The sequence below is a fragment of the Amia ocellicauda genome, chromosome 3 (genome assembly GCF_036373705.1).
Source record: "Amia ocellicauda isolate fAmiCal2 chromosome 3, fAmiCal2.hap1, whole genome shotgun sequence".
Classification (NCBI taxonomy): domain Eukaryota; kingdom Metazoa; phylum Chordata; class Actinopteri; order Amiiformes; family Amiidae; genus Amia; species Amia ocellicauda.
Genome location: NC_089852.1, coordinates 16,892,913 through 17,469,628, shown reverse-complemented (window position 1 = coordinate 17,469,628; position 576,716 = coordinate 16,892,913). Strand labels below are relative to the sequence as shown.

The 576,716-nt window shown below is 38.2% G+C and overlaps 7 protein-coding genes and 1 long non-coding RNA gene across 23 annotated transcripts; 1 reads left to right on the top strand and 7 right to left on the bottom strand.

Moving 5' to 3' along the window:
- Window positions 1-141,589: 141,589 nt before the first annotated feature.
- On the bottom strand, window positions 141,590-323,725 carry LOC136739466 (MICOS complex subunit mic25a). Of its 3 annotated transcripts, XM_066698362.1 has the most exons (9): window positions 323,465-323,725; window positions 322,689-322,797; window positions 321,211-321,268; window positions 319,421-319,565; window positions 291,820-291,840; window positions 283,736-283,819; window positions 234,436-234,506; window positions 202,858-202,993; window positions 141,590-142,515 (listed from the first exon to the last, which is right to left on the bottom strand). In XM_066698362.1, the coding sequence occupies exons 1-9, from the start codon at window positions 323,546-323,548 to the stop codon at window positions 142,492-142,494; spliced, it is 732 nt and encodes a 243-aa protein (XP_066554459.1). In that variant the 5' UTR covers window positions 323,549-323,725; the 3' UTR covers window positions 141,590-142,491. The 3 variants fall into 3 exon arrangements, with proteins under 3 accessions (XP_066554459.1, XP_066554460.1, XP_066554461.1); XM_066698363.1 differs by lacking the exon at window positions 291,820-291,840 and having other exon boundaries at window positions 323,465-323,719; XM_066698364.1 differs by lacking the exons at window positions 283,736-283,819; window positions 291,820-291,840 and having other exon boundaries at window positions 323,465-323,723.
- Window positions 323,726-327,360: 3,635 nt separating this feature from the next.
- On the bottom strand, window positions 327,361-345,401 carry tpra1 (transmembrane protein, adipocyte asscociated 1). 3 transcript variants are annotated; one of them, XM_066698360.1, is made up of 11 exons: window positions 345,054-345,401; window positions 337,263-337,454; window positions 336,498-336,630; window positions 334,357-334,443; window positions 333,226-333,298; window positions 332,815-332,894; window positions 332,178-332,288; window positions 331,454-331,514; window positions 330,876-330,978; window positions 330,234-330,314; window positions 327,361-329,708 (listed from the first exon to the last, which is right to left on the bottom strand). In XM_066698360.1, the coding sequence occupies exons 2-11, from the start codon at window positions 337,439-337,441 to the stop codon at window positions 329,471-329,473; spliced, it is 1,146 nt and encodes a 381-aa protein (XP_066554457.1). In that variant the 5' UTR covers window positions 337,442-337,454; window positions 345,054-345,401; the 3' UTR covers window positions 327,361-329,470. The 3 variants fall into 3 exon arrangements, with proteins under 3 accessions (XP_066554457.1, XP_066554458.1, XP_066554456.1); XM_066698361.1 differs by having other exon boundaries at window positions 345,203-345,401; XM_066698359.1 differs by having other exon boundaries at window positions 337,263-337,449; window positions 345,054-345,400.
- Window positions 345,402-349,669: 4,268 nt separating this feature from the next.
- LOC136739419 (uncharacterized) lies at window positions 349,670-351,390 on the top strand. Its single transcript, XR_010812896.1, has 3 exons — window positions 349,670-349,917; window positions 350,837-350,915; window positions 351,007-351,390. It is a non-coding gene; the product is annotated as an uncharacterized LOC136739419 (long non-coding RNA).
- A 1,560-nt stretch (window positions 351,391-352,950) lies between these two features.
- On the bottom strand, window positions 352,951-396,467 carry setd5 (SET domain containing 5). 5 transcript variants are annotated; one of them, XM_066698353.1, is made up of 24 exons: window positions 396,035-396,467; window positions 376,146-376,372; window positions 373,272-373,377; window positions 372,449-372,690; window positions 372,099-372,157; window positions 371,225-371,412; window positions 371,027-371,065; window positions 370,609-370,851; window positions 369,801-369,949; window positions 369,325-369,442; window positions 368,811-368,920; window positions 367,773-368,046; window positions 367,020-367,100; window positions 366,385-366,639; window positions 365,757-366,080; window positions 365,215-365,460; window positions 364,710-364,836; window positions 364,266-364,507; window positions 362,265-362,321; window positions 359,823-360,329; window positions 358,222-358,529; window positions 357,173-357,312; window positions 356,641-356,750; window positions 352,951-356,029 (listed from the first exon to the last, which is right to left on the bottom strand). In XM_066698353.1, the coding sequence occupies exons 2-24, from the start codon at window positions 376,214-376,216 to the stop codon at window positions 355,391-355,393; spliced, it is 4,635 nt and encodes a 1,544-aa protein (XP_066554450.1). In that variant the 5' UTR covers window positions 376,217-376,372; window positions 396,035-396,467; the 3' UTR covers window positions 352,951-355,390. The 5 variants fall into 5 exon arrangements, with proteins under 5 accessions (XP_066554450.1, XP_066554451.1, XP_066554452.1 ...); XM_066698354.1 differs by having other exon boundaries at window positions 369,801-369,943; XM_066698355.1 differs by having other exon boundaries at window positions 372,449-372,660.
- Window positions 396,468-401,090: 4,623 nt separating this feature from the next.
- LOC136739327 (probable peptidyl-tRNA hydrolase 2) lies at window positions 401,091-410,206 on the bottom strand. 3 transcript variants are annotated; one of them, XM_066698352.1, is made up of 7 exons: window positions 409,951-410,206; window positions 407,505-407,616; window positions 406,862-406,933; window positions 406,387-406,461; window positions 406,071-406,168; window positions 404,865-404,979; window positions 401,091-403,348 (listed from the first exon to the last, which is right to left on the bottom strand). In XM_066698352.1, exons 2-7 carry the CDS (start codon window positions 407,610-407,612, stop codon window positions 403,262-403,264), a joined length of 555 nt encoding a protein of 184 aa, XP_066554449.1. In that variant the 5' UTR covers window positions 407,613-407,616; window positions 409,951-410,206; the 3' UTR covers window positions 401,091-403,261. The 3 variants fall into 3 exon arrangements, with proteins under 3 accessions (XP_066554449.1, XP_066554447.1, XP_066554448.1); XM_066698350.1 differs by having other exon boundaries at window positions 407,505-407,621; window positions 409,951-410,205; XM_066698351.1 differs by lacking the exon at window positions 409,951-410,206 and adding an exon at window positions 409,169-409,303 and having other exon boundaries at window positions 407,505-407,621.
- Window positions 410,207-411,112: 906 nt separating this feature from the next.
- LOC136739311 (SRSF protein kinase 3) lies at window positions 411,113-424,955 on the bottom strand. Its single transcript, XM_066698348.1, has 12 exons — window positions 424,790-424,955; window positions 420,454-420,578; window positions 419,689-419,797; window positions 418,687-418,774; window positions 417,825-417,912; window positions 417,104-417,210; window positions 415,299-415,461; window positions 414,422-414,522; window positions 413,722-413,829; window positions 413,434-413,503; window positions 413,242-413,334; window positions 411,113-413,002 (listed from the first exon to the last, which is right to left on the bottom strand). Exons 1-12 carry the CDS (start codon window positions 424,840-424,842, stop codon window positions 412,818-412,820), a joined length of 1,290 nt encoding a protein of 429 aa, XP_066554445.1. The 5' UTR covers window positions 424,843-424,955; the 3' UTR covers window positions 411,113-412,817.
- A 6,100-nt stretch (window positions 424,956-431,055) lies between these two features.
- Window positions 431,056-438,414, bottom strand: LOC136739275 (ankyrin repeat domain-containing protein 10-like). Of its 3 annotated transcripts, none has more exons than XM_066698345.1 (5): window positions 437,771-438,414; window positions 435,460-435,681; window positions 434,600-434,793; window positions 433,599-433,727; window positions 431,056-432,716 (listed from the first exon to the last, which is right to left on the bottom strand). In XM_066698345.1, the coding sequence occupies exons 2-5, from the start codon at window positions 435,638-435,640 to the stop codon at window positions 432,456-432,458; spliced, it is 765 nt and encodes a 254-aa protein (XP_066554442.1). In that variant the 5' UTR covers window positions 435,641-435,681; window positions 437,771-438,414; the 3' UTR covers window positions 431,056-432,455. The 3 variants fall into 3 exon arrangements, with proteins under 3 accessions (XP_066554442.1, XP_066554444.1, XP_066554443.1); XM_066698347.1 differs by having other exon boundaries at window positions 435,460-435,678; XM_066698346.1 differs by lacking the exon at window positions 437,771-438,414 and having other exon boundaries at window positions 435,460-436,934.
- A 1,518-nt stretch (window positions 438,415-439,932) lies between these two features.
- On the bottom strand, window positions 439,933-576,240 carry plxnb1b (plexin b1b). 4 transcript variants are annotated; one of them, XM_066698342.1, is made up of 41 exons: window positions 575,917-576,240; window positions 530,042-530,144; window positions 500,251-500,330; window positions 481,249-481,338; window positions 480,863-480,987; window positions 479,494-480,598; window positions 478,458-478,640; window positions 477,210-477,338; window positions 476,612-476,712; window positions 475,946-476,078; window positions 474,613-474,769; window positions 472,617-472,725; window positions 471,478-471,586; window positions 469,905-470,846; window positions 468,467-468,613; window positions 467,555-467,677; window positions 466,880-466,973; window positions 466,133-466,299; window positions 465,507-465,658; window positions 464,437-464,539; window positions 463,682-463,818; window positions 462,951-463,127; window positions 461,731-461,929; window positions 460,650-460,892; window positions 460,079-460,255; window positions 459,705-459,853; window positions 457,916-458,016; window positions 457,044-457,261; window positions 455,818-455,996; window positions 455,299-455,365; window positions 454,657-454,803; window positions 454,226-454,388; window positions 453,554-453,657; window positions 453,210-453,294; window positions 452,602-452,768; window positions 449,861-450,021; window positions 449,248-449,395; window positions 448,497-448,561; window positions 447,849-447,924; window positions 446,259-446,333; window positions 439,933-445,458 (listed from the first exon to the last, which is right to left on the bottom strand). In XM_066698342.1, the coding sequence occupies exons 6-41, from the start codon at window positions 480,595-480,597 to the stop codon at window positions 445,354-445,356; spliced, it is 6,696 nt and encodes a 2,231-aa protein (XP_066554439.1). In that variant the 5' UTR covers window position 480,598; window positions 480,863-480,987; window positions 481,249-481,338; window positions 500,251-500,330; window positions 530,042-530,144; window positions 575,917-576,240; the 3' UTR covers window positions 439,933-445,353. The 4 variants fall into 4 exon arrangements, with proteins under 4 accessions (XP_066554439.1, XP_066554438.1, XP_066554440.1 ...); XM_066698341.1 differs by lacking the exon at window positions 480,863-480,987; XM_066698343.1 differs by lacking the exons at window positions 480,863-480,987; window positions 575,917-576,240 and adding an exon at window positions 573,800-574,177.
- Between the last annotated feature and the right edge of the window lie 476 nt (window positions 576,241-576,716).

The window sequence follows — 576,716 nt, the reverse complement described above, 5'->3', positions numbered from 1 at the left end:
TACCAATGGTTTTCTTGGTGACTATGGTCCCAGCTGCCTTGAGATCATTAACAAGATCCTCCCGTGTAGTTCTGGGCTGATTCCTCACCATTCTCATGATCATTGAAACTCCACGATGTGAGATCTTGCATGGAGTCCCAGACCGAGGGAGACTGACAGTTATTTTGTGTTTCTTCCATTTGCGAATAATCGCACCAACTGTTGTCACCTTCTCACCAAGCTGCTTGGCGATGGTCTTGTAGCCCATTCCAGCCTTGTGTAGGTCTACAATCTTGTCCCTGACATCCTTGGACAGCTCTTTGGTCTTGGCCATGGTGGAGAGTTTGGAATCTGATTGATTGATTGCTTCTGTGGACAGGTGTCTTTTATACAGGTAACAAGCTGAGATTAGGAGCACTCCCTTTAAGAGAGTGCTCCTAATCTCATCTTGTTACCTGTATAAAAGACACCTGGGAGCCAGAAATCTTGCTGATTGATAGGGGATCAAATACTTATTTTCCTCATTAACATGCAAATCAATTTATAACTTTTTTGAAATGCGTTTTTCTGGATTTTTTTGTTGTTATTCTGTCTAATCCTTTCCCAGCTGTTCCATCGGATTGGAGCCATGATACAGGTAGATGACAAGATAGATTTAGTTGATGCAGGATTGTGAAGAGAGTCAAACTGGCTAGATTGTGAATTACCCTTGACATTTTTAGAACCAGGGCAGTAGGTCAGAGTGAAGTGAAAATGAGTAAAGAACAGAGCCCAGCGGGCTTGACGCGGGTTGAGATGTTTGGCAGCTTGTATGTATTCCACATTCCTATGATTAGTTAGGACCAGATTCTAGATTCTAGTAATGCAGACAAAAATACATGCATTAACCCAAGCTGTACCTGTGCTTGGACAAGACATTGATCTGGCGTCACCAAGGGAGAAAGAAGTATTCACAGAGGTCTCCAGGAAGACAGGGGAAGAACCTGGATGACAAGGACATGTCTCACGGAACTGACCTGGTTGTCTGCAATAGAGATACAGCCGCTGTTGAAATCTCCTCTGGCTCTCCTCCGGGGATTCCAGTTGCATAGAATCTGGTTTGTGTATGCAGCTGGGTAATTGTTGTAGTTTGAGGGGAGATCGAGAGGCTGTGGACATATACCGTTTTCCTCTGGTTCGGAGAAGGTTATCCAATCAGACCGCAAGCTGAATAAGTGCTTCCAAGTTGAGCGATTAATCTTTACAGCCCAGTTCAATTTGCAGGTCACTGTGTAGACCGCGACGAAAGACAGTAATCAGTGCCCACTCATCCCATCCACTGCTCTCAGCCAGGGTTCGAAATGTTAGGGCGTGTTCAGTGGCGTAGAGGTGCCTTGATGTAGTGAGAGCAGCTGTTCCCCAGCATCTTGTCCTGCTTGCCGGATGATTGAATACATCCTTGAAATGTTTCAGGAAGGTAGGTAGGGATTTGGTGACTTCTCACTGACGAGTCCAGACAGCTGAAGCCCATTGAAGTGCCTTACCAGTAAGTAAAGTAATAAAAGCTATTTTTGCTTTATCCGATGTAAAGGATGAGGGAATATGTGCGAAGTACGGGGAGCATTGTAGAACAAAGCCCTCACAGCGATCCCGAGAGCCATCATATTTTTCTGGGACAGCTAGCTGCACAGGTTGGACTGCAGCTCCGGTGCAGGGGCAGCTTCTTGAGCGAGAGCACCCGGAAGTTGTGGAGTTTGTACTGGGAGTCTCTGGAGCAGCCTGTCAAACATATCCTCAACTAGCTGCAACATCCTCTCATGTTCTTCCAACATGTTTTCCTGGTGGGTCATCACATCCGTGGGAGCTGCTAGGTCCATGGTAAGTTTTCTATCACAGTTACCTGGACAGGGCAAGGGAAACCCAAGCATAGACTCATCCACAGTAGTGAAACCAGACAAACAGTCCAAAGGGGCAAATCCAGAAGGCAGAGTTACTAAACAGTCCAGTGGTCAATCGAGGGAGCAAACAGACAAGAGTAGTAAAGAAATGGAATACAAGAGTCAAGGCACAGAAGGACATCGATAATTATAAGTGTCAGCGATGACTATCAAAGATAAGACAAAACTTCACAATAAGTTAAGGAAACTGAAGGACATATCTCACTGCAGCAGGAAGCAGGTAACAGATGTAGGGAGTGGGAACCAATGGGAGAAGAGAGTGATAGAGGAAGTGCACATGGTGGCTTGGAATGTTAATTGGGTGATTGAGAAATGTCAGAAGCTGAGTTCAGTCTTCTGGGGATGATGACCTCTGGTGATGAGCAGGGGAATAGGAGGAAGAAGTGAGAGGGAATGTGAGAGGAAATGTGACACCTACTCTCATATTCTGAATACTGCCAGCAAGCAAACACAGAGTATCTGTTAACAAAATACATTTTAAACAGAGATCTAGAGCAGTGGTTCTCAAACCTATCCTGGAGTATCCCCCACCCTTCTGGTTTTTGTTCCAACCGAGCTCTCAATTACTTAATTCAAGTATTTGATTACATTTGACTCTTTAAATTGTGTAACTGATAAAAAGTTGGCTCAATAATAATTTCCTTACACAATGTTATACTTAACTTAAAACCCCTACGTTAAAAAATAATAAAAGGGTCTGATTTAGGAAATGATTAGTTCAATTAAGGGTTCAATTAAGTAATTGAGAGCTGGTTGGAACAAAAACCAGCAGGGTAGGTGGTACTCCACGACAGGTTTGAGAACCACTGATCTAGAGCATCTGACACCCAAGTAGCAGGTTATGAGATTAAACCCCCAGCACAGCAGATAAAAGAAAAAAGCTTTACAGTCTTCTTTACACAAAGAATTGTAGGTGCAAAACCTCATAACATTGTGGGATCCTTAAAAACATATCTTGGATCCATGGACAAATTATAAAGTAGTGAGAAATTGTGGTGTAGTGAGTAGTGGAATAATGTGACTAATGTTCTTGCAAGCAGTGTGATATGTTAGAAAATGTGATAGAGACATTTAGATAGGAATTTACCAATATGTTTTCAAGTGTTGCATTACCTTCACAGAAAAATACACCTAACTGTTTCCAAAAAGTATTAGTGATTATTTTCAAAGGCATTTTTTCAGAAAACATTTGCAAGTGCGAACACGAACACCAATTAAAACAATAGGAATTGCAATGTTGCTCCATTGGAATCAGTTCTTGACTGCAGATCAAAGTTTAATCCTAGGCACAATGATACTTGGATCCAGAAATCTTATTACAAACTGTGGTTTATGATTTTCAGGTTCATATCTATCCAAAGTGCAGGCGATTCAGCTTTTTTGTGGCCCATAAGCTTCTGGGACCCACTTGCACTAAAAAGGGATAAATAAAATATGTTCAAATATGTTAATGTTCAGATTCACATGGATATAAAATATAACAGTAGGGCTAAAGACTTATCTTTCCACTAGCCAGCATACACAACCCTATTAGTTCCCAATTCTACATAATTTGTCTGTAAACCTGTTGTGATATAGTTAAACTCTTTCTAGGTTAGCTGTAAAAAATTAGCATTTTATGAGGATTTGTAATCTGAAATTAGATTTAAAAGATCTGATACCGACCATTGTAGAGATTTGTCCAAACATAAAACATTTTCAGCAGATTGAAGTGACAGCAATAATGAGGAGGTAGTCAAGACAAAGCAACATTGCTTAATCTTACATTAAATGTTTTCAGCTTTATATGTCTGAATGAAACCAGTACAAATATATAGTAATTCAGTGTTATTCAATTACATATTTTTATTATTTGTGATTTGTAGCATTAATCACTTTTTCACATCTCCAAATTTGGAATCATGACCTTTCACGTTCCAAGACCCTTGAATGGTGTTTGATGTGTATTTAATTTTTTCATAAAGTTGTGCTCCCCCCTACACTGGTAGTGTGCTGCACAATTACACAGTGTGTCAAGGGGTTGAGCACAGACCCAGCATACTTCCCTTTTAAGTCCTGTATCCCTTTTACCATTAACTCTCAGGGAGGGAAGTACTGTTATTTGGATTTATGTAAGTACTTGTTTCGGTTCCTTATAATTTGCCTGTTCACAGCAAGTGGTATTTCATATGGGACTCAAACAGCAAGTAAAATATTCTGTGAACTGGGAACATGTAGATCCCAATCTACATCTGTAATAGTAGAAATGAGTCTCCAACACTGGTCCTAGAGAGCCCCGAACCAGACAGTTTTATAGACTACCCCTAAACCACCAGTTTCTAAAGAGCTTTCTTTTATACGCTGTGCTGGGGGTTCAAACCTGTTAGTTGTTCACCAATTGAGCTAACTATTTAAGGAATTCTGGTTTGTTCCAAAATATTTCTATTTTACCAAATTTAGCAAAACACAACCATGCTTATTTAACCAAAATTAAATATTTCCAAGTCTTATTTTAATAGATGATTTAAGGGGGTGACATATACAATCTGCAGCATTAGGATTGGCGATCCCTGGTATAAATGTTTTTTGTTTGTTTGTTTCTTAACAATAGTTAATTAAAGAGTTATTGTCTATGGCAAACTGAACAATAGCTGAAATACATTATAAATACATTAAAAGCAAATGACAGGAAGGAATTGGATCATTTGAATTGCAAAACAAATGTCTGAGTCAGAGTAATGTCATCGCTGTTTACACAGCTGAATGGAAAGAGCTGGCTAAATTGAGTCGTGCTTTAACAGGAACTATTGGTTTTCAAAGGTTCCTCAGTTTAAAATTAAACTACAGTGGTGAAAGAAGTCATCACGACTGTAGCTAACTTGACAAATCTAACACTAGTATGCCTGCCAGAAGAAATACTGGTGGGTTTTTGAACCAGATGAAGGGTTGAGCATCCCAGATTGCACATAATGATGCAGAGAGCCTCCATGCTTTGGTCACGCCCAAATACCCCCTCCCCTAACTCCTCCATTTAAAAAAAATATATTTTTAAAATGTGTGGGTTCAGCATGCCTTCTAAACTGGACCATGAATAAAACATGGTCTACTGTAGTAACTATGCATTAAGCATGTATATCATGGTATTCTCTTGGTAGAGTGTTATGAAGCGCAGTGCCATAGAAAACCACAGGAAAACTGTGGGAGAACCACAGTAAACTATGTTAAAAGTGCAGAAAGGTATATTTGCAGCCGAGTTGCAGTCAGAGAACTAAGACCTTGCATCAACTAGACAGTAGTGGGTGGATACTTCAACAACCCGCAGGCAAGAGCTTTGACCCCCAAACATTCTCCAGCAAATAGCAGGAAATATCTGCCCTGAGCATCAGAATATATAGCAAAGTGCCCCAATTGCCTTTGCTGGAGCCACTGTGAAATGAGATTACCTTTGCAAAAAGATTAAACATTGGTAGAAATAAACCATTATAAATTAGGTGGAAAGTCGCATTTTTCTGCTATGTATATATAAATAAAGCATGTAAAGCATTCCTCTTAACTCCTCCTTCTGCTCTCCCCTTCACCTCCGTCCCACTTTTCTCTTCACCTCCCTCCTCTCTCCTCCTCCTTTCACTTCACCTCCTCCCACCTCCCCACTCCTTCCCCAACATCCAGAGACTTTGGCTGCATTTACAAACCGCTCTTTTGAACCCTTGTTGCCTTGTGGAGCAGATGGAATATGCTCACCACCATCTTAAGGCAGTGGTATATTCCAGGGCATATGCATTACAGATATGCCATTCCCCGATCAAGAAAACGCCAGCACCACCCCACCCCCCACTTCCGCACTTGATAATGTGTCAGCACTATCCCCACCATTGATGAGCAAATTATGGTATATCCACTACCTCAGTCATCACTACATCACTGTCTTAAGTGGTGTCTCAATCCCTTAGGAAAGCAATGAAAGGACCTTTATGTGAGTACACTTCTACAGTAAAGTTTTGTTCTGAAGTCCCAGAAATCCTTGTGTACTGGTGGAAACAATCAGGAAAATAGGTAGCAATGCAAATTGTAGATACCCATTTTTACCATAAAACAAGAACAGAGGTGTAAACTCTTAAGCTTATCCAGCTGTGATGCCCTGTTCACAGGGAAAATAAACACCACAAAGCTGGGTTGGGACTGAGTGTTGAAGGTATCCCATTTATCACTTTTCGCTCCTACCTGTACCCAATTCCCTTGCTCACTCCAGTGCACAATGTGATGTCAGTAAAATATCACACAAAGTGTACACAGACCCAAGTATTTACAAGTCGCCACAGACAGACACAGGAGAGTACAGGTGAGAGGCAGCCAGCTTGTTGTTTTCCTAGTTTCAGATCAGTCTTAGCATTCCTCATTTTGTTTTAACCTTGCCTTAATTTAAGTTAATCTTGTCTGTAGTTTGCTTTATTTGAAGTCAATTCCCAAACATAGACTGGGAAAGCCCAGTTGGGACTACAGAAGCAGAAATAGAAATGGTTGAGATGGTAAATGACTGCTTTCTAACTCAATTTGTCAGGGAACCAACCAGAGAGAGCGCATGCATTGACTTGATCTTTTCAAATGACCAAGATAGAGTCAGAGGGACAGTAGTTAGAGAACCAATGACAAACTGTGATCACAATATGGTTAGCTTTGAGGTATTCTTTCAAAAAACAAGGATCAAGTCTGAACCAATGGTCTACAATTTTAGAAAAGCAAACCTTGAAGGTATGAGATGGCACTTAGAAGAGTTAGACTGGAGCAGACTGGATACAGATTCAGTTGAAAATGGATGGTTATATTTTAAGAATATACTACTTGAGGCTCAGAAGAAATTTGTACCAAAACATAGCAAATTGAGGACCAAAAAACACTGGCCAAAATGGTTTAATAGAGGTATGCAAAAAAATATCAAGAGAAAGAAAATGTATAGCGCATACAAAAGGGATAGAGATATGTTGAACTGCGAAGAGATCTTAAGAAAGGGATCAGGAAAGCAAAGAGTGAAATAAAAAGAAACATAGCCATTGGAGCTAAAACTAAAATATTGGAAAATTGACAAGATGTGGCAAATGTTCTTAATGAGTATTTCACAGAGGTTTTTACACAAGAAAAAACGGATAACATGCCACAGGTTAGCAATCAGTCCAGTCAAACCCTAAGAGAGATCAGGATAAATGAGGAGTAGGTACTAAAGGGACTAGCAGAATTAAAAATAAACAAATCACCTGGACCAGATGATGTATTTCCAAGAGTACTTAAAGAAATGAGGGAAATTATTTATAGGCCGCTAACTCAAATATTCCAAATGACACTTAGAACAGGGGATGTGCCAACTGACTGGAAGACAGCAAATGTCAAACCAATCCACAAGAAAGGGGACAAAACTGAGCCAGGAAATTACAGACTAATCAGGCTCACCTGCATTACTTGTAAAATGTTGGAAAAAATTATTAGACAGAAAATAGAGGAGCATCTTAATGAAAACCATGTTTTTGGACATAGCCAACATGGGTTTAGACGAGGCAGATCATGTCTTACTAATTTATTAGAATTTTTTGAACATGCAACTGCAGCTGTGGATCATGTGAAAGCATATGATATGATATACTTAGATTTTCAAAAAGCTTTTGATAAGGTTACACACCAAAGACTGATCCTCAAATTGGAAGCTGTAGGCATTCAGGGTAATGTAAGTAGATGGATTATGAATTGGTTGATGTATAGGAAATAGAGGGTGTCGATTAGAGGAGTTGCTTCTAACTGGAGTGAGGCTGTTAGTGGAGTTCCACAGGGATCAGTACTAGGGCCTTTGCTTTTTCTGATCTATATTAATGGTCTGGACTCAGGGATAGTTAGCAAACTTGTCAAATTTGCAGATGATACTAAAATAGGTGTCTCAGCAGATACAATCTCGGCAGCACAGGCTATTCAGAGGGACTAAGATAATATTCAGTTGTGGGCCGACACCTGGCAGATGAAATTCAATGTGGACAAGTGCAAGGTATTACATGTAGGTAACAGAAATGTCCACTATAATTACACTATGGGAGGAATAGAACTAGATGAAGTAACGCATCAGAAAGATCTAGGAGTCTATGTGGACTCCTAACTTTCTCCATCCAAACAATGTGGGGAAGCAATAAAAAAGGCAAACAGGATGTTAGGGTATATTGTCAAAAGTGTAGAAATTATAACAATGGCAGTAATGTTCAGACTGTACAATGCACTAGTTAGAGCTTTTCTGGATACTGTGTACAGTTCTGGGCTCCACACTTCAAGAAAGATATCGCTGCTCTAGAGGCAGTTCAGAGGAGAGCAACCAGATTTATTCCAGGTCTGAAGGGAATGTCCTACTGAGAGACTGAGGGAACTGAACCTTTTCACCCTGGAACAGAGGAGACTACGTGGGGACTTGATTTAAGTCTTCAAAATCGTGAAAGGTATCGACCACATTAAACCAGAGGAGATTCTCCAGATCAACAGGGACACACGCAGTCCTTCAGACAAATTTGGGAACATTTAATAGACTGGATATGATCCTTGGAGTTCAGTGTGATTAAATAAAATGTGGGTATTGATGATGAGCGGATAAGCACATCCAAATTTGGCGGAAAAGTATTTCTTAATGGAGTGTCAGATGACTGCCAACTAACACTGAGAAGGAACTCGACTGTCTCACAACAGTTGATGAACACTTAGGTATAACACTTCTAAAAATATATATTTCCATTAAACAGTTCTTTGACATATTTTTTCCTGCATTTAAATAAGAGTATTTAATAAAGGATAGTCATTTTGTAATGTTAAAATTTCTGTACAGGCTTTGCACTGGGATGCCTCCTAACGCCTTCTGCAGCAATTTCACTACCATGCATGTACCTTACAAATTACAGACCTTTTCTTTAGCACCTTTTAACATCATCTCACAGCAAGACGTTTCACACGAGTATTAAAGTAGACATTACAAAGCACTTTAAACATGTCAGCATTATGACAGTATATTATACTGAAAGTCTGCACATCTGTCTGTGGGTCAGTCAGTCAGTTACTTTCATTGTCTAAAAGTGATGCACATTTATGGTCTTTGAGAAACTGCGTCTAACAGCTGGAGAGAACTGAAGAGCCTGCAGCTGCTCTCCCCTCCACTGAAGACTGCAGACCCCCACTGTCTGAACAGCAGTCTGCTGCACTGACACATTATCATGATGAGCCATTTAATACAGACCTGGAAAAATCTCGGAGTTAAACTTGAATGCTAAAGTAACCCAAACAATACGTAATCAATCTTTCCAATAATTTGACATACCAGGAATTATATTCTCACTGATGAAATTCAGATTCATAGTAAATTAAGCAGCGAGTTACAGAAATGTATTTTTAAATGAAAATCCCAGATTCAAAGTAATTCCAATATTAGAGTGAATGGTGTGTTAATGGCTTATAATGTGTCAGTGTGTGGCTTAAATATGTGAGTGGTTACAATTGGAGCTCCTAAAACACAAATCCAAGAGTGAGAATGTATTCTGTTGGCTTTTAACACCAGTTGGATAACTGCAGGGGTCCACACTGCAACGTTCACCACCAATATCAGTCAGTGAAACACAACCATAGAGACCATGGTGGTGTCCAGTTCTCTGCAATGTGGGACTGCAACCACCTGAGAAAAGAGTGTTCCTGAGAATATTTCTGTATATTACTGAGAATCTGCAAATACACACAAATGTTTTCCTTAAAACTACTCTATTCCAACAAACATCAGTATTTACACAATATATATAGAGAGCATACAGTGGATGAGGATATATACTGGTTTATCAATATTTAGTTTCATTTAACCTTTATTGATAACTAAACTTGTACATCATTTTTATTCTCTTTCTCTCACTAATAGAAATGAAGACATACCTTGCAGCACTATCCTGAGGTCTGACTCACCCTGCATGTGACCGAGCTGGTCTCCCCCCTCCTCAGACTCCCTCCGTCCCCACCGTGTTTCAGTGTCACTGATCATGTGCAGCACTGCTTGAGTCTGCAGGCTATCAAGGGCAACCATTTGAGTTGCCGTATTTAAAACAGTTATGGAATTATCCATTTTTAATATTCATCAGTTTATTAAAAGCGATGTTGCACCATTATGCAGAGCTCCAAATACATTACTGTTGTATTTTCTTTACCTTTTAGTAATAATTGATATCTGTAATAACTTTATGGAATATATATATATATATATATATATATATATATATATATATATATATATATATATATATTGCTAATATATTTTTTTCTTCTGCTAAGTCATTATTCTAGTCTTAGAACATACCCACCCTTTTCCCCTTTGCCAAGACATGAAACAACACTGGCACAGACACTCCAGCTCTCACACTCTAAAATAACCTGTGGGAAGAAGCTGGAAAGAAGAGAAGTGCAAGCATACACTCCACTCTATACTGAGGTAAAAATCCCCACTGTCTGAACCACAGCCTGCTCATTCCAAAGGCATTCACAGCATGAGAGGTTTGAGTACCAACCTGGAACATGTCCCATTAGAATTCACCTTTACAACTTTTAAGTACATACTATATATACTGTACTATATATAGTATGTAGTTAGCTATTCTTTATATACAGTACAGTATGATTCTTATATATTATAATATATATGAAAAATAAACAATTTGTGTTTGATTTACACTAGGATAAAATCATAAAAAATAATAGTATTGTATCAGTTTTAAACTGTAATGGTACTAAAGAAATGGAAAACAAACTCTGCTTTCCCTGGCAGGAAGTGCTCTTTTATTAAGTGACAAGTCTTTCAAAAGCATAAGGTTGAATACTAACACACACAGAAGGGAAATGGGAAAAAGGGTGTGACAGGCACTCACTGACTCAGCCGGGGTGGAAAGACAAAAGTGCACATACGAGGATGGGAACACACAGGATGGCAACACACAGGATGGCAAGTCCATCTCCCAAAGTCCTTGCAATAACTATTTATAATTAGCATTGGTGGCTGCCCTGGCCACACAATCCACTTAGAGTCCACAGGGCCACTTCCATCATCCCTTGTGCTCCGGTGACGTCACGATTCAGTTGCTATCACTTGGCTGAGAAAGCAGACAGCTCTACTGTATTTTATAGCAAATTAAAAATGTTTTACAGAATGTTTCAGGCAAACGTTTTAAACTATCTTAGCTACATACCAGCAAATATTCACTACAAAGGCTGGGATATCTTTCCACCCCTGAAGATACAATGAAAGGAAGCAAATAGTTATTAATTAGCGAAGAGTTCTGCTCTGGCCAATGCTTCAGCTGGCCATTGTCCACTTCTCTGCAGGGCCTGATCCCAGATGGTGTTTCTGGAGAGCTGAAGTCAAGCGCCTAAGTAACTAAGTCCTGCTATATCCTGTTCTGCCAGTGTGGAGGGGCTGTGCTTTCTGCTTTGTGTGGTTAGACTTGGTATTGGAAACGTAGCTGCAGTGCTGGAGGTATTCTGCCCAGAGAGCAACAGTATAAAGCCGAGGCTGTCCATATTCTCTGATCTTCACCATTGTGTTCCAGAACTTACAGGTTTGTACACCAGACATCTCACTTAGGATTCTGTGTCTTTCAGTAGCCTGTTTAGTAGTGAGGTATAATTCTCAGAATCTCACAACAGATTGTGTTACATTATAATTCTTCTGAAGGACTGTTGAGTTTTTCTTTTCAAAAACCTCTCACTGTGTCATTAAGCAGGAACACATTACATCATAGTAACCTAGATTCACACTTAAATTATTATAATTAATTAATTAGTTGATGATCACTGATATTTTCATTTGAATGTAAGTTGAACCACTTTTAATAGGTGTGTGCATATATTGAATTATTTAGAGAGTAATTCCATATTTCTGTGGACACTAGCTTATGTGGCAAGAGAAAAAACTCATTTAGAGTCTGCACTGGGGCGCAGTCCAGACTACACCCTGCCTATCAAGACAGCAAAACATGTCATTGTGTCTGAGCTAGAAGGTTTTCTAAAAATATAGAATTGCTGGTCATTCTATTTATTTCCTGAAGAGATATAATAATATAACAACTTTTAAAAATCTTTCATTAATTTTAAAATAAATAAATGTAACAATTTAAGGAAAAAGGTACATTTTATATATATTTACACATTACCATAATCAGCAATTGACAATCCCCTGCTGGATGAAGACCCTTTAGTTTCCTTCTACAAAGTCTCTTTTCCAGGTCATACTGTAGGCATATATATATATATATATATATATATATATATATATATATATATATATATATATATATATATATATATATATATATATATATATATAATGTTGCATTTATAATGAAGCAAGGAATATATATATATTCCTTGCTTCATTATTTATGTGACACAGTTTAAGTAGAAAGAGGCATCGAAAGGGTCAGAAAGGTTATAACAGAGATTGGTGCAACATGAAAGGCAAAAGATAATTGGCTCCAGGTTTCAGTATTTCTTTACACAGGCCTCAATTAATAACTAAGCATTTGAAGCTTTGAGGTATGCATTTAAGTAATTCTCTGTGGCCTCCTGTTTCAAATGCAGCCTGTTATATCTTCTGAAAGCTGAATATGTTTTGGCCTGGTTGGCTGAATAAGCAAACTACAGCATACTAATATGCAATACAGTGTAAAACATTAAAAGGCGAAGCATTTAAAATGTTTATTTTAGGTACCAATGTATCAGTATTCAGTCATGTGAATGGTCTGAAACATCCAATATGCCGATGTGTTGAAACATACCTTCCCATTCCCAACATGTATTAAACTATGTTTTTTCTTTAAATACATATCTATTTCACATTTATATCTCCTTTGACAACAATGTAAGACATGCAAGAGAAAAGGTAGTTTAGACAAGACATTAAACAGAGATGTTTGGACTTAGGAAAGTCATTTGCTGCCTTGCTGTGGCTTAGCACTACTGGGTTAAAAGACAACTTCAGAGTGAAATATATTGGGGCTCCACAAATCCCCTCCAGCAGTTTCTTCTTCATATCTCACATTCCCTGCCTGTATCCCTGTACGCTGTCAGAACTTTGCAAAGGACAAAGGCATGAAACAGATGTTGCATCTCAGTGGATTCCTTGATAAAAATATCTGCAGATCAAAAAAAGAAGAAAAGTAAAGTGAGTCATTGCTACCAAATAATACCCGCTATTAACTCTTTTGTGATATTAGGTAAATGAGAATGGTGACAGCTCAGGAAAGGAGTAGGATTCCCTAAGCGAACAAAAAGCAATACTTTTAAATTATTATCTATTTATACTTTATCATTAATGTTAGGATTAACATTTGTATTTTTATTTTACAGAGCTCTCTCCATGACACCAGAAAAGAAAAAAGTACCAACAGGCAATGCAAACCCCACTGTAAATACAAAGGCAGTGGAAAGTTTTTATTATGGGAAAAGAGAGGAAGGCAGTGGGAGTTAGCTCATCAGTTACAATAAATAAACAAATAAACAAGTTTCACTAAAGGAACCCTACAGCAACCTTTCAGTCAGTGCTGCTGAATTGGGGAAATAAAAGCAAGCAAATAAAACCAATTAAATAAATACATAAATAGTGCAACATTGGGAGCACCAAAATAATGTTGCACTTCCTGCAGTAATGAGTAGGCGAGTGTGTTGCATCCTACTGTGTGGAAAAAGTTGTCCCTGGAACCCTGGAGTATTGTTCATGCTTTTGTGGAGTATTATTGTAGTGTGTAGGCACAGAGACAAACAATACATACCGAAAGCTTTGAGATGCATCTGTGTACTGTTAGAATCTTTCAGAAAAGCCAAGACACTTTTTTTTGTATCGTTACCTGTGGTCCACCAGCCCCTAGGCTAACCGGCCCACCGCTCTCCTAGTGCTCCAGATGGCCAGTCCACTACTGTATGTACTGTATTTATTTATTAGTTTTCCCTTTTTTGTGTACCAAAGACAAATTATTTTAGATGCTTGTTATAATACTTTTCCCCACACTGATGTCCCTAATTGGTCTAACTGATAACCACAATGTAAAGCTGAATATGCATACTCATGAATATGGTGAGGTTCAAGCTGAATGTATTGTCAGTTATCTTTTGGCGCTGAAGTCAGGATTATTATAGCATGAAGGAGTTCCTAAAGTGGAGAAAAAAAAAAAACAGTTGGGAGACACTTTAAATTCAGGGACAATGAGTCTATGCCACACTGAACAAGTGGGCGAAAAGTTAAAATGAGTAAAAACACAATAAAAGGAAGGCTAAAATTAGTCAGTATTCAAATACCTTCTGGGACATTAAAACATCTAAGAGAAGAATAAAAGAAAAACAGCAGCCACATGCTCCTACAAAACAGAAGAGACAATCGATTATCACAGACATTCTGTCAGAGTATCTTATCTTCTTCACAGAGCATGTACTTTAAACTGCAGGCATTGTTAAAATACATTTACTCAGGTTATGTTATGAAACATTGCATCTAGGTTAATTAACACCTGGGGCTCGCCCTACAATTACCAAAAAAAAAAGATGATATATATAAAGAGTGAAAATGTTCAAATATCAATGGGCCGGACACATTGCAAGCAGTACAGATCAAAGATGGACAAAGGAAGCTATTGAATAGATACCAAGAGATGAAAAACAGACCTAGAAGTCTACCACATAGAAGATGTGAAGATGAAATCACACACTTTGCAGGCGTGACATGGAAAAGAGACGCTGTAAATTGAAGCAAATGGAAACATCTTGCAGAGGCCATCATCCAGTTGTGGATCGATACAGGCTGATAGTGATGGTGATATATATCAAGATTAAGACAAGACATTTTCTTGTGGGGCAGACACTTGCCTTTTTGTCCATCTGTCTGTATGTAAAGCAGTGCCTCTTCGTTCAGTGTGAGAATGATATGCCAATACAAAGCAATCAGCAGATCGCTAATCCCTGCATTTGATAACATATAAAGAAATGGGGAAAGGCCACTTATTTGGAGGAAATGGATGGGAAGAGCAGTCTAAGATTAAACAGTATAGTAGTACGGCCATATAGAAAACGGTGCACAATGTTGGTGTACTGGATTCAATCCAAAGAAAATTGACCAAGTTATCAAGTTTAAAAGATTGTCATACATGGGCAATTTAAATCAATTTCTTTAGTCTTGCACAGAGGAGGTTATGAAGTGACTTGATAGAAACATTTAGGTACTGACAAACTCAGATAACTGCTTACAGATCATAAGTGACACAGGGATAAGAGGACAGACACATTAGTGGAAAGTCAGAGGAAGTGTTTTTAACTGAAGGCACTGCTTTATGGATTTAAGGATTTTGGGAGTTTGGAGCAGGATTCTTCAAGAAACAGATGAATTAACCACTTTAACACCCCAGGGGTCAGAGTAGGTATCCCCAGGGACCAAGGGTGATCTTTCTACACATACAGCAAACCAGAGAGGGGGTATGCGGTATACAGAGAATTCTCCATTGCTTTGTATTATTAAAGTGCTCAAAAATATAATACAGCCCTGGAAAAGGCAAGGAAATGGAAAAACAATAACCCAGCATGGATGTAGAGTGCCAGCAAAACTGCATGGGGCTTTCCTAAACTATTGATGCACCACTAAACGGTTTCCCGTATAAGTCAGCACAAGTCAACATGCTTGAATTGGCAGGCAGGCTGCCTGGTTAACAGTGGAAAACACAGATCAGAACCAAGATCTTGGTCCTGATCGATTCCATGTTGAAATAGCCAAGTCAGGTTCTCAGAACACAGCTTGGGTCATGCCAGTAATACTTTTTTTGGTGAAAAAAAAACTGTATTTTAAGAGGAGGGGGAAACTCACAATCTCCCTACTACCATTTCCCCATACAGATTCAGCTCAGGATCCCAGAACACCCACTCAAGGACATGTAAAAATGGCTTTATTTTCTCCAAAGAAAGTGTATACAGTCGAATAGGCAAAAGAAATGAAGTCTGCACACAAATTCCATCGGGGGCTAACTTGGAAAAAAAAAGGCGATAGAAGACCTAAATCAAAATTCTTAAAATAACTTCAAAAAGTTTTAGTGGTTAGGGCATTTTATCTAAATCCCTCTTCTAAAACATGCAAAGCAGTATCAGAGATAAGGAAAAAAGAGAAGAGTTCAGTGCTTAACAGAGTCTTGTATCTGCAGGTCTGTCTGCTCATTTTTTAGTTCGATGGGCTGGTCGATTCCCATGTTTGCTGGAGGCCCCGTGTGGATTCCCAGACCGCACTTTGTCGGCCTCCAGAACCGCACTCTCCCCATCCAAATCCCTCCAAGTTCGCCCCTGCCTCCTGGTATTTGGACTGTGGACCACGGGGACCCTCTCCACCACCAGATGAGCTTCAACAAACAGGAACTACAGGTAAGTGGAAAAAAACACTTAATTTCAATCCAAAATGGCATCAATGGGCATCACCCAGTTGCTAATGCTGTTTTGGAAGCCAGAACTTTCTGTGACAAAACACTGCTTTCTATTAGGCTGTCCTTGTTCCCATCAGGTACTCTGCAAGTTAATGGGCGAGGTCAAAGCCTTAAATAGACAGGGAAATCAGGTAAATAAAGCACAGGTGGATGGTTTTACCTTGTTAGCTGTGAAATCCCTGTGCCGTTGCCATGGAGACCAGATGCAGTCTTCCTCCACAGCTCATCTAGTCAAAGCTGTTCTACTCCAGTATATCGTCCTTCAAAGCCTACACCCCTGGCTGCTTTACACTCGCAGGAACCTAATGAACATGGCGGGCCAAGCGGTCTTTTCTTGGTTGTAACCATTCTTATATTCTTGTTTGAGTCACTCTTGGTCAATGTTGGTGTTTCAATTTTTGTACAGAATATGGGATCAGTTCCAGAGAGGTGGACTGCTGTACGTTGTGGAGGGGAGCTCCATCTCAAATGAGCTATGCTGTCAATTTCAGGCTGTATACTGCTGAAGGCAAACTGATGGACTGAAGCATGTTTGTTGTTTTGCTTTATAGTGTTAAAAATGAAGAGAGACACACATCCAGGTAGCACGTCAGTTATTACTTTGTTTAATTATTTAATTGTTGAAACCTTTGTGGTTGAAATGTCTTTCCTACAGTCTTTTAACAATAAAAAGTAATTTAAGAATTACCTTAATTTTTTGTAGGTGTCTTTTTAGTCCACACCTCACAACAGAAAACCAATGATTGCAGCAAATTACATATTCTCCCCTAAAACTGCAATATCTCGTAAAATAAACCGTTGGAGTCAAGAAATAAATCACAAGAACAGTTCTGTAAGAGAGTTTTGGAGATGACACAGCAATGAACTAATTTAATTCACATCATCCACAACTCTGCTCATTACAAGCCAAACACTAAAATAAATGAAATGATATGAAACATTATCAGATTTCTCTGGAGATATACTGTGGTACAGCACTGCATTTGTTTCTTATCAATGTGGGTGTGTTTGTGGATGAATTATGGTTACTTCAACCACAATGTTAAACACACAATCATAATTCAAATCTGCGGAAGACAAAAAATGTAATAACAAATGTCTTAAATGTTCTTCAGTGCTATGTAATATCATATGGATTTCATACTATTTGTTAATAGCTTTGAAGTACATTTTATTTGGGAGAAGCTGGAAACAATAAGACAGCTCTGTACAAAGGCATTTTATATTTTCATTTTTTGTAATCCTTTTCATGTTGCTTCCCATTACAGAACTCATTTTAAAATATATATTTCTATTTAAGTGCCCTATTACATCATTTGCAGTGCAGTGAGAACAATGAATGAACCAAATCGGTTAGTCATATATTTAAGTTACAGTAATTCCTTCATCTACTTGGTGAAAGCACATATTAAAGAGATTAGATCGGGTAGAAAATGCCATAAGAATGAATCTAAACTAGAGACGAAGAATTATATTTCTCTCCCCACAGTGCTTATAAGCTGTGATCGATATGACCTGCTATTTTTTCTGTGATTGTTTGATTGTTTAAGGTGTCAGGGTGGCCTTTTTTTTTCATTTAGATCGCCAAATGATATGTCTTGCTATAGTGTATAAGTGAGATACTTACCATTCTTCGAGATCGAGTCTATTATATAAGCAACTTTTAAGAATTGAAAATTTGAAACCAAATAATGGCAGATGTCAAGCTCCTGCATGTTTACTCTCTCAATTTGTTCAGATGTGTCGTGTCATTACTCCCTGAGACGGGGAAAAACTTAATTTTCCTGCAGCCGTGGACACAGTAACTCTTCATGTTGTCTACAGAAACTATAACATCTCGTAGGAGTAATCAAACACTAACACTCAGTTGACTTGATAATATTTGCCGTGGGGAAGACAGATTTGGTGCTTTGTAGTTTTTCCGCTCCGATCTGAACGAACTGAGATGGCAAACATGCTGGAGTTTGACATCCACCATTAGTTGGTAAGTTTAAAATCTCACATTTTTAAAAGTTGCTTATATGATAGACTCGATCTGGAAGAGCGGTATGTATTTTACTTATGCACCATAACAACACATAAAACCATACTTTTTTGTTAGCGTACAAATTTTCCTTTCAGGTGGGGCCTAAGGTTGTTATTGTTTTAATTTATATTTGGCACATGCCTTCACTCAAGGTTTACCAGAGGACACTATAGGAATACAAAATAATATATTTGCATTATATAATACAACACAACATATAAATTGTCCATTAGGATGAAGAATACAAAAAAAATCTATATTTGTATGCTGGATAAGTAGTATAGAGGGTCAAAGAGAAACTGTGAAAACTAGTCAAACATTTGGAAACAATAAGACCACTGAAACATAATATTCCAATTCATTTAGGGTCACTTAAGAATCAGCTGCTATTGTCAACAGATGTATTGACTGTTTTGTGGTCACTCTATCCTTAATGTCTAGGATGGAAATACAGAGGCTAGGCAATTAGTACATGCAGTGCAAATGTCATTTTCCAGAAGAGTGGAAATCAACTTTAATTGCTGGACAAGATGCTCTGAAACAAGGCTACTCCACATTAGACTGCTCCCTTGCACTGCTGTATTCTGTTACCAAAAGCATAGTAATTACTCCAGCTTTTATGTTTCTCATTTCCATTAAATAATTAAGCAGCTGATTGTAACTAAATCCAGTATCAAATGGACTGTAAGGCCTGCGTGTTGAGGTGTAAGACAAACGCTGCTTCTGAAAAGAAAACCTAGGTGGGGCAGGTGGGTTCTGCAGAATGTAAAATGCAGCACAATATAGATTCCCATGGTGCTTTACATAGTCAATATAGTATATGTGGGGTCGAGGGTATATATTCAGAAATTACTTCAGTTTAGATGTCATTGCTTTCTTTAGTTTAAAGTTTGAACAGTAAAAACAAAGACACTAGATCTATAGTGCTTGAGCAAATAAACACACAATGTGCAATGGCTGGGCAGTAAAATTCCCTCCCTAGTGTTTTCTGACATGTAGCACACTGAAGTGCTAGATGAGGAAAACATCTCAATGGAGACATTGGAGGCCTTTTTGGGAGTGCCAATTTGGCCATAAATTCATAGAAAATGTCAGACCCTCCAGCATACACTAGGTGGATCACCCAACAGTCATCACGTGATTATGGGTTTGCTGCTTATGACAAGGTGTTGCTTTCCAAAATTCTTTTTGTTTCTTTACATGTTTCGTTTTTACAATGCAGGAAATATGTGTCAATACAGTCATGTGATAATTATGCTAATGATTTGTTTGATTGGAAACAAATCAATGGATCATTTGTTATGAATTGTGCCTAATTTCACTATGACAGCAGTCGGAAAGTTAGACATTAATTAATTAATTAATTTAAAACTGAACATGTCGTAAGTAATGTAAATGAATTGATCATGACCAAACTTATCATTAGAAGAAACACTGGTGTTTCTTCATATACCACACTATCTTATACCACACTACATATTTAACCCCATGCAAGCAGATTTGACAACTGACTGTTGCTCCGCAATGCAGCACTATAGCAGAATTATTGTAACAGACTTTACTGTCAGAAACATAGATCCCCAGCAGGCAATTGCCCAGGCAGATCAGATCTCTACAACGCTGCAGTGTGCCTCATCTGATTAACGCACCATCATTTCTGGTGGGCTTGTAAGCCATGCCAATCACACTTTCTACCTCTAAGTAACCGATACCCTCCAGATGGGTGAATTTCATATTGCAGAGCAGACCTTTGTGGGTCTGAACCGCACCCTATGTGGGAAACAGGGAAACAAGGGGCCTGCCCCCTGTGTGTGCCCTGGCTCTCCGAAGGCCTTCGTAATAAAAACCTGTTGATTCCCTTACTCCGGACTCTGACTGCATTTATGGAAGAAAATAGTTGTATGCCACTATACTGTAAACTACGCAGGGTAGTGCGATTTGGGTTCTGGAAAAACAATGAACTATACAGCTATATGAACTAATACACATTTAGCTGAGCTCAGAGAGGAAGGCTACTGGGCTCTTGAGTGGCCCACTAAAGGCTCACTTTCCTTGTCTGCCAGGTGCATTAGGAGCTAGCAAGTTCAGTGACAGAAGCTGACCAAAATTTGTATATCTCCAAGTAAGCCATAAAATATATCTTGTATTGTCAAGGGATACCATGCTGTAACAGATTATTGTGTGAGTGAGTACACTGACAGTCGCAGCCTCTTTGTTTCTCTCTTTCTCTCTGAAAGATGTTTCACACAATGTGCTAATGAGGTGTTGCTAAATGAAACTGAAGTTTCCATTCTTCACCCATTAAAGCACAGCTATTTTAGAGCCGATGAGGTATGCGTGATGCATATCTTCTGACGCCATCGACAAATCTCAATAACCTGCAAAGTGCATCATAAAAATACCATAACTTTGACCACCTGTGTAAATAAAAACCTCATGACTGAGAAGTGGCATGATAGACACAGTAGAATTGAACTCTTTTCAGAACATATCTAAGATGAGAGTCCATTCATAGCCTCAATGCCTGATGCATTCTTTTTCACAGAGGGCTGGAAGAAAATTGTTTTCCACCACACAATTTCTGGGGTAGTGAGGGAAGCTGTGGTCTCATCATGATTCATGATTGCTGTTCCTTTGTTCAGTGGGACGGAGGTCAGGACTCAGCTTTGAGACGTGAACCACTATCATGTCAGTAGAAGTTTAGCATAAACTTATGGCAGTCTGTTGTTGTACTGACTGGAAGTCATGGAGCCCTTCACAAAATAACCTCAGGTTAATCAGGCAAACTGATGGAGTGAAACGTTTTTTCTTTTCTTTTGTTTTATAGTACTTAAAATGAAGCACTTTAGTTAGCATGTTAGTTACTGGTGTTACAATGCATCAGAAATTACTATTAGAGCTAGAAAGTGCTCACAGTGTTTGACTGTTTTTGTTGTGATAAGCATTCTAATAGAACTGATTCTGCATGGAAAACAAAACAAAAAAAATGTCTCCACCTCTAGACCCATATGTTTTTGATTTCTTAACAGAACCTACAAAGATAACATTTGGCCAGCCTGTGTCTTGGATACAGCACTAACCACAATTACATCTCCCTGCCTTTCAAAGCATGGTTGCTGAACTGCAAACCATTAAAAAAGCAAAGGTATGCTGTTGTCACTTTCACAAAATGCATTATCCTTATTGTGATACAAGCCAACAACAAAAACTATTAATATTATGAAATAGGTTGTGAATATGGATGATCTTTTACTTTATCCCTACCACTTCCCTTTTTTCCATAACTTCAGTTTTATACAATAGCTGCTGGTAAATAGGTAGTAGTAACTGCCATTGTTGAAGAAAATTATTTAATATAGCACTGGCCTATCCTTTATCTTGTATTGTAATACTATCAGTGTGAATGAAAACATTTCTGTTCTAGGAATGTGTGTAAACATTTGTCCATGACTGAATCCTAACTTATCTGAGTATTCTAAAGCATTTTTACTTAAAAGCTTTGTTCTTATCAGGTCTCATTTATTTATCTTGCATCTTTTACAAGATACACTGTTCAACCCAATTGAAATTCACTTAGTCTCCTATTAGAATTACACTGCGGCATTCATGACATTTCAGACTGTGACTGGCTCAATTTGGAGCAGGCTTTCACTGGGTAGTGATGCTACTGACACCATCTCACACTTAGTTTTTTTTAGAAAGCTGTTCAATTTTTCCCACAAGAAGAAATTGAATGTGATTTTAATTGATGCAAACACTATTACCCAAGCTTGTTATGAAGCAAGTGTGTCAATTTTGTACAGCCAAACGCCCAAAGATTGATCGCAAGGATGTTCTAAGCAGAGAGAAAGAGAGAGAGGGAAACAGAGGTCAAACATCAAAGCTTGGAGGAGAACTTCTCTATATTATTTAACTTATTAAGGACCTACTAAATGTTACATAAATTGTGATATTGTTTTTAATCGTCAGATGATTTTGAAGCACAACAGATGTGAATAACTGAAAAAACACAGGAAAATTAATGTTATTATCTCATTTGTGGAAGACAGATGTATCTGAGAATAATTCTCATAATCAGATGTACATTATTACACTTCTTGTGTGTAAATAAATAATTACTATAACACTTTATAATGAGGCTACAGCTGTAGTAGTTATGAATTGTCTTCCAGGAAAGCATGAATGAAAGCATTCAAAAGGCAAGTATTTGTATAAAATGGTACAGTCATTGGACACCAAATCTCAGATTCTGTTAGTCTATCACACCTTCCTCAGAGCATAATACAGTATTTACCTATTACACAATGCATTACATTATGTCACATTTACAAAGCTTTTATAGGTTGTATTAATAATCTATAGATATTTTAATTCTTATAGATTTAAACTTATTATAAAGGGTTACCAGATTTACAATTAACAGTGACAGAATAACAACAACAAAATCCAGAAAAACGCATTTCAAAAAAGTTATAAAAATTGATTTGCATGTTAATGAGGGAAATAAGTATTTGACCCCTTCAACTTAGTACTTGGTGGCAAAACCCTCCACAGATTTTCTATGGGATTAAGGTCTGGAGACTGGCTAGGCCACTCCAGGACCTTAATGTGCTTCTTCTTGAGCCACTCCTTTGTTGCCTTGGCTGTGTGTTTTGGGTCATTGTCATGCTGGAATACCCATCCACGACCCATTTTCAATGCCCTGGCTGACGGAAGGAGGTTCTCACCCAAGATTTGACGGTACATGGCCCCGTCCATTGTCCTTTTGATGCGGTGCAGTTGTCCTGTCCCCTTAGCAGAAAAACACCCCCAAAGCATAATGTTTCCACCTCCATGTTTGACGGTGGGGATGGTGTTCATAGGGTCATTTCTCCTCCTCCAAAGACGGCGAGTTGAGTTGATGCCAAAGAGCTCGATTTTGGTCTCATCCGACCACAACACTTTCACCCAGTTCTCCTCTGAATCATTCAGATGTTCATTGGCAAACTTCACACGGGCCTGTACATGTGCTTTCTTGAGCAGGCGGACCTTGCGGGCGCTGCAGGATTTCAGTCCTTCACAGCGTAGTGTGTTACCAATTGTTTTCTTGGTGACTATGGTCCCAGCTGCCTTGAGATCATTAACAAGATCCTCCCGTGTAGTTCTGGGCTGATTCCTCACCGTTCTCATGATCATTGAAACTCCACGAGGTGAGATCTTGCATGGAGCCCCAGACCGAGGGAGACTGACAGTTATTTTGTGTTTCTTCCATTTGCGAATAATCGCACCAACTGTTGTCACCTTCTCACCAAGCTGCTTGGCGATGGTCTTGTAGCCCATTCCAGCCTTGTGTAGGTCTACAATCTTGTCCCTGACATCCTTGGACAGCTCTTTGGTCTTGGCCATGGTGGAGAGTTTGGAAAACTGTAAGGGGGGGACTAACCGGGGAGAGGAACCCAAGTGCTGATGCAGCGAGACCTGGAAACAGGCAGGGGTCGAGACCAGCAAACAGTAGTGTCTAAGGAAATCCGAGTGTCGTAGTCGATGAGGCAGGCAAGGTCGATGATCAGGCAAACAACACAGAGAAGGCAATCCAGGAGGCGATGGTCGATGAAGCAGGCAAGGGTTGTAATACGGGAACACAAGTAAACCCGCAAAAGGGGGGACTAAGGAGCACAAGGAATTGCTATGGAGAATAGACAAGACTGAGCATAGAATGGAAGTCACAGGAGGGTTATATGCAGTGGAGAGGAAGACAGGTTTACCAGTGGTGGAAGTGCTGAATGAATGGGAAGGAGGTCAGGAGAAACAAGTGCACATGGTGTTGTGGAATGTTAATAGAATAATTGGACAAGAAGCTGAGGTAGGGTGAAGGCAATTAGAATTCAGGGGATGAGGACCTGTGGTAGCTGACTGAGGAAGTGTGGGGCACAGATGTGACAGAAGGGATCTACCTTGCACTAATGATAGACACTCTTCTCTTAAAATCGATGTGATTTTAGTCCAAGACATAAATTCACCTGAGTTTCTACCTAATTTTCCCCATAAGTGCTCCTTGAAAGGCGTACCTTTTAAGTACCTTAACACATTGAGGCCAATATGTTATTTTTCTCTCCGGGTTCCTTCAAAAAGAAAATTCTCTAAACAGTCCTATTGAATTACTCCCCTCAAAACCTGTGAAGTATGCAAAGAAAATTAAAAACTTCCCCACAAAACATGTGGTTCATGTAGTTGTTCAGATCCAATAAATCCTAGTAACAATCCTACTTTGTTTGCCTAGCTCAGTGGAGACGTGCGTGTCAGTGTTGGTTAGGAGCTGTCACAGAGTTCAGAACCCCTTCTTAGTTGAAACATATCTGTTCTTTCAGTTAACACTTCCACAGGCAGTGAAAACTAGTCACAGTGCAGTTTACATATTCATCTTTTTATTTTTCAGCAGTGGGATCCCTACAACAACCAAGAAAGGTAAACACCTAGGATGACATAGTATTATGTCCACAGTCCATTAAGTAGGACAGTGTCTCTGCCGAACTGAACCGAGAATGGATGAGAGAGCTTTTCAGCTCCGGCTTCCTCTCTTGAAAAATGAAAGCAAAGTTTTTCCTTGCACATTTGCAGAGGAGTGTGCTGCATTCTGTTATGTGCAATGTATGGATGAAAGCTTTACATGGTAGCCAAAAGCAGGCAAGTCCCATCAATAGAGGTTTTTGCCTTTTCCTGTCAAATTGAACAACATCAATTTAAGCCTTGTTTTGTGACACAGGGACACAAGTGTGATATTAAGTGTTGCCCATCCCTTATCCTGATTTGTTACACTTGCCCTTCTTTCACAAAGTCAAGTGCAATAGGAGTAGGAAATATATTGTATAACATTGTGTACAGATGTCACCAGCATATGTAAAATTAATGAGAGGTTGGATTGCCCTTATTTAGTTGGAGACCGACATCAAAAGTGCAATTTTGTTTCCGCACCTTTTCCCTGGCAACTAAGTCTCCTCATATTTTACTCTCACATCACTGGAAGGTTTTTGAGTCAGTAATTTGGTGATGCATATGATCTCAACTCGGCAGGCGTTTTTTCAAAATGTTGGAGAGCCATTACTGCATCATTTTGCAACAACCTTCAAGCAAATTGTATTGCCACAGCATCAGCAGGGTTCCAAAGTGACTTCCTTGAACAGATGCTGTCCAAACTTTTATGGATTTGCCATACTTTGCAGGCTATGACAAACTGGGAGCAGTTTATTATAGATTTCTGCTAATCTGCAGATTCAAATCCCACAACACCAATATTTTTATGCTGGGGATAGCCAACCCCAAGCTTCACAAGCCCAAATATCTGCAGTTCTATAGGTATGCAGCTGTAATATCCACCTTCTTCATTAGAAATAATGTTATCCATTGATTAATTTGTTTTATAATAATATGTATTTATCAGTGATCTTTTTTGGTGACCAGTGATTCAGCCGAGAGAAAACATGGAAATGTTTTAAAACTTTTAAAGACTTACTGATATAGAAATTAAGGAAGGGGCAAACTGAATTTTACAGACACCCTGTCCTGTCTTAGTTTTATAAATTGTATTTATTGTATTTATTTCAGGTGCAGGGTGTGATTACTTTCAGCTACAATTGTAAGTATGTTATAGCTTTTTATATGAATATGAGCATAGCATTTCAAATACCATTTCCATACAGAAAAATAAATATTGCTATATTATAATATATATATATATATATATATATATATATATATATATATATATATATATATATATATATATATGACCAGAAAGACTTATTTTAAATGTAAACAATATTGGTACCCATTATTGTAAAATTGTAAAAACCGACGTGTCTTTAAATGTATTTTCTGAGAGGATATGAGCTGTGTCTCTCTGCCATGTTGTTAATCTGTGAATAGTTTCTGGAGGTCTCACTCTGAACTGCAGTGAAGTCCAGCTCTAATTTTCTATTGAAATATCCTGGGTTTACTATTTAGTCAATGCATATAAAGTAGGGCCCATCAGTTGGAAATTTTATAGTTTTCTTTAGGCTGGATTGGTGTTTAACAAACTCTAAAAAATACCTCTGAGTATAGTTTAAATAAGGTTAAAATAATGAGTTGAATTCTTGCAATTACAATGGTAGGCCTATACATGGAACAATACTGCTTTATGTGTGCTAAGCAATGCATTTTAAGCTATATATGTTTCAGTCTTGTTGGTGGTGTTGACAGAAAACTGTGTAACAAAAATGCATTACTAAATGTGATATATAAGTAGCGCCCCACCCTGTAACTCTGCCAAGTCAGAACAACACAGAACACTCAGAAAGGATGTCTTTTTGTCCAGTAGGTACAACACAGAATGAGTGACAACTGACTGCAAGAGAGTATGGAGTCTGTATAGGTGACTGTGTTATAGTACTTTTCTCAGCCAGTAAAGGTATATACATCCATTACAATCCTCAGGATTCTATGGTATAAGATCATAGAAAGCAGACAGCATTTCAAAACAAATGGGATACTATTGTGAAAAGTGACGCAGTTCTGCTTAACATTACACTCAGCCAGTTACAGTTAAAAAAACAATAATAAAAAATACAAGGACTGTAATTATAAGTAATGAGTCGGGTAGAAAAATCTACACCGCGTTGTGAAGTAGGAAACCCTTCAGAAGAAAATTGCAGTGTGAGATAGCTGGTGGTAATTTGCAGAGATGACTACAGAGGCGTTTGACTCCCAGATTCCAATAACAGAGTACGCTGCATTAGAACGCATGAAGGAAGAAACACAGTACAGGTTTAAGAGACTGTTGCTTCACAGGCTGAAGGTAATCATAGCTGAAACTAATAGTAACTTAATAAATAAAATAATAAATATAATAATAATAATTTGGTGAATGCAATTCTGGTTCCAAATATTCGTTAAAAAAAACAGTAAAGCATTAAAAATGGTCAAACTTGGTAGTGGTCCCCATCATTAAAAAAGGACTGCTGACTTTGTCTCTTTGCAAATATTTCCTTTAGCCTCCTTTAGCAGCTTTTAGATTTTAATTCTTTTCTGCTGTCACGTGACTTGTTTACACTTGATTCATGGTCATCTAATGTTGCCAATATAATTAATTATGTTATCATATTGATTATATAATAATAATAATAATAATAATAATAATAATAATCGTTATGGATACATTTTCAGCTATCCTTCTTGCTTTTGCTCAGTATAGAGGGATATATTATCTGCTATGTTCAGCTCTCCTCAACTTCTTTTGTTCGTCCACAGTGAGATATTCCTCTGATTGCTAAATAGTTGTCCGCAAGCAATTCCAAAAAACAGGCTATATGTATATGGGAAATTACTGTGATGGTGCACAGCATTCACTTAAATGCATTAAACTAATGTAATTGATAGCCATACAATGCAGTATAGGCCTCAGATATCTTAATGTAAAGCAGTGCCACTCTTCTCTTTCTTATTAATCTTTTGTCTCTAATTAGATCAGAGGTTATTTTGTGAAGGGCTCCACCACTGCCAGTCAGTACACCAGCAGACTGTACACAATTGTATGGTAAACGTCTACCAACATGATAGTGCTTAATTTCTTAAAGCTGGTAGTGTATTATGCTGCTTCAAAGGAGAATAGTGTTGGAAAAAAATCTTGACTTGTGCAAGAGTGCTGACCACAGGCCCACAGAACCAAGGAGCTGCAATCATAAATCATGAAACGACCACAGCTTCCCTCGCTGCCCCAGAAACTGCGTAGTGGGAACTGTTTTCTTCCAGCCATCTGTGAGAAGAATTTCAACAAACATTAAGGCTAGTGGGCTCTCACCTTACATATGTTGTGAACAGATTTCTATTCTACTTTGGCCACTATTCTCGGTCATGTGGTGTTTATTTACACAACATTGGTGGTCAAAGTAAGGGGAACTGTGAGGCTACAGTGCAAACAGCAGAGCTATGGCATCGAAGACGGTGCTCTCACTGATAACACCGTAGAGCTCATAGGGGCCTAGTAACACTGAAGACCTACAAAAGGCCAATCCAACTGAATCACACCCAAATCTGGCAGTGATCGCAGCCTGTGGGGAATCCTAGTTACAGTCAGCTATGACACAATCCAGACTGGAACCAGTGTGGTCCTGACTGTAGAGTTTAACCTGCTTTCTGAGCAGAGGCTTTTAAAGGTTAAGCCACTTGGGAAACACAGGCATAAGATATTTAATCAAAAACATGTGCATGATTATATTTTCTTGGAAATGTATTGCAACATATTCTGTTAACCAAACATTCATGTTTTAATGCAATTATTTTTTTAACAGGATTTCAGTATTAAAGGTGTAGCCATAATTTTGATCTTGGGGATTACAGATTACAGAATTAGATAATTAATCAATCTTTGAGAGACTTACAGTGACAAGATAAGGGCATTTTTGTTAGCTATGAAGCTCAGTACAGACAAGAAGAAGTTTCAACAATCTCAGCTGGAATGTATATATATATATATATATATATATACACTCACCTAAAGGATTATTAGGAACACCATACTAATACTGTGTTTGACCCCCTTTCGCCTTCAGAACTGCCTTAATTCTACGTGGCATTGATTCAACAAGGTGCTGAAAGCATTCTTTAGAAATGTTGGCCCATATTGATAGGATAGCATCTTGCAGTTAATGGAGATTTGTGGGATGCACATCCAGGGCACGAAGCTCCCGTTCCACCACATCCCAAAGATGCTCTATTGGGTTGAGATCTGGTGACTGTGGGGGCCAGTTTAGTACAGTGAACTCATTGTCTTGTTCAAGAAACCAATTTGAAATGATTCGACCTTTGTGACATGGTGCATTATCCTGCTAGAAGTAGCCATCAGAGGATGGGTACATGGTGGTCATAAAGAGATGGACATGGTCAGAAACAATGCTCAGGTAGGCCGTGGCATTTAAACGATGCCCAATTGGCACTAAGGGGCCTAAAGTGTGCCAAGAAAACATCCCCCACACCATTACACCACCACCACCAGCCTGCACAGTGGTAACAAGGCATGATGGATCCATGTTCTCATTCTGTTTACGCCAAATTCTGACTCTACCATCTGAATGTCTCAACAGAAATCGAGACTCATCAGACCAGGCAACATTTTTCCAGTCTTCAACTGTCCAATTTTGGTGAGCTTGTGCAAATTGTAGCCTCTTTTTCCTATTTGTAGTGGAGATGAGTGGTACCCGGTGGGGTCTTCTGCTGTTGTAGCCCATCCGCCTCAAGGTTGTACGTGTTGTGGCTTCACAAATGCTTTGCTGCATACCTCGGTTGTAACGAGTGGTTATTTCAGTCAAAGTTGCTCTTCTATCAGCTTGAATCAGTCGGCCCATTCTCCTCTGACCTCTAGCATCAACAAGGCATTTTCGCCCACAGGACTGCCGCATACTGGATGTTTTTCCCTTGTCACACCATTCTTTGTAAACCCTAGAAATGGTTGTGCGTGAAAATCCCAGTAACTGAGCAGATTGTGAAATACTCAGACCGGCCCGTCTGGCACCAACAACCATGCCACGCTCAAAATTGCTTAAATCACCTTTCTTTCCCATTCAGACATTCAGTTTGGAGTTCAGGAGATTGTCTTGACCAGGACCACACCCCTAAATGCATTGAAGCAACTGCCATGTGATTGGTTGGTTAGATAATTGCATTAATGAGAAATTGAACAGGTGTTCCTAATAATCCATTAGGTGACTGTATATATATATATATATATATATATATATATATATATATATATATACAGTACTGTGCAAAAGTTTTAGGCAGGGTTGAAAAAAGTATGCTTTCAAAAATAGATAAGTGAATACAATATATTTATCAATTAATTAAATGCAAAGTGAGTGAACAGAAGAAAAATCCATATTTGGTGTGACCACCCTTTGCCTTCAAAACAGCATCAATTCTACTAGGTACACTTCCACAAAGTCAGGGATTTTGTAGGCATATAGTCCGGTGTATGATTAAACAATTATACCAAACAGGTGCTAATGATCATCAATTCAATATGTTGGTTGAACCACAATCATTAACTGAAACAGCCAAACTCGGCTAACAAGGTGAGGTTGCTGAAGACAGTTTACTGTCAAAAGACATACACCATGGCAAGACTGAGCACAGCAACAAGACACAAGGTAGTTATACTGCATCAGCAAGGTCTCTCCCAGGCAGACATTTCAAGGCAGACAGGGGTTTCCAGATGTGCTGTCCAAGCTCTTTTGAAGAAGCACAAAAAATGGGCAACATTGAGGACCGTAGACACAGTGGTCGGCCAAGGAAACTTACTGCAGCAGATGAAAGACACATCATGCTTACTTCCCTTCGCAATCGGAAGATGTCCAGCAATGCCATCAGCTCAGAATTGGCAGAAAACAGTGGGACCCTGGTACACCCATCTACTGTCCGGAGAAGTCTGGTCAGAAGTGGCCTTCATGGAAGACTTGCGGCCAAAAAGCCATACCTCCAATGTGGCAACAAGGCCAAGTGACTCAACTATGCAAGAAAACACAGGAACTGGGATGCAGAAAAATAGCAGCAGGTGCTCTGGACTGAAACTTGAAATGCTTGGCTGTAGCAGAATACAGTTTGTTCGCCGAAGGGCTGAGAGCGGTACATGAATGAGTGTCTGCAGGCAACAGTGGAGCATGGTGGAGGTTCCTTGCAAGTTTTTTGGCTGCATTTCTGCAAATGGAGTTGGGGATTTAGACAGAATGAATGGTCTCCTCAATGCTGAGAAGTACAGGCAGTTACTTATCCATCATGCAATACCATCAGGGAGGCATCTGATTGGCCCCAAATTTATTCTGCAGCATGACAATGACCCCAAATATACAGCGAAAGTCATTAAGAACTATCTTCAGTGTAAAGAAGAACAAGGAGTCCTGGAAGTGATGGTATGGCCCCCACAGAGCCCTGATCTCAACATCATCGAATCTGTCTGGGATTACATGAAGAGAGAGAAGCAACTGAGGCTGCCTAAATCCACAGAAGAACTGTGGTTAGTTCTCCAAGATGTTTGGGCCAACCTACCTGCCGAGTTCCTTCTAAAACTGTGTGCAAGTGTACCTAGAAGAATTGATGCTGTTTTGAAGGCAAATATGGATTTGATTTAGATTTTTCTTCTGTTCACTCACTTTGAATTTAGTTAATTGATAGATATAATCTATTAACATGTCTATTTTTGAAAGCATTCTTACTCTACAGCATTTTTTCACACCTGCTTAAAGCTTTTGCACAGTACTGTGTGTGTGTATGTATATACAGTGAGGGGAAAAAAGTATTTGATCCCCTGCTGATTTTGTACGTTTGCCCACTGACAAAGAAATGATCAGTCTATAATTTTAATGGTAGGTGTATTTTAACAGTGAGAGACAGAATAACAACAAAAAAATCCAGAAAAACGCATTTCAAAAAAGTCATAAATTGATTTGCATGTTAATGAGGGAGATACGTATTTGATCCCCTATCAATCAGCAAGATTTCTGGCTCCCTCTTTATACAGGTAACAAGCTGAGATTAGGAGCACTCTCTTAAAGGGAGTGCTCCTAATCTCAGCTCATTACCTGTATAAAAGACACCTGTCCACAGAAGCAATCAATCAATCAGATTCCAAACTCTCCACCATGGCCAAGACCAAAGAGCTGTCCAAGGATGTCAGGGACAAGATTGTAGACCTACACAAGGCTGGAATGGGCTACAAGACCATCGCCAAGCAGCTTGGTGAGAAGGTGACAACAGTTGGTGCGATTATTCGCAAATGGAAGAAACATAAAATAACTGTCAGTCTCCCTCGGTCTGGGGCTCCATGCAAGATCTCACCTCGTGGAGTTTCAATGATCATGAGAACGGTGTGGAATCAGCCCAGAACTACACGGGAGGATCTTGTTAATGATCTCAAGGCAGCTGGGACCATAGTCACCAAGAAAACAATTGGTAACACACTACGCTGTGAAGGACTGAAATCCTGCAGCGCCCGCAAGGTCCTACCGCTCAAGAAAGCACATGTACAGGCCCGTCTGAAGTTTGCCAATGAACATCTGAATGATTCAGAGGAGAACTGGGTGAAAGTGTTGTGGTCAGATGAGACCAAAATCGAGCTCTTTGGCATCAACTCAACTCGCCGTGTTTGGAGGAAGAGGAATGACCCCAAGAACACCATCCCCACCGTCAAACATGGAGGTGGAAACATTATGCTTTGGGGGTGTTTTTCTGCTAAGGGGACAGGACAACTGCACCGCATCAAAGGGACGATGGACGGGGCCATGTACCATCAAATCTTGGGTGAGAACCTCCTTCCCTCAGCCAGGGCATTGAAAATGGGTCGTGGATGGGTATTCCAGCATGACAATGACCCAAAACACACAGCCAAGGCAACAAAGGAGTGGCTCAAGAAGAAGCACATTAAGGTCCTGGAGTGGCCTAGCCAGTCTCCAGACCTTAATACCATAGAAAATCTGTGGAGGGAGCTGAAGGTTCGAGTTGCCAAACGTCAGCCTCGAAACCTTAATGACTTGGAGAGGATCTGCAAAGAGGAGTTGGACAAAATCCCTCCTGAGATGTGTGCAAACCTGGTGGCCAACTACAAGAAACGTCTGACCTCTGTGATTGCCAACAAGGGTTTTGCCACCAAGTACTAAGTCGAAGGGGTCAAATACTTATTTCCCTCATTAACATGCAAATCAATTTATAACTTTTTTGAAATGCATTTTTCTGGATTTTTTTGTTGTTATTCTGTCTCTCACTGTTAAAATACACCTACCATTAAAATGATAGACTGATCATTTCTTTGTCAGTGGGCAAACGTACAAAATCAGCAGGGAATCAAATACTTTTTTCCCTCACTGTAGGTGTGTTTCCTGCCAAACGGTATCACTTTGTTTCGTTTCCTATACAGCTCAAATACACATCTATTACCAAAGGCCTGCAAAAAACACAAAACCTGATCAATTAAGCAAGTCATTACTTATGTAATTTGGAGCCCAGCTGGACCAGAAATATGAAGACTGTGCATTGAAGTACCTAAGGTAAGGGCGGTTATATTTTGATATGCTTGTACTTCACCTTTTTATCAAATTTACATGGCCTCTATCTTCTAAATAGTATTTACAAGGTTGTTACATCTTAAAAAGTAATGTGAATACCTCAATAACACCCTTTCATGGGTTTTGGGAAACTTTCAAATGAGCAATTACACGATTACATCCTGGTGATTAATCTTGTCTTTTGGGATAGTTTTTCACCCATATGAAGGTGTTCTCTTTTCTTCCAGTCTTTCGTCTTTCTCTTTTTTTTTCAGGTTGATGTTTTTACTTGAGCAGAAGGAATTAATGGCTGAAAGCTGCAGTGAAGTTGGAGTAATGATTTTTATGCAAACAGCCTTGAAAATAATCATTTGTAAGTGGCTGGGGTTATCTTTGAGGTGAAGAGAAAACAAATCTCAAGAAATTAGAATAAGAATAAGAATAAGCCCAACTATGTATATGTCTATGTATATGTTACTTACTACAGTATTGAAATAATGTGATTCATTGATTAATTGTATTGTATTCATTATACTAAACCTATTTATATATTGTTCAGAGTTTGTTGAACCCTGATTCAGCTTAGGCTAAACTGTTAAGATTCACATTGACTGAACAAAGACAGTATGTGAACTTTGGCACTTCATTTCTGTGCTTTTTTTCTACACAGCTAAAGAAGGGATTTGCATAAAACATCCTGCAGCAAATGAATCACTGAAACACTGTATGTACATCAGAACAGTTATATAATTTTGTGGAATATCTATATACTGTATATATGCACAAGGGTGGTGTGATGGTGTCAGTGACATGCAGTCAGGGGAAGCAGAGAAAGCACTGCTTACCCTGTAAAAATGAAGAAAATGTTATTTAAAAAAAAAAAAATATATATATATATATATATATATATATATATATTGGCATTTAAATTTACACAAATACATTTTTTTTGTTTTATAATAAACATTTTGCGTACTTTATTTATTTAGTCATTTTCGACTAACAGCCACTGGGCTACAGTTAACACATGCATAGTAAACTGCACACTGCCAAACTTTACTGGAAGCACTGCTTCTCAATGATGTAATGATCCAAGCAACCAATCCTGTTACAGATAAAGAAAATATGTAATTAATAGTGCGCAAGCACAGGGAACTTCAGTAAAATGGAGATTAACAAGTTGAAGGCGTTTGTGAGAGTAAATTTTGCCGGAATAAGGGAAACTGTTGAAAATGGAAGATCAATACCTGAACTTCCGGACTTGCATACAAGGAAGGGCCAGAAGATATGAAGGTCATTCAGTTACGAGTGGTATACCAGAAAAGATTGGTTGTGCAGCTGTGCTACCAGTAATAGATTGCTCTGTTTTCCTTGCCTCGCCTAGTCCTAGGCCGCTTAAAATGCCTGAACCGATGCGGGGTTCAACAACCTTAATCTTTTTATGAAAGCCACCACTAAACATGAAAAAGTCCACATTCAGTGCCAGGTGTCGTTAAAAACCTTTGGGGCAACTAGGATTGATTTGGCACTAGATGAACAAAAGAGAATCCAGACCGATTACCACAATTGAAAAGTGACTGAAAATCGAGAGATTGTGAAGAAACTAATCGATGTGACATGTTTTTTTTTTAGTTAAACAGAAGCTGGCTTTTCGGGGACGACAACCATGAGAGCATTACATCACATAATAGGGGGAATTAAGTTGAGTTGTTGGTGCAAAACTGCAAAATCTGCCATCTGATTTCATTGTTAAGGTTAGATTGTTGGGGGACATAGCCTAGTGTTGTTTGTAATCAAGCTAAGGCTGTGTTTTTGTGGTACAAGTCCAACATAAAGTAATTGGGACTATGCCCATACATTAAATCAGGAGACTGTGACTAACAATACTGTTAAACACACCATTTCATGTTACGTTCATAGTTAAAAAAGTTGAACATATTTGTAATTTTTGGTCTGTTTTATAGTCTGCTTACCCAGAGTTTTAACCCACCGCACATGCTTCTATGGAGTAGGGGTTAGCACCTGATTGGCTACTCTAAATTGCCCTGTAGTCACGTGAATGTGCTTTGTGTGTTACTGCTGTCTATGATGGACTGACATCCTGTTCAGGGTGTTCTCTGCCTTGTAATCTATGTCTGTTGGGTAAGGCTCTGACTCACTGGAAGAAACTATTGAATATTATTAATGCTTTATAAAATGTATATTAATCATCTATTAAACATTTATAAAACATTCATAACACAACCATAAGCAATGCCTTATAATAAAGTGATACCATAACTCCTGTGATTTTGTAGTATGTAGTTTTTGCATATTTATCCCCCCCTTCCTATTAATGATTAATTATCTTGTAACTCTAATTTATTACATATTTTGCAAGAAACAAAATAAATGTGACTTGCCAGTTCTCACAATGGAAATCAGGCATGAATGCTCTTAATGAAGGTAACAAATTTCAGAAAGACTTCCCATCGCAAGCCAGATCCGAGATGGTTAAGTCAATAGTTTAATTATCCAACTGCACCATCCCCACAGCTCAACACCAGAGCTGCTCTTCTTACTGGACCGGTGTGAGGAAACCTGGGTGCTGTAATTGTCTTTTTTTGCTGAAAGTGCTCTCTTCGCTCTAACAGAGCCTAAAGTTACTGGCTATTTCTGTGTTTTGGCAGACAAGTCAACCTGAATATCATAGCATTGCATCAAACCGCCTTGCTAGAAAAAAAAATCAAAAAGAATGCACATCACAAAAAGAACAATCAATTCCAGAGAGATTTCCTTTTGTCTCCCTTAATAAATAGCCTACGCTTACAGAGAACATCAGTGGAGCAGCAGCTAGAGGGTGAGGTTATCTCACATCCGAGGAAGAGAGTCAGACTAATAGAAAATGGCTGTGTTGTGTCCTATCTTATTTGAAAGGTGCTTTATTTGGACATCTATTAGAATTCCACTCTTCAAGCATTAAAATGAGATGAAAGAAGCACTGTGAAAAAAACAGTAAAACTGTTTGAGATAAACTGATAATAAATTCCATTTGTGAGATTGATTCATTTTTTACATTTGCACGTAATGCCTCAGTGAGTATTATTAATTGAAATGTAATTGCATGTTAATATAAGTCGAATTCACATTGGGCCAATTAACTAGGATTTTTATTTTATCAACTCTAATTTTGACACATTTCCCCAGCAATGCATTTTTCAATATTTGCTTTTTTTCTTCTTCTCTGAAACACAGACATCATTTCAGTTGCATCCGTCTACATTAATTTCTTATTTTTTTGAACTGGATAATCAAGTTATTTTTTTCTTTCAATTTTTATCATTATAAAACCAAGTATAACCAAGATAAAGTTTCACATTTATTGTGGACAGGATGACATACTCTTTCCAAAGCTATGAATGCCAATTTTGTGATATGGAAATATTTCATGTAATCAGTCAGTATAATGGTCAGTCTCTTTGATTACAGAATTAATTAATCAGAGTTGTATGATGAATTTCAAGGTGCATTACTTTCTAAGGAGGTCTACAATGGATTGTCCTAACTTTGTAAAATCCAGTCCAGTGTGTCTGAGAGAAGTGCCTTTTATTACAAGCAATAACCAATCTCTGAGTGGCATTTAAGGTGTTGGCAAGCCTTTGTGATGACTGGTGCAGGGCAAATATATTCCACCTGTCACCAGATTAGTATTTGTATGCCTGGAGGGTTTAAACTTTGTGGAGGTCCGGTGTTAGGCGTAGTGAATATACATCAGTGGTGATTTTGGCATGCCATGTGTTTTCATGGTATTCAGATTGTTCTGATTGACTGGCCACAGTGTGTTTAAAGGCAGCAAGGTTTGAAGTGTTTGAAGTGTTCCTTCAGTTTTGTGATCTGAAATTCCAGGGAAGTTGTTTGACTTGGCAGTACAATGTTGTCTGCTTAGCTGGATATGTGGGATCGGGTGGGTGGAAGTCCTTTAGTTTAGAGAATTGAAGACTATCAGCACAAGAATGGATCCTTATGGAAGTGCATTGTTTTGATGTGATTACCTGATACTATAAAAATAAAAACAAGATTAATACCACCTCTCGTAGTTTAGACTCCAGTTTGGAATCTGTTGTTCTTCCCCTGCACATCAAAAATGACTTGAAAGACACGTCTATGGGTTCTAGGTTATAGATAAAGTAAAGGTAGATCATTTCATAATTAAAACCTGGAGCAATCTATTTTGCATCAGACGATATGGGCCAGGGTAACAACCAGAGTTGCTGCTGCGCAGGTTGGCTCTACTCATTTTCTGCTACTGCTTGATGCAAATTCTGCAATAAGCTCAAACATGCAGGACCCCAGACAGAAGCCTCGCCATTAACTTTGCATTGCGGTGTGGATCTTGTTTGTTTTTCTATGGATTGTACGACTGAGACCCAGAAAAAAGATGTTAAAAAAATTATTGGTTGGGCTGTAGAGTAAAATAACATCCTGCCTTGTTGAAAATGCATATTTTTCCCTCTCTGATGATTGGAATGGAATGGAATGTGAATAGAAGCCAAGATGCACAACCTTTCCAGAAGACGTGGTTCAACAAAGAATTCACCATTAGAGCTGAAGTGCCCTTCAGCTAGGAAATATGTTTGTTCTGTCACCAGTGAGCAGACTGTGTGCTTCATAGTGCCAGGTTTTGCCAGACATTGAAAACATTTCACATCTTAGCATACTTTTTAAATCTTTGGTACAATAGGATTGTTGGCCCAGCTGGAAGCTGCATGAGCAAGAGGTTCATTTCAGGTTAACAGATGTAAAATAACTAAACACATCCAAATTCATAATACAGAGCACAGTGCTCAAATACATGAAATTACAGTTTCTCAGGATTAGCTACCATTGTCCAATTAGATTCTCACTCCTGCTCAAGGCTGTTTAAATAATAATAATAAAAACATTAACACTCAGCATTTTATTTCCATACAAATATTCAGATTGTGTGTCTGTGGTTTGCTTTACCACATTCTGGATCTCGACTTTTAAAAGCTGAGAAAGAAATGCTAGACTCTTAAAGAGGTCTCATTCTGTTGCTTCTGGTAGTCCATGAAATGTGACAATATTGTCAACAGGTACCCCACCCTTTTAAATTCTCCATAATGTGTACAGCTAGAGAGAGAGTTGTTTCACAGGAAGGGATGCAAACTGCTGCTTGAAAGTGACATCAGTCCTCACATAGACAACTAGAAGCAACTGAAGGACAGCCACTTTATGATTCATTATTCAAATGTGAGCTCCAGAAATAGAGGAGTTAGTGTTAATATTGATTTTGTAATAAAGAAATTACTCAGTAGGCCTTTAAAACAACCACAGGACAACTCACAAAGCTTTTGTGACTACAAAAAAAGTCATTTTCCAATAGACACACTGACTAATTTCACTTATTTTTTACAAATCAAAGTCTTTCCAGTTTTTCAATCTAAAACACACAGAATTACATTTATATTTCCAGTCACAGCATGGGGATCAAGCCAATTTCAGTTTGCCAATATTTATGTCATAGCCTGATTGCTATGCACACTCTTAATGAAACAGGCTTCGTCCTTATCCTAGCACTTGTGAAAAATACAAGAAAACAAAACTATTTTACTTTTAACTGTTTGACATTTGTTTTGCATGCTGGTACACTTCACACTTTAACTTCTTTGCTGTTTTAAATTATTTGCTGTTGTATTATTGGAAAAACCTTTTTGCATGCCATTGTTAGCCCCCATTGCAATATTAATCTCTATCTCTCTTGGCTGTGTTAACATGCTGGTTTAAAGTCATGACAGTGGTGGTAGTGTCAAGGTTTCTTCTACCTCTACTGTCATGATTTGAACACGCAAAACATATCATGTAAAATAATGGGAAGCCCCCCCCAACCCACAGTTGTCTTTTAAACTCCAGCCAGAATGTGAATGTGCATACAGTCAAGTAGGAGGGGATTTTATTGTAGTTGTAGAATGGTGGCAAGAAAGAGAAAAGAGAATATTGAGTTACCAGTGATTACAGCAATTTGCTCTGTAAAGGTGATCCACACCTGCTACTGAACTGCTTGGCTGCAAGTATACTATATTGGAAGTATACTTTCTTTTTTTAAACTGCATTCAGAAACCAGGACTAGCAAAAGGACAAAGATAAATAAATTACCAGTTTATTTCTTTTTTTTACACCAGTGATATTATTATTTACTTACCACAGGTGTAACATAAACAGCCTATAAAGAAGGTTACTTTTTTAGACTCTCATCTCATGATGATGTTGTTCTTGACTGATCTATACCATCAGTTTCCTGGACCTTGCTTATGTTCAGGATACATTTTCCTCTCTAACTCTAACAATATGCTATATACTATATACTATACTTGAGCTCATTCAGCTTTCCTTAAGCTTTGTAGAATTACTTTTTTTCTGTACTGCAAACCAGGAGTGAACTGCCCTGCACTGATGCTGTCCAACTGCACGTGTATTGTATGGTATTTTGTTACACTTGATTGTATATGCATAGTTTCCTGCGATATGCATGCTTCTGTAATGCACAATGTGAGCTGCTGCACTTCTTTGCATGATGCATCTTATTCTGTTTTATTTTCCAGTTGTATTCCCCTGCACATAATGCATTATATTGGTGTTTTTAGCATGTTGCTGATGACAAACAACAAAATCTGGGATTCAGTCCCAGTCTGTTCACACATACTCACCAACACATTTGGCTAGTGTCATTAATCAAAGTCATCTTCCCCTAGAAATTAAATCCAGTAGGAGATTGAGAAAGGTTGGAAATGGAGAGATATAACATATTGTACTTTAATCAATTAAAGCCTTGTAAGTTGACTTGGTTAAAGTTGTCATCATAAAGCAGAAGCAGTAGAAAAGTGTAGAGAGGCAGCAAAGAGAATAAGAAAGAAGACTGCTATTACTACGACTCCTAATACTACTACTAATACTGTAACTAATAATAATGGACTTAGACATCAAAAAGAGCAAGTCTCCTTTCTCCAAACTGCAGATCAGTCTCAGATTCCAAGAGGGTAAAGTGTAAAAAGCTTAAAGTTATTGTTTTTTCATTTTTCCATCCTGTAATACTCCCATTCGACTGGCCTGAGACATCGCCTGATGAATGGGTCCAATTGGAAAGATTGTATTTTTTTTTATACAATCTGTTTATCCAGTATATTTTTTTGAGTGAATCCATTACTGCATGTTCCTGAGACTCAATGGGGGAAGTTGATTTTAATTATCTCTGGGAGAATAGAAGCTTCACACAGCTAGTGCACATTAATCCACCCTGCTGTTTTACCCTTAGGGAACCTAATTCCCCTGTATCAATATTATCATACATTGTCAAAGGAAATAGGTGAGATAACTTCTGTGTCTATGGATTTGCAGCTCTAAGAATATACAAGTTTAGGGTGCCTGAAATGTGGAGTATCTCACTGCTGGAGTACTCTACTGAAAACAATTTAAATTACAGTATTGTGAATCCAATCTTTGCTACAGGTGTATCAATGTATTTAGCTTGACTAATGTTGTTTTTTGTTAGTTATTTTGGTGACTAGTACTGGTCTGCTTTATGCTAACCCAATTCTCCTGTTATTTGTCTCTCATTGCAGATTTAATATATACCCAGTGAACACATTGTTCTGGCATTGTTGTGTGGGGCTGTAGGATTTTGCTTTTGATATTAGAATACTGTTACAGATATATATATATATATATATATACATACGTATATATACATACATATATATATATACATACGTATATATACATACATATATATATATACATACGTATATATACATACATATATATATACATATATATATATATATATATATATATTATGTTATTTGACAATGTTTTGACAACATTCTCTGGAGTGTAGAAATTGGGGTTGCCACAATGTCATTTTGCTGTGTTCACTTTATTGCAATGTTACCCCAATGTTGTTTGGTTAGCTGGGAAGACTCTGTGCTGTCTTTGTTGTGTTCAACTGCCACATCTGTGCATGAACTACGTGACTGTCACAGAAAGCTACTATGACTTAGTGTTTTCTACATTAATATGTAGCTAAATGTATTTTTGTAGTGATGTCATAACCTATTGTAATGTTGTATGCAGTGCATTGTAGTTGGTTAGTAAAAATATATTTAAAACACCATTAAAACATCTGAAATGTTTAAATACCAGTGTAATATAAAATCTAATAATATATTAAGCACTGAAAATTATTTTTGCTATTAGTCATTAGTAGTGCCCTGTGCTTTATGTGACAAGCTTTCTAAGACTGCACTTCATTTCTCCCCACACAAGGTGGCCATGTCGTCTTCTTAATTAAAGCACTGATTGATTAATAATTTCAGGATTCCTTTAATCATCTCAATTAGTCTTTTTATTAAGGCGCACTGACACAGTGATTAAGATGCATCACCGACTGACATTTATTTAAAGGGACATGCATCCCTTTATTACTAATACATGTTATTCAATATTATTGGTAAGAATCTGTAAATAAATACTTGAAATGTTTCACTTTACTAGTAGGAATATATAATTTGTGAACAAAATAGTAAAAAAGCAGAAGAAAATAAAAAAACAGCTATGATTCCCAGAACAATTTATATAAAATACTGAACTTATAGAGATTGACATTCTGTAAAACATTGGCCAGAAGAAGAAACACTTCTTTCAGCATCTACAGAATTGGTAACAACTGACACATATATTTTAGGCTATCATGTTAAATTGGGAAATAATTATTCAGCAACTAATTTTAAACTTTGCACATCTGTAAGCAATTTCAAAAGATTCTTTGAACATTTTAGGTATGTGGTCAAATGTGCATTTAATTTTCCACAAAAGATATGTGTTTTTATGAGCTGAGATGAGATTTTATAGGTGGAAGGTCTATCCAACAGCACGTGGGCCAGAGGCTGATGCCTTTAAAATGGGCAAGACACAAAAGAGCCGGGGTTGGGCGCTTACTACACTGTGGTTGCTTGTCGTAACTAGCCATGGAACACAATTTGTCTTCCCAAGTAAAACAAAGAATCAAGTGCGATTCAGAGTTCAAGCCATAGCTGTCCAGTCCAGGTTTGTATGATTGGTATCAGGTCCTTGTACAAAAGTGGGTCAGTTTTCCAGTAAATCACTGCAAATGCCAATTCAAACTCTCTCTCGGCATCCTGCATCTCCCACCAAGTATTGTGGAGAATCTGAGGTGCTAAAATGGGGGTCGGGATAGAGTGCTTGCAGGTACGTGCTCTGATGTAGTCATGACATCGGCAGGTAGAGGGGGAGGAGTGGAGACCAGGTATGGTTTTGACCCCATCTCACATACCTCCCCTCCCTGACTACACCCCTCACTGTGTCCCAGATGTATATGGAATACCAAGTGGACTATTGTGTTATGCTGGTCTTAGGTGGCAACGTTATGGGTAAAATACTACTTGGGCAATGTATAAATATTTATTTATGGTTGTAACCAGCTTGTTTCATTTTCAAAAAATGAGGAGGCTGCACAGATATCTAGGGCATAGCAGTTGAATTACAAATGAAAAAAACAAGTTGCAGTAAATGCAGGGCCCTAATCATGAGGGCTACTTCCACTTCATCAAACCTGCTAGGTTCCAGACCATGCCTATAGCAGGAAGGCATAGATAACACCCACCCAGTATCAATTATTATGCTCTATCCCTTAAGACAACTGTTAGAGAATTAGCCCATCTGCTTTATATTTGAGGTAGTATACACAGTACAGTATATGTATAAACATTGAAGTAAAAACACTTTATATTGAGGCATTGCTTATTGATTTTATACATGTGTAACAGATGCTTAATAATGCAGTTACAACATATGAATAAAGCCTAATGGATAGACTTACACAAAAAAGGGATAACATTCACTTTTTCCCACAAAAGACTTTTGAAAGTATTGCATTGTAATAATGTATCTATAAAGCTGTATTTATACTCAACAGTATATAATTACTAAGCATATATTAAACACTCAAAGTAAGAATCAGTAAGAATCATCTTCATCTAATTTTATACCATTTTATTTGTATTCATTAAGAGATACTATTGATTATTTTCTGAGTACTCCAGTAAAACAAAGCATTCAAATGAATCTACTTAGTTGCAATATTGAACACCATTACAATTTAAGATCACCATCTCTTACATACATGCGCTGTGGAGTAGTGGTTAGGGCTCTGGACTGGATGGTTGTGGGTTCAAATACCAAGTGGAGCAGTGCTGTTGTACCCTTGAGCAAGGTACTTCACTTATTTTGCTCCAGTAAAGTGCCCAGCTGTATAAATGGGTACAAATGTAAGTCGCCCGGGATAAGAGCATCTGCTAAAGGACAAATAATATAATGTAAATGCAGTGTACCAGTTCTGCTAGAGAAATACATGTTCTGTCTGCCACAAGAAATTAATAAAACTTGAGAGTATTTCCTTGGCAGAAAGAAGCTGGGAGACTTCTGATTTCATACCACGCACAGGAAAAATTATGTTCTGCTAAACTTCATTTATATAATTTGTTAGCTTTTGTAATCTGCCACTAAAAAGTCAGTTCCACCAAAGGTCTCCAGAAAGGATTTTAGCAGTGTTTAATTAGCCAGGTTAGCTCATTTGTTATTATGTGGAAATGCTGGGATTCACAGTCATTCTTCCAAGTCATTACATTAATTCAAAGGTTAGAGAACACCCTGCTGCTGCTGCCAGCAAACACACTACTTCCCATAGCTGTCCATTGTGCTTTATGTAAGTTATGTACAACTAGAATCAAATGTGTATCGTACAAATATACCTTAATTCCCCAGTGGATACTTGCATTCAAAACAGTCATAATAACAAGGGATATTACATATTGGGAATAAGTGCAACAGTTTATCTGCAGTTTCTCAGAAGATTACATATATGGATGTATCCTTTATTTTCCCCCTATACAAGAAAGGCAATAGTTATCAAGCGATGGCTGCAAGAGTCATATCTAACTTACTTTTAAACAGTTAATTTACATTTAATATATATACAGCTCTGGAAAAAATTATGAGACCACTCCAAGTCCAGAAATCAATGTCTTAATTGTTTCCAGAGCTGTATTCATTTTTATTTAAATTATCATAAAAGTCTAAAATTGCTTGCACTACTCTGTCCTGAATCCCAAATGTTCAAGCCAAAACAGAAAGCAGCACAATGTATTCAGTGGCAGTTGTGGGATTTTGAATATTTGTTTTTTAAATCCTGTATAAGGGCGTTCAGAGTGCCCATCTTTCCTGTACCTCAATTGATCCATTTATACTAACCAGCAAGGAGGCCAAATGCACTGTGCCAGGACTTTAACTGGCTAACCAGTACTCCAAAAGAGAAAGGAAAGGGACAGGATAGGGCAAGAGCAATAGAAAAAATAACTCATGCTGTTTGAGTCACCTAAAGTCACGCAACGGTGAAGTTCTGACTCTCTGCCATGTGTCAGATGCACTGAAAGTGGAGACAGCATAGAAACTAAGCAGACCACTTTTGATTGATAGTTAGTGACAGCCCAGTCTACCCTTTCTCCAGGACTCGTCCTGAGTTCTTTTTTTTAAATATATATTTTATTCTCTAGGTCCTGACAGACTTATCTTCCAGAAGCTTGTGAACAACTCAGGCAGATGCCACCTGGGAGTCTGAGAGCCCAACGTTCACAACCAGTCACTTAACCCAGTGTTCTGCTCGAGTGCCAGTCTCTCCCTACAATGAGAAGCTGCTAACTAGCCCTGCTTGGTGGACCTCAGGATTATCACAAGACATTCACTTTAATGCTACTAATCTATTCATTAATGACTTCATATAATGTGTATAAAACACTTATTTATAATGCTCAGAATGAAGCTTCATCACTATATCTTACACAACATAAAACATTGCATCAGAATGCAAAGAAACATACAATTGTGTTATCCTTATATTCTGGGGCATTCTATTTTTATTCCAAGGCCTCGCCTTTCAAATGGGAAGAAAGTAAATATCTTTAGTCAGGAGGCACTGACATAATGGGGGTTTGGACGTGTAGAAAATTTGATGGGAATCTTACATCGACATCCTAATAAAAGGCACACAGTCAGATCAACAAAGAACTGAGTTATTGAGGCTTTATGTGCTGGGGGTAAAAATAATCTACACGCAAGTTCAATGTTTGGAATCAAACTGGGCTTGACCAGACCACCTCAGTGTTAACGATGCTTTGCTGAAGGTGAATGGATTCCTGATTTGACAGTTCTCGCCATCGCAAAACCTTGGAAATGTACTGAAGGAAAAGGGGCTGGGGGGCTGGTATGGCCACATGAGTATGAACAGCGCAATCCCTGCCCGAGGACACAGACTGCTAGTCAGGTGGAAGGCTTTGAAAAATGTAACTTGTTGGTCATGCTCCAATTCTCCAGAGTGGGGAAGGAAGGCATTGAGCAAACATCAATTCAGAGCAGCTGTCTAAGGGAGAAAGGCTTGAACTGCTTGCACTACAACTACATACACACACTTTCATTCTCACTCACACTCACACTGTCTTATGTTTTCCTTACTATGGTAAAAATGTTTTTCCCCTGCTCCTTCTATTTTATTGCACCTATTCATTTGCACTTTAAATACTGTCCCCTCTATGCACAGATAAGACTGTGAGAAGCCATTTAAATTGGAAGTAAGTACTACTAAGAGGTTGGTATAGAGGGAGAGGACAGTGCACTGCTGCAAAACTGTTTCAGAAAGAACACATAAAATATATACGGGAGGGTGGTGTTATGAATAAGGACAATAATAGTACCCTGTTGTTTATCTATACATATAGTCATCTACAAAAGTATTGGTACCCTTGATAAAGGTGAGCAAAAAAGGCTGTATACATTCAATAACACAGGTAATTTAATATTGTAATTTGCAAACCAAAGGGTATCAAGGATTTGAAAAGATTGTGCATGGAGGAATGGTCTAAGATCCCTTCCAATGTGTTCTCCAATCTCATAATAAAAATATAGAAAAAGGCTCAGTGGCATTATCCTTGCAAGGGGAGGGTGTATAAAGTACTGTAAACAAGGGTACAATAATTATGACACTTTGAGAAATTTGTAATTTTGATTGATTTCCTTGAATCTTGAATAAAATACAATATATTCATGTTAGAAAATTACAATATACTGTAGTTAATTACCTGTGTTGTTTATTTTATAGCATTTTCTGCTAATATGTATCAAGGGTGAAAATAATTTTGGAGGTGATTGTATATCAGGATCAGTTTAACATATATAGATAATGTTTGAATCCCTGTGTATGTTCAGTTGGATACACAAAAAATAAAAAATAAATCCAAGAATGAAATCCAACAGAATTGGTAAATAAGAAATCTATACAACTGGTAAATGATAAGTCCATGAATAAAAGATTAACACTTTTGACCAAAACAAACAAGTCATGACAAAATGGAGGGAATGTTAAAAATGCATTAGTTGTGTCCTTGGGTCACAGAAGACCACATTGAGCCATGTAGCCACTGTCATATATGTTTATATCATATGCGTACCTTTAATGGGTTAGACGACACTGAAGCGAAACAGGACCTCAACTGCATCACCATGCATCCCATTACTGCACAGACAATAACAGTGACTGTCATATACAGAACACTGCCAACACCACCACAACAATTACAGCATCATCATCACAGGCCTTTAACCCTGTCAAGACCCAATAACTGTACTTACCCTTAAATATTTAATAATAATAATAATAATAATAATAATAATAATAATAATAATAATAATAATAATAATAATGATGATAATAATAATAATAATAATAATAATAATAATAATAATAATAATAATAACAAATTCCTGTCGAATTTGTGTCATATTAGATGGAGTTAGATGCTTAGCAGAGGGCTATAGCTAGAAAATTCACTGCTGAAATCAACTAGAATTGCAGAGTCGTAGCAAGTTGAAATTAAAACATTATTGTTCAAAGAGTAGTATGTACTATTATCATGCTAAAATTACTAGCCCAGCAAGTCCAGAAATTATTTCAGTACAATACATTGCTGAGTTTTGACAGTACACACTACGTGTACAACAATAATTAACTGTTTTAAACTTTGAAACAAAACTTTGTTTAAATAACTAATGCTGCACTTTAAGATTAAGTTTATTATTATTTTAATCTAGGCCATAAAATAGTCAAATATTCTGGGCATATCACTGATCAATAAAATGCCATGTTTTAATACCATTTTCATGATAAATGTATTGCCAAAAATTCTGTTGCTACTTGAAACAAAAACAAAAACAAAAACTGTTCTGCATCTGTATTTAATAAAGACAAGAAATCAGTGTTTTCTACTAAAATATTATTATTTTTGTTTCTATCTAAATCACTGAAGAGGCTCAAAAACAACCAGCTTAGAATAAATGATTCATATAAAAATGTGATCCGTTCAAATGCAGCCAAGTTACAGGAAAGAATTAGCACAGATTGCACAGATGTGAGATGATAAAAGCCAAGTTAAACAAGACCAAATTTATTTCAGAAGGAGATACTAGCAACAAGATTAAAACATGGGAGCCACATTACATCCAACTGTATATTGTTTGACTTGGCATTTAATTCATTTATAAATGTTCTGCTAAGATTTCAACTTCTATTTTTCTTTTTTATGTGTATGTTTTCAATTTTGAGTACATGTAGCTGTAGCAGGTTTTGGATTTAAAACCTTTCACACTGTTCACTTTGGTCTTTACTTTACACAGCGATCAGACATTTGCTAAGAAATTAAATAAAATGAATATGAATGATAATGGTAAAATAGCAATAAGAATAAAACAATGAGACACAAATAGCTAATAATCAGGTCTGATTGTAATGAAGATGTATGAATTTGCTTCTCAGCATCAGGCAATGGAATAGAGGACCTAAATGTGTCAAATACACATACACACACAACACATAAACACACACAGACTTATATATAGTGATGCCATGTAGGCAGTGCCCTTTCCCAGATCCCGGGGGAGGTGAATTAGCAAGGGGAGCATCAGACAGACTGAGTCCCTTGTAAGTGGATTCCTGAGTCAATAAAACAGTGAGAGAATAGAGAACAGAGAACTACAATACAGTTACAGACTTGGATCTATTGATTATCCATGATTATGGATTGTGATTTGGACTGGTAGCTGTGTGTTTGTCTTGTGTTCATTAGTTATATGTGTATTAAGGGATCTGTTTCATTAATAGGTAGGCTCAGAAGGAGTTAAGCTTTTGTTTATGTTTTATGTCTATTTTGTTTGAACCATGGACAACTGTAATAATTAACGCACTCTCCATACACCAAACCCCCGTCTTTGTGTACAGCCTTTTCCTAGACCCCATCTATATCAAACCCAGCACCATGATCACCACCCCCATTCCCCATTTTCATTCCCCATTCCCCATTTTATACCTTTGCACCTAAGTATTCAGTTATTGTTAAAACAATTCACTTCACTGCTATCTCACAGACTCAACACAGTAGAGACAGAAAGTTATTATGCCACCTCGGCCACCACCCAATTTAATTGCACCGACAGGGTCAGATTTCCAGAACACCGGGAAGCCAGGGGTAAATAAAAAGAAGGGACACATCAAATCTAAAAAGATGCAACTAAACTAAACTAAAAACTAGGACAAAAAATACCTTTAATAAAGCAGAGGGATATGAAAAAACAAACAAACAAACAAACAACACTTACAAAAAAAAAAAACTTAACAGGCTGTAAAAACAGTCCTTAATAAAAGTCTCAATTCCCAGGGCTACAGTACACAGGAAAAGAAAAATATATTGGGAGAAGTAGCAGTTTTAAGTCCTCTATCCAAGTATCTTCAGCCTCTGGAAAAATCCACATTAACCAAGCCCTTCCTTTTCCAGGGCTGACAGCTGTTATTTGCTTCCACTTTTATCCCCCATCAGATACAGCAGCGCCAGTACCGGGCCTCTAGGTCGCAGACTGTGCCAGCTGCAGGCAGCTTCATCCGGTTTCGCAAGTGAGTGTTCACTTCATAATCCTGTCTGTCTCACTGACAACAGCTCACTGTCCTCTTTCCTAACAGGTATAGCCAGACCACCAATTCTCAGCCAGTTCACTCAATAAAAGGAAAAAGAATAAAAGTCTGCAAAAAATGTCTTCTGTTCTGTTCTTACTCTCTCTATACACAAACTGAATCAAGGGCCAGATTAAATCAAAACTTTGACCCACCCGCTAATAGAAAACTACTAAACTGTACTCAGCTGTGGCTTTATTTTTAGTAAGATGCCACTTTCTTCTAATCATAAATGTAACCGCTGCTCTGTACAGATTTGTAGTTTTCTATTAGCGGGTGGGTCAAAGTTTTGATTTAATCCTGCCCCAAGTCTCTTTTGTAAACTCCCAAGTAAGAGTTTGCATCTTTTCATAAAAGAGAAAAGAAAGCAGCAAAGCAAATATAGCAAAACACTATACACTTCAAAGAGCCTTGTAAAATGGCAAGAAAATAAAACTAAAAACCCAATAAACTGTTCATTGACCAAAGAGGGTGCAATGCTTGTACTAGAAAGGGTGGGGAGAATTATGTATTACATCAGTTAGCACAGGTGTATCAGTTTGTGCTCTCAGCCTATCCACCAGTGTATTAAGTAATGTGCGATTCAAGCCAACTTTAATGTGACCAAACCAAGAGATTAGTGCAAAATAATCAATAATAACAATTAGTGCAAAAACATATTACGTAAATTATATAAACTGCTTTGGTTACACGCTGTGACACAAGATCAAAGAGCAATACAGCAGAGCTATAGCATAGGGGGGAGGATTAATGTAGCTCTTACCGACTACAGTGTAGGCTCACAGGTGCCTGGTATGTCTCTGGGGGACACTGTTGTGTGGCAATCTTAGGACACCCCCCTAGATAACTATGATCCCACCAAACATCAGCACTGCTGGACCAATTACAGACCATTCCATGGGGAATCGTGGATACAGTTGGTTATTATGTAGCCCAGATTCAATATTTGGACTGTAGCGCCCAAACTGTGTTTCAGGCTAAGGCTTTTACCGGTTGAGCCACTCGGGAGTCCATCTTGGCACCATTATGAAGATGATAAAAGGACACTTTGGTAAAGTTCCAAATAAGTGCCTCAAAGCATAATTCAGAATCAATTATAATCCCCAGATTTCTGGCGTCACATTTTACACTCAAACTAAGTTGGCCCAAAATTTGCTTTCAGGGAGTTGGCCAGCTCCAGTTGTTGCTGAAAACCTAACAACAAGGATTGTGTTTTTTAACAAAAAAAAATGTTGCTGTTTGTCTCAGTCAAAGACACAATTTAAGCAGACAAAGTATCCCAGAAATTAATTGAACTATAAACACTGTGGAATATCAACTATGAAAATGTACATTGTACATTGTATTTACAAGTTATTTCCCCAAGTGCTAGCATACATAATCAAAGCAATATGGGTCCATATTCAGACTCAGAGCCTAGAGAAACACTGCATGTAACAGATAATCAAAATATGCAGTTTGCAAATTAAACACAATATCATTAAGATATGACCTAAGTCATTCTAAGACAGTGCCAGAAAGCCCTACCCATTTAAAAAAGATCTGTTAATATGCAATGACCAACAGTATCCAATATTGCAAACAGAACCCACAATGCAATAAGGAAAGTCATTCACTCATTAACAATTGATTTACTGCTTTCACTAAAACTGTGACTAGTGCAAAAAGTGATGGCTTTGGGGAAAAAAAAATCCTGTCAATTATTTAGCTGTGCAGGCTACTACCTTTTTCTTCCTCTAATTAGCTTCCATTAGCCACATTACATTTAAAAAGTGCTGTACAAGTGTGATTTTTGTAATAATAATAATAATAATAATAATAATAATAATAATAATAATAATAATAATAATAATAATAAAACACAGTTAAGTGACATGAAATATACATTTAAGTAAACTTGTGAATAAACACATGTTTGGTGGTTAATCTTGATTTGATACCAGTTTGAAATTTACCAGAGCAGTGAAGACTTCGCCTACTGAGAAATACAAAAGTTATACCATTAAATACTATCTAGGTTCCTTTTTTGGTTATGTTAACTGGAGTTCTTTTAATTGCAAACAATAAAACAGTTTTTGAACTCCAGCATTCACTGTAGCTGCTGTCTGGGATTTGTGAGATGAAGCTTACCCAATGCTTTGTACCAATTATGTATTTCATCTATGCTTTGAAAACCTATTCAAGTTTAACGTTGACATTTGGTACATTGCCAACCTTTTGCTTTCCCCCATTGTTCTTTAATGTTTGAAAAATATTCTTAATGCCAACAACAGCTGTTGACAATGTTTTTCAAAGAGTTTTGCAAATGAGGAAATTGCTTTTCTTTCCAAGTAAAGCTATATCACACATGTTACAAACCTAAACTCGAACTAAGGATAAGAGTTTCTGCCAGAGTGGATATTATAATTTACAACTTGTATTGTCTAAAAATATGTATGGAATTTTTCCAAACCACAGCAAATCCAGGATTTTTCTTTGACATTAAAATACATTAATCTTTGGTTGGTGGTTGTCGATATCTTATCTTACATTGTAGTAAATTGATTATTTTTTATTTGTGATTGATTTAGAATAGGAAATTCGTTGAAAATATTAACCATGAAAGGAATACATTATTTGCAGATTGGTGTCAACAATGAAAAAAAAAACTATAAGAGGGAGGTGCTAGATAAGTTAGTTCAGCCAGTTGTGGAGGAGTGTAGGCCTACTTGAATTCTGGCTTACCTACAGACGAGAGCTTGGATTGTTAGGTGTGCAGAGCTGCTCAAGCAGCTCAGAGTTGAAAGATTAAGACATAAGTACGATTTTGTAAATAATGAGGAATGACCACAATGTATGATTTATTCAGATTTTTACCTAATGACAGCATGAAACCTACGAAGCTTATGAGGCACTTGCAAACAAAACACATATTAATTGGAATCCTGTTTAAGACGAGGATATCATACAAGGATCTGGATCTGAAATGGAGGTGGGGGGTGGGGGTAAAATCTGTAATTTAAGCAAAGCCTACATGTTTGTTTAAAAAAAAATCTTAATAAAAGTAGGAAAAAAATAAAGAGCATTGCCAAATAGGATTCAGTTTTTACATGATGTACAAAAGAAATCTGACATTTCTGTGAAACATATTTTTGATATGAAAAAATATATTTTTTGAAAGTTTAATCATAAAATAAACCACACGTTGTAAACAATTACTCACACAGTGTTCTGCAAACCGTTAGTAAACTGCCAGTCAGAACTTGGTATTCACATATGACAACAGAAATGTATACAATCTGTCTGCACTAGAAACCACTGAGGAAAAAACACGAAAAACTTCCACCAAAAATAAATAAATAATCACAGTCTTTGGAAAATGATGGTTCTGTAGTACAGATACATTTTTTGACATTCAGGATGATTTGTCCGCACCTGTAGGCATTGCTGATTCAGGCTAGTCCAGATAGGGACCTATGGCCCTTGATTAATCAGCTGTGTCCAACTGAAGGATTTGCACAAGACCATAATGGGAATGTGGCTGCATTTCCTCTTCTTTTCTGTTACTGTATGGTCAAGCAGCTACTTCATGCTTCAGTATAGGCCTCTATTTGTGTTGCCACCTTGTTCAGGTGATTGATTCTTTGGCCATACAACACAAAGTGATTCTGGGAAGTCCTTTGTTGTCAATTTACCCTAAGTTTACCCTACTATTTTTCCTTACTTCAACATGTGGGTCTCTATCTAGGATGTTTCATAGATTTAAACAATTATCAGACATTACATTTTTCCTTTTACTGATCTGCTTGAATGAATAGGGAGTCTCTTCCCAAATCAAATCCCCCACTTAGCATATAATTGTTTCTGATGTGATCATGAGAGGATTTGTAATTACTGCATTATTGAAAGAGAACTAATTCACACCTAACTATATCTTACATGTAAATATTATTTACCCTTACATTAAAATCATGAAAAAATGCACATTTCCCTCATCACATCACATTCCAAATAATTATCAAATTATTAATCAAAATTAAACATTGAAATTAAAACAAAATTGTAAAGAAGAAAAAAGTTATCACAAAAGCAACACCAAAGAGAGGTAGAGGGGTGTGTGTGTATGTGTGTGTGTGTGTGTGTGTGTCACAGTGATTTGCAAGAGCCTAAAGTCCCAGTGCTTAGAGCATTTTTAACATCAGGGTCTCTTGGATGCCAATTCACCATTGTGACGTTGTGAGGAAAACCAGAAGATACAGGTGTAGTGATGTTCACAGATACAGAGCAGAATTGTTTTTGTACCTAGTAGTGAAGATGGTGTTGACATCTAATTTATGTATGCCCAAGAAATGTTGACATCATTTTAGCGATTTGTGAAATTCCAAATAATATATAGTACAATAATTACAGTTTATTTATCAGTACTAAAATATCCAGAGAATGTGAATACTTCTTGTATGTATAGATGCTCTGGTTGTAAACATTAAGGATACACTATGTTTGAGAATCAATGCAGTGAAAAACAGTTAATGTCTACTGAATTTCATTTTTTTTTGTGCACTTAGTATATACAGCTCTGGAAAAAATTAAGAGACCACTGCAAAATTATCAGTTTCTCTGGTTTTACTATTTATAGGTACGTGTTTGGGTAAAATTAACATTTTTGTTTTATTCTATAAACTACTGACAACATTTCTCCCAAATTCCAAATAAAAATATGAATGGAGTGGAATGGCTGCCATACATGTAGAGATGCTGATTTAAGAAAGATTTGCAGTGGTCTCTTATTTTTTCCGGAGCTGTACGTTTAATTTATTTTAACACTGAAGATTAGTTTACCTGGAACAGAGGAGACCATTGATTCTGTCCAATTCCCCAACTCCATTTGCAGAAATGCAGCCCCAAACTTGCAAGGAACCTCCACCATGCTTCACTGTTGCCTGCAGACACTCATTCGTGTACCGCTCTCCAGCCCTTCGGTGAACAAACTGCCTTCTGCTACAGCCAAATATTTCAATTATTTCATCAGTCCAGAGCACCTGCTGCCATTTTTCTGCACCCCAGTTCCTGTGTTTTCGTGCATTGTTGAGTCACTTGACCTTGTTGCCACATTGGAGGTATGGCTTTTTGACCGCAAGTCTTCCATGAAGGCACTTCTGACCAGACTTCTCCGGACAGAAGATGGGTGTACCAGGGTCCCATTGTTTTCTGCCAATTCTGAGCTGATGGCACTGCTGGACATCTTCCGATTGCGAAGGGAAGTAAGCATGATGTGTCTTTCATCTGCTGCAGTAAGTTTCCTTGGCCGACCACTGCGTCTACGGTCCTCAATGTTGCCCGTTTTTTGTGCTTCTTCAAAAGAGCTTGGACAGCACATCTGGAAACCCCTGTCTGCCTTGAAATGTCTGCCTGGGAAAGACCTTGCTGATGCCGTATAACTGCCTTGTGTCTTGTTGCTGTGCTCAGTCTTGCCATGGTGTATGACTTTTGACAGTAAACTGTCTTGTTACCTTGTTAGCTGAGTTTGGCTGTTCCTCACCCAGTTTTATTCCTCCTACACAGCCTTTTCTGTTTCAGTTAATGATTGTGTTTCAACCTACATATTGAATTGATGATCATTAGCACCTGTTTGGTATAATTGTTTAATCAGACACCTGACTGTATGCCTACAAAATCCCTGACTTTCTGCAAGTGTACCTAGAAGAAGTGATGCTGTTTTGAAGGTAAAGGGTGGTAACACCAAATATGGATTTGATTTAGATTTTTCTTCTGTTCACTCGCTTTGCATTTAGTTAATTTATAAATATAATCTATTAACATGCATTCTTAGTTTACAGCATTTTTTCACACCTTCCTAAAACGTTTGCACAGTACTGTACATAACGTGTTTAAAGTGAATTATTTTTTCTTCTTAATTGTCCTTTGGCTTGATCTTCCAAGGTTGTTTATCTTGTATTGTTTATTTTGTTCACAATCCTGCCTGATTTCTTGTGGCACCTGAGTGTTCCTAAGATTCCTGATGAAGATCCTAAGCTTTTATGATTGGTATAAAATCATATTCCTCACAAAGTTGTACCAGTCTTGGGTCCTCGACGCCAGTCCTCGGCCTCGAGGCTGGCTCGAGGATAGTTGGCCTTGCTCACATGTAATTTCTCTTACTGAAAACTGATCGGATTTTACTTTTTTAAATGAATCAGTTTTCTAAAAATGTTATGGTTTGGAGATAAATTAGATGTAATTTATCAGTTTTGTTGCAACATGTTCAAACTCTAGCTGATCAGCGCATGGAAAGAAAAGAAACTACAGTCAGTTATAACTGTTTTCCCAGTCTGGAAATACCACACTGTAGTCACGGACACAAATTATCTTGCTTCTTTGTAATTTCTTATTTTTTGTATAATGGCAAACACACGTTTAAAAATGTGTTTTCACATTGCTGCATCGAAGTAAGCAAATGGAGTCCCAAATGAAATGAAAGGAGATTGTGGAGATGAAATGGCCTACCCCTCTTTATGAAATATATATTAATTACTTAAATTAATACTAATCCAGATGTTCCCTACATTCACATTTGAATAGAATAGTGCAATTTGCTAAATAATTACGAGTGGTAATCCTATATAACGAGGATGTTTTACAGTTTACAGATAATTTAAAGATTTGTATGTCTACTAAAACCTGAGCATATATAATTTAAATATCTGATATTTCTGAAAATTAATTGGAAAAGTCTTTTAGAATTTTTAGCTTTTTTAACACTAGAACTGCCACAGCAACTTTTTGTGCAGCTCTTTGGAATTTAAAATATGTCTGCATATGTGAATTTCTCCCACATATCTGTTCTTACATTAAATTATTACATATGGCGTTTCAGTTGTAAATGCTTCAAAATTAATAAGACTTCCAGTTGATATGGTCTATTCTGAATATAATACAGCCAGACAATCTGGGCTTTGTAATAAAATTAGTTATTGTGAAACTTATAATCGTGTTGATTGTTGAAACGTGATTTTCTACACATTACATATTCATATATTATTATCATTATTTGTTTTATGAGAAGATTTGCACCTGATATAGCTCTCATCTGTCTGTCCTGACCGGCTCAGCAAGTTTCTAACTTTCCTGTAGAATTCAATGTTGATCATAAAACCCATGTCTCTGGATCAATGTCTTGATCACTCAACTGTTTGATCATGAATGCAAATTATTTTTGTATTAGTGTAAGGAACTGTAGTGTTGAAAAACACGTTTTCTGCATTGATACGCAACTGTAATAGACGAAGCGCTTTCATGTGCATAATGTCATATTTCAGTTTTATGCTATTTTTACAACTGGTTATTTATGTTTTAGATGTCTGCTGAGCTATGTGCATACCAATATATACATCAATTTACATAGTTTATTGCGTGAAGTTTATTTTATTGTTCGTTTTTTCATGTTTATGTAGCCTATGCGCTCATTTTGAAAAAATAAGAAAAAAGCAATGTTAATGGAGTGTTTCTTCTCTGAAAATGTTATGTGTGATGTTCATATGTAAAACTATTGCATTTTATCCAACTCTTTGTTTTTCATTTATGTCACAAAGCTGTTTTATAAAGGAGCCGCACATTCAGGTGCGGTGGTTGTATGTAGCACGAAATGTCGGTGGTTCTAGTGTTAATTCAACAGAATATATAGCCTACTGAAATGTTTATAGATACATATAGTTGAAGCAAATTGAAACAAACATAAATTGAAACAAACATATTTGGTCTTCTGTTCATAATCATGTAAGTCTAATAATTTTGTCTTCCCGATTATAATGTATATATCTAATCCGATATTCGCAATGGAGCTGTTTGTTTCCTTTATAGAAGTATTGCTAATCTAATAATGATTATTATTCATTTCTAAACAGATTACCTTGTCCAGGGTGATTTACAATTAAGTACAAAATATACATAAAGAATAAAATAATTGCAAGGTATGAAATACAATTACGATAAATGTAGTGCTAGTAAGAGCAAGTGTCACAGACAATTACAATAACTACAGTACTAGTAATGAGTAATAAGACACCGTACAATTCAATTTCCTGATAATAATAATAAATGTTATATTGCTATGCAAGTATCGTTAATCTAATAATACAAAGCCAATGTAATATTATTTGCATAAATAGGTGTGTAAAATATTAGAATATTGGACAAATAATTGATCACATTCAGTATTGTTGACTTTGGATATAGTCCAATTTTAAATGCAATTATTTATTTTATAAGCAGAGAAATGGGAATTAAATGCCAATTATTAGGCTTATTGATTATTATAACTGGATTTTTTTTACAGTAAAGTATTGTTAGGAATGTACCCAATATTTTGCATTGATTAGCTATTTTCATTTTTTATTTTGCTACAACATATGCAAGCATTGTAACTATTGCTCAAATGCGAGCATCCAGAGCATGAATGGGAGACAAACTTTTCTCAGAGTGGAAATATGTAAAATGCAAGTTTATCTTGTGAGCAGTGTGGGTCTGAATTAATGTCTATCTGGTCAACATTTAATTTACTGACATTGGGGATGATAATGGATTTCTATGAGGGATTCTTACAAATGTCTTACTAATGTCTTACAAATGCCCCCCCCCCACCTCCCCACCCCTCATGTGATGTGATTAGGTAGGCTTACAGTCACCTACCTGGCACCCGAACAATCAAACATACCAACACAAATGTACTGGATAAGATATTAATGCATTTCTCTGTTTGATTGTTAAATTATTATCTGCCTGTAGGAACTGACTATTGAAAACATTATACAAATTAATGCCATAGTATGAATCACAACAAGAAAACCTGAATGTGGCTCATGTTATAGCATACATGCATCAATGTATGAAAAGAATAAGATCAGTGAGAGAAAAAACAATGGATATAGAGTTTTTTAAAATAATTTACATTATGAATAAAGGCTATTGGTATGCCATAATATCAGATCATTATTCATAAGTAAAAATCAAAGTAATATTTACTTAGTTAATTTTGTTGTCTTTTGTAACTGCGACGATAGCTTTTATCTCTCTCTTTCTGGTGAAAACAATTTGGAAGATAAACTTGAATATGTAAATCATTTATATAAAGAATGACTGGAATACAGCATAAAATATTGAAATATTACAAATAAATCATGTTTTGTTTTAGATTGAGCAAACCATAGAAGGGTGAAATGTGAGCATCTGAGATATAAAATATATCATTTCAATTAGGACTACAGTTGTATTCTGCATTTTCTTGCTGCATTATGTTTCTTGAGATTTGTATATTTTGAGAAAATTGTATGTTGTTTGCATGGGGGTGTTTGCAAAGAAATAGATGAAAACGGTTGTATTATTATTAGATAGTTGCAAGCCAATGGTTATTATTACACCTTAATGTTAATGTAGTTTTTTTTTTTTAAAACAAGATCCTTGTACAAACACTGAATTATTTCTGTTATTTATTTCCTGAGATTTAAATCTGTAAAACAGTTTTAATCTGTCAATCCAATTCATGCCCCTCAATTTGAAGACCTAATGCGTTCCTTTTTACGTGGTCATATATCAGCCTGTTCAGAAATAGCCTTAAAAGTCTTTGACAAGTTTGCCCTTTTCCGCATCCAGAGGAACACTAAACAAGCATTGACAGACGCTGCACGAAAAGAAAAAAACCCTTCTTTTGTATTTATTATTAATTCTCTGTAGCTCTTTATGTGGGTCTCTGTCATAATCGGAGTATGTCAAAACGTGGCTGAATCTTTTAACGTCTTCAAACCAGATGTTTCAGCCAGAGAGCAACCCATAACCAGCCGGTGGGAGCAGCAGACATGTTAAGTCTGCAAATACACCCTCATAAAAGCAAGGCTGGCATCAATTCAAAGCCATAGGCTGGGAAAAAATTAAGGCAAATTTGATGGCTCAGGTTCACCCCTTAGGGAAAGACTTAATAAATCAGAATCGCATGCAGGAAGTCATTCTAATCGTTCTTGGCGATCAAATTAAGAATTGCATGTTTGCACACAACCTATTAGGAAAGCTGCTTCATATATTTAATTTTTTCATTTATTTAGGGTTGATATCGTAACCCGTGCAAGAAACCACTGCATGCACATGGGCTGCTGAATGTAAAACAACACTTGTTTCACTTCTTTTCTTTGCAGATTGAATATAAATCTTGTGTGTTTTTCCAGATTAAAGAATTAAGCCTTTTTTTCCACACATTCATACATATTTCTATTTTTAAAATAAATACTTAAATGCTAAATCTGTTTTTAAGAATAAATATTTAGCAGATTTAGCTAAACATTTATTTAAAAGTTAAATAATTACTTTGTGAGTCCCAGATTTTAGATTTATTGCAATGGTAAATCCAGATTTAGCATATATTTAAGTATTTATTTCAAAAATTAAAAAGGGATTAATTATTCAAAAAATCTGGAAAAACACACAATAATAAAAGTTAAATCCGAGAAAAAGATGCATTAAATAAAATGTGCATTGTTACATTTGGCACCCCATATATATAAATCTACATATAGATAGTATAATATTACCACTTTGCTTCTGCTACATGTCATTAGGAATGCACAAACCCCCTTTGCTTAACTGGGTGTAGGTGGAAAGAATGTGCTTTCATGATCAAAAGAAATTCAGCCAAGGTAAAAGTATTGCAGCCAATACTACTCAATTTGGTTTCAGTGATGAGGGACAGAGGTCCATAGTGTTCATTTAGAGTCCACAACATATCTATTATTTTAATATGATTTTCTAGAGACTGAAATTCTCCCATTGGTCTGACAACCTGTGACTCCACAGCCACTTTTACCTGAACCCACTTACCACTTTGGCCAATTTGTTCTTGAAAGCCTTATAACAACAGGGGACATATAAAGGCATTGCTGTGGGTTGACCTGCTCATTTGGCATCTTTACTGATTCTGCTGTTGAAAGCATAGTTACACAGTGTTACATTTTCTGTCATTTCTGCCTGTAGAAGTTGTTTTTCAAGGAACTAGATCATAACACATTAAGCCAGTGGAGTTAGCAAAAAGTCTTTTTTTCTGTTTATCAAACACTAAAACACTGATGAGATGTAAATCAAAGGCAAATACAATCTGCATTTAAGTATGTGGTAACACTTTACATTAGGTGGACAACTTACTGGATACAAGTACTTAGTGATTAAATATTGGTATGGTATTGTTACAATGAATAATGTTTGCTGTTGTGCAATGCATGCAGATGTGTATGCATTTAATCACACACGCACTTACTTACATTTTAACTATGTGTAGACTGTAAATACAAGCTGAGTACGTAAGAAAATATTCAGTATTTACATGCAAAAATTGCACACTTCATATAATGTTATAAATTATGTTTTTGTCTATGGTTTCAGAAGAGTACAGGGCTAGGCACAGCTTGAATTAATTCAAGGAAATAAATGTAAGTATATTAATACAAAACAGTAAAGTGCTAACTCAATAAATCCCTTATTTACTCAGATTTGGCACATTAAGTAAAATCAACAAATACCTACAGCTAATGTTAGCAGGTTTGTTATATATTAAAGATCTTAAATCAATTGCTTGAGTTCAATCTTTTCTTTTTATCAAAGTAAACATTGTCATTTTTTTAAATTACTATTATTCAAACAGTAGAACACACTCTTACATTCTCTGAGAAATGAGCTCAGGCATCCATGCAGCTAAAACAATGAAATAGAGGCATTTTTTCTCACATAACACAGGGAGGCTGGAGAATGAAGAGGAAAATCATCTTACGTCTCTTAAGCAAAAACAATTATGATGGCAGGATCATCTCACTTGCTTTCATGAGGTTTCAGCACACAATCACACTTTTCTTCTGGCTGTGGTAAAACTGCTTTGCAAGAATTTCAGTAGAAGTACAGACTTCGGGCAGCAGTGTAGATGCTAAAGTTTAATTAAAGGGCAACAATTTCAGGTTTTTAGTTGGGATATTTATATTTTTCACAATTTTCTCTCTCTCTTTCTCTCTCTCTCTCTCTCTCTCTCTCTCTCTCTCTCTCTATATATATATATATATATATATATATATATATATATATATATATATATATAAATATTAAAGGACACACCAATAGCTAAACACTGCCCAAATCCTTATTCCCCAGGTAAGCTTCTTCCCCTTAACATTACGTTTGAGTAAAAGTCTGTCAACTGTTCCTTATGTACTGTGTAAAGGTTACTTCTACATGGCTTCTTGGAATGGGTTGATGGACCTAAAATTATCTAATAGTATCTCTTCAAAAAGTGACTCAGTAGAAAAAAAAAATAGCAAAGCCTGTTAAAAACCAGCATTCTTGCTATGTGCAGCTCCTGAAAGTCATTTTCAATATCTTAATTTTGAATGGTTTAGTATGTGGTGAGACCTCACTCTGATTTGAACTGCTGCCTCAGGCTCACCAGTGAGCACCTGAGCTGATTCATTTTAAATTAGCGAGAAACCTGTTACATCACAAGGTTGAGTTTTGTGCCAAATTAAGGGGAGTCATGTCTCTGTATGAGGATCATGTACACAATGAGTCAGAGACAATGAGATAAATACAAAATATGAATGTGCAGAAACATTCCAATCCAGCGTGTTTTTTGGAAGGGGGAAAAATATATTATTTTGAAAGTTTAATTGTAAAATAAACAACGCGTTGATAACAATTACACACACAGGGCTCAACTTAAATTACAATATCACAACCTAAGTTACTAACATAACCTTAGTTCCAAATATATATCCCTTAACCTTTACTTGATTATTATTTATTATATTTTTTTTTACAATGTAATTATACATTTTTTTTCAGTTTAGATGTTGCCCACATATGACAAAAACAATGTATTTGGTATTCAGTGTAGATGTAGCCCACATAGACAAAAACAATGTATACAATCTGTCTGCACTAGAAACCGATGAGAAAAAAAAAAAAAAAAAAACACACACACTTTGGAATCGCTGGTTGTCTCCTGGGTTTTGAAACATTATGGTTCTGTTGTCCTCATACATTTTTTGGTAGTCCGCATGATTTGTCCGCACCTGTAAGCTTTTCTGATACAGGCTAGTGTGGATAGGGCCCCATGGCTCAGCTGTGCCCAACTGAAGGATTGCATGAGATCATAATGGGAATGTGGCTGCATTCCCTCCTCCTGTCTCACATTGGATGGTCAATCGGCTAATTCATGCTCCAGAATAGGCCCCTATTCATGTTGCCAGCCTTGTTCACATGATTGATTCTTTGGCCATACAACACAAAGTAATTCTGGCAAGTCTCCTGTTGTCAATTTACCCTAAGTGTCATACCAGTTTTCCTTACTTCAACATGTGGGTCACTAGCCAGGATGTTTTATAGATTTAAACTATTGTGGTTTTATATATCTCTGTAATTGCTGAGGGAATTTGGGCCAATTATTATTATTATTATTATTATTATTATTATTATTATTATTATTATTATTATGTATTTCTTAATACAAAATACAAGATGTACATCCTAGATTGTAACTGCTAATAAGTGCAGACAAGATGTGAAATCATAGTTAAGAGCTAAGGGGAAGGGGACAATGATTTGCCAATTTTTTGCCGATTTTCCTTACTAATCTGCATGAATGAATAGGGAGTCTCAGTAATCTTCCCAAACCAAATTCCCCACTTAGCATATAATTGTTTCTGATTCATATAAATGTTTCTGATCAGAAGAGGGTTTTTAAATTACTGCATTACTGAAAACTGAATTTTACATATAAATATTATTTCCTCTTACATTGAAATTATGAGATTCAATTTTCTCTCAAATCACATTCCAGATAATTAATACAATTCCAATTATTAATGCAATTTCCAACTAATTCACAGAAATTTGAAATTAAACAAAATTGTAATGAAGAAAAAAAATACAAAACCAACAACAAAAGAGGTGATGTGGGGGTGAGGGAGCTGGAGGTCAGTTTTACATGAAGTTTTTACATTAATATTGTATGATCTTCAAGGTTCTTTATCTTGTGTTGTTTATTTTGTTCACAATCCTGACAAATCAATTTCTTGTGGACTCCTGTGTGTTCCTAAGATATCCAGATTCCTGGTAAAATTCCAACAGGATCCTGTCAAGATTTGTACTAGGGTTCTGTAATCCAGGATTAGTTTTTGTACTAATATTATTGTTCATATAATGTTTCAAATACAATTCTCACCATGTAACAATGTGCACAATACTGTTTAAAGTGAAAGCTATACCAAACAATGTCTAGCACTACACTATGTACCATTAATAAAAGGTATATCCAGTATGTAAATATTGTTGTATTAACTATTAACAACAATGATATAGATACTTTTGATTTTAATTGATAGTTAGCAGACCGTGAGTAACTTATTTTTGCTTCTTTGTTATTGGCATATACTAAGTGTTACATGGACAGATAATAAGACATTTATTACATGCTTATTAACACATACAATATGATTTAAGGCTACAATTATAACCCTGCAAATTCCAAGCAGGAAACAATAAATAACAACCTTCCATTGACTAGCTGTTAACTAATAATTATTAACAAAATAAATGCATACATCAGATTGTTAGATTTTCATATTAGTCAAAATCTCCAAACATGGATCTAGGTTTTTGTTTTTCTCAGTGTAACAGAATTGTTGTCTTTACTTCTGCTGTCAGGAGTGCTTCTATTATTATCAGAGAGGGAATGTGCAGATGGAAGCAATGGCAGAATGGTGAAAGGTCACCTTATCTGCAGCCATCATAACAATGTGAAAATACCGTGTAGGGTCCAGCAAGTGAAATTATCAGTTGCAATGAATAACAAGGCTGTTTGTTTGGAGACTTTTGGTTTTTTATCTGCTTTTGCAAAATACTCAGACAATTAATTAAAAAAGGTGCTAAATTCACAGATCCAGAGAGGTATACTTTTAATGTGATAATCCCAAGTGAGTGAGGTTCACCTTGTTGATAATGACTGCAGAATTAATTTGCTTTTCTAATTCAACTTTAAACAAACAAAAAAAAAGTTCACACCAGCTCTACTGTACCGCATGATGCTACGAATCCAGAGACTTTCATTATGTGACCAACAACAAGCCATCCAAAACAGCATCCTGTGTTCGTGTGGCTTGTAAAAACTGCCAGTATGGAATACTTTATATTATCAGAATAAAACATTTGATTGCTGAGCATTGTCCTGTTATTCAATATTCATTACACAGGCTTCTAATTGTAATATATGTGTAACTATCCAGGATTTAGAATCTTGTTTAAAGGAAACCTGACTAACCTTGCTAATAATGGAGTCTGCTTTTATTCAAGGCATTCAGATAGTATTATTAACATCTCTGAATGGTATGTAGTGTGCTTTGGAAATGCTAACAATAATAACAGCATAGTTAGAGCGTAGTTTCATTCGGAAGCATGCTAAAATGTCAAGAAAGCTTCAGAATCTTCACAAAGCCCAAACAGGCTTGTATTCATATGTGGCAATGAAGTACAAAAGGTTCATATTTCTTTTAGTTAATTGAGAATAAAAACATAAGTCAATGGACAATGATAGGTGGGTCACCATTTTACAGGAGAGCCCCTTCCTGTTTAGGACTGATGTCAAAGTCTGCCCATCGTGGAGTCAATATAATTCCAAGAAGCAGGTCTCATGTCTCCATGTCATATTTTAGTTTAGAAGGGCTAATACCTGTTAGAGTTGTAGTACAAGAAAACAGTTTTGTCAAAGGCTGAAGAAAGTCAGACGAAGAGAAGTAGAACTAATATTGATGTGTTATTCTAAATGTCAAACGTTTTTGTTTGTTGCAGTGTACCATTTGTTGAAAACATGGGATGGGATGTGTTTTTGTTGATTATTATTATTATTATTATTTAATAATAATAAAGATTGTAATTTTAATCACCATACTCATAATATATTATTATTATAATGCAACCCTTATTCCTTCTCTTCTTCTATGTATTCTACACTTCAATGAAATGCTAATGGAAGTAAATAATATCTTCAGTTCCTTCCCCCACCAGTCTTTCTGCTGGATCAACATACTTTCCTGCAATGGACTGAACTTTGGCATAAAGTGATGACCATTGGCTTCAGTTCTATTTGACTTGAGCTACAGTAAGATCAGCTTGCTTTATGCCCATTGATCTCTGGCACAGAAAAGATTGAGTAATACAAAGCAAAGTGGCTTAATCTGTTATACATTTAGGGGATTTGTCTGCCAATGTGACTTTTCAGATTTATTTTTCCTCCACCAAATTTTCATTAGACTTTTCAAATAGATGTTCACGCATGTAAACTTTACAGCTGGTTTATCCTAAGAGGCAATTCACTGAATTCATGTTGTTAATAAGCTTACGGGCAAAGAGCAGTGTGCCCTGACTGAGTTATGCTCTCAAAACAGATTTCTACACCAAAGCAAGCTAATGCAGCTATACATATTTTTCACTGTTATCCTTTCAACAGCAACCCCACCAGAATGGCATCATTGGTATGGTTTAGAAATTGGAAGACAACCAATGAGCTTTGAACAAGTGGATGGATAGATAGAGTAGAAGGATAGATAGATGGTTAGATACAATATTACATATTAAAATATATTTAAATATTAGGAAATTTAGATGAGACAAATTATAGTCTTAGTTTGATTTGAAAACAGATCAAATAAATATGCACACTTTTAAAATCAATAATTACCAGCAAATGCTAATTTAATGAAAATATCCAGGGGATAATGTAGTTAGTTATTTACCAACAGTATGAAAATCCTGGGGCATTTTGAGACAACAGGATTTGCCTTGAAGCTGAAATATATTAACTTGTAAGAAGAGCATCAAGTCTTTGCTGAATTGATGTTGCTGCATGTTAAAAAGGCATTTTGAATATTTGTATTACTTTTTTCATTATAATGTACTGTTGGTTGTTATTAATATCTTTAAAGTTGTGATTAACATTGAATTATTTGCACAGACTGCCAATATAATCAATTAATCAGTTAAAAGGGCAGGAAATGGCTGAAGTGCAAATTGGGACAATCATATTAAGACCAGGTAAATGGCCTTTTTAAATGCCCTCTTTGGATAACTTCAACTTATGGATAGATTAAAATGAAAAAGTGATACTTAAAATTCTAGATGCTTTAATATTTAGTAATTAATAATAGTAGGCTAGTTTCAGGCCCACAGCAATAGCAGCAGCAGTAATCTCCATCTATCCATCCATTTTTGAAACCGCTTATCCTGGTGAGGGTCGCGGGGAAGCCAGAGCCAAACCCAGCAAGCACAGGACGCAAGGCAGGAATACACCCAGGACGGGACACCAGGCCATCGCTGGGCAGCACACACACACACACACACACCTACAGGGCAATTTAGCATGGCCAATTAACCTAACCTGCATGTCTTTGGTCGGTGGGAGGAAAGCCCAGAGGAAACACACAGAGACACGGGGAGAACATGCAAACTCCACACAGACAGGCATAACGAGCCAAACTCGGGACCCCTGGAGCTGTGAGGCAGCAGTGCTAACCACTGCGCCAGAAATAGCAGAAGCAGTAATCTCAATTTCAATAAAACATTAACGCTCAGTTTACATATTCACCAGTTGTTTTGTTTTTTTACCACAGTGGGCTATGGAGTTAGTGAAGCTGCATTTAGTTTTACATGGTGCTCTACTGTTATGAGCATAGTTGCAATGTTACTGCAAGCTTTTCCGATTTGAGAATATATACATATTTTGTAGATTTTAAAAATACAATAATCTGCTCTGACCGCTGTACACCTAACCACTGCTTCTTAAGCCTCAGCTCAGACAAACAGTTGCACTCTGCACAACCTCTCCATAAACACCACCACACAAGTCTTCTGACCAGTAAATACAAATCTTATGTACTGTCCCAATAAAATGTATGGTAAGAATCTTTACATTAAGAAGGTTTTACCGCTTCACAGGTGTAGCAGTATTCAACCAATGTTTGACACCCAAATATGCAGTTTCAGATATACATTGGATGTTATTGGAAAACAAAACAGACATACTTATTGTCAAGACTTGACACATTGGTGCAGATGGGCAACAGAGGGAGGTCAGAAACAAGCAGAAGTCAGGAAACCGGGCAATGTAGAGTAGGTAAAGGGCATAGTCGGGGTCACAGGCATTTGGTCAATCAATCAAGCGGACAGGGTACAGAAGGACAATCCATGGACACAGACAGAGAAACAACCCAGGAAACCAGGAAAACTCACAAAGGAAACGCTCAGCAATGCTGCAGAGGCAAGAGAAGACTTTGCAATGGTTTGTGGAAACAAAGGAGTATAAATAGAGAGCTGGGTTAACGAGGGACAGGTGTGAGAATTGCTTGATGAGCTGGGGATGATAATGTAATAATCAGATAATGGGAAAGAGCCAGACTGAATTGTGGTAAGGGCAACAGCTGGCAGTGGACTTGGGGATGAGTGGACCTAGGACATGACAGTACTACTGTTAAGTGGTTCAGTTAATGTGATTTTACTAATTGGTCATTTATAAGGTTAAAGATTTCTATTTGAACTCACTAAATTCCTTGACATTTTTTAAATGTGTAAATGGTAGCCTCTTAGGATGCACAACACTAAAGCATTGCAAACTGCTGTTTGTTTATGTTGTCATCCATAAAACCGCCTATTGGGATAATGTATAATAAAGTATTAAGTACGTTATGGTGAAAAGGCATTGTTTGAAACCACGTTTTCTGAGGACGACCTCTAACCGTTATTTAGTTTGGAATAGTAGAGACATCTATTCATTCTGTTTGTGTCTCTGACCAGAAAAATTAAATGCTTTTATTCCCCGCCCCCCAATTGATCGAGTATGATGGTTGGAGTCCTCTGACTTTCAAACACTGGACTTGGACTGAATTTTAAACCTTTTGATATCACTATTTGTCAGCATACCATCCAATTTTAGTAAGAATTATGTCTTACTTTTTAGATTTGCAACTTTTTTCATTTTATCTTCTCCTTGCTTGTTGCTCTAAACTCTTCCTATATTATACAAGTATTTGCCATTTTAATTTACCTAAAAAGTGATTGAATGTAGTCTTGTGTTTGGCATATGGTCTACCATGTTACAATATGTTTATTTCTTAGCAGACGGCATCCTTACCCAGGGCGACTTACAGTTTACACAAGACACATTTTCAAAACATTACAAAGTGCAGTAAATACAATCAGTACAGAAAACAATATGCAAAAAGCATACATCCTAGTACAAATAAGCTAACAAGTGCAGACATAATACAGTTAAGTACAAGGTATATGCTAAAGGGTGGGGTAGGCATGGGAGAAATTACAGTAAAATTATAGTGCTAACAATACATAAAAAGTATCAGGAGAATGAGGGAGCACAGTTTAATAAGAAAGTGCATAAGAGTAAGAGTGGTGAACATCCCAGGAGATTAGGCTGCTACAGTATATTACAGGTACGGTCGGAATAGTTGTGTCTTGAGTAATCAATGAAAGGGTGGTCAGGGACTGTGTGGTCCTGACCGTGGTGGGAAGGTCATTCCCCCACTTAGAGGCGAAGGTGGAAAAGGAGTGGTCTCTGGAGGAAGGGGAACTGATTGTAGTTTATTATGTAATTGTCTTTAGTACTATTTATTTATTATTTTAAGATTATTCTAAATTCTAAAGTAACAGCCACACAAAACAGTCTTGTAGCATCGATGAGGGGAAGGACTGGAAATACTCAAAGATTTTGGAACAGGATTGTTTGCATAGTTTAGTTATTTTGTTTTGGGACTGAGGTTCATTTTATTTACTACACAAATGGTTCCTGTTTCCTTTCTTGTCTGACTGTGTAAAGAGATAGATAAGAGACATGAGTTGTTACTGTTTCATAATAGTCATTTATTATCAGCCTTTTCAAGTTCATAATTAAACACCTTGGCCTGAATATTACATTCATTATGAATTCTTTAGAGGAGATATAGCAGATTTCTTCTTTTAATAATTCACTTGCGTTTTCACAGCAACCGTGTTATTCCAGCCTGCTGGCTTTTGAGAACTGCAGATGCCAGGCAGAGATGTAACCTCACTTCAACCTTATCATAGTGCCAAGTATACAGAGGCTGGACTATTTTGAAGTCAAGATTAGAGGATGATTACACAGGAAAACAATAGCCCTAACAAACCCAAATCAGACAGCCAGACAAAATTGACTTTGCAAACTGCCAATTCACAGAAGCTGAGGAGAAAACAGGAGTTACATTTACGGTGAGATTTCCAGCTCTGGTAGATTATGGTCAATGTCTAATTGTAGTTTTCTGATAACTATAACTAATCATTAAGAGCCTTGGAAAAAAACAAACCTGTCAAAATGTCAACTGGTGATGGGTCTTTTATACACATCCTCCTCAAAATGTTGCTTCCAAAAACAAAATCATTAAAAAGTAATGACCCTTTTCATTGTTCTAATAAATAATATGATTTTATTATCATTCATAAATAAGAAATCTGTATTTCAGAACTAATACACTTCAAAGCAAAATAGCAATGGTTATTGAAAACAAAGTGTCTGGAGGCACACTGTTTAGAAACCATGTATATAAATAATATATAAAGCAACTAGAGGCTTACATTGTAGGATGCGCATTTGTTTTTATCGAAAAACAGATTCTTATATTTCATCTAACAAGGCTTTTTCAAAGCCCAGATTTGGAATTTAACACAAATTGCCTTTAACTGCGTGACAGATTATTAAGACTTTAGCCACACAAATCTGTTTACAAATCATTATCAGTTGGGAGGTGGGTATACTATGGCAGGGAAGAAAATAGTACAAACAGATAATATAGTCTATTGAAGTGTTTACAGAAATGGTTATGACTGCTTTTACTATAGTTGTAATATGAACTACAAGCACAAATACTAGTTTTACTGCATTTGGTTCAGGTCTTAGAATAACAGAATATGTACAGTAGAGGTTCTGGATTGGAGTAACATACTTCTGTATTTTTGCAGAAACATCCTTTTTAATACAGTTTTTATTTTTTCCCGAGATTGAAAATATACTTCACCCTTAGGATTACCTTAACTGTCTGCGTGTGTTGATTGCCACTCTAGGTTTTCACCTTTAAGGGAGTAGAGCAGATCTTTACATTTTAGTGTTTTAGTTGAATGACTCACCACAACCACTTCCCCTTGGATCAAGGTAGGCCTAATCTGCCTTTTTCCTTTGCCCTACCCCACACATGGACCGGTCCAAAATACAAAGTTACAAGGTAAGCTCACAAAACAAAACACAAGTATTATGAAGCCACCCCTGAACCTGTGTGCTACATCTAGGGAAAACATTAAGGAGTTCCAACCAAAGAAGTAACCATAGTGATTCATACTCAAAATAAACTAGTCTTTTAATGTTACAACCCAGATATTTATGATAACATCATCAGTCTGTATGATAAAAAGTCTGTGTCCCTAAAATAATATCTTGGTGTGTCATTCCTAAAGTTGAACTTTAGACAAAAGCAAGGAAGGGGAGTTCTCACGGTTAGGGTTTATAAGGAAAAGAATCAGTACTGTCTCTTCGCATATTTGCGGTGTTCATCACCAGGCAAGTCTTCGCCTTGCCGCAGGCTCTTATTCAAGATAACTCTGCTTTTCTGCTCCCTCTCCCTTTGCTCCGCCAGGCAGAATGCTGCACCTGTTCACTTTCTGTAAATCCTCAGGGCTTTTAAAGTGACAAGTGGGACAGTAAGTAGACAGCTGCAGGTAGTCGGGAGTCAGCCAACGCCCAACAGCAGGGACAGTTGTGCCTCGTTCAGCACATCACAACAACAACAACAACAACAACAACAAAAGCATAATACAATAAAGTGAAGGGATGATAAATCACTCACTAAACCAATAAAATACAAAAACATAAGTACTGCCAAAAAAGAAAATTGAAATGATCGTGGAGAAAAAGAAAATAGATGTATTAAGAAAGTGACACAAAGCTACAATCACAATATAGTAAATCTATGAATATTGTGAACAAGGTCTGTCACCTCCTGGGACAAATTCACAAAGGTTTCGTGTTTAGATAATCACTAAATACTTGTTGGTTTTAGAGATTGGCCAAACTGACATTACAGTTAAAAAATTTAAAAAATGCTGATAATTTCCCTGTGTAGATTAAGACCTTCATTTTAGTATAATACATGTGCTTAACAGTTAAATTTTCAATTTGCATCCCAATGGCAACTATGCCAGTGCTTTGAAATACCACTAAACCAGCCTGGTAAGACTTCACAATATAGCAGGTTGGGAATTCACAAGTTTGGGAGCCATCTGCCATGAAGAATATACCAGATCATGTTTAAGAAGCCAGGATTTCTGGTGCATCATAACAGGTTTTTATTTTCTGAAGCTGCCACTCAGATTCCCTCAGCCTCTAATGCACTCCCTCTCTCCATTAGTGGCAGGCTGTCTTCTTTAGGTTTCCCAGTGATTGTAATGGAAATTACCTTGACAAGGCACAAAAGCCCATCCTTTCCATTTTCAGCCTGTCAGTCATGGCCCATTAACAGGGTTTAGGGGGGAGGGGAGGGGAGGGGAGGGATTGTCCTAGTGGTATCTCAAGATGAAGGCTGCCTGACCCATTCCACCCTATCTGTGGATTCCCCTCCAGCCTATGTATTGATGAAGACTAAACCCCAGTGTTGCCCATTGCCGGCATCAATCCAGCTCACTTGTCAGGCTTCTCAAAGGACAAAGACTCTATCAGATGAGCAAGTGGCTGGATGAGAACACAAAAATCTTAAACCTGATGGCACCGATAGGAATACAGCAGTAACATGGACTGGCATTGATTGGATGCAGCGCAGAGTCCATGAAGTAAAGAAGATGTTCTGGAGTGGTGGGACTGTGTTTTAGACATAATGTAGAGGAATGAGGCCCACGGGACCGGCTGTGGTGTCTACTGTAGCTTATCGTGATCAAAGAGTTTCCTAATCTGTCCAGAAAGCAAACCAGGAGAGCTATATGCTAGTTTAGTGTGTGTCATATTATAAGGGAAGCTATAATGGTGGATTATAGACCAATTAAAGATCCTTGATGGATCGACATAACCCGGATATGGGTTGAAAAAAGTATATCTGTGGAGCATGTTAGTAAGTGTGTGAGTTATATATTTTTCCAAATGGTTCATAGCCACGTACCTATGTCAATTTCCATTTAGAAGCAAAGCCTATTTGGATACTGGGAAATACTAGATACTGCTTTCTTTTTCTGGTGCCCACTCATGGATCTCTTTGGAGACAAAACACATTCTGATGATCCTAAAGATGTCCACAACTAAATATGAAATACTTCAGTTATGGGGTTGCAAATATATATACATGTGTAATAAACATGTTACTAATACTAAATAATACAATATATACTATCAATTTTGTGCAAATGTACTTTATATTTGCAAAATACAATTAATCCTAAGGTTATTGACAATATATCAATTCAATTAATATCTACAAATAATTACTGCTAATAATATATATAATCATAAAAATACCAATAATACAATTACAATACAGAGTTTGACAGTTACGTGATCTGAATGTAATTCTGTCTTCCTCTAGAACACTAGCACAAACTCTACAGTTTTACCATAAAGATAACTGTTGGAACTTTGCAAGTTTCTTATAATTAGATCAGTTTTTAACTCAGTGGGTGCTGCCATTCAGAGTATTTGTGCACTATGAGGGTTTATCAGGATCCAGTTAAGATTCTCAGTTTATTAGCCAATGTGTATCTTATCCAGAATTACATGAGGGATTAAATTATTGTTGTCCCGTCCAGGGTGTACACTGCCTTGTGCCCAGTGTCTGCTGGGTTAGACTCTGGCTCACCATGGCCTGCTATGAAAGAGTTATTGATAATGGATGGATGGATCAAATGATTGTAGCATATATTCACAATAGTAAAGGTGAATTAATTAGAAGGAAAGGAAAAATAGGAACAGCACCTGATGTGTTATCAGTGGAAAACTGCAAAAACAATAAATAATTAAAAACAAAAAACGTTTAAACAATCTGTGTATTGAAATTATATATATATATATATATATATATACTGCCGGATTAAGCTGAGACCATTTTGAACTTGACAGTATACAGCTTTTTAATACATTTTGTTTTATTTTGAAAAATGCTGTTAATTTTCTTTTAACGAATGCTTTGTTTATCCTTGTTGGAAAATTAGACTGAAACACTCCAGTGTGTGTGGAATCATGGTTAAGCCACATCTAAAAGTAATAAGGAAAGGTTGCTATTATCCTTGTTTTCCTGAACCAACCAATTGGCCTGGCCTACATTGGGTTGAGTTACCTGGCAGTTGAAATCCATGAGTAAAAGAGGAACTCTACTATGACACAGACGTTCTACAGTCTGGTCACATTTTGTTAAATCTAAGAATGTACTCAGGGAGACAGGTCTTGGAAATGCATGATAATCCAACTGTGAAATACGGGAACAAAAAGTACACGTTGTCTTGCAGACAGTTCAGTCTTCAGGTAAAAAGGAAAGTTACATAAGAGGGATCATGTGAGAGACTGCTTGAACATTCCTAGTAAAGAAAAGGAAAAGTTTTGGTATTGTAGTATATATGAGTCTCATAGGGATCCTCAAGTCACAGTTGTTAGTATTTGTAAAACTGAATATCATTAAAATTTAAACTTTGCCTCACAGGCTCACTTGATGAATGACTCCCAGAGAATGGGTGCATTTTTTATTATCAATACAGCAATTAGAGGAAGGTGGATTGCATCCTGCATGTGAAAAAATAAATGCAAAGGTTAAGAGGGTTATAGAATAGGCCCAAATATTTTAGAAGTAGACAACGCTTCAGAAATGCGTCTAATGATGTTTCAACCTTTTCAAGGTTGTTAAAACCTTGTTAAAAGGTCTTGCGCTCATTTTCTGGCTTTGAAACCCAGGCCGCTTTTTTTTTGTGCACTTGCATGGCGGAGGCTGCTTAGAGGACAGCGATACGCTGAATGCCAAGTTGGAAGCTGATTTGTGCCTGTGGCATTTAAGGAAAGTTTTCTAGACTTGTAGGTCATGTCTGTTCCAATCACATCACTCCGATCTGCTCCCCGCGCCTTATCACATTGCTGTATGCTTTTCACATCAAACTGCTTTTTTAAATGCATTTTTATGACATATCCCAAATCCAATAACCTAAGCATAAGAGCACTGGGAATTAGACTAAGATTGGCGGAGATTATTAGTGGAGCAATATTCTTGAGGAGCTGCTAAATCAGTTATTTTCACTCCCACACATCTCTTGGTGCCAAACCTTACTGGGGAAAGGATTTTAGTGGGCTGTTTTCAACCCCTCTCCCTACCTTTACATTTCTTAGCTATTCTAAATAGGTCTCCAAAATCCCCCCCACCCCTGTCCCCTCTCAGGTGCCCTTACTCGAATCCACCCCCCATCCCTCCCTGCTTTATTATTTCTGGTTGAGTGCCTTTATTGTTTTATTGTTGATGGGGAATCCTCCCGCTGCTTTGTGCAAACTGCCACAGCCTAGTGCAGACATTACCAGCTCATTGAGTGTGGTTTAATTGAGCTTGGTCTCCATCCTCCCATTAAAATTACAGCACAGTTCCCTCACACTCCCGTGGGTCCTGTATGTGGTCAGCAACGAACAAAGGGGAGAGAAGGCAAAAAAAGAAAGCAAAGCAACTGATGCAAAAGCAGTCCGGGTCAATGTTATTGTGTCAGCTTTGTTTTAACAGAGATGTGCAGGCATTCATTTTGATAGCACAAGGACAGTGGAGCAAATACTAAGAATATGGACACAGTAGTCATCGAATTACTTGGTTGTGAAGAATGAACTGAAAACATTAGCATTAGGGGAACACAAATTAACTATTTGACTCACCTGCTTTAGTAAGGAAAGGTAAGTGTTTGTCCAGTGATTCATATACCTAAAAGGTTGGTTGTCATTCTGTTGGTGTCTTGGAGAACCCTTGCGATTTGTCATGACGGTGGATATCTTTTGTTGGTATTTTGCTGAAGGGTATGCAATGCAATTCAAGAATTCTTAAAATTAACTTTTAAAGTGCTACTGCAGAAACAGACTTTTAAGACCACTGGGACTGCCTCTATACTGATTTCAAGATCAATATGGATGACCACAAGTTGGGTGGATGATCAATGGAAACCACATTGCAATATTTGCATCACAGGAAAATGCTGCTTCAGATACAGTATACTTTTATATATAAAATAATATAATATTTATTTTGTTAAGAGTACGATCAGCAAAGCAGATGGTATTATTTTGGTAAGACTCCTGAGTATATAAAGTGATATAGCTCTGATAAATGTAATAAAACTAATAATGAAAAACAAAAAAAACTGTATACAGCTAAATCTCTGATTGATGCCACCAGCTAGAATCAGCACTTGGAAACGTTCTTCAGGGACACTCTACCATCTCAAACCACACAGATAAAAATAAAACCTAGTGACATATGAAATGCACACCTAGTCACGCACATTAGCTTATTAACCACAGTGACTGAATTTAAAAGTAACCAAATGATCAATTGGCAGCTGTGGCTGGGATTTCAGGATTTCAGGATTTCACATAGACTTGGTTGCGGTCCAAGTCAGCTAGAGTTTCATCAGTTTGCATCACAATAGCGACCGCATTGGCTTCCCAGGTGCCTGTCAGCTCCGTGGTGTTTTCAGTGAGAGCTGTGTCAGTGCTCCCAGTAATTCTCTGGTACATGCTCTTCTTGCCTCTGATTGTACGCAATAATGTTACTCACACTTCAGTTAAAGAGCTACCTCAGAATCCCATACTATTTATCAGATGCTATCATCGTTTTTTGCTGTGTTTTGGGTTCAGTGTCATTCATAAAATAATCAGATTTTTTTTTTTGGAAAGTAACTGACAGCTCAAAGCAGTTCATGTCCAGCAATGGCGACTTTCTGGCCTTGCCTTTCATGGCAGTGATCTTGCTTTTCCCCAGGGACTGCATTTTAACTGCCCTCGTTTATGTATCAGATGAGCCTCCTACGTCAGAAACAAATGTTTTTTCTTTCCTATGAGTGTACGATAAACAGCAGGGAGCTAACCGGAGTAAATGCAATAAAACCCAAATGGGCACAGAAAGTAGGCCTCGGAGCAAAAAGAAAATAGCTTTTTGGTTTTAAGTACAAGAAGCCCAAAACTGACACAAGACACGCTGTCACAATGAAATAATTTTTCCACTTTCCAGAAAAATGTCGGTTTAAAAATTTCAAATTATGTAGGGTTAAGTAATTCTCTTTCTGGTATAGATTTTTTTATTTTTACAATGTCTATGCAGATTAAAATATGCCTCATAAAAAGCAATACAACAAAGACAAGTCATAGTAAAACATTAACAGCCTATGTAAAGCAGTTTTTTATTTTGTTGCGTGAAATGACTGCATGAACAATTAAATGCTTTTAAGAGTATAATAAATGTGTAACTTCACAATGTGGAGGGAAATAAGAATGTGATTTTGTAGATTAAATTGTAATTGAGGAAGCCTTCTTTTAGGAAAAGGTCAAAAGTAAAACGTAGAAAAGCATTTCTTTATTCACCATTTACATGTGATCATTCAGAATCCAAAAATACATACATACATGCCTTGCAAGTAATAATGTCACAAATCTAAGTATTACAAATCTTTACCTGTAGTCACATTATACTTACGTTTAATAATTTAACTAAATATACTTTAAGGGGATGCGCAAACAAGGAAAGCACAGGCGAGGCTCTTGATGGGCCTAAATTCAACAGTTTACCACTCTGTCATGCTCCTTCAACTTGCCAACATATCGTCAAATTACACAATGGTCCTCTTCGCCTGAATTAATTTATTAGACTTCTTGGCAGTTTATGATATTGTTAACCACTGACAGCTACTCAGCAAGCTGCAGGACATGTCCAAAGATCAATAGCTTTCTGAGTGCACCAAAGCTTTGTAGAGTTGGTTGGCTCACTAAGAGACATAATATGTGTCTCCTACAACAAAGTAAACAGCCTGCAGTTGTAATTGAAAGTATTCACACCCACACATTTTAAACATTGTTATTAGGTGATTCCTTTAGTTGAATAAAAAGTATTCATTAAACTATAGTTATCAATAGAGTGTTTTTAACACTGATTAAGCCCAGGAGTCAGCCCAGGGATGTTAACTTTTAATTATCACTCCCTTGATTGGCAGACAGACATCTTAACTGGGTTTATAACAAATATAGCTAAAGCTACATTTAATAAATTATGAAATGTAGAAAGCTAGTTCTAAGTTCATATATTTGTCAATATGTGACTCCGATATATAAATAAATAAATATAATTATGCAACTGTCTACAAATTTACAACTGCAAGACGTTTATCCTGTTAATCTATATCACTAGTAAATTAAACTTTTTCAAACTTTAAACTTTCAATTAATTTGATATGAAATTGAAAAAGGAGTTGAATTGTATTATCCTGGCAATAAATACTTTACTGGTAATCAGTAGGAGAGGTTTGATTTTCCTGATTTAATAATTGTCAGAACAGCAGGAATCATATGCTGATTATATACAGCAGCTGAGTGACTTGGCTTCTAAAGTTATGTTTCATTAGTCTTGGTGGAGGCGAGGGGATGGTGGTATACATCAGTTTCTGTCTCTTGTATGACCACTTGTACAGCAGGAGTGACAGTGGCAACAATCAATCAATTATGGCTGTCAACAAAAATCACCCTGTCAAAGGTCTTGCAACTATCCAATCACAGAAGTGTATGAATTATTCCTGATATCTCTATTTCCCCCTGAATGTATTAAGATCCTCTGATGCTTTCTTTAGTTTTATTTGATATTTTCATTCTCATTCCTGTGGCCAGATTTCATGATATCCAATGTAAGCAAATCCCAGCTTCCTGCTGAGTTGTTTATCCTGTTATCTCACTTAACTCAACTAAAATGACCTTAGTTCTATGATATGCATGCAGTTTTGAACGGCCCCTGCAATAGCAAACCCATTGACCAAAGAAGTCTCAAAATTGTGCACAATGCCCATGTAATAGTTATAGTCATCTTTGGTTGGAAAATATACCAAGACATTTCCCATTTAGTTGTGCTGTTTCTTTGGATGTGAGTGCAGGGTGCTTTTTGACATACATAGCATGCTATATAAAAAAAAACGGAATGATAAAAGGTTGCTCACAAAGTGATTTTTTCAAACTGCATTATGTAACTGAATCACTTCATTTATACCTTTAAAGGCATATAAAGTGGATACATTAGACATAAACCAAATGAAAAGAGATTTTAAAAATGGGACTATGTTGGAGTATATTTCATCACAAGAAGAAAGAGAAGACATGTATAGGACATTAAAAATACATCATTTCTGTTTTCATACTTGTAAGTGTGTAACATTATTGGATTCTTTGTTTTATGTTCACACTATCATTCTGAAGTTTGCTGTAGAAATTAAATAGATATACTGTATATATATACATGTCATTTGATTTACAAAACTATGACAGAACAAGTACAGCGCTGTCTTTTACAGTGCCACACTGGGTCCAAGGCTGCCATCTATTGGATTAATTAAGTAAAGCAAATTTGAATGGGTATTATGCTCATACAAATATAGTACTTGCAAGTAGAAACGTTTCAGCATATTTGCAGTTAGAAAATATAAAGGATTTCAGTGACAAACTAGAGACGTGGTTAGGACATATACCCAGAGAGGCTTGGGTTCAAATCCCCAGCAGAGACACTGCTGCAGGTTTGGAGCAAGATCCAAATAAAACTGGCTTAAATAAAAGCAGCACTGAAATAAATTATCATGAAAGTAAATTGTTTTAGATAATTTAAACTTTTAAAGCATCCCAAAGCTTATTAATTCTTAAACCCCTTGTCAACATCCTCAAACCTTCATCAACATTGCTCAGACCCTCTTAAAACATCACTCCTATCCTAACAGCTGTTCTTTCTCCTTTTCCTAATTTCTTACTAGACAATTCAAGTTATATTTATTGACATGTATTATTACTATTTATACACATATTTCGCTCCATTATTTGAGTTAATAAATTAAGATATTTACCTAATAAAATATATTTTAGAAAATATGCCTTTTAATTGATTTCAATAATGATTCCCAGATACCTCAGGAAAACAAATTTTCAAAACAATGTGTTCAGTCAATGATTTCACCAATGAAGAGCCTGCTTGGGCACTAAGACTGTCCGCCTGAGTGGCTCATATATGTCTTTATTGTGTCACTTCCTCCTATTTAAGTCCAATCTACACCGGTACAGGTTCAGAAGAACTGTTCCCAAAGCCAGATTGAACTGATCAATAGTTCATTTCTTACCTACACCTTGTATTTAGGGATCTTATATCTGGGGATTTCAAAAACTCTTCATTGTGGAACTCACAGCTACCAAATGACCACACCTTTAATTTCCTGGAGTATCTGGTTATCTATGTATTCATATCTTCACCAAATTTCACTGTTTCCTCAGATTCCCATTTCAAAAATTAGCTCTAATTCAATTTTCAACATTTAATTTTTTATTTCTGGTTTGTAAAACTCATTCTAATAGTATGTTTATGTTTTATTTTCTCCTTCAAATTATGCAATACTAATTTTAGCTCAATTATTCAATGCTTGTCATTTTATATTTCTATAGTATCCTCAAAATTCTTACCCTTTGACTAATTCACTCATCTTAAATCCAAGGTCTAATTTTAACTTTTATTTCAGGTATTTTATGCAATGTACCAATAACCAAATATTTTCTAAAAATAAGACTATAATGTGTCACTATACTGTTTACATTCTCCTGCTATGGATTTTACATCAGGCTGTCACTCAGGGCTGCACCAGATTGCTGCTCCTGTGGATTCCAGCCTTTAGTTTTCCTTTAATTTGACTTTACAGAATTTGTCCATAATATGATTTTTTTAACAAACAAATTCTTGTCCTTCTGAGTCTTAGAGGACACCATGACTATTTATTTACATTATTATTATTATTAATCTATGTATTTAGTGTATATTTTGTATTACTTTAACATTATTCTTATAATATAATTCTTATTTCTGATGCCTTATGCACTCTGTATACAGTTAAATGTCTAAATTCTCATTAATCTGTTGTTAAAACATCAATAACTGCGTAATTGTAAATATGATTCTGAAATTATTGGTTACTTCCCTTCTCAGTCTTATTCTGGTCTATGCACAATATTAAAAATACAATGCATACAAAACAGACATTTACCTTACATAACCTTCAGACTATATATATACATAAACACACAAAGCACATACAGATTGAAATCCAAAGATAATTCAGATATTAGATTAGTGGCGTGTTTTGTTGACCCTGCAGTGTCTCAAACAGCCCATAGCATTTATTTATTTATTATATTGTTATTATTAAAAATAAGATGTAAAATAATCTTTCAATTATTTCACTACTTTGGTGTTTTCTTGATCTATTATGATCAATTTCTTCTCTAAATTCTTATTATTCAGACAAAGAATTATACAGACTTTATCGGTTTTTATCTTGTTTTTACCTGGGGGTCCAGTCAGGATCCCCCTCTGTCTTTACCATTTTAAGTTTAACATTTTTAAACTTCTCTTACCATTTTAAGTTTAACATTTTTAAACTTCTCTTACCATTTTAAGTTTAACATTTTTAAACTTCTCTTACCATTTTAAGTTTAACATTTTTAAACTTGTAGGAATTCACATACAGACATGTATTATAATGCCATTCCTATCTTTACCAATGTTGGGGCTATATCGCTGGACTTTATGTACCTCAGGTTCCGTCTGGCATTGACTGCCACGAACTCTGGCTCTTGTGTACAAGGATTTCCTTGCTTAACATCAAGCTCAGTAGGCCTCGTCGTACCTTTAGGTTCCTTTGGTATCTCTCCCTGCAGATCTGTCTTACTTGGAGTTCACCCTACTGTGAACCTCCGCTGTACAGTCAACCTTTCTATTTGTTTAACCTCTACCTCTCCACAGGTTCTCTTTAAATTACAATCTGATAGCTTCAAACAATCCCGAGATCAAATCTAAATATACAGGGTGGTAATTTTTTTAAGATACTCACCTTTGTTTTGGTCCCGGGAGTGGAGGCAAGTTCAGATCCTGTTCGTGACGCCAAGTTGTAGAACCCGTCTTGGAAATAAGTGGAGAAGTCGTGGAGATAAAGCAAATAGAACTTTAATCAAGCCGGCTTGGAAGCCCTACGTCAGGAAATTCCTTCAGTGAGGACTTAATGTTTACAAACAAGAGTGCAGCTTTATAGGAAAGTGACATGAAATCTTATGGTTGTTCATCCAATCAGAAGGTACAAGTCCGGGTCTGTTTACGATCTGTCTTCCCGTGAAGAGGTGATGGATCCAAAAAGCAGATGTCTCTCTTTGATGTGCACTAGGAAGATGCGATCCCACGGTCGTCATTTACCTAGTGTCAATCGTTCATTAACAGAAACAATTCCTGCCTATCTGGAGAAACGATTAAGTCACAAACAAATTTTCAGCAAACAGCTGTAGGCTATTTCGGCACTGTGTGATCTTTTATTACTGACAGGAGTTTCTAACAAATTAACTTTGTTGACCTTTTGCTTAGCCTGCTAAAGCTAATCTGCTCAGTCTGTATACAAGCTACTTCTAATGCTAGTGTTAATATAAAACATTATATAATTATCACAAAACACTTTCTTCAACTTTCCTATACAGAGTCTTCAATAAGGTTACAGCAGCTTCCCCATTTGGAAATAACACAATATTTATTCCATTATTAGATATTGTACACCTATAGGTATATACTCTATGTTGCACACATACCTTTCCTATATCTATATATTGTATTCAGTAGTATATAGGGGTACTTAATATTTCCATAAGGTATAGTGGGACACATACAAAATACATTACGGTGTGTTCTGAATTGCAAAACATAGATGCTAAATTACGCTTTTTTTTAAACAAACACAATGGCTTAAATTTCTGATTTATCATTTCTAAGTTGTTGTACTTGCAGTACAGTCACAACAATAACAGGAAAAATGCATTTAGAAAGTTTGATTAGCATGGTTGAAATAATATATTGCTGAATATTGTAAAAATATGAATAATATTAATAGTAATTCATGAATGATTGTTTTTAAAATCTAAATATTTGTCATAAGCATTTTACAATGTATGGCAAAACAACTTGAAATGGATCAATTATCTTCACTGAATTATTCCAAATACTGTACATGCATTCATGATTAAGTTCAAATATCTATTCCGGTATACAAACACTTTACCACAATAACTGACGTTAGTTGTAATTACACAGGAATGCAAATCAGTCAACTTTGAAAGCTGAAAATATAACAAAAATAAATGAATACGTTATTAAAACTTTCTGTCAATGCTATAGTTGCTTACAGACTTGTTTGTAGTGTGTAACTGCTATCACTTTCTCAGATAAATGTAATAAGCATAATTTCTATAACATAATGAAATGTCTACCAAGAATGGTTTTCTGTCATGTCCCTCAGATTAATTATCAAACTAATTACATCTTTTCAACTTGACATAATGGGTCCTGCTAACTATGTTCACCCTTGTACACATGTTTCTGTATTTTAATGCTTATTTCTTTGCTTGAAGCTTGCAAACATGATTTTACTTGACATAGTTGTGGGCTTTTGTCTATTGCAAAAACCTGTTCTGAATATGTTAGCAGGAGGAAAGTAGATGTGTTTCCTATAGTGAATAAACAGCAGTTGCAGGGAGGAGGGGAGTTGAACCTAGGGCCTGTATTTAACAGATCAAGGGCACGGAATTGAGGAGCTTCAATTTCTGGTGTCGGTTTATTCAGCATCCAGTTCTTCTGGACAAAGGCCTAGATTAAATAAGATTTCAGCCTCATACTGCTGATTACAGATTTCACATGAAGGTGAAGCTTGGTGTTTGAAGATATGCAATGGTATGCATTGATTAATTATTGGGTTTGGATCTCATGGTTGGCATTTGGGTTGGTTTATATAAATATGTATTTATGTATTTATTTTTAATCACACTTGGGCTAAATTTACAGTTCAACTTAACCCTATTTTATTGTCATCTACTTGAACTTGGTATCAGTGGTCTTTTTAAGCAGCTCTCTAATTGTAGCAACTCTGCTATACTGAGATATGTTATTCAGCCTCCATTCAATAGGAGCTTTTCATATTGCAACAATGGCTCTACAAGTTTTTGTTTGTTTGTTTTTGTAAGAAGTAGAATATGTGGGCAACATAAGGATGTGTTTTTGGTGAGTTCAGCTTATATATTAAAAATAAATAAATAAGAGAAAATTCACAGCCCTACAATATGTAGTTATATTGGTGTATGTCAGTTGAGTGCAGTTGAAGGTGTAGTTGAAAGTAGCTGAATAAATAATATTAATTTAACTCTGCTTACTGGTATTACCAGTGATATCTTCTTACAGGCTGATTAAGCCAAGATAAATCTGTAATTTGCCTGCAATGAGTTAAGCCAGAGTGTATGTAAACGTTTGACAGCCTTGCACCATTGATTGGGTTGAGTGGGCTGAAGTGATGATTTTGTCTGGCCTACGTAGGTCTGCAATGCAATCTGCAGTTTTTTCTTTTAACACTTTTACTTTTTCTCACTTGAGGTAATTCAAGGTAAAACCTTTCCTGATGAAAATTAGTATGATGATTATTGTTATTGAAAACTGGGCTTCCAGTTTTCAAAATCTACATCTCCACCGAAAACATTTCAGGTTTGTTAATTAGTTTGAGCACGGGTCCATATGTATTGAGACTTGGAACTGGAGAGCTGGAGAATAATTAGGCTGAACTGATGAGAAGTTAATTGGAAATTAGTCAGAATTATGTTCCAAGTGGCAAAAAAGGACACTTTCAATTTTTCCTCCAATTTATAGAGATTTTGTGTGTGAAACCTACATAAAGGTTAAGGACTATAATAACTGCTATTCAGGCAAAGTGCCAGTCCATGCCAATGAGAGCTTTTCATATGCAAGGACGACTGAATTTGGATCCGAATACTGTTACAGTCAGATAGGAAAGGATTTGACTAATGTCTTTCTTTTCTTACTTGTCGCACATTATTAAGAACATAAGAAACTATGTTCTTGGCGAATAGCATCCCAACCCTGCAAGTCATAGGCAACAGGGGTCACTCTGAGTTATCGCCAGCCGGCCTTCATCCACCATCTCACAGCAATGCCCAGCCAATTTCATGCTGCCCTCTGTGAACCCCTGCCTACAGCCAGCAATGACACAGGCAGGATTCAAGATGAGCCCCCTCTCACCCTTGGAGTGTGTCACATGCGCTCCAGACAGAGTCTTTAACCAAAGGATATAAGAAAGTTAATAAGCCAGAGCTTGTTCGTAGCTGTACATCCTGCAGTCTTGCATTCTGCATTGCTGTTGTTTTCATGTATAGGTCTCTGTGACTTGCTGTGTGAAGCCATCTCTCTTGTTTTCTGTTTTGCATGTTCTTCAACTTGGTTTCCACGTGTGTCTCCTGGTTTTTGTATTGTTGTCAAACTTGTTCTGCTTGACTAATATAAATTACATATATACTATAACTCCTTAGATCAACTCCTGTCAAACAGCCATAGGACCTGTTGGTTGTCATTCCAGCTGAACTCTGAATAACTTAATCAGACAATGAATTGCTTAAAAAATACAAATGTATCAGGTCTGTAATCATTGACAAGTTAACAGTATCTTTAAACTCTGCAGGACGGTAGCTCTCCAAGATAAAGGTTGCAGACCTCTTTAAAAAATAAAACGCCTATTCAGACTACACCTGTACATATTACCGTCTTTCTCTCGGATTGCTTGCTATTAATATTCATCATGTCAGACACTACAGAAGATCAGCTCAAAGGCACCTTTTGTTTAACTCCTTGCTCTACTGCACAGTTACATTATTGCATTATTGGCAGTTCCCTGCATCAGGTGTTGTGCCTCCAGAAATAATATATGCAGTTATAGTTTTCCATAATATAAAATGCAGTCTTATGATTAACTATTAGTTACCCTGGATAAATGAATATACTATATATAATGTTAATTATGATTATATCATGCATACATGATACAGTTATTTATATATGTCTTGTTTCTGTGAAGAGTTTTGGGAAGTTCTTCATGAATGACGAAAGGTCCCATGTAAATGCAGTTAGATCATCAGATTAATTTAACTGAAAAAATATCCACCACATCTTATAAAAGTTTGAAAAGCATAGTGTCAATATATGAACTAAAACCATATTACTGCAGGTCACCTATTTCGTCCTCACTGAGCCAGTTGCTCAGACAAACTAGTCTGTTAACATTTCCAGAAGATAATGCTACTCTCTAATGTCGTACACCACCTTGAATAGCACTTTGAATATTAGCATGTTTGGATGTTAGGTGAGAGCTCAAACTTGATGTGCTTCAATGATATTGAAATTCACCTTCACAGAGATTAGGCTACATATCACTTTGTTTTTGTTTTTGTTGAACCATCCGGAAGGGTGTAAAACAGAAACAGGCATTCATTAATCCACCTTTCTTCTACATCATGATTGCATTTGTGGTACACAGAATGCTCAAAATAGATAAATGTTATAAATAACCTGATCTGCAGCACTCCCATGATTTTCCAGTGCCAGAATAAAGGAAGGGAGCAGAAGGTCTGAAGGTAGCTTGGTGCATTGTGATCGAGACAGCGGTAGGTGAGGGTCAATGTCTTGAACTGAATGTGTGTATCGGGAGCCAGTGGAGGGAGTGGAGCAGTGGAGTAGCGTGTGCGAATCGTAGCAGAGAGAATACCAGACGAGCCGCAGAGTTCTGGATGAGCTGGAGAAGGCGGGTAGTAGTTGCAGGCAGGCCGGCCAGGAGGGAGTTGCAGTAGTCCAGGCGGGAGAGGACCAGCGACTGGAAGAGCAGCTGAGTTGAGTAGTTGGTGAGGAAGGGTCGGATTCGGTGTATGTTGCTCAGGAATAATCTGCAGGTGCGTGTCAGCATGGTGATGTGCTGGGTGTAGAAGAGCGCAGGATCAAGGGTGACTCCTAGGTTCTTAGCAGAAGAAGAAGGAGAGAGTATCATAAATTCCAAGAGGATTGAGATGGAGAGATCAGCAGAAGGTGAGGAAGAGGGGGAAAAAAGAGGAGATCCGATTTGGAGAGGTTCAGCTTGAGGTGGTGCAAGTGCATCCAGGCAGAGATAGCAGACAAGCAGGAAGAGATGTGAGAAGGGATGAGAGGGTCAGAAGAGGGAAAAGACAGGAAGATCTGGGCATCATCTGCGTAGAAGTGGTAGGAGAAACCATGGGATATGATGAGGGGGCCCAGGGAGCGAGTGTAGAGCGAGAACAGGAGGGGGCCCAGGACGGAGCCTTGGGGTACGCCTGTAAGGAGAGGTTGGAGGGTGGATGAGGAACCTCGTCATGTCACTTGATAGGTCTAGTCGTTGAGGTAGGAGGAGAACCAGATGAGAGCAGTCCCAGAGATTCCAAGGTCAGCGAGGAAGGAGAGGAGTATGGAGTGATTGACGTGTCAAATGCTGCAGAGAGATCAAGGAGGATGAGGACTGAGGAGAGGGAGGCCGCCCAAGCACAGCTGAGGGAGTCAGTGACTGCCAGGAGAGCCGTCTCAGTGGAGTGAGCTGTGCGGAAGCCAGATTGCAGAGGATGCAGGAGTGAGTAATGGCAATGAAATGCAGAGAGCTGATGGTGGACAGCACGATTGAGGGTCTTTGAGAGGAAGGGGAGAGGAGAGGTGGGGTCGAGGGTAGGTTTCTTGAGGAGTGGGATGACAGCAGCTTGTTTAAATGCAGAGGGGAAACAACCAGAGAGGAGGGTGGTCTGAGATGTCCATGGGTGTCACAGAGAGTGTCGAAGGGGAGCAGCCTCTAGAGAAGATGAGGTCTGCCCTGTAAGTGGGGGAAGACTGGGAGAGAGAGAAGTTAAAGGAGTGAAGGAGAGGAAGAAATCTGGCACAGTGGGAGGGGTTGGAGAGGTGGAGGTTGAAGTCAAGTTCATCCAGGAAGGAGGCAAGTGGACCAGGAGGAGGGTAGAGAACTAGAAGGAAGAGGTTGAGAGGGAGAGGTGAGTTCCACTGCGTGGAATTCAAAGCTGTTAGTTGTGATAGAGGAAAGAAAGGGTGGGACAGAGAAGAGGAGAGCAGGAGCCCTGTTCCTCCTCCCCACCAGGTAAGAAGTGGGGGAGGCGACAAACAGAGAGGATAAGGCAGCAGGGGTGGTTGAGTTCTCAGGGGATATCCATGTCTTGGTGAGACCGAGGAAATCCAGAGACTGGTGGGAGGCAAAGGCGGAGATGAAGTCGGCCTTGTTGGAAGCTGAGTGGCAGTTCCACAGGCCTCCGGAGAGTGGAATAGAGGGGAGGGAGGAGGAGGGGAGAGGCAGAGAGATGAGGTTAGAGGTTAGAGGGATTTGGGAGGCAATGGCATACAGATACAAGGCGAGAGGAAGGAGAGAGCAGGACAGGGATCGGAGAGATTGTCATGGTTGCCTGCTGTTGCTGTGCAGCGTCTCCTCGCTGTCTTCTCCTCGCTGGAGTCCCACAGCTAGAGTCCCTGCCTTTTGTAAGCATGGCCCTTGTGAGTCCCACAGCTAGAGTCCCTGCCCTTTGTAAGCGTGGCCCTTCGGAAGGGGCGTACTGAGGCTTCTGGTGCTGACTGCTGGCGCAGAGGTCCTGGGGGCTGTTAAATATTCCAACTGTAGCTAATTAGGACAGGACACACCTGCGTCGCGTTGAACGAGGCTGTCGGGATGGCACAATCCCTCCCAGGCAGGACTGCTGATAGTACAATTAATGGCCGCTTTGAATCTGAATACAGATAAAGACTGTGCCAGACACACGCAGTTACACAGTTACACAGTTACATAGTTACACATGCAGTTACACTGAACAATAGCTCACAACAATACTAAATAATAACAGCCTACAATGTAACCGCTTCTGATTTACAGAAACTGCGTGTCAATCTAAGGACAAAGTGCGTTAAGTCAGTTGCTAATTTACTAACAAACAGTCGCTGTCGTTACTACAATACAGGTGCAAAATATAGCTAACTCTTAGCTAAACAAGTAACGAAGTAAACAATCAATGTATCTCTTAGCTAAACTAGGAGACACGCGATTAACAGGGAATGTCAAAGGCCAAACCATTGCTTTCAGCTTCTCTCAGGGGAGACTGGTCAGTTGTGAGAAAGTGAACCAAGCTTCATGGTTATTGGTGAGATTTACTATTGCCCACTAAGAGCAAGCTGAGACCAGACCCCCCTCCCTACACACACACACATAAAGTTAAATGAAGACCCCAGGAGCATTAAAAAAAAAGCCTAAGACAGCTTGTGAATCTACCATGACCTCTGCCTAAATGCCCCCTCCTCCTCTAACACAGAGAAAATATCTGTCTGTAGAGAGTGGGATTTCTAGAAATAATATCTTGGCCCTAGTCTTGGCCTCTTAATCTTAATCAGAGTTGAATATCTGTAACTGACCAGTACTTTAAACACATCATGCATTAAATGTAAGAAAAATGTGCATATGTACTACATGATCAAACTAGAAGCCTCTAACACTAGAGACTGATGGAGCTCATAACTGTAATGCAAAAACATCAAACAAATACATAATGACTTCCACTAACTTAAATAAATCCTTACAGTTATGCAGTACTGTTTTAGCGGTGTGCAATGCATCAGTGGCCTTTAGAAAAACAGAAGTACCTAAAATGAATAGGATACCTCTTGAGATTGAGGTGCATATTGAATATTTAAAAAATCCACAATGAATTAAGAATTAAAGATGCTGAAATAAATATATGTACTAAATTGAATATGAATAAGTAAAACAGATGAGCTAGATTGAAAAATACTTTAGATTTTGTGTTGCTAAAAAACAGAATGCCTTCTGTTACAGTCATTGGCCAGCTGCAATAATGCTGTTCAAGGATGAGCTGTGATAGGATGATACACATCTCCATATAAATTACAATAATTTCAGTAGTTGAAATTATCAGTTTAAACTCTCTCACAGGCCTTCATTTCAGCAGGTATCCTATTCATTTCAGCCTGTCAACCTCATTTCGCCATGCCAAAATCAGAAAGCTATCCCTCTCATCTGAAGGCATGCTTATTTGTCATTCAGTCAAACAATTTCTTTGTTTTAGCTGATATATCACTGAGCACAAACACACCAGTAATCTACAGCCCTGCAGCCCATATTCAAGTAACATTCACAACCAAGTAATTATACTAACAAACAACTTTATAACATAGTCTACATAAAAGCAAGCATAGAGTGAGATACTAGCTCCAGGGATTAGTGAATTTAATTTATCTGGAGTCAGCAATCCAGACCACCCACTACACAAGGCAGTAGTTTTTTGTTAAGGAAAAAAAGAAGAGTACATGACTGGCTCAAAGAAAAGTAATGCAGTTTAGCCTTTCTCAGATTATTGTCCTGGGCCTCAGATGAGATACCTGACATTGACTGATTCATTTGAAAGCTATGAAAGCACATGTGATACCAACAATTTTTGCATTTTTTTTCAGTGACTAGCCTTATGCATGTTTATAATGGTAAAGCATAGTGAAGACCTGTTACAACCACTGGAAATGGTCCAACCATAGTTAAACACTTTAAAAGTGGAAAACACACCTATGGTACCAAAGGTTCAAGGAATTACAAAGTGAAATCACTTTTCAGATAAAGGAAACTGGGACTGATTAGAAAATAGTCCTTGATCTTCCTGTTTAAAAATAAATAATACAGCAGGGCAGGAATGGAAGTGACTGGGTTTGTGTTTTTGTTTCAGTTGGGCTTTTATCTACTTTAGATGAATAGATAGGTACACTAATTTAATGCTTTTCTGAGGTCCTGGAGAGGGTAATGGACTACAAAAAAAAACTAGGGAATCATCTGCATTGTAAACATCAGGAACTTTAAAACATTGCAGTGCAATAATCACAAGAATTATACAAGTACATGTATCAATAATGTGTCAAATAGATCCAAATCAGCAATAATCTTGCCACTGCCTACCTTAAATACTTTATTTTTTAAGCAGTGTTAACAGAAATGTGCTTGAGAGCCTCATCAAATTCTATGTTGCTTATCAGTATTATTTGACTCCTAATTGACAGTTTATCCAAGCTTTGCAGCAGACGCCAAAATTGAATGGGTTTGATAAAAGGTACTGTTGTCTGCAAATCATTTTGAGACCTAGCAAGGCAAAGTTAATGAAAATAGTAAAACCACTCAGGAAAAATGAGTGCTCAGTGCATAAGAAACCCAACCTCCCAGAGCACACTGCAGAGCCTGAGGAATAAAGATGGACAATCCTCAACGAAAACAAGACTCTCCACCCCAACAGCCTTCCCAGCATGCTCCACTCCAACACCTCATTAGATCAGAAGTCCGATTCATTCAATGATCAATTAACGTACAGACAGATCGGGCAACGGAGTGAAATTTCAAAGCAACATTGCAGTCTTTTCCATTAAGATGATTCTACTTCCATGGGGCGAGAAGTTTAATAGCAAACTTTAGTTTTCTCCCGCTTTCTCCTCCTGCGTTGATTGCAATCTCTTACCTATGTGGAAACCCATTGCTTTTTCTTGTATCCCAGAGGCTAAAAGAGGTCTCACTCCTGACAGATGAGCGTTGGCTTGATGTCCCTGGAGACCCACGGTAAAAACAAGGAGGCTCACCTCATCACGGTGCTTCCCTGATAAAGGAGGTAGTAATAAATAAATAAATAACCTGCCCTCCCCATCACTAAGGGTGACCCCAGGGCCAATGCAATCAAGATCCAGTCACTCCCATCTCTCATCATTGCTCAGATACTGGCTGCAGTGGGTCCACCATCCTGAAAGAGAACACAGTGGCTCAAAAACACAGCACTTAACTGGATTGAACCACTCACTCCAGACCATATTTATTTTAATCCATTCTGTTGATTTCCAACCCAAGCCATCTTTTCTTTCTTTACTTTCTTTTTGCCAGCCCTGTACGGTGTCTGATATTGTTCATTTATTGTTTTTAAGAGGCAAAATTACTGCTGTTTCAAGTCTTTTTTTTTGGTATGTATTAAGTCCCCCTGCCACACACAATTTTATTTCATAAGCTAATCAATCTATCCTGGGAATTGAATATGCAGCCAGGTGTTATTTAGCTCTTATTAATTTTCGTAATCTAATCAATGGATGCTGTTGGCTTCTCTTAGTCCCCAGGTCACCCTGGGTAAATTGCCAAGGTCAGTTTAGTTCAACTGAAACTGAAAGAAGCAAAATCAGTGTCAGTTAGCTGGGACTGCATAGGGATCATCAGATTCATAGGGAGCCATATTGATAGCCTAGAGCAAAGCAGGCCGAGATGAGTCCCGCTTTTAACTTTTTGATCATTGCATTGCCTGCCTTTTCAGTCTGCTGTCTGAACAGTAATCATTGCAAAAGGACCTCAGTAGTCCTTTGAAGTTTCTTGGTTAATTGAGTGAGTAGAACTGTAAAATGTATGTTTTTTGTTGTTTACGTGTCCTATATTTTACTGATGTACCCAAATATACAATCATCATGTACATCCTGTGTAATGGGGCTCATTGTTGTGATAACATTATGACCACTGACAGGTCAAGTGAATAACACTGATAATCTCGTTATCATGGCACCTGTCAGTGGGTGGAATATATTAGGCAGCAAGTGAACATTTTGTCCTCAAAGTTGATGTGTTAGAAGCAGGAAAAATGGGCAAGCGTAAGGATCTGAGCGACTTTGACAAGGGCCAAATTGTGATGGCTAGAAGACTGGGTCAGAGCATCTCCAAAACTGCCCCTCTTGTGGGGTGTTCCCGGTCTGCAGTGGTCAGTACCTATCAAAAGTGGTCCAAGGAAGGAAAAGCGGTGAACCGGCGACAGGATCATGGGCGGCCAAGGCTCATTGATGCACGTGGGGAGCGAAGGCTGGCCCGTGTGGTCCGATCCAACAGACGAGCTACTGTAGCTCAAATTGTTGAAAAAGTTAATGTTGGTTCTGATAGAAAGGTGTCAGTACACACAGTGCAACGCAGTTTGTTGCGTATGGGGCTGCGTAGCCGCAGACCAGTCAGGGTGCCCATGCTGACCCCTGTCCACTGCTGAAAACGCCTACAATGGGCATGTGAGCATCAGAACTGGACCACGGAGCAATGGAAGAAGGTGGCCTGGTCTGATGAATCACGAGTTCAAGGTGTTGACTTGGCCTCCAAATTCCCCAGATCTCCATCCAATCGAGCATCTGTGAGATGTGCTGGCCAAACAAGTCCAATACATGGAGACCCCACCTCGGACTTAAAGGATCTGCTGCTAACGTCTTGGTGCACTTGGAGCACAGCACACCTTCAGAGGTCTAGTGGAGTCCATGCCTCAACGGGTCAGGGCTGTTTTGACAGCAAATGGGGGACCTACACAATATTAGGCAGGTGGTCATAATGTTATGGCTGATCGGTGTAAATCTCCCAAGTCTGGAGGACAGTCTGGAAGACAGTCTTTTGGCGTAGCCGGTTTGTCGCTCTGCTGGGGGGCTGTGTGGTGCGGGGTGCTCAGAGGTGTGCATGAGATAGTGCAGTTCAAATCTGAGTAGTGGTTCAGGCCATAAACACTACATATGCGTATGCCTGTAAGTTCATAGATATATGACTTGACACAAGCCCATTAAGACTAAGAGTAAGTTTTGGTCATCTCATATCACACTAATAAAAAGGATAATCTGGCAGTAGAACTGACTAGATGCATATTCTCTGAAATATCTAATACTTCACCGAGTGGAACTCCTGGTGCTGTTTTTCAGAAGTGCAACTTTTGACTGGCTGGCCATTGTTGTATTCTGATCGCTAGAATTCATAAGTCAGTACAGTCCTCATAAAGGTGGGTTGCTCAAGGGAGGTTTTGACTTTGCATCTGTACAGGGGTGATCATATCAAATGTGAAATACATCTATGGTAACAGGGTTTTACAAATTAATTGCTTTATAGCCCTGAAAATATAAGAACAGCTTCCACATGACATCTGGCTCATTGCTCATTGATATAATTTGTCTTAGAAAGTATACTAAAGATGCCCCATTTTTTCCATTCTGCTGTGTCATCACAGCTCACAGAGCATCAGGGAAACCTAATAAGCCAAATCTCATTGCTTTTCTGGGTCTATCAATACAGCCACTGTTCATTGGCATTGTCTGTGCAACAACACAGCTCTCTAAAGCAATATTCTTCTGTCACCTCCACTGAGAAGCATTCCTAACAACAAATCCTATATCAAGAAACAAAATGCACAAAAACTGTTCAGGCTAAAGGTAGAAAAAACGTTGTTTGGCATACTTGAGGAAGGGCAAGCATTCTCCAGATCTGAGTTTCAGTTTTCAGATTTCAGTTTATGCAAAAATAAAGTTTAAATGTAGAATAACCAAGGGTGGGTGTGGATCTCAAGAGAAATAAACACCTGATTTAAAGATTCAAATCATCTGCATTGAGCAGTACTTCACTCACTATTTCAAATGCAAAGGACAACTGCAAACAGGATCCGGCTTCTCTACACTAATAATTGAATGGGTAATGAGTCATAGGTTTGACTCACACAACTACCGATTTTTTTTCTTTCATATTGATTCTTATCTGCTGAATACAGTTTTGAAATTCATGGAATATAAGGCCTCCCAATCTAATTAATTGCAGCAAGCAAATGTATACAGTTTAGCATGTGTTGATGAAGCCATTCAATTCAAAGGCATTTCTATAAAATGATCTGACCGTAGTATATCCATTCAATCTTCAAATTCTTGCATTTCAAAATTATGTCAGATTAAAACTGCTACATACAGACGGGTGACAAATTAAATGAAAGAAAATTCTACGAGTCTCTGAAACTCTACTGGAGGGATGGAACACATTCTTCCAAAAGATATTCCCTCATTTGGTGTTTTGATGATGGTGGTGGAGAGCGCTGTCGGTAACACGTCGGCCCAAAATCTCCCATAGGTGTTCAGTTGGGTTGAGATCTGCTGACTTCGAAGGCCATAGCATATGATTCACATAATTTTCATACTCATCAAACCATTCAGTGAGCCCTCGTGCCCTGTGGATGGGGTCATTGTCATCCTGGAAGAGACCACTCCCATCAGGATAGAAATGTTTCAAGCATTTTTATACATGCCACAGAGGATGATAAGATGTTACTTAATTGTATCATGCAGTACACCAGTTTGGAGGCATCTGCATTCGTTATGTTCCTCCACTCATTTATTCAGGTTTTTACTTTAATTTGTCACCCGTCTGTAGTTACATGATGATGAGTTAGCATTAGCAGGAATGGATTATGCATTTAAAACATATAGTTTGCCCTAAACCTCAATCCGCACATGATCATTTGACAGCTCACAGATGGCTGCAAAATTGCTAAAACTGTTTTAAAATTCGGATTGCCTGGACAGCTCATCCTGAAAGGTGAATGCCCATAACTGATAATCCAGCAGTGACAGACTGCATGCTTGTTGGAAAAAAAAATATTTAATCAGAATTTGGCATTCAGATTCACACAGCAACCCTTGTACAGTACTGGCCTGACTATAACACAAGTTCATTTTTTATTTTAAGATTATTGTTTTTTAATAAATACAACTCGTCCTATATTTGAGGAATATACTCAGAGTTGTCAAGGCTCTTCTTAAATGTCAAAATTGCGTATTCAGTTAATGGGTGGCTGGATAGCCCTATGTCTACAAATGGATAAACCGACCTGCAGTGATGAACAAACATCAAAGGGATTAAGAAGAAGTTATGATGCAAATCATAAAACCATGTCTGTCAGAGAAGCTGATGCATCAAACAGTCATCATGCAGCTAAACTCTTTGGTGTCACTGAAAGCAACCTTAGAAGATGACGTGGGAAAAAACAGCTGCTCTCAGATTAAATCCTTTCACGGACCTAAGCAGTCAGTTTTTTGTGATATTGCATATTGGAAAACAAACTTGCAAGCAGCTATAAGAGCTTTACTGGATCAGAAAATGATATCACTGACATGGTTAATGTTTATCTCTCCCCATTTTTGATTAAGTTGGCTGATCTGTTTAACATGATAGGGTACATGTTTGCCATTGTTTTAATGTATCTTCTTTGAAAAGTAAGGTTGTCTTAAATTCAAAGGCTGTCATATATTAGGACCAATATGGTAAGTATTAAACACACAAACAGACACAAAACTATTATTTAACAAGTTGTTTGTTTTACCTGTTAGTATGTCAACATTCAAATGACCTGTCACCTGTTTTTATCCTCAAAACCTGGCTTCTCCTATCCTTATGATTTAGTGTCTTGCCTAGAAGTTTATGTTGTTTCCTCAAATGCATTTAACTGCAGCTCTGCTTATCAAGGCATCTTGATTAAGTATCTTTCCTGTTCCCATTGAAACGATGAGACAGAGAAGATACTGGTTAAGAAAATGTCTTTGTTTTTGATAATTATACAGTCAGCTTACCTTTTGGCTCGGTTTGCATAGCTACCAGTTCTTCAGTATCTGCTGCCTGTGCTCTGTAGTTTGCTTCACAGAATACCCTGTGGTAGCTCACAACTCATACACCCATTCCTTCTTTCAGAGAAATTTGGTGCTGACATACGCCAGGAATTTCACCTGATTTATTTTATTTCCAGTTCTAAAAGCATTCCGAGATGGAACTGTACCCTTCATTGTAAGTGTTAATAGTTTGATGGGAAAACTAATGATACACAGCAGGAAAACATGTTCACTGTTATTCATCTCTTTTTAATTGGATAATAAACATTTCCATAAACCAATGGCTTATGTAGTTTCCCATTTTTAGTATGTATACAATTCACAATGTTCCCATAATTGTGATCAGTTGTATGCAAAACTTATTTGAGAAATTGAACTGCGCAACACAATCTGTTCAGTGTCTGCTCTAAATCATTACAATGGCTTATAAGCCGCTGACACATTCCTATTTATGATTGTTTTAAATTATAGTTAATCCAGGAAGGCGAGATAAATGTAGTTTTTCTCTAAATCTCTGCCCAGTTGTTCAAGTTGTGTAACAGAACAGAAAACTTGGTATATTAGAGAAAGAAAATATTACATACAGTATATATATAGTAATTGTTGCTTTAAATTTGTAATGCATCTTGTTAAATCAAATGGAACTTAAATATCCAATATAAAAAAGGATTCAATTTTTTAATCCATAATGGGAACATTTTTTTACAGCCCACTGATTCCTTTGTGTCACGACAATCATATTTATATCTATCAATCGGAGGAACATGTACATTTTGCATAGATGCAGCATTGGTCAAATTTTCACCAGAGTTGTGATGGCTGACCAAATAATGCAATTCATTAAAACATTTAAAATGAATTATCATAAAATAACATGCCGTTTATAGGCATAAAAGACATTTAAAATGAAATATGGGGTATAATTATAATTATAATTATGCGCTTTTGCTGCAATGAAAATCACAACTACAAAGTTAGTTATACTGTAATTTTAGCTGAACCTTGGTATGCCTCAGTAATTGTAATTGTAATGATGAATTACAGCATTCAAAATGGCTAGTCTTTGTCGCCATTTCAGCATTATTTCTAAAGCAAACCCAGAAGAGGTCCATGGCATTTTTTTAAACTATAATTATGTGATTGTATGCTAAATTAAGCACACAAAAAAAAATATCTACAACACCATGCACCACATAGAATCTGTCATTTCAAAGGATTTCTTCAGGGTCATTTTTCCTTATTAGACAAACTGATTGTTGCGGAGGTCGCCTCCAGTTACGGTAACAATCTCACTGAAATACGGCACTAAAGTGAAATGCGTCCAACTTATAAAACATGAAAAGTGCTTTTTTCAGAGTGAGGCCCTGAATACAAATGAATGGCAGGGGCTTCCCTGAGTTTGGGTACTGCTCTATGACTAATTTAAATGGATGCACCCAGAGCTCTGTCTCTGCAATATACTCAGGGCAAGCAATATTGTTCACAAAGTCATTTCAAATCTACTGTCTTTTTATTAAAAGGAAGACAAAACAGCCTCAGAAAATAATCACATCAATGTAACTGTCTCACTTATTTAGCTGTTTATTAAAAGTATTTCTGATTAATTAATCTGCAGCTGAATAGATCCAGAATTAGATTGAAAGTCTTTATTTAGACCTAAAGTAAGCACCGGACACTGCAGATTTAACACCCATGTAAACCCATTATCGAAAGCCAGGCAGTAGGATCTCAGACCTCACAGCTTTATAACTATGTTTAATTCATCAGCTTCTTCTGACATTGTTCCATTAAGTCAATGACTAATTCAATTATGTAACAGGGGGCTAAGGTGTAACTAAAACGTGAAGATCCTGTGGCCTTCAATGTTTAATTACCCCTCCTGTTATCAGTTTCATATAACCCGTCAAATGCTTGGCAAAGTGAAAGAGGAAATTGCACCGACTTGTATTCTGATAAACTTTTAACTGAAATAGTTTGGCTTGCTCAGTGATTAAACAGATGATGATGATATTATATTTACCCACAGGAAGCAGAGTTAGACTAATCTGAAGGTGTGGCAGAACTCACTAATTCTGATCAAGTCTCTATCTGCAGGTTTTCACATTATGATTAAATCTGCTCAGAGGCTAGATATGTGTACAATTTTATTCTTCACACATGTATAAAAAGTGGATGAGTGAAAGCGTGAGCAGCTGGAATATCAGAGTCATGATTGGCATCAACATGTTGCTTAAAATTCACTGAAACTCCAGGGGACAAAATAGAGCTCTTTCAGTACAACCAACCAGCAGATTTTGCCAATTTTGTCCATATCACTGGTTTAGACAACCCACATTCAGATACATCTTTAAAAACTACTATTTAACATCTAAAAAGTATAATTTATTTGGCATTCTTAAGATTCCTTTCAAACCTGTATCCTCAATGTGTATATCCTACATGAATCAAACCACACAGATGTCCAGGTCTGGATGACGCCATGTTAAGTGTTTTCTTTACTCTCCAGGCTCATAATGATACCCCAAGGTTGTATTCTCAGGCTCTATAATTGGGAGCTTCTTTCTTATTTCTGACTGAAGCAGCACCAAAAAGCCTTCAACGTCTGATTTTCATGCTCCAATTTAAAGGAAGGAATGAAAGTCATTCAAGCCTTTTTTTAAAGATGCTTTGCTTTCTTGAACTACTATTTTGGAAATGCCCACTGGTAAACATACAAGGATTTGAAAAGTTTCATTGTATGGTTTAGGCCACATATACAAAATATATGTAAACAGCTTGTTGAAAAAATAATTTAACTTTATAAAAGGTTATTGTAGTACAACATGGTAACCATAGTAAAGTGCAGAAAATCAAAGTGAAATCATAGAAAAGTGTGGAAAGGAATAGTTATTATACAAACCTTGGGATACCATAGCAAGGCATGTATAGTGGAAACAGGAAAACTGGCACATTACTATGCATATTGATGGTGGTAAAAAATCTTAAAGGATATAACATATCAACTTGGTGTCACTGAAAGCATACAAGGGCATAAGCTATATATCCTAAAACAAATCCCAAATGGTCATTAAGCAGCCAAACAGCAGGAAGGCCATTTATTTGGAACAGGGAACAGCTTTATTTAAATCTGAAATCCTCAAACCGCTTAATTTATTAGTTGAGAACATACAATGAAAAAACAATACGATCACAATGCCCTTCTTAGGCTAAAGTAAAGTTTGTGCTTGTATTAGCATTTTGCATAATAGAGCAGGTTAAAATATGTTACTTCAAGTCTATGAGCCCATGATTTATATCACTTGATAATATGAGCTAAACTCATACTTTACTCCCTACATATATGCATATTCGCAAATAATAAAAAGCATAATTGTAATTTCATATTTCTGTTCCTTTTCTGAAACGGTATGAGTATAGAAATTAAGAGAAGAAGTGCATTTAAGGCAGGTCTCTGGAACATGACATCAATTTATTGTGCTGGGTCATGGAGTTCATTAGTTCTGTGAAGTTAAAATAGACTCAGAAGGCATTTGCTGCCAATCCTCAGTAAATTCTGCTTTTATACTTGGCATTCATCTCTGGAGTTTGGTCCCAATTAAAGGGTTTTGGTATTTGAAGGTGTCACAGAATGATAGCAGTCTAAAAGCTTTTTATTTATTTATTTATTTTATTTTTTCTTAATTCCCCGTGGTAATAGCTATAAAATGCTATATTAAACAATTAAACAAATCAAAACACAATTGTTCATAACTGTCGAACAAACCCATCATTATCATTGCATAGCATTTCTGTAGTAGAATATGGCACAATACAAAGGGAGGCATAAAATAGGTGCAAACAACAGATGCAAATTATGAAAGTCCAAACCTTGTGAAAGATTAAGAAAAAATGAAATCCCAAAACAGGTAGAGTAATAACTTATCCATCTCCAACATGAGTTCATTAGTAATGGGATGTCCATATAACATGCCTAAATAATATTCTTTAAGATCAGCCCTAAATATGGTGTGCTAATTTAATATAGTTGTAATGATCAATTGCTAATGAACTCTGACTGGACTTCACAGGAAAAGTACCTGAATATCTACTATCTAGCAGTTTTGAGTTCTGCTGTAGATCGCATGTATAAAGCTCTAACTTCACATGGGGACTTCAGATGTCTAAAGAGATATTACCCGATGCTACATACTATCACATCTCAACCTAAATACATAAAGCATATTATTCAAAATGATTTTATATCTTCTCTCTTTAGTCACCACAAAAGGACTTATCATTCCCATCTTTGTTCTAGGAGATTTTTAAAGTGGAAATCATACATGCATATGTATAGTTAAATTAGAAGCATTCCCACTGCTATTTGCTATTCCCTTGAAATGGCAAGGTTATAAACTATCAGAACTGTGTATTAGGCTGACACAGACAATGTCGAGGTACAATTATTTCCTTTGTCAGAGACTTGTCAAAATGTATAAATATTGACATTTACTTAAGCCTTAACCAAGTTGTTAAGTGGCTTCTTTTCTTCTGTTCGCTGAGTGGTAATTGCAGTTCAAGATAATTGTGAACCATCATTTAACTTTGCCATGGATGACTGCATACAACTTTAACTGTCTTATAGATCCAGCCTAGTCTTCTGCCTATTTTTTCCCCAAACACACAAACTAAGAATCTGTGGTTTCAAATAATTGAATCATGATGCAGAATACAGTTTAGATCTTTAGTCGACACGGTTGGATCTGAAGCCCAATTTCAGCTCTCTTGGCAGTGCAGTGACAGTCTGTTCAGGAATGCAGATAAGGTGGATTTCATTTTTAGTCTTAGAGATGATCAGCTCCAAGTATGAGGGAAAGAAGGCCTCTTGGAATGCAGAACAGAGACTTATTTGGGTGAGGGAATCTAGTCGTCATTTATTATATATATATATATACAGTGAGGGAAAAAAGTATTTGATCCCCTGCTGATTTTGTACGTTTGCCCACTGACAAAGAAATGATCAGTCTATAATTTTAATGGTAGGTGTATTTTAACAGTGAGAGACAGAATAACAACAACAAAATTCAGAAAAACGCATTTCAAAAAAGTTATAAATTGATTTGAATGTTAATGAGGGAAATAAGTATTTGACCCCTTCGACTTAGTACTTGGTGGCAAAACCCTTGTTGGCAATCACAGAGGTCAGACGTTTCTTGTAGTTGGCCACCAGGTTTGCTCACATCTCAGGAGGGATTTTCTCCCACTCCTCTTTGCAGATCCTCTCCAAGTCATTAAGGTTTTGATGCTGACGTTTGGCAACTCGAACCTTCAGCTCCCTCCACAGATTTTCTATGGGATTAAGGTCTGGAGACTGGCTAGGCCACTCCAGGACCTTAATGTGCTTCTTCTTGAGCCACTCCTTTGTTGCCTTGGCTGTGTGTTTTGGGTCATTGTCATGCTGGAATACCCATCCACAACCCATTTTCAATGCCCTGGCTGAGGGAAGGAGGTTCTCACCCAAGATTTGACGGTACATGGCCCCGTCCATCATCCCTTTGATGCGGTGCAGTTGTCCTGTCCCCTTAGCAGAAAAACACCCCCAAAGCATAATGTTTCCACCTCCATGTTTGACGGTGGGGATGGTGTTCTTGGGGTCATTCCTCCTCCTCCAAACACGGCGAGTTGAGTTGATGCCAAAGAGCTCTTTCACCCAGTTCTCCTCTGAATCATTCAGATGTTGGCAAACTTCAGACGGGCCTGTACATGTGCTTTCTTGAGCAGGGGGACCTTGCGGGCGCTGCAGGATTTCAGTCCTTCACGGAATAGTGTGTTACCAATTGTTTTCTTGGTGACTATGGTCCCAGCTGCCTTGAGATCATTAACAAGATCCTCCCGTGTAGTTCTGGGCTGATTCCTCACCGTTCTCATCATCATTGAAACTCCACGAGGTGAGATCTTGCATGGAGCCCCAGACCGAGGGAGACTGACAGTTATTTTGTGTTTCTTCCATTTGCGAATAATCGCACCAACTGTTGTCACCTTCTCACCAAGCTGCTTGGCCATGGTCTTGTAGCCCGTTCCAGCCTTGTGTAGGTCTACAATCTTGTCCCTGACATCCTTGGACAGCTCTTTGGTCTTTGCCATGGTGGAGAGTTTGGAATGTGATTCTTGTTGCTTGATAGGGGATCAAATACTTATTTCCCTCATTAACATGCAAATCAATTTATAACTTTTTTGAAATGCGTTTTTCTGGATTTTTTTGTTGTTATTCTGTCTCTCACTGTTAAAATACCCCTACCATTAAAATTATAGACTGATCATTTCTTTGTCAGTGGGCAAACATACAAAATCAGCAGGGGATCAAATACTTTTTTCCCTCACTGTATGTATGTATACGTGGAGACAGACAGAGAGAAAGAGAACAAGATGAGAAGAAACAACAAAAGATCCTATTAGGCACCTTTCAATTACACATCTCCTGTCCGTTATTTTGCATGCACAACACACACAAAATCAGGGCAGCACAATTGATTCTGTAAGAGGTTTTAATAAGATTTCTGATAACACTGTAATGTAATATGTACTGTATGTGACAACTCCGGGTTGCTATGCGACGCTTGGCTTGAAATGAAAGACAGAAGGGGGGAAAGGGGGTGTTTTAATTATAAAAGAAATCACATTCCTTTCTCTGGCTTTTATTTTTCAGATTACAAGTGTAACATGTGTAAAACAAATGTAAAACTGACTGGTAAATTGCTTTTGCTATAAAATATTCCTTCTTATCAAGATTTTCAAGGCATTCAATTTGGTGTGTGTGAGAGAGAGTGTGTGTGTAGTCCTTTCAATCATCAAACATTTTTTCTTCTTCTGAAATTCGAATTTGACTCTAAAGGTCTGTACGTCTGAAGATTACAACAGTGGGTAGAACAGCAGAGTGCACTTCAGGAATTAATCAGAACAATAAAAGAAAAGAGGGACAAAAGACAGAAATGGGTATTTCAAAGAGGAAGAGAAAGCAGGGAAAAAATACCTCTGAGTTTAATTAAGCTTGGCAAAATACCAAAAACCAGTATTAAAAAACAAAACAATAATACTACTAAATAATAATAATAATAATAATAATAATAATAATAATAATATGCAGTCTCGGCTCTGTGCCAAAGTCAATCAATTAGAATAGATATTTCCATACTTGTAGATCAGCTCATTTGCATCTTTTAATAAGTCGTTAGCTACAGAACAGAATTAGATGAGAGATTGTGTATTTGCCTGGTCCTAGCGGAATTTCTTTGGTGTTTAAATGGGCCAAGAACAAAAGTATTTAATGAGGTAAACAGTTCTGACAACTGTCACCTGATTGCTTTGGTATATACATTGGCAGGCTTCACTTTTCTTCTTTAAATAGTGTGATTAAATCACACAGAGACTGACTGGATGCCAAATTTTGACATTTTAAAAACAAATCTTTCATGGGGAATGCAAAGTTCCTGTTACACTTCAAAATGACACAACATAAAGGCTGACCAAACAGAGGTTCACTTCAGTTTTTCGTAAAACATATTCAGTTACAAACATAGGCTTTGAAATGCTGTAACCAATCCATTGAATATTTTTCACAAGTTAAAATAATAATATATGAATCTGTCCCTCAAATTCACAACTTATAATTGGTGCTATCTAAACAAATCCTATTTTGCCAGCGAAAGGGGGTGAAGTATTACATGGCTTGAAATGGGCAGGTAAGTGGGAAGGTAAAAAGCATCTCTCAATCGATCAGCATTGGATATTTTCGAAGAAGTGGAAAGCAGCAAAAAATAAGAAACAGGCAGAAAAAGATACTCTTAAATTAAAAGTTTAATTAATCTGGTAATAGCAAGCTACAACATGATTTTAACGGTAATTGATTTTACAGTTAGTAGGGGATCAGCTATTAAGTATAAGCTTGCAATTTTTGATTAGCAGGTGTGTCAAAGTTTTGATTTAATTCTCCCATTAGTTAGCTGCAAATCGCAAGGCAACAAGGCACCCCACTGCCCCCACATATCTGAGAATATTTCGATACAAATAAAAACAAAACAGCACCCATGCTGACCCTTAAGCAACAGCAGAACTAAGTCAAAGCACAGAGGGGGCGGGGCGCTGTCGTGGGCCCTCCCACTCCCCTCTATAAAGCCTACCACTGTGGGCCCTCCAGGCACACTGTAAGCTCACTCCACGAAGGACAAGACACATCACTTTAAACGCAGTGTCTTAAAGCTATGCTTTTCTTTTTTTCCCTCATTCCTTACCTTTCAGAGTGCCTGATTTGTATTTTCTATCCATTGTTTTGCGTATCTAACTTAATGATAGCTAGTTGGCTAGTTGGAGTCTAAACCAGACAGAGCTTGCCAACTGATAGGATAGGTTACACGTCAATCAAATATTAAAACAGATCCGTCATTATTTTATTGAAAAAACAAAGATGAACATTAAACTAAACAATGTGTTTTCAATTATTTCAGAATCATTTTAATGCTGTTTTTGTAAAGTATTTTAAACATTACTAAATAAATGCATAATGATTTTGAAGACCCTGGTCCCGCCCCACCAGCAGCACAGGTGCAAATCCCAGGTAAAGGGGCCCCTCAAGGGGGTATAACGACAGTCTATGTACATTGCTATATACAATACTTTATAAAATAAGCAACAATAGCTCAGATGAGTGCCAGGATTTAATAAAATCATACAGTATAACTTATGACAATATATATATTTTTTTGATTATTTTACTGTTAAATAAGAACATAAGAAAGTTCCAAGGATCCTATCCAGTCTCTTTTTAAATGTTCCCAAACTTTCAGCTTCAACCACATCGCTGGGGAGTTTATTCCAGATTGTGACGACTCTCTGTGTGAAGAAGTGTCTCCTGTTTTCCGTTTTGAATGCCTTGAAGCCCAATTTCCATTTGTGTCCCTGGGTGCGTGTGTCCCTGCTGATCTGGAAAAGCTCCTCTGGTTTGATGTGGTTGATGCCTTTCATGATTTTGAAGACTTGTATCAAGTCCCCACGTAGTCTCCTGTGTTCCAGGGTGAAAAGGTCCAGTTCCCTCAGCATGGAGAAAGTGAGGAGTCCATGTAGACTCCTAGGTCTTTCTCATGCGTTTCTTCATCTAGTTATATCCTGTGGCACTCCACTAACAACCTCACTCCAGTTAGAAGCAACTCCTTTAATCAACACCCTCTGTTTCCTATACATCAACCAGTTCATTATCCATCTACTTACATTACCCTGAATGCCTACAGCTTCCAATTTGAGGATCAGTCTTTGGTGTGGAACCTTATCAAAAGCTTTCTGAAAATCTAAGTATATCATATCATATGCTTTCACATGATCCACAGCTGCAGTTGCATGTTCAAAAAATTCTAATAAATTAGTAAGACATGATCTGCCTCATCTAAACCCATGTTGACAATCTCCAAGAGTATGGTTTTCATTAAGATGCTCCTCTATTTTTTGTCTAATCATTTGTTCCAACATTTTACAAGTGATGCAGGTGAGACTGATTGGTCTGTAATTTCCTGGCTCAGTTTTGTCTCCTTTCTTGTGGATTGGTTTGACATTTGCCGTCTTCCAGTCAGTTGGCACATCCCCTGTTCTAAGTGTCATTTGGAATATTTGAGTTAGCGGCATATAAATAATTTCCCTCATTTCTTTAAGTACTGTTGGAAATATCCCATCTGGCCCAGGTGATTTGTTGGTTTTTAATTCTGCTAGTCCCTTTAGTACCTCCTCCTCATTTATCCTGATCTCTCTTAGGATTTGACTGGACTGAATGTTAACCTGTGGCATGTCATCTGTTTTTTCTTATGTAAAAACCTCTGTGAAATACTAATTTAGAATATTTGCCACATCTTGTTCGTTTTCCAAGATACTTCCATTTTTGCCCTTTATCGGTTTCACTTCCTCCTTTATTGTCCTCTTGCTGTTGTAATATTGAAAAAAGCTCTTTGCATTGGTTTTATCTCCAAGAGCTATGTTTCTTTCTATTTCCCTCTTTGCTTTCCTGATCCCTTTCTTAAGATCTCTTTGCAGCTCAACATATTCTATGTATTTTGTTTCGTCTCCATCCCTTTTGTATGCGCTATACAACATTTTCTTTCTCTTTATATTTTTTTGCATACTTCCATTAAACCATTTTACCAGTGTTTTTTGGTCCTCAATTTGCTAAGTTTTGGTACAAATTTCTCCTGAGCCTGAAGTAGCATATTCTTAAAATATAACCATCCATTTTCAACTGACTCTGTATCCAATGTGCTCCAGTCTACCTCTTCTAGGTACCGTCTAATACCTTCAAGGTTTGCTTTTCTAAAATTGTAGACCATTGCTTTAGACTTGGACCTTGTTTTTTGAAAGAATGCCTCAAAGCTAACCATATTGTGATCACAATTTGCCATTGGTTCTCTCACTAGTGTCCCTCTGACTCTGTCTTGGTCATTTGAAAAGTCAATGCATGCACTGTCCCTGGTTGGTTCCCTGACAAATTGAGTTAGAAAGCAATCATTTACCATCTCAACCATTTCTATTTCTGCTTCTGTAGTCCCAACTGGGCTTTCCCAGTCTAAGTTTGGGAAATTGAAATCCCCCATTATAAAAGCCACATCCTTGCTACATGCAGTCCTGATTACACTGTACAATGCAACATCTTTCTGAATATCTGAGTTGGGTGGCCTGTAACACACTCCTACCACTAATCCTCCAGATCTTTTGTTCGAAAGTTTCACCCACAATGATTCTGTTCCGTTACTGGGATCTAATTTGAGTTCTTCTGCCTCAATGTCATTTTTCACATATAATGCTACCCCACCCCCTCTTCGATTTGGCCTGTCTCTCCTAAACTGTGTGTATCCTTCCAACTTGTATTCATCCACATCGTTTTCTGTAAGCCATGTTTCTGTCACTCCTACAACATCATAGTCACATGCCAGCACTGTGGCTTCTAGGTTTAACATCTTGTTCCTTATACTCCTGGCATTGAGGTACAAACATTTCAGGACTTTCCCACTAGCAGTTTCCCTTGGTTTTCTTTCCTTAGAGGAACATCTCCCATTGTCAGAGCTCCCTGCCCCCCTGGTCCCTAGTTTAAAAGATTCTCAATTATTCTGCACATACGCTCTCCCAATGCATTAGCCCCCCTTCTGTTTAGATGTAGACCATCCGGTTTGTACAGGTCCCATCTATCCCAGAAGAAAGATCAATGCTCCATGAACCTAAACCCCTCTTCCCTACACCAAGATTTCAACCACGTGTTAAACTTTCTAATCTCTGCCTGTCTCCCAGGCCTGGCACGTGGTACCGGAAATATTTCAGAGAAAACTACCGTGGAGGTTCTGCAATTTTTTTTTCCTAACTCTTTAAATTTGTCTTGCACCTCTAAGAATTATGTCTCCTACTATAACTACCTCCCTCTTCTGGGGGGGAGTGGGCACCACGGTGCTCTGGTGCTCAACTGCCCCCCCATCACCCTCTGAGCTGTCATTGTCCAACTCGGTGTCCAGCAGTTGGAACCTGTTGGGCATTTCTAGCTCTTGGGGTGTCTCTAGCAGTTGTGCACGCCCTCTTCTGCAGATATGACCTACTGTAACCCAGCAGTTCTCTACACTTTCCTGCTCTAAGGTCTCAACTCTCCTAGGTTTTGGCATGCACACCATCTCTCTCATGGGCTGATTGACCAATTCTTCTAAATCCCTAATACAGCGCAGATCGACAAGCTGAGCCTCAAGATCATGAACCTTGATCTCTAGGATTTCAACCTGCAGACAACGTTCACAAATGAATCCTTCTTGGATGAGTTCATCCAGGAAGGCAATCATTCTGCAAACCTGACACTGTAGTGGTCATATGCTTCTAAATGTTAGTTTTTTTGTTTGTTTGTTTGTTTGTGTGTTTTTTTACTTCTCTACTAGGTTCCTGTTGCCTACTCAACTGCTTAACTTTTATGAGCGAGAGAAACAGCACAGCTCTTTCTCAACAGCTGCTTTAAGTAGCTTTTGTCTACCTGCCCCCAATTCACACCTAACAGGCCACACCTGGCTCCTCCTGCAACACAATTCCTGCTAGTCCTAGACAAAATCTCCCTTCTACAACCTGGTTACTTTCACCAACTCAGCAGCTGGACTGCATTGACTTCAATTTAGGCAAACTACAGACAATGCTAACTTCAATTAAGGCAAACTTAAAACAAAATTAGCAATGCTGAGACTGGTCTGAAACTAGTCAAACAACAAGATGGCTGCCTCTCACCTGTACTCTCCTGTCTCTCTGTGACAACTTGTAAATACTTCTGTTTAGAGCTCAACATTGCATGTATGTGTTTAATATAACTTTAAATGCTTAATATTTTGAATGTATACTGGTAGATACCGGTCTTTTAAATTCATAATAAGTCAATATAAGCAGATCATAATCATACAGTTTGTCAGAGCATAGCCATCCTTTATTTACACTATTAAAGTTTAAAGCACATAATGAAAAAAAACGATATAACAATAATAGTTTAAAAGAAAGTCCCCACAAAATAGTGCATTAGAGAGCCCTTCCTTCATAATCCAGCAGAGGATAGTCGACTACCCGACTACATGTGCTGCAAACAAATGCCTTTTCACTTCCTAATTAAACCACGCCCCCTTCCCAGTCTGCACTGCCTTAAAGTGCCAGTAATTGTAATGGTATTTTAAAGCAGAATAAACGTGTTCTACATAAAGCACGTCTCCTCTGACAATGGTAGTGTCTTATACTATAGTATACTGTATTACCTTGTGATGTATTACAGTAATTACTAAAGCAGTACAACTCATACTGTATTATACTTTATTATACCATAAAACACTATTATTCTACAGTATACTATAGTAGCTTGTGATATACTATGGTACACTGTTATACTGTAGTATACTGTGGCATACTATAGTACACTATTGAATACTGTAGTACCTTGTAATATAGTACAGTTCTAAAACACATACTATGGTACAGTGTTGTATACTATAGTATACTGAATTACTTTGTGATGTATTAACAATATTACTACAGTACAAAGAATACTATAATACACTGTGTTAAACCATATTACACTTTTATACTATAGTATACTGTAGTATCTTGTACGTACTACACTACTATATGTACAGTGAAACATACTGCTTACTATACTCAAACATACTTTCACATGCAGACAAAGTTTCTCCAGGAACTTTAGCATTCTAGTTTAATCCTGCCCTTATTCAAATTATTTTTTAGCATTCTTTTTGAAAGCAATACATAAAAGTTTCCAGATTAACTGAAACCTCTTCTAAAATGAATCAATATATGCGTGGTGTCAACAGCAGACTGAAACGGGATTTAACCTTTTGATTATTATTAACAGTGACAAATGTGTGTGTTGGGAAGCCTTGCTTTTTACAAAATGCATCAGTCCTCCTGGAAGAATTATCTCCATGAGTTGGTTGGCTGAAGTGTCTTGTTTATAAACAGTTATGATGGCCAGGATTAAAAGCACTAAGACTGTCAATCACAACTATGAGAAGATTTGGAATATATTGTGTTGGAATTTTAACTTAAGTGCTTTGTTTTATTTTAAATTGGATTTATTTTTAAATAGAAACATGCACTCCCCTTCAAAAAATATTACATATAGTAATTGAAAAGCACAGGTCAGAAGAAGGATCCCCCAAAAAATCTCTGAATATCCCTGTGATCACAGTGTACTCAATCATCCAGAAATGGAAGGTGCATTATATCACCCAGACACTGCCTAGATCAGGCCGTCCCTCCAAACTGAGCAGCTGGGCAAGGAGGAAACTGGTGAGGGATGCCACTGTGAGGCCAACAACAACTTTGAAAGAGCTAATGGGAGTAGATGTGCATCAGTCAACGATGTTGTTACTGACCAGTGACTGAGGTATCGGTGGTACAGCTGTATTGGGTCCCATGCATTCCTGGAGGTTCTGGAAATGTAAATATTATAATATTATTTATTAATTTGTTTTCTGGTCGTACAATTAGCCTATACTATAATGAATCTGATAACCATACATTCATATTAAGAGCTTTGTGTTTCATCACATTATTCTAATTGCAGTACAGAATGACACAGCAAAAGTGATTGTGTACTTTTTCCCGAAGGCAGGAAGATGTGCAGTAAAGATATCTCACCTAATTTCCCTGGGTAACTGCTGCTATTGAGGTCATGTTTGAAAATGGACATATCAAAACACTCACCAATGAATGATCTGGCAAAAATTTAATTTTATATTTTCCCACTTTTTTAGATATTTTTGCACTTTTTTAACCATTCCTCTGAGTGGCAATTGTCAAGAGGTCATTCTGAAAACTAAAAACAAGGAATTCTCTTATGAATTATAATATGGGGTGGTTGATTGGAGTGCCTATGCATTGCAAATGAACACACCAGACAATTGCACAAAATGGACGACTTTCCTGAATGAAATGCAGAATTCAAATGGGTGAGTAGATTTCACATATTGTTTTTCAAAGTTTTATGTACGTTGCCACTGCCAAATATATTTACACAGCATTTTACAGTAGACAAGTGTAGTTTAGGATTGTGAGAATGTTTGCGAGTGTGTATTGGAAATTGCAAAATGAAAATTTACACCGAGGCCTAATCATTGCTTCACCAGTGTTACTGATCATGAGTCAGATATAATTGATTTGATTAGATAAAGGATATTTGCCTAGACAGCTCTTGTCATTTCAAAATAAAATTCCTGTAATTCTCGCCTATGGGGTATATACATATGTGATTCCCCCAAAAACTTGTGCACCCTGCAAGAGTGATACCTACTGAATACAATAAAGCCTTGGATGTGCCAGTTTCTTTTTTAAAAATCAACTTCCTCTGATGTTAGTTTTACTATCAGAAGTGGTGGAAGTGAGGGGACGTGGCAAATGGATGAAGGGGGTGAGAGTCCCAGCTCCTTCCCCGGGGCTAGGTAGGTGGAAGACGCAAGATTGACTGTGGGTTTGGGGAAGGGGAATATTATTTTTCAGACTAGTCACAGGACACTGAGGGAACTGAACCTTTTCACCCTGGAACAGAGGAGATTACGTGGGGACCACATCAAACCAGAGGAGCTTTTCCAGATCAGCAGGGACACACGCACCTGGATGGAAATTGGGCTTCAAGGCATTAAAAACGGAAAACAGGAGACACTTCTTCACACAGAGAGTCGTCACAATCTGGAACAAACTCCCCAGCGATGTGGTTGAAGCTGAAAGTTTGGGAACATTTAAAAATAGACTGGATAGGATCCTTGGATCACTTAGTTATTAATGGACACTAAACGAGCACGATGGGTCGAATGGCCCCCTCTCGATTGTAAACTTTCTTATGTTCTTATATTCTTATGACACACTGGAAAGACGTATACGCATGGTTGAAATCTCTTTTTCACGATGGACTCCTTCCTCCTAATGTGGTTTAAGTTACGAAATGTGTGGGGATAAGATGTGTGTTTTCTGTGCTACTGGTCTATTATAGATTGTATTGTGTAAACAGCCAAAGAAAGAAAGGAATAAAATACCCTTTTTTATTTTTTATTTTATAAGTAAACTGGCGTCTTTTGGGGGAGTCCCGAGATCTGGACGAGTCAGTGTCGCGTACCACCCGTGACACATTTGACCTTTGATTTTAGTATGACTGAATGGCTCCTTCAGTCTTTCTTTTTTCATACTTCATGGTGTTCAATAATTTGATGTATTTAGTGCAGGTTGAAAAAAGTCAAAACAAAGTTTCAAATAAAAATAATTCACTTAGCATGGAGCGGAGCTGGAGCAGCCACTGACTGGCCTGAGAGTAGAAGTTAAAAAATGTTGATGCTCCAAATCCCTGTTTTCAACAGCTTGGAACTTGTATATAAAATAAGCAGACACATTGATTTAATGCTGAATTTGTTTGATTTGGTTAAGCAATGCAAAACCACCCCCATTCCCCTCGCAACGTAAGGGGATGAGCAAAATTGTCAGTTTTGACACTGGGATATTTCATAGCTATTTTTTCTTTTTCTTTTGATTTAGTCTTGTGAAAGCTGTTGCTTAAACTATCAGACCGCAATATGTTAGATTTGGTCTAGCCCTAGGTCTAATTAAACTAAATAACAAATTATCTTACATTACAAGCTAACAAATTAGCTTTTTTTTATAATCACTATTGTCTTTCATGATTTAAATGTATTTACCATAGTTACCATAGTTTAGTATTTTCTATAGATTATGATGATAATTATTAAATACATTTATGAAAAAAAGTTACCTGCAATTCACAATGAATCCTGATGGCAACAATTGGTTCATGTTTGTGCATCTCTATTTTATTGATTTCAGATTTCCCACAAATGGAATGTTCTTAAAAAATTATTATTATCATTAAAGGGTTTTATTCAGTCATAGAGAGTCTAGTATGAAGAGTGTATGCCACTATAAAAGGCAAAGGAAGTAAATGTAAGAGATATTGTTGCTGTCTTTTGTGAAAATCACTGTAGGTTCTTTCATAGAGATAACAGCAGTAATCTCAAGTACTATTTTTTCTCAATACCTCAATATTGAGACCAAGTGAGACCAAAGAATTGTATGTTTCCAGAACATGGTGGTTACTGCAGTCTCTTTCAACTATAATTCTAGTCATTTTTTAGTGCATTCCCACTTGAGATGATTAGACCTAGCCATAAAAAAAAAACATACCCATCTAGTTTTGGGGGATACTTGCTACCTCAATGACCAAATTACAACTTTGGTGTTACCAGGGACACAAATTACCTTAAAAAAACTTACTCTGCTACCCTCTCATTCCATAGGGTCTCTAAATTGGCTTACAGAATTGAAATATTGTGATTCTAAAATGGGAACTATGGTGAGCTTTGCAAAGTGACTTTCAACATTATGAGGGGGTTTCTCCAAAACATTCCCAACTTCATCCTGAAAGTTTTTCTTCCAGGAGCTGTACTGCTAGAAACGTATATTACTGTTGCAGTGCTGCCTGTGGAATTACGTTAGGGGCCTGGGAGAGACCCAGTGTGTTGGTCCTTTTCACCCCCATTTGAAATTCTCTGAAGGCTTGCTCTTCAAAATCTGATAAAGCCTCGCTAATTACTGAACAAGCTTTGATGAAAAGTGAAGCTGATGTTGCTCAGACTGAAGTCATAAGAAATATTCTGATACAGTCCTGAATAATAAACCATTAAAAAGCTGGTGGGGGGGTGGAGGCAGGAAGGGAGAAAGAAGATAATCATGCTCAAAGAAAAGGAGAAAAGAGAGAGAAAAAGATAAGAGCTGCACACTAATCCCAGTTGCTTATTTGGAGATTAAGTACTTCTCTGTTCTAATATCCAACTGGTGAGAGGGTAAAAGTTCTAGGGCTGCCTGAATTCCTTGTTATTCTCTTCTAATCAGATTACAGGATGTTGAATTTCTTTAACCATAAGTGTAATGTCATGAGGGAGGCCCGCTGTTATTGTTTATACAGCCGCACTGGGGCCTGGGTTGATGGATGCTTTTTTGCTGTCTAATCTGATAGAAAATTTGATAAACCACTAAGAGTAAGAGTCTTCATTTCCCTGGGGAAGACAAGAGGGGTTGCTTAGCTCCCGCCAAAGATCCGATTTTAAAGCATTGCCGCTGTCTGCAGTCCATTGCAGACACTTCATTGCGTTTTAACACGATTTGAACACGTTTGGGTAACAGAATCGAAAATGTTGGAAAAGCTTTCTGGGTCCTGGTACTCCTATCAGCAAGATCTAAACAAGCGTGTCTGATAGAAAATGTAAACTAAAAAACTAAAAAAGATCTAGGCTATGCTGGAGAGACTGACAGGCATCCTGTCAATGGCAGCACTGGCCATTTTCCACCAGAAGAACAGTAATGCTTGGTACCAGATAAACACTGCAATTGGATTAATCATTTTCATCTAATTCTAGGGCAGCGATTTTAACAAGTTGGACAGCCTTAAATAAGACAATAGTCAGCTTCTTCCATGATCTGTTTAGGTAAAAGAGATGTTTTGAGTATGACTTCCTTTGTGTTAAAAAGTATATGTGCAAGTAAATGGTACCAATGCACTGCTCAGAAATCATTCATACCTACCCAAATCCACATGTATGTATCTGTGATGTGATTAACTCAGCAACTAATGCAGTACATTCCCCTTTCTTTATTTGGGACGTTCATGGCAGTCACTTGCATAGGAATATGTAGCATGGAAAGACTTCAACATGCAGTGTAAATCACACTGACAAGAATAAAACATAAAATAAAAAAATAAAAAAACATCAAATGAGTTTCTTTTGGTTTGAAAAGATTCCATTTAATCTTTAAAAGCTCCTGCTCAGTTGTCACAGTTTTAAGCATGAGCAACTATCTGCTGTAACCTTGCCTCACTGTATAGGGTCTTCAAAGCAAGGATAGAAACCGCATGAGACCTGTCAATAGAACAAAAGAATTCATGTCAAGCTATATCGTCCGTGTGCCCTGTGTTCCTGTAATTCGCATTCCCTTTTCATCTCTCAGATGTCTTTCAAATGCATTATAATGAAGTGACACTGACTTGTGCAAATGTGGCTTCCATTGTGAATATTTTATAAATAGTTGTTGGACACACACGCGTGACTCATTTGTTACCCCCCGTCCAGTTTGTGGGGAAAAACACAGTGTGGAAAAAAGCAGTCCCTATCTATACTCTTTCTGTTGTTGTTTTCACATTTTATTTGTTTTCTTGTGCCTACTTTTTTATGTACTATGTAGCTTTCACTTAGACATCTACAGTGAGGGAAAAAAAGTATTTGATCCCCTGCTGATTTTGTATGTTTGCCCACTGACAAAGAAATGATCAGTCTATAATGTTAATGGTAGGTGTATTTTAACAGTGAGAGACAGAATAACAACAAAAAAATCCAGAAAAACGCATTTCAAAAAAGTTATAAATTGATTTGCATGTTAATGAGGGAAATAAGTATTTGATCCCCTATCAATCAGCAAGATTTCTGGCTCCCAGGTGTCTTTTATACAGGTAACGAGCTGAGATTAGGAGCACTCTCTTAAAGGGAGTGCTCCTAATCTCAGCTCGTTACCTGTATAAAAACAGAAGCAATCAATCAATCAGATTCCAAACTCTCCACCATGGCCAAGACCAAAGAGCTGTCCAAGGATGTCAGGGACAAGATTGTAGACCTACACAAGGCTGGAATGGGCTACAAGACCATCGCCAAGCAGCTTGGTGAGAAGGTGACAACAGTTGGTGCGATTATTCGCAAATGGAAGAAACACAAAATAACTGTCAGTCTCCCTCGGTCTGGGGCTCCATGCAAGATCTCACCTTATTGAGTTTCAATGATCATGAGAACGGTGAGGAATCAGCCCAGAACTACACGGGAGGATCTTGTTAATGATCTCAAGGCAGCTGGGACCATAGTCACCAAGAAAACAATTGGTAACACACTACGCCGTGAAGGACTGAAATCCTGTAGCGCCCGCAAGGACATCCTGCTCAAGAAAGCACATGTACAGGCCCGTCTGAAGTTTGCCAACATCTGAATGATTCAGAGGAGAACTGGGTGAAAGTGTTGTGGTCAGATGAGACCAAAATCGAGCTCTTTGGCATCAACTCAACTCGCCGTGTTTGGAGGAGGAGGAATGACCCCAAGAACACCATCCCCACCGTCAAACATGGAGGTGGAAACATTATGCTTTGGGGGTATTTTTCTGCTAAGGGGACAGGACAACTGCACCGCATCAAAGGGACAATGGACGGGGCCATGTACTGTCAAATCTTAGGTGAGAACCTCCTTCCCTCAGCCAGGGCATTGAAAATGGGTCGTGGATTGGTATTCCAGCATGACAATGACCCAAAACACACAGCCAAGGCAACAAAGGAGTGGCTCAAGAAGAAGCACATTAAGGTCCTGGAGTGGCCTAGCCAGTCTCCAGTCCTTAATCCCATAGGAAATCTGTGGAGGGAGCTGAAGGTTCGAGTTGCCAAACGTCAGCCTCGAAACCTTAATGACTTGGAGAGGATCTGCAAAGAGGAGTGGGACAAAATCCCTCCTGAGATGTGTGCAAACCTGGTGGCCAACTACAAGAAACGTCTGACCTCTGTGATTGCCAACAAGGGTATTGCCACCAAGTACTAAGTTGAAGGGGTCAAAAACTTATTTCCCTCATTAACATTCAAATGAATTTATAACTTTTTTGAAATGCGTTTTTCTGGATTTTGTTGTTATTATTCTGTCTCTCACTGTTAAAATACACCTACCATTAAAATTATAGACTGATCATTTCTTTGTCAGTAGGCAAACGTACAAAATCAGCAGGGGATCAAATACTTTTTTCCCCCACTGTACATGTAATATTTTAGATTTTAAGGAGGTATTGGAAACCAAACCTTGTGTGTGTGTACATCTCTGTAGGTGGGACATATACAGGGATTGTGTTACATAGAATATATGTATTTGGTTTTGTACACATACAGTGCATCCGGAAAGTATTCACAGCGCTTCACTTTTTCCACATTTTGTTATGTTACAGCCTTATTCCAAAATTGATTAAATTCATTATTTTCTACAAACAATACCCCATAATGACAACGTGAAAGAAGTTTGTTTGAAATTGTTGCAAATTTATTAAAAATAAAAAACAAAAAAAGCACAAGTATTCACAGCCTTTGCGCAATACTTTGTTGAAGCACCTTTGGCACCAATTACAGCCTCAAGTCTTTTTGAGTATGATGCTAAAAGCTTGGCACACCTATTTTTGGGCAGTTTCTCCCATTCTTTGCAGGACCTCTCAAGCTCCATCAGGTAGAATGGGGAGCGTCGGTGCAAAGCCATTTTCAGATCTCTCCAGAGATGTTCAATCGGGTTCAAGTGTGGGCTCTGGCTGGGACACACAAGGACATTCAGAGTTGTCCTGTAGCCACTCCTTTGTTATCTTGGCTGTGTGCTTAGGGTCAGTGTCCTGTTGGAAGATGAACCTTCGCCCCAATCTGAGGTCCAGAGCGCTCTGGAGCAGGTTTTCATCAAGGATGTCTCTGCACATTGCTGCATTCATCTTTCCCTCGATCCTGACTAGTCTCCCAGTTCCTGCCGCTGAAAAACATCCCCACAGCATGATGCTGCCACCACCGTGCTTCACTGTAGGGATGGTATTGGCCAGGTGATGAGCGGTGCCTGGTTTCCTCCAGACATGACGCTTGCCATTCAGGCCAAAGAGTTCAATCTTTGTTTCATCAGACCAGAGAATTTTGTTTCTCATGGTCTGAGAGTCCTTCAGGTGCCTTTTGGCAAACTCCAGGCGGGCTGTCATGTGCCTTTTACTGAGGAGTGGCTTCTGTCTGGCCACTCTACCATACAGGCCTGATTGGTGGAGTGCTGCAGAGATGGCTGGTCTTCTCGAAGGTTCTCCTCTCTCCACAGAGAACCATCGGTTTCTTGGTCACCTCCCTGACTAAGGCCCTTCTCCCCCGATTGCTCAGTTTGGCCGGGCGGCCAGCTCTAGGAAGAGTCCTGATGGTTCCAAACTTCTTCCATTTATGGATGATGGAGGCCACTGTGCTCATTGGGACCTTCAATGCTGCAGAAATGTTTCTGTACCCTTCCCCAGATCTGTGCCTCGATACAATCCTGTCTCGGAGGTCTACAGACAATTCCTTGGACTTCATGGCTTGGTTTGTGTTCTGACATGCACTGTTAACTGTGGGACCTTATATAGACAGGTGTGTGCCTTTCCAAATCATGTCCAATCAACTGACTTCAATCAAGTTGTAGAAACATCTCAAGGATGATCAGTGGAAACAGGATGCACCTGAGCTCAATTTTGAGTGTCATGGCAAAGGCTGTGAATACTTATGTGCTTGTTTTGTTTTTTATTTATAACAAATTTGCAAAGATTTCAAACAAACTTCTTTCACGTTGTCATTATGGGGTATTGTTTGTAGAATTTTAAGGAAAATAATGAATTTAATCCATTTTGGAATAAGGCTGTAACATAACAAAATGTGGAAAAAGTGAAGCGCTGTGAATACTTTCCTGATGCACTGTATATATATATTTCTTATTACTTATGGAACAAGAATAGTGCAACAATAGCTTATAGACTTAATGACTTGTTTCCTGCCTTGAAATAACTACAGAAATATGATGACACGGTATAAGCAGCTGTCAGGTGGATTGGTATAAACTGCCCAGTATGTTTCAAAATCAAGGGGAATATTGTTGCAGCAACATTCCTGTTGATCACCGATCCTCAGTCATCAGCAGATACGAAATGCCTTGAAAGTGAAATACAGATAATGAGAATTCTTCTTTCACTTTTCTTTCAAACCTGAATTTTAACAGACACTGGTAAAGCTCCTAATAATTCAAATGTGATGTGCATTTCTGGTGTAATTATGACATTAGTCTTTTGTTATTTATGTATTCCTTCTTATGTTCCCATTTCCAGATCTAAGGCATCTTCACTGCAGAGATATTTGACTGCATTCAATTAGGCTCGAGCCAGTTCGGACCGAATTAACACCAATGTAATCAAATGGAATTTAATTAAGGAAACAAGCTGGATATGAAACGAGACATGATGTAGAATGTGTACTGTCAAAATAAGTCACAGTGTAATTAGCTTCATTTTCTGGCTGCCATCTGAATGAGGAGGCATAAAAGAGCCGAGTTAGGATAAGGCCCATTTAGAGTGCAGTATATTGTAAAATCATTGTGATCCGACAATGCCGATTTGAACCTTTCCTTCAAAGGAGTTCAATACGAGCGTGTGGGCGAGCTACGCAATGGCTTGCTGTTTAATGATTGTTAGTTTTTCGCAATATGATCAGGGTTAAAAAAAAACAATACTGAAGCCTGTCGGAAGACATGTTTGTCAACGTCTGCTTTTGTTGTAAACGGAGTTGATATTTTTTCATTGTTAATAAACCATTCCAGGCTTCTAATGATTCAATTCCCAGTATTTCTCCTCGGTAATGAGAAACATCCTTTTGTGGTATTTCAAAATGTAAGCTTATTCCAATTGCACAAATTAAGCGTTCAAAAACTCATTTTCATATATACTATATAGATATGTATGTGCGTGTGTACATATATATATATATATATATATATATACACTCACCTAAAGGATTATTAGGAACACCATACTAATACTGTGTTTGACCCCCTTTCGCCTTCAGAACTGCCTTAATTCTACGTGGCATTGATTCAACAAGGTGCTGAAAGCATTCTTTAGAAATGTTGGCCCATATTGATAGGATAGCATCTTGCAGTTGATGGAGATTTGTGGGATGCACATCCAGGGCACGAAGCTCCCGTTCCACCACATCCCAAAGATGCTCTATTGGGTTCAGATCTGGTGACTGTGGGGGCCAGTTTAGTACACTGAACTCATTGTCATGTTCAAGAAACCAATTTGAAATGATTCGACCTTTGTGACATGGTGCATTATCCTGCTGGAAGTAGCCATCAGAGGATGGGTACATGGTGGTCATAAAGGGATGGACATGGTCAGAAACAATGCTCAGGTAGGCCGTGGCATTTAAACGATGCCCAATTGGCACTAAGGGGCCTAAAGTGTGCCAAGAAAACATCCCCCACACCATTACACCACCACCACCAGCCTGCACAGTGGTAACAAGGCATGATGGATCATTGTTCTCATTCTGTTTACGCCAAATTCTGACTCTACCATCTGAATGTCTCAACAGAAATCGAGACTCATCAGATCAGGCAACATTTTTCCAGTCTTCAACTGTCCAATTTTGGTGAGCTTGTGCAAATTGTAGCCTCTTTTTCCTATTTGTAGTGGAGATGAGTGGTACCCGGTGGGGTCTTCTGCTGTTGTAGCCCATCCGCCTCAAGGTTGTACGTGTTGTGGCTTCACAAATGCTTTGCTGCATACCTCGGTTGTAACGAGTGGTTATTTCAGTCAAAGTTGCTCTTCTATCAGCTTGAATCAGTCGGCCCATTCTCCTCTGACCTCTAGTATCAACAAGGCATTTTCGCCCACAGGACTGCCGCATACTAATAATTGTCCCTAATAATCCTTTAGATGAGTGTATATATATATATATATATATATATATATATATATGATTGAAATGAAGAATTGAATGATTTGCCTGGACTTTATGAAGAAAGAAAAAAGACTGCATCAAGTGTTCTTTTTCCTCTTTTTAATTAATTTAATTAAATTCAAAGCCGTCTGTAATGATAATAATGCAAAAAAAATCCCATTGATTAAATAACCTTTGATTTACAGTTTTTAATTAAAATCTTCTGCCTTGCATGATAATTAAGTGATTGGACCATTTGCATGACCTAAAAAAAAAATTAAATTAATCTGCGGTACACAGGGAAATCTGTCTGACTTCAATCAGCTGTTCTTTCATTGAAGAGCAAAGTGAAATTCAAATAACATCTTCTATACCCACCCAAGGACGCTCATACTATACAGTGGCTTCTTGCAACTCTGTAATCTCTCCAGATGGGAGATAAATGTCTTCAGGGTTTGTCCAATGTTCAGGCAGATGCCCCTGCTTTTTTCATATTTGCTCCCCAGACAAATCATTATATCATACTTGCATGAAAGTGCATCTTAACCAAGGATGTAAAATTCCAATCCTCTTATTTTTTTACAGTTGGATTTGGAATATTGATAACATGCCTAATAACTTCCATTACCATTGGCACACCCAGTTAATTCTCCCAAAGCTCTGGAAGAACCTTTTCCCAAGGTAGACTACTGTAGTATCCTGCTTTATATTACAGCAATGATGTCACACCCGAGGAGGTTTTGTGTGTAGTCTGTCAAAAAGAAGTTCCTTTTAACATAAGCGTTTCAAAATCATCACTGTACTGAACTGTAGTATGACTGATATTGTTTTTATATAGTCAAAATATAAGGGCTCCATTTATGTTCTTCTGTTTCAATTCTATTTTCTGGATAGTAAAAAGTGGTGAAAAGTAAAAAGTAGATCATAACAGCCAGTAGCACTGAACTTGATGTAAGTAGTGGAATATATTAGAATTGGGAATATTAACATGCAATCCTGCAGTTATTTGGCCTCCCCATCACTAGGGAAAACTTGACTCATTTTCAGTGAAGTCTGTATATCTGAAATACTGTACAATGGTAAATATTGACTGGTGTTAAATTTGGTGTATTTATTACATTGGGGGATATTGATGTTTTTTGAATCAGTGATTTTCACGAAAATCTTAACACAGAAATCCTTTTCTATCATATAAAAGATGTTCTCACATGTCTGACTGATACAATCAGTAGGTTATGATATGAGTATATGTAACAGGTTTACAGTAAGTCATTATTGTACAACTTGAGCAACAAAGAGCAAGGTTTTAAATCATTACACTATCTTACATCATTATCTCTCATTCGTATGGCCATTAACTTCAATTAAATTAATATAACTGATTAATGATAAATATTTTAACTCTTGGTTGACTGTATGCACTAACAAAGGTATACAGCACGAATGATCACAACATTGGCACATTTGAAAACATAGCAATTAAAGCTAAAAGACACAAAATAAAGCAATGCCAGTATTTTCAAACTGCTTACTACTTGCACAGGTTAACTCTGATATTTACTACTAGTACATAAATAAATTGTTGGTATTTGCAATGTACAATCTACACAGTACAAACCCAAAGTATATTTGCTTAATTTTGTAAACTGTATTTTTGATTACAGTAAAAATAGACTTAAAAGTTATGTCCCTGTCTTAAAATGAGGGGGGGATATGAACTTAACCTTTGGGATTGTTTGTGTGGGAATGTAGGCAGCCATGTTTTGTAAGGGCAAGGAAGCCATTACAGAGGCAATTTTTTGCGGGGCCTTTATGCAGCTCCACTACCATACTGTTCCTAAGAGGGGGCCCAAGTTTTTTTTTGTTTGTTTAGAAAGTACATTGTCTGTACAGTATATGTATTTAATTTGCTCTTTATGTTCATAGGTTTTGTTTTGTTATTTTTATGTAACAACAAACATTGATTTGTTTTTGTTAGTAACTTATACATAATTTTGAATGCATATTTTCTCTTTTTTCCCTTTTGTTGGGAAATGGTTTGGTCTGGGGAAGGGACCCATGAAACAAAAGTGTATAAAAGCAGGCTGAATGCTGTCAGTAGGCATACATTATTGCCTCAACATTGGCTTTAACTTTATTAAGATATATATCAATTTGATTGTTTGTTGTTGTTGTTGTTGTTGTTATTGTTGTTGTTACAACCAACAACAATAAATGCCTTTTTTGATGGACACAATTCTGCCTTCGCAAGATCTGTTCCTCCATTCAAAACACCTTGATGCACAGCCTACCACACAGATGTTTTAAATCCATTGATGAAAATGTCCAGTCTGCTTTTAATATTCTCAAACATTTGCAGAATTGAGTGAGCACGGTTAGGCTTTATCACTGCCACTCTCATGTCCACTTTGACATCACACACATTTCCCTTTCCCTTAATTTCCCATCCAGTGCTTCTTTAAATTGCTTTGCATATCAGTCAATAGCTTTGCTAATACAGCTTATCTGTGCTTTAAACACATCAAAAATCACTAAAGCTGTGTGTGTTGTACCTGACACAGGGCACAATGATGTGTTCAATGTAACAAAGCATATGTTTGTCCATTACTGCCAATGGTCTTTCCCTGATACATTAACTGTGAAGCCAGAAATGTCACTGTCATTGAAGAGCAGAAAATCACCAAGAAATTGTAATTTGTCATCCATTCCAGCAAATTCAATACTTTTACATCCTTGTTGAGTCATTGTCAACTTGGGGCCAGTGGCAATGCTGTTTTCATCCGAGTTTAAATTCAGTTCATCCAGACAGCAGGTGACATTACTATTCCTCTTCCTGCAGCAACAGTAACCTGGAAACTGTAAGTCGGATGTGTTTGAGAATGAAACGCCCTGGTAGCCAAGAGAATAAGCTTTCAAACGATGTGCGCATTGTAGGAATACAGTGTAACTTCTATGCACAGGAGCTGCATGTAACACTGCCAAATAATGCTTAAGAGGGTGTAGTAACACAGTATATAACTCTTAAATGTACATTATTTTTCAGTTTTTGGTAACATAAACTTTTTTTTTTTAAACCTCTTGCAGTTTACCGCTTACCTTTGTACCATTTCAGGTTATTCACTGGACTTGAACTGCTTAAATTTCAATAAAAACTGGAAATCGTTTGACCGGTAGTGTATGTGATATAATTCTTAAACTTAAGTTTACTAAACTTTCAGCAACTTCTTGAGTTCACAAACAATGAATATTGACAATTCAAATACCTATGAGAAGATTTCTATGTCAGGAGGCCAACTCAAGAATCTTCAATTAGTAGCAGCTGGGGCTTTGGGTCAAGGTTGTCTGCACACACAGGATTAGGAACAGTTCCAGGAAATCCACATGCGTCGTCCTGATAATCTTCATCTAGTGAGGAAGATTAGCATCTTAACATAAAGGAAAGATACTGGTTTATTTAGATGTTAATCTGAAATTGACAGTTCTTCTAAAGCATACAATATTCAAGCCATTTCCACTGGTTTTCTACTGAAATGAGGCCAATGTTCTTGGTTAAGCCTGTCAGTGATTGGACAGGGTCCTTTGTGGGTTTTGCTCAGGGCCTACATGGTGCACTTTTCATCTGTGACTCTCATCTCAGGACAGCCACTGTTAGAGGATCTGTCAGCTGATCTACAATCCCCCCACCCCGCATATCCGCTTTAGTAGTAAAGATAGTAGTCATCTCTTGGAGGGATGCATGCACACCATTGACAGCCTGCAGGGCGGAAGAAGAAACCAGCTGCAGGCAATATCCACTGATAGCCTATAAACCAACCCCAACTCCCTACACACAATGCAAACTACCTGAAGGGAAAAGCAAGGAGGGCATTTTGAGTGTTTGAGAGATAGAGAAAGAGAAATAGAGAGGAGTGCAACAGCTTACTTGACAACCTGGATTCTGACCATTGCATGATTGAGACCCAGACTTGGAAACCAGACCCGGACTGGCTGACAACACTGATTACCTCTTTTGACACAAGCATTCCAATAACAATTACAAGACCTTCTTTCCGCTTTCACCAGTTTTGTGACCGAGTAGAGGCCCAGGAGTAGGTATTATTATTATTATTATTATTATTATTATTATTATTATTATTATTATTATTTCTTGGCAGACGCCCTTATCCAGGGCGACTTACAACATAAGTGCAAACAAAGTGCAAAAATACAGAGAAGTACAAGGCATCAATTATTACAAATTCAACTTTAGCTACAACATAGCAATTCAAAATAATACATTTTACAAATTCCAATTTACAATTTACAAAAGTACAGTAAGAGACTCCCTACATCCTGGACGGTGAAAGCTAAGTGCTGTCAAGATGTAGGGTTACAGACGAGGGCTACGGGAAAGGGAGCAAGGAGGAAAACAAATCAAGAACGCGAGAAGCATAAAAAAGCTGAAGTGCTATCTAGCAGGGATAGAGGACTAACATTACAAGTGCTGTCGGAAGAGATGCGTCTTGAGTAAGCGCCGGAATGAGGTCAAGGACTCTGCTGTTTTGACTTCGGTGGGCAGGTCGTTCCACCACTTAGGGGCCAGGGATGAGAAGGAACGGCTCTGGAGGAAGGAGAGTGGAGAGGAGGCAGAGATAGTCTTCTGGCTCCGAAAGGCCGCAGTGGTCTGGAGGGGATGTATGGAGAGACGAGGGTCTGAAGGTAGCTTGGTGCAGTGTGGTCAAGACAGCGGTAGGTGAGGGTCAAAGGCTTAAACTGAATGTGTGCCGGTATCAGGAGCCAGTGGAGGGAGCGGAGCAGTGGAGTAGCGTGTGCGAATCGTGGCAGAGAGAATACCAGACCAGCCGCAGAGTTCTGGATGAGCTGGCGGGCGGGTAGTGGATGCAGGCAGGCCGGCCAGGAGGGAGTTGCAGTAGTCCAGGTGGGAGAGGACCAGTGACTGGACAAGTAGCTGAGTTGAGTAGTCGGTGAGGAAGGGACGGATTTGGCGTATGTTGCTCAGGAAGAATCTGCAGGTGCGCGTCAGCGTGGTGATGTGCTGGGAGTAGGAGAGCGCAGGATTGAGGGTGACTCCTAGATTTTTAGCGGAAGAAGGAGAGAGTGTGGTGGATTCCAAGGGGATCAACATGGGGAGGTCAGCAGAAGGTGAGGAAGAGTGGAGGAAAAAGAGGAGATCTGATTTGGAGAGGTTGAGCTTGAGGTGGTGCGAGTGCATCCAGGCGGAAATGGCAGACAAGCAGGAAGAGATGCGTGAGGGGATGAGAGGGTCAGAAGAGGGAAAAGGCAGGAAGATCTGGGCATCATCAGCGTAGAAGTGGTAGGAGAAACCATGGGAAGCAATGAGGGGGCCCAGGGAGCGAGTGTAGAGAGAGAACAGGAGGGGGCCCAGGACGGAGCCTTGGGGAACGCCTGTGAGGAGAGGTTGGGGGGTGGATGAGGAGCCTCGCCATGTCACTTGGTAGGTCCGGTCACTGAGGTAGGAGGAGAACCAGGTGAGAGCAGTCCCAGAGATCCCAAGGTCAGCGAGGCAGGAGAGGAGGATCAACGGTGTCAAATGCTGCAGAGAGGTCAAGGAGGATGAGGACTGAGGAGAGGGAAGCCGCCCGAGCACAGCTGAGGTAGGGTTGCAATAACAGTGTTACCTTGCATCTAAATCCAAGCTAGGTGTTATTTTCTTTACACAGCCTTTTTCAAGGCTCTTCTTCTTCGCGCTTATGCCCTACTGCCGCAACCTGTAACCCAGATCCCGGACGTCAATGTCTGACACCCCACACTGTGTCACAGTTGGCGGAGATTGCGGGCAGAGAGGGAAGCCTGGGAGACAGAGCTGAGAGAAGATTAATACTGAGAGAGAGAAGAGCAAACAATTATGGTACTTGGACTTGTAACTTGGTTTATGGACTGTGTGTGGTTGCTGTGTTGTTTTTGTGTTTATTATTAGTATTTGTGTAGAGAGGGACCTGTTCACCGGTTTAGTTAGGCTTGCGAGGAGCTAGGGTTTTGTTTACCTATCTGTATGTCTTTTTAGTTTCAAGCATTCGTACAGTAAAATAAAAGCACTTATTTCCCCCCACACCCTGCCTCGATATTCGTTATAACCTCCTGAGAGATCTGGCTCCAGGTCCTATCCATCACCATGCCACAATAGATTGTATATATATATATATATATATATATATATATATATATGTCTCCTCTACACCAAGGCATCTGGGATCATAGTACAGTAAACAAGATCATTTACATGAAAATTACACCCCAGTAATACATTATTTAATATTAACATTATACTGATTATACTGTATTTAATGAGTCATAATAATGTTATTTAAAAATCCAATTAAACGTTTCAATTTAAAAGAACACCAGCTGGATAGGAACAAGAGTTGCACCAGCAAGCCTCACAATAAGAGATATCACTAGCTCAAGCTGTGTTGAGACATTTGTTTACGAAACAACTACTTGTATTATCAAATCTCAGATAAGCAACTGGTAGCTCTTGAAGATAAGTTTGGTCTTGTCCATAAAGAATCCTTGGTATGGAACTGTTCCAGTTGTCAAATCAGTTAAAAAGCATATTGATAATCAATGTGATGGCCTTAGCACAGACGTTAAGAATGAGAAGCAAGATACAGATGTCTTGCATTTTGGGATACAAAATGCACAAAGAAATGGTCTGAGGGCACCTGATGATGTGGATTTTGACTCTCAAGTTAGTTTTGAGAGTCATAATGATTTATTTAGATAATGATAATATTATTAATAATATTAACCAGAAAAAGCTACATAGGTTAACAAGCCATTTTTTAAATACAGAAAATTTGATAATCAATAATTCCAATAATAATTTATAAAGTATATAAGAAAGGAATCAGTAGATTAAATATTATTGCACATATTTTTCTATCCCAGAAATAATTGTTTCAAACTGATAGATTTTAAAATGTCATGTATTTCTGATGTTTTGACCCTCAGAACATTTTTTAAATCAACAAAGTTAAATTCCAATGTCATAGATTAAATTCTAGGTTGTATATATTGTTATATTTCAATGCTGTACTCTTACCTCTAACACCTCAATTGCTGTTTTATTATATGTGTTCTACTAAAAGAAAATATCTGGGCTTTAGGGATGCAAACCTGTTGCACCCTTCAGAAATTGACTGTTACTCAAACCAGTTCATGATAGACTAGACTGTGTTTGCAAGAGACAAAAATTCAGTTTTTCATAGGATCCACAATCCATTCCTAAAACTACAGTTTAGTTTGCAGATCACACACACACATGATAAACACTGAATCAATTAACTCTGGGGAAAAAAGGATAAAAACAATAATATAAAAGATTAAGCCAAAATATATATAGCGAGCAATGATATATTGGTTTCTTAATTTCATTTTATCTTATTGATGTCTCTGTGGGAGTTGAATGTATTTTAAATTCTAAGAAGAGGTGTAAAATCTCCGTTAATGCTTTGAAACAGCTGTTCCTGCTGTAATTTAGAATGACACTAGATCAATACAGACACATTTGGATGCAAAGATGTAATTTTCTAACCTGATACCTTTAAGCTCTTCTTTACATTGACTCAGTCACCAGTTACCCTGGCAACCATTGTGTGGTTGCATCTGTTTGAGTTCCTTATTTTATGCATTTTTTTCTCCCCCCTCCCCATATATATATATATATGAAATTGAAGCAGTTAAAAAACACATTCCCATTGTGAAATTGAATGGCAGCACTAAAATATATTTACATATAACTTAGAAAACTAAATAAATAAATCAAGTATTCATAAGATGTTTAAAATAATGTATTGAGGAATGTCTTCACGCTTGAAGCATAAAATATCTTAGAACAGAGTTAGGCACTTCCATCTCTTGAAGGCTGGGTTCCTGCAGCAACTCATTAATACCTGAAATAAACAAGTGATTTGACATCTTATCCCCAAAATGTACTTCAATTAAGTAATACGATCTGAGGTGAAATGAAACCTCAAATCCTCATTGGCCCTTGATGTCTACTATTGCCTAGTCTTGTTTTAGAATCAAATTATCCAAAGGGAATGGAAAAAGTTATGGGCTGGTAGGTAAAAATTCATGCATGACTCAATGAATGTAAAATATGTAGTTACAGTGAGGGAAAAAAGTATTTGATCCCCTGCTGATTTTGTACGTTTGCCCAATGACAAAGAAATGATCAGTCTATAATTTTAATGGTAGGTGTATTTTAACAGTGAGAGACAGAATAACAGCAAAAACAATCAGAAAAACACATTTCAAAAAAGTTATAAATTGATTTGCATGTTAATGAGGGAAATAAATATTTGATCCCCTATCAATCAGCAAGATTTCTGGCTCCCAGGTGTCTTTTATACAGGTAACAAGATGAGATTAGGAGCACTCTCTTAAAGGGAGTGCACCTAATCTCAGCTCGTTACCTGTATAAAAGACACCTGTCCACAGAAGGAATCAAACAATCAGATTCCAAACTCTCCACCATGGCCAAGACCAAAGAGCTGTCCAAGGATGTCAGGGACAAGATTGTAGACCTACACAAGGCTGGAATGGGCTACAAGACCATCGCCAAGCAGCTTGGTGAGAAGGTGACAACAGTTGGTGCGATTATTCGCAAATGGAAGAAACACAAAATAACTGTCAGTCTCCCTCGGTCTGGGGCTCCATGCAAAATCTCACCTCGTGGAGTTTCAATGATCATGAGAACGGTGAGGAATCAGCCCAGAACTACACGGGAGGATCTTGTTAATGATCTCAAGGCAGCTGGGACCATAGTCACCAAGAAAACAATTGGTAACACACTACGCCGTGAAGGACTGAAATCCTGCAGCGCCCGCAAGGTCCCCCTGCTCAAGAAAGCACATGTACAGGCCCATCTGAAGTTTGCCAATGAACATCTGAATGATTCAGAGGAGAACTGGGTGAAAGTGTTGTGGTCAGATGAGACCAAAATCGAGCTCTTTGGCATCAACTCAACTCGCCGTGTTTGGAGGAGGAGGAATGACCCCAAGAACACCATCCCCACCGTCAAACATAGAGGTGGAAACATTATGCTTTGGGGGTGTTTTTCTGCTAAGGGGACAGGACAACTGCACCGCATCAAAGGGACGATGGACGGGGCCATGTACCGTCAAATCTTGGGTGAGAACCTCCTTCCCTCAGCCAGGGCATTGAAAATGGGTCGTGGATGGGTATTCCAGCATGACAATGACCCAAAACACACAGCCAAGGCAACAAAGGAGTGGCTCAAGAAGAAGCACATTAAGGTCCTGGAGTGGCCTAGCCAGTCTCCAGACCTTAATCCCATAGAAAATCTGTGGAGGGAGCTGAAGGTTCGAGTTGCCAAACGTCAGCCTCGAAACCTTAATGACTTGGAGAGGATCTGCAAAGAGGAGTGGGACAAAATCCCTCCTGAGATGTGTGCAAACCTGGTGGCCAACTACAAGAAACGTCTGACCTCTGTGATTGCCAACAAGGGTTTTGCCACCAAGTACTAAGTCGAAGGGGTCAAATACTTATTTCCCTCATTAACATGCAAATCAATTTATAACTTTTTTGAAATGCGTTTTTCTGGATTTTGTTGTTGTTATTCTGTCTCTCACTGTTAAAATACACCTACCATTAACATTATAGACTGATCATTTCTTTGTCAGTGGGCAAACATACAAAATCAGCAGGGGATCAAATACTTTTTTCCCCCACTGTATGAAACTACTCATACTAAATTGTGGAATTGTATGACTTGACAATAGTGCATCACTGAACTACATATTGCAGACAGTCAAATCCAGCACATGTGTAATCTATACATATACCATATTGCCCAGCATATGGGACAAGGTTCTGTAATGAAAATTAAATTGAAAAAAATACAACTCATCTTATATTTGTGGACTATGCTCTGAGTCTATGCATATGCATATGAATCAAGACGATGCTGTTGCTAAATGACAAACTGGTGTATTCAGTTAAATGAGTTGAACATCCCTACTTCTGAAAATGGATAAACCTACCTGCAGTGAAGAGTCGTAAAAAGAGTAAATTGAAAAATGGTCACATATCAAAGATGATGCAAATTTTTAAATCATAGTTATCAGAGATGCTGAAGCATCATCTAATTGTTGTGCTGCTAAACACTTTGGTGTCACTGAAAACAACATTTGCACAGAAAAAAACAGCTGCTTTTGAAGGCAGTCTCAGAGGAAATCCTTTCATGAACCTAAAAGTTGTCGTTTTTTGGGATATTACCATTTTGGAATGTAAATTAGGATTTTTGAATTACAAACAAGTAACAAAGCCATACTGGAGCAGAAAAGGATATCACTGACACCCCCTAATGGTTAGTAAAGAAAGGTTTATTTCTCCCCATTTGATAGGGTACATTTTTATATTTACAGTGGCTATAGGAAGTATTCATCCTCCTTGGACTTGTTCACATTTTGCTATATCATAGCCTGAAATTGTAATGTATTTCATGTCTTTGGAAGAGGTAAGATAATTTTTACTGTGGAACAGTTAATGAAAAATTAAAAAGAGGTATTCACCCCTTTGAGTCCGTACTTCGTACAACCACCTTTGGCAACAATTACAACTGTGAGTCTTTTTTGGTAAGTCTCTACCAGGTTTGCACATCTGGAGTGTGTAAAATTCGCCCATTCTTCTTGTGAAAATTCTTCAAGCTGTGTCAAGTTGCATGGGGATCGTTAGTAGACAGCAATCTTCAGGTTTTGCTACAGATTCTCAGTCAGATTCTGGACTTTAACTAGGCCCCTCTAGGACACTCACTTTCTTGTTTTTAAGCCACTCCAGTGTTGCTTTGGCTGTGTGTTCGGGGTCAATGTCCTACTGAAAGGTAAATCTCCATCCCAGTCTTTGGTCTTTTGCAGACTGAAGCAGGTTTTTTCTCAAGGATTTGATTGTATTTTGCTCCTTCCATTTTGCCCTCTACCCTGACAGCATGATGCTGCCACCACCATGCTTCACAGTAGGGATGGTGTTACCTGGGTGATGTGCTGTGTTGGGTTTGAGTCAGACATAATGCTTCAGGCCAAATAGTGCAATTTAATTTTAATTGGACTTTTGCTTCATCATTTTGAACATTCCAAGCAGGATTTTACACAGGTTTTTTCAGTAATTGATACCTTCTTGCCACTCTTCCTTACAGGCCAGATCTGTGGAGTATTGCTAACACATGGATAATTTCTACCACAGACACACAGGGCAGTTTAAAGTAACTTAAACCACATTTCTTTGGACAGTGGGAGGAAACCAGAGTGCCTGGAGAAAACCCATGTGGACACATGGAGAACATGCAAACTCCACACAGACAGGCCCCCAACAGGTCGAACCCATGACCCCAGAGCTGTGAGGCAGCAGCACTAACCACTGTGCCACTGTGCCACTGTGCCACCGTGCCACCCAAACATATATATATAGCTTTGTGTCACCTGTGAATTGTAGTACAGCAATAGAAGATTAGAGTATATAATCAACATGAAATATTCATTCTCAAACTCTAAAGTTGTGGGAGTCTAAGGTAATGTATGTATGTGGATTAAAATCTTGTTAATGTGCAAATGAAGTTATAATTATAGGATGAGAAATATGAAATTAGAGTGAGCTAATTAGTGGAGTACCACAGGGATCAATATTAGGCCCACTGTTCTTCCTAATTTACATGAGTGATCTAGACTGTAGGTAAACCTGGGGCATAATTTAACAGTGAAATAACTTGTTGTCATCATTGTTCTAATCTTGGCCATATGGGGAGGCGATGATATGCTGGGATATACAACAGCTCCTCATTTGCTTCTGTGTTTATTATTGTTGTTTAACAAACAGAAATATATATATATATATATATATATATATATATATATATATATATATATATATATATATATATATATATATATATATATATATATAAATGACTTTTAAATTAAATTGCCTAAAATTGTACCTGACTTCAAGGACTATGTCTTTCAATGGGTAGAAAGAAAACCAACCAAGTGCTGACTCTGTGGTTTTCATTCAAGTATTCAAAACCCTGAAAAGTCAACCCAATAACCACTTTTAAACTCAATGAGTAATTTATTATACTAATTAATCATTTTCCACAAGTGGAAATTAAGCACCAGTACATTTAGGACTGGAAATCGCAACAATCAAGACCAGTCCAAAACAACAATGTAACGAGTAATTTTATCCAGAATAAATTGATAGCCTTATAGATTTTTGTTCCATGTCAAAGAGTTTTTACTTTCTCAGAAATAACAGGGTTAACCTAAGAACTGTGAGTGCCAAATTAAATGATCTAACTCTGGAGCCCTGACTTGCTGTATTTCAGATAATAGCTCTTGTATGCACATCCCACCCAGTTTTAACTCTTCAGTGAAATATTTTTATTTGAATTTCACTTCTATCAATGCAAACCAGAATAGACCGCCAGCAATGTTGCACAAACAGTCATCCAGTTTATAGGATTATGACTTGGCCGGCATCAAATCTTATATTGTCATGTAATGTATATGATTAACACAAGGGGGACAATAAATCCTGCAGGCTTCATACAAATCAAAATCTTCTCTAAGCCTGATCACTCAACAAAGGTTAAAGCCAAGCGATTTCATAAATAGTGATGTTCAAGGATTATGAGCCACAGTAAGGATGTCGAGACAGTTTAAGTATTGGGAGGCAGCATGCTTTTGGCTTGAACAAAGAGTTGTTAATAGTGCTCAGATTCAGGGTGCTTACACTAATGTCATATTCATATTTTATTTTTAATTGCAAACTTTTTATTTATTTAAGTATTGGATGTACAATACCTTGGTAACCATAAACACAAGTACATTAGGGTATTGGGACAATGCAATGGTGATATACAAGAAGTTGTAGAGAGAAATGTCTTGTCTGCACCTAAATAGGTCATATAGAGATATTTTCACATATGTACATGGCCATTAAATCGCATTGCAGAAATGTATTCATACACACTGCAAAGCAGACATAATGATCTTATTCTATCCCATCAGTCCCCTTAAATGTCAGGTCTGTTTCTCAGATATTACTCAGTAGCATCACCATTATATGGAACCAATTGTATTATCCCAGGGGAGACTATATATTGACATATTTGTCTTGTAATTTATAGCTATATATAATAATGTAATTTGTTCTGTTTTCCCAAACTACTTTTATGCAAGAAAGGAAGAGGGATTCCTACACTGCCAGTTAGTGGCAATACATTTCCAGACAGATAACAACAGACCTATTTACAGTACTGTGCAAAAGTTTTAGGTGTGAAAAAATGCTGTAAAGTAAGAATGTTTTCAAAAATAGACATGTTAATAGATTATATTTATCAATGAACTAAATGCAAAGTGAGTAAACAGAAGTAATATCTACATCAAATCCATATTTGGTTTGACCACCCTTTGCCTTCAAATCAGCATCAATTCTTCTAGGTACACTTGCACACGTTTTTTTAGGAACACGGCAGGTAGGTTGGCCCAAACATCTTGGAGAACTAACCACAGTTCTTCTCTGGATCTAGGCAGCCTCAGTTGCTTCTCTCTCTTCATGTAATCCCAGACAGACTCGATGATGTTGAGATCAGGGCTCTGTGGGGGCCATACCATCACTTCCAGGACTCCTTGTTCTTCTTTACGCTGAAGATAGTTCTTAATGACTTTCGCTGTATGTTTGGGGTCGTTGTCATGCTGCAGAATAAATTTGGGGCCAATCAGATGCCTCCCTGATGGTATTACATGATGGATAAGTATCTGCCTGTACTTTTCAGCATTGAGGAGACCATTAATTCTGACCCCAACTCCATTTGCAGAAATGCAGCCCCAAACTTGCAAGGAACCTCCACCATGCTTCACTGTTGCCTGCAGACACTCATTCGTGTACCGCTCGCCAGCCCTTCGGTGAACAAACTGCCTTCTGCTACAGCCAAATATTTCAAATTTTGACTCATCAGTCCAGAGCACCTGCTGCCATTTTTCTGCACCGCAGTTCTGTGTTTTCATGCAAAGTTGAGTCACTTGGCCTTATTGCCACATCGGAGGTATGGCTTTTTGGCCACAAATCTTCCATGAAGGCCACTTCTGACCAGACTTCTCTGGACAGTAAATGGGTGTACCAGGGTCCCACAGTTTTCTGCCAATTCTCAGCTGATGGCACTGCTGGACATCTTCCGATTGCGAAGGGAAGTAAGCATGATGTATCTTTCATCTGCTGCAGTAAGTTTCCTTGGCCGAACACTGTGTCAACTGTCCCCAACGTTGCCCGTTTCTTTGTGCTTCTTCAAAAGAGCTTGGACAGCACATCTGGAAACCCCGGTCTGCCTTGAAATTTCTGCCAGGGAGAGACCTTGCTGATGCAGTATAACTACCTTGTGTCTTGTTGCTGTGTTCAGTCTTGGTGTATGACCTTTGACAGTAAACTGTCTTCAGCAACCTCACCTTGTTAGCTGAGTTTGGCTGTTCCTCACCCAGTTTTATTCCTCCTGCACAGCTGTTTCTGTTTCAGTTAATGATTGCATTTCAACCTACATATTGAATTGATAATCATTATACTGTTTGGTATAATTGTTTAATCATACACCTGACTATATGTCTACAAAATCCCTGACTTTGCAAGTGTACCTAGAAGAATGTATGCTGTTTTGAAGACAAAACTGTTGTGTTCACTCACTTTGCATTTAGTTAATTGATAAATATAATCTATTAACATGTCTATTTTTGAAAGCATTCTTACTTTACAGCATTTTTTCACACCTGCCTAAAACTTTTGCACAGTACTGTGTATGTTTGCATATACAGCATTAGTGTAAACAATTGGGGGAAAGAGAGTATGAATCGCTAAGTTAAAAATGCAGAATTGTAGTTTTACCAAGGTGTAAGAAAGAATGTTTATGAGGGTAAAAGAAAGAAAGGGAAACTTAAATGTAGTTTTAAACTGAAGTTCGGGAGGAGGACAACCCCAATCTCGCGCCTGACTTCTGCCTTACCAAGCATAAGTATCCGGCACCATACGCACTTTCCCAGCATTCATTGCTTTGCATCCCTCCTCCACCCTAAACACCACCTTCACTGCAGCTCTGTGGCTCATTATACCTTGACTTAAAAATAAAATAAGATGGTTGTTATTGTTAGGTCACGAATAATGTTACATTGATAGTAATAATATTAATTATAATAACCATTTATACATTAGTATAAATTCCTATTTTCCCCAACAGTGACAAAGCTATTGTACTATTTTTACTATTTATTACAAGCAAATACATTGTACAATTATGTTTTAAGTCTATAAATAACACTTAGAAAAACATTGTTTAACTGACTATATCAGTTATTAAGGTTAACTTCTTAAGAGTAATAGTATACATTTTATTTTAGTAAGTTGTACTGTGAGGTAAGTCAAAAACAGTTCAAGTACATTATTTAGATTTGTATTATTTAAACCGCCGATGGTGGAATGTAAAAACCTGCATACATTAACTAAAGTATTTATATTTTGTGAGTGTCAAAAATGAAGTAGTGCTCTTCTACACCTTTGCACCAGTTCCTACTCCAATCCAAATAAATAAATACATACATACATAAGTGTGTGGGGAATCACATACAAGATGTACCTTCTGGAAAGTTTTTTTTATAATAATTTTGCTTATTCACAAAGAAGGGAAGGTGGGTGAGGGGCGGGGAGAGTAATACATTACACAGTTGTGCTATCCAGCTTGATATTTAGAAATAAATGTCAGCATGGTATATATCAGGGCTGCATACAGACCTATGCATGTAGCTAATATTCTTCAAACCTCCCGACGGTTATCAAATTGCAAGCCTCCAGGATGCACAGAGCACTTTTAATAACGGCGAAGAGGAGAGAAATGACAGCTGTATTTGCAAAAGGGTTATCTTTAAAATGTCAGGCACTCAGAATGCTCCTATGTAGGTGTTGTTAAAATTAAAAGCAGGAGAAAAATAACTTTTGGAGGTTTTCTATCATTTTTATTTTATTTTTGTTTTCTGGTTTTAGAGCAGGCTTCACTGTGATTTTAAACAACAGCTCCCTTTCATTTGTATATTTGATAACAGCCGCACCGCTGCAGAGAACGTGACAGCAGCTTCACTGACAGACCTCACTTGCATGCATTGTATACAGTAATGCACTGTAAACAATCAATATATGAAGTTTTCCAAAGGTTTAACCCTTTGCTTGCCTGGTGCCTGTTTCAGTCGAACAGCAGCTTGCAAATCTGTCTCAAAACGCAATATGGTAACTCTAAATAAACCGCAAATGCATTTTGTAATGTACATATAACACAGATTTACAAGCATCACCCAAGCAGCCATCACTTTAAGTCTGAGTGCTCTTTGAAGCTTATGTTAATTCACTGAAAGTCACCAAATAGAGAGGTGATTTTTTAGACAGCCTTGTCTAGAGACATCTCTTTAAGAATTGTATCACAAACCATCGAATTGTCATTTTTGGAAGTGTCTTAAAACCACTCTGCCTTATGAGATTGTAAATGAATAAAGGATTTATATTTAACTTGATTTCCAAGAAAACAATAAACATAGGGTAGTTTCTTTATTTTTGTTTTCTCATTTGTCAATCAATTTATGTGCTATAAAATAAAGCAATTCATTATTTTCTAAACCACTGTTGTAAATAATTGCATTTTTGCCACTGGTAAAACTTAAAGAATGATATAGTAGTGAAACAATGAAAATTGCTTGATAACAAAATGTGTGACATCTCGCAATCCAATGATCTGCCTAAATTAAGGGGCTGTGTGTCTTCTGTTGCATGCAGCAATGGTTAATGTCAGGCTTTCAGAAAAGACAAATCAGTCAAATAGCATCAAAACTCTGGCAATTTAATAGCAGCATTGCGACCTGCCCATCAAAGTGATAGACAGCTGAAAATCCTTGTGGGCCATATGAGGGGCAAAGCAATTTATAATGTAGGGATCCTATTATAATTTTCTTTTTAGGGATGTTTCTAAAAAGGCTTGCTGTAATTCAGAATGATGAGTCCTGAGGAAACAGCCCCACATTAATTAGATCTCCCTGATGTACAAACTGCTCTTAAAGAATCCTTCCTTCAGACCTTGCGAACACCAAGGTTACTGTTGAGTTACAGCTTATCAGTCAGAAGCTGGCTGATTGAAAATCTTATTAGAAACTGCGGAATGCCACAGTGTCAGATTGGGTCAGTATACAGTTTACACTGACGTGAATTTGTGTTTAATAAGGAGATGTATGGTGGGAACATAATTGTGGATCCCTCAAAGATGCTACTGCTCTGTACTGCCCTAATACGGAAGCCTAGAAATTCAATTGAATACACACTGGAAACACAGAGATAAATCCCTTTTACAGATGGAGTCATCTAAAGCAAACACTATTTTTAGTAATGGATAAATGATTGCACAACCTTTGTGGAGAGCCTGTGCTTTTTTTTTAAATAAATGATTGACAAATAAAAATTAGTATACTTTCCCATTTTATTACAGTTCCTTCCATCTCTTCTCAGTATTTTGTCAAATATTTCCTTAGTTTTCATATATAACTTTGCAAACTCTTATCCTCTTTGATGAATTACTGAATTCAGTGCTCAGTGTTACAGCTCTGTGCATCTTTAGGCACGATGAGACAGCACACATTTTCTGAAATGTAGGTTGTCCAAGCCATCTGTTGTTAGCTGGAACGCCTAACCTGAACCTGCAGGAGCGCGAGAGGCCACAGGGAGGTGATGGTGTACGCTGACCACAGCCCCTTGCACCAACACTGGGGTAATTGTGTGTCATACACTGGGAATTTCTGGCTAAAGTTAGCAATAACACAGCCAGGATTGGAGAGTGGCTTGTTCCAGGCAGCTGAACGCATCATGTACTATGGGCGGAGGCTGTAACTGCATAAAGAATTGTTTAATTCTCACATTAGTAACAATCTGTGTGCCAACAGTTGTCCTTGACTGCGGAACACTGTTCCGTACAAGTACAAAGGGAAGCTTTTTAAGCAAAGAGGAGGGCACTCTACACATCAGGCTCATCAACGAAAGATTATCAGTTACAGAATTTAATCTAATTTTTCCTCGAAAGAGCTAACATGGCAGCTATGTTTTGATTCCGATACCCACAGCTGTGAAAAGAAACCTCTCCTCTTTTAGGGGCTAAACGAACCAGTTCTTCAGTTTCTCTTCAGATCTCAGGTCCTTGCTTTGCTGCTAGGCATGACGTCCTTTGGGTTGACTTTCGGAGGATTCTGAACACTTGAAATGAAGCCGCTTGTACTTGGCATTGTTGCCATCTGCAGAAAGTACTTGGTGATTAATCATTAGTCAATCATTTTGAATTTCCCTTTGCTGTTGCTCTAGTGTTCGCAGCTCCCTATGTTTTGGCATCTCATGCAAACGTGACAAATTCCCTAACTATACCAGCGTCTATCATTTGTAGCAATCAGGAAGAACTTGGCCTGAAACTGATCTCTATCCTCCTGCAAATTAAATTGCTACAGCTTAAGGATTCCTTCCCTTATCTGTACTCTTGTTTCCTCCACATTAACTCATCTAAATCCATGTACATTCCCCCTGCCTTGTATTCCCAGTTTTCAATTTGGGAATTAATCGTATGTTATCTGGGAAACATTTCTCTTCCTAGACTCACTTGCAATACAAGCAGCTGTACAATCCAGTAATATACAATACAAATTCCCCTTTCAAGCCATATGTTAGAAACCCAGAGGTGTTGTTGGACCCTGAACTGAAATTCGACCAGAATATTAGAACTGTCTTCACAATGCTATTTACATTTTAGGAACATAGCCAAACTCGAAGGTGTATTTGATGATAAGGCAGTGCTACAGCGTTTCATGTTTGTGTCACATCTGATATGAATTTCTGGAATTCTGCAGTTGCTGGTCTGACTAGCAATTCAATCTTTTTTAAAATGTTGATTTGAACTTTAGCAGAATCCATTAACCAGTGCACAGGGTAAAGACTGAGGAAGGCTAACATTAAAGTAATACTGGTTTGTACCTGTTTATTTACTAGTTGAATAATCTGTCAAATTGATGCTCATCTAACATTAAGGCAAAACTGGGGGCTTTTGAATATTCATTTCAGCACCTGTAGTTTTCAATGGCTGCTGTGTAAAACATACCAAATTTAAATTGGCAAAGTAAAGAAGCAAGCAAGCAAAAATATTGCTTTCAGTAACCAGTCAATTTTTAAAAGATGTATTATTTTATAGTTCTTTTTTTCATTTAGCTGATGCATTGACATTAACATCTTTTTTTTTTTTTTTCAACAGTAGTTGAAGTCTTCATTTTTGCTAGTAATATTACTCTGGTTTCATATATTCATATTTGACATTGTTGATGTTGTTTGTAAGTTTAATTGAAAAGTACAGGTGTAGAGATGGAAATTGATGGTGATGGTGACACGAGACAAGACATGAGTAGCTGAAGAGTTACAGAACAATCAAAGTAAATCAGCCACACACGTTCGTCCACAATTTAAATGCCGGACAGCAGCAGTCCAGTACATTCCCTCCATGACAGACAAAGGACAGGCAGGGCAGGATCAAGCATGGCGTAGGTTCATATTGTCACTGCTTACATGGAACTGAAACGTATCTGAAACTTCTTCATATAGATTAAGAATTACAGATTTCTCCATGGAACTCTTTCCAGACGCCACTAAACCAGCACAACATTAATATATCAGTCCAATATATTACCTGTTCTTTAGGCCTTTCAGACTATTAAGTTGAAAGCCTGTAAAATATATAGAAATTGGATTAAATTGTTGGCGTTTCAATAAATTTGGTAACAGAACATAGGTCTTAATGAACATTCAGTTTATTTATCTTTCAAGGCTGAACACCAATTTAAACACCATAATTGCTCACAACAAATGTTACTATGGTAACTTTACGGTGAGCTACAGAAATCATTACAAGATTGGATGCTTCTTTCAGTGGGAGTGTGTACTTGTCACTACTCCTTCAGGGAATATAAAAATAGATATGAAGGTGCATGAGAAGTGGGTCAATGCTGGGGATGTTCACAATTGTTGGTCCCAAGTGCTTAGCTCCAACTGCATTAGGACAGATGAAGAAATTGTGAAAATGTTCACAAGCAAAACAGATGGATCTGTTGAAGTCTGGTTTCTAAATTAGGAGAAATTAGAACACTTTTGGTATTTTGTCATGGTATTTACTACTAGATGCAAGCACTGCAAAAAGGAAAAAAACCTAATGCACACAGCAGCTGCCACCCCAGAAATAACTTTGTAAACATTTCTGTAACACCACTAACGATGTCAATGACCATAGAGTTGTATGTCATTTGTGTCTGTGGAATAGATATAATTTTAAACTATGGTAATTTGTATTGCTTAATGTATACATCCTGTTATTTGCACTGAATGACCAGAGAATTATATTAAATCAAATTTCATGGATAAAAGTCTGGAAGAATATTATATAGACAGCTAATAATATTAATGTAACATGTAATGAACCTGTACATGTGTCAAAACCATACTGGGGGAAATCCCAGTATTGGAGAGTGCATGAAAGACTAACGAAAAATCAATAATGGATTTATAGCTTCTCATGTACATAAAACTGAACTCAAAAGTATTCACACCCTTCCTTTGAAACAATGTATTCAGTGATTTAGTTAATAAAAGCATTTTCCATTAGCTCAAACCAATTCAGCTCAGAAAAAAAAATCCAGTTGATTGAGCCAAGTAAGAGAGGTGGTGTGTAAAATGTGCAATGCTACTCTGTTGGTTTTCTCCACTCTTCCCCCTTTCCAAACAGGATTAAAACTGCACAAAACAGACTAGCAGCAAGATATAAAGGGGCTTCTTCAGGGGGTCTGGGATTTAGATGTAAGGTCTATATTCTTGTGTTATTGTGCGAAGCTGTGTTCCTGGCAAAGAGGATAATTAAGTTATGTGTAGGAAAGTGAAGGGAGATCATTGTAAGGGACAACTGCAAAATTACAGGGCACACTTACGATGGCTGACTTTCACTAGAGTGGTTTTCAAAAGTTTTTACCAGGGGAATCATAAAGGCATCTAAAATAAATAAAAAATGCACAATACCAAAGCCCTCCTTTAAAAGCCATACATATGTATTGTAGTTAAACACTGTAAAACAAACTGTTTTACAATGTAGTAAAAAAAAATCCATAAAAATAAAAATTGCTTCTTACACGGAGCCACTACATAATTAAGTATACAATGTGTAAAAATCCCTTAAGAAATGCTTTATTAAATGAGTGCAAGGATTGTGGGATTCCTTTAGATGGGACATGTTTTTCAAATTGCCCCTCAGATGAATGAAATATACACATAAATCAAGCATTAAACCTTTGCCAGCTTCATATTGTTTCTTAATTACTGCGAGGCATTGTGACAATGCGCTGTAATAAGTTTTAAAACCTGCATCCTAAGCACAGTCACTTGAAACAACATTAAGAAACGTGTTCGTTCCTGACAGACTTCAGTGATTAATTGGATTTATTAATTCCTTGCAGACAAAAGCTGTGAGGATTCATTCCACTGATCTAAGCATGCAAACAGCTGCCTGTTTTGTTTTTTTTAACCAGGAATGGTCTATCAAAATGTACTTTACTGAAAAAAGGAAATAATTATATATTAAGGCCAATGTTCATAATAGTAATAATAATAATTCAAAAATGACTATGGAATTGTAAAGCTTCACTATAGTTATTAAAAACAAAATCTGTGGAGGTGTAACTCATTTACAAATAACTTCACTTTGGGATCAAATTTAAAAAACCTGCAACTTGCGTCAATGCTAATAAAGCAATACGTTGAGTGAACTAACAAATGTCATTTACAAGTCACCTGATATTTAAGTACTGAGAAACATTTTATTTTTATTTTCTTTCTTCAAATTTTATTTCAAGATTAGAAGGAATTATTTTTCTTTGTAGTGTCCCCCTGAAAGGGGTATAGTGCAACCTGAAACAATAGCGAACCAATAGAAAAGGAAGTCGTTGCATGCTTTTAACAATCTATGTCTCATCACAATACAAATTAAAATAATCATTGGAACGAACAATTTCCATCCCATTTAAAGCTGCTCCCAGTATATGGACCCCAGGTCAGAGTTGGCAAGGCTTCATCCGTGACTCACCAGCAGGCTCTGCAAAGAACAAGACAACATACATCAGTTCTCTCCAATACATTTAAGTTGCCTGAATACACACAGTGAAAGTTAATTAACTGCTGTTATCACACAATTTAATGACTTATGTTTTTGATCATGGTAGCTGCTGACAGAAGGCCAAATAAGGAAAAATGAGCATACATTTGTAATCCATTTCACAACCACAGCAGTGGGGAACCCTGGTTCTCCACCTGGTCACACCTGGAATCAATGCTTAATTGGTTCAGTTTAGGATAGATACTATTCAGGTATGTTGTGAAGAGTCCCTGGACCAGGGTTCCCGACCACTGTTTTAGGATAATCTTCCCATTTCTCCAGGGTTATACAAACAGATACAGTACATTATAGGGCAATGAATCCAGCCACAATTTAAACTGCTTTTATAATGAACATCCAGGAACCATTTCACTGAAGTCTGAGACAGGAAATGACCCTTCAATTACTACATTGACTACACGCTGTTAGAGCCTCATAGTTCATAAATGTTTGTGTGGTGTCTCTATTTAGTAGTCAGCTTAAATATAAAACGAAACCTGATTTATACCCAACCCAGATTAGCATGGTGGTCACGTCAATATTGCATTGAAAGAAATTCAATTTCACAATACAGTTCAGAGTGCTGTAAACCAACATCGATCTCTGTAATAAACCTACACATTTTATGTTGGTATAAGCAGGGTTTATCCACCGGGACCTTATTAGTAGATAAATAAACCATGTACACAGCAGCAGTTTTTCCATTAAATGCCACAGTTTCTGGAGTATTGGATTAAAAAAAATGAATTAGAATAAGAATGAATTCAGTTTCAGATAAAGTACCTTTCAAGGTAGGCCAAATAATTTCAATTAATTACATTATACAGCATCGGAGCCTAGGCTTAGAAAAAATAAAGCCCTTTAAAAAGAAATCTTCCTTCAATGCCTCAGGCCCCCAAAAATGCAATTATAATTTTATTGGCAAAATTAATATTTCCGAGTTTATTTAATACTCCATATGGGAAATTGTTTGTTAATTGTACACCATAATTCTCAGAATCCACAGTGAGAAAAATCTCATAAATTAGTTTTAATAATGACAAATTGGATTATTTTAAACTATTTTTATGGTAAGTCTATATACAGTACAACACTTAATTCTCTCTTTCAATTTGCCAATCAGTGATTGGTGGAAAGCTCCTGTAATAAAGCCTTAAGACTAGGCCTGATGCCTTTTTGACACGTCTGCTTTTCAGGGTGACAGCAGTCAAACAGCAATGTTATTGTATGTGACTACAGGAACAGTAACCAGAGTATCAGCATTCATCTTTGTATTCATTTATCTGGTTTTCTTAATGGAAGGGAACTCACATTCAACCAGGCACTGTAATAGCCTAAACTAAGTGCTAGGGTCACTTATTGTAGAGCAATACATGAATGGTACCACCAAGTGCCTTGTCAGCAGGAATACGTTAACAAACATCAATGCGATTTCAGAAAGAAATGGACATGCTAATGAGTGAGTCTGCAGGTAAAAAACAAACCTTAAACAGAAAAATCAGGTCATGTACATCACTAGTCTGATCTACCACATCCAAGGTAGAGTGTTAGTAAACACACGGCCAAATGAGGTTAAAGAAAAAAATGAGCAGAATTTGTTGCTTAAATAGTCAACTGCTAGAATGCCGGGGACACTCAGCTCAGACACTAGCCAGCCAAAAAGGCTTAAACGTGATGAAGCCACGTTAGATCCATCTCCATTTAATTTGAATTAACTGAACTGGCTTTAAGAATTATGAAAAACACAAACTACTAGATTTCCAAGTGACTTTTGAATGCTATGGAATATTATAATTTCAACCTAAACGTGCTAACAATTTAACCATAACAAACTGTTCTATGAAAAAGACTGAAAGCATCATCAGCTCAGATTTTTTTTTTTTTTTTTTTTTTAACTGATATTAAGGTAAAACATCTTTTGAATTGAATGTCCCTTTAGCAGACAGAGAGAGACAGGAACCAGTGAACAAATTGATCTTTTATGTTTACTTGATTTGACGACTCAGATGTTGTCTAAAGCTTTTAATAAAAACAATGGCCAGATTAAAGTAGATGAGCAATTGGTCTGCAGCCCCAGCAGTTTTCCTCTGCACAACGTGACTAAATTAAGATGAAAAATTCCCCTTTGCCTTGGATGTCATTTTGACCTGGGATCTGTGCTCCGAAGCTGCGGTGAGACCCGAGTTTTACTTATAACAGATTAATGCGCTGCATTAACACAACTAAGGAAGAGAGGCAAGGAAGCTATCGATCAAGTGGAGCGCAGGGGTCTTTGTGCATGCAGCACTCCTTTCACAAGTTCTATCAAGTTCAGAAACCAGCCGCCGAGACTAATGGCTTGTGTGCGGTGAGATTTCAGCAGCTCTGCTTCTATTGTCCTGACTTTTGTAGCCACACCAGCTAAACCAATTTAACAAGAACCTAAATATGCATGAATACAATCAATACTGTAGTGAGTATACTAATAAGAGCAGATTGGCTATCTGTAATAGCTGGTTTACAGATTACTTTCTTTCTTGTATATATCAAAATTAAGATCTTTAGCATAAAATGGAATGGAGTTTAAAACATTGTAGACCAGTATCACATAATAAGTGCAATATGAGTAAATTGAATTTGATGCTTTTTCTATCATCAAGCTTGCTCTTTTTTCTTTTCTTAAGAAGTGATCCTAATTCCAGTTGAAGTTTGTGTGGGTTGGCGTTTCCTTGGACTTATTAATTCTTCTCTCTATTCATGCAATCCAGATGTGAAAGTCATTCACCTTATTTGAACTAGGTTTTTGGTTGTGTGCTTCTTGTGTTATTAATAGGGTTGTTCCTTCTTGACACGTATCTTTTTTGATGCACACAGATTTCCAGGAAAACAATAATACCTCAAGCCGTCTGAATCAGTGGGCTCATTGTGTGTTCAAATCAAAAGGTTTGTAACACAAGTCAGTTTTAAGAAAGCACATTCATTTAACACAAATTTGTCACCCCGTTTCCACATCATCTCCGTTAATGTTATGGAGCACACAGTAAGACTCCAGATATGCCTCCTGCACCTGACGTGACTTAATTAACTCTTGTGAGACCTTGTGATTTTTCTTATGGTTGATAAAGTTTTAATATTGAATATAGAAGTAAAATATAAATAGCTTAGTAAGTAAAAATTATCACATTAATCCTCACCCAATGGTCACACAGCTAGCACAATTATTGGTGTCAGAGTAATCTTGAAAGAAGAAAATAAAAGGGTAAGGTTTTCTAATATTAATATCTGTGGTTCTAGAAAATGAATTTCAATTAATTCAAAAAGCAAGCCAAGTATTAAAATCCCTGTAATTTCTTCCAAGAATATATTCCATATTTGATTGCTTAGAAATAAAACCATGAAATCAAAAGAGTGCAGTTTTTTTTATTTTCTTTTTAAGAATTTCATTCAGACTAGCAAAAATCATTGAAACCTTTCACTCTGGATCACATAAACCAGAATCAGTTTTTTTATCTTTAACTTTCCTAGTTGTCTATAGATACAATACACACAGCTGGTTTATCTACATATAGTGCAGTGACTGTTGAGCAATAACAGGTTTAAGTCTGTATCCAAGACTGTGTGAACCACATCCAGGGCACGAAGCTCCCGTTCCACCACATCCCAAAGATGCTCTATTGGGTTGAGATCTGGTGACTGTGGGGGCCAGTTTAGTACAGTGAACTCATTGTCATGTTCAAGAAACCAATTTGAAATGATTCGACCTTTGTGACATGGTGCATTATCCTGCTGGAAGTAGCCATCAGAGGATGGGTACATGGTGGTCATAAAGGGATGGACATGGTCAGAAACAATGCTCAGGTAGGCCGTGGCATTTAAACGATGCCCAATTGGCACTAAGGGGCCTAAAGTGTGCCAAGAAAACATCCCCCACACCATTACACCACCACCACCAGCCTGCACAGTGGTAACAAGGCATGATGGATCCATGTTCTCATTCTGTTTACGCCAAATTCTGACTCTACCATCTGAATGTCTCAACACAAATCGAGACTCATCAGACCAGGCAACATTTTTCCAGTCTTCAACTGTCCAATTTTGGTGAGCTTGTGCAAATTGTAGCCTCTTTTTCCTATTTGTAGTGGAGATGAGTGGTACCCGGTGGGGTCTTCTGCTGTTGTAGCCCATCCGCCTCAAGGTTGTACGTGTTGTGGCTTCACAAATGCTTTGCTGCATACCTCGGTTGTAACGAGTGGTTATTTCAGTCAAAGTTGCTCTTCTATCAGCTTGAATCAGTCGGCCCATTCTCCTCTGACCTCTAGCATCAACAAGGCATTTTCGCCCACAGGACTGCCGCATACTGGATGTTTTTCCCTTTTCACACCATTCTTTGTAAACCCTAGAAATGGTTGTGCGTGAAAATCCCAGTAACTGAGCAGATTGTGAAATACTCAGACCGGCCCGTCTGGCACCAACAACCATGCCACGCTCAAAATTGCTTAAATCACCTTTCTTTCCCATTCAGACATTCAGTTTGGAGTTCAGGAGATTGTCTTGACCAGGACCACACCCCTAAATGCATTGAAGCAACTGCCATGTGATTGGTTGGTTAGATAATTGCATTAATGAGAAATTGAACAGGTGTTCCTAATAATCCTTTAGGTGAGTGTATATATATATATAAAATTTTGTACACTTATTTTATTCATTTGCTTTATGTTTTAGATCAAATCAGCATTTTGACAGAAATCAAATCACTAAACAAAAGACCATCACTCATTAGACTATAAATATGCACAATGAAAAGACAAAAAAACTAAAGTATTGAACCGCATCAAACTGAAATTTCATTTCAGGAGCCGTCATTTAATCCATTGACTCCTTAAAACATTGACTATGGGATCTTGACACTAATTTAAACTGCAAGTTGTTCACATTTTAGATTATGTAAATATCTGTTTGCTGAATTTCAGATTTGCTACTTGCACATTTGTAATATTTGATATTTGTGATTTCATTATTTCATTTTTCACTTTCATTTCCCATGCCTTTAAATCACAGTAAAATGTTTGCAAGAATTAACAAGACCATGCATATTCGAACCAGCCCCGAGAATGTAGTGTGTTTCTGATATACTTTTTATGGGTGGGGAATCACATACTGTAGCACCCTCACTGCTCCTGACAGATGCTCATTTCCTTCTCACTCAGTGCCTTTAAGTGCCACCCCACTCTCTTCACTTCACAGTCTGAGCAAAATGCAGTGTGTCATGGCTAACTGACCCACTTGCAGGTATTGCTAGATGATTGCCTCCTTGACCCTTCTTTGTACTGCAAGTCTGCTTTTAATGACTAGCAGTGTCCAAGATGAAAATCGTACTGTTTTCCCTTTTAATTGATTTCAATATCTTTGTCAGGTTGGAGAACACTGAAACATAAGTTCTTCTTTCAGTTACTTAAACTTACACTACCGCCCCCACCCCCCCACGCTCACAGCCTTTTCAATCAGAGCTCCAGGCTTGCTAAAGGTCAATCAGAAAATTCACAGCAATTGCAACGTCATGACCTTTTTGCAATAATACATCTTGGGTCTAATCTCTTCAGGCTGAGGAGCGAAACAGTGTAATTCTGACCCACCAAAGGTCGAAGTTGTTAATTTTGATTGCATCCAAGCCATGGAAGATATTTTTTTGCCTGCTTGAAACAGGCAATTAAATTGATTTCTCCAAGATAACAAGCAAATATAGCTTACAAAAATACCTTCTGTATCTGACCCGAGGTTGACTGATATGTCAGTTAGTCTACAATAACGGCCAATATGGTTTCATTCATGTAGCCACTGGGTGCCAATATTTGTCCAACCTGTATTGTAAGTGCAACTGCATGGCATACACTAGTTATTTGTTTGCATTACTCCGTGTCAAGATTATGAGGAAGAATTACAGAAAATGCCTTGTAATGGCCCTCAGAAATATCCCAAATTCTGCTTTCAAAACTTAAAACTTAAAAATGATTACATCAGTCCAACTGTGGCAGGATGACATTTTGAGAAAGAAGACTATTCTACTGACACAGAGGGTACAAACTCAATTTATAGTTGCCTGTTGCCTGGTAGGTTTCCTCAGTCAGCTAAATGTAATTACAAGCAGCAAGCCACTAGAACATCAGATGAACATACACAGTGTTATTGCTATTACTGTGCCATTCCACAATTTATCTCTGGAAAAGTATTTATTGAAATACTAAATCAGAAAACAAAAGTTTATGTATTTGATATATATACACCAGTGGCGGCTGGTGACTCAAAGAATTTGGGAGGATCAGGAGGAAAATCAATTCCTTTGCGTCGTTATTTTACCTAGTTGGCAACTTATCTCTACTTTATGTTCAAGTTATGTTATGTTCTTATGTTCAAATGTAGCAATAATCCAACTAGCAACCTAATGCAAACTTACTATACAACTAAGGTAAGGTAATGCACCTGAAGTTTATCACCATCTTCCATAAGGAACAAATATCATATTACAACACAAAGGATGAATATAAAAAAGGGGCCAGGTGAACGAGAAGGAAAGATGCATCTAATCACTGCGGGCTCTGGATGGGAATGAGCCTTGTGTGTGCGTAATGTGTCAATAGAAGCCTGTCAGCCCAATTAGGGGTGACACAGCACCCAGTATGTTACAGTGGGAATTTTACACAACACCCTCCGATTAAAAAGGAAAAACAAAAACCATGAAAATGTGGAATTATTTAAAAAAAAAAGGGAAACTTAAATCTGAAAAATCTTAAAGTTTACCACCAGTTTGTCACACTCGCATACAATAGAGTGGTAGAGAATTGAAGATGAAATTTGGAAATTACCATTGGACAAACGCAATGTCAATATTGTATTCTAGTTGTTGATTGGTTAGGGAGGACGTCCTCCCTTGGAGCATCATTTTGTGTGTTTTGGCCAATAACAGATTAGCATGAAAAAAAATGAACTACATTACATTGATATAAGAGATTAAGGAGGACAGCAGGAGCCCGTCCTCCTCTGCCCCCCACCACCACTTCACACAGCCTGCCCTTCCCCTTTACCTGCAGGTGTCGCTGTTGAAGCATTTTAATCAGAATTTAAATAATGGATTTTTTCCAAAGAGAGAAATTATTTTATAAATGACACTGAGATTGGTAATGGTTTATTTCAACCAATTACTCTTTTTTTATATTTTGATCTCCCTCTTGCCACTCAAAAATAGAGGAGGAGCAACCTCCTTCTGCCTCTATGGACCAGCCTCCTCTGATATACACCGATCAGCCATAACATTATGACCACCTGCCTAATATTGTGTAGGTCCACCTTTTGCCACCAAAACAGCCCTGACCTGTCAAGGTTTCAATTCCACTAGACCTCTGAAGGTCTGCTGTGGTATCTGGCACCAAGACGTTAGCAGCAGATCCTTTAAGTCCTGTAAGTTGCGAGGTGGGGCCTCCATGGATCGGACTTGTTTGTCCAGCACATCCCACAGTTGCTCAATTGGATTGAGATCTGGGGAATTTGGAGGCCAAGTCAACACCTTGAACTCGTGATTCATCAGACCAGGCCACCTTCTTCCATTGCTCCGTTGTCCAGTTCTGACGTGCCTATAGTAGGCGCTTTCGGCAGTGGACAGGGGTCAGCATGGGCACCCTGACTGGTCTTCGGCTATGCAGCCCCATACGCAACATACGTGTCATGACACCTTTCTATCAGAACCAGCATTCACTTTTTCAGCGATTTGAGCTACAGTAGCTTGTCTGTTGGATCGGAACACACGGACCAGCTTTCGCTCCCCACGTGCATCAATGAGCCTTGGTCACCCATGACCCTGTCGCTGGTTTTGATAGGTACTGACCACTGCAGACCGGGAACACCCCACAAGAGCTGCAGTTTTGGAGATGCTCTGACCCAGTCGTCTAGCCATCACAATGTGGCCCTTGTCAAAGTCCCTCAGATCCTTACGCTTGCCCATTTTTCCTGCTTCTAACACATCAACTTTGAGGACAAAATGTTCACTTGCTGCCTAATATATCCCACCCACTGACAGGTGCCATGATAACGAGATTATCAGTGTTATTCCCTTCACCTGTCAGTGGTCATAATTTTATGGCTGATCGGTGTACACTACCAGTCAAAAGTTTTAGAACACTTCAATGTTTCCAGTTTTTAGTAAAATATACAGTTTAGTGTCTCAATGTATTCTTTCTACAATGGAAATCAAATATTGTTGGGAAAATTCTTTCCAACACTGTTGCAGAAGTTCCCACAAATGTGTTGCACTTGTAGGTTGCTTTTTCTTTCACCTTTCTGTCCAGTTCATCCCATGTTTTGGGACATTACCTTGCTGTAGGATGAACCCCTGACCAACTAGGCGTATGCCAGAGGGTATTGCATGGCACTGCATTTGGTTCAGGGTGCCAGTCACTCTGTGCAAGTCGTCGACACTGGATCCAGCAAAAGAGCCATAGACCATCACCTCCTCCATGTTTGACAGTTGGTGTCACACTGAGGAACCATCCTTTCGCATACTTGATGGCGTACAAAAACCCTATGTGATGAACTGAAGATTTCAAATTTTGATTAATCGGTTCTAGTCTTCAGTAGTCCACTGGAGATGCTTCATGGCCCAGGCAAGCCTCTTTTTCTTATTTTGCCGTCTTAGCAATGGCTTTCTTATTGCCACTCGACCTGTCAAACCTGCAGCTTGAAGTCTTCTCTTCACAGCTGAAACTGAGACTTGCTTACTTCGACCAGTGTTAAGCTGTGCTTGAAGTTGTCCTGTGAGCCGCCTATCATGCAAGCTGTTGACTCTCAGATTTACTAATCTTTTTTTTCTATAGATAAATCTAATGTATAGATCCTGAAATCTAGGTTTCTGAAAGGGAAAGACCAAATACCAAATAACCAAATACACGCATTTCATGCAGTTATGTGCATCGTCTTACAATGTATTGTAGCAGCGACTCGTGTGGCTTGATAGGAGTCTGTGAACCCATAATGTTACTATGGTGCATTAGTCCTCCTTACGTTGTTATAACTCTGATGTTTGTGCTGTACATTCTCAAGTACAGAAGTATACAATTTAATTAGAGGAAAATACTATACAAATTAAACTAGAGGGCCTCCTGAATGGTTCAATTGGTAAAAGTGCAGACTGAGCCCTATGAGCTATGGTTCACCGGTTCGATCTCTTATAATTTGCTAGTTGTGACCGGGAGGGCTCTACAATTGGCCAGCTAGGGAGGGCTAAATCAGCTAGGTCTCTCTCAGCTCATTGTTAATGAGCATCCCCTGTTGGCTACATGGACACCTGCAGGTTTGCAGTTCCACCGAGAGGAACTTGCCAATTGGTTCTGAACCTCCTGTGCGGGCTGTATAGCCTGCAGTGTGTAAAATGATGGGTGGCTTGAGGGCGGCTATGATTGGAAGATTGGAGGATCTTGGTCGTACTTCCTCACTCTCCACAAGTGTAGTGGTGGGGGACGTGGTGACGAGATGCAAGATGCATTAGCACAATTGGCAATTCCAAAACTTAGGGAGAGAAAATAAAAAAGAACTGGTGATTCCAAATGTAAATAAATAAATAAATAAATAAATAAATAAATAAATGGTACTTTTTTCTGTGCCCTACAAAAACAATACAACTGTATGTAAACATGCTGTAGCGCAATGCTGAAAGAAGAGTGTCTCAAAATATTACTGGTCTGAAAAAGCAGTCAAAGTCCATGGCACCTAAAACACCAATTCAAGCTTCCCGACTGTACCACTCTGACCGATTCCTTGGGATTCATCCTGGAAATGGCTTGATGAAATTCCTGGATCAATAAGGAGGAACAAGATAGGTTGAAAGGCCTCATCTCATTTATAACCTTTGCTCTGTTCTAAGGGTCCTTCATGTATACTTCATGTATACTTCTTCACTAAGGAGAGGAAAACCTGAGAGGAAATGGCATTTGCTCGCAACTTGTTTTGGAACTCAGTATGCTGTACTACTTGTAGCTGTAAGACCACTGATGTTGTTTCATTGATGCAATATCTGTGAATGGCTATAGTTTGATGAGAGCAGACATTTTCAAAATATAAATACTTTCTCCTTACTTCAGAGATATATATTTTTTGCACCTTAAAAATAAGAATGTGTGTTCTTTAGTAAATACACTGAATAGTTTACACACACACACACACACTTGTTTGGCTCTGTCTGTGTACCCAAACTGAATGTTCAAACTCTTATTTCCTTCATTAATACTTAACATGTATAGTGCTTAGAGGCACATGATTGAAATATGTAATTTGTAAGACCTTATTCCAGATGTGAGCATATAAGATAAACATGTATACTTATGAAAATATGATTATTTTGTATTATTAAAATTACACACATTTAAAATAGATATTAGAAAACATATGGTATACATAGTATTCTCAGGATAGTAATATTTATATAATCAAAATGCAGAGTATCGCACTCAGCCCAAAGCATGTGATGCTTTGCAAACACTCCTGAGTTATGAACTGCTGTTTTCTTATGGGACGTTGTTAGTATAACCTCTGCAGCTTTTTTATTCCTTATGAAAAACAGAATAAAAAAGGCAGATCAATATCTATCTCTTCTCATACTGACAGGCAATTCTTACAAGTCCGTGAAGGACAGAACAGGTCTGAAGCAACTTTTTATTATCAGCCAGCTAAGCTTTCAAATTTGGGTCTACAGATGACTCAGAATATATGTTTCCCTTCACAGTTTGTGCTTTTTCCATTTTTCAGTTACAAGGCAGATAATCAAAAGGTAGAATGCTTTTTCTTTCTTTTTTTTTCTTCGACTTCATCGTGACATGCTGTAAATACACATTAATAATCAAGTCTTAACACTTTTCTTTTTGAACAAAAGTAGAAGACTTTTTTTTCCTGAAATAATTTGGAAAATTCAGCCCTTAAGGCCCTTGAAATAGCTTTTAAAAACTTAGTTTTATGATGGTAATAAATAATTAAATCAATAATAATAACATATGCATATATATTCACTGTTTGTGTGTTTGTATGTATGTATCTAGAATGTGGTTATGTATTCATAAGAAAATAAATATTTTATTAAGGTAAACAAACTTCCAATTACTCTGGCTTCATCTGAGTGGAGAACTGACAGTGTTTTTTCAGCTCAGGGCTCCTCATTTATTAATCTGGCAAAAGCCTATGTCTGTACACACTTTCAACTCCTACTTGATGTGACAGGTCTTAAAGTTTGTTTGTTTCCATGGACATATAAAAAAAAAAAAAAGCTGTGTTATGCAGGGAATCTGTATGCAGTTCCTTGCATCTGTTTTGCATCTGTGTTGTCTCTAGCTGTATATTGAAGTATCAAAAGGATTTAGCTAATTTAGGGTCAAACAGAGTTTACAATACTGCTGACTTACTTAATAGGCACTGTTGAATTCCTGTCAAGAAGGCTTTCACATCCTGGTTTGGGTTGAAGAGCAGTGTGTTTTTTTTTTTGTTTGTTTGTTTTTGCATGATATCAATATTTATGGAATGGAATGAAAAAGGCTATTTTTTAAGATTTAGTCTCGCATTTAAAATTAGGAGAGCCCGTTTAGTTTCCAGCCAATATCCACAGCTGGGTGCACAGGCAGAGTCTATTCTTAAACCATGCAGTTAATGAATATGTACAATGCCTACAATAAAATGCAGCTATAACTACCCAATGGCATGCATTTAATTTTGTTGGAGTACTGTCCCGTCGCTACGGTGCATTTAGTTTCCAGCAGGTCAACAACAAACTTGGAATTATTAAGTGCTCAGATGTGTTTTACAGTCAATTTAAATGAACCAGTATGAACATTCAATTTACTACTGGGACTGGTGCACCATCAATAATATCAAGAAGTGAGCATAACTAGTCTTTGTTAGTGCAATAATACTAATGGACTGAATTTACTTTTAGCTTGAGCTAAATTAAAACCAGTCAATTTCCTTGCTCTTTTTATATTACAATGCAAGAATCACCCATGTTTTCTGTTGATATTGACCTTGTCCATTTCTGTGGTATTTTTATTTATTTTTTGGGGCAGGAATTTCATTCTGTCAAGCTGTTTTCCCCAAACTTGAATGTGCATGAGTACTCCTCCAGTAGAAAACCATGCATTTCCAAAAGGTTGTTTTATTGACAGATTCTGAAACATACGTAGAGCAAATTATCATGATCTTCCCACTTGCAGTGAGATCTACATTGCCTCAAACTTTGTGGTTGGCATGTTCTTGTCTCTTGGGGCATCACAAACCTGTTCCATTGACCTTTGATTTCTTGATTGATTCCTTTTATGTGGACTTCAGTTTTAAACCCCTTCAGAAAAAAAAAAAATACACTTCTCTTAATTAGTTAATTGACTACAGTGCAGTCTCCCTGGAGCAGTCTGACAGACTGGTATGAGAATGCATTCTGATTACACGGTCAATCAGCGAATCAAACAGACTAGACAATTGCAATCATATAAAATGTTGGACTAACTTTCCATTTTAGTTCAGTATGAATTCAGCTGTTTTGATAATGCAGTCCCTCTTCTTTCTGAGCTGTTGTGCTTCAATTTATTTGTAATCTTGGCTGACCCGACTAAAGGCATGTCATTACTTGTCCTTAAAATGATACTTTCAGAAAGAGCCTCTGGTTCATCTTAGTAACTAAAATAAGGTTTCCCCTTCCATTATCGTACAACCACCACCTTATGTTCATTACAGATTTGGCTGGTCATTGAATTCAACTGAACAGTGATACACAGAGTATTAGGAACCAATCTGAAGCCAGACAGGACAATATACATCTATATATTTTAATAAAATTATGCTGCAAGTCGCCCTAGATAAGGGCGTGTGCCAAGAAATAAAAATAATAAAAATAATAATAAAATGTAAACTGTCTGGTTTAGATTGGTTTCTGATCCCGTTATGAACACAGGTTTAAATGGCAGATTAAATATTCCACCATGAAGCCTTCCCCCAATTGCCTGAGAATCTAATTGAGTCCAAAAACACAAGCCTTGGCCTTTGCCATACCAGGCTGGCTACCCTGTTATCTCTTCACCTCTTAATGCACCCGAGACTGAACAGCTCTGCTAATGATATTTCAGCTGAGGCCAGACCATGGGGCAATTAGCGAGTTTTACTGCCAGCCTCCTACTGTTTTCCAATCTACTGGTTGCAAACCATAAGACATTACAGTGAGATAATGAGGAAGGCCAATAGGTTTACAACTTTTGATTTCCTCTCATCCAAACAAAAATGAATTTTCCATATTAAAAAAAAAAAAAAAAAAAATCTGAAGAATAGAAACTTTTTTAACACATGCAAAGCACAAGCAGCGGCTCAATTTGTTTGGGTATTATTGTTTTACTGGTGTGAACATTCCCTCAGATACAACTTCAAAGAGATCGCAGTGACAAATGTCTGGCAATACATAATTGCAGGAAACAAACATGTTCAGAAATTAAAGGCACATTAAGCATGCCACAACATTTCCACGTATGATTTACTTTATCCATCTATAAATATATATATATATATATATATATATATATATATATATATATATATATATATATATATATATATATATATATATTTTAACACCATGTAATCTCATTATAGTTCTCTAACATTATTTGGTTGCATAATAATTCACAGGCAAGAAATTGCCAATACAGAAAAGAAAAAGGCTGTTAACTACTTTTCTTATAATATTTTTAGAATCCAAAATTATTTGTTGCCCTTTTTCACCTTTATTTGGATTTGCCAATTACTGAACCTGCTTCCCTGCTACGACCTTCAAAAGGGATGAGACAAAGTACACAGTACTCCAACCTACATGCCATCAAAGCCACAAGCGATTATTCACACTGCAAGCTCCGAATGCCAACTGTTCCTCTCTCGCACCGATTGGAAGATTCTGATACAGATGAAACAGCCAACACCCTAAACCTGCAGGCTCATGAAAAGCCACAGGGGTCATTCAACTAGGGAGAACTAAGCTACGCCCTGCCGCCTTCCACCCACCCTCAGATCAGCTTGCTCTTGGCTGTGATGAGGTAGCTTGCACTCTCCAGGCTGAAACTTTAACCACTACGCCACTTGGGAGCCCCCAGCCTATGAACTATTTTTTACTGTGCTACTTTTTTTTTCTTCAGGAAAAGAAAGTTTGAATAAGATACGTTTTCCGTTTATTTTACTGTTCTGTTCCATGACACTGGAATTTACTTTTAGTTCATCCAGTGTTGGGCATTCAATTGAAGCATCATGATTCAGACACTTTCTCACTGTCAACCAAAGCAAAGTGATGCTTACTATTTTGCTGACAAATTTCAATCAACAAATTTGCATATTCATAAGTCCACAGCAGTTGTGCCCCAGAACACAGTATTTTTCAGAAAGGTACCAAGCCCTTTAATTCATAGAGAAATAATTAACTATTTCATTTTCAGCAGTGCATTCCATAAAAAAATTTAAAGATGAAAACTTTTACTCTGCATTACTGTCTCTGGAAGTTCATATTCATGGTCATGAGAGATTTCAATGACTTTCAGCACATTCCAAGAGATATAGAAATAAGATGAATAAGGCAGATCTGGGTTTAGTTCCCCCAGTGGAACAACATGAATCAAAAAGCTGTATGTTGACACTGCCTCTTTACTATAGTAAACAATCAAAATTAGTTAAAAAAAATGACAAAATGATAACATGTTACTTAGCTTCCATTACATTCAGCTGTTTTCATAATCATGATTTGACACTTAGTATTAACTAAACATATCAATAATCTGTATAGATTTCAACACATCTTCATGGAATTAAACATGCACAATGTTCAAACAAAATAATGTTGGCTTTTTACAGAATGGGATCATTCATTTCATGTTATCTACCAGGTCAACCTAAATAGAGGGTCATATAAATGACTTTGGTTAGTCAGTGATCATGGTATAATATCCATTTTAATGTATTTATTGCTTTGAGACTATCTCACCAGTAAACAGTGCTTTTCAAACTGAAACCTAACGCAGGGCATTAAATCCTGGGAAGCCAGGTACAAACAGTGTTGAAACCAAGGCAAGGAGAGATAGTGTAACTTGTAAATCGTGGCTTTCAGATTACGATCTCAGTTCAGACGTCCAACCCATGCATCTGTGGGTTACAGATTACATGGCCCATTATCAGACTTGTGGTTTACATTATTGAATCATGCCATATGTTTGCATCATGGATCCTTGGGCTAATGCTTCGCAAATTATTAGAAGGATGAGACGAAGGTCGAGTTGCACATAAACAGTTCACATTCTTGCTGGTACTTACTGCTGTGCTGTGATGCCAGGGACTGTCAAGCTGAACTCCTTCTAATTCCCTAGTATGTTAACATGGCAGTTTATATAATTTTCTACTGTGATATTTTTTCTTACTTCTGTGTGTGGTCTCAGGGAGTGTTTACTATTTCTGGCACTGATTGTTAAGAATAATTGCCACGAGGTAAACTTCCTAGAGCTTTATAATGAACAGTGGGATGCCATATTCCAGAGAGAAAGAGAGATTCTTGGTGTTTATCATGTTAATACTGTAACAATTATTACAAGTCTTCATCTCCATTTTAGACTGATTCACCAAAGGTTGAATTCTTCAGACCTACTTTGTTCCCCAGTTTAACAAAGCTGAATAGTCTGAAAATTGCTGGCAATAAACATACAAGATTAAATTAGAACAAATGTCAAATAATTGTTTGCAATTACAAATGCAAATAAATTACAAATAAAAACATTTGCCAAGCAGGGGGGAAACCAAACAAAAATACCTTTGTTTTATTTTATGACCGTTTTGCATACATCATTTCTGAAAAAAAGGTGATTGCAATAATTCAAGGTAGAAAGTTTATCAGTGTTGTAGAAGTCCAAGCACACAAAAACTCATTCCACTGTGCAACACAAATTTACTTACCCATGCCACTTCAAATACTCTCTGTGGGTTTTTATGCAGCATCACTATTGTATGGAATAGTTACCATGAATATCAAATAATCAATGAAGTAATGCATCAGTTTGTTATGCCAAAAAAAAAAAGTAATGGCAGGAAAATAAAGGTAATATCAAGATATCAAGTAAATAGTATTAAAATCAAAATAACCTTTCTGGGTAAAGTGCAACCATTTCATTTCAATTTAATTTCAAAAGGCAAGTGAAAACAAATATTTAATAGTAATTGATCCTTCTAAATTATTGATGCATGACAATTGGAAAGAATCACCATCCAAAAAAGACCATTGTTAGGAACAACGAGACAAAAGCTGAAAGCAAAGGTAATTCTGACACGTCTAAATCCTAATAAGCCGTTTTAGAACTTTATTAATCTGTATAGATCCCCATTTAACTAGAAAATAAAAGTAATTCCAACAACAGATTAGATGATCTCCCCTCTCTGAGTTACAAAGATACAGCAGAGAAGTGCAGAATAGTCTCAACTCTGTAATAACTCACATTACAATGGTATTACAGCAAACCATATTGTGTCAAGTCTGGGATGAAGACCATAATCTCTCAAACACTGGCTCCTTTACTGGAATGTACTGCAATTATATATCAATGATGAAAGGAACTCAATCCAATGTTCCTGTTATAATTCTTTTAGATTAAAGTTACAGGCTGTTTGCCGAGAGATTCTAGTTGAATCTCTTCCTAACTCTCCCATCTAATTTTCCATAAGTCTTGATATTTCCATATTTGTTTTCTTCCTTGGGGAAGGCATGTTTCAATAAGTGGAACTTCAGAGACTACAAAGCACAGGATGTGGATGTCACTATTGAATTGTTGTGGATTTCACTATGATTCACAATGATGTACAAATAGTCAGGGGTCAAATTTTCTAACACATGCCAGTATGTGTAAAGTTCATGCAAGTCACCACTAAAACGTATCACATGCTGTTCCAAAACTAGTTAATGTATTGTGTTTCCATGACAACAGTTTACACCACCAGCAATATAAAGAGGGTACCAATAACACAATAACATGATTTTGTAGTATGCAGACTGGAATGATATTCAGAAGGGTCATGTTGTAGATGGTGCAGGGTATAAATCAAGAATTATGAGAACTATAATATAAAAATATAAAGGTTTTTAATATGAGTATAAATACAAATATTCCCTGTGCAAAATGTTAGTTTCAAAGAGCAAAGGTTAACTTGCTTTAGATAAAGGAATTATCTAAATAAATGCAATACAATGTCATGATAGAAAGAAAAAATACAATATTTTTAGTAGGATGGGTTATACAAGCAGAGGACAAAACTATTAGATTAAAGTGTTTAACCATGGGAAAATTTGCCTTTCCTGATGAATAGACATTATAGGGGTTTTGATATGTATGCTGGTACCTACAAATTACAATTCTAACAATAATTTATTTATAGTAATTGTTGTGTTGTGTAATTGTGTACTCTGGCACCCCAGCAGATTTCAACAGTGAGCATCCCCTCTGCAATGCAGTGTTACAGTCTTAATTCTGTCAACTGCTGGAAACCAAAACAAACAGCTCTTAAGATTGTCACAAACTTGACAGGAAATTATCATCATCATCATTATTATTCCATTATAAATAAGTACAGTTGCTAAATATTCAAAGGGTGCTCTGTAATGTTTGGTGCAGTATGGAACTGGCGTTGTAATTGTTGGCACGGTGATGGGGATACGCTGTACAGGGACGGTGCTGTTATAGATCTGTGTGGTGATGGTGGGGAAGTAATGAGATGCACGGCAATGCGGTCACAGTTATGTTGAGTGACTGCTCTGTACAGGCCTGTCTGAATTCAAAGATTAAAAGACTGAAGGGAATGCATGGGCAATACTTCACCTTCCTAGTGATGCTCACGCTCTGGCATAGGCTTGTGTTTGGCAAGGAGAACACACTGCACATTCAATAGAAGGCAATTCCCATAGACCCCTAAGCAACCATGGGAACAGACTCTTCAATTATATGGGCTAGCAGTGCTTCTTGGCCAAGAGCCTAGAGAAAAAAGCTTCACTGCCAACCAATTGGGCCATCAGCAATCTGAATATATCTAGTGCACTATCAAATCCACAGCAGTGTGCATTTATTTTTCTTACAATGGGACAGGGCAATGAACTAACACAACAAATCAGTATGCCCGTTTATGATTACCATCCATTTCTGTTTGGGGGAAAAAAATGACAAATGAAAAAAAGACACCTTTTCACAATGTTTCCCAACAGATAAGAGAGAGAGAAGCATCCATTTCACAGGTTGGAAGCCAAATGTATATTTTCCAGCAATCGCGCTATTAATATATTGTTGTCAAAGAATTAATGGAGGACATCAATATGCAGATACTTACACGCAAAATGAGAATGTACAACATTGTGAGAGATAGAAAGAGAGGGAGAAAAATAATCCCAGATGACAGAAAAAGGAGAGAATGCTTACTGCATTTAGAAAGCCAACAGCAAAATGTATCAGTCACTTGCAAAGTATACTATAGCAAAAATCTATAAAGATGTGTGTAAAAAAACTCAACAATCAGAAGGTATTCAACCCAGTAAATCATGTGCTAGGAAATGCTGAGAACTGGGATTATGGTTTTTTGGTCATCTGGTGTTTGGAGGAAAAGGTCTAAACACAGTATATTTGCATCAATTCATGTTTAATGATGTAAAAGCATTTGATTTGGGCCACAGTTCATTAGTGCTGTTATTCTAGACTCATGTGTGTCTTTGATTAAGGGTTTCCTATAAAGTGCCCAGCCCATGTTACCATTATGGCCTGTCATAATCACACTCTACCCTTTCCACTAAGTGTTACTATGGACACACCAAGGTCAGGCCTAGGGATGTAATGCGTCTCGGTCTCCGAGTATGGTAGATCCACTGTTGTTCTGACAACCATTTGTACATTTGCAAAATCATCCAAAATGGAGCTTCAGAATGCCCCCCATAAAAGGCAAAAACACAAAACCTTAAGCCTTCATACACACCAGTCAGGTTTGATTTATAGCCTTTTACAAATCTGACTATATGACCTGTTCTTTTCATACTCTGCATCATAGCAGTTATCCCTACTTTCTATATTTAAAAAATACTAATTGTTGTTCTGTTCATTCTGTCATCTCTGTGAAATCCATCATTCTTCTGTCCATTCTTATTTAGTCCCCATCCTATTGCTACAGTTGCATCCAGCATTACAATAGTATAACCACAGATCGTTTACTCACTCAGTTTTCAAGGGCAGGTAAATGTGTATTCTGTTGAAATTAATAATAATAATAATAATAATAATAATAATAATAATAATAATACATTAATGTTATTAGTATTATACATTGTGTGTAAATAGCTTATTTTCACTCAATAGGTCCTGCAGCATATTGCAGAACTGCAGCACCCATTGTGGACCAGCAGCTCAATACACAGCAGATTCAAATAAAAGTAGATGAGATTGAGAAAGTCAGACTGACTCTAGCCAGGACACAGGTGTTAACACCACAATCTTGTACACTTTGAGTGCCATAAGATCTTAAATGGCCAGAAAGAGTGACGACCTCAACTTATCATGTTGTGTGAAGATGACATTTCCTTCAGCAGTAATGGGGCTCTACTTTGGGATTTCTCTTCCAGAGGAAAGAGTGCCACCTACTGACACCACTGACAACCCAGTTTTTTAAAGTACTGCACGGACAAAGCCTTACTTTAACTTCTAAGGTCTGTTGAAATCAGGTTAGGGTGCCTGCATGATGTAGTACCCTAGAAAGTTAGAGACAGGAAAGGATTTTAAAACTACCTTTATTTTAAACAGATAGGATAATAACACTATGTAACACAATTCTTGTTCCTGAGTAGTGTTATTTCCTAATTGCTTATGCCTCAAAAGTATAGAAAATGGCTATTATTCCACACAAACTTTGCTTTTGTGACCAGGACAGTGATATTTTGAAATTGAACTATTTCCAATGAGAAAACGGGCGAATTTGTGCAGTATAATCGTACATCTGGAAAAACTATTCACTTCTAAATCTTTTGTAGTAATTTTTATTACTGGTCACAAAAGCAAGGTTTGTGGGGAATAATAGCCATTTTCTATACTTTTGAGGCATAAGCAATTAGGAAATAACACTTACTACCCTGGAACAGAAAATAAATAAATAAATAAAATTGTTACACGGTGTAATGTTTAAAATCACAACTGATCACTGTTACACGTTTCTAGAGTAATTAAGCACAATTGTACTATATATAGCTGCTGGTTCAGAAGTCAACTGGTAAGAGTTTGGGTGAGCATTTGTAAATCACCAGAAGACTGACATGAGAACTGCTAAGAGAAAAAAAAAATAAAAGAAAAAAGGAATTACATTTTTTTCTTCCAAACATCACGTTGTGTGCTGCAAATATGAAGACATGTCTGGTCTAATTAAGTCAAGAACGTCAAAATCAAACACCTCCGAGCTTTCAGAAGGTCAAGAGAGACTGCCTGTTAGTGCCGTTTCCAAGAAAACAGACAGTGGGGAGTTTTGCCGACTGCTTCCTCAGAAATCACTGAGGAAAGTGTCCATTTAACACCATTACCCAGACTATAAAACTAATTCAAATCAAAGAGTCAAAGATATGGATCTATTACAGTGATGAACGATGGGAATAAATGGAAGATGAAGAAAGCACACTGGTGTTTTAAATATAAAATGAGTAGCTACTTTACTGAGATGAGAGGTATAGATTGAGAACAAAGGCCCAGGACACACTCCATTACATACAATCTAAGTGCAAAGTGACGAGAGCCAGGAAATCTATTGCAAACAGGATCCAAATCTACCAGGGCGCTACAACACTTTTTCCATTTACCTTTTCACATGCATGTTTCACAAGGGCAATAATAAGCAACCATTACAAGGGACTGTACTCTAGCCAGTTTGCTAATTACTGTTGTGATAAGGAAAACTGATAAACCTGATTTATGGTTTTCTCTTGTTTTGCCTCTAAATAAATATAATCCAGTCCTTGTGAAACCTGCAACATTAAAACTACTTAAATCAAATTTACAGCACCGATACAGTATTGAGTAATAAAAATACATTCAATGCAGCACCAAAGACAGAAAATCCCAAATCCTAAAAGAATCTTGTTACTTTTTATTTGTCCCTGGTCATTTCAGATAAGCTCCCCCCTCAAAAATAAAAATAACCAATTTTTCCCTGGAAGAAAAAAAAAGACAAAATCCATCAAGATACCAATCATTTCTCCAAAGGTGACCTAGTCAAAAGTCAGCCTTACAAATCCAGAATAATGTTGGCTTAGGAGAAGCAAGACTGGCTAGCTGTAATGGAAATATAAGACCTTTAAATTACTCTGTCAGCACCTAATAATGGTAAAAGTTACCAAGTTAATGTGTAGATGAGTCGGTCTCATATTTGAGCTTTCATGAAGCATTGGTGGGACTTCCTTATTGTACCTTGAGAGACTGGTCAACTGTAAATATTAACCCTTAGGAACACAGTGTGACCTCAATGTCACATTTAACAGGCTTGCCTAAGATATATTATGCCGATTTCACAGGTCTCTGAATATGACATATGTCTCTTGCCGGGGTGCTAAAGGTTAAAATCCTACATATAATACTCTTATCTAAATGAATATGAAGTCTGGAAAGACTGTGTTTACTTCTTCCCCCAGTTAATAGTTCTCAGAACAGTTCATATAAAACAATGTGCAGTGAATCATATTTATATTTTGAATCCCCCAGTTTAAAAAATGAAAGAGATTAAGATGAAAGAGGCAATGAAACTGCATGTTACAATCATACAATCCACTATTATGACCTTGAATGAAAAATGTTATCAAATGTTGGTGACTTTTTTTTTTTTTTTTTTTTTTTTTTTTTTTATAAAGCAAAAATATTTGCCCTTCCTTGGAGAGAACTCAAAGAAGAGTGACGGGAATCACTTCTGGTCTCAAAGGTACGTCGTGCAAAGACAGGTGAAAGGAAGAGAATGCCTGCCATGCTGAAGAGAGGAGATTACGAGGGGATTTGATTCAAGTACTCAAAATCCTCCACGGCATTATCACAAGTCAACCCAAAGGACTACTCCAGGTTGAACAATGATATGAAGACATTAGAACATAAGTGGAAAATTAAGGAGAGTCACATTTAGGATTGAAAATAACTGGCACAAGAGTCAAGAGTGGCTGCAGTAAACTAGCCAGCCTCCCAAACTGCACCTTCAAGAAACATCCAGATGAGATTCTTGGGTGAGTCAGCTACAACCAAACTAACAGCAAGATAGGCTGAATCATTTCATTTCAGCACCAAGGACAGAGTCCATTACTAAAACTTGCAAATCTATCCTTGCATATTCGATTCAGATTGTGGATTGGGACGAAACCCTTTAGCGCCCCACTCCATAAAGATAAAATACTCTTCTTGAGAGCGCAAGTGGAATTTATTTATTTATCGTTTTCCTTATTGACTCTCAACCCACCAAATGTAAGGGCAAGGTCAGCATATAAAATATAAAAGTAATGGAAACAATGGATAAGGATAACACACCCCCTTGGTCTTTACAATAAGTGACCTGAATAGATTATAATAATAATAAATACCCCTGTGGCCTTGTTGACCCTTAACCTTGGAAATGCAAATGTCTTTGTCATCTCCCAATAACGGATTTCTCCATAGATGACAATCTGCCTATTGACGGTTTTTCCCCCAGTAAAATGCTTGATTAATTTTGCACTTAAGGTCTTTCAATGAGCAATACGTACATTAATATTCTGCCTAGTTCTACAAGCATGAAGTTCTTCAATTAGACAAAGCTATAGGCAGCCCATTACGGGGTTAAGTCTTGGGATAACATGGTAGCACACCATAGGATAAGGCCCATTTGCAAGGGCAGGAGATAAGGTTAATAAAGTCCCTTTTTTAAAGGTTCACAAGCTTACTAAGGGATTGCTTTGGTACAATGTTTTCAGCATTTAATGGACTATGAACTCCCTTCCACTACAAAACCTACAAAAACAAAACAGAACCGTTTAGTCTAATTTGGTCAAATATTTAAGCCACCAATAAAATATTATGGCAGGCCGCTTCAGTGATTTATGATTAGCAAATAATTTCACATTGATTAGGTTCTGACTTTTTGATGAAGTTATAGGGCAACATTCTAGAAATAGCACAGATCTCAACATTCTAATTTGTGTATCCTATTATTGAAATGTCATGTAAATCTATCTTTAACAAAAGCTTGCAATACATTTTTTTTTATTTTTTAATCTAATTTCTGAGTGCTTTATTATGTTTAATGTAACTGTTTCCACTTACAAACTTTTTTTTAATGCAAGAATCAATCTAAGGGGATATAATAGGGTAAAACTGTTTTCTTAAAGACTGCTTAAAAACAACAATTGCAAACATGTTATATAATTGAACCGATTACATATTGAATAGCTTGAGTTTCTGTGTATTTATTTTCATGAAGCATTATTAAAAACAAATGGCCAATTCATTGACTCCAGCATTAAAAGGCATTCAGCCATGAGCCGTAATTCAGATCCTCTTTGAAGAATTCTGCACATAGAGAGCAATGTGATTTAAAGGGGATTATAAAGTTTATATCTGTTTATGTACTGTCCAACCCTATTAAAAGTGGTGCTTTTCATTTAAAGGCTAATATAGAATAATTCATACCAAAAAAGGGTTTCCAGAGGAACAGGTAACATGATGGAGCATATGTTATCACTGCACTAAAAAAAAAAAAAAAAATACCCTCAGATCTTCAGAGCTGCTGGGAATCGATGTGCCTGCCTTGAGTAGTATGGGATTCATCAGCTGCAAAGCAAGACTGTTTATTCAAGTGCTTTATTCCAGCACAGTAAAAAAAAAATCCTTTGGCCAATAAAAGGGGGATTAGTTGAAAAGAAATACAGATCCATTGCATTCCTGTTGACTCATTAAAAGGAAACAGTCAGCGGCAGTGTCTTCTCAATCCACAGAATCCACAAAGCTCACCAACAAAAACCTGAGGATAACCTTATAGACCCCAATGAATCATGCAGCAACCTCTAGGGGGTTTTAATTCTTCTGCTGGCCAGACGGTACTTGACAAATCACAGGTACACTGTGCTGTTATACCTAAACTAAAACTTTAATTGCTGGTCATTTTCAAAGGGTTTATATGTTTTACACACATTTAGTTGTATACAGATGTACTTGTGTTGTTGTTGATTTTTGCAAACTTTAAAACTGAAAAAGGTACTTGTATGCAAGATCCACAACTGAAGAGGTGACACAGTCTAAACATACTGCATCAAATTAAACTAAAAAATAAACTAAAAGTATGAATTCCTCATTTGTGATTGTAAAATTCCCTGCAGAAAGACAAAATATTAAAACAATGTTTTTCCCCATTATCACGGTGCAATTACAGATGAGTGGTGGGTTTCTCTGCATAGCTTCTTACACACAGAGTAACCAGAGTGAATCTAAACAAGAATACATCACAGCACACACCCGCTGCAGTGACAGAGCATAGACTCCCGAATTTCAGGCTGATTGAATTACAACAGAACATTTACACAAGGAACGCAGGAATCTTCTAGGTGGCAACCAAAATGTAATTGTCAAAGTATAGGTGTAGTGTATAAGAACATCAACCAGACACCATTTTGAAAGGAATGACATATAGATTAACAGGAAACTGGAGGTCTTTCATCTGGACCAGAGAAAACTATGCTGGGTCCGATATCCACAACCATACAAGCAAGATGAGATATGATATTCTGAGTGGCCTAATTACAAGCTTTCTTATGGAGTGCCGCTCCCTTATTGTTGCAATCATGCGTCTCATGTTATGTCAGGATCTTTCATACAGAGATGTTAGTCAAGCCAGATTTTCTTAGGCACTCAAAGAAAATTACAAAAAAAACAACAAAAAACAGCAAACAATCAAAAGGCAAAATTACCTATTCGGTAGTTCTAGTGTTAAATATTTCACTAGCCATCTTTTTCTCATAGTTCCACACTGATACATTGCTATTTATCTGTCCATTGCAATCACATTCAAGATTGTGTTCGGAGGCTATGGTTTAATAGGTCTGTTGCAAAAGAGATACTGAGGGAATACGGGAGGAAAATGTATACAATAATATCCCTCATATTTAAAGTAGGAATTACATGTTTCATTAGACTGGTATACATACATGTGCCTACTAATTCTTATATATCATAGAACGCTGACAGCACCCTCTTAAGTATCATAAAAAAAGCAGTATTCCCCCTCTGTTATTATTATTATTATTCAGGGAAAAAAAAAAAAAAAAAAACTGCAACGTGCATCAAGGCTGATCACGCTGCTATAGCTATGTTTTATATACGAACACTGAGACACTGTTGTGGTATTTTTTAATATTTCGTTTTCTGAAAAGTCACCTGTTCAGTGATTTTAAGGTACAGAACCATAAAATGATTTGAACAGCGTCACTTTAACAGTATTCTAGTTTGCACTTGCCCAAAACCAAACTGAATTGGAAATATATTCCTTATCTGATGATTGGCAGGCAATTGGGTTTCACAGGCAACAGCTCTGCTCCCAGGGTGCAAGAGATTCGAAGGCAAAGCAACAGAGAAAAAGTCACCAGATGTTAGCTGAGGAAATATTGAAAGCTTTATGCATGAACTGCTTGCTATTCAGTGTCCAATGATGGGTGGCATATAAACTGGGTAGCTAAATATCTTTCAGATATAAGATTTTTCCAGTATGAGAAACTATTTATTATTGTATGCTTTTTGGTATCATTTCCAAATATTTTGACAAGATGAAAACAAAACCACACACAAAAAGCTATGAAACAGATTGTTAACTTGCTTTCAAAGAACAGCAGATTCAGATTTCAAACTTTAACAATCGAGACTTTGAATCAGGGGTCTACCCTCAGTCTTGTTAAACCTATATTAGACATAGCCATAGATCTAGTGGAGTCGTAATGAATCTGGAAATGCCTATAAGTAGAAACCCAGCACGGGAAGCTTAGTTTTTGTACACTTCCAGTAAAAAGTGTGAATATTTGTAGTAGCTTAGCAGAATTAAACTAACATCCTCATATCTGACATATATTTGCAGCAGTGAGTTTAGTTGTGAGCAGTTTATATCATCTTAACATAACTGGGCAGTAATCAGAGGAGTGTTATCTAGAGATATTGTGAAAGAAATCTAGATTTAGCACCGTAGAAAAGGACAAATTAATGGTTAATTATCAGAGCTCTGGAATAGGCCTGTGGTTTGATCTGTCATGGTACCAATAAGTCAGGTAGGATTTCTTTACTTTGCTCAAATCAGTACTGCACTTTGAATACTGAAATTAACATTTAAAGGCACCGTGATCATATGGCCCCATAATCACCAGGATATTTTGAGATTAGTGATTTAACAGGGATTTACTTCAATTTATGAACATATTCCTACATATTCCTGTTCATTCTGTTTCAGTAAATACTTTCTCAATTTAAGCCTTTGGAAAAGTTTGCTTTATACCATGCCATCTCCTATACCAGAGGGTCTAAAATCCAGTGTCTGTTCTTAAGGCCTACAGTTGGTTCTCGTTTCTGTTCCAATTAGAGTTCTCAATCACAACATTAAACTTGTTATATCCATTAGACATATACAGCATTATTTAAGTATCCTTTACAGTCAATGGTTTAAAAGATTCTTTTGAATTAACGTTCACTATCTGGAACAATTTGTATACAAGTTTTAAAATTCAACCAGTTGATCAGCCAATCCAATAAATTAAGTGCAGGTACACAGTGACCCCATGTTTCAGACCCTTGTCATACAAGACAGATTCACAAACAGCTTTGGCCAGTACAAAAAAACATTTCTCTGAAGACCTTACCTTGATGAGCTAAAGCACCAAATTGTAATGAATACCCATCGGAAGATCACTTGCAAATTTCTGTACCGACATTAGTGTTAAATCATTGCCATATATATATATATATATATATATATATTTTTTTTTTTTTTTTTTTTTTTTTAAGTGGGTTTATAGGCATTAAAAAACCCAGTGATCAAACTGAACACGAGAGATCATTTAAGCTAAAAAAAAGAGCAGAGCTATTTGTGCCATTATGCTTTGTAAACTGTAACTACTAGAGGTGGCAGGTGATTTGGCAGGACTAAAGGCCTTTTTGTCCCCCTAGTGAAAGCCATTTTAAACCCTTTGTTGATACTCCCGAAGCTTGGCTGTCGATGAAACTGAAATTGTGACTGAAAATGCTGTATCTTAATCTAGTACAATACCCCTCAGAGTAACAATGTAAAACCAAAAAGGAAAAAAAAGGAATAAGTCTTTGAACTATAAAGACTGCAGGCAGAAGAAAAGGAGTGCTGAAAGCTAAAGAAAGAAAGACGTCAATTTGAGCTGATCTCGTGTTATTATTTCCTGCAGGTGCCACTCTGTCTACTCAAAAGAAACAAAAGCAAGCTCTGTGTTTCGCCTGTGTTTTTCTGACAATGCCCTCATCCCACTTCCCGCATGAATCCCAAATCCTCTCTCTCCTGCTCTATAGAGGGCTGCCTGCTTGCCATTGAGAGTTTGTGAGGCCCTTCAAAATATTAATAATTACAGGTATCTAGGAAAGGAACCACAAGCGTACTGATTTTCACAACTTAGTACAAAGCCCCCTACAGCTCCCCCCACTATGATTTGCAGAATTGCATTATTTTAACCTTCTTTTTGGTTTGGGGAATTATGCCGAATGCGTGGATTAAGTATGAGAGAGCTACCATAGGGCTCTTGGGAAATACCAGGGATACCAGAAGTGCCACACATAGATTTCCCCTTGATTCATGTTGGCTTTATTACATCCTGCAAATAGGGGAGGGTGGTTAGTGATTTCACTCACTGTAGTTGAAAAACTACCTCATACAATCCAGTATCTTCAGGAAAAGAATACATAGATGCAAAATCTTGAAATGTTAAAATGTGAAGACCTCATTTTTATGTGAATGCATATGTAAACACACATTGACACAAACGCATTAATATATACAAATTGTTGAAAAGCCATTTTACAATAGATAAAAAAAAAAAAAGTCAAATTCAGCATTATCTGATTTATCGACAAATTCACATATTCACATACTTTTATTAACACAGTTAATGTCTTTGAAATAAGAAACTCAAAGCCAGGAAGGTAAAAGCTCAAAACCGGAGATGTCTTTAACTAAACAAAACAAAGAATGACTTTAAATTGCTGGTTTCTAATGTCTGTGCTTCCTTTTCATTTATTACTGTGTACATAATATTGCCTGCATTCCTAGGGATTTTTTAAATTTGTCTCTGACCAAAAACAGTTTTTCTTGCTTTTGCTAAATATAAGGTGGAAAATGTGAGAAAGATTATTAATATTCACTTTCTGAGCAAAACAGGGTACCTACATTTATGTATTTCTGTGCAAACTTCATTTTTCATTCTATACAATAGGAGATCCACACACAGAAATAATTAATGTTAACGTCTCTATGCGTGACATTTACAATTCCTGACTTAATAAAGTTCTTTATTAATATGTCTGGTGTGTCTGTATGTATATATAGCAAGCAGGATTCAGAAGTGGATATAAAACACGATGGATCATATACAAGTAGTACGAGATGTATTGGAAAGCAGCAGAGAATATGAGCTTCCTCTGTGCCTGGGCTTTGTTGACTACAAGAAAGTATTTAATTCAATATATACAAACTCAGTCATCAGAGCTCCAAGAAATCAAAATATTGAGGAAACCTACACTACAGGTTACAAGTTTTAGAACATCCCCATTTTTTTCTATTGAAGTTTCAGCAGTTCAAGTCCAGTGAATAACCTGAAATGGTACAAAGGTAAGCAGTAAACTGCCAGAGGTTACAAAAACCTGAAAAAATAATGTACATTTGAGAGTTATATACTGCGTTACTACACCCTCTTAAGCATTATTTGACAGTGTTACAAGCAGCTCCTGCCACATTTTTCACATCAGAGAATTCTTCACATTGTTAGAAAGCTGAGTCTCTGCTTCCATGGGATACCAAACACTTGTCAAACAACACAGTGAAGAGTACACATGAGATTAAAAGAAAAGCACACAGATTTTGTGCCCCTTAAGGGGTTACATTTTGTTAAACAAAATGATTCCATGATTTTTTTTTTTATCTCCAATTGTTTATTTGTTCAATGCTTTAATTTCAGTGTACACTGAGACATTAAACTGCATACATTTAAATAAAAACTGGAAAAATTTAGGTGTTCTAAAACGTTTGACCTGTACTGTATATAACTCTTATTAAATATATTTACAACAATGCTACATCAACAATCTGGCTCCTCCAAGACACTGATCAGATCATGATTTTGCATTTAAAAAGCGTTTAAAACTTTGGAATGGGAAGAACAAGGAATCAAGTTAAACCGAACTTATTTGAACAGCTTACAATTTACCAATGGCATTGTCATATTTGCAAAAACACCTGAAGACCTGCAGCTTCAATTTCAAGAACTCTCAGATGCAGCAAGAAATCCGGACTTAATACAAAATTTAACAGCTTAAATCTAAGAAAACTGAAGTAGATCAATGGACACTCAAAGAAGTAAAAAGTTATTTCTACCTTGGACAACAAATCACCGCAGATGGAGATATTAAGGAAGAAATTAAAAGAAGAGAAAAAAAATGGGATGGAGTGGATTTGGAAGACACAGCATGCTGTTGGGAGGAAATGTACCCACTTGCCTCAAAAGAAAAGTATTTCATCAATGCACAGAACCAGTGCTCAGTTATGGGCATGAAACCTGATCACGTAATGCAAAAATGTTATAGAAACTGTGGTTGACACAAAGGAGCATGAAATATATATTTGAATAAACAAGACGAGATGAATGCATTCAAGAACAAACCAAAATATGTGACATAAATGAAAGAGTGAAAATGTTAAAATGGCATTGGCCAGACACATTGCAAGAACAGATAAAAGACGGACAAAGGAAGCTATCGAATTGGAAAGATGATGGAAGATGGAAAGATTAAATCATAGACTTTGCAGGCATGACAGCAGAAGCTGTAGTGGAAATATTTTGGGGAGGCATTCATCCAGCAGTGGATCGATACAGGCTGATAGTGATGATGGCGATATAGATATATATATGTGAACCATCTTTTAACTAGGTGGAGTACACGGGGGCTGCATATAGAAACTCACTCATCTGAAAGGGTTTCTGCCTCCTGAGGACAAGCCCTTAACTAATTGTCTGGGTTGGGGCATGGTGGCTAAGGACTTGAACTGGTTGTAGGGGGTACCGAGGTGTGACTTGATGGATGATTGGTTTCACCTGAATTCATTTGCACCTCTCTGGACTCTTCACAGGATAAAAATCTCTCCCTAAGCTCCAATAAGAAGCCAGTTTACTGGTAGTGTGGTCTGTTTTATCTCTCTGTTCTGTTTTTGATTTTCTTAGATGGTAAAACTAAATTTGAAAAATAAATAAATAAATACATAAATGTGTGTGTGTGTGTGTGTACACTGTATCTATTCAGTTTAACAAAGGAATAAAATGCACGTCTTTCATGAATCCAGCAGTACAATAATAACTTCTTGTAGATCGGTCAAATGTGGGCATAAGAAACACACAACTTACTAAGGCGCATTTAAATCTCAGCGGTAAAAAAAAAAAAAAAAAGTTTAATGGGATTGTGCAATGTTGAAATACAAATCTTTTTTTTTTTTTTAATTCCCAGAATACATTCTAAGAATGACATCATAATTTCATCAGAGACTAAGCAGAGAGACATCAATTTTCACATCGTTTTTCATCTACCTTTGTAGCATAAGCAACAATTAATTCAAAGTCTAAATCTTGGACGTGAGCGCAACTCATTTATGGACAAAATCCTACCCTTAAAAAAACCCTAGTGTAAGGTAACTAGACAGCAGACAAACTGCCATAGGTAGCCTCCTGTTGTGCGGTCAAATTACACCCCTGGGGCCCCTTTTTACGGGCACCTCTTTTCCTTCATCAAAGACTCGCCATAAATTTCTAATTTTCCACTCTTCTTAGTATCACTCGCAGAAACCAAATAGGCTGAGATCATACATTTGCACCATTGTCTTCTCTTTATTCTCCCATTACAGAGGGCGATCAAATAATCAGTGCAACTGTATAGGTTCATAAAATGGTATTTGGAGAGTCAGGGTTCAAAATGTCTCTCTATCTTTTTACATACATACACACATTATGTATGCTTCAAATTATAATTCCAGAAAAAGAGCTGAGGATGGTGGAAGCACTGCCAAATATGCCCTTCATGCTTCTATTAGCAATGTGAATACAAGAAGGAAATAAATTATAACCATCTTTTGCTTTTTTAAGCTGGTTCAAAGGCTGTCCTTGACATAAAGAACTCATCTGTAGCTTGCTTAATATCTGTGTGCCACAGTGTACTGAGTGAGTGCATCAGATGAAAGCAGGAGAGAAGAGAAGACAACACTGCAAGAAGTTTAAGAGATTTTGCCTTGGTCAATAGCCTTCTGCTTTATCAGCATCGAGTGACAAAGTGAAATTGTTCACATTTTGTGCTTATTTGCTATATCACCATCTCCAACCAGGAATAAAACAAAATTAGCAAGCCATAAGAAAAATTCTCTCCTGCTCTCTCTCGATCCTCCCCCATCTTTTTGCCAGGGATTTCTCTTAATACAAAAAAAAAATAAAAAATCTCTGACCAGTTCCTTTAGTTTTTCCAATTAAATGGCCACAACAGTCTCTGTAGTTGCAGAAAAAGAACTGCAAATCTCTGCGCATCAACATTACATACAATGAGTGGGCTGCACTGGTAAAGGATATGGATACATGTCAGTTGATTGAAAAAAAATAAGTCCAGATAGAAAAAACAACATTTATTTCTTGTTTCTACTTCAGATGCAGTAGAGTACAAATCAAATGCCCTTCAGCTAAAATGTACGTGATTTGTCCTCAGCATCTATTGGGCACTGTACAAACAGGTAACAGAAGTGGTCGGTTGCTTTGCAGTTTCCCCCAACGCTCGTGTTTTTTCCACTTTGCCATCAAAAGAACAAGCTCACTCTATATCTGTACCCAGTGCCTTCCTCTATGATGCACTGTTTCACTGGTGTGCACTGGTCAACTGCGACAGTCAGAGAGAAAGGAAAAGGCAGCACAGCACAAAACGGCTAAGCCCTAAGGACTGTGAGCACCAGTTGTTCTTGAAGATAAAACTCCAATTATTATCTTTTATGAAAGTTACCCTCTTCCTCGCGGATGCCTTGTGATTTTTCCCCCTTTTCCTTCACACTGAGATGGCTAAATTTAATTGTTACAAGGGCAGATTTTTCATTTTTTTTCTCCTTCCATTTGAAAGTTTGATGAATCTATTACAGAATTATATATTTTTGGCTAGTGGGAGGGGGAGGTGGGGGTGCTGCAACAAAGGCTTTGATGCTTCTTCAGGTTCTTGAAGCAAAAAATTGTAATCCGCTAAAGACCTTGGTTTTGGTGGAAAAAGATGAGCCCCAGCATGCTTCCTTTTCAAAAATATATTTAATCTCAGCGGACCAACCGGCAGAAATATTTAAATAAATAATCCCTCAACCGTAACAGACCAAGGAACAAAAAGGCATGCTTTAAAAATCCTATTAAATTTCTGCTCTTGTACAGTCCAACAGTGTCTACTAATTACAAGTGAGAAACAAAGTCGCTTTTTTGAAAAAGTCAGCTCCTTGAGGAGAAACTGTTACTGGGGAAAATGATAATCATATTCCTATTGGAAATGCAAAAGACAGTTTCTGTTGGAAACCACAATGTTACAAAACTGAATCATTTATAATATTTATATAGTCAAAGTATATATTATACAGTAAATTAAGTCATAGAAATCTAAAATGTCCTGTTCACTGACATTGCACCATTTATTCAGCACAATACTCAGTATCTAAATAAAGGTATAACAAAATAATTTTGTACCGATAGAAATCCATCAATAAATCTATTCATTTCATTAAATCAATTAAACCGTCCAGCACACAGACTTCAACACTTGAAAAAGCATACTTTACAAGACACGTAGAATGTAGTTCTTGATGCTTCAGAACATTCTGCATTATAATTGCATGTTAGGATTTTGAAATGATTTACTTGTGAGTAATAATGACTAACTTACTGCTAACTGCAAACAATAGAACCCAAATCACACAATTGAAACCTTATTAATACAGATCATTTATCCTTCTTGCATTACTGTTGTTGTTTTGCAGGAGCGTCGGCCCTGTTCATGTTTTCTTTGGTCCATCTCTTGCCATTAGCTACCAGTCCCAGCACTGAGAGCTGAGCTAGTTCATCTGTGGAGCGAGAACCTGGACTGTTTACATGGCTGGTAGAGGGGTCGTGACAACAGGCCAAAGGTCGCCTGCTGCTGCAGCCCTGATGTGGCGCTGGCAGGGTGTGTGCCTCCGTCACAGCTGTTGTAGTTCACATCTGTTGCTCTGCTGTTACCCTTCTGATCTCTAAGCTTCCACAGGCTGCTCTCCTCTGGTGCTTTCTTTGTGCACCAAGCCAGCTGGCAAACACACACTGCACACACAGGGCACAATCCAGCCGCTGCTCAGAGTGCTGGTCACTGGCGGCACTAAAGACCCTCTGCTTCATCTCTCCCTACAGCGGCGGCTTTCCGGCAAACCATGTTAGGAGGAGTTTTAGTTGGTCTTCAATTCTGCTGTGTTCAGTGTGTCCAACAGGCCCCAAAAAAGTTACACCATGCTTCTACTGAGCATGGCGTTTTCGTTTCCAGTCAAAAAGATGTCAACCCATGATTATTATTATTATTATTATTATTTTTGTCTGCTTTGATTCCAAAATGTCAACAAAATCACCTGTATTTACAAAAAAACGTTTCCAAGGCAAATAAACGCATTCCATGTCATATATACAGAATATAAACAGTCACAATTTTTTTTGTCTTCAGTCTTCAGCTGCATTCATAAACATCAACAGCACTTTCTAGAGACTCAATACTTTTAATTCAAAATGATAGTTGTTGTCTACCATTAGCACTGTAGGATATATACAGAATATAAAAACAGATACAGAAACAGTATCTATAGGCATTACCTCTTTGGAAATACATAAAACATGCTGATTTAAAAAAAGTTTTCACGAGAGAAAAGTATTCTCATGCAAGCCCAGCTTATCCTTGTTTTACCAGGAAAGCTGGAAAACTAGGCCCAGTTGAGAACCACACCAGAGAGCTACATACGCAAGGATTGATGCAGTTCTATATCTTGCTAATTAAGATGCCATGCAGACACCAGGAAATTCATAGTAATCATTTATGTCCTTGCAAAACAAAGCACTTGCAGCCTGATACTGCATGTTTCTCTTAATCAAATCGAATCAAAACACCTTCCTTAAGTTTTGAAAATGCTTTAAGTGAGGAACTGATTTCTTGAGTGTCTTGAGTGGGTCCTTGCTTGGTTATGATCAATAACTGAAAGGCTATTTTGAAAGCACTATATAGTCTGACCCATTTCAATGCACCATTCAAAATTCAGAGACTTGAGGGAATATTGTGCCACTGATATGTTATGTCCTAAAATTAATATTATGGAAATCATTAAATTATTACTTTCTTTATATGCATTTTAACATTTTGATTTTGATATGAAAATAGATGTTTTTGCAGTTGAGATTTTTTTTTTGTTTATCAAAAAAAAAGTATTGACATCCTTATATTTGCTCATTTAGTCAATAGGATTCATATTGATTGCTAAACTAGAAACAGTGTAACTTCAAAAATAGCGGTCAAATAATATCTTTACAAAAGAAAAAGGCTTAGCTTCCCATACTCCCCAGTCTAGTATTTCTACCAACAACCACAACTCAATTGGCATGCTTGAAGTTCATTGAAACTGCATGATATTAATTTTAACTACATTTAATTGTGCTCTGGAATGGCTACATTTATTGAATCCACGTCTCAATAGTTAGTATTTATCAGTTGTGCTTAGGGAAGCAGTTGTGCTTTATCTCCAGAGCTTGAGGAAAGTACTGGAAGGGATTCATCTTTGTTGTTGGTTACCTTTGAAGGAAAAACCTTCTCTCTGGACCTGAACTGTGTTTGAAGTTTAGGGAACAAGGTTTGCTGCTGGGAAAAGGCAAGAAACCAGCACGTCTATTCTGTTGTTTTCCAAAAAAATACTTTCATTCCCTCCCTATTAGGAATGAGCAATTGTTTATCAGCTCAGGTCACCACAATAATGCAAAAAGGATGTAGGAAACAAACATGCACACACACACACTGAAACCCAAGCTGTGGAGCCATCAGCTTAACTGAGCTGCAGCATTGTGGGAGCATTGACAGTGTTCTCATTGATAACACTGGTGAGCTCACAGGTGCCCAGTGGGTTACAAGAGGCCAAGGAAACCCTGGTCAATTCAAGCCCAGCCAAGTCACAACCCCTTCACAACAAAACTGTCTAGATCTCAAAATTCCTTGTTTTCACATTACATCTTACCAGACACCAAAGCTTCAACTCCATGTTGATATCATAATGAAGTTAAAGTTTCTCTGCAGTGAGGGGACTATTCACAGTGCGTGTTATTAAACATATGGCATACAGTTGGCCTAAGCTTCGGAAAAGGAAAGCCTGACAATACTGAGACTTTCCGAGTCAAACCATGAAATCAAGTCATACAAAAAAAAAAAAGGTTTTGAGCTATACTAATCTTAGTAGCAAAGAAGCGATATATTTTTGTACTTAAATCTAGGGTCTTCGAACGATAAGACGTATCAAATAATTTTAGATTAGGAAACATGCAACAAGAAAATCAAATTCAGAGAACTGTGCACGACTGACAGTTGGACAGCAAACCTCACTGATAACAGATAAGAAATAGGACTGATGTAGCTTCTTCTTAGCTATAGATTACTTTTCCACAAAACTAGTTTGGTTAGTTATTTATGTAGCTTGCTCCAGACCCTTGTGTGTAAAGAACTACCTTCCGTTCTGTTCTTATCTTCCACTAAAGACCATAATCTTTGTTTTAACATGATAATACTGGCCGGTCTTTCTGATGGTCTATCTGGGTATGTATAATTTTACTTAAATCAGTACTACCCCAACTAAGAGAAAATATCAGGTTTATTTATTTCTTAGTCATCACCTGCCATGTACAGCGCCTGCCTCAGCACACTCTGGCATTTACCTTCGCAATCACACACCTGCACACTTAATGCAGTTAGGCATAAGCCTTACAAGTCTGTGTACTGTCTGCGAGTGTTATCATCACACATTTCTCTGCGAACTGGGCTATGCAGAAAAACAAACAAGGCTAAGTGAATTCCTGACAGTCTAGTTTAATCCACAGTCTTACGAAGGATCAAGTTAGCTAAATGATTTGTTCCACATTCACAAGCCCTCATCCACTAAGAAGCACTGAACATATGGTACCTTTCACGTTTTGAAGTGGGAACGGTTTCTAAACCCTTCTGACTTATCCATTTGTTATTTCATTCAACTCAAACGTGTAAATGCCCTCAGACAAAATGTTTTTTTTTTAGATCACTATTCAAGAATAATAGAAGAAGTGAAGTTAAAAAACAGAGCATCTCATTTTGTCTTTTACATTTAGAGTACAGTGACAAATTGTCAATTCACAGACTACAGGACTGGCTATTTTTGTCAGAAGGGAATGAAGAAAAATCAGTCACATGACACATTTAGACCCCTTTCATATCTGATATCAGGCTGGGTGGCCCTAGATTGGAATGAAAGGCGGAAAAAAAATCACTTATCACTTAGCAATAAAATATTTTCTCCCTGATTTCATATACAATAATACAGTGTTGGAATGAACTACCCACGGATGTTAAAATGGCACAGCATCTTGACAACTTCCAACACTTATTTAGACATCCGTTTAGAGAACACCCTTAGACCATTCTGATCTTCATTTACTTAATTTAAGTATTATCCACTGTAACGTAAATATTTTGTATAGGTGATGATGTAATGTTGTGTATATGTAGAACCGTATTGTATTAGCATTTCAAGTTTGCCAAGTAAGTAAATTGCATTGGATTAATTAATCTGTTACATTACTTGAACAAGAGGAAGAACTAACACCCAAGAACTAACAAAGCCTCACCATCTCCATACAACCTCGTGCCTTCAAGTGACCTCAAAGTGACCTGGACTTACCTTATTCCAGGAGACTGCAGCCTCTCTCCAAGGCTTCTTTGTTCTTATGTTTTGTTTCTCCCAGAGCCACTGAGATCAAGTATAGCAATTCATTTGAACTGTCTCCACTGGTACTATTTCTACCAGCAGGGTGCAAGGAAACCTTATGCAATGCCTATCAAAACAGAAATCCATCTCTTTTTCTGTGTTTTTAAATACCCGCAGACAATATTGCACCACTACCGAGCAACAAAGATTGTATTTGTTTATCCATACTGTACATTAGGTATAAAGCAGTCAATACAAGACAAGATGTGCTTCCTCCTTGAATACATCAGCAGAGCAGAGATTTGTGAAACTGACCGATATTCTGAAATATTGTCTTAATAATGGAAAGATAAACAACAGTATTCACAGAGTCACAAATCACAATCAGTAATGTTATTCACCAATTTATTTAGAAAAAGACAAAATATTACCTATTAGATTATCCTTATTTATTAACAATTAAAATAATGAATGTATACTATATCCTGTGGTGGTATGAATGTAACATGGTGTGATGGAGTGCATGCTATCATAGGTACACTGTAGTCTCTAGGACAATGGGGGGAAGCAGGCCATTTTGGTTCCCAAACACAAAAGGAAAGGGTATAGAGCCAAAATGTCTGCCAGTTTCCTAAGTGTGGCTTATTAGCCAGGGGGCTGGGTATATAAACGTGCTTCTTGAGAGAACAAAGGAGCTTTGTTTGGTGGAGAAAGAGGGAAGACTAAGTTTGCTGGCCTAGGTCTTATGTTTATGTCTATTGTTTAGTTTTCCTTGCTCTGGGGTGAGAAACTTACAAATCACCTAATGTTTTGTTTAAGTATTTTGTATTTAGTTTTGACAAACTACATCATAAGAGTAGAAGGAACTAGGAGCTCAACCAAGAGCCAGTTTTCATTTCATGCTTCATTTTGAGGGGATGTGTGTGCGGTAAAATAAATCTGACCGATTGTGCCATACAACTTGGTTCGAAGCCTATTATTATGGTCATTGGACTTCTGAAGCCACTACCTTATGTGTGGGCTCAGTATTTGTGCTGATATCCCTTTGTACAGTGTTCAAACACCCCTGTGTCCAATGAATGGTCTCTTGGCGTTGTGGGTTTGTCGCTCTGCTAGTGAATTTGTGTGGACCCCTTGCTCAGAGGTATGCCTATGAGGGCAGCGTGTGGCAGCATGTATTAAACCAATTATTTATTTTTCTCTATGGATGAATACTTGTTGAATTTAACTAATTTTGCAAATTAAATTAAAGAGATAAGTTGTTTTATAGTGAAGTGAAAAGCCAATTTGATTTGACATTGTCATTAGATTTACTACAGTACCTACAGCAGATTGACAATCTCTCTCTCATATATATATATATTTCAAATGGTTACTATCATAAAGTAATACTTGCTTTGTCTATATTATGTGGATAATAAAAGTTCTCTCTAAACAGGCACGTCTGCATAGAAAAACACAGAGCTGCACCAATTCCCCTATGGTATTTCTTCAAAAACAAGAATTGAATGAGGAAAATATGAATTGAATGAAAAGCTGGGGAAATAATAAATAGATCTAGAAAAAAAATTCTGAATTTTATACAAAGGCCATTCATTTAATGGACTTTGAACACAAATATATATATTTTTAAAATAATTGTAATAACTGTCTGTTATAGGTACAAACCCAAAGCACAGAATAATAAAATAAGCCACATGCAAAAAAAGCTAATTAGCTGATTCAAATTAGCCGATTCAACATTTACAGTACAAACTGTCTATATGGAACAATATGCTTTAAAAAGCTGGAATACTGTTTACAGTGAAATACCAAACAATACAGAAACCTTGATAAATGTCATTGTATCTCAAACCTGAGGCAGTGTGATATAGAAAGGAATTTTTCATTAGGGTTTCTTCAGGGAGCAGACTCTCTCTTCTATCTGTCTTGATCAATAGAAATAAAGCAGCTTTTCAAGCTGAGAGCTACATGTTGCATATCTAACTCACTTGCAGATAGTTCCAAAGCAACTCACTGTTTGGAAAGCTGTTTGGAAAGATCATGAATCACAATGCTGGGAAATATTGTCTAATGGCTAATTTGCAATGTTTTACACATTTATTTATTTTATTTTTTTGTTGGACAACTGGGAAATTTCACTAACATTAAGCTAGACTATCTAAACATGATACTGAAGACCGAGACAATGAAAGAGTTGGTCTCAGTCTGTTTGGCAAAATAAGTTCAGATAACATTTAAAATAAAATGCTCATTTGTATATGTTAATTTATTTATTATTAACGGTAACATCAGTAATCTGACAACAACTGGATACTGGGGTATATTAATCAAGGGTGTTACAAAGGTATCAATTTTTTTTTCTAAATGGAATATAATGCAATAAAAGATAATACATCCGAGCGTACAATTTTATCTAAAGATGCTGCATGTGAGCGAGTCATTTTTCAATCATTTTGCAATTAATTGCACTTTTGTTTGTGTGAGAAAATAAGTCTCAGAAATAATGAACTGCTATAAAGCCCCTTCATTTAATGTATTATCTAAAGTAGCACTACATGTTTAAAGATATGGCAGTAGCAGTAACATACTGCTAGATGGATATTTAGGGGACATCACACTGTGTTATTGTATATTTTTATATAGGCAAAAAAAAAAAAAAAAAAAACACCATCTGGCAGCGCAATGTGCGCGGAGTTTAATATTCACAAGTACAGCAGCATATTGTTATGTTCAATAACTGCATACAGTATGTTTAAATATTGGATGCATTCATGATACAGACAATCATCACAGATTGTGAAAATGAACTGCTTTGCTGGTCAGATCTGTGCACATCCTGCAGAGTGTTTGTATCGGAAGTAGACTGTCAAATGTGTTAGACTACTGCATGTAGTTACTTTATTGCCGTTATATGTCTTTGTTATTGTATGCATTATGCTGCCATTTCTTACAGTGCATCCGGAAAGTATTCACAGCGCTTCATTTTATCCACATTTTGTTATGTTACAGCCTTATGCCAAAATTGATTAAACTCATTATTTTCCTCAAAATTCTACAAACAATACCCCCATAATAACGTGAAAGAAGTTTGTTTGAAATCTTTGCAAATTTGTTATAAATAAAAAAACAAAAAAAGCACATGTACGTAAGTATTCATAGCCTTTGCCATGACACTCAAAATTGAGCTCAGGTGCATCCTGTTTCCACTGATCATCCTTGAGATGTTTCTACAACTTGATTGCAGTCCACCTGTGGTAAATTCAGTTGATTGGACATGATTTGGAAAGGCACACACCTGTCTATATAAGGTCCCACAGTTAACAGTGCATGTCAGAGCACAAACCAAGCCATGAAGTCCAAGGAATTGTCTGTAGACCTCCGAGACAGGATTGTATCGAGGCACAGATCTGGGGAAGGGTACAAAAACATTTCTGCAGCATTGAAGGTCCCAAGGAGCACAGTGGCCTCCATCATCCGTAAATGGAAGAAGTTTGGAACCACCAGGAGTCTTCCTAGAGCTGGCCGCCCGGCCAAACTGAGCGATTGGGGGAGAGGGGCCTTAGTCAGGGAGGTGACCAAGAACCCGTTGGTCACTCTGAGCTCCAGCGTGTCTCTGTGGAGAGAGGAGAACCTTCGAGAAGACCAGCCATCTCTGCAGCACTCCACCAATCAGGCCTGTATGGTAGAGTGGCCAGACAGAAGCCACTCCTCAGTAAAAGGCACATGACAGCCCGCCTGGAGTTTGCCAAAAGGCACCTGAAGGACTCTCAGACCATGAGAAACAAAATTCTCTGGTCTGATGAAACAAAGATTGAACTCTTTGGCCTGAATGGCAAGCGTCATGTCTGGAGGAAACCAGGCACCTCTCATCACCTGGCCAATACCATCCCTACAGTGAAGCACGGTGGTGGCAGCATCATGCTGTGGGGATGTTTTTCAGCGGCAGGAACTGGGGGACTAGTCAGGATCGAGGGAAAGATGAATGCAGCAATGTACAGAGACTTCCTTGATGAAAACCTGCTTCAGAGCGCTCTGGACCTCAGACTGGGGTGAAGGTTCATCTTCCAACAGGACAACGACCCTAAGCACACAGCCAAGATAACAAAGGAGTGGCTACAGGACAACTCTGTGAATGTCCTTGTGTGGCCCAGCCAGAGCCCAGACTTGAACCCGATTGAACATCTCTGGAGAGATCTGAAAATGGCTGTGCACCGACGTTCCCCATCCAACCTGATGGAGCTTGAGAGGTCCTGCAAAGAAGAATGGGAGAAACTGCCCAAAAATAGGTGTGCCAAGCTTGTAGCATCAAACTCAAAAAGACTTGAGGCTGTAATTGGTGCCAAAGGTGCTTCAACAAAGTATTGAGCAAAGGCTGTGAATACTTATGTACATGTGCTTTTTTTGTTTTTTATTTTTAATAAATTTGCAAAGATTTCAAACAAACTTCTTTCACGTTGTCATTATGGGGTATTGTTTGTAGAATTTTGAGGAAAATAATGAATTTAATCCATTTTGGCATAAGGCTGTAACATAACAAAATGTGGAAAAAGTGAAGCGCTGTGAATACTTTCCGGATGCACTGTATATGAACTAATCATGAAAAATGTAAATATCCGGTGTTTTATTGATACTAAAAGAACTGAGCTCACTTGATTATTGCAATATGATCCGAGTCCTGAGAAACACGGCAGTGAACCATGAAAACAAACACGAGTTACGAACCGAGCATGTTTGTACACAAGGCAAGTATGAAAGGCGAGCACACTGATGGATACATTGTTTCAAAACAAATTAACGAACCGATTTCCGAACAGGTCAGTGTGAATGGAGCAGGAAAATGATTGCCGGAAAATTCAGCGTCAATTCCTTGCGTGTCGATGTTTCAGTGTGAATGGGGTTTAAGTTAGACTTGAAATAGATGTGTTTTAATGGATTGTGTATTTTATGACTCTCGAAAAGAGCTGGAAAAACAGCACCTGCAATCGAAAGCTGTTCTGTACTATACCAATAGAGAATGTTTTGATGCCTTTGGATCTCACACAGAAACAGTTATTTCAATATGATTATTTGTTTCTAAACTGACCTACTATACAACAAGCTTGAGGTCCAAAACAGCATCTGGCACACCTGACAAATCACCTGTCTCTAGATCAGTACTTGAGCTACCCATTTCACATTTTAACCATACATGATGACACCTTCATGCTATAAGAGTGGGAATATTTTGATACACGCACGCACGCACAATATATGATTTGGACTGCAACTGAGTATGTATGGTTTGGTCTTCCTCCATGGTTACAATGTAAAATCTTCATTCACATATTGATCTAAACACCCAAGCCTTCTCTCTCTATCATATATTTTATTCCTACCTTAGAAGATAATACATATTAACTTTTTCTGGATATTGTGTTGTTTAGTCTGAGCTGGCAATACTAGGATTTTGTGTTTTTTCTGTTAGATGAGGAAACGGATGAGATTATTTTTAAATAATTTTTGTGACCATGGTTTCATAATTGGTGGGATAACGCAACATGTGGTTACTAGTTATTGCTATATTTATTATTTATAGTTTAAATGTATTGAAAACCAACATAATTATATATATATACTTGGGTTGGGGAGCTTCAGGGTTATTACTATGAATTGTTCTGCTACTATCACTAATTTGAATTATGAGTAGAATGTAAATTAACTGGATTAAACAGTCAAATGCAGTATACAAACGTTTTATTGAAGTATTATGTACTGACAAAAAAAAAATCTATACAAATTGATTGTAACTTGACAACTTACATATGTATGTAGGGGGTTGTCAAATGATATGGTTTGTGTGATTAATCACATTCTCACAAATTAATTGCATATTTAATTGCATGTTAAAATGACAAAACACACGAGTAATTCTAGCAGAATGGGAATAATTCAATAACATTTTGTTTTAATAAGAAATTTCTCTAGTACTAGTAATCTAGTACAAAATTGTCTGAAAAAGAAATGTCACAGTCTCAAGAGTTTTCTGCTTTTTCATTATAAATGTACAGGGAGGAACATTAATTTAGCATGGTCAAGTATTTTTTAAGGTAAATTATCTTACAACATTTATTATTAATTCATGTAATGCATACTTTATATACATTTCCTACACTTATGTACCATTATTTACCCGTTATGGAAAAAGGGGTTTAATTTTGCATGGCTTCAACTGCACAGTCATTTTCAGGAATGGATCTACTGTGTTAAGTAAGACCTCCCTGTACTGAAAAAGGACCCCTTGTAAATGCAGTTAGATTATCAGATTCATTTAACTAAACTGAAAAACTGAATAAAGTTCAAAGAAAATCTGCACTGCATCTTACAGACTTTTAAAGGTATAGGCTCAATATAGGAAATAAAATCATAGTACTGCAGGTCACCTATTTCTTCTCACTGAGCCAATTGCTCAGACAAACTAATCTGCTTTCTACTATATTATAACTGACACCATACAGTGCCTTTACTAGCACTTTGAACATGAACATGTCTGGCTGTTAGGCGATAGCTCAAACTTTCACCTTCACAGAGATTAAATATCACTTTGTTTTGGTCCATTGAACCATCCAAAAATGTTTAAAAACTAAATCAGCCATTCATTCATTCACCTTTGTTCTTCATCACAATCACATCTGTGGTTCAACTATGGGTGCACAGAATGCTCAAAATAGATAAACAATTTATTGCGTTAAGAAATATTAACAAATTATTTTTTAATTAACCACATGCGTTAACGCTGACAGCCCTAATATGTGTGTGCAGTATGTATATTTGTATATATAGATATCACTTTGTTTACACTTGCTCAGCCAATGAGAATAACTCATTAAAACTCAGCTTTTGATCAATCTGCACTTCCCTCCCTTCTTCAGTGTTTTTCTTTAATCGCACATTTGCTATATACTGCATCATTATAATTAGCTGTAGTAGTAAATAATGCTAAGAGGATCAGCATTACTTATGAAAATGGACTACAATACTGTAGCCTGTATGTTTCTTTTCGAAGTCTCGTCTTTTTAGCGGAAAAGAATCTAAAATGTGCAGATTAATTTAAATATTTTGGCTACATAATGTCTGCAGACAGTAGTGCTGGTACTGTTCTGAGGTGGCTGGTAGCTGGTGAGCAACAGGTGGACGTGGGTCATTCTTTAAACTTGGCTACATCAACAATTACAAACATTTTGAAAAACCCAGACAAGACACAACTAAGCTTCTGCCAAGACAGAAGTTACAGAGTTAACTTGTTAAATTCAAGAAGCAGTTTTTTGGAGAAGTTGCAAAGCAGGTTAATAATGTAGGTCTCACAGCAGTCTCGCTCCCTTAATGTAATTTTTTTTTATTTAAAATGATTTTATGTCCCACTCCCTTATTTAGTGTTTTATTGTGCTGATTTTATAGATAAATACTTTGTTTATCTATACTGCAGCCCACCTGTATCATTCATGTGTAAGCAACAACACTGTCAGGAACACATCTCCATCATCCAGTGTTAAAATGAAAACCATTATATGCTGATTCGCTTAGCACTCTCTTCCGCTGGAACAAATCCTAAGAGCTATATGGAGCACACCTGTGTACCATTTCATTGGATGATTTAATTCTGCCCTACTGCTTTTATTTGTGATGTGCTGCACATTTTAGGATCCTTGCATACAGAGGACAAAGGGTGGGTGGGAGGGTTTTGTTATGTACTGGCTTTGCATTAACTCTGGGGTCTATCCCTCAGAACATCAGGGAAGTGAACACCAAGCTGTGGAAATTGTCAGATCCGCACTGGCTGTTAACCAAAGCCGCTACAGTTAACCTCCCAGCTCATCTCTCCTCCAGCTGCATGATGGAGCCCTCAGTGGCGACCAATGCACAGCTTGGCTGCCCACCCCTCCCGGATTCTGCCCTCAGTAATTGCCAGCGTTTCCTGACCTCACACTGGGAAAAGCCATTCTCTCCCTGAGCCAGGACTCAGCCTCTCGCCCTGGCACTCCTCCCCACTCTACATCTGGAGCTCTTCAGAGAGAGAGAGTGCCGAGGACAAATGCTGGAGCTGAAACTGAAAACCCTGTGTTGCCTTTGCCATCTGAGGAGATCAGAGTTCCAAAACGTTGCTTTTGGTTTCACAGGGAGATAAACAAAAGCGAACAAAAACAGCACAGCATCCTGACGAAAACCAGCATAAATACTGAGTGCTCATTATATTTTCAATATCACCTTTAACCAAGATATGAGTAAAAAGTAAAAAAAAAAAAAAAAATACATATATATATATATATATATATATATATATATATATATATATAAATAAATAAATAAATAAATAAATAAATAAAAGGTAATAGTTCAGGTATTACATAATTGAAATGAATTTACATAGTAGGATGCTTCTTTTCAAGGGATATTCTGAAAAACAGTAATGTATCTGCTACTTAAGAAGTGAATGGGATGTAATATCAGAAAAGAAAGACATTTGGAACCGTTGTTTGTATTAACCAATACTGGCAGATCTATGGTACCTGCTTTGTGTAATATGAAATAGACGTATTATCGGTTATCTATCATCCTGTCTATTGAAGAAAAAAAAAGTTAAACATTAGTATTTCAGTTTCAGGTGGAGACAATACGGTCCACACTTCATTTTAGGTTGATCCACATTTTTCAAAGGATGTGAATAGAGGTGACCACCTATTACTCATAATGTACAGAAATATGGTATCAGTGGGTATTAGAATTAATGTTTCATGTTTCTAGCTCCTAAGAAAATTGACTTTTGCTTGATATAGGTTTCAAGAGGTGTTCATAGCTACAGAGAAACAGGAGACTGTTCTCATTGCAATGTGCTTTCAGGCCAAGTGGGAACATTTGGTCTAATGAAATGCGTGAGAGAGAAAACGGGCCTCTCCTCTTTTATACAGCTCACTAAAGGTATTGCACCAGTTGTTTTCCTCTTAAACTGTACTACTGGGGCTCTGCTGGTCTGAGTGGTGAAATTGCTAACTCCCTGACATTGTCATCTCTCTCCTTAATGAGCCATTTTAAAAAGGGTAAAACCAGGGAAAAAAAATCCTCTCAGTGACCCCCCTGAACACAGGGGCATTACAGTGACAGCTCCATTCCCGGTATCCGCAGTGCAAATTAAAGCCTTTAATAACACCTGCGAGTACAGGGAAATGGGGGCTATTGGCAAGCCCTAATGCCACGAGAAGTAAGACTTTAAATCAATGACAGTGCAGATTCAGAGTCACCCATGTGGAGTGCTGCTTTGATAGTTTCAGGCACTTATCCCAGGAAATGTCAGATTCCTTGTGTTTATTATGACACCCTGTTAAAGATGTGGCTTCCGTGTCATGCTTTTACGGTGTTATTAGGAGACTTGAGAATGCTGCTCATATAATTTCTGAAATGCATTTCTAAAGCTTTTCTCACTGCTGCATATAAAACAAAATGAAAATTAACACATTCAGCTGCCTTGGAAGCAGAAACTCCTCTATTTCCTGAATTTCAGTTACATGGGTAACTTTACTGCTATAGGTTTCACGGAGGCAAGACAAGTGGTTTGCCATTTAACAACCTTGTAGTTGTCCTCTTTTCATGCAGCTACAGTTCTGACTGTTTAACCTTTACACACATCACTCTAAAAGGCAAATAAATTAATCAGAATTTGAGATTTTGCTCTTGAACTGATAAATGGGTGCACTGCATGCATGCAGACATTTAATCCATGAATCCTTATGTTCTAATGTTGTTGCTTCAGCTCTTAAAACTGCTATTCCAACCCCTGTGCCAAAAAAGCCTAACCTACCCCCTGAAAACCTGAGCAACTATTTTGACACCATATTAAACTTATAATTCAAAGCAAAAATAATATAATTTCTTTACAACCAACTCATCCAAAACAATATTTTTGCACCCTTTCAATCTGGCTTCTTTACATAACACTGAAGCAGCTTTGGTGAAAGACATTAACATTCTTCTAATAACTGCTGTTTGGTACTTTATGTATTTTAAATAATATTGGATTTCATTGCTGCCTGCCTACCATAAATCACAAAAATATGACTGTGTGTTCGGCATTTGTGTAACTGCCATCAAGTGGTTCAGATCTTATCCCTCTAAGTGCAGTCAATTTGTTTCAATTGGTGGTTTCTGATTTGACCTCAGTTTAATTACATCTGGAGTCCCTCAGGGCTCTTTACTTGCCCCCCTGTTGTTTAGCATGTACACATAACCATTAGAATACATAAATCGGGAAGCATGGCTTAAACAACCACTTCTCTGCTCACTACTGTCAGATTTATGTCCACACGAAGCTAAATATAAAGGTTGCTCTCAAATTTAGTTTCTTGCATAAATTCTTGGATGTCATGGCTTGCAACTAAATAGTGAAAAGACCCAGATTAAGTTTCTAGTCTCTCCCCTCCAGACCTTTCGAACATCATGTCCAGAATATCACCACGATATCCTTTGTCCACCTGAGAAGCATTGTAATTCTGTCTGAACCAATTGATGAAGAATTGCTCCATGCCTAGTGTTCTTATGTATTAATTATTGTATGTGTAGTGATGCATCTGAGTTCTCTTCACTTTGTAAAATCTTAACTTTAGAGTTTCACTGCTGAGCACCAGCACAAGCTTAGGTTCATGACATAGCATTGCAGGAAGCTTTGTAGTGGGCATTAAGGCAAACTGGTACTTCCTCCTCAGGTCAGATTGATGATAAGACCTCAGTGGGTACTTCATTGCCCTCTCAGGAGCTGCAAGATTTACTTGTATGTTTCCATCACATTTCATATACATCCTATCCTGAAGGCTGTACATGCTGTTATGCTGATCTCTTCTGTGAGAGAAAAGGGGTCTTCAGAAGCAAGAGCTACATTGCTTTGTTGTAGTTATCAAATGCAGTTCAAACTCTTTTACGTTGTATTATTTGGCCAAAATACTGCTCTATTACATTTAAGAAAAAACTAACTCTAATGGAATGCTTTCATCCAGATACAGAATATTCCCCAGATTTATGTTTTTGGCAGCAAACAAGTAAAGTTGTTGGTCACTGGTCAGTGAACTACCCAAACAGCAGAAATATTTACATTTGTGCTTGCAGTACTTATTTCTTGTCCGTCTGTGACATAGAAAAGCAGATGACTTTACTATAGGCCTAGGCCTAGACCAAATCAAAACCGCTTAAGTAAAGTTACAATCCATTACATGATGGCAGTTATAAAGTAGTAAAGTAGGCTTGGAGAAGGGGGGGCAAGCTGCCATTGGCTACACATTTTTACATTGCGAATAGAGTGTGAGTAAAAGTTTGAATGTTTATAAAAGTGATTTTGATTAAGAATTACTGTAAGATTATCTGGTGAGAAGTTTTCCAACTGACTTTGGGAAATGTATGGCAAGTACTGAATTTTATGGAGAAAATGTACTTTGTTGGAAAGCTAAAAGTGTAAGAGAGTATGCCAAGGACAAGGTACCGAAACATTTAATGGCCAGTTCAGAGTCCTGACCTCAATCCCACTGAAACACAGGAGCAGTGAATCAGCAAGAGACAGCAGATACCAATTTCTCCTGCTGCACTGGGAACTGCACTGCAGGAAGAAATGGTTGGATATCCTGCTGCACATACATCAAAAGGACGAAAGCATGCATTAGGGCCCCAGACGGGGCTGCACCCAATGAAACCGTGAACAGCAAGAACATTTAACTTTTGGCACCAAGGTAGAGAAGTTAATGTCAGTGTTTTGAGGATCATAAGAGTCTAACCTCTAACAACATCAGCATTAATTTTTTGTTCTTGTCCCATTATGTTCTTGCATGATATTCTGTCATAGATTCTGCTTTAGGCGCTACTTGCCTGGCAAACTAATTATCTTAAAAAAAGCTTCATCCTTTGACTTCAGATTGTGGTATGATACCAATTTGCTTCCCATTGCTGCTTTCTCCGAATATCCTTATATAAGCTCCCTTCAATGTGTAATGCAAGTCAGGCCATTACCAGAAAACAAAAACCTATTCACTAACCAGAGGATTACAATATGCAAACATAATGAAATTCAAAAACAGGAAACTAAATTTTAAACAAATTGTTCCTTTTTAGGGGATATATTGAGAAGTGATGAACATAAATAGCTGTATCTAAACCAACATTTAGAGCTCCGTTGTCAAAGTGCTAGAATCCAGCTATTCTTAGAGAAACCGCATTGCAGTGCAAATGCAGAAGTGTTTACATGAATTGGTGCTAATATCAGATTTGTTGCATTAAGGTATTTTTTACACAATTGACTTTATATGCACACATATATAATATCTGTAAGGGTTCAGACCAAACCCTTGCATAGCTGTCAATATGCATCTCAAATAAAGGATCTTCACGAGAAGGACAAGGATGAGTTTTAACCTCTCTCTCTATCCCACACATTGCGCAGCAACACACCTATGAAACACATCACGCCATGCAGATAATTATGCGTAGAAATCTCATCTCGTTCAGCAAGAAAAGGTGCCTGCACACTGGAGACTCAGAGCACTGCCTGGGTCTCCAAGTGGGGGTTGCTATTTTTACAATTTAATAATTCGGAGAAAGAAAAAAAAAAAAAAAAAGAAAAAAAAAATCCAAGATGGGCTTGTTAGCCTGGGACTGGTAAAATTTCATTGTGTGGCCAGTGGAGCAGATCGAAGCTAATGCACTCAGTAATTTGACAAACTGTGTCCTGATGGACAGCACGGTGGACCTTAATAACAGGGGAGGGGGAAGGAAGAGGAATAGAATTCCAAGCCAGATGGAAGAGATATAATCAGAAATGACAGAAAGAGACCAGACGGAGGACGGCTTCGGGAGCTGAAGGACAAGCTAAGTAAGATAATAATCCAGGGATACGAAACAGACCTGGACCCTAAGGAATTCAGGCGACATTGCCTTCAACAAAAAATAAAATAAAAATAAAAGTATCAACAGCTGGATTTAACAAGTTATGTCAGTAACAGGCCTACCTCCCACCAAAGGCATAAATAATAAAACGGCAGATCTTCAGCAATAGAGAAAAAAAAACAGGCTGCAGCAGTCTACAGCTCTCATACACAAAGAAGACTATCACTAGATTATTATTAGTGGCGTACCATAAGCGCACCATCTTCGGCGAGTATGTTTGTAATTACAAAGTGCTTAACATCCAACTGAGGAAATGTGCAGACTATCGGTTGTCACTTAAAGAGACAAACTGTCTTCATGTTGTGTATCTTATGAGAACTTGATAAACAGGTGCGGAAATGGAAGTAGGCCCAATATTTCTTGAGATTTTACCATGTACATTTTGGGTTGTATTTATTTAGCCAAGCTAGTGCTGGCCACAGTTCCTTTAAAAATGGTCATATGGTCATATTGTTTCTTGAACTGCTGCATATATAAAGGATCATTCCTAGTGGGTAAATTGTATTTAAACCGTATTGAAAATGAGAAAATGCACAACAGGAAACAGCACACTTCAGAGCTGCAAAACAGGGTTTCATATCTACAGTACAAATACACTGTCATTACTCAGTTTATATATCCAAAAATAAATGTAAAGTGTTTCCCTTGGGGAGGAGTGGACATGCTTTTCAATACAAAACCAAATCGCCTTTATTATCCTACCTTAACACAGTCCCTCTGGGTAAAGACCACATACACACCTAGACCGCAGGTCTTAACAGATTTGAGTCAAATAAGCATAAATGCCACTTCAAGTATGCACATCCATCGGATTTATTTATTAAAAACAATCACAACACAATGTATTTCTCCAATCTGTAATCTGCAGTGCACTAATAACCCCTTGCCACAATTTCAGAGGCCCTAATAGATGAAGTTGGAAAATAGTTACACAACTGCAAAAGGTGACGGTGTCATGATTTCTAGCATCTGGGCATAACAATAATAATCCAAGGAGGATTTATTCTGCTTCCTTCTGTGTTTATTTGTTTGTTGGTACCCTTCACATAGCAGGGATCAAGGCATTTGCCTGCTGTGAGTGGGGATGGCTGGTGTTAGAAACAGTACCGATACAAACCCAGGTGCATGCACAGCTGCTTCCCACGGCCACACCGTTCTCCGTCTAACAGCGTGTCATGGATTAAAACCTGTCCCCCTTTTTTTTTTTTTTTTTTTTTTACGCAAACTTCTCTTAATCTCTCTGTCTAGCTGGCTTTATCTGACACTCGGAGAAGCGTGCTCTGTGTGGCACATCCATTTCAAGCGGTCAAGTGAGAAAAGCTCTCCCCCTGCGAGTACATTTTCTCTCTCTGACAAAACAACTGCATTCAGAAGACAGGCGCAAGCAGACTGCTAATTAAAAGGAAAAATCTTCTACAACGAATGGACATTTAATGAGGTATGGCATACCAGATTAAGGAAAGAAATGCAACAAAATGCTACTATTAAATTAACTGGAGGCTATCTTTACAAATCAGTAATGGGGCAGGGAGACTGTAAAGCACTGCTAACCAAACAGACTGTAATTTAGGGATTATGCATCTGTTCCAACATACAGCAGTGGCATCTATTGTTCTGCACACAAACAACTGCTGCACGTTCTGTAAACCCTGTAACTCATCTTGACTCAAGCCAAATTCATGAAAATTATAAATTCATAAAAAGAGAGTGTATATTTATTCAATCATTTTACAAGACATCTACCAGATGTATCTATTACCAGCAGCAACAGCAAATTATGAAATGCCACCCCCATAGATCCCGTTGATATGAAAGGTGTGGTAATGTCATGTTAGATTTGATACCAAATGAACCCTGTCTGTGTGAATGTCATGAGGGAAAGACTGAGCTCTACTGGAAGAATGACTGCATACCTTCTGTTCCTGTGGCATTGTCTCAAACCATTACTGTCAGCTACTGAACCCAGTTCAGGTTCTCATTCAAAGTTAAAACTTCTTGAAAGATTTAGCCTATAACAGAAGCAGGAGTTATAGAGACAAAGATGGATTTAAATTTTGAAAGAAAGAAAAAATAAAGTAATAATTATTGAGCAGATATAATTTTGGAATGTAACATGGAAATCACTTTAAATTGTTTAAAATATTACCGTTGCTTATTTCCAGTTTTAGCTTTTGAACTGTTTTGCATTAATATACACTCACCTAAAGGATTATTAGGAACACCATACTAATACTGTGTTTGACCCCCTTTCGCCTTCAGAACTGCCTTAATTCTACGTGGCATTGATTCAACAAGGTGCTGAAAGCATTCTTTAGAAATGTTGGCCCATATTGATAGGATAGCATCTTGCAGTTGATGGAGATTTGTGGGATGCACATCCAGGGCACGAAGCTCCCGTTCCACCACATCCCAAAGATGCTCTATTGGGTTGAGATCTGGTGACTGTGGGGGCCAGTTTAGTACAGTGAACTCATCGTCATGTTCAAGAAACCAATTTGAAATGATTCGACCTTTGTGACATGGTGCATTATCCTGCTGGAAGTAGCCATCAGAGGATGGGTACATGGTGGTCATAAAGGGATGGACATGGTCAGAAACAATGCTCAGGTAGGCCGTGGCATTTAAACGATGCCCAATTGGCACTAAGGGGGCTAAAGTGTGCCAAGAAAACATCCCCCACACCATTACACCACCACCACCAGCCTGCACAGTGGTAACAAGGCATGATGGATCCATGTTCTCATTCTGTTTACGCCAAATTCTGACTCTACCATCTGAATGTCTCAACACAAATCGAGACTCATCAGACCAGGCAACATTTTTCCAGTCTTCAACTGTCCAATTTTGGTGAGCTTGTGCAAATTGTAGCCTCTTTTTCCTATTTGTAGTGGAGATGAGTGGTACCCGGTGGGGTCTTCTGCTGTTGTAGCCCATCCGCCTCAAGGTTGTACGTGTTGTGGCTTCACAAATGCTTTGCTGCATACCTCGGTTGTAACGAGTGGTTATTTCAGTCAAAGTTGCTCTTCTATCAGCTTGAATCAGTCGGCCCATTCTCCTCTGACCTCTAGCATCAACAAGGCATTTTCGCCCACAGGACTGCCGCATACTGGATGTTTTTCCCTTTTCACACCATTCTTTGTAAACCCTAGAAATGGTTGTGCATGAAAATCCCAGTAACTGAGCAGATTGTGAAATACTCAGACCAGCCCGTCTGGCACCAACAACCATGCCACACTCAAAATTGCTTAAATCACCTTTCTTTCCCATTCAGACATTCAGTTTGGAGTTCAGGAGATTGTCTTGACCAGGACCACACCCCTAAATGCATTGAAGCAACTGCCATGTGATTGGTTGGTTAGATAATTGCATTAATGAGAAATTGAACAGGTGTTCCTAATAATCCTTTAGGTGAGTGTATACTCTCTTTTTATACAAATACATTTCCACTTACTGCCTATGTCAATGACAGTCCCAGATGTAACTAATGCATATCATTCATTGAGCAAATATGGTCAAAACCAGAATCAGTTCCAGATTGCAATCTGGAACTGTAATAACACAAGGAGATTAAGATTTAGAACCAAACCTAGGCCCACACATTGAATGCAAAATTTAATGTTAATAAAGGTTAAGACTTTGGGGTATTAGTACATGAGACCCTAAAGCCAACAAGATAGTCTGGAGAAGTTTTAACAAAAAAGAAAAAGGAAAAGAGCCAACTGAAATGTGGAGCTTATTGGTTATTAAGCGGTAAGAAGAACAAATCCATGAGATTCAAATTATTCCATCTATTTATCCAAATTATGGGTGGAATTTTGTGGTTTTCACTTATGTTTAGGAATGATCTCTGGAATAGAGACTCAGATTTCAGATTTTTACTTGTTTCAATTCAAAAATGAAAAAAAAGGTAATTGGCACATTTTACAAGGTTTCTACAGTCATATGACTTACATAATTTGTAAAAAAAGTCATTTAGACTTTAACATGATGCCCAATTTAATTGCTCTCATAATATCTTTCCCCGAATATTGTTTTCGTACATACTGTGCCTTTCCCTGCTGCGGATTTTGTCCTTTAGTCTTATGAAACATCCCCCTCTAGTGGAGAAACCGTTATCTATGTACGGCAAGTCAATCAATATCGCCAGTGCGCAAATATATTGAACTGAATTCTTTCTTTTGCAAAGCATTTAGCGAAAGTGTTACAACAACACAGGCACTAGCTGCAGATTACTTGGAAGCAGGTTGATTTTAATTCATTTTCAACTGACTGCTCATTATATCCTTTTGTAAAAAAATGTATTCCACAGCATGTATCACTGTAACCATGGACAACATCTGTGTAGTTAAAACCTCTGATGGTCTGTTTCTGTATCACAGTGGTGATTTAATAGCTTTTCATCCCAGAAGTAGATTTTGTTATTCCTGACATGAGTGATTCATAAACTACGCTTTGAGCATCCAGGGGGGGAGTTCTGACAGAAACATAGCCAGTTGAAGTGTAATTGTCTGACTTGCTCACATTGACACGTGAATGTGGTGCAGCAGTAAACATGTCCCAAAAGCTGGACTCTTGGAACACCGCAACAAACGCCAAATTGGATTACATCTGAGAATGACCTTACTTTTACCCCCCTGCAGTAATAATTTAATAATAGCAGTTGCTATGAAATAACAGAAATGGTCATTCCTCGTCGGCCCTGGAGGGAAATAAATCTTGAGCACTGTCTACAGTGCTGTTATTAGCAGCATTTAGCTCAAGTGAGTGCTACTAAATGAAAAGGTAATGCATTACTGTTGGAGACACTGAATGGATTTGGAAAATTGATAGCTTCAGTGAATAATATACCATATCTTGTATAGATTTCTGTATTTCTGAAGCAAATCAATGGCAGAACTCTGTTGAAAAAAAACCAACAACCTAACAATATTTGTGTTATGTTCATGGTGAGAAAAGCCTTTAAAGCAGCAAGATCTAAAAGTTTAACTATATCTTTTGGAAACGTCTCAACCTTCAAATCAAAAATAAAATTGATTTGGCATAAAAATGAGTTCTGCACACATGGCTCTAGTATTTGGCTTGTGTTTTCCACGAGGGGTAAAAAATGAAAATGACTGAGGGGACTGACACTTAAAATTGAAGAAGAGCTGCAAGGGTCTGTATTGATTACTCAGCACTGTGTGGGAAGAAATGAGGCACACTGATAAAACTTGTGTGAGGGGAGAGACATTCTTCACATTACCACGTTTTCAGGGTTTATGTATTGGTTCCAATAAAACAGACGTTTTTGTTTCAAATACATTTTTTCACTTAATCTTACCTAGTCAATTTCTAGTGATACAAATTCAGAACCATCGACTCATTGTTTTGTGCAGCTATTATATAAAGGAGGCAAAATCTAATGCCATCAAAGGCAGGCGATTCTATTCTAGATATTTTACATGGTTTTGTGTAACAGATATTTGGAACATAATTATTTTTCCGCCCTTGGGTTCTCCAGAGTCTTCAAATCCCCCACATCAGGGGGACGGCCTTTTGGCAAGAGAAGTTTGTCTCTTATTGAACCGTGCTAATCAGAAGCTTGGAGATACTGGAGATAGCAGATCGAGACCAGGGTCTGATTGCTTTTGCTGCAATAGGATTCTATAAAGGTTTTAGATAATGCCTAGGACTTAACCAAAACCTGTTCAATTCACCCAACTCCAGGGAACAGTAAATGTTTTTCCCCCCCATGCGAAAAGAGCCTTAAAAGTTTTGAGTTCTGAGCGAGTGCTTTGCTGCCCAGTCCTGCTGTAACTGTGTCTGGAAGCATCTGACACGCTGCCTTGACCACCACGCTTCATCTGCCTGTGCTGAACGGAGCACAGCTAAAAATACAAAAAATAAAAAGCAGAAGGAAAAAAAAACATCTATCACTATCAAAGTCAGAGCATCTCACTCTTTAAATTACTTCAGAATCCCACTGAGCAGAGACACATATCAGGCAATATCTACTCATTACTAAGGTAAGACAGTACTGACTCCCAGCTCACAGATCCTGCATGACATCTCTAAATATTAGATTGAAGCCTTTGTACTCCAGGGCTAGCTAGTTGTTGATGTTCCATGACTCTCAAAAAATAAATGTAATATAAGTTGGGTTTTCTCTTTTTACAATGATGGAATGGAATTAAATGACTATCCTGTTTTATAAAGAGATTTAAAACAAATCAGTAACTGTCTGTATTAGTATGTGTTTTAAATCGGGCACATCTTTATCTGTTACTGAGGCAAATACTTTGTACTAAAATTGTACTAACATCAAACTGGCCATGAAACGACTGCCTTGGTAAGTTTCAGAAAGATTTATGTGAAATTAGTTTTGGACTTGGCTCTTCTGCTTTCTTTCCAAGTCCTGTGGGTGTACTTCATCACAGTTCCTATAACATTCAAGCTTTAGAAGAATCACTGAATAGGTGACAGTTTACTCAATCCAGCTGACATGGAAAAGGTTACTCCATAAGCAAAACAACATATAAAAGAGATCCATTTTATTTCACAATAACTACTCTGAAAAAACACCAATAGCCAGAAGAAATGATTTTCTAAAGCAGGGGTGTCAGACTCCAGTCCTGCAGTGCTGAAGTATCTGCTGGGTTTTGTTCCAGTCCAGCTTTTGGCTCCTTTATTGGTCTAATTAACCAATTAACTGGATTAATTTAGCACTTCTCTTCAGACTGAAATTTTCTGTGGGTTCAAATGGTAAGGTAGTGGCTATACAAATTTAATATGAAAGCTTTAGATAAATCAACTGAGTAAATAATAACATTAGGTAATTGTGAGCTTCTGTTGGAACGAAAACCAGCAGAGACTACAGCCCCCAGAACAGAATAGTGTCTGACACCCCTGTTCTAATGAATCTATCAACTAATAATGTATCACGTAGTTACTAGAACTGTTACCACATTTAACCACATTCTTTTCTTCATTTTGTCTTAACATTTGCAAGATGCACATTTAGCACAGAGAATACAGAACAGAAATGTACTACTGCATACCGAACAAGTTTTACTTTGTCAAATTTGAACAAGAGTAAATGCTTGAAAGAACTTTATGAAACTTCCCATAAGTTAAATGTTTGAGGGGAGGCTCAAAATAGGCTTAAAAACTATTCTACCTTTATCTTTAGTGGACTATACCTAATGAATTAACTTAAAATGGCTTAAGAACTGAATAGATATAAAGTCAAGATAAATTGGAAAGAACAGGCAATTCTCCAAAAGTGTACATTGGCCAAACTCACCATCACCACATACCTTTTATATGCTATGCAGGTAGTGTATGTTAACCCATTTCCACAATCAGATACAAAACTGCATTGTATAACCTGACAAAAGTTGCCAAACCATAACTAGTAGGTGTAATATCCATTTTTCCACCCATTCATACACCTAGATCTACCTTGGAAGAGAGATCTTATTACTCCGAGTGACAAAGATAATACCAGCCATTTGTGAAAATGCTATATTTTGTTGTTTCACTGCAGGATGACAGTTGTATACATTCAAAAAACATAACCCCTCCCATCACCCCACAGAAATAGTTATCTCCTGGTGCATGCAAAAAATTTAAGGAAGAGGAGTGTAAAATCTCAGTGTTAAAGAGTGTCTGGCAGGGCACAGTTTACTAAACCCTGAGGATTGAAACACAATTACAGTATGTACTAGAACAGCATTACTATCTGTGCAGAATTGATACATATGTTTTAACATGTATGTACTTATTCAAGCAATGCAGAACACCAATGTATGCAGAACTATTTTATTAAATCTATTGTTTTATGTTTTCCTAGTTTTGTTGAATGCTCATCAGAAGCTGTATTCTTAAAACAAAATCTACAATAGAAAGCACAGTACATTTATTTTGTTGTGTTCCTTAATCTGGCTCATATTGTGATTGCATTCCATTGCTGTATTGGACTCACATAAGCTGGCCACTTAAACCTGCATGGGTTCAGGCTGATACCTACATTCCTACCAAGTGGGCCTGGGCTTTCGGTATGAATGGCAGCTGTGTGGATCAGTGAATTCACGCTCTGAATTACAGTATAACCAGAGGGCTGGAGATTCAAATCGCAGCTGAGATATTGCACTTGTACCCTTGAGGAAGGTGCTTTATCCAGTTAGCTCCAGTAAAAATCAAACTGTACAAATGGATACTTTATAAGAGTTGGTTTGCAAAAAGCAACCTCCTATATACATTCATAATAATTTTCAACACATTATAAAAAAAAAAAAAAAAAAAAAAAAAAGAGTCTGGAACCTCTACTGCTTAAATGTGGTTTTACCAGCCACATTTTACCAGGATCCTGAAGGCTCCCAGTTCAGCAGGTTTTATTAACGTGTGGAAACATTTCATTCCGATCAATTAAGCAGATGTTTTGGGAAATGCAGTAATTTAGAGATCAGCTGGAACAAACCCTAATTACCTTTCAGCAATCACAGACCACAGCTCCCTTATCTGAACATGTGACTTGCTTAATTGATCTACAAGTGTGCTTCTCAGTTTTTACAAGCGGACAAACCCAACTGAAGTGTTTTGAAATAAGTTGAAAAACTAGAGACCAGACAGTATAAATAGGATTAGGCACATAATCATTACCAATGTGAGGTGATGAAAAAATAATTAGTTCATTAGTAAATGTATTTTAACATCCAAATCAAGTGCTGAATCTTCCTTTCTCAGCTGTATATCTGCAGTGTATACGTCAGAGTATAATGTGTTGAGATTCTGGTAAAACGGCAGCCATATGTACATGGTGCATTTTCAATGTGAAATTCAGTATGTGAAGTGGCTATAAGGCAAACACTGGTGCAGCAGCTAATCAGATATTCATTGCACCTGCTTGATTGCTTGGAATCACTTTTTTTTTTTCAAACCTATGTCTTTCAGATTACAATTCAATAGCAAATGGAGCAGTAAATATTCTCAATGTAATCTGTGATGATTACAAAGATATTCTGGTGTCAGAGTATGCTCAGCTGGGAACAGGGGACTGAAAAACTGGATAATTTAAGAATAGGAGTGGAATGTATGATTTTGTATCAGAACAGAGGCAGCCAACTTGCTTTATTGTTTATTTCGTTTTAATTTTTGTTCTTCTACCCAAAGTGACAAAGGTCTTTTCACAAATTAACTCTTAATAAATAGCGCATTGGATAAAAGAGTGAGAACAACTGAAGACCATGTCATCTCAGTTGGGAGAGAGTATATTTAGTTCGTTTTCAATGTTTATTTTTCAAAACTCTACTTGACTTTAATATTAAAAATAATAATCTATTTTTAAAAATGCAACTAAGGAGATTTGCTCTCATCAACTCTTTTCACTCGAAAAATCAACTAGCAGCAGACTTACTGACTAGTTAATTACTATAACCAGTGTGTTGCTCTGTGTCATCCGATTGAAGGCTTAAAGACTATCCTTATAATGGAAATTAATTATTAATAAAGGCTTGATTCGTCATCAGACATTTGTGACTTAATTGAGAAATGGACAAGGATTAACAACACTTAATTACAGCTTTAAAAAGAGGTAGGGGCAACAGAAATGAACCAAGCATAGGTATACTTTTAATCTTTTCTTCTTTGGGATGAACATGTGAAGACTTTTGCATTCTCATTTATTAAAATAAATATGACTTATTGTGGGCGTGTGCAATTTACAGGTTATCAAAGATACAATACTATATACAGTATTGTAATAGGAACAGTATAGTAAAACAAAAAATAGAACGAAATATTTGTATTACTGAAAAGGCAGTATGAAAGAATACGATCATTAACAAATAAATAAATAATGAGTTTTTATCTAAGACTATTTTAAAACCTTTGGACTCAGTCTCCTATGAACAAACAGTTTTTCCTCGAAAGGATAAAGAAAATTATATTTCACAGCTCAGGAAAAAATCGTATCTTGTATTGTCTTGTGTGGCACCTCTGTGTATTTTCTCCTAACAACCACATAACTTGCATTAGATGTATCAGGAGTTTGCTCACCTTTTTCGCAGCATTAATGCACTGCATGTACTTCTTGGCCAGGTCAGAGCATTGCAGCGTCTGCTCCTTGTTCTCTCGATAGCACCGCAATATCTCCGCCTGCAGGTTTCTACACACCGGCTCAACGCTCCTCTTCCTGTAGGGATACAGAACACAGCCTTTGGGTTAAGAGGGGATTCGACAGAAGAATTCAAGAATGCCCTTCTTGAAAGGAATGATGACTGTTTTTAGGGATTCTAGTCACCCTCGCAATTCGCAACCGTCTCATAGCAAAAGCTCAAATCTAATATTTCACATCATGTATTTCCTTGCCTCTAACCATTAAAAGATATATTGAATAAACAGCCCACATCAAGTATCAAAATTAGAATGCTCTCCTCGTTTGGATTTTATTTTAAGTGGAAAATCGAATCAAAAACACATTCATCTACATATTCATTCTGTTATCATGAATGATTTGGTTCCAGTTGTATTTCTTTAGGTTAGTGCTTGGGTTAACAAATATGTAAAGCATACACTTATGAACAGATTTATTTTGCGGTTGACTGTTAGTTAATGAAAGTGTTGACTATTAATAGAAACCATTACCTAACAATTGAGGTTTGTATAACTATATTCCTAACCTAGTTAGTGGGTAATAAATACAAACAAATGCCCATTAAAATATCACCACATAGCATTTGAAAAGGTTTAGGGAATTCTAAACGGACACTATTCTATTACTCTGTGGTCTTCAGTGACAGGGCAGCACAAACTGGAGATAAATAGGAGGCTGGCCTAACCAGAGCTTCAATAACAATTGCCAGTGGAAGCAGTGTGTTTTAGGAGCCATTTCTAATAGGGAGAGAGTTTCAGCTTGGTATATACTTCTTAGAGAAGTCACCAGGTTCTGAGTTCTGAGTTCTATCCACAGTAATGCATCCTGTCAAGAAAAGACAGCACAACACTGCAACAAAACACAAGACATATGATACAAATGAATGTGGCTGAAAAATGAAATTGCACTACAACAAACAAGCAATAAGTAACTGGAGTGACAGAACTGCAAGTGTAGTGTAATTCAGAGCTGCATTTTCCTATTGCATAGAGGCAAACTGGGCACGATAGACGCTTCATTTTATTTTATAGCTGAGGAGAAAATAATAAATGTTCAATCCAAATAGAAGCAGCACTGCATCAAGTTTGATGAGGTAGTAGTAGCAAAGTAATTCTGTCAGATTAATAGTAATCATGCAAACAAAACCACTTATATGTAGAGTATATTATTGAAGCATTTTCTCACTGTTTAAAATTCTACTCGAATTGGATGCTCAAAAAGAAAAAAGGGCATAGAAGGAATTAACACTGCAGGGATAAAACATTCTGTTATAGAAATTCCCAAACAACATTTGGTGGTTAATAATTGATAATTGAAAAGCAGAAGTTAATGCAAAGCTGCTGAAAATGCAATAGAATGCAGTGATATAAGAAAACAATGTAGCACTAATCCCTGAAAGAACAAATACATGGTGGGGGGGGGGGGGGGGGCGGTCGGGGGGAGATGGATGGCTATAATGACTGCTATTTGTAGATTATCTATGTTTCATGGTGTTAAATTGCACATAAATGAGGGCTTGTATTGCTTACTATAACCAATTTGTAACGTATTTGAATTGTGTTTTTTTGTTTGTTTTTTACCATCTACAAACACCAACACACGCAGGCGCAGACACACGCTCTCAGGCAGATGTTTGATTTAATAAAAGGAATCTCATCAACTTAGCCCTTATTATATTATCACTCCCGACATCAATCTGATAATACGGTTTCGCGGTGCAGTGCTGTTCTTGTATGTTGTGCCTGAATTGAAATTAAGAGGAGGTCAGCTGGCACAATGCAGTGGAACAGGCAGGGGGAAAGAGATGAGGTAAGGGAGAACGAGAAGGCCCCATATTAAATGAATATGCTGGCAGGCTTTTTTATTACTGACAATACGAGTCGTCTTGGTAAATTAGACATTTATCTCTGTCACAGTCAATCTAGACATTCGCCGAGAGATTAATTACAGGGTTAACCCCTTCTACAACAGAGACAATGCAAGAACAGGAAAAAGACTGTGAAAGTGACAATTCTGCAGGACCACCTTTTCACAATGCTGAATTGATTTCATAATACACACATGAATATATGTATACATACATATTAGAAGCCTGTTGTTGGAAGTATTCACAGTATGTGCTATCATTGAAGAGTGAATTTAAAGAACAGGGTTGATATAACTAAATGAATCACAGAATGACTTTCAAATGAACTGTGTGATTTCTTCAAAGTATGTTTGTGTGTGTCTGTTCGTATGTCTGTATATACATACTAAACTATATATGTGTATTTGTAATGTGCGATGAGACTGGGGAGTAAAGAAAAGGCAGCAAACCAAACCAAGCAAACAAAACAATGATATGAAGTTCAAGGGTCAAATGCAATGGAAAACATTCAGGTTATAGAACGAAAAATTGACTATTCTCTGCTTGTACATTTTTGACTGCTAGAAGGAGAATGGAGTGGGGGTTGATGCTAAACACTTGTGGTAAAATGATACCAAAATATGTCCGCTGCTGCAATTTCCCTTGACAAGGTTAATACGTTTTCATTCAAATCGATAGTTTATGCTGATTCTTCTGTTCTTAGATTTATTCCAGGAACATAGTTCACATGGCCCCTTAATTCTCAGTGCCAGAGCATGTATACATTTATATGTAGCTCAGCTGGTTTGAACATGATGCTAATAACTCCACTATTCACTTCAGCTGTCAACAGACTGTACTGTACATTCAAAAATTAAAGCACTGGAACATTTATGTCAATAAATATAACACCCATTACATCTCACCAGCTCTTAACAGCAAATCAATCGGTCCAACTCCACTTGCATAAAATCTGTTTTATAGCATACACACACAAACAATGTAAGTAGCAAAGATTTACCTGACCTAAATACATGCCTGTTGAATTTCCACCATAGTACAAAATAAATGTACTTCATTATTACAAGTTCAAGCCTCTTCAACACAACGCAATGCATTTTCAAGTTGTTCCTAATATTACATTAATAAAAGCATGTCAGAAGGGACGCTTAACTGAATTACCAGCAGTAGGAATTTTCATTAAGAAGTGAACCAGACAGAGACACATGGAATGATAAATAAGTGGTAATGACTGACACATGGAGATAGTCATGGTGACCTTGGAAACCTTTGAAATGGGGCAATGAACCACAAAAACTATAAAATGGCACAGACCAACTGATAGAGGCTTATGTTTTTGTGTAACAGGGGGAAAAATGGTTACTAAGGTATAGAATTCCTGCTGAAGAGAAACTATGTCTTTGAACCACTGCCTCAAGTGTATTCTACAAGACTTGGTTTCACAAAAGGATTTCTTTATAAACTCTGAAACACTGAAAAACATGAATTTTCAGAAGTTTCCTTGAAAAAAGTATAAGTAATGACCTTGTGCTACTTGAAGAAACCATTTGTTTCAAATTCCAAGTGTGGCAGAAAGGACTGTGGCTTGATCTGATCTATAAATCAGTTATGCAGTTGGGGTTGTTGAGGGTGGTGTGTTAGCCATGCTGGGTCCACACAGTGATTTAAGGATAGTGCTGTTTATTACTCAAGTTTAAACATTTAAAAAATGAGTGCTGCACAAAATACCTGTACAAAAGTTGTCAATATGCCAGTAAAGGAAAGATATCCTTTGTTCAGTACTTTAATAAGTATTTAATGTTATTACATTCTTAAGGTTTTTTATGCAACTGACCACAGTCACTGGTGTGTGAAATAAGTCCTCTAAAATAAACACAGTCAGGTTGTTGTTTTTAATGTTGCTTCCATCGTACTGGTCCAGAGAGAAGACCAGTCCGACAACACCTCTTCCAACAGAGGCCTGACTTCAATTAGAGGTCCCCCCCACATCAACCCACCCCCAAACATGTCTGTGCATTGGGTTATAATACCTTTAGCTACTCCAGTACTGTAACTAATGCAGAAGCTCCCCTGTAGACACGAGCCGTTTACTTCATTATGTAGAGCCTGCTGTGGTACAGCTGGAAAATTGCAAATGAGATCTCAATCGCGGTAGTGAGACCTGATTAACATTTTTAATTAGACGCCACTGTGTAAGATGAAAAGGTTAAATAAACACAGAACCTGCACTAATGTGGATCAAATAGAAATGCTGATGTTCAGGCAAATTGCATTGCTTATGCTTCTGTTCATCTCTCCCTCAGCACAAGATCTTTGGCTGAAAGGCAGTGAAGTGGAGTTGATCGGAGTCCTTTGTTCAGCACAATCACTCCACACTACAGAACAGCCTGGGAGTTCATGACCAACATAGTATACATACCATACTGCAGCAGAGGGCAACCTTCAATTTTCTATTTGATACCCCCACTCTTACAGCTCCAAGAAGCTTTTGTTTTTCCTTCAATGTAATTTTCAGTACATTTAATTGGGAATAACAGCTAAGAACCCTCTGTGCCACCCTGCCTTGAAATACATTGCCTCTTTAATAACATTCAATGTCCTACTTAATTGAATTGTGGATTAAAACATGAACTCTGCTTTCATTTTATTTGCATGCCAGCCCCACCGATTCAATTAAAGCATATTAAGAGCTTACCTCCTTAAGTGCAAGGAGCTGTGCACCATTTCTACTTTCCTATTTTCCTATCACCATAGAAAAAGAAAGAAAAATAAAAACTATCCACAAAAACAAAACACATTTATTAGAGTTAAAGATGTGATGTGGATCAGATTATAATTTTTAACAAGTGAAGAAGCCTCTTCCATTTAATTACACTCCTGAGAAAAAAAGATGACTACAGTAACCAAATTCTCTCTGCTGGCAGATATGAACCTCCACTTTAATTTAAAATAAACTACGTTCATCAGAGAGGAAAGCCGACTGATAGCAGAGGCTTTTTTAATAAAGGAGTCTGAAGCAGAAAATTGCCTTCTCCTGTGCACAGGCGCTGGGCTTGTTTGAACCAAATTGAAGGTGAGGTCTTTAATAAAAATATTAGCCGAACTGCTTCATTAACTAACTTTGAGAAGGTGCGGAGCTGCTGGGATGCTGGATTCAAGTTAACATTTGTAAGTAAATAATGAAATGTTCCCAGATTAAGCATTAATTACTGTGTTTCTCATTATTTATTTTCTCACCCTACTGGAACACCTCAACAACGAGCTTTAAAAGCTCAGTAGAGCTTGTGAAAGTATAAATTTTAAAAAAATGTGCCTTAACAATTGTAGTATTATTTCATCCACTCTCATCTAAGGACTGCTTCTCCGCAGGAATTGAAGCCCACAAAGACATTAGTTTCTTCTTACTCATGGTCTGTTTAGCTGTACTTGCTTAGTTATAGAAATTGTGTTGTGGCCTGAAATCGAAAGTTTGTATAAATAAAAAAAATAACTGGCAAACTTTGGTACTAGCTGGAGTTTTCATTTGGCTGCATAGTCACCAATAACTTTGAGAAAGGAGGCATTGTAAAAGTGCCTTTGAAAAAAATACACATGTAAATTAAGCTTAAACATTTGCTGAGGAGAACACCAGAGCTTAATTACTATTCTCAGCAAACACATAACTGACCAGCAGTTCTATGTTTGTTGCCTATCAGACTGAACTGATCAATGTTACAAATGTGCTTTTATAGATCCTTGAAGAAAACATTGTATTTACTGATAATTGAACAGTTTTGCAAAAAAAAACTATCAAAAAATACATTACAAGCCAAGGGAGATGGAGCAAAGTCAAAATGTGACTTGTGAGGGCCTGACCAGTGACCACAGTGTCACCCATGTTTGGGGCCCTGCTCCCAGCCAGGTTTAACCATAAGGGCCTTCCTGGACAATATAAAGCTTACAATGGGAAAAAAAGAACACCACCATAAAAAGTACAAAGACTCACCAACGCCCAGCTTTCCTAGTGACAAGTGACAATTTATTTGTACACAAAACTCTTTGTCTCTCACTACAGGCTGAAACAGACTATAGAAGCTGAACTGTGTGGACCTGTGACAGTTTGCACCTTTCTCCTGCAATGCACTTGACCAGAGTATTTGGCTATTATAACTCTAAACTGCTGTAATTCATAAGAAACATTAAACGATGTGTATTCATAAATGATTTAGATGGAGTGGCAGGCCACAGTTGTAATAGAGGCCATTACCCTGCCCTAACTAGAATATTTACAGTTTGTCTATGCAGATTAATAAGTATAGTGAACAAATGTTTATTAAAAATCAATTAATAACACTTAAAGTTGTGAATAATCACATTGTATTTTAACAACTGTGAAGAACTGACCTATTTTTAACAAACTTGATTGCATATATATATATATATATATATATATAGATTGCATACTATATGTAAGGAAGTTTTGTATGTATGTTTACAAATGTGTACTAATGTATGTTTTACTCAGATCTTTCAAATGGGCATTGCTGAGGAAATTTACAGGTATACATTTGTTGTTTGTTATGAACCCCGAAGGTGGCAAAATTCACACTTCAAAATATGGCAAAACAGTTTTTATTGCACTGTATAGTAGTGTTTTTTACATTGTGGGTGTGCTTTAAAAGGCAAAATGTCTTATGCTAACAGCAGCTGGTGTGCTGCTGCTTTAAGAATTGCCTGTGTGGAGTTTAAAAGCAGCATAACATTGTCTATATTGGCAAAGACCATCACAAATGTATATTTTATTTATATTTACTTAGTATGCATGGCCACAATCTTTTTTATATGATGGATTGGGTGTTTTGCTTTTCTATCCTCAGCAATGTTATTTTTCAATCTATTTTCTTTAGTTCCAGTTCACACCACTGCATATTACATGTAAAATGAAAATAAAACATACCCAGCAACTTGGATGTGGTCTAGGGGTTTACGCAACCCAGTTAAACATGCTCTCGTATTAACACAATATTGGTTTTCATTACTATTGCTCTTAGTTACCAGAAAAAAGTATTCTGGTCAGAAAGCAAGAGATAGGAAATATATATTTTAAAGAAGATTGTGTGTGCTCGTGTACAAGCTCAGTTATGAATTAGTTATAAAATCTGAAAGTGCCCGTGTCTGAACTAGGGCACTTCAAACCTTTCCTCTCAGTTGTTGTGTTCAGTGCTCAATTGAAATATAATGAACTCATTAATCGACTTAACTGACATTCTGTGACATGTAATTTAAAAGAGGATCGAAATCATTTTGCTTGCTTATATAATGTCAACTGAAATGTAATTTATATGTTACAAAATGTTAAATTATTGAAACTCTTATTGATGACACTTAATATAAATAGTTGCCCAGAGCCCCATCAAGACAATGGACTGCAAGAGCTGCTATTTCAGAGAAAACCAGAGCAGATGATTCAGTTCAGCCCACCCCCAGGTAATAGCAACAGTTTCCAATTCTGCTAGGGAAACCTAATTTCATATTAACAACAGACAGACATACAAATACAGACAAGCAAACAAAACAAACAAACAAACAAAAAAAAAACATTTCACTGTTAATAGTATTACAAAAATCAAAGAATTAACTTATTCTGTAGATGTGGGCTTTCTTAACCCAGGCTTCACTCAGCTATGAATTGAGAACCATCTCTTCTCTCACCTTCTGAGTTCTGACAGCTTTTCAATTGATTAACCAAGACCTCTCTCTTTACTAACTAGTCAAATAAGCTATAGTGACTCTAAGCTGTCAAGCTGTGCACCCTGTCGAAGAAGCCAGGGCAAAGCAGTACCACTCAAAACGAACAGAATTGTGACACAAGGGATAATTACTACAAGCACAGCCTGGCTTGTTAAATCAAGGTTAACCTTACGATGTCTTCTCCTCTTCTACATTAACACAAGAAACTACGCAACTTGTTTAACTGTTAATGTCCATGTTTGTCATAGACATCTACAAGAACTTCCTCCCAAAGCAACGTCTCACTACAGTATAAATGTAGCTCCTTACTGCAATTAAACAGCTCTCCACTCCCCTGCCTTGGTTTCACTTTTTTCACATTTGATTGTGATTGTCTGCCCCGATGTCTATTCTGGTTTTGGATTTCCTAAAATAGTTAAACATTCTCCCCAGCAGGTACTGAAAGTTTTAAGCAATGTAATAGGCAGTGAAGGCACACATTTAAATGTAACTGATTTTCATGTCAACATATAACCTAAGGGCCTACTGTTGTAATAATGCATCTGTCATGCAAGTGACTTTACCTATAAGGATTGATTTTCAGACAAACTATGCCTAACTTCTGGATATATGCCTATGAAAGAGGATGGTTCAAAATGTCTAAAATTCTGTTATGTTTTCATAATTATTATTTATGATTTTTTCCTAGCAGATGCCCTTATCTAGAGTGACTTAGTGTATGCAAGAAAAAAAAAAAAAGTGCAGTAATACAATTCAGTACAAAATACAATAAGCATCAGTGCGGACAAAATACAGTGAAGTCCTAGACATGTGCTAAAGGGGGGAGCATTGTAGTAACACAGTAGAATTAACATAAGTACTGCAATACATAAGTACACAGTATTATAGTTAAATAAACTGCATAATAGCAAGAGTCCTAAACAGCCCAGAACAATAAGCCTGCTGTTGTTACAGGTAAAGTCAGAATATATGCGTCCTAATTACCAGAATTCATAATAAACATCTTTGACTTTTTGGTCAATTAAGATACCTTCCTCAGTAATGCAAAACTGAAAAATAATAAATATTGACTGAAATGATGAGGTGGGCACCCCGTTTCCCCGATTTTGGGAGCATCTTGCCAATTTAACATTGTTACCTGGTATTATTATTTTTTGTTTTCTATTACATATGATCATTTTCTTATGCAATAAAGAGCATCATCAGAACTGTCATTTAGACCTCAGTTGAACACAAGCTTGCATTCCTGGGAATGTATACCACAGTAAAGCAGGACACTTACTGCAATGTTAGTGATGAATTATGAATAACTTATTACATGGTTAAATAGGTCCATTCCTGCATCCTCTAAGAATTATTACAGTAGGGTGACCTTGCATCTGCCTGCTAGGATACAGCATGTTTTTGTACTATATCAGGGGGCTTTCGTGGTGATGAATGTTGGTTTCACATATCCCAACACTTGGGGTCTTTTATAATGAATGCTTTCTTTGCAAGTAAAAACAAAAGCTGGGCTCCCTAATTGGCTTGCTTGTTTCCTGTGTCTCGTGCTGCATAGTATGTAGTTCACTGTGACTAGTGAGAACTGCGGTGCTTAACTGTGCATCTCCGCTCACATTCACATTCCGCCAGACATTCTTTTTAATACAATCTGTCGTACCTTAATAACTGCAAACTCCACCAAGTATAAATACACTGCTGCTGCTGGTTTGCACAGCTGAGGTGCTACATTCAGTCATTTCTTTCTCCACAAACTTACATTTTATTTTATTTTATTTTAAACAGATGAAAATAATTTATAGTTTAACTAGTCTATCTTCAATCACATCAATTATATTTCACTTTGTTATACTGGAACTTTAAGATAAATATTTGTTTATTTTTTTCCTTCTTCATCCTTTCAAAATATGTTTGGCTTCATTTAACAGATTTAGAGGATCTGAGCTTTGTGACTTTGTATTTCTAATCAGTGTTATTAATTCTGAAATATTTCAAAGTGTGCAGCTCAACATATTCCCTCAGTGCCCTGTGTGTTGTAAAATGCCCCCAGTACTTTTAATGAAGCAGCTAAGTGATAATTACAAAATGCAATAATTAGAGACTTGAAAATGAGGAACTTGTGAACAGAGTTTACAGAGAATCCGATGTGTAACAGTTTATAATTGTAGATATATGGCTCTAACACACTGTCGTCCCATGCAGGGTTTGCCTTGCCTTGCGTTTAATGTCCACTAGGTTAGCCGTAACCCTGTACTAGAAGTGGTTATTAAAATTTGATGTGTATACATGTGTGGTTGTGTTTATTATATATATGGACCTAACTGTATGTATGTATGTGTGATATACATATACATATATACACACACATATATATACACATACACACACACACTATATATATATATATATATATATATATATACACATACATATACACTCACCTAAAGGATTATTAGGAACACCATACTAATACTGTGTTTGACCCCCTTTCGCCTTCAGAACTGCCTTAATTCTACATGGCACTGATTCAACAAGGTGCTGAAAGCATTCTTTAGAAATGTTGGCCCATATTGATAGGATAGCATCTTGCAGTTGATGGAGATTTGTGGGATGCACATCCAGGGCACGAAGCTCCCGTTCCACCACATCCCAAAGATGCTCTATTGGGTTGAGATCTGGTGACTGTGGGGGCCAGTTTAGTACAGTGAACTCATTGTCATGTTCAACAAACCAATTTGAAATGATTCGACCTTTGTGACATGGTGCATTATCCTGCTGGAAGTAGCCATCAGAGGATGGGTACATGGTGGTCATAAAGGGATGGACATGGTCAGAAACAATGCTCAGGTAGGCTGTGGCATTTAAACGATGCCCAATTGGCACTAAGGGGCCTAAAGTGTGCCAAGAAAACATCCCCCACACAATTACACCACCACCACCAGCCTGCACAGTGGTAACAAGGCATGATGGATCCATGTTCTCATTCTGTTTACGCCAAATTCTGACTCTACCATCTGAATGTCTCAACACAAATCGAGACTCATCAGACCAGGCAACATTGTTCCAGTTAGAACAGAAAACCACAGATACTTCTTACACAAAGAGGAGGGGGAGTTTGGAACAAACGCTATTGTGGAAGAATAATAATTGGGTTTCCTCTGATTAGCTTGCTTGATCAATACACCGTCAGGAACCAAATCAGTTGGTCTGAGAACCCCTCTACATTGCATAAAATAACATTTTGGGTGAAACTGTGACCTTTATTAGGTAATTAGTGGATATATATTGTGCATTTTAAGTGGGTGGGAAAATTATTTCTTGTTTAACCGTTTCTGGAAAAATGTGAGTATGCGCAGTTTTACTGTGAGAAATTACTACTTCAAACTGATGTATGGTGTTTATGTGCTGTGCATACTGGTAACTTGCATAGTGCCTACAAGATCTGTTAGTATCCTATTATTACGAACATAAGAACAAAGTTTACAAACGATAGGAGGTCATTCGACCCATTGTGATCATTTGGTGTCCATTAATAACTAAGTGATCCAAGGATCCTATCCAGTCCGATTATAAATGTTCCTACATTTTCAGCTTCAACCACATCGTTGGGGAGTTTGTTCCAGATTGTGACAACTCTCTGTGTGAAGAAGTGTCTCCTGTTTTCCGTCTTGAATGCCTTGAAGTCCAATTTCCATTTGTGTCCACGGATGCGTGTGTCCCTGCTGATCTGGAAAAGCTCCTCTGGTTTGATGTGGTTGATGCCTTTCATGATTTTGAAGACTTGGGTCAAGTCCCCACATAGTCTCCTCTGTTCCAGGGTGAAAAGGTTCAGTTCTTCAGTCTCTCAGTAGGACATTCCCTTCAGACCTGGAATAAGTCTGGTTGCTCTCCTCTGAACTGCCTCTAGAGCAGCGATATCTTTCTTGAAGTGTGGAGCCCAGAACTGTACACAGTATCCAGATGAGCTCTAACTAGTGCATTGTACAGTCTGAACATTACTGCCCTTGTTCTCAATTCTACACTTATAATATACAATATACCCTAGCATTCTGTTTGCCTTTTTTATTGCTTCCCCACATTGTTTTCTCATGCGTTACTTCATCTAGTTCTATTCCTCCCATAGTGTAATTATAGTGGACATTTTTGTTACCTCCATGTATTACCTTGCACTTGTCCACATTGAATTTCATCTGCCAGGTGTCGGCCCACAACTGAATATTACCTAAGTCCCTCTGAATAGCCTGTGCTGCCGAGATTGTATCTGCTGAGCCACCTATTTTAGTATCATCTGCAAATTTGACAAGTTTGCTAACTATCCCAGAGTCCAGATCATTAATATAGATTAGAAAAAGCAAAGGCCCTAGTACTGATCCCTGTGGAACTCCACTAACAACCTCACTCCAGTTAGAAGCAACTCCTCTAATCGACACCCTCCGTTTCCTATACATCAACCAGTTAATAATCCATCTACTTACATTACCCTGAATGCCTACAGCTTCCAATTTGAGGATCAGTCTTTGGTGTGGAACCTTATCAAAAGCTTTTTGAAATTCTAAGTATATCATATCATATGCTTTCACATGATCTACAGCTGCAGTTGCATGTTCAAATAATTCTAATAAATTAGTAAGACATGATCTGCCTCGTCTAAACCCATGTTGACAATCTCCAAGAATATGGTTTTCATTAAGATGTTCCTCTAACCATTTTTTCCAAAATTTTACAGGTGATGCAGGCGAGACTGATTGGTCTGTAATTTCTTGGCTCAGTTCTGTCTCCTTTCTTGTGGATTGGTTTGACATTTGCTGTCTTCCAGTCAGTTGGCACATCCCCTGTTCTAAGTGTCTTTTGGAATATTTGAGTTAGCGGCCTATAAATAATTTCCCTAATGTCTTTACGTACTGTTGGAAATGTACCATCTGGCCCAGGTGATTTGTTTGTTTTTAATTCTGCTAGTCCCTTTAGTACCTCCTCCTCATTTATCCTGATCTCTCTTAGGGTTTGACTGGACTGATTGTTAACCTGTGGCATGTCATCTGTTTTTTCTTTTGTAAAAACCTCTGTGAAATACTCGTTCAGAACATTTGCCACATCTTGTTCGTTTTCCAAGATATTTCAGTTTTTGCCCTTTATCTGTTTCACTTCCTCCTTTATTGACGTCTTGCTGTTGTAATATTGAAAAAAGCTCTTTGCATTAGTTTTAGCTCCAAGAGCTATGTTTCTTTCTATTTCCCTCTTTGCTTTCCTGATCCCTTTCTTAAGATCTCTTTGCAGCTCAACATATTCTTTGTATTTTGTTTCATTTCTATCCCTTTTGTATGCATTATACAACATTTTCTTTCTCTTGATATTTTTTTGTGTACTTCTATTAAACCATTTTGTGCAATGTTATTTGGTCATCAATTTGCTAAGTTTTGGTACAAATTTCTCCTGAGCCTCAAGTAGTATATTCTTAAAATATAACATTTATAACATAAAAAATCATTTACAACTGAATCTGTATCCAGTGTGCTCCAGTCTACCTCTTCTAAGTGCAGCCTCATACCTTCAAGGTTTGCTTTTCTAAAATTGTAGACCATTGCTTTAGACTTGGACCTTGTTTTTTGAAAGAATGCCTCAAAGCTAACCATATTGTGATCACAGTTTGTCATTGGTTCTCTAACTAGTGTCTCTTTGACTCTATCTTGGTCATTTGAAAAGATCAAGTCAATGCATGCACTCTCTCTGGTTGGTTCCCTGACAAATTGAGTTAGAAAGCTGTCATTTACCATCTCAAACATTTCTATTTCTGCTTCTGTAGTCCCAACTGGGCTTTCCCAGTCTATATTTGGGAAATTCAAATCCCCCATTATAAAAGCCACATCCTTGCTACATGCAGTCCTGATTACATTGTACAATGCAACATCTTTCTGAATATTGGTGGTCTGTAACACACTCCTACCACTAATCCTCAGGATGTTTTATTCAAAAGTTTGACACACAAAGATTCTGTTCTGTTACTGGGATCTAATTTGAGGAGTTCTACCTCAGTGGCATTACTGACATACAATGCTACCCCACCACCTCTATGATTTGGCCTGTCTCTCCTAAACTGTGTGTATCCTTTCAACTTGTATTCATCCCCATCGTTTTCTGTAAGCCATGTTTCTGTCACTCCTACAACATCATAGTCACATGCCAGCACTGTGGCTTCTAGGTCTAACATCTTGTTCCTTATGCCCCGTTTCCACTGGCGGACACTTCCAGTTAACTTGCTGGTGCTAGACATGTCCGTAAGCGTCCGTCCCCACTGAGGACATGATTCACTTTCAGAATTGGAGGCGTGTACTTGACTTGAGACACAGGGAGGAGATCAGATACTTTGTATCAGAAGATATAATCTCAAATGCCATGTGCGATCACGAAGAAATTACAAGTTTATTAGCAGCATGGAGTGAAATCCACGTACAGAAACAATAAGACTGCTTACAGTTAATATCCGAGTGAATTAAAAACTTGGATTTCATAGGACCGGTGCAGTGCCATGACTAGTTAAAATAAACTGAAGGATAATAATCAGAGCGGTAGCAGCTGATATTCTTAATATTTTATGAATAACTGGCTGGTGTTTCAGGCTGTGTTTTGTGAATGGTGTGCAGGACAATCCGCAGAGACAGTCAGTGTGAAGAAACACGATTTAGATAACGTGTCCATTTACAAGATAAATTAATGAATAAATTAATACAGCAGATGTGGGGTTCCCTCTAAAACACTTTAGTTAAATTATAACCTGCTATATTGTAGCTGGATGATTAATCGTGAAACGTGTGTATTTTGTTTAAACTGTAACTTGCCCTGGTTAAGGACGTCTGATAAGTACATTATAAATAATACGGCAAAAAGTATTGTTTGCAGTTACAAATCTGTAGTAAGAATAATAAGTTAAATGAGTCACGCTGTGCCGTTTAAAATACATATATACCAGCACAAATGATGATGATAATAACAATACATATTTGATATTTATTATTATTGTTGCACATGGAAACGTATTCTTATGTGAACATGCTTGTCTGAATATAACGTTGTCTCTACACGTTCAGTTCTCCTAATATCTCTGAACAGAAACATGTATGTATTACGCTGTTTACAATCATGTAAAGCAGAAATAATAAATAAATAAATAAATAATAACAAAAGTCTTGTCCACGTCAGGCTGTGTCGCTGGTAGTGTTGCTCTCTGTCTCTGTTTTTAACACAAACACAAATCAAACCCACAGTCGCTGCTCCTCCATCAGAGGGACGGATTCACAGCAGCCTGGTTTTGCAGAAAAAGCTCTGGGACTCCGGCACGGCATGGCACGACACGGACACTTAAGCCAGTGGAACCGACGCATTATACTCCTGGCACTGAGGTACAAACATTTCAGGACTTTCCTACTTGGTTTTCTTTCCTTAGTGGAACATCTCCCATTGTCAGAGCTCCCTGCCTCATTGGTCCCTAGTTTAAAAGATTTTCAATTACTCTGCACATACGCTCTCCCAATGCAAAAGCCCCCCTTCTGTTTAGATGTAGACTGTCCGGTTTGTACAGCTCCCATCTATCCCAAAAGAAAGACCAACACTCCGTGAACCTAAAACACTCTTCCCTACACCAAGATTTCAACCACGTGTTAAACTTTCTAATCTCAGCCTGTCTCCCTGGCCTGGCACGTGGTACCGGAAGTATTTCAGAGGTTCTGCTCTTTAGTTTTGTTCCTAACTCTTTAAATTTGTATTGCAGAACCTCTGTTCCAATGTGGACTATGACCAGTGGATTCCCCGCGGCTTTGGCCAGTAGCCCGTCTACTAGTTTAGGGAGATCTGCAACCTGAGCACCAGGCAGGCAAGATACCATTCAGAGTTGGTTAACAAAGTCTCAGTTTACTGGATTTCTCATTGACATTTAGGAAAATCATAATTTAAAATACAAATCACATTGAAAAATTGATGTGTGCTATAAAGAAAAGCCTGCAAACACAATCTGAGTTACAATAGCATGAAATAATTATACTTAAAAGAATAAATCAAAAAAGGGGAGGATTTAGGATTCAGAGCATCTAAGTAGGACAATAAAAAACAAGTTTTTTTTACATTGCATGAGACTTTACAGTAAGACATTAGTTGGCACTAAAACTATGCATAGTGGTTAATAAAATGTATTTCAAAACCTAGGTGGGTTTCTACTGATATGCAATAAGCCAACACCCCACAAGGCAATTCAATTAAAAGGGGAAAAACCACAACCATCTATTCGTTTAGCAATAAAGGTTCGTCAATAATCATGATATTCTTTTTTATAAATATACTAGTGATGATTCACTACAAGAGCAACTGTAGTATAAATGAGAATAAAATAATCTCCTTTAACCAACTTTGTTTCTTATCCAAATTTAATTATTGTTTGGTGATGACAAACTTCACCCTGTCCTCTTTATCTCACAACAGGAGTCATGATACACATTGATCACAGTTTACTCTTTGATATGATTATTTGCCTTTATCAATGCATTATTTTAGATTGGTTAAGAAAAAACATTTTAGAATTGTTTCAGCTTGGAAGTCCACATCTTATTACATTCTAAGGGGCTGGTCAACTAATTAGTTTTAAGGCATTTTAGAAAGACATAACCCTTGTACTAGTCTAGAAACACAAGGTTAATCTGTTAGGCAATATTGTATAGTAAGGACTTTATTTTTTTTAGGAATTATAATGAAGCAATAATAATGATATTACATATATGAACCCAATTTCTGAAGATATAGATATATATTAACACATCAAAAATGGACAAAGTTGGTTATCGAATGGATTACAAGAGATGAAAAAGGACCTAATGCTATAGATAGAAGCAAGTGGAAACATCTTGGGGGAGGATTACATCCAGCAGTGGATTGATATGGGCTGATGGTGCTGACGATGCTACATATAGATAGATAGATAGATAGATAGATAGATATCTATATAGATAGATATAGATATAGATATATATAGATCGATATATACACACACACACACATATATATATATATGTATGTGTGACTGTAATACCATTGTCTCGATTATGATTATATCTTATCTAATGAAATATTTACTAACACATAACTGAAGCAGAGTCACCTGGGATCCCATGGTTTCATTATATCTGACAGGAAACAAACAAAATCTTTGAAGATTGCTGATGCAGAATCAGTTCATCCCTATCCCCCTCCCTCTCCCCCTCTCCCCCCCTCCCACCCCCCACCCCCGGCCGCAGTAATCCCATGGAAACCGTGAATTTCAAAAGGCTGCATTTGAAATGCATGCTGTTAAGACTGGAATAGTTTTGTTAATGCACTAGCATCAACAATGTTATAATAATATTGCAAACTGGAAACTTCTTGCTCTTAGAACTCCTGGAAAAACAAAAGCAACAAAGCTGCATGTGAAGCATTTTACAGGGTTTCTAACCAGAATTAAACAATCCTCTATCTGAATCAAGTCTGTTGACAATACCAAACCATTGTGAGCAACTGAAGTAGGATCCATCCATTCAGACCTTCTTGTTCCCGGTCCAGTGTGTTAGAAATGGCTCATTCTTATGGCTCTTCTCAGTTTTGGTTCTCTCTCTGTCCTTGTTCAGCCATATTGACAGTTTTTCCATCTAGCAATATCTATTTATATATTGAGTGTTCATGGAAGTGTATCATGAAAACTGTGCACACAGTTGGAGCAAAGTAATTTGATACACATACAAATGGTACCATGGGGAACATGTTCCCAAGGACAACTACAGTACACACTAGAGGGCAGCTCAATGTGACGGCCATTTGTGTCCATGATGACTTGTATGCATGGGTACGTTGACATAGTTTACAGCTGTCTAAAGCTGTTCAGTGTTTAGGTGGGCAATATGATGCTAAACGACAAGTTTCCCTTAGAACTTTTTGAATGTACCAAAAACTGAGAAAGTCCACTCCTTTCATTAGACTTATCTGCTACAGCTAAAGAGCCCCCCCCCCCCCCCACCTTCAACAAATAACATTTGTGTACAGTTGCTGAACACCATGGCGTGATTAGGAGGTATTGTTTCTCAGCTGTTCATCATAGGTTTCAAATTCTGTTAAGCGCTGCAGAACACGATTAAGGAACAGAGGGGTAATTAATACAGTGAATTCATCAGTTATTGCTTCTGCCTTCACAGCTCCACTTATGGCCACAGTGACATTCTGAAAGAAAACTAAGTGTTAATATGTACTGATTTAAGGATGCCAGCTTGTGAGTAATGATATTATGCAGACACGCACTCTCTCACTTTCTTTTTAATCACACTTAAAATGCGTCTGTTCTCTTGTTTGCAGTGTGGCCGCTGAGAAAAGGCCTGCCACAGAAAAGAGCTCTAACATATCTTAACATTATTAGTGGTAGGCAACAGGCATAATTAAAGACGTGCATATATTTGAAAAACGGGATAAAAGCTTATTACAAGTTGCGTTTCATCTTGTTCCCCATCAGCCGAATGCATCACAGACTGCAATTGCTCTTATCTGTGTACAAATAACAAAGTAGATGATTTTCAAAAAGGTTTGGCATCTTGCTTTAAAGAAAGAGTGACGCCATTTTATTTGTACTGGTTCATTTCACTTAAAATAAAACTTAAATTTAAAATAAATAAATACAGTTGGTGTGGTCCCTGATATGATACACCAAATCAATAATCAATGCCGGTAAGCCACACAAAATCTGTACTAACACAGGAGGGATGTAGGCAGCTCACACCCTTAAAACACACAGTTATAGCACTGCAGGAAGGACTAATGCAGCTCTCATTAACACTGCCGAGGTCCAGGAGTTGCTGTTGTGCTACTGACTCGAGGCCACCCAATTCGGGCCATGTGCAGTTGGCAGCACACCACTACAGGCTATAGCTCTATGACACCAGATTCCAGGCTCCACTGTCTGGTCTATACAGCTGAACTTGCCTTCTGAGTAAAGACCTGTTGAGACACTTTCATAATCCAACATGGTTGTCTATGCACTTATTAAATCAATCACCAACAGGAAAAGGAACACACCTTCACTTGTATACATTTCATTTAAAACTGTAGGTATACAGTCTATAATGGCTACTTAGGAAAAAAGCACATCACAGACAGTACCAGCACACAGATGTTCAATATCATGCCTAATATATTAACATTAATGTAAGAGCAATGCTCATGAATGTCAGTTCTCTGGCCTTAATTATAACACAATGAAATTGCATTTGTGGAATTTAAGAATTAAAACAGGTGACCTAAAATGATGCAGGACTTGATTGGCTAATGAAGCATGAAACATATCCACAACAAACTGCTGAGGTATTGGGTCTGTTCAGCAGGACAATCATAGAGGAATTTACTCCCAGACTTTATTTGGAATATAAACCATTCTGACATTTATAACTGCAATGCTGTTATCATTTCTGCAATGCCTTGAAGCCTGGAAAACAACAGCATTTGAGCTATTCTTCCCTTCGCAACCGAGATGTGGACAGAACCATTTGTGAAGATTGTACTTCCTTTGGCACTTGACTTTAAGGCTCAAGGTGTACAGTGTGGAGTTTTTCCTAATACATGGAAAGTTGAATAACATTATTATAGGTCATTAATAAACGCTGGTTATAGAAAGCTAGACCATATCCATACTATCAGGCTGCAGATAGCAATAAACAAGATATATAAAGTACATGAGAAACTGTTTGAAGACACTTCAGAACTTCACATTAGGTAAAATGTGTTCAAATGAGAAACATTAAATACTTCATTACAGTGAACAAGCTGTTTTTTTTAATTCCATACTACTTACATGAACATGCTCCTCTTTCTGTTTGTTATTTATCATATTAATCAAACGTAATTTAATATCTGCAATATACTTCAAAGCACTCCATTGTACTGCTTAGTTATCCTTGATTGGACATGACAAAGCAGCTGCATTACATAAAGGATTTAACCATACTTACTGAAAATGTCTATATATATATATATATATATATACACTCACCTAAATGATTATTAGGAACACCATACTAATACTGTGTTTGACCCCCTTTCGCCTTCAGAACTGCCTTAATTCTACGTGGCATTGATTCAACAAGGTGCTGAAAGCATTCTTTAGAAATGTTGGCCCATATTGATAGGATAGCATCTTGCAGTTGATGGAGATTTGTGGGATGCACATCCAGGGCACGAAGCTCCCGTTCCACCACATCCCAAAGATGCTCTATTGGGTTGAGATCTGGTGACTGTGGGGGCCAGTTTAGTACAGTGAACTCATTGTCATGTTCAAGAAACCAATTTGAAATGATTCGACCTTTGTGACATGGTGCATTATCCTGCTGGAAGTAGCCATCAGAGGATGGGTACATGGTGGTCATAAAGGGATAGACATGGTCAGAAACAATGCTCAGGTAGGCCGTGGCATTTAAACGATGCCCAATTGGCACTAAGGGGCCTAAAGTGTGCCAAGAAAACATCCCCCACACCATTACACCACCACCACCAGCCTGCACAGTGGTAACAAGGCATGATGGATCCATGTTCTCATTCTGTTTACGCCAAATTCTGACTCTACCATCTGAAGGTCTCAACAGAAATCGAGACTCATCAGACCAGGCAACATTTTTCCAGTCTTCAACTGTCCAATTTTGGTGAGCTTGTGCAAATTGTAGCCTCTTTTTCCTATTTGTAGTGGAGATGAGTGGTACCCGGTGGGGTCTTCTGCTGTTGTAGCCCATCCGCCTCAAGGTTGTACATGTTGTGGCTTCACAAATGCTTTGCTGCATACCTCGGTTGTAACGAGTGGTTATTTCAGTCAAAGTTGCTCTTCTATCAGCTTGAATCAGTCGGCCCATTCTCCTCTGACCTCTAGCATCAACAAGGCATTTTCGCCCACAGCACTGCCGCATACTGGATGTTTTCCCTTTTCACACCATTCTTTGTAAACCCTAGAAATGGTTGTGCGTGAAAATCCCAGTAACTGAGCAGATTGTGAAATACTCAGACCGGCCCGTCTGGCACCAACAACCATGCCATGCTCAAAATTGCTTAAATCACCTTTCTTTCCCATTCAGACATTCAGTTTGGAGTTCAGGAGATTGTCTTGACCAGGACCACACCCCTAAATGCATTGAAGCAACTGCCATGTGATTGGTTGGTTAGATAATTGCATTAATGAGAAATTGAACAGGTGTTCCTAATAATCCTTTAGGTGAGTGTATATATACATGTCTATATATATACACATGTCTATATATACATATATACATATATATACATATACATATACATATATATATATACATACATATACATATATATATACATACATATACATATATACATATACATACATACATATACATACATACATATACATATATACACATACATATACATACATATATACACATACACATACATACATATATATACATACACATACATACATATATATACATACACATATATATATATATATATACACACATATATATATATATATATATATACACATATATATATACACACATATATATATATATACACACATATATATATATATATATACACACATATATATATATATACACACATATATATATATATATACACACACATATATATATATACACACACATATATATATATATATATACATATACATATATACACATATATATATATATACACTCACCTAAAGGATTATTAGGAACACCTGTTCAATTTCTCATTAATGCAATTATCTAACCAACCAATCACATGGCAGTTGCTTCAATGCATTTAGGGGTGTGGTCCTGGTCAAGACAATCTCCTGAACTCCAAACTGAATGTCTGAATGGGAAAGAAAGGTGATTTAAGCAATTTTGAGTGTGGCATGGTTGTTGGTGCCAGACGGGCCGGTCTGAGTATTTCACAATCTGCTCAGTTACTGGGATTTTCACGCACAACCATTTCTAGGGTTTACAAAGAATGGTGTGAAAAGGGAAAAACATCCAGTATGCGGCAGTCCTGTGGGCGAAAATGCCTTGTTGATGCTAGAGGTCAGAGGAGAATGGGCCGACTGATTCAAGCTGATAGAAGAGCAACTTTGACTGAAATAACCACTCGTTACAACCGAGGTATGCAGCAAAGCATTTGTGAAGCCACAACACGTACAACCTTGAGGCGGATGGGCTACAACAGCAGAAGACCCCACAGGGTACCATTCATCTCCACTACAAATAGGAAAAAGAGGCTACAATTTGCACAAGCTCACCAAAATTGGACAGTTGAAGACTGGAAAAATGTTGCCTGGTCTGATGAGTCTCGATTTCTGTTGAGACATTCAGATGGTAGAGTCAGAATTTGGCGTAAACAGAATGAGAACATGGATCCATCATGCCTTGTTACCACTGTGCAGGCTGGTGGTGGTGGAGTAATGGTGTGGGGGATGTTTTCTTGGCACACTTTAGGCCCCTTAGTGCCAATTGGGCATCGTTTAAATGCCACGGCCTACCTGAGCATTGTTTCTGACCATGTCCATCCCTTTATGACCACCATGTACCCATCCTCTGATGGCTACTTCCAGCAGGATAATGCACCATGTCACAAAGGTCCAATCATTTCAAATTGGTTTCTTGAACACGACAATGAGTTCACTGTACTAAACTGGCCCCCACAGTCACCAGATCTCAACCCAATAGAGCATCTTTGGGATGTGGTGGAACGGGAGCTTCGTGCCCTGGATGTGCATCCCACAAATCTCCATCAACTGCAAGATGCTATCCTATCAATATGGGCCAACATTTCTAAAGAATGCTTTCAGCACCTTGTTGAATCAATGCCACGTAGAATTAAGGCAGTTCTGAAGGCGAAAGGGGGTCAAACACAGAATTAGTATGGTGTTCCTAATAATCCTTTAGGTGAGTGTATACACACATATATATATATATATATATATATATATATATATATATATATATATATATATATATATACATACATATATATACACATATATATACATATACATATATACATACATATATACATACATATATACACACATATATATATATATATATATATATATATGAATGTTCAAAAAAAATAAGCAAACTAGACACCACCTGTTACATGGTTTGAAAAAGAAAATTAAGTTCTAGTGATCAAAGAAAGTGAAAATCTGGTGTGCCTTTTCAAAAACATAAAGCAATTCTTGCTTAATGCATTCTTAATTCTGTAAAAGGAAACTTCAAATTACAGCCCTTTTCCTGTAAATTATACAAATGAAACAGTTACACTGCTTCGTTACCTGGAAAATGTGTTGCATTTTAAAACAGTAAAGTTGTTTTGTAAAATGGCCTACTGAACTTTGTTAACAGATCTTTTTGAAACCACCGTGCATCACTGGGATTCTCCCTTTACCAGACATTAATTCCAGTTCATGTAATAGAGCTAGACAATTAGAATGGCTCTAAAAATAATGATACAAATCCAGACAAACATTGCTATTTTCTTAAATACAGGAACTGTATTTTTCCTTGCTGCAAAGCACATTCTATTAAGGAGTCGAGAAAAACAAACCCCAGGACTTTCTAAAACACAGTGAACAGAAACATTTGTGGTTAGACTATCCTTGCAAGTCTGTGCTCTATTTTATTCAGTGTCAGGCTGGCAAGCAGACTGGCAGTTTGGCTCCAGGGAGAAGAAATATTAAATACCAAGTAATAGTAATTCAAACTGATAATTGGTACAACAGTCAAATCTTTTAAGAGGGTCACAAAACCAACGGCGCAGAACATGACACAGAGCCAGAGAAAGCCATTGTCAAGAAAAGCAAACAACAAAACAAACCTCCATGAACACAATCCCATTAAAATGACAAAATACTCAGTGAATCTTAGCAATTACTGTAATTTTCTGCAATGGGGAATATATTTTATGGGAAAGTTGGAAAGCACACTGTAAACAAGAGCACTTTCAATTGACAGAGATAGTTGGTTACAGCCTGTTGCACACCCTGTCTGCATTGCATGTATTTGCCACACAACAATATTTCTTTAGATGAGTGTCTGCTTATGAAGGAAGAGGTTAAAATGCCCTTAGGATAACAAATTATCAGTTTTGATAAATTATTGAAAGGATTTTATATAGCAATATAAAATCAGGTTTTTGTTAGCCTGTTTGTTATTTATCTATTGCCCAGATTAACTTCATAAACAAGATGTAAAAGTATTACTCTGTAATGAATGATTCCCCTTTCATATTTAGATTGCAAAAACATTAAAACAAATCACTGTTCGTTTTAATGCACGTTTTGCTCAATGCATGATTGAGTGATGTGCTCTTAATTATGTAATATGTATTTAGTGACCTTCACCATTGTTTAGGGAAAAATTTCAGCTTGAAAGATTTGTATAAATGCATTGAGCTTTAAATGTCATGAACTGAATAACAAAGAAGAAATGATTTTGTTTTAAACAACTAAATGTTTTCTAATGGTATAATGAATACCTTAATGATGTGACGTGATCTCGTTAATTGGAGATATAGCCTCATTAACTGTGATGTAATTGTTACTCTATAAATGGACTTTGTGCTGTCTGTGTAAAATCAGATCAAGCTGTATTGATCAAAATATCGTGTCTTTGTTCTTTTGAAGTCAAAATAAATACGTTCTTAGATTTTGTGAGAGTTTGATCAATTTTGTGTTTTATTGCCAGTCAAAACTAAATCTTTATAAACATAAAATCATTTTAATGGAATTTTATGACATTTCTGAAAAAGTGCATTTTACGTAGCTTCCGATCATGGAATTAATTTGTGTAACTCTTTCCTTCTAGCAAATCACAAATTGACATCAAATGTTGTGATGGTGATTTGCAACTGGCAGGTGGGTTTAGTCTTTCTTTTAGTCCTTAATTTCTAGGTGTTGTAACAGAATATGAAATTAATCCTAGAAATCAATGGTTGCATTTAATTTGAAAAAGAAAATAAACCGCTGTTTGCTCAAAAAAATCATTCACACTTTCATAATACAAACCAATTTCTAATAAGCAGTTGACTGACATTTAAAATACAGTGGTGTCTTGTAAGTTCACTCTCAGCATGGGTACCACTAATGTGTACCATAGGTGTATTTGATTACAATCAATGCTGCTTTGGTAAGGCAAGCAAATAATAGGGAAGGGAATTTCTAGTTATTTAGTTGTTTAAAAATTTACTATAGCGTTAAAAAAAAATAAAGTACTCAATTACTCGAACTGAACACCACACAACACCGTACTACATTTGGATCACAAATATGATGGACATGTCAGGGTTCTAATAGTCCTTCAATGCCCTGGGGGCAATTTAAAAAGAATGTGTAAGTCTTACACATTACTTAAGAATTATGCAAAGTAAATGCCCATTTCAGTTCATTTGTTAACTATTCCCTCCACTGATAATTAGTGAAACACTGTATTACTAATGTAGCACATTAGGAATATTTGACCACATATTCTAAATGTAACTAACACAAACTGCTATATAGACATTATTACAAAGAGAACACTGATACTCTTAAACTTCCATGGCATGTAATCCTTTAATCCAACAAAATGCCAAAAAAAGCTGCCTGAGGAACTGCACCAAACTGTCCAACTTTTTTGGAAAAAGACAGAAAAAATAGACAATGTTCTAGCATGTATCCTTTCACATGCATAATGTTACAATAGTGTCAATATGTTTCAAATTTTAAATTAAGTATTGAACTATTATTTTTCTTTCTTTTCTTAATAAGCTCAACCATGCATTGCGCAACTAGCATAACACAATTGAATTGTCTGTTTTCATAAAATATTTCCAGACCATACTACACTTTGCTCCTTTGTCAGATGCTATTGTGTTTTAATTTATTTCAGTTTTATTAAGGTAACATACTCACTGGTGTACACATGGTTTGCGTTTCAGGTTATAAAAACATTTAAGTTCAAGTAACAACATATATAATTGTATTTGAGTAGTAAATTAATGCTCAACTAATTCATTAATTAAATCAATATAATTCTAATATAGATTTGAGTACTCTAACCTCTCCCTATTGAATATAAACAGAGTTGTATATGTACAGAACAACAGCAGGGCAGAGAATAAAATAAATGGCAAATTGCAAAAGAACAATACAATATGTTCAACAACTAAAATAAAACTAACCACAAATATCACTCAACCATCAACCCTCCACTATCCAATAGAACCTATCATTGTCATTGGAACTGTGAGAGACTTAAGATGCATTATTATGTTAAAGAGACCTCAGGGAGCATTAGTCTCTCAACCAAATACAGGAGATTGTCACTGATCTGCTGAGGTCCTCGATCCTCATTTCCCATCCTATTCACATCTATCCTATAAATTAGAAAACCTTTCATCTCTAATTTCGGCTAATTAGGATGAAAAGGGTAGCGGGTTAACCACTCCACAAAAAGGAAGCCAGAGAAGAAAGGAACCGAGCCACTCAAGAGAGTTTATGTCCTGATGAAAACAGCTGCATCTACATAAAGACGTGACTCGCCTGGTCACTTTTTTCCTCTTCCGTGCTCTCACTGGGTCCTTGTTAAGTACCTTTAATTCCTCACAACAAGTCATCGACATGTTAAAGCTGGTATGTAAGGAGGAAGAGGGGAAAGATAAAGCAGGGGGGTGGAATACAAAACTAAATCACAAAACATTTCGGACTGTAGTCTTGTGGGAATCCTGTTTTATCCCTGCCAAAGTGAACGAATTAATAGAGTCAAGAATGAAATGCCATTTTCTTCTGCCCGCTTCGAGAGATTAGAGCGTTGTCTGTGGTAAATCCGGCCTTGTGTCACGGCTCTCTGAGTTTCTGTGACTAAATTAAAAAGCAGAGGAGTCCCAGCTCTTAACCAGGGAAGCAGGTGAAACTGATTAAGATTTCTCTAAGTCTCTAAGCCAGCAAAAGAAAAAGAAAAGAAAGGACTTTCAAAATAAAGCAGACAAGCAAAATACATGAGGCAATGAAACACGAAGGAACAAATCAAAGTGAAGCAATTGTTTTCTTCCTGGTTTTCTTAGGATGAGCATGACATGAAAGGACTAGGCAATAACTTACATGTTTATTATTTCTTTCCTACATTTGATGGCTGCAATAGTGTTTAATCTGAGTCACTAAACACATTCTACAGGAGTACAGAAATACAAAACTGACATATGGAAGCCTTTTTGGTGAACACAAAGAAGTGTAGTGCCAATACCTAAACACTGGACCACCTAATAAAATGTGCGACATATCACATATACACTTCCACTACTAAAATCAATAGCAGAAAGTACACTGATCGCAGCATTACAGACGACACAAATCTATGACAAATCAAGTTTGAGATCTAGGTTAACTAAAATCGCTATCGTGCCAGGATGGCTTTATGTTGAGTCAGTCAAAGACATTAGACATTCAGGGACAGCACAGCAACAGCCAACTAATCATGCGTAAATGAACCTATATAGAAGATATACTGTGTATGTAGTGCATGTACTCATAAGGTAACCTGACTGATAATAGCAAAAAACAAACCAAAAAATATTCTCATTTAAATAATAAAACATTAATGTTCGGGTAATTAACTGATATTTCACATACTGTTGTTGCAAACCTGGCTCACAGGTTGGCTCTCAGCTTGGTACCACTACTGCGTACACAGGCATACTGAAGTACACTCAATGAAGCATATTAATACAGACCAATGCCATGCTAGAGTGGATGAAAAAGAAAAATACAATATGTTCAACAGCAAAATAATAATACCCAGAGAATACAAACAAAGGAAAAAAACTCTTCACATGTAAACAGGATTAGTGCAACAGCTGCACAATTTGTCTAGATGATTTAAGTCATATTATTCTAAGGTTTTTATTTAAAACACCATGATTATGACCATGCAGTGTCTGCTGTGTCAAAGTGATTTCAAGAGAAAAATAAATAAATAATAAAGCATACATCTGATTCACAAGACACAACTGTTACCAGTTGCTTGAAAAGGTGCTGCAATTTAATTTCACAAGTATAATTTTAAGGAAGCCAAGGAAGCGGCTCTTGGAAAGTTGAACATCCATGAATACTGCTTTGGAGAGAGAGCCTTAAAATTTTGCCAAGCTGGGATGGATAACTGGAGCTCCCAGATAATGTTTTTTTGTTCTTCTCCCCCCCACCAAGATACAAATTTTCAAAAGGATCTATTCCAATATTCACTAATGTACATGGATTACTCAAATGGACAAACTAATGCAAGCTTTAGAGTTTATTTGAATCACTTACACATTTGAAAAGGATTGCACTTTAGCCTTTATATCATGAAAGTGGAACAGCTGTGAGCACAAAGGGATAACATTTCTCGACTGTTCTTAACCTTCAGGCATTTATTCCTTAAAGTAAAGAGCGGGTGTCTAAAGCATGGCACAAAAACAGTAAAAGCAAAAAGGGGAAAACAAACTGTACCAAGCAGCTGTACTTTTGGTTACAGAACAATCCATTAGGTTGTTGTATTAGCATGGATGTGCATTAGCCCAGCCAAAATGCCTCATGGGTGAGCTCCTTCGGAGTAAAAAAAAAAAATACATAACCAAATCAAAATATCAAACACACACACACACACACACACACACACACACACACACACACACACACACAGATCTTAGGAGATTTGCCAAAATCATTTAGATACTCTATTCTACCTTACCTCAAGAATGCTAGATCAAATGGCAGTATTAGGAATACAGAAGGCCGTAGTACTAACAAGTTTCAGAATGTCCTGTTCTTTAATTGACAGATGGCAATCATATGGATCTGTAAGCCTGGATACATTCATTTACCTAATGCAGGTGCAAATCCACAAAAACAAAAACAAATATTGCACAGCCTTAATAACTTTCTTATCAAGTTATTGTTTTCAGATGCACACTGGAGTTGCTGCACGTTGATCCATAGCGAACAGAGCAGACTTCATAATACCTGGTTTAAATGTTAACAGCATATGTTAGTCAGTAAAATATAATTACAGTTAAATATAAACCAGTTAAAGGAAATGAAGTATGAAGCTACTGAAGCTTTAATTTGACCACAAAACAACATTTATATGCAGTAGCTTTTCAATAATGTTTTAAAATTACACAACCATTAAAAAAAAAAAAACATGAATACATACACACACAAATACAAACATACAGCAGACACACAAACAGATAAAATGATACACGAGCCTGTTGTTAATTCATAGAATGAAAATCGATCCATAATTTATACATAAATTCTTTCTACAAAATAAACAACTGCGTTTTAATTTCTTTTCATAATAAGACAGACCCAATCCAATGAGTAACTGCAGGAAATCCCAAAGCAGCTCTCTGCATTGAACAATGAGATATTGCCACTTCAGACTACCACTATAATTTGTTTCAGGAATCTAGGTTGCCCCTTGGAGAGATAGATGCCTCTATCATCTGCGTGCGCGCCTTCATGGCAGTTCTAACAAATTTCTTGTTCGGGTTCTTCCACCACTTTTTTGAATAAAACTTTACTTGTCTATCAAATGCAGAATCTGAGAGATCAGAAAAAATAGATGAAAAAATAGATCTCAAAAAGTCACTATAAACACATACTTTTTTTTTTTTTTTTCATGGCTCAACCTTAAATTTTGTCAGCTTTGGCTTGTGAATAAGAAATCCCTCAGAGGTTTTTAAGGGGCCTAAAAATAAATCGAGCAGGCAAACACGCTCATTCCAGTCCTGCGTGGCAAAAATTCAGTGAAAGGGGGGTTGTGGGAGCCAATGTTACCAGCTAGTGAAAGGGAGAAAGAAGAGTACCAGGCAATAATTGATGCTGTCCGAGAAGACATTGCTCCATGACCAAGTTGTGGCTTATGAATTCTTTACAGCTCACTGACCTCCTGAAACCCAGACAGACATTCAAACAGACGGACACACACATTGCTATTGAAATCAGTTATCATTGGCTTCATAAGTTCAGTCTTTCCCTGGGAGAGTGCTTGTTAAGAGCAAGCATCAGAAGGAAAATGAAATGGGTGGCAATGTCCATACATTATCGACCCCACTCCCTCAACCACCTACACACGCCCTCTCTACACATGGTATCTTGTATGTATTACCTTTGTAAGAAGAGTCAAAAGAAAACTTGAAGGAGAAGAAACTGCACTAATGTCAAAAATACTGAGATGGAAAGAAGAAAAAAGAAAGAAAAGGGTGTCAGGAGTTGCGGATATTGAATATTTAAAACAGGCAATGGATGAAGAGATCCAAGATGCTGCAATAATGGAAACTTCACTGTCCAGGAAATGCAATGTAAGAGCTTTTCTCTTGTTGCCACTAGTGTTGTTTGCTCACCCCGCCCCCCCCCCCCAATCTTATAAGAATCTTTACAGTTTGTTGTTCCACATGCGAGCTGGAATATGGGTGAAATATGAGCTTGTCAAAAACGCTCTTAGTTTTCCACCAGGCTCCAGGGGTTGGCTCAATAGCACTGCCTCATGAGAACTTACAACAAGCACTCCATTCCCTAAATCATCACGTCCCTGTAGCAGAACTTTCTAGATCATAATGAAGAAGGTCAAGTGCGCTAAAGAAAACCAACAAAGTACAATAAGGAGAAGGAAAAATTAAAGGAAGCTGTATGGTGACTTTGTTCAGCTATTACAACTATCTACACATAATGGTAAGACTTACTTTATAATAATTGTAAAGTTTAATAAAAAGCAACGCCTCACTGACATGGACTTTCTTTATCAGTTCATGATTTTATTATTATTAATATGCTAGGATCAAATAATCCTCATGCTGGTTCCAAGACAAGCTTTTTTATTCCTCAAGATCAGTCAGGCTTTAAGACACAGTCATTTAAAATACACCAGAAGCTGGCAAGAGTGTTATACTACAATATCAAAACACATTTTTGCTCGGAGGGATGAGTTGCAAAGCCCATTCTTTAACATATATGAGATTATAGTGGTACGTTTTAATGAACAACCTACTGACCATTTGTTTATTGGAAGAAATACAGGCAATACAGACTGTGACGTCATTCATAATGAGTCAGATGTGATAGATTACACTTGCAAAACACAAACTAAAAACACAAAACTGCATTGTGAAGAGAAGTTGTGCACACTGCAAACTATGTCCATGAATTACCACCTCTGCCAAGGTCAGAAGTTGAAAGATAATGAGTTTGCACTGAAATTAATTCTAAATACTGAGGTAGAAAAAAGCAGGAATGTTAGCAACACTCCGAGATGAAGAATACATATTTTTATGAAAACAGAAACCTTCTCTCCTGAATATTTTGCAGTGGGTAATTTATTATTCAAGCGATGGTACCTCGAGTTTGTCATATCGCTGTCAGGTAGTTTTTGTTCCTCGATCAAACAATCAACTTTTTCTTTGTTCGAGAACAGTTTGAAAGGCTACTGTTACTCATGCATCACTCACCCATGTGTTTATCTTGTACGGTTGCTTTATTTTCAAAACCACTACTGACTTATACACTTGTATAAGTGGTAAAGAGAGAGAGAGAGAGGAATAAACCACAGTTCTGACTGAACCACCAATAGTAATGATCTAAAAAAGGCAATTTTTCAGTCATGTATGGGGAGACAAAAACAAACAAATGTGCACATAATTAGCCAGTTGTGTACAATACAAAGCATAAAATACAGTTGAAATTCCCCTTTTCTTTCTTTTGACTAATGGAAACCTATCTGCAAGTGTGTGTCCTGACAAACATGTTTAATGGTTGCATGATCCATTGAGGGGGGGGGGAACGTCCCGTTTGATTATTCAGATTACTTACTTCACGTGAGCTTCTGCTTGGGTTGCTGCCTCGTGGAATTGTTCAGATGTCAGCTTGTAATACTCAATGTTCTAGAACAAAGAACACAAAAACACAGATGTGAGAACTGTAGCCAGAATCCCTAATTATTTTGTTTCCCAGATTTTTTTTTAAGGGTTATCATTCAGAAGTACATGGAAATTGAACTATTCAAGATAAGCAAGACAATTTCAACTGATGTCGAGTATATTCTTGTGGGATTTAGTGAACCTCTACTTACTGTATGGGACACTCACTGAAAGTGTAATGGGTAAGGATGCCAAAACCGGAGCACACGGGATCCTGCACACTACTGCTGCAGCACTGATCAACAATGCAGTGTGCTACACTCTAATCATATAGAGTAAGATGTGCGTCAAATCAAACGTTTGAAAGCAAACCGGTGATATGCGGATTGCCTGATTGAAAGCACTACATTGCTGGTTCTTTATTGTCTGTACCTGAATGTCTTTTTGAACACTAACAAATAGCTGCTCTTTCAACATATAGCATAGACATACAGTTGGCACTCTTCCCTCTTTGAATTTGAAACAATGACAGTCCAGTTTATACTGGGTCACTAGGAAGAGTGTCTGTTTTATAAGACAAGTGTTTGTGTTTGGCAAATAAATTCAGCTACCAAATAACATAGACATAGTCCTGATCAAAGTATCGACCAACCATGAAATGCAAATTACAAACTAGTACCCTATCTATTTTGATTTTTAAGTCAAAGAGTGTTTTCTGATGGTAAATTAAAACTGAAAGGTTAAAGGTTTGTACATTACTATTTGCATTTAGGTCAAATTTTGGATTTGGTCTAGCCCATCATCATACAAATATAAAATGATCCATTACAGAATCAGCCAGAATAAATCAACCTTTCAAAGAACTGAACTATACATGTAGTGATTATATGTATGAAAAATATAAAAATAAATTAATACATCCAAGAACAAAAATATTTGACATTACTCTCACATGACATCAGGAGTGAAAATGTTAAAATGGCAATTTCAAGAAGATCTTTTCAAAGATGAACAAAGGAAGTTATAAAATGGATCCCAAGTGATGAAAGATCTGGAAGATGATCACAGCATATTGTGTTAAGTATTATGACTGCCTGGTCAATTTTACAGTTATTTAAATATATGTTTTTTAGTTATTTATTTATTTTCTTGTCCTTCCTGAAATCACATGAATCACTAGCATTTAACACAGGTGGAGGACATTTAACATAAGCTGGAGTCACACAACACGATTTCTACAATCTGACCAGATTTTGTGACCAGTGGGCGGCTCACACTTTTTTGCAGCGAATTTATGTCTTTTGCGTCATGAAGGAGTGCACACTACACGATCGCTTAAGTGCAGGAGACACACTTCACAACGGATCTGAAATCCTTGTCGTGAGGATCTCCAACACAGCCTCTAAACTCCCCACATCTCGCAGAAACACGCGTGATCCATCCAGAGAGAAGTTCAACAAACACGGACGTGCACATGTACAGGTCACGTTTGTGTAGCGCAGATCTGCGCTGCTCCACCAATGGGATCCGTGGATTTCTGCAGATCTGTGCAAAACTGCGGAAAGAACGCGACCACAAGCCGCTGCTGCCGTTTGTGTTCGTCTGTGCGGACAAACACACAAAGCGGAGAGAAAAGAGGATGTGTGTGAAGACATGGCTGGGGAGGCGAGGACAACAGCCTGTCTACTCTGTGTGAGAGCCATAGGTGAGCAACACACAGGCTATATCCATGCCACAGTATGAGCATCGCATTGTAGGGATCGATATTTTGCACAGACCTGGGTCAATTACAGATACTACTTGGTCACTCTCCACGGTCGGCGCCGATCGAGTCGTAAATATGAAACTTGTTTAATAAACTCAGCGGCTCCGACACTTACGATCAGACCGGAGGCAGCGGCGCATCAGCCCGTCTCTCACTGCACGACCAGCGGCGGCGACACGCCCGAGCAGCTGCCTGTGACATCAGGGCCGATTTGCCAATCGGACTCAAAATCGTGTAGTGTGACCCCAGCATTAGTGTTTGATTTTGAAGGCGACTGGTTACATCTGAGCTCATTTAGGATTGCTATTACAAGGGTTAGGGTGAGGGTTAACCAACCAAGCTAGTTAAGAGTGTTTATTATTATTACTTTTCTGCTAATTTAGAATATACTTTTTCACTTGGAAGGATGTGTAGATAAAGGTATCCTACTGCATTTTACTTCAAGGCTGGGCAACAAAAGGTGAAAGGGGGTGTAGACTTTTTATAGGCACTGTGTGTGTGTGATAATATATATTATTAATAGATATAGCTAGATGTAAATATAGATATACATATGTATAATTATACTAATTTCCTCTATACTACATCTCTCTACTTTTGACTCCCATGTGGACTGTTGTGGATCGAGTTCAGTCATCTGATCACAACCAGTGAGTTAGTGAAATCGTGTTTTCCTTCTGCCAAGTATGACATAACTGAAATAATCATACACTGACTACAAAATGTTGCTGAAAGGTTGAATATTTTTTGCATCAATCTCAATGTTATTTAATGTTTCTGAATGTCTTCATCTGATGCTCTCTGAATGTTGCAATGTAACATTTAAAACGGAAATATGTATTTTGGTCATTTAAAATCCAAACAAATGTTCTGGTATTTTACGAACAACAAAGGGCGACCCATTACATATTCCATTTAATGTTTTGCTACAAGCATCACTTAAGTCTTAGGATTTGAAGTGGTCCTGTGAAGAAAAAATGGTGTTGCAAAATGGTATCATTCTCCGATCTCAATTGTTGCAGTGTTGTCACCATATTATTTTGTTAGTTGGAGAAGTCAACTGATTCAGGACATAGTCAGAACATAATCCCTAATGACAAAATGCTATTAATGAATGGGGTTTTAAAACTGAAACTGTCCAGTAGAGTCTTAATTTTCAGGAGCTGGGACATTTAGTAATCATGGTTTTACATAATTCACTGCAATATGCGAGTAAAAAAAGGCTTCTTTTTGGGGGGTCTTTCATTTATTTTGTTTTTCAGTAACTCAGCTGTGTTCAAAGCACTGGAAGAATCTATATACCTGTAGAGAACAGGGAAATAATGCATTGATTTACCCAGACCGCTCATCAAAATATGATTTGCATAACAGTAATTGTGAGCGGCAAGACACCTCATTATGCAGGCCTATCTTGTTATGCAAATAAAAGTCCTGGAATATGTTGAAGAGGGGAGAAATGAAGCAGATGACCCAACAAAACTGCAGCACACGGCGCAATCAGAACTAATGTGAGAGGAGATAAAAGGGCTACCTAATTATAAAAAGGGTGCCACTAAACGCTATCAGAGAAATAACAATCCTCAGAAGATGTCTCCTCGAGTTCTTAATGTCAGCCTACTGTTGAAGTGGGTGTTATTACAGAGAACGGTTTATGATCCATACTAGGCCGCAGGTTGGCACTTCATCCGTCTCTCGGTTAAATAATCAAATGGCAGACACGATTCATTAGAGTGGGGAAAAAACATTTAGATGCAGAATTAAGGCCTGGGTTAAGGGTTATTCTGTCAAATTTGAGGTACTCTCTGCTCAGTCTCATCAGAGTCTCTTGAATTAATCTATTTACTATTTTATGCTCAATAACGATGAGACATGGGACAAACAAACAAATAAATAAATCTTCCCGTTTAAAAAAAATTATAAAATGTAAGTGAATAAGTATGTGGTGATGGGATCACCGTTGAACTTTCCAAAATCCCATCAATTCCCTGAGTGCCTGGTGAGTCATTTTCATATTTCACACTATCTGATTCCTCACAGGCAAGTGATGCAGGAGACACTGGGGGATGCAAAGAATAATTTCCAGCTGCATTCACAGTAATCTTAAGTCTATTAAGGAGGACAAATATATATTAATACTACCGGAGAGTCTATGGTCCACAGCATTTTCTTTTTCATTTGAGTGCCCTCAAAATGAAACTATTAAAATAAACTCTTCCTTAAACATTAATACTTTTTAATGACCCCATCTCCCAATATTTCAAAACTGAAGGCAGATTGCTGAAAACGCAACGCAAGGGGCTGTTTCTCTGTCTTGAAGACCAGTAAATGAGATTTGAAAAATTGAAGCCTTATTATTTTTAAGAGCTTGTGGAGGAATGAGTGAGTGGTCATGGTTGTTTTAGCCTCCAGTAGAACAGGACAAGCCCTGTCACATTACTGGTTTCACATGAGAGATAACCCTGGCAAATTATGGACATGAGGCTGTTTCACATGTTGCGTGTTCATAAGCCAACACTAATGCCTGCAGGACATAATATAATAATATATTGCTGGACCAGTTTTTCACCTTATGTATATTTATGTGCATGCAATTCCATTGTCTCGTGGAGATGCCAGAACTGCTGGGGGATTACCGGGCTGATGAAGTCACCCATTACACTGACCCAAATACCTTAACAATATCTCCTAAACCTTCTAAGAGTCTGAGGGAGGCAGAGTTTCATTTTGATTTGACAGACCTCCTGTGTTTGTGTTCTTTAAACCCAATAAAGAATACAGAATATAAGTCCCACTGCATCAAGTTTTTTCTCTCTTTTTTTTCCCCCCTCTCTCTCTGGGAGTCTATAATGTTGTTCAATTAATATAAATAAATAAATAAATAAATACATACATAGTCATGAATCTGCTCCTATTTGGTGGCACTAGCTATGAATGAACCTGGCTCACTGTTCCACACCAAAGACTGATCCTCAAATTGGAAGCTGTAGGCATTGAGGGTAATGTAAGTAGATGGATTATGAACTGGTTGATGTATAGGAAACAGAGGGTGTCGATTAGAGGAGTTGCTTCTAACTGGAGTGAGGTTGTTAGTGGAGTTCCACAGGGATCAGTACTAGGGCCTTTGCTTTTTCTAATCTATATTGATGATCTGGACTCTGAGATAGTTAGCAAACTTGTCAAATTTGCAGATGATACTAAAATAGGTGGCTCAGCAGATACAATCTCGGCAGCACAGGCTATTCAGAGGGACTTAGGTAATATTCAGTTGTGGGCCGACACCTGGCAGATGAACTTCAATGTGGACAAGTACAAGGTATTACATGCAGATCTTTTACTTTAGGAAGGAGTCAAGCTTTTTCTGTATATTATCAAAAGAGTCCTCTCCCATGTAGTCCGCTTGTCCCTGTTCCCACATAATTACATATAGAGGAATAGAAATAGATGAAGTAACGCATGAGAAAGACCTAGGAGTCTACGTGGACTCCTCACCTTTCTCCGTCCAAACAATGTGGGGAAGCAATAAAAAAAAAAGCAAACATCAAAAGTGTAGAATTTAGAATAAGGGCAGTAATGTTCAGACTGTACAATGCACTAGTTAGAGCTCATCTGGATACTGTGTACAGTTCTGGGCTCCACACTTCAAGAAAGATGTCGCTGCTCTAGAGGCAGTTCAGAGGAGAGCAACCAGACTTATTCCAGGTCTGAAGGGAACGTCCTACTGAGAGACTGAGGGAACTGAACCTTTTCACCCTGGAACAGAGGAGACTACGTGGGGACTTGACCCAAGTCTTCAAAATCATGAAAGGCATCAACCACATCAAACCAGAGGAGCTTTTCCAGATCAGCAGGGACACACGCACCCGGGGACACAAATGGAAATTGGGCTTCAAGGCATTCAAGATGAAAAACAGGAGACACTTCTTCACACAGAGAGTCGTCACAGTCTGGAACAAACTCCCCAGCGAAGTGGTTGAAGCTGAAAATTTGGGAACATTTAAAAATAGACTGGATAGGATCATTATCAATGGACACCAAACGAGCACAATGGGTTGAGTGGCCTCCTCTCGTTTGTAAACTTTCTTATGTTATGGCCCCTTGTAGCACAGGGGAGATGTAGAAAGCTTACACATGCCCTCCACAAATGTGCTTTATGACTCATTTCCCCTGTGAATCCATAGCATAAACAGCAGACGTTCCGTTTTCAGTCATACCTACGGAACATTACTGTTACCATTTCCAGTTACTTCTAGCCTAATTACATTTACCACAGTCTGTTAGAGATTAGCTTTGTAATCACACAGCAGGGCAGAACAGTTCACACGAATAGCAATTAAATATTTCTGACAAATCATACAGCTATGGAAATAACCTTACAAATTGTAAGGTATTTTGTTGATTTAAAACAAAAAGGGATGCAAGGTACTTCATTCTAAAATTATTAATGCATGAATATACTGTAGACATGATAATCCACAAAACGTTAGCCATCCTGTTGGTAAGTTAAGATATGATGGATTGACCTATAATGCTGTGTACCGTTTCCTGTTCCTTTACAGCTCTAGCAAAAATTAAAAAAAAAAAAGAAAATCAAACCGAAAAGACAGCCGAGCAACAAACTGGTCATGCTCGCCTAATCCCCCACCCCCTGCCCTCTTTGGCGCCTTCTACACATGACTTGCACATGTCTGTATTTAAATTGTATTAGATTTGTGTATTAATGTCTTAGTTCAGTGTCATGCACTGTTGTTGTCTGAGCATAGGTTCACAAGAATATTGATACACCTGCAATTACACTTGCTATAATGTGTATGTGATAAAATAAAGAGAACACACTCAGTATTGGTGCAAGCTTTTAGCAAGAGAAATCAGGAATTTCAAAACAAAGATCCTAAAAAGTAACTATTAGCAGGGTAACTATTCCAGTTTCTGTAAAAACTGTACACGATTTTGCATTTAAAGAATTGCCTTGCATTGTGGAAGATGTTTTACAAGCAAGTGCACATACCAAGTATATCCCACTGCTGCTGGACCCACAGGTCACATGGAGAACGGCCATAGAGAGAACAGCCAGGACCAGACGTCGCCAAGGATACTTAATTTGTGCTGCACTGTTTTTGTGTCGGATTTTTGGTTTTACAATAATCTGTTTATTAAAATACCTTCTGGTGATAAAATTAATTGGCTTGCTTACTTTCAATTTTTATTTCAGCTGTACCTACCTGCCTTTAAAGCTAATATCAGCACTGTTAAGTAACATGTTTTTCATAGTTCAGTCATTGAGATCTAACAATGACTAATGCATTTATCAATAATAATTTTCCATTAAAAAGGACACTCCTTCAATAGCAATCAAGCAATACAGAGCAATGCATTATTCTTCTCCGAGTGTAAATACAGGCCTATTCAGAGTAAGTCAACTGAATTGTTTTCAAAAATAATTTAATTTATTTTCACTTGTAGACTTGCGGGACAACATCATGAATCTCTGTAATTTAACTAACATACAAACTTGCAAATTGCAGCTTTAAAGTCAAATAGGGACACCAGAAACAAACATTGAAAGTAAGCAAAATGTAAATTATAAAAACTAGAATACACTGTCCTTCATAAGGGTGCTATGAATGTAGTTAACAGCCAGCTTTCAACAGTAATTAATATTTTTCAAAATATACTGTGCATAATGTAACATAATGAAGCCAGCATGATAAAAGCATCCAACTACCTGTAACCCAAAAATTTGTGGATATCTGAATATAAGATTAGACTCAATCTACTGTTTATTCATTGCTCTGATACCAGACAAATGGTTCGATTCACTGTGCGTCTGTGTTGTAAGTAGTATTGATTGAATGATTGTTATGATGTAAAATAGTTGGTTCTGGTTAATGCTTTGTAATGGAAGTGGTAAACTAAAAATGGAAAGAAGTAGATTACTAATTGTAAAGTGGTGATTTAGGAAAAGTGGCTCGTCTCTGTTGTACCCTACCATTTTAACCACTCACCCAGTCTGTGAGGATTACACAGCCAGTAGATGGACAGGTCCTAATATAACGGCCAGGCAGGTTGCCCTGTACTCCACAATGAATGATAAAACCTATTATTACAGCACATGGGTTATGTACAAAGCCAGGGGGCCCTTTTGGCTGGATGTTCAAATGGTTTTATCTCTATGGAGGACAAGGGAAAGGAAATCAAACAACTACATCACTATGGGAGATGCACATTTCCGCAAGCGCCGTCTGAAGTATAATACTATAGAAAGACCATAACTGTAAAAAAAAAAAAGCAGATAAACTGAAAAACACTTCTTGAAGCATAATAAAGGTAACATACCATACATCCTCAAGCACAGCTTTTCACAAAATGCCAGCTGTCCAGAAGCAATCCATCTATGTAATCAACTACTAATTTTATAGGTCTGGTATCACATCATATTCAACAGTCCAGTGATGGGTAATCCTTCCTGAGCCTTATCTAAAAATATAATTAGAAATTGCTATTTTCTACAGTGGTAGTTGAAAGCTCTCACATCCTTCATTTGAAACCATGTAATTTATCTAGCTAAATACATAATGTTTACTAAACTATTCTTATTGATCAATTATATATGTTCAGATTTGGCTGCATGCTGGGCGAGTGTGTACATTTTGCACATTGGTTTCTATGGAGTGGTCGTCAGAAGTATACGCAAGCATCGTCATAGCAATCGGATTTACTCCAATTCTTCCTTCCTTAGTTGGATTTCAGTAACATTTCCACACAGCCCCACGAATATGCCTCTGCGTGAGTATGCACATTATACACATTTTAGAATAATGTCCTAAAAAAAGCTCACTTCCTTTGGTGTAATGAAGCAGAAATGGGAGAGGGGATAGGATAGCTGAGTCCTGGCAGCACACTTGCGCCTGCTGGGGGGGAAAGGGATGAGGAGAGTGCCCTGGGTAGGTATATCGGCTCCTCTGCAATGGGTATCAATGAAGTGCAGATGGCTGGGGTTGACATAGAGTGGATCAGCTCCCGCACCGAGCACGCCGACTACCAGAAGTGCCCAAGCACTTTCACGTAACATAAGCGGGTGCAGCGTGGCGTAAACAGGCTACAAAACACAGGCGTCCGCACACCTCTCATGTTTTCTAAGGACATCAGAGCCGTGAAAAGAGGATCACGCTACTCCGAACATAAAGCAGGGGAGGCAAGCAGGTGCTGAGCAGAATTAGTCAGATTGCCAGCTTCTAATCCTACAGCTGGTGTCTGCTGAGATCACCTCCACTCCATCAGCTTCGTTTTTTCCCAAATTCCCTGGCAGGGCTTTTGCTGAAGCGGATCTCCTCTAAAACTATCTCAGCTCCCTCCCTGGTCCAGGCCAAACGTCTTCCTGTCCCAGCTCCCTCTACAGCAATATACATTTTAGTCCCTGTCTTGTGAACATGGTGTGCACTGGTTTTAGTGGGGCAGTGTCAAATATCAGAGACAGTAGTTCTCTTCGTTCAATTTCCTGGAAGGCTCAGATGCTGTCTTCCAAACTAAAATTGACTTGTATTGTTATGTTTTTTCCTTTTTGATGTGACAAGGTATTCTGATTATAATTTTTATTTCAATATTTAACAGTGTTGACAATGTTTTCATTAGTGAAAGGGAGAGCATGAGGCTGAAACTCAAGTACGAGGCTGACTAAATGAACTCTGCTTTAAAGGTAATAAACATCTGCCAACTCAGCTTCATGTTAAAAATGGGCTTCGCAAATACTCTCGTAACCTCAACAATATTTTTTTAGGGGAGTTTTTAAGTTATGCACATCTTAATAAACAATTGATGAATGATATGTAAAAAAAAAAAAAAAAACTGCTTTATTAGTAATTAGAGATAAAGACATTGTAATTTGCTGAGAAAGCTACCTGTTTCAACCGATTGATTAAAAAATTAAGCATGTTGCTTTCTATGAACAGTTACACGTTTCTGCTTTTGAATTTGTGAACACAGTATGTACAAGTAATCCCTAAACTGCTATACAGTGAGGGAAAAAAGTATTTGATCCCCTGCTGATTTTGTACGTTTGCCCACTGACAAAGAAATGATCAGTCTATTATTTTAATGGTAGGTGTATTTTAACAGTGAGAGACCGAATAACAACAAAAAAATCCAGAAAAACGCATTTCAAAAAAGTTATAAATTGATTTGCATGTTAATGAGGGAAATACGTATTTGATCCCCTATCAATCAGCAAGATTTCTGGCTCCCAGGTGTCTTTTATACAGGTAACGAGCTGAGATTAGGAGCACTCTCTTAAAGGGAATGCTCCTAATCTCAGCTCGTTACCTGTATAAAAGACACCTGTCCACAGAAGCAATCAATCAATCAGATTCCAAACTCTCCACCATGGCCAAGACCAAAGAGCTGTCCAAGGATGTCAGGGACAAGATTGTAGACCTACACAAGGCTGGAATGGGCTACAAGACCATCGCCAAGCAGCTTGGTGAGAAGGTGACAACAGTTGGTGCGATTATTCGCAAATGGAAGAAACACAAAATAACTGTCAGTCTCCCTCGGTCTGGGGCTCCATGCAAGATCTCACCTCGTGGAGTTTCAATGATCATGAGAACGGTGAGGAATCAGCCCAGAACTACACGGGAGGATCTTGTTAATGATCTCAAGGCAGCTGGGACCATAGTCACCAAGAAAACAATTGGTAACACACTACGCCGTGAAGGACTGAAATCCTGTAGCGCCCGCAAGGACATCCTGCTCAAGAAAGCACATGTACAGGCCCGTCTGAAGTTTGCCAACATCTGAATGATTCAGAGGAGAACTAAGTGAAAGTGTTGTGGTCAGATGAGACCAAAATCAAGCTCTTTGGCATCAACTCAACTCGCCGTGTTTGTAGGAGGAGGAATGACCCCAAGAACACCATCCCCACCGTCAAACATGGAGGTGGAAACATTATGCTTTGGGGGTGTTTTTCTGCTAAGGGGACAGGACAACTGCACCGCATCAAAGGGACGATGGATGGGGCATGTACAGTCAAATCTTGGACGAGAACCTCCTTCCCTCAGCCAGGGCATTGAAAATGGGTCGTGGATGGTATTCCAGCATGACAATGACCCAAAACACACAGCCAAGGCAACAAAGGAGTGGCTCAAGAAGAAGCACATTAAGGTTCTGGAGTGGCCTAGCCAGTCTCCAGACCTTAATCCCATAGAAAATCTGTGGAGGGAGCTGAAGGTTCGAATTGCCAAACGTCAGCCTCGAAACCTTAATGACTTGGAGAGGATCTGCAAAGAGGAGTGGGACAAAATCCCTCCTGAGATGTGTGCAAACCTGGTGGCCAACTACAAGAAACGTCTGACCTCTGTGATTGCCAACAAGGGTTTTGCCACCAAGTACTAAGTCGAAGGGGTCAAATACTTATTTCCCTCATTAACATGCAAATCAATTGATTACTTTTTTTAAATTCATTTTTCTGGATTTTTCTGTTGTTATTCTGTCTCTCACTGTTAAAATACACCTATCATTAAAATTATAGACTGATCATTTCTTTGTCAATGGGCAAACGTACAAAATCAGCAGGGGATCAAATACTCTTTTCCCCCACTGTAGGTGCCAGTCAGAACTCAAACTCACATCTCTGCATCATCAGAAAAGCTACATTCATGATCCACTAAATGCACTGGATGAAAGACATGAAAGAAGGTGTGAATAGACTTATTTTCCAGTGCTTTTCACACTGATGTTTCTCAGTTCATTACTGTGGGGAAGGGCTACATGCAAGCCTAATTAACTTAGCTAGCTTCCTGCATAACTTTATTATGATACCTGCCTCAGCAGATACCAATGCAAAAGAATCAACTTTTTTTTCATCCACTAATAATCAAAATATGGGGCTACGAATCAATTTAATCCGAATGCATTTCCAGGAGATACGTTTCTCTGACAGTGTAATTAATCTCTTGTGCGGCATAAATCTTCCTTGACTACAGACTTCTGCAAGACAATCTGGAGGAGCACTGCAATCCTTTGATCACTATTATGTGGCAGTACAAAGAGAGGCATACTTCAGACTGAGCAGTAACACATTTTAACACCTTCCATTTTTAAAACTGGTGTACCTTTTATTTTTTAATTTCATGCTGCATATTTATGGACGTTACATCGTATGTTAACATTTTGTATAGATTCAAATAAAATGTATATATTCACATAAAATGAATAATTACAATGCAAATTCAGTGTAGACATGTTACAGAATTAAGGTAAACGATACTGAGTGTGGCTAGTCACAGTCATGTAGTTAAGTAGTGAAAAACACAGAAGTTAGTCGTCCAGACACAAAATGTCAGTTAAGGCAATACAGAGGCAATGATCAATTAAACGTTAGCTTTACTCTGACCATTTATTTAACAGATCACTCCATTAATGGATATAACATATTAGGTGATTTATAAACTGCCTTCAGCTGGATTTGGATATCTGCTTAACCCTGACATCTTATTAGTGCCTCCAGTTTCTGCTGTCATTCCTTGCTTACATACCGGCCTTTCAAAAAAAAAAAGTCAGCTGACTGTCGTAATGATACTTGAGTGAAAGATAGTCATCCAGAGTTCAAACAAGGCTGATAAAAGAATGAAAAGGATGAAAAAAAAAAATCATTTCATAGGGTTGTTGGAGCACAAAAAGCTTTTTAACATTTGGGAGTGTTAAAGACAATCAAATAAAGCCACCACTCGCCAAACATTTTTGTTCAAATACAGCCATAGATCTAGATGCCGTTGCTTTGTGCATCAGTGTCAGCAAAATAACTAATTCAAAGTAGAAATTTAAAGTAAACTGAACTTGACTAAAAATACTTTTCGTACAGTGGCCCTAAAGTGCAAAGTAGATTTTTGTTTGTTTTCAAATGTGTGTATTGCACTACATGGTAAAATGGTTTCAATTTATCAGGTTTGTTCAAACTGGATGACATTATCTGTCAAGTCTTACCAAGAAACCACATGACCAGAAATGGGTTGCTAGGTAAACCCAAAATGAGCACAGAAAACGGGAGGTTTTATCTTATGCTGCCCAAAACGATTACTGAACTACTTGGACGGTGTTGGCTGGGAGTGGTACAGAACAGCATTGCCACTCACCTGAGGAATCAGTTTCTTCACACTTAGCTGATTACACAGAATAAACTCTTGCAGCTGTTCTTTAATTGCAAGTGTTAATCACCTCAGTTAGGGGTTGTTCTATACCCCTTCCAGAAACAGACATCCAAAGAATTGCTCTGTGCTGTCCTACTTACGTCTGCTTACTTCCCATAAAATTAGCCCCACCACCTTAGTAAAGCTTGATAAAAGTCCAATCTATCACTTGCACTGAAGTAAACCCTGCCCAGTGTGAAGAGAAATCCTTCTAATATCCTTATGTCTGTGGTGCTTGGTACACGAGCGACTTCCAATGCCCAGTTGTCAATCTATGCCAAACAGTGATTCAGGTTCCTTGCTCTTGAGTTCATACTATGGTGCTGTCCTGCTGAAAAATGTATGACTGGAATGTATGGTATCAAAAGCAAATAATTTCACTGCTGGAAAGCTAAAAACGTCAAAGCACCACCTTTTTGTTTCATTTTGAAACTGATTGGCAGTTGCGTTATTGTATTTCTCCTTTGCCCTGTTATACAGTGCAGCAGAACTATTAATATCGGCAACTGCATTTCAGAAGAAAACCTAAATAGCTAATAATATGGAATACTGCCATCCTTAGCCAGGTTAACAACATAAATAGGTATCGGAATCAGCTCCAACAAAACAATTCACTTTGAAGGGTTGAGTTTTCTGTATAGGTCTATAGGTTTTCTTGCTGCAGTGTTCTGCCACCAAGCTGCTTTAACCTACTCCAAAAATTCCAGGGGGCAAGCTGAGGTTTAGCACCTCAAGTTGGTTTACTGCAAGAGAGGTCATGTAATGATTACTCAACACCAGTCACATGATAGTAATATTAGGATGATTAAAACGTTAAGCCTTATTCATCCTACAAAAAAAAAAAAAAGGTTTCACATAAATACAAATCTGAACATGTTAGTCGTTGTCAGATCCCGTTCTGTTAAATAAGGAGAATGTAGCAGTGCCTGCAAATTTACTTCTTCCACAATTCCAAAGGAAGGAGGGGGATAAAAACATGGCTTTCAAACATTTCATGAAGAAAATCGAAAATGTTGCTTTTGCTATCAGATTGAACATTTACTGGGTTGTGTTCCAGGAGTAGGTGAAGTGAAGAAGTAACAAATGGAAAGACTAGAACACCGGAGTAATGAATTCTGCTGCTGTGTTGACTGTGGGGATGCTGTCCTACATACTGTTAAATAGTGATGGTGTGAGCTTTACCAAGCAAATCCCACTGAGAAGAAAGAAGGAAGAAAAATCAAACCTCACAAGGAAAGAAACCTTTGAAAGAGGTCTCATACATCTGAAATACACTCGCAATCCTCCATCTATTAGTGATGAATCCATTTCTGTTAGTGTAATGCTGAGAAGTCAAGGCAGACACTAATGGCTTTGAGCAATTAATTCATTTCATACGCATCTATAATAGATCTTGGTGCCTTTAGAAGTTGCTTAGCGCCTGCTTGTCTTTTGGATGTCTTGTTTAGTTCTCAGCTCCTTAATCATGTTAGTTTCTGAACATGTTACATGGTACATGTCAGCCTCCATGAAGTAAAGGTAATTCTTGGTTTCAAAACAAAGACATACAAACAAGCACAATATTTGCTTCATTTGATTTTCAGTTTAAATAACATTATATGTAATGGTGGAATCCAATTGAGCTATGTTTAGAAATATAGTTGAAGGGGCCTATTCAAACAATTGCATAACAGAAATTCTACTGTGCGTTGACAGGGATAGAGTCATTGAACAGCATAGATCAGAAGGGTACAAAAAATATTGAAGTTTCTGAATATCCCTGTGAGCAGTGTACTCAATCATCAATAAATGGAAGGTGCATTGTATCATCCAGACACAGTATAGATGAACAGCCAGGCAAGGTGGAAACTGGTGAGGGATACTACTTTGAGGCCAATGGCAACTTTGAAAGAGCTACTGAGTTCAATGACTGAAATGGGATCAAATGTACATCAGTACCAATATCCAGAACACTTCACAAAACAAGCCATTACTAAAGATAAGCCACCTTAAAGCACCCGAGTGATCCCGCAAAAAGTGTTGTCAAAATGGTGTTGTGGTTGGAACTTGGAACTTTTTAATCTAAATGTCAAGAGTTACTTTTGGTGCAGACCCAACCCAGCACATCTCCCAGTCAACATGAGCCCTACAGTCAAACATGGTAGTGGCAGCATCATGTTGCCAGAGGTCCTTCCACCAAATATTGAGTTTATGGAATACTTCTGCAATAAACATGGCAATTTTTTCTCTTTAGTTCTTGCTGGTATTTACTGTAACTTATCTTACCCTTAAAAGTCTTCAGTTTGAGCATTCATATTTTCATTCATTTTAATATTTAGTTTAAAAAGAGATTATGCATAATTTCATAATTTCACAAAATGGGACATCATAGGAAGGGTTTGATTACTTTGGCAAGGCACTGTTTATCATCCCCATCATCATTATCATCATCAGCCCTATTACCACTTGTTTTGATGTACAGCATCTCTTTTTCATATCATGCCAGAAAGACTTATTTTTAATCTTGCTATCTTTTAGGTATTTTTGTCATCTATTGTGATGGCTTCTTTTGTCCATCTTTAGTATGTTCTCGCTATATGTCCTACTCATTGCCATTTTAAAATGTTCACTCTTTCAATTATGTCACATACTTTTGTTTGTTCTCTGATCCATTTTTTTTTGTTTTTGTCACTTCTTGTTATTCCAAGTATGTATCTTTCCATGCTTGTTGTGTTGTTTCCAGTTTCTGTATATGTATTGTGTTTTCTATAATAGAGATATATCACACAATGTACATCAAAACAAGTGGAAACATCTTGGGGAGGCCTTCATCCAGCAGTGAATGGATAAAGGATGCTGCTGCTGATGATGATTGATTGATTTATTAAGTCACTTAGAAATGTCCTTGTTTTCAAATAACAACCACTACAATAACATCAAATTGTTAATGTTGTAAATGACTACTGTAGTTGGAAACAGCTGATTTGTAATGGAATATCTACATAGGCGTACAGAGGCCCATTATCAGCAACCATCAGTCCTGTGTTCCACTGGCACATTGTGTTTGCTAATCCAAGTTTATCATTTTAAAAGGCTAATTGATCATTAGAAAACCCTTTTGCAATTATGTTAACACAGCTGAAAACTGTTGGGCTGATTAAAGAAGCAATAAAACTGGCCTTCTTTAGACTAGTTGAGTATCTGGAGCATCAGCAATTCGATTACAGGTTCAAAATGGCCAGACACAAATAACTTTCTTCTGAAACTCGTCAGTCTATTCTTGTTCTGAGAAATTAAGGCTATTCCAATGCGAGAAATTGCCAAGAAACTGAAGATCTCGTACAGCGCTGTGTACTACTCCCTTCACAGAACAGCACAAACTGGCTCTAACCAGAATAGAAAGAGGAGTGGGAGGCCCCGGTGCACAACTGAGCAAGAGGACAAATACATTAGAGTGTCTATTTTGAGAAACAGACACCTCACCTCAACTGGCAGCTTCATTAAATAGTACCTGAAAAACACCAGTCTCAATTTCAACAGTAAAGAGGCGAGTCCAGGATGCAGGCCTTCTAGGCAGAGTTGCAAAGAAAAAGCCATATCTCAGAATGGTCAATAAAATAAAAAAGTGGTCCACAGAAGGAAAAGCGGTGAACCGGCAACAGGGTCATGGGTGGCCAAGGCTCATTGACGCACATGGGGAGCGAAGGCTGGCCCGTGTGATCCAACAGTTGAGCTACTGTAGCTCAAACTGATGAAAAACGTCATGCTGCTTCTGATAGAAGTTGATAGAACACACAGTGCACCACAGTTTGTTGCGCATGGGGCTGTGTAGCCGCAGACCAGTCAGGGTGCCCATGCTGACCCCTGTCCACTGCCAAAAGCACCTACAATGGGCATGTGAGCATCAGAACTGGACCACGGAGCAATGGAAGAAGGTGGCCTGGTCTGATGAATCACGAGTTCAAGGTGTTGACTTGGCCTCCAAATTCCCCAGATCTCAATCCAATCGAGCATCTATGGGATGTGCTAGACAAACAAGTCCGATCCATGGAGGCCCCACCTCGCAACTTACAGGACTTAAAGGATCTGCTGCTAACGTCTTGGTACCAGATACCACAGCAGACCTTCAGAGGTCTAGTGGAGTCCATGCCTCGATGGGTCAGGGCTGTTTTGGCGGCAAAAGGGGGACCTACACAATATTAGGCAGGTGGTCATAATGTTATGGCTGATCGGTGTATATATGCGTGTTATATATATATATATATATATATATATACACACACACACACACTTACCTACAGGATTATTAGGAACACCTGTTCAATTTCTCATTAATGCAATTATCTAACCAACCAATCACATGGCAGTTGCTTCAATGCATTTAGGGGTGTGGTCCTGGTCAAGACAATCTCCTGAACTCCAAACTGAATGTCTGAATGGGAAAGAAAGGTGATTTAAGCAATTTTGAGCGTGGCATGGTTGTTGGTGCCAGACGGGCCGGTCTGAGTATTTCACAATCTGCTCAGTTAATGGGATTTTCACGCACAACCATTTCTAGGGTTTACAAAGAATGGTGTGAAAAGGGAAAAACATCCAGTATGTGGCAGTCCTGTGGGCGAAAATGCCTTGTTGATGCTAGAGGTCAGAGGAGAATGGGCCGACTGATTCAAGCTGATAGAAGAGCAACTTTGACTGAAATAACCACTCGTTACAACCGAGGTATGCAGCAAAGCATTTGTGAAGCCACAACACGTACAACCTTGAGGCGGATGGGCTACAACAGCAGAAGACCCCACCGGGTACCACTCATCTCCACTACAAATAGGAAAAAGAGGCTACAATTTGCACAAGCTCACCAAAATTGGACAGTTGAAGACTGGAAAAATGTTGCCTGGTCTGATGAGTCTCGATTTCTGTTGAGACATTCAGATGGTAGAGTCAGAATTTGGCGTAAACAGAATGAGAACATGGATCCATCATGCCTTGTTACCACTGTGCAGGCTGGTAGTGGTGGTGTAATGTTTTCTTGGCACACTTTAGGCCCCTTAGTGCCAATTGGGCATTGTTTAAATGCCACGGCCTACCTGAGCATTGTTTCTGACCATGTCCATCCCTTTATGACCACCATGTACCCATCCTCTGATGGCTACTTCCAGCAGGATAATGCACCTTGTCACAAAGGTCGAATCATTTCAAATTGGTTTCTTGAACATGACAATGAGTTCACTGTACTAAACTGGCCCCCACAGTCACCAGATCTCAACCCAATAGAGCATCTTTGGGATGTGGTGGAACGGGAGCTTCGTGCCCTGGATGTGCATCCCACAAATCTCCATCAACTGCAAGATGCTATCCTATCAATATGGGCCAAAGTTTCTAAAGAATGCTTTCAGCACCTTGTTGAATCAATGCCACGTAGAATTAAGGCAGTTCTGAAGGCGAAAGGGGGTCAAACACAGAATTAGTATGGTGTTCCTAATAATCCTTTAGGTGAGTATATATATATATATATATATAAATATAAAAATACATAAATTTATTAACACAGATATGCAAAAGTACTATTTTTTTTCCTCCTTACCCACAGCTAATACCTATCCAGTCCATTGTTATAGTGCAGATATTCCCCGATTTGCCAGTTTGACAGCAAGCCTGCAGATTTGTGAACAGCACGTCATGCTTCTGTCAGGATTTGAGGTGGATTATTATCTCTTACGTACACTCAAGTGCTTCAAAGTACTTTGCAATACCGGTGACAAGAAATAAATAATTTATTTAAAAAAACAGTTTCTACTTATAAAGTACAAGAATGAGCGGCGTTGGGGAATGAGAGAAGAGAACCAAGAGCCTGTCGCAGGCTTTATGGGATTAACACAGCAAAGGCGCCAAAGACTTTTTTTTCTCTTTTTTTTTTTTTTAACTGGTATGTTTTGCTAGGCTCAGTCTGCTACAACTTGATTTTCATATTATTAAGTTGGATGTCTGCAATGCTTCTTTTTTTTTTTTTTTTATCTCAAGGGACTTACCACAGCAGACATTAATTTCTACGGTGTCTTTAACTGCAATCCCAGTCAGAATGACCAAAGTATTCCAGTTATAAAAAATAAAAAAAATAAAAAACTGCACTTTTGAGGTCTACTCAGTTAGGTCAAAATAATCTTCTTAATAATTGTTTAGCTTCCCTGGTGAGGTTACTGCTCTGGAAAGTCTCTTCCAAAACACATTTCCCAACAGTGGATTTTGGGAAAAGTAAAGTTTTAAAGTTTATTTTACTGATAATCCAGCAAAGTGAAATGTTCTGATATGAAACGGGTTCTGATCTATGGGTTTCATACTTTTGCAGATTTATATGCCTTTGGAGTAATACACACACCCTCCACACATAAGACCTCTGGTAAAGTCCATTATGAGCAGAGGGAGGTTTATTAATATTTGAAACAAAGTTATTTGGTGCAGACTTTGGACTAAAAGACGACATACCTCAACATAATTAATTAAAATCCAAATCCTTTGGATGGAAGCAGTATTGAATACTAAACTCTACAATGCCATTGATAAATAAGTATAGTCTGATGAACTAAACATTTTAAACTTAATTAAATCACTGAATAATATTGTTTCACACGAAGAATTTGAATAGTCTTAGCTGAACTCAAAATGGACACACGTTGGGGTTAATGAAAGTACATAAAATATATATTTCCAATATCCTTGCTTTCTATATATATTTATGAATGCAAGCTGTATTTAAACAAAATCATCACAATCTTGTCAGTTAATTATGATGATCAACTCAAGATTGACAGAATTCACACAAGCAGCAGAAGAATCCCAGGGGAGGTAACACCATGCGTCACTGCCATCCTTTGTATTCCTGTCCGCCAAGCACCAGGAAAAAAAGTATGACAGCAAACGCACTCTTGATCTCTTTTAATTTCTTTTTTTTCTTTTTTTTTTTAAATCAGGTTAGCAAATAAATGCTCCATCTCCGTGTCCTTGTAATGAGCCCTGTAAATAGAAATAGCGCAGTATCTAATAAACGTCTCATAAAGATGCTGTCATTCACCCCACGTCTATGACTCTCAGTAAGGGAACAAAGAAAACAAAAAGTGTGAAATGTTTATTTATGGTGATCACATTTCAGTTAGCATGCACTTACTTCAAGTCTGGGAAACAGTGCTGTGCTCTGAGCTTTCCGAATTTGTACTCTGTGGAAATGGCTTGACAACGTGTCTGTTGATTTCCAATAAGGCACTATCAATTTCCATTTTCGGTATTCCAAATGCATGGGAAAAATATACATACCTGGTTAAATCTTCTAATTATACAACAGCACTGCTTATATAAATAGGCCAATCACTCTTGGCTAAATTCAAGGTATCGCTGTCTTGAAATGAACATCTGCAACAAGCTAAGAGAGTTAGTGTGTTTAGCACTGGTGAAATAAATACTATTGGCTTGCTACTGAGGCAGATAACATGGCTAATTAACAAGCTAACATCAGCTTGTTCCCCCTTCACGTTACTTCACAGAGTGGGGAAGAGCAGAGTACTACATTTCTGCGATTTAGTACAATAATTAAATTTAGCTAGCATCACATCTATACTTTTGTTTAAGTCTTCCACCATTGTGTACATCTGTTCAAAATCACAACATTTAAAAATAAAATGCTGGCTAGCTCTCTGGTGTCTTGAGACCCCGTGTGTGCGGGTTGGTTAATGTGGTTTATGAAGACTTATTTTAAGGTTACAAACTGGTAATTACAAGGTTATTATGCACAAACGGTGGTTTATGAGGACATTGCCAATGTCCCCATAATTCAAAACGCTTAAAAACAAAACAAAAGAAATACTAAATGATGTTTTATTGAAAATGTAAAAATGCAGAAAGTTTTTAAAATGGGGGTTAGGTTTAGGGTTAGAGGATAGAATCTATGGTTTGTACAGTATAAAAGTCATTATGTCTATGAAGAGTCCTCATAATGATAGTGGCACCAACATGTGTGTGTGTGTGTGTGTGTATGTGTATGTGTATGTGTATGTGTGTGTGTGTGTGTGTGTGTGTGTGTGTGTGTGTGTGTGGCAACGTAGCAAGACAATGTTCAGTTCTAGTGGACACAGCCTTGTACCTCACCGCTCCAAACTTAATCCAGGAAAGGTGAACATGCTCACATTCCTGCATCATAATTTGGACTGAAAGAGAAATGTGTAGAAAGTGAGCATGTCTCCAAAAACCTTGTTGAGCTGCAGCTTTGGGCTCACTTAAGTGACTGCATTTATTTTTTAATTTAGGTTCTTTTTTTTTTTTTTTTTTTTTTTAACAGAAAATAATTCAATTATTTATGTTCTATTTAGTGTTGAGCTGCAGGTTTAGGCTCACATAAGTGACTGCATTTAATTTAATTAAGAATAATTAAATTATTTATTTAATTTAATTATTTAACCTCACATACATGTTTACTACTGTTCCAAATATTCTATATGTTGCTTAAAATTAAAATATATTGTGTTCAATGGAAACAAGTTGTTGTTTTTTACCCACACATCTAAAAATTAACACATTTTAGAGCTGTAACTGCAATACCACAATACCGTGAAACCGTTATATTTTTACTTAAGGTTATCATACCATCAAAATCTCATACCGGCCCATGGCTAATAAACACAGTGTACAGTAAGCAAGAGTGCGGATAACAAATGGTGAGGAGTAAGATTACCTAATGTGTAATAGGAATGAACTGTAGTGGAGGGCAGAATAGCCCAAAAGGAGAACTTGTTGAATCAGGGGGCAGATTAAATCCAAACTTTGACCCACCCACTAAGAGAAAACTACAGAGTTGCGGCTTAATTTTTATTAAGATTCCACTTTCTTCTAATCATAAATGTAACCACTATGATGTACAGGTTTGTAGTTTGCTATTAGCGGGTGGGTCAAAGTTTTGATTTCATCCGGTGCCAGGTTTAGTCCTCTCAAAAGGTATTTTGGGGATTTTGCAATATTGCTTCAATATGGATCACAATACTATTGTGTCACACTGGAATTCGGGATTTTCCAGATTTTATTTGGCCTTGGACAAATCTATGAACATCTATGAAGTTATTATAAATAATAAAAACATTGGGGACATTGCAGTCTAAATCAAATGTGAACAATCAGAAAGTTGAGGAAATATATCTTTATTCATCAATGGAATGCTATTATAATAAGGGAACATTCAAAAGCATCTTGATTCACTGCTGCTAATGGCATGTTGCATTAAGAAGAATGTCACATTATTTAATTCCCTAGATCAGATATGCCTGTTATGTCAGTGTTCACTGCTCTGAATGGATCTGGTCATGGTGACTTAGTCAACTGTACTACACTGCCAATGAAAAACAATGCAAAACCAGATGCCTTTTTGGTTAGTTTGTTTTTGGTTTACCATTTAGTGGGTTGGCATTACTGATCCACACTGCATGTGGTTTCTCTGCTTTGAAAATACTTCCCAAGAAGGGATTTGCAGTGCTAAATTGACTGGACGCGTCCCATTCGAAAGACTGACCAGTGGCAGGGGGAGGATCCAACACATCTCAAAACACCTATCAACAGCTTTTATACAAGGCTTCAGTGCTTCCAGTTGAAAGGTAAGATGCCCATATTAAACTTTCTTGGGAACAATTTTCTCCTGTAGATAACCAAGGTTGAATCCAAAACCTAAGTTTTCTTAATGAAATTCAAACATTTTTTTGAACATATATCTGCAGCTGTAGATCATGTGAAAGCATATTAGATGATATACTTAGATTATCAAAAGCTTTTTGAACATCTAAGTATATCATATAATAAGGTTCCACACCAAAGACTGATCCTGAAATTGGAAGCTGTAGGCATTCAGGGTAATGTAAGTAGATGGATTATGAACTGGTTGATGTATAGGAAACAGAGGGTGTCAATTAGAGGAGTTGCTTCTAACTGGAGTGAGGTTGTTAGTGGAGTTCCACAGGGATCAGTACTAGGGCCTGTGCTTTTTTATTCTATATTGATGATCTGGACTCTGGGATAGTTAGCAAACTTGTCAAATTTGCAGATGATACTAAAATAGGTGGCTTAGCAGATACAATCTTGGCAGCACAGGCTATTCAAAGGGACTTAGATAATATTCAAATGTGGGCCGACACCAGGTAGATGAAATTCAATGTGGACAAGTGCAAGGTATTACATGCAGTTAAAAAAAATGTCCACTATAATTACACTATGGGAGGTACAGATCTAGATGAAGTAACGCATAAAAAGACCTAGGAGTCTATGTGGACTCCTCACTTTCTCGAGCCAAACAATGTGGGGAAGCAATAAAAAAAGGCAAACACAATGATAGGGTATATTGTCAAAAGTGTAGAATTGAGAACAAGGGCAGTAATGTTCAGACTGTACAATGCACTAGTTAGAGCTCATCTGGATACTGTGTACAGTTCTGGGCTCCACACTTCAAGAAAGATATCGCTGCTCTATAGGCAGTTCAGAGGAGAGCAACCAGACTTATTCCAGGTCTGAAGGGAATGTCCTACTGAGAGACTGAGGGAACTGAACCTTTTCACCCTAGAACAGAGGAGACTACGTGGGGACTTGATCCAAGTCTTCAAAATCATGAAAGGCATCGACCACATCAAACCAGAGGAGCTTTTCCAGATCAGCAGGGACACACGCACCCGGGGACACAAATGGAAATTGGGCTTCAAGGCATTCAAGACAGAAAACAGGAGACACTTCTTCACACAGAGAGTTGTCACAATCTGGAACAAACTCCCCAGCGATGTGGCTGAAGCTGAAAATTTGGGAACATTTAAAAATAGACTTGATAGTATCCTTGGATCAATTATGCCTCGGTTCCTCTGGCTTAAGCGTCCGTGCCGTGCCAGTCGCGTCCATCCTCAGACGCGTCCCAGAGCTTTTTTTGCAAAACCAGGACGCTGTGAAGTCCGTCCCTCTGATGGGAGGAGCAGCGACTGTGGGTTTGGTTTGTGTTTGTGTTTGTGTTAAAAACAGAGACAGGAAACACTACGAGCGACACAGCCTGACGAGGAGAGGACTTGTGTCTCTATTTTATTCTTTGTGCTTTACATGATTGTAAACAGCGTAATAAATACACGTTTCTGTTCAGAGATATTAGAAAGAGCTAAACGTGTAGAGACAACATTATATTCAGACAAGCATGTTCACATAATACGTTTCCATGTGCAACAATAATAAATAGCGAATATGTTTTGTTATTATTATGACGGCACAGCGTCACTCTCTTAATTTATTACTTTTTCTGCAGATTTGTAACTGCAAACAATACTTTTTGCCATATTATTAACTAAACTAAACTAACTAAAGTGTGCACGTCTCAGTCATGGCGTTTATGGACGCATTTATTAAACCAGTCCTTAATGTTTTAGAGGGAAACCCAGATCTGCTGTATTTATTTATTCATTAATTTAACTTGTAAATGGGTGCATGTTAACTTAATCGTCTTCACCTTCCCACTGACTGTCTCTGCGGATTGTCCTGCACACCATTCAAAAAACACAACCTGAAACAACAGCCAGCTGTTCATAAAATATTAATAAAATCGTCTGCTACCGATCTGATTATTATTATACTTCAGTTTATTTTTATTTTTAAGTAATCACGTCACTGCACTGGTCCTATGAAATCCAAGTGTTTAATACACTCGGATATTAACTGTAAGCAGCCATTGTTTCTGTACGTGGATTTCACTCCATGCTGCTAATAAAACTGCAATTTCTTCGTGATCGCACATGGCACTTGAGATTATATCTTCCGACACAATGTATCCTATCTCTTCCCTGTCTGTCTACATGTCAAGCACACATCTCCACTCCTGGAAGCCAATTATGTCCTCAGTGGGCGGGACGGGCGGTTACGGACACGTCTAGCCCCAGATTGTTAACCGTCCACAAAACATGGACAAGTCCGGACCCGTCCGCCAGTGGAAACGGGGCATTACTTATTAATGGACACCAAACGAGCACGATGGGTCAAAAGGCCTCCTCTCACTTGTAAACTTTCTTATGTTCTTAAGAATATGGTAGCTACCTATTCAAACAAAATGAGTGACAGGTAAATGTCTACTAACCAGTATTAAGCATGCTGCTAATTTCAATTTCATATCAGTATCAGTAAAGATACGTCTTCATACGTAATTCATATGACTGTGATAGCTAAACTTCAAACGTTTTTGTTCCAAGGAGGCTTTTAAAAAGCTTTGAATGGGCAACAAGTAATTAAGACAGGGCTGAAGAGCAGTGAAGAAGAGCATTACACACAATCCTTCACATTGCTTTAAAAAAAGATGTGTAAAATGAGCTTGTTTGATTAAATGAATTAGATGGACTCTGGATCAAATACGGTGCTTATGATTTTATTTGTTTTCTCCTGAAACTCTTTTGCAATTGTAAAATGGAAAACTGGGTCGAGTTGAGGGCTGAGTGCCTGAAGTCGCTACATATGCTACCAATGTTCTTTTTTTTTCCTATGACTATATGAACCAAGTACCTCTCAAACACTGTATCCCAATAGGATCACTGTGCTTATTATCCTAACAGCAGGCCGTTTAAACTCAACAAAAACTGAAGCTGTCTTGGTGTTAACATTACTGCACTCTGCAGATAACGAATAACTAAAGCTCAACTGAGATTTCTCCCATGTAGTTATACCAGTATACAACAGTGCAGCTGTTTCAGAGGGCTATGTAAGAAAGTGTGAAGAGCTGCAAATGGAATTCAGGCTAAAATCTAGATACCCCTGGGGTTCCCTACAAAGTTCTGCCTCTTTTTATCTTTAAAACTCTTGCCTTTGCTTTGTTCTTCTTAACTACCTGAACAACATTCATTTAAGAGTACTTTTCTAGAATAACAAAACATTGTAATAACTCCAATCCCTCCAGCTACTTTAAGCTGGGGTGATACACTAGTGCCCTCACTTTTAAGACAAAGAGGGCTTAACAGACACAAAGAAACAATGTTTTGGAGAGATCTCTGAAATGTTTTAAGTTAATACACCATGAGGGAAGACAGAGCTGATAAAAAAAGGTAAGAGGAATAATAAAACACTATACACCAGTCATGAGGAAGGTACTTTTAAAAATAAGTAAATAAAACTAATTGGTAAAACCTATTACATAATTAATTTGGCTGATGTGTTTATCCAAGGCTGTGTCTATATGCATTTAACAAGACATTGGGCCAGATTAAATCAAAACTTTAAAAGACCCACCCGCTAATGGAAAACTACAGATCTGTCCATAGTAGTGGTTACATTTATGATTAGAAGAAATCATCTGGCCCCTAGTGTCATGAATTAATTTTAAGGAGGTACAATGGAATTACTGACTAAAACTAAAACTGTAGTGTACTCATTTTAAAATACTTACATTGAACCTTCATGGTTTTGTTGGGTATGCTTTCATTAAATTTATATTAATACATAAATCAAAACTATTTCAAACTGCAATCAGCCATAACCAGCTTAATTTCCCTGCATGTAAACCAAGACAATTATGAATTACAGGGTTTAAGAAAAACTACAATATGTTTAATACAGTGGCTATAGAAAGTATTCATCCCCTTGGACTTTATCAGACTTTGCTGCTTTACACACTGAAATTTGGATGCATGCATATGGGATGTTTCCTGTTGATTAAAAACAGAAAACAGAAGACACTTCTTCACACTTCAAACTCCCCAGCGATGTGGATGAAGCTGAAAATTTGTGAACCTTTAAAGTCAGACTGGATAGTATCCTTGGATCACTTAGTTATTAATGGACACCAAACGAGCACGATGGGTCGAATGGCCTCCTCTCGTTTGTAAACTTTCTTATGTTCTTCTTTCTTATGATTAACACAACCTACGCAACACTTTGAAAACTAAAGTGTAAACAACTGATGAAAAAAAAAATGAAATGTTAAAGAAATACTTGAAGTATTCACATCCCTAAGTCAATGTAGGACCACCTCTAGTAAATCTCTACCAGGTCTATCTGGATTGAGCAACTGTCACCCATTCTGGCAAGCTGGATAGGGATCATTGGTGGACAGCAATCTTCAAGTCTTACCACAGATTCTCAAGCGAATTAAGGACATTTACATTCTTGTTTGTAAGCTACTCTAGTCACTTTGGCTGTGTGCCTGGGATCATTGTCCTGCTGAAAGGTAAATCTTAGGTATTTTGCTGACTGAAGCAGGTTATCTTAAATGGTTTGTCTGAATTTAGCTCCATCCATTTTGGTCTCTACCCTGACAAGCTTTTCAGTCCCTGCCGATGCAAAGCATCCCCATTACATGATGCCGCCACCACCATGTTTCACAATACGGAATGTGTTACATGGGTGATGTGCTGTGTTGGGTTGGGTTTGTGCCAGATATAATGCTGTGCATTTTTGCTATTGACATATCTTTGTGCAAATTCCAAGTGGGATTTAACAATGGGCTTTTTTTTTTTTTTTTTTAAATGGCTTCCGTCACTCTCCCATACAGGCTATATTTGTGAAGTGCCTTAGCTATTGTTGACACAAATAAACTGTTGCTGCTGTAGGTCTTTCAGATTTGTCATTGGCCTCTTGATAGTTTCTCTGACCAATGCCTTTCTTACCTGGCTGCTCAAATTGGGAGGATGGCTACTCTAAGCAAATTCTGGGTGGTGCCTTACACCTTCCACTTCTTAAATGATCAACTTGACATTGCTCCAATGGATATTCAATTTATTTACCCCTTTCCACAATTTTATCCTGGAAATGTTTTGAAGGCTCCTTGGTCTCCTTTGCTTTGAATGCACTACCAAGCTGTGGGACATTACAGAGACAGGTGTATTTAATCTGAAATCACTTTTATGGCACACAGATGGACTCCATTTAGGGCTGAAACAATTCCTTGAGAATCTCGAGTAACTCGATTACTAAATTGCAAATTATTTGCATCAAAGCTTCGTTTAATCCGTACTGCTCAGTGGTCACTGTTTCACACGGATGATTATTACTGTTGCATAACGTGCTTACGTTGTGGATACGTGAGGTAGAAAATAAACACAGAAAACAAAATGCTAGTCAGTTTGTGAAAGCCTGAGCTTCATTCATGTTATTATGATGTCTCACACACACACACCATATCTACCTCAAACAGGAGATACGATCCTGCAAGAACCGTTTTTTTTTTTTCTTTTTTTGCCTCCTACAAATGCCACAAAGCCTTCCAAGAAGACAGTAAAGGCTTACGTTATGCCTGCGCTGTAGTTAGGTTGAAACCTGTAGTTCTGAAAGTTAAGTTGCATCAACTTAAAGCAATGTTTATGTATTATTATTTAAAATGTAGGTTGTGTTTAGGTTAAAGTAATTTGAAATTACTATTTTATTTATGTGTTCTTGGATTTCAGAATTTGTTTTCTTTAAAACCCAGAATGCAATATAGAACTTACATGCACTAAATGGATTTAGTTTTGACAGATAATAATTATATGCATTTTAAGTAATAAAAATTTAGATTTTTCTAAAAAGGAAACCAATTGGTTGTTCATTTTAAGAGACCTGTCTTTTCTCTTTTGTATATTTACTATTGCTTTTTAAGAAGGCAAAATAATTTCTTATCCGATAACTCGATTAATCGATGGAATAATCAGTAGAATACTCGATTACTAAAATAATCGATAGCTGCAGCCCTAACTCCATTCAACTCATTGTGTGAATTCTGAAGGCAATTTGTTGAACCTGAGCTTATTTAGAAGAGTCATAGCAAAGGTAGTGAATACTTCTCTAATGGAGACTTTTCAGGTTTTTCTTTTCAATTGATTTGTTTTTTCACAATCTTTTTACATACAATTACTCATTTACATCTGGGTTTTTACTGGAGCAATGCAGGTACAGTACCTTGCTCAAAGGTACAACAGCAGTGTCCACCACCTGGGATTGAATCGACAACCCTCTGCTCCAGAGCTCAGGGCCCTAATCACTATTCTACGCTGCTACCAAAATATATACATACAGTTCAATTCGACTCCAATAAGAAAGACTTTGTATAATGCTAGCTTCGAAATATCTTGAAAGTTGGAAAAATGCCTAGCAGCTTTTCTGAATTATTTTCCCTGCTGTAAACAGACAGGTTAAATTAGAGCCTCAACAAGAAGGGCAAGGAGTTAGCTAGCTAGATAGATAGCCCTGACATAAATCAGAGGATACCTGCCTGTGCCATTTGTTTGCATATCTTAGAAAGCCCTTGCACAAATTGTTGTGGTAGGATCATGGACTTCATTAGATATACAGAACAAACCAGCTGTGAAACAACTTGAAATGTCCTTTCCCAAAAGATGCATTGTGAAGAACGCAAACAGACTTCTCATGTGACCTCATAAATGACAAAGAAAACAAAGACAGAAGTAATAAGTCCAGAGAAAGCCACTTTATATACGCATTTCTCCTGATCAAATACGTATGTATACCATAGCTCAGAAGTATGTGAATTCCTCATAACAAGAACATTTGATGTTTTATGAAAAATAAATACACTAAGCACAGACTGCTGTGATGCTTCTTTTTTGTGTGTATTTGAATAAAGGCAATGGATTTGGGCTGAGTGTACAGCAGTACAGAAACTCACTTTTACTGAATTCCAACAGATGGCAAATAACTGTACTCAGCTGTTGTTTTTTCAAGGATGCATCAGCACAAATAGCACTTCAATCAAGGCAAAACTATCTGCATTCACAGAAATTTGTTTTGTCAACACATCATTAATTCATCCATCTATCCAGTTAGTTCTCCATTTTGAAAAAAAAACAAAAAACGGTTATTTTAGTGTACAGTGAGGGAAAAAAGTATTTGATCCCCTGCTGATTTTGTACATTTGCCCACTGACAAAGAAATGATCAGTCTATAATTGTAATGGTAGGTGTATTTTAACAGTGAGAGACAGAATAACAACAACAAAATCCACAAAAACACATTTCAAAAAAGTTATAAATTGATTTGCATGTTAATGAGTGAAATAAGTATTTGATCCCCTATCAATCAGCAAGATTTCTGGCTCCCAGGTGTCTTTTATACAGGTAACGAGCTGAGATTAGGAGCACTCTCTTAAAGGGAGTGCTCCTAATCTCAGCTCGTTACCTGTATAAAAGACACCTGTCCACAGAAGCAATCAATCAATCAGATTCCAAACTCTCCACCATGGCCAAGAACAAAGAGCTGTCCAAGGATGTCAGGGACAAGATTGTAGACCTACACAAGGCTGGAATGGGCTACAAGACCATCGCCAAGCAGCTTGGTGAGAAGGTGACAACAGTTGGTGCGATTATTCGCAAATGGAAGAAACACAAAATAACTGTCAGTCTCCCTCGGTCTGGGGCTCCATGCAAGATCTCACCTCGTGGAGTTTCAATGATCATGAGAACGGTGAGGAATCAGCCCAGAACTACACGGGAGGATCTTGTTAATGATCTCGAGGCAGCTGGGACCATAGTCACCAAGAAATCAATTGGTAATGCACTACACCGTGAAGGACTGAAATCCTGCAGCACCCGCAAGGTCCCCCTGCTCAAGAAAGCACATGTACAGGCCCGTCTGAAGTTTGCCAATGAACATCTGAATGATTCAGAGGAGAACTGGGTGAAAGTGTTGTGGTCAGATGAGACCAAAATCGAGCTATTTGGCATCAACTCAACTCGCCGTGTTTGGAGGAGGAGGAATGCTGCCTATGACCACAAGAACACCATCCCCACCGTCAAACATGGAGGTGGAAACATTATGCTTTGGGGGTGTTTTTCTGCTAAGGGGACAGGACAACTGCACCGCATCAAAGGGACGATGGACGGGGCCATGTACCATCAAATCTTGGGTGAGAACCTCCTTCCCTCAGCCAGGGCATTGAAAATGGGTCGTGGATGGGTATTCCAGCATGACAATGACCCAAAACACACAGCCAAGGCAACAAAGGAGTGGCTCAAGAAGAAGCACATTAAGGTCCTGGAGTGGCCTAGCCAGTCTCCAGACCTTAATCCCATAGAAAATCTGTGGAGGGAGCTGAAGGTTCGAGTTGCCAAACGTCAGCCTCGAAACCTTAATGACTTGGAGAGGATCTGCAAAGAGGAGTGGGACAAAATCCCTCCTGAGATGTGTGCAAACCTGGTGGCCAACTACAAGAAACGTCTGACCTCTGTGATTGCCAACAAGGGTTTTGCCACCAAGTACTAAGTCAAAGGGGTCAAATACTTATTTCCCTCATTAACATTCAAATCAATTTATAACTTTTTTGAAAAGCGTTTTTCTGATTTTTGTTGTTGTTATTCTGTCTCTCACTGTTAAAATACACCTACCATTAAAATTATAGACTGATCATTTCTTTGTTAGTGGGCAAACGTACAAAATCAGCAGGGGATCAAATACTTTTTTCCCTCACTGTACATACTATTTCTGCTGTGTTGTGCTGTAGAACAGCCATAACTGAACACATTGCTTGAAATAAAAGTTCAAAAGAAATTACACACATATTTAACTTACATTCGTCCAATTTAAAGTTAGAACGAAGCTGTGGATTTAGGGAAATTAAACAGTGTATCATCCCCTTATTATGGAACACATGCTCACAGAAATGCTAACTGGGCGAAGGAATGGGAAATGACCCCCCCACAACAGGTTGAGTGCTCGGCTATGCCACCAGCATTTCTGAAAAAAGAGTACAAGTGATGAATGGCCGATAATTTAAACATCCCAAGTAACAAGTCAAGACAGACAACACAGTTAATCTAAAGCAGATGACTGTGGAGAAATAGTAATGAACATGTGTTATAATTTCCTGTTCTGCTTTCAGTATTCTGTAACCTGTAACCATACTTCCATATTGGTCTGGACAGGTTTAGTGCAGCTATGGTATAGTGCTCTGCAGTTCGGTTTCATTGGCTTTGCAGTTTAAAAGAGTTGGTGCCAATCTCATGTTCCTTTCATTTATTAAACTTGCATCAAGTCCTAGGTGGTCTGGAGTTCAATACGTACAAAATCCATATCAAGTCATTTAATTTTACATAGCCTTTTAACAAGCTTTCAAGGCCTTTGAAGTATCCCTTTCTCAGTGCTTTGACAAAAATGTTAATTAACCTTTTTGCTTGGCAGTAACCATATCACTCAGATTGCCTCTTGTTATTTGAGCACCACTGTCAAGTAATTGGTATTTCTCCCTATGTTGCATGTGATTCAAATTCCAGAGCAACACAAAAACATGCATTTACCTGTTAATATTACAATACAAAGACTACACTCTATGAAACAGGAATGTATACGACACTGGTAAAATACCAACATGTAACATGTAAAGTTGACTGGAATGTCCTCAGTCTTGATATTATCTACCATCAGATGAACAAGTATGTGTAGCGTGTTAATAAAAACGTGTGACTAAAGGAATAACATTTCTGAAAGGCATAGGTTTCCTATTATCAATGATTATAAATTAACTAAATGCAAAGTGAGTAAACAGAAGAAAAATCTACATCAAATCCATATTTGGTATGACCACCCTTTGCCTTCAAAACAGCATCAATTCTTCTAGGTACACTTGCACACGTTTTTTTAGGAACTCGGCAGGTAGGTTGGCTCAAACATCTTGGAGAACTAACCACAGTTCTTTTGTGGATCTAAGCAGCCTCAGTTGCTTCTCTCTCTTCATGTAATCCCAGACAGACTCGATGATGTTGAGATCAGGGCTCTGTGGGAGCCATACCATCACTTCCAGGACTCCTTGTTCTTCTTTACGCTGAAGATAGTTCTTAATGACTGTCGCTGTATGTTTGGGGTCGTTGTCATGCTGCAGAATACATTTGGGGCCAATCAGATGCCTCCCTGATAGTACTGCATGATGGATAAGTATCTGCCTGTACTTCTCAGCATTGAGAAGACCATTAATTCTGACCAAATCCCCAACTCCATTTGCAGAAATGCAGCCCCAGACTTGCAAGGAACCTCCACCATGCTTCACTGTTGCCTGCAGACACTCATTTGTGTACCGCTCTCCAGCCCTTCAGCGAACAAACTGCCTTCTGCTACAGCCAAATATTTCAGATTTTGACTCATCAGTCCAGAGCACCTGCTGCCATTTTTCTGCACCCCAGTTCCTGTGTTTTCATGCATAATTGAGTTGCTTGGCCTTATTGCCACATCGGAGGTATGGCTTTTTGGCCACAAGTCTTCCATGAAGGCCACTTCTGACCAGACTTCTCCGGACAGTAGATGGGTGTACCAGGGTCCCATTGTTTTCTGCCAATTCTGAGCTGATGGCACTGCTGGACATCTTCCGATTGCGAAGGGAAGTAAGCATGATGTGTCTTTCATCTGCTGCAGTAAGTTTCCTTGGCCGACCACTGCGTCTACGGTCTTCAACGTTGCCCGTTTCTTTGTGCTTCTTCAAAAGACCTTGGACAGCACATCTGGAAACCCCTGTCTGCCTTGACATTTCTGCCTGGGAGAGACCTTGCTGATGCAGTATAACTACCTTGTGTCTTGTTGCTGTGTTCAGTCTTGCCATGCTGTATGACTTTTGACAGTAAACTCTTCAGCAACCTCACCTTGTTAGCAGAGTTTGGCTGTTTCTCACCCAGTTTTATTCCTCCTACACAGCCGTTTCTGTTTCAGTTAATGATTGTGTTTCAACCTACATATTGAATTGATGATCATTAGCACCTGTTTGGTATAATTGTTTAATCATACACCTGACTATATGCTTACAAAATCCCTGACTTTGTGCAAGTGTACCTAAAAGAACTGATGCTGTTTTGAAGGCAAAGGGTGGTCACACCAGATATGGATTGGATGTAGATTTTTCTTCTGTTCACTCATTTTGCATTTAGTTAATTGATAATTATAATCTATTAACATGTCTATTTTTGAAAGTATTCTTACTTTACAGCATTTTTTCACACCTGCCTAAAACTTTTACACAGTATTGTACATCATCTCCAATTGGAAATTTAGGTCCAGCACTAGTCCAGGTCCAGCCAAGTGAGAATATTACTCACTGATATTCTCACTTTGCCCTGCTGCAAATTCTGTTTCAAGAATTGGTACAGTTATTATTTTTCCTACCCTTGCCCCCTGAAAAAAAATGTTCTGAATCCAGAATGTCGAGTACAAATTCCTAGATTCCCATGTGTATGATCATTTTAAGCATGCACTTTGTGGTAATTCCTCAACTGTGATTGTTACCCACCCTGATTCTTTATGTGCACTGTACATTAAAGATACGTAAAAATTAATTAAATGGACTGTTTTCAACAGTTTTCTCAACTATTTTGCATGACTATATATTTGTTCTGCTTCATTTTTCATTTACATGTGTGAGTGTATAGGCCTAAATGACCTCTCTTGTTAAAACAAGAATTTAAAAAATCTGAACTTGGAACATCCATTGTGTATTTATAATAAAATAAATGAATAAAGAAAGAAGTGATTACTAACACCTACAGTTAAGAGAATGAATAAATAAATACATACATACACAAATAAAATGTGTGCATCCATTTTCCTTGTCCTCCTCCTTGCTATTATTTTAAACATGTAATTTTGCTAATCATATGCTTTCTTCTTGTTGGTGCCTTCTTTCATGAAAGTCTATGGCAAATACATTAATACTATTGTCAAATCACATCAAACGTGACGGCATGTCAACAACTGGTTACAAATGATATTTTGCAAGGTTACAGCAAGGTGAGGGAACAATAAACAAATGCCAGTTACAGCTATATTTACATTTCAACTTCAATTACAAATTAATCTTGCCGTCTTCAACTTTCAGTGAGGGACTGGTGGGGATTAGCTTGGCATAGTGCCACATGCATTCACAGATACTGTGGAGAGAATGTAGATACACAGGTTAGATGTAAACTAAATTCCTCAGTTTTTCAGGACCAGTTTAAACAGACTATATATTGCACTTGCAAAATGTGAATAGGTTACTGGACTGAGGTTCTACACTTTAGCACAAGGAAAGCCAAAGAAGGTTGTTACTTTAAATACTTTGAAGGGATCAGTAAAAGGTAACTCAGAAATGCTCAGAGGACTCTAGCCTTACTGAGTAATAAGTGAGCTACATAAGTGAGTTAGTTTGAATTTCAAAAAATAAAAAATAAGCTTCTGTGACCAGATTGTGTATATAAAATTCATAATAATATAACATGGACCAAACCAGTTCATTTTTCCACCTGATGTCCTTAATGTATTCCAAATCGAAATGGCTGGCAACACAGAAACTGAGTAGTTAAGCTCTTTATTATATTTATGTGACACAAGAACAGTTTTAAGTATTTATCATACTTTAATACAGAGAGGTTATAAATAGCTATAAACATAAATGATAAAGACTAAAGATATGATAGCTCTTTGCCTATGTATCAGTTTATTATAGTTATTCTTTATTGAAGGCCAATAAAAGACGGGCACTGACGGTTTGGAAACTAGCATTCAATTTAAAATTATTCCATGAAGAATTTAATGTGTATATATATTTTTTTTAATGCGGTTTTTTATTTTAGGTCTGCCAGTTTTACAATGACTGCAATTTTTCAAAAGACCTAAAAGAAAGCTTTTGAGGGGGGTGATAAAAGGAAGCAGGAACAACTATCACATCGAGCCTCTCTCTCTGCTCCCTCCCCATTGCCTCATAGAAATGCAGGTCAGCTCTTGGGAAGAAAGAGAAATGGTGAAGTATAAATAAAGATATATATATCTAAAACGAGCCCATTTCCAATCACCTTCTTCTTTCAAGCATGGCAGCAATATGCAGTCCCATTTACTATAGCATGTAAAACGTTTACTTAAATGTTAAATACCCAGAGTGCTGTGAGCAAGAGATAAGAGAACAGGACTTGAAAAGCAGCTGGAACGCTTCACACCAGGCTGCTGAAGAAAGAGAAGTTAAATAACATAAATCTAGGAGAATGCATCTAACTTCATTTACCGATAGTTACTCCAGCGATTCTGCCCTGTTTCACTGACCATTGCAGGCTAAGCATTTTTCTTAATACTGAAAGGGTCAATCAAGGATAAACTCAACTGGAGGACAAAGACATCTCATTTTCATGTGTTTTCCTCCTTTTTATGTATGTTTTAGTGTTTTTTCCTCATGTTTTTTTTCCCCAACCACAGTCAGTTTCTTCCAATGTGACAGAAGTTAAGTTCTCTTGTGCTAGTGGTGTAACATGAGCTAAGCAAAAGGTCTAAGAGTTGGTATGTCTTGACGAGTGCCCTACGTATCCAACTTTACAGCCAGTATTATTTTGATGGAGGACAGAGTTGCTATTACAATAGATGTGCAATATAAAGCTATTCATAGATTGCTTTGCTAAAATTGAACAAGGGTGTCTTCTTGATCTGAACAATGGCAAAACAAAGAGCCTATACACCTTGAACTATTCTCAAAACTCTTTCCTTCATGTATTATAATGAATGTGAATGCCTTTATCCAAGCCACATACAAGGTTATCAAGAATGCAGTACAGTGAACATACAAACCTGTATTTACACAATGTCAGATGTCACGATTTTAGATTTCTCACTTGACATCTAAAAACTGACATTCCTGTAGTTATTTAGACCTCAACCCTACACTACATGGTATCAGTAATTCATGTAATTTCCACACAGACAAATGACCACTGTGCCCTGCCATCATTACAGGCCTTGCTGACCTTTTCCTTCATGCCCAGGAAAGGTACTGACAGTACCTAACTAACAGAATCACAATAGAACAGTTTATACAGGGGTGCACTTTCCTCAGCTTATTGGATTTATCAAGTCTTAATTGTGGTCAACCATGGAACACTGAAATACCTTGAAAATTATCTCTGGTACAGCTTGGTTACAGTCCTATTCCACCTACCATATTCAGTTTATTGCCCTGGCAGATTTTTAATCTGGCCCTGTAGTAGCTGAGTACAGTTTCAATTGCTCTCATTTATCTACAGCAGGGATAGTTAAACACTGGCCCTTCTAATCCATTTCAATGCAGGTCTTTCTTACAACTAGCAACTTAAATATGTAGCTAAATTGATCTATTTCATCAATTTCAAAAGCTGGGTCCAAAATCCTGGACTGGGATAGGCTGAAAGGGCCAGTATTTCACAATGCTTGATCTATATGCTGCCTCTGCCAGTTGAGGATTTATAATTATGAGGAAGCAAACACACATCTCATTCAACACAGACACCAGGTTCAGACACATAAAATGTGTTGACTTGTTCAATGAATGACGTGCAACTTCCTGAAAACTAGATTCTGACTAAACTGAGAAGTCCTTCAAGGATTTGGCCGGCATTGTCTCAGGAAGATGCTCATATCAGCAGCCAAGTTTTCTTCATTGATATTTTTATTTATTTATTAGCAGATGCCCTTAACCAAGGCAACTTACAGTTTAGACAAACATTTCAAAGCATTACATACTTTCAGGACAAAATACAATAAGCATACATCCCAGTACAATGAGCTAACAAGTGCAGATATAATACAGTTAAGTCCTAGATATGTGCTAGAGGGAGGGGTTAGGCATTGGAAAACTTACAGTAAAACAATAGAAGTGTTAACAATACATAATTAAGCCAGAGCATAAGGAAGCATAGTTTAATAAGACGTAAGAGCAAGAGTGCTGAGGAGAACAGAAGATCAGGCTGCTGTATTGCAGGTACAGTCTGAACAGCACAATATTTTTACATGGGTAACAAAGTTTATCGTTTTCATCTATTATACAAAAAAATATTGTTCTCTGTTGCACCTAATGACTGTAACAAGGAAAGAGTGTAAAAAGCGGACAAATTCTAACAAGACGTACATCACCAGGACTTGATCTTTCCCCCGCTATGTTGCCACTTAGTTTCCAAAGGATACTTTACCTTGACCTAGTCCAGAACCAAAACTGCAATCTACCTGCAAAAATGTGCATTACAAAACTGTACCTTATGACAGTGTCATTAATTTTAAAAAGCCACTTTACACTATTCTAAATAAAAACCTGACTGGGTATAAGTTTCATTATAGATCACAGTCAAAGTTAGGCTCTATGCCAGAAGGTAAAGTCAACCATTAAGTAGCTGTCTGTAGGGCACCACTGTTTCTAAACCCCAAACTCCTGGAAAATCTTCCTTGAAAGTCTCGAGAGGGTTTTTCACCCAGTTGCTGAAGCCCCTCGTGTTCACAATTGTGTTCCCATGTTAAGGATTCTATGGGAATAGTGGATGTGAAGTGCTCTATTATGATGTTTTGATGTTTTCATTTATTTTAATGTTCTATATTTTACAGAGAGCATTCAGAGCTGAGAATCATTAAACCAATGGCCAAATTCCAAACTTTTGCACCACAGTGAACAGAATTGTGAAGGTTATTACAGACTAAAACACAATGAAATTAGTTAATTAACAGTAAATGTTCCTGTGTGACTTAATAGGGGGCAGTCACATATGTATCACAGTTTCAAATCGTGACATCTGGTCTTGCATGAAAATGGCTCAGCCTAATTTAGTAATTGAAATCTACAACTTCGACAAATTTCAATGCATCTTTCAGAAACACAAAAGCTCTTGTTCAACATGCGAGGTAAATCAAAACACTGAAAATCATTGAGAAATCCAACTCCATTCATTGAATACCAAAAAAAAGAAAAAAGGAATAGAGAAGCTAAATAAAGTTCAATTAAATATTAACAATATGCGGATTTGGAAGAGCACAACAAATACTACGGCAAACTCATGTCTGCTAATTCCACACAATCACTTAATGAACAGTACACATCTTCAGCTGTTTCTTAAGTTAATCTGTATAATACTAACTGGCTGCCCTAAAATAACAAACAAAATAAAATTAAGATTGTGTTGCTCTTGAAGTTAGTTGTATTATTAAATTATATTTCAATTATTAGTGTACACAATCTGGAAAATCTCTGGTGACCTGTACACATTATTTTTTATTTTACCAGAAAACATCTGACTTAAGTATAATCAAAGCCAATATTGTGGTATTAGAGCAAATTAGATGGCAATTTAATTAAAGGCAATAATTATTTTAAGCAGAAGTCATTTACTTGCATTGATCCCAACTCACGTAACTTGCTCATTGTGACCAGGAGTGCTCAGTGGACAGCGCCACCCGGGTTAGGGAGGGCTAAATCGGTGGGGTATCTCTCGGCTCTTTACTAACGAGCATCCCCTGCTGGCTACCTGGGCGCCTGCATGTCTGCAGTTCCACCTCCCTTGCGGGCTGTATAGCCTGCAGTGCATAAAATAACAGGTGGCTCAAAGATGGCTGGGATTGGAGGAGCCCAGTAGTACTTCCTCGCCTTCACCAAGTGTAGTGGCGGGGACGTGGTAATGAGCCAAGATGCATTAGCACAATTGGCATAGTGGGAGAAGATGAAAAATAATTGTCGATTTCAAATAAACTAAAAAGTAATTGCTCCAAAAAATAAATAAATAAATTAGGAATACATAAACAGTCAATCAAACATTCTTGTTTCTATACAGTGCATCCGAAAAGTACTCACAACGCTTCACTTTTTCCACATTTTGTTATGTTGCAGCCTTATTCCAAAATTGATTCAATTCATTATTTTCCTCAAAATTCTACAAAACAATACCCCATAATGACAATGTGAAAGAAGTTTGTTTGAAATCTTTGCAAATTTATTAAATATAAAAAACAAAAAAAGCACATGTACATAAGTATTCACAGCCTTTGCTCAATACTTTATTGAAGCACCTTTGGCACCAATTACAGCCTCAAGTCTTTTTGAGTTTGATGCTACAAGCTTGGCACACCTATTTTTGGGCAGTTTCTCCTATTCTTCTTTGCAGGACCTCTCAAGCTCCATCAGGTTGGATGGGGAGCGTCGGTGCACAGCCATTTTCAGATCTCTCCAGAGATGTTCAATCAGGTTCAAGTCTGGGCTCTGGCTGGGCCACACAAGGACAGTTGTCCTGTAGCCACTCCTTTGTTATCTTGGCTGTGAGCTTAGGGTCGTTGTCCTGTTGGAAGATGAACCTTCACCCCAGTCTGATGTCCAGAGCGCTCTGGAGCAGGTTTACATCAAGGATGTCTCCGTACATTGCTGCATTCATCTTTTCCTCAATCCTGATTAGTCTCCCAGTTCCTGCCGCTGAAAAACATCCCCACAGCATGATGCTGCCATCACCATGCTTCACTGTGTGTGACGGTATTGGCCAGGTGATGAGCGGTGCTTGGTTTCCTCCAGACATGACGCTTGCCATTCAGGCCAAAGAGTTCAATCTTTGTTTCATCAGACCAGAGAATTTTGTTTCTCATGGTCTGAGAGTCCTTCAGGTGCCTTTTGGCAAACTCCAGGCGGGCTGTCATGTGCCTTTTACTGAGGAGTGGCTTCCGTCTGGCCACTCTACCATACAGGCCTGATTGGTGGAGTGCTGCAGAGATGGTTGTTCTTCTGGAAGGTTCTCCTCTCTCCACAGAGACACGCTGGAGCTCTGTCAGTGTGACCATTGGGTTCTTGGTCACCTCCCTGACAAAGGCCCCTGTCCCCCGATCGCTCAGTTTGGCCGGGCGGCCAGCTCTAGGAAGAGTCCTGGTGGTTCCAAACGTCTTCCATTTACGGATGATGGAGGCCACTGTGCTCATTGGGACCTTCAATGCTGCAGACATTTTTCTGTACCCTTCCCCAGGTACGTGGCTCGATACAATCCTGTCTCGGCGGTCTACAGACAATTCCTTGGACTTCATGGCTTGGTTTGTGGTCTGACATGCACTGTTAACTGTGGGACCTTATATAGACAGGTGTGTGCCTTTCCAAATCATGTCCAATCAACTGACTTCAATCAGAGTTGTAGAAACATCTCAAGGATGATCAGTGGAAACAGGATGCACCCGAGCTCAATTTTGAGTGTCGCAAAGGCTGTGAATACTTATGTACATGTGCTTTTTTTGTTTATTTTTAGTAAATTTGCAAAGATTTCAAAACAACTTTTTTCATGTTGTCATTATGGGGTATTGTTTATAGAATTTTGAGGAAAATAATGAATTTAATCAATTTTGGAATAAGGCTGTAACATAAAATGTGGAAAAAGTGAAGCGCTGTGAATACTTTCCGGATGCACTGTATGTATGATTCTCAAAAATAAATAAATAAATAAATGCATACATACATACATAATCTACACACTTATTTTAATCATCTCCAGAAGAAGTTATTTGGAAATAATTAAATTACCTTCCAGGAACATTCACACAGCTTTTGGATTAGCATGGGGTTTTAATAAAATAAATTCTGAAATCAAAACACTTCTGTTATAATACTACTTTTTGTGTAAGTCTGCCGCAAAACACGCTGTTCATTTCAGGGTAACTTGAATGACAATTGTGCAACAGCTGCTTCCAAATCACACATTAAGACCCTCCAGTACTCAGTTCTGTCAGCCAGAAGCCTGCAGATGGGAAATCATCATTTTAACTTTATTTTTTATTATTTTTTTTAAACTAGCAGTCTGTTTATTAGTTAAGAAACTACGCACTGAAATATATAATCTACTTACTTATCTTAAATTGGTTTATAATTATTTAGCGATTTAAAACGTCATGCTTACTTAGCTACAGGGAGTAAGTAGGGTAGGCGGACAAATGTGCAAAGTAATACAAAACTGTACATATAACCAAGTGCTAGTTGTTTTCCCCTCTGTTCTTTCATTACATACCTTAAAGGGGAACTAGCACGGATCCTAAAGTTCTGTTTTTATGTGTCTTTACGTCTTTTTCCATAATAATATATAATTATTATTAATAGATAGAATCAAACTGGAAAAAGCACTATACATCGAAATTATACACTATAATGACACATAAAGATGCATACAATTCAACATTTTAGGAACTGCATTAGTTCACCATTAACATCTAGACTCAAGCTTTGTAAAGACCTCATTTATACTAGCCTCTAAAACATGAAAAAGAAGACTGTCTTCAAGAGAGTTCAATATTCACATTGCAATGGAGGAGCAAGGAGTTTTATTCTGCCACATTAAAGAAATGTTTAATGTTTTGAAATACCAACTACAAATAAAGAAGGGCGTTTTATTTCTGCAATTTACCATCATATCGCATGATCCACACAATACTTCTAAAAACTATATTTTGGGAAGAGAAGGTGAATCTTCAAATTCATTGATAATTTACTAAGCAGTCCACGGACAAATACTCAAACCAATAGCATAGCTTTCTGTTATTCAGATCAACAAAAGCATATGGCTTTTACCATCAGGTAAAAGAGCTACCACTAACCTAATTAGCAACTGCATTCTACACAGGCCAAATGTACCCAGTTGTTAAGAAATGCACATATCCAATTATATTCTATTTACTGAAGGGGAAAAAGCATTTATTTTTTAATTCCCTACCTTTCAACTCTAGAGTATAACAAACACTCCAGGAGTGATCAAGAAAGCAGAGTGTGGTCTAAAGCAGCCTTTGTAGAGAGCTATAGAATGAGGTTTAAGGAATATCCCTCTGTTCTTTGAAATTACAGAAACGCATCTCTCTTTAAAGTGCTGCTATGACAATACTCCGTTTAAGAGAATGTCACATGGTGTCACTCCAACTGCTTCTATTGCCTGTGTGTCAAGTGATGGAGGAGGACAGAGAAAGGGTTAAAAATAGAAATAATCTCTTTCTCAAAGCCTTGCACACATAACCCCATGGCCTTGGCAGGGTGTGCTCATTGCTCATGCAATTGAGGGGTCACAATTAATTGCAGAGAGGACCAGTTCAGGCCTTGGGGTAACCAGCTTGAGAGACGGGATATAAACCTGGGAAAAGAGCTGTTTAAAAGCGGGGAGGGAGGTTGGGTAGCAGAGATTAAAGGTTGAACCCGGAAAATGCCCTTGACAAATGCTGTGATTATCATTCTTAATGCAACACAATGATTTTTTAGGAAAGAGCCCAAATGCAAAAAAAAAAAGACTTGAGGGGGATGCACAGAATATTTCACTCAGGTAGAAATGGAAGCAGATAAACAGAGGTGGATTAGTGTACCAAATGTTCCTGTCAGGGATATGGTACAGATTCGGATCAAATGCATCGGTAGCTTTTGACAACCTCCATTAATTGCCGAGTTTAATCTTAAAGAAGTTTGAAACACTAAAATAAGTCCCACAGACAATTATTTCAAAGCACTTAAAAAAAAATAATGAAAAGTGATATATTAAATACTAATTAAGATGATGTAGGTAGATGATAAATACGGCCAAAACATTTCAGTGCAATGCTTTTCATGAAATTGCAAGATTTGTATGAAATGTAAGAGAGAATATTTTTATAAAATAGTAAAGCAGTGTTATTCAGCTGTTCTAAAAAGAGGTCTGGTAATAAGAAAGCAAATCTTACACTGGTAGCATGATCAGAAGAAGCTCTATGAAATGCAAAAGGTGTAAATACAAAGTAATGAAACATTTGTCACTGTGATATCTTAAAAGTTAGCATTTTATTTTTAATTAGTTACTGGTTTCATTTTGTTAAATGCTATTGCATCATTAAAAGTACTTCTTTATCAGCAAGACAATTCTCTTCTTACTATAAATGAAAACAAATATGAGTACAAGAACTGCACGAGAGACTTATTTGTATCTTTATCTGCGGTTTAGATTAGGGTCTAGACCAAATCAAACCATCAACATACAAATTACAAACTTGCACTCAAAATATGCATGCATGCAAGACGTTCTGGGTTTCTGCACAGCAATGCAAGTCATCTTCTAAAGCTTGGCTTAAGAGATGGCTTCTAAATCTTGCAGGCAATCTGAACAAGAGACCTTGTCTGTGAATGCTATTGGTAGGGAACCTAGCGGTGACCAATAGGTATATTGTAAAAGACTACATACAAAACTATACAATACTATAAACAGAGAGACGAGGCTGACAGACTTACAGAAGTACAATATCTCAGGAAAACCAAGTAGAAGTCCAAACATAAAACATACAAGATGTAGTTGTTACCAATGACCATTTAAAAACTCCATGACTTGGAAAAAATAGAGCTAGTCCAATGTAAAAATAAAATGTTACAGCTTAGACTGTGCGGACCCCACACACTTTCAAGACGCTCTGGGTGAAAAGGTCTAGTACATTTCTGTTTTGTCACTTATTATTGTTACTGTGGAGAATGGCAAATAGTTTTGTGTTCTCGAGATTGTGTTCTGGTGGTTGTTTTCTTTGTTAAAGTTTCATACTGGAGGTGCACATAAATTAACTGTGATGCTTTCTGTATTGGACATATATGGTCTTGGACATGTATGTGCTTGTCAGAATAGAACCAGGATAGGCTTATGGTGGGTATTGACCACCAAGAAGGTGTAGGGACTCGAGACTGTGGAGAAAGTGGCCTGTAAGTTCTATTTAGTTGAACGATTGTAATCGTAAAATAGTGACCCCACTGCATTCGAACATACCTTTCATGAAAGATTCAATGAGAAGCTCTGTTCGACACCTGACATTAACCAGTGCAAAAACTAGCAGTGCAGCAAGCTATATAAATCAAATGACTAAGTGTGATGGAAGAAGTCGTCGACGTTCTGCACCCATTTAAATTAATACCCGCTCAGTACCGGCACAAAGGGGAAAGCTATTAATTTCCCAAATCTGTGATGCTCACTGCAAAGCAAGAGATGCTACACAGAGCCCAGTTTGGAAGGGCAGATCAGATCCTCAACAGCAAGTGCAGGATTTTTATTATTTTCCTTGGCCACAAGGCATCTTCGAATGCGTGTGCTCTGTGAAAAGAAAAAAAGCTTAAAAGTTTTGCAAACAATTGTTTTTTATGTTTTTGTGCGCTTTGCTTCGTGCCTTTTATGCACTGGAAATGTCAAGGCCTTCATAAAGAACTTGGGGGATGGGGGGAGGGGGTGGCAGGGAGGAGAAAAACACTAAATTTTGAAAAGCATGAAAGAAAGAGAAGATTCTGTAAAGCGAGTTTGCCTGGTCACTTATTATGCTGACAAAAGAAACAGGGTGATTAGAAAGTGGTCTTCCACAGTAAGCAGTCTTTCAAGGCCTCATGCCTTTTGTAACTGCAAGTGTTATCGGATTCTTTAAATGCTCCGAGGCCTATTTGTGTACAATTTTTATTATGAAAGACACTACTTTTGGTAGGTCACCATGGATTACCGTTTTTTCACAGCTGAATACAGAGCACTTTGAGAAAAAGGCACTAACAGTGTTTTCAAAGCACCATAAAAGAAAACACAGCATGACAAAAATAAAAGGAAATAATCATATGCGATTTGAAGCAAAGAAGCAATCGTGCAAGCACACCGTGAAAGGGAAGTCTGGATTTAAAAATGTCGGTTTTTCAAATAGGCGAAATGGAGACAAAACAAAAGAAAAAACAGTCAAAAAAAAAGTTAAGTAGACCTTTTCAAACTAACTGCATCTGAGAAGTCCACATACAAAAATAAGAGAACTAAATAGAGAAATGGGTGGAAAAAGACTCAGTGATCAGTGACTCTCCATGGATAACATTTTATCTGGTTTATTTACAGTCTGATAACATTAAGTATATACTTATGTTTTTGTATACTGGGTGGACCCTAGGACAAAAGTTTCAAATGTAATCTCTCTTTAAGCACTTTAACATTGCATAAATTGCATTAAATCGTATTACATTTTCCAAACCAAATTTTCATCTTGTGATTCTAAGTGCTCTGTTGCATATTGTCTCCTTTATTTACTACCGCATCTTTAACCCTCTTGAATGCAATTGTGTTTTACCTATCACAATCAAATAACACTAAGATAAGACATATATAATAGTGTTTTTTACAAAGTTCAATGAATTGATTTGGATCTAGTGTTATTTCTCACAGAACCTTGCATACAATACAAAGAACAGCAACAACTGCCATCTTGAATAAAGATCTATCAGTTTTACTCCTGACTGAAGCAGATTTTCCTCAAGGATTTCCCTGTATTTAGCTCCATCCATTTTGCCCTCTACCTCGACTCCCAGTCCCAGATAATGCAAAGCATCCCCATGACATGATGCTGCCACCACCGTGCTTCACAGTAGGGATGGTGTTACCTGTGTTGGGTTTGTACCAGACACGATGCTTAGCATTTAGGCGACATAGTTCACTTTTGGTTTCATCAGACCACAAATCTTTTGGCATATCTTCTAGCAAATTCCAAGTGTGATTTTACATTTTTCCAGAAATGTCTTCCTTCTTGCATCAATACCATACAGGCCAGATTTGTAGTGTAGCTGAGCTACTGTCACATGGACAGTTTCTACCATTTCAGCCATGGAATACTATAGATCTTTCAGGAGTTGTCATTGGCCTCTTGGTGTTGGTGTCTCTGACTAATGCACTACCCAACTGTGAGACCTTCCCAAGACAGGTGCATTTAAATCTGAAATCATGTGAAATACCTTTATTGCACACAGACAGACTCCATTCAAATTATTGTGTGAATTCCGAAGAATTGGTTGCACATGAGCTTATTTAGGAGCGTCAAAAAAAAAGGGATTGTATACTGCTCTAATGCACAGTTTATAGGTATTTGTTTTTAATTTATTTGTTTTTTCACCAGTCTCCCCCTGCCTTTTCCCCACTTCAAAGTATGGAGTAGGTTGTGTAAATCAAAGGGGGGGAAAATCACATTTAAATGCATCAGGTTGTAACACACATTTGCATATATACACACACAAATATATATTCTTTACAGATTTTGAAACCCAAGCTTATAAAGACATATTTTTGGAACAGTTTCAAATGCTTTATTAGTTGCTGTGGCAACATGTGATTGCCCCGACCTCAGAAGTAGCCAATTAATCAGACTCTTAACTCTACCCTATAAACACACATCCAGCCAACTGAATAAGCTTGGCAGTGTAATTCAGTGTAAATGTTGACTATGATTCTTGCAGGAATAACAAACAGAATGCAGTATTTTAACAAGAAACACATACAGCTTAAGTCCATTAGGCAACTGTAAGCTTGTAGTGGCTGTAGACTTATGAAGGAGTTCAAACTGATGGACAACCAAGGTTACAATAGTGAAAGTGAAGTGCTCAATTGAATCTTATTTACACATAGCAACAAGGTGCTCAGACATAGTAACAAGGCATTAGAATAGAAGTCACCCTTAGATGGATCAGCAAGCAGGGTTTATTCCTGGAAGCATTGTAGAAGACTTTTGCGGCACAAACTGAAACATCTCACATGGGCATGTGTGCATTAGGACATGTAATACTGCCAGTTTTATGGATATACCAAATTTCATTATTATTGATCTGCGGTCTGCAAGCTTTACATGACATTAATATAATCAAATTAAATTAAATACTTGCTAAACGAGAGAGCGAAGGCTTGTTAATTTATTTTATTTTACTCCCACACTGCTAAGACATTTCTCCATTCTCTTCCCGTTTTTAATAATTGTCTAACACTGTGCCAATTTTATGGAAATCTAGAAACATCATTGGAATTCCTAGTTTATTCAAAATGAACCAGGCTTTTTGGACACTTTCCTGAAACATGCATTTTGTGGAAAGCTTTGAATCTGAATACAGTGGACTTATAGCAGAAACATTTGAAAATAATGATTTTTTTTTTTGTCTCCAGTTAAATCACTTACTGTGGAAAAGGAGATATTACCATTCATAATGATTTTGACCTCTTGCTTATTCAATAGACTAGTTTTGTTATGAGGGACTGTAGCTGACTGGACAGAAAGCCACACTGTCAGGTCTACTTACTGTACATGTCTAAGTAAGCTCTTATCAATGAAGCGGTTATAAAGATCAAGTTAGGAACATGCAATACATACAGTAACGTACAAACAGAGTTGCAATACTGTTATATTATGTGTTATGAAGCTCTCCATTATAAAAGGATGATCCTCCTAGACAGCCCTTAACTCTATTCTATTCTTAACTCTATTATTTATTGGGAGTTACAAATTAAAATAAGTCAATTCACGATTAAGACCCCGTTCTCACTCATTAGGCCGGCCCTGGGCCGCCTCAAATTTAGTCCGGATTTTTTCAGACACCCCGTTCACACTTGCGCATTTAGGAGCCTCAGTGCGTCACTTATGCGGGCGATAAGGCGGCCTAAACGAAATGCATGCCGGGAATAAACAAATCTGCTCAAACAAACCAGTGACGCCGCACATTAGGTCTGTTTACAGGTGTGTGCGATGTGTTTATAATCACAGCTTACTAATACCGACGGGCTATTGTTCGTTCTATATTTTATTTGAAAGTAATCTTAACCCTTTGCAGCCAAAGCTTTCTAAAATAATGTAAAATGTGCTGGTTCAATGGGGAATCTAATTCATAGATTTCCCTTTTCAAATGTCTATCTTCGGTTCTGCAAGTTTAAAAGTGCTGTTATACATTATAGGACATCTGCATTAAATCACAAGAAATCGTGTGCATGGAAAGCAGCCTCTGTGACGCGTCTATGATATCAGACAGCAGCGCTGCGCTCCTGCAGTTTGTTCTTCATCCTCATTGTAAACCGCGCTTTCATTTCTGCATCGGCCCAGTTTTTACCTCTAACGCCGGCATTTGTGATCGTACTGCTCAGCTCAATATAACTGCATTTCGGATTGCATAGTAAACAGCTGGTCTCGTATTAAAATGCACTGATTTGAATGGAAACCTGCTTCGGTTAAATTTATATCGTTTTAATGCAAAATGCGGATAATTAATAAAGTTATGGTCCCGTTCACAATTTCACAATGCAATTTCCACGTGTAAAATGCATGCTGTTAAATTTCAGACTTCAATCATACTTAGTACGAGAACAAACAATAGCAAGTTTACCAGCTACACACTTATTTTAATCGACTGTTTACATCATTATAAGTCATTACTTAGCTTAGACTTTTATAATATATATAAAGATGTGAGCTAGCGAAATGTAACAGTACATTTAAGGCTATAGATCGAGATGACATTCAAACAATATAGAGACAATACTGTGTCCCGCAGCGGTGTAGCTGTGTCGCTGCCGTGTTTATTCCGTGTCTCTGGGGGCGGGGCTTGAGTTGCGTCACACGCTGACGCTTTCCACCGGGCCAGAATCTCATCAATTCTACATCAATACTCCACCCACTGAGTGTGTTTTTGGTTTAAATACCTTCTCGCGGACATACATAATCAAATCAGTGGGTGATAATGTGATACAGAGTTCAAGACAGTTCAGACTAGGCCAAATGTGTGAAAAGTCTCGGGTCAATGTGGCAGGCTTCCTACTGCATTATAACACTCAGTTCTTTCAGTCGAACTGGCGTCAGATGGAGGGGATCCTTACCTTCTTTTCTAGGTGGGCCAACTGCTCCTTATAAAAAGAGTCCAGCAGTTTGAGCTCGGCATCTTTCCTCTCCAGCTGTTTGGCCTAGAAAAAGAGAACAAAGCCCAGGTGTCAGTGAAGGAGCCAGACAGAGGGTTTAAATAAACAAAGTTCCCTGGTAAACTATATATTTTTTTATTGCTAGCTTTCTTTTTTTAAATTTGCCTGCTTGCTTTATTTGCTTTGGTATTACCAAAAAGGGGGGGCGCAACCCTGCTTTCAGACAGACAGGGATACACACAGCAGAGGATGATCTGTAGGTGAGACTGCCAGCTTGACAGAAGCCAGCCTCCGATAATAGCTTTGCAGTGTGTAATTGGGGGGGGAGATTACAAAACAAAGTTAAAAAAAAAAAATCTTCATGGGCATTATATATAGGACAGAAAGCACATGCAGGCATAATTAAAAAAAAACAAGGCGAGACATCCAAAAAGTACAGGAGATTGCACTGAATTAAAGAGATGGTTGGGGGGAATTACATGCAACTACTGGTAAAATTTGCATGAAGTCAGTCTGAGGTGTGCTTTGGAACAGATCAGCACAACTGTGGTTCCTACATCCAAAATTCAGAAACCACTGGGACTGTCGCTAGTCTGATTCTAACGTTGCCAGAGTCCACTGTGATTTTCTGTGGCTGTAAATGTGGATGCAGGTTGAGGCAAATATAGTCTTGCCACAACTCTTATGTAGGTGACAAAACCATTGCATGCTGGCCAAACCCTATCAGAACCGGTATACTGGAAATCAGACCTGGGACTAAAATAACTTGAATATGTCACTAACAAATAGAAGATTTATTCTCCTTAACTCAAAACAGGTTAAGCCCATTTTGTTATATTGTCATCACTATGTAAACGACATGTAAATTGACAAATATATAATTTTAAACACATACACGCACACACACATACCACTTAAACTGTTTCATTTGTTAATTCAATATTATTTAACTATATTTCTCCCAAGTCCGTTGTGAATGGAACTCATGACACTGCAAATATGTCCAAAAGCCATAAGAAACACATTTAAAAACAAATGGGGCGGTTAATTAGTTTTTGAATGGGTTCAGCATATTAGAGCCACTTACCCAGTAATACCAAAACTCAGAATTCAATACAGTAAATAATGAAGTGTTTGAATTGTCTGAATTCTATATTACATTAAAAGGAGCATTTGGAACATATACAGTACTGTGCAAAAGTTTTAGGCAGGTATGAAAAAATGCTATAAAGTAAGAATGCTTTCAAAAATAGACATTAATGGATTATATTTATCAATTAACAAAATGCAAAGTGAGTGAACAGAAGAAAAATCTAAATTAAAATTGTTCTAGGTACAATCAGGGATTTTGTAGGCATATAGTCAGGTGTATGATTGAACAATTTATATATATATATATATATATATATATATATATATATATATATATATATATATATATATATATATATAAAGGTGCTGATGATCATCAATTCAATATGTAGGCTGAAACATTAACAGCTGTGTAGGAGGAATAAAACTGGGTGAGGAACAGCCAAACTTGGCTATCAAGGTGAGGTTGCTGAAGTCATACACCATGGCAAGACTGAGCACAGCAACAAGACACAAGGTAGTTTCAAGGCTGACAGGGGTTTCCAGATATGCTGTCCAAGCTCCTTTGAAGAAGCACGAAGAAAAGGGCAACGCTGAGGACTGTAGACGCAGGAGAAGTCTGGTCAGAAGTAGCCTTCATGGAAGACTTGTGGCCAAAAAGCCATACCTCCGACGTGGCAATAAGGCCAAGCAACTTAATTATGCATGAAAACGCAGGAACTGAGGTGCAGAAAAATGGCAGCAGGTGCTCTGGACTGATGAGTCAAAATCTGAAATATTTGGCTGTAGCAGAAGGCAGTTTGTTCGCTGAAGGGCTGGAGAGCGGTACACGAATGAGTGTCTGCAGGCAACAGTGAAGCATGGTGGAGGTTCCTTGCAAGTCTGGGGCTGCATTTCTGCAAATGGAGTTGGGGATTTGGTCAGGATTAATGGTCTCCTCAATGCTGAGAAGTACAGGCAGATACTTATCCATCATGCAATGCCATCAGGCATCTGATTGGCCCCAAATGTATTCTGCAGCATGACAACGACCCCAAACATACAGCGAAAGTCATTAAGAACTATATTCAGCGTAAAGAAGAACAAGGAGTCCTGGAAGTGATGGTATGACCCCCACAGAGCCCTGATCTCAACATCATCGAGTCTGTCTGGGATTACATGAAGAGAGAGAAGCAACTGAGGCTGCCTAGATCCAGAGAAGAACTGTGGTTAGTTCTCCAAGATGTTTGGGCCAACCTACCTGCCGAGTTCCTAAAAAACAGTGTGCAAGTGTACCTAGAAGAATTGATGCTGTTTTGAAGGCAAAGGGTGGTCACACCAAATATTGATTTGATGTAGATTTTTCTTCTGTCCACTTACTTTGCATTTACTTCATTGCTAAATATAATCTATTAACATGTCTATTTTTGAAAACATTCTTACCTTTACAGCATTGTTTCACACCTGCCTAAAACTTTTGCACAGTACTATACATTATCTAATATCCTGAATATTAGCATCATGAAAAGCATACTAATTGACAGACAAAATTCACTATATTTCAAATTCCATAATTTATGTAAATGCAGCACCTGTTTTTTTAATAGCATTATTTCTGCACCTACCCCATATCATCATTATTATTATTTATATTTAATTATGCATTCGGAATGAGTTCTTAAATCGTGCTCTGTGAATCGATTCCCCAAATTCATTACTCTCGTAAATCCCATTTTGACTGTGTTAGTTTTAGCAGACGTTATTCATCTTTATTGCAGTTATAACAATTCAAATATTTGTTTTCCCTCAATGTTTTGCTTCTATAATTTACAAAACTGCACCACACATTATTCATCAAATATAATTTGCAGAACTGTAAGGTAAGAAAATGAATCTCAAAAGTGTAACAAATAAAAAAAAAATGCAACACCTGGCAAATTGCTTGAGATTGCTTCCATTAATATAAAACTGATTGCGATGACAACGGCAGTCTAGCATTCCAAAGGTGCAGCAATAATTAGTGCTTTTCAAATACCACGCATATCATTATAAATTAAATTCGGTCATCACCAAAGACATTCATTCAAGTCCTTAACAGGTATTGTCACCTCAAAGGGAAACCTCAAGCCCCCCGTGGACACAAGTAAAACAGAGTAGGCACCTAAAAGCCTTAAAGCAGGATGAACTTCTATACATAAAGTTGTAGGGCTCTGAAACAAGCTACCAGGGCAGGTTATTAAAGCTGACATTTTCTGGATCCTTCAAGAATTGGCTGGATGATAGTGGGCTCCACTAGCTACTGCCAAATAGATACACAAAATGGCCTCCACTTCTTCTTCTTCTTCTCTCTCGTGTGCAAGTAATGGTGTATCATTAGAAAAATGTAGTGGGTCAAGTTCACTGCACTAGCAACCAAACTGTTTGGCCCCGTTTTGCTCTGGCCATCTTCAATAATTAAGAAGTCACTAATGCCAAGGGGGGGGGGTGGCTCTTCTATCTGGCTTTGGGAGCTCTCTCTGTGGTCCCTGATCAACAGGCATTTGCTGTATAGGTCTAATCCACACCTGCATTTGCATGGCAAAGGCTGAACATCCGCACATACATTGCTCAGCCATGATTTATTTTAAAGAAAGAGGAAATGCATGCCAGGGTTTACGTTAGCCGGCAAATGCCGGCTTTTTACCTGTATCACGTGTAGTTGTCCGGGAGATAAAAATATCAACGGCCTAAATGTCCAGTGGGAAATATGCAAAATACATAAATAAATTGATTAATAGCATATTAAATAGCCTAATATTGTGTGACCTATAAGATATGTTGCCAAGACAACAGTGAGTCTCCACTCACTGTCACAGTAAGAAATTACTGAGTGTTTGATCAAGTGACTGAATCTATCCCAACTGGGCAAAGCTGGGAAAGATTGCCAGCACAATTCCTGTGTCCAGTGTGCCTGCAGAGTGTGGATTCTCGCTCCAGAACAGGATAAAAACAGCCCTAAGAAGCCACCACCTCACTAAGGAAAAGGTGACAAGTCTGATGATAATTGCAAGTTGTGCCAAGGGGTTGGATGGCTTCAACTTTGCACAAGCAGCGGAGCACTTCTATTCAATGAAGTCACGCCACAAATGAACAGGAATTTGACAAACGTGGAATTTGGACCGACCAGCATATTTTATTTTTTAGACCTAATTGCTTCTTCATTTAGCTTATTTTCAAGTTATTTAATTTGACGGGCTTGTAATGCAAAGAGACATACATTTAATGTAGGCTAATGTCTGTATTTAATTAACAATAGCAAGGCTATTTATTTTATTTTATCAGTTCGCAAAGTTTGTAAAGAGTTCATTCTGCTGACTACTTTAAATAAAATACATCTGTTGGATCATAGCATTCGTTTTATTGCGGTTTAAATGTGGGCTATTATATGGCTATTTAAAACATATGTCCGGTAGTTGTTCTATATGGGCGGAATTCTGGAATATTAACGGCCATATTGTCAGTAAAAAAAAAAAAGCGTAAACTCTGATGCATGCCAATGTACCATGTCGTTTGCCTAAAATCCTCAACCTTCCCACTTTCACTTAAGCGCCAAGTAAAGCAATTTCCCCAGTTGGGCCTGTACAATGAGATTCAAAGGTACAGTAGAAGTCTCTTTAAGGACTGCCTGATTAGAAAGCAGAGTGTTCTAGTCGGTCTGCTTCACAGATACATCAGGCAACTTGAATCAGACGCATCGGCTCCACCTGCTATAAACGCCCCAGTAAACCAGCTATGTTTGCTGTGGATGACAAGGGAAGGAAAATTAAATAAACAACAGGTTTTACAAAGGATTTCCAATTCCTTTCCGATGGTATGTAAACTAATGACTCCATACTGATCTCACCTATTGCAGTGACCTGTGCCAAATTACCCAGATCATTTCATGGGCATAACCTGCAAAAATAATGAGCCCCTAACCATCTGAACACATGATTGCCACTAGGAAACCCATTTTCCAAAAGCAAGACATTTTTATTAAAAAGGGGAGCTTCTTTAAGCAGCAGGCAAGAGGGTAGTTAGGACTAGGGTTGTGCGGATAGATTATATTATCGTATATCAACGATGATGACGGTCATCAACGATGACGCACATCAGCGATAATCTGATTCATTTCCACTTTTCGTCTCGGGGGGGGGTTCCACTCAAATACTGCCTTATAAGTACATTATACATGCATACTACTTTCAGTTGAAGTGGTTTTGAATCCATAGCTACAAAAAACATCTATGATTGGGTAAAAAAATAACTAACGTGTGCTTTCAGTTTTGTGGTTTGTGGATGCTTCATGCAAAGAACTTTAAGTTCACTATTCATGTAAAAAATTAAAAAAAATCTTAAACTATGATATCAAAAGGTTGAAGCACAATAAGGCGTCTTTCTCCCATCATAAAAATACTACATTTTACAAACCTAAAATAGCTTACAATCATTAAATTAAGATGACTTATTGGGGAAAAAAAAAAACATGTTTTTTCCTGTTTAAAGGAGTCAAACTAAGACTTACTCTTTACGTCCAAGAGCAAGTGCTGTGAGAATAATTACACATCTCAATTAGTTACTTGACAGAAAAAGCTTTACCCATAAGTTTTCTATATTTTCTGTTCTGTTCATTCACAGTTGCTATGGAAATGCACTGACCGTCTCACACCTTTTCACACCTATCTTTATATTGAAGAAAGAAATGCAGATTGTCATCATACAAACAAAAATAAATGTAAATTCACTGAAAGATACAAAATAATAGTCATATAATATCAGATAATATAATATCGATATTGCGAAGTTTGAACATCCATCAATCATCGGTAATATATAATTTTTAATATTGCCCAACCCTAGGTAGGACCAGTCTTGTTCATCGTACTGTACAGAATTAAGGAAATATTCAAAGTTCTCCTCAAGGATAAGTCTGACAAACCGGCTTTCATTCTGTTAAAGGCCCCAGTTTTCATCTTTCACCTTTAAAAAAGGGAGAAAGCATGAACACTTTCTGACGCGTCTTGTAAAAGAAAATGCTTTCACGAACAAAACGCATCAAAAAGGCCCCCCAATTAATTCTATTATTATTGAAGTGTATTATAAAGATTGTTATTTTTTTCAGCAAACTCATTCTCCAACTCATTTAGTTGGTCCTTTATTGCTGAAAACCTGTCAAAGCGGATCATTGCAAACTCAGAGAAGTCCATGTAAAGTTGTGTCAGAAGCAGCTTCAGGATATCAGCCATGAACGAAGCTCATTTACCATTCTATCTGAAGTGAGAGATGAACTGCTATAGGAATGTGCGATTATCACTGTGCATGAAGGGAAACCAGCTCTCTGTTCAGAATGGGAGAGTGAACCTTTTTCCCCCAACTAACAAATAATCTCTGAAATGGTGCACAGGGCAAATCAATATATTGACTGAAGTTTGACAAAATATGAATATAAATATATTGAGGAACAGAGAAGCCTTGCAGGATTAAATTAACGGTAAGTAGCACCTGACTCACTGGACTCTTCTGATTGGTCTGGCTACTGCATAAAGCCAGGGAGCAGACACGGTTTGTTTTTGCAGAGTTTGAGGAGTTGGGGTTGCAGGCGTGGAGAGTACGAGACCGGTAATTGACCTCTTGCTTTTGGACTTGGCCTCTGAGTGTGGATTTGTGATTTGGACTCTTCATTTCCTTGCCTGTTAGTGTTTGTGTGTAGAGAGGCATCTGGAAGGAGTTTAGGTGAGCTCCAGGGAAGCTAGGTTATTGCGTTTATCCACCGAGCACCGTACATCATAAATTCACCTTCATTTCCACCATAGCCCTGCCTCCTGTGTATCCGTTTACCTAGACCACTCCTATTTATTGAGCCCAGAACTGTGGTCATACCCCCACGGTGCCACACATATATTATACACACACACACACACACACACACACAGTGCCTTAAAGTATTCAGACCCTTCCTCTAGTATACCATTTTGTGAAATTACTAAATGATGCAGACACTTTTTCTTTGTATTCAATACTTGAATGCTCAAACTGAAAACTTTTAAGGGTAAGATAAGTTATACATGTCAATGTCAGCAAAAACTTAAGAGAAAAAAAAAATTGAAATATGTTGATAGTGTAAGTATTCAGACCCGTCAACTCAATATTTGTTGAAGCACCTTTGGCAGCAATTACAGCAGCAAGTCTTTTTCGGTACGTCTCCACCAACTTTACCAACTGGCTTGGTGCAATTTTTTCCCCCATTCATTTTGGCAGATTTGCTCAAGTTGATGGGAATCACTTAAAGATGGCAGTGTTCAAGTCTTTCCACACATTCTCCATAGGATTCAAGTCAGGACTTGGACTTCGTGCCACTTAAAGACATTCATTTTCTTATTCTTTAACCACTCTATATGTAGCTATGGTCTTGTGTTTTTTATTCTTGTCCTGCTGAAAGGTGAATTTTCACCCCAGTTTTAAGTCTTTAGCAGACTGAAACAGGTTTTCCTCTAGTATTTGCCAGTACTTTGCTCCATCCATTTTTCCTTTGATCCTAACAAGCTTTCCAGTCCCTGTTGAGGAGAAGCGCTACAGGCCTTGCGAGGAGACATATGAAGACAGATGCACGTGCGCACCAGATTGTTCCCTGTAAGTGCAGTGGGGCCAGTCTGAAGGAATACAGATGCTTTTGAAAGCATTGTTACAATAATTGTTTTAAAGAATGCCAGCACAAATCACAGCCCTGCATTATATGTAGTGTGATCTGTCGCTTACTTAAGCACCCTGTCTATTGACAAAGAGACTAACTTCAACCGGCACACAGATGATATGTAATTTTCTAGTTGAATACCCTTAAAATGTGGTGAAAGGAATGCTAGATGTATGCTTGGAACCTGTTTTTAATGCACAATGAAAACATGACATTTAAATAAAAAAAAAGAAAGTAAGATTAACAACAAACAGGCACTGCTTACCCAGGCATCCAAATCTGCAGGCTGGGAAGAACAAAAAGGAAAGCAGAAAAGATCAGTATGAAAAAAATGATTAATTGAGCTTGGCTCCTAATATGGGTTAGAACACAGTACTGATTTCGTAATAGTAAAATAAAGGCAATAAATAAAAAAAAACAGGAGCTGTTTTTCATCATTAAAGAGGTAGCAGCCATATATATATATATATATATATATATATATATATATATTCTTTAATAAGCAGAGTCCTTCACCAGTCCTTTACCAGTCTCCATTACTGACAGTCAAGCCACAGATTACATTTAAAATAATAATCACAGAGCACAAAACAATATATTGCGAATTTGTGAGAAGTGAAGCAAGCAAAAAAGAAAAAATATATTATATATATATATATATATATATATATATATATATATATATATATATATATATATATATATATATATACACACTCACCTAAAGGATTATTAGGAACACCATACTAATACTGTGTTTGACCCCCTTTCACCTTCAGAACTGCCTTAATTCTACGTGGCATTGATTCAACAAGGTGCTGAAAGCATTCTTTAGAAATGTTGGCCCATATCGATAGGATAGCATCTTGCAGTTGATGGAGATTTGTGGGATGCACATCCAGGGCACGAAGCTCCCGTTCCACCACATCCCAAAGATGCTCTATTGGGTTGAGATCTGGTGACTGTGGGGGCCAGTTTAGTACAGTGAACTCATCGTCATGTTCAAGAAACCAATTTGAAATGATTCGACCTTTGTGACATGGTGCATTATCCTGCTGGAAGTAGCCATCAGAGGATGGGTACATGGTGGTCATAAAGGGATGGACATGGTCAGAAACAATGCTCAGGTAGGCCGTGGCATTTAAACGATGCCCAATTGGCACTAAGGGGGCTAAAGTGTGCCAAGAAAACATCCCCCACACCATTACACCACCACCACCAGCCTGCACAGTGGTAACAAGGCATGATGGATCCATGTTCTCATTCTGTTTACGCCAAATTCTGACTCTACCATCTGAATGTCTCAACAGAAATCGAGACTCATCAGACCAGGCAACATTTTTCCAGTCTTCAACTGTCCAATTTTGGTGAGCTTGTGCAAATTGTAGCCTCTTTTTCCTATTTGTAGTGGAGATGAGTGGTACCCGGTGGGGTCTTCTGCTGTTGTAGCCCATCCGCCTCAAGGTTGTACGTGTTGTGGCTTCACAAATGCTTTGCTGCATACCTCGGTTGTAACGAGTGGTTATTTCAGTCAAAGTTGCTCTTCTATCAGCTTGAATCAGTCTGCCCATTCTCCTCTGACCTCCAGCATCAACAAGGCATTTTCGCCCACAGGACTGCCGCATACTGGATGTTTTTCCCTTTTCACACCATTCTTTGTAAACCCTAGAAATGGTTGTGCGTGAAAATCCCAGTAACTGAGCAGATTGTGAAATACTCAGACCGGCCCGTCTGGCACCAACAACCATGCCACGCTCAAAATTGCTTAAATCACCTTTCTTTCCCATTCAGACATTCAGTTTGGAGTTCAGGAGATTGTCTTGACCAGGACCACACCCCTAAATGCATTGAAGCAACTGCCATGTGATTGGTTGGTTAGATAATTGCATTAATGAGAAATTGAACAGGTGTTCCTAATAATCCTTTAGGTGAGTGTATAGCCTATATATTTATACACATACACACACACACATATATATGAAGAAAACATTGAGTTCCATAAAGAGCCAAAGGTACAAAAGGTTAATTGATTATGGAACAAAAGGTTTCTCTATCGTAACACAGTATGTTTTTGTTTTCATGGAAAGCACTGCTGTACATTAGGCATTTATTTATTTATTTTAATAAGGTATTTATTACATTTTTCTAAAATGATCCTTCAGTCATGTTTAAAGTGTGAACCAGCTGTGGAAATACAACACCAGAGTCCACCAGGGAGAAGCCAACAATGCAATGTCACCTTGTAATTAAATCTTGCAGTGACGCAGGGCCTATTTTCGCCCAGTGCTTTCTGCAAACTCGGCAATGTAAAACTCTAAGTCACCCAACTGCAAACCCAAGACACAACAGCAGGTTATAAATGTTCTTACCAGTTATTAGAACCTCGTAATATCCATATTATTAAATTGTCTTTCACAACTGCAGTAAATAAAATTAAGAAAATTTGTTTGAGTTGCTCAAAAGGACAGAACTTTTGTAACTTTAATTATTTCACATTTCTTTTCCAAGGCATCACTACACTTTGACTCATTGATAAAGTTGGAAATACACAATTTAAAGGCAATGGGAAATTCTGAATAGCTACACAATTATGCAGTTATGTATGTTGAACTATGGTGTACATCAGATCTGATATGCCATGCCTGTTAAAATTAATTGGAGGTAAAGCACTGCAACGTCTTGTGGATCTAATACAGCTGTAAGCTTCAAGTTCCTCACAAAATATATAGTTGCTGAAATAAGAAAGGATTTCATGTGGCTCTGGTTTATCGGTTCATAGACCTATATTAGCAAAAGAAAAATGACTCTGCCAAATCGAAAACGAATATTAGCGGCTTTGTTTAGTCTATCCTCGATTTATTTGCCTCCAAGATCATTTGCAACCATGCAAGTCTTTTGTTTGTTGTTCCTGTAATTCTAAAGCCCTTCTATTAAATGCATCTAGGGTGGAATGGCCATTACTGTCCTTCATTAGAACAGAATATTTTACAATTATCCAGTAATTGTTTTGTTGATTGCTTAATTATCCTTCAGATCAGTTTCAATGAAATATCTGGAATGACATCTTGAGTGTTTGGGCTGGATTTAATTTCAGTCAGGTCTTTCTAATTCACCAGTGAATGCTCCAGTACCTTTACACATAAGGAATCAGTTACACTTTTATTTTTATTTTTAAGAGAAATAAGCAGTTTTAGATCTCTGCATGAATCATGCATACTGTAAATCGAAGAAAAGTCAGAAGAATGTATGTCCTTGCTGTCAGTCTCTGGTTTCTACACTGATCTATGAAAATAGACTTGAACCTATGACAAGAACAACAAACTACGCTAAAAACAGTCTCTTATATTAGAAATATTCTGGCAAAATAGTAACCTTTTTTAAACATAACCTGTTCAAGAGAGAAATTCACAGTTGTTTTCAGTCTCTACATATTTGTCTATGTATTAGTAATATACAAAGTTGTAGTCAATAATATTCACAACCTTCATTTGAATATTTATTTTGAATAATTGTATTAGTTAAATAATAATGTATAATACTACTACTCCACCAGACTGCACCTAGCCACCTACAGACTATAATCTCTATTTATACTCCCTCCAGACCACTGCAGTCCTCTTGAGCCAGAAGGCTCTCTGGACCCCCTCGCTTTTCCACCGACGAGGAGCCGGTGCCTAATTTAGTACCAGTTTTTGCTTTTCCCGCAGAAAACCCGGCTCGGTGCCGCGGAGCCGCTTTTTCTGGCACCAAAAACTTGCTGGTCTGGAACCTAAGAACCAGTGACGTCAGGGCCGGGGCGGGTAAAGTCGTCTCCACAGAAAGTGATTGGCTGGAGTTCAGCCGCCATGTTTAAAATGCCAGCAGAGACGCGAGCAGTGAGGAGAGTTTATTAAAAATGAGCGAAATCGGCAGCGAACAGCGGTCTGTCAGAGACACTACAGTGACAATATGTCTCACCAGGTCAATAACTATAGGAGTTGGCAAATGGCAGCAATGAGAGACGACTGAGCGCAGCTTCCGTGACAGGAAAGCCGTGTTACAGCGAGATTATGAGGAGAGTTAATGCGACGATACAACTGAACAGAAATGTTGTTTGGTAATGATCTGGTCATTATCTGCTCCGGTGTGACACCGAATCCAGCGCCTCTACGAGTCACGTGTCCCGGGTTGGTTTGCGCATGATTCATAATGTATGAATAAATGCATTTTCTTAGCACAGGGCGAATTACACAAAACACACATATTGTACAGTAAGAGAAGATCAAATACACAGTAAGATCTGTTACACTGATGCGCTTTGCAGCGATCACACGCCAGCAGTGCTGACAATGGATTATTATTATTATTAATAATAATAATAATAATAATAATACAAATAATAATAATAATAATGTATTTCTTAGCGGACGCTCTTATCCAGGTCGACTTTAAAAACATAAGAGCATCGCTGCGTGTCTGGCAACAGGGACAATGCAACACTGACGTGGGACCATCATCACAGATTTCATCAATAAGCACAATTTCCCATCAAACCATTAAAATCACCTGAGATCGTCCGACAGTTTATTGATCTGCCCACGACTGCGCCGCAAATACCCCCAAAACAGCCGCATCCATAATCAACTGGGGACGCCCACATCCAGTGACGTCAGCATTCGGTTCCAAAACCGGTGGAAAAGCGGGCCGGTTCGCAAAAACATCAGCTGCTTCCCAGGCGAGCAGCGGCTCCGGCTCCTTGTCGGTGGAAAAGCGCTGGTGGAATGACTCTCCCATCAAGGTCAAGACCGCACAGTCGCTGACCAGCTCCCGGTGATTACTCTAGACACATCTGTTCAGACTGTACCCGCAATACAGCACTCTTATGCACTTTATTAAACCAGGCTTCCTGCTTGCTAATGTGTTGTTTGCACTTGTTTTACTGAAACTTCTCCAATGCTTTCCCCTCCCTGTGTGATGTCTGCACTTGTTAGCTTATATTACTAGGGTGTATGCTTATTGTATTTTGTACTGATTTTGTAGCTGCACTTTTGCAATGCTTTAAAATGTTTCTTATAAGTTGCCCCAGATAAGAGCATCTGTCAATAAATAAATAATACCATTATCATTTATAATGTATAGTAAATAATATTGTTCATGAAACCATACTTATTAACCAGTACATACATTTTCAGAGTTTGAACACCGATTCAACCTAGACATGGCTGTAAAGATGCCAGCTGACTGAAGGGAGGTGTGTAAACATTTGACTGCCATTCCACTGATGGCTCATTCTGCAGGCAAGCATCTCTTTTCATTCCCCCTCCACTCGAATATAAGCTTTCTAAGCTCCAAGAAGTTCATGCAAGTCACTAGGCACGAAGGAGGAGATTCAAAAGAATAATGAGGTATTTATGAATGCTGTGCCTGCGAAACGTATGGCAAATTTATAAGGATGAAGCCAGGGCCCATTTACTGACTGAAGCGGGATAATAAGGCGTTTACAACCCAATGCTGTCTGTTTAACCTCACCTTCCTTCTCGGTGGTGAAAACGTAATGCCATTTACATTTCATTTACACCATCTCAGTGTGTTCCTGCTTCATTAAGCCCATCTTCTCTGCAGACGAAGAGCCAGGCAAGAAGAAATGACAGTAATTCTAGCCCTGGACCCCATAGAGCACAAAATTAGAGTGATTTCAAATAAAAATAAGAAGAACCTGCACAGAATCGGCCATTAGTCACAACTGCGCAAATGTTTCCCACAAAGCAAATATGGAAATCTGACGTAAAAAAGGAGGGAAATTAGAAAAGGCTTTTCACAGGGAGAGAATGCCATTGTGCCCTCGACCTCAGCAATTCACAAACCAGCCTTTTTGTTTACAGCATGTTCTATAAACTATCTGTCCTAGACCAACCATGTGATTTCACCTAAGCTGCATCTTCCAGCGAGTGGGGCTTCCAGCACACTTAAGTGACTAAAGAGAAACTAACCGAACTAAGATCAAACAGGGCATGCATTCACCAGCTGAGCCAAGACCAAACTTTAGCTTGCATTTACACACTTTAGATGCACCCCCTGCAGGCAATAAATATACAAGCTTGTACTTGGAGACAGTGTGTTTTGTCATTTTTCTGTGGCTGGTTATTTGTATGGCTGTAGCAATAAATGGACATAGACAGATGCTGAAACGAAAGCCATAGTGAATAATATCTGCAGAAGAAAAAACAACACAAAAAACAATGCGTCTGATATGGAACTGATAGAAAGAGACTTAACCTTTTTGAGGCAGACTGGAAGGGATACTCCTTTTCCAAAAATAAATTATGCTAATGAAACATTTAAATAACTTATGCAAGATGGGATGGCTGGGGGCACATGGGGTGGGGGTGGTGTAGAGCAAAGAGTCTTTAAAGTGATTGACAGATAATGTTTTGTAGCATCTTGAGAAGAGAAGGACTGTCTTTTTTATTTATTTAAAAATAGGCTAATTATTTACCTATTCACGCATTAAATTGTAAATTAAACATTTGCAGTTTTGCACTTGGTGGCGTAATTACAATTTAAAAAGGGAAATAAATCATGTGTACTCAGGGTTCGCACGCTGGCAGGATTATTACACGTGTCACGCAGTCTGGTGCCGCTGAATCCAGCAATCCCCTGAAGTAGAGGTGCATCTCTCCTGATTATGAGGGAAGGAGCTTTTGGTTTGTCCTTCACTGCTTTTCAAATTAGTCTCTTTCAGTTTACAGATATTTCAGATATCTCACACACAATTGTTTTTAAAAACAGAAAATATTTGGGACTGATGCACCATCTGCAACTTGCACTTCCATTTGCCTCAGATCTCCCATTCCTCCTTCTAAAGGCTGTTGTACATTTGTTATGCTCTCTCTGTTTATTTCTTTAATGCGTTCATTTTGTACATAGCTTGGGGCTACCGCAATGAATTAGCAGTTAATAATCAAGCAGATTACCCTAACTGCAAACTGTCTGGGGAAGGGGGAGGGGGAGAAATGGGCCAGTGGCTTTCTTTTGATTTGTATGATTAATGATTTTGCTGTGCTAGGTCTTCTGTAAAATTATTTAAGATGTTTTGTCTCCTCCAGACACAAATCTGGCAGTGGAAAAGAACGAAGACGAAAGTGAGCAAGTCATGTGGGAAAGTTGAGCTTCTTTGCAGGGGTCAAAAGAGAGCACATTAAATCAAAAGCGACAAAGACAGGCCTGTTCGATAGAATTAGAAAAAACGTGGATTTGGTTTGACGATCGTGGAGTATTCATCATAAATGTGGACATTTTTCTGTCCATTTCTTGCATAGGACCAACTGCAGAAACAAAAATTACCCTGTCGTCAAAATTAGAAGTGAAGAATGTGCTTTCTGCCAAAAGGATTGTATGATTGAAAAAAGTCTCAACTGCATTCTATGGAGTGGCAGTCTGGGGCCGTTCGCATAAAAGTATATTAGACTAGTCTAAACCACTAGACTAGTCTTAATTTTAAAAGTTAGAATTTACAAATCATAGGAAACTAATCATATGCTATGACAAATCTAGCATAAAAACATTCTTAACCATGGCTCATATTAGCTTTTTAAGACAAACTGTGGGTGTAATGATAATTTAGATTATAACAAAAGACCATTCAAGATTATTAATTAAAAAATGATTTCTCTCCAGTTACAAGGCTTAGTACATCAATTTGTTCTACTCTTAAATGTTTTTTGTTTTTTGGGAGCTTAAACCAGATTACCATTAAGCAAGACAAGTAGTCTCATCAAATGTAATACTTTTTGCAGTACTGAAGACCACTGTTAACAGAACAAAACTGACAACACTATTATTCGTAGAATACAAGGAGTAGTTTAAAACATCGGAAAGTATAACAGGAAGAATGTTACAAACCTGCAGGATCTATATTCCACTCTCATTTTCTTGTCAAAACCCTGTCTCTTCCAAGTGCATTGTCAGCACACTTCACGACGAACACAAAATTAGACCAGCATTCTGGAAATAAACCTACCCATAAAAAGTGTGCTTTACCGCAATGTATCTCTTGTACAAATTCCGCATTGGCACCTCTATTTGTGTGTGTAAAGGCATTCAGTGGCACCACAAGTAATTCAAATCTGAAAAGTATGCCACATGGAGCACCGTTATAACACAGGGACAAAATAGTAAAGAACGAATGGAGTTTTAATACATATTTTTTTACATCTAGCTTCAGAGGTTTTACCAATCCTGGCTTTGGGTCTCCTGTCACTGTGCTTACAGTTCCTGCATAGACAACAGCTGAATCCTTTGCATAGCTGTACAAAGCAATGCATAGCTGTTAATAAACTTAACTTGTTAATTTGTAGTTTTACATTCTTGCATTCAAGTATTTTATTTTCTAGCACCTTTTTGATTTTCTTAGCACCTCTTTGGTTGAATTATCTTGTATTTTTCATGCACCCTTTTATATGTAACTTTGGTATTACACCAACATCAACCTAATCTCCTGGGCTGCCTACCCTTCCTTTGAGCACAGATCAAGGATTTAACTTTATATATGATTACTGTTTTTTGTACTGATTGTATTAGTGCACTTCATTATTTGAAATGTTTCTTATGTAAACTAAGCCACCCTGGATAACTGCATTTGCTAAGCAATACAAAAAATAAAATGTAACTTTCATAGTGTTGAATGGCAGTTCCTTCTAAAACTCTAATTCAGTGGTCAACTAACTCGCTGTCATAGAATTTGGATTGTTTAGTGTTTAGTGTTCCCTCTTTTTTTTCCTTCTATCTTTTTTAGAGAGTTCAGTTTGAATAGTTTAGCTGTAAAGTACAGTTGTTCAGAGGGCATACGATAAAATCTCAACAGCCTGCAGTTGTCTTGTCAGCAATTACTAGGATTCCAACCATCCACAGTGGAGAGAAAGAGCTTAACTGCTTTACATGCAAAAAGATGTCAAGTCTTTGATTAAAATGACTGATAATACACGGTTATCTGTGCGGAGCTATTCATTTAACGAGCTGGATTACTCTTCCTGGGCTGCTCTTCTATCAGAAAACGGCTGCAGCTCTGCAGAAGTACACTGGAAATCACAGCCCGATCTTGAGCAGTCCAAGTTGTTTGCATTAGGTTCTCGTATAATAAGTCGAGTAAATCCGACACACAAATCCACAGCATTCCTTATAGTCTGTAAATGTAGCTTGCACTGCCGGTGGAGATATACAATTCAATTTAGATGTCCACAGGGGAACACAGGTAGGTAGTCTTTGAAGGTATCTCTCTCTCCACCACCACCCCCAACCCCCACTCCGCTGGAATATCAGATAACTGCATAATTGGAAAACTGGGAGAAATTATACTATTGATTAATCTAAAAAAAATGCAGCTTTGTCGTCGTCTTTAAACATTCCTGTGACATCACCCTTTGATGAATTAAATCTTTCGAATCTACCTCCCTGAAGTGGCCAAGTGGCTTTAGTACTATATAGCCACAGACAACTGTGGATGTGTTCACAAGACCATAATCTGAACAATTCTAGAGGCAAATGCAAAAAGCTATTTTATTACGTGACAACCATATAAACAGTTACTTAATTATACTGTTAATGTGCACATTGCAGAGACAAATTTAGTTCTACAGAAGACATGTAGTTTTTCTACAGAAACAGCAGTTTAATTATCGCTTAGTATATCCTCATGAATTACACATTACACTTAACCATTTGTACTCGGCATAGCAAATACGCAACAACCAAATCGAATTACTCAATTTAAAAATCAAGTGACTGTACTCATAGAGCAAGCATCACTTACGACAAATAATTTTAAGGAGCATAAACAACCAGGTATTGAATTGGTGATAATCGCAAAAACAGAATTTGAAGCAGACGTGATTTTCAGAGATTGTTTACCTCACATTTACCCCTTACGTCTTTCCTTAGCAAGCCCTGTCTGTCTATTTGGCATTATTTTTCTCCAAGACAAAACGGATGTCTAGATTGTAAAAGAAGGAAAGAATGAAGATAACTGAATGTTAAAGTGCAGGACTCAAGTCTTCCTGATTTTTATTTTATTTTTTAAATCTACAATGATGCAGAGGCTGTTTATTTGAAAATCTTTAACCTCTACGACCCTGAATATATGAAATAAGACTAACAATTAAGGTGTGCTCTGGACTGCATGTGAATGTGTGTCACTGTGCACTTTTTTCCCCATGGGGGGGTGGGCCTCCAGCTATACTGTCAATCTCTACTTGTGCATCTGGCAGGTTCTCCATTCAAACCAGCTTCCATACTCCTGCTGAACCCAAAGCTACACGTTAAAATATGCATTTCTTATTAATAATTAACCAGCCATGCCATTAGTATGTATGTTATACATGCATTTGCAAAGCTGAAAGTAAAAGGGAGCTTCTGTGAAATCCCTCAAAAATACAAAGCCACTAAACACCCTGCAGTGCATCTGAATAAAGGTAGGAACAAATCAATTATCATCTTCACTGAAATTGGGATTATTATGCATTTCTTTGCCGGTCAGTTTATCTGAGGAGACTTATAATTAGAACTGGATGAGAAATGTGCAGGAAACTGTAAAAAGTGCTCAATTTATTATTACACCTGAACCTCAAATTCTGCTAACTCTGGAACGCTTAAATCATTTCCTAAATCTCTAGTTGTGTAATGTATAGCCATTTTCACAGTATACCTTCTATTCCTGGGTTGAGTGGAAGGCGGCCCCAGGGTGAATTACTCCTGAGTTAAGCCCTGCTTGTGTTCACAGTGCGCTACAAAACCCAGGTGACGATTCACATGAAAATATTTCAATCCGAGGTGAGCACATCATCCTGGGTTGGAAATGGCAGCCCTGATCTCTAGCAGGGGTGAGTTCACCCTGGCTGTAGAGTCTCAACTCGGGTTGAAAATGACAATGACAATGTGAAAGAGCTTGATTTTCGACCCACTGTCTGGTGTGAAAGCAGCTTCCAGTGCCTTGATGTACCAAAACTGCTCTATCCATTAAATCACAAAATACATATGTACATATACATATATATAAGCCTATGTGCATGTGTGTGTTTTATCTTGTTTCATTTACTTTAAATTTAAATCCATCTGGATTGATTTCATGGTTTATTTTTGGATGCTGTTGATCTTTACAGCACTTTGCAATTCTTTCTAAAGCGATGAAAGTAGCATTTTGACTTGATTTGATATTTGCCGTTGATCCAGCCATCAAAGTATTTGCAAAACTACATACATTATGAGCCTCGTGCAGAGTTCGAAAGTGTCAACGAAACCCAGAATAGAATTTGTGACCTTTCGTGCTCTTGTTGGGAAGCTTTGATGGAGTATGCTCCAGAGAGCTTCTCAGCAGTAAGATACATTAAGGAAGATACACTTATTTACTGCTCTGAGCTGCTCATTTCTAAAGCATTAATTTATGATCAACTGCCAACAAACCTTTAGGCATTTAATAACACACTATGTGAAAGCCATCTTCAATGGATGGGGTGAAAGGGGCACTTGAAACAAGGACAAGCACTTGAAATCTCAAAATTTGAGCCAGAGCCAAAATTAGCAACAAGGTCAACAGTTTACACATCATTTTATTTGAAAGAAATGAAGTCATTTTAATATAGGCAAGCTGCTTGCATCTACTATTAATAAAAACATCTCATTTGGTTTGGTGCCTCATTTATGACACTGACTATAGTTGACCTTTTACTTTTCTGTGGGCAGTAATTGCTAAACCTGTTTATTACAGTGCTGTTGTCGAAAAGAGACATCAAAATGAGATTTTGTTCTCTCTCTTTCTTTTACCCTTGTTCACAACGCTGCTCCTACTCCACATTCTACACACTTGAAATATCCCGTACATCTTCAATATAAAACAGTGGTAATTGGATTTTCTGGCCAATAAGTAAAGGAGATTACAATACAAGTTTAAAAAAAAAAAAAGGCCCAAAACAGTATCCTAATTCTAATGAAACTAGACTTACTAGTTCTAGAACCGAATGACACAGCATGGTACTGAATAACTAAATGAGCCTAAACATGAAAATATTACCTTGACACCTCATCTTTCCGAGCAAAGGTAGGAAATTGCTTTAAAGAATACCTCAAACTTAACAGACAAATAAGCTACTGGTACAATCTGTCATACATGACAGCTGACAAGGGGAAGTTGTGACGGAACAGTCACCAGGGAGTTCAGTTACTAACCACCATTTTCTTTTAATTGATTCAATTTTAACCTTGATGGTGTTGTCAGTGTTTTAGCATGATCTATATTAATCCTGATATGCATTGTTTGGCATTCTCCTGTGGCTGAAGCTCTGGCTTAGGCAGTGGAAGAGAGCACTGCTAATAAGGAATGCTAAGTTGATTGTCTGTATCCTACGTTCACTTTGAAAGCACATCATTGTTAATTCGCACACACTGGGGTCAAAATGGTGTGGTCACACGAACAGGGCAATTGAAATACTATGAAAGGACCAAATAGCATAAACTGTGCCTTAATACGACATCTAGTATTCTTTTCAAGAGAATATGCATCACACATTTACCACAGCTATATTTAGGCTCACCTGGCCAAAAACTGCTGCCGCCTGGCCAAACAAATGTGTGAACATTGGAAAAAATTTAAATAAAATAAAAATCAAGTGCTTTCACATTGTCGTTTTCAACCAGAGACAATATTCTTAAGTCGCCTCTGCTAGAGAAAATACTGCTGTCTTCTTGCTCATATTCATTTTCCTATTGAAAGCCAAATGACCCAGCTGCAATTTAATAACGTTCAAGATCTTTCTACAGTGAGGGAAAAAAGTATTTGATCCCCTGCTGATTTTGTATGTTTGCCCACTGACAAATAAATGATCAGTCTATAATTTGAATGGTAGGTGTATTTTAACAGTGAGAGACAGAATAACAACAACAAAATCCAGAAAAACGCATTTCAAAAAAGTTATACATTGATTTGCATGTTAATGAGTGAAATACGTATTTGATCCCCTATCAAGATTTCTGGCTCCCAGGTGTCTTTTATACATGTAACGAGCTGAGATTAAGAGCACTCTCTTAAAGGGAGTGCTCCTAATCTCAGCTCGTTACCTGTATAAAAGACACCTGTCCACAGAAGCAATCAATCAATCAGATTCCAAACTCTCCACCATGGCCAAGACCAAAGAGCTGTCCAAGGATGTCAGGGACAAGATTGTAGACCTACACAAGGCTGGAATGGGCTACAAGACCATCGCCAAGCAGCTTGGTGAGAAGGTGACAACAGTTGGTGCGATTATTCGCAAATGGAAGAAACACAAAATAACTGTCAGTCTCCCTCGGTCTGGGGCTCCATGCAAGATCTCACCTTATTGAGTTTCAATGATCATGAGAACGGTGAGGAATCAGCCCAGAACTACACGGGAGGATCTTGTTAATGATCCCAAGGCAGCTGGGACCATAGTCACCAAGAAAACAATTGGTAACACACTACGCCGTGAAGGACTGAAATCCTGCAGAGCCCGCAAGGTCCCCCTGCTCAAGAAAGCACATGTACAGGCCCGTCTGAAGTTTGCCAATGAACATCTGAATGATTCAGAGGAGAACTGGGTGAAAGTGTTGTGGTCAGATGAGACCAAAATCGAGCTCTTTGGCATCAACTCAACTCGCCGTGTTTGGAGGAGGAGGAATGCTGCCTATGACCCCAAAAACACCATCCCCACCGTCAAACATGGAGGTGGAAACATTATGCTTTGGGGGTGTTTTTCTGCTAAGGGGACAGGACAACTGCACCGCATCAAAGGGACGATGGACGGGGCCATGTACCGTCAAATCTTGGGTGAGAACCTCCTTCCCTCAGCCAGGGCATTGAAAATGGGTCGTGGATGGGTATTCCAGCATGACAATGACCCAAAACACACAGCCAAGGCAACAAAGGAGTGGCTCAAGAAGAAGCACATTAAGGTCCTGGAGTGGCCTAGCCAGTGTCCAGACCTTAATCCCATAGAAAATCTGTGGAGGGAGCTGAAGGTTCGAGTTGCCAAACGTCAGCCTCGAAACCTTAATGACTTGGAGAGGATCTGCAAAGAGGAGTGGGACAAAATCCCTCCTGAGATGTGTGCAAACCTGGTGGCCAACTACAAGAAATGTCTGACCTCTGTGATTGCCAACAAGGGTTTTGCCACCAAGTACTAAGTGGAAGGGGTCAAATACTTATTTCCCTCATTAACATGCAAATCAATTGATAACTTTTTTGAAATGCGTTTTTCTGGATTTTTTTCAAATACTTTTTTCCCCTCACTGTATATGGCTTCATGGGTTTCGGACCATTTATAAGTTATCATGCTTTCTTGCCTTGAACAAAGTTTTTCAAGTTGCAGCCACTTCACATCATATCCATACCAGAAATGACTGTTCTTGGGCACTAGTCTATAAACTCATAACATGAGTTCCTCGATCTGCTGCCCTTAGTGACTTTGCATAGCTACCAATTATTCTGTGCACACAAATTAATGTCTGTACTCTATTCTGAGTTTACTATTTGGCCTTTGAAATCCCTTCAGAATACCAAGACTCTGTAATCAGTTTGGGATATCCAACCATGTAAGCCAAGTCATAAGATATATGAATCTCACTGTAATTAGATTCTATGAAATGGGGTTTGCAGACATGGGTAACTCAAACCTGATCTCAATCCCATGTAAACCCGGTGACTAGTACTAGATTGCTAGTCAGAAAACAGTCCTGGGCATGTGCCATTGTTTTAGAAGATGTGTGTAATGATCCTTTGCCAGTAGGAACAACATATAGTAGATATAAGAATACTTACATACATATCCCAAAGACAATGGAAATTAAAAAAATATACATCTATAAAAATAATTAAATTGAGAATAGTTTCGACATTTCAGGAAGCTTGGCATGCAACATGAACAACAATGCATTTCATCCTAAAATTTAAGATTAGATTGTTTAAAATAAAAAATAAAAAAACATTTGAATTGTTTGGGAATAATTGAACTTCTATATTCTATTTCACTTTTATATTAGAATAATGGAAACTTGTTTTCAGAGTACTACTGGCTGACTTTGTGAGTAACACTCAAGCGCTAGAATTTCTCCTGGAAAAACATAAATGAATAAATAAACAGAAGCAGTCGGTTTGCTGCTTCTCACTACACAACCTGTCAACATTTATGTTCAAGAGGCAATGTCTCAACGATTGCATTCAATATCTCACTAAACAGAATTAACTGCCTACAGTTTATTACACTCTTCCAACATTTTACTTGCTTTGTAGTCCATTTCAGTCCAAGGAAGGAAGAATTCAAACTTAAAACCATTATAGTTTTGAAAAGACTGGAGCAGCTCTCAGTGTCTTCATGCTTAGACAGTGCCAATTATTAGAGCTGCACAAAACAATTATCTAGCTATTCAGAGGTGTTTTCTGGGAGGGGATATAGAATAACACTAACTGTGATTGACATTTAAAATTGAAGAACAGCTTCAAGATTGTGTACCGATTCATAAGTACTGAAGTAAGAAAAATAGATTCACTTGGCAAGAGACCGATAAACCCTGAAATTGTGGTCAGGTGAAGAATTCCTCCCCCTCTTCTCCCTCTCTCACTCTTCTCTCTGAGTAGGTGAATGAGTTTCAGTGCTGATTAATCAATACAAACTCTTGCAATCGTTTTTCGGTTTTAAGTGCCAGTCGCTTAAACATTTTGTGCAGAAATGCTGATAATATTAAAGAAGTAAGCGCTTAAAATAAGAATTTGTGAAGAGAAGAGGGCTTGATAGTGCAGTTATCACAGGAACAGCAAGTCCTGTAGGGGTAATATATTAGAAAAAAATAGCAAACAGAAGTGCTATCTTATATAGACTTCTAAGAAAAATACAAAATACAACTCCTTTCTTAAAATCAGGAAATACATCTTGGGCCTCTCTAAGATTTAGGACTAACTCCCTGAAGTTTTGCAGCAGCTTGTTAATAAAAAATACAGCAGTATTTTTTGTGAATGGAAGAGACAAGCAAACTTAATATGATGCTATGAGAATTGAGGCTTTTGTTCTTCTGTTCTTTTATAAACTGCCAAATCGCCGTTTCTGGCAAGGTGCTTCACATTTTAAAAGAGAATAATTTGTGTCTGTGTGTGTGATATTTAAACATGCTTAAGGATATTGCCCGGAACAAACAAAAACACAGACGAATCAAAATCAGGTGAAAGAGTGCAGATCTGTATTGTGAACAAAGTGAGGGGGGATCTGTCAACTGGTTTAAAATAAATGTTTTTACTTCTGGGCCATTGGCTGTAGATAGCCTTTCAGAACAATAAAAGGAACGGGAGAAAAAGGAAAGCTATGAGGGCTGATGACACATCAGAACAGCTGGAATTTTGTTCCCTCCCCATGCAAAAAAAAAAATCTATGAATCTATCTACATTAAATTGAGCTTTTTTATTGCCAGTTATTATCAGTGCAAGCTAATTACACTTTTTTTTTTTTAATGTAGAGGGGGAAAAGGCATTTCAAATCAATCATGAAAGTACTATAACACAAATAAAAATGAACGTACATTTTCTTTTTTACTGCAGGACTGCATTAACAACCATATGTAAAAATAATGTCAAATTACTGTTTAAAACTGGGCTCTTTACACCTTTAAGACATGCTACAGAATGAGACCAATTTGAAGTGCTCTTACTGCCATCTAGTGGAAAACTGAGGTAAAAACAATACTGAGCCAGAACTGATTCATGGTGTTTGTTTGCAATAAACATGATTTGAAATCTGGTCATGGCGCAGCAAATTCCAGCCGTTTACTGCAGGGCACATATTCTGTCAATTAATTAAGAATTAAATTAATTGACCTTTCTGCCATCGTAGTCTTTTTAGGAACAAGTCTATACTGTTATATTGTTTGACAAGCTGAGAGAAATGGACATTTTCAACGGCATGTTCAAATCCTTGTCTAAGGCTGACAAAAACAGCTTGAGGTCAATCGCTTCCTTTTCTCGGCCTAGCATGAATAATCCAGATTAAGAGAGAGAAAAATCCCTGGCTGAAGAGATGGCTAATAAATTCATTATTTTCATCATGATTCTGTGCAAAGATTTTTAAAATAGTAGATGAGGTCTAAAAGTAATGTAAGGGTTTGGCGAGGTAAAGGTTCACACGAACACATCAAGACTGGTGTTAGAGGGGAAGGTGAAGTCTTTCGGCAATGTTTTAGTTACCTAAACCTATAAGAAATATGCCTGGTCTTTAACCAGAAAATGAAGTCAGCTTTTCAATAGTATGAAATTCACCATCACTTATCGAAGGATTTATTTTCATAGTGTGCTGAACACGTATTCAACAAAGTTAGCACAGAGAGTATAGAAACTCGTTGGTACATTCATTGTAGGTCTTTAATTCATTCACATCATGATGCCGGGGGAAGCCCAAGATACTGCACAAAGTCTCAGTGTAAAATGTTATGTAAAGGTTTTAGAAAATATACTTCCTGGTTCCCCAAGTGAATGCTTAGCTGCATTGCAAAATCCAGAATGACTGTGAGCAGCCTGACACCATTAAGTCATCTTAGTAAAAGCCTTTATTCAGATAGTAAGACCTCTAGAGTGTGTAATAATTATCAGGCACACATAATTGGGAGTTACATGGTAAGCCATTTTGTTTTGCACTTTTACGTGGAGCCATGCCATCTCAACTAGCACAGGGATCCTGCTGATTAAGAATCAATTATATCTGGTATTATGACAGTGCTTATGAAAAGGAATAAGCTGGTGGCAGTGGGATCAATACAACATGCATAAGCCTAGAGCTTCCTCTATAAAGTCATAGAGCACTCTACAGTCGACTGACGCAGGAGTCAGCAGTTCGGAAAGATTCCATAAATGTTTGAGCCTTCCAAGCACTGCGGAGACAGCCGAAGCCAACATTTTCAGGTTGGGTCTTAGATCCTGCTGCACGTTGACCCGGAATTTTCAAAAGAAGCAGCGAGTGAGTATGGTTGGCAAGATGGGGACAGCTTGTGTGCGTGTTTAAAAATTAACAACACGAGTCAATGAGAGGCTTCACAGGGAGCCAATGTAAAAAAGCTGGTGTATGTCCATGCATTAGGCAGAAAGTTACTGCTAATGCTTTTCTTGCTAATGTTTCCACAGATTGACTTAAACTACAGTATGTGCAGAATATAAGTGCAGGCTAAAACTAAACAGACATAACACCAGTGTTGGCATGTCAGCACTGATTATCGGTAATGTCACATGAAAACATAAAGAAACATTATATACAGGGGGAGTTTGCTAGTTCCAGGTTGCTACAATCTAGAATCTCACTGAGCACACTTCTTGCAGGATCACCAAGAAAAGACAGCCCTGTGGACATGGGGAATTCAGAAGAAGCTCATTTAAGAAAGACAAAGACAAAGTCATTTATTTTACCCTGTCTGCACACTGCATGATATTCCTTTGAGACCAGGTCATATGCTGGCTGGTCTCTTTTCTATTTTAGCTCTTTTATGGAATGCAAAAACCTTTTTCTTGTAGAGTGATGAAAATAATATTCTAATTGGGCTTTTACTAGTGCACAAGATCATTTTAACAATGCATTCTACAAATTATCCCAAAATAATACTAATACTAATTACACAGATTATTATTAATACATTATAGATTATGCACTTCTCTCTTTTAAATCAATAATAAGTCACATCTGTAAACAATGATTGTACTAGATTTTATTACATATTTATTTTTTATTTGGTTTCACTCATAAATATTATTATTAATTTAACCCTAAACCCAAATTGCAAACAGTCTAGTGTATATATGCAATGGACTATAGCCACTTTTGTTTATGCTGAATATCATTTGCATTGAGTCTGCCCCTTTCTGAATGTTATCTACATTACATTGCCCTAGTTGCATCCAGGGTGTCGGCTATTCCCCATAGCTCACCATTATCAGCAAATTTAATTAGGTTGATATTTATACCCCGATCTAAGTTGTTTACATATATTAGACAGAGCGACGACACCACTATGGAACCCTGTGGGACTCCTTACAGAGACTATGATCTTCTAAATATTAATAACTAATAACATTCTACCGAGAGAGAGAGAGAGAGAGAGAGAGAAAGAAGAGAGCAAAGGGAATTAAAGGTTCGTACTGAAGCCCCTATATATAGGATATTTTGAGGCATGTTCCGATCTCTCTTTACTGGATAAATTCTTTATAAGTGCACACGTGTTCTACCACCTAATGAACAATCCACCTGGGCACAAAAACATCGTTCCAAAAAGTGTAGACATCTGAAATACGTCTGTGAATGTACTTAACTGCGGCTGCAGACTGAGCTGTATCCCCCACGCCAAGAGTTGCAGTGATAGTAATTGTTGTTGTTTAATTGGGCCAACTGGTGGAGGAATGGGAAAAGGAAAGACACTAAAACAGCACTAATTAACCTTTTAAAGCAAGCACCTGGCACAGCGACCAGTAAACACAAAACATAATAAGACAATCCCCCCATTTGCACAAAAGCTAAATGAAATATCATGGCATCAAAGCCTTTTTCTTAACCTAGAAACCACACGCTGTGTCGAGGGTGTGGGTATGGATGTTTACAGCCTTTTTCTGCTGAGGTTCCCTTTTAATAGACTGAACGCTCTCTCTGGCTGGGGAAGAATGGCACACAAGCACAGAGTAATACATCATCTGATCATCTTCTTCCTTTATATACCACTGGGAAACACATATAGTGCACGGCATTATCCAGAACATACTGCACAATCACTATTACTCTTGCGCAAATCTGAAAAGCATAACTGTTGACATATGACTATATCATCTTCCCCCTGTGTCTTCCTGCCTTTAAATAAAGGATGGCATGCACATGTAACAGCCCCATACGAGTGAGGCCCATATTCCTGCTGTAAACACAGCCTAGAGTCAAAGCGTGGTTAAAGTTCTGCTGCATTCACAGGCTCCCACTTGGAATAAATATAGAAAGCTTATGAATAATATAGACGCTCCTGCAAATGACATTGGACTTTACACTGACAACTATACAATATAAAAACATGTAAATGAGCAGACTTCCTGAAACAAACAGGCCTGTAAATGTAATGATCAAACAAACTGTAGATTTTGTGTGGCTCCTTAGATTAGAACAAGAATGTCATCAGCTAAAAATATTTATTATCCAAAAATGAATGGAAAAAAGTCTGGAGAATAGAGAAATGACAGATTGAGAGATTGGTAGGAAAAGGGTCTAGTGCATCTTTGCTGAAAGGGGATAGATTTTCAATATAAGGGTTTTGGAGAAGGAGTGAATGTATTAGTGATGGGAAAATCAAAAGATAATGTAAAATGGTTTCTACATTTACATTTTTGAGACCACTTTGTGTGTGTGTGAGTTCTCTTTTTTTTTTTTTTTTTTTATAAAGGAACTGTGCCATCATTTTGGCTAGGAGGTATAGAAGAGATCACAAATGTCAAATTCAATGATCCTGTGATGAGAGCATACAGAAGAGTCTCCACTAGGAAGAGCAGATTCCCAGATTCTGTCTGAAATTCCACATCCAATTTCCCAGTCCCAATCTGCGCTTAATGTATTCAGAGAAAGACAGCTCGGTGGGACAATTATAGCTGCAGATAGTAGATTTTATGCCTCGGGAACAAGAATCCAGTGGTGAAATCAGTAGGGGATTGAAGGGAAATTGTGAGAAAAAAAATAAAAAATAAAAAATCCAATTTGAAAATATTTTTGCAGCAATCTGAATTTTGTTTTTATAGCTTTTTCAAATGAGGTGAAATTATCCTCGATACACAAATATCTCAGACATTGAATTTAATTAGTGCACTAAATAGGGAAAGCGGAATCTTACCGGCTGACTAATTTACACCTACAGTGGCAGAAATGAGGGGAACCTGTAAGGCAAAGTGCTATGTGAACTGTGCCCGGAGGCAGACAGCAAGAGGAATAATGTTGTTGTTACTTGATTTAGATATACAGAATAGAAGAAGGGCACATATAAGAACAGATAACGAATATGCTTTACAGTCTATGTCTAATCAGTGGGGGGATCTCAGTAAAACAGTGAATAATAGTGATGGAGGTGAACATCTGGATCAGAAGGTTCTCTCTATATCCAAAGCCCCCTCTGCGGCTATATACTGAACACCATGTTTCAAATACAATGATATGAAGCAATTCAATGAGTCACTATCCAGGGCAAGACACTGAATACACAGTCAGACACTGAGACATAAGCTAAAGATTAACACAGCTGATAAAAGTGGGAGCAAAACCATAGCTTAGTAAACCGGTCAAATGAGAATCCCAATCAAATCCCTGCCCTGTGTGGACAAAGCGAGAGGGGCAGCCCTTGGGTGAGATTTAAAGGGGGTATGAAATGTCAGACTTCTGAGTTGGTACGGTGCATGGGGTCTACACTGTGCAAAACTGGTTTGGTCTAGTTGTAAAGGAATGAGCGGATTTCAATTGTCAAATTATTATTATTTGTTTTATTTTTTTCAAAATAAAAAAGGGGGGAACTGTTTTATTAAAGAGACCCACTGCATTAAATTAAGTCAGATTTACAGTTTTATTTATTTATTTTTATGTTATTCCTCACAGGAGAAGGGGTGGGGGGATTTTTAATAAAATTGTATTTTATGGGCAGCAGTGTGGAGTAGAAATTAGGGCTCTGGACAAAGCAGCGGGTTGTGGGATCAATCCCACTGGTACTGGTATTGCTCTAGTAAAAACCCAGCTGTATAAATTAATAATTGTATGTACCACAAATAAAAAATAAAACAAATAAATAAATAGGTTATTTCTCAGTTAACATCTGGCCACATGACTATGACGTAGGGTTGTTTATGCTTGAATACAGGTGTACTGGTCCTCCCTACAAGCTGTATTTGGACTATGGAGTCACACTTCTAAATGTGTTTCAGAGGAAGAGGGTATTTTGTCTACATCTCTCCTGTGTTAACACAAGGGTGGTAATGGTGAGCAGAGCTGATAAACCGCTGTGGATTACAAAAAATTATTGCCAACTCCATATTTATGAGCAGAAAATAAGAAAAGGAAAATTAATGTAACCTTCAAGTATTTCTAATACTTTAGGGGGATCCTGTAGAGACACTTCTTTCTTGTATTCAATGTAATGTTCTAAATGATTCTAACTGAAGTTTCACATTCATTGCTTAGGTGCTCCGTTTGCTTGTTTTTGCAATCCGTTTATTCATTTCCTTTAAGGAAAATTAAATTGTACTTCCTAGTATATAACCCCTGTACTGGAATATGTTAACTCAATGGAGTTTTAATTAATCAAGAGAAAAAGAAAAAAAAACACTTATGCAAATGTGACTTTATCACCTATTCTACTGACTGGCTGTAAAGGCATTATTAAAATTTAAAAGAAAAATCCCTTTGGTCGTTTCTCTCCTGCTCTGAAATTAATCTCTTTAAGAATATTCATTGGATGCAAAGAGGACTTTAAAGATAAGGAGGGGAAGTCAGAATATGGCACATGAAAGGGAGGAAAATAAAAGAGTAACAGAGTTTGTCTGCAAAAGACAAAAGCAGGAGATTGAATTGAAAGGAAGGTATTAGAGAGGGCTTGGGTTTATTTTATATATACCGGCTACAAAGAGACAGCCTGCCTAATATTTAGCCATGATTAACATGCTTCTTTGACAAGGCATCCATAGATTTCCTGTTCCAAGACTTCAAGGAAAGCGCATATCATCGGTTGGATTCTTAAACCACATCTGCAATTTGAAATACTTCTTCATAAAAGCTGAAAAACAATAGCCTGCGCATCCTGTGTTATCCTGCTATACAGCACGGTGTTTGGAAGTATTAAGTGAACAGATGTAATTTGTTTGATACCTCGACTCAATGCTTTCAAATGGAAATGTGCTCCACTAGTGGGGAAGCTTCCTGTTTTACTGCTTCCTATTAACAGCAGCAATCAGCTACCCCTCTAACAGACTGTATTCAGATCCAGCAACAAACTATACAGGCGATGTAGGTTACACTTAATATTAATCTTTTTTTTTTTTTTTATCACTATTTTAACTGTCGCAAGTTTCAGGAACCAAAATATTCCATTATGTAGCATTTAAATGCCTATTGACAATTATTTATAATCCATGTATATATAAATTAGGAATGAGACAATAATTGATAATTATGATAGGATCAATTGTGTTCGTGTCAGTTTTAGTGTGTCGGAAATTGGTTGTTAAAAATCAGGATTACTATCCATTAACAAGGATAATGCCACTTAAAAGCAGAATCACCAGTGGAATGAAATGGGATTTGTATATAACAGGAGCTGTGAGCTGAATCAGTCAGGGAAATCTGCTATCAAACTTACATTAAAAAAGACATTAAAAAGCACAATAGAGCTCTGAATGTCACAAATCATTTGACCCACCTAGATTAACAATAAAGAGCTCAATCTCAATGACATATTCAATTAACCCACTATCAGTGCAATACGTGATCTGAACCCGGATTGCACTCATGTTACTCATATCAGCAAGATAAGATCAACAGGGGTCAATGCATGTTGTCTTGCGTGTTGAAGACCTGCATGGCTTTATCGCTCACTGTGTCCAGCTGGAGCTGGATGTGTATCAAAGCGTTGCCTGCATTCAAGAAAATGCCAAAGAAAGAAGAATGTTTGGCACAGGAAAGTGAAACGTCAATCAAATGTTTGGTGATGAGAATATTAGAAACAGCTGGGTATGGCACAGTGAAAAGGAATCAAAATTAACAGGCCATCTGAGGGTTGTCAAAGACTCCCTAGCAGCTTCTCTCCAGAATACAGCTAAGAAGGCTTCGAGAACATGTGTAATAAAAAACCTCTTGTCAAAGCCTTCTTGTGACTACCGATATCCTGAATGCTCTGTAGGCCGATCCCTAATAAGTGGGTTTTGCCGAGATGCATGCAGGTATGCAAGTGAATGAAAGAGGTTAGATTGCCTATATTAAGTTTAACGCCTCCATAAAACACATCTGTTCAGATTACACCATTCTTTATTTTATAGCCTTATTTTATGTGTCAATTCATTTGAATTGTGATGTTTAGAATAGTATAGGTTACTGTTAAACAATGTAAGTTGCCTTCAATAAAGACTTCAGTTAAATAATAATAAAAAACCCTGTGCAAGGCATTAAAGCTGAAATGAACCAATCTATGTGCCCAGCATCTTATTTCCTTCCTTGTTACATTAGAGTTCAAATAAAGAAATAAGAACTGCACCTAAAGCACACCTATTTCTCTAGGGAATCACATGGAACAATTATAAAAGGAAAATATGAAAACGAATTGCAATTTGTAATGCTCAAACCAAGTCCATTTCGTCACTTTTCTTGTTGTACATCCTGGAACTGCATCTTGAAAACGACACAAAGTTAAGCGAGCTGAAGCCCAGAGGATGTAGATACGAGTTTTGAGATCTGACGTTGGCGAGATGCTTTCATTTGACATTCTGAGCTTGCCATTTCCTTCTCTTGATGGCAGGAAAGAAAACAAATATCCTCGAAGGGATCATCGGAGGAAAACAACAGAACAGCCACTGGCCTGCTCCGATTCCCACCGAATCCTTTCAGCTTTCATCCTCATCTGTCAACCCCATCACATGAGGAGCCCTGCAGAGTTAAGACATGAAGAAAGGGCCCCTGAACTCAAAGCAGGGAAAGCCCCCTTATGACCTCCCCCAATTACTGGAGCAGCAGAAAATGTTGTTGTTGTTGGGGGGGGACACAACAACAAAACAACAAAAAAGGCTTGGAGTAACAGTTTTAATACACTTGGAGATGAAGTGTAGTTCCAAAGAGTCAGAGAGAGGCTGACAGGCTCAGTCAAATTATCAAATTTATTCATTCATACTTTCCATCTTTATTTGTTTGTTTTTGCGGTTATCAAGTCAGATCTAGGATTATCAGAATTATTTACTGTCAATTCCAGGTAGGCAGCCTGAGGAACAAAATGTCAGTAGTTTTCCTATTCATTTGTGGGCGCACTGCAGATACACGTACCTGTCTATATCCCACGCATGTTGATATTGTACTGAAGTTGCTATATCAATATGAAGATTACCAATTCTGTAGGTTTAAAAGCATTACAACTGCCAGCGGTTATATAAGTCGACAGCCAGTGCTGGAAAGTTTAGGCTTGTTACCTTATTTTTTAATGCCTTAAATAAATCTACATAACAATATAGGAGATACATGAGATGAAATAACTGTAAAAACACTTTCCATTTTAACTGTAAAATCTGAAACCCCACATCAAATGGATCAAACTGCTACAGAATGGGAGTCCGGTTTAAAATGTCCAGGGAAAAAAGGGAAAAGATTTTTGAAACTTCAATTGAAAAATATAATCTGAATCATTCTTGACAAAGGTGGGGTGAATGCAAGGCTGCCTTAGTAAGAACATATTTTGGAAAGATGTTTAAGTGAGGGTGGGAGATTTACTTACGTTTTTCAATGCTACTAGTGGTTCCATAAATATAATCTCAACTGTAGAAATAACAATGTAAGAAAGCTGAAAGCATGAATAATAACGATCAGAAATAACTCCACATTGAACTAGAGCATACATTTGTGCACACGGGTGTTATTGTCATTATTAGTGTCATTACTAATCACAAGCTGGAGTGAAAAATGCCTGTTCACTTGCACGCAAGGCCCCAGGAGGGGTTAAAACAATTACCTCTCAACAATTGAGCCTCTGCACACTGGCTGATAGCACATTCTCTGCACGCGCCTCTCCAATGAATTTCTATTAATGTCCGGTGTGTGTCAGTACCAAGATAAGGGGACGAGAACATGTCTTACCAGGCAGCGAGAGAATGGGGCTCTGTGTAAAGACAGCGACAGGTATCTAAATCCTCGAGAAACTCTCTGGGTACAATTTACCTTTCACACAGTGGAGATAACAGGATCCTGGGAAGAAGGGGGGTATCCTAAAAATACATTTCCTCCTCAGATTCTCAGAAGGAGGAAGAGGAAGAGGAAGAAAAGCTGAATGTAATCAGAAGAAAAAAAAAGCAATTTCAGGTTACTTCAATGTTCAGCAGTGCACTTATCCAAAGCTGGGCTGAACTGGCCTGAAGAGAGTTGTATTATAAACTTGCCATTAAAAAAGGAGAATAAATATAAAATAAAATGGAGCAGGTAGCTGCAATTGAATGTGAATTGTTGCACTTGGGGAAATATGTGGAGAGACCAGGCAATGAGCAAGAGAGAATTCGGAGAACACAATCGCTGTCAGAGATAAGGGGCTGCAGCCATAAGCCCCGGCCCTCGTTTCACTGGAGTACCCAAAGCCGAGAGAGCAGGGGTTCAATCTCACCCGGGGGCTGTGGGTTTTAAGTGCTCGATGTACACTGCGCATCTTAATGTAAGCTTCTAAGGAGATACACTCACAAATACAGCTTTTAAAATACTGCAATGCCAATGCATTATTTAAGTTGAACGGCTATCTCTTGGTAGCAACATCTGGCTAGTCTTCCTTAGCTGGAGAGCGAGGGAAGTTGATTCATTGCTAGTTTTACTAACAGCAAGCAAGACATCACAGTTTTTAAATAAACTGTTTTTGTCATGAAAACCAGCATCTGCTACAATTTTCCCCTCATCCCTTGTATCAGATCATGTAGCGCTGTTCAACGCAATATTTTCTAATCAGGGAACTCTTTATCCCACTTCACAGGTAAATGTTTTCTACCCATTACCAAAGGATTGTTTTATACAATAGTGAAGGATTCGCAATTGGACAATATACTGCACTACTTTTCTGACACAACAGGTCTTATTACACTACATTATTTTTGTGTTTTTTTTTTTCTTTTTCTCTACATCTCTCAGCTGTGTCTTTGCATTTATCTCCCAGTGACTTCATTATTTTCCGTGCTTCACCAGTATTAAGCTCTTATTAAATATTAAGTCACTTTCTCAGTGCTACTTTTTGTCAGCTACCCATTTGCTTCATTTCTCTCTCGAGCTTGCTTCATTACTCATTGTAGCCATTCAAACATCTCACTGAAAAATATTTAAAACAATTTATGTTTTACTTACTGCAGCAATTTAAGACTCTCCTCTGAATAGTTTTAATTTAATACATTTTTTATGTGTTCATTAATATGGACTTGTCTGAATCCTGAGAGATCAACAAACATAATTCAGAGGATGGTTTTTTTTTCTTTTTTTTTTCTACACAATGTATACCTTAATAATAATAATAATAATAATAATAATAATAATAATAATAATAAAACAATGTAACAATTCATTACAATCTTAGTCTTTAAAATGACAGGGACATGGCTCAATGCCACCTCATGGTTCAGAAGAAGCATGTTTTGTTTAGAACATTTTCATTACAAAAGTGAATGTGCAAATCACATTTTGCAAAATAACAGTCAACGAGCTATCACCTATTAAACTTTTTTATTTTGTTTGTTTTTTTAATAAGACAAATGACTAGAGGGCTCGGTGAATCACTAGCAAATAGAAATTGAAAGAACAGGGAAATTAAACTGTCAGGAAATTGGTCAAATCTATTCAACAGTGAGATGAACTTGGTGAATAAAGACCTCAAGGTGATACATCTTAGCCAATTAGATAACAATTGTTAAATATATCAATTTTCTACAGCTGGGACGTTATTGGAGCATTCCAGGTAAAGTACCTTGCTCAACGCGGGACTGCTACGACCCTCTGCTCCACAGTGTTGCCCTAAACCTTAGACAGGCCACAAACGCCCCTTGCACGGGGCATCTCCACTGCAGCTGAATTCCAGGACAGAGTGATGCCAGGGGCTCTGGGGTGGGAAGGGTGGGTGGTGGTGGTTAGAAAACTCACCAGGGTCTTGGCTCTCTCAGCCTCCTCGCGGGAGTGCGCCCTCTCGCGCAGCACAGCCAGACTCAGCTCGTCTCTCGCCGACTCCCTCTCCTTCTGCGCAATCCGGGCCAGCTCCTCCTGGACCAGTGCCTTTTCTCGTTCATACCTGCACAACAGCATCCCACAATACAATACATCACATCAGGAACAGCCATGACAGCCTCAAAATGTGCAAAACGAGTTCAAACTTCAGGTTTTAGTCTATTCAACTATAGAGAACAATAGTTTTCAATTAGGTTTCTCTTTACTGTGAAAAGAAGTGTAATACTTCATTTCACCACAAGATGTCAGGCTCAACCTATTTTGTTTCCTCTCTTTATATCAAGGGTTCCCAACCCTAGTCCTGGAGGAGCCCCTAACCTGCTGGTATGTGTTCCAAACAAGCTTTCAATTACTTAACTGAACTATTAATTGAACTAATAATTTCCTAAATCAGAGCCTTTTAATTATTTTAAATAGTAGAGTTACAGCATTGTATAAATAAATTATTAAATAACCAACTATTTTAATACACAATTTAAATAGTAAAATCTAAGCAGATTACTTAAATTAATGTTCAATTAAGTAATCAAGATCTCAGTTGGAACAAAAAACAGCAGGACCAGGGTTGGGACCCTTGCTTTAGATTATTGCATATTCCATGTCTGAATTACTTTCATCCAGATCAAAAAAAGTGTTTTGGATTTACAATTAAATTGTAAATGCAACTGAAGAGTTTGTGTGTTTTAAGTGGGCCACTGGACCAATGGCCATTCAAGATCAAGAACAACTCAAGATGTCATTTAGTGATCCTTGCACAACAAATAGGATCCATTTATTTCAGACATCATTGGAAATCTTACAGTGCAGTAACTCAGCTGACTGATCAGCTGGATCCCAAGTGGAATATTGTGAAGAATGGAAATAGTACAGTGCTTCTGCCGAGCCACCATTCCAACTAGATTTTGTGAAGACGGACAAAGTCAAAAACCTACCATTTGTTGTTTTGCTCCTTTCCTCTTAATATTTACCATGACTGGTTGTTACATGTTGGGTCAAGACAGTAATGGTAGTGGTGGCACAGCAAGAGTACAAATTTAGACTGTTCTGGTTAATACTGCTTTTGACGTTTATGTTTTGTGGAACAGTACTGGGTTTTTTGTTAAATTGGTATTCAAACATAAGCCAAAATTATTTAAACCAAGAACCAGAAAAAAACATCTTCAGTAAGTCATGGCTCTACTTCTACTGTCATGACTTGCTCAACAGCATGTAAACACAGCCAATGAGTTCCATTAGTTTGATTTGTAGGTACTGTGAATTTTAAACCTGCAACAATCAAGAGAACATGGAAACCTCTAGAACAGTGGTTCTCAACCCTGGAGGACCACCTACCCTGTTGGGTTTTGTTCCAACCGAGCTCTCAATTACTTAAATGAACCCTTAATTTAAGTAACAGTTTGCTTACATTAGACTTTTAAAATGGTGTAACTGATAAAAAGTTTATTAATATAGTAAGTTCCTTATGCAATGTTAACTTAACATCCCTACTGTTTCATATAATTGAAAAGGCTCTGATTTAGTAAATTATTAGTTCAATTAAATAACTGAAAGCTGAAAACCAAACCTCAAAAAATCAGGTTGGGGGTCCTCCAGGAGCAGGGTTGAGAACCACTGCTCTACACTGAAGTAGACCAGATTAAACCCCAGTGTGTGGTGGTGGCTAGATAGATTATGGTTTCATTTATTTTAATGATTGAGAAAAAATCCACCTTCTGTACAGTTCTTCCTCCTTCCCTGTGAAAGTGTGTCCTGAATTTGTCTTTGAACCTGCAAACAACAAGAGAAAATGTATCAATCATTTCTAACAAACATTTCCAGCACATTCACGGACATGAATCAGACTGGATTATTTGCTGCATAGCTCAAGTTTTGGCACCAAGCTTAGTTATTCAGCTCAGATCAGAACTTGCTCATGAGGGACTCTCCATGGTGGTGTTGACATGTGAAAGTCATGACTGCTGTTCTCATCATGTTTTACAGTATGATTGCGGAAATGCAATGTTATGCAGTTTTCATTTAGGAAGAGAAATGTATGTTTAGGTATGGCTCAGTTCTGACTGCTGAAATCTCATAAGACCAAAGTCTGCTTAGTGCGCTGGGTTACATTGCATTTTATTGGGCCCGTATTTGGTACATTTTGGTACATGTTTTCACATGATTGGCAGGTCAGAAGGCTCTTCCCATTCGATTAACTGAAGTTAATATTAAAAGGACAATTCCTAAACATTATGCCATTTCAGTTCTTCCATATCAGCGAGAAAAACCTAACTTGTTTCTCCTGTATGGTATAAGTCAGGGGTTCCCAAAGTTTTTGACCCAGGGACCCCTTTGCTGCCCACAATTTGGCAGGGTACCCCCAGGTTGATTGCTGACCAATAAATATTATGACAGTCGGGGTTTGCAGACAGCAAAATAGTGGGAGACGAGGGGGAGGGGGTGTTGCTGATAATAAAAATCTGTTAGAGCAAGTGTGGGGGGGGGTGGGCTGATGGTAAAATACTATGAGAGCGGTGGGGAGTTTGCGAACAGTACAGCAGTGCGAGAGTGGGGGCAGTTGGGGACGGTAAAAACCTGATCGCTTACATTTCAGGGGAAGGGGGGGTTATTTCGCCGTCTTTTTGGATAGACAATCCACCATTACATTTTTGTTCTCGCGCACCCCTTGGGGTCAGCCCACGCATCCCTAGGGGTTTGGGAACCGCTGGTATAGATGAACCAGTTTCACCATATCTCCAATATATTAAAGCTCCAATCAAAAGCTTTTCAAAAGTTCACCCATACTATTGTCATCTGCTTAAGTCACTAAACCCAAATCTGATGGAAGACACACGAATGCACCAGATGCATCAACAGCCATGACTTTCTGTTCTTCATGGTTGTTCACAGTTCATTTCCATCCGGATAGAGATAAATTCAACCCCTAACACAAACCCTACTGGAGGAGTTATGAACCCTAGACTTCGGTAAAGGGGTGTGAAATTCTCCATTATTTTCATAGCATCTGCAGTTGGCTTTAATCAAGGTTTTGTAAAGCAAATAGTTGAAGTGTTTGAGTGATCAAGCGCTCAGGTGGAATGACAGCCTTAAACAAGTAACTGAGAAGCACTGTTTATACATCAGAGGGATACCAACAGACAGGCGATATGAACAAATGGTCGGTGCAGAGGAAAATGTGAACATGCAGTACCTGGAGATCCCGGTTGTCCACTGCCTGCGGGAGAGGACGGGCTCTCTGGCGCTGAAGGCTTGGGGTCAGAAGAGGGTTCCTGCATTCGTCTCACGACATCCTCCGACAGCTACACGGAGAAATTGCTCTCATTATCAATGCCATTACGAATACTCTCATTTGGGCCTACACTTAGCCTAACTGTTGTTTCACTTTTACAAAAAGAGACTCGTTTCTACTGCTGCAAAACTGATCTGCGCCCCTTTGCATTTCACAACGTGGGTCTGATGAGATGAGAGTCTTTATAAAGTGTTTTGAGATCAACCTGCAGTATGTTATGACAAGAAATACATGTACGTGTCAGTAAATTAGAGAGTTTGGTCGTTTTATGCCTTTCTTTATGGATGTAAATGCCAGTACTCATACACACACACAAAACATGCAACACCTTCCAGTGAATTCCACAAAATGCAGGACTCTGTTGCTCTAATTGCGGTTACAAAGACACAAAATAATCATCTTTTCCTACAGAAATAAAGGCATTGATGCATCTGCCGGTGTGTTTGCCCTAAAGGTTATAGCACAAGGATGCAGAAGGAAGTGATGCATACCCGTATCTTACGTCTTAACTGTTCATAAGTGAGCACAACAGGAACCATTTCACATTCGTTGTGATTAGCAAATATGTAAATGTCACCCGGTTATTAACGTCCTAGCGAAGGGGACTGCGGTGTCACGACACTAGTACCACTGCTAGACAGCGGCTGATTTGCCTGCAAGTGTCTCACATCCCTTACCTTGATTCCATGCAAAACCCTGACCCTGTCCTCCTCGTCCATGCCAAAAGACACCTTCCTGGTCGTGCTCTCGCTGCCCCCCATTGCAGTTCCAGGCCTAAAGCACAGCCCCTAGACCACTGTCGCTCACACTCTTGAACAGGAGACCCGTTTACTTCAGTATTGTCCTTTTCTGTGACCAATTGTTAGCTATCTAGTGCTCGACTCTGCACTCCAGATGAAAAAGTCGCGTTTTCAAACAAGCCAGTAAAACGAAATTGGATTGGTCGAAGAAAAGGGAACGGCCAATCGGGCTCCAGTTTGCTCTTTTGATCGCAACCGAGTGGAGTGGGAACTGTAGTTCACCACTGCGTCATCATGCCAGGAGGAGGGGCTTGTGAAGTAGGCTGCCAAGCGCGCGTCTCCAGCCTACAGCTACTGACGCCCTCAATGCGTGACTGTGCTTTTAGACGGGCGTGTCCTACAGGAGCTCAGGTTCAAACTGGAGTTGCAAAAACGTCGATAAGAAAAATATGCAAAAATAGCAACATCTGACTTGTTTCTATTTTAATGCAAAGCCAATAAATAAATAGTTTTCCCAAAAAATTGCAGCATTTAAGTTTTATTTTTTATTAAAACATTACCGTCATATCAAACAGATAAGACAACTTCTGCACAGAATAGGGATGATTAAATGTTTATTTTCTAACCATTAGAGGGTGTTAGTGATACAATGATCCTATGTCTATATATATACAGCTCTGGAAAAAATTAAGAGACCACTTAACATTGATTTCTGAACTTGGAGTGGTCTCTTAATTTTTTCCAGAGCTGTATATATTAAAGCCGGGGGGAATCCACTGGTCATGGTCCACATTGGAACCAATGACATAGGAAAAGGTAGGACAGAGGTTCTGCTAACAAATTTAAAGAGTTAGGAACAAAACTAAAGAGCAGAACCTCCACGGTAGTTTTCTCCAAAATACTTCCGGTACCACGTGCCAGGCCTGGAAGACAGGCAGAGATTAGAAAGTGGTTAAAATCTTGGTGTAGGGAAGAGGGGTTTAGGTTTATGGAGCATTGGTCTTTCTTCTGGGATAGATGGGACCTGTACAAACCGGACGGTCTGCATCTAAACAGAGGGGGGGTAATACATTGGGAGAGCGTATGTGCAGTGAAATTGAGAATCATTTAAACTAGGGACCAGGGCGGCAGGGAGCTCTGACAATGGGAGATGTTCCTCTAAGGAAAGAAAACCAAGGGAAACTGCTAGTGGGAAAGTCCTGAAATGTTTGTACCTCAATGCCAGGAGTATAAGGAACAAGATGTTGGACTTAGAAGCCACAGTGCTGGCATGTGATTGATGTTGTAGGAGTGACAGAAACATGGCTTTACAGAAAACGATGGGGATGAATACAAGTTGGAAGGATACACACAGTTTAGGAGAGACAGGCAAAATCGAAGAGGGGGTGGGGTAGCATTATATGTGAAAAATGATATTGAGGCAGAAGAACTCATATTAGATCCCTGTAACGGAACAGAATCTTTGTGGGTCAAACTGAACAACAGATCCGGAGGATTAGTGGTAGGAGTGTGTTACAGACCACCAATTCAGATATTCAGAAAGATGTTGCATTGTACAGTGTAATCAGGACTGCATGTAGCAAGGATGTGGCTTTTATAATGGGGGATTTCAATTTCCCAAATGTAGACTGGGAAAGCCCGGTTGGGACTACAGAAGCAGAAATAGAAATGGTTGAGATGGTAAATGACTGCTTTCTATCTCAATTTGTCAGAGAACCAACCTGGGACAGTGCATGCATTGACTTGATCTTTTCAAATGACCAAGATAGAGTCAGAGGGACACTAGTGAGAGAACCAATAGCAAATTGTGATCACAATATGGTTAGCTTTGAGGCATTCATTAAAAAAAAAACAAGGTCCAAATCTAAAACAATGGTCTACAATTTCAGAAAAGCAAACCTTGAAGGTATGAGGCGGCACATAGAAGAGGTAGACTGGAGCACACTGGATACAGATTCAGTTGAAAATGGATGGTTATATTTTAAGAATATACTGCTTGAGGCTCAGGAGCAATTTGTACCAAAACTTAGCAAATTGAGGACCAAAAAACATTGGCCAAAATGGTTTAATAGACGTATGCAAAAAGATATCAAGAGGAAGAAAATGTATAGCGCATACAAAAGGGATAGAGACTAAACAAAATACATAGAATATGTTGAGCTAAGAAAGGGATCAGGAAAGGAAAGAGGGAAATAGAAAGAAACATAGCTCTTGGAGCTAAAACTAATGCAAAGAGCTTTTTTCAATATTACAATAGCAAGAGGTCAATAAGGGAGGAAGTGACACAGATAAAGGGCAAAAATGGAAGTATCTTGGAAAACGAACAAGATGTGGCTAATGTTCTGAACGAGTATTTCACAGAGGTTTTTACAAAAGGAAAGACAGATAACATGCCACAGGTTAACAATCAATCCAGGCAAATCCTAAGAGAGATCATGATAAATGAGGAGGAGGTAGTAAAGGGACTAGCAGAATTAAAAACAAACATCACCTGGGCCAGATGGTACATTTCCAACAGTATTCCAATAGCTGTGGATCATGTGAAAGCATATGATATGATATACTTAGATTTTCAGAAAGCTTTTGATAAGGTTCCACACCAAAGACTGATCCTCAAATTAGAAGCTGTAGGCATTCAGGGTAGTGTAAGTCGATGGATTATGAACTGGTTGATGTATAGGAAACAGAGGGTGTCGATTAGAGGAGTTGCTTCTAACTGGAGTGAGGTTGTTAGTGGAGTTCCACAGGGATCAGTACTAGGGCCTTTTCTTTTTCTAATCTATATTCATGATCTGGACTCTGGGATAATGAGCAAACTCATCAAATTTGCAGATTATACTAAAATAGGTGGCTCAGCAGATACAATCTCAGCAGCACAGGCTCTCTTCACACAGAGAGTCGTCACAATCTGGAACAAACTCCCCAACAATGTAGTAGATGCTGAAAATTTGGGAATATTTAAAAATAGACTGGATAGGATCCTTGGATCACTCAGTTATTAATGGACACCAAACGAGCACGATGGGTCGAATGGCCTCCTCTCCTTTGTAAACTTTCTTATGTTCTTATGTGACTTGACAACAAATGCTAGAGCTTTTCTCTTTAAGGCCCAGACACACATGCAAACATATTACTCTGTTTCATTTCTACACACTAGCAAATAAAGACATTTAGACATCCACAAGAGAAGTGCAAAGTAAGCAGATTAAATTGTTTTTAATTATCGCTTTCTAGGAATGTTCAACATACCATATATATATATATATATATATATATATATATATATATATATATATATATATAATCTCTTTTTTTGTTTTAATACTCTACAGAAATACATACAATACAATTTAAAAAAATCTTATTGGGGGGAAAAAACAAACATTTCAAATGTTTTCCATGTTTCTGATGACATCGATGAAGGCAGCCTGTTATCTGTAGCAGTCCTTTTAAAGTCTCTGCTCCTGAATGCAACAGGTCTTGCATTGTTCTCTTCTGCTGCAAGTTCTCACCCATGGGAGAGAGCCAGTCGTCGCAATGAAAATCATCTGCCTGTGCAAAATTCATATCACACAATTCAGTAACTCGACACAAGCTTCAGACCCTTAGAGAAGATTTTGTAATTGTATACAGGGCATCTTCAATGAGATACTTTTCTTGGGTGTAAAGAAGAGCACACATTGAATACCTTTTTGGTGGTTTAATAACCAATAATTATACGGTTTTGTCTAATAAACAGACATTTATATTATGAAGCATGCATGCTAAGACTTTGTTTACTTGTGCCCCCCTATAATGCATGTACTACAAACATGTCCTGTTAAACACTGAAATTTGAGTGCAACGTTTTTATTTGGTCTTTTCGATCAACAAAATAAATTGGACTAATAATTTAAAAATCTGATTCACAGTTCACAAAATACATTTATCTTCCCTGCAGATGCAAAGCTACCAATCCGCAAGCCTTTTCATATCCACTGTGCATTTAACAAGGCAAGTTCCACATTGTGTAGATTGAAATTTTCGACAGTGGCTGAGTTTGTAAGTCAGGGGAAAGGGCTCACAACCTAGGAAGCCAATATAACAATTGCTTTACATTGAAACAAATATAGATTTATATAGATAATACAATCAAAGTGAGTATCATGTATTCTGTGGCTATTCTTTCCATATTCGATCTGGTAGCACTATACTGTGGTCTATGAGAAGCATCTGAAATCTTGTGTTTTACAATAGAATTCAACCTACAGCACTGATCTGAACACTGATCAAATACAAATCACACGAGCCTTCAGCTGTTGTTCCGTAAATTAAATTAATTATATTTATTATATTTATTATTATTATTATTATTACTATTTATATTATTGTTTCAAATGGGATCAACCTTATTCCAGATACCAGTTCCATTTTGATGCTGTTGGGATGAAGCTTCAGTAGTTTGTGTAGGCAGAAGAATTAATACTGAACTCTTTTTAGGAGCGCACATAAGCATCACAGTGGCTGAGGAGGCAATTCTGGGGATCTAGTTGAACAAGCACACAATCCTCAACAGATATCGATATCCTCCTCTGAAAATGTTAAACAAAGCATACTTGTACAAATTACACCACATATTCCTTAAATTAGCAACAATCACAGGCACTGACTCCATCTACAGACTTTCACCAAGGCAAGCAGGAACACTGGGTGAAAATAAAAGATGACTGATATATTCTTGGTACTGGTTTTTCCCACATAAAAAAGTAGAATAGTAATACAGATCATGGGTAAATCAGCTAATGGCAGAGAACACAAATTGGATCAGAAACTATTACAGAGCTGATTAACTGTTTGACAGATGTCCTCCTTGGCTCCATGGCTATATCTTTTTATAATAGCTACCATATGAAGTGCTTTTACGCATTATGTATCACTTTAGGTTGCACATGACTGGTGTGGAATTCTTGAGTCTGATTATGTGGCTGATTACAGTTGATCATATTGGTAGTTATTGTGCAGCGATATCCCAGGCCTTTCCCACCAAGTGCAAATTAAAAACTGTGTACAAATATAAATAAAATTTCAAATCGCCATCCACTCGAATTTTTTTTTTTTTTAAGTATAACACTTTCAAAAAGATTACGGTTTAATTACATAAACAATCCCTAACAGAACACTTGGTTCTGCTTTGGGATTATTGTATACTGGGCCCCCACTGAGAAAATTAGAACTGTGCATCTCTTTTCTAAATCACTATACTACCAAGAAATATAGCTGCAAAGGGAAGGAAAATAAAACGCAATTAAAATCTGATCAAACACTTCTGTTAAAAATGTGATATTCAATACCAGGCTAGTAGTGGTGAGAATGGTAATTGGTTAATTAAGCAAAGTTTGCTTGAGAAATTCCGCTTAATGTTGTAGTTTCACTCCAGAGCACCTTGCAGAAGCCAGAGCTGTGGAAACCTCACAACTATCTTTTGCACAAGAGAACTTTGAGGACACTGATAATGGAATACACCAACGAAGACATTCTGTGATCAACTCGATCATCATCCAACTCATTTTAGATGGAAGTGTCTCTACACCTTCAAAGAAAGCTTTCATCAAACATAGCACTTCCTACACAATGTAAATGGCATGCTCTTCCAACGATGGCCTACAAAACCAAGAGGCGAAACCATTCAAAATCGATGGCTAGCTTTTCTTTCCTTGCCTGCCTGTTTTTTCAGACCTTTTGACTTTTAAGGAACGATTGAGTTTAATACAGCGGGTGTTACCAAATCACAAGCTACTTATCAGAAAACTGGAAGGATACACCGCCCGACCCACCCCTCACGAATGGATTTATAAAATCCTGTATAATATTCTGGCCTTTAACATTCCATGACTGAAACTGTCCTTGCAGAGGTCCACCCCCACCCCCTGGCCCATCTCCCCTCTGCTCCTTGTGTGCTGGGCTCTAGGTGTTAATGGCCCTCCAGCGGTCACTGTCAATGCTGTTGATGCTGCCTACAGGGTAAGGGCCCGAGGCCACATCGTCCAGGTAGGCCCCCGAGCTGTCGATCTGTGTGCTGGAGTATGACCCGCCTTCGTGAGCATCTTTCTTGCCAACACCATAGGTTGGGGGGAGGTGCACATCCGTCTCATCGGGCTCGTCAATCTGGGATTTGTAGGAAAACAGGATCTTGGGCTCCGACCTAGAGGAGGAGACAGATTACTGCTAATGCAACTGGAAGGAGTTTCATTCACAAACGTTTGGGTTCACGAAACAGACGTGTGTAATATAGCATCACTTAAACACAAAGGTGAGATTCTGTGCATTGCGAAACTTAGCCCAGGTTCTGAGCAATGCACATGGATCTTAATAGCCAAATAAGCTCAAATCAACTTAGTATGTTCAAAGGTATGCAAGTACACGTACACACACTTGCGTAAGGGCATGTAACAGGTTGTTTTGTTGACTATTACGCATTTTCAACATACAAAATATTTATTGTACAGATACAATGCATTTTTTTATATTTGTACGGTATTTTTGATAATGGTGTATCAATTTGTGAAGATAACTTATAAATAAGTCAAACAGATCTGCATTCACATTTCTGTGACCTATGTATCGCTCAAGTTTCCCTACGTTTTAATAAGTGAAATTGTGCAATTGAACTGCAACAAACTCAGAAATTGACAGAAATTCTAAGATTACGTTGATTGATCATACATACCCAAAAAATCCTTTCAGGAATGTCACGTATATCAGGGGGGCAAACACAGAAAAATAGAGGAATGTTGTGACATCCACACAGCTGTCAAAACAGATGGGGAAAAATAAGTTAATAATTGAGAAAGAAACCAAGGGCCTTTTTCCTCAATATTTTAAAGTTTTACTAATGAAAGCAGACTAACTACAATATAGAGGGGGCAATATCTTCACATCTACATTGTTAAGGAAGAAATAAAAACACTAGCCTTATTAAATTATTGAAGTGAATAACCCTTTTAATAGACTTCTCCGGAGGAAGAGAATACCATGCTTCCAAAGGTAATTCATCTTAGAGAATACATATAATAATACTCCTTAAAAATGTAGGATATGCAATGAACTGCACAAATGGTACCATAGAGCATTTAACTTTTACATTACAAAGTCAAATGTGTTTTGCAAAGGGATTATATAAAACATGAGGAAAAATAAATAAATAAAAATATTTTCTGCCTCTGCTTATTGATGGGAGGATTGTAAAAGCAGAACAAGAGAAACAAGCTCAACTGTTGCGCTCAACCTCAGTGCCCAGTGGAATCACAGGCAGACATGTGAGAGTGCACCACTGCTCTTACTTTGATGAAGGATGACTATGAGTACATACCAAAGCCCCTCTATGATGCTGGCGCACAGTAACGCACTGCCCAGGCCTTGCACCAGGTTCAGCATGGACAGGATGGCAGCATACACATAGAAACTCTTCCTGGCTGCGAAAGATATAGGAAGGAGGGGTTCAGTGCACTGTGCTATCTGTGCTTTGTGCTATCCAACTCCACTGGCAATGGGATATCTGTAGTCTATTATGACATGGCTGTTCTTTTCATGTCAAATAAGCAAACCTGCCCATTCTGCTTTCAATCTGGCTTATGTTCCTGGAATTCTGAATTAGAGCCTATGATGATGACAATTATTATTATTAATGTGTCTAACACTTTTGTCCAAGACAACTAATAATGAGGAAGGGTATGTGCCAAGTTTCTATAACATATACACAGTTACAAATTGTACAGTGGTTTAAAGAAAAAGATCATAAGATACATCATTAATAATAAAGTATCAGTATCAAGTGTAGGAATGTAATCTGCTTGAATAAGGAGCATGTAGAGCTGGAAATGAAACTGCGCCACATTGTCCCCAGAGGACTAGTGTCCCTGATGATGAGGGAGACACACTGACACTCACATGGAAGAGAGATTCTGTCTTTCAGTGGGGTTTTTGGAAGGATGACAATCGTGGAATAAATCTGGAGAGAAGAAAAAAAAAAAAAAACATTCAGGTCTCTTCAATAATTGTTCTGTTGACTACTATTGGTTTCTTTAGTAAAAAAAAAGTGTACTATTAGTAGACTTATTTACTTCTTTATATATTTAATCACTAATTATCAGTGCTGTCCATAGTTTTGAAGGAAGGCCAAAAAAAGAGTATCTCAGTATGTATTTTTAATATAAAATGACAGCTGAGCCAAAGCCATTGCTTACTTTTAATCTATCATTATTTTTGTGCAATTAGTTCTTGCTCATTTGCTTGACCTTTGATCATTATCACACTGTTATCAGTCCATTTTATTCTGTTATTCATGAAACACAAATCACCCTTATAATTGAATCGCGGCTGATGAGTGCCAGCTCCATACAGTGATAATCAACACATTCATCTGGACATAATTCACTATGCATTTGTGTGTGACTGCTCATGATCAAAGCACAAGTTTTTGGTGTTTTTTTTTTTATTCTTTGCCATACAGTTTAATGAAGGGTTCAAATTATACATCATATTCCCGACAATACTTCTCTTGGGCCTGCATTTCGGATAGCTGTATCTTTGGAGCACATTCCTGAACACTGTTAGAGGACTAACTATTTGATTATGTAAAAAATGCAATATGCAGCTCAATGACCCTCATTACCAGGAAGAAAAAGCAGGAGCTGGCAAGCCAGAAGTGACGCCCTCCGTGGCCATAGATGTTGAAGTCCTCGGCTGAGAGATGGACATCTGGATACAGGATCTCTAATGTCCCCTGAAGACATCAAAATAGAGTTAGATTTATCAAGGGCACCACCCTCAATATCTAACAACAGTCACTCTGTCACGGATGGGCCAATACCTGTAGTTTCCAAATAATTCTCTTTGTAGTTTTAGGCTGACAAGTATAGCTTTAAATATTGAAGAAATATCAATCCATGCTGTTTTTTTAACTCCATCAATGGCAATCATAAAGCATCTTATTCAATGAATGAACAATTTCTCCATTCCAAATTGGCAGGGTATGTATACATATACATGTACATACATGGGCTTCCCGCAGCTATATTCAAAAATGTGTGCCGCCTGGCTAAATGCGTGAATGTTGTCGTCCCCGCTCTCGTTCAATACTGCTACCCCCCCCCATATACATATACAGAGAGAGAGAGTGAGTGAACTGCCTATACATAAATATATATAGCAATTCCAAATAAAGGATTTTTATAAGTTACAGACACATATCATAACCAGTTCCATAATCCACTTGCACATTAACCAGCAGTAATAAAGATATCTCTTACCTGTGTGATAGAGTAGCCCAATGCCAGAACAGCAGTGATGGCTAAAACTCGCTTTATGCTCGAATTGCTTTCAAGGTGACCTGCAAATACAACAATATCAGTCAATTGTGCTTACACGGCCACTGATACTGCTCTAATGATGAAGTATGGTGTTACAGTGTTACAGGATAATAAGATACTACACCTCTACAATTTGGTGCTTAAGTACTATCAAATGTAAATACTTTCTGCAAGAGAAAAGCCACTTATTAAAAAAAAAATACACCCACCCACCACCCTCAAAAAATAGTACTAACGAATTAAAAAGTTCAAGCTTATTAAGTGCAGTTCAATAATAAAAACTACTTGTCTGTCATTGAGCTGCATCAGGTTCTGTAGGGTTTTGTAATGCGACCCAATGGGCAGACATACCAAAGGCGAGTCCTAGTATGATGACACTGAGCTCAATGGCAAGCAGGAAGAATCGGGTTATCTCCCAAAGAACCTAAAAAGACAAGATGGTTCAGACATCTACTCAATGACCAAGACTATAATATTATTAGAATAAAGCAATTTTTTATTTTTTCTAAGCTTTATACAGTATCTGGAAATCAACAAGGTGTGATGATGAGAATGATGATGATTATTATGTAACAGATGCATTAATCAAAGTTTAAAACACATTTAGCCACAAAAATCGAACTGCCCTTCGGGGACTAATAAAATAAAGTTGTATTGTAAATTACAGGGAACAATATTGGGCCAGATATAGTAGCTTTCTAAAACAGAAAATTAGCTAGAGCAAAAAAACAAAAAAAAGGCTATAAAACGAACAGTAAACCTTATATGCAGAATGAGAGAAATGCATGTAGGTGCACTGGGTAAGAACAGTAGACCTCGTACAGAATAAAGGCAGACCGATAGTACTGTTGTGGTTGTTTTTTGATTTAACAAAGAAAGGACCAATATGATGGATGACAAAGTGTTTGAATGCAAATGAGTGTTGCTCCTGTACTGCAGATGGGTCACAATATGAATTTATGAAGATTCAATTTCATGGCAGTACAGTCTATACCAATCAGTGTCTGGACCAGTTATCATGTGAGGGGAAGGGATCCTGACGTTACAAAGATACTTGCTTTTCTAGTGAACAAGTCATTAACCTTACTCATTAACCACCTGAATCCTTGTTGTCCAAAGAGGGTTAAAGCATATTTATCAGCCTGTACAACACTAAGATCTGAACATTATTTAAAACAGTCTAATGATCAAATAACTCAGTTACATGGTCCAGCTCATTAAGTAATCAAGGGACCAATTGGATAAGCCAAAAATAATGCAAATCCAATGCTTTGATATAATACAAAGTATAGAACTGAAACCAAGAGAAACACTCCAAATTCAGTGTGAACATTGCATTCTTCTGTTTTTTTTTTGTTTTAGTTTTTTTTCCACCTCTTTCTCCCACCCCCCACAAAGAGCAGGTACTATAAATGAGACCACAATGACACAGATAAAGCTAATCCAGAGATCCCATGACTACGAGGCCTGTTTACAGCTTACCTTGTCAATGATGGTGGCTGCACTAGAAGCACTAACGGTCATAGAGACTATGGCTCGAGTGATTCCAACAGCTGCCACAACAAACACCTGGAGGAGAGGGAGACAAGGAGAGAGTGGGAGACAATCCTGCACTCACATCTCCTTCACACCACTTTTTATGAACTGCTACTGCCCTGCAACTTGTACAGCTATCTTTGTTTGTGTGGAGTTGCAGGTTTCCTGTTGGCTCAAGAAGGCTTTGGTGCATTTAAACACAAAAGTGTTGTCAACAAGCTGGTTTTACACAACCGAGGTACAGCCAAGTGTACTCTTCCCCCTGCAATAAAAAGCATAGCATATAGTTAGGTCCATAAATATTTGGACAGACACAATTGTCATCATTTTGGCTCTGTACGCCATCAAAATGGATTTGAAAGGATAGGATGTGCTTTAAGTGTAGACTTTCATCTTTGAGTGTAGTTACGTCCAAATTGTGTGAACGGCGTAGGAATTACACCCATTTTTATATGTGGTCCCCCCAATTTTAGGGGCTCAAAAGTAGTTGGACAAATTAACATAATCATGAATTAAATTGTGAGTTTCAATACTTGGTTGCAAATCTTTTGCAGTCAATGACTGCCTGAAGTCTGGAACACATAGACATCACCAGGTGCTGGGTTTCGTCCAGGCCTGTAATGCAGCTGTCTTTAGTTCCTGCTTGTTCTTGGGGCGTTTTGCCTTCAGTTTTGCCCTCAGCAAGTGAAATGCTGCTCAATTGGATTCAGGTCAGGTGATTGACTTGGCCACTGCAGAACATTCCACTTCTTCACCTTAATGTCTTGGGTTGCTTTCGCAGTATGCTTCGGGTCATTGTCCATCTGCACTGCGAAGTGCTGTCCAATGAGTTTTAAAGCATTTGGCTGAATCTGAGCAGGTAATATAGCCCTAAACACTTCAGAATTAATCCTGCTGCTTTTATCAGCAATAATCATCAATAAATACAAGGGAACCAGTTCCCTTGGCAGCCATCCATGCCCATGCCATAACATGCTTCACAGATGAGGTGGTATGCTTCAGAATACTTGTTTCCTTTCAAATCCATTGTGGTGGCATACAGAGGCAAAATGATGACAACTGTGTCACTGTCCAAATATTTATGGACCTAACTGTAGATATATTCTGAAACTCTGAAAACGGGTTGAAACTCATTTTATACAAAAAGCTTTGGAAAAATCAACCTTTTAATCCAACAGATCAAAGGATGCCAAGGTAACATCTTGAAAAATGTTAGTAACCTTCAAGATGAAGAACCAGCTATTTTAGTTCCAAGACAGTCTATGCGTATTCCCTGAATTCCAAGTTTACGTTTTGAAATGCAGTTATTGTTGGGTTTATTAAGCTGAGTATATTAAAAATAAATCTGGAAATTTTTTCCAGTCATGTCACTGCAAAAAGTAATGAACCAACTTATATGAAACAATCAATTATCTGTCACATGGCCATTAAGAATGGCAATTGCCTTTTGAAACAGTGGAGATGCTGCACAACTACAATACACCTTCTGTTCCAAACATTACGTAAGCCCAGAAAAGCATTCATCTTAGCATTAAGCATGTTTTTGGCATGTTGGTGGAGTCAATATAACATCCTCTACATAAAGAAGGAGTCTCTCTAATAACTGTTAAACTGATTAAGAAACAAAGGCATTAAATTCATGCCAAAGACATTCTCTCATGGGAATTAGTTTGTGGTGATTTTAAACATGGCTTACAATACTCCACAGTGCAAACAAAGGTCTAAAAATCATGTGGTTTCTAAAGCTACTAATTAGCTGTAATTCTTTGAATGCACAGGAAAACTCCTTGAGAGCTAATCTTGTTAGTCGAGTTGTTTTTAAAATAGTCCTTTAGATTTGCACTGAAAGATAATACAAGGACTGACTTACTCTAACAGGCACATTGCCCAGAATCAACAGATTATAGTTTAAAGAGTATCTTTACAAGTAATTATTCATAAATGTACAATTTGTCATCTGATTTCCATTATTTAAATGAGAAGTGGTCATGGATTAAGAAGGCTAATTACAGCTTTAAAGGCAGGTAGGCCCAGCACAAGAAAACACCAAAAGGTAGCAAGCCTAAATATACAGATGTCACTCTCACCAGTATGTAAAAGGTAATGAAGATGGGACTGGAGGTAGTGCGGATCTTGGCTCGGGCAGACGGCAGCTTCCAGAGCAGGAATATGAAGAACGCCACATTGGGGATGAGCAGAAGCAGGTCCCAGAACCTCACTCTGAAGGCAAACACAAGGCACCACTCAGAGACCGCATGGGCAGCAGTCAGATTCACTAACAAATGCAAAAAGTGTCTCAGGGAAACTACAAGTTACGATCACGCTGGATGTCCCGAAGATATAGTTCAAACCTCTCCTCTGCATGTCACCCAAACATATCATGTTACCCTACATCTTGACAGCACTTAGCTTTTACCGTCCAGGATGTAGGACCTCACTTACTGTACTTGCCTGTATAAACTGTAAATTAGAAGTTGTAAAATGTATTATATTTTGAATTGTTTGAATTTGAATGTTTTATGTAAATTGAATTTGTAATGATTGATGCCTTTATTGAACTATATTTTTTCACTTTGTTTTGCAATATGTTGTAAGTCACACTGGATAAGGGCGTCTGCCAAGAAATAAAAATAAAAATAATAATAATAATAATAATAATAATAAACTGGTCTTCCCCAGTGTACAGCTGTCTCTCGTAACTGTCAGTTACAATACCTGTCCAAGACCTGGCAGTATGAGGGATGAATGTACATTTTTCTACATTTTCAGCCTGATTGACTTGAGTGACCAAAAAAAAAAAAAACATTGAGCTATTGCTATGAAGGAATAAATTAATAAAAGAAAAACCTTACTTGGAGTTACTGATATCTTCATAGAGGACCTGAAGACACTCGTGTGGCTTGGTGACGTTAGCCTCGGTGTCCGAGTGCCAGGTTGGGTACACAGAGCTGTTCTCGATAGTTGGTAGAAGTGAGATGCTCCCATTCCCGTATAGCGCAAACCTCGCCACTGTAGTCGCTGCTTCCAGCATCACTGAAACTGTCCTGACAGAGTGGAACAAAGGAAATACACAAGAAAACACATCCTCTATGAATAATGCCAGAAAGCACCGAATACACTGTTTAATGCAATTCCCCCCCAAAAAAATACTTAAAGGGGAACTATCGCGGTCCCTATAATCATCGTTTTATGTGTCTTTATTATTTTTATTATTATTATTTTTATTTCTTGGCAAACGCCCTTATCCAGGGCGACTTACAACATAAGTGCAAAAATACAGTAAGTACAAGGCATCAATCATTACAAATTCAATTGAACTAAAACATAGCAATTCAAAATAATACATTTTACAAATTCCAAATTACAATTTACACAAGTACAGTAAGTGAGGTCCTACATCCTGGACGGTGAAAGCTAAGTGCTGTCAAGATGTAGGGTCACAGTCAGGGGTTATGGGAAAGGGAGCAAGGAGGAAACAAATCAAGAATTAAAGAAGCATAATAAAAAGTGCTATCTAGCAGGGATAAAAGGAATACTATTTACACGTTGCTATTGTGTAGAAGTAAAGGCCACGATATGTGTGAAATCAGATGAACTGGTGACGCAATCGTAGCTGTATAGAGGGTGTTTGGGAGCAAGACCATGTGGTGAAGTTTGGAGTTTTGAAAGAGAAAAGCAAGAAACATCAAGTGGGTGAATACTTTCTGTACAGGCATATTTAGTTATGGCAGCTTATACTGTACATTGTGGCAAAAAGAGGGCGGCTTCACTGAAGTCTATGCAAGTGTACACTCAGTACTTGTTGCATACATTTATGAAAGCAATACTAGTTTCAGTATTGTACTTTGCAAAAATAAATTTGTCCAACATATTTGTTCAAAACTTTAATATATTTGCGATATCTAACACTGATAGTCTTACATTGTTTCATGTGTGCATGTATTTATACAAAACGAAAACAAACAAAAAAACATTGTACACTTTCTTTGCTAAAACTATTTTCGTTATATTGAATCAGGGGTATGCATCAATCTGGAAGTCGACACAGTATATTTCTTAAAAGATCATTTATCGAGCAGATTTAAAGATTTAAAAATGTCCATTATAATGACTGGTGATTATATGGTTAACACAAGAAGCGGCGACATTTCAAACTACTTACAAGAGCCAAAACTATAGTATAATAATGATCAAATAAAACCAGCGCAAACTGAGCAGGGGTGTAAGAAAATATCGATCCACGTGACTATCGCGATATTATGTTTGGCGAGACTGCATCGATTCAAAAAACGCTGTATTGATATTTTGTATGTTTTTTTTCATACAAGATTCATGGCAGTGGTTTTGTTTTGGGTTTATACCCCGACCGCTAGATACTTATCGAGTCAGACATTCATGCGTGGGGTTTATGTGGGATTTTTGTTTGTTTTAAACCCAGTTACAAACGTTTTACGATTAAAATTGAGATTGATGCAAAATAATTTAATTTGACCCATCTAAACTACTAAATGCAAATCTGTGAAATGTATTCATTGGCCAATCGTACACATGCGCAGCAAGATAGACACGCGTATCTGTTCTTTGATCTACACAGATCACGTCTTAAACCCCCCACACACACACACACTTACTTACAGTATCCCAATATATCACAACCCCTGTATCGCAATACGTACGGTATCGCCAGATTCTTGCCGACACACAGCCCTAAAACTGAGTAGTGTATTTAAATGGAAATATGAACATAAACATAAAAATGATTGTTATAACTGACATCAAAGCACTTTTTTTCTAAACGGGTACACTGCACAGTCAAAACACAAAGAAGAAACACGTGTTTATTTGCAGGGTATTCACTCTGTGTCCACTCAATCGGACTACAGTTGTAAGAAGACACTTGTAATGCTACACAATGTGTGTGTTTTTCAAGCACATGAAAGTCTGTAGACTGTAGGTGAGGTAGAGATTGTGCTTGAACCTGATTTGCGTTTATGCAGCTAAAACACCGGAGACACATTTTATGCATATATTTAGGAAAAGTCACGAACGAGTATCCGCAGTGCATTCAGGAACACAGAGTAATTCAAATGAAATCTGTCAAACTGACCAGCTCAGCGCTTCTAGTATTAAATTATAAAAATGAATCACGCAAGATATCCCATCACTAGAGCTACTGTTCAGTATCTGCGCACAAACTGCAGGGTTACAAGCCCCAATTGGGAAAACTAAACTTCGGATTCAAACTCGATTCGTAAAGAAATATTGAACACAAGGAAAGGTTTTCGGCTTCATTTGCATGCAATGCTTTTCTTACAAGGGCAGTGTGAGTAGTTTACAGTATCATTTGTGAGAAAAACACCTGTTTGCTGTAGCAATTATACTTTAGTTTGCTGAATATAATGATTTGGTGTTTTTTTTTTTAAATATACATTTTTATTCTTTATTACCATTAATGTTAGAGCGTTGTTATACTGTACTATCAATGCCTAGTATTTATTATTGTGTGGCACAACCACTTAGTCTGTTACACTTATTTTAATAAGTTCCCGATTAACCAACCAATGCCCATGTTCTCATTCTGTTTACGCCAAATTCTGACTCTACCATCTGAATGTCTCAACAGAAATCGAGACTCATCAGACCAGGCAACATTTTTCCAGTCTTCAACTGTCCAATTTTGGTGAGCTTGTGCAAATTGTAGCCTCTTTTTCCTATTTGTAGTGGAGATGAGTGGTACCCGGTGGGGTCTTCTGCTGTTGTAGCCCATCCGCCTCAAGGTTGTACATGTTGTGGCTTCACAAATGCTTTGCTGCATACCTCGGTTGTAACGAGTGGTTATTTCAGTCAAAGTTGCTCTTCTATCAGCTTGAATCAGTCGGCCCATTCTCCTCTGACCTCTAGCATCAACAAGGCATTTTCGCCCACAGGACTGCCGCATACTGGATGTTTTTCCCTTTTCACACCATTCTTTGTAAACCCTAGAAATGGTTGTGCGTGAAAATCCCAGTAAATGAGCAGATTGTGAAATACTCAGACCGGCCCGTCTGGCACCAACAACCATGCCACACTCAAAATTGCTTAAATCACCTTTCTTTCCCATTCAAACATTCAGTTTGGAGTTCAGGAGATTGTCTTGACCAGGACCACACCCCTAAATGCATTGAAGCAACTGCCATGTGATTGGTTGGTTAGATAATTGCATTAATGAGAAATTGAACAGGTGTTCCTAATAATCCTTTAGGTGAGTGTATAGCCTATATATTTATACACATACACAAGATAGATAGATATATTTGATTTATTCTTACCTTGATGTAATTTACATTGATATAGGAATAGTGTGAATGCCATATATCAGAGTCCAAACAAAGGTAAAGAGAGAGGGAGAGAGAAAGGAGGTGGTGATAATATTTTAACAATACACATAACAATATCTCTAGTTTTGAAACCAACTTGTTTCAGTTATTTGAGTTTTGCTATTACTGCAAACAACCCCAGTCCTTGAGTAAGGTCACTGTAACAAAGGGCAAGTAAACAGTGCTGTAAGAATTCACACTCAAGAGTGATTTCTATTTACAGTCTAAAGTACGAAAAAGCCAGCCAAAGACTGGTACCTTACCAGGTGGCACTATATTTCTACCAGCCTACTTTTTTTATTTTTTTCCAGAACATGAATTTGACATGCATTTTATCCTCCATTTTTTCAGGCACCAGACCCAATACCTTGCAATATGTCATTATTTTTTTATTTTATTTTTTTTCTTCAATCAAAGAATCAGAAGGGATCAGGATGTCAGCAAATCTCATTGACCAACTGGTACCTCTAATTGGCACCAAGAAATGCCATTATGGATAAATGGCATGGGTAGTCGACCACAAAAACTGTGAGCATTCACTACAGGACACAGAAATGAACAGTCATGGTTAACCACAGGAATGTGCATTTTTCTATTAATCTATGCATCGTTTTGTGTATTTCCATTTCTCTAGGATCAGAAGTGGCTACAAGTTTTTTTGTTCCCAGCTGGTGAAAGATACACAAAGCCTTTTTGGCCAAACATCATGTGTATTTTTTTTTCATGTAATGCAGACACAGTAAATAGGCTAAATTAATATTACAGTTGGATGTAATTAAACCAAATATAGTCTTATTCCTAATGAGATATGCAGTTTCACAAAGCAGCATTTGTTTCCTTAAAAACTGGGAATTTTGTAAGAATATGAATCCATGGATATCTCATCAGTATTAATGTTTTTATTCTTAGTATATGGTTGGCAGCAATGCAACACAACAAAAATTGTGCCCGACTCCATGCACAAACAGCCTTTCCGAAATGTAAAAATCATGGATATACTGTGTGAAAAATTTCAGAAGCAACACCTTTCGGTAAGTGTTTGGTGTTTTTTACTCATTTGATAAACTCTGAATTTAATATCTAGCACTAGATGTGACAGACAAACTGCTGGTTTCACAGACAGATTAACATTTTGTCTTGGACTATCCAATGTTATTTTAGGTAGAGCAGTCCAAGACTAGTGCTAATCGAGGTCTGAGGGACGAGCTGATAGTGTTACACAAATGCATTTAATAATCCTAACAGATTCCACAGACTCAGTGTTCCAGAAACTGTATGGGACTTTGGAAGATGGAGAGACAAATTTGCCCACACAAACACACCTTTCTTCCACATTTGACAGACCAGTAAAAAGACAACTAATCATGTTTTAGTGCAGAAAGGTCAAGGACATGGCAATGAGACTAATCTGATTCATATGACGTCTTGGAGAAACTGTGTGAATGAGAAGAAAATCTAGACCAAGACAATCAAATAAGTTATGGATTATGTAATAATGTTACTATACATATTCTACTATTAATCATTTTCAAGCTTAATTGATACACTTTTGTGACATTATTAGATATTTGAATTTACATTTTCTTTTTTAGGTGACTAAATTTTGAAGAAAGGAATGAATATTATGGAAACTCATAACACATTTTTTTGAGTGTTCAGCTAAAGCACCAATGAACATAATTAATCCTGTTGCTGCAGGGAAGATAAATTCATTGCTTCTGTATTTTCTTTCTCTGTGTTTCCACTTTCCAGGAATTTATGACACAACACAACCTAAAACACTGAAAGGGCATAGGCCTACATGTCCGCTTTTGACATCAGCCATTATTTGGTGAGTTTTATATGCTTATATAATAGAATCAAACTGAAAACGTGCTATACATCTTACTTATACAGTACATGTAACAACATGTAAAATGCATAAAACCTTAATTTTAGGATCCTTGCTAGTTCCCCTTTAAGTCTGCAATATTTCAAATAAATCTGAGCCTGCAGAGCAGGGGTCTCCAACACTGGTCCTATCCATCAGCTTGTATGGGTCACCATTAAATTATCTATCTATATACAGAAACATCTTCTCTTTTTTCACACCAGCCAATCATTTTATTTCACATTCCCATTTTCTATCTTCCTCTAGGTCTTTTTTAATCTCTTAGGTTCCATTCTATAACTTATTTTGTCCATCTTTGGTCTGTTCTTCTTGCAATGTGTCCAGCCCATTGCTATTTTAACATTTTCACTTTCAATTAAAATATTCAACAAATTATATATTTCTTAGGATATTTCAGTTATTACATTAAATGTTGTAAATTCTGTGCATGAGCAATGTTATGAAAAGCAACATTTTGGCTTTTTATGAGGAAGATTGCTAATCTAAATGGTTTCTGGGTTATAGTATGTTGTTATAATTGAAGAGTTCAAACAGAATTGTGATCCATGTCTGACTTTACCCTGTCAAGTAATTTAAAACTGGCCTTCCTTTTGGAAGTAACTTAAATGCCCAGGATATTTCTGCTTTGTCAGAATATTCTGTTTTGCTGTCAGAATGACCCTGATGAATATCTTCTCTCTGATGTGACATTATCCACACGGCCGGTAACTCCCCCATTCAAACAGAATACAAAGTAAAATATTATTTTCTTTGAAACGGCTCCATAATTCGCAGACCACTTTAATGTATAGGAAAATTTGGTTGTAGCAACAAACTATCAAAGCAATTTATTTGTATTCACCAGATAAACCCATGGAGATCTATAGTAAATCAGTGATTTGCAGGAATATAAAATGTTTTTACTGCTAAAGGATGTATTGCACAGCTTTCACCAGATTTCTGTTGCTATGGCAATTTAATAAACACCATAACCCCCAAAGAATGGTCAAACAGCAGTTATCATCTAAAGTAATATTAAAATAGAGTACTTTAATTCATTATATCTATAAATGTCTACAATTGAATGCACAAAAGTATAGTTTATTTAGCCCTATTTCACACATGAAAATACATTATCCATGTAAATTAGTTTATAGAGTAAAAAAACAACACTATTTGTAATATATATACAAGAACATAAGAACATTTACAAATGAGAGGCTGCCATTCAACCCATCATGCTCATTTGGTGTCCATTAATAACTTTAGTGATCCAAGGATGACATGCAGTCTATTTGTGTGTGTGTGTGTGTGTGTGTGCTGTATGTGTGTGCTGTGTGCTGTATGTGTGTGTGTGTGTGTGTGTGTGTGTGTGTGTGCTGTATGTGTGTGCTGTGTGTGTGTGCTGTATGTGTGTGTGTGTGCTGTATGTGTGTGTGTGTGCTGTATGTGTGTGCTGTATGTGTGTGTGTGTGCTGTACACAGGTGCTCTGAGGTGTGTGCTGCTGGCTGCAGGGTCTGATCACCCCGCGTCTGCAGCTGACAACACGTCACATACATCACTATGAAAAAATGTGCGACCTGAACACTGTTCCCCGCCCAATTCTCAAATATGATATCATTTCATTTCATATTTAAACCAAGCTCACTTTACCTCGTAACCGATGCATATTGTTTAAATTGGTGCAGAATGTGATCAGATTAGACGACTGACTAATTAGGTAATGGTTGCGAGTTTAAACTGATTAGCAATTCCCAGAGCAAGATGTGCACTGAACACGACACACGACACACACACGACACACACACGACACAGGCTCCGCGCTCAGCTGCGGCCAGCTGTGTTCACTCCGGCGCATCTGGCGAGTGGCTGGTTAATGGCACGGTCTGTGCACAACATTAGATTATCCCGTGTTAATCTGCCCAGAAATTAAACAAAACTACTCAAGTATCTGAGAGCCGAAACTTCGTCCTGATGCTTTTCTGGAGGAATCCATGATGTCTTTTCTTATTATTGAAAAGGGAAAATACGTGCCATGTCAACACCTCGATTGTCCGGGTTGTCGTCCCCCGAGAAATGACCTACTTCCACGGCGCGAAATACCAAACAACCCCGACCTGTGACAGCCGCAGCTCCGCACTACTGCCGCCGTCCATCGCCCCTCCACCCGCCAGCGCCGAGCGGTCAACCGCAACACGCCGCGTCAACACGACCCTCCAGCAAAGCAGCGGCGCACTGGACGATGTGCGCAACCAGCACGATGCCACACCGCCACCATCATCACCATCATCACCATCACACTAGTCTAGTTATCCCAGTATTAGTATTTTGACGTACCCGTCCCAATACAACCCTGTAGGAACGCAGAATGGATTCACAAGTTACAATATATCCCGATCTAAAGCATGTTACTGACCAGACAGCTCGCCGATGATAATGGCGCAAAGCCTCGGTCACTGATTCCGTGTTGCGTGTCAGCGGCCGGTCCGGCTTTTCTGGATCTGGTTTCCCATTTTCAAAGGCAGCACAGAGCCGCCCCAAGACCAGCCGAGTTCAGATACTTACTAACTCGAGTCCTGTATACATACGATTGAAATCCCGACGCCTTCTGTCGTCGACGGCATTAAAAACCAAAGAGAGAGAAATAAGCAGAAACACTTCCTGACTGGAAACAGCAGGACAAACCAAAATAATCAAAAAAAACAAAAATAAAAATAAAAACTCCTGTCACCTGACAAGGGGTTTGTCTCGCGTTCCTTTCCTCGCCAGCAGGGAACTGCTTCCTTCCCGGGTGAGACAGGGAGTGTCTCAAAAGAGCCGCACTACAGCCCAAATGTACCTTGAATCATTTCCATGTGCGTGTCCCTTTGCTAACCCCTAATGCCACCCACACGGTCCATGGCAAACGCGCAGGTGTGCAGACCCAGTTCTGCGGCCCGGATTCACAGACCCACATCGGCACCAGCCACGGCCAAACTGGGTGTTACTGTACGCAGTGCAGTCCCACAGCAGTGCTAGTCAGGATCCTTCATTATTTGTATCCCATGCTTTTGGAACATACGATACTGGCGAGCAACTACTATAAAGCCGAATGCAATTTAAATCATGTGCTCTGTGCTGTGTAGTACACCATTGCTCGCTTGAATAGGCGCTCTGTGTTGCACATAGTTTACACACGACCCCTAACAGTCAACTGTGACTTGATTGACAGCTCGGCTGACCAATTGCGACTCTACAAACAGACAGCGAGGGCTTGTGCGGCGCGTTGCTTTCTGGGATTGGTAGTCTTTTGGTTCCAATGCTTCAAGTCTCCCGCAAGTATTAATTACATACATAGAGTATACTTTACTGAATTATAATCCAGATCTCAGGGGTCTGCTTGATTTTCAGGTCTATAGACTATAGATTAAAGTATGAGATTTTAATTTACATCACAGGCTTTGTTACCTCATTACAGAACTAATTTATTTGAGTCTCTTTAAATGTCCACATGGGAAGTTCCCCGAAAATGTCCCTAATTGCACTTGCAGTGAAGTCACTGTGGCATAGTACTGTAGACTTATTATGTTTGGCTAATAATATATATATATATTTAAAAAAAAGTTAAGATCTTAATGGCAATTCTGAGTTAATGGTGTGCTATATTACGGGATACCAGACAAGACCTGCTGCAGTGAGTTTTAAAGATCACTTTTCACATTATTTTAAATTAGTGAGAAAATGTATATCACCCCAAAGAGATGATCCTGGGATGTCATCTCTACTGGCAGTGGGTGTGGAGCTGGCATCTCCCAAACTACAGCATCTATACTGCACCCATCCCAAAGCGCCCTACTGCCCCAGTTACACATGCACTGCCCTCCGCTGTGTGTGATAGAAGCAGCAGCCCAGCTTAACCTGAAATGGCTAGGGAAAACCAGATAACAGGGCCAAAGCAAGTAGTCATCATTAACAATATAGCAGAGATGCAGTTGCAAGTAAGGCAGCTTAAAGTGCAAGAATACGTACAGATACAATAGGGGAGGACCATAAAGATGGGGAATATAAGTGTAAGTTAGAAGGTGCATTAAAGCTTGAGCAATATTGTCAGGAATGGGAGGCCTGAGCTTTCACATGAGCATTTAAAAGCCTTCAGTGATTAATTGATTGCTGTTCAATTTAACTGATTTCATATACAGAGTTAAAGCAATTGTTAATCCCACAACAATGTGCACTGTATCCACTGCATTTTTGCACAGATTTTCTGATTTTTGTATTTTTCATGTAAAAAAGCAAAAATATTTAGTTGCCAAATTATATGTGTTCCTGGTGAACATTTGAATTTACTGATGGATTGTCTGTGATACTATTGAATAAAATTGACACATGATTAAACAAGTGTCTGTTGCCAAATGCCTTTGACTGTCATTTATTTATATTAATCAAATTAACAGGTGAGATGATTAAGGTAGCGCGAGGAGATGATCATGTTCTATATTAGCTCTGGAAGACTGAAATACAGCTGACAAAAGTCGAGAAAATCCCAATGCCCTGTAGGTAACACACCAGAGGATTTAAGACTGTCCCAATTGATGGTTTACAGCTGGTTTGATATACCTAAAATAGATATAATCTGGGATTCCCCTATCTAAAATAGCATTAGCTACTTTTCTGTGGAAAATTCTTCTCCAGCTGGTATGAAGAAAAACAACTAATACATATGCAGCCAGTGCTTATGCAAGCAATAGAGGCAGACCATCATACTGGGCAAGACCTTTAACATTGATCGTGGTCCGTGCAGATGTTACACAAATTGACGAAATAACGCCACCTACTGGTATATTGAGGTAGTTACCACTTCATACAGAATGCTAGTCCTTACTATTCATTTAACAGTTATTCATTTTTAAAGCCCATATGTAAATATGGAATGGAGAGTTTCCAAACAGTTAATATTCTGAATAGCAGCCAGGGAAGCAAACCTGTGCATTTAAACATTACAAAAAGGCACCACTGATCTGATACAGTCCTTAGCGGGGACTGGCATGCAATGCTGTACTGTTGGCAACAGCTTCAAAGCCTGCAGAGCAGAGAGACTACGAGTGCTGTCAGAAGGAGAGAACACGAATTACAAAATCCAAAAAGGTGCTATGTGTTACCTCTGTATAATTCATTTGTTGCATTATTGTTGTAATTGGTATTATAATTAATGTAACATAAACCATACCATGGTCTAAAATGAATGGGAACATGGCATTGACTGTCACTAGGATTCTTGTAATTTCACTATGTTCATTTTATTTAATTTGGTGTAAACTGAGTAATGAATCAAACTCTCATCATTTATTTTAATACAACAACAAATATTATTATTATTATTATTATTATTATTATTATTATTATTATTATTATTATTATTATTATTAATAATAAATAGACACACTGAGAACTTTGTAGACTGTCACTGCTAGTCTAGAAATTCAGTCACAGCCCAAGCTTGAACCATCATGCAAGGTCTACCTGTGAGTTCCCAAGGTGCACTGCACAACTGGGACACTGGGACATAGAAGGCTCCCTGCTATGTTGTTCACTACATTTCCCACTGTGAACATGTGAAAATATTTGAGTCAGGGCAACAAGGGTGGGTAAGGCTGTGGTGAGTGCCAGGGAGAGTCTGAGTAAGTGCTGGACCAAAGTTGACCTTTCCAGGAAGCCTGGAACCTCGAAGAACAAACTGTGCTGGCCTGCCCAGGCTGTGGCCAGGAGGGAATGTCTGACTTCATCGGCCAGGCCTAGGGTGGGTTCCTCTGGAATGTGTGTATGTCTGCTGTGATGACATGAAAACATGCTGTTTTTACTAGATTATGTTCCCAGCACTCATTGCAGAGGGACAAATAAACTTTCCTAAAGACAGACGGGACTCTGCATTAAACACAACCCCCAGGTGTAGCCCTCACTTGCAGACAGGGTGGGGTAAAGACATTAGCTGGGTGCCACCAGTCCTTGTTCACAGACATGTTTGTCAATCAGGCTTGCAGAAACAGAATAGTGGGATGTAGCTCTTGCTTGCATAAATGACAAAAGACCCCTGAAACAAAAGGCCCATGAATATCATATGTATATACTTCACTGTACATGTCTGTCATGTCTTTAAGAGTTGCTTTATAGCTTCATGAGTGATAGGTGGTTCTTCACTTGCAAGCATCTGGAGCTGATAATCAAGCTGAATCCTGAGTCTCTTTGGATAACAGAGAATAAATCCACTACACTCACGGAGAACAAAGGAATTACACTGATTATCTGTCGGAGTTCAATAATATTCTCTAAAGCTTCAGAAACAGTTCTGTGGGTACTGTATTTAAAGAAAAACCCAACTGAGAAAATAATTTAATTATTTTAGTAAATGAGTTCTGCAGCTGTAAGAAAATCATGTATTAATTAGACAATAAGTAATTTGCAGTCATGGTATGTGGAAAAAGTAAGTGAACCCCGGTTTTAGCAGCTCAATTAAAGGGAATAATTAAAATCAGATGTTTCAATAATTAGGTAGATCTACATGGGTGACTATGGGAGGCCCCACCCTATATAAAGATCAGAAATGAAGTTCTGAATGAAGGAATGGGCCAGAATTCCTCAAAACCAAAGTGAAAGACCGAGCAACAGTTATAGGAAAGTCTTAGTTCATCTATTTTTTGCATAACTATATAACAGCATGTTCTTTTTAATTGAACTTAAACCCTTGCATTCTCTTGTTTCTCTGGAATGTAATTTCATAAATTACAATGTTATTTTACAATGTTTTGAAAACATCCCCCAGAGTCTATAAATGTGTGTTGCGGCAACAGCATAGTTTAAGTTAACCTTGTGGCAACATTGCCTTAGAATATTATTTGGTCAGCTGCTTTGCTTTTTCTTGAAATAAATGAGTTGCTAGCAAGTTGGGAATGTACAGCATTTGACGGTGCAGCGCCGTCGCTGAAATGACAGCAGAAAGAACATAACAGGAAGGCAAATGAAGGAAAGAATTTGGATTTTTTTTAATTATTATTTTCATTTTCTAACAGACCGGTGTTAGCTTCCAAATCCGGGTTTTAGCAAAGTATAAATTGAAGCTCCTCGCACATGCAGGAGACACGCTTGAAACGCCTGAACTGTGTTGCGCATCTTGTCTGGATTTCTGGTGTCATCCTGGCCATGTGGCTTTAGCGCGGCTTTGTGCAGCTCCGGCGCCGGCGCAGTACAGGCATGTGGTTGGTTGGCGCTGAGCCCCGTCTGCGCCGCCGCCGTGTACCATCACTCGGGTAAGAAGGAGCTCTGCACCTCACCGCAGCGGCCTCGGTTTGTTTGTGTCTGCGACCAAAACGGCATATACAGGGAACTGGGCCTCGATCGCTGGTTCTCAGTGGTTTAAATAGGTCAACCAAATGTGTGTAATGAGCAAAGATAAAGCAATGAGTAGCCAGCCTGTATAGCCTACAGATGCGCTGGTGCTTCTTGATGTCACAGACATGTCCTTCAGATGGAGCCTGTCCATGTGTGAACTTGTTTCTGATGTCAGTTCACAATTAAAACAACGCTTACACGTATGCACACATATGTAAACTGTAATGAGGAGCCTCACACTGATCTTCGTGTGTTGCTGATTGACCTGCTATAGAATTATTGGCTCTTGATCGGTTCTCGATTTGCTCATTGATCTGTATAGAGAGATCCATTATTTATCGGATGTGTTGGCCTTCCGTAAGAATGATCTAACCTGTAACTGAAAGGGCACTTATGACGCTGTGGAAAAAATAAAAGACGAGCGTGTGTATAGATAGATAGACACACACCATCATTATCAGCCGGTACCGCTTCTCTTCTGCACGTCACGACAGAGCCGCCGGACAGTCAGCGCATGCGCGGATCTCTACACCTGCTGCTCCTCATACAGTGCGTGTTTTTCTCACGCAGTTTTCCGTACCTTTGGGCTTTGATTTCAGGCTTTTAACAGATACAGTACATTGGTATGATATAATCACAGCTATTAAACGGTTATATATTCTACGTGATTTGTTAGATACTTGTAAAACAGTTTGTCAACCAGCCCAAATATGTTACTTAATGATAAGTAGTTGGCAAACTTGCGGTTTACACTAAACAAACAAGAAACACGTTGTTTGAGGGCTTCCCTTACTCGGTTCCGTAATCTTTCTGCTTCTCCATTGCCCAATATTGCAGGTATTTGCGAGTACGAGGACGGTGTGTTCAAACCAGGTGACAAGTGTTTCTGCCACGACTCGGGGTTCACCTGCAGCACGTAAGTCCGTCGCGCTCACTGGATCAAGCCTGGGTGTACAGAAAGTGACCCCATAGTTATACACCCCTTTTACTTTCAACTTCACCTACAGACCGATGAAGTGCCAGCGTATACCGGCAGGATGCAGCTACGCATAGTGTACAGAGAACCCGGGGCAGCCATGCCGGCCTTTCGGCTGCATTGGGTGACGCGGCGCCGCTGTCTGCGCAACGTGCTCCTGGCGTAGAAGAGCTATTGCGACTGAACTGGCACAGTGTCCCTCTTGATGATTTGTGGATACTTGTCTAAATCTTGCTCTGGACTGCTGACTCAGTTCCGCAATAATGACTTCTGTACTGTGCCCAGATTTTAATGACACCTGCTCATTTCAGACACTCCTATTTTCTTCTTCTTTAATGGAGTCAACATATATTTGCTTTAATAAGATTTACAATGGCCATAATCATCTTGGCTTGACCCTCCTAGTAGGATGGAAGAGAATAAGATAATACATCCTAATATAAATAGGCTTTCAGTGGGAGGACACTCCGTAAGCAAATATTAAACGTGCTGATTCAAAGATGGGGGGGACGGGGGACGGACAACAGACAGTCGGGAAGCTACTATGCAAATTCACACTGCCTTAAGATAAAAATCCAAATAAATAAATACATATCAGATTAATGACAACATGCATCATGCATAGCCTGGGATAGAGCAAATTAAAGTTGTAATTTATTAGAGATGTCCCAAAGTGAAGAAGACTGGCTACACATGCAAACATTCTTCTCCCCTCAGAATGCAGTGGGGTGCAAACCAAATTGTGCACACTGCTGTAGACAATGACTTTGGCCTGCTCAATGCAGTGTGTGGGTGGCCTGTATATAAAATACATAAAATAAAACAACCTTGGCTTCAGCAAGATGTTCTAATATAAGCTGATTGTAAGTATCACTGAATTCTTCTGGGGAGCTTGGTCTCATACCAGCTGCAGATTTATAATCCAAATGCTGTGCTGTGGGTAAGGGAAGGAACTCTTGATTAGGTCTCTTGTACTTCTGTTCAGACCAATGATCCTCTTAAATATTGAATGTAAAATAAAGGCAAACTTGGTACAACTGTATTACATTAAAAGTAACAAATGTTGGATGGATATTGATGGCCTTGGTGTGTTTAGGTTTACTGCATCCAAAATAAAGCAAATAGAATAATGGTACAGTTAAACTGTGTGTAAACAGACTGCTTGAAATTGTGTAGACAGATCCAGATCATTGGAATTACATAAAGTATATTACCATGGTCAAGATAATACCTATTGCATTTGGTGTTATGATTTGGTATGTGTCCATTTAGACAGTGACCAAAACAGCTTAGGGTTGAGTACATAAGAATTACACAGTCATTTTTGCTTACTGATGGTTTATTCTTGGTGTCATTTTGAAGATTTTTTGTTTGTTTGTTTTTCTTCCTTGTTCATAAAAATGTAAAACAAAAAGGAGATCAATTAATCTTCCAACCTCACACCAAATTAAAGTGTGCCAAAACAAGCATGGAAATGATCATTCATTGCACCAAGTGGGTTGTATATTAAAAAATGAATACAGCTGGTTGGATTAAAGAAATGCAGCTGGCTCTTCAGGTTTGTAGACATTGTGCTCTTTAAAGAGTATTACAATAATAAAGTTCAGTTTTGTGGGCTTTCAACCATTGCTAAAATGGAACCATAAGGTCTTACATAACTCCCTACCCAATGAATTACTGGGACTTGTAATATTCTTCCACTTTTTACAGACACAAACTATGAATTGTGTATTCTGTCAATAACCTTTTAATAATTGTTGAATCTCTGGTGAATTAAAAGACTCCGATGTTCCATTTTTGCCAGTGTTTTTATAGAGCTCTTGGTCTTCCTAATCACCATTACCTGCTTCAACAGCCAAATGCATTGGACAAGTGCCATAGCAATGGCTGCAACCTTGAACCCTCAGTATCTCCACTTCCCCTTGTTGCTGCCACATCACAGAGTTACTTAGAATAATTATATTCTCATTTAGAATTTAAGTTTCCAATAACTATTTATTCCATTAAATAAATCTACCAGTAAAGAAAACAGAAGTGCTCAAAATATGTGCCTGAAAGTTTGGACACTTTGTTTTGATCTAAATATGGCAGCTGGTTTGTTAACAGGACTGATAGTACTTAAAATCTTTGACTACATGTTCTCTTCCCAAAAAGTTGGTATTATGAAATGGGTGCACTATAAATCATATCTGCAATGACATTATTAACCTATGCACTACACTCCAACCGGTGAATGTCTATATTGGGAGGGGAGCTGGATCCGTTACTCAAAAGAAAACGCGAGTCTGCCTACTGTTGACAATTATCAAGATGAAGGATTTCAACGCAACCGAAGGACACAAATGCTCTAAGTACGTCTCCTTGTAACTTTCAACTGATTTTTTTGGTGTTTTGTTTTATATATAAAGAACTTGTAAACCAAAACATTCATGCTGTCTAGATCTTACACTTAAGATCTAGATAATATGCTTAAGATCTTAATCCTAATGAATTTATAATGTATATATACTTTTTTTTTTTTTTTTTACATGTCCGAGGGGTACAGATCGATTTTATAAAACATTAGAAAAAATGTGTAAGTAAAAATGAAGTGTGTACTGATCTCTCAATTTCACCTTGTAAGGGTTTATGAACAAAATCTAACAAACCTACACAATTGCCACAAGCTTCAGTGAAGCAAACAAATGCTATGGGTTGATGTTCTTGTGGACAACTTACAACCTGAACATAAAAATACTAAAACTGGCATTTTCAAAAATACATTTGATTATCACCATGAGTATTTTTATTATCAAAAATTATTACATCTTTTCTGGTTTTGGAAAGTCCAAACGGTTATAGCTCTGTGTAAAAACATTGTTTTTGACTTAAAAATGCAGTATCCCCTTTTAAAGTAGTCTGCCAGGCTCTAAAAGTGGAAAGAAAAAGGTCTGTTGATTCAGCACAGTTTCCATTTCTGTCAGCATCGTTACCACCAGAATGAAAATCATGCTGGAATTTTAGTGTAGTATAGGTCTACCTACAGTATATAACATTTATACATGGACACATAATCATACATAATGGTTTTTAAGTAAGGTGCTGGTATTTGGGTCACGAGGAGTCTTGTCAGGTTGAAATATTCCACCATGAGAGCAGTCATGTAACCAGGAAGATCCTTCTCGAGATCCAAAAACAGATGGGTGACCATATGACATAACCATAGAGCACTTGTGCGCCTGAACTGTCAGGACAACGATAAGCACGTTCTTGGAACAATATCTAGTGCTCAATCCTAGGTCACACGGAAAGTAGGAAAAAGGCCTCTCTACAATTTTGAGGTCTTCATACTGGCTTGAATGGATTACTTGCTGTACCCACTGAGCCTGTTCTTTTTGTTCTCACCCCACGCTCATGTGGTACATCATGTCATAACCTCCCTGGATGTTTATTCATTGGTGAAGAACCCAATACAGATTTTTGCCGAAAAACGTTTTTTGAAGCAGCAAAAAAAAAATTAAAGACAGCAGCTTTAAATCCAAATAACCTCCTGCTTTTACACTGAACTCTGAGCAGAACGGAGGGGTGGGGGCAGGAGTTGTCATCGTTCTTCGGTCACTTTTTCGGGTTTGACTCAAAGATCATTTCCTCCCCTCTCCCCACATTCAAACAAACATCTGGAAATTTGTAACAGTCACTATAAATAAAATAAAAAGCCTATTTCAAATTACCAAGATATTGAGGGACTCACAGCATGAATGTGTGGAAAAAGAATTTCACTGCAGCACCGTGGATTATAATGTTTGTACGAGTCTTGTACATTGTAGCTAGCCTAGAATGGTTATAATTGAAATTAAAAATCAGATAAAAAAAAAAAAAAAAAAAAAACCTCCAGAGTATTACAGTATGATTGTGTGAGGAAAAAGCTGGCAATCATATGGAATGATAGTCTCTAGGACTTAATCTTCTCGTGCGGTCAAATTCCCCTGCATCTTTATAACCGATGATACATATATTTTTCTTTTTTTCCACTTTACATATAAAAACATTGTCTTTACTGCACGACAGACTAATTGTTTGGTTATGAACCAAAATCATGGAGAGCGAAGTGACACTTGAGTTATTTCTGCTTTTCCAAGTACTCACACAGGTACTTGATCAATTTTGCATTATTTTTGTTTTTTTTGCACATGGTCTGTACATTTTGTGGGATCAAAAGGGTATTTAAAATTCTACATGAGCATTTTTTTCTTCTTTTTTTTTTTTTTTTTTTTTTAATCCTTTAACAACATCAAGGCCCATTTGTAGTAAAGCCTATTTGAGGCAAAAGAAAACAAGAAACAAAATGTCTTAAATGGGTCCTGCTTTAAATCAAGTCCTTGTTCCTCAGGTCTATACATTTCCCCAAAGACTCCACAGGTTAGATATATAGAAGTCTAATAACTTCCCGACTGTGTCCTCACTCCGGATCCCTGGATTTGTGGGTGCTGGAATTGGTTGATGGTAGAAGCCCGCTGTTGGTAGTGCTGTGAGTTGGCAGCTGCCAGCAACCTACTGCCAGACTGCAGCACACTCTGCCCTGGGCTCGTGGGGCTTAAGGTTCGTAACCCAGATTGGGACAGTCTGGAGTTATGCGATACTGAGGTGGGGTTAACGGAAGCAGCAATGGTGGCTGTGGGAGCCACACTGGAATCTGTAGAAACGGTTTTCAAGGGGTTGCCCTGGGGTAAGGGAGAGGCAGCGGCTCCCAAGGACAGGTTGTTAAACAAGCTGGTCTTTAAATGGCCTCCACTGTACAAATGTGCAACGCTCCCAGAATGCTGCTGGCCGGTGATACTCGGGTGCCTGGCACTCACAGAGTCCACAGAGGAGGAGGAAGAGCTGACAGGGCTAGTGTAGGCAGCAGGTGGCGGGGGGGCCTCTTGGGTCAGCGTGTGTGAAGACGATCGGTAGCCATGTCCGGGGGAGGGGGCTGAGTGGCTGAAGGAGCTGCTGTGACTGCGGAATGGAGACATGTTCTGCTGAAGGAAGCCTTGAGACTCGGCCTGGGTCCCTTCAGACAGAAGTGGCTGCAACTGCAGGAAGGAGGACAAATAAAATAATCACATTTCAGTAAATGGCATTGCAAATTTTGAACCCGAGTTATTTATTGGCAGACGCCCTTTTCCAGGGCAAATTAGTTTAAGCAAGCATTACAAAAGTCCAGTAATACAATTCAATACAACATTGAAATCAATCATTATTACAAAGTACAATTAAAAAAATTCAAAAGTGCAGAAGTACAGTTAATATAAAATGCAAAGCATACATTCTAGAGAAAAAGGGGACAAGTGCAGACATGATGCAGAGAAGTCCTAGGTATGAGCTAAATACTATTTTATTGTATTTAGTATTTTGCATTTCATAAATAAAAACAATTCAATTTTTTAATAGATTAAAGATTAAAATCTTTAAAAATCAATTCTTAAAATCACTTAAAATTTTTAAAATCTTTGTGATTTTAACAAAAAACAAAACAATTAACTTCAAAATAAACGTGCCCAAAACAACAAAACAAATGTGATTAAAGCAAAAACTGCTCACCAACATAAAAGTCAAATACATTGAAAATAACTGAAAATGGTATGAGCTAAAGGGAGGACAACAATGACAAAGATAATGTAATGTAATGTATTGACACTCTCACCTGGTGACTGTACAGAGAGGGGCTGTGGCTGTATCGCTGGGGGCTGTGGATGGGGGATCCTCGAGGACGAGCCGACACTTGCATTTCAAAGCTTTCCCCTTCGTTGGGATCTACAAAGACAAAAATTAAACTTCAGACAAGCTATGCGTTTGATCAGCTCTGTGAAAATGAACATTCCTAATGCAGATAAATCCAGTGTGAAACTGGGTCATGCTAGGCAGTACTCGTGTAGACAGTGTCGTTTCAACTTGCAATTATTCCTGTTCCTCCAACAAGTAAAACAATTCCTAAACATGTCTGCAATGTCACTCCTGCACTGAACAGAAGAAATGCATCATGGTAAAAATGTCCAGGTTCCCCAGATGTCAAGTTCCCCAGAGACAGATGGTATCACAATAAACCTCTGTGGCTTTAGATTTATGCTTGTAAGCTTCTGGTACTCAGTCATGCATTTATATTGGTTTGTTTTGGTTAAGTTTTGTTTGCAGTTTTATACAAGGCTGCTCCCCACTGAGCACAAACATTTTTCTACCTGAGTCCTTGTCCCGGGAGTTGTCTCCTGAACTGCTCTCCACTCTCTTGAGAACCCGGTCCATCTTCATGCTCCCACGCAGGACTCTCTCCAGCACCCCCTGGCCCTCACGCAGCCTCTCCACTGAGGTGGGCACCATCCTGCCAGGAGAGGTGCTCAGTCAGTGAAGGAAGTGCAACACTACCCACTGTTTGCCTTTACACACCCACTCAGACTGTACTCCAGCTGTAAGGAGTAGATTCATACTGTACCTTGTTATCTAATTCAATATTAAAAAAACAGTTTATAATACACTATTAACATTCAAGATATGCTAGTTATCCCCCCTCCCTCCAACAAAGACTGAACAGTGATTTGGATTACAAAATATAATTTGCCCAGTTAACAAATAAAGCCTCAGAGATGCAACTGAAATAACCACTCTACTCCCCTCAACACTGAATCTATGTCACTAAACCTAAATGTTCTTTTGCTCTTCCTGTTGAGTGAGCTTAGCTTGTTTTAGGTGTTTGAACACCGCTGATCTGTCCCAAGCTAAAGAGCTTCAGTTACCTATAGTGCATACCCTTCAATCCTAGGAATCTTCAAAGCAGCACTGCTATGGGCCTATTTCTCAGCTGGGGCCTTTTTATTTTTACTTGTTATGTGCATCCAAACAAGTGCCACCTGGACACTGGCAATACTTGAGGTCTCCTATTGCCAAAATATGCTTTGAACATACTGTAACAGGCAGAGGGTAAAATTGTCCTGCACACATCAAAAGCATTATTGTCAATTACTGCAGTTTCAAAATGATTAATCTTTAGATGTTATTTGTAAAAATATAAATCAAAAGTTCCAGGCACTTATTTTCATTCGAGCTTAGGGCCATATTGTTGCATACCATTTAAAAAGGAGTTATGGACATTGAAGATATTTTGAAGTCTACTCTAAGGTATGGTCTCTTTGTATGCTACATTTGCAGGCTATGGACTGCTATTCCACTTTCCCACTCCTTAAGAGACGGTTTAATTTACAGACTTTTTTTATGTTCCATTTTCCTTCCTTACCAGTGGCTACTAAGGGAGTCCTGGCCTTTGGCTTGTGAGCTGACAGCCTGGGCTGCACAGTGCTGGACTGTGCTATGGTCTGGGGGGCTAACCTCCTCTATCTGGGGGATGGAGGGGTGTATGGGGGAAGAGAAGTTGCTTTGAGGGGACATGGGGGCTCGCAGCACTGTCCGTGGAAGGCCGGGGGAGTCTCCGCTGCTCCCACAAATAGTACTTGGTCTGGTTGGTGTGCCCATGGAATTCAATGGCTCATTCGGGAAGCCCTCTTTCGCTCCTTGTTTCCGCTTCCTGTACTCCAGCAGAGAGACCTAAAAAGAAGAGAAAACAGTTTTAGGAGAGGAGCTGTAGGATCACCAGGTTGAAACAAGGCCATTTTCTAACACACAAACACATTGGTAAGGCTGAATGTCCTTGACCGGGTATGTTGGGCCATGCTACCTCGATTCCTAAAAATGTCATCAAGGATTGTATTGCTTGCCCTGTAGCTCAAATTCCCTGATGGTTGGGCTGCCCACCATTGAATATGGACTTCCACACTGCTGTAAAGAAAGCAAATGCCAGTTTTAAACTGTCATAAAGGAACAGCTACAGTACAAGTACTGTACTGGAAGTACTGGGACATACAGCAAAGCTCATAGTTTAGGAATCTCCATGAATTAATATCAGTCAGGCACAGGGCTTTTTAAGATTAAATAAAGACCTGACACTGACTAAAGTTCAAGATTTTAAAAAGCCTTTGTCAGTTACCAGACGAACGTGCAGGCACGCCTAATATTGTAAGATGCCCAGGAATTTCCTTAGGAAAAACTGTGTGCCTAGGCTGGGGGGAGGGGGGAATAGAAACCTATTCAACAGCTGTACATTTGGGAAATCCCTACACTGTAGACAGTGGAAAGGAAATATTCCAAAACAAATAGTAAGACCATCAGGTCACCATGCAACATTTATTTGCAACATAGCAAGACATGTTCTTAATATTGTGAACTGAATGTGTGCTTTGAACAAACTGAAATCAGTAGCCTGTCCCTTAGACTCTGGATAACAATACCTTATAGAGAAGCCTAACAAACATTTATATTGCAGTGTTTCTGTATTTCTTGATAGGAACACCAACCACGCTAAATAATGTGAATGCATTAGACATTAACTTTGCTTGTTGATAGGCTTATTAAAAACAATCTCCCAAAAATACATGTTTCCTACTGTAAATGAAGCAACTTAAACCACAGATCCTGGCTTATGTTTCACAAAAGGTGCAATAAATGCTTCAACAGTTCAAATGGACATTCCTATTAAACCTTTACTGTAAGTTATACTATTTTTTATATTATAAGGTGTATCATTGCGTCTTCTGAATTTCATCCTTGTGCCATCCTGGTGCATATCACTCTTTATATGAAGTCTTATTATGTTAAGAGTTTATTTTCTGCCTTCATTTATGTAGGTTTCATCAGAGAAAGCAGAGTCCGTCAACTTCAAAGAAATCTGTATTACTGTAGCAGTGGCTGGGCAAACACTTCTAGAAAGCGAGGAAATTAAAAACCTGCCCGTGACCTTTACAGTGATAGGTGTGCGTTTTATACAGTGATGCAAGGACTTGCCTTCTTTTTCTGGGGAGGGTTGTGAGGGTGGGGTGGTGTTCCACTGTCAGGATAAATGTACTGCCTGTCTCCATATGGCGACATGGAGCCCTGGCCCTGCTCAGAGAGGAGGCCCTGTCCAGCACGACCAAAGAAGGATTCCGCTGGGGAGAAACTGCCCTCTGACAGAGACGGCCGCCTGTCACTGGCCGACCCCTTGCCAAGTCCCTCTGTGAGGTTTCCAGATCCCAGGTTAGCATTCAGTGGCGAGCAAGCATATATAAGATTGAATTCTGTCCTCAAGGCCTGCTCTCTTGTCTGTGCTTGGCTATCCAGACTCCTTCCGCTGAATACTGCCTCGGCTGCCCCGCTAAGAGGTAGGCCTACCCCAGGGCCCAGGGCCTCCTGCAAGGTAGCAAGGTCCTCAGCCACTCCCGGGGCAGGCAGCACAGGACTTTCCAGACTGGAGGAAAGGGAAAGATCTGGAAAAACTGCCCGGGATGGATCGAAATCTGTTCGCAGACAAGGCTGAAAAAGACAATGGGAGGACAAGTCAAAAACTCTGCAGGCCTAGTAGATCTCTATGATAGAAATACTTCATTTTATTATATAAGCCTGCTGGCTGGATCAGGTTCTTTAGTTTTGTGTAAGACTGATTTCTTTGAACTCTTTTTTTTTTTCCCCCAAATTTGAAATTACCAATTCTACTTTGTTCTCCACCCAGTCTTGATAAAATGTTAAAATAGCTTGGCATAAACTAGTACATTTTACACTGTGGCTATGTGATACTCTTTTCTGTACCAAACTGACAGGTTTCACCCAGTGCACTTCATGATCAAAAAAAGATGCTAACAGCATATGGAAAGACATTGACTACCACTTCTGTAAGGAGAAAGCTGTAGACAAAGTCCAGTAAAATTGATGATTGTGATATATATAGATATTGCACACTGAGAAAACAAATGCATGCACCCTGTGGGCAGTATGAGTGAAAGATATTATAAATGATCTATCAAAATAGAAGATGTGCATTTGTGTGCATTAATGAATGCATTCATAGGTAAAGCAGAGTTCTGAACACAAAAGCACATACAATTTGTTCTATTTCTGTAAGACTACGGAGAGTAAAAAAAAAAAAAAAATTGCATAGAAGAAAAAGTTCAATGAATTATCAAAGTCATGCAAAATGCTTTGGATTTGCAAAATGGATGAACTAATTGGAGAAAAAAAAAAGCATTCAAATGGGGGGGGAAAGAAAGGGAAATACATTAACATAACCAAGCCAGCTACCCGATTTCAAATGCCATCTTTACCAACATTGAATTCATTTTATATAATAAGCAGGGTCTGAGGTGTTTTTCTGAAGCTGTGACATTTCATTTTAATGATACTTTCCGATTTAGTTTTGGCTTGGGCTCAAGATTTCATTACATCTCAGAAAACCAGAGAATCCAGTTTACATTGTTACAGTACATGTACTGTTGACTTATTTCAAGAGGGCTTTTACAGACAGGACAGTGCTGTATTTATGAACTAGTAGGGGGTGAGCATGTGTGGTAAGCTGCAAATTGGTAATTTATGTGCACTTAATTTAAATTGAATGCGTTATCTTCTACAATTTGCAAGGATATTCTAGTCATGGATCTATACTTTTCAATAAGAGAATGGTAGAGAGCAACTTTCTAAGAAATTACTGAATACCTGTATTAGAATGAGAAAACTGCTTTTATCCTTATAGAAAACTAGAAGAAACCAATTATACTCCAGTAGTGTGTGGATTCAAAAACTGGATGTTTCGCAGTACATCATACAATTTTCAAAAAGCTAACTGTCAGTAACCCATTGAACTATGCCATTTAGCCATCTGACAAGTTATGAAATACTTCCCATAATAAAAAGATAAACTGAAATACAACATGGTGGTAACTCTGGGATTTACAGTGCAATACTACAGAATGGCTCTAAAATGTGTTCACTTTTAAAGAACATTTCTTCTGGGCCGTTTCCTTGACTAGGCAATGCATTACACTTATGTAAATCTAAAGCATTGCATGAAGCCAATCAGTGCAGTTCTCAATATTTAGCTTAGGTCTTCACTATAAAATGTATTTACAAACCCCTTTTGAGAACTCACTGATGGTGGTTTATAATGTACTGATCATATGGTACTCTGCCATTCTCATCTCAAATGTAAGAGGGAAGAAACTAACTTTGGCAACCCCGTCCTTTAAAATGTATGGGAGGACTCAAAATTGACCTCTTCCCCACTATTTGTATGTCAAACAATCATGCACAAATCACCTATTTTCTCTCTCACAGGAATCAAGAAAAACATGCATTTTGAAAAGAGATGAACAACAATCCCAGAAAATGACCCACACTTACAGTTACCCCCCTCCCACCCCCCTCAGACCTGCTACACTTTGTATGCTGCTATTCTAAGTGAGATACTGTGATAACTACCTCTGGTGACAGGGACTCGGGCCTATGCGCAGGGGAACTCTCTGGGGAGGATATGTTCTAGAGAAGGGAAAAGCATCTTGTTATTGGATTTTTATTTATTTATTTTTGTCAAGGTAGCAAAATAAAATAAGCATAAACAATGCCACAGCTTTTCGAAGCAGAAGCAAATGATTTGGTTAGAAACACAGTTTGAGCACATGAACAGTGCTAATCTTAACAGTTGGAACAAATTTACCCAAATTCATATAGCTTAAATCAGGTACCCAAGTAAACACTCCCTACTCAGAATTAATCTTATCATTGAAGAAAAGATAAATGGATCTTAGTAACAAGTCACTGTAGTTATTTAGTTCAAAAGTGTTTTAATATCTGGATATGAAAAGTACAAATTGAAAATGTTTACAAACCAAATCATACAAAGCTGTGGCATAATGTTAGGCAAACATTAAAAAAAAAGGAAAATAGCTAATTTTTAACTGTTCTTAAAAGTAACAGTATATTTACAATGGCATGAGACAATGATAAACCCTTAAATGTATCAAATGAAAGTTGACAAAAACATGAAAACATCTAATGTAAACAGTCACATTTAAATGGAAATCTTTGCGTGGATATTTTAACGTGTTACATTACCTAGTCCAAATATTTCAGTATGTTTTACACAATCAAATTTGGTTATATATAAAGCACAACATTGAATTTGAGTAAGTAATTTTGTACTAAACAAAAGGTCATGAACCCAATCATTATGCAATATCTGGAGTGAGTTATACAGCCAAGTTTTTTTAATGGTTTAAGATGAAAAACTCGAGACAGCAACTAAAAAGGTAAAGTAATAAGCAAAGTAAAGCATCATGTAACCTACACATTAAAGATGTGGCAAGATTAAGCAGGAGATGTTGAAAAGTTGTAATAGTGGTGATTTTAATAGCACTGTCATGTTGATATTTCCTTTACAGAAAAGTTTAAGGAGAAAAGATATACAAATGTGCCTTCTCTGTGGATCTGTCCAAAAGAACTTGCATGAAGCCATGCAGTGGTTATATGGAAGTTGTCCCCCTCTTCCTTCCTTCTAAAGGAATGCTAACCCCATCCATTGATTTTACATTTCGGGGAAACTTTTTTTTATGTTTTCCCGTAATATAGTTCTCTTTGTGGTCATGAAATGTGCTGGATGGAGGGCAATGGAAACTGAGCTCCTTTATTCCTAGAACTGAGACAGTGTGGGCCACTATCAAATTATTACTGCTGTGCTCCCACTTCAGTGAACACTGTCAATCTCCCTGCTTCTCACACACTTGGGCTCTCTTCTGAAAGCTGTCACACAGTAGATCATAGGTAGTGAGTAAATTAAAGGATTGTTTCCTCAGGTTCAGGATTTTCATCTGGTCACTTGTACACTTACCTTTTTGCAAAAGAGATGTCAAAAGCATGGGGTGTTCTCGATTTTCTTTTACCCATTCAAATGAAACCCTGGTTTCTCCAAACAGCACACATTTCTTTAGCCATAACTGTTTGTTAATTAATCTTACAGGGATTAATAAAAAAGGCAATTTAACAGTGGGCACATGACTAATTTGGCTCAAACTTGGTATCCCTGTACCATGTGAAAGCTGTAACTAAATATCAATTAGCAGCAACCAATTGTCTTTTCTGTGCAGCATAGCTATACAGAACTGATCTTGAAAAACCTATGCCCAAATTGTATAGCCCTGTTCAATGTATAAAACTGATAATGAAGGCTAATATGAAAAATGTAAGAAAAAATATTAAACTCTTGATGGTCTGGTAATCAGGGAGATGGAGAATCTAATTTTCTCCTGTGGAGATGACAGTCTCCAAATATTTGTGGGACACTTTATAAAATTTCAAATGCCTACAGAATGGTTACATGCCTTATAAATATCCTCCTGATTCAGAGGACATTATACTGGACTTAACCATCCCTCAGCACAGTGCTGGGACTACATTCTCATGACACACAGACATGGTTATAATTACCTCAAACTGTAACGGGGTATTACAGTGACTGGCAGAGAGGGAGTGAAGGGGGGAATAGGGGAGACTGTATCCATTGCGTTTCTCCTCTTCATCCAAAATGAGGGCACAAGAGGCGGCCAAGAGAGGTGTGATGGTGTCTGTGGGCAGTGGGGGTGTGATCGGAGAAAGGGGCCGGGGCAGCTCTAAGGGGCTGGTTTCTGGGATGTACTTTGATTTCCGCTTCTTAAAAGGCGCAGTTAACTCTTTAAAAGGGAGAGAAATAATATAAACCCATAAAAACCAAGAAAAATTAGATTACCTCTCCTGCAAACAATTAAGAGTAATAAAAGGACATTCTAAGACATTCAAAATACAGAAACAGAATAAATGACAGAACACATTGCGCGTTATTTTGAAATGGAACAATGTGACTTGTTGTCGTCAGGCATGGTGGGGACAGAATACCTGTTTTGTAGGGGTTGGGGTTGGAGGAGTTACTGCTGTTGCAACTTTGGTTTGATGAGTTCGATTCTGTCCCGTCCTCTGCACTCTTCGAAGACATGCCTTCGTCCAAAGCTTGTTTGATCCACCGCTGGAAAACAGTAATTTGCACAGGATTGACATACACTTCCATTTCTTCAGTACAATCTGATTAATGAATTGATTTTGCCACATTTCCATAGCCATAGTAAGTGTAGTTAATGCACTAATGCTCAGAGTTGCTACTGAGAAAAGGGGACTCTTGGTACTGAGTCGATTAGAAATTCTCTAATTAGGGGAGAGGAATGTTTACAAGCCGAGCTAAATTTAAAAGCATAATTAAATTGGAATATCACAAGACTGAGACGGATCAACTATCAGTCATAAATCCATTTCTCCACACACTATATTAAACTGGCCAGAGAAGCAGCTGTTTTAACCTGCATAGCCTGTTGGTATCATTGGAGCACCACATCGTACATAGACCCACCTTCTTAAAAGAGCCGTAAGTGCCATCCACATTTACGGGACGCCTGCGTCTCTCTGGGGTGAATGGCGATCCGAAACGGATGTAGTGTTTGGGGTTAGTGCAGATGAGGGGGGAGTGGGTGAGACCAGGAAGCATGTTCAAGGTAGTGGCCAGCACTGTCGGGTCGGTGGTGATTCGCAGAGGTCGGTCGATCGGGCACTCGGGCTTCTCGATGACCTTATCGTTTAACCACTCTGTAACTAGATACTGCAATACAAGAAGTACAATCATTGATAAATGTCACAAAAATAAATTGGAGATGGTGTTTTGTGTTGGTTGATATGCTGGGGACAACATTTCAATAAAAAATAAGTACAACAATTAAACAGAAAAAATTACATTTAAGTTAATGTTTGACAACTGGTATTGTGATATCCATGTCCTGAAGAATCAGTAAGCAAAAAATACACAGGCCCAGAGTTTCTAAATTGTTCATCAGATACAAAAAAACATTGCAAAAGTCCTTAATGGGAGAAAAAATAATCCTAAAATAAATCCCTTACCTTTTTAGTTTTGGGGTATCGAAGGTTTGCCCTGTTACCCAAGGCTCCAGAAACACCTGCCCCTGCCCCATCTACGTCCATCAGGGGGCCGTTGATCGGTAGCCCCTCTGTACTGCCAGGATCAGCACCACACAGGCCAGGAGTGCCTTCCTCCGCGACGGCCTGCCCCTGCTCTGCCGCCTGCTGTGCCAGGGCCTGCCTTTGCCGACGAGCACGCTGGGAAGAGCTGGAGCGGTAGCGGGACATGCGACTCTTGGGTCTTGGCTTGGAGGACTTTGCAGGAGCTGGTTTGGCAGGAACTTTTTCTGCCATGGGAACCAATTCCTGAGTGGGGTCACAACACAAGGCGAGGTTTAGATCTAATCTCTTGATGGATGACGAAACTTCTCACTACAGTATACTGGATTTCCGAAAAGCAATCCCCTGTATTGCTAAAGATTTTAAGTTACATTACGTGGAGGTAGCCTCAAGTCACGAACTTCACCAACAGTCGGCTATCAGAGAAAACTGACATTTCTCCAGTGAGCTGACAACTGATTTAGAATGACCTTTGTTATATAGGGAGGAACCATTTTATATAGGGAGGAACTCTTGGAAGCAGGGCAGTGAGGGAGTGCTGGACACTCACTGTGCTGTAGGAGGCACGGCGCGTACTGACTCCAGCCCCACTGCTCTGGGGTGCCTGGGTCCCGGGTGGGAGGAGGACGGAGTCTTCCAGGTCCTGGGACTCTGGTTTGGATTCCTCGGCTGCCGGGTTGACGGGACTGGAAGCTGCCCCAGAGCTGCTCAAGCACCTGTCCTGGCTCTGGATGTTCCTCCTCTTCCTCTTCTCCAGGTTCTCAAACACGTGCATGATGGCCTCAGCCTTTCGGTCATCTCGTGACTGGGAGAGGAGGGAGGATAGTGCAGATCATAAATACCCATGTGTGCGATAAGTCTTTCGGATAGAAGTAACCCGTACAGGCCTCTGCTTGGGGTGTTGGCTGAGTAACACCCTGTTTTCCAATGGATCCCTAAACAGCACAAAATCGGTGGAATGATACCAATGAATGGTATCAAGCTTCTCTTGTTCAAACTTCAGGTGTTAAACTCAAATATGACACCTAGTGTTGGAAAAAATTAATTGCAGTAAGGTATTCTCACTTCAGCTAAATAAGATATTTAATTTCTCACTTCCACTCAAGAAGTAATTATAATGGACAGGTTGTGGGAATGTTGCCAAATTATGCACAATAATTAACTAAAGTAAATAGGTGTTTATACCCGTCTGTTTTGTAAGGCTCCATACTCATCAAGTTCGGCTTCTTCACCTTCCTCAAGCTTCAGTCCTTCTCCATATCCATCCTAGAAAAGAGCAATCATTGGATGACATTAGTTCTATGCAGCAAAATGTGTGTGTATGTGTGGATCTAAACAAATACGCACACAGTAGGTTAAGTACTTAAAGAAACATGAATTACATAAATATCCCCCCCAGAAGTCTTATTCTCTCACAAAACAAAAAAAACCATTCACATTACATGACTGCCAATACTGTTAATCACAAAGAGGTGGAACACTTTTCAGCTCTCTGCTGCAGCCACCGATCTAGATGCTTTCTGTGATCCATTTACAGGGACTATAGAAAGTATTGGACTTTTTCACATTTTGTTGTTACAACCTGGGATTTTATTATATTTAAACAGGATATTTTCTCCCTTTGATTTATACAACACGATGAAGAGGCAAGAGAGTTAATGACAAAAATGTCTCTGTAGAATCACCTTTGGCAGCAATTACAACTTTTGGGTCTTTTGGGTTAAGGCTCTATCAGTTTTCACACGCAATTTCCTCATTCACAAGCTGTCACGGGCATAATTAATGATACAACACCTTTACAGGGGCCGTATTTGGTCCGCGGGCCTCGAGTTTGATACCCCATGTCTAAGTCTTCATAAAGCTTTCATGAACCAAAACCAGACAAGCATAACGCTGCATCCTGGAATGGGCACCCCTGAGCTGAGCAGCCCCACCAACCTCTGTATCACTGGCTGCATTGAGGACACCCTGGTGGTCTTTGGAATCTGTTGGATCCTCTGGCTGTTGGTTACTGTTGTCGTCTGACACGCTCCCCTGTGTTCCCACCTCCAGCTCTTTTCGCCGGGCTTTCCTGCGCCTGGTCTCTGCCCCCACCTGTGCGGGCACTGGGGGTTGGGGCGGGGGAGGAAGCAACTCCATAGGACTCAGGTTGTGCTTCTGTACTGGGCAGTTCTGGTTCCCTTTATGGCACGCACAATCCACTTTATAATTACTGTAGTAAGAAAATGCATTAAAATTAGAGATACAAAATTAAAGGCATCAGGCAGGGGTCCTCAACTATTTTTCACCACAGGCCTGTTTCAAAGGATGACATGAACCAACGGGCAAGTCAAGCCTTTATCTTTGGATGCATTTGACTTGGAAGTTTTGTTAACGCTTTTTGTTTCAAAATGTCAACAAACATTTGTGGTTTTGCAGACTGCTACTGTTTGTGTGTACAACATAGGTTTTGTATTATCATTTCAACACAGAACAAAGAAAAAATGATCGGTTCATTGAACAGTGTTTTGCACTTTTTAGATATATAAATGCACTGAGTGAATTTACAGTTGATGTTATTGGAACTCTGCAAGTTGTAAATTCATAAAGTGCAGGTGACTGAAAGTGTGTAAGCTCTTAACTTTAATAACTTTTTTCTTTTTTGCTATGGACAAGTGTGTTACCCAATGTTAAAAAGTAACTTTTATCCAGTGTTTTAATATTTTCTTAATCTGTATTGCTTTCTTTTTGCAATTTCAATTTGCAATATGCAGATAATCTGAACATTCCCCCCTCAAAAAAAAGTTGTTTCAAGCAGCTGAACATAGGTGTCCCAGGCCACACGCAGGCAACAAATTAACCTTTCGCGGGCTGCCTATTGAAGACCCCTGGCATAAGGTGACAGATCTACTTCTGCATGTGAAAAACACCTAGGAATGTGTTAGTATTTCAGTTTATGAAAGTTGTTCTTAATTACAAGGTAAATCAGATACTCACCAACTGTTAAACTCATAGTCAAAGCCAATGGTTACTTCCAAATCTTTTGTTATGTGGGTGACAGCATAAATACATAAGTGGATCATCCCATCAGCAATCATGTGTCGAACCTTAAGGACAAATGGGAGTCAGCTTTATGAAGTGAACCCTACTGCAAAATCAGGTAGATCAATTAAAAATGTGTTCGTGATGTTAATTTATGCTAGATTAAAAGCAGTACAACTACTTCACTTACAGAGACCCAAGCAAAATATTTTTTCAGGCCAGGTACAGCTAATATGAAAAAGCTTAGAAAATTGTAACCTTAATTAAGAACAACCTATATTGTTATTTACTTACTAGCAGACACTCGTACCCAAGGTCACTCAGTTGATTATAAAAAAAATAATTCCTTTTTTTAATAAAGCAAAAAAAAAAGAAGATACATCTCATTTCCAAACAAATTCCTTGCAAGAAAATGATCTTCAACATTATCCCATAATCATAAGATACAATGTCAAAAACTTGCACTTACCTCAGCATTTGGAGTACAAGACCTTCTGATAAACCTGGCATCGTTACCAAATGTCCTGGCATCCACACAAATTTCAACGTCATTAAACTTGGAGTAGAACAGCACAAAGGGGTATGGTCTGAGAAACAAAAATAATGGCAAGTTTAGACATCTTATCTGCGGTTTGTCATTGATGTATTCCACCTAACTAAATATAGACAAGCGGCATAAGATGTTAATACAGCAAAAGGCTGTACACATTAGAGTTTTCCCAAAAGCTGCAAACATAAGAGGACTTGATTAGTACTACTACTGACTGTATCTAGTGATAGCTGTCTTTAAGAGTTTGACAGGCCACAAGGGTGCACGTCCGTATGTAACCTGCAATGACATGTGACCCAGTGTCAACAATGTATGTCCAAAAAAGTGGAAAACAGCCTAGTGAAAAATACCTGTTGTGATAATGCATCTATACATCTTGTTTATAGGAATCTTACTTTTTAAAGAAATGCCCATTGACTTCAAACTGTTGCTTGAGCATGACCTTCCCGCGGTACTCGATGATCAGTGTGTCGGGAACCAGGTCCCGGGCAGCTCGAAGGATCTTCCTATGTTTCTGCACTCGAGTCACCCTTCCAAGCTGCAGCTGGGAATAAGACACACAGACACAGACACACACAAACAAAAAAGAGAACAGCAACTCAGCAAAAAGTTATATAATTTCACCAAAATTCTAGTAAAAAAGAAATGCATATAATTTACTAAAACAAATATATCAAACTGCTTAAAGCCTTCAGTGTTTGCCTGTATTTTGTGGAGTTCAAACAATTAATCTTCACTTTATTGAGCGTTAGAAAATGTAAAGCTATGCAAGAAAGGAGGCAGTTTGGGGGAAGCAAAGGAAATTGCCTTATTGCAAACATTTCTAAAATAATATTTATTTTATACTGAGTATTCATTGCCAATATTCATTGTCAACATCTCTTCAGATTTAAATTAGTATGATAAATAATTGAGTACTGATGGCTTAGAAAAAGAAGAGTTGACCAAAAAGCTAAGTGAACAGGTGCAATAGTATTGAAAATGAAGGGGGAAAGGTAATCCAGGCACAAACTAATATTGAAGGAACATTTCATGATTCCACTGCAATATTTTAAAAACTCTCACTAGTTGCCATTTCATCACATACGGACATTCAGGCCCTAAAGCCCAAAAAGATCAAACAAGTTTAAGGCTTCACAATGAGAATGGAATTCAGATTATTCCTGTAAATACAACAAAATCCTTGTTGTCTGCCTGGCTCACCTGCATCTGAGAGCCGATGACAGTGTTGTTGCAGGCCAGCTCTGTTTTGTTGATGGTGTCCATGGCTGCGGTCTTGCCCACCGAGTCCTTGCTGGTGATGCAGTGAAGCTCCAGCAGCGTCTGAATGTCTGCGCTGTACTGGTTGGAGAAGGCCTCCTCGTACTGGTCTGTCCACAGCCGAATACGGGTCTCCCAGCCCTCGGTGGTGTTCTCATCCAAAGTGTTTGCCTCCGTTGTTGAATTCTACCCATAGACAGCAAGGCATTTAAAAAATACATTAGAAAAATGGCAAGGAACACGTAACGTTACTACTGAATAACAGGATTTTCCCTACATCACAGTTAACCTGAAGAACTCAACTAATCCATCCAGCTTGAGGGTGCCTTTATTTTTCTTTAATAGACTTGGTTCTGCATACCTTCATTCGCATGGATTTTCTAGATCCCTCACGGAAGGCCTGTGAAAGAATAACAGGTAATAAAGTGAAGCTAAAGAAAAAGGCTTTTAAGATAAATGGAATGGAATAAGATTGGTTTGAAAACTATTAACTTGGGGTTCTTCTCCAAATGCATTTTTAATTCTAAAAACTCCAATGGCTGAAAGGAGAATGTGATACCTTTATTTTCTTTGCCTTGGGTGCACTCCGTGCTTTTTCCGTGCTTTTCTTCCTTTTCTTGGGTTTGGTTCTCTTGACGCGGTTGACGGTGAGGGTGATGCTGGTGGGGGTGTGCTGTGTGGCAGTGTAGGACACAGTCGCTGGAGACACCTCCTCGTCCCCGCTCTCTGTGGCACTACTCTCTCCCCCTGGCCGAGCACAAGGGATGACATTTTAGCCGATGCATCCTAACCGACCGAACAGACTTTCTTGTGTATAGTTTTTGATTGCATGTCGCCTTTGGGATTCAGGGGCCTTCAGATTTTACAAGCTTATGGATCTCAAAGCACGACACCAGCAGAGCTCCGATTCATAAAGATATATTTTTTTATTTTCACAAACAAAAAAACTGTCTTAGTAACAGGTGGGCTTTCTGCAAAAACATTGCATTCGTATATATATATATTTTTTTTTTAAATATATAAAATATATATATATAAAAAAAATACATATTACAGGAATCTACATGCATCTACATCGTCCTGATTGTGATTCTGTACCAGCACCCGCTTTAATTTACAGGCTAACTGTGGAGGCCAACCAATAAAGAAATGCCTTCAGACACCTTTGTTAAGTTGTGGTAGGTAAGCAATGGAAATGTATGCCAAAGAAAAAGTTTTCCAAATTAAAAACCTGAGGATTAGATTTATAAAGAGATGCAGATGTGCACACCCACAGTGACGTGCGCATTAATGTGAACCATTCCAAGTGCAGTTTTTCATAAGCCTTTCATTGAGGGCTGCAACTTTAAATCATTCCTTTAACTACACCAATATTCAGCTCTGCCGTAAATACCAATTTCCCAGTGTAGTTAAAGCAGGCTTTGTTTTCTTACCAGACACATTTTCAGTTTTCCTACGCTGAACATCACCCCCCTTCCTCCGGTCCAAGCCCCTGCAAACAGAGAATAAACATATACATTTATATATGTAACAGTACTCCTCACAAAATGCAATCTGGGGGGACTTCAAAAAACAAATCTGGTAAAAACCCTGACAGCATATACGCCCTGACCAATGATTAGAATACATTTATATTATACGACAGTAGCTCTCATATGCTGCTAACATTTTTGTGTTTCTCCATAAACTCTACAACCATTGTAAGGCTAAAGTAATTGGCCATTCAGTTATGCTTCAACATGTGGTGTCTATCATTTCTCTCCAGGGAAGCAGAATCCCCTACCTGCAGTTTTCACATTTGATAAGGAAGCCATCCTGAGTCAGACTGCAGTGACACCAGCTGGACACATTGTCCTCATCAGAGGAGCTGTCACTGTCAGCCGAATTCTCCTCATAGCGAGAGCGCACCCCGTTGAGCTCAACACGAGGAATGATAGTTTGTGTGGGTGGAGATGCCGGTGGGGTTGGGGGAGGGGGCGCGCCATAGTTGTGATCCTGACAACACAAAACAGAAGACCGTCTCATCTTCCAAAAAAATGTGTTTCAGGGGAGGGAAAAAAAACAACAACAAAAAACATCAAAAATGAGACAGACCTGCAACTAGGGATGAATTTTCAAACCAAAGTGGACTATTGAATTATATGTATACAAAGGGAAATCAATTTGACAATCAAGTATGGATACTATCAGAACATTTGTAACACTGTTCAGGGTTTTCAATCTTGGATCATTATTCAATGAATCTTATGGCTATCTTGCTGTGCATCCACGAACTATCCCATTTATTCCGGTTCTCTAGCATCTATGAATTCAGTGACATTCTTAAACCGATGAGAATTGTGCAGTACCAAGGTAGCAAGATTAATATATTCTAGGTAAATAGAATCTGTATTGCTGGGAATCGGATTTACAGGAGCCACAAATCCTGTTACAGAGGAGGTCGGTGTTTCTCGGCTGTGTAAATATATAAATAGCTGCTAAGCCTAAACTGCATTTCAACCAGTACAGTACTTTCACTGGCAGAGGTGTGATAAGGAAAAGGAGCTCATTATGCCCCTGCGTTGGCTTCGGTGTCTAATCTCATTAAGAAAGAAGGCCCTACTCACAGCATAGGGTAATCCCCGATACCCATGATTCTGAGCATTCCCACAGCTGTGATTGGAGTAGGTATCCTTCTCATTGACAGCAGGGCTCGCTTCAACTGACTCAGGGCTGGACCAGGAGAAAAGAGGGCAGAAACAAAACCAGATGTAACAATTTTAATCAACATTGATTTTTTAAAGAAAATCCTGCTGCGCATTTGGTGAACTGCGGATGTTATCCTACAGAAACATTAAGGGTGCTCCCTGATACTCAGCATAACATTATGGCCCTCTTCACTCTTAATGCTCTTCTTAATTAGTTACTTAAATTCCAAGTTGTGAAGAGATCTCCATACTTGCTAAAAGTGTATTTTTAGCAAGGAAACACACAGGAAAAGCACCAAAATGATTTTCTTTCCTCATTTTAAGGAACTAAGAGGACCCATTAAGCATACTTAATGGATGTCTTTGGTGTAGTCTTACAGCAATCAATGAAAACTACATAAACTTTATATAACAAAGTATCATAAGTCAAAACAATCAATCCAAGTGAGCCATAAGATATGAACCATACTGAACATGTGCAGGTGATTGATTTGAAAGCAATATGTTATGATATGATAGTCCTCAGGTATAGATTGTCCATTTCTCAGAATCCTGTTTTATTCTCCACACAAGCAAAATAAATGTGTCTAAGAGACTTTAAAATTAAGTCTTAATACCTGCTTAAACGCTATGGATTATTTTAGCGGTTAAATATTTTACTGATGTGCTAATGTCATGTGCAGCACTTTAAAATATAAGAAAAGGCACAATGTATATCAATGATTACAACTGCTGTATGTCAGCTATATTCCACCAATGGAATTGCTAGTTTGGTTTTCTCAGCAAGCCACAATTCATACCATAGCATTCCACTAGATGGCGATATATAACTGCATGCAAGATAAGCCCCTATGTGTAGTATTGCTATAACTATCCCACTCCTATAATGACTGAATTCTTTCAACTTTAGCACATCAAAATGTCAATTTCTGGCACAGACATATGTAACATGTCACCGCAGTAGTCTTGTGAAACATGTCAAAGTGCTGTACAACAGGAATGTAATCACAATACAAACAGCAATATGGAGGCAAAAGCAATTCTTTCATCCATTAGCTTGCCAAAATCATAACTGGATGAAGGGCGTACATATGTTTGTCAACGTTTAGCAACTCAAATTAAGCTGCCAACATGCAATATTTTCACAGTCAACTGTTATTTTCAGGAAGTAAAGTCAGTTAACAGATTTATCATTGGCTCAAAAAACTGCAGTACAAATGTTATGACTTCATAGTTAGTCAAAACTGCACCAAATGCACTCAATCTGATTACACAGGAAGGAACAGAGCTGTGGACATTGAGCCTGCTCCTAGGTTAAACTGGAAAGATTATGGTTATTTTAGCAAAGCATTTAATTGTATACAAGTTGTATGTACAATATTAGCAGCATTAAAAATAACCCTCCTTTGATTAGCCTTCCTCACTAAAAGCTAGACTGAATTTTTTTCTTTACTTGATCCCTATTATTCAGCAAAAGGTATAAGCCACAGAAATATTAACTATAAGGTTTTTGCATACAGTAAGGTTAATTTAAACCTATTGATGACACTAACTCATCTTCCCACTGCAAAAGAATAACAGTGGAAAAAAATATGAAGTTCAAGTTTAAAGCATGTGGTTTGAGGACTTTGTACCTGCCATGTTCTCTCCACTCAACTCCAGTTGGAGATATTGGGGGTCAATGACCTCTAAAGGATTTTAAAATTGCCATCTCAAAGCAGGTTACTGGTTAAACTCTTCTAGTGCAAAGCACTTGTTTATGTTTCTATATATATCTGAAGGAAACAACCTTCACTGCAGACATGCACTCTTTCGAAACTGATGTCCCCGAGTCTTGGTTTCATACTTGGTTTATGTATGCTTTTGCTATCAAAACATACTTGATAAAAAACCCAGCTGCTTTGACAACAATTGCACTTTTGATGGAGAATTTCAACAGCTGATCAAGACCAAGAGTGAAGATCGAACTCCTTTTGCCATCTCACAAATCCTTTGACACTCATAGGAAGTGCATCATGGGGATCCTCAAGTAGACCTGTATACTTAATTCTCAAATACACACACTAAGAACATGAAGTTTACAAAACTAGAGGGGGCCATTCTACCCATTGTGCTCATTTGGGGTCCATTAGTAACTAAGTGATCCAAGGATCCTATCCAGTCTATTTTTAAATGTTCCCAAATTTTCAGCTTCAACCACATCGCTGGGGAGTTTGTTCCAGATTGTGACAACTCTCTGTGTGAAGAAGTGTCTCCTGTTTTCCATCATGAATGCCTTGAAGCCCAATTTCCATTTGTGTCCCTGGGTGCATGTGTCGCTGCTGATCTGGAAAAGCTCCTCTGGTTTGATGTGGTCGTTGCCTTTCATGATTTTGAAGACTTGAATCAAGTCCCCACGTAGTCTCCTCTGTTCCAGGGTGAAAAGGTTCAGTTCCCTCAGTCTCTCAGTAGGACATTCCCTTCAGACCTGGAATAAGTCTGGTTGCTCTCCTCTGAACTGCCTCTAGAGCAGCGATATCTTTCTTGAAGTGTGGAGCCCAGAACTGTACACAGTATTCCAGATGAGGTCTAACTAGTGCATTGTACAGTCTTAACATTACTGCCCTTGTTCTAAATTCTACACTTTTGTACTCATGTACAATGTAAATGGAATGTAAATTCTCTGTCATGTGCATGTTGGCATTGCATGACAAAGAAAAAATAAGTGTGACAGATGTGCTTTGTTCAACATCCTGTCCACTTTGCAGAAGGGACCAGAAGCTCAAAGAGGAGAAGGAGGTGGCAAGTACTCACTCTGATCCAGCAGCCATATCGGAGTAAGACGTATCTGGTGTGGTGACTCCCAGAGGGATTACTATGCTCATGACGTCCAGCACAGAGGTGGGGGGGGGGGGGGGAGGGGGAGGGGGAGGGGAGGGAAGGGGGGAGAGGGGATCACGGGGTCCAAATTGCAGCAGCAGACCACTCCAGGGGCGGGGAGCCGCAGTGCCGCAACCAGCACCTCGCGGACATCAGGAACCCTGAAACGGCAAGAGGTTGGCGGTCAGACACCTGCCTGCACTGATCTGCACTTATAGCCCCAGAGAAGAGTTCTGTAGACTGGAAACAGCCTGGACTTTATTAGAGCAGTCAGGCCAGGACTGAAAAGTACATCCTACAGGAGTGCCATCTCAACTTCCCCAGCATGTGGCACCAACTTTCAATTCAGGCTCTGAAAGCAGTTTCCGCGAGATCCTTCAAGGAACAAAGTCACTAGAAAGTCACTAGCATTTTGGATGCAAAAGCTAGTTACATGACCATCAAGCAAGGAATTTAAACTGTTAGTTGCTTTAAAAATATATACTATAGGCATACACTTCAAGAGGGACTTATTGTCAAGAGAGACACTGAATATCTCATAGTTCTTGGCTACCATTATGAAGAGGGGTTAGATGATGTGGATAATTTAATAGTGAACTATAACTACCTTATATAAAATAATTAAACACTCATTTACTGAATATCCACCAGTTGAGGAAAGTCTAGTGATTTATTAACATTTCAGGCTGACGTGTAGAATGAAATGAAGCGTCTGATTTCTCCTAAACCAATAAGCCATTAAGAACATTCCTGTGCAAAGGTGGAATGTGGGAATCCCCCAAAGATTTTACATTTGATTCTTACCCTTTATGGTGCAGATTTAGCTGAAACTATACCACATAAAAAATATTTTAGTAGATTATGCCTTTTTTTATAGGCATCACCAATGAACTCCGATATACACAAGCACTTTGCTATAATTCTGTGATGTGCGAACAAGAAAGAGAAAAATGACCATGTCACTTTCCTGCTTCAGTACTGAACTCATATCCTGTTCATTCGAAAGGTTATTTGAAAACAGCCTAGCCTCATCTGCACCACACAGAAGTAAAGAGAAAACACGGACAACCTCAGTACCACTGCAACTCTTTACTGCAGTCAACTGGTATTCACATCATTCAGCTCAGTTCAGCCTTAAATGGCAAGGAGACGAAAAGATCATTGATACATTCCCTTGTCTAACATGACTGTAGGTCTAAGTCTCTCCTAGGGGCATTTCATAACAACTACAGCAGAGCCACAGGCAACCCTGTCAGAAACGGTGAGTGCTTTCCACTCGGTGAAGGCATTCAGACACATTGGAAAGTCCAGCTGCATCGGCCTGAAACTTGGTCATTTGTTTTTTGGCAGCGCTGGGCTCATGGAACAAGCCAAGCAAAATATACTTCAGGTCTCTCAGAACGTTTCTGGAACAGCAGACATGAGGCAGGATAAATGATGAACACTGCTCAGTGTAAATGTCCTACTATTATACAGAAAATAATTTGATTTAAACTGAACCATTATAGGATGAGATGTATATATATTTTGTTTTTAAACAGTTGTTTACATACAGAGGTTATGATAAATATGGACATTGTAACAAGCAGTGCATTAATTAATAATCGCTGAAGTAGGATTTAATGGGTTGTTTTTTTTCTCACCCATAGTGAAAACTAACAAGTTTACATTTTACTACAGCTTAAATGTGTATTTTAAGCCTATATGATTATTTTTAAAAGCTTTATAAGAATACTCCTCCCATCCATCCTTAAAGCCACAATATAAAACAATATGCTTCTCTACAGTCAAGATACAACACTGGTATCTTCTGCTTGTTGCTCTTGGTCTGAATACAATGGGCAAGCTACAGTCATGTGGAAAGAGAGCTAAGTTTAGCGAGACTTGTCTCAAGTTAATAAGGAGGCAAGCCAAACATAAGTGTGTCACACACAAATGGTCATGTTAAGTTATGTCAATCCCAAGTTTTTGGAAAATTTACTTGGAAAGAAGTTTGCTACTAGCACACAGCTGGGCAGGACACTGACTCACTACAAAGCAAGTCATAATCATGAAGATCTAAAATAAAATCTAAATATGTACACTAGGCCCAGTTATTGAGTGCCACAACCGTGATATAATTAACCTTAAATCACACACTGAAGCATAAATACTTAGCAGCAAACTGTCAATGTTTGTAAGAAAAGGGACTGACAAAAAACCTGAGCCAGTTAAGATTTACTTGATGGCTTGTGCACGTTTTCAGATCAAGCTGGTCTCTTTCTAAAGGGAACAGGGACAACACTTGAAACCCAGGAAGAACTCCCTTTTCGGGCACTGCAGTGTCAGAATTTTCTTTGAGGATAAAAGCAAGTCAGTAACAAATACTGCATTGTCAATTTTCCTGGCATTCGTCTACATGGGACTAAGTCTATGTGAACACATTCATTGAGTTCTACTTCTATAAAAGGTTACAGTATTTTATTTCAATAAATTAAATTGAATTGCACTACTTGAGGGTGGAGACAGAAAAAAAAAAACCTTTTGCAAAACATTGGACAGATAGGATTTTTAAAGCTTTTCCAATTACATGATGTTTTGCATGTACTATGCCAGATTGTTTACGCTGTTCTGGCTACAATTTTAAATGGTGTTAAAATCAGTACAGTGTACCAGCTTCAATACTATATGTAAAGAAAAGAATACAATGAAAGGTCTCCTCTAAGGAAACACAGGAGATCAAGGTAGACATTTTCATGAATACTCTGTGCTGGAGGCATGGCTGGGGACTGTGCTTTCAGAGCCCAAATGCCATTGAGCATTCTCTGCAGCTGTTCCTAAATCAATAGCCTGTTATGAGGAGCTGCAGTGCTCTCAGACAGGGTGCTGATACCTAGCATACCATTCTGTCCATGCTAGTTCAATGGCCACAGCATTTAGAAATAAACTGGAGGGGGGGTGCTACAATGACTGTACAATAGATTAATCAATGGGGGTGGGGACAACACTGAACTTGTAATGAATTATTTTATAACAAAATATTTTGGTTTCCCCTCATTCCTCTAAACTCTGAAACTAAACCAATTATTAAAAGTTATTTGCTTACATAGACAAAAACAAAATTTGTCATTAGCAGAGAACCCCATAGTCATCTACTAATAATCTGGGTGTGTGGATGTGCTTAACTCTATTAATGTAGATCTAAAAGCACCAAACAAAGGTGTGTTAACTACAAGTGCATTATGACCACCAAATACAGAACAGACGTTTCTTCCAAAGAAGGCCCCTCTTCCCTAGCCTGAATAACAGGTTCAAATTACCAGCAGACACATGCTGCCTTTTCAATTCAGGAGTAAGAGGCCATTTTAAGGATGTCTGAGGGCTAAGAAAAAATGCACACTGCTAACCGCTTGATGCAGTCCTAGTACTGTAGTGCTGGCATGCAATATATAATTTGATTCCTTTTAATCTTTAAATTATTCATATCCTCTGTGTTCTCCGGAGACAATGTACTGGCACAAAGGCCTCTGTAAGAAGACCAGACATCAGATTGCATAGAAGACTCAGTCCGATAGCATGTGACAAGTCAGACACTTCCTGAAATTCCAAATCAAAGTTATATTTTTGTGAAATTGTATTGATTCAAAGAATTGCTCAAAACTAGGGAAGGCAAATCTACACAAAAAGTGTTGCTATAAGAAAAAGCCCACACTGCCTTTTACTGCTCTAGATAAAGGGTATCAGTCTGGTATTGACAAATGATGAGCACTTTGGATAAGAGAAGTTGGACGGCATAAGGGGGTCAAATTACCAAGCAGCAGCTGGGTTTCAGCAGAATATTTTAAATGTACAGCTCCCAGTATCCCAGACAATAAGAACCATACATGCCGTCTGTAACACACACACACACATTCCTCACAAAAGCAAAAGAAGATACAATAGAATACACAATAGCAGCATGTTTGAAGACCTTTCCCACAGACCTATTTTAAGTACAGGGTTAAAGCTCCCATTACATGGAAAAGTATAAATCAAACAATATAATCATAAAATGTAATTATACAAGTTAAAATTAATGAACTGGCACTGACAAGAAAAACACTAGAATTTATATTGGATGTTTCATAGCAAAGGGCAATTATAATAGTGCTCCAGTTAAACCAAACATTATTAACATCAATAAAAAGTAAGCCTATATTATACATTAAATGCTTAAGATGCTTCAATACAATAGGAAAAAGTTAAATTACATATCAGGTAATTAACAATATCTAAAACAAAGCATATGAAAGTGAAAGGCATTGCAAAGAAAATCCAAAGCAGCATTTAGGGTATATTACACAAAGCGTATACATTTACAAGATGTCAAAACATTCTGGCAACAATACTTTTACAAGAGCCATCAGCACTGATCAAAGTGAGATGTCCCAAGTCAGAGCATTACATCTACCATATATTTTGAACTTCCTAATGGGGCTCACTTGCCTGACTTGCTACCCCTCTTAAACTTATTAAACCAAATTCTAACAAGTCCACATTTGAGGTAACACACATCCCCAGCTGCAATCTTAACTCCCTGCACTTAACAAAATGATTCAAATTACGTCTGAGCAGAAAGCCTGTGCTGTCAGTTTCTATCCCACTGTGCTCAGAAAGAATGCCATCTTAAAATAAACCATATCATACATTTAAATTTAATCATGAAATACAGCTAAGGTTAAAAAATATACCTTGGATTATCAATCAGTTGCTTGCATACATTAAATGAAAATAAAATACAACTTCTTAAAGAGAAAGGAGACTGTCACTTTCAAGTCAAATTGTCTCCCTTATTTTCCAAGTAGGAATATTTTAGGGTTTATTAAAAATGTAACATTTAGTCTGTGAAAACATTCAGTTCTCCTGAATGTGCATTTTCTCAAAAGCTTTATAAAAGTTCATTTTTAAGTTTTATATAAGTTCATTTTTTTGGCATACCCCTTTTTTAGGTGCCTTTTTTGATCATCATTGTAGATGTTTTACTTTATTGCTTGACCAAAGGCAATGCAATTTAAGCATAGCAATCATATTAAAAGGTAATTATTGTACCTACTATTCAAAGTACTACAGTAGCTAGCATCTGTCTGAGCCATTGCCCATCCCATATGTCTCACCCCCTGAGTGTTGACGCATAAGAACCTATTATGTATGGTGTATCACCTATAAATAATAACGCATTACACAACTGCAAACTGAAGTGGTAAAATCTCTCATTTTAAATATACAAATATAGTATGATAAGGATGAGAGTTTGAACATGAGAACACATAGATCTGATTTATGATAATCATAAAGTGCAATTAAGATTAGTTAATGATAATGCCAACAGAATCCCGATTCCATAACTTAACCATAATTAAACAAATTAGAACTGTACACATAATAGAAGATGTGAAACAATCCAAAGATAACACAGAAAACCTGATTCATATAAACTATAAGTAACAGGACCAACCTATCAATCCCAAAAAGTCAGTTACTATAAGTATGGATATACACAATTGTTGACAGATTAAACGACAAATAGTGACATGAAAAGCTTGTGTACTAAATACATAGTGCTTCAAAAAAGCAGTCATCAATCCAGATAGAGGTACATAATCATCTTGTGGGTGCAATATGCAAATACATTTTCAAAAGGCAAAACAAATATCATAACAAAGGCAATAATAGCCAATACAGAGGGAAGGGACATGTTCAATTTAAAAGAGATTTAGGAATAGTCCTGGAGTGGGCTTTAACAATGCCTAGTGAGGATGCATGAGAGCCAAAGGAGTATGCACCAAAATAACTCTTAGGAAAAAGGAGTTAGAAGCAGGACCTAATTGGGGACTCATTTGCTACTTTGGAACAAATGCAGTCTGCAGGTCAGAGATGTATCCAGTGCCAATGCTGTGGAGACTTTGGTGCATTGGCAGGAAAAGCTAAAGGCTTAAGCCTAATAAGAACTGCATTTAACACTCAATCAGAACACTACATTTAGGTAAGAAAAGGTGGAGATTATCATTATTATTTAGCTGAGAAAATTGTAGGAATCCCTCCTCTCAGTCTTGAATATAACTGTACATTCAACATGAAATTTTTTTTTTAATTAAGTTTGTTTTTTTGTTGGCATCTGGACATCTGAAAACACATTGTTCAGCATTTACATATTTAGACTAATTCATAAAAATATTACCAAGAACCGAGTACCATTTCCTAATATACGTCACAAATGATCTGCCCCCAAGATTAGTTTTGTCTTCACAAGGACTACTTATCTGCTGCTTCCCAAAGAGATGTCAGTTTCTAAAGATTTTTTTTGTCACTGGGACCCAAAGTATGTTTAGTATTAAATAAAATACTGCACATCAGTTCCAATGCAAATGACAGAATACATTTAAATGAGAGAGAGAGAGAGAGCGAGCGAGTGAGCGAGCGACTGCCAGTGTGGGAGGATAAGAAGGGCATGAATCCCTCGAGTTTCTGCTGTTGTGCTTTGCTGCACAGAATTACAGAATTTCCTGCAGTCTTGGAATGATGCAATATTTATACAGGTATTAATTTATGTACTGCATGCCCTGATATATACGTATAAAAGGAGCTACTGATGCAATATTTCAATCAGTTGGCCAGGCATTGCATATAGCAATATAGTACACAATATTTGTGGCCTTTAAACTAAAAAGTATTTAAGGCCAAAGTCAATTGTGCATGTGGAACAAATCCTCTCCCTGCTGTGGATTGCAGAACCGTACTGCAAGTACATTTGATTAGTCACAAAACAGCATGCCAGATTCCACTTTCATAAAGATTTTCTTGTACCCTGCTGAACCAAACAACATGTAGACATTTAAATAACAGCACTCCAATGCTTTGCAATTCACCATGGTGTAGAAGTCAGCCTATTGCATTTGAAGATCTCTGCTTTAAGGAAATCGTCAGCAAAGCATTCTGCAAACAATGTCTGGCCAAAACCTGTAACATTTACTTTAACAGTCATTCACAGTACTGAAACAAAACAACTGGTAAGAACATTGGTGAGAATGGAAAATAATGTCATAAGTGAAACTGCAGACAAGGTTTCTTCCTTTTCTAAATATTTTTTACCACTTATAATTTTCTGTTAAAAGGGGGGGGGGAAAGCCCTGATCTTTAAAGGAATGTATTGTAAAGCACCAATTTATAGACTACCCAAATGCATCCATGCAATATACAGGGAAGGAAGAGTGAGGGGGGGGCCATCTTGATTAATTTTTTTAATCACTTTTAAATGCTCCACACTGAACGTTAACCACATGGACTATAACCAAAAGCAGAAGTATGAACTCTCTACATTAAAATACCAGAACCGACAACTGAAGATAAAGGTCATTCTATACAATGGGCATTTTGGTTAACCGTTTTCAGACTGAGCTTAAAACAAAAACATCTATAATTCCAGCAGCACAAGCAACACCCTTTAACTGGAGTAGTGGTAAGGACAAGGAATGCTGCAAACATTAGTTAGTAAACTTTTTAATTTAATTTAATGTGGATAAGAAATATTAAAGGATATTTAACATTGAGTAAGATTAAGTAAGATGAGTAAGATCTTTGACTTCATAAGACTCGCCTATTGTTACAAAACTGGTTATGTTAACTACAACCATTTAAAACGGCACTTGAACACAAAATATTGGTTCTACTTCTGGCTAAAGAAAGTGTAATATCTATAGAAGGGGTTTGAGCAGATCAGATTAAATCTGGTTTTGACAGCTAGAGATCAGAGGGACAAGGGCGAAATGACCAACACTGAAAGTACTAATGGACCGGTCAGGAGAATGGAAGTATGGCATAGTACATTTAAAAACCACATAAACAGAGACCATGTAAACATTTCTCAATACAAATGGAATGGAAATTGCAAACTGACCTTGATTATAATTACAATACCAATTAAAAATGGAATATGGCATACAGTATAACCATGAAAATAACATTTTAATCATTTGACCATGAAGTAGATTACAGAACTAATGGAAGGTAGAATGGATAACAAATAAATGACAAAGATATTTTAGACTGTTCTATAAAGAGATTATGAGGCAAGACAGTTATTTTCTAAAGGAATGTAACAATTGCATTGTTTCATAAAAGATTATACTTGAAATAAGACTTCTGAAATGGTAATTTATGACAATTGAATGAGAATTTTATTTGGAGTGTAGTTTTGTCATTTGCTCTTTGGATTACACTAGCCGTTTGTGTATCAGGAAGTACACAGTAGAACAAAGGTCAGCTTTTATTGCAATGTAAGCTGTTTCTGGGAACAACACTTGTATTAAAAGCATTTCAAAGTGAAACTTGGCTATCTGCATCATGCTGCAATCGTTGTAAGAGTTTTTACCTGTTGATGTATATCTTCTTATGCCAACCACCTTCTGGGTACTGGCAAGACCATGCCAGCCTAGATTACGTTTTATAACGTTTTAGAAATGATTGTCATTATGGAATTAGCATTGGTACGCTTAGATGTTTTCAGTAATTGAGGGAAGGGTGGTTGTTAGCTGAAGGAAATAATTACTAATAAATATATTTTTTAATGATGACAAAAATAGTCTTTTGACTTCAATTAAATTAATGTATTTGTAGCAGCTCATAATTGGAATGTTTCCCTTTAGTTAGGCTATACATAGATTGGATCTTTCAATTTAGGCTTGACCATGAGAGCACTATTTTGTTTCCGGTCGGGGTACAAGATAAAATGGCATTACTCTGGAAACACTAAATAGACTATACTGTACATGTAACTTGGCTGTGGGTATTTACTGAAGGAAAGGCAGGGGTGGGGTGGAGACAGTATAACCACCAATTGTCAACTTAATATTGTAGTTAGCAAAGCTCTAAACCAGGGCTACTCTGTGAGCTCCTCCCTTAGACAGCCCACCACTGTTCCAGGGGAGACATTGGCTGACACTCCTAGTCCTCATCTCATTCAAAAGAATCTCATTGCCACTGCAGCAACACCGAGCAGCACACTCAAGATGCAGGCACCACAGATGGAAACGTCACCAGCTGGGCTGTGTTAACGCCATTGTGCAAAATGATCAGAAAACCCAGATGATGATTAAAAATAAATAAAAAAATGATTGAGCTAACCAAAGAATTACACATACAATTAGTACAGTTCACAAAACAACAAGTAGTAAACTCGGCTCTAAAGAGCAACCACACACAGAATGACTGAAGGTCAAACATCCTTGATCTAATTGGAAATGGTAAAGTCAGTGAATGCTACATTTCATTTTAATAAGGTTTTGGTAATGTACATTATAGCATTGAAATCGATGCAATACACAAGAGTCAAAATCACATAATCAAAGAGACAACTATAACCATTTTAGAAAGACATCTGACATCAGGCATGAACAGAATTAAATATTAGAAGGGCTTGATGCTAAAAACTTATTTTTTTGAGAGGAAGAAAATGGGGAATAGGAAGAAGAAAAAAAAATTCCAGGTCCATCGTACCAAGCTTGAATATACAGAAAAAGCACTAGAAGCATTTACTATGTTTGCCAGTATCTCTCAAGGTGGGCTTCTACCTTTTAATGCAAACTGGGATTACACCCATCTTGAAACTAACTTGTTGGGGGAAGGGGCTGAAACTAAACCTAACAATCCTGCTGCATATTCTTTTCATACCAACAACAAAATTATATTTAATATTGTGCAGAGATACGAGTGCATAACACAAAGGCAGATGGAATTCTGAGTGGGATTTGGGCTGCTTTTGCCAAAAGGTCATTGCATTTAAACTTCAAATCCAGCTGAAAGAAAGTGGGATCTTGAATTAGATTAAGATACATAACACCAAAAGGTAAGGTGGTACATCTATTATTTAGTAACATGGCTGAACATGTATGTATAGATAACCATACAGCCCTAGATCTTCTTGGTGCCAGGCCTACCTTAGATGCAGTTTTGTGACTAAAACACTGTAAAACACTAGCTCTGCAGCGCACTGAGAATTGCTGGCTTTTCTGCCCAGTTCAGTGCCAGCTGCTTACCCAAACCTGGCACTGCACCCAGGGCTCTACGCTTACATTTTTCCTTAGGAGCACTGTGCCCCTACATTTTTCAATTTACGGGCACAGTCCAAAATTAAGGGGCACACAAAAAAAAAAAAAAAAAAAAGAAATGAGTGGCACATAATGGTTCATATTTAATGCTCAAATGAAAAACAAATGCTACAATGTTCAAGACATGTAAATACAGCCTTGTGGAGGGGGCAATAACTCAAACCAAAAAGGGGCAATTCATTCTGGGGGGGAGCTAGCGAAGAGCGGTCCGGGGTGGAGGGGGATGGTGAGTGCTGGTGTAATTATTATTTCTTGGCAGACAGCCTTATCCAGGGTGACTGTCAGGTGTTCTGACAAACTCAGCTACTTGTCAGAATGAGCAACCTATCGAAAGTACACGTGTGCAGTGAACACGCCCATAAATCTACTGGTAATAATTATGTACATTTAAAATGATTTTACCCGTGTTCACATGTGACTAATTTGCTTTTTAAGCATAGATGACAGGATGAGCCACCTAGGTTTTGAAGGCTTCCAAAACAGTACGAGTGTTGAAAAAGAGAGCCTATTCAGATGGGTACCTTATGTCCGTCATAATGAGCTACCTCAGTTTTGAAGGGTTAAAATACAGTAAGAATGTTGAAAAACACCTGGTAGCCCATTCTGACAGGTCCTTTCTGACTGACAGGATGAGCTTCCTAATGTTTTCAATTGGGGCAGCTCTTTCCAAACGGTAGCCCATTGTTTTTCAGGCTACCGGGCAGCTCATCCTGATAGGGAAGTTCAGTTTGACAGAACACCGTCAAAGTCGGGTTGCAGTGGGGGAGGTGCCGGCCAAGTGAGGTCCGGGGGGAAGGGTGCGGTCAGGGCATATAGGGCACTTAGGGGAAAGAGAAGGGGCATTGGCTCATACCACCCCTACCCCCCGACTGAAACTCAAATGTTTATGACATGTTTATATTGTGAATTCAATATTTATGCCACTAGTTTGATCATATAGTCAGAGCCTCCTGTAATAATGCACCACAGCTGTGCAATGCACTTCCAGAGGCTGAGAAGTGCACCTACACAGGATAGTTTAAAGAAATGTCTTAATCACCTTTTTGAAAAAGTTAAGGATCTCTGTTAGTTACAAGTTTTAAAATAATCTTTTCAGCCTTTTTATTGCTTGGTCGCCTTTATTGGCTAAACTAGCTGCTTGTTTTCATGTACTATACTGCTGTCTTTAATGTGTCTGTTTTGACTCTTCCTGGAGTATAGCGTGTGGGTACAATAATAATAATGTAGTTGAGGAGAAAGAAACAGGTGTAGCTTGCGAGATACACACCAGTTCAAGAAACTGAAAAGCTGAGAACTTTGCGAGGTTTTAACAGATCCAATGTGCCAGGTAGACCCAAATAATCGACGATGAATTTTAGTAGATTTTAATAATCAACATTATCAATTAGTTGTTACAGTAGTACTCAGCAACAATAGGGCTGCATCTGTAAGTTTGTTTTAATGACGAGGCGGCTAACGCCAGCTAGTAGGTCTTTGGATATTTAGCCTAATGAACCGCTACAACACTGTGTCAAACATAATTCACGGGACTTGCCTTCGGTTAATGGGGACAATCCACAACCAAACTACATTTCCCACATTTGCTACCGTAATGATTTGTATAAAATATCGTTATCATAAACATTTCAATGTAGTCTTATAGAGTTCAAACATTGTATTCGCACTGTGCGCTCAAATTGTATTTCACACTCGCACAACATTATCTTTACTCGCAAATGCAAGTAAAATGCTCGCACTGTAGACCCCTGGCGCCGCAGAGGGCCTCTAAACATCAGGGGTGCTGTAAGGCCAAGTGTTTTCATTTTTCATAACAAAAGCTGATGTGTTGACTTCATGAAGTGTATATCGTTTGAAAACCCTGTCTAACACACATCCCACTGAATTTCTCCCTCTTGATTTACAAAAGCAAAGCTTAAACTTTATTAAATTAAATATATAAATATATCACACCTACTTCAAGGATTTTGTGGAGAATAAATTGAAAATGTGGTAATTACAAACAATAAGAAAAATATAACACTTGTGGAAAAAAAAGCTATTTTTTATCCTGTTAACAAAAAGGGATTTCAGTAGTAGTCTGATTAAAAGATGTGCCCAGAATGGGGAGGAGAACTTTGGTGGTTTTCCATTAAAGGTAATCTGGTTACTGAGAGGATGTGCCAGTGCATCTCTCCCCACTCTGTAACCTTGTGTGTGATGTCATCTTGTTTGCTAAGGCCTGTGCTGATAGCGCAGTGGAAGGGAAGAAGGCCTGCCGACAGTATTGTAGAGAGAAGCCTCTGCAGAGTGGAAAAACAATACAGATGCTATTGGCTGGCCCCTCTCCCAGTCTCAATAGAAAATACACAGAAAAATAAAGGGGGGGTGGGGGGGGACTAACCAGTGACTTCAGTGGCAGCATTTTATATTTTATAAACCTTTAACTTCAGATCATCATATAGCCATTTTTGCACACACATATGCAATCACTGTTTGTTAGTCAACATAGCCAAGCATTATAAAACTACTAGTGTTGCAAAAGAAAATCTGCTTCTTTTTCAGTTGCAAGACTACTCCACAAATGACATTGGACAGTGGAGTAATACATTAACATTACTAAAGGGTACAGGAAAAAACACAAATTGTAGCAATTAATACAAAATACATATAATACTGTACATTTTAAGCTACTTTAACTCAAACTTTGATAGCCTGCAGAGCAGACTCAAGCAACGGGCACATGATCTGAAAAAGTCGAGGGAGGGAGGGCAGACCAGCTCAATCAAGCACTGAGTGAGGGAGTCAGGCCTTAGGCTAGTGGAGTATGCACTGTGCTTATTTAAACTTCCATCAGTGTGAGGACAAATTAAATAAATGGCTTTAGTTATCAGCAGCAATCAAACAATACAATATCTGGATATATACTGAAATCAACACATTGCTTCAGTTCTTGCTAAATACACGGTCCAGTTTCACAGCAGCCTTTTCTAGAATGCAAGGGCCCAGTTCAAGCAAGAGCCTTTTCAGAGTGAGGCACACGGAGGGTACTCTAACAGTGGGAAATCAGAAAATGTAAGCTTTGTAGTTCACTAATTACTGTTCGACTACTCAAACACAAATACATTAGTAAGGTAGATGAATCTTTCAAAGTAAATCAACTTTAAGACAGCAAATTAATGTTCAATCCCAGTGACCACATCCTCTTCGAAGTGCAGCAGACTAAACAAAGCAGTAAAAGCACGTACACAGTCTTAAAATAATTCAGATCCTGTACTGATGTCTATAAATGTAATGCAACAAGATCATTTGAACTACGTTACACACAAATCCAGAAGGGGATCTGACCGAAGAGAAAACCTGGGCTGTTTTTGCCATATACGAGTAAAGCTCTCCCCTCCCCCTCTTGTTCTGTTTGTACTTTGCTGGAATTCTCTCTTTCTAATGGAAATGTGCCAGCTCCCTGCTCAACTCACACATTGTACTCTTCACAAACATCTTTTAGGGTTCAAAGACTATGCTGACTAGAATGGAGAGAAAAAAAGAAGGGAAAAAAACTCAGTCCCCCCTCTATGGTAATCCTACGGCGTTGACAATTTATTGCACCCTCCAATGGTAGCTAATTCCAACACCTCCTGAAGAATGAGCAAATCAGTGTGTTTACTTGCTCTACTTTTTTTTTTTTTCCCCCCTTTCTCCTTCATTCCATTCTCTGATGTCATCACATTATGAACAATCCCTTCCTGGTCTAAGCTTTCACCAAGAACTCACAAGTTTCAAAAAGGAAGAGGCCTGCTTGGGGGACAAAAAACTCGAGATCTATTTAAGAAAACTCTAGCCCAACAAGTACAGCTAACCGTACACAAACTAAGATGGAGACTTCAGTATAATTCTTAAGTTCAATGCCAACTCATTGCTCTTTTTAAAATTTTCTTACAGAGGTCTGGACAAAAAAATAAAATAAAAAAGGCAACCATTACATACAGCAAAAACAACAACATATTTAAAACAATGTGATCGAAAGCTTTAATAATCCAAACAAAGTAAGAATGCAAATCATAAGCTGCAACAAACCATTCAGTATCTAAAAACACTGGCTTCAGAAAGGAAATGTGCAATTTAGATATTAAAAATGAATGCAATTAAGAGGTATGATTTAAAAAGACATTAGCATTGGGAAATGCTGTGTTAGTTACAAAACCTTACAAATTGCCCTGGGTCAGCCTTTATTCTGCAAATGGAGGAATAAAGAAAAGGTTGGTAATGAATCATGTGTAGGGTCTTGTTGGTATTTCATCTAGAAAAGCAAGCAGACTAAGCAACTCAACAAAGAACAAGAGGCTACATTATACAGACTAAGTTACTGAAGTCATAAGCACTAACAATAGAAAACTGCAGACAGATTATTCTTAATCAAAACAATAGGCATGGAGTGTCATCTGTGAATACATCACACAGTGGACAGACATGCTGTAGTGAGGATAGCAAGGGGCATGTTTCTATTGCTTTTAATAGCTGCAGTGACGCTCTTTTAAAGATGTTGGTGTATTGAAAGAATTTTGATCATAGCCAATCTCACACAGTAAAACAGAAGCCCACATGCTCCATTTAAAATTACTTACATTAGGATTATATTAGATCATGTACTCTCAAATTCTAGATTCTGTGGGATACAACCAACATATTCAACAATTTCCTGATTTCCATTAGCCTGATACTAGACCAGTGCAATTATGTAATGAATTTAAAATGTTCCCAGTGCAACGTTTTAGAAGTAACATCCATGTTTTACACAAGGAGATTTAACCTGAAGTCTACAGGAAAAAAAAAACACTCCCCTGACATCAGATTTTGAACAGTTTCACGTTATTAGACCTGCTTTGAAAACACTATGTAAGACAACACCAGGTGGTATGATTATGTCTGTAAGCTTAATTTGCACTCTCTGCTTGTAAATCAATACACTATATTTATACTTATCTGCCCGTCTGCCTTTCAACAATATAAAAAGATCCGTATTTCCAGTCCGAGCCACCAGGATTCACATTGGCCAGGAGCTGCCAGGGTTTCTGTAGGCCCGAGTTGATCGGGATTTCCTCAGCTTGTCACACAACTCCTAAGAGCCCAGTGTTACCAAGGAGAGCAGTGTTACAGTGTGGACAGCTTGGCAATGCATGTTTTGTAGGACTTGTGTTAGCTGCGTACATCCATCCTGTGTCCGTGCAGGAATTTGAGCCATGAACCCAGCTGATTAAAAGTGCAGATTGCAGACTACGAGTGTAAAAAGAAAAAAACATGCACATTCCAAAAAGGAAGAGGCAGATTTTGCATACATTTTATAGCATTCAGATTATTATTAAGATAAGTCACAGATATAAGCCTTGGTGTTCAGAACTGAACAAAAAAAATGCTCTTCCAAGTTTAAAAATATTTTTTACATCACAAAGATTATCAATACCTGGTGAGAGCTTTACACTAAATAATTACAGTGACAATTCCAAACAATCAAAAATTATCCACTGCCAATATTTGGCTTCAACAGGATGTGGAAAAATATCTATATTCTTATTCCAAGGTAACTCGATAATTGTGGCAATTTAATTCCTGGTAAAACGTGTGGATTGGCACAATAACAGGTAGCTGACACCACTGAATGCCACATCACTATTTAGTATAAAAACTGCAACCCTGAGTCCACCATTTTGGCTCACTCTCACATTCCACGAGGCATGCTAGAACCTGTTTGGTGACAACAGTTTCTAATCCAAGGGAGTATTTAAAAAAGAATCATACAGAAATGAAATTGAATATTTCTAACAATGTTTTCCTCATCTAAAATAATGTACAGTGCACCTAGACAACATTTCACGAGACCCCTCCTGGATCTTAACTCACAATGTGATAAAGGTCTGTTCAGAATCACAATACCCAATACTGGCTTCGTTCTGAGAGGGCAAAAACAATGTGCTACTTTTGTAGTGCATTCTGCTTTGGTGAACACCTCACTAAGTAAATAACTGGTGGCCCTAAAACAAACATTAAAATAATTGACAGTTGTATATTTTGACAGACTTTTATATTGTAGAGTTCTCCTCCAGTAATATGCAAAATGTCACAGTACTGAGCATGTTTCAAAGGGGTGTGGAAGGGAGGGACCCTAAGAGCCACATATAACTATCTAAACAAGCCCGAGTCTGACTACAGAATAATTTAAAGTTTACTTTTGCCTTTTTTTTTTTATCTAAAATTAAGGTAAGTTAACATTTTTAATATGAAATAATAAGAAAATGTGTAGTTTCAGATTTGGAAAAATAAGTGAAGCTTCTGTATGTAGAAACATTGCATTAAGCATGCCATCGGTTTTTGGGGTTTGGGAGAATATGTAGCCAAAGATTGTTTTATCAATGTATATTTTTAACTATATTTCCTGAAATAAGAACATGAAAGCAAACTGTTTTGTTTATACACGGAGTATCAACAGAGGGCAACTGGTTTTGCACCAAAACCCTACACTTTAAAAATATATCAACATAACTTCCAGCTTAATTGCTTATATTCACAGTTGTACTACAGACACCACCACAATGAAACTGACCATGTAACAGAGACAGTTAATTACAGACAAACACATAAACCTAAAAAATAAACATTTTGAAAACTCTTTAATAATCAAACCTGAATTAAATTTCTTACAACATTTATTTGTATTTACTGGTACATAAACATTTGTACATTATTGTAAAACTTTGTTAAAGTCTCCAGTAAGCCCTGTCCTTTGAAACATTAAACTACCCTCATTTTAAGTATCCAATAGAGCACCTGAAAAATTGCACATAGGAAACACATACTTTAAAGGAAATCCATCACAATATCTCAGCAATTATACAATTCTGGTATGAATCAGCAATAATATGGCACAGTCTGTAGGTGACTCTACAGATATTGTGTAATAAGAGCATAAAATATAACCCCCAATAGGAAATGCCTTAAAACACGTACGACAGTACCTGAAATTCCTCTTTTACAGAATGCCTGTGATTTGCCTTCAACAAATTAACTTAAAAAGTACAGAGAATGTATTATTTATTAGCAGATGCCCATACCCAGGGTTACTTACAGTTGACAAAAACTACACTTTTCACAAATAAGTATTTTGCACCTATGGAAATATCAATATACAACAAAATACAAAATATATCCTAATTAAAATGTAAAGCAGGTACAAGACACTTATAGTTACATCTGTACTGTATGCAGTCGGTTCAAATCATGCCCCCAACAATGTATTAATACATACACACACATTCAGACTACAAAACAAATTACACTTACAGCATACATTTACATTGGGGGTATCAAATATTATAAGACATGATAGCTGAGCACCAGCACTGATTGGGACCTACTGCCACAGAACAGCTCAGACAGAAATACTCAGACTTAATAGTTCTGCATTTTAGTACTCACTGCAGTAGCTGCCCTTTTCACAAAATTACAAAACCAATCATGACCACTCCATTAAAAAACAACTTCCTCCAACAAAACAGCACTCTGTTCAAACTCCTTAAATGAGCAATGCATTGTCAGTTGTATTTGTCCACTACATTACTATTTTCAATCTGTTTTTGTATCAACAGATAGCTGTACCAGAATGAATGTCTAATGTTCCCAAAAGTGTTCTGTATGCCATGAGGAAGAACGTGATTTCTGTCTGGAAAAAACTACATTCTTTTTAAATGTAGGACATATTTTACACAAATTAAAAGCCTTTAACTACATTTTAAAATTGAATGTTACTGTAATGTCATTATATCCATTTGGATTTCTTAGGACTTTCAGTTTTAATCAAGATTGAATATAATGACGCTAGATACCCTGTGAACTCTTCTGCAAACATCCGGTTGCAGACGGCCTACACTGGGTGGATGGAAACAATAGCAGTGACTGTGGCCCCACATGCCAAACTGAAAGCTCAGTCTGAGCTGCAGATGGAAATCAAGCGTGAGACTTAATGGAGGGCCCACAGGAGATATGAAAGACAGCATCTGGCAGTAGTTTGAGGCCAGGTAGCATACAGCAATAATTGTAAATGGCGTCTAGAAGTGTAACATGTATTCATTGTTTTTTGACCAGTTATTAAATATGAAATGTATACCAAACAACCAACAATGTATTAACCTTTCCAACAACTAGTGTTCTGCACTTACAGGGAGGGTTACTAACGGGTTGTATTACAATAGTGTGTTCATCCATTAATCCAGATGAACAAACGTCAGTTAGATGTGTGTGCCAACACTGTCAAGGGACAGTATTATAATCCTTCTTTCGGCTTTAGCACACTTCCAATGCGAGGACACTGATAACTCTCAGACATTATCGCAAAGCTACACGCAACATTTTAATCGAGGTATCAATGCTGAGAGCTGGGAGGGGAGGACTTCATTTTTAACTTTATGTTGCAAAAACAGGAAGGTACGCTGACATAACTGGACTCGACGGATGTGACAGGCCCATTGAAATGAGTAAGCCTCGAATGGCTTCCCTCGCCGTGTTTTGGACCCAATTGCACAAACATTGTGATCTTCGGTGTAGTTTGTTGGAAAGACTTGGTAAGATCCTGTTGGTTCTGCAGTGCTGCTAGAGGCCTGACCTCCCTCCCTCTCTCTCTCTCTCATTTCAGCTCACTTGTTGTTGAAATAAAAATGGAGGCTAAAAAAGGAAACAGGAGCTCTTCACAAATACCACCCATTTCTCTCCAGCGCTACCGAGGTGGGAGAGAGAGAGACTGAGCAAAGCAAATCACCGCAGAGACTGTTCTTTAAAATTAAATTAAATACAAAACTGTTCAACTACTGTATTATCCCAGACTAAGTAGTTAAAGCAATCATAATCTCACTTAAGATGGGACTAAAATAAGGAAATGGGTTAACATAGAAATAGAAAAAAAGTGGTATTGCACCAAGCATGGTCAAAATTCAAATGCATATTTTATCTCGATAGAATAAGAGGATTGTGAGAGGCTAACCAATTCAATGGTGTCCGAAAAGTTTAGGTTATGTATTAATGACACATGAACGTATATCCTAACTCCTACGTGATTGTACCTAGTCAAGCAATCAATATGGGGAAACTGTTCTAACGCGAGATGATCGGTATGGCAACACATTACTTTCACAAACCTCAAAAGTGAGTCGACCTTCGATAGTTTCAGCTTATTTAATTTTTTCTAAAAGTTCGTGTTTTAAAATGTAACATTGGTGCTTATATATATATATATATATATATATATATATATATATATATATATATATATATATATATATATATATAATGACAGGATAAAATTACACTTTTGTGATGAACCTTCAAATTCAGTATTTACATTTAACATACTGACATTTGGATTGCTTCAATCAAGAACAATACATTAATTGCTGTAAGAAATATTTATAAATTAAATATTAAAAAGGAGCATTGTTTACATTGTCAGCAAACACTGCATAGCACGTACCATACACCGACAAAAAAAGCCTGTTTATTCATGTCATATGTACATGGGTTTTGTAAAAATATCATCATCATCATCATCACTGGAACTAACACTAACCAATACACTTTACAATGCCCAAATCAGACAACATTTTAGCATGAACTAACGTCATATAACCCTCAGAAATACAATCCACAAAATTCTCAAAATGTAGTTAAAATGTAAAATAATCTTACCTGGTGAGGCCTATTCACCCCAGTTCAATTCGAAAAGCCACTTCTTTTGCTTTTCTGGTCTACAAATATTCCAACATTAAGGCAAATCTTACAACAGGGCCTAGAAAGCAGCCGCGATATTTCCTGCACACAGTACCCGGGGATGTGGCTTCCTCTTCCCGGGTAGACTACAGCCTTCTCAGTATCCCTTGCGCAAGGGGGGAAAGTTTTATTCCCTGTCCTATCTCGGGGAAAGCACTTCCGCAGACTGTCTAGATTTAATCCCTGCAGTTTGAATCCGTTTATTATAGTGTTTTCTTATTATTTATAGCCGGTGTTTATGATGGGAGATGTACTGCTCTATGTGGAGTTACAGGCTCTGATTCTCTCTTAGCCCCTCAACACTCGCAGTGCCGCCCATCCCCCTCCTAACCGGCATCGACCGCGGGAGCCAGCGAAACTGACACACAACCAAAACACGGGGATTCCCAGGCTTCGGCGCAGGGGCTCGCATGTAGGCGGGCTTCTCTGCGTTGTCCCACCCCCTTCCTGCGATTGGTCGCACAGCCGTCCATCAAAAAAATAAACAAGAATACGGCAATGCTATTGGAGGGTGCGGGGCGCCGATTTTTTCTCTTTTTTTCCTGAAAAGAGGGAAGGGGTGATCTGGAGAGAAGGGGTGGCAAAGTCTGGAGAAGCAGCTTGTGCCGCTCAGACGGGCAGTCAGTAGCTCAGCAGCAGTCGAGGGAGAGGCATGTGGCGGATTAAAAGTGGACGATCCTCGAAAAGGAAAATATGTTAAATTAAAATGACACGCTGTGGACTTTTACATTTTCAGTGGGGTCTGTGCTGGTTTGGGTTTGATATTTTTTTATTTTATTGTATTTGTAATGCAATAAGGCACCCTCCGGCACAAGGACAGGCCTACGTTGCCAAATTGACACAACGTATAGGACGCCCCTAGCATCACGGGTTCTCCAGGGCCCTACTCCAGGGGCTACGCCAGTAGGGGTAGGGTGAGCCCCGCCCACACCGCCTTCTGATTGGACGATACCGTGTCGCTAGAGTGCGAGCGGAGAAGGCGATTGGAGGGCGCGGGAGTGACTGGCCGCATGCTGGCGAGTTATCTGTTCCTGTTTACGAGTTAGTTCTCAGTCTCACACACTGGAGAAAGCGCCGCTAAAGGATGTCATTGAATGCAAAAGTGGATTTTCTTTTTATGGGCAGATGATCAACAAGAGAGAAGAATAAAATGATTGAAATGATTGGGTGATTTGTTCTTTCTTTCACTGACAATGGATGTGGGTATGGTTCCAAGTATTGTCTTTTTTTTTTGTATCTGCCTACGTGAATATGTCGAGTGGATAATGGCCGCTTCAGCCGAGCGTCTGCCTCGATGCGCAGTTTTGAATGACTGTAGTGAGGGATGAATGGAGAAATGCGAGCCGCGATGCTATTGGCTGGCTGTCCTTCAGTCACATGACGCGATGAGAGCAGGTGATTGGTTAGTTAGTTGTGGTACGTCAGTTGTTGGGCAGTGGAAAAAAAATATAGATCTGAAGACAGTCTCGTATTCATTTTATTTATAGTAACTGTGGGGTAGTACCCAATTAATTACAAATAAAGTGTTATATATTGGGCACAATGAGAAGTCTACTTTATATAATATTATATACAGCTCAATATATTTATAGTCAGTTTACGTTAAATGCGGATTGCTTTCAGTTATCTTACGTCAACCTAAAACAGCTGCGATGAAGTGAATTGATGGCTATATTCATATCTTTCACGCTGGTATATTTTTGTAGAGTCGCTGCTGTCACAACAGGACATACATATTGTTATAATAAACTTGGATATTTGAAGTTAAGGGGGATTTTCGAACCGCGCTTCCATAGGAGGGTTACAGTCGTTCTCCTTTTTTATTTTAATTTTTGGAAAGGGTTAAACTTTACGTGAGCGGAGGATAATCATAATATGCGTGTCTTCAGCAGCTCTTGACAGCCAAGCATATCGCACGGCTCCTGTGCAGTATTTTAAATGGGAAAATGCATGTTTTTTTCCGATTTAGTTTGACCGTGACGCGTATTGTGCCCCGCACATCAGTGTTTGGCGCTCGGGTGACTGGGTTTAGCAGAACCCAACCTGGAATTGTTCCGGACACAGGTGGCGATAGCAGGGTGTGTGCTTTATACATATTTTATAAGAATACAACGCAGGGAAAGCAAAATGGGGAGGGGCGCGCATAGAGGCGGCTTTCCCCACAGGTTCAGGGGAGCAGCCTGCAGAGCCGCGCCGTGGCTATTTATAAAGTCACAGTACATCCGCTTTGCCCGAGCTACGGGGTTTCCCGCAGAGCAGAGCAGAGCCGAGCAGGGCCGGGCCGGGCCGGGAGGGGGAAGGGAGCTGGGCGCTGCTGCGATGTCGTCATTGCTGGAGTTTTGTTCCCCTTTAGAGACGTGTGATAAGGCAGTGACCCGCCTCGGTCGGGCGGTCGGGCGGGACACTCCAGCGTGGCAGAGGCAGACATGCGGGGCGGCACGTCAATATGCGCCACCCCTTTTGTGTGCGAGGCCCTGGGACTGCGTCTACGGATTTAGCCGCAAATCGACACAGACTGACCGACTGAAATATCCCCCCGAATCAAGAGTAATTCAGATTCGAATTAAGCACCGTTTCGGATTACTGTGTGTATGTTTAAACAATCACGCCGTCTCAAAGTGGGGGAAAAGCGCATTGCAGCAACGGATTCAAACGGCGCCCTTGTAATGACGTGATATTTACATTTACATTTCGACACAGTGTAGCAATCTTTCCCAGTCTTGGCTTTAATCAGAATGTGTATTACAGTTGATTTTCAACGAGTCACCAGTGATTGTACATGTAAGAATGGTCGTTTATTGATAGGGCGAATCCACCCTGCTACAGCCCTCACACACCTATTAGTATAAAGCGTCTATGGCGTTATTTTGTAACCACCTTTGTGAAATACATGGTGTAGGAAGCGTTAATTGCTGCTGCATCCTCCATGCTTCAAGCATATATGCAACACGTCGGCTGCAGGAGATTGTTTCACTGCTGCATACACAGTCGGAACATATCGGTTTGCACAACATTAAACACATAAAGTGCGCACTTCCTCTTAAAATAAACGAAGTTGTTCCAAATGATACTTTTCAGAAAGTCACCATGGCAAGAGAAATGGGTGTAATGTGTAGACATATTTTTAAGTATTAGCCGAACTTCTCCTCTCCCGTGTGAGAAAGAACGCTCTGGAAGCTCCGGCTGACCTTTGACCCGTAGACGAGCTGGAATACTGTGCCTTTATTGACCTCGTTTCCCAGCAACTGACCCACAGCGAGGCTCCATTCACAATGCGCCATTGTAAGGCCTGCAAACCCCACTGCACCGACACCAGGCCAGCATAAAGAAGCATAGACGAAGTTATTATTGGCGATTATGTCTAGGTTTTCTTAGTTCGCACGCCTAAGGTATAATCAAAAACAAATAGTTTGAATCATTAGGCTATAATGATTAACAATACTACACATTTTTTTTACAAACTAGGCTATACAAGATTAGATTACATTAATGCAATTGTTAAATTTAAAAACAATCAAGACCATTTGTATGCTATCCAGATGCATCCAAATAGATCAAAATGTGTATTTACACTTCTAAACCTATATATTAAGGGGGGGAGGATACAGTTTTTTATCAAAAATAAAAAACAAAACACAAATTTGAAGTACAAATTCCAACACAATATTTTCCAAATCTCTGCTGGGGTCTCTGTGCTCATGGCCTCTTTTTAGTATAATTCCCATTGCAGTAAATACACCTACAAATCCAATATTTTCTTGGCTTTCAGATTTTTTTCAAGAGAAATAACCATCTGAGGTCTTGAGAGACACTGAGCTTTCCTCTGTCATTTCACAAACTGTCCCCCAGTCACTAATTGATACATTGGGCACGTCTCACGTTACGTCTGTGAAATTAATTGTCACTGCAATGCACCTGTACATAATATGGTAAGCCAAATTATCATTTTGATATATCTCTAAATGCATTTAAAGATATCTTTAAATAATTTGAAGGTCTCTCTAAATGATTTAAAGATCTTTAAATCATTTAGAGATATCTTCAGATGACTTCCTGTATTTTGGCTGAGATTATCACTTCCAGTTTCCTCATTCAGTTACATAGAAATGAATTAACAAGTTAACAGGAAGTGATAATCTTGGGCTACATACAGGAAGTCATTTGAAGATATCTCAAAATATTTTAAATATATCTGCAAATCATTTACAGATATCTCTAAATGTACTTTTATTGAAATATTTTAAGACTATCTTTAAATGATTTAGAGATATCTCAAAATATTTTAAGATATCTTTAAATTAAAGATATCTCTAAATAGTTTGGCTTGCCATAGTACATATAGGTTCTTCTATACATCACATAACAAGAATTTGGATTTTATTTATTTCTGTTACCAAAGGAGATTCTTCCTCAGTTCGAATGATTTATTAATGTTAACATTTCAAGGGGAACGCCATTCCCCTCAATTTGAGCACTGCTATGAACAGCATATAGTAACCATATAGGCACAAGTAAATTCATATTTGAATGTAAGAAACCACAATCATATCACCAGAAATCTATATTACACCAGTTTTGATTCAGCAAAAACAAACAAAAAACTAAAACATCAAACTGGGTTTTCAAAACATCTCTGCCTACATTTATCAAAGCAAATATGTTTTGTATTCATTCTGCTTTATAATCCACAGCAACTATTCATTTATTTGCAAGAATTACAAATATTCTTATAGTATTATCTACCCGTTGAAAAAAGCAGGTTCCTTTAAGGCCACAAGTGTAAATACCAGTTGTAAATTGAAGTAATTTGCCCCAACTTTGAATGTTTGTACTTGCCCTAATTTAGGTTATATATATATATACACATACACACACACCTCTATACATTTGAGTAATGCTTTCCTCCAAATGCTATGTAGAATAGTATTTCTCAGATATATACCATACTATAACTAAGAAAATGGAAAGTAAATAGTTTTTTTTTTTTTAATTCATTTTATTTGACACCATGATTAATATCGTGATTACAAGCAGTATTTTTTGCTTATCAAATAAGCGTCACATAAGGTTGTACCATGGAGAGCATCTCCAGTTTTAAAACTCTTGGGACGGAGGGGACAAAAATTAACAAGTGGTTTAGAACACAATATGAAACAGGCAAGAAGATCGTCAGTGTTGCGGAGGTCTGACTTACTTAGATACAACATTTCTGATAATTAGAAGAATTTCAAGAGCATTCTATGCTGATCCCACCTTAATTCTGCCTTTCAAGTTAAGACCACCTTCACCAAAATATAATATTGCATATATCAACCTACACAGAAAAATAAGCTACAAATACTAGGGTTTGTCTTTAAAAACTCAAAGGGAATAATGCATTGCCACATTAATTACATCTTGTGGTAAACAACCCTTAATCATCTCTATTGGTGGATAACCCATGTATTCTGTGGACAGTACTTTCTTAACACTTTTAGAATAGTGTGACAGGGTTAAAATAACATTACATTGTTGTATACACAAAAATATTTTTTCCCCCACTTTGGCAACATAAGTTAGCATAACTAAGAACAATATTTAAATTGTAGCAATTCAGGAAGAGCTTTCTATGCTATCCCCTTTAAGCAGGGCTTTGAGCCTAACAGTTAAGAATAGAAATCATTTTGTAGTTTAGGTCTTCAAATAAAAAATACATCTAACTTCAAATTCTATGTTATGTTTTGCAGTGTTTCATTTTTCTTTGTTCTTCAAATTGTTCAAAGTGTGTCTTTATGATTAAGACTATTTGCAGTTTCACAGTTGCCTTCAATAATCCACTTGGTCAATGGCACTTTTAGCAAAATGTCACTTTCCATTGATTCAACCAAAAACCAACCAAAAAAATACAAAACAATGGCATTCAACACTGCATAAGAAACATCAACGCAGATAGCATTATGAAACATCGCATAGTTCAACAGAACAGAGTCATACTTGCATTATTCAGGATTCTGGCTTGCGTACAGTAATGTTATTTCATGCGTTCCATTGCTTATAGCTTCCGAATGCTTACAGATATATTAATAGACTGAAGTGGGCATACAGAGGCTCATGCTGAACAATTCCCAATGTTTGCAGACATGACTGTGGGGACGTGTGCAACTTCATTAACTGCTACAGTATTATCTTCCAGTGGTAGGAGAGGAAATATGTAAAATGGACATCTCTGCAGGCAAACTGTCATGTGATATCGATGTAAGCATATACAGGAAAAATGCTTATATAAAGAATGAAAATAAAAAAAAAGAATAAAACCCCACATTGCATAAGCGCTGCCCCCTGGTGGTAAAATCCAAGAACTCTGGGAATGCATTAGGTCAATATGCATGCACAGTTAATTCCATTCACTTTTTAATGATTAGATTGTTTGGGATTGAAAGGCAAAGAAAAGCATTCTGTAGTGCCTCTGATCAGAACAAAAGGTAACTGCATCTGGAAGTATTCTGGGAGGTCTAAAGATGGCACAGCATAGAAATCGTGTAGACTAGGAGGTAAGCCATTCCACTTTTAATATGCACTGTCATTTCCCAGATTGTCAGTATTCTCTCAGATGAGAACATAAAGAACTATATACACTGAGTAACAGCAGGTAAGGTGGTCCCCCTTTAAGAACTGTAACATTTAACTGGATCCTTTATTTCAAGGATGTCAATACAACTATTTTAGCCTTGAATTAGGGTAACTACTTTGGTTCAACAAATATCAATAACCTAAGATCTAGCATCTTTTTGATGTATATATACAGATAACAAATTGGGGAGGTGAGCAATGGCAGGGTGGGTGTTTGGGGTCATGTAATGGTTCACATCGTTTGTCATTTCACTCTGCTATTCTCTGCTCTGGGTCTCACAACTATTTTTGTTTTCTTGTTATTTTATTATGATGATAATTTTAAAGCTCATGATTTCAGACTGTCTGGTTCAAAACCAGCCATCCCTCTGGACTGAGCAGCTCCTTTCTTTAACTCCAGTCAGTGGCTCGGAAAGAGAATAGAGAAAAATGGCTGTAGTTTACACTGCATGCCGAGACGCTCCTCCTGAAACTTAGTACTGCCCCCTGCTGTCGGCCGATTGGCACAGTGCAGCTCTGCAACTGACAGTCTGGCTTTCAGAGCAGTTTCAGATTTCCAGTTACATTGTTGACCATTTCCTCCTCTCCGATAATCGCCAAGACAGTACGGGACCCAGGTTCAACCTAGACAGAAATAGAATAAAATAATAAGAACATGGCTGTATTTGCTTATTTTAAACATTGCCAAGATGCAATTTCCTGGCTTTCACAATGATTCAGTCTTAATAACTAGAAGGAAGCCAGTCATCTTAAGCAGATTCTGTTATACAAAGAGACTTAAACACACCAGAGGGTGAGATATGCGTCACCAACTGCTTTTGCACAGTCATTTACAATAGGAAATCAGTTTGCACATGTTTTTGAAAGACAGAGCACAAGGAGGCAAGGAAAGTCATTCAGTGAGTCAGTGACAGATCTGGGGTTTGGACCAAGAACCCTTTGGTGACAATTTCTTTGAACTACTGGACGGCCTAATTTTACATTCCAAAAATAAATTTATATATATATCTCAATCTGTTTTGCTTTATCAAACAGCCAATTTCCTGATTCCATTGAGGGGAGCTTAAAAGTCGGGGGTAATTCATTTGAGGAAAAATCACACAGAAATAAGTATAGCCTCCATGTCACATTCAAAAATCTTAGCTAAGTAATACTAAACGATTTAATAACACAAAGTCTTGCTACAGTAAAAACAAGCCGTAATGCAACCAACACCAGATAAAACAATTGTGCAAGATGGCAATGGTCTAATGCAATCAATCATCGCCCGTTAGAGAGAGCTGATGTATGCATTTGAATGTACATTACACACACACACACAGATTAAATGTGGGAAAACAGAATATCACGGTTTGTGACCGTTCTTTTTAATTGAACAGGGCTCTGCATAAATCTTGCAGTTTACAAAATTGCTACAATTTACAGGAGGAGGGGAGGTGGGGTGACCACAAAAACCCAGCTATTAGCCAACTGGTTACAATTTCACATTCTCCTTTTAAATGTATTCTAGCACTATGATGTCCATTCAGCTAAGGCAGTCTTTAACAACCTCCAGTTCTCAAGATCTTGTACTTAATTACCATGCTGCATTCATTTGCTTAACTGGTCCTATTAATCATTTCTATTTGCTTTTTGAGGATGGAAATTACCTTCCTTCATTTCACTATTAGGGAAAATGTCCAGCACACAAAAGGCAGACACATATATATATATGTGTGTACATACATACATATACACAGGTAATCCTTTAAGAAATAAAACAATACATAATTGCCTTATTTCATTTGCAACCTTTCTGAAGTCCTTATTAACTTGGGGTCTCCAACTCTGCTCCCAATGCCTCAGGGCCTTCTGGATTTTGTCCCAGCCCACCTCTCAGCTACTGAATTGGCCTAATCACATGATTAAGTGGATACATTGTACACTTCTCTCTAGGCTCTCAATAGTTCTGGGGGTACTGTACTTTGCATTGATGGTGTATTGTATGCTATATTAAATCTAAAATTCATGAATACATCTAAAGAAATTCAGACAATCATTCAAGTAATTCAGGACTTAATTACTCTGTTTGGAACAAAAGCCAGAGGCCCACCAGGGAACTGATTTTGTCCTGCCCATCGTACACCCTACGGTTACCCACCTGAGTCCTTCCACCATCTTGCACCAGGTAAGTGGGTAGACTGAGGCTCATAGCCAGGGCCTGGAGCTCCAAAAGATGGGCCATATTTGTTCCCTGTACAACCACCTTCTTGGCACTGCAACAAACAACAGATCAACAAACTGACACGATCCGTCATAGCTGGGACTGGGCATAGCAATATCAAACACTGCGACTGAGTGGCCTGTCAATGTCTGATTGGAATAGGATTTGGGAGACTCCTATATCAAATTTGCAGTTTTAGGCCAGGCGTTCACACCCTTTGCCAAGTGGACAGACATCCTGAACTCCCGAGCCCTGGAGGAACACTTTGTCGTTGTGAGGTTTAAACCAGATTATCAGCAAATGGATATTCATTATAGTTGTTTCTCACCTCCACATGCAGTCCTTTTCAAAGTAAAATGAAGAGATTTTAGGTGTAGGCTAACCTGAAAAATAAATAATTGAATAGTTTTAAGCTAATTTACATGTGTCAATATATATCTGTGTGTACATATGCAGTCTCAATGATGGGGGTCAATTGGATATCTTACTGAAATCCAAAAAAAGGCAGAAAGACTGCCTCAACATTAAAAATGCAAGAGAGGACACATTTCATTGGCATCCACCTCAGTTACTCCCATGAAAATGCTATCCCTTGTAGGACTGTATTGTACCTTAATATGGCTGCAATAAAGGAGGTCGAACACAACCAATTTTATTTCACACCATAGGATATTAGAGAAAATGAAGGAAAAGTACATAATGAACTGACTGCAGGTTCAAATCAACAGAAAATATGGAAGGTATGAGAAACCCATAGCAAGGCAGAAAGGCAAAAATGAAAACTCCCTTCCACTTCACCACCCCAAAGATCAAAGCTAAATCTTTCCTACCATGTACTCAACTTGCTATTAATTAATTCCACATAGTATCTCACCATATCACAGTGAAGACATCTTTGTTGGGATAAGGAAATGGTCACACTATGTCGGCACTATGCACTAAACATGGATACAAATAACACTTGTTCTAAGTGTAATGGACAATTTTCTGGTGATGTTTTCAGAGGATGTAAAAATATATGAATCCCTCAGTGTCAACTTGTGTTTGTAATTGCCACTGACAAACATTCAGAGTAAGTGTATAACAATAATAATCATTGTGATCAACAAAAGAGGGGTTCCTTAGTGTTGATGGTTCTCTTACCCAGCATGGTCCCATTTCCAGGCCATCTCTCGCCAGCTGTTCTTCTCCTGTAGTGCCTGGTATAGTCCAACTGCAGCATGGCCCACCTGTGCAGCCACCTGGGAGGGAACAACAGCACATACCCCATCAGAGCAGGTTTGAAACTATGCGTGTGTTCCTCCACAGGGAACGAGGGGGAAAAGTTTCAATATTGTAACTTAAATGCCAATATCCACTACTGTTTGAAATGTAATCACTATTCAATTGCTTTGATGCCTAAGAATCCTTCTGCAGGAGCCCATGATATTATACACATACAGAACTGCAGGAGACTGACCTTTCCCACTCCCATGGACAGCTCCATGTTTACAACAAACACCATCTTAAACAACAGGTCTTCATCTCCTTCCTCCTGTAAGTAACAACACATGGATTTAGACAAGCACTCTATTAAGTACTGTTGAATCTTCTCAAGTATCTCAGATCCCCCACAATGAGACATTCTACAGTGTACCACCAACATCTTCCCATATCTACTGCAAACACTTCTATTAGGATTTGGTTCAAATTATTATCACAGACGGTCAAAATAATTGTTTTCTTTTGACTAAATAATGTGAATAGTTGATTGTTCATATATTTTCAGTTATAATTATGAGATGTGAATGAACAATGACGGGCCAAAGTGTGTTCTTTCTTGTTGCTGCTCATTCTTCTTCCTCTGTCAATACCCTATCTAATGACATCTTGACATTTCCACTTCTTAGTGCTTTGTACCTATATTACTTGACAGTACATGATTAAAGAAATACCTCATTTTCAAGTTTGTTGAAATAGTACATGGCTGCTTCTTCAGCTGACACATTCCTGGTGTGTAGAAGAGCCTGGAAAATCAAAATCAATCAATCAATAAGCATTACATTTTCTGGGCTATAATCATGTTCTCTTCATTGAAGCCTTATGGAAACTTAATTAATAAAGGTCAGCATTCATCCACAGCCAAAACATGTCTCACACCAGCTGCCCTAAATGGGACTAGCCTTGAAAAGCAAGGAGATGCATACACAATGGCAAAATAATGTACTTTCACACATGCTCTAATGTATACAAAACTTCAAAGGCTGGAAAACAGCTTCTGGTTACAATTTCAGTTGCACTTATATTAGAGTTGACATTCAGCTACAATTATTTTCTTCCCTAAATACATCTGGAATAGGCAACTATGATACTATCCCATCTGTCTCACTGATAAAACTATCATACCAACAGATAAGGAATATGCAATTATAATAGATGGCTTCATACTCTTCCAACTTGGTATTGCACATTATGAACCTGCTCTGCTCACTGCTACTCAGGACTGATGTAGCCAGCTCACACACAGACAGATACAGATAGGCAGACAGACACAGTCTAGGGAAATGACCTGTTCAAGGGCAACAGAATATAACTCACCTGTTTAGCTGCTTCCTCTGGGATATCAAGCTCTCTCAGCTGCTGCAAGAAGACAGGGTTCACCTCTTGAGATCCTGAGTCAGGGGCTGCCTGGTCAGACTGCTCCATTGCCCTTTACTTAGACAAGACAAATACGGAAGTGAATACATACAAAACCATTTCAGGTTCTTACACTTTACCCAACAGTACTTGCATGCTAATCTTTTGTGGAAAACCTGAAGAGATTTCTTTTCCCTTTTCACTCACAAATGAACATTTTCTCCGCTGATGTTAAATACCTGCTAGTCCATGATTGCTATAGAACGCAGACTGCATGTACTAAATTGACACTTGGCAAGAAGATAATGTACTCTGGTAAATGATTCAATGAATGCTTAACCCAGGAGTGTAATCTGCGGACTCCTTTTTTTTTTTTTAACTGGATGATTTCAATACTTCTCTGCAGGCTGCAAATTATGTTATAGATGGTGCACCTTGAAGCACATTAATATTTTAAATCAACAGTTGATAAAATAATTGGGTTAAGTATTACATCGAGAGCTGCTGCTGCTGCTGCTGCTGAAAGGCAAACCAGAAGGCACTGTCTGTGGCCCTCCAGGATCTGAGGTTGAGAGCCCTCATGTTAGTGATTGTTACAGTGGCAGTGGTCAGTACAAATCACATCTCTCACTAACATATCGACTGGTGGCATGATCAACTCCTTATTTTATCTCCCTATTCATCATTTCCTTCCATGGTTTCTCCCATCACCTTTAACAGTTCTTCACTGATTTGTCTCGGCCAGCTCCTAGAGGCACTTGCTTCCCTCCTTTCCAATTCCAACTTACGCCACATTTCCTTATCCTCCTCTTTTGAGTTCCTTCCAGTGTGTCATAAAAAGATCCACAGAGGCTGTGCTATATGAAGCCAGATACATTCATAAAAAGTGTATTTGTGCACTAAAATAAGAAGTTGGGTCATATTCATGCATTGGTATCCAAACTCTTGCAGTGAAATGGAACAGAATTTCCCCTGTAGCCTGTCTCTCTGTCTGTCAGTTGTACCAGTGATGGACAAATATCTGGACTGACCGTTCTCGGGAGCAATGTATGTTGCCTGCTTGAATCACATATGCAAACGACTTCTAAAATCCTTACCTTTCTGACAGCAGCATGTAAACAATAAAATCATTTTTGCTCTATGTGTTATGGCTCACTATGCAAGATCAAATCACAAACAGAACTGTTTTCTTTTTTGCTCACTACTTAAACCTTCACCTCATTTGTCTTATAAGGAACTGTGTTTTTTTTATTTTTACTTCCCAATATAACGCATATATTGCACTGCACATGCTACACTTTTGGTATATCACTGTAATACAACATTGCACTATTTATTAACTATTTTATAAGCTTATAATACATTACTTGTTTATTGTTACCCAGCACACCTGAAAAATCACATAACATTCATATATACATCAACATAAGCCCATATCGAGCCACTGCTAAATGCAGGCCTCCCCTATCCCAGCATGTTTCCACTTGCTTTGATCTACAGCTTCTCTTTTCCATGACAAGCCTGCAAAATGTATTATTTCATCAAATACATACATACATACACAATGGGTCATAGCTTGTCGACAGAGTTCAGTACATGACAAGTGACAATTGTTTTATTCTTACAAGCATCTGTGTCCATGTAAGTGCAGCCGATGTGACTGTACTGTAGCAATGACCACTAAACGCCGCATCTGTCTGCGAACACGACCGATTTTCAACCCCTTCGTAACACGTCGTCCATAATGCCGTTAAATCCAATGCGAGGCCGTCAGATTAGATAGGAAAACTACACCAAGATGAGAACAGTAATGTGAATACGAATAAACATTTTTATTTTTTCCTCCCGTAAACATACTCCAAACCTCGCCAAAGCCATTTTAAACATGTTTAAGCTTTCTGATCGAAGATGCATAAAATATAGCAAACGTCTTTGAATCAATCGAACACAATTTGTTGCAGATACATACATATATATATATATATATGAATGTATTACTCACATTCAAATTACGGGCGTCTTTACACATATACTTGTTTACAGTTGGTGCACCTTTGAGAAAACTGCGCATTTCCTGCTTATTGCGCATCTAATCAAAACAATACGTTAAAAACAGCAAGATAGAGGGAACACTATTAGCCTACATTTAGTGGGGAAGAAATATCCGGCTGTATATATGATAAAAGATTTGCATGAAGATTAATGGAGGATTCTGCACATCCACAGCAACCCCATTGGCTTTGCTAGATCGCTGAACTGATATTAGTAATCATACTAACAAAAGCATTATGCGTCGCAAAACTGAACGGGCGATTGTATTAAATAGCTATTTTATCAGGTGACGTCACTGGTATGCATTCTCGCAAACTTCCATAAATTATTACCGAAAACAGCCACTCCTACCCACCTGGTACACGGCCCCTCTGCTGCACTGCAATCAAAGGCGAAATACCCCGCTCCGTGCGCGCACGACTGCAGACTTTTCACGGGTTCAAATATCCACAACCAGCAAACGCTTATAGTCCAATGATTAATTAATACTTTTTTTAGAACATCTTCTGTTATTTTTTCCCTTTCCCGTTGGTTCGCTGTGTGTTGAGGGGGGGACTACTATCTCGTCAACCAGGATGAACTCGCGTGCGACGGGATTTTGGGATTCTTCTACATCCGGTTGCGGCACAGATTTGTGCCCGGGTTAGAAAATACGATGACACAGTTTTGGTTCCTCCCATATTGTATTTCCCTATCTGTAATGAATATTCAGTGACATGGACTAGCTGCTTACAAAAACATATAAACAAACAAACACATTATTCAAAGGAAAAAAATAATAATAATACATTTATATATATATATATATATATATATATATATATATATATATATATATATATATATATATATATATATATATGAATATACTGATAGTAAATATACAGTTGTAGCTTTTGCTATATTTACTTGTGTTGTTTTGTTAAAACGAAATAAACCACCAATATATTTTTATTTAAAGACCACAGGGCTCTAGGTGTCTTTTAGTAGGAAATAATTATCCAGCCTAGAAGAGGTATTCATTTGTTTTAAAGAAAACAGAAAGGACACCAGACTTGGTGAGGAACAATTTACAGGTTCTCTCCTCAGACCAATGAGAACATTTAGCTATTGATTCCTCTCTTTTTATACTTTTTAAAATTATTTTTATTCATTTCTAATTGCTTTTATGTATGTATGTATGTATGTATGTATGTATGTATGTATGTATGTATGTATGTATGTATGTATGTATTCTTTCACTACAGTAAATCTATAACTTAACCATAGTCAGTAATGCGTAAGAAGGATGCTGAAGGATGAAGGATGCTAGTCAGAGTTAGTAGTTACAGTTAGAACCTGTTTTGAACAAAACATGGTTCAGTTTATCAAACATCTAAGTTTTTAATATACACACCACTTTGTGCTGTGTATAATAAAGTAAACATATTTTACATTTTTAGATGCAGTATACTGTAGATATTTAAACATGCACACAAAGATGTGATTCAGAATGCCTTCATTAAACAGGGCAAAACTGAAACCAGTAGACACTTTATTGTATAGCAAATGACAGAGTCAGGGAGGACACAAAGAATAGGATACAAAACAAAAAAAAGATAGAAAAAAAGGAAGTTGGTATACAGTATTCCTTGCAAGAACTATTCCAGGGATTCATGCTCAGGATTAAACAACAGCAATCCAGTATAAAAACAGCACCAACCACACTATTTACAGTCTGATTTGGAAATATGCAACCCAGTTTAGTGTTTCTCAAGAGTGAAATGCAACATAACGTTGAGACCAGGAACAGATAGGATTGCAGAACGACTTGTAATTCTGTAAGACACCCATTAACAGTTGTTGTATGTTAAAATATTATATGTAGCACCGGTTACGACTGCCTGTGGGTATTCTGCTGCTAACAAGTCTACTCTTTGGGTTCCTGAGTAACCACATCAATTAGTCACAAAAATACATTTGGTAACAGCACCTCTATTTGATCATGTTATTTTGCACTCTATTTTGGAATTGGTAATTATTATTGATTATTCAACTACTGGAATTATGTTTTCTGTGAAAAGTAAAGAATTACACTGATTCGAGGGGACAGCCACTTCAAACTGTAGAACAGCTGAAACAGTTTGTATAGGTTTATCAGCGATCTGTGAGGAAAAGGTGGGAAACTGATTTACTTGGCAGGAAAGAGGAGAGGAATTCTTCACACAATCACATACTCAAGATTTTGTCAGTCTCTCTCCCTCTCTCTTGCTTCACTCTCTCTCCAGGTGAATCATTTCCCCTTATTTGTTCCCACACGATGCCAAATTAAAAGCTGCAGCTGCTCTTCAGTTTTAAATGTCAGTCACCACAGTCAGTGACATTCTATACCCCTACCAGAAAACACCACCTGTACAGTGAGCCACACTTGAGGCATTTTATTGCACATTGTCTATATAAAAGCATGAGTGGTCAATGTTTCTTTTTAATTGTTTGCCTTATAATCTTTATAAGGCACCTCCAATTATACAATACTTTATCATCACTTGCCTGTAACACTGTAGCATTAATTTACACATCCATCTTCACTTGTATCCTACCTGCCCATTGTGGAAAAATCCTGTTGCATTTCCTTTGCTGTTGGCATAGCATGCACAAGTCCAGCCCACCTCCATACATCTCCACCCATATTTGTATTATCTGTTGTATCACCGTTCTAGCATATTTGGTAACATGATTTCGTAATATCAGGAGAGCTGAGACCGTCCATGGTTCTTAAGGTAACCACGAAGCTGGAATAAATTAATAATATTCAGCAGATTAAGTGAATGTAAGCCTCTGCACAAAGACAAATGTCATTGCTATCTGATAATTATCTATTATCTGATAATAATTTCTTGATTAATATACAAACCTGACACATGTAGGCATTAGGCTAAATACATTTCTCACTTTCTCATAATGAATGTGCTTCAGAGTTTCATGTTATAAGCTTCCATCCTTCACACTCTTTTTGTAGCACGCCAACTAATCAGCAATCCAGGCTGTCAAGAACACAAGTTTCAGGCTTTGGGTGGGCTAGGCAGGCATGGGCTCAAACACAAGTGAGATGCATTTCAAGTACTGAATCGAAAGAGCGTGTGATCATTTAGAAGGCCTCCCCTTGATGAAGTGGGGTGTGAATACAATCTGAAAGGTATTGGCATCAGCAAGTTTCTGGGGCAGGCACAGTTTGAGAGATTTTCAGGAGGTAAGCCAGGGGTGCGTGAGACACTGGTCAGCTGTGGCCCTGCGCTCGGGGGTGAACATCAACATCCGGAGCAGGAAGTCAGCAAAGAGTGTGGCCTGCATCAGCCCCCAGTGATATTTCTCCACCAGGACCTCATACAGACTCCATGTCCGTAACCCTCGAATTCGTCGGAGGTCCCCTAAAACAGAACAGGACCAAAGGGGGCTCAGTTGTATTGCCTCTTCCCAAATGGTCTCTCCTGTCAATTTTCATACAGTAGAACTGTAGAAACTGTTTTCTAAAAAGTACAGCACATTTTGAATAAAGTCCTCATTCTTTTAGGAACTATATATAGTAATATATTTGGATCAGGAAAACCTTTTTATATCTTTTGTGTCTTATTTATAATGAACATATATGAATCTCTAGTTGCCTCACCTTTATTGTTAAAATATTCTCTTGAGTATTTGCCCGAAAGAACAAGTTTTGCTGGGATTTTTCCCAGAAGCTCAATGATGTGAGCGAGGTGATCTGGGAAGACATGAAAGAGACAGAGCGTAAAGGACTGAACAATGTCTTTCACTATTCAAAAGGGTTCCACAGTGTATAAACAAGCAATGCTTTTCATACCTTCCTCCACTGAGTATGACTTCCCAGCTTTTGGTTCGAACAAGGAATCTCCAGTTGCCAGCTCAAAAGCCTGGAACATCAATAGATTAGAGGGGTTTTATTTTATGTAATTTTTTTCTGCGTGCATTTCATTTTTTGTTTCTCTCACTTGGACACTTAAGAGGAACATATCATATTGATCTTTGGCTACACATACTAATGTATTTCTGAATATGGGTGAGGGACTGAGGTCTCGACCAATATTCCCTTTTTTAACTGTAAAAAAGAAAAAGAAAGCATTATGCTTACCATGCACGCTGTGCTCCAAATATCTGCCGGAGGACCATATTCAGAACCAATCAGCACTTCTAGAGATCGATACTGTCGAGTCTGGATCTCATCAGAAAAGTGCTTATACTGTGAGATGCCCAAAACAAGAAAGATAGAGACATCTGTATTTATTTTTTTACAAATCAGAATGTTTTAATATTCAAGAAAAAAAATGTTATTTTGTGAATCAGACCTGCAAGTGACACTAATGTCACATTTATGATATCCAATTTAATATAGGAGCAAAAAACAAACAAACAAAACAACACCACCAGAGTAGTAATAAGATGCTAATTTAGTAGTTCTAGCAAAAAACATACCAGTCCTTATTGGAGGGACATAGTAGTGATTTAACAGGTAACTATATAGGTTACTCTGGCACTTTTTCTCCTCTGTATATAACTTCGCAGAGCTATCAGATTTGCATTAAAGGTGGAATAGAACAGAATAAAAATGCCCTCCCACCCCTCAATAGTACAATTTGCAAACTCTGGAAATGTATTCAACATGATGATATATACAACAGTCTCTCTGCCACCATGGAAAAAAAACACACATACACACACACACTATAAATGTTATGTATCACATCCAATACCCTACACTACTCCCCACAAAAACACAAAACGTATCATTGTTATTGCCTTGATTTTTATTTTTATTCCTGTCAGGTACATACCACCCAGCAGGAACTTCCAAGATCTGCAATTTTCACTTTTATGTCCTCGGTTGTCGCAGACTGCACAGGGTTAATCAGTAGATTACCACAATGATCCACATCTGGGGGCAGATATTTTACAGATCATAATGAAAGTTTCATAGTACAATTGTAGTGACTGCAGTGTAGTAGAGAAGTCCAGTATTGCAAGTAGTAGTAGTCCAAGTTGCTTTAATGTACATATCATGTTCATACATATGAAGTCTGATGGATTACCCATACAGTTATAGTTTTTCACAAAGATTGTACCACTGTAAGACAGAAGCCTTATGTGTATTAGGCATCTATGTTTATTATGTCTTAATGTTGAAATGTTGTTCTGTGTTTTTTGGGGCTGCATGAAGCACGTTATATCATCCTGTGTTAAACAAGCTTTCATTAAAGCACAGAAACAATCAAACTTTCTAGAAGTTATTCATTCTGTAGCCATGAGAACCCAGAGAATGAAAATGTTAGTTGTGGAAGGCCTCGTGCCTAACGACAGAAGCTCAACCGGAAATTAACATCAAAGTGATATTCCAGAATATATTCATCCCAATGGACTCCCTTTTTACCCATGAATCACCTCTCAACTAAGAATGCACTTTGTGGCTTGTATGCCATTGGAGTGTGCAAGCAGCTGCCAATGGTCAATTTGATCTGAAAGAAAGGTTTAAAATGACCCTACACAAAGCTACTGATAAAAACAAACTCACAGCCCCATGACAGCCATGTTTCCTTCTAGAGCACAAGAGATATTATTGAAAGTTGAAGGTGCTATATTTCACAGAACAACAGTTGCAGATTGACTGTTCTGCCGCACTGAGACCACGATACAGCAAAGAGTGTCCCCGACTACCTGTGTGGCCTATTGTCTGGTCTCCTCCTGGCTGGAAATTGACAGCTCCCCCTTCTGTCTGTTTCAGGCAGTACTCCCCAACATTCAGCAGTATATTTTCTGGCTTGATGTCAGTATGGATGATCTGACACTGATTGTGAAGATAAGCCAGCCCTTGGAGAACCTGTGAGAATGAGATTGAGTCTCAATTGCCTGTGAGTCTAAGCATGTAATATTAAAATGGAACTGCTCATTTTGTGTCACTTTATGTTTTTTACTTTTCTGGTTATTAGTGATGTGTTGAGTATAGTCTTAGAAAGAATTTTTCTCCACTCCTTTATAATATACAAGTTCAATTAGTCAAAATAAATTGCATTACTTGACTTTATAACTACCATTCAGACATTTTTTCCACAATATTGTACCAAATACCAAAAGGGGTGTGCTTTTTAAATATGTATTTAAAGTTAAGCATTTATTTTTTCATTTTGTATTATCACTTCTTGCTTCTCAACATCTTTTAGATACAGTTAGGCTCTGTACACCACCACAATGGATTTGAAAGGAAACAATAAATATGTGCTTTAAGTGTAGACTTTCATCTTTAATTTGAGGGTAGTTACATCCAAATTGGGTCAACGTTGTAGGAATTACCCCCATTTTTATAGGTGGTCTCCCCAATTTTAGGGGCTCAAAAGTAGTTGGACAAACTAACATAATCATGAATGAAATTGTGAGTTTCAATACTTGGTTGCAAATCCTTTGCAGTCAATGACTGCCTGAAGTCTGGAACCCATAGACATCACCAGATGCTGGTTTCTTCCCTGGTGATGCTCTTCCAGGCCTGTACTGTAGCTGTCTTTAGTTCCTGCTTGTTCTTGGGGCGTTTTGCCTTCAGTTTTGCCTTCAGCAAGTGAAATGCATGCTCAATTGAATTCAGGTCAGGTGATTGACTTGGCCATTGCAGAACATTCCTCTTCTTCGCCTTAAAAAAGTCTTGGGTTGCTTTCGCAGTATGCTTCAGGTCATTGTCCATCTGCACTGTGAAGAGCTGTCCAGTGAGTTTTGAAGCATTTAGCTGAATCTGAGCACCTCAGAATTCATCCTGCTGTTTCTGTCAGCAGTCACATCATCAATAAATACAAGGGAACCAGTTCCATTGGCAGCCATTCATGCCCATACCATAACATGCTTCACAGATGAGGTGGTATGCTTTGGATCATGAGCAGTTCCTTCCCTTCCCCATACTCTTCTCTTCCCATCATTCTGGTACAAGTTGATCTTTGTCCCATCTGTCCATAGGATGTTGTTCCAGAACTGTACAGGGTTCTTTAGATGTTTTTTGGCAAACTCTAATCTGTTTCATCTTTACATCTTGTGGTAAACCCTCTGTATTTACTCTGGTGAAGTCTTCTCTTGATTGTTGACTTTGACTGCCTACCTCCTGGAGGGTGTTCTTGATCTGGCATACTGTCGTGAAGGGGTTTTTCTTCACCAGGGAAAGAATTCTTCTGTCATCCACCACAGTTGTTTTCTGTGGTCTTCCGGGCCTTTTGGTGTTCCTGAGCTCACCAGTGCTTTCTTTCTTTTTAAGAATGTACCAAATAGTTGATTTGGCCACACCTAATATTTTTGCTATCTGCCTGATTGGTTTGTTTTGATTTCTAAGGCAAAACTGAAGGCAAAATGCCCAAGAACAAGCAGGAACTAAAGACATCTACAATACAGGCCTAGCAGAGCATCACCAAGGAAGAAACCCAGCATCTGGTGATGTGTATGGGTTCCAGACTATTGTAAAAGTACCAAAATCCTTATCATTGACTCACCTGCTGAATGATAGACTTTACCAAAGAGAGTGGAAGCCCAGGAGTGCCACAGCTGAGCATGTAACTGTGGAGATCCCTCCCCAGAAACTCCAACACCAAGCACATGTCTAAAATACTCAGTTAAAGGCTATAATTAGGGGTTTTGTTATTAATAAGGCTTAGAAGCAAAATGAAGGGCACAGGAAGAGATGTTCTTGAGTGGCTTGTCCAGTTAAAGCCTACATACAGAATACACTCAACTGCTCTCCAGTCCTGGCTAGACTATTTCTAGCATTAGCTGGAAGTTCCAGGGTGGGGGGGCACCCAATCACGTAACTGCAAAGGGTTAACCAGATCACCATAATGATCCACAACTGGGGGGAAAGAGAATAAAAAAGGGTTGTGGGCAGAGTTCTCGGATCACTGCACACCAGCGAGTCCCTGTGGCTTCTCAGGAGCAAGCAGGTTCAGATTTGTAGCTACTGCAGCTGTAGCAAATCTTCCAACTGGTATCAAAGCTGGGCTGTGGGCATTCTGTGATTGCGGTATGACAAAGTATGTAGAGTATGTAGACTTTCTATAAGCACTACATTGGTTTAATTTCAGCATGAACTTTGTTTCACTCACATTTAATGTTTGGTGTCATTAACACAGTAAATATCGTATTAAGATTCTTTGCTTTGGGCAGAGCTTTGATCATCCAGCATTATTCATTAAACTCAATTCCCTTAACAAAGGATACGGATCCCATTCTCCCCCACTAGTTTAAATTCATCCAGCAGTTCCACAATGTGCCGGCTGTAAAGATGCTTTTTGTTGGATCCCCAAGCCTGAGAGCACAACAGAGAGACAGGGAATTTAGTTTGAGGAATGTAAAATAAAAATAATTCAGGAATCATTTGGCATAAATTCAAGCACAAATTTTCAAACATTCTTCAGATATGTCAAGTATTACTGTAATTCAGCCCGAATTAGAAGATGTATAAAAGTCTGTATGTGCAATTTGTTATATTTGTGGGAAAATAACTAAAACCATGCAATGAATCTTTGAAACTACTTTACATTCACTTGAATCTGAGGTTATGAACAACTTTCAGTGTAGCTTGAGGGAAAAACCCAGCTATGTACAGGAAACGGTTATCTATTCATAGAATCCACCGTCACTTAATTTGAAGCCTCCATGACTAAGCAATAATACATGAGAAATATGAGTTGTAATAAGATATGATGCATGTAATAGGAGGTTTTTATATAATAACATCAGTGACTTGTCTTGGATAAATACTAATAGTCTTGTTTTTGAAGCACAAAGCTGTACATCAGCTTCTTTCTTTTACTTTTATTTTTATGGTTAAATTGTCACAGTAGCTTTTCCATTGTTGTGAGGTATGAGGCAGTACAGAATCCATGCAAGCACCCAAGAAATATATTCAATGAAAAAGCAAAGGGATAGCATTTCCCATGTATGCTATGTAAATCTCTTCTGTGTTGGTTAGAATGGTGGTTGTAAGGGTGCGCCAAGTTCATTGTCAAGAATTACACATTGGGGCGTATAAAGAGAAAACGAATCAGCAACTCCACATTATTAACAGAGAAAGACTTACACATCGCAACAACGCCAACTCATCCTGTGCTGCTTGTGTGAAGCCAGCTCCACTCTTTGACACCTTGACAGCTACAAGGCGCTTCTTACTGGGAATTAAACAAAGACCTTGAACAGTTATCACCTACACTCAGTGCTACATCCCTCTCTTGAAAAGGAGCAAAATAAAATAGAATAATAAAACAACATAACGTCTCAGGGGATCTGTACAAAATGGACATGGGTTTGATAGCCAGCACAGCCTGTATGTGGCTATTCCTACTCAGAATTCCTTCATACTGAAACATGCTTAAAACTTAAAAAACAGAACGTTTCACAATTTCACAGACTTGGGGTCAATTGCGAGTGCCTTGTCCTTTATCTAAACTAAAATGATTTGTATTTAAAGTGGAATGCTTAAAATATAACTCAAATGCATTTCAAATGTTATTCAGTAATTTGCAAAGCTAATGTGTAACCATCATCGAGATGAAACCTGCAAACCACATCTCTATCAATTACCATGCATTCCACTCTATCATCTACTCAAACTTTGACACAGTTTGGCTAATACAGGTAGGTAATTTCAACTTAATCCACGCTACCAAATTAATGATAAGAAATATAAATAGTACTAATCAATCATTTAAATAATTGATCGTTGTATGGAATTATTTACATGCATTTTGTGTAAGAAGTCATGTTACATTTTATTTAGTTTTAGTAGTGAAGGCATCAAATTTGCATTTGCACTAGGCAAAGGAAAAAAAACAAAATCAAATATATACTGCAATTTATATATACTTTTAAATGCATTTGACTCCTTGTCTGATACATGTGGTTATAAGAGGGGGTTATGTAAAGTTTTTAATTTCCTTTAAAAATCACACAAATAAATCTGAAAAACATGTTGAGGACTCAGCGTTTTAGTTTTGTCCCTCAGTTTCTTTAACTAGTTGAAATGGTCCTCAAGGTTTTCAGTGCTGTGTGTCTGGCACAAAACAAGAGTCACTTAGGTACATACTGTAGATCATTGCAAAGCCAGACAGTGGAGAAGTAACCCCATCCCAGCTTTCTGTGCACTTGGTATCGTCTGTTGAAAGTATCTCCTATCTTCACTGGATGGTATCCCCCTGTAAGGAAAATGAGTGCAAAAAGTCCATTTGGAATGTGCATAAATTCAGATAGGATCAGGTCAGGAAAACCAGGAAGTGTATAAACCACGTTCTGATTCACTCAAACCATATTCAACCTTTCAGAGATATTGTGTTTAATTGATGTATGGCATTTCAGTAATGGTTTTATTGTGTCATGCTCGGTAGAATCTAAATGCAACTTAAGCACAACATTGCCCGAAGGAGTGTGAGCCGGGTAGACAGCTTTCAATTCCGTCTAGTAATACATTTACTGGTACATTTTCAAAGAAAACTGTTAGTGCTATATAATTGTTCTTAGTTCTACATGATTATTATTCAAAATTGCATGGTCCTCGTAGCTATATTGCTGTGATTGTGCAGAATTGTGTTTCTGTTTTATGAGTCAGAAACCTATAAGACTTACTTTTGTTTAGCAGCTTTCACAAAGCCATACATTATGCTGAATCACTTTGCAATATTCCTCAAACCAATAAATAACACGTGGAACCTATTCCAAGACTGACAGCCTCTGTGAAACTGACTGTCTGACAGTCTGTGACTGACTGACTCTCTCAACAGCTAGTTATCAGAGGAAACAGCGCATTTGTGCTTGGTCCTGTAAACTGACACTAATACAGTGAAGGCCGACTGACCGTAACAGTATTCCCTTGAGTCCTCTTGTGTCAGGTTGTCATCTCCACCCGTGGCCAGCAGCCTCTCAATGTCATCCCAGGCATGTGGATCTCTCAGCAGGGATTCTGATGAAGGAGCAAGGTTCCTGCAAGACAGATTATTCCTTGAACTTTGTGCTGCTGTTCGCAATGGACTCCATTCATTGTAGTCTTTTGAAAGCTAAATGCATGGCATCTACCTGTTGAAAGATACAGCTTTCTGCAGGGGTGTCCAGCCCTTGTCCTGGAGAGCCCTCAATCAAGAAAACACTGCATGATCTTTTACATTTTACATCAATTAATAAAGACTGTGAAACACTCATTATTGCTCAAATTAGCAGGTGTTCTGTTTGATTAAGTTATTTAGTGGTCATCTGGAACAAAAAACAAACAAATGCCATTCAGTTCCTATAATTGAACAATTAACTTGGTTAATTATCAATAACTGACAAGATTTTCTGAAATTGGTGATTTAGGTGTGGACTATAAAACTAACTAGACTGGGACTCTGCAGGACAAAGAGTGGATACTCATGGCCTATAATCCATTAGTCCCTACTACATAATGAATAATTGAATCCTGACATTGACATACTTTGAAAGCGTCTGAAAGCGCTGTGCACATCCAGTCATTTATGCAAAATAAAATTGTTAAAAACTGTGTGAAGAAACCAAAGACAATCGAAGCAGATAAGAAGTGCAAAACCCAAATGGTTTAGCAATCAGCAAGGAGCTATTGCCATTCACTAAAGTCAGCTTTGAGGGCTAGGTCAAGTTTAGTAATGAAACAAGGGTCAGAGGTCACAAGTGCTAATTATGCTAAGAGCATTCAAACCTCAAAATGGGAAGCATTTCTTTTCACAAAGAATTGGGGGAGTTTACCCAGCCATCTATGTGGTTTCTGCAAAAGATGAGGTTGCTTTGCTACTAAACCAAAATGAACAAGATGGGCCAAATGGTTGTTTGTAAATTTTATGTTAATCAGTTTTTCCTATAAAGTCCAGCCTGTTTTCAAAATTAGCACAACACCTCCAAAGACTTCGAGTTGCCGGAAGGCACCATTTAACTATAGTATTACGTACACATTTTATAACAAGCCATTTCTTAAACTTAATAGGACAAAGCCTTATCTGTTTGTTCAATGGTAACCCCTCCCCCCAGCAACAACAATATGGTGTGTACAGAAAGAAATGAAGGGTGCCCTTCCTGACATATTCACAGGTTAAAGGTCACCTGTATATTGAGAAGGTATCAAGTTGGCTTGGGCTACAAATAGAAAGGCTAAACATTCAAAGAAAGGTTGACTTCTTTCAATGTATACATCTGTTCTGAATTAATGAAGTGTCCTTGTTTTTAATATCAGCATTTCCCTGTATTTTGTAATATGAATATTTCTGTTTTGCTGAGGATTTGACATAAACTAGTAGTGTTTGTTCAAACATAACAGTGATAAAAGCTCTTTTACTTTAGAAAGAGCGGGCAATTTGACCTTTAAGCAGGTGCTGTTGCTGCTGCTGTTTTTATGATATTTCACAGACACCTTTATGTAAGTTGACAAGATTTAACAATTACTAATATACACAGTTCTACATGTACACAATATTACAAGGGTAACAGCAACAGCATACAAAATTCACTGACACATTAGAGTGAATGCAATTAAGAGAGGATTAGAATGGTCTTAAGATGTAATCCAAACAGCTGAAATGGTATTAAAGGTATTAAAAATCAATTATCACAAAACACATGACACATAGACTGTTATTGTTATTGACTGTTATTTACTATGCTCAATATATATATATATATATATATATATGGATGTTCTGTTTCCAAGATGTGTGAGAAACATGTCCAGAGCTGTGTGAAAGGTGTATTTTCAAGTATTTCATTCAATTGTGTATCAAACCAGACCCACTACTGCTGTGACTAATGCAAGTGCAGATACAGTTAAATGAGAACAACTGTGATACAGGTTATTAGGAAATATATATTTAGTAACATCATTTTCTATACTCCTTGACAAATAAAATATTTTCTCCAGGGACACTGCTTACAATTTGTGAGGACTTGAGTGAAAATGCTTTTGAAATAACCCTTTTTAAAGTGTATAGCATGAAAAAAACACAGTAAAGTGTAGGACAGCATGTTGAAATCATGAAACACATGGAGAAGTATATTGAACCATGACACAAACTTTGGAACTCGATGCACAATGCAAAGTGCATGCGTGGTAAAACTATGCAGTAAACAGGCATAATACTGGACACATTTACTGTGGTCAAATTTACATTTATGATAGAATAGACACCTAATTAATTTTAGGTGCCAAAGAACCAAAAACCTTTAAATCAAGCACTTGACCTTAGTGTGATCTTAGACTGGATTCAAATGCATGTTCGTAAGCACACATTGGGCCAGCGATTCCTGGACTGAAACGGAGTTACCTGAGCTCTCCATAACTTTTTATCCTGGATTAGAAGAGAGGCTGAAGAGCTGCATCTGCAAATCTAAAACTGTACTATCAACTGCTGTCCAAGAATAAAAAAAGCAGACTGTGCTATAGTTGATTAAGTTTCAGTTTTTAAGAATCATCAAAGAGGCACAGTTTTCTTGACAGGAGGGTTAACAAAATGCTGTGTTATTAAATACGAACCAGTTTACTACTTGGCAGGAGTTTTCACGCTTAACCTTTTATCCTTGCAGCGAGCGTTTTTTATGAACTGTGAAATAATTGCAAGGGCCTACTTTTGCTGTTGTCGTGTCAGGGTTGGCCTTTCTGTCCATGGCTTTTGACTGTGAAAATAAAGTACCCAAAATACCATTTTGTGTCTCTGTGTAGAAAAGCCCCCCTCTGTGTTATATTATGTGCAGATTTTATTTTGTGTGTGTGTGTGTGTGTGTGTGTGTGTGTGTGTGTGTGTGTGTGTGTGTGTGTGTGTGTGTGTGTGTGTGTGTGTGTGTGTGTGTGTGTGTGTGTGTGTGTGTGTGTGTGGAGGGTGGGGATTTACTGACAAACAAGGCAAAGAATCCATCACTAACCCCTCTTCAAATAATTGGCACTTTTAGTTTAGAGATTGCAAATTCCACATATAACTCTGCCATTATATTATTATTATTGAGATAATTTGCATTTGGAAGACTAAATAATTTCAAAAAAATAAATAATAATATGTAAAACGGGAAAGAGAACTGTCGTGTCGAGAAATGTATCCATTTTTGAATCTAATTTGCCCCAATGCACTATGACCTAGTCGATCCACTCAGTGAAACTGGCCAATCAAAAGCAGAGTTGACACACATGGCAAACAAACAAAACCAGCAACAGCAAAGGCCTACAGAATAGTAAGGTTCATCGACAATTCATTGTGTTTGTTCATCGTTTTATTTCACTCAGTAGAAGGTGCATTTTGAAGCATATAGACATATTTTAGACTGTAAGTCTATTAAGTATAAGTATAAGTACAAGTATAAGTAAGCCTGATCATACATGCAGTCTACAATGAAGACATTTTTTTTTGGTGCCTTTAATAGAATAAATGAATAAATCTGCATTCACAACATGAGCATGTAAATTAATTTTAAGCTCTGTTTCTCCTTCGTTTTTCATTACATTTTAAAATTGTAATCAATAAAGAATAATGTTGAACACATATTTCACTAAGACCAGCAATGCCACTGGAAGAAGGTCGCTACATATAAATTGAGGTTTTGTGGATGGTCGAACCAGAAATTAAATGAGAACAAACACAAATATTACAGAGTAAAACATTACATTATTATTATTATTATTATTATTATTATTATTATTATTATTATTATTATTATTAATGCTACTACTACTAATAATAATATGTTGATTAAGTACTGCTGAATAACACCAACAACAACAACATAATAATATCAATAATAATAAGATAAAAAATATTAAAGTTATAAGTGAGCAAGACGAATATCATTAGTTATTTTTCAATATCCATTGTAATGAAAAAGTGCCCATTTAAGACAAAAAAGTAATTAATTCTGTAACAAGACTGAAGAAACAATGCATCTAAAACAATCATGTATGTTTTCACCGTAAAGGACATTTCTTTAAGATGGTTTTCAGGCTTTGGCAGTCAAGGAATGAAGCAAGTCACTCTCTCTTACTATTCCTTTCCATTCGGGACATATGTAGTGGGGACTTCAAATTCCAGCTCTCTTTGACATGGGAGACGGGTTGAAAGCAGAACTCCAACAGGTGTAACTTGCAGTGCTATTCTGCATTACTTTGTATGCGACTGCAGGCTGAGCAGGTCCACGCACTCGCACATACTCACGATTTTGGGGACAATTTCAAATGTGCCTGGGCTGGAGGCTGAAGACACTGCATGTTGCTTCCTTGCTTTATCCCTCTGCTGTGAACCCCTGGCAGTGCTCTCCACACTGCCTTGGCAAAGGGACCCTCATTTGGGGCTGACAGAGAAGGGAAAAGGGGGCAGGCCCCTGCTTTAACTTCTGTCCTGAATAATAATAAGATATTTAGGAAAGAGAAGGACAGCTGGGCTGGATTGGTTTACCCACAGTGCTACAGTAAGGGAGGGCGGGTGGTGGGGTGGATTTAGAAAGTATTAACCCCTTCACCCTGATGGCATAGGCTTACTTCAAACCTGCAAAAGACTGTGCCACATTACTTTCAGTGCAGGGTGGTTCTAAAGCCTTGGAAAGGAGTGTATCTGTTAATGCACATCCACTTTACTCTAAATTCTCAGGCTTTCACAGAAGAAATCACAGGAACATGAATGAAAAATTACATTGAATTTCAATTAAATTAGATGCATGGTTACATGTTGGAGGTGGTTGCAAGACTTTATTGACAGGTTTTAGTAGAATGTCTGAAACAGGCTGATAGATCTCACTTTTTTACATGTGTGTTAATTGTGAGGGAAGTCCCCCCACACACACACACACACTGTGTCTGCATCATGGAATAATAGTGGTGGTTTTATGATTGGTTAAAATGAAGAGCAAAAAGGTTTCCTTGAATGTGAAATAAATAAAGAGAGGTAGAACTTGCAGGATAGCATGACAGTCTATGTCTGGATAATGTGCTTTTGTAAAGTGGGCCAGAAGTGATTGGCAAGTAGTTGTAGAATTATGTAAATGATCCAGGAATATACAGCGGCAAAGTGTGCATTTGTGAATGTTTGGGCCCAAAAAAACATTTTAATATTCAATAAGTGCCCCATGAGGCTATGGGTACTCCCTGGACCCAGGTGGAGGCAATCTCGATCACTGCCTCCCTCCCTCAATAAAACACGAATGAGATGTACTTCCTGTTGTGGAGAGGCAGGAGGAGAGCCAGAGTGTAGGAGTGGAGAGTATTGTTGTGTATGAATAGAGAGAAGAAGGATTACTGTTGGATACCGAACTGTGCATGGACTTTGACTTCGATTACTGATTATGGACTTTGTATGGCTGCTGTTTGTATTTCAATAGTTGCATGTGTGGATAGGGACCTGTTTCAACCACGTTTAGTTTAGGCTCACCAAGGGGCCAAGGTTTTGTTTACATTTCTGTCTGTCTATTTTGTTTTGAACATGGCGTATTATAACAATAAACCTGCACTTTTGCACTGTAACCCGCCTGAAATCCCCAGTACGGGGTCCAAACAACCATAGTACCATCTTGAACACTGAACAGTCTTATGCAGTTATGTACAGTGTCCTTCCACACATGCAAAACATTGCAGACAGTGGTGGTAGCTGTCTATGTCAACCACTTCCCCCGTGTCCTTTTAGAAAAATGAAAAGCTACGATCGCTTCGAGACAGAAAACACAGCTAAAGTTCCCTCTCACTGTTGGCTATGGGCTGCCTGTAATTATGAGACGTTAATTTTCCATGCTTATCTTTCAGGAATGTCAGCCAGCTGGGAAAGGCATGAATCAAGGCTAGGGATAACACTTCACAGCAGCCCTGGAACGCAGCCTGTTAAAAATATCCCCAAGCCATCTGCGTAAGGCTCTCTGCTCCCGTGATTGTTATAATGAGTCCATGTCAACATTCTGAAGACACAACGCTTCAAACACGCAAAGCAAAATGTGAAGGGGGGTCAAGTGATATCCTCAGCACCTCAACAAGGAGAATGACTATGTGATGTGATAACTGTATGCACAATGTGACACAATTGTCTAAATGTTCTCCTGCTTTTATGGATTTTGATCCTCTTTGAACCATCCTCATTTAAGAACATTTAGGAATTTAGGAATTTAGGTTGCATTTAGCCCTCCTTTGTTCGCTGATAGCAATTTATTAATACCAGAACCTCAATACATTTGTTTGTTGTCCCCAGCTCCTCATACAAATGATACAAGTGATATTTGTTTTTCCTTTCAAAACTGAATTCCCTGTAAATACCTGTTTCTCGTCTCTTAGTTGAGCTAGACGCAAAGGTTTTGACTGATTTTATTTGTTGTTTCCAACAGGTTGTTTAACTCCTTTCCATTACAAAATGTTCAAGACTGGAACGAATTGCACTTCTTACCCTAATAATGACTTCAGTTCTGTAATTAAGACCTGAGGTGGAATGAGAAGCAAAAAACCCTACAGCGCTTGAAGACTGCATTTGCCAACCCATGCAGTGCATCTCCACTTTGCATAAGGCAAACTGCAGCACTGTAATGCATTAATCCCCTAGAATAAATGGGCATTCATTTAATTTCATGGGCATCTTTTAAAATATTGCACAGTCTTTTGTGTGGATCTGATTGTACTAATTTCCATTATAATAAATCTGCCAGTATACAGTATATTCTTTAAAGATATATGGATTTTCACCTCTTTTTTTCTGTTACTGGATAGTCTAGTTTAGTCTAATGTTTCACACAATGGGGCTAAGTGGCTTTACCTGAAACACACAATTCAATTGACTATGGTTTTTCAAAAAGATCACGTTTTCTAGAGTCAGTGAGAAATTCTGAAAGATTTGTAGTGGAATTGAGTGAAATGCCACAAAAGTATTGTGTTTATCTCCTGCCTCATACTTTCTGGTCAATAGAAGCTCAGACTTGGATGTTGTTTCCTATAGAACAGGGGTTTTCAAACCGGTCCCGGAGTACCCCCTGCCCTACTGTTTTTTGTTCCAACCTAGGTCTTAATTACTTAATTGAATGGTATATTGCTTTATTAGGTCAATTAAGGATTCAATTAAGCAATTAAAACATTGGTTGAAAACCACTGCTATAGAAGGTCTTGTGTGTGTGAATTCACATCAGGTTGCTGTGCTGAGAGGGTGACAACAAATGTCACTGCTCCCTCTCCACAGCTGTTCTACTTCTTTGCCTATCTTTATCTCTTCAGAACACGAACCCACTGTAAAACCGTCCTGCAGCTTAGGGTGAGCCATTAATGAACTGTGGGCACATCCTTTTGCTCCTGTGTATTATGAATTCAGCAGGAAACTCCCCTAAAATATTAGATAATCCTGGTTCATGTCAATAACAGTATCCACAGGAAGACACTGGATGACTGAGATTAATATGTAGCATTTTAAAATTCAAGGAGCTTCCCACTGATAAATGAAGAGATCCATACGACCCACAGAATGCTGTTTTTAGAACTCATCTTTGATGGACAATTTAATTTGCCATAAAATATTTTAGTTTGTTGAAATGTTTCCAATATTCCAGTTGATTGAGTCTTGACCTTATTTTATAGTTTCTGTTAAGTGTAAAGGAAGGGACAAGAAGCTGGAAATAAAATACATTTCTCGTTATATATAAGGGAGGGTTAAAGCAACACAACAGTCAGCAGATTCTAGAATATTCATTTTAGAACATGAATGAATTCAGAAACTGCTTTAAGGAAATTCAGTAAAAGAAGCTGAGGTACAAGGATTTGATTTTACAAATGGACATTTTAGAAGTAGCAGTTTTATTATTAATTATTACTTATTATCTGTTCTTGCATGTACATGTTTTATATAATATATCATAAGAAAAAAACAACAACAATCCATTAAATGGAAAAATCAATTAGCAGTTATTGAAAACTAAGCTGATCTATAATGCCCTTATTTGGATTCCTGCAGGGTCAGTTCAGAACACAGCCTAACACTCAGCCTGACAGACATTTGGAAACAAGAGGGTGTGTGTGTGTGTGGGGGGGGGGGGGTTCATGCAAAGAAACACATGTACGCACATCCGGTCCCGACAGCTGTACCATGACAAAAGAAAAAGGAATTTAAACTGCAGCAGCGATCCACAGCAAAGATATTCTATTAGCGCTGATAGAATTCAACACGGGGGAGAAATAATCCGACACCATGAAGTGTGCCAGGAAACTCAGTGATGCCCTTCTCTTTATAACACTGTGACCAAATCAAAACCCATCTTGATTCATGTCGCTGAAAAAAAAAATGAACTGCTGACTGATCCCTGAACTGGCAAGCCAGATCTATGAAAGGGAGACCATCCCAAGCTGTTCCTTCATGGTTACATGAAGGATACAATTATCTTGGACACTGTACATCTTTATTTTGAGCTCTGACATAATTTGTGTGTTGCATGTATCCTCCAGAGAGGGAGTCCCCTTGACACTTGCATCAGCTGTTGTGGAGCAAAAGTGTATCTCCAGATTCCTCATTCAAGTTGTTTTTGTCCTCAACTGCACCCACCCCCCACCCACCCGAGCCTTGTGAACAATCCCCAAATGACGCCTTGTTAATGCCTCGTTGCAGTTCACTGCCCAGATTGTCAATGTTGCTTCACACTGAGGTATCAGTGAACCAGGGCAATGAAAACATAAAATGAATAAATAAGAGCATTCAATCCAATAATTCAACAATAAACAAATCAAGAAAATAAACAATCAACAAGAGGACCATTGATTTGGACTTTTTAAATCCTGACACTTTCAATTGGATAATGTGGTCAGACAGTGAATTAGATTTGGTTAAATAGCCCCAGGGTGCAGTATAAACCCTGCATAAGAAAACAAAAGCAATTGCATCTCCAGGGGTAGGATTTATAAAATGGTTTGGAGTGGCAGCATGCTAAAGCCCCTGTTAAACACGACCTAAGAAATCAAACCAAGGAAAAATAATTGATGTCACTTTTCATCGATTTAAATGGCTAAGCTGATTGCTGAAATGCACAATTATGTCATTTAAAAGCTTTGTAAACAGTAAAAAGATGCCGGGCTATGAACATTTACACTTACACTTTCACAAAAATACACACAAAAAAAAGATTTTTACCTCTGCTTCTGCCTTTCTTTTGGTGTCAGAGAGATAACTTCTCCCAGCAATAATAACACCTTGCTATTGTCAGACCTTAGAAGCCAAACAAGGCTGGGCTTAGCCAGTCCATGAATGGCAGAGCTCTCAGGGAAACCAGGTTGCAGCTGGAAATTGTCTTAGGGGCCCAGGACTCGTCCCTGTTGACCAGAGATTCCAAACACATGGCATGGTGACTGGGGGCCGTGCTGTCTTTCAAATAAGACAAAGTTGCTTCAGCTTGTGTCTGTGAAAGATCTCATGGCACTATTTGTATTATAAAAAAACCAATTGAGGTATTCTATTATATTGAGTTTTTTTCACTTTCATACTTTTAAAAAGAAAGGTATAAACAGTCAACTGTCCATTGTCTATGCTTTGTGAAAGTGATAACTGGCCATGCTATTTGCTTTGTTGGTGAAGAAACTTATGTTGGTAACATATCCATCCTCCAAACAAAACTCCCCAAAAACTAAAAATGCAGACAAGCTTCGGGGGAACCTGTTAGTCAGTCAATGAGGACTACAGTGACACAAATAATAGCTCCCCCCTGGGTTTAATTAATATCCATACACCTGCTTTTCACACTTGTCACACAGTATCTCAAACAAACAAGGACCCTGTTCAAATGTTTGCAACTAGACATTTTTTATAAGGCAATGCAGAAATTTGAGTGCTTCAGAATAATAACTAAATCAAATTGTACAACAAAATATTGTCATCTCTAGAGTGGCACATTGCAGAAAATTTCCTTTTAGAACTTACAACATAGACATTACCTTACCCCCTATAAACTGGGAAAAATGTACATGCCATCAATAAAGAAAATCATTATTGTAGAAAAAAACATCTTCCAAATGGCTAATTACTTTAAGACTTATTTAAATTATGAAAAAGTGTTCCATGTTGTAAATACTTACTTCTGAAAATATTTAACTTAGTTTAATTTATCAGGATGATAAAACTGCTATTTTAATATCAGGCAATACTTTCCTAAATTACAGGATCCCAGCATATAGTTCAGTACTGGGATCTAGAACTTATCATATTTGTATTGTTTCAGATTTTGAAGTTATTTGGCCAACACAAACGTAAGAAGCTCTTCACACAATGTTAGACTTACCTCTTTATATCAGGAATAGGAGCTCTATAGACAGCTATAGGTTGAACTAGAAGCACTGACAGAACACATTTGCTAAATATCTTCGTAATACTACACATAAAGCAAGATATTCCAACAAATGGAGTATATTAAAACAGTTTTATCATGCAAATTGTTCAATGATAGGTCATAAATCTAAGTGTAAGGACACCAACAGGCAGAAAACACATGTGCTTTCATTATTTATTGAATAAAAAAAGGAAAACATGGTATCAGAAATTAACAAACACAGCATATGTAATCCAATTAGCAAATTATATTGATAGATTTAGGAACCCAGATGCTTGCCCCTTTGCAGAAACATGCCTGTGTAACTAGTAATCATTTTAAGATCAAACTCTCAATCAGCCAAATAACTTATTAATATTCATAGAGCGATGTTATGGAAGAAATATTACACTTTTCAGGAATGAATGTCTGTCACCAGTACAGGGGGGAAAAGCAAGATGAAGGATGATAAAGTTATTGAGGTTCCACTCATAGGATCATTATTTTTTATATATATATAAAGTTTCAAATGTTAATTACAAACTTGTACCCCATCACATGTTGATTTGTAAGTAGTAGAAAGAGGCTTCTGACAAATTAAAAGGGGATAGGATACATACAGGTTTGTACTTTTTGATTTGAAGGTAGGTCAAAGTTTTAATTTGGTCTAGCCCTTTATCTGGCAACTAAAGTTAATGTGTGCACCTGTCTCCTATAATAGATGTGCTTGGTATAATTCAGTTATTTAGTACTGCCTGCTAAGGGAAGCAATATGTGATGGAGGCAGCAAATTTGCTATCAATTAACTATTTGTTGAATTAGGGACAAAATGCACTTTTAAAATGCAAGTGAAAGAAGGATAATTAATATTAATAGATTACTGACCTGACACAACAAAGCATACTTAATTTACATTGACTGGTGGTTGTCAGGTTAAAAAGATAGAAAACTACTACCTTAGAGAGAAATATATGGGATTTTGATTACTGATTACTGGATTGCATTTACATATCAGTCCCCTAAATGCAGAAGGCTTTAGAGTTTGCCCTTGAGTCTTTTCAATACAAAAAGCAATCCAAAAGATAAAATATCCAAGTTTCTATAATACAAGTGACTAGTTCCAGTTGAATAGTGGAGATTATACCCCATCCATAACTTCAGCCAGACAGTATTTGCATTCAGAGTACAGTTGTACACCACCCACTTTAGAAGGCCAAACTTGCTTACTGCCTGTTTCAATGTCTGTCCCAGACATGGCACTATAACGAGGGAAGACTGCACATCTTTACATTTGATCTAGTATACATGCCATGAAAAACTTTAAGGAGATGTTTTGAGTTCGACAACATTTTGAGGCAGACGAGCTTCTGGTCAATGGGACATCCAAAACTTGGTTTTACATCCTGTGGCATATCCATGGTACTATCTAGTACAAAGGAAAGGTTCAGGAGAGGGAAGATGGACCCCAAAGCAGGCCTTAAAAATAAGTCTCTCCTTCCTCAATAGCAGTTTACACACAGCATCCCTGTGGTTAGCTTTGGTGTTCAGTGGTATAATCATCCTAGGGTCAGTAACATCCTTCTACCAGCACCTTCCATTTAAACTCTTCTGAACTCCTGCTTGAGATTGTTCTTGCAGCTGTAGGTCCTCATACATCAAGTAGTTTTTGAGGCACAGCGGGATGTCAAAGGAGTGGAGGGCTGTGATCCGGCTAGGCCCCAGAGCCTCTCGTATCGTCCTACGGCAGCTGTGCTTCAGGGAGCGGGGCTCTTTCTGGTAGCTCTCAATCCATGTGATGAGAGCCATTTTGGAGGCGAGCTGTTTAGGAGCCTCCCCAGTTTTCTGCAGAAGGACAAGATACACAGGTAGATTACACTGCCCTGTCGTGAAGGACCTCAAGGTTTTCATTCCACCTCAGCTCTTATCTCCAAAACTCCAAACAATACTTAGCTACTGGCTTTTGAGTGGCTGGGTAATTTACCATACCCGGTATAAAATAACACTGATACAATTATAGTATATATAAGACCTATCAGCTGAGATTCCCAGTTAATGGTGTATATAATCATTGTCCCCATTCACAACACAATGTCCTACTATAACCAGAATATTTACACTGAAATCTATTAATAATGTCTATACCTTAAGCCTCAAACCCAGTTCCTCAGCAGGGCCACAGCATTTTCTGATTTTGTATTCCAGCTGGAGCTCTCACTGATTTGGTTAACCTAGTTAATTTATCAACCATATTCAATTAACATTACTTAAAGGTATTTTCCAGTTCATGGATTAATATATTCTTTTCAGTCAATGTGAATTACTTGTAACATAATTTTCAGCCTGAAGAGAAGTATTTAATTTATCCAACTACTGGGACCAATTACGTCACTGGGAACTCGATTGGAACAAAAGCCAGATGACACTTCGGCCCTTGTCTGAGTCCCCTGGTCTATACAGCTATTGTAATTATGGCTTGAGAGTACTTGAACTGGCAAAAACAACACAATTTAGAGGGCAGGCTATGTCGTATAGTCAAGAAATGCTTCGTTCCTCAGCTGGTGACAGGGCTGACTATGACCAGGCTTCACCAAGCAAAGGTGTTTTAGTGTGGATCAGTCTGGAATACCCCCCCCAGTTTTGTAGATATTTCTCCTCTGCATATGTGATCTTTCACAACAGAGCCAATGAAATTGATTCAGAAAGACGCAAGGACTGGTGCTTTACCTTGTTCTTGTATGTGATCTTCGCTCCGGCTTGGACCAGGATCTGGATGCATTCTATCTGCCCACTACATGCAGCCAAGTACATAGGAGTCACACCCCATATATCAGGGAGATCAACATCTGCACCATGCTAAGGTGATGAGAAAGACCAAAATCATTAGATCATACATACAATAACAGAGACTCTTGAAAGGGTCAGCAATTCACAAACATTTACCAATCCCTTCAGAATATACTCTGGTAGCAAGAGTCGTCTTAGAAGTATAAGCTGGACCGATAGCATTAGTGAACGGCCACAGATTAAAATGTGTCTGTGTGTGATTCAATAGTAATAAGGCAGGTTTCATAGGCATTCAATTAAAAGTTCAACCCCTGACTCAGAAGTTCATCTCATTCCACAACGTATGAACATGTGGGTAAGGGGGTTAATAAAGTATATTAGTTTACTTAAGGTATCTCTAGCCTGGTCCTGGAGAGCTTACAGGGGCTTCTGGTTTTCATTCCAAACAATTTCTCAATGAATTAACTGAACTAGAAATCGGTTTCACTAGTCAAAATAAGTGTGATATTCCTTAACTGACTAAGGACATCTATAAGTCCAGGAAGACGTACCAGGTTTGGAAGCCAGTTGTGTTATATACAGTGCATCCGGAAAGTATTCATTCCAGTAGACACAGGTTTAGAAATGTGTATTAAGATCTGGAATATAGCACGGTACACACATTTATATGCTTATAATCAAGTTATCTGGAATTGTTTATCCATGCTTAGATTGAAGACAAGGTGTATTACAGTAATACACCTTGTGTTCAATCTAAGCATGGATAAACAATTCCAGATAACTTAATTATAAGCATATAAATGTGTGTACCGTGCTATATTCCAGATCTTAATACACATTTCTAAACCTGTGTCTACTGGGTTAGGCTCTAGCTCACTGTGACCCTGTATTGGACAAAGCAGTTAATTAATATAGACATACCTTTCCCCAGTGGCTCTTACCTGTATGAGTACCAGGGCACATTCTGGGAACAGGCCCACAGCTGCATGCAGTGGAGTCCCTCCATGCTTGCATTGACTGTTGACATTGGCCCCATGTTTCAGCAGCAGTTCCATGGAAGACTTCTGGCCTTTGTAGGCAGCCCAGTAAAGAGGGGTCTTCCCATAATAGTCCTTCTGGTCAATCTGGTCTTTACCTAACAGAACATACACACCCAAACAAATCACTTAGCTATATCTGTGCCATGATTTTACTGTAGCACTTACTGCCACTATAGCTCTTCACTACGTTCAGTGTTCATTTAAATGCATAAGCCATCATTATACTTGATTCTATACCTGAAGTAGCCATCAATGGTAGAAGGAGCTAAAGTATATTTTTGGATGAGCTTAAACAAGATAAATTTCACTCTTTGTATTCAATATATTATAATAGTGCCTCACTCATAAAACTTGAAAATGACATTCTCTTGTAGGAAACCAGGGCTCTTCAACCCAGGCACTTGGAAGGCCCCATTCCAGGACTGTTTTGAGTCGAGAGCATTTCCTTCTGATCAATTAGGCTAATATTCTGGTAAATGTAACATTTGGAAGATTGTGAATGTGAATAAACACCTGGATGCCCTCCGGACCTAAAGTACCAATGTTTGCTTAATTGAAGAAGAGACTTGTTAAATATGATCAGCAACTAATTTTTGTATTCCTGTCTTTTGAATTCTGTGATTTAGTATGACCTATTAAACTAACAGGGATGGGGATGGGGACCGGGATCAGGGTAGGAGACCAGTCAAACTATCACAAAATGAAAGCGCACCTAGAAGATACATGCAGAAATGAGAATACATTTTGTAATTAGGACTTACCTGATGTTAGAAGAAGCACTCGCAATTTCTCCACATTTCCCCGGCTGGCCTCATAATGGATATCCGTCCACTTGTAGTTATAGTTGGGTGCAGTTTGGTAGCGGCGGGGCTGCTGTGCGGCGGACGGGGGCTTCACACAGCGGATGTCTGTTCTAGATAAGGAGCTGATGTAGAAACCCATCGTAGGCAACTAGTACACCATTTCCATTACAGCGTCATCTACTTGAAAGAGCATACTCACTGTAAGACTCAAGGATACTTATTATAAACACTATTGTGCAATTTACAGAACTTTATGGTAGAACATAAAAATCCACTACAATATCAGGTTCACAGATTACTTCCTTAAAAAGCCAAGAAAAAAAAAAAAAAGACAAAAAGCACCAGCAGTAACTGATATTATATACAGGAAAAAAAAGCAACTACACAATATTAATGTATTGGTCCCATGTTTCATGAGCTGAAATTAAAGATCCCAGAAATTTTCCATACTCACAAAAAGCTTTTTTCTCTCAAATGTTGTGTGCAAATTGGGTTACATCCCTCTTAGTGAGTATTTCTCCTTTGCCAGGATAATCTATCCACCTGACAGGTGTGGCACAAGCTGATTAAACAGCATCATCATTACACAGGTGCACCTAGTGCTGGGGGCAATAAAAGGCCAATCTAAAATGTGCAGATTTGTCACACAACACAATGCCACAGATGTCTCAAGTTTTGAGGGAGCATGCAATTGGCAAGCTGACTGCAGGAACGTCAACAAGAGTTGTTGCCAGAGATTTGAATGTTCATTTCTCGACCATAAGCCGCCTCCAACATCATTTTAGAGAATTTGGCAGTATGTCCAACTGGCCTCACAACCACAGAACATGCGTAACCAGGCCAGTCCAGGACCTCCACATCTGATATCTTCACCTGCGGGATCATCTGAGACCATAGATTAGGGCCTTATGAATTTATTTCAGTTGACTGATTTCATTACATGAAATGTAACTCGGTAATATCTTAAAATTGTTGCATTTATGTTTTTTTTCATTATAACTTAAGGGAATTTGACTGATCAAATTAGACATATGAATCAGTCATTAAATTTAGCCTTGTGTACCAGGGTCTTCTTGCTTACAACACATTTAAAGTGGTTTGTGAATAGAAGAATATAGGTAAGGTGTAAGGAAACATGTGCCCTTACACACTATAATAATAATTAATGCAAAAGACAATTGGCTACAGTGGTTTATCTGACCCCTGCCAATCAATTAGCAAGAATAAAAAATAAAAATAAAACATAACATAATTTGATCTAATATAAGAACCCAATCAATAATTAGAAGCCTTCTCTTCTCAGCTTCTTCAAATTGAAATGAGACTACACTTAAAAGTTAAAGATAACAAATCCAGAAATGCATGTCATGGTACAGGCAACTGTAAACATTCAGAACCTGAAGAAGCAAGAGGCAAGCTGATGACATTACATGGCGGAAGAATGATGATTGGGAAGGAAAACAGCATCCCAAAATTAATATATACATATATATATATATATATATATATATATATATATATATATATATATATATATATATATATATTATACAGTATAGAAATCAGTATATAGATTTAATAGAAAAATGAACGAATGGTGATGTAATTGTTTAAGATGTACCTCGCTTATACAATAACATTTAAACCATTATTACATTTAAACTGTAGCAAACAAAGCATAAGACAAAATATAATGACGATTTGCCAAGCTATCAGTGTAATCTTTATTGATTTGATCAACATACATCAAAGTACAACCACGCTGTAATTAGCAGCTATTGATAATAAAGGCCGTTTCTGTCCATTTCTGATCAAACTGATAAAACGATTTAAAGCTCTTTGCTTATCCACATAATTACTTTTATATTAGTTTGTATAATGCCAGTAGTAATGTGTAGTGGTTATTATTCGTGGTGTTCAATGCCAGGCTTGTGTATTGGTTATTATTAGAAGGTATTTGATTTCCCAAAGAAGGCAACCCGATAGCGACTGGTTGACTAGTGTCAACAGAGGAATTTAAAAAATATTGCGTACAATCACTAAAAGCAATGGGATGTCATAATGCGTTTAAATATTTCAAAAAGGAAACTGGTTTCATATATCTCATTAAAAATCGTCACATTCTTATAAGGTTTAACATAAAAACGTGTTTTTTTTGGAGGGTAATGATACAAATGCAGTTATGAGCAGTGATTTTAAATATAACAGATTATGACTGTAACCATTTGGGTGTACATTGTGTAGCTTCAATTACATTTGATGTACTTACCCGTGCATGCGATGTCATGTGTATCCCCGACAGGATGCTCTGGAAATCCGGTATTTTTACTGGCAAGGAATAATAATAATAATAATAATAATAATAATAATAATAATAATAATAATAATAATAATAATAACCTGTTTCTCGTCGTTTTCAATTTATAACCGATAGGCCTGATATATATATATATATATATATATTTATCAATCAGTCCTGACAAAAACAAGGCTGCAAAATACAGTAAGTTTCGGCTTTCGAGGCGCGTTGGTCGACATCAAATTCAGTACCGAATTCATGGAAACCTACTGTTTGAGTCAGGTGCTATTGTTATGCAACGCCTGTCTTTGCCTAATTTCCTTATTCAACTTGTAGCCTGAAAAAGAAAACATGTTTTCTCATACATATAGTATTGAGCATGTAATATCGATTTGATTGACATGAATTAATCGTATCCGTGCTGATTAAAAAGGCTCGTTCGTGCCGCTGTCCGAGGTGCTGAAGCCCTTTCCTCGTTTCTCCTCCAGAGCATTCGCGCCTGCGCTCTTCAAAACAGCATCTTTCACAGCAGTTCCGTTTTTGGTGAAGGGCAAAGCATAGCGAAACACATGGTTTATTTATTGCATTTTGCTGGAAACCACTGATGTATTTGATTTACAAAAAAAAAAAAAAAAAAAAAAAACGAAAAAGGGCATTCTACAATTTAAATTAAGTGCAGATATCTTTATTAGACATTAAAATATTTGTTTTAAACGTGCTTGCCAACGTTAAATCAAAATGATTAAGAGTACCCCTAATGGAAGAAAAGTGTTAGATTTCAGATACGCAGAAGGAAAGAAAGGATGTTGGCAGAGAAACGCAATCAGCGCACACGTTCACTCTGACACGTTAATCTGGCGCTGAACGCCTGCTTGTGAAGAGACGTTACGTTGGCTACGTCACTCGACGTCGCACAGGTGCGGGGGTGGGACGTTTTGCGTTTAACGTTTCTCAGGAAAGGTGCAATATTTTTCCCACCTACACCAGCAACTTCTTTTTTGTGTGCGCAGATGTATAATTTAACACCAAATTCTGACGTGACAGGTGTTATGCATAGACTACCGTTAGTAGTAGAACTGTTAAATGCTATCTATATTCAACTAAACTGTAGATAAAGGCAGTATCTCTCTCTCTCTATCACACACACATATGCATGAAATACTGCGCTTCCTGGAAACACGAGTCTACCTTGCACCGTAAAATAACTATAACAACATAAACCATGCTGTGAAAAACAAACCAGGACTATTTTTTCACTATAGTTTTTCACATCTGATACAGGAAACCAGTTTTCCGTTCCCACATGGCAGTTTTTAATGGAAGGCTTGATCACAAGACAATGTGGCGAGACAGCAATATACTGTATACTCTTCTCAGACACCGATTACAGCACTGCCCGCCCTATCTATCGCTTTTAGGACTCAAAGAGACGAGGGACAGACGGTTTAAATCACCCTGCAACCGTCCGTTATTCTCAACTGTATTACAAACGGACAGGAAACACCCGCCACCAACCATCACTATACTCTTATCACAAGCTGCATGTGTATTAATAACGGTTTGCGTGCAAATTCTTGGTACATAGAGGGTTGTGACGTTTCTAGTCCTGAATAATTGTCTTCACAATAGCACATCTAGTGGATAACCCTCGAAATGATAATGTTCAAGATTTGAAAGATTATTGTTCTAGATGTTCATTATTAAATACTTGTACATGAAAAGCCAAGCAGTTTTGCATGTTATTCAGCTGACAGACATGTTTTGCAATTTGATTAAGAATCTTTCTTTATAACTAAATCTAATAGACTGAATCACAGTTTCAGGTGTTTTAACTTTAGTCTTTTCTTGCTCAACAAAGTTTTTGACTTTTAGTTTTTAAAATCCAGTGTATTACTAACATTAAAAACTAGTGATCTATTTTATATTTACATGTAACAGGTCACATATTACTATAAGTCTATTACCATTGTAACCAGGATTGCTTATGGCAGCACATTTTACATTGGCTATTTTAAGACATTTGTGTTTGTGTTTTGACATGAAATGGACTTCAAGATCCACTGAAGAGCTTAATGTCCCCATAACAGAAAGAACATTTCAGAGCAGAAATAACAGACTAGGAAAACCAAATACAAGTTTAATTTCCAGAATAGTTTATTACATGGCATCTGTAGAAATTTACACTTCTCTTATTAAACAGGTTAGGCAGCTACAAGTTTGCTTTTATTACATTATTTACAAGTGACATTAACAAGAGAGAATGAATGTTCTTAACAAAATGGAAAAGAAACCCACTCAACTTTTCAGTGCTCACTGCAGAGCCTGCCCTACACAATCATTTTCTATAAATATTATTTATTCCCCTAAAATTATTTTGTACACTACTTTGTGGAAAACAATACAATAAAGTAAGGTTGTGCATTTGAAAAGGCAAGTTTGACACTGGGATGCAATGCGATGATTTTTTGTACTGTACAGACAGTGTCACTTTTGCGTTGGGTGGAACCAAAAAAACTAAAACGAAGATAATAGTACCAGGTAAACTTCATCCATGCGCAAGGTAAACCAAGACTTGTGTCCTGCTGGAGGACACAAGTAAATATGGGCTAACCATAGACACATGGTCATTATAGACTAATGTAATCTTTTCACTACCTTTATACTGACAATGTAACTTTTGTCACAATTCATTGAACACAATGAAGTACCTAAAATACAAATCTAAAAGCAGACAGCACTATTCATGTTTCAGAAGGGGCGTCATTGTAAACTGTAAACCAAAGTTGTTATTTTAATCATTTTTCTTTCCTTATTTATTTATTTATTTTTTACAAAGAACATTTTTAACAAGGCGTGATCCTGTCTTGCACCCTTGGTAAGGTATGCAAAGATCCACAGAAATGGACATGTCTGTGTTGACATGCAGCATTAGCAGATTGTAAGCATTGAACTCTGCCTTCCTTACTATTTTAGGTTTCATAAATCAGCAAGGCTCAACCTAGTGTGTGAAAGAACTACAGAAAACCGTATTTTCTTAAAATAAAAAATAAAAAAATAGGGAGACTCACCATGTCATCTGTAATGAAACTATTCAATTGCTACAGATGACTGACAAATCACATTGAATGTATATGTTATTATGTAATTAAAAGACATTTAAACATAACATACAAATAGAAGAAAACAAATGAAGAAGAAATTGCACCTTTCAATCTAGTTCCTGATTTTCAATATATTTTACACTATGTAAATGTTAACATTTTATTGATGGATTTATTTTAGCATTCAGCATTGTATAAGACATTATCACCCCAAAACGAATTGATATTTTTTTCTCTTCCTATGTGCTGTCCTTCAAATGTGACAGTGAAAAAAGTAATGTTGTCTTTTAAATGTGTGGGCAGCTTCCAGCCTACTGAAGCTAATATGCAAAATAACCTGAACTGTCAAAATATTGAGAATCTTTTAACAGAGGTGTTGTGAATAAACAAATGGAATTGGGTTTCTTGTATAATGGTGCTCTATCACTTATAAAATATAAAATGAGTGGACCCAATCACCAGACTTGAATGTTGATTGAAGTCATAGAAATAGTCTCCACAATGTATGCTTTATTGTACACTTCTCTCGACTGCGATATTGGAAAGATGTTTGTTTCACAGTAAAAACCGGTGCCAGTCTGATTTTGTTGTTTTGACTACTTAATCACTTGAAATGCAGTTTCTTGTTCTATGTTGCTTAACGCAAACAATGTAACATAAGAAAAAACATTTTAGACATAAGCTCAATTACTGAACATACATACTACAGTGCATGCTGAGTTCTGAGCTTTAGGACACATCTAGCCATGTTTTTACTCCCCTCTTCCACACTTACAGGTCCATAGAGACTGTGACTATTGAGTTGATTGGGGTGTCTTTAAATCAGTTCCAAATAAAGCTTTTTCTAGATCCCATTAGCAGCAGATTCCAATTGTGGTTTAATCGAAAACAGATTCTTAACAATATACTTGCTTTGCTTTGTTTTCCTAATACAAAATGATGATCGATAAATCTGTTTTTCAGACCTATTCAAGACTGTGGATATATATATATTTTTTTTAAACACTGATCAACACTGGTTACTTCATTAAGCATAAAACATTTTATTTATTCTTAAAACAAACAAATTAAATACTCTTAAGACAGGATTCCGGAACACATTAATAAATTCACATTCACAAAAAAAAAACAATAATTTACAATGGGCTGAAAAAAAGCAATTACAAGATTTTCAACAGACTGCATTTGAACAATGTATGTGTTAATGGAACGATGCATTTCTCTGCAGTGACACCTGCTGTTCAGTGTAAAACTGCAGTCTGCCGGCTCCTGTTGTGCATTTCAACCAACTGACAACTGTATTCAGCTCTGGTAGTGTTCTTAGTGATAAATATCTCTGGAAGCAGAAATATTATATTCATTTGTTAACGAGTGCAGTCAGAAGAGCTTGGCTGTACTGATAATGGTCCCCTATGTTTTATGTAGCATAAGAAAAGAATAGCTCGGATGATTAGAGTTAATTTGCTTAGATATAATTTAAGTGGAATGCATCAATGGAATAAATCTGTAAAAAATAAAATGTGAAAGTACCTTGTTATCAGATGTTACCAATCTGTCATTGAATCGGTCATGAAAAGTTGACCAACTAAGTTTTATTCAGAGAGACTTTTTATTTTATTTTTAATGCTAGGAAATCCAGTCCATGTGAAAATGTTGAATTTAACTTCAGTTGTGGAGTCCCACCTTCAATTAGATTTAATTTGCATGTCTAACTTATTTTTTATCCAGTAACCTTATCCATATTTACAACAACATCAACAACAAGAAAACAAATGTTCTAATTCAGTTCAATTTTGGCACAATTGACCATTTTCACCTCAGGGAATAAAGTAAGCAGAGAATTTTCAAGTTCTAGAAACAGAGTACTATAATACCTAATAGCATGGTTTCTGACTGAATAGTACCATAGCTTAACTTTTTCAAACTGTAAATTGTAAAAGTTTTGTTATTCATAATCAATTACTAAACAACAATAGCATGATAATTAAATATATTGTTTTAAACAACATTGAGTATTTAAAACCGTATTTCTATACCCATTAAGGTGTAAAAATTGGGACATTTTTCAAACACTAAGAGTGCTGTTTTGTATTATTATTACTTTTTAATTTAAGGTGTAGGAGAATTCTATATTTTGCAAAGGTCTGTACAAACAAAAAGTAAAAAAAATAAGCAGTTGATGCTCCAATAAAACTAGAATTCTTTACTTTTTGAAACTTTTTCTCTTTTCTTCTATAAGTCTCGAAACAAGTCTATAGAGATGAAACACAAGGGGGAGCTAGATTTCCCTGTCAAACACTCACTGTTTAGTGAAAACTCAAGAAAAACCTAGTAAGGTTCATTATGTTTTACAAGAAACTATTTAAAATATATATATAATTTTTAACAAATGGAAATTCAAAGTAGAATTATCAAATTATGCATGTAGAAAACACTAGAACCATTACTTTTCTTTTTAAATTGGGCTAATTAAGTGTTTTGCAAGAAATCCAGGAGAATATAGGAAACCAGAACTGCTGAGGTAATCAGCCTAATAAAATAGTAGACTTAATTGAGCGATCTGCTCATGCTACGCGAGCAAACTGGACCAATTTTACCCGTCAGTAAGCATTTACATCTGCATTTAATAGAAAGATCTTAAAAATGAAACCGCTTTTATTTGTGAAGATATGGATTCACTGTTCACTTGCAAAAAACAAAAAAGCAAACAAACAGCAACCTGCATTTAAATTATACAAAAAAGTTTCTGAAAGTGTTTAGTATTACATTATAAACATAATTAGTCACTTATTACAAATTTAAACCATTTGTCCTAACAAGCTAGAGCTGACTAGGTTTGTGCAAATGGTACATTTAAGTCTAAACTTCGTTCCTGTAATGTTAAATGCTTAGGCCTAACACATTACTCATTTATTGTTATTTGTTCGTGCTCTTTCTTTTGGACGGATAAAGGTTGAATCTTTTGTACACTTGAGTGTGACAGGAAGGAAGAAAGTCAAAGGGACATGCGAAAGTGTTTGAAAAAATCTGAATCGTAAGAAAATATTTCTTACAGCAAACACTCCACAATAAAATAAAATAAAAAAATAAAAAAACACTGCCTCCTCTGAATCTGAGGCAGATATGTAAAAATGTCAGAAGATGGTTGTTCTTATGCTACTGAATAACCTCTTTTGAAGCTTTAGAAGTAGAAGCCACATAAGGTTTCTGAGAATCACTGGAAATAATTTTACCTTTATATACTAAGATTTTAAAATAGGAATGTTTTCTGTATTACCAAATAGTCCACCTTAAGCCTCCCCCAGCAGCTTGTGTAAGTCATGCCTACAACAGTTTACTTCTTTCCTAGGTTTCATAAAAAACAATCCCAATAAGTTTGCTGAATGTCACATTTATGCTCCCTGATAAGGTGTTTGACTTGAAGCAATGATATATGGGGGTTAATATTTACAGACATTTCTTTTATACAAACCCACAATTCTCAGAGAAATACAAGCATAAACTGGATAAAACAAAAAAAAAAAAAAAAAAAAAAGTAGAAAAAAACAACGGGCTGAAATCCAGGACTAAGAGACTGGGCTTTATAAAAACATTAGTTTGGAAATTTAATGCACCAAGTCCATTTTTTGTTTCCTTTTTCTTTCTTCCTCTTCAAAATCTCCAACATCGCTATCCAGTATATTTATTTTAACTAAACTTCCTATACTTTTTCAACAATTAAATAATGTATTTAATTGTAAACATGAGGAAGGTTGCGTTCCTGTTTTATATTCTGTGCCAATATTCTGTGTTTTAATTATTTACTGTTTTTTACACTTTATGGAGGTCTTGAAGTCTGTGACAGTACCGATATGTCTTTTCAGTGTTTCAAAATGAAGGACTTCGGAAAGGATTTTCTTTTCATTTTTAGGAGTCTTACTTTTGGGAAAATGTTTTTTAAATCCCTGGTCTGTGCTCATTGCATTAATATTCATTAGCTTCTTGAAAGAAACAAAACCTAGAACAGTTAATTGCTCTGAATTAAGTCTCTAAGGCATGATTTGGGATGGCCAGGGTGTGGCTGGGGCTTCTACTTGTACCTGCAACCCAGACACCACACAGCTTTCCGTTTGTCAGCAGTGTGTTTTTGGAAGGGCAGTCTGTTTTAAGTAATCCACTCCAATATTAAAAGCCTGTAAGATACTAATCTCCTCTTCAATATATCTGTTTCTCACGATAGCAGATACAAAAAAAAACCCCCTATCATTCAGGTAGTGCTGTGATTGTTCCACAGAAATTTATCCGATTCTTGTATTTTTTGTTCTTCTTCTCCAAAATGCAGTTTCTCCACCTCCTGCTTGCTAGAAAGGAGATTCTGTCCCACCAATTCAATACAGGCTGCTCTCATTCTTCGTTCTCCCTCCTTTTGTTTTTTCATTTTTGTGTGTGTTTCGACTCCCTTCATCTTGTCTGTCACAAGTCGGTGACTTTGTTTTCCACGGCAGCTGCAATCTGCTGGAGGCGGTAGCCTAGCTGCATTTTCTGGGCCGTTGGGTCCTCCTCTAGTGCAGTGATGATCTGAGAGATGGGGTGGGGCAGTACAGACAAAGCACAATTCACTCAAACATGTCACAGAGTTTGTGGTGACTAACCCACTCAAAACACCCCCTTTATACTTGAACAGTTCATTATTCAACTTAAAAAATTTGTGACTGCACCCTTGGCCTAGTGGCTTTAGGGCTATAAATCCACAGCATCATTCACAAACAGACCATTGCAACAATTCAAGAAAGAAAAAAATGTATAGTATTTTATTGTAAACCAATCTCAATTTTAATTTTAAGCTTTCAGACGTGATTTCAGCTAAGCATTTCAAATTGTTTAACAAAATGTATACAACTACATATCAACAAGGTTCAAATAAAAATAAAAGTAATGTTTCACAGAGACTAGAGTTTCATTTAAAAAAAAATTGGGGGCGATTTATTGAGATTAATACATATTGTTCATAAAACTATACTTATTTAGCAGTAATATCTTTTCAGAGACTGAAATCTGATTCACCTTAAAGAAACCTGAAGATGCCAGTAGTGTGAACTCAGTTGAGACAGAGGTGTCTTAACATTTGACTGACACTATAGAAATCAATAGTCACTATTTCATAGAAGTGACTTAAGTCTGTCTTAAGTTACTATTATCAAGTGCAGCCTTTCTAGTTTTCTAGTGTCAGTGTTCTACTCTAAAAATACATCCCAGATAAACAAGTATAGTTTAATTAACAATATTTAGTAATCTAAATGAATCGCTGAATAACAGTTTCAAACTATTTAAGCAACAACTATTCAGATTTAAGCTGCTTGAAGTGCAGAAAGACTCACCTGGTCATAATACTTGTTGATGTACTTGTAAAGTTCGTGCAGGGCAACAAGGTAATTCAATTCACCTGAGTAATTCTAAAAAGCAAAGGAAGAAGACTATTAGCAAACTTTGTTTTCTTTACCTCCCAACACACAAGAAAACACCCCATGAAAATATGGGTTAACGGCATCAGAATCTCATTCACAAAACAGACCACTTATATCTTGGCCCGGGTGTGTTCTGTAGCAGGGGCCCTTGCTACAGGATCTGCTGATTTTCATTCCAGCCCAGCTCCTCTATATACACACTTAGTCTAATTAACATGATCTTGAACTACTAATTGAAGACAGAACCGGAACTCTTCAAGCCCAGTGCTGGAGAACCACAATTCTACAGTTCTTAGCAGTGAGAACAGAAGCAAAGGGCTGGATTACAGTGAAAATCAGAAACTCTGCAAAACCACTGCCAAAGAACAGAATCTTTGGATGACAAACTTTGCCTGGATGCAAAAGAAATAATAAAAATGTGTGTGTGGCTGAACTCTTTAAAGGATAGCTTTCATGTGGAACCAGTTCAATATTTAATTAGCCATTTGAGTATTAACCCATATGGGCTGTTCTCGAGAGCAGAGGTGTCATTAGGCCTGGGCGTCCAGGGCTACAGCCCCGAAAGTTTTATGGATAGCCCCGGATCTCAAATATATATATATTTTTTTTTTCCCCAAAAAAATAAATAAAAAAATAGCCCTGTCTGTCATTCCAATCATGCATTAAAGCCCTCAAAAATAATGATATCGTTGATCAAAAACACAAGTATGTTTTGGGTCCTCTGTGTGGCATTCAAGTAGCAGATCTACTTCACATTACTTGGCACGCACGCACCTTTTGGTAGAGCACAGTGTCTCACATCTTATATTCATTTTACTCTAGTACGTTTTGGGTCCTCTCAAACGGAGGCACTGCTTTAAGGTTGCTTGCTGCTAGAAAACTTGCGCGGTCTTTTTACCTCAGCACTGCCGGCGGTAGTGAGACTGCCTATGCCAGCTAACGACGTTGAATGTGGCGAGGTAGCCAGCTAGATAGCCAATTTGTTTCTAAGTATCAAGATGAAATCAGCAAAGAGACATAAGGTCGACATTTGGGTGTTCACAATGTGAGTGCTTATAGCTAAGCTAGATATTTATGATTTCATGAAAATATTCCAAGAACAATATCAGAAGTACATCTAAAGAGTTGAAGTCTGATTCACAATGTATAAGTCTAGCTAGCTAACGTTACTGCTGCCTGGAGATTTTTCTCAGATCAGTTTATTTTCTTTTTCATCCAAAATCTTAGTTAATCTTTTTTTATTAATAATCTGGTGCACTTTTTAATGAGTAATACATTTAGCTGTTCAAAATAATTTTTTTCCTTCCGGGGCAGAATGCCCCCAGACCCCCCTACTTTGAGTTTGGACTCTGGGCCAAGCTCTGAATGTATTGTAATCCTAGCAATGCATCTTTTCAAAAGTACAGAAGGTATTTGTCCTGTTTTGTAATGCAAATGAATCCAATAAACCCTATTAATGAGTAATACACTATAGTGCCCCAAGCATCTATTGGATATACTTACTCTGGACAGCTCTGCTAATGCGGAGTTCATCTCTTGGTCACTGGCAGAGATTGTTTGCCTGATATCAGCATAGTACCTGTGAAAAGAGGTCAAATGAGACAGATGTGAAAATCCTCCAGTGTGCAGTTTTGCCTTTTAACTTTATGAATTGGAGAATCCATAATTAGCTTCAGTGGTTTAATCTTACAGTCTGGGAAAAGAAGGTAGATTTTATTTTGGGAATTTGTTTTAATTATGTTACGTAACTCATGGCAATGAGTTTCATCCATTGCTTTTCACATCCTTTGTAGAACTTCAATAAAGTCAAGCAATGATTTTTTTAGGAACAGTTTTTCTTCCACTGCCACACTTTTAATTAAAATCCTTGTGGGGTAAAAAATACAAATTGTGGATTTTATAGTATTAACCAAAGTAACATCCTGTATTGATGCCCACTGTATTGTTTTAGATTCTTCGGAAATGGATTCTATCCTTATTTCCCCATTGTGAAGCACTCAATAAAACAAAAGAACAAAAGTAGTGGCACCTTCTCCTATAAGCGCAGTCTGATTATCCACATTAAAGTGACAGTTTGTTAACTTGTCTTATGTGTGGATAGGCACTTCCCTAATGTAATTTGTTTAAGTTGGCAAGTAAATGAATCCTTACCTTTCTACCATCTGTTTGTACCGTGGGATATCTCTGGCGTACAGCAGCTTATTAATTGGAGAATCCTTAACAGAAAACAAATGGGGAAAGAATTGAAGCAGCAAAACCAAGGATAGTGAATGAATATACTGACTGGCCTATTAACTAGTAATGGAATGGAAACTTTTAACAGAAATACATTAAATTGTGTTTCATGCTGTGTGTGTGTGTGTGGGTGGGAGGGAGGTAGTGGGGGTAAGGTCTGAATTTCCAGTCTTTAGTATTAGTGATGGCTTCATAACGAATCTATAAAATCAGCTCAGAGACTAAACATAGTCTATCACTGTCTTCTGGTTTTCTTCCATCTCTAAAACAAAATCACTAATAATCTATTTATTTTCTCAATGAGGCTTATTAACATGCTTATTAACTTTTTGTATTATTATAATTGTGATGAGATTTGACTTCTTCAAATATGCTGTCGACTCAAGATATTGTACACACACAATATTTTGGGGCCTGGAGGAAAATATTTATAGATCCAATTAATCATGTAATTAGATCAGTTAAGTAGCTGAGAGATGGGCTGGAACACAGAAGACACTGCTCCCCCCCAGGGACTGAATCTGCAACCCCTGTTCTATACAGCCCATAAAACACTATTTATTTCCCCTTGAGGTTACGGATTCTGTGAACACCTGCACCAACAGAACAACCTTAATCACAATACCCCCCGCTGAGCCCGACCCCCCAGCTCCCTCATCACACGCACCCTCCCCAGTTTGTGCTCTGCTATAGTGCAGGAATCCATGAAGGTCTGCGCAATGACTGAGAGTACAGCGTCCACGTTGTCTGAAGCCTGCACATCGAAAATAAAATGCGGGTTTTTGATGATGTTGATCCAAAACCTCAGGGGCAAACTGCAGAAGGAAGAAGAGATGGAAAAAACAAAACATAACTGGCATGCAAAAATATATACATATATGCCAGAGATACTATACTTGTATTATGTATGTTTATTACCACAAGAGATGCAGACTTTTTAGGGTTCCAACAAGAATTTCCTGGCAGAATATCTAATGTGACACCATTATCACATTTATAATTGATTTCCATTTACTTATTAGGCATTTCATTGTAAACTAATGTGTAATGCTAATTCAGGGGGAACAAAAGCACTAATCCTGAACAAACCCACCAGGTATTACATTAGATATGCAGCAGATACCAAATGAAATATCAAGAAGGTATTTTCATGTTGATTGCAAGTTCTCAAATTCAGAAACTCGAGTTGTGCCAAATATTTCTGTTCCTTTTCTTTTTATACATAGAGACAATACCAAATTATGCTAGCAGGATGCCACTGAGCACAGCCGTCTGTCTACCTGTTGGTTTTCCAGATGTGTATGGTTTCCGAGTCTGAGATTCCATGATGGTTGGCCTGCTCGTCCAGGAGGTCGAAGAAGTACTTGACAGCCAGGGGCACTGGGCGGCTCGTACTGAGAATCACCTGAAACAGGTCATCCACAAACTTCTGCAGCGTCCCCTGAATAGGACACACAGAGGAGAGATGCACACTTTTAAAACACGTAGGGGGGTGGTTCAGAATAAATTGCTTGCTTTTTACAACCGAAACAACTTGTTTCTTGATTATTTATAGGGAGGGGGTGTGCAACTATTTTGAATGAGAAGATAAGCTGTAAGTATGTTGCAACAAACAAAGTGAATGCTGACTCCCTGGAATCTCATCACTGTAAACATTCCCAGCCTTACAGTAGGGGGAATCAAATGCCCTTGAGAATAGTGATCTAACAGGAAACATGACAGAACGGCAGGAGAGAATATTTCAGAGGCCACATGAGTGGACATTAAATAGCCATCAAAAGAACAAACATTTTTCCCACCATTAGATATATTCTCACATTGTGATGGATGAACTAAGTTTGAAATCACTGCTCATTAGCCTCAATTTTTAAGTTAAAGGTTATGAAAGCTCTTATCTCCTTAACTGCTGTTTCCAAAGGCTATAAAGCTTTAGGGGTAGTCCTATTGATGGCTGCAAAAAGGAAGAACATAGATTGCTTTTTCATGGAAAGGAAAACAACAAAATACCTGATCTATTTACAGAGTTATTGTGCCACTCAGTCTCTCAGTGTGTCACATACTCATTTTTAGCTGGTATGCCACACGACACGAATAAAACACAATGTGACTGGCTCTTCCAGACTGCACTGATATAGTTATTGTATGTCTAGCTAGATAAGAAGTGCAATTCTGGATTAAATAAACAGTCCTCCCTCAAAGGCAACTATATCACCAATTACTTTTGAGTGTTTTGTTTTACAGTGCATCCGGAAAGTATTCACAGCGCTTCACTTTTTCTACATTGTGTTATGTTACAGCCTTATGCCAAAATGGATTAAATTCATTATTTTCCTCAAAATTCTACAAACAATACCCCATAATGACAACGTGAAAGCAAATTTATTAAATATAAAAAACAAAAAAAGCACATGTACATAAGTATTCACAGCCTTTGCTCAATACTTCATTGAAGCACCTTTGGCACCAATTACAGCCTCAAGTCTTTGAGTATGATGCTACAAGCTTGGCACACCAATTTTTGGGCAGTTTCTCCTATTCTTCTTTGCAGGACCTCTCAAGATCCATCAGGTTGGATGGGGAGCGTCGGTGCACAGCCATTTTCAGATCTCTCCAGAGATGTTCAATCGGGTTCAAGTCTGGGCTCTGGCTGGGCCACACAAGGACATTCACAGAGTTGTCCTGTAGCCACTCCTTTGTTATCTTGGCTGTGTGCTTAGGGTCGGTGTCCTGTTGGAAGATAAACCTTCTCCCCAGTCTGAGGTCCAGAGCACTCTGGAGCAGGTTTACATCAAGGATGTCTCTGTACATTGCCGCATTAATCTTTTCCTCGATCCTGACTAGTCTCCCAGTTCCTGCTGCTGAAAAACATCCCCACAGCATGATGCTGCCACCACCGTGCTTCACTGTAGGGATGGTATTGGCCAGGTGATGAGCGGTGCCTGGTTTCCTCCAGACATGACGCTTGCCATTCAGGCCAAAGAGTTCAATCTTTGTTTCATCAGACCAGAGAATTTTGTTTCTCATGGTCTGAGTCCTTCAGGTGCCTTTCGGCAAACTCCAGATGGGTTGTCATGTGCCTTTTACTGAGGAGTGGCTTCCGTCTGGCCACTCTACCATACAGGCCTGATTGCTGGAGTGCTGCAGAGATGGTTGTGGAGAGAGGAGAACCTTCCAGAAGAACAGAGACACGCTGGAGCTCTGTCAGTGTGGCCATCGGGTTCTTGGTCACCTCCCTGACTAAGGCCCTTCTCCCCCAATCGCTCAGTTTGGCCGGGCGGCCAGCTCTAGGAAGAGTCCTGGTGGTTCCAAACTTCTTCCATTTACGGATGATGGAGGCCACTGTGCTCATTGGGACCTTCAATGCTGCAGACATTTTTCTGTACCCTTCACCAGATCTGTGCCTCGATACAATCCTGTCTCGGAGGTCTACAGACAATTCCTTGGACTTCATGGCTTGGTTTGTGTTCTGACATGCACTGTTAACTGTGGGACCTTATATAGACAGGTGTGTGCCTTTCCAAATCATGTCCAATCAACTGAATTTACCACAGGTGGACTCCAATCCAGTTGTAAAAACATCTCAAGGATGATCAGTGGAAACAGGATGCACCTGAGCTCAATTTTGAGTGTCATGGCAAAGGCTGTGAATACTTATGTACATGTGCTTTTTTTGTTTTTTATTTTTAATACATTTGCAAAGATTTCAAAACAAACCTCTTTTACGTTGTCATTATGGGGTATTGTATGTAGAATTTTGAGAAAAATAATGAATTTAATCCATTTTGGAATAAGGCTGTAACATAACACAATGTGGAAAAAGTGAAGCGCTGTGAATACTTTCCGGATGCACTGTATACTATAGTAATTTAACAGTTCCTGATTGGACCTCTATTTTGTGTTGTGCTGCCTTGTTGTATTCAAACTATAAACCATAACAGCATTAAATAAGTCTTTACAGTACTTTTCTCCACCAGCATGTAAAGACAGCCTTTGATAAGGGCTTGTCTCTCTGAGCAGGTACCTTCATGGACAGAAGCCGAGTCAGGTAGATCTCAGGGATGGCTTTGGCCCGTTCCCTCTCGCGCAGGCTGCCTCGTCGGTGCTTGGGCAGCTCTGGCTCCTCGCTGGCTTTAACCAGGTGCCACAGCTTGACGCCACCCTCGTCCGCATCCTCCAGCATCGGGGTCTCTGGAAAAACAGAAACATAGGGGGATGTCAAAACATCTGAAGACAAAAAATCACAGAACTTCAGATTAGGCCCAGTTTGCACATGACTAGAAAAGAAGAAAATTGGTCAAAAACAGGCGAGGTCCATTACCCTCCCATATGGGGACCAAATACTCAAATTACATTCAAATTACATTGGGAAAGGGAAGGCAAAACTAATCAAAGTGCACCTGAAATTGAAACATTTTTTAGCACTAGTTTTCACCAAAAGCATTTAATAATTTGCCCAAATCTTGTTATCTAAAGGATTCTGGCACCTTGATGAAACTTTTACTCTCTTGCTTTCAACATATAGCTATATGCATGTAAGTAAAACACACAAAAGGACAGGCACAATTAGACAGTACAAATAAAATGCAGACAAACAAATCAAAATAAAAACCATAGTGTAGAGTTACTCACTCTCTCCCGCCACATAGTCATGGTTGTCATGGTGAATGTGTTTACTGTTCCGTGGGACGAGCGCCACTGTCGCTCCATCAGGAACCTACAGAAGAGTGAAGTACACAGAAAAACAAGAAAATAGTTGCAAATCAACCCCACACAGGCACACAAAACACTACAGCAAGTTTTTATTTTCAATATTTAAAATAAAATGGCAAATATGAAAGAACACACAATGAGTAGTAGTTCTCCTTAGTTTCTTATGCTTTTGTTTTACTTCTTATAATGCTCTAGTTTTGTCACTATGTTTAGCTTCATTACAAAGTAAACTAACAATTAATAGAATAAAGAGAAACAGACACCTTGTAGTGTTGCAGTGTGTTGAGTCGCTTCCAGTTCCCCTGAACCACTGAGGTCAGATCTTCATCTGATAAGATCAGGTGACCGGCCACCCCAGACCTCCACTCTGGATTAGAAACACAACACAGGAATTCAGGGTCCATAGGAACGAACAGAACTGAACTGCCGGTCAACTCACATATGGGAACACTAGTGCAAAGACTTAATAATGTAAAATCCTGAAAATTATTGACATCCTCTTGTTTGTGAACTTTCTTATGTTCTTACGCAGAGGGCTATTTCAGGATTAAGGCGGCAAAAAGAAACTGACAAGTGGAAATTGAGGCATTTCTTTACGCAAAGAGTGATGGGTGTCTTGGAATAAGGATCCATTAATAAACCCTCTGAGCAAATCAACCAAAGGTGAAAACTGGGTTCAATGCCACCTCTCTCCTTTCTTATATATAGTACAAACAACCAGCATTGTTATGCATTAATTAATTGGCCTCCAGCAAGCAACGTCTCGAGTTAAAGTTACAAACAGCCGAGCAGGTGAGATGGGAAAAATGGCCCTGTGCTATTAATCACTGTACCCAAGTATGACCTGTTTCAAGGTGATTCTGACTTTCTTGAGATGAACTTGGGATGGTTGGACTCCACATAGAAAAAGGAAGAAAACAATCTGTGGAACTCACCAAGATCCAGGGAGTCTGTGTGGGGTCGATGTGAAAAAGAGGTGCCCTTATAGACCTGATCCAGGACCTTCTCCTTAACTTGAGTGATGGTGTCGCAGTCCAGCACTTTAGACTGCATGGGCTGGGTATCATTCCCCCCTCCTTGCATCAGGACATTTAAAGTCTGAAAAATGTATCCATACATATACCTTTTCAACTTGAAATAGATTTTTTTTTTTCTCCAATGATTTGCCATTGACCATTATCAAATAACTCAGCACTTTTACACAATACTCTAATTTTGCATTTGTTACATTCAATACACACAATTTAGGAAGTGGCAAACCGGCACTTTACACGCTGCATTCACAGATGAATTACTGAAATGCCCATTTCACTTTCATAGTTTACAATCCTTCTCCTATCAAAGCAGGTTCATAGGTAGTCCTTACCAGGGTGCGATATTCCACATCTTCTCTGAGGAGCCTGTTGTCATTCAAGGTGTATTTTGCCTTCCCGGTGACAGCGTCCACTGGTCCTTTATCCACTTGGTGTTTTATGGCTCTGAACAGCATGTAAAGCGACTCCCCAGCTGAGTCCTAAAGACACATTTCAGACAGGATTTGGTTATATTTATTTATATTCCCTTCCTCAAAAGTTGATACAAACCTAGCTTCAGATTTTTGTTGTTGTTGTTGAACTTAACCTGAGGAGGGCACCCCACTACATCAACATAGGAACAAAAATGAGAGCCTTCAATGAAGTTAGACTAATTATATCATTTAAACCACCATTGTGTTATCATAAAATACAAAAACTTCCCTATTTTTTATTTTTCATTATTGCAGAAATGTCATCATTTTTAAACACCAACATTGGGATTTCCATATTAAAAAAAACTTGTATATATTATTATTAATTTCTTGGCAGACACCCTTATCCAGGGCATTAGTTTGTGTGCCTGGATTCAGTTACTGTCCACAGAGAACCTATGAAATGGGTGGACAATTGCCTGTAATCTAGATAAATATGACCCTTCTTTGTCATATGAATGGTTGATTGACAGTCGTTTGTTTCTATGATTTCGCACTCACCCTCAGGAAAGCATACAGACAAATTGACATCCAGTTTGTAAGAAGCTTCTCTACCACAGTCTCAGTCCTGAAAGAAAGAGTATAACCGTTATCTGTACACGCTCATAGCAAAGTACAATTCGCTAAAGTGATAGTGAAACAGGTTAACAAAAATAAAAGGCAAGACAAGACTTCCATACTTCTACTTTCCAATTTTTCTGGGATCCAGATGATCAATACTCATTGATAAGTCTGCTATGAGACCAAGGATGGAGGCTTGAAAAGTTACATAGTGCAAAGCAAACCTAGTAAAGTATTGGGTATTAGGCAGCAACAGTTTAAAGTCGAGGACACGCTCAATAGAATTAAGTTTTCCCAATGCTCTGGCAACAACACAGGAAACACAGGACTGCAGGCAGAAAAAAAAATAAAAAAACAGTTATATTAAAATATTTGTAATGAAACCCAGAAGCCATATGGTCCCCCCAGCACCAGGAGCAGGGAGACTTGCTGTAGAGTTCTGCAGGGTGGACCACTTACCGCCTAAGCATCAGTTTGGGGTTCTTCGCCACATACTGTTCCACCAGGTCATTGAGAAGGGTCTTGAGGATATCTGTGAAGTACTCCAGCTTCCCGTGCAGAGAGACGGTGAGCAGGGAGGCCACGTAGGCCCGGTCCCGGGGAGAGAAGGTGCGCTGACTCTCCAGCGTGTGGATAAACTAGAGCAGTGCAGAAACACAAGGGAAGGTGGGGTCACATACCGAAGACTGAGCAAACACAGATCAAAGCACATGCTTCTTAATACCATGTACCTTGGTCTCTAAACGTGCAGAGGCGAGGGCTGTTTTTTCAAGCAATACCTGCTATGTTAGAAGTGAAATCGAATAAGCCTTGGCTGAAAGGTCTTCAGAATTTTTATTTTATTCAAATACAAAGGTAGGTGAGAAGATTCTCAGTATTGAAGTAATGAAAACAATGTTTTGCAAACTATGTAAAAGTCATTGGTTAAACCCCTCTCTCATTTGTTTGTCAAAGGATGCTTCCCCCTGCTCTTGTATGACAGCAAAAAATGAAATCATAACTTTGAACTGCCAGTTTTATCCCTCTCTTACTATAAATGCTATGCTTCATCAAACAACTTTTGAAACGCCAGTTGAGGAAAGTTAAGATTCAATCACATATCTAGATGCCTTATATTTTCCAGTCTATGCAGGGAAATCTTCCCATAGCTAATAATAAATAAGAATAAATACATTTGTAATTGTTTTTACATTATTTACATGCATTGTATTTTAAAATGACACACACCTGCTAAAACCATATGCTGCGTTTAATTATCTGTAGCTAATCCAAGTTCCTACTCTGGAAACGGGGGATATTTTCAGCCATATTTGTAACAGGATTCACTTTTGGGATTTTTATAAATTAGCCTTAGATGGCCCCAAAAACCACTGTTATCTTTTCCTTTATAACATGACGGAAACTTTATTTAACAATAAATTAAAAAGTTGTCTGTCTATCCATCTAGTATCCCCACCTGTCTAGCTATCAATTAATCTATGTATTTTAATAAACCATTTATTTAACACTGGGTAGTGTTAACAGCAATATTTAGACTCAACATAATATTATTTCAATGGTCTTTGGTTCACAGGGTCTTATTCTCATCTCACACAACTGTTTCTCCAGACTTCAGCTCAATGGGAAAATAAGAACGGAAACAAGGCATCTCCCTCTGAAGTCCTGATTCTCGGGCCTGTGGCTACCTTGGTGAGGAAGAGCTTGCTGTTGAGCAGGTTGGAAAGCTGCACCAGGCCCTGCTCCACTGTCTGCCTGCGACACTCCTGCACATCCAGATCCCTGCGCAGGGGTGATTCTCTGTGTCCAGGGAAGAAGATCCGTTCTGCATACATCCGGTAATCCAAGAAAGGAATCCCTGAACCCACCAGATCACTGGACATGTCCATCATCTCTGTCATGAGGTCTGTGAAAAAGGAGGAGAGTTAACACTTGGTTTAAAATTGCAGTAGTGTCCTCAGTATGTTTCTCTTTTCTTTATTTTATATACTTCCCCATTTGGAATCAGCAAACTATTATTTGACTTTATATACATTTAAATAATCAGATGTCTCTTTTTAACTTCATAGCAACAACAATATGGTGGAAGGAACCCATTTTAAGTGCAGTGTTTAATACGTTGTCTCCAGCTTTGGTCCAGGAGAGTTACAGCGTTTTCATTCCACTCAGCCAATTATATAATTACACTGCTATATAAGTCTAGTTTAATGTGATGTTAACACAAGCCCTCTACAGGAATAGAGTTGGAGACCCTTGGTTTAGTAATTCTAAATCACATATGAGAAAACAGCCAATCACAGTGCAGCATTTCCAAACATTCCTATATCTCTTATCCTGTGTGTAAGTGTCATCCCAGGCAGAGAATTATCAGTATTTAAAACCTCTTCAGTTACCAACAATGTTTCAGGATACTCAAATACTAGTGGTGCCAGTTTCACTGATGTACATTTGCTTTTAATAAATAGTTTTGGAATGATTAACTAGCACAAAAACACAGCATGGTATAAAACTAATTTTCAGCACAACAAGCTGACAGTATTCAATAGCGGTTGTGCTGTACCTGTGAACTCTTTTTTGCAGCGATCACGCACACTGGTCTCCAGGTTCTCCAGCTGGATCTGCACCTTCTTGTAATCCCTCAGAGCTTGTTTACTCTTCCTTCTGCAAAGCAACAAGGAAGTGGGAGGGGGTTTACCTTCTGAAGGAACTTACCTGCATATATGACACTAGACCAGCACAAGACTTTCACTGTCAGCCTTGCTCCTGCACGTGATATGATGGAAACATGGACTTGTATTTTCCAATTTCATATCCACATAATCAATAAACTCCTAAATATTAGCTTCCTATGTGCATCTTACTAAACCATACTTTCATCTGCTTACTGATCTCTGGCGTTACATGTCCCACCCTGCACAATCAAGGCATAACTTGTGAATGATTCCCAGTGGGTACACAAAAGTCCCAAACAACAGATAGACAGACAACGGCCTTTTACGCAGCTTTGCACCTTGACAATTATTTTTGGACTATATCTATCTTCTGCTAAAACAGTCCACTGATGTTGCAACATTATGTCATTTGCTAAGAATCAACATGTAAACGCAGTTGATAATTGTACTTTATATATTAATTTACTGACTGACCTACAGTCACCAAGTGTTGTATTACAAAGTAACAGTGTTATAGGTCGGGGAGTTTTCCATTCTGGTTTTTCCAATTGGCCAACAATTAAAAAAAAATTAAAATGTTGTTCTGACATCATCTGATTGACACCATAAGGGAAGCTATATTAATTGTTGAGGATTTCAGTTGTTAGGAATATTTGCCCTGGTTTATAAACGTGCAACTTGGAATGCTCAAAATGTATTATACTAGATTAATTCTGCATCTTCACTGAATATCAGTTCTATGCATTTGTCTAGAGCAGACTCTGTACTGAAATATAATTATTGAAAGAATCATGTCATCTGTATCAGCTCCTTATCATTGCATGTCATGTTTCATTAACAGACAAGTGCAGTGACCTTACTAAAATGGAAATCGCACACATTTCTTAGAAAGTGTTTACAAATGGGCAGCACACTTGGCATTGTTGAAAGCATCTTTACCCTGCAGCGAATTAATCAATCCGTAGCATAAACCACCGAGGATACACTGAACAGAAGACAGAATCGGGACTCTCTCGCAAAGACTTGACTGATCTCTAATGTCTAGTTTGTTTAAAAAAATAATATTTACTTTTGCATAACTCACTCAATTTCCTCTGTTCATGCAGGGTATATTTCAAAACTGCTTGACCTACTTAATGGCTGACCTCTTACTAAAAACTTGCCAAACTGCTGATAATGGTATGCCAAATATTTTGCAGTCAATGGGACTTCTTTGCTGGTGATTTTAACAAGTCTATGCAAGATGGATGACTACAGAAAAAAAGGTTGTCTGCCTTGGAGCAATTCAACAACAGCACAAAAGTAATTCAATAATAATACAAATATTATACAGAGATACACATCAGGTGAATAACCAGACTTGGAGATTGACCAGATCACTGAATACTTCCAACTATATAAAGGGTCCCCTTTGCCCAGCTTTCTCATACGAACAAAAGCACCAGGGATATGTTTTTTCCTTTTTGGGTATAAATCACATTCAGATTCTTATTTCATTGGAAATTAATAACTGAAATGGATCGGTCAATTCACATCAAGTGGTCTAAAACTGCTCTGCACATGAAATATGAAAATGTGAGGGCCCCAGTATTTTTCTCCAATCTGTTCCACTGAAAAAAAAAACCAACAGCCCGGACACACAGATAAGACAATGATAGGGATGAAGTTGGTTCCCACCTGTAGATGAGGACAATAATCAAGACAATGAGGGCTACGATGGATGCTCCCACTCCGACCCCAATCTGAGCCTCTAGAGGAAATGTGGATTGGCTCTGTGTGTCATACTGCACCTTTCCCAGGGAGAAATTCAGATTTCCCATCTGCACCTGTAAGGATAAAAGTGATGTCACCACACCTGCCTTGGAAGTCAGTGTTTCCCACAGAAATATGCATAGGCAAGGTTTTCAGTTACCGTACTGTCAGATACTGCATTCAATTGCAATTCCAACTTTCTCACGCATTCATTTATTTCAGTGCTTTGGTGTGCCCTGGTGATTACAGACCCATATGGAGTGAGAGGTAGAGGTCGGGGTGAATGGATGGCAACTCACAGTGAACACTGGGAGGGAGTCTGTGCCCTCTCTCTTTTTGTTCCGTGCTGGAGAGGGCTGCTGGGACGGTGGCTCACAGTACAAGTGGTTACTGGTGAGCGTCTTCACAGAACACACCCCTTCCCCAATCAGTGCCACCACTTCTTCCTTGAAAATCGCAAGATCCAGATTCTCACCCTGGGTCACAGACACAGATGATTAACAAAAAAGTAACTTGATAATAATTGTTCAATTATTCAACAACAACAAAAAATCCCTCCTGCAAAACTTATTTATGCAAAACATATTTATGTAAATCAAGAGGTTTTCTATAAAGGCAGATACTTAATCAACAAATAATAATATTCTTAGAGGATGCCTCTGTGCAAAGTCTGTAGAAATGTTTTTATTTAAGTAACTTTAATGATCCACCACATTCCAAAACATTTCACTTGGTTTCAAATGTAGATGCCAAGACAGTTCAGTCCTGGCCAACAGAGCAACATCAAGTCATTCTCCTCTACATACGATTACTCTTTGGTTTTGAGGACAGGGCTCAGCAGACCACTAACCCTTCCAAGGTCTCCCTCACCTCCACAGAAATGATGCTGCCAGGCTTGTATCGGTAGGGTTTGCTTGGGTCGTTCTCGTTAAGGGGCACAAGGGTAGGGTTGACCTCGTACAAAAATGAGCTCTGACTGATGGTGTCAAAGTCGAAGCGTAGGTTGTCCAGCAGGAATTCCACCCGGATCACGGCATTGCGCACTGGTGCCTCGATGGCTGGGGTCTTGCACAGGATCAGAGAGGTGGTGTTCACTTCGCAGCGCTCGGAGTACTGAGGGGGTGAACGAAACACAAGCGGGTTACGGAGAGAGTCAGTTCACATACTGGTTTCCTTTGCTGGAAGAAACGGTATCTGCTGTTCAGTACAGTAAGTACAGGAAAAGGGGTTGCTGAAATTGATTAGGACAAAAAGTACTGCGCTATGAGAATAATGTTTTGACTAATTTATATGTACTGACAAATTAAACACAAAGAAACTGTCTGTTTAAGTGTACATTCCTAAAAGTGTACATTCCCAAGGCTCTTCAGCTCTGTTTACTTTTCTGAGAGAGTTACACATCTAACATCCCCTATTGACACATCCCTGAGTCCAGTGGCAAAACACTCTGGACACTCACTACAGGAGCAGATATACTCCCCAGGGACTTTCAGAGCACTGTAACATAAGGCAATAACAGTTAATAAACATTCTCATGTGAAGTTGGTATTTCCACAAAAACAGTGGACAGTGGTTACACATTTTAGCTTCGCGACCTCCTTTTAAAATTAGGTTAACCTCGACCATCTCTGAGTTGGGTCCTAAAACCGTATTCTTTTACTTAACTTCACTTGATCAGAGTGGGATCCATCATGGAAACTTTCCTTCCATCTCTAAAAGAAAAAAAGCTATGGACATGTCACTAAGGAAAACTGCTGACACTTTTCCCTGAATCCACCTACCAGCTAATCTATAATGAGTATTGGATCCAATATAAATTGGATTTTTTATTTTTCCTGAGATTACCAAAGTCCTTTGTGACATGCTTGACAAGGATCATTAGGACATTTTGTATAACCGGCAATATATTTTTTTCATAACCATAACCATAGCAGACCAAATCCTGACTCACAGATTTCTCCGAGCACAGAGGACAATCGGGCTCAGGCACGATCCGCCGATGTCGCCCAAGGAACATGCCCTTGACTCCTGCCACCCATCTCCTTCTCCTCCTCTTCTTCCTCTGTGCCATTGGAGACACCGTCACCAGGATCTTTGGGTTCTCCACCACATCCAGATTGTGTCCGGTCACCCTGATGATCCGGCCTCCGCTAAAGAAGCGAGAGAAACACTTGTTGGGAAAAATCCTTCAAAAAGTAAGCCTTTAAATAGGCAATCTCTGGTTATTATTCCTCTTCTTCACTTAACTTGGAATTGACATCTAGACTCTGTGGGCTGGGAACAAATCCATATTTCGACCCACCCTGCTACTTGAAAATCAAGTGCTTGATAGTGGATATTTTGTTTATGTGTTGAAGGAAAAAGCCTTTGACAAAAACTAAACCTGCTACGGAGTTCAAGTTTGTACATTTGCAGTTAGTAGGTGGGTCAAACTATCGAGGTAACCCCAGCCTGTGCCTCATGGGAGTGAAGCAAGTGTACCCAGAAAACACAAGTTGTTAAAGCCACCTTTCATACTGCAGAACCAGGAGGCCCACTGTCCAGCTTACAGTAATCGTAAAAACCATTGAAGCATGCAGAGCTACTAAGCATCTGAACCTGCCTGCACCCAAGACCACACAGGGAGTTGTGGATTTGAGATGAGCTTAGCCAATGTCTACCCAACAACATCTAATTAAATAAGAGAATGTCATTGGTTCATTTCTGCTAATGAGAGAGCAAATATTACAATTGTAAACACCACAGTGTTAGATTGTGCAATCTGTCCTGTGGGAATGACCACCTGTTTTAGGTTGACTTCTTCCAGAGGTTTATTATTGTAAGTAAATAAGAGCCCCTTTAATAGAAATGCATGCCCTGTTTAAATTTGTTAATAAGGCACATAAGCCCATTGTGAAATCAGCAGTGTATGGCTACAGTTATTGAACAATTGTCTATTTTCACCGTGAATATTCTAGAAGCTTTTACAGGCACTGGTAGTTAACCAATGTGGGGAAAAAAAAAAAACCTAGTTGCCTAAAAGATAAGAAAATATTGCCCGATATTAGAATGTTAAGTTTTTTATTATTATGTACTAGAAACACAAACCCTGTTATCAGAAATCTAGCCCCCTTGATTTTTCACAATAATAATAATAATAACCCTATGCCAGTATCCTGCATGGAACAGTACCTCAGAAAACTCTTGGTTGGTGAGGCCTGGGTGATGTTAGGATCCTCGGTGTAGTGGTACAAGGTGCCCTGAAGGTGGCGCTCATTGTTCCCATAGAACACAGTAACACTCTGCTCTCCTGTGGAGTTACTGTGGCCTGTGTAGCACTCTATACGGTTCTCCAGAATTTCTGAGGAACTGAATGGGGAAAAAACAACAAAAACACAATGTAGCTTTTGTTACAATATGTCATGTGTGAAAGCACACATCTGTCTGGGACAATATGAAGAGGCTTAGAGGTAAAGCATCATCAGTCCTATAGAAGGTCCCTGTGCTGATACAATTTAGGTATGAAAATAATGTATCCTGTTTGGTTCCTCAGTTTCATTTTTGTGGTCCATTGCATCAAATGAATGGGCTGTTGTCATGCAAGAAAACCCAACAAATGTGTCCTTTTAAAGATCAGAGCAGGATTAACAAAATAAAAAAGCAAAAACACATAGTAAATGTGAACACCAAGCACCAAACCACTTCTCTGCCTGATAGTTTGTCCTTAACAGATGGATAGCCATGCAGAAAGCGGACATATTTTCAACCACTGGCCAAAGAAAGTGTGTAAAGTGGGCCAGTGTAGCATTTTGGGGGGTACCGGACAATGCTCTGTCCAGTGTATGTATAGTAGGCTGTTACAAAACCCTTCCTGAGAAATGTGAATAAAAGCATGTCTTTGCTGTACAGCCTAGTGTACTCACATGTGACAGGGGGTTTCTCCAATGAAGACGCTGATCTCGCTGGGCCTTCCTGTACGCAGGTTTCTGCCATTCAGAGTTAGATGTGTGCCCCCAGCTTTGGGCCCTCTCTGGGGTGAGATTAACTGCAGAACTGGATCCTAAAGATTTTAGAAGTTAAGAATCAGGAGAATAAGGGCAAAGTTGGACAACACATTTATGTGTTGATTAGATTCATTATGCCAGCTATTTCAGCTATTATTCAGCTATGTTTGTTAAAGCTTATAGTACATTTCAAGGTTGAGAAAATAACTCAGTCAATTAAATTTAGTTGTTTTTTGCACAAAACTGTACACAGTTAAAAGCTTTAAGATCAATACAGTTCTACATTCTGGTACAAAAACCCTGCAATGAAGGAGGAATGACATTTGGCAAATGGTCAGTTGAGTTTGTGTAAGTTTTGCACACACTATTCGATCAAACTGTGTATTAGAAGTGTTAAACATCATGCCAATTCAAAACTGAAGACTAAGGCACTTGTGTCATTATTCCTGATTGTTTGAGGGTTTTTTCCCCCAATATGAAAGAAGCAATTGCTTTGATGCCTACCTTGATACTTACTATATGTTTTATAAGGTGCTTTTATAGTTCTTTCACAATTAATCTATACTAGATGCAGCGACAATGCTGGCCTTCACTTTAAGAAACTGACATGTACTCATTATAAGTCATTATAAGATAGTGACACAGAAACCCAGGTCATTGATTCTTCCCCTCACCTGATAGCTGAACTTCTGATTGGACATCCCTAGGCCACCACCCACTTTCACAGACACCTGGCCAGTCTTTGGCTCAGAGCTTTCCGTTGTCGTGCAAACAATTCTGCAGCAAACAAGAAGTTTCAAACCTGTTAGACACCATGATACTCTATTTATGTGAAGGCATTGCAAAAAGCTATTTTATGGGTCAGTTTACTCTTAGAGTAAACTACTTTAACCATGGTACAGTGAGCGTCGTTGTATTTCTTTATGACAATTTTAGAATTTCCAATGCTCCGTTTCCACTGGCCATGTTTAGGTGTACAGTATAAACGGTATATAGTTAATCTACCTGGTTCGCCAATAGAATACCCTCTGAAATGTGCAAATTGTACTGCTAAGAAAATGGAGTTACATTTATTGACAATACTTATTTACAATATTTATTGTCCAGAAACATATTATAAATAATGTTGCCATTGAAAAACTCTTGACTCAATATGGCATATTTGAAATAGTAAGGTATATGCTTGCTAACCAAACCAATGTGTAATTTCTGTCTCTATTCACAGACTGCATATTGTAGAATATTGGAATAGCTCCATGTAAATAAAAAGGAAAACTAGAGCCCAAGACTTCAATAATTATCTTAAGCATGTTCATCAGTACAAATTCACAGCTTGGATACCAAACTTGAATGCTATTTTTGTAATAGTTCATTCTGAACATGTTGAGGAAAGATAAGACCACCCATTTTTTTTGCTCTCTGCCAAAGTAGATACATTTTTGTAAACAAACAAGATTAATTTAACTTGGCATTTTTACAGTTCAAATTGTGAGATTTATATCAATAGATTAGAGAAAGTAGTAGTAGTAGTAGTAGTATTTGTCCTAAGTATAACATGAACCAGAAAAGACATTTGTAGAATTCAGAGTAAACATTTGAAAACACATGTACAAATGTTTTGAAAAAGCTTTCGTAACACAAAACATTAGGAGGTAATCAGTTTCTGCTTTATATCCAATAACAGAAGCAAAGGTTTCCCCCCCCTCACTGCTGCAAAATCACTAGACTCCAAAGTTACCCCTACCTAGAAGAGATTTCATATCTTTCCGTGTTGACGATACAGGGTATCCCAGCAACAGTTACAGTATGCTCAATATCCTGGGATTTCTGCCCCAGATTGGAGCCGGAAATGGTGATTGCAGTCCCTCCATCCACCAGACCCGTTAAAGGTTCAATCTGCAAAAGAAGAGATGAAAAATAACTACTCAGCACACCTATACTAATATATATATAGGAGTCACATCATATTCTAGTTATCTGGCACTACAATGTGTTAGTATTGTTCTTCCTGGTTTGTTTCATGAGCATGTACAATATATAATTTAAACATGAAACATCGTTACATCTTTCTACCATAAGTGTGTTAATATAAAACGTTAAAATATTAAATATTAAAGCCCATATAATCACCAACTTCTAAAGACTGGGGACGCATGCTACTTATTTGTCAGTTAAAAGTGTTAGTTGTTCAACAGTTGAGAGCTGAAAGTAATTTGGTTGGTTTGTTCCAGATGGTCTCTTAAATGACAGAATATACCAAAACACCCGCTGAAATGATGTCCTGCAGTCTTGATTTGAGGTGCAATAAGATGCTTTCAAACTGAAGTTCAGGGGAAGAAGGGGCTAGTGGTTGGTGGAAGAAGTACTCACAAAGTTAATGACTGGTGCTGGACAGGTCTGCTCTATCTCTTCCACACAGGACTCCCTGTAGACACAGCTGCTCTGGGTGCCCCCACACCACACACAGCCGTACTTGTGATCAGCTGTGTGGCATCGGCTGCAGTCTGAACGCCCCACCGAGCAGTTATAAAGAGTCACTGTAAAGCAGTACAGAGACACATATTAAGCACCCAACAAGGGGTCAAAGACAAGAGAGCAATTCTAGGCTTTCACCAATTCTGGGTTAAACACAGCCGCTTGAGAGCACAGAACACACAATTCCTTTACTGCAATTTTTGTTCTGTGGTAAGGGCTGACATGTTTTGGTCGACAATGTTAAAATACTCATACTTGACTGCATCATATCCAACACACCAATGAGAAAGCACAAACAGGCAAGTTATATTTTATTTTTAAATTAATTAGGAATATGAATCTCTTCTTATAAGACTTGCTGATGTTTCTCCAGCATTTGCAGACAGTATTAAGGGTCTTATACACAAGAGCCTTACGATACTAATATGTGACAATATACATTTAATAGTGTCTTGTCTTATTGGTATATGCATCACCAACAATACAATAGTGCAAATACATTTTCAAGCCTGCCTATAAATATCAGCCTTATGCCTGACCATCTCTATAAGGCTCAGCGACAAGACACTGAGGTGCTTGTGCCTCCTCCATTTTGTCCATTGTGTTGCCAGTTGGTAAACCGTACTTTCACCAGCCACTCACCATACAAGGACTGAGAACTGTCCACTTGGAAAGTGTCTCTTCTTTTGACATAGATTGTTGCGTTGTTCTCTTCCAGGAGAGCAGAGTAGGAATACTGGAATAATACAGTTGAAAAGGGGAGTTCAATTAGTGCAGAATTTACATGATCACATTAAACAGTCCTGCACATACTCTGCAGTATTGCCATACTTTGTATTGTATTTTGTTTCCCTGTTAAACTCTTTGGATTTTATAATGTAATATGTATTTAATTTGCTATAGCACCTTAGAGTATGTAGCCTTAGTACTATGTAGCTTTTGTTACAGTTAGTTGTTGAATGTTAGCCTGCATGGACAAAAGTGGTCTATTAGTAAATAATAATAATAACGATAAGGTAATAAAATGGAAAATTAAGTTAAAGTAGAATAATACATTAGAATATGAGATTCATCTTTACACATAAACCCGCCCATATAAATTGTAGATTTGTTTCTATCAGTTTAAAAAAAATAAAAATGGATTGAATTACTGGTTCTATAAACTCCCAATAACCAGAAGCAAACAATTAGCTGCATAGCAATCTCTCATTCATTACCTGTCTTACATTGTTTTTGCAACTGCTATTGCCACTACAGCTCTATAATACAGTTCTAGAAAACATTACAGCAGAGTCTGCAGGACAGAGACAGACCTACCTGATGCAGCTGGCAGGTGATGTAATACACCGATGAATCCAATTCATCAGGTTCCACATAGGAGTCCACCACCACGGTGCGGCCCTCAATCTCTAACACACACTCATAGTCCGGCTCTTGATCCTTCATGAAGAACAACAGGGCGCACTGTTATCTTGAACTGAATTCAAAGCTTTCCTTTATGAATTTTAACTGTATGCTATTGTTTGAACAGAGCAGTTGATTTCCTAAGCCTTTTTGCAACGTTAACACAATTGCAAATCATAAATAGGACATCAAAAGCTGCATTCAGGAATATTCCTTTACATTTGGCCTTGAGAAGGTGATGACTGTTAATAATAGACTTGTGAAATATGTTACAGCGATGAAATCTCTGACTTATATTGTTCAAAGGCTGAATTAACTTGAAAATTAAAAGATCACACTTGGCCTCCTTTAAAATCATATTATTTGTGTTTTCTCTTGCTAAGAGCCCTGTCATTATTAAAGTGAAAGCACACAGATAATCAGCATGATTTTCAAATTGAACTAGATTGTCATTCCTAGAAGCTGACTGCAAAGCCTGCTTCATGTACAATAATGGTTTAGTTTATATTTTGCAGTTGCAGAAATTGCAAATGTGATACATAGGTATATTAATAATTTGAAAGAAGTGACAAGTATGAGGTTATACACATTACTTTGGAAATCCACCCCTATTGATAATCTTGATGAATACAACTATAACAAAGCACACAGGGGAGCATGCACAAAACAAGTGCATCATGTGGGGCTGATAAAGGAAACTCCCACAGTTGATTATACTAAAGAGCAGACTGTCCTATTATGTGTGAGGTTGCTCCTTCTAAAATGGCAGAGCTCTATAAAATAAGACACAAAGGACCCTATCCACCAGCAGCATAAGACAAGTACCTGAAAGAGGTGAAGGTTCTTCCCCACAAGTGTGATTTTCCTCTCCACGTTGACGGGCAGAAGCGCAGAGCCCTGCACCTTCTCCACACAGGGGCAGGCTGAGGGACCCCAGCTGGCGTAGCTGCCCTCATCCCCCTGCATGCCCACCTACAGCAAAGACCACCCTCATTAAAACAGATTAGCACAACCTGAATCTGAAAAACGTGCCATTGAGTGTTTTATTAAAAAAAAGGTTTAATTACTGGGAACACCCTGGGGCCAATTAATTAGATCCTGTTCTATTCTCCCCAGACAAAGAAAGGGGGGCATCGTTAAAAATTGCAGCTGCTTTTTGTTGCTTCTTACGTTACACAAATCTGCAAAGGCCGTCTATCATGTGTGTCTATTTAAATGATAAGAAGAAATGTGGAGGACATCGTGCCTATGTCACATATTTTCTGGATAAAAATCTGGTGTTCTTTTGGGTATGAAGACCCTTGAATTACAGACAATTCTTAGATAGTGATAGCCAAAGTTTTGAATTCAGCAATACATACAGCCAGTTTTATCTGAACTGTTTATTGACGACTCCTCACTGTCACACTTACTATAGCTTCAGGGATGAGGTACATCTTGGATAATGTTGCACCGTGCTACAGAGAAAATCTCTGCTTCAGACAGCAGGACACCTTTGCTTGAGACTGAAAACTAAATGCTCTCCTAATCCAGGCATCTGGATAGCACATGTCTCGGTAGCTTGTAGTCATGTAACTCAATCGTTCTGGAGGGTTTAGGAGGAGGGAGAGGCAGCACATGGCTAAAATGTGATCTGTCAGGTTGGGCTTGGCTTCTGACCCGACCTATTATTGACCATCACTTTATGAAGAGCCTTTGTTTGCTTTCATTTCATTCTTCTATAGCGTTTGAGACGCTGCATGATAAGACGCCTGTGACTAATTAAATAACACCTTGATTTAACAAAATAAGAGGATTCCACTTAACTTAACTTTCTCCATTATACTACATTCTAGATGTTGGAGAGCAAGCTATACATTGTAACCCGGGCACTAAGCTACTCTTTAAAGCTGCTTTATAATGGAAATTTGCATTTGAACACTTAGAAAAAGAAAAAAATTACCCTTCTTTTTTAAAACCGCAGAATTGGATTTTTAAACTGAACCATGAACTTGTTTGCATTTTTGCAAACTGACAAATCTGATCCTTTTTTAAGTAGGTCACACAAATAAATACAAATATACTACTTTCTTTCCCCATTTATATGTTACTAGTCTTGGTTATTTCTGAGATGATTTTTCAAATCAACAAACATCAAGAATGAAAGAAAAATAAGAATGAGATGGGACGAAAAGACATTTCTTGGAAAAAGTTTGGTGGGGAGTGGATGGGTGGGTTTGGCGGTTGGGGTGTTTGAAGACTTCCTATTGGGGCTTGCACTCACCGGCAGGTAGAAATCAGGCGAATCATACTGGTAATCCAATTCCGTGTCGGAATCCAGTAAGCGAGGGAAGGCAGGGGAAATGTTTTCGGCATCGCCATCCCCAGAGAGGACAGTGGTAGCAGAATAGGTGGACGTATCATTCTCAACTGGCACTGCCTCTGGCCAGTACATGGACTCCACACTGCTGTCCATCTCCTTGTCAGGTAGAACAGATGGGGGCATGTCCGGGACCTCTGTGAATTCGAAGTCTGAATCTGAATTGGTGGGGACTTCCACGGGGAATGAGTCTTCAGGGGCTTGAAGTGGAGTCACGGTGGAGGGAAGGGGCTCGGATGGCAGTGGCTGCTCTAGGGAAACAGCTGCCTTCAGATCTTCTGTGCCACTTTCTTGAGTGGGAGAGGCCGTTACAGACTCGATGATGGTTGGAAAGGTGGGCGGTACTGGAGTAGTGAAGGAGCCAGTGCTGACTGGCTGTACGGCAAGTGTTGGGAGGAAGGTGGGCGGAGGATCGGTCTCCACAAATTCTGGCGGTTGGTCAGTTTTTAGCGGAGGGGTGTAATTTATGGTGACGGGAACTTCATCCTTTATGATGACCTCTTCTAGAGATGTTGTGGTTTCTGTCCGGGGGGTGGTGGCTTCAGTCAGGGTAGTGGGAAAAGGGGTTGTGGGCGATGTAGTGGGTTCTGGAGTGGTAGGTAGTGTTGTTGGTACGGTGGTAGGTTCTGGGGTCGTTGGGATGGTGGTGGGCTCAGTCGTGGTAGTGGATGCCTCCGTGGTCGTCGTAGTAACCTCAGTGGTGGTTGTGGTGGTTGTCACTGGAAGGGTTGTAGGCATTGTTGAAGGAGCTGAAGGAGTTGTTGGTGCCAAGGTGGATGTCGGGTTAGTTGTTGTTACCTTGATCGCCTCACTTGTTGTTGGTGGAGCTGGTGTAGGAAGTTTGAACTGGGAGGGTTTAGCACGGGGGGTTAAAGAGAAGAGGGAGAGACAAAGGAACAAGTAACAATAAAATAAAATGGAAATAAAATAAAATTTTAAACTGGTAATGGTGCTTGGGGCTTTGGGGCATCCGACATTTTTACAAAAAGGGGAGAGGTGGTCTTTTCACATATATTCTGGATGATGATGTGGTGACCGGATGTATGGGTATGATAATTATTGTTCTCATAAAATCCACTGTATATACTGGAACCTGGTTAATAAAAATGGTTCAAAGTTCTAACCACTGAAAATAAACATTAAAATCAAAGTCGAAGGAGTCAGTTCTGAATCTGCTTTGAAAATGAGATTATGCCAAGCATAGTTGTAAATAGATCTAACAGTTGATGTCAGTGTTGAGGTAATACATAATCACCGCAATACATACAAATATACAAATTAAAATGATAACTTGCCTTTTGAACACTATACAGATAATCCACAGCCAAACATACTCACCAGTTAGTATACATCATACATGTTAGTATTTCATTTAAAAAAAAACATCTTGTTCAGAATTCAGAATGGATATTATACAACAACAAAAATGTATTCAAGTGGAAAGAAAGCATCATTATTTAACTACAAAGTGACTTACATGCTCGTTGTAAATGATGACTCCTTCCTCACAGGTGGGCTTGTGGGTACAGAGGTGCTGCTGGACACACCAGTTACACCCCCATCGACTACTGACGCAGCCCTGACATCTACAGAGCAAAATAATGCAGACCACTCAGTTGCATACAACTGTACACCTTTAAAGAAAACAAATTGATGGGAAATTTATATAGTAATCCCTTGCTATATGAGCCACCAATATATGTGATTTCAGATATACAAGACACTAACATTTTTGTTGGTACCAGTAGGGAGCTCACAAAGCGGGCGATCGGAAGACAAAACATCTGAGGGTTGCGATTAATATATTGTTCGTCAATGAAAGATTTGTCATCAGCTGTTGCAACATTTTCTCTGTGATCTTTGCAAAATGTTCTGTTTTACATTTAATATTCTCTTTTAATTTTCTATTTCATAACTGTGATTTACTTAGCGTTTTTACAGCTTCATTAAAATGTAATATACTGTACGTTTTCCAACACAATCATCAGGAAAACTGTCAGCCCCAGTCTGTTTGTGGGGGACTCATGCATACCACAAGAGACTAGAAGATTTTATTTGTCATTTACTTAACAACTTTATGCTAATTTCTTTCATAACTGATATAGAATGTCAATGATTTTCATATTCTGTCCTTTATTAAGGAGAATCGTGGGTGTTGAAGGCGACATTTGTGGGGCTCTGGAAGCAATTGAAGATTATAAAATGTGAATCAATGGGGATTTCATTACTGTTATCAGCAATTTTGCATTACAACCAGTTTTCAGGGAATAAAATTACGATCGTATAGCAAGGGATTACTGTATTGTTTTACTCATCTGGCCACAGGAGCCTACAACTGCTGATACTTAGAATCAACTGCCCCAATCAACTTAATTCCAAGGGGGGAAATAAAATCACAGATTTGGACAGAGGAACCCTGGCTGCTTGTGGTCATTAAAGTGTACCTCTGTCCCACTGAATAGAATGGCTTAATTCGAAGGCATTCTCAATGTACATTTCCCACTCTGGTTGAAGTACAGTAGCAATATTATTCCTTCCTTCCCCTATCGACTGTGAAGACTGCTGGTGATGATTATTATTAATATTAATATTATGATGATGAGATGATGTACTCACGGCATGTTCTTGGACAGCTGTTTGACAGCAGTACAGTCATAGAAAGTGAACTTCCTGGACGTCACGGTGATGTTGAAGAACCGCAGGTAGAGGGTCACTGTGACGAAGTCTGCAAACAATCATTGGATGCCATGAGTGAGTCTCAAAGCCACCGTTCAGAAAGAAAAGCACTGAGGGCTACAGCCCTGTCTTTAAAGACAGATGCACATTCCAAACCAAATTGGTTTTCTGGTTTGAGTTTTCAAAAGGTGGAATCCACAATAATTGTTTTCTTTTGGACTATAAAGGACGCCATAACAAATCAAAATAAAAAAATTTAGTCAATAGATGAAAATAATCAAGTTTATTTATAACATATACACAAGTACTGAAGTCACAGGTCTCCTGCCAGACACTGGGAGCACTGTCGTAGGGAAAAGCAAAACTTTCCGATTCGAGCCCATCAAACCTCAACAGAACTCAAATCTGGTCACAGCTTGGTAAGGAATAGCTCAGATTCAAACCAGTATGGTCTAGACTAAAAGGCTTAACCTACTTTCCAAAAAGAGTTGCTTGCTGCTTGATTCCTTATGCCCCCATTAAAAATCCTAATACACTTCAAACATTCAAATTTGCAAGTTGTTATTTAGCTCAGCTACAGTAAAGCAGAGTAAAAGTTGAGAAAAAGCTTGACGTTTTAGAGAAATTAAATCAAAAGAACATCTTCAAAGACCCATACTGCATTATCACAAGGGATTATAATGGTAAAGACTGCATACATTAAGGATTTTATATATTTTAAATGCTCCTGAGGTTATGCTTTTTACAAGAACCCAACCTTCCGAAATATAAATGCTTCTTAACAAGCTTGCAGACAATACTGATTGACTTCAATTATCCAAATGAGGACATATCTAAATCAAGTTTTTCATTTTGCCTGCATACATCTGCCAAAAACAAACAAAGGAACAAAGGTTGTACATCATAATTGCAAATGTTTTTCCTCCTATAAAGGAAAACTTACTTGATGCAACACTGTGATAAACAATTTGCATATGCTTTGATGAACAGCGAGTTCTCAAAAAAAATCCATCCTTCTCAAACATAAAAATAGAATGGATTGGGAATGTATCTAGTTATTCAAAACCTTGTGTGCATACTCATAAACCTAATAACTCTCCACAGAGTTGGCTGAAAGTTGCATTACCTTTTTCTGAAATCATTTTACAGAATTTCACATCCTAGGCTGTTAATTAAAGAAGACAAGAGTTCGATTTTGTTTTAATAGCATAAAAACTCTTTGGAGCACATTAATTAAAAAAATAAATACAATTGTTGATTCCCCCACCCCCCCTTTTTTAAATGCTCTTATGGAAACTCAGCAACAAATGACTAACACTTCCTTCCACAGACTATATAACTCATGTTTCAACAGCTGTGGGAAAGACATAACAAAGGCAAATCACATCTCTCAGATGTGTTTCAGACTTTATTATGACAATAGAACTGTGTCGTCTTTCATGCTGAATGTGTTTAACATTATGAGACTATGAGGACTATAATTCAGTCAAAAGTTTTCAACAATCTGTATCCTCCTTAAATAATAATAATAATAATAATTAAAAAAAAAAACCTTTCAACTGGCATACTATTCAGAGTACAGGTTGGGCCCTTTAGTCCAGACATTGCTGGTTTGAATCTGGGTAAAATGATAACTGGCTAGAATTCTGCAAGGGGTGGTGTGCGACTGGCCAAGTGCTACGGTGGTTGGGTGTGCTCAAAGCTGTCTTTTCTTGACTTTCTCCAAAATGGCAACTTCTGTTGCTTATTAGGTACCAGTCCTGCCTAAAACTGAGCACTGAATATATTTATTTTCAAGAGCTTTGTACCATTTTAATGAAAGACGCAATAAATTCAATAAGATTATGATGAGTGTACAATACACTAGCAATGCTCTTTCTAGAGTTTTTCCTAACCTTTACTTTGATCCCACTATCTCTCCATCAGACTCACTCACCTTCCCCTTGGCGAATGGGTGGCACTTTATTGGCATCGGGTGAGGAGCAGGTGACGCCCATCTCGGTGAGTGCTGCCGGGCTTTCGTAGTCCTCAAAGAAGCAGGAATACGTCTCCTCGTCAAACAGGGCAGGCAGCTCAGGGACAGATAGGAAGATCTGAAGGGGAGAAGAGGGCGTTAGTCGTCCTGCACTGAGAAAGGCAATGCTCTCAGGCTCGATGGAGATTCTTAGCTTGCAGTTGACTGCCTGAGCTTCTTTCAGCACAAGCAGTGCAGTGACACAAGCCAGATATATATTCGCATGAATCGTGACTTGCAAGCAGCTCATGCAATAACATTTTTTGGGGGTATAGACAGAATAATAGAGAGGGGAAGGTGAAAGGGAAATGGACACAGCCAATCAGGAAGAGGCTTTTTTGATGATGATGTTCAAGACCAGCAAACAAAAACCAAAAACAGGGGAAAGTGGGAACATGAAAATCAACCAATAATTTGGGGAAGTATCAACATTCATATGAAGAAAGCACATCAGTCTTCCAATACTTCAGAACAAACAATGTATTTAGCCCTCTTGAGCTATTAATTTTTCCAAGCTATCCTGCTATTCTTTCTAGTGGCGAGAATCTGTCCATGTGGGGAGGACAGGGTAGGAGGGTGATCAAGGGCCGTGAAAAGTTCATTTAGGGAGCGAAAATAAAATCCCATGCTGCCTTCGCCACATCCGCCCCTTGTCCATTGTGAACCCTGAGGTGTAGACTATAATGGGAAACGAAGAACCAAAAGTCACCCATGCCACGTCTGTGTGAGCTACTCCTAACACTGCCAATCTACACCATGACCTTCACGTTCTGGAATGAAAAGTCCTCTCCATGAACCCGGCTGGAAGTGAATTGTATGTAATTAAGCAGAAGTGTAATAAAATAAAGAAGTGAATAAAGTGCAATAAAGAGTGACTAACTCTTCCAACATTACCAATTATGATTTTTCCCTACAATGTTAAATATATATATACAATATCAGTGTATAAATATTAAAATAGACAAAGTGAAAAACAAAATACATGCATCTAACTTATAGATGTGTAGTTTGCCATAAATCTACAACTGTGGTTGATTCATTTTTTGGGTGTGAAAATGTACATCTTAATGAATATAAGACTCTGAATGTTTCTATTTCACTATGTATTAAAAACGTCTCGGGAGCGAGAGCAGTAGAGTGAAACCCATACAGCAAGCAAGCACTTGAGAAGTGAGAGACTATGGAACACAAGAAAAGAATCCTTTTGAAATGGAAAACACAAAATATCTCCCCTTCAGCACCCCCAACCACGTACACTTCTTTTCTCCTCTCGACTGATATTGGATGGGGTCACAGACTGCACACTCAGGCATTGCTGACTAGAGTTGTAGCTCCATAGCCACTGGCCAGGCAACAGGGCCCTCATGCAGTCAGATAGTTGGCCACATCTGTCAGAGAGAGAGAGAGAGAGAGAGAGAGAGAGGGGAGAGATCAGCAAAAATATTCTCTGCATCTTCACATCTCTTCCACATACAGGAAAAAAAAACAGTCTACAAATCCAGACATTCTTATAAAGTCTGTGGAACTATCCGAGGCCAGACTGAAAAAAAGACAGGACAAAATGTTAAGATGTATGCTCTTCTTGGGTAATCTCCCTAATGTGTAAAATGCACAAGGTTGAATAAGAGGCTCTAGATTGCTGAAGGCAACAACATGGACACATCCCAAACCTTATAAGGTGCTGGGTAAAAATTTAAGATGAGTACCCATTCACTTACACATCACAAAGCACAGAGACAGTAACTCTATTGAAATCCTGGTCAGTCAACTAATGACAGAGGCCTGATTAGAACCTGCAATCTATGGACTTAACCTGCATTCTGAGCAGAGGCCTTAAGTGCTTGAGCCAAGTGTGTATCTATGGTGTCAGACCCTCCTCTGTGAAATCTATGTGCCAGGCTGAATTTAAGAATTTACTTACACTCCCTCCAGCACACACCACCCACAATATGGATCCTTGGCAGAAAGACAAGACTGACAGTCAAGATGCTTGGAGCATTCAGTAACTGGACGCTTTTCTACCTGAAAATAGACAAAAGACAAAGGAAACACATGACCAACTAAAATGACCTGTATATTACCCTCTTACCCAACTGGAAGATGTAGTGATGGTCCTGCGTACCTGATCACTGTAAACAATATAGGAGCTAATTTTATGTTGGTGTATTTTTGTATGTGTTCAATCAGTTGTAGGTGATTTTATATACTTTGACTGAGCCCTTTACCTCCAGACATTGTACAACTGTAACTCAAGAGTTTCACTTACCATTTGTATTATTTTAGCAGTTGAAAACACCAAGTTAAAATTAAGTGGAAATCAAGTGTATACATCCAGGACTGACAACAGGAAACACTTCTTAATTTAACACAAAATTGGTTTGATTTAGCTTTGATCCAGGCTGGAGCAGGGCTGAATACAGCATACACTCTTCCATCAGGAGTTGCACATTTGTAGATAGTAATGGAACCCAATTTAGATTTAGTTTATTCCCGCCTGAAGGAATTAAAGCTGAACTGACCATTGAACTAGTCATGATGTATAGATGTTCCTGTGATTGGTCCAGCAGAAAGTCACTACTTATAGCAGCATTTGGTTGGATGGTTATTGTGGAATACTTCTCCGCTTTCCCAGAGGGACCAAGAAAGACCTGAAAGCAGAACAACGTGAATTACATTTGAAAACCAATGATATGCTCCCATGTAATATCTGTTATAAAAGCTTTACTGCAGATTGCCCTTCACACAGGGCTTTTTCACTATGCCAACCTAATTCAATTTCTTTGAGATTTATTGAAATTAGAGAACGAGAAGCCTCAAGCCTGATAATATACATTTTTATTGTTTTCCAGAATAATACAAAAATGCCTTTTAAGGAAACGGCACATAAAAAGGTTGGGTATATTAATTATACATAAATATCTCCCAACATGCAAAGATAAGTCTCCAATGCTTTTTGCTTTTAGTTTGTTGGGGGGTCAGACTGAATCATACTGGGATTTCCTTTATTTCATAAGGTTGAGTATGGATTTTAAACATCCTGTGCTAGTATCAGTCTGTTGAGCTCGTTTTGCCATTGTATGTGTGACCTTCTGGACAGTACAGCAGCTGATATATATAGTTCTTAGGCAAAAAGGCAGAAAGTTTAAAGCTGGCTAAACAATATCAATAATATTAAGAATAAGATTGTAAATGTAATGTAGAACAGGCTGCATGAACCTGGCAGATGTCTATCACTATTAAATGAAACAAGCTTGTTTTTTTTTGATTGACAAGTTATATCTCCCACATTCGCCCCCTAAAAAATGAGTAAGTAAAATTCTCCAGGGTGTTAAGTACAGCCACTAAGCCTCCTCCTGTCTACACTCCTTCACCCTACAATCCCATCTGGCACTACTGTAATTTCCTGCTTCCCACAGCTCCCACGACATGGTCTAATGTCCTTTGCATGACCTAGGACGGATATTATTTCAAGTAACACTTTGTGACCTGCAAATGTCTGACACTAGCTCAGCTACTGACTGTAGGACAGTTCTCCACAAAGCTGCAGTATTAATCCTGTACAGCTTTTTTATACAATATGCTACATCTTGTATTACCTGTAGCAAAGTCATAAAAGAACTGCAGTTCATTTCTAAGAACCTGTATCTTACTATGTGATTTTTGTAATCCTCCTCAAATAAGATACTGGAGCCTTCTAATATATGACATCTCTAATCCAAATAATGAAATACAATACAGAGTTACACCAGCTGAGAACATGTGATTACCTTATGTAAGTTTCCTTTAGAATCCCCCAGGAATATAATAGTGTGTTTCTCCTTCATACTAACGGCCACGGCCGTGAGACGAGCATCTGGGCTGTCCAATACCGGCACAGCTTCCACAGGGATGCGGCTGGCCATTGGGCTGGGGGTGTGGTCTGATCCACAAGGATAGGCCTCCAGTGTGTTCTTTGGGACAGAAGAAAAAAAACAATTTGATAGACAACACAGCAAATTAATCAAATTCTGTAACAAAAAGTCATTAATTTACAGAATGAGGATTAACAATATGATTGGAAATACATCGCATTTCCTCAGAGTTTATCCAATTAAAGGTACTGGTATATGATCAAACACGTTTTTTCCGACGAGAGAGCTGAGACTGTGGCGTGAAAATGATTAGCAAAAGTGACAGGCAATGTTACGAACAGGTCAAAAGTCAAATGAGAAGGATGTCATTACCACGACTATAAAAAGATTCCATAAACTAGTGCCAAAACAAAGGGGGAACTAACAAGCTCAATTCACATTTAATGAAAGTCAAGGAGCCCACACTCCAACCAAATATGGTCATGACATTTAATAAAGTCACACTGAGGATGCAATTATAATTTGTCTAGCCTGGCCTTAAATAAATGTTTTGACAATATTATTTGAGAATGCCATTACCCCCCTGGGTAAACTACCACTCAACTAAACATCCATCTGCATTGACAGCTCTATGTACTTTTTCCATATATATTTTTTTACTCCTGACACAAAAGTACCTCAATTAACAGGTATTAAGCAAGAAAATGTAATTTTTGCAATTCATCATGTTGTTTAAATTGCTGTGCATTACTAGTTGTGAATGATTCAAAACCAAACAAAACCAAAAAACTTTCCTGTTCCTTGTAAAAAGTGGGATCTATTCCTTTCCTGGATTAATTACTATTGTGACCTTAAAGTAGCTTATCTAAAATAACGAAGCATCACTGAAGACTCATGGTAGACTAGATTTAGTCAAATCCACCCAGCAAAGACACTAAGACTGAAGTCTCACCGAGGGGAGGTTGGCACAGTTGGATTTGACCTCGTATTCGATGTAAGCTGCCTCCCCACCCCCTTCAGACCGCCCATCCCGTGTGTAACACAAGTCCCGCGTAACATCAATTCGCTGGTCGATGTCATCCAGCTTGTATATGCAGAGTGCCGACTCCTCGCCTGGCTTCCCTGAAGAGGCCTGTCGGGTCGAGAATACTCCCACCAGCACCTCCGCTGGGGGCTCCCGCCTCATGGCCCCCAGCTGGACACCAGGCACTCCCACTTGAACGGCCTGGAGCAGGTTGTAATTCTTGCTGTCCGTCCTGCACACCAGGGGAACCTCCACGTAGGAGTAGTAGGACATGTCATCAAGGCAAATCCGGGAAATGTACGTCTTATATTCCCTGGATTGGGATTTGAGGTCCCGGCGGTAGAAGAGGAAATAGACGGAGGAGCGGTGGGCGAAAGACTTGATGAAATGGTGGTCATATTCTGACAACCGCCCCGCCACAGCGAGCTTGGCGGTCTCCTCATAGGAGAAGATGGGCTCCAATACCAGGTTGCGGGTGGAGATGGGCGGGTGGCTGCTGGTGTAACCCCGGCCGACAAACAGAACCGGAAGCTCGTCCTTGGAGACCACAACTAGGCCCACGGTGGTCACATTGGGGTCGTTGGCAGCTACATACTGGGTATCCACTGGCCTCATAGTCGAAAACAAAACTTTTTCAATGGAATCCAGGCTGCTCTTATTGCAGATGCCTTGGTAGACACTGCCACAGGTGATCAGCTCCTGGCTGTAAGGGTTGACCAACAGGAGTTTGTTGTGGTTGTTGGTCATACGGGCCTGAGGACAGTGGGTTTTGGTGATAGGGGGCAGACACTCCTTGCTGTCTTCCACGGGACCCGTTTTCACTTTTGTTTTCAGCCGAAGATCCAAGTGCAACTGGAAGAGGTAGTTGGTGGCTCCGATGTAGACTGTCCCAATCTCAGGGTCTGGGTGCAGGGCCAGATGCTCGAATTTGGTACCATTTTGGGTGAAGGTTTCATAACCGCTCAGCACTCCAGCCCAGCACAGACAGAGCACGGCAGAAGTAAGGACCATCCCAGGAGGCATGGTGAACATTCTGGAAGATGTAAACAAGAATTAGATTTCAGTACAACCTATTGTGCAGATTATTGCTGTTACTTTTAAAACAAATAAGGAATGCACTTAAAACCGAGCCTGCCCCAGATTATCATGAACACAGTGTAAAGAAGTACTTTATAAACTGACACACAGAAACTCAAAACTTCAACCTTGTCACGAATCACAAATGAACAAAACACCTGCTTAATTGACCTGAATTAAATATTTTCAAGTCATTATTAATTCAAGACATGCTGCTTACATTGGCTGCCTGTAGTCAAATGAGTGTAGGGTGTGTCAGTGCTGCCCTGTGATGGACTAGTGCCCTGTCTAGGGTGTACCCTGCTGGGCATGTCAGGTTAGGCTCCAGCTCACTGTGACCCTGTACTGAATAAAGCAAGGATGGATGTATTAGACTGAAGTAAGAAACATAAAGCTGGAATCTGTTACTGGTGCACTTTTATTCTTCTAATTTAGTGAGACATGGCTATTTAAATGGCTCTTTAAAAACCATTCTAGGATCAGAGAAACTGAAATGTTACTGAACTGTAAAAAGGTGTTGGAAAAAGAAAGGGCAGAGCAGTATAATAGGTTTTGGATTGAACATATTCCTTAGATTAGATTAGAGAAGGTGTACATGTTTCTCACCATTTGTCTTCAATGTTCTGTTAGAGAGGCATTCCACCCCTAGCACTTCCAGCAGTGAATGTTAATTAAAACATTTCCCACAGGCAGAATCTAGAAAGGAACAAAAGGGGAAAAAAACACAACAACTTAGTACTCATACTGAAACCAATTAAAATATTAAAGTATAACAGTACACAGTAGGGAGTCAATGGCTGACTGGACTAAAGTTGTCAAGCGCTTTAAGTAAACTTAAATATAATTCAATATGAAGGTGAGAGATTTGGTTTTATGAAGTGCTGTTCTGGGACAGTTCTCTGAAATTAAGTACAACTTTATTATGATTATATTTCTTAGCAGACAACCTTATCCAGGGTGACTTACAATTACAGTATATCAAATTAATTATACATACAGCTGGGGCTTTACTGGAGCATTCTAGGTACAGTACCTTGCTCAAGGGTAGAACAGCAGTGTCCCCCACCTGGGATTGAACCCACAACCATCCACCTCAGAGTCCTAACCACTACTCCACACAGCAGTATACAACTACAATAAAGAATGCTCAGAACTACATCATTCTTTCACACCCAACACAAGATGAGAAATATCAAATACAGTCAAAATCAAAGCATCTTATATTTCAATCATCAAGGTGGTTTAAATGGTAACTCTGCAATGTTTCTTCAAGACAGTAATTAAACAAATACTAAAAACCAAGGTGATCAAGTCTGAATGTTTCGACTCCTAAAACCTCTCAGCCTACAATTGCAACAGAGACACTTATACTATAAACAAATTTACAAACACTGATATTGATCACTGATAAAGTCTCATCCAACACAAGCTTGTCTCTCAAGTCTAGTGCCTACTTATCTGATGACTTTTTATTTTGAATTTGATTTGTTTTTCCCCACTCCCCATTTTTCCCCCCCAATTGAAAGTGTGGAGTAGATTGTGTAAATCAAAAGGAAACAATATCCCATTTCAATGCACTATATACACACAGACACACGTTATATACACAAACTACAAAAAACGAATTAAACTTTAGGCTTACAAGATTGGTACACACATTTAGAGTCTTTGAGACCCATTTTCAGTTAAGTAATATAGCCATATATGCAGGCACTGGATAAACAGAAATCACTCCCCACATACTGTAAAATGACTGAGGAGAAATTATATAAGATGTGGCATAGTCCCTTATCTACCACAGGATTAAGTGGTAAGGAAGTGGTTTCACAACAGCCAGTTTTAAGAGGATGGGCAGTGGAGAAAGGGGGTTGAAAGAGACACTATTTTTGCCGAGACACTGTTTGGCTTAGGGAATTAGTGCATATAGGAAAGCCAATGTGTGACTACCCATAATTCTCTATTCCATTAAAGTAAGCAAAACAAGAGACCTCAAGAGCTACATTAAAAATGGGACCCAGTTTTTTTTTTATGGATTGACACCCATCCACAGAGCTCCACTGTGGGCTCTTTGGGCAGAATCTTGGGGATAACTGCAAGTGAAGCTCACTGTACACAAGGTTGCTTAAACTACTTAGTTCAGGGTTCTCAAACTCAGTCCTTGGAGGGCCACAGTGGCCTCTAATTTTCTTCATATTGGTTAATTGGTGTTATTAGTTAGTCTCATAGAACATTTTTTAAAATCTTGAACAGTCTATGGCTTAAACATCATTTGCAGCCAGGAGAGAAGTATGAAGTAACAAGTAATAAGCTAATTGGACCAAGTAATTGACAAGGAGCTTGACTGAAAAGCCAGATGAACACACACACACACACACACACACACATCAAAAAAGTGTGTGTGTTTTCTTACTTCCTCAGAGTAAAAACATCTCAAATGTATAGCATTTTATGCACCATCTCAAAAGTGCTTCTTAAAGTCATGTAACTGTTCAAAGTAATTGTACAGGAAAAGGTACTTGAAAAGCACAGTCAGGTTATCAAACTACAGCTTGTTCCACAAATCCAAATATGAAAAAGACCAGGAGAAAACTAAAAACGAATTAAATAGCGTAATTGTGCTAATCCAAAGAACTGGAAATCTCAAGACAGATTTAATGAAGTCTGAAGGAAAAAACACTCTTTCACAGAGCCTTAATTACTCAAAGCACTTATTTGCATAGCTGCTATGTCCAGTCTAAATGGAAATGAACTGCCTTTGCATTTTCAGATAGATTCCAATGTGAAAATCACAACAAGTTCTTGCAAGCTCCAGTGCTTTCTGAAGCCCGATGCTAGGAATGTGACTAATCATCAGCTAAAAGGGAGTTCTCTGCCCATTAATTACCAAAGGCAATAATGGTCTATTCAACCCTATTAAACTATAAGGGAAAAAGCCCAGCTTCCTAATTAAAAGGTAGTCTGTTCAGAACATACCTAATGGTTTGCAAAAGTGAAAACCCACATCCTCCCACATTTGAGAGGAAAAAACTTTGTTGTGCCTCAATGTGTTGGTAGAATGGCAATCATTCACCAGCATCTCTATAAATACCCATTAAAATAATCATAGTTAACTTTCCTTCCCTGTGTGTGAGTGGGTGTGCTTTTTTATTCCCAGTTTTAAAACCTTCATTATCTCATGTAGAAATGTCATTAATAATTGTTGTATAATGAAGCTCATTAGGAGTTTTGCAAACGTGATGATACATACTATTAACAATAGTATGCCAACAAACAGGCAATGGAGGGAGTGCTTAATGGCTTCCAATACATAAGAAGAGAAAAACATTAAAACAATAAAAAGCTAAATTTACCCCCATCCCTCCCATTAACTCTACTGCTGGATTAAAACTTAAATTTTGACACACCTACTAACAGAAATTTAAAAACCTGGCAGCTTCATTGATTTCATGAATATAATACCAGGTACATGTTTCTAATCTGCATTAGCAGGTAGGTCAAAGGTCTTTAAAAACAGAATACCTAAATGTCAGCAAGAATATACTTAAGAATTATATTTAAAGTAGAGAACCACCTTCACTTCCAGTACCTTCATATTGCAGGAGCCTTTTTTGGGAAAACCATGACTACAATATTTATTTTGCACTTTGCCCATTTTATTCCAGGGCCTCCTCATTGCTGGCTGAGAGGACAGTTTGACTCTTTCATATAAAACCCAGCTGAACACAACGCAGAATCTATTGGATTTTGCTATATCCACTTCCTCTGCTCAACTGTCCCCATGACTGTTGGCAAAAGGACAACTTTTATTTTTAGCGCAAATGACTGCCACTCTATGAATCTTACATTCCTTCAATGTCTAATGAATTTTGGGGATTATTTTTGTGTCCTTATAAAGTTCTTTTGACTAAACAAGGGTTTGGAAAACAGATTCTTTTTAGCCACATGAAGTATTCTCTGTGGATTAGTCATGACCCTTTTAAAAGCAACGTAATGCATTTCCTTTTATATACATGCCATTTTTTAAGTTATTGCTTCGGCTTTGCTTATGTCACAATGGCTGTTAACTATTCGTTTTGAGTGTCACGTCAGGATAATAATAATAATAAGAGTAAGAGTAACAGTCTGCAACTGTAAATGCACAAAAGCCTCTTCAACACCATTCACAGAAAGACTAACCTATTATTATTCATCTCATGTTTGTCCCTGAAATGGGTGACTTTGCGGGATTTAACAATGTTCCACATAAACCCAATATTACAAGGGTATCAACGTCACAATGTCAGTGAAACAGTCAAGACCAAAATAAAAACGCTACATTTCACACATGGAGGAAACACATGTATAGTACAATTATTTTTGTCTGCAAAGCCACTTGGTATTCTGATTGATAAATCGAAAAACAGTGCAAAAATTAAATGGAACAATCAGAACAAGGCATTTTGACTAGTTTACAGTACTGCAACTAAGCTAAAATCAGTGTAATACTACTGTAGTATTTGTTGACTTCCAACTGACCATAGTTTTTAATATCAAGACTATAGTAGGTACTCTAATATTTGGCTTGGAATTACCAATGGTACACTTTTCTAGTAAATACCTCAGTAGTAAATCTACTACAACCAAAGTTTTTCCCCCCCATAGCATACATAAAAAAAGAACCACATTTTGACATATTGTAATATACTTATCTACAGTATTTCCTTTCATTCATCTTTGGTAAAACTAATCACATAATAGGATATGACAAAGAGATTAAATAACAGGAAAACACAGACAATGTGAATAACAGACAGATGGAAGGAATACAACCCCCCCTCCACCTCCCAAAAAAACAAAAAGCTTTCGTTACCATGACTGTTTGATTCCCTCTTCGGTTTGGATGCCCAGGTATAATCCACAACACCACAATCTAACTGCAGCATTCAAATCTGTGGTTAAGGCCTATGGATGTTTCAGTCAATGACACATAAGATGCACCCACCTACAGCAAAACACTGTCTGCTTTTCAGACTCTGTCAGCATTAGTTTGGAGAAGTTTCTAGTCCCCTAACAATGTCCTATAATCCAGATCTGGCCATAGAAGTTGAGAGACTGATCCCCTTTACTATACCCCTAGATTACTCATAACTCTACTCTTCAAGGCCCAGACATTTTCCTACTGTGTTGACGGAGTATATTTATACAACCAAAGGGGCGTTCTCTGATACCTGTGATTCACCCATAACCAACTTCCCCATTTCCTTAGTTTTTTTTATTCTTCTGCTAAAACTGTATACACAAACACAGCCTGAACCAGTGCTGCTCACTTGACATTGTTGAAGGTCTTTATTTATCAATGATTGGGTTCTTCCATTTATTTAAAAGTTCATTCATTGACTGAAATAAGTTAAGACAGGAGATGCCAATATTGAAGTCTGCAACTTAATAGATATCAACAGTAGATAAGTATTGGCGCTCCCTGTCTTACAATTAAATAATTTTTCAAAAAGATTGTCACTGGTGCTTGCTGGGATGAACCATTGTTCAGTAAATACGGATAAGTATGGTTTTATCCACCAACCGATTTTTCAGGCATTTTAAATTTGGTCACATAAACGCACTTACTTTCAACTCGTCTTCTTCTATTGCTAAATGTTCTGCGCATTTCACACTAACACGTTTTCCTCAACAAACACATGGTCCTGCTCCCTGCACCTATGTTATCCCAAAGATTTGCATTAAAATTTCTGGTCAGTCTATAGCCGAAAGCTTTGAAAGAGCCTCCAGAAGTATTTACATTAGCTTGACACTTTGGTGGTCTAAACTAGAGCTTGACCTCAGTGTGAAGACATGTGAACTGTGATTCACTTCTAGTCATATTTATACATATGCTCAAAATGAGGAAACTTTTCAAACAATGCATTGTGTGAAACAGAAGGGTTTCAAAATTCGATTGCTATCTATCTACAGTGAGGGAAAAAAAGTATTTGATCCCCTGTTGATTTTGTATGTTTGCCCACTGACAAAGAAATGATCAGTAATTTTAATGGTAGGTGTATTTTAAGTGAGAGACGGAACAGCAAAAATATCCAGAAAAACGCATTTCAAAAAAGTTATAAATTGATTTGCATGTTAATGAATGAAATAAGTATTTGATCCCCTATGAATCGGCAAGATTTCTGGCTCTCAGGTGTCTTTTATACAGATAACGAGCTGAGTTTAGGAGCACTCTCTTAAAGGGAGTGCTCCTAATCTCAGCTCGTTACCTGTATAAAAGACACCTGTCCACAGAAGCAATCAATCAATCAGATTCCAAACTCTCCACCATGGCCAAGACCAAAGAGCTGTCCAAGGATGTCAGGGACAAGACTGTAGACCTACACAAGGCTGGAATGGGCTACAAGACCATCGCCAAGCAGCTTGGTGAGAAGGTGACAACAGTTGGTGCGATTATTCGCAAATGGAAGAAACACAAAATAACTGTCAGTCTCCCTCGGTCTGGGACTCCATGCAAGATCTCACCTCATGGAGTTTCAATGATCATGAGAACGGTGAGGAATCAGCCCAGAACTACACGGGAGGATCTTGTTAATGATCTCAAGGCAGCTGGGACCATAGTCACCAAGAAAACAATTGGTAACACACTACGCCGTGAAGGACTGAAATTCTGCAGCGCTCGCAAGGTCCCCCTGCTCAAGAAAGCACATGTACAGGCCCGTCTGAAGTTTGCCAATGAACATCTGAATGATTCAGAGGAGAACTGGGTGAAAGTGTTGTGGTCAGATGAGACCAAAATCGAGCTCTTTGGCATCAACTCAACTCGCCGTCTTTGGAGGAGGAGGAACGACCCCAAGAACACCATCCCCACCGTCAAACATGGAGGTGGAAACATTATGCTTTGGGGGTGTTTTTCTGCTAAGGGGACAGGACAACTGCACCGCATCAAAGGGACGATGGACGGGGCCATGTACCATCAAATCTTGGGTGAGAACCTCCTTCCCACAGCCAGGGCATTGAAAATGGGTCGTGGATGGGTATTCCAGCATGACAATGACCCAAAACACACAGCCAAGGCAACAAAGGAGTGGCTCAAGAAGAAGCACATTAAGGTCCTGGAGTGGCCTAGCCAGTCTCCAGACCTTAATCCCATAGAAAATCTGTGGAGGGAGCTGAAGGTTCGAGTTGCCAAACGTCAGCCTCGAAACCTTAATGACTTGGAGAGGATCTGCAAAGAGGAGTGGGACAAAATCCCTCCTGAGATGTGTGCAAACCTGGTGGCCAACTACAAGAAACGTCTGACCTCTGTGATTGCCAACAAGGGTTTTGCCATCAAGTACTAAGTCGAAGGGGTCAAATACTTATTTCCCTCCTTTACATGCAAATCAATTTATAGCTTTTTTGAAATGCATTTTTCTGGATTTTTGTGTTGTTGTTCTGTCTCTCACTGTTAAAATACACCTACCATTTAAATTACTGATCATTTCTTTGTCAGTGGGCAAACATACAAAATCAGCAGGGGATCAAATACTTTTTTCCCCTCACTGTAGCTTGCTTGAATTAGAAACAAAGATATAACAAATTAGTTTTCTTGCATAAATCTGCTATTTTCTGGAGGAAAAAAAACACCATCTAATCCCTAAGGCTGTCAGAAACTGGTCAGAGATAGAGGACTTCAATATTACAAGGCTCAGTGTAAAATTGTTTTGGTGATTATCACTTTCCCATACAATTTAGCACAGACAATGTGGAATGGGGGAAATTCCTCTTTAAGGTTTCATGTGCATAATAGCATACCATTAGTGCTACATAAGATTACAGATGGCTATAAAAGTCACAGATTACTGAGCCTGGAGAAAAGAATGGGCAGTTCTAGTCCTGGAATTACCCCGTGCCATAAAAGGAATTCCAATTAGAGGATATTTTTGCAAACAAAGACTGCAGCATACATGAAATGCAACCAAACTTCCGTGTCAGACCCTCTATGAGCAAAATTATTGCAACATCACATCCAAACACAAATCAAGGCCCACCTGCAATGTGCATACGAGTAGGCCAATGAAAAATACACCATATTATAAAAGTTTCTGCAACAATACTACAGTTTGTGTAGTCTATAAAATATAACAGTATTTTACAGATGTGATGAACCTAAATGCTTTTCAATGAGATAAAAAGTAGTACTGTAATCAATTCACTTAATTTAAAACAAATTACATATTATGCTAACTATAGCTTTAAAATATGCCTCTTCAGTCAACAGCATTGTCTGTATGTTAGTATTCATGTATTGTAACAGAAGGTATTTTGTAGTGAATACTGGTAAAAGGGTAAACAATCTTCCCAAAAATACTATCTAAGCTACTATATTTTTCCCCTGGGATGTTTCCTAAAATACAGTTTTGGTAGGAGGACAACCCCAAATTCGTGCCTGACTTCCACCATCCCAAGCATAAGTATCCTGCAACACACACACATTCCCAGCATTCATCACTTTGCATAATTTCTCCACCCCAAACACTGCCTTTGCAGCAGGTCCTCGGCTCATTCCATCCAGAGGTGTGGCTCCAATGGCCTTGTCCTCATCAGATCATCGTTCCCTTAGTCAAGCCAGTCTAGGCCAAAATAAACTCGATTTACCTCTTACTACATACATCTATTGTTGTCAGAACCCCTGAAATGGCTTTAAAAATTGTGCCAGTAAATATAGATACTTTGTGGTCAGGAAAAAAAATAGGTAATGGGTTTCTGCATAGAAGCTGTAGGAAATGTCATTAGGAAAGATTAGATGAGTTGTGCCAATGAGGAATGTAGTAAAAGAAGGGGCAAAGGACAAAGCACACTTGCCAAGAAAAGGCATCTCACAGGAAAATCAACAATGTGCAGCAAAAGGTGCAAGTTCACAAGGTGCTTGGGGAAGTGTGTGTAGTTTCACAGGAAGTGATGATCAGTGTGCACACAAGCCACTAATGACAAAACCAGTGTGAAGAAGGAATTAAAAAGGGAACAAGGAAACGGGAGGGTCAACTATGTTGTGGTGACGCCACGTCCAAGCAATGATCCTTGCCAACCACTGCGAAATGATGAACTAGACAGACACCAGGACGGAGTTCAGTGATTCAGTTTGTGCTCACCAATAATTTTCACTAACAAGTTTTATGTAGCAAGGGAGCGGCATGGTTTCTTCAAAAGTTTTTTTTTCCTCCCGAGTGAAAAATAGGCCCCACTTGTCTGAATATCCCAAATAACCCCAGCTCATGTTACTAGTTCACAATTTTGAAATTAATAGAAATACAACTAATGTGTTTACCCCATTTAACCTTTGTTCACATTTTGCTGTGGAGGAACAAGAAGCTTTGTACAATCACTGTTGCTGACCCACAGGCTAGATTTTGTGTTAATTATTCATTAATCCTCAGCACACACAGGGGAGCAGGAGTCCAAAGCCCTTGCGTGTTTTAAAATAAAAAAAAAATATGACTGTGCTGTATTTTCCATCGAATTGAAAACTCACTGTGTGCCATTAGGCATCACGTGTCTGAGGCTTCCTGCTTGGTAACAGCTTGGAAGCAGATAAGGGTCAGTGATGGATGACAGTGGTTGAAAAAAAAAAAAAAAAAAAAGGCCATCATCAAAACAGCTGACTGAATCCACCTGATCCAGCACTTCTAGTCTAGCTCTTGATATCAAATCACCGAATAACTATTACTTCTACCGCTATTGCTACCACACTCCAGCCCTCCTCCTTGACCATTCAAAAACCAGAGGAGGTATAAAATAGGTTAATAATTCATGGCAGAACAGCTTTTATCCCAGACTGCCCCCCGGGCTCAGAAATGGACTTTGTGACCCCCTCTGTCTCGGATGTGTTAAAAGAGGTGTGATGATAAGAGGCGTATTTTAAAAGCCTGAAGGGGAACATCTGCAATCTCCCTCGAAATACACTTGGCCGCTAAGATCCCGCCATGCCCTGAGCTTAACCAGAGTGGACTGTGCATTTGGATGACCAGACAGCCCATCCAAACAGAGTGCCCTTTTGTTCAACACAGACTGTCAAACAGCTGTGGCCCAAGCTTCCCTTTGAGCGATGGCCAGTCACCAGCAAGGGGCCCCCAGGGCAGACCCAAGCTAGTGTCGCCAGAAAAAGCCTTCATTCAGCCTCCACTTCAAAACCCACAGAGACGTGAGGTTGTCACACTTGTACGCACACCGCAGAAACCACAGGTAGCACATCAGAACAGTAAGTCCAGCACTGACTTTTATTTTTAATCAATACTGAAGTCTTACAGAGGAAGCTTGGGTCACTTGTTGCCACGCCCCTCCTATTATTCTGCCCCAACCTAATGAAAGATGTTTTGGAGCAATAGTTCAATTTGTCATTGCTTAGACCAGAATTGTGTCGAGGTTTTAGGGCTGCATTTCCAAGTAAACTCAAGAAAACGGTGTGTTGCGATAAGTCTATAAACTAAGTATCCAGTTCAATTGTTTTAATGGACTGGTCCGCCCCCTCCCCCTATGAAGTATGATAAATCAGTGGGACTACAACTATGTCAGAGCGCAAACCACACATTTTGTTAAGTTTTACACCTACTTACATATCAATAGTCCTTCATCAGACAGGTATAGCAAGGCATGAGCTTGGCAAAAAACTTAAGGCATGGAAAGTAAATTAAAGTCTTACTAGTCACCAATTCCCAAGATCCCAGTACCTCTTACTTATCCATTCTCTTACTTAGATATACTTTATTGATTTGAAGGACAAAATATCAAAAGTCCCCCATGATGGGATATCCTATCCTTTTCAATATGAACATGAAATACTGACAAAAACACAAAAACAACTTTAATTGAAGGAAAACATTCTATTTTCTGTACTCTGAAAATATTCTGTGCAGACTAATATATTCACAATCTTTCTTTATCAATGCATGTATGTTTGTATCTATTTATCTTATGTGTATATTAAGCTGGATAAGGATAAAGTATAAACGGTAAACATATTCCGATTGTTTGCATCTGGCCTGCACTCAAAAAGATCCAGACAAGATGGCAAATCCAAAAGCTCAATTCTGAATTAGGGATTCATCTTTAGTTAGTACAAAGTTAGCCGTAGGTATTAAATGTATCGTATAGGACTGAAAGTCTTGTATTAGAACACATATGTTACAAGACTATTCTCATCTCAAGGAGCCACGTTCTGTTACACCTACTGCTGTGGAAATGGTCTAGGTTGTAGGACTAGGCCTATTCATTGAAACGTTTCTTTTGAAAACTAAGTTGCCTGCTAAGAACCGGCATCTGCTAATAAATAAACAAACAAATAAAAATAATAATCATAGTAATATTACCACCCAAACATAACTGAAGCAGTATTTTATTCAGTAAACATTGAAATATATAACAAACATATGGAAACAAATATAACAAAGCATGGTCAAAATAAACAGGGGAAGTGTTTTAAATGACTGGGTAGCAGTCTGTATTGCATTACAAAGACCACTGATTTATATGGATACAGGTATTAAAGATAGGTGATGCAGAGATACAAACGTTTTTTGTACACTTGAATTATGCAGGACAGATGTTAATACAGCTGTCATTTTATGTGAATGAACACATAACACCAAATATATGTATACACACAGACACACATCTTGATTCAGCATGCAATGAGGAACCAGTAGGTGGCAATCTTCCCTCTAAACCAAGACAGCTCAAGCTCAGCCTTCTCAGTTAAACAATGGAGAGAACATAGAAATTGTTGTTTCCTGGGACTGCAGTGACTACTCTTACACATGTTGAACATGAGTGATTCTGAATTCTGAATCCCAAAAATATTTAATTTCTGTATTCGATTTTTTTGTTTAAACCCTTCCGGATTCACTCCATGTACAAACAGGGAGGAGATGTAAACTGCTTGCACAATTCCCCTGAGCTTGCAAAGTAACCGATGGAGGTACTGTATTTGTAGGGACCTCTGATAAGGCTCTCAGTAGAAATGCACTAGTTACCTAATGCCCAGTAAAGCACTGAAGAGTTTGTCAGATATATTCAACTACACAGTTCACTATGAGTCATGATGTAGCCCAGACTATAGGACTGGACCCACTTTGCGCTCCAGGAGAACCAAGCCGATTAAACCACTGAGAAGCCAATGTTCACAATGTTGTTCTCCATTCAGAGGAACCAGCATATAAGAAAGGTTACAAACAAGAGGTGGCCACTTGGCTCAATTTAATACTTTGCATGCTAGTAGCTACTGATTCAAGGAAGTCATCTGACTGTTCTTTCAAGGAATCCAAGGAACCAAGTTCAACAACGCTGGGTAGCTTGCGGTTTTCCATCTTTTTCCAACTTGTTTTCCAAGAGAAACTCACTTCTCTTCATATCCACTGCAGAGGTCCTCTGGGTTTTGCAAGGACTTTTCATGATTTGGAAGACTTGATGCAAGTCCTCCGGTCTGCTCCAACCTACTGTTGTTTTAAGGCAGTGTACAGCTGTGCGTAATCGATGCATCAAACAGAACATTCTCCACACCCGCAATGCTACTTGTACTCCAGCGACACGAAAACTTAATATGATCCTGTATAGACATTCGGGTCCATTGAGAATGAAAACAACAAACAAGTTACAGATCTTGTCCCATCTGTATAGACGGCACTGCTAGTGCCACCGGAGTCAGCACTGAGCCAGGATGTTGCATTTGCTGCTCAATGATGAAAACTGATTTTCATTGTGAACAAATCAATCTCTATGAGGGGGGCCTGTGTTGTGGAGCGTCACATAAGGATGGATAGAAGGGTAACTTTATGGTTCCATTGGTTATACTACCCCCTATAAGACAGCACTATGGCAGTGCAGTCATTCACAATAGAAGGCTAAGCTCTGAAAAGGAATGGGGATGGTTTATTCCAACGGGATCTCAGAAATAGAAAATATGACCGTAGTTTACATTAATATTTCTTGTGGAAGCGATCATTGTACCATTAAGGCATTACTATCCGAATGAGAATATATAATACAATTGCAAATAATACAAATGGCATGGCAACCCTGACTTCAGATTATAAGTATAGTAAACACAGTTTTAGTATAGCTCTCTCTATACTTCAAAGTAAAGTGAAAGCTTTAGAGTAACTCATAATACCGGCTTTATTTAAATGCACTTGCAGGATCTTCACTTAGTACATTCTGAAAGTATATACTAGACAAAGACACAAAACATGTTTCCTGTCCTGGTTTTAGATGGCAGTGCCTAAATACAGTGTTTCCGATATTATGGTTATCATATATTATTATATAGCACCTTGTCTGCATGTAAATCCACAGAAAGAAGTAAACTCTATATTATCCCATAATTTCAGCTACTGTATGATTAAGGTATAGGGTTGCAAGACATTTGTCACATTTCCCCAGAACATAAATGCTGTTCTTGCTGAAACTAAATCTCTCTGCTACACTCGTATGGTCCAGCATACAGCAAAAAATAAATACAATAAATCACTGGGAGCTTTATAGCTCCAGAAACATAAATACAGTCCATGCTCTCTTGAAAGTCAATGTACACTGAACATTTTGACACAGTGTAGGTAGAGAAAAAGAGAAAACATAACATGCTCTACATGTCAAACATAGCTGCTAAAAGTCAGAAAAGTTGGAGGGAAGCTTTTGAAAGACTGAATGCCAGCAAACAAGCTCAAGATGTTGAGCTCCAGCTAGAAAAGGCCCCCTACCCCCTACCCCCTACCCCCTACCCCAAAACAATAATGAAAAAAGAAAGATAATTCTGTTATGTCTGATTCTGCCAGTACACTTCTGGCAATCTACAAAAAAACAAAAAACAACAAAGGAGCTGTGAAAAGGTCAGCTCAAATCAAATTGAGTATCAGCCAAGGTGACCCTTTCATGAGAGGATGAGGAATGGTGTACAATTCAAATATTAGACTAAGAAGGAGCAATTGCCTTGGCAATCAGATCAAACAACGCCCACTTCTCAAGCTGGAAAACTGTGTAGGAAATGCATGGTTAAATATGCGGACAGTTTAAAAACTGGGTTATCATTTCTTCCCTGGGGAAAAAAATTAACGTTAAATATGTACCAGAAGCCTGGGGGTCGAAATGGAGGAATAGATGGGTGCCTGTAGGAGATTGAAACCCGCTCTTCAGTATTTCAGGTAAAACCTAATGGGCTAGAGAAAGCTAAAGGATATAATTAAGATCTCTTAAGTATCAACGCATTAGCGTGCTTTCATGTTTGCAGCCATGACACACATTTAAATCTCTTTAAATCTGTGAAGGTATCTTTATTCCCGCCAAGTTTTAATCCAATCCCAGTATTATAAAACTAGCACTTGGGGGCTAAGTCACGCACTTGCAAAATATACCAAATGTAATACAATACACAGTTGTTATATTGACGTGGCACTTGCAAATAATGACAACGTTTAACAGGGTGTCTGATGGATGCAACATAAAAAAGTTTACCAAGGATATATTTAACTTTGCCAGAGTGCACTATAAATGTGTTATGGTTTCTCTTCATGCTTTCCTTTTGCGTTGGAAACTTTCTGGGGTTTCGGCATTGTGCACTACAGTTAACTATTCCAATAGTATTTACCAGACTTTACAATCCAACATTAATTCTTGAAGATCACTAACAGACTTGCTTTACTAAATTCACTGACATGACCAAATCTTTCAGAGTGACACCGTTCTCTGTATCACGCTAAAATCTATTGTAACTGACTTTCCATTTACACCCCTGTGTTCTGCTGAAAGACAGGCACATAAATAACTGCTGGAGTGAATCTCTTTGATTTCCTCGACTATTGTGGAGTCTTCAATACAGACTCTCACCAGCCGTCAAATGCGGAGGTTAAAACGGATTGACTGATTTCAATCTGTCACCATCAACACAGCTCGTGTACGTCAGATCAAGAGTCTCAAACGGTAAGGGCTGAAGTAGGGTCTCCTCAGATTTTTAAACAATGTTGACCTCTATGGCTATATTGGCCAATGAGAGATTGTTATCAGGAAGAGCTGCATCAAGTCCCCAGCCGGACACTTAATCTCCTATATTTGCCCTCTGGGCTTGACAGTAGATGTTTGGGAAGATGCATGGATGTTGTTTAAGGGCTGTAGAAAAGAATCAAGGTGATTAAGAATGGGCTGCAAGCTCTGGAAAGCAAAGAAAACTATCAATTCAAAGATTTAAGATTTCAGGAGGACAAAATCCTGCATTGGATGATTAAAGAAAAGTGAAGAGAGCATTACAAAAAAAGAAAAAAGTGAAGTTGAGTGAAAGAAAGAAAGAAAAAAAAAAGTCCTAGTACAGAAGATTGTGTGACTCAGAAATCTCCAAAGTGATACCTCAATGATTGATTATTTTATGTAGATTAAATTCCTTCTGAAAACCTACACAGAATATTGTCAGCTCAAGGTGTGTCATAACCTTTTTTTCCCCCCTCGAAGGAGTCAAGGAAATGCATCTCTTCAAAAGAACTGTGGTATACAATTCAAAATTATCTACCATTTTCTTTTTCGGCATGACAGAAATTGAAAAACCACTCTGCCACACAACATGGCACATTACAGTAGGGTAGAGTGCAAACCCAAAGAGAATATGAAGGGAATACGATTGCCTTTCGTCTGTAAATTACTACTGGTCAGCTCTTTCAAGTGAACAGTAGGGATGCAGAAGAAGCCTGCACTCTGATCAAATTATAGACTTCATGTTTAGATACATTGTGGGATATCCAACCTCCTCATTTGCTGTGACGTTTTCACATTATTTTAGCTTTCTGGTGCTAGCAAACAAAATAAAAATAAAAAGCACAATTGTGTTTTTTGGACTTCCTCACATATCTTTTAAAGATAGTATAACGTAAAACATGTCAGAATCTGCATTGCACCTACAAGTAGAACCCAACATTATACACATTATTACTTTAATAAGCACATAATAGTAATAGTTATAATAATAGTACAAGGTATAAGAAGCTGGATATGAATTAATAATGATGGTAGAATCTCTGGCATAGTAATTGCGGTTTCTAAATTAAGTCTGATTCAATATATTTTAATGCTATTATCATGAAATAAACTTAATTTATCTTTTAAATTTATGGAAAGTCTAACCCAAACAGAAGAACCATCAGTACTACTACGATTATCAGAACAGTTTTATAGCTCACAGAGAAATCCTTCAACAAAGCGATAAATAAGATACCAGTAACAAAATAAGTAAGATGCTATTATGTAATGTATATCATGCTAAAAACGAGTTACAGAGTTGAAAGTTAGTATCATTTCAGTTAAGGGGTTTCCTATTGTACTAATGGAAGAAGACTATTCAACCCATCTTGGTTACCTTGTTTCCTTTGGTTCAGTTCTGGTTCTTCTATTTTTCAAATTAACTTCCAACTGATGGACGGACTCTGAGTCTGGAGGCTTATGGTTGAATTTGGATATTGAATATCCCAGTAAACTGATTTCCCCTAGCCTGGCTTAGAAGGCTCTTTGTGGGAACTGAAACTCCAAAGCTAAGTATCTTCTCTAAAAACAGCTTGATCACAAAGCCTTTCTTCTGCCATTTCAATCCTGCCCACCTGGGGAAGAATCAAGAGTCTGACACCCTGTGCTATCGCTGGGTCACAGCCTCCGGAAATTGGGCTACTCACATAAGCCCACCTGGCCAACCCAATAAAACAAACCTAGTGGGCTGTGGAGACGAGTGGAAACGGGTCTGTGCAGTCAATCACAGCCAGAGGGAGAGCCACCCTGCAAACAGCAGGGTGATCAAACCTGTATTGTTAGCACGCTCCTCCAAAGGACAAATGCTTTCATCTCGTGTTGTTGTCCAACTAAATATGCCATCTATAACTGTGATTTTGCCACCAACTCCACAGGTCAGATGATATTGCTATATAAAAAAATAAGAAATAAAAGAATGCAATGCAAACCGGTTTAGTTTTCTTTTCCTGATGGATGGCATATGCAACTTTAGTGATTGTAAGAAAAAATTCTTATGGTCCCCGATTCTTTCATTGTTCAAATTCTTCATTTATAAAAACTGTCAAATGAAAGCACTCCATATTAAAACAAAATTGCTTCTTCTGTTTATTTTAGGCATGTGATGAATTGGTTTTATTTTAAATTGAATCCAAATCATAGTTTATTAAATCTTTAATCAAATTTTATATGTGAAACAAAAAAAGCTTTTTATATATTTATGAACTTGGGTTCCAAAGAGACATTTTGTTCTTAGTGCATATATTTTCAGTGCTCATGGAAAAAAATAAATTACAGAACAGTGTGACCTTTCCCAGAGTCCCTGGTAAATTAACTCGGCCTGCCTCCCTATAAATCTATGTTGTTTTTAATTTAAAAAAATGCTACTGCCTCAAATGTGGAAAAAATTGGTGGTTTCACATTCTGCATGGAAGCTTGTTGTACATTGAAACAAAGTTGGCCCAAACATTTGTATAACCACTTGTATACATGGACATTTTTGGGGTTTATATCAGTATCAGACACCTGGAAGAGAGATCAACTACTTACTTTATTTTTCTTGTTTGTATATGACACATCTATTCTTGGATTTGCATTAGCTGTTTATTTACAGAAACATGTTTATTCATGTTTTGTAACTGTTTGTTTTCATTTACAACTGCTGTAAAAAAATACAAAAATAATCTCTGTAAAAATAAAATAAAATTAAAACTCAACTGTAAGCAAATGCATAAAGCCATACAAGTGAGAATGGTTAAAAACTACAGAACAAATTGGAATAATGACATTTAAAATGCCTTTGAGAAAAATACAAAGGAATGAATGAGTGTATATATATATATTTAAAATGCCTTTGAGAAAAATACAAAGGAATGAATGAGTGTATATATATATATGATCAAAAGCACTTTTTCTCTAGCCCTACATGTTGTGAGAAGTGCACTACGAATACAGATGCACTGGAATTGTTCAAGAGGAAGTCTAAATAGTTTTCTGGCAATCAGTAAGATATGCACAACCAAACAAGTAAGAACAAACTAATTTTCCCTGTGTTTTAAATTGTGTTAGTTATTCTATACAGAGCATGGAAAACTGCTAATGAAACCTATACAAATATAATTTTTTGATACAGTAGCTGTGAAACAGATTAAAATAAATGTGAAGGGAAAATTGATGTAAGCAGAAAAAAAAAGGCAGTTAAACACAGAGGTCATGAATGCTATTCGTTTATTAAGTGTCTGTGTTAACTAATGAAAGAACACTGTGGGATTATGCGTTTAAATGTGAATATTTATCCCTTATCCCCTATTACAAAAGTTGTAGGAATTTGTTTGTTCGACAGGTTAGTCCATGTTGATCTTAGATATACGTGCCATGGTTACTTTTGCCAAATTGGAGAAAGAGAAAGAAGAATATCAGTATTATTACAACTGATAAGATGGTATGACCAAAGGGGGGAAAAAATCTACCCATTTATTTCTAAAAAAATTATATATATATTTTTCCACACACACATACTTTTCACTGGAAGGGTCACCCATTAAGAAGGAAAGGGCAGTGAAGTCTCCACGTTAAATCGATCAAGTTCTGTCGTCCCCACCAGGACAGCCATCTAAACAGTGCCTGTGCTTTTTTGACCTTGTATTAATAGCTACCAAGGGCCACAGCCAAAACCTTGGACACGGTTAACTGCGATATGAGCACAGCCCCATAGGAGCCTCATTGGCATGCTACACAAGCTATGTCTAGGAAGTCAAAAATAGTAAATGAGCAGCATAAAAAAAGGTGTGAATATCCAGATACTGCTAGGAATAATGTGAATTTTAACAAATATTGTCATTGAGGTGCAAGCTTTATTTTTTTTTTAAAGAATAGTTTATAAAAGGTTGAAGGCAAACACGGCCCTTTTCCATTGCATGTTTATTCATGTCCTGGTTCCCTCTTTGACTACATTACCCTGAAAATGCATTCGATTCACATTGGGCTTCCTTTTCATATTACTGAAGAAGGATAAAGAGCAAGACATGAAAGCCCTGTGTTGTTCTGGTTGTCTTGACAACATCTTATGGTCACAGGCCTCAAGTTAAAAAAAAAGTCACCGTAATTGGTACAAAGCAGGTCACAAAAGCACATCTCTTGTTGTTTTGATTACAAATGGCATGCAATCGAAAGCAACTGACACAGAGGCAATTATAGTGTATTGATTTCAAACATTTCCAAAGTTGGGGGGATGTCATCTGTGGCAATATGCTGGACAATCCCACTGAAGGATTGTTTTTTTTTTTTTTTATTAGAATAAGCACCTCAACAACATAGTGGGATTGACCAGACTCCTTAGATTATGCCTATGACAATAGAATAAAGAGTATGCTTCTGCTCACCTCGGTTAAGATAAATAAAAGGTGTGTGAACCTTACAAAGCCACTCTGTGTGTTAACTTTCAATCTTTATGGTTTCCTCTAGGCTGAAAAGATCACCATGATAAATGGGTATAGTGTAATGGACAAGAGACTAATGGTTTCAAATGAGGGCTGCGAGTCCTTTTTACTACAACAGTATCTCCAACATAATCTTCGTTCTTCAGGGGGAACTTCATTAAAAACAAAAGGGAAAAAAAAATACCTGTGATGTCAGCAAATCCTGATCTGTATCTGTGGACTTCCAGAGAGGAGAGGAGTAACTGCAGCTGCTGAGTGAAGAGTCTGGGAAAAAAAAAACAGCAGCATTTACCGATTAAATATTGACAAGGCTATTTTTAAAATCAGGAAGAAAAACAACACGAAAAAAAAAAAGCCTAAACATGACTGGGATCACAAATATTTCCAGAAAAATACAACAGTGGGAGACGCAAAAGGGGGAGGTGAAAGAGACTAAAGAACACTAACTAATATATGAAAGGATGCAATTTGACTAATTACACTCATCTGGCTTCTAATAGATTATTGATCAAGGCATCTCATTAAATGACCTGGGAGTATACATCCCCAAGCTCTTGTGCAAAGAAGTGCCTCCTGTTGTCTACAATGAATACAGTTATACTAAGCTTTCATTTGTGAACTCTCATTCTAGAGAGGGAACTAACAATACTGATGGGTTATAGTCATAGCTTTTTCATATTTTGACCTTTCTTCAGCTAAGCTAAGCAGATTAAATTATTTCCAAAGAATAAAAGCCATTTAGAAGGGTGACAACCAAAACCGGGTACAGTAGTCTAACTTTTTTTTGACATTCTTAAGCTTTACACTTTTTCACTAGTACATCATTAAAGGTTTATATAAAAGATGTATTTAACCAATATGAGAACATTCACATTCTGCACTGCTTTCCATTATTATTTTGATACTTTTCACAACGTTTTACCCTTTTACCATTCAGCTGAATTGACAAGCAACTCTGCTCACAATCTAAAATATGTAGACATTGGAGACCACAGTGCAAACAGCAGAGCTACATCACTGAAGGGAGCTCTGATGCAGCTCTCCCTGATAACACTGAGCCCACAGGTGCCCAGTAAGCCACAGGTATAGCTGTTGCACAGTATGCCCAGGAGGCCCCTGGCAGATTTCTAGCCCACCCAACCTTGCAAATGCTCAACCAGTTGAGCAGTGCTCCATGGGGAATCCCCCTCACAGCCATCTAAGTCAGAGCCCAGATCCTAAGTAATGTACATACCACATCATTGCCAAGCTCTGCATCTGGTCAGCATCATTTCAAATGTAATAAGCAAGCTGAATGTCAACTAAAAATAAGCCAGTTCAACAGACCCTGCCGAGGTTACTCCCCTTGTGTATTAAGCACTTGCATGTGCTACATTTGATTGCCAGTTTTGTTCCTTATAAGAATGAGCCTTTCTTGAAACTCTTTTAGACATCTATTATCATGAGGTTTGCTTAACATATTTGCACAGGATATTCAAGGTGGTCTACTATATTGTTCAGACATGTTCTTTCTTCCTTATACCTATGAATTAATTACTGATTTCATAGAATCGTGCGTAATACAGGCTCCAATACAAAAACACAGGCTGATGGCTGAGGTTTAAAGGTAAGCTAATATATATGTGTATAGCATATATAATCACACACACACACCAGATTTCATTAGGCTACTTTCTTTTCTAATATAGAGCTGATAGAGAAATCACACAAGCTACACAAGCTCAGCCGCTATAGAAAATGAACTGTCCTCTTTTCTCTCACATCATGTTATGACTGCTTTACCAATTGGTGGACTGAAGATAAAATCCTTGTGACGACAATTTCAATTGAATTTAAAAACTAAAGCACTCCATTCAAATCAAATGCCTACCGAGGAAATGAAACTACCCCAGGCCCTGCTGTAGTAAATTAGCACTGACCAAAATACTATAGTACTAATGTAATAGCTAACCATAGTCCAACAGGATCCAAGCACATACAATCCTATGAAAATGAAAAATAAAAATAGGAGAATGCACTGTGTAGTCCATTACTCCAGAAACAAACTCCTGTTTAAAGACCATCTTTCGACCAGAGTCAGTCAGTGCTCTGACTTGAGAAATTCCTGTACTTGGTACAATTATTTACCCCTCTTTTATCAGCACTGCAGCTGCAAGCAGCCCACATTTTCAGGATAGTTGGCACATGCACTACAAGCTGGGGACAAGCTTATTGGCTTATGAGCTACATGTACTTTTCTGCAGAGAGGACAGCTTCTCCTGCAGATAAAGACAACTTACATTGAGTAAGAGAAATAGCTAGATGTGGGAACAGAGGTGCAAAAAACAAACGCAAACAAACTGCTGGAGTGATGCAGAGAAAATTGGTTGGTTTTAAACTTCTACCCGCCAAATAAATCCAAATCCAATAATTCAAAAAGCACATGGAATGGAACAGGATTGCCGAGTTCTTCATATCTAAATTATTTCACCATTCTGTCTGTGCAACTGGCCAAGCATCCATTTATACCTGCTCAGTGTTGTGCCCAGTGTTGCGCCCTTTACATTTAATTTATACACCAAAGCTGGATATTTAGGCAGACGTTGTGTTTGAACTCTGTGGCACTAAGCTGCTCTCTTCACGCAGTAAAATATTAGCACCATCAGGAGAATGGTCAGAGTGAAATGTGTTTTCATGCTGTAAGACAGTGTTACTAGGGGTAGGTTTACCAGATCCTTTTAAAGAGTAAAACTTCTTAGGTGGGGGGACTTCCTCTATCATTCATGAGCCCAGATAAACAAGTGATTAGAAGACTGAGCACAGAGAGGACAGTGTTAATAGAGCGTTAGGCTTCATTCTGAAACAGGTGGGAAAAGTTCATATCAGATTCGATTAATTTGAACTGAAAATAAAGACCTGCTCCTACTTGTTTATATAAACAATCTGGCGAGGGTATAATAACAGCCTAATTGTCAAATTGCTGATGTGAATATAGGGAGTGTGCAGCATGAAAATGGGGGAGAAAAAATGAAATAAAAGTTGTTTTGAACATCCAAATAAACCTGGGTTTGGATGCGGGTTATTTGCACACATGGCAAAAGACAACTGACAGTTGTGAATACAAAAGTTTTGTTCAGTGGGAAATGACGATTACACATTTACAAGGGGGATTTGATTCCAGCATTAAAACATTCCCAAGCAAACCCAAAGGACTACTTCCAGCTCAACAGTGAAACAAAGACAAGGGGTCACAGTGAAAATCAGGATGTGCATTGAATACTGTAAATACAAGAGACTCTTTTACACAAAGAGTTGAGGGGTTCTGTAACAAATTACAGAGCCATGTAGTTCAAACTTCTCTGTGCTCCCTCAAGAAATTCAATCAATTAGATGCTAAAATCTGATGAACATGATTGAATAAATGGCCTCTTCTCATTTGTATCACCCCTTAAAGCTCTTATGGACACTTACTACAATCACATTTATGCACAAGGTAATGAAATCAAAAGGTCCTTAAACGAAGACATGAATGTAACAAGTAACATTGAACTTGAAGAGGTAACAGTATTTTATTGTGTAATTGTGGTGCTTCGTAGCTCTAGGTTATTTGTATTGCAAAGGTCATAATGACATGGCTTCAACTCTAAAGGTAAATCACATGCTGATGAAGATTTAAAGGATTGATGACAGGAAGCATCTTCCTAAAAGTACACTGGGGAATTATAACGAGGATGCCAATGCTCGTTGTAGTTAATGGCATTAAGTAACTACATCTTGATATACACGAAAATGCCAACAGCATCCAAATTAATGTTCTCGTCCTCTAGTCTAATCAGTATCGGACCGTCAATGACATTCTTGAAGAGCCTCGTCTCTCTGTATGGTGTCTCAATAGGTTATAGCCGCCCCCCCCCACCCCAAACTAAAAAAACCTGAAACAGAAAGACTGTTTACAGAGACTTTTCGACAGCAATCAGTAAGGTGACGGCATACTATAGCCGCATGCAATTTAAATGCTTCATAGTGTCTGAATAATTCTGTCAAGGTCAGAGTCAATTTTATATCCTCTAATTTAAAAGTCTGTTGCAGTTCTTCCATACATAAAAACAAAAACTATGCTTAATTTGTTTTAATATTCAACTAGAAACAGCTTGAAGTTATTCATTACAGATCTTTTTTTTTCCTCCATCATTAAGCGTTCATTGCACATGGCTTTGGAAAGATAAAAACGTCAAAATGTGCCTGAATTAAAAAAACAAAAAAACAAAAAAACAGGCTCGTCTCTCCTAGAATACCTTCAGTGGTGAAAGCTTTTCCAGAAACCAGTTTGACTATGACACCTTTGTACTTAAGTCAGCCTAGTGCTCATGTGTGGTGCATCTGGAAAAACTTCAGCTGAGACTCCAGACAACTGCCTTTCCACACAACAACAACCCCTGAAGCCGTTTGCGAGATCCACAGTGTCAACATTTGTCCTCCTGACAACGCTACAGCTTGATTGTAAGGCTGTTTGTGCTGTGGAGCTGTAGTATGAAAATAAATGCCTTGAAGAGAGACATTCTTGATGATTGAACACTGGCAAGTCTAGACTTAGACTAAAAAATAAGTCTGATTCCAAATATATATTAGAAACCAAGGGTAATAAATTGTTATATTGTTCAATATCTACTATTTAGATAGATGACAATTGTATTTACGAGGACCTAAAACCCAGAACCTTAAAAAATGTTTAGGTGCTGTTAAATTAAATTGATTATAACTAACTATTATGCACCAAATGCTCTATATATAAGTGGAGACAGAGATGCAGACAAGTATATACACCGATCAGCCATAACATTATGACCACCTGCACAATATTGTGTAGGTCCCCTTTTGCCGCCAAAACAGCCCTGACCCGTCGAGGCATGGACTCCACTAGACCTCTGAAGGTCTGCTGTGGTATCTGGCACCAAGACGTTAGCAGCAGATCCTTTAAGTCCTGTAAGTTGCGAGGTGGGGCCTCCATGGATTGGACTTGTTTGTCCAGCACATCCCACAGATGCTTGATTGGATTAAGAATTGAAGAATTTGGAGGCCAAGTCAAAACCTTGAACTCGTGATTCATCGGACCAGGCCACCTTCTTCCATTGCTCCGTGGTCCAGTTCTGATGCTCACGTGCCCATTGTAGGCGCTTTCGGCAGTGGACAGGGGTCAGCACGGGCACCCTGACTGGTCTGCGGCTACGCAGCCCCATACGCAACAAACTGCGATGCACTGTGTGTTCTGACACCTTTCTATCGGAACCAGCATTAACTTTTTCAGCAATCTGAGCTACAGTAGCTCGTCTGTTGGATCGGACCACACGGGCCAGCCTTCGCTGCCCACGTGCATCAATGAGCCTTGGCCGGCCATGATCCTGTCGCCGGTTCACCGCTTTTCCTTCCTTGGACCACTTTTGATAGGTACTGACCACTGCAGACCGGGAACACCCCACATGTGCTGCAGTTTTGGAGATGCTCTGACCCAGTCGTCTAGCCATCACAATTTGGCCCTTGTCAAAGTCGCTCAGATCCTTACGCTTGTCAATTTTTCCTGCTTCTAACACATCAACTTTGAGGACAAAATGTTCACTTGCTGCCTAATATATCCCACCCACTGACAGGTGCCATGATAACGAGAATATCAGTGTTATTCACTTCACCTGCCAGTGGTCATAATGTTATGGCTGATCGATGTAGCTGCATGTATGTATACTGATTGATAAAGCAAGGTTTTAATCTACACTGTCAAATACATACTGCTTTGATTATGTCCTCTTCCCACTCGAAAAATATCAGTTGAGTTCATCAGCGTTTGGTAAGCAAACCTCAACCAGAAGCTTTTAGCCCTGGAAAAGGGGTTAAAAATAAAGCCGGTCTTAAACACAAGAATAATTGCTTCATAAATCCATTTCTAACTGACCTTTTCCAGTTACTCATTCAAAGTTAATGATGTTAACTGCCTAAGGGGCTGCGCGGGGGGCTCCAGAGAAGATGAACCGATGATAATGAAATATTTCCATGCGCAATAGAATCTAGTTGACATATGCACATCCTATTTAGTGTGCTCCGAGTCTGAGCATTTACTTTCGACAAAGAACAGCAGGCACAACTCTTGAAGTATTTTTGTCTTCTTAATTCATTACCCATATCTTGGAGATTTCAGAAAGTAGTGTAATCGGCCAACTTCTAGGGCTATTTCATATGAAGGTGGAGCATTAACAGACCTCATATCACTGCTGGCCCTGTTACAGGAGGCAGTTCTGACTCAAGTGAAGCACACAAGCAGTATTATGTCAGTTCAGCAAGAGTAACAAGGGAACTTTGGAGAAACTAAATATAACTGCAGCAGTCTGGAGTCTTGTGTGAGGCGAATAAATACATTACATTAACAATTGGCTGGTTTTGTACAGTGTTTTAGGGAAAGAAAAAAAAACACAAATTAGCCTATATAACTTAAGATGGGAGCGGAACAGGGTTCTGCTTGTTGGAGGAGATTAGCATACCATGGCCAAGGTAAGCAGGACAAGCTGTGCAGGGTACTTGGCCTTTCTGTTGTTGTTGGATGCTAGTTACTTGGTTTCACCAGAAGCTAAGCAAAAGCTGTCCCTGTTCAGTAGTGGGATGCAAGAGCTCCAAAGACATTGAGCTTACTGCTAGAAATGGGTTTGATAAAGGTTTGCATTTGTACTTTTAGATATAGGCCATAAATACCATAATTGTTGATTCTGAATTAAGCAGTTGTTTTGGTAAGGTCAGTCATTATAAAACACATTAGCATTATAGGAAGTTGTCCACATGGAGATGTGAAGAGCCGAGTCTCTGGGAAACAAAACTTGAATCATTCCCTACAGAAAGAGTGTGAATGACCCTGATTAAATCAGCCGCGGACAAAAATGCTAGCCAGCTGTTTAGAGAAGATTCTTGATAGTTCCTGGCATTCATTGTGCCACAGATGTCACACTTACTTAGAAAACAGCATTTGCCGTTTTTTTCTTATCCTAAATAAACACAATTCTAGAAGATCTAACACCTTAAGCCAAGCATTATCTAGTTTGTGTGGATTGCATTGGCTTACCAAGCAGCTGTAAGACTGCAGTGTTATTAAGGAGTTACATTAGTCCACCCCACAATGCTACAGCACTGCAGTTGGCGCTAGGGTCTTGTAGTATAAAAATAAATGGATGGCTTGCTGCTGCACATTTCAGAGGACACTTATTGATGTCTACACCTCTCCTGTATTAGGACAGGGGATACAGTGACCCACCAAGTGGCTTCACAATTGTCAATTCCAAATTGCAAGGGTAAGAAAACCAAAAATATATTTCCACATAATTAAAACAATAGCTGTTTATTGACATATTATTTGAAGCACAAAGTGCATGAGCACAACTTAATCTATAAGCAGACTGGCGATGCAGGCTAAAGTCACAAGATGATCAAGACTAATACATCAATACACAAAACAATCAGACATGGTATTACAGTGCTGGCTTAAAGCAGAGGACATAGCCTCGGATACATGTCTCTATATGCTGCCAGTGTATGTTACCCCCCAGTACAAGCTAAAAAGTGTAAAACAAGTGTAGTACAAGTGAATTCAGCAGAATATATAAACTACTGTCAGGGAAAGTCAAGAGCACTGATTGAAAGGGGTGAGGTAAATGCAACAAAAATAAAAAAAAACATGAGAAAATGTAAACAAAAAAAAAACATTTGCCCCCGAGTTGTGAAATACTCATCAGTCCTTAAATTCCTTGCTTGTCTTGCTTCTGATTAACATTCTCTGCCTCGACATTCTTTGGGAGCAATTGTTTCAGAGATAAGCTCTAGCTGGCTTGGGTAAATTTTTCTCCTGCAGGGAGATTAGTACTTGGCTGGTCTCTCTCAGACTAGGAGCGTTTAGTTATGGTCCATGAGATTCTATACACTGCTAGAAACAGAGAGCTGGACTATGCCAGTGTTCAGGGCAGGTGCTATGGTGCAGAGCCGGAACCCGTGGACTTTAACCTCTGCGTTGAGCAAGCACAATCCTTGTGTATCATCTCTAAGGTTCACTGCTCAGTTATTTATTTCATTTTGTTCAGTCTCCAACATTTGCACAACATTCCTGAAGTCTGACTGCCTCTTTTTAGAATGAAAATTTTTCTCAAAAGAGGAGATGGTATTTGGTTCACTGTGATTTGAGCTACCTGTGTGAATAAACTGGTATAAGAGCAGACAAACACAGCAAGGCTTGAGAACTTGAGAATACAGAGATATCTGTGCTTGCATTCTATTTATTTTTTTCTAATGTGGATCCTGCAATTAACCCCCCCCCCCCATTTTTTTCCCAATCAGAATCTGCAGGTGCCCAAGGAGCCACAGTGAGTTGCTGCTTTGTGATGGCTTCTAGCAACCCCACTCCCAAATTTGTTCACTTTTGGTTAAGGGATACTAGCTGGGATTGGAGACCAGTTGGATTCAGGCTATGGAACTCTTTGGCACTACTGGTGTTGGAAGTTCCCACATGTGCTGCTTGGGAACCCCTTGTGTAAAATCTCAAATCAGCAAAAACCTGCATTTTTAAAATTCTACCATGTTCTTAATGTTTCTTAAAACCTCCTGTTGTGCTTCATGAGTGATAGCACAGAACAACTTTGACATCACATATACCGCACAAACACAACAAATGACCTCATACCAATGCAGTTATCGTGGGGGAATAAAAAGCACTACAAAATAAATGGCGTATTTATTTGTATATGTTTCATGGACGAGGAGAGATTCCTAAATGCATTAACTGAGACAAAAAAGTAATCATGCCCTGGTTAAATATATACCAACAGCATTAAATCCACAGTGGTTTACATTGCAAATGATCAATATAGGTAATTACCCTGTGAGTTTAGAGCATTAATGAGATACCAGTGGACAGATTTTCAATTGACAAATGTCAGTAAGTGCCTTGGCTGTGCAATGCAAGTTATAAGCAAGTTCAAGAAGTATGTCTATTTTCCAACACTGTTGAGAATGTTATCTGCCAGACAACATGTCCAGCCTAGACCTAGATCTGGGCTCCTGTGGAGTTATAGGAATAATGATATTGAGCTTCAATATTTCTCTTCCATCTAAACCACCACCAGCACTGTGGTTTTTGTTTCTGGCAAAGCTCTCCCCAACCCAGTACTGCACACATATTGTTATGGAGGGAATAAATCTAGGTCACTTCAACAAAGACAGACAAGAATTCCAGTTCACACAATGGGGCTGCAGACTAGAAGTAACACACACAAATTGCAAACCCTGGGAATTTATCTTTTAATGGATAACTTGGTGTTTTAATACTTTTGGAACTCCCTCTCCCAACTGACTGTCACAAAATACAGCTGAAGTAAAAGTATTAACACCTTTACATATGGAAGAATGTTATTCAGTGATTTGTTTAGTTGAATCAATATTGTTCACTAAACTTTACTTATTAAACTTTTCAGAGTTTGCTGAACACAGATTTGACCACGAGAGAACTACAAATTCTGGGTGATTTAACTGAATATCTATTGATTTCTATGGAGTAGCAGGCGTTTACAGAGGTAGCCCCATCTTACCTCAATTACATCAGGTGAAATCTTTACAGTTTTCTCTCTAGGCTTAATAAGTGCTCAGGAAACTATGAAAATATAGAATTGATAAATAAGTTTAGTAGATATGTACTGTCAACTACAACAGTAAGCTCTTAACAAAAAAGTCTCACCAGAGAAGACTGTTATTAACCAGTCAGTTTTGTTTTGATGACATGAAACTCTTAAAGAATTGGCACTTTTAACTCTACTTCACAGGTATAGGAGGACAAAGGGAAATAGACAAGCTCTCTCAACAATAAGACCATCATAATAGTGCATCTGTGTCTAAAACAAAACAATGATGCGAGAGGAAGTAAAACAAAGCAAAAGAAAGAGAAGGTAAACAAACCTCAGGGAGATAAAAGAAAGGAGAAATAACCATGCAACAATGTATGCATTTACATGCACATATCTGTGTGTGATCAAGAAACGAAATACTAGATTAACAGTATTTTGAAATAGGATTTTAAAGAATTATATTTTTAAATATGAAGTGTTCACAAATGGGCTGTTTCTTCATAGCAAGTATGAACATACTGTGATTAGTGTGGGACAGCCCCCGAACTGCACCCCAGGGGAGAAAAAATACAGAGGGAAAACCTGAGCCGCTGCTCCCTCAGTGACAGGATTCCTGTTATGGAGAGGCAGGAGACGAGCCAGTGAGTGCAGAGACAGAGAGAAGGTGAGCGAGACAGAGAAGGAGAGAAAAGAATGATACAGAATTTGCTTTGAACTTGTCTACGGCTTTGGACTATGGACTTGATTGTTTGCTAGAGTGTATGTTATCTCTTCTTGTTATTCCAAGCATACATCTTTCCATGCTTCTTTGTGTTGTTGGCAGCTTCTGTAACACCTAGAATTAGTGTGTTATTTTAGTGTTATTTCTTTTTTAAACATACAGCTTTAAATACAGTATTTGTTTTCCTGTACATGTTTATATACAGGGGTATAGAAAAGTTCAGCTGTAGAAGATGATTTTTGTGGTGTTACTTTAACAAGTACAGTGTGCATTAAACAACGATACCCTGGGCCAGTCTGCCACTCTGTTATTTCAGAAGGATCTGCGAAGAATGTTTCTGAGCTTAACACTGGAAGGACGGCCAACACACTGCCATAGAAACCAACAGCTGGTCTCTGCCAGGCCCCCAGAGAGTTGCCAATAACAGGACACACAGCGATGTGAACTACTCTGCTGTACAAACACTGTCTCAGCGATGCTGGTGCATTTTTAACATTTCCAAAGGGGAAGACGTTGTGTTTAAAGGGCAGAGTTTATTTTTTTCCCATCTCCGTTTCTCCTTCTGTGCATTGGCTTTGCTCACTGCCCTCAAGAAACTCAAACAAGTCCATGTCCATTACATAATTTCATGTAATTTTATGTTGCAATATATTGTGTGTTCTGTTGGTTTCCCTATGGCTGGTTTACCCTTACACTTGTTTTTGTCACGGATTTAAAAGGTCTTTAAGCTGCCATTCACATAAATAAATTGATGTTATTGTTACAATGCAGTTTCCTCCTCTCACTGACACTTAATTGGATGTTTGCCAACATAAAGGTGGTGGGGTTAAGGGTGATATGAAAACATGTAGGAAACTGACATATAAAGAGCTGAAAATAGATCTAAGGGAACAACCAGGAGATCTTTTGAGTGTCACATCTCCTACAATTGTGTCATTTTAGCATAAGAAAAATGTGGTAATGTGCAGAAAGGTAAGCACAAATATTGTGCACCACTCGGCTATTTTTTTTTTATGTTTTATTGGAACACATAATTAGCACTAGAAAGAAGAAGTTTGAGCAAAAGCACACATATAATGAGTTATGCATAATGCGAGCCTCTGAATCTGAGGAAATTACAGATTATGTCTACTACTACCCACAAGGCAGCTCTACCGAAACATCAATATTCAATATTACTGATAATTACCGAGAGAACAGCACTGCTGGCATTTTATTTCTGTAGAGCTTTGAAGGGGGAAGGGGGCTAGGGAGCTCCATGCAAAACCAATGTCATTTACATTAATTCTTTCAAACTAGCGCACCAATCGGCCGCAGTGATTACAATGCCTGTTAATGGATATGTGACTCACATTTCCCCGTCACTCTTTATAAACGCGCGGCGCTCCCTCCCTGTCACTCATTTTGACAGCGCTAATTTCACATGCCATCCTTAAGACATTTGCAACTCAGGGAGCAAGGAGCCAGGGTTTGCTGCGTTTGCAGAAGCCACAAGCCGATTAAAGTTAAGACAAAGGCAAATCAGCAGGGTGAGGGGAAGGATTACATGAACTGGGATGAAAGGGAAACAGCTTTCATCAGGTGATTGTAAGGCGTCCTTTACAGTGGTACATTTACTATAGGATTTAAACACTTTTTTTTTTACATGGTTTTACTAAAGTTGTGCCATAGTTTTACTTAAAAAATAAAACCATAAAACCACTGTTGATTTCCTTTGTTTTAAGACATCACCACTGTTTTATTGCACTGTACCATAAGCATACCATGATATACAATTATCAATATTTCTCAGTGTAGCATGTGCGGTGAGAGCAGATCCCCTGATGTGTGTGTGGGGGAGGTGAACGGCCTTCAAAGGGATTCTATAACCGCAAGGAGCTCACACAATGAGCCCTATTACATAAACGTCTGTTTCTATGGAAAGACCATGGTTGATTCGGGGTAAAATGAAGTAAAATACAGGAGAGAGGCATGTTAAAACCATGGATAACAAAACCACATTAAAAGTGGAAACATCCTAAGGTAAATGTATCTTGGTAAACGTGCAGGAGAATTCTGAGTGAAATTTTATTTTGTTTCGCACGTCTAATGGTTTGTTGCATTCTGCTCCCACAAGCTGGGGGTATCGACTGACTCACAACTAACTAATGAGCAGACAGACTGACTGTAGATGGACTCTCGCAGTAAGCCATTCAGCACAATCTAAATACCAAAGTTGACTGGGTTGAAAGGGGAGCAAATGCTCTCATTTCCTCACCCACAGAGGTGCTGCTGCAGAGCCGAGAGACTCGGTTGTATCGTTTTCAGTCCAGAGAGGCAAGGGATGTGGGAAAAGAACGTAAAGTGGGACAACATCTGTGAAAAGGAATCAAATAAACAATCAAATCCAAAGTTTAACATTTGTAAGTTGCGTATTGGATAGAAATCCCTTTAAAGATCTAGATGCTTAAGGGTAAAAGGCAGATCAGCATATGAAATGTTTCAAAAGGGGAAAATCCAGCTTTGGCTTTACTGTTATTTTCCCTCGGGGTCATTATGTTGGTATGCCACACATAATGCTTGCTGATCTTGTCCATACAATGAATAAATGTGTCACTGCCTTCAAAGCAAAGTACATCTCCAGACCATACTAACCCCACTCCTGCTTTGGCAGTGCTATACAGTTCTAGTTGTTCTTCTGGGTGTCTGTTGACTCATGTCTAGTCTAAGGTCTGTACATTAGAGATAAGTACAACAGTAAACCTTAAAGAATTATATATAGATATATTAAAAAAGCTAAATTCATAATGAAACAAACTACATTTGTCAGAGGTTTGATATCATAATTTCTAATGCTCAGGAGTGTTATCCTTTAGTTGACAGCAGCCACAGTGATCACACCTGAAAATCAAGTGCATATTGTTTGTATAAATCTACACAGGTCTTTCATCTGCTTCCAAACTGCTTTTGACTTTAATAAAAACAGACGGTACTAGAGGATAACTTAATTACACGGACAGATTTTATTTCATTTCCTCCCCAGTACACTTTTACTATATTATCATATCACACACATAATTAAATCACTAAGAGTAAATGCCATTAAAATAGGACATTTCAAAATTAAATTAAGAAGCTGCCTGACTCATAATAAGGTGTGACAGCCCACGTCAGACAAACCTGCACAGGACTCCAATGATTTCTTTCATACTAATATAAATATTCCCACTGTTACGCAGGACAGATTCCTTTATGAATCCGGTGCATGTATAAAAAGGATGTTGGTGGGGACTTTTTAATGTTTTATAAGAAAAAAACACCTATTGGTTGTGTATGCACAGATCTTGATGATTTGAGTCTACCAAAGGCCTACATAGTTTGGTGTTTTTATTTCTGAACAGTACTCTGTCTGTAATACAGAATAAGGGGGAGTGCAGGCCTTTTAAGGCGGAGTACACAGCTCTCCTTGTTGTGACAAGCACATTTTGGACTCAACACGCCTCCTAGTTTAACAAGCAGGGAGGAAGTATGCTTTTAAACTGTGTCAGGCCACCTGTCCACATCTTGCGCTGGGTTCCCAGGCAGAGCTGGGCGGCACTTTTAGTCACGACTGTTTAAAACTGGCAGTGCTTGTAAGCGGGCTACCTCCTTAAACAAAAAGGGAAATTAACCCCTTCTATCAACTCATAGATAGAAGGTGTATATTAATTCTTATTCAACAGCTTCTTTTAACCAAGGCAATTTACCATGGAAGGAAAGACCAGAGACCCTTACTTTTATAGCTAAATTAAGTTAATTTAACAGGTACACCATAACTAATTACCGCTCAAGCACCGTAACACTTTGATGTTATGTTGTGGAAAACTACAACATCTCCAATCCATAAAACATTACTTGTGTGATGGCTACTAATTACTATTACAGACTCCACTGTTATGAAGCCATAGTCTGAAACTACACAACCTGAAATGCCAATATTAGCACCAATTCCATATATGGTTCTTTAGGTTATAAAAGGGATTGACTTGTAATTTTTTATTATAAAGTTGAAGGCCTGTAGCATTGTCCATTCTGTGGTCCCACAAATACCTGCCACTCTGATAATATAATGGGTAAACACATAAAATAATTCATTTTCTTTTCTTTCTTTTACAAAAATGTTTCCCCACCACAATTATTAAAAAGGAAACACAACAAACACCTGAGTATTGTATACAGATGAGTAGTACTACTTTTAGGAATAACAGTAAAATAACATATCATATGATACCATGCGTTATATTTGGTTATAATTCAAATGCACTCCATTTCACATTTCAAAAACATAGAATTGTGTCAATGTGGAGCATGTGCGTTTTACATTCATCTTATTTTGTATTCATCATATTAAGCCTCCTTATTGATATCTTGTGTGAATCAAAATACAACTTGCCTTGGAGAATGATATTCTCTTTCTGATTATTTTCAATATGTTTTTCTTTCACAGCGGTTTCAATTCAATTCTTACTGATAAAAAAAAAAATCTCTTTTTTTTTTTTTTAAATCAATCTTTGAAAATAACCAAGAAAAGCAAATTCCCCATAACTCTTTCTGGTTGGCCCTGTAACACTGCACAGTTAAATTGCATACACTAAATATAACAGGCTCATTCATCAAAATGGACAGATAAGCCATGGGTCAGCCACAGTCAACAAAGGGAAAGGCACAACTCATTATCTGGTAACATGGAAAAGGGGGGGGGTAAAATGTAAAAAAAATAAAAAAAATAAAAATAAAAAAAGGTTTCACCAGCTCTCTTGCACACCTTCTACGGTTCACCGGATAAACCTTTACTTTAATAAAGGGTAGCTATGGAAACCATACAAACCATTCATATTACCCAAACAACAAAGGAAGAGGCGTTTGTTTGCGTATCAACTCAAGTGAAATAATCTGAAATAAGTAATGATTGTTCAGTAAAGAACATTATATGCTACCTTAACAATTGGTTTATTTGCCAGTAAAAGAGATTCCGTTAGTTTAATCCGCCTTATGCTTTCACAAATTATTTGGACTCCTCTTCTCTGGAATTTGTGCAGTGCAGCATTGTGGGCTCCAAGACTAGACCCAGCATCTGAAGTTGGGTCATACTAGACAAATATAGTTTTAGAATGTAGTCCAGTTTTAATACAGCCGGGTTGTTTTCATGGAATAGCCAATTATTCGACTACACTGCACCATTTTTCCTCGGGACGCTCCTTGGTTAGGTTGGAGAATGACTGCGAGAGTGTGTGGGGGAAGGGGCAGGGAAGTGGAGAGAGCTGTAGGCAGGGATGAGAATCCTAAACTGAATCCATGTAGACATGGGCAGCCGGTGAAAAAGCAGAAGAGAAAATGTATGGAAAGCAAGGGAAAATATTAGATGAGCAATGAGATGGGCTGGAGAAGGTGGGTTGTGGGTGAAGATAGGCAGGGCAGAAGAGAGCTGAAGTAGGCATGAGAAGAATCGGGATAAGGGGATGGACAGAATAGATTAATAATATAGAGTGGACATTGTAGATGTTACATAAAACAAAACAAAAAAAAGGACTGCCAGAGAAGATGTGTGAGAACAGGAGAGGGGAGGGGTAGAGGAAATCAACAAGGTTCTAGGCAACAGACAGATTGAAGCAAGAGAATTAGAGATGAGGGGATCAGCAAAAGGTGGAAGGAAGAAAGAGGCAAGAAGAGCAGGTGATAATTTAAATCATACTGATAGATATTTATGACTAATTTAGTGTTCACTGGCAGTTAATATTCTTTGTGCAGATCTCCTCAAGGCACATTTGTTGAGATCAGCATTTCCCCAACCTGTTCTCACCTAAGGCACACCTATTTAACTTCCATTTGTTTGTGGCAAACCAACCCCCCCAGCCTGTACTGCGTTCTATTATAACTGTAGGCCATTCTGATATTTTATTTTTATAGAGATTTTGTTCTCCTTGTGATGTTCTGCATTTAAAATATGGCACATCAGGGGTTTCAAATCCATGTACCTCACCTTGGATGAATAATAAGAACAATAACATCAACCTTTAATGCTTATCAGTGGGTTTAACGTTCAGAGTGTCTGCTTTCCCCACAAACGTTATTTCGCATCCTTCTACATTACCAATGTGAGTTTTCCTAAACTCCAGGAATCCTTCAATATCTAGCAGACTGAGACGCACAGCTGTCCATTCAGAGATAACATGGAGAACTATATAACAGGCAACTTTAAAGAATGCCAAGCACATATGGCCTAACATTAAACAAAGCATTAATTGCCTCACATTTTCAACTTGCATAAAATGCAATATACCACCTTTGTCACTGAATTCAGATGTCCTTTGACATGCATCTGTTTGTTACAGGCAGAAATCTGATAACAAAAATCACATGAAAGTGTCTACAATGGTACCAGTGGTCTCTACATGAGCCACCAAAGGTCCTGACACGAGGCCTTTCACAACTGCCAATCGATGCCATGTGATAAATTTGGTCCCTGGTGAATTCAGTTGGCCAGGCTTATCAGAAGGGTGCGAGTGACAGTTAAAGAAAAAGTGGAGTAGAATGGAGGGGGGGTCTTATTTCCCTTCTGTCTATATATTAGGAGATGGACAGCTTCATTTAAAAGACAATGAAACACTCCCCCCCCCGATTTCATTCTGCAGCTCGGAAATGAGAATGAGAGTTCAGATTTATAGCCCCCGCCCCCACCTCCCACAACTCTGCCTCAGCATCTTTTCCGAGTGAGGGCCTGTGACAGTGAATTAGCCGGCCTCTGATTGGCTAATAAAGGCTCTAACTCAAGGGGACAGATGGGGCTGCTGGTAAACAAATCAGCAGTCAGACCTTCCCGAAGAATCACTCCCTCCGCCCTGACAGGGAATCAATCAACTTGATTGAACCAGTGTTCCCCGGGCCCTCCAAAGAGCTGCAAGGGAGCTGTAGATAAGGCTGCTGTCTCTTCCAACCAGTGTAGGGAGAATAAATAAAACGAAATGGCAAAAGCACTGTGGCTGCTAGGATGAAATCACAAGGAGGTAATATACAGGTAACACAGCACACAGTCCGTATAGAAGCAGAGGGTCTGTACATCTTACAAAAGCCATTAAAGTCTTTAAAAAGTAACACTGAAACGATGAACAAATGCATTAGGCTTTCAATGGCTTCCAAGTAACACGCACTTAAAGTCAATTCCCATTTTGAGTGAATAGTAATCTGAAATGTACGGTACTTTGGTGAAATAGGTTGCTTTCTGAATTTGTGTTGAGTGGCCCCGAGACACTGCCAAACAACTTTCTTTTCACTAGGCTGCCCTGGAACAAAACATCAAATACAATTGAAATATATACACAAATCTATACTCGCACCACTATACAAAAAAATCTGCTTAATAAATTTACTGTGGGAATATAATAAGCTCAGCTGAACATGGCAATCATTTATTCCTAAACACATCTAGCAACAGAAAAGGGAACGGTTCAAGAAATTAACGAAATCTTTCATAATGCAAATCGTTCTGACATGCCTGAATTAAATGCACCACAAACAAGCTAATCTTACCTTCAAATCTTGTGATAAAGGTAAACAATCAGGGTCTATGACACGTTTTTCTACACAAATTAGCACTTAACCATTAACAACAACTGACAAAACTACTCATACACAGTTTTGTGTTGGTCATACGATCAACAAACCTTTAAAAAATTAACTTCAGTCTACATGGCTAATGTCACAGTCTATTGAGTACACCATATTGTTAAACAGGCAGGAACTGTCAGCAACAGACCAGGAATCCACTCTATATTGACATTTTTACAAGACACTACCTGCTAGCTAGTGTGGGATGAATCCAACAACGATATTTCAACAGTACGGTCTATGCATCATCACACAGGTAATACCTATCACAGCTTTCGAAGACAAAGTTGTGCAGTGAAGAAAGGGATGAGGCCAAAGAAATGAAGACTCGAGCTATACAAAGAGATTGAAAAAAAAAAAACTTTAAAAATACAAAAAAGTTAGTGCTGCAGAAAATCTCAATGTTTGCTCAATTTGCTATCCCATCTCCACCTTTAGTCTTCAGCAGTCCATGTTTTTGCCTACCTGGGCCTTTTAGCCTGATTTTCAGGTTGTGGCCGTTTCAAAGTTAGTGAAGAAACATCTAGACCTTCATCAATGTGACTTCTTTCCACTATAGTAAGGAATTTGGTCTTTCTCCTGGGGATATTGAGCTATGCTTGTAAGTTACATACTGCCCTGTACTGCTTAACTTAACATATTGGTCAACCACATCAGTTTTCTAATCATTTTCTACTAGCACTTTCTTTTCTGCATGACCAGAGGATTTAGCTAAATTATGTGTTTTTTTCCTACCTTCTCTTTCAGTCTGGTCTTCACCTTTAAAATCCCAAAATAAAAGCACCCATTTCCAGATTAATTTGCTTTCTTACTGCTATCTTGACAAAGGCTGACAGGCAGCTCCCAAGTTGAGTAACAGCCCCTGTGAGATTTGCGATAAGGCCACTGCTGCTTTTCTAAATTGTATAGATCTGTTGGCCACTGGGCCAATTTATTATCTTACCTGACTCCAAAGACAACCACTCAAGATACAAAACGTGTCTTCAAAGTTATTATTGTAACAACCACATTTTCTGTCCATAAATAATCATAGCAGACTGATAATCTACGTACTTTAACGAAATTCCAAACCGGATACGTTTTGACCATTTTATATCCAGTTAGGTAACAATGACCGGCTTATAAAGCGCATTATGGTGGGGTCAAATCTAATTTGCATGCCTCACTGTCTGGAGACAAAAGACACTTTTTGGTGCAGAAAATGAAAGCCTTTGAATTAAAACAGGAAAGGCCAGAGCTTGTTTCTCAGCACAAATGGCTCAAGTCAATGCTGCATCCCACCCGTTTGAGTTTTGCAAGCTTTACCAATCACTTTCTCCCCCCGCTTTAAAAGAGGTTCACAATTTGTTAGCCAACATTAAATCCCAGTGAGACACCCAGTACTGTCTGGCAACTCCCCTCTGTCTCCGGTCCATCCCAAAACTTGTCAAACCCGGGACAGCACCTGGTGACAGCATGAATAATTGAGGGGACCTTTGTGTGTTAATGGCTCCATTGGGCTTCAGCTGAGTCACAGTCACTCTGTAATGAGTATTTGCTGAAAACTGGAGTCACCCTTCTGTCCAGTTGCCCTGTTCCTCAGTGACACTCCGAAGACACGTTACTTTGCCAGACGAACAGAGCTAATTAATTAATTTTGTTTGTCATTTCAACCATGTTATGTTATTTGTATTCAATATTTCCAACTTCACATTTTCCTCTCACTGTATTATTTTATTTTAGTGGCTTATTTGATTCTACATTTTGGTCAGTTCTCCAAATTCTTTTGTGCACTGACTTCACTACTTCCAATTCTCTATACAATTATTTTCTAAGCAATGTCTCTCCATATTTTAAAGTTCAACTCAGTGCATGGCTGTCAGTGGTGATTCATACTTTTGTTTCTCATCATTTCACCTACAAGTGAGATAACCAGGTATTCGAAGACCTGTCTGCAGTATCTGTTTTCATTTACATACATCACATCATATCCCATCCTATCCTATTCTTAGACTTTCACATTCTCCTCTCCTTTTACCATTCCATTCAGTCTTTGTGATTTAAGCTATCAGTCCAGGAAATAAACCCCATCATAACAGATATACATTTCAATTACACCCTGGTTCTTAGCCTACAAATATGTATATGTAGATAAATACACAGACAGATACAGTATAGAGATGTACAGATTTTCTGTTAAATTGAAAACCATGTTATTCTGCGATTCATTTAGTTGTATGACTAGATTAGTTCATTAAGTTATCAATTAAACTTTTTTTATGGAGTTTGATAAACACAGAATCAGCGTAGAGAAAATTCCTAGGACGTAACAGAGCTAAGACAAGGGGTTGTGTAAACAAGAAAAATCAATGCAAAGATTTTGAAAATGATGGTCTTCGATAAGTTTAGTGAATTAATCATGATCTTTTAAATGTGTACTCTATACTACAACTATAGATATATAGAATCTACGATAACTGTGGCACGCTTCTGAATTAATCTGGAGAGCTACGTGAACACTACATGAATTGCATTGCTACCGTCTAAACCTGCCACCCACAATTAAGAAAAGCAAACAAACAAACAGAACATCCGGAACATGAAAATAATCTGCACACTTAGGAGAACTGTTTAGGCTAAAGTCAATGGGGAATTCGAAAAGAGAAACTGGAGGGGCGCTTCTATGCTGAAAGTCGGTTTTTAACGAGCTAAATAAACCCTCTCTCTGGGGGTGCAGCATTTGCAGATTTCAACAACAACCTACCAGCTCTTCTCGCCATGACCCAATTGGGGAACAACACGGCTGGCAGTCCAATTACTGCCTATGCACAGACTGCCTATTGTATTTCAATTAGCTAAAGCTGACCCTTTGTTATCACTCATCCTTTGCCACTGCAGTGCTCAGAGTTTCTGACTGGCTGGTTTTACTGCTCCTGAAATCATTCAGACCCAGTTATTTTGCTGTAAAAGCTCGCTTCTGTGGTTTAGTTCAAAGTTAGAGATCATGGGCCAAATATTCAAGGGCCTTTAAGTGTAGTTCAGTTAAACACCTAAAAATAGAAATACATAAAAATAGATTAGGAAAAAAAAACACCCAAAAGGGAGTGAGCGTGTAGATAACGGATACGTACACAGAATGTGCTTCAAAGTGAGCGGATATGTAGTGAAGCTATTAGAGTCTATGGATGTGCCTGGCAAATCATACACGTAAATAAGAAATTAGTATCCAGAAAAAAAAAAAAAAAATTACCCTTATATTATTATTATTACTAATACTAACTAAACCAAATTACAGACTTTGAAATAGGCATTAAGCAGGGTTGATATTACACTGTTACTGTTCTAGATGGAAAAGCATACAAATAATTTTATGTACAAATTTTGCAAAGGGATAAAATGTTTATTTATAAAACATGTAATATACAGTACAATTGACTCGCTGTAGTAAAATATGATGACACACAATTAAACAGTCCATAGGCTGTGTTTACATGTTGGTTAATAGGTCATGATAGTAGAGGTTTATTTAAGGTGGTTATGGCAGTTTACACTTCTAAATAGTTTTGGTTTAGGTTTCGTTAAAAATTAAAACAAAAAACAAAAACAAAATATAAAGGTAAAAAGTAGGAATTATACAATGAATACAGTATTAACCAAAATACTGTAAAATTGTAATTTAGCAGTACCACCTTAAAGGACGTCATGTTACTACCTTTACTGCCTTATCTCAGATTAATTAAGAGCTCATAATTAATGTTGTTCTCTCTCACCTGGTGTTCATCACCACATAATAACAAACCAGTAACAGAATGTTATTTCGGTGTTAAAATACACAGACCATTTTGTTCTTCTGAAGTCTCTCCATATGGTTTGGAAATTGAATCAAGGCAATAGTCTGCGATTACTGCCTCAGGTCAGTATTTCATTTCAATGGTGAGAGGAGCGGAGTAAGAAGTGGCTCTTCTAAATTGGGTTATGAAGCACACTGTCTACTACAATTATTCAGGCAGTGCATCAGATCTTAATTTAATGCATTTCTTTTCACTACATTTGGAAAAAAAAAAAGCCACTTGTATTCAGTAAGTGTGTGTGCATGTGCGCGTGTGTGTATGGTTATGTCAAAGATACCAAATGTGTAAACAATTCTTCAAGTAACAATGGATGTTTCAACCTTAAATTCCCAGCTCATGTTAACATTTTTCTTTTTTCCCCCCCAAACTGTACAGGGCCCTACATGTTTTACATTGAATTACAAAAATCTCAGGAGGACAAAGAGAAATAAAGTAATCACAGGATGTTTCCCAGTGGAACATTGGAAGTAGGAAAAATAAAAGGTGTGTGAGCCAGAAAATGTAATCTGAGAGATTCTAGACAATCATGCACTTCTGAACATTAAACCGGATCAAAAACTTCTGAAGGAGTCAGTGTTTGTGAGGGAAAAAAACGGCACTGATATTTTGAGGTCTAAAAAGTCCTTGGTTTAAAAAAAACAATCACATGATCACATCAGGGAGTGGGGTGAATGAAAGATTGAAAACTTTACTAGATTCTCAATGACACAAAACACGGTCCTTCATTTTGCTTAAGAGATGATTCAGGATCTCACATTAAAAAGTGCTTTAGCAAGAGGAAAGGAGAACTAAATTACATTATTTGATTACTTCTTGCATGTCATGACTGGCTTTTTCGAAGTTCATCTTGTCCAGTCTACCAGCATTTTGCAGCCTTAATTGATATCTTTCAGCCACGTCCGTTTCTTAATTAAATCAGGGTTTTTCTGGCCATTTGAAACGAGCTCAGATATTCTTTGTGTTCCTAAAGGAGAACAGATACCTTGTGAGGGTGAAATCACTACACACTACCTGCTCCATAAAGTAAGGATGATCTTTACAATTGTTAAGAGTAAGCAAATAAAAAGAGAGGCAGACCCCATTGAGAGGACTACCAAACAGGAGGTTGGTTACTGAATAACTGGCAGCAGACACTAGCCGCGTTATGACTATTTTCCTTTAATTAATAAGAAAACACTAATTCAATGCCTTACTGTACAACCGTGGTGAGAAACCATAGGCCTGCAGGTCTATAATCCCACTTGCTCTCTACCTGGAAACAATGCTTCAGTTTAGCAAGTGAACAGTTCACTTAAATAAGTTGAGGTAGAACAAAAGAGAAGATGGTGCCATCATTCAAACCATGATACCCCACCACTGCCTGTGTTATTTACACACAATACTACAGCTCGCTATTGATCGGCAAACATTTCTCAATTGGTCGCTGGAGATAGGTGGGCCTGATAGTCAAGTTTTCCACAGAGTGCCACTGAGCAGCGACCCCTGGGGCTCACTGGGTGCATGCGAGCTAGGCAGTGATGTAATTGACAGCTGTGTTAGTCTTTGCCCACAATGTTATAGATCTGCTCTTCAAGCTGTATATTCAGAGTGAAAAGAAAACAGATGGCCCGACGATGCACCTTTTGGAGGACGTGTGTGTGCGTGTGCTGCCTACTTTTCGGTTCTGTTAGCAGTATGGCCATAGCAGTTAGGAGAATTGATAAACAGCTGCCGATTCTAAATTGGAATGGAGTGTATAAATTACATATTTTTCAGAAAGCAGCCTAGAGGAAAGCACCCCCATGTGCAAACCCAGGCTCCAATCATGAAAGTGAATTGCAGTAGACCTCGAATTTATACAAGCATAAAACTTGTCAGGATGTGAGAGATGGGAAAGGAAAAATTAAAGACATTACTTTAACAGTGGTGGTGCTGTAGAACATTGTTTTTTGGAATCCTCCTAGTAGTACTTAGTCTTTAAAGGAAAACAAATTTATTCTTGCCAACTATCCAACGATTTATATAAAAACATTTATACATAATGCTTTCTCTAGGTATGCCATTTGATTGTACTTGATCATGGGTGAATGGGGTTATGTGTAACGGTTATAAAAACTTGCGAGCAGGATGTGTGGTGTGAGCAGGAGGCATAATACGTAAGGGGTTTCAGTGGCAACCAGAATCCATGTTGAGTACGCAAAAAGTATTATAAAAGACCCAAACAGACAAATATATGACCCAAAAAATGTTACTACCTGAAATAAATTCTTACTGCCCCAGAGAAACCAACTGGAACATTAAAAGTACAATGTGAATGAAATGGTAAACAATAGTTACTAGTATACATCCAAACATTATACTTAGAAGAGCTATACTATTATATATATATATATATATATATATATATATATATATTTTTTTTTTTGTAGGTGCATATTTCATTTTCCTGTTCTTATTGCCTTTGTTCATAGTACTGCCACCTATTATGTATTTCAGGAAATGGTTGTTGAAGAAGATGGAATAGAATGGAGATACAATGCGTCATAGAATTTATTTCCTATCCATGGCCCGAACTGTTGAAAGAAATGGATGACACCATTATCATAGTCCTATTTTATTATTTCCTCCAGCTCAGTAGTTATTTTGCACACAAAAAAATACAACTATTTTTTTTTTTTTTATTTAATTCAAACTACCTCTATCACGTGGATTTTGTAACTATATTTCCAAGGTGTTTTTACCCCAGCTTTCATAAAGCTTTAAAGTTCTAGCAAACGGTAGTCATCATTCACTCTTATGAGCCACAGTGCAGAAGGTGAATTAGAGAGACCTGGAAAAATGTTGTTCTCACAGTCATTAAAACAACCCTTCCATGAAACAGAGAACCCCTTGACTCCTATTGAGTTTCCCTGAAAGGCAGGGAGATTTTCCTTTTCTAGTGCCCTGAATTGGGAATGAATAAAACGTTCCAGATAGCAAAGGACACTTTTTTTTTTTTTTTTGCTTCTTCCCCCATCGTTAGCCAAACTGTGCCTGAATAAGTAGATTTTCCTTTGGGGGGAAAAATTGGATTTGCTTTAAAATTCAACCGAGTTCTCTTTAACCACAGACTTTTAGTCAAGCAGGCAAGGTAGTAATTGGAAGGAAGGAAGGAAACAACAACTCTGGAAAATGATTCAAAGATATTCCTTCAGTACGTGCAGAAATATGCAAAGAGATAACAAATAGTTAAACTAGAATACGTGCCGTAAGAAATTCAAACTTGTGAAGGGTTTTCATGTACTGTAATATTTCCAGAATTACACAACCAGTAAAATTGGGTTTCGACTGACCTTTTGAAATGGACAGTTTTTCTGGCTTGTTTTGCTATATACTACCAGATTCAACCGACCCACCTACAAAGATGATATCAGTTTCATCAGTGTGTGTTTGAATTTGTAAACCAATTGAAAATACAAACAAACATGAGCTTTAGAATGTCAAGTTTGTGGGACCATGGAAAAAAATGTTTTATTAGCTACATACAATATCAACATACAATAATAATAATAAATGATAATAATTTTAACTATCATAATTATTATACAAAGATCACAATTATGTTTCCACGTTTATTCACATTTAGCGCTTGTTAATTTTGAATTATATGAACATTAATACATACAGGAAAATAACATCACTTACATTACTGTATTACTTAGTTGTTTACAAATTAAAACAAAACAGTACTCTCACAATGCCTCTGGGACCTCCAGCAGCAGAATTTCCCATAGAGGGCAGATATGCAAAAAGGTCAGAAAGAGGGGATCTACTGAGGCTTTCTGATTCAGCTACACCAGCAATAGAAACAAGACGTATGTCTGCAGTGGATATTAGTTTGCCTCACTCACAACACTAGAAAGTTCAGAAGCACAGAGCAAGGCCACAGGTGTCCCTTTTGCATGGCAGCAACCTCTTACTTTTGAGATTGAGACTACCACCAGGAAGGGTAAGATTTATAACGTGATCAAAACACATAAAGGTACATTTGTACAATTGCAAAACCCCTTGAAAAGTTGTAGGTACTATTAAAAGAGGTAATTTAACACTGACTGAACATCTGTAAGGGATCAAGGTCTATTAAATGTGACTCAGTCAGCCTGTTCACCTTTGAAAACACAACAAGCAACACTGCCTGGGAAAGAAAAATAGCTGCCATTCCAAGGCTTAGCTAAATAATCCATAAAATAAAAAAATAGGAGATCTCTTGTAGAGATGTCTTACACACTTATCCATTTAAAATGGTTTTTAATCCCCCTCCTGTTCACATTTTAATATACCCAGAGAAACACCAAAAAGTTTTCTTTGGCGGTGAAGACTTTTCCAATGTGTTTATGGATATTTCTGCAAATTTTGTTAAGAACATTGCTTTATCCTTCTTGACTGCACTTCTGCAGTCCAGTTATATTTGTGTCAAAGTACTTGACACAGGCCACTCCTAATTTGGCAACGATATCTAAAGAGAAGATTGAGCGAAGCTATTTAACCCCCACTGTGGACTCTTGTAAAGGAGCTATCCTGGCTCTCATAAACAACTAATAAATTATGATTTTTCTGACAAGGTTTTCATTAGCAATCATTTGTTATCACTCAAGAATGGCTATGGATATCTGTACAAGTCAGCTGTTGCATGTCTTACAAAAGTCAGTCTATATTTCTTTAGCATTTCCACTATGGACTAGTGCCATAAATAAAATAACATTTTTGTAACCTACCAGTTTTAGTTAATTTATTCTTTCATCATTATTATATTGAAAAACAAGAATATTGATTGAAACATCTATCTGTTAAAATAGCAATTTCTAAAATTGGCCTAAATCTGGTGTGCAGATACACTGACTTTCACTGAATGTTATATTAGATCAAAGGCTACTTTGTGAGTATGGTTGTCATAAAAAAAGTGAGTCATGGTAATACAACTTCAATATTGGCCACCCTAAAGATTCACATTACTAATATTTCTCAGGCAGAAAAATAAATAAAATAATTGATGCTATAGACTTTATGATAAAAGTGTACTTAATTTAACATTTGCTTTTCTTCATGATTCCAATATGTTGTCACAGGCTTTTCACATGTTGTATGTTTAGTACAGATTTCACTGGCATCAGTATAATCAATTTTAATAGGGACCAGTCTACTTTTCTACACATAAACAGTTCATCACCTGACATTAAAACCAGAAGAGCAATCTCATTTTTCAAACTTGTTCTTCTAGTCTTGCCCTAAAGAGAAGTGTGAAGTTTAAAATGCATTTAAGGTTTCTATGAAATGTGATACCCACCTGCATCCCTGCCTGACTTTCCTCCTGAGAATTCAAGCTGGATCAAGGATAAAGGTTTAATTGCTATTTCACCTTCAAAATCACAATGACTTGGCTGCAGATATACGTGTATTGTTTTTTGCCTTTTGCAATGACAGAATGATACAATTACCGGAAGCTCTCTCTTTTTAGAAAAAGCCAAAGCCAAAAACCTCAAATAAATGCATGAATCAAACTACATTTTTCAAACAAACACAAGACCAAAAAGAGCAAATTATTTCACAACTTACAGACCAGAATAAACTTCTGTCTGGCCAGATTTCGATTAGGGACAAGATAAACTCGCTCAGCTGGTACAATAATTCTGTGAAAACTCATCAGAAGAGACTTGAAAGTGGAGTGTGGACTCTGACAAGCGGAACTGATCACCAAACAGCTGGGTAAACAGGCCAGGAGCACAAACAGCAAGAGTTAAGGCAACGTAAAGGAGCTTGAGGGGAGTAAATAGAAAAGCCTCTGGCCTCCTTTACATTACAATTACACAGTTTTACAATGGCAGTGCAATGGGCTACAGCTCATCCCATCACTACAAGACTCTTAATAAGGAAAACTAACAAAATTACTTGGAGTAAAATGCCACAGCCAGACAATTTTAAGGCAGCATATAATACGTTATCTTTTATATGCATTACAATTTTGGTTTACTTTACAGGGGAATTACATATATGTGCATAGGCGTTAATGCATTTAAATTAGTAATGCCTTTGAAAGAAAGCAACCAGAAAATTGTTTTAACATGCTTTGGTACAGAGAAAGAAAATGTGTTTTTCAATATGGGAGGGGTCCCTATTATAGAAACTTTGGATTTGGTCAATAATAGCTACAACTACAACACACAAACAAATTAATACGAATTCTCGGTCACCTGTATTTTAAACTCTTTCGTCGAATATGCTGCTAATGAGCATATTCTATGTTACTCAGCGTTGCCGTTTCGCTTTAAATTGCCCTTTTCCATTACAGCTGTACTTAAAAGCTGATTTAAGACAGTTTCCAGCCACACTCCCCTTCTCAAGAGGTTCTAGCAGTTGTTAGCGAAGGCTGTCCAAAATGGCTGCCGTGTTACTTGTTAACGACATCTGCAGTGTAGTAGCTGGTTCAGCTGGACTCTGCTGCAGTGGTCACCGGGTAAGGTCTCGGCCTATAAACTATTTTCTCACCATGTTGCCAGCTTGCAATTTGTTTTATGTCCCAGCTAAATCAAATGGTTGCAAAAATATGTTGAAGGTTTTACAAAATACAATCCTTTTAAAAAGCAGTAATAAACAGCCATTAAGCAATCTAAATGATTTTTGTATTATTTTGAGTTTTGTTATGCAGCGTCGATTTGGTCTTTGTCTGTCCTCTGTTAATATTAGCATTCAGTCTAAAGATCACCAGTGTTAACCCTTTTCCATGTAGCAACAAATATTTTATTCAGGCTACAGAGCAAAAACAATTGAACTGGTTTACACTTAATTGCTTTTCCTCTAAGCCTAATTATACAATATAGGCAGATCAGCAAACAAATAACCTAATATATGCATTTAATATGCCTTATAATTATAAAGGATTCTCCACATGTATGCATCGGTACTAAACCACAGCTGGAAAGTCCTGTAATAATACCAGTATTTATGGATTTTAATATTTAAGGTATTTAGTGGATGCTTTTCTCTACAGACACCCCTAGTCAACTGCTTTATAAGCTTGCAAGGATCTGTATACAGTTACGTATAGATAAGTATGGGGCAGGCTCAATTTAATTGTACAAAATGAACCCTGTAAACACTTATTAAAGGTTAGAGCTCCAGAACATTAAATAGTTGAGAGATAATTAAAAGTCATCACTCAAAGCTGTAAATATTTTAGTGATCTGGGACAGTTATGAATGAATGGAGGGACTGCAGTGAGTACGTGTCTGCCAGATGTGTGTGTAAGGTGCAGCAGATCATTTGGCGATCTGAGCTGGGAACAGCAGGGGGAGCCGTGAGGGAGATGGTAACGGGGGGCAAGGAGATTTATAGGGGTGCCCCAGTTCCCGCGGGGGAGGAGTAGACAGAGTGAGATCAGATTCACCATCGTGCCACATAAAGCGATCGTCTACACCCTCGACTCACACTCACACTTGTTCACACTTGGGCTGGAGTTTCAAACATTAACTCCTCTATATACGTATGAAAGCCACCAGCTGCATTCTCTCACATTCTCTGAACTGCCAACTGTATACAACGTTGGTGTCTGAAGGCCACTTGAACACCAAGGCAGAAGATAATGTGTTACACACTGCAGCACTTAGAGAATAAAATATTGAGTACAAACTTTTAAAATCCACCAAGAGTTCAATCACAGTAGCTTCCCCTCTCCGGTTCAGTTCTGGGAAAAAATAGCTACTGCAGATATATAAATATATTCCCAGATCGGATTTCACAATGTAATCATAACACTGGACTTTATATATATATACAATTGGCAACATGGCAGCTGCAATGGGGAAATCAGGGGGATAAAGTTGCTGTTATTGTAACCAAGGTCATAAAAATCCTTGAGTAAGTAAAAAAAAATAGGGATGTAACCAGTGAAAATGGGTGGAGGGGGGTAGGGGGGAAATAAAATACTTGAGTAGTGGTTGTTGATTTCTGGAGAAATGTGTTTTTGCTTTTTATACCAAACTAAACCATGAAAGAGAGGGGAGAACTGGTTGTACGTTGTTGTTGTTGTTGTTGTTGTTGTTGTTGTTGTTGTATGTAGTTTTGATCAAATTAATATTATGTTTTTATTCATTTATTTTAAGAGACTTGAGCTCTTAAAAGGTACTACAAGGGCAATCATATACACAATCTAACATATGCTGTTCTTACCAGTAAGTCCAATATGGAGTGGTTGAGCTCTCACATCACAAAGACTGCACAACCGAAGGGAAATCGCTACAGTCAAGCCTCCATACGTTTAAATCAAAATGTCCTGACAAGGGAAGAAGAAAGATCTTGTTATTTAGGGTACACAGTGATGAATGGCTACAGGAACACACAAAGTAACATAATTATAGAACTATAAAGATCAAACTGCCTCAGTACATACTGGCCCCGAAGAGAAATCAAATACAGGCAGTGTAAACACACATCCAAGATAGGTGTCCACAATGATATTTGGAAATATCTCTCATTCCAATAACGTTGCTGGATTGAGTGTTGTTTTTAGCAATACCCATACTTTTAAATGGGCACTATCCAACAGTTTGCAGAATAATTATTTTTATAAGCTTGTGTAGGAATTCAAATGGAACCAATACCTGTCTTTTGATATAAAACTTTCTTAAAGATTCCTATATCTTTTACAGGCCCCATGAGAGGATCAGATTACAAACACCTTTTTTCTCATTTTCAGTTCTACATTCTCACTATTCAAGAGTACTGTAATCCTGCACTTTATTTGTATATGTCATTATGTTAGGTTTAATTATATTTTGTTTCTCCTACACTCAATATTATGTTTAAATGAAGTTCATTATCATGCATTTCTTAGCAGTGTAAGGAAAGGCTGCTTTCAAGCTGGAAGGTGGGTAATACAATGAGAGTAAACTGCACTAAAACTATGAGCATCAAAAAAGAAAAAAAACTTCAAATCAAATGTTATATATAGAAGTTTTAAAAACAACAACTAAATGTTGGTCTGTGAAATGTGAATAGGCCTAATTCTGTGCATCTCTTTAGAGATTAAAATGAGAAGAAGAATTTTGAAAACAGCATTGCATGCAAGTATACGAATGAGCAGAAGCACTTATCAATAATGGTAAATGCATATTATCCCCATTGATGGTTGAAAAAACATCAAACAAACTTTTTATCTTATATGGAGTGATGCTTCATATTACATACGTTTAGTCACCTGGTATGACCTTGTGTGTGTCAGGAGACTTTAAAAAACAGATTAAGTAAGCAGTTTGTAGTTTAGCACATAAGTATATCACCTGGTTTTATCTGCAAAAGGCATTTCACCAGATTCATTTTCTAATTTGCAGTTTTGAGTAATTTAAAAGGTTGCACTTTCAATGTTTTAAAAAAAAGAAAAAACAATGCACCTAAAATAACCCGATATACAAATGAAAGACAATATTCGCACTCAAGGAAAATCAAGAAAACAAATGAATGCCTTTTACTTTTTTACTTGAGGGGGAGACTTCATCTCAACATATAAAATTATAATTAAGCCTAATCACAATTGTAATTCTCCGAGTAGAATTTCTATATGCTTCACTATGAAGTGGAAAGCAAATTCACAAATCATAAGTTAAGGTAGAACAGAGGAAAGGGACAGTGCAGAATAAATCTCAATCACCACACCATCTATTATAATACAACTTATTTCTGATTTCCTCTGGATTTTCCTTGGAATGTCGCATATCTAAAACTGGACATAATTAGGTGCTGGCCAGTAGGCTAAGGTAGTAGCATATAGTAATCATATTGTAGCATATGGAGATATCTGTAAAACACTTGACAAGGACTTAATGACCTTGCCAAGTTTGCAGGCACTGGCTTAGTGGGGGAGAGAAAAAAAAAAAACACAACAAAGGCAAAGGGCTTACCAAAAAGAATACAAGGAAAGAAATGCATTAGAACAAAGTGAGCACCAACAAAATCAGTCCCTTACAGACCCAGTGAAACCTGAAAACTACAAAGGAAACATAATTACCCTTTAACAATATGTTACCGACTTATTTTTTTCCTCAGAGAACTTCAGAAATCTTCTCCCTCCCTCCCTCCACCACAAAAGCCAAATCTTGTTTATTTCTCATTTCGCCTTCCCAGGTTATATTAATGCCTAAGGGTCTGTTGTTTAGAAGCAAGTCTTTTCTGACAGTGGGATTGCAATGGTAATACAAGATAATAACAGTGGCAAGACAATTTTGTTTGCAGGACCAGAGGTCAGTCTAAAGAGTTTCTTAGTAAATGCGGACATGGGATTTTACTCCTTTTTTCACAACCAACCGAGCATAACACCCATTGGTTCACAAGCAGAAGTCTTTAAAATCTCTACCCTCCAGCAGTATAAAGTGAAAAAGATAAACCAGTAGTAGTGTAAGCAAACTTGAGCCTGGAAACTCTTACAGTAAAGGGGGGGGGAAAAGGATAAAAAAAGCAAAGTCCCCAGGTGTGGTCAAGTTAAGTTTCTTTTTTGACTTTATTCTTTGCTTTATTTAAGCAGTATTAGAACCACAGGAGGCCAAAAAGATATACATTGTAGGAATTATTTTCAGATCATGTTGCATCTTGTTATTCATTTATAAGCAGAGGTAAGCAGGGTAGTGGTACTGTGCAAAGATGAAATAACGCACAGGCACAGGGTTGGGCCCCGGCAAAGGAGCCATACAGTCTAATTGCTTAAAACACCACCAACAAAGGTATGCTTTTATATGCTGCCTGGCTGCTGGTGAATGAAAGGGATTAAAAAAGGAGTAAGAAGCGTTTGTTCTCAAAATAACAGGAGCTGTAGGGATTTTGTGTGGTGGCTGGGAAAAGAGGGCCTGCTTTTATTTACACTAAACAGCAGCCAAGATGTAATTGAAGTAATCCAAATTTGAAAATAAATAAATACAAAGCACAAGAGCAGCTTGATTTATGGGTCGGAAGGCCACAAATAATAACAATTCTACGTTGGGGAGGGTATAAAAGGAGAATGCCCAGTCTAATTATATATTTAGGTCTTTTAATTACATTATATAACTTGTGCAAAAAGGCACAAATTGAAGTTAAAAACAATTACATATAATTTGTCAACACATTGGCATTAGTCTCACTTTATTGGCATAAAATAATATTGTCTCTCTCTCTTTCTTACAATAACTGTTTGGAATCACACATATCAGTTCATGGATCATTCCATTACACCTTTATTTTAACCAGTAGCGGTCCATTTCTGATGCAAATCCAACCGCTGGAAACTTAATCTGTAACCATAGGAAGTTTTTTTCATAGCCACCCAACCAAGAGCAGAATATATACTAAAATGCTTTTATTGGGTAAAGCAAACTGGGTTTCTCCCGGATATGCATTAATTTCAAGGCCAATCTAGTATTTCTTGCTTGCTTCACTTCCAAGATTGTTTCCTTCTGTCAAGCTTTGTTTTATAATAAAACATTCTTTTTGGTATATAAATAGCTTGGTCTGAAACACTTTTTTCCCCCTCCAATTTGAAAAGGATTCAGTCCAGTCTTCATACTTCCAACTAAAAGAAACTGCACATTTACAGCTTTTTTTCAGACCTCCTTATGGCATAATCCTACAGCAAATATGCAGGCTGAGTTATGATCCACAGACTTTTTGTGACAAGGCTTCTGCTGCAACTATGTAAGGATAGATCAATATAGGTTTATTATCAGTGTCAACTGGTTTGAAGTTAGTTTACATATTACTCAATGTTTTGACGTAAAACATATTTGTATTGCTGAAAGATGCGTCTGAATTCCAGCATGATGCTTCTCTAGTCCAATTCTGGAATGGTTACTCATAAACCACAAAATATATACTTTGCACATATTCATGTTCTAACCTGTAGGTCAATTTTTGAGAAAAGATGAGCTTATACTTTCAGTAATTGTTGTTGGATAGAGATGGTTTAATAAAACATGACATAATATTAATGAAATGTAGTTAGACTAGAGGAAGTGGGGAGAAATTACAAAATGTGCTTTTATCCTGCTTGATAGAACAAAAATGGTATAAACTAATTATAGCTTAGCATTTGTATTGATGTATTTATTTTTAAACAAAAGGAAAGAGCATAAAGATTTAAAATGAGAGCAGGACATTCAGACCATCTTGCTTGTTTGGTTTTAAGTAGCTAAATCAACCTCAGATTTTCATCCAGTAAATTCTAGAAGGAACCAGAGAACTTCAACTACACAGCCGGGTTGCTTCTTCCAAGAATAATCTTGATCCCAATCAACTCACAACACTACTTCCAGAATCAGTAAAATCAAGCAAGAAAGCAAATCAATGGCTATCAGACTATGTGAATACAGTTATCTTGCATTATATTATGTTATAATATATAACATAATATAACAACAGTTGTTTGAAGAATTATTTTATTTTGTAGACAAAACAGATAGACACAGCATTCAAAACATCAGCAGGCTAAATTTAAAACTGCATCTGCTAAAAACTGAAATAACCTACCCCTTATCAAATATGTCTTTATTGATTGTGCATTTCACTGGGGTTTTATTTTCAAATGGTAGCAAATGTGCATGTCCAGACATTTTTGTTTGATAAAAACATGTCTAGTGGTCAGTTCTGGATAAACACTGTACAGCATAGTTTTCTGATTAGATACAATTTCCCCTCATTTTGAATAGAGAACTGTATATATTTTTGGTGTGTATGTGTATGTTGGCAGTGGATAATGGCATATCATTATTTTTGTTCTGGAATAATGCCTATAAGATTAAGCTTTCTTGTATCTGCCTTTCTACAATGTTTGCTCTAACAGATACTGGTCAGCTGCAGTGATTAGGAAATTTGCTAAATATTTTATAACCAATAAAACAGCTTAGGGCTGGCACAACAATGCATATGAAGTAGAAAATAGCTTTCAATCTCATGAATTTAAAGACTGCTTCATGGGACCAATTTAAATTTTTTAGCAATTCCTGCATCTCCTGTACTTTTATGCATGCGTTTAAATTCTCATGGGCTTTCAAATTTAATGAAGTCCATATCTCAAGTTCAGAAGAGTACTTTGCTTGTAAATGTTCACGCAGTATTTCATGAGCTGAATCATCAGTATAATAGGTTACATATTAAGGTAAAGCTATGTGACCAACTTAAACTGACATTTTGGTACATTTCACCATTTCAGAAAAAAAAATCAATGCTAAAAAATGTTCTTCACATTCTTTCATTGTACACTTAACAGAACAAACTCAAAGTCTGCCATTACCATACTTTGACCTGCCTGTGAATCGCAAATTACAAACCTGTACCCTCATCATATCTTGGCTTATAATTAGTAAAAAGTGGCTTCTGAAAATGAAAAACTGTGGAAAGGTGCCAGTTCTAACTGTGCGATTTATGGTTAGGTCAAAGTTTTGATTTGGTCTAGCCCTTAATCTGCATTTGCCAAATGTGACTACAGGTCTCACTACTGAAGGACATGAAATTGTTGCAGTTCTTCAGTCATCTCAAATGTGTGGGCCTAATGAAGTGATCTCTTAAACCAGTCATCTGAAACAGTCAGACATTACATGCCAGACAAAAGCAAAGGATATTGCTTAAGCCCCTGAACGTCAATGTTTTAGATTTTTCTTTGTAATTTGATAGAAGACAATGATTGGAATGTTAAAGGTCTATTGAAACATTCTACTTGTGTAATATTAAGATGTGTCATTTGCTTACTTGATCATGTACAGCTCAGCTTTTAATGATTAGAAAAATATGAAAATGTCTGAAGCTTGAAAAGGTTTCATTTACTTGCTTTAAGTTGTCCGTGTGACCCAACTCTTAGCAGGCACCCCACCCCATTTTAACCCCGACTCCACAGTGGGTACATTGACAAAGAGAGAGAAAGTTATTTTTGTGGGAGGGCTATGAGCTGCATCCTGAGCATGACATCACACACAATCTTTGCACGAACTATTAAACCAAAAGAAAGAATGGCCGCTTCAAGTTTGATGCTTAATGCCCTCAGGCCTTCTATTTACTCAGAGACATCATTATCCAGCGGACTATATATGAACTGCTGGAGAACAATTTGGCCACGACAAGGTCAAGAAATGCTGCAATGCCACTGTATGAACACCCATTCCTATAATTCTAGCCAACAACTACGCAGCCTGTCTTCGTCTGTGCCTGTCTGGCACAGACCAACTGAGATATTCCAGAAAACACTCAAGGACGTTGATCTCAAGGTGCTCCACACGCTGTTATTGCTCACAGATTACATTCTCCCAATGATATCTGCAGCCAGAAATCCAGTTATTTGGCAAACCACTGCATTGCACTACAGTGGACTGGACACATTAGACAGGACACTTCATGTGGTTTGCCGTTGTTAGTTGTTGTTGTTGTTTTGCTAGGCCTGGTAAATTACACAAAAAATAAATGCATATAAAAAGCTGGAAGTGAAATGGATGCTACACTTACTTGTGAATCTCAAAATCTGCCTGTCCTAAGGGACAACTTACAACGCAATGTATTTATATCTAATATCAGTCTTCTCCCAGGTGGCAGCTGACTTGTGTTACTTGCACATCTGACTGGTCCCTTCCCAGATAAGAAGTGCTTAACATTACAAACATCAGGAGATCATGCTAACTGTTAGGTCAAATTAAATAAACTCGTATAAACATTTTAACAATGCGTTTCTTTTACACTCTGCACAACACTCTACACTAACACAAATTCTCAGAAATGTATATTTATGCAAGAGGTTTCTCCAAACATAAAATAACTGGTGAATGCATTTCCTAGGTTTAGAAGTAGGGGGGCTTTGGAAAGGGAACATACAGAAAGTGGCACCATTCTACCCAATAAAGTATGTGTTGACCAATAAGTACTTTTTAGGCAGCTAATGTAATTCTAAAATTCTTATATGTACCTTTAAATCAGACTATTTTTTTGTTTCCCTCTTGTATGATTATGCTAATGTTACCAGTTTCTTACCGATACTCTTAACTAGTTTCTGTAATCAGGCACTGATTTAATAAATAACCTGCTTTAGGGAACTGTATACTGTTTGCAAACCATTTAGCTAAACATTTCTATACAGTTTACACACAAGCTGTGCAATGTTATGTTCCTCCCCTATAGCTGTCTACACCACTACTAATAGTGGATGAGATGCTGATGTACTGACTCAGGTGTGATTTACTGGTCTGGGAGTAAACTATTTTAGGCCTGAAAACTGTGGGATGAAAAGATGATTGTGTGAGGAACTCCTCTCCTCTCACGTCCAGGTGATTCTTTCATCTCTCTCTTTCCCTTTCTGCAGATAAATACATACAAACTCTTGCAGTGTTTTTCAAAACATGAATCCCTCGGTCAATGGCATTCTATAGATCTCCCAGAGCACAAAAAATGGCCAACTCCACAGGTACCAAAACCACTAGTCACAGCAGCTGCTATACAGTACTGTTAAGTTGAAAGCTAGTCTTCAGCATCCAAATGCTCTCAGTGAGATCCCTCCACCACCGATTCTTTCACTGCCTTTTTGCAAGACTATTCTGCCAGGCAGCCGAGTATCTGTTTGTCACTGTAGAGGGCAAGAAGAGCAATTTTCCATGGTCTTTTCATTTTAGGGAGTTAAAAAATGTGGAAATCACAAGGCTCAAACATTGTACTTGAAGGAGAGAATTTGAATGCCATTTCCAAAAGGCAAGGCAAGGAACACACTACTTTTCTGGTAGCGTAAGTACTAAGGAGAAAATCTGCAGGGTCAAATTACTGTCAAGGACAACATATGTAGTATTCTTAGTCCTATGCCAATTTGCATAAAACCTGAACAATGTATTTAATACAACTGACTTCATTGGAAGTCAATTTACTAGTTAAACTGTGCACAGCATCCTTAAATTAAATACAAGAAGTTAGTTGAAAGTTTTTCAATTTTGTATTATTACTGTTGATTTTGGAGCCACTGTACACACACTGAATCACAAATATTAATCATTTAATTGGCCTTCCTTCAATTTACTAGGCCAGAAATGTTTAAGTACAGCCACTGTATACCTCTCTAGTTAGTGTTCATTCTCATTTTTAGTTACTGATCCTGGACACCGTATTCTAAACCCGAGGCACACTAGAATATTATTATACAATATTCTAGCATATGCTCCTTTGATTTCAGTCTATTATTTATTGCCCTTCATTACCTGGGTAAGAAGATTGATGAGTCAATTTAAGCACCTCAGATCTCACCTCTTCCCTCATAAGAACTCTTAGTTGCATGTACATCACTCAATTCATAATCCATATACATGTATTCTCACTTATCAGACTTCGAGAATTAACCTTTTATGTAGTAGGCTTCTACACTGCTTTGTTAGAGGAGTATTTCATTTAATGGAAACCTGCAGACTACTACCTGCTCCAATGTGTGTTTAAACAGTTTTCAACTAAATTAGATATCCGATTCCATAACTTGAATGTAATGTGTGCAATATGCAATATAATTAGCCATTCTGCACATTCAATTAAGTATATGCAGTGTAATGGATCACAATCACATTCCTATATGAAAGGAATTGAAAAACAGGTGGGTACCAATAACTATAATATATAAAAATAATTATATGTTCTGTGAACAAAACGAATTACTAGAACAGATTTGCTGATCAAAAGAGGCAAGAAAACAAGGTAATCAGAGGACATATTAGTCTCTACCAAGGTAAGATAACTATACATAACTCCATCAATAACAACAGAATTCAATTTAGTCCTGGATTAATCTGGTAAACTAAAATCTCAGTAGTTAATGGACATTTTACACTGGGTACCACCACCAGGTCCTGTGTTTATTAATGTGCATATGTCTGGATGGTCAATGTTGCAGTTTGGTGCTGCTGTGACTTCTGTACACACATTTATTACTATTATAATGTTATTATTGACAAACATAGAAAAACAAGAACTTCTTGTATTCATTGATTTTGTTAATATAATTGTTATGTATTTATGAATTACTTTTATTATTGTCTGAATGATTTCAGAGTGGTCATTGTCCTGTAGTGTGCTTTCTGTGTATGATGAATGGGCAAAAAGGAAAAAAAAGGAAAAAACACCAGGAATCTTTGAGAACAAAAGACTTTACCCAGTGGGAAACATGGGGCACTGGAGCAGGTCTTCACCTTATTTCATTGCACTCTGACCCAGCTATTAATCCTTCAGGTTCACATCATCCTATAGACTAAGACGGGTGACTACATTTAAAAATGATCAGTAAATAAGAAAAAAATAAAGAATGGACATAGCACTATGTAACACTATACTGGTTTTATCGTTAAAATGATAAGTTTTAATGTGAAATGTTACTCGCACATAAAAGTAAACTGTTCAAACAAAGGCCTGGTTCATAAGATCAATGGTCCCCACAAGGATATGGACCATTGAAAACAGTCTATTAAATGGACTAGGTGTTCTAACCTGAATTCTGGCCACTTACACATCACAAACTGCATGTAGTGTATCCCAATGTACACAAGCAAGGCTGATAACCTCTCAAACCTGTTGTCTGAGGTTTCCAAGGCAGGGACCAGTCACAAAGAGACACAGTGGAGGCACCCAAAATGAGTCCATTCATAGTTGCTTGCATTGTAAGAACAGGGAGTTGTTCAGAGGACAGATAAACTCATCCAAAGCTACAATATCAAACAGTGGCGTTGTCTAAAAAAAAGCCAAGGAAGAACATAAGTTTGCCTATTTGTGTGTATGCAATTATGTTTTGCAATGCAAATATAGACTTAAATGTATGTTTACACTCATTAGATGTATATTTGCCTTTAAATTCAAGACAGTGTACTTGTGACATGTAGGCCTATAGCATTGCTATTATATGCTAACATATTTTGCATAATTTATGCAGGATGGCTAATACCTTTGTCTGTGACTATATACTATGAAATCTCTTTTTTTATCCTTCTGTTGTGGTTCAGGGGCAAATTAAATCCTATATTTAGCTACTCTATTTACTATGTAGCAATTATCCAGTTGATAAGCTTGGAAATTGAGTAATACCAGCAGTTCCCCACAGGGGAATTTCCACAAGTTAAAACTGTGAGGTCAACAAATTAACATACAGTGTATTGTCATCCAAGCAACAGCTGCAGTTGCCTGGCCAGGCAGAATGTTCAAAGACACCTTATATCATACAATATATTAACAGTAGTAATAGAAGTAGTATGAGCAGTAGCAGTATCATCTACTTTTCTTTTGTTGAAAAGCTTTGGTTGAACAACCTTGACTCTCATCTATAATTTTAATGCAGTCCATCTCAGCCTTGTATTTTATGATCCAACAGAGCTCCAAATGATTAAATTGTACCCTTAACTTAACTAGTAGGCTAATTAGCTTAATAACACCTTATATTTAATTAATTCTCAGTCATTAAACTGTTGAAGATTTCATGCTACTGTACTTTTGAATTTTCTAATAGCAACTTAAAAATCACCTACATTTTTAAGCAGATAAAAAATGTAATTTAGCAAATTAGTTCTATTATGGATACAACGCAGTATGAGAGAGCTCAGCTGGAATGGAAACCAGCAGGAAAGGGGAACTCCAGGCGAGGGCTGAAGACCCCCTAGATTGAAATATTGCTTACAGATTTGTGTATGGAGGCCCAAGCTGAAGACAGCAATGTTGGAGTCGCAGAAAGTCATGAAGCCAAATTCCCAGAACTATACCAAATACCCTCATCCACAGGACTGAGTGAAGTAAGCAATTTAAATCTTTACCCTTGTTTTGGATTTCACTCCCAAACATGAAATTACTTGTTGCAAGAAACAAATATCTTTATAAGATTGCCTATGAAACCCAGAACAGTCCTGAAGAAGCTATTTGTTGACTGAGGGCACTTCTATTCCTTCCTAAGGTATTTCATGTACTGGCAGAACATAATGTAATGAAGAAACATGTTGATAGGTTTTACCATATTGCGGGATACAGGCAGCCCACCACCACTAATTACTGCCTCATGACAGTGCCACATTTAAATACATAGGTCTGCTTTAATGGCTGCATTGTCTGGTTATCACTCCACCATGGCAAATTACACTTTTCCAAGCTTTTTAGAATTTCAAGAGTAAGCCACCCACTATGTGTAAAGTCCTGATCATAATAGGTAGTGAATCCCAGCCAGACATTGCTATTATTCACCAACCTAGTTGGTTCCTTTGGTCCTCTTGTTTCGGCTTGTCTGAAGCTGTTGACAGCTGTTCATTTAAATGAAGCTGCCGAGACTCTGAGGATCAACATGTTCAACACAGTGACAAAAAACATTATCCACTGCGCATCAGTGTGAACCCAACACATTCAGACAGAGGGAAGAGATGACACAAGGTTTCCAAATTCCAATGCATAAGGGTTTAATGGTTATAAACCCCTCTTAGTTTTTGCCCTTGTCTGGTTAAATCTACAAACTGAAGATATATCAGTCAAGAGTCAGAGTTTATGGAGCACCGATTCCAAATTAAGATTACAGTTAACTCCACTGATGTCTTCATCCTCCATGCATTAAATGGTTTCTAATTAGTTACATTTTTGCAATCTATCATTTTAGTGGCATTTGTACCACTGGAATTTATGAAGAAAATGATGGTACTTTTATAACTACGCTGCCGATATATATATTTTTTTTACAAATTCTCAAGACATCCCAACAGTTTGAGCTGTTATTTTAGAAGTCTAATTTCAGTTTCATTTTACAAATACCAAAGAAAAACATCTGGGTTTCTCCAAAATTCTGTATGCAATTTATTTCAAAATGGAGGTCACTTGGTGTCAATAACTCATGTCACAGAATTTTTTATACAATTGGACACAGCCTTGTGGAGTTTAGCAGCTTGGTTATGAGTAGGCCAGGGGAAAAAGAAATCTAGCCTGAACAGTAGGTTCAGGATGACCTTGGCATCACTGCCCCTTACAACCACCTTATTAAGGTTTCATTTGAATTGTTAAACAAATCCACTTTGGAGGCAAATTTCCCTTACAAGACACTCTGTTAAGAGACTGAAAACAGGAGGCACTTCCTTACACTGAGTTGTGGGAGCTGGGTGCAAGTTACCCAGCTATGTCACTGAAGCAGACACCCTGGGACCCTTTAAGAAACAGCTGTCGGATATCCTCATATCAATTAGTTATCAGCATGCATTGCAAACCAAATGACTGAGATGTGCCAGGAGGCCTCCTCTCATTATGTTCCAATGACTCTTTTGCCTTAAGGGAGAACATATTTTCTTTTCTGTCTGGATCACATAAGTAACAGAGATGCCACTCTTGAAAAGTCAAAGTTATAGAAGACATTCACAAAATCTGTGAAAATTCATGCTGAACTGCAGCTAACATAAGAGAGGCCTTGGCACCAAGCTTGTGAGAGTAATATGGTTTCAGCTTGATACGCCTCATCAGGGCTAAAGCAGCTGAACATGCCCTTTCTTAGTAAACTTGAAACCTCTGAAATCAGTCTAGCACGATGAATAATATAACTATGTACCATTTACAAGTCTAATTTCATATCTGGGCTTGTATCACACAGGCACAAAGAGGTTAGTTTCCCCTTATTGGTTTTATTGCCAAGGCAAAACACAACTACACTGCAGAGAGTTGTGTAAATCACGCTCTGCTGAACCTGACCTGAAGGAAAGCCTTGCTGAGCACTGACAAGCACAGCGATATTCCCCAACAACTAAATACTATCTGGTGAGATGCAATAAATGTGAATGGAGATCGACTGGTGCCAGTACAGGTCTGTGAAAAGCTGCACCTTAAGAGCTACTATCAGATTATTAAAATTATTACAAATTATTAAAAAAAAAAAACTCTTATAACGACAGGTGAGACGGATTTGTGGTTACCCTTTTTATTATTCAACCAGGACCCTTATACATTTAATATCTCACTGCTGCAAGTTGAATCGAAAACACTTGCCTGTCCTGAGAAATAAATTAAGTGGGAAGCATTCATTGTAAACCATTAGTCTGCAAATCAATTTCAGGAAAAGAAAAACAGGCCTACATTTCATCCAAATATGTTTTAAGAGTTCAAAAGAAAGAAAACTCGGCCAGGACTAGGACTGGGACACAGCTGAACCAAAAACTGATTGGTTACCCACGTCTGTAATATATAGGACAACATGTCATATAAAGTGCTGTTTCATACTCTGTGACTGTGGATTACAGCAGTGTAAACCAGCATTTCAGAAGTGTTCTTTCATTTTGATGTTGTTGTTTGAAGAATGAATACAAAAAAACATTGACAGCATTTCTTTGGCTGGAGCGTGCTATAATTATATAACATTTAAATATAAGGAGATGTCCTTTTCTAGTGGGGGAATTATAGTTTTCCAAATATAACTTCAGTATCCTGTCCAAGAGGCAGACTCCACCAAACACTCTGTGTTCTTGGATGGTATCATTACCACTCTTTCCAATACAAATAATGAAAAAATACATGTTAAAATAACCGAAAGTTACCATGCCCACAATAAAGGGTGTGTAGGCTGCGTTTTCAACCTCCAGTCAATATGCTGCAATTCCAAGCTATCCCATTTCCCATGATCCAACCACAGCCTCTGTGTCACCAAAAAGAGATTAACTACACAATTTGTGAAGATGATGTCAAAAAGGGATGCCACAAAAAACAGAGAAGAATTACTAGTAAATACAAGTAAAAGGCTTTTGGTAAATGATCAATACCAGTTATTCATAGTGCATTTAAAATTGTGCAGCCACAACCTTGGATTTAAGGATTTCTGTCATTATTTTACTGCAAGCCAGAGAAAAATTGTCATACCTCACACAGTGCAATGAGAGAGGTTGCATTCTGCAGTTTCTTCCTGATTCGCCCTGCAGTTCATCCCAGAGATGTTCTATTTATAGCAATAATGGCAGAACTTTAAGCACGAAAACTATTAAATGTTTTTAGTGCTATTCTCTCTGAAACAATGGGTTACACTGCAGGCCTTGTGAGACACTATGAAACTTTCTTGGTAGACGTACAACATCCTTACCATACATTTTCATAATACGTTATCATATTTTGGTCAAATAGTATATTATAAATGATAAATCCGGGCTCCAAAGAATAACAAAAACTACAAATTGGAATGGATGTTGCAAACATTGGCAAAACAAATATGCAGGTTTTTTCTTTTGTGTCAACTAACTATATGTTCAGAACAATTTTCGGAACCTTAACTTGTAGATTCCGTTGTTAAAATACTTTCATGTGCAAATGTTTATCACTTAAACAAGGAAGCGCATAGTTTTTTCGTTCAAACAGGCACTGCACTTAAAAAGAAAAAAGGTTTTCAATCCATAATGCAATTAACTGAAAACCCTTAGTCTTGTGGCTTATTAATGGAATGCTGAATACTCCCAACAAGAAGTTGAAGGAGAAGGGGAGGAGGGAGCTGAAATCTGTGATATGCGAGTTTTGGCTGTCAAACGTGGATTTTTCACACTGACCATTTTTAACTGTGCTTTTGCCTCCCTGGCAGGTCACCAAATCCTTGGTAAAGTCCTGCTTTAGTCATGTGTGTTGATTAAACTCCCTGAGGGTGATTGGAGCTTCTGTTGCTTTTTCATCTGCCTGCTTTAATTACGGATGCTGTTTTTATTCCCTGTGTTAAAGGTCAACCCTCTGGCTGTTTCCTTTGCTGCCCCCTGTGCCCTCCCGCCCGTGTCACGCATCATTTGCACATCTCTTTGCAATTCGGAAAAAAGGGTGACCCAGGCAAGGACTGTCACGGGCAGCAGTGAGCCCAGGCAGCTTGACTGGAGCTGTGAAATCTAAGAAGAATGCATTAAGGCCGACATTCTGGAAAAGCTTCTGCCCAATCGCATTTAGACGAGAATCGCATGCAATCGCTTGAATCTGAAAAGATGTGGCAAATGATTCTGTGGTCTGATTAATCAAAAAACGTTTTGTCCTAAATGCAAAGGGTTTCCCACAAACCCAACACAGCACATCACACAGGTAACACCATCCCTATTGTATACGGTGGTGGCAGTATCATGCTATGGGGATGCTTTGCAGCAGCAGGGACTGGGAAGTTTGTCAGGGTAGAAGGCAAAATGGATGGAGCTAAATACAGGCAAATCCTTGAGAAAAAACCTGCTTCAGTCTGCAAAAGACCCAAGACTGGGATGGAGATTCACCTTTCAGCAGGACATTGACCCCGAACATACAGCCAAAGCAACACTGGAGTGGCTCAAAAACATGAAAGGGAGTGTCCTAGAGTGGCCCAATCAAAGCCCAAAGGTGGTTCTACCAAGTACTGACACAGGGGGTGAATACTTCTCTAAAACTAAAACATCTATTTATTTTTTCCCCCATTAACTGTTGTTCTACCATAAAAACGATCTTGCCTCTTCAAAGTGTAGAGTCAGTTATGTAAATCAAAGGGGGGGAAAAACATTTAAATGCATCACAATTTCAGGTTGTTACACAACAAAATGTGAAAAAGTTAAAAGGGGGTGAATACTTCTCCCAAACACTGTACCTCACTATGCATCTTTTCTTGCACTTACAATAATCCATAATAATCTATAATGCACAGCAAATTGTATGTTGCAACTGGCTACCTTAGATAGGCATCTGCTAAATTAATACCTAAATAAAAGTAAAAGTGAGATGAGATGTTATCACAAACAGCAGCAGGATTTCACATAACATAAGGACAAACCAAAACATGCTCTTACCTTGCTAGTAATGCTTTGAAAGCACCCAATTCAAATACTGAAGAAAGGGCAAACAAGTGTGATTAATCTAACCCTTGACAGAGATCCTGTCCAAACACTTGTGAATTATAATGCAAGCTTTGCAGAGTTCACAGAGAAAAAAAAAAAGATCACAAAAATGTGTTCCTGCTGGGATCCTTTCACCCTGCATTAAATGCTTCAGAGTAGGGCACTACATTGACCGGAAGCACACAAAACTGGTAAGAATATCTGCTCAAAAACAAAACCATGCAGTCTTGCAAGCAAAGAGTATTGAAATGCTGAGCTCACTTGCTTCAGGCCAGTACACAACACCCTAGGTTGACTGAGCTGACAGGGGCACATCACAAACCGTTAGTCACAGCTACAGATCGGCTGCTAAGACACATGCAAGAATTAATGCATGAATACTGTTTTTAAACAAAATTGTAATAAATCTTGCGTGTAAAGAATACAAGGTGATTCTCAAAGTTTGTACAGATGAATCAGTAATAGGTTTCAGGTAACAAACAAATCAATAAAAACATTTAGAGGTCTTCAAGGAGTTCCCTTATTTATTATTTTCATTATTCTGTTCTGGGTGGCATTTCTGTGCATGCTCTCTGTGCACAAAGATTACAATAATCTATCCATTTATGTAGTAGCAAGGACATTCACAAAACAAGAAAGATATGAGGTAAGGCAAGTGGAACAGCTTTGTCTATTGAAGACATTGCTGTACCAGTTTTACAAATTCTACTGGTAAAGACTATGTGCAACTTTCAATCATAAGGAAGAAATTGCTTCCTACCACTCTCAATTTAACATGCAACTGCTTTACAGTATTTGTTTATTTTGGAGTGATCAATTAGCACAATTAATAACAATGAAAATATCCATTGTCATTACATAAAGCTCTGAAATTAATGTTTCTGGAACTTTTGCTGAAGGAAAATGTTATTTTGGAAGATTTGTCGGTTTGCTTTTGTGAAAGTGTGAGTGCAAACACCGGACCTGAAAACTGATCTCTTTTGAAGATGGTGGGGGGAAAGAAAAGGTGTTTTTGTATGGCTTATTTCCACACTGTTAAACACTGTGTGGGCTCTCTGCTATGAAAACCTACACCTCGTAGACTATTAAAAACACCAAAATAAAATGTTCTTCTTCTGCTTGCCATATTCCCTGCAATCTGTTTCCCATTACAAAAAGAAATTCTGCTGTAACTACTAAAGGTCTGACTGCACGCGGCTCCAACAGCAGTTGCTGAAAACCACAGAAAATGAGGATCCTGGACTGTGGGATAGGAACTGGGGGGGAGGGCAGCGATGTGCGCTAACCAGATCCTGCAGCAAAGAGAAATCACAGTATACAGATTAAACCCATAGACAAGCATGCATAGATCAGATAGTCTATCCAGTCTTCTTGGCTTTGTCTTTTTCTATTATTCAACCACAGGCTAATAGAGGACTCTGGCGCATCTGAAAACATCTTAAACTTTCTCCAGTTTACCTTCCTCACCTCTGGTAACCAAAAGGTGACCAAAGGATAGCAAACATCTTTGGTGGAAAATGACCCATGCCAGTTTCACCAGTAGTGTGGAAACACTAATTCATTCTCATGCTCACACTACAAGCCCCATACCAACTCCGCTGCAAAACAAGTAACGCACACGTGAAATTTGAAACTGGTGCTGCCAAGTTATCTGTTTACCTTCATACTGCGAAGCCACAGCCCACACAACAGAACTATGGCATAGTGGGGAGGATTAACTCTGATTGAAGACAATGTGGCCTTCATAGGTGCCTGGTAAACTACACGAGTCATAGTCACGCCTGGTGGGGAATCCCAGTCCCAGTCCCAGTCGACACACAACCTGGTTTTCTTAAGTAAAACTGGTGTGGTGACTGGAGTACCCTACGGATGTGTGAGTTCAGTGCAGTGAACCAATGAAACTGAACTTGCATCACAATTTCCTGTTGATGGACATTACTAATCCATTAGCAGCCATCAATCTATGGCCAGTCTCAGGTGACCAGAGCACAGATTTGTCCATTCAAGAATTGGCACTTCTTGTAAATTGCTCGCAGATGCAGCACTGTAAACCCTCTCATTACCCTGCTCTAGGTTTTCAAGGTGTACCATCATCCACTTTGCACCTGTTACCTGGGATCCCTCGGAGCATCTGGCTGCTCAATGGATCAAGACCAAGAAGGCTGGTGCTGGTGTAATTTGAAACATGTACATATATTAAAAAGATGCTTGTTGTCAATGATGCTTTAACTCAGAGAAGCGTATGTTAGAGATCTGCTTCGTGGAAGCACTGTGAGACTTCTACCACCATAAACAAATCTTCCAGTTACTGAGGTGGCAGTTGGTCTAGCATTAGCACTGAGAGAACTGTAACCTTCTGATGCCCCCAAATTCTGCAGTTCCTAAAAATACTGGAATTCTTCTGAGCAACTGGTACAGCTAGATTTCCAACACTACTACCATTTTGGTTCTTGTGGAATATATGACATTGAAGACTACAGTCCACTGGCCCAGTGTAGCATTTCAGTATGGGTGTTTTTGCTTTTAATCACTAATAACAAGTATTATGTTACTACCACTTTAACGTTATAACAGTTGTTTATGTTTGTGTAGGTTGTGAACTTAATATTTTAATTATGAGATATGACCTTGTGGTATGCCTGTAAATAAATAAATAAAAACAATAATTTAACACCCTTTACATTTTCACTAGTGAAATGCAGTTTTGACCACCTTCACCACACTAAAGTAAAAATAGAAGGGAACAACAAGTATATTGCTATTAGCAGGCCATTGCATTTGGGTTTGCAACCTGTATTTAGGTCCTCCATCACCAAGAGGCCAATAAAGGTTGCTCTTAAAATTGAACAATCATCCACAATCATGCCATTGTGGTACCTTAATCATCTCAATTACTAGTAATTTTATTACTACAAATTATACACAATCACATGAACAGTGCAATTTACAGGACACCTACTATCAATATATGAATGCATTTTGTGTTAAATTTGGAAATGATGCTTCAGCTTTAATCCAAAATTCATTCAAAGACATTCTTTTACATTTTCTTTTGTACATTTTTTTTTTTTTTTTTTTTTACAATTTTTGATTCCCAAGCAGCATCTTACCCTGCAATAGAATCTAAAGGAAATCCTTCCAGATACAAACTACATAGCCTACTTGTTGCAAGTCAAATATTCTTACCAAAAATTCATTTTTTTTAAATTGATCCAGATCATGTTATGTATTCAATTTTAGAAAGAAGCACTACTACTACTACATGCAGATTACTTTGATTGCCTACAGAGCCATGTATAACAAATTAACTACAGGCTGAGATAAATGCAATGCCCTGAACTGCAATCAAACACCCAAATGACCATTAACCCCAGCATGACAACAACTTATTCCCCAAGTACAGGTGGTTTGTACTCTCTTTACAAGCTCCCAACAATTCTGTGACTATGCTGTTTGGCCACTGGACTATAGCCAGCTATGAAATAAGTGTATTCAGGATTCATCTTCTATATTTAGCACAGATCTTTCTGAAACACCCTGTACAGAAATTCCAGTTTAATTGTAGTTATTTTACAAATCTTCAGCATTTGACATGGGAATCGTATGCATGCTGTGTAGTCTATTTATTTTTCAGTATTAAGATTAAAAGAACACAGGCCTGTGAATATAGATAATAGTGGGGTGGCCAGTTTTGCATGACAGCTGTACATTGGGTTAAACTGTTCTGACCTAGGCCTCCCTTTTAAGCTTTCCTTTCTCTACTAACCATAGAATTGGAACAAACAACTTCACTGGCATCCAAAGCCAAGACACTTTATTTAATTACAAAGTTCAGTAAAAGGCATTCCGATATTTTTCCATTTGATTTAACACTACGCATATTCAGGCTAGGAAACTGGGAAATCAGTAAAGCAGAATTGCAGCAAACATATTTTACTTATCTGGGAGAAGAGACAGCCAGCTGACAATGCAATTTAAACTGCTTTTCACTTTCAATTAAATCATCTTTCATCCCTATCTCGTCAAACTTGGATGAACCTGAATGAAGCTATTTTCCCCTATTTGAATTCTTCCAAATTAAAGATTTATCTTTCTTCTTGGATCCAAAGCAGACTACATGTAAACACTTTTAGTTTATCTAAATCTTAAGGTTTGTTTAGTTCATTAAACATTAATTCTGCAGATCAAAAACTGGAACACATTTGCAAAAACTCACAAATTTTATGCACATATTTATTGGCATAATCATTATCATGCCATAAACAGTGATTTTATTTATATTGGGCTGTTCTCATTTTAGACTTCACTTAAGTAGATACAGTTTACAAAATTAAATAAAATCAAAATTTCTAAGGAGGTGAAAAAATATATAATACAGTGTGTGTCCCCCCATCACAGTCTCTGCAGGTTTCAAAAGGCAAGGTGAGTAGAAACATTTTTTTTGCCCCGACACCGGGTACACTGCCCACTGGGTCTGCTGTATGTCTCTGGGAATCAATGGCAGACCAAGCAGCTCAAGGTACAGGGGCAGGCGGGAGGGAGGCTGGATAATGGCATTGATCAGCTTCCTCCAATCTGGGGCATTTCTGTTGAGGTTTTAGCTGATCAATCGATGCACTTAGTCAATACGAACCAGCAGATTTACAGCCGCTGTCCTCCCTTGATGGAAAAGAGGCAGCCCCCTGAATGGCCCTTTCCACATTAGTGCTCAGTTAGTCAGGTGAGGCAGCTTTCCGAGATGGGAAACAAAGAATGCAAAACCCAGTCCTCTTTATTCAATGTAATGCTTATGATCTATAACTTATGGATGCTTCCCTCATCTCCATTTTATCATGTGTACATCCACTTCATTTTCTGTCAGTCCTTCGTGTGCGTTTTCTGCTCGTGCACATACAAGTGTATATGTATGTGTGCACATACATCAGTTTTGTATTTGTGCATTACAAAATTAATTCTGAACCATCTTTACCAAGAACTGAAAAACTGACAATTGTGGTTTTTGATCAAATAAAGTAATTAGAAGGAAGTTCCCTGTTCCCTTTCTTTTTCCATTCAAAGCATACTGAATCAGTTTTTCTTTAATACCTTCCTGACTTTACATTTCCAATTGTTCATTATTACTATTATTATTTCAATGCAGATGCCCTATCCAAGTGACTTGAAGGTTTACAAGTGTACAATATAAGTACACATATAAAAATCAATATACAATACTATATCTACATTACACTTCAGCACACACTGTTTTGGTGCAGATACAATGATGAACTAATTTACTGCCATACTAGCATTTAGTTATTAAAGGACACCAAACGAGCACTATGGGTCGAATGGCCTCCTCTCGTTTGTAAAAACTTTCTTATGTTCTTATGTTATGTTCTTATGATCATCCAATATGAGTGAAGTTAGTTTCTCCGCCAATCCTTCTAACATTAAAAAGTAGGCCTCTGGTAACTCTTCATAGTAAGCATGTCTGATCCTCACAGAGTCTTAGAGAAAAGAAAATGTAGCACTGAACGGGAGGGGAAGACCATCAGCGCTAACTAAACATTGGAGAGAAAACCAAATGGGGGCAGTGTGGTCTGGACTCCCTGCAGTCCTCAAGCACTCTCCATCCTAGGCTAATGGCAGCATTCAAACAATTACCTTCCATACCACCATCAGTCAACTTCCTATCTTTAGAAATGATCCTTCACTGTGGGCGATGGATGAGAATGAATGAGTCACTAGAGTCTGGACCCAGTTCTTGTAACAAAATCTTGAATTCCTTCAGATGTGCAATTATACACAAACAAGTCAAAACAAAAACTCGCCCTACCAGGCAACAATGTCCTGCATTTCCCACCTGAAATGTTAAGGTGGCGAAACTCAAAGGTTAGAACTGGAAACTTCTGTGAAGAAAGTTGACAAACTATTGAGGCTTTTTGGAAAGAAGATAACCTAGTAACTTTGGGTCACAATGTGGGACACCTGAGGCACAGAAGACGTCCTGGGTTTGAAAAGTCTGTTGCTAGACAGCCACTAAAAGCGTTGTTTCTAAAGTTTGTTTATTTTCTTAACATTTTTTAGGTTGACCCCTAAATGACAAAAATATCACCAAGCCACAATGCAAGTATGTTCACATGGACCTACTGTAACCTCAGAGTGGGATAAAAAATGGCTGGGTTCTGCAAACTCTGCATTTAACTGTTCTGTACACAATTTGAGGAATTCAACATCAGCTTGAAGTCTGTGTGGTGCTTGTGGCTTTTGGAACAGCCTTGCTGCTACTAGATTTTCTTCAGCTGCATCTCATTAAGCTGCGTATATCCACTGCAAATCACATATTCAGAGATTCAACTGTAATTTCCTAACTAATTCCAAAGCACACAAATTAAACTCAGAGGGCAGGATCAAATAAAGTGCTCAGTTCTAACATTCCAAGCCAGTTTTTTTTTTTTCTCCCCCCTGGATTATCAGCTTGCAGTGAAACAGGAAGGTTTGCAATGTGGCTGGGTACATCAAATTCTACCAAAGCAGAAACAATAAATATACTGGGGCAGAACAATGCTTCTCCACTACAACGATAGTAGAAGCATTCATAAGTGAAGCAGAGAGATCAAACTCGAACAATGCTGCAGGATTGTAACCGTCACGGAAACGATAACTCATCTCCATAGGCAGAGGAAAAGAGTCAATTTAGACTTGGGTCACAGTTCAGAAGCAAGCTGTAATAAGGCTTAACAGGATTGAAGAACGTCAAAAACATTTGGCCCTTATCCTTGTAGAAAACTGGAAGACTGGAAGCTAGCTTGTGTACAATACAACTTTTTCATATTCATATAGTATTGTAGACAATACTTCGAATCAGTTTTTCCCTTACAAGGCGACATATGAACTGGCCATTTTGTTTTAAATTGAAAATGGAAGATGTCTCCAAATTGCTGTTAGAAGTAAAGACAAAGGCTCTTCGGGACTTTAAGGTGGAGTCTCTAACACCAAGCCTTGATTTGAGTACAGCCACTCAAGATCTTCACTCTCCCTTTACATTACTACCTTTATTGCACCATCCTCATCTACTGCTAATCTCACAGTCTATACAAGACCTGGCAATTTGAAAAACTATGAAATTCCATATCACCTGAAAACTCTGCCTATGTACACAAATCTTGCCATGCGTGAGTGTTTTGGGATTCATATGATATACACACAGAGACAAAAATGAGCATTTTACAAAATCTGTACATTAGTGGAGCGATTTGGATTAATGCAGGGAGGCTTTCAGAGATGATAGTTTTATTTTGGTCCTGGAGGGGAAAATCAAATCAGATTATTTTTTAACTTTTAAGAAAGTAGCGTTTTGGATTTAAGTGAACAGATGGGGATTTACGACCACCCCCCCAACCTCCCCAACCCCCCCAACCCCCCATTGAGCATTGAGCACAGAGTCGGAGAATTCCAACTTCCTACCACCAACTTTAGTCAGGCATGAAAAAAAAATTAGCTAATTGGCAGATATCAGCTTTTTTGGGGGTAGGGAAAGTCTTCAAAGTCTTGCTCAGTACAGTTATAAAATGGGTATTTAGGCCATCGTTTGAATGGTTTCAAGCTTCTTCTTGGATCAAATTGACTACATGTCTGCTTGCTGTGAGATTATGGACATAAATTTGTATTAAAAAAAAAAATCTGTGTTAAAGCATTGGCAGGTGAAGGGACTAATGCTGGAAGGCGCAGTCTGTGGTTGTGACTGTCCCATCTCTGAAAGGCCGCCATTATTTTGATCTTAGATCAAGATTGCAACCCCCCAAACTAATTAAGGTAAGGATCATAGGGTGAGAAATCAGGTTGGATTAGCAATACACTCTACAGTAGATACCCCTAATCTTCTAAACCGATTGTCAATGGAATTAGATCCTCCTAGGAGCTGTGTTTGATCGTGCAATCAATTCAAACAACAGGAACAAAAAGTACAGAGGTGCATCGGGATTATAGGTCTTCTTTTGTTCTTAATTTAAGAACAGGACAAATACAGTTTCCCAGCCAGCTCTCAGTCGTGACACATTTCTATTCAACAGACACAGTAGACAGCATATGGGCAATGCACCCTTTGATTTAGATTGCATTATGAATGTACAAGCCTAAGGCTTCTGGTAATAGCTTTTAAGGTCGAAACCAGGCTGTTAATCTATCAGTTAAATACACTGAGGCCTACTGCCAACAAGAAAAGGAAGAGTTTTTCATTATACAAAAAGTTATTAAAGTTTTAATGTGTTTGTGTGCACGCTCACTGGATTTTACATGAGACCTCACCGCATCAGTTTTAATTTTTAATTCTTCAGAAAGCTCACACTACATTCACTTTGGAGATTCACTTTTACAAACCATACAAATTAAGCAAAGTATCCTTTACTACTCAGCCCCATATGTGTGTCGATGTAAAATTAAGACCTGTGGATAACATATCTGAACATGCATCTTGAAGACCAAAGTGGCTTAAAGTGCAGAGCCTTAGGACTGTTGTCAAAGGAAATGTTTTACATGAACACATTCAAACAAGGCAAAGACAAGGGTAAGGGTCAGAGTTTACAAAAATAGCTACAAATGCCTCATGAAATAATGTATGAATATCACAGACATCTGAATAGCTCATGCAGTGCCATCGCCGTCTGAGGTTGATCACATATGTAACAATTAAAGGTTGGGCTTAGGGCCAGAGTTAGGGTTAGGGATCGGATTACTAAGGTTGCGATAAAGGCTTACACGTGTGATCAATATCAGAGCTCAGAGGAGGTGCAAGAGATTCGGGCGTTATTCCTGTGGCACTGAGCTGATGCATTAATTCATCAGGAATGTGTAGCCATTATTATAAAGTGTTAATACAAAGTCTAGGTTATAGAGCTCTTCTTCACACTCCAACTCCCAAGAGTTTCCCAAGCACATTGACAAACACCTGCTCCACAGCAGTGTCTGAGGACATTTTATGGAAGGAATGTTAATGACCATGTTTTAGATACTTGGCATTTCTCAGCTGTAATCTAGAGCTGTCTTTTTGAGCACACATTGCAAGTGCAACCCTAATGAAGCACCCAGTCTTTTTTGGAGTTTCATGCAGGTTAGCATGACCATGGTAGTTCAGTGCTAATGTGCTAAAAAAAAAAAAAAAAAAAAGGAAAGGCAAAGAATTGAGCAAAAACACATGGCATTTAAGATCATGCTTCTGCAGTAAAGCACAACTTTGTCTTTATAAAGGAGTACACCACAAAATCTACCTTTGCCATTTTCAATTCAGTCTCTACTAGTAGTTCTTCATACATTGTTATTTCCCTGTGCTCACTGTCTGCTCTAGAAAAGACATTAAAATAAATGTTTACTGCTAGGGAGGTAAATACTGTGCCACCATGATTTGTAGCACTTCGATATAGCGCACGGCACTTGGGAAAAGCCTATCCAGGAAGAATGTAAACCAGAATAGATGGTCAGCATGTGCAGCATATTGTAATTTACACAGATTGAACAAATGACAATTAAGATCCAAGGAAGGTCAAATTTAAACTGTGGCAAGTCCTTCAAAAGCAAGGTTGTGTCAGAAAAATCACAGACGTTTTTTAGTGCCTAAATAAGTAAAATACATTGGTTAAATCCGTAAAAGCCTCCATTGAGATCACAGGCCTCTAGCCCAGACACTTCTGGTTAAAACCCGTTTTTGTTACAGCGAACTGGAATACCATGAGGGCCGGTACATAAGGGTCTAAGTACTGCCAGGGTTGGGTGGCATCAAAATTGGGCAGGACTTCCTTTTCCAATGGTGACCCCTGAACCGAAAGCAGTACAAGAGATTTCCTTTTCCAAGGAATTTACAGAAACATGAACAAACTAGAATTCCTTTGCAACTTCCAGTTTTCCAGTACGTAGCTGTGCAAGTATAGTATTGCTCTTGAAAAATGTACCGGGCATTTCCTTTTTCATAAGAAATGCACTTGTAGCAATACAAAAGGAAGAGGAATGCCAAATCATTACACTTTTAGGAGGCTTATTCAGACTCTTACTTTGCTTGAATTCATACGGTACTGGAAAGACGCCAGTTGAGCGTTCCCTGGCAACATTCACTTGTTGCTCCAGGACGTTTTAAAGTTTTGCTGGACGTGACTGCAGCAGTTAAGTTTGTGTTTCAAAAGCAATGACAGTATAACAATTGCTTTACAAACTCAATACACCAGATTCCTCCATTTCCACAGAATTGCAATTTACATAAGGTTAGGTAATGCACAAGACAGAAAGCAGGACAGACAGGAAACATGGGAAACTAAACAGTACAGAAATTAAATTAAGCATTCCTTTAACACAAAAAGATTAAATCAAATTCACAACTTGGGTGGGACGGTCTGGTGGGTCAAAAGCCATTCAGTTTTGTAGGACTGGCTTTTCCCATGTAAATGTATTCAGAGGACTCATCTTACGCCCTAAGATATAAGGGTTTCAAGCACAATGAAAACAACTCAATACAGCCAAGCTAAAATTCAATAATTATAAATATCATAAAACCAATGGTCAAAAATGCTCAAAGAGATCACAATATCCCACTGAAGAAACATGCTTCCAGTGTTTTAATGCTGTGGTCTGTCTCTGGTCCCAGAGAGTAGAGATCAAGTTAAATCTTTAGTAATTAAGCCAATAATGGGACCAATGATCAAAGTTTAGTTTAGGTGGACTAAAAACTAGAAGACTAGAAGACCCCTATTTTAAATGTGAAAATACATACCATATACTATGTACAGTGCCTACAGAAGGTCTACACCCCCATGAACATTTTTCACATTTTGTTGTGTCAGTGCCACAGAGTTTCATGCATTTAAATGAGGATATTTTCACTTATCTACACACCATACTGCACTTTATTAAGGGGAAAGGGGTACCATACACCCACCAGACCATCCCACCATGCTCCAAGGGATAGATATTTATTTTTCACATTGTTATAAAAGCATTCCTAAAGAGTTTCCAATTTGAGTTTAAACAAAGAAATAGTGCTTTTTGATAGAAAGTGATATCAAACACTATATTTATTGTTTTATTGGATTTCATAATTTTAAAGTATATAAAAAAAAAGGGTTACATCCATCCAGATGTTTCCTTCAACAAAACCAGCTAAGATTTTCTTGTTCACATTTGTTGTAATGAAATCCCGATTACAGTACATATTTCTCAGTTTCTTGAGGGGTGTGGAGATTTCAGCCACCACATCCCCCGCCATCACCTGTTACCAAGGGGCTATAAAGAGCAGAAGTGGAATCTTTAGGTCTTGTTCGGGGGGGGTGGGGCGGGGAGAGAGAGTGAGAGAAAATAGGCAGCTAACATGCCCCTTTCAGGATACCCCCCCCCAGCTGGCCTTAAACACAGGCACTGTTCAGTTCTCCAGATTAAAGCTGCTGGGATATGTGGGTGGAAAAGCTTATTCTTGGTAAGCAAAACACTTGAGCCTGCCATTAATAAAAAGAGTTATTTATGAAGCTGCTCCAGCCCGGCCAGCCAGACACACAGAGCTGTACTTTATCATTCGGACAAACATGCCAGCTTGAGCTTCCACATGCCAACAGATTAGACCAGTGCCAAAGAGGGACCTTGAGGGGGACCACTGCAGTGTGTTTAGAGGATGCCCGCCCAAAAAGCATCTGATCGAGACCTTAATCTTAACAGCAACAGGAGGTCCCTACAGAATCCTGGGTGATCTGAGGGAACCCACAACTAACAATTGGAAGGAGCGTAGTCAAGCCACACGCAGTGGTCAGGACTAGGATTTAAAACAAGCCAGGGACGTCATTCAATAGGCACTTGCAAACATGTTTGTTAAAGGCAGGGGGAGGTACTAGATAAATGGAACAAAACCTACAATTGAGTTGAAGGGGGTATGAAGCTAAACCTGGATATTAAAGACCTAGATCACCTAAATCTCTTAAATATTATGTAATGATGTTGAATGTGTAACATGAGACTGTCTCCATAGTAACAATATATGAGGCTGCAATCAGTGAATTAAAGGTATATGTTCAGCCCCACTATTGCATCTCTTTTAAATCCGGGCTATTTTACATGGAGAGCAGAAGAGTATTTCCAAGACTTTTGTTGAGAAATGCTTCAAGTTCACATTAGGGAAGCCACAGTGCTACATGTATTTGATGAACAAATCTGTCAATATACATAGAGTTCACATAAGGGAAATGTCAACTTCATGAAAGTGATCAGTCTTTTTACCTATATAGATGACCTAGGCTATGGTATACTTAGCAAGCTTGCCAGTTTTGCAGATTACATTAAATCCAAAGGTTACGCAACTCACTGGGGAGGAAATCAAATTAAGGATGTAGACGAGATCTGGGCAGAGAGACGTGGCAAAGGAATGTTTTATACACATCAATGCCGAAGTATTACAAGTAGTCAACAAGAATGTACAACATAAATATGAAGCAGGTGGTGCAGAAATAGAGCAGGCATTATGTGAAACAGACCAATGTGTTGATGTTGAGGTGAGGACACAGTTGAGGAAGCCAACCAATATCCTTGGATATTCCTTTCAAATGTGCAATAGTACAAACAAAATCAAAACTGTCAAAAGGTAAAGCTGTAAAACTCTAAAGCACAAGGATACTTTTGATACTGTAAGGATTTTAGGGTACAACACTTCAAAAAGAACATAGCTACCGATTGCAAGAGAGCACACAATGATTCCAGACCCAAAACATATGTCCCACACAGGGAAAAACAAATGACAAATCTTAGTACAGACCAAAATCATCTTGTAAAACTATTCATGTGCAAATACAGCTCCCCCATACACACACCCCCACCCCAAGACCCCAAGTTAGGTGGAGACTATCAGAGGTAAGGAGATTTGGAACTAGTTTCGTACTGGGAAAAAAAGTTTCAAATTAATTCCCATGTATCCCTTTAGCACTGAAATGAAGATGGTCTAAATAAGGTATTCAAAATCATTAGTGTTAGTGTTAATGTCTGGCCAAGTAAGACAGCTGAAGGTAGTGCTTTACACAAAAAGTGTGTTGGTGCATGAATGAAACCACCAAACCATGATGTGGATGTAAAGTAGTGAGATGGCTTAATGAATTCTAGTTTCCTTATGACTTCATATTTTTTTAATAGAACCAGGATTAAGGCAATAACCTAACAGTCATGTTTTCCTTTCTTAAATGAAACGCTTATCCTGTTCTTACTTCTAAAACATGTTGTGTAATATAGAAAATGAAGATATAATTTGCCAAACAATCCATGCTGTCAAGTAGTATAGAGGAAACCAACTGAATTCCTAGTAATTTCTGGCCTTATTTCTCTAAACCCAAAGTACTGCTTTATTTATTTATACAAGTTACAAATATTCTTGGGAAGCTGGTCCATAAGTATTCAGCAGAAAATAGAGTACAACTTCTCCGGTCATGTGGAAACTAAATTAAAGTAAGAAATGGTAAGGAAACTTGAATTTGTGTAGGGAATTTTTTTTGTTGCCGAGAAGTATACCGCCCCCCCCACCCCCCACACATACACACACACACTCCCAGAAAAAACTTTTCCAGACTGGCATTCACTCTTAGCTCCATAGCAACCCTTTTTCCCAAGGGAGAAGCACTTCCACTTGTTTCAGGGTGACTGACCTGCCTGGCTTTAGAAACCTGGGAAGCCATTTCTAAAGGAAGAGGAGCCACTTGAGAGATTCCAGGCTCCCACTTAGCAACAGCTAGGTGCTTCAACCACACAGCAAAATCCCAGCAAAACTACCATCACAGTTTGAAAATTTCAAACCTTTCGGAATACAGCTGACTTTTAAAAGTATATCAAAGCAAATCCAAAACTTAAATCTCTGAATCCAATATGCAGATGAAGCTAAAACTTTCCCAGTCAATTGGGAAAGAAATTGGGATACCCCACTAAAAAAACTTTTCAGTGCTGTTTTGAACTTAAATTTTACAGTCTATGGGTCTACTATCTGCTGACTTCAAGGTTAAAATAATAAACAAAATATGCCACAAAAAAATAAAAGAATAGAAAATACACTAATGTCAAACACTGAAACCTCTAGTTCAAGTTTCCCCAGAGTTCAGTGACCTTTAGCCTGTAAACTGTAACTGAACCCCCCCCCAACTCAAGAATGCATCATGAAGCAACAGCTGTTGTTCCACTGAATGACGGGGCCGTGTTCTAAATATTTCCAGCACCAATGCAACCCCCAACCCCAACCCCAACCCCAGTCCCCACTCCTCCCCCTGCCTGGTCCCCTCTCTTGTTCACAGGCCTATTCAACCTCAAATTTAACAAAAGGAACAAAGGAGGCTTGGCTTCTTTCTTCCCCCCTCACTGAGAAAGGCTCTGCTCACAGAATAGCAGAGAAACATCACACAGAAGTCCTTTCAGTTGGGCATGGGTTGCAGAGATATTGTCCTGAAGCCTACACAGGGGCTGCAATACACACACACACACACACACACACACACATTTATAGACATGAGACCTTAATTGCTCTATCACCACATAATAATCTATTGTATTGCAGGTTTTGGTCTAAAAACACTCCCTCTTGTAATATTTATTTAGTTAGTTCCCCCCCCCCCCTTAAGATTCATTATACAGAGACTGAGTATATTAAATCACCCATGACCAAAAAAATAAAAAATCTTCAATTTCCCCACCAGGACATAACAATATGATAAATATCAGCAATCTACATCACTGTGTGCCCTCAGGCCTTCTATGAGATAAATGAGAGTTTGAACTTGCTCCTTAAATGAAGGCTGCTCTTTCCAGTTGGGCAGTGCTCTGTATTTAAGAGCTGTGATTAGGGATTTCTGTTGTGTTGTTGATGCAGTACATTAACCCATGAGATTAATGCACTTTCCACTTCTATCTCCTCTCATTTGATCTTTTTTTTTTTTTTTAATTTACTGGTATGCCCTCTGGCAGCAAAACCATTAATATTTCATTGTAATAAATTACAGAATTAGGACAATACAAAAAAATCTCAATTAACACCTATGAATTGCAAAGGTTCATAGAGAATGGAGACCAATGTAAATTATACACAGTATACCTGATTTAGATTAATTCAAAGAGGGAGGAATGCCTCCCAACAATGCTTAAACCAACAAATGTAGAGGGCCCTAAACATAGGCCAGCAAGATGGTTGAGGCAGACAGATATCTCAGGTTCAGACATGAGCCATTTGTTGTTTTATTTCAAAGGGGAACTCCCAACCCCATCCCCCCAACCTCCATCCCTCCCCCTCGTTACATTTTTAGCACTCACACCCTCCCCCCAATGTCCCTGGTATAGATTTTAGACAGTGCTCCAAGTTTCGATTTGAGTGTCTCCGTATTTAAAGTCCTCAGAAAGCCCTTCACTGTAGATTACTCTCTGAGAAATGCACTCCATCTCTTTGATTTGCTGACCTGAGCACAGCAAATCACTTTCCATTGTGGAACCCTGACTGTATTGTGTCCACAAGCCACGTTAACAGTTAACATTTGCTATGTTAGCAAGGTGACAACTGAGCACCATTTCCTCTTGGAGTGCAAGAGCTGAATGGTTCCTGTCAGTGCTGTGGGACAAATGCTCTACCGGGGGGCAGCATAATATATACATAAAAAAAAGCCTTTTTGATGCAGGAATAGCAAAAGACAAGGACTTCCACAAAAAGTGCTTCTCTGGGATAATGGGAAACGGCATATTAAAAAAGATAACACTATCCTTTTATTAATAACAAAAATTGTTATCAATTACTCTAATGCGGTTACAATCTACTTACAGTTTTACCTACAGATCTACTTACAGATCTTACAGTTTGAAATAGATTATTATAAAATAAATTAGAAGTAAATTTGCCAAAACACCAGTATCCTAAGCAACAATGTTAACATTGGACCATATATATATTACACACACACACACACACAAATTATATATATATATATATATATATATATATATACACAGTGAGGGAAAAAAGTATTTGATCCCCTGCTGATTTTGTACGTTTGCCCACTGACAAAGAAATTATCAGTCTATAATTTTAATGGTAGGTGTATTTTAACAGTGAGGGACAGAATAACAAAAAAATCCAGAAAAACGCATTTCAAAAAAGTTATACATTGATTTGCATGTTAATGAGGGAAATAAGTATTTGACCCCTTCAACTTAGTACTTGGTGGCAAAACCCTTGTTGGCAATCACAGAGGTCAGACGTTTCTTGTAGTTGGCCACCAGGTTTGCACACATCTCAGGAGGGATTTTGTCCCACTCCTCTTTGCAGATCCACTCCAAGTCATTAAGGTTTCGAGGCTGACGTTTGGCAACTCGAACCTTCAGCTCCCTCCACAGATTTTCTATGGGATTAAGGTCTGGAGACTGGCTAGGCCACTCCAGGACCTTAATGTGCTTCTTCTTGAGCCACTCCTTTGTTGCCTTGGCTGTGTGTTTTGGGTCATTGTCATGCTGGAATACCCATCCACAACCCATTTTCAATGCCCTGGCTGAGGGAAGGAGGTTCGCACCCAAGATTTGACGGTACATGGCCCCGTCCATCGTCCCTTTGATGCGGTGCAGTTGTCCTGTACCCTTAGCAGAAAAACACCCCCAAAGCATAATGTTTCCACCTCCATGTTTGACGGTGGGGATGGTGTTCTTGGGGTCATTCCTCCTCCTCCAAACACGGCGAGTTGAGTTGATGCCAAAGAGCTCGATTTTGATCTCATCTGACCACAACACTTTCACCCAGTTCTCCTCCGAATCATTCAGATGTTCATTGGCAAACTTCAGACGGGCCTGTACATGTGCTTTCTTGAGCAGGGGGACCTTGCGGGCGCTGCAGGATTTCAGTCCTTCACGGCGTAGTGTGTTACCAATTGTTTTCTTGGTGACTATGGTCCCAGCTGCCTTGAGATCATTAACAAGATCCTCCCGTGTTGTTCTGGGCTGGATTTGTTTGTTGTTATTCTGTCTCTCACTGTTAAAATACACCTACCATTAAAATTATAGACTGATCATTTCTTTGTCAGTGGGCAAACGTACAAAATCAGCAGGGGATCAAATACTTTTTTCCCTCACTGTATGTGTGTATATATATATATATATATATATATATATATATATATATACACACATACATACACATATATATACACATATACATATACATATACACATTATATATATATATATATATATATATATATATATATATATACATACATATACACACACACACACATACACACACACACACACACACACAAATATACTGAATTACAGGAGACATAGCAGACAATTACATAAAAAGGAACAAGGGATAACCAAGCAGTACTCAAGTGACACAATGTTATATAGTAATTGGCACTGCTACCTACAGCAAGTTTATGTGATATTTCACACACCCACACAATCTGAAAGCACATTAAGCCTAAATGTATTCAATTTTCTGTTCAGTTCAGTTTTGTATTTATCATTTTAATGCAGTGGAACATGAGCTTATTGGTTAGAAAGTGTCCCCCCCCCCTTATCAGGCACTGTAGTACACAGGAAACAGCATTCATAAATCCTTGCTGCACTGCAGATAAATACTTTTCCTTTTACCTTTCAAAAATGTTAAACCAACATAAATCACAATTAGTTTCTGTTTGTAAAGCACAACATTTATAGCCAGTTGTTTTCTCAACCTGGATCTGAGGAAGAGAAATGCCCTAAATGCCAGACACTTTTTTAATTATCAATTTATTTTAATACATTGTTTCCAAACTAGAAATAGAAATAGAAACAGCAGAACTACATTATCAGCTGTTGGATTTATTTACTATTATTAAGTTACCCGGGCAGTGAAACAGGACAATGAATGTGGCACCCCCAGTCTATGTAAAGTCAGTGGTCTACAAACAACTTCCAGAACACAACCAGTAAGTGTAACAGTCCTGTTGTGTTCCTCCAAACAATCAATTAATTATTCAGGTGGCATTTTCAGGGAGAGGACTGACTGAGGTTACTGACACGTAAAGCTGGAAAACAGCTGCAAGAGCTTTTGTGGATCAATTAGCACTTTGTTGGACAAAATAAGAGGAACTAGTTCTGAGGGGAAAAAAACAGTTGTGTGAAGAATTCCCATGCTCCTCCTCTTGGCCCTTTAAAACCAAGGACATTCACTGCTTAATTTGTGTGGGGGGGAGATTAAGAAAAAGGTTGATGGAAGGAATTTAGTGTTTTCAAGTATTGAATATCTTTCAGCAATTGAAAAGTCACAGAATACACCAGGCCCACAACCTACCTCTCAGATAACAAGGATACTGTGTTAACCTAGGAATAGAAAAAGAAGGGGAATTCAAACAAGATATGAAAAACCTTAACAGCACAGTAGCCAAGACTGGTTCCAAGCACTACTTCAAATTCTACACACAGACAACCAGCAAAAGACACAGTATAGAAAAGAAGATTCAGGAAAGGGAAGAATAAAGCAGTTTTCAGGGAGCTCTGGGTTTATCGAACACACTGCTAGGCTGTGTTGTGGAGGCCCATTCACAATAAGCCTAAAAAGAAACAAAAGTGAGCTAGGATCAATATGCTACATAAATGGTTTATGCTAGATGGCCTGAATGGCCTCGTCTCCTCTGTATCCTTTCTTATCTTTTTAATGGTTTGGCTCTTAATGTCATTCAGGATCAAGATGGGCAAGGGAAAAGGCCGCCCTTGGTTTGGCACCATGAGACTGACTTCTTGGCATCGCTTACTGGCTTTGGCAAGTCAGATGGAGGTAAAGACTGTTCTCACTGGCCCAGGACATAACATGCCAAACTAAAAGTAATGACATTAAAACTACTGAAATAAAAGTTTTGGTTATGGCTTTGCAATGTACATTTAAATTGACTACCAGCATCTATTTTCATTGAGGAGGATACCCATTTGTTGTTCTCAAAGGCATATTATTATCCATACACTTCATGTAGCATAAGGTAACATTTGAAGCTGGAGCAATAATTACAAATACATTTCAACTTTTCACCATGTCTATGATTTATTCATCTGCTCAAACATTCAGATTAGCCTGTGATTAGCCTTGGCTTTCACCTTGCTCTATTTCACCTCCTTAGACATAAATGTACAAGTTGTTCTGTAATTTAAAACAGGCTGTAATAAAAAAGGACCACATTGTTCTTTGTCTAAATGGTTTTATTTGAGTTATGAATCAAAGTATGAGTTTGAGTGCGTTTTTCCATTTTAATTACAAAATAAAACATGACTGTGTAAAAAAAAAGGATAACGAGCAACAGGTAGAATTTCTCATGTTCAGTGGAACCTCTTCAGACTAATAGCCGTATTAGTTTGTTGGCTGAATCCAGACCACAAAGTAGCTGGATTAGGAGACTGAGCTGCTGAGCAATATGGTCTCAGCCTACTGTAAATCTGCTTAGGAGCCCCCGTCTCTGCATTATTCTGTTGAAAACCCATTTCTCTGAGAGGCTTGCTGGGCCTGTGGCTGGTAATTAATGAACACTCAGATATGAACACTGCCAGCCAAACAAAGGAACTATAGAAACATAAGAAAATTATATCACAGTGCCAGAACTGTGCTACCAATGGGGCTTAACTAGTACTGACATCATGCAGTGCAGTTCTGTTACCCCTTACTGTGTTTCTCACAGTAAAACATTTATTAGATTTAAAAACCCCACTGTGTTAAAAAAATATATCCATATCAGGTCTCGAGTGGCTCAACAAGGAAGAGCCTCTGCTCGAACTGCAGGTTAGGCACTGTACTCCAGAAAATACTGACTGCATCTCGAGTGTCACAGGCCAACTGTGACTAGACTATCCCACTGGGGCGACATACAACTCTCTCAGCACTGCCAGGGTCGAGTAGGTTTGAGCAGGCCTGGGGCTCTCTCATGCTGGGCATGCAACAGCAACTCCTGTGACTTCACAGGTGCCCAAGAGCTGTGCACACGTTTTCAGTGACAACTGTGTTGGACCTCCCTACCAAGCTATACTACTGCTGTCTACACTGTGGACTCACAGTGTGAAGAGAATTCAATGGCTAAGTTTCGGAGGACACGTGGAAGCCACCTGCATCTCTCAAAGGTTACAACAACAGTCATAGCAGTGAGCAGTGAGCAGTGAGGTGAGGGCCAACAAGGAACTGTGGATCCCGAATACTTGAAACAAAGTTTAAATAAATCAAACAATTCTCAATCTCTTACAACAGACAACAGATTTCCATCTTCTCAGAAGTGGTCCAAATATTGCTAGAGTATCCATACATGAATAAACTGCTGATGAACTAGTTATGCCTGTAAGACTACTCCTGCCTGGAAATCCACAGTGCTGCAGGTTTAATTTGTAGCTTTAAATGGTCATTGAGAGCATGTTAACCAATTAAGCAAGTCATTGGTCTAATAGAGAGCTCAGCTGGAACAAGAAACCAAAAACCCTGTGGCTATCCAAGACCACAGGAACAGACCACAGGACTCCAGTAACTCCGAGATTGTACAACACAACTGTCTGCAATATCCATTGCATGTTCCTACCATTAGATTACTGATCTAGACTGTAGAAAATCACTCTGTATGGATGGTACCATAATGGTAAGCAAATTTATATTAATTTGACCATATGAAATCCCTCCTTTAGATATTTGCTACTATATGCTGACATCTTTTTGGTTTGAAGATTGAGTAATTTTACACCGTTTTGCTGCTTAAAGGTTATTTCAGAAACAGATTTTTTAAATGTTTGTTTTCAAGGCTGCAAGCTTTAAAACAGTGCGTATACCAAAAACAAAACCATTGATCTTTCAGCAGGGACTGAAATATAATCATACTTATACATCATACATTTGGAGGTAAATAGAAAGCTTTAATGCAGTGTGTAGAGATTTGTTACAGATTCCAAAGGGGGTTCCTGAAAACATGCATTTCTGGTGAGCAAGGCTAGACTGATGTCCCTTTTCAGCATCACAGGCTTTGGAGGTAAATACATACAGTATCCATGATTGTGGATATACAGTATATTCCTTATAAAGCAAGAGGTTTGGGGTGGCAAAAAAAGGCTAATTTAAATCATAAAAGAAAACATAGGGCTTTGACTGTTATCTACCCTTGTAATATAGGTTTAATGGCTTGGACAGAGACATTTATATCTGGCATACAGTACAGTCTGTAAGTGACAGCTGGCATTTTCTGTTTTAAGTACACAATAAAAGGTTAAAACATGTAATTAAAAGAAGTATACTGCTAACCATCAGTAATTATATAGAATAAAAGTTGTGCTATATTTGAACAGACGCTAGTTTATTCTGCATGATGCTTTTTTCTAAACATTTTAATTTTCCATCCCAGGTGAGTTGTCCCCCGAGAACTGAGATGTGAATCCACCTAGATTTTCACAGCAGGAGATTCCACGTCCAACTGCCAAAGGAGAGAATTCTGGCAGGTTTTACGGGTACCTTTAAATTAACCAAGGAACTTTTTTTTACTAACCCAACCTAATTAAATTCACTGGGGAAACAAACTCCTGGAGGAAATAAAATGTCAATAAAACAGTTCCTTTTGTTTTCACGTCCGCACATATGACAAAAGAACTGCAAAAGAGGCTTGAATTATTTCTGCTGATTCACTTAAACCATTTTGCTGGATGCAATTGCCTGTGTGCCTTTGGTGAAAGGGTTTTATTATGTAACAGGACAACATGACAGTGAATCAAACGATCATAAAGTGCACATCTGTTTTTGGAGTTGCTGACTTTCTCCACTTGTCCTCAACAATATCCCTTGTTTTCGCATACAGTTGACGTAATTCTGTTTCCCGGACTTGTGCAACCTTTTGAAATGTATCCATAATAACCCTTCTGTTGGAGTGGCATGGCCAAACTCCAGAAATATCTTTGCATTTTCATGTGTATTAGTGTGTTTCTCAATAAATGACTCACTCCATAATAGCAAAAGAGCTTCCGTTTCTTTGCATGTCATAAACCTTTCATTTTTAGTTTTTCCCGCCAGAAAATTATCCTAATCCTCTTCATTTTCATTTTCCCACACAGCCACCAAGGTCAAAAAGTCACATACTCATAAGACACATACTTGCCTTACAATTTGATATACCAGACACAGTCAAACTAAAAATCTCTTTAATATAATTTAATCACTGGTACAAATGGAGACAACTTCAACTACTCTTCATCTTGTCCACTGGAATTAGTTTAAGAGACATCAAATTGTTACCAGATTCCATTTGTTTAAGTTCAGTCCAGACACTATGGCAGAGTATTTAAAGTTTAAAAGGTGAATCTTACACCCGGTTTGTAAATGACCAGGTCACTAGGCAAGATGACTATAATGGTTCTGTCTAAATATGGAAACTGTTTACTGGTATTGTAGATGTCACACTAGATCTTAATGTATTGCACTTCAGTAAAAGCATAAAGGCTATATAGCAATAACATTCTGACTCAAATCCAAGTCCCGCAGTCTGGCAATGATCTGCACTAATCAAAATGCCCAGGACACTTTGGCCTGGCAGTCAAACAGACCCACACTGCAACCTCTTAACGATGCAGCAATTTTATTGACTGTCCTCATAAACCACAGCCATTTGCAAGGTTGCACTGTGTCTAATTCTGTGACATCAGTTGTCGCTTTCGTTTTTTTTACCACAAGTGTAGACCCCTCTACCAATCCACACCCCTACCCCCAATTGTGTAAAAACAACTAAATTATCTTGAAGGGTCTGACAGATACATTGGATGACTATTCCAATTACTGTTGACATTGACATTTGCTAAGGAACTGTAGAAGATGCTTAGAAGCAACAGTACTTGTTCATGCAAGTGCTAGGCCCACATTACTGACAACAAATACAGGACCCAGAAAAAACTTAAAATTAGATTTTAGTCAAACCTATTTTGTTTAAAAACCACAGTGATCCTTCGAGCACCCAATGTTTCAGGCTATTTTCAGTTATTTAAATCACTGTTTTCAATATGTAAATAACATTTTACCCCACATTTTACCCCAGGTCTGTATGTTTATTATTGCTTTACATTTATATATCCCTTTTAGCTAAAACAGTTCACAAAACAATGCAATCAAGAAGAAATGCTGAGAAAGAAGGTAAGTCAGAGGTCTTAAGTCTATGAGCCTGTCTATGCAGCCAACACATCCTCTACTATGTAGCACAACTCTGTAACCCAGAACATGTTTGTTTTTTCTCCCCCTTTCTTTTTGGACAGGGCTCATTCATCATGCTACTTGGCACTACAAGTGGATATAATGTAACAATCAGTATACATCTATTCAAAAAATAGTATTTCCAAACATGGCACAGGAACAGGAAACCCAAAATCCAACAAAACATGTTCAACAACCTATGTTATTTCAGGTATGCTCTGAGACCACAAGAAGCAATAGAACTTTAAATGTGGCAAAATTGTACAACCCAAATGGATGTTTTTTCACACATTTACAGAAGAAGGCCTGTAAGGTCTCTTTCCATACTGCTGCAATTCATTTCTGCATGTTTTGTTCTTGGGAAATGAACTGAAGTTTATTTTGGTTGTTTGTCTGTCTTACATTCGATGTGTTTTTCTTTATATTTGAAATTCCTCACCAAACTAACTACTAATGTGTTCACTCCCATCCATTTTCCTTTGAAAACAAATGTATAATCTATACATTTTCTATATATTGATAAATGAAACAGCAGTCTCTGTGGTTTCAAATTCTCCAGCTTGATTAAATATATCAGAGTTTTTGGCAACACTAAGATAATCCTTCTGATGTTAAACTCTGTAATTAAGCCAGACATTTAATATAAAGATAAGAATGTCTAGTGTGGTGAACGCAGTCTGTCATTCCCTGTACAACTTTATTAATCAGTGACTTGACCCAGAAAACTAAGGGCAAAACTGAGAGTCAGTCATTCCTCTCTGATGATAGACAAAGGTTGTTCAAGCATGTACTCAAAGGCATATTAATGCTTCTCACTTCCTTCAGGAAGGTAAAGAGATTCTATCATTTCCAAATACCCATGTCTCATGACCCAGACTACAGAAATACTCTTGGAGATTTAGACAGGATTACAACCAAGAAACTCTGTCCTATCTACCAGCTTAAATTTAACATTTTACTTAACAAGACCAGATCCAATCTACCGTGTACAGAATTTTATAAATTAAACGGTTTTAGGTTTTTCCTTGTGTGCCTAAATACCTTACAAATTCCCATGAATAAGTAATAACTCAGTGATAGTACTCGTTTGACACTTCCGATTTACACATGCGACGAAGTTTAAAGTGCTGTTAAATAACCAAATTCTTCCTGTGGCCAATTGTGTTACATAAATATTCAATCTGTTTTCTGTGAAGTATAAGGCAGAAGACAAGTTACACTGAATGATATAGTTGTTGCACATATTCATAATATAGTTCAATTAGCTTCATATCAATTTCCAAGTGAGAAACCATTAACCAGTGTTTCAATATACCCACCCAGGCCATTCCCATTCAGCATTCCCATTTTTGGGAGAAGCTATGTTGCCCGGAGTAGTTGGGTTCACAGTGCAGACAACATTGGCAGAAACAAATAAGAGATGCTATGCCACAGAGCACAGATGAATGGAGATGTGGTGCCAGACTGGCCTTTAAATTGTACAGCTTTCTCAATCCGTATCCGGTAACATACATAGAATGCACGTGACCTACTGTATGACTTTGAAAAGTGTGTGAAGCGTCTTGGCGGAGGGGTGCTCTTTGAAACTCAATAACCCTGAGGTTCTCCCTTGGCCATATGCTGCCAACCATCTGCACCAAGCAGACACTCCCATGAGGGCAGAAATAAACGTAGGTTCCTTTCAGTTTCATACATTTGTTACAGTCAGTGAGGACACGAGGACTGCATCTTGTCAGAAGAGATTGGAGCCGGGTTTGCATCAACGGGAGATGTGATCGATTCTGGGGAAAGTAGTTTTTATGGCCGCCAGATATTTAAAAGGACAAAAATTAAGAGGGACTGACAGCCGATCACAATTAAATCAAGCCAGATACCAAGGGGAGTTGTGTCAAGAAATCCATACACTTTATATGCAAGCAGCAGTGCAGCTGAAGACTTCTGTGAGGCAGGGATTCAATGAGCATGCCTGATCAATTAAATACATGACGTTGTCTAATTTATATTTGAATACAAGGGCTCAAGTGGATGGTGCATTCTGTTTCAATTGTAATGTCATGCAACATAATGCCCCAGGACAAAGTACATGCAGTCTGTTATAGAAGCCCGATGCCTGAAATGACTATGACAGTATAACATGTCAGCGCCCTTCTAATAAAGAAAGCTCATTGATAATACATAAGAAACCCATCTGGAAAAGAAATTGATAATAAATTATGTTTGGCAGTTTTAAGAAACCACATACAGGCACTGCAGGACATTCCTACAGTGTGGTGTGGAATTTAAGACCACCATCATAAAAATAAGACAGTCTCACAAGCCAAGACCTGTCAATAAGATGTCCACAGGGGAAAATGTTCTCTGACCTCGAAACAGAAGGGTGCAGCACCAGAACAATGTTGAAGGCTTGACTTTCATGAAATCTCAATGGCAAAAACTGGAAATGAGCAATGTAATATGCCATTATGGAACTGGTGAAATATAATTCAAAATTGTTTTGTTTCCAGATCTGATCCATTATATTCAAACTTGTTCCAGTTAACCATGAGAACTTCATTATCAAATTCAAGGATATCTGTACTCCCCAGCTGTGCAGTACGCCTTGTTATTAGGGCAATCATACTGCAGTATGGGCACACACTACAAAAGCTTCAAAGCTTGGTGAAAAAAGCAATGGATTTGACCATTCATTTTTTATGATGGACAGACACAGTCAACCATTTATAACACTGAAACCAGGACAAGAGTTACAATCAGGAAGACTTTTTCTTCAGTCTTAGAGTTCCTAAAGCAGGTTCTGATTAACAAGAAATCTTAAAGAAAAAAATGAAAGAAAAAGAAGAAAAATACTGAGATTCTTGGATCAGAGAACCACTAGCAATGACTTAAAAGGAAACATGCATCTGTTCAGAGAAACTGGCATATTTAATGGCTTAAGTTGGGTTTATCAGCTAGCACACAAATGTGCATTCCGGTTAGAGAGCATTTCTAGAAATATGGAGAAAATGCTGAGCTGCTATTAGGATTATGAGAAAACTTTTAAAGAAAATGTTTATCTATTACTTTTATTACTTTTGGAATGCCAAACATATTAGCTAGCCAGGGACAAGAGTAACAACATAAAGATATATATTAAAAAAGGAAACATGACTCTTCAAGACCTTGTGTACAAACCTCTTGCCTTATTAATATTTGTTGTGTGTTTTACAAGTAGACAAATGACAAATATATTCACATACTTGGAATGTAAACTGAATCATGACGGAGATCAGAAGTCAGACAATGTAATGCTCACACATGTGATGTTACAGTGATGGTAGCCAATTATACACTTTGATTCTTGTCTCACACTTCCCTGTTTATTATGAACAATAAAATCTGTTGCAAACATCCCCACAGATGTATAGATAATGTATCTCAGATTTAGTAGCTGTTGCTCATTGTATATTTGCATGAATAGCAATAAAACCTGAATTGTTCACATTAAGACAAGTGTAAAGCCATCAGCACTTTCCAACACTACATAAAGTACCCCGAGATGAAAAGACAAGCAAGCCATTCTCACCATTTCATGTCAACTATCAATCTTTATATGCAGTACAGGACTATCACACCTGTAACATACAGACCCTGAGTTATACGGGTCCAAGCAGTAGCTGTTACTCATGAACAGTAAGTCAAGGTTTTACCAGATTGATCACTACCTAACCCTGGCCTCTCCACAGTCACACTCTTCATGTTTTTGCATTTGAGACAAGATTTGAACTGGTTTTATTCACTGAAGGACTTTGAAACGAAACCAATGATATTTAAACCATTAAGGCACAGATAAACCACAACAGCACAATTTCCACAGCCACAAATAATAGGAATATATATGCAAGAAAAGCCAACACAGACTAGCTTGCTTGTCCAGTTGTTAGTAGCTCACTAAGCCTCACTGAGCTGCTTTTATAAGAAAAAAATCAGATGAAACTGTTTTTAAAGCATTCCTCAATAGACAACTATCAAAAAAACACAACATGCTTGATTTTCTGTACATCACTGAGTGTGATTAAGGACAATACTTGGTAATTTTAACATTAACACCGGCGCTGTGCTGAAACATTAAGTATTACAGCATCTGTATTTCTCAGAGACAGATTACCCTACACAGACTGTGTTCAGACCTTCGCAAACTCAGTATTATTCAAAGTTTGTGCAGAATTAAGCCACATTCATTTGCACAGTGATGTGCTCCCTATAGACACAACCCTGCCAACTAGACATGCTTCCTCTCCTCAGTCTTGAATTGACAGGCTCTGGTTGTCCACTTTACTGTGTATTTGGAGAAACAGAGCAAATCTAAACTCTGTCAGTGCACCATGCGCTTGCAACCCCCCCACAGCTACTAACCACACAAAGACCTGAATACTAATGAAGGTCTCAAAAAGCAAGTTTACTTTCCTGCTGTTTTCTGAGTAAAACTATTTTCTTTTGAATGTAAGCCGCCGACTTCGGTACAAACTCGCAAAAATGTTGCACAAGTGTGAATAATAATAATAATAATAATAAATAAAAAAATCCATCTGCTCTTTGGAAATAAGCTAAACATACTGAAGCTGTAAGGATAACGTAAATGTAGCTCAGCGCACATGCAATGTATACACGTTAGATCATGTGTGTAGTTCCTGTTTACACTAGCGTGTAATATTTCAATAAACAAGTATTACACATGATCATGTTACAACAGCAAACCTGAAACATTTATAACTTATTTTAAAGCCCATTCAGTGTTAAACATGTATCAAGACTGGTCATTATGATGATCATTCTTGATCATTATGAAAACTTTATCATTTCAAGTTAAACACTCAAATTTGCAGTGCACTCACCGTAAAACACCGGGAATAATAGTTTCAGTGATTCATACCCAAATTCAGTTTAAGTATTGCATTATCATACTAGTAGTAGCCTATAATATTAAAATCTTATACTTACAGCGTTGTTTGTATTACCGCGGGGGAAGATAAGGTAATTTCAGCTATATATATATATATACACACACACTTTGGATAAAAAGAAAATAATGGGGAAAAAAACACATACAAAACAAAATAATACTTCGCACTGTCTTTAATGACTGCTCTTCTCAAACCCCGAAATTGAGTTACTGTGCATGCGCAACAGCGACTCCTGCCGGCCGGTGTGAGAGCAGCACCCAGCCCGGGAGCGCCGCTGTCCTCTGCCCGCCCGTCGGCTGCGGCTCAATAAACCAGCTCTTCAGCTGCAACATAAATCCGGCCCCTTCGCACCCCAGCGCCCGGCACAAGAGAGAACAAAATCAGCCTCTAACACGTTTCTTCTGAATGAAACCTGTTAGTCAAGTACTTTTTGGCTGCTTGCATCAGACGTTCATGTCCACGTTTGTGTACAAAACGAAGTATTGAACATATAAAAGCCCCCCCACCGCTTATCATTGCTAACGCCTTCTGCGCTTCGGAAAGTATCGTTTTTTTGGAGGAAAAGAAAAGAAAAATCTCATTGTAAAGGTTTGTGCAATGACAGACCCACGGCTAAACTGCAGTAGTTAGTTTTACCACACAACGCGGCTCATAACTTGAAGTTGCACGCAGTTTAGAAAACAAAGTCTCGTCTGAAGCGAATATCCGAGTGAAGCCTCACTGCGTGGACAAATCACACGATGGAGTAGAGGTGACAAGTGCCTGTGAATTGGGTACGACTGCAGTGCTCAGCCTCTATAGCCGGTGCTGTGTGCTGTGTTGTGTGGTGTGTGGTGTGTGTTGTTGTGTGTTGTGTGTTGTGTGCTGTGTGTTCTTGTGTGTTGTGTGCTGTGTTGTTGTGTGGTGTGTGTTGTGTGTTGTTGTGTGTTGTGTGCTGTGTGTTGTTGTGTGTTGTGTGCTGTGTTGTTGTGTGGTGTGTGTTGTGTGTTGTTGTGTGTTGTGTGTTGTGTGCTGTGTGTTGTTGTGTGTTGTGTGCTGTGTTGTTGTGTGGTGTGTGTTGTGTGTTGTTGTGTGTTGTGTGCTGTGTGCTGTGTGCTGTGTGTTGTGTGTTGTGTGTTGTGTGGTGTGTTGTTGTGTGGTGTGTGTTGTGTGTTGTTGTGTGTTGTGTGCTGTGTGTTGTGTGCTGTGTGTTGTGTGTTGTGTGGTGTGTGTTGTTGTGTGCTGTGTTGTTGTGTGTTGTGTGGTGTGTGTTGTTGTGTGTTGTGTGCTGTGTTGTTGTGTGTTGTGTGCTGTGTTGTTGTGTGTTGTGTGGTGTGTGTTGTTGTGTGTTGTGTGCTGTGTTGTTGTGTGGTGTGTGTTGTGTTGCTGTGTGTTGTGCGTTGTGTGTTGTGTGCTGTGTTGTTGTGTGCTGTGTGGTGTGTGTTGTGTGCTGTGTTGTTGTGTGTTGTGTGGTGTGTGTTGTTGTGTGTTGTGTGCTGTGTTGTTGTGTGTTGTGTGCTGTGTTGTTGTGTGTTGTGTGCTGTGTTGTTGTGTGTTGTGTGCTGTGTTGTTGTGTGTTGTGTGGTGTGTGTTGTTGTGTGTTGTGTGCTGTGTTGTTGTGTGGTGTGTGTTGTGTGCTGTGTGTTGTGTGTTGTGTGTTGTGTGCTGTGTTGTTGTGTGCTGTGTGGTGTGTGTTGTGTGCTGTGTTGTTGTGTGCTGTGTGGTGTGTGTTGTGTGCTGTGTTGTTGTGTGTTGTGTGGTGTGTGTTGTTGTGTGTTGTGTGCTGTGTTGTTGTGTGTTGTGTGCTGTGTTGTTGTGTGTTGTGTGCTGTGTTGTTGTGTGTTGTGTGCTGTGTTGTTGTGTGTTGTGTGGTGTGTGTTGTTGTGTGTTGTGTGCTGTGTTGTTGTGTGGTGTGTGTTGTGTGCTGTGTGTTGTGTGTTGTGTGTTGTGTGCTGTGTTGTTGTGTGCTGTGTGGTGTGTGTTGTGTGCTGTGTTGTTGTGTGCTGTGTGTTGTGTGTTGTGTGTTGTAATGTCTAGTCGCCCGTCCACCTGTGAGGCTGAGACAGTGGCTTAGTGTTGCTTCGGGAGGTTAAACAGCGATACATGTGCGCGAAAGTACAGCCGCTACTTTATACCAACACGCCCAGACGAGCAATAGCACCGCAGAGGTCTTACCTTCGTATCCGAGAAGAGGAAACCAACTTTTGCGAAATCCTTTATCCCCCCTTAGCCCAAAACGCACGAAATCCGTGTGGATGGCAGACGGGTTGAGGGGGTGTAATCCAATTTGTCAGCCTCTGCAAACTCGTACACAATCCAGCCGAACCGAGCAGAACCACGATATCCCACACAAACCAACTTGTTCTCACGGCTGAACACGGCAGTTCCGCGTCCGCTGGGGGTCTCGGGGCGCTGCGGGGCGCTGCGGGGCGGGTGGCGGCAGGGAGGTGCGCACTCTTCAGCGCTGTTTCTCTCCAGGCTGCGGCGGGGCGCCTCAGCTCACACATGTACCCGGCGCACAGGAGGGGGAAGCGGGGCTTGCAGGACACATTACCTCACTGGGGCCTGCCCTCTGTACACTTAACACTTAAAGGGGCCGGGTCACATAATTGCACCGCAACCGCATCGTGAAGACGCCGTGTCCCGCCAGCTCGGTGCTCTGCGCGTTACACGCCGCTCTTAAAAGGGCAACTGTTGGAAAACACAGAAAAGTAGCTGCGCTGCCCTGAGCACACACTTTCATTTTGCATAATAATGCCTGCCTCCCATCAGACTCTTGGCTGGTGCTTCACATTATTATTAGTCATTCGTGATCATGGTATATAAAAGTAAAAGACAGAAATATCTGGTAGTGTATAACACACACAAACACAAATACCTGCTAATGTATATACATAAAATCAGTGGATTAACAAAACCTTAGAATGATGATATTCTAAGTGATCATTGCTTGACATTTTTCGAATATATTCGCA

Bases quoted from the DNA above. Each gene is read 5' to 3' on its own strand.
- LOC136739466 (XM_066698362.1), bottom strand. From the start codon at position 323,548: ATGGGGGGCAGCGAGAGCACGACCAGGAAGGTGTCTTTTGGCATGGAC. The intron at 322,798-323,464 runs GTAAGGGATGTG...TTCTCCGTGTAG, and splicing joins GGGTTTTGCATGGAATCAAG to CTGTCGGAGGATGTCGTGAG. The intron at 234,507-283,735 runs GTAAGGATCCCC...TCTTTGTTCTAG, and splicing joins TGGCCCACCTAGAAAAGAAG to AACATTGAGTATTACAAGCT.
- tpra1 (XM_066698360.1), bottom strand. From the start codon at position 337,441: ATGCTGGAAGCAGCGACTACAGTGGCGAGGTTTGCGCTATACGGGAAT. The intron at 333,299-334,356 runs GTAAGCTGTAAA...TTGTCTTTTTAG, and splicing joins CAGCCACCATCATTGACAAG to GTTCTTTGGGAGATAACCCG. The intron at 330,979-331,453 runs GTGAGTGTCAGT...TATCTTTCGCAG, and splicing joins AGACAGAATCTCTCTTCCAT to CCAGGAAGAGTTTCTATGTG.
- setd5 (XM_066698353.1), bottom strand. From the start codon at position 376,216: ATGAGCATAGTAATCCCTCTGGGAGTCACCACACCAGATACGTCTTAC. The intron at 368,047-368,810 runs GTGAGTATCTGA...TTCTTACTACAG, and splicing joins GACTATGAGTTTAACAGTTG to TAATTATAAAGTGGATTGTG. The intron at 365,461-365,756 runs GTAAGGGATTTA...CTTGTATTGCAG, and splicing joins GATACCCCAAAACTAAAAAG to TATCTAGTTACAGAGTGGTT.
- LOC136739327 (XM_066698352.1), bottom strand. From the start codon at position 407,612: ATGGAGCAGTCTGACCAGGCAGCCCCTGACTCAGGATCTCAAGAGGTG. The intron at 406,462-406,861 runs GTATTTCTTTAA...TGTTACTTACAG, and splicing joins TCAACAAACTTGAAAATGAG to GAGGAAGGAGATGAAGACCT. The intron at 403,349-404,864 runs GTGGGTAACCGT...ATTTCTGTCTAG, and splicing joins AAGATGGTGGAAGGACTCAG to GTTGAACCTGGGTCCCGTAC.
- LOC136739311 (XM_066698348.1), bottom strand. From the start codon at position 424,842: ATGCAGTGTCTTCAGCCTCCAGCCCAGGCACATTTGAAATTGTCCCCA. The intron at 415,462-417,103 runs GTGAGTCAATGA...TCATTCTCACAG, and splicing joins TAAAGTCTATCATTCAGCAG to GTTCTCCAAGGGCTGGCTTA. The intron at 413,335-413,433 runs GTATGAAAAGCA...ATGTCTTCCCAG, and splicing joins GTCATACTCAGTGGAGGAAG to ATCACCTCGCTCACATCATT.
- LOC136739275 (XM_066698345.1), bottom strand. From the start codon at position 435,640: ATGGGTTTCTACATCAGCTCCTTATCTAGAACAGACATCCGCTGTGTG. The intron at 434,794-435,459 runs GTAAGTCCTAAT...ATGTTCTGTTAG, and splicing joins AGTGCTTCTTCTAACATCAG to GTAAAGACCAGATTGACCAG. The intron at 433,728-434,599 runs GTAAGAGCCACT...TCATCACCTTAG, and splicing joins GTGCCCTGGTACTCATACAG to CATGGTGCAGATGTTGATCT.
- plxnb1b (XM_066698342.1), bottom strand. From the start codon at position 480,597: ATGTTCACCATGCCTCCTGGGATGGTCCTTACTTCTGCCGTGCTCTGT. The intron at 476,713-477,209 runs GTCAGTTCAGCT...GTCTATTTTCAG, and splicing joins ACATCATGACTAGTTCAATG to GTAGAAAAGCGTCCAGTTAC. The intron at 455,997-457,043 runs GTAGCCACAGGC...GCACTGCTCTAG, and splicing joins GCAAGCTCTTCCTCACCAAG to TTTATCCACACGCTGGAGAG.